Source organism: Anomaloglossus baeobatrachus, chromosome 3 (assembly GCF_048569485.1).
Source record: "Anomaloglossus baeobatrachus isolate aAnoBae1 chromosome 3, aAnoBae1.hap1, whole genome shotgun sequence".
NCBI classification, from domain to species: Eukaryota; Metazoa; Chordata; class Amphibia; order Anura; family Aromobatidae; genus Anomaloglossus; species Anomaloglossus baeobatrachus.
The window spans coordinates 162,032,463-162,609,178 of record NC_134355.1 but is presented as its reverse complement, the minus strand read 5'-3'; the positions used below and the strand labels follow the sequence as shown (position 1 = coordinate 162,609,178).

The window sequence follows — 576,716 nt, the reverse complement described above, 5'->3', positions numbered from 1 at the left end:
TGACGGGCTGTGAAAAGTCCAAAATTGTGAGATGTCTTGCAGAGGGATGCAGCAGTCTTGAAATTGCCAAACCTTTGAAGCGTGATCACTGAACAATCAAGCGTTTCATGGCAAATAGCCAACAGGGTCGCAAGAAGCGTTTTGGGCAAGAAAGGTGCAAAATAACTGCCCATAAATTGAGGAAAATCAAGCGTGAAGCTGCCAAAATGCCATTTGCCACCAGTTTGGCCACATTTCAGAGCTGCAACGTTACTGGAGTATCAAAAAGCACAAGGTGTGCCATACTCAGGGACATGGCCAAGGTAAGGAAGGCTGAAAAACCACCACCTTTGAACAAGAAATATAAGATAAAACGTCAAGACTGGGCCAAGAAATATCTTAAGACAGATTTTCAAAAGTTTTATGGACTAATGAAATGAGAGTGACTTTTGATGGGCCAGATGGATGAACCGGAGGCTGGATCAGTAAAAGGCAGAGAACTCCACTCCGACTCAGACGCCAGCAAGGTGGAGGTGGGGTACTGGAATGGGCTGGTATTATCAAAGATGAACTTGTGGGACCTTTTCAGGTTGAGGATGGATTGAAGCTCAACTCCCAGACCTACTGCCAGTTTCTGGAAGGCAACTTCTTCAAGTAGTGGTACAGGAAGAAGTCGGTATCGTTCAAGAAAAACATGATTTTCATGCAGGACAATGCTCCATCACATGCATCCAACTACTCCACAGCGTGGCTGGCCAGTAAAGGTCTAAAAGATGAAAAAATAATGACATGGCCCCCTTGTTCACCTGATCTGAACGCCATAGAGAACCTGTGGTCCCTCATAAAAAGTGAGATCTACAGGGAGGGAAAACAGTACACCTCTCGGAACACTGTCTGGGAGGCTGTGGTGGCTGCTGCACGCAATGTTGATCGTAAACAGATCAAGCAACTGACAGAATCTATGGACGGTAGGCTGTTGAGTGTCATCAGAAAGAAAGCTATATTGGTCACTAATTTTTTTGGGTTTTGTTTTTGCATGTCAGAAATGTTTATTTCTAAATTTTGTGCAGTTATATTGGTTTACCTGGTGAAAATAAACAAGTGAGATGGGAATATATTTGTTTTTTATTAAGTTGCCTAATAAGTCTGCACAGTAATAGTTACCTGCACAAACAGATATCCTCCCAAGATAGCCAAATCTAAAAAAAACCCCACTCCAACTTCCAAAAATATTAAGCTTTGATATTTATGAGTCTTTTGGGTTGATTGAGAACATAGTTGTTGATCAATAATAAAAAAAATCCTCTAAAATACAACTTGCCTAATAATTCTGCACACGGTGTAGAATTCATCAAATATAGGAGAATCTGTTAGCCCCGTTAGGAGGCAAAGCAAAAAAGTTCTTGCTAGGAATTTTTCACCAGTTTGAAATATTTCACCAATCTCAAGGACACCCACCATAATATCATGGCAGACCTCCGTAACATAACACTTTCACCACCAAGCTTACAAGGTATGAATGTTCTGCCGGGCTGCAGTGTGTTCTGCACATATCCGCCTTATCTATCTGTGTCTGATCTTTGAATTGCTTTTTCTTGCATTTCATATTTTCAGGGATTCTGTCCTTTTCTTCAATCTACAGGAACCCTCTACCAAATGGGGCGCATTCCACGATATCGTTAGCAATGTGCAGAACTTTTTTATGCATGCTGTAGACCTTTCATCCTCTCTGTGCATCTGTCTTCATTAAGATATCTACTATCACCGTAATAGTAGACATAACAGAAATTATTGTACCAGATAAAGGCAGTACAACACATTGTTTAGTATTTTACAAAATTGATTCCTTTTTGTCCTGCTAAGACTTCCCCTTTCCATATGTTCTGTGTGTGTCTATGGCCATGGTAAGGAGAGCTCCTATATAAGCTAGAGTGGAAAGCCACTAAGTGTCAGGAGGCCCTAGCCTATTATTACATTACATGGACATGAGCCACTACTGCTTGGGTAATATATGACTAATTACAACGGCCCCCCTATAATAACATCTAGCTGACTGAGGTTTCAGGACCGCCTGACTTATCTGTATACTTGTATACATAAAAAGCACCCAACCCTCCACCTCACCCAGCCTTCCACATCATTCTCACCATTACTTATGGCCGCCATGGACCTGTATGCATGAACAGCTGATCATTCTATCACTGATGAGGAGGATCTTGGAGCGCTTCTCACAAGAGATGAGGGAACCTGAGGTTCGGTGTTCCTACCAAACACAGACTTTACAAAAAAAACAGAGTTCAGGCTCGGAGTTCGGGTGCTTTATGTAGGAACTTCACACTTCACTCAATCATGCATCGCTGCGATTGGGTACACTCAGTGCTCAGCCCAGTGTGAGCCGCTTGTAGTGTTTGAATGGCTCACACTGGGGATAACAACAGCACGATCGGATGTAGTGACACCCCCCCCCCAAAAAAAATAATGGAAAAATCCTGCCCACTCGCAACCGGAAGGAAGTCCTTTGTTTATTGCTGGCTGCTTGTGGGCGGAGACCTGAACTGCCCAATAAGTGACTTAAATTGGGGTTCAGGTCAAGTCCAGGTCCCAAACTGAACTTAATCTAAAGTCCGGCAGAACCAAACTTCCAGGGGCCTGCTCATCTCTACTCCTCACATCTTTATGTTCATAACAGAGTAAACATTTCTTCATATACTATTCTTCAACAGGTCAGCATACTGTGCATACAGATCTCCTTTAACACTAGAACTACTGGACTCGTGACACCTATATAGAAATACATGGTGCAAAGTAGTCAAAATGACTACCTCAGTAGTTCTAGTATTAAAGGGAACCTGTCAGCAGGTTTTTGCTGTGTAATCTGAGAGCAGCATGATGTAGAGTCAGAGAACCTGATTCTAGGGATGTGTCACGTATGGTGCAATTTTGATAAAATCCCTGTTTCTTCTGCTGCAGATGTAGTAGTGTCCAGAATACTGAGCTGTGTATAACCCCAGTGATTGACAGCTTCCTGTGTACACTGTGTACAAGCTGACAATCAGTGGTGGGGCGGGGTTACATAGATTAGCCGGACTGCCTTGTATGTCACACCTAGTGCTACAGTGGTATCTCTTACTAATAAAACATTGATTGTATTGAAACTACACCAAGCTGCTGAGCAAGTGACACATTCATGAAATCAGGCTCTCTGCTCCTACATCATGCTGTTCTTAAGGCTGCTTTACAGGCTACCACATTGCTAAAGCGATGTCGTTGGGGTCACGGAATTTGTGACGCACATCTGGCCGCTTTAGCGATGTCGTTGCGTGTGACACCTATGAGCGATTTTGAATCGTCGCAAAAACGTTCAAAATCGCTAATCGGTGACATGCCCCCCTATTCCCAATTATCGTTGCTGCTGCGTGTACGATGTAGTTCGTCGTTCCTGCGGCAGCACACATCGCTGTGTGTGACAACGCAGGAACGAGGAACCGCACCTTACCTGCGGCCGCCGGCAATGCGGAAGGAAGGAGGTGGGCGGCATGTTACGTCCCGCTCATCTCCGCCCCTCCTCTGCTTCTATTGGGCGCCCGCTTAGTGACGTCGCTGTGACACCGAACGAACCGTCCCCCTTAGAAAGGAGGCGGTTTGCCGGTCACAGCGACGTTGCTAGGCAAGGTAGTAGTGTGACGGGTCTGAGCGATGTTATGCGCCACGGGCAGCGATTTGCCCGTATCGCACAACCGATGGGAGCGAGTACCCACGCTAGCGATATCGGTAATGATATTGCAGTGTCTAAAAGCAGCCTTTAGATTAAAAACCTGCTGAAAGATTCCCTTTAAGAATATATTTGCAATACACATACATAACATGACATTGAATATGCCCATCTCTCACATTTGGCTTAAGTACTTTGAGGTACAGTATTGTATTATTAAACCACTATTGATTCAGTTATTTAATACATTATTTTTTATTGTATAGCATGGAAGGATTTTGTAGCAAAGTTTTGGATTTATTTGTTTTTGTACATGTACAGAACACTTTCACTTATTGTTAACACCAACAAATGGTGGATAATAAATATATATATTTGTTTTCTGTAATAAATGAGCTGAATAAAAAGACCACCTGTCTACTTTCTGAGTATGAAGTTATTAGTGTGTGCAGTAGAGTCTAATAAAAGAGAATCTGTCCATGATTAATCCGCAGAGAGGACATGTTATCTGTCTCTTGAGGCCCTTGTCAGTGTACAGCCAGCTGTTCTCCCTATATTCTTCAGACAAGGGGTTCTCTTCTTAAGGCTCCGTTACACGCAGCGACATCGCTAACGAGATATCGCTGGAGTCACGGAATTCGTGATGCACATCCGGCGTCGTTAGCGACGTCGTTGCGTGTGACACCTAAGAGCGACTGCTAACGATCCGAAAAATGGCAAAAATCGTTGATTGTTGACACGTCGTTCCTTTCCCAAATATCGTTGCTGATTTTGCACGCAGGATGTTCGTCGTTCCTGAGGCAGCACACATCGCTACGTCTGACACGCCAGGAATGACGAATAACAGCGTTCCCGCGTCCTCTGGCAACGAGGTGGGAGTGACGTTAATACGGCTGGTCTCCGCCCCTCCACTCCTATTGGTGGCCCGCTGTGTGACGTCGCTGTGATGCCACACGAACCACCCCCTTAAAAAAGAGGTTGTTTGCCGGCCACAGCGACGTTAGGAAGGTATGTACGTGTGACACGTACTAGCGATATTGTTCGCCACTGGCAGCGATTTGCCCGTGAGGCACCCACGACGGGGGCGGGTGCGATCGCTAACGACATCGCTAGCGATGTCGCAGTGTGTAAAGCGGCCTTTAGACATGCTCTAAAGACACCTTGGCTTTTAAACCAACTTTAGTGTTTGCAGAACACTATACAATACACAGTATATCATATACAGTTTATACAATTGCACAGATACAATTCTCACAATATTTGAAAATATTAACTCTATATGGTACATTATATATAGATATCCTAGGCCTGATTAGAAAGATATCAGCAGTGCTTTTCACTTGTTTCCAAAATGATTTAGAAAGAGATTTTTTTTATCAAATAAAAAAAAATGATTAAACATTTTGCAGTTGATTGGCCTTTTAAATCCATCCATTACAAGACAGAGGGAGAGGTTTTCTTAGCTCACAAAACTAGGGACAATTAAGGGACATTTCACTGTGGACTCCGAAAGGTGTCTTACCATTGCACTGGAAAAGAAAAATAAAAGCAACTTTAGGTAATATCAGTCATTCTTGTATGTGGTCTTGATTAGTGTTGAGCGAGTATGCTTGTCACTACTCGGTACTCGCACGAGTATCACTGTACTCGGGCTACTCGGCGGGTACCGAGTAATTTCGCGATACTCGTGCTGTACTCGTGGTCTTCATGTTGGCGCTCTTTTGAGAGCCAGCCCTCATGCAGGGATTGGCTGGCAGACCGCAATGCCACAGCCCTGTTACTTGTGGAATTGCAGTGATTGGCCGGCCCTCACAGAATGACCGTGCCTTTAGCCCGACACTTCCCCGCTCGGCTACGGCCCCTCCCGCACTCCACTCCGCGTGTATATATATATGCACGCTTACACACACACGCACGTTTTTTTTTTTAATTTACAGTTTTATGGTTTCTACATGCTGCCGGTGGTCATTTCACAAAAATACTCGGGTCTCCCATAGGATAACATTGGGCTCGGTGCTCGGGCCGAGTACACGAGTATCTTGGGATGCTCGGCCCGAGCCTCGAGCACCCGAGCTTTTTAGTACTCGCTCATCACTAGTCTTGATGGCCAGCGAGGTGCATTACCACATTTCCTCAGTAGCATCTACCTGCAACATATACTATTTTCAGCAAGTTTCAAGAGCTCTGGTCACTAGTGATGAGCGAGCACTGCCATGCTCGGGAGCTCGGTACTCATAATGAGCAGCTAAACGCTCGGATGAGTGCGACTCATGTACCAAGTGTAATGGAAGTCAATGGGGGAATTGAGCATTTTTCTGGACGATTTCCCTAAAAAATGCTTGAGTTCCCCATTGACTTCCATTATATTCAGGTGCTCGAGTCACTAGCATCCAACTGCTCGTTATTAGAGATGAGTGGACCCATGGAAGTTCGGTCGGCAGGTTCAGCCGGACTGTAGATAAAGTTCGGGTTTTGGACCTGGACTTGACCTGAACCCCAATGGAAGTCACTAATTGGGCAGTTTGGGTTTCCGCCCACAAGCAGCCAACCATAGACACAATAGTTCCTGAGGCGGGTAGGCAGGACTTTTCAATTTTTTTGGATGCTTGCTACATCTGATCACACTGTTGTTACCCCTAGTGTGAGTCGAATAAACACTGGGTTAAGCACCAAGTGTACCCGAGCACAGCGATGCTCGCGTGAGTGGTTTGCATACGGAAAGCACTCAAACTCCAAAGCCGGACTATGTGTTGTTTGGTAAAGTGTGTGTTCGGTATGGACACTGAACTTCGGGTTCGCTCATCTCTAGTTATGAGTACCGAGCATCCGAGCATGGTAGTGCTCATTCATCACTACTGGTCACCTAATCATTGGGCCCCTAACAATTACTGCTTATGCCCTAACAGCAGCACAGTGTGGAATTGTGGGTTCATGTACAATGCAGTATAAAATGTTTGCAAAAATAATCAATGAAGCCTAAAATGGAGTAGGTAAGTTTCATGCCTTAGTATCAGACTTTGGTATGAATATCAGAATCTGACTAATTGACACGACCAGTCCATGTCCCTATCTTCAGACACTGGAAACTCATGAAAAATCCTAACTTGGAAATTACAATAAAGGTTCATTCAGGAATTTGTTTTTCATGCACGAGAAAAACAGACAAAGATTCATCAAACTTTAGTCTCCGTTTTATCAGATGAGAAAGAAAATTGTTTTTCCTGCTTTTCCTATCAATCAGTCCATGATGGCTTCTAACTAAGGGATGTCCGATTTTTTTCATGGGTCTATAGACTTCCATTGGTGATTTTGATCCGACACTTGGAGCAATATCGGACATGTCTGTAAGCTTTTGCTTTGTCCAATCAATCAAGAATATCATAGATATAATTTCAGTCCATGGAAAATATGGATAATACTTGTACGGGAAGTACAGACATGATCTCATATGTTAAAAATATTTAGACCTCTGTTAATGCGTAAAAAATTCAGTTCTACACACAAGGTTTTCTACTTGGAATCATATGAAATAGCACACACACAGATCATATATAAATATGATTGGTAAAATAGCTTTTATGTCACTGTAATTATAACATTGGTAAATAAATTACAGAAATAAGGTCCATGGAAATGTCTTTAGATACAGAAGCAGCAGATTATATTCAGCCTGAGGGCGAATGTAGCTAGTGAGCCTTTATGATCCCTTTAATAGTTCATCAGAAGCAATTGTTGGAAAAGTAAAAATGGGTAATAACATTTACATCTAATCAAATCTAATAAACATTTAACTACAAGTACACGTTTGCTGAGAAAAGTGCTTAAAACGTATAGTGCTGATTAATAATGAAAAAGCTCCATGTGACATCTTCCTAGGGTTGCATATTTTAGTGTAACCAGGTGATAAAAATATAATTCAGCTTTAGGATTTACTAATGTAGGGAAAGTTTTACTTATCTGACTGCAGTCATCCTGGAAGCATCCTTCTGTCCACTCCAGAGAAAGTAAACTGAATGCCGTCTATGGTACGAGAAGAGATACACAAGAATGAGCCACCGGGAAGCACCAAATCCGCACTACAGAATAGTGATGACAGTAATGAACTCAGCTTCTGGATATGTTTTATATTTTATATACTATGAGATTTTCCATACATCAGTTAAGGCCCCTTTACACACTGCAACATCGCTAGCGATATCGCTGTAACGTCACTGGTTTTGTGACGTAATAGCGACCTCCCCAGGGACATTGCAGTGTGTGACACGCATCAGTGACCTGGCCCCCGCTGTGAGGTCGCTGATCACTACAAGTCGTTCAAGACCATTCTTTGGTCCTTTGTTTCCCGTTGCGCAGCATGCATCGGTGTGTTTGACATGTTACGACGACATCGTTAGCGACCCAGCCCATAGGCGTGCTAGCGTTCCCTTTCCAGCGAGGTCGTTCTGCAGGTCCGTATCGCTGCTGCGTCATTGGCCAGATCTGCCTGTTTGACAGCTCACCAGTGACTGTTAGAGACTTTCCAGCAATCCCGGCCAGATCGAGATCGCTGGTGGGATCACTAGAAAGTCTCAGTGTGTAAAGGGGCCTTTACACAGTCAAGGAAAATGACATGTTTTTCGGTCCACCCTAATTATTTGTGGGCATCAGGACTAAAGGCCCCTTTACACACTGCAACATTGCTAGCGATATCGCTGTAACGTCACCGTTTTTTCGACGTAATAGCGACCTCCCCAGCGACATTGCAGTGTGTGACACGCATCAGCAACCTGGCCCCCGCTGTGAGGTTGCTGATCGCTACAAATCGTTCAGGACCATTTTTTGGTCCTTTGTTTCCCGCTGCGCAGCATGCATCGGTGTGTTTGACACAATTACAGCGACATCGTTAGCGACCCAACCCGTAGGCGTGCTATAGCATCCCCTACTGTGTGACACGTCCCCAACGACCAGCGAGGTTGTTCTGCAGGTCTGTATCGCTGCTGCGTCGTTGGCCAGATCTGCCTGTTTGGCAGCTCACCAGTGACTTTCCAGCGATCCCAGCCAGGTGGGATCACTAGAAAGTCTCAGTGTGTAAAGGGGCCTTAAGATACTGAAGGTCTTCTCAGAGCTGTTGTAATATGCAGGTGGAGGTAAATCATTGTGTATGAATGTGTGTGTATATATACATACTGTAATGTGCATACACAATGACTTATCTCTGAGAAATAGCTGTCAGATATTTTCTTTGTGGAACAGAATGGAATATATCATAGTATATAAAATATAAAGCAGTGACAGACATATCATTAGTGCAGCCTGTGCGGCCGCACTAGGGGCCAAGAGGTACAGGGGCCCATTTCTACCTCCAAAGCAGGAGGAATTTTGCATTTTGATGAGCTCTTAGGCTGCAAAGGGCCCATATATTGTTCTTGCACAGATGGGCTTTTCTTTCTGTGTCTGCCAGTGATAAAAAGCATGTATAGAAGATGAGTTCATAATTTGGTACTGTCATATCTACCATGTATTAGTTGCCAGTTCCAATGCTTCTGATGCTGCCTGTTAGGTGGCTCAATTTATATATATATATATATATATATATATATATATATATATATATATATATATATATAAAGTATACATACAGTATATATCCAAGTGGATCACTATACTGTATTTATTGAGCCTTCTAACAAATATATATATATCCTGTGTGTGTGTGTGTGTGTGTGTGTGTGTGTGTGTGTGTGTGTGTGTGTATATTTATTTATATGCTGTGAGCCCTCGCGGGCAGGGACCTCTCTCCTCCTGTACCTGTCTGTGTCTTGTATTGTTTATGATTATTGTGCTTGTTGCTATTATGTACACCCCTTTCACATGTAATGCGCCATGGAATTGATGGCGCTATAATAATAATAATAATAATAATAATAATAATATGTTCACTCAGTGGTTAGCACTGTTGCTTTGCAGCACTGTGGTCTAGGGTTCAAATTTCATCAAGGACAACATCTACAAGGGGATTGTATGTTTTTTGCGAACCCCAGTGGTGATGATGTCTGTACAGTGCTGAGGAATATGATGGCGCTTTATAATCCTGTAAAACAAATAAATGCATATATTACAAATGATTCCAAAGTATGTGATCAGATGTAACAGCTCCTTGTAGTACACCTTATATTAATAAAACATTCATCAACTTGCTGTCTCGTAGTGAAATGTCTCGTAATAAAGTCGCTAAGGAATCGACTGCAGACATTAAAGAAATAATCCAAGTTTATAATTTTGCACCTAATATTATATTAGTCACACATTTGAATTGTAATTTATTCTTAAAAAGCCCCAAGGATTGCTTGGTGAATATTTTCTGCCTCCTATGTGCTAACCTAATAGTTTCTGTGGCTACCTGCAAAGCTTTTAAATACCGAACACTCAGTGAAGATTGAATTAAAGGGGTTTTCCCATGATAAAAGTTAATTTTAATCAATAGATCTTGGCATAATAATAAGTTTCACAATTGGATGTTTAAAAAAAATGTTCCTGTGCTGAGATAATCTTATAAATGTTTCCCTGCTATGTGCTGTGTAATGGCCGTGTCTGACAGAGACATGGTCTGATCATACCACATCTCCTGGGCCAGGGAGGAAGTAAAAAAGTATACAGATAGCACAGCATGGGATCACAAATAATTATTTCTTTGAGCTAAAACTTAGAAAAACCAGGAGGGAAATGTTGTACCTCACAAAAAGAATCAGCTGTACTGTAATGTCTGTATACTCTTTTGTTCCCCCCCCCCCGCTCAAGAGTCAAGAGCTGATGGTATGGTCAGACACAGCCATTACACAGTACACAGCAGGGACACATATATACGATAAGATTATCTCAGCACAGGTACATTTTTTTAACATATCCAATTGTGAAAATTATTATTCCAAGATCTATTGATTAAAATAAACTTTAAAATTAGCTTTGTTTGTGGGAAACCCCTTTAAATTGCCCAGAGCATATTAGTACAGTGGAGGTGTCCAGTAATTTTCAGGAAAATGTATGATTCCCATTAATATAACTAGTTGTGTTTAGTGATGAGCGAGCACTATCATGCTCACGTGCTTAGTACTCAGTTAATCGATCAGTTAATGCTTGGACAACTCAAGTGCCCGAGTATAATGGAATCAATGGGGTAATCAAGCATTTTTCTGGAAGCTTTCCCAGAAAAAATGCTCAAGTAGCCACCCCATAGACTTCCATTGTACTCGGGTACTCGATCTGCACCCAACTTAGCATCCAACTGCTGGTTATGAATACTGAGCTTCTAAGCATGATAGTGCTCGCTCATCACTAGTTGTGTTGAGTTGAATACAATAAGGCTTAAACAATTAAGCAATTTCCACCCGTGAGCGCTGCAGGTTTGTAAATGGAGAAAATTACAAGTGGTCACTATTAATTCATAAACAATATGAGAATAACATTATTTATTTTCCTTCTAAACAAGTGCTTTTCTCATTGTGCACAAAGAGGATCCAATTAAAAATTCTAGTAGGTTGTTTGTTAATCAAGTCCATAAGACCTGTCTCCATAATTGGGTCTATCAGCTTCAGATGGGGTCAGAACTGTGTCAGAACCTGGGTTCACTGGAAGAAGAATTGGTACTCTGGTGTGTGCCAATCCCACTTTGAAAATAACCTTGTGAGACGTTTAGACTTGTTATCAAACCTAATGTCGTTGATTTTATTGTTTTCTTTCCATAGGCCATAATACAAGCTGAAGAAAGTGTAAAAGAACTAGATACTGAAATTGCAGAGTTGAAAAAATGTGGAGACAAACTACAAGTGGATCAGCAATCCATGCAGGAGCTATCCAAACTTCAGGTATTGAAAAGATCAATTTATTTTTCTCAGTAGTGTCCAAAATAATAATAATAATAATAATAATAATAATAATAATAATAATAATAATAATAAAAACCTTAATTTAAAGCCCTCCAGAGTGATTGGTAACATGTTCCCTCTCTAGGACACCTATGATGAACTTATGATGGTCATCAGCTCTAGGAGAAGTGGCCTGAATCAGAACCTTGCCCTGAAGAGTCAGTATGAAAGAGCCCTGCAGGACCTGGCAGATCTAATTGAGACCGGACAGGAGAAGATGTCAGGTGGAAAGAAATGCATTGTGTCTTCTAGACATGAGGTCAACATTATTCTGGATAAACACAAGGTAAATGTGTAATTGTAAAATATTATTAACCACAATCATTATACTGTCCATCCCAATCAGCTGTGTGTATATCACCTTTGCTGTTATCCAGCTGGGTACCATACTGCAAAATGCTAAGATGGAATGTTGTCACATATATTGGATTATCAGCTACAGTAATACTTTGACTTGACTTAAGAGTGCACCAACTTATGAATTTTCAAGATATGAGCTGTCTCTCTGTATCTATTTTGCTTCATAATGCAAGTGGAAATGTGAGGTACTAGCAGCTTATACTCACCCTCTCTCTCCAATTCCCCTCAGGGCTGTGTCCTTATCTCATGCGGTCAGCTGATCTGTGTGTAAGAGCGTGTTAGCACTCACACGCTGATGAGCTGAAGCATTCTCACACTGATCAGCTGACTGCATGAGATGAGGATGCTGCGCTGTTGAGAATAGGAGGTAGAAGGCGTTTAACAATTTTCTTTACAGTGTGATGGGGGCCATGTACCAGGATGGCGGGCCATGTACCAGGATGGGGGTCATGTAACAGGATGTGGGATTATATATACCAGGATGTGGCATCATGTAACAGGATGGGGGACCATATGTACCAGGATTGGGGGCCATGTTCCAGGATGGTGTATCTTATGTTCCAGGATGAGGGGCCATGTAACAGGATGTGGGATCCTATGTACTAGTATAGGGGTCCATATACCAAGATGGGAGGCCATATACCAGAATGGTGGATCATATGTACCAGGATAGGGGGGGGCATGCACCAGTATGAGGGATCATTTTTACCAGGATGGGGATTATGTATAGCAGTGGGGGGGGCCGTGTACCAGGTTGGGGGACCATAAATAGGGACTGGAATGGATTAATAGAATTTTAATTATTTTTAATGAGTAAATTTTATTTGACATAAGAGCTAATTGAGTTAAGAGCTCGGCCTCAGAACAAATTAATCTCATACGTCAAGGTATTACTGTATTTGTAAAGTCAGTGTAAACAGGAGTATAACTACAATAGACGCATGGGTTTCAATCGCACTCAGGGTCAGGAGCCTACGGGGCTCAAAATGTCCCTTTGACCCATATTTTAAAAAAAACACTGTTATTAAAGTTTTACAATAATTGGGGGCCCCATAGAAGCTTTTGCCTTAGTGCCCATGAGCTTCAAGTTACGCCACTGAGTATAAATAAATGTTAACATCTTTCTCCAGGAATATTTCCAAGGATTGGAGTCACATATGATCCTCACTGAAACTCTCTTCAGGAAAATCAGCAGCTATTCTTCATCCAGAGAGTCTCAGCACCACTCAGACCTGATGGCAAAGGCATCTACAGTACTAAAGCTATCCCACAAGAGGGGTGTGGAGCTGGAGTATATACTTGAGGTTAGAGGATTTGTGTCACATCAATTATACGGATTATATGTTGTCAGCACAAAAGCTAGAGTTGAAATAGCTTGGGAACAATCCTTTGAATCTTTTTGATCAATTGTTTCACTTTTTGTCTGGTTTAGATTGTGCTCGCTGAGAGTCAATGGTTAAGTATGTAGATAAATACCGAGCATATGGAAAGTCAATTACTGTCCTAATCTGGATAAATCCAGGATTGGAATATATGCCAGCAAACCTTATAACTGTTAGTGTTTCATCCCTGACATTCTCTGTGTTTTTCATTTTTTAAACTATGATTTAAAGTCAACATTCCCAATTTAAGGATTTCATAATGACCAATAAGATAGTTTACAGTTTTCAGGGCACTTTTATATTGTAGTCTGGTTACTGAAATTAAGAAAATGTCAAAACCAAACAAATCAAATGAATTCCTTTGCCAGAGATTGAGATAATAGGGTGTTATTTAAAGGGAATCTGTCCAAACGACTGTACAACTGAAACCATTCATATGGCTTTATGTGTCCTAGAACACTAATAATAATGGTTACCTGTATGTTATTAATCTGATGTGTCAACACTGAAAAATCAACCTTTGATACCATAAGCAGAATAGTCTGGAACTGCATTGAGGGTGTGTCATTGTCCTCTGAGAGACACCCCCCCCCAGTTCACTTCTAGGCTAATTTGCATGTGTCTTTGAAGTTTTATTTCTCAGTACTGGCACATCTGATTATGAAGCAAGTATTATTTTTACTGTTCTTCTAGGAACTTCTAGGACCTATACAACCATACCACTAGTTAAATCCTCATAAGAGATCTTCCTTAAAGGAAACCTGTCGCCAGGTTTTCCCAATATAAAAAATGGCCACTACCTTTCAGGCCCTTTTTGCAGCCTTCTGGTGTGCTATTTGTATGCCCTATGCATAGCTTAAGTATAATCATTATACCCACAGACGGCGCGGTCCGGTACGATGAGCGTCTCTGGTCTTGATCCAGAGCCTCCTCTTTTCCTACAATCACCGTCCTCCTTCCCTGTTTCATGTGAATAATGCATCCTACGTCATCCACATAGGATCTCCCAATCGCGCTCCTGTGCCGGTGTACGTCGCTCTGCCATACTGAGGGCAGAGCAAAGGACCATAACTTGCATGCGTAGAGCGATGTGCGCCTGCACAGGATCACTATTGGGAGATACTCTGTGGATGATGTAGGAGGCATCATCTACATGAAGAAGGGAAGGAGGACTGCAATTGTAAAAAGAGAGGAGGCTCCGGATCAAGACCAGAGACGCCCATTGTACCAGACCACTCTGTGTTTGGGTATAATAAAAGGTAATTTTAGAGCAATGGAAAGGTGATTGGGGACATATATAGCTTAACTGAATGCTGTAAAAATATTCCAAAAAGTGGTAGCAGTGCATATATTGGGAAACCTGGTGACAGGTTGGCATTAAGACTAGGTTCACATTTATTTAGTGCACTGCTTTGAGTACTATATGTGAATTTTCATCTAATTTCTTACAAAAACAAGATTTAGGTATAACCCCTGATGATGCCTGTATATTATGACAGACTGAATCACTCTGTATTCCCTTTAGTCTATGTTCTGGTGGCGTCCATCATTTTAGGTAGACAAAGACATTGTCTACTATACCATCGTGTTGGCCTCAAAAAGATGGACACCCCTGGATTTGAGGCCAAAGTGAAGTCTGCCCTAATATACTAAATGGCTCTTTCGTTCTATCCCAATGTCGTTTTTTGGGGGATTTAGATGGAAACCACAACATTGTACTTAGAATACTGTGCAAATATGAGTAAAGGCTACTTTACACGCTGCGATATCGGTACCGATATCGCTAGCGTGGGTACCCGCCCCCATCTGTTGTGCGACACGGGCAAATCGCTGCCCGTGCCGCACAACATCGCCCAGACATGTCACACATACTTACCTGCCCGGCGACATCGCTGTGACCGGCGATCCGCCTCCTTTCTAAGGGGGCGGTTCGTTTAGCGTCACAGCGACGTCACAACTGCGTCACTGAACCGCCGCCCAATAGAAGCGGAGGGGCGGAGATGAGCGGGACGTAACATCCCGCCCACCTCCTTCCTTCCGCATAACGGCCGGGAGGCAGGTAAGGAGAGCTTCCTTGCTCCTGCGGTGTCACACGGAGTGATGTGTGCTGCCGTAAGAATAAGGAACAACTTCGTTACTGCTGCAGTAACGATTTTTGAGAATGGACCCCCATGTCACCGATGAGCAAATTTGCACGTTTTTGCAACGATGCAAAATCGCTCATAGGTGTCACACGCAATGGCATCGCTAATGCGGCCGCATGTGCGTCACCAATTCCGTGACCCCAACGAGTTCGCATTAGCGATGTCGTAGCGTGTAAAGCCCCCTTTAGGCCTAGGCTGCCAAAACTGTGTCAGACAAACTTGTTTTTTGGGATGCCCTACTTAACGTCAATTTTTTCAGTTAGCATAGCAGCATATCCCTACAGGTCAGAATGAGTATGGATATCAAACTCTCCATAGTGATATAAGCAATGCGGACAGTAAACCCCCGCACTGGTGAACACAAATATTCCATTTGGAGTATAAAGAACCAATTATCAATATATTTTATGTAGTATTTATTGCTTACATACTATCAGATTGTAACCCATACTCACAATTTACTAATTTACTCAACTGAAATCTGTGTAGGCGTGGATGATGCTGGATGACAAATATGTAGACCTGAGAAGACAATTAGAATCAATTGAAAGTAACATACCTGTTGTCGGTCTTGTGGAAGAATCTGAAGAAAGACTAACAGAAAGAATTGAACTGTATCAGGTAATTACGTACAATACTAGATATTGCAGCTAGCCTGCTATCAATAATTATTAATAGTGAGTAATACGTGATCCTTTTTTCCTAATTATCCACAGTGCTTTAGGTCAAGCTTAGCAGAGCACCAGTCAAAACTTTACCAGGTCTTGGAAGATGGAAAAAGACTTTTGATGTCTGTCAACTGTCCAGAACTGGAAGGCTTGCTGAGTCAATTGGGTGAGCAGTGGCTGAGTAACACCAGCAAAGTGTCCAAAGAACTGAATCGACTGGAGAGCATACTCAAGCACTGGACAAGGTAATAACCAATAAATAACTTTTTATTTAGCGACATTATTCTCATATATTGAGAACAACTTGGACATTAAAGATTCGAAACTTTACCCCATCCTAATATGGCGATTTTCTGCAGCATTTAACAGATCCACGCGCAGCTGTTAAGAGTCAGGTGATGGCTAAATAACAGCCATTTTTTGCCGGCAGACATGCAGGCTCAGCTTCTGAGCACGCATCAAAGCCAGGAAGCTGGATATGACATACCAATACCTCATGTTGTATGGCGTTAAAGACTATTGACACCTTTGGGAGGCTTTTTATGTTACTTAATTGCATGTGTGTTCGGCTACATATCATTTTTGAAATTGAGATTTATTAACAGATTTGCACCATTAGCCTTATGCATAAAGATTAGTGATGAGCGAGCACTGTTATGCTCAGGTGCTTGATACTTGGGAGATTTTCCGGAAAAATGCTTGAGTTCCCCTTCATTATACTCGGGTACTCGAGTGGCGCGCATTACAAGTACCGAGCACCTGAGCATGATAGTGCTTCGGAAGGGCAGAGGCAGAGCCAAAGACCCTACTCATTATCCCGCCCCTCCATTGCACCAAAAATGTAGGAAAGGCAAATTTCCAATAATGATTAAACAATAACCAAGATGCAGATTTCTAAACTAAAGATTTCTATAGAATCTGTATAACTGCACCATTATGGCCATACCTTTACTGTAACATGCTAAATTGTGATGGCAGGTTCTCTTTAACACATTGTCATTATTTTTTTTTAATTGACCCTCTACTAGTATCTCTATTATATGAGTAGACATTTTCTCTTCATAGTATTCTTGTAGGCACTGGACCTCATAGAGTATTGTGTAGGCAGTTCATTCTAAAGATCTGTGTTGGATTGAGGCTAGGCTAAAAGAAGATTACTTACACATGCTTCTCCTTTTAGATACAAAAATGAGTCTGCCGAGCTTCTTCATTGGTTGCGTTCTGCCATGGATAGGCTGGACTTTTGGACTGAGCAATCTGTCACTGTTCCTCAGGAGTTGGAGACAGTCAGGGACCACCTGAACGCGTTCTTGGTATGTATGACAGATAACTTTGTTCTATACCTTAGGATTAGACGACTAGAAGGGGAGAATTACTCCTCAGTGCTTCTGTAGTAGGAATATAAACTCATTTTGACAGATTACCGTAGTTCTGGCCTTTTCTTTTTACCAATATTATTCCAGTTGCTCTTGATTGTGTTTTTGAGTTAACATTACACCGCAAGAGGATTGCAAAGTTAGTTTGCTATATCATTAAGTCCCGATTCATCACTTGTACTGTTTTAATTGGGGGTACGCCTTACCGGTGTCCCCGCATTGTCCTGCCCCCCTCCCACGACGGGGACGCACTCACTCTCACCTTCCCAGCCGCTTTGCGATGGCTGCTCCATCCCCGGTTCCTGCCACTGCCTCTTGGTACCAACGAACGCCGCACACGCCTCCTGGGAGTGTTGTTAGGGCACATGTGCACCTTGTTTTAAAGGGCCAGTACGCCCTGTGCTATTCATTGCTGTTTTTCTGGAACCAGATTTTTTAAAATGTTGCACACATGTTGATGCATTTTATACAAAGCCAAAGATGCTTTTATTTGTCTTTTACTTTTTTTTTGCACTTTTTGAGAGCATAATGTCAACCAATCTTTTCAAATAGAACCCGTTAGTCTTCAAATGCACAAAACTAAAATTAGACAGATTTTTTGCTCCACTTGGTACTGTAGCTCCCAAATATTTTGGTAAATTAGGCTAAAACTATTTGATATGCCCATAATGTTGAAGAAAAAACATTAAAAAGAAAGGCAAGTAAAGTAAACTTAATAAAGGCACAAAGTAAATAATGAATAAAGTGCAAAGGAAAGTCACTACTGGAAGCAATATTACTCCATAAAAAGGTACAAAGACAAAAGCTGCAAAGGACAATGACATTAACATAGCCATATGTTATTACTCTCTGAAACTTATGGGATTGTTATTGGTGCAGGAAAATGTTGCATTTTTCTGCGAAATAAAGTATTTCAGAAAAGATTGAGCAGAGGTATAATTAATTTTGTCACATGGAACTTATGTTCTTTGTCCTATTTTAATGACAGGAATTCTCTAAAGAAGTTGACGCCAAATCTTCATTAAAGTCATCCGTCTTAAGCACTGGAAACCAGTTGCTCCGGCTAAAGAAGGTGGATACAGCGTCACTGCGCTCAGAACTTGCCCAAATAGACAACCAATGGACAGAGCTCCTCACACATATCCCAGTGGTACAAGAGAAACTTCATCAGGTAAGAAAGAACTATTCTGCAGAAAATAGAGCTATTTATGTAGCTTGGAAATGAATACAGAGGCGCTCACATGTCTCACAGCGTTGGTTTTATTCCAAACATGGGTCACACCATACAGAGAATATGTATGTTAACATGATCGTCCTGGACACTAGAGCCAATCTCTTAGTACCCTGATTAACTTTACTGTGTGAACAAGGGTAACTGTCCAGAACATGACCCATGCTTCTTCAGCAACTAGTGATAAATAAGCGTGTTCTCTTTACTCAATTGAGCATTGGGGTGTTCGGGTACTCTCAGATCGCGGTCAAGTATTGCGGGTGCTGAGATATTTCATCCGTGAAGCAAGGACCACAAAGCACAGGCTTGCTTCACTGCATGATGTATGCAGGCAGCCCACGGAGGGCCATTCACAGTCTCTGAATGTCTCTCATTGGGGTTAAAGCAATCTTTTCGGATGTAGTGTGTCAAAAGGAAAAAAAAAACCTGCCCTCCCTGCTCCCAGAAATGATCTCTTTATGGCTAGCTGTATGTGGTCAGAAAGCCACACTGCCCAACCATTGACTTCCATTATACTCGTTATTCTAGTTGATCACTTTTAAAGCATCTGACCTGCTCGACTTGGGGACCCAGCACCTGAGCATTTTAGTGCTCACCCATCTCTAGTGGTAACATGAAATTTAGAATATCCATAGATCGTTTGTGTTGTCCTACGTCACTGAATAAACCTGCAGTATAGCAGGCTCTAGTACTCCCCTCCTCCCTGTGGCTCTTATTTCTGTACCAAATAGACACCGACATAGACCAAGCAATTGAAAACAATCTCTTGGATTTCTCCCTATTGTGGCTAATTTTCTTCAATTTATCAGATGCAATTACCTGTAAAGAGGACCTGTCAGCAGGTCAAAAATTATCAGTTTTTGCTCTTATTTTATTCTCAAAGCTCCCCTGAGTATTCAGGGTTTGTCTGTGTATTTTATTCAGCTCTTTTTTTTTTAATCCACCATTAGAGGGGTGCAACAGTAATGATCAGGGTTCATACTGAACATGGATTTTTAAAAAAACTACATGTCCGAGTTTGGAGTTCAGGTGCTGTACGTTTGTTGTACAGCACATGAACAGCGTTATCGGATGTAGTGTGTACAAAAGAAGAACAAACATAAAAGACCCTGCACTCCCCTGGATGTGATCTGTTTATGGCTGGCTGTATATAGGCGGAGTGCTGAACTGCTCAGTCAGTGACTTCCATTGGTGTTAGGTCAAGTCCAGGTCCAGAACAACTTTATCTAAAGTCCGGCTGAACCTGAACTTCCATGGGTCCACTCATCTCTATCTGACATATGTTTCCAGAGATATGAGCCTTATTATTTAGTACTGCTTTTATGGTCTTTACAAAGGGGCATTGCTCACAGGTTAATAATCAAAAAGAAAAAGACAGTCCAGCATTACTGATTAAAGCCTTACCTAACTCCACTTATCTGCTATTCAAGACACCTGTGGCTGGTTACCTGGCGGTGCTCTCCCGTGAAATGAAGATACTTCACAAACAGCAAATTTAGCAGTGAAGAACTGAGCGGCACTCAGAATGTGCAGAGAATGTGAACCTTTATTCTTTATTCCATCCGAAGACGCAAGACAGGACAGGAAGGGGGAGCGGGGAACAAATTGATGATGGCCGTTTTGTGCGTTTAGTAGCACTTCAACAGGTTCTACACTACACGTGCAAAACGATTTGTTCCCCGCTCCCCCTTCCTGTCCTGTCTTGCATCTTCGGATGGAATAAAGAAAAAAGGTTCAAATTCTCTCCTGTGACTACCGCTCAGTTCTCTTCTAAATTTGCTGTCACAGGTTAATAATGCCAAACAGCCTAAAGAGACGCCCCCAGAGTATTCAATGATCACCGCCCCCTTGGTAAAGATTATACAAATTTACACCAAACAAAAAAAGCTGATATCTCTGGAACCGTTAGATGTTAAAGGGAACCTGTCAGCAGAAATTTCGTAATAAACCTAAAAGATTCCCCCTCTGCAGCTCCTGGGCTGCATTCTAGCAAGGTTCCTGTTGCTATTCTGCCCCCTTTGAGAACTAAATAAATAGTTTATAAAGTCTTACTTTTTGTATGCAAATATTATTTTCTGTACACGGGGGCGGGCTCTTTTGCGTCCGTTAGTTGCCCTCCTGCTGCTTTACGCCGTCCCCCATCGTTCATTTCCATATTGAGGACACCGCCCAGTGCTCCCGAGGTCTCGCGCATGCGCGTGCCACACTCGCGGCACTGCACAGTGTGACCGCTGGTGACGCGACTGCACAGGCGTGTGATTATGGGCGGTGCTGTGATTGTCATCAGCAAGTACCCGCCCATAATCTTGTGCCCGCGCTTTCCCCTCTGCCTCCACCATTCTGCGCAAGCGCTGGCCAGATGAACCCTGTTGATCGGTGGTGTGCTCCGCTCCTCCCATCTATTTCCTGTTCCAGGGAAACATGGGTAAGAGGTGACGTGGCTTCATCTGGCCAGCGCTTGTGCAGAATGGTGGAGGCAGAGGGGAAAGCGCGGGCATGAGATTATGGACGGGTACTTGCTGATGACAATCACAGCGCCGCCCATAATCACACGCCTGTGCAATCACGTCACCAGCAGTCACACTGTGCAGTGCACAGTACCGCGAGAGTGGCACAGCGCATGCGCAAGACCTCAGGAGCACTGGGCGGCGGCCTCAGTATGGAAATGAGCGATGGGGACGGCCTAAAGCAGCAGGAGGACGACTAACGGACGCAAGAGAGCCCGCCCTCGTGTACAGAAAAAAATATTTGCATACAAAAAGTAAGACTTTATAAACTATTTATTTCGTTCTCAAAGGGGGCAGAATAGCAACAGGAACCTTGCTAGAATGCAGCACAGGAGCTGCAGAGGGGGAATCTTTTAGGTTTATTACGAAATTTCTGCTGACAGGTTCCCTTTAAAAAGAAAATTAAACTGCATTCTCAGAACAGCGGGGAAAAAAAAACAAGTAGTGGCATCTTTAAACCTTGTGACTAGTCCTCTTTAAATCCTCATTTTCTTTGTCGCTCCATTGGGAGACCCAGACAATTAGGGTGTATAGCTTCTGCCTCCGGAGGCCACACAAAGTATTACACTTTAAAAGTGTAACCCCTCCCCTCTGCCTATACACCCTCCCGTGCATCACGGGCTCCTCAGTTTTATGCTTTGTGTGGAAGGAGGCACACATCCACTCATGCATTCTCATTTTAGTTATATCGGTTGGAAGAAAAGCGGGCCCCCACGGGGCCCCCGGCATGTTCCCTTCTCACCCCACTACATCAGCGGTGCTGTTAAGGTTGAGGTACCCATTGCGGGTACAAAGGCCGGAGCCTCATGCCGTCTCCTTCACCATCCCTTAGCGGCTCTGGGAGAAGTGGGATCCTGACCGGTCATCCATTTACTGGGACCGGGCTCCCTCCGCAGCCCCTGTGGGAATCTGCCGGACAGGAGTCTATTCATCCTCAGGGACCGGGCCCTGCATCTATAAGGTACTCTGTGTTCCCATGGGGACTGTGCATGGAGCGCCTTTTTCCCGGACGCTGCAGCAGCTGCTGATTTGTGAAGACCGGCGGACTTCCGCGCCGACCGCGCCTGCTTGTCGGCCGCGGTCTTAAATTTAGTCCCCGGCTTCATCGCGGCCTAGTAGCAAAACTCCCGCCCCCGGGCCTGTCTGTCAGGGGTAAGGGCGGGACGGCCGACCTGACGTCGGATGTGAGGGCCGGAGCATCCTGTATGTTTCCTCCCCCCTCACTGATCACTGTGGGGACCCCAGATTCCCGCACTTTCCTAGCGCCGCCCACGGCTCCACTCCTCCCCTGAGAGCTCCGGCAGCCATTTTTCTGCCATTCTGCCGGTGGAGGATTATCAGGGAAGAGCTCTGCAGCTCTGGGAAACCTAAGGCAGGGAATCTGGAGGACACACACTCCGCTTTTTAGCGGTCGGTAAGCCACACCGGTCACCCGGTGCTGGTCCCCCTAGGGTGCCGGAATAGATACGTATTCTGTATATATATATTTCTGTTCGGCCGGGCTGTATACCCTTTCCCATATACCCTCAGTGATCACTCTCCTAGGAGACAACAGCATGTCGTCCACAAGGAGCAAGGGCGCTAAGGCACAGGGTTTTTTTTGCGTCCTGTACCTCTTGTGCGGCTATGTTACCTGCGGGTTCCACCTACCCTCACTGTGAGCAATGCTCGACCCCTGTTTCGCTTGCTCAGCCGGAGCCTCGGTCACTAGTGGGCCCCTCGGCTCAAGTGGACCCCCCTGCTCCCCCTGTCCAGGCGGCAGGGACAGAGTTTGCAGTTTTTGCTGAGAAACTCTCTGAGTCACTTTCACAATCCATGGCTCAGTCTATGGACAAATGGTCTGCCAAGCTGCTAGAAGCCTTGCAGTCCAGACCGGTCCTTACACAGGCCCCGGGCCCTGTTGGTTCGTCGCCTCCAGGTACCTCTCGGTCCGCGTCGCAGCGCGCTCCCGGGGGGGACCCTAGGCCTCACGTGGAGGACTCCTGCACGGACCACAGTCCCAGACCGGCTAAGCGGGCTCGCTGGGAATCTTCCCCGACTTCTTCACGCTGCTCGGGGTCCCACCTTGATGACTCTCTGGAGGAAGAGGCGGACGGCGCAGCTCAGGGCTCTGACCCTGACGTCGCCCTCAACCTTGATACACCTGAAGGGGACGCCTTAGTAAATGATCTTATCTCGTCCATCAACCAGGTGTTAGATCTATCTCCCCCGCCTCCACCTATAGAGGAGTCGGCTTCTCAGCAGGAGAAACACCAGTTTCGGTTCCCCAAACGTACACGGAGTGCGTTTTTCGATCACTCTAACTTCAGAGATGCTGTCCAGAAGCCCAGAGCGGTTCCGGACAAGCGCTTTACTAAGCGCCTTACTGACACACGTTACCCCTTCCCCTCTGACGTTGTTAAGGGTTGGGCTCAATGTCCCAAGGTGGATCCTCCAGTCTCTAGATTGGCGGCTAGATCTGTGGTATCGGTTGCAGATGGCTCATCGCTAAAAGATGCCACTGACAGGCAGATAGAGCTCCTGGTGAAATCCATCTATGAAGCCACGGGCGCGTCTTTTGCCCCGGCTTTTGCAGCCGTGTGGGCACTCCAAGCTATCTCAGCTTGTCTGGCTGAGATTAATGCGGTCACACGTACTTCTGCTCCGCAGGTTGCGTCTTTGACTTCTCAGGCGTCGGCATTTTCTTCCTACGCCATGAACGCAGTCCTAGACTCTGCTAGCCGTACAGCGGTGGCATCCGCTAATTCAGTGGCAGTCCGCAGGGCCATGTGGCTGCGAGAATGGAAGGCCGACTCGGCTTCCAAGAGGTTCTTAACCAGTTTGCCGTTTGCTGGCGACCGATTGTTTGGCGAACGATTGGATGAGATTATTAAGGAATCCAAGGGAAAGGACTCCTCCTTACCCCAGTCCAAACCGAAGAGACCTCAGCAACGGAAAATACAATCGAGGTTTCGGTCCTTTCGTCCCTCCGCCAAGTCCCAATCCTCTTCGTCCAACAGGCCGGAGAAAGGCCAGAGGAACTCCTATGCGTGGCGGTCTAAGTCACGACCCCAAAAAGCCGCAGGAGGCACTGCCTCCAAGGCGGCCTCCTCATGACTCTCGGCATCCCCGAACCGCATCCTCGGTCGGTGGCAGGCTCTCCCGCTTTTGCGACGCCTGGTGGCCACATGTTCAAGACCGATGGGTGAGAGACATTCTGTCTCACGGTTACAGGATAGAGTTCAGCTCTCGTCCTCCGACTCGTTTCTTCAGAACCTCTCCGCCCCCCGCTCGGGCCGACGCACTTTTTCAGGCAGTGGACGCTCTGAAGGCAGAAGGAGTTGTGATTCCCGTTCCCCCTCAGGAACTTGGTCGCGGCTTTTACTCCAACTTGTTCGTGGTGCCAAAGAAGGACGGATCATTCCGTCCCGTTCTGGACCTCAAACTACTCAACAGACATGTGAGCACCAGACGGTTTCGGATGGAATCTCTCCGCTCGGTCATCGCATCGATGTCACAAGGAGACTTCCTAGCATCGATCGACATCAAGGATGCTTATCTCCACGTGCCGATCGCACCCGAACATCAACGCTTCTTGCGTTTCGCCATCGGGGACGAACACCTTCAGTTCGTGGCATTGCCTTTCGGCCTGGCGACAGCCCCACGGGTTTTCACCAAAGTCATGGCATCCCTCGTGGCGGTCCTACACTCTCAGGGCCACTTGGTGATTCCCTACTTAGACGATCTCCTAGTCAGGGCACCTTCTCGGGTGGCGTGTCAACACAGCCTTACCATCGCTCTGGAGACTCTCCAACAGTTCGGGTGGATCATCAACTTCCCAAAATCCAAGTTGACACCGACCCAGTCACTGACTTACCTCGGGATGGAGTTTCATACACAATCAGCGGTAGTCAAGCTACCGCTGGACAAACAGCTGTCTCTGCAGACAGGGGTGCAATCTCTTCTTCGGGGTCAGTCACACCCCTTGAGGCGCCTCATGCACTTCCTGGGGTAGATGGTGGCAGCGATGGAGGCAGTGCCCTTCGCGCAATTCCATCTGCGCCCACTCCAATGGGACATTCTCCGCAAATGGGACAGGAGGTCGACTTCCCTCGACAGGAACGTCTCTCTTTCCCTTGCAACCAAGACGTCTCTTCAGTGGTGGCTTCTTCCCAATTCTCTATCGCAGGGAAAATCCTTCCTGCCCCCAACCTGGGCTGTGGTCACCACGGACGCGAGCCTGTCAGGGTGGGGAGCGGTTTTCCTCCACCACAGGGCTCAGGGAACCTGGACTCCGATAGAGTCTTCCCTTCAGATCAATGTTTTGGAGATAAGGGCAGTGTATCTAGCCCTATTGGCCTTCCAGCGGTGGCTGGAGGGCAGACAGATCCGTATACAGTCGGACAATGCCACTGCCGTCGCATACATCAACCACCAGGGAGGCATGCGCAGTTGTCATGCCTTCCAGGAAGTCCGGCGGATTCTGCAGTGGGTGGAAGCCACAGCCTCCACGATCTCCGCAGTTCACATCCCGGGCGTAGAAAACTGGGAAGCAGATTTTCTCAGTCGTCAGGGCATGGACGCGGGGGAATGGTCTCTTCACCCAGACGTGTTTCGAGAGATCTGTCGCCGCTGGGGAACGCCGGACGTCGATCTCATGGCGTCACGGCACAACAACAAAGTCCCGGCATTCATGGCACGGTCTCAAGATCACAGAGCTCTGGCGGCGGACGCATTAGTTCAGGATTGGTCGCAGTTTCGACTGCCTTATGTATTTCCTCCCCTGGCGATGCTGCCCAGAGTGTTACGCAAGATCAGGTCCGACTGTCGTCGCGCCATTCTCGTCGCTCCAGATTGGCCGAGGCGGTCGTGGTACCCGGATCTGTGGCATCTCACGGTGGGTCAGCCGTGGGCGCTTCCAGACCGCCCAGACTTGCTGTCACAAGGGCCGTTTTTCCATCTGAATTCTGCGGCCCTCAACCTGACTGTGTGGCCATTGAGTCCTGGCTCCTAGCGTCTTCAGGGTTATCTCAGGATGTCATTGCCACTATGAGACAGGCCAGGAAACCAACGTCCGCCAAGATCTATTACAGGTCTTGGCGGATCTTCTTGTCCTGGTGCTCTGATAATGGTTTTGCTCCCTGGCCTTTTGCCTTACCCATTTTTCTTTTATTCCTTCAATCCAGAATGGACAAGGGTTTGTCACTCGGCTCTCTCAAGGGACAAGTATCGGCGCTCTCAGTATTTTTTCAAAAGCATCTGGCCAGGCTTCCGCAGGTCCGCACGTTCCTGCAGGGAGTTTGCCACATAGTCCCACCTTACAAGCGCCCGCTGGAACCCTGGGACCTTAACAGGGTGCTAACGGCTCTTCAGAAACCACCTTTCGAGCCGCTGCGGGATGTCTCTTTATCACGTCTTTCGCAAAAGGTGACATTTCTAGTGGCAGTTACATCACTCCGAAGAGTGTCGGAGCTTGCAGCGCTGTCATGCAAAGCCCCCTTCCTGGTTTTTCACCAGGATAAGGTGGTTCTGCGTCCTGTCCCGGAATTTCTCCCTAAGGTGGTATCTCCTTTTCATCTCAATCAGGATATCTCCTTACCTTCATTTTGCCCTAATCCAATTCACCAATGTGAAAAGGATTTGCACTCATTAGATCTAGTGAGAGCACTCCGGTTCTACGTGTCTCGCACGGCGCCCCTGCGCCGTTCAGATGCGCTCTTTGTCCTTGTCGCTGGCCGGCGTAAGGGATCGCAGGCTTCCAAGTCAACCTTGGCTCGGTGGATCAAGGAACCGATTCTTGAAGCTTACCGTTCTGCGGGGCTTCCGCTTCCTTCGGGGCTGAAAGCCCATTCTACCAGAGCCGTGGGTGCGTCCTGGGCATTGCGGCACCGGGCTACGGCTCAGCAGGTGTGTCAGGCAGCTACCTAGTCTAGCCTGCACACTTTCACGAAACACTATCAGGTGCATACCTATGCTTCGGCAGACGCCAGTCTAGGTAGGCGAGTCCTTCAGGCGGCGGTTGCCCACCTGTAAGAGGGAGTCGTGTCGGCTCTTTTTATCGAGGTATTCTTTTACCCACCCAGGGACTGCTTTTGGACGTCCCAATTGTCTGGGTCTCCCAATGGAGCGACAAAGAAGAAGGGAATTTTGTTTACTTACCGTAAATTCCTTTTCTTCTAGCTCCTATTGGGAGACCCAGCACCCGCCCCTGTTCCCTTCGGGCTGGTTGTTCTTTTGTGTACACATGTTGTTCATGTTGAATTGTTCTTTTGGTTCATGGTTTTCAGTTCTCCGAACATCCTTCAGATTGAATTTACCCTAGACCAATTTATAAGTTTCCTCCTTCCTGCTTTTGCACCAAAACTGAGGAGCCCGTGATGCACGAGAGGGTGTATAGGCAGAGGGGAGGGGTTACACTTTTAAAGTGTAATACTTTGTGTGGCCTCCGGAGGCAGAAACTATACACCCTAAATGTCTGGGTCTCCCAATAGGAGCTAGAAGAAAAGGAATTTACGGTAAGTAAACAAAATTCCCTTCTTTTTTAACTTTTTATTAGCCATTAGTGGTTTGGGATTTTATTTAAACAGGAACCATATTAAATTAGCGATTTTGCTGTGTAAACACAGTGTATCCGGGCTATAGCCTCACTTCAAATCTTTGCCCCGATGAATAAAACAAAGCCAACACAGCAGAAAATAAATGGTAAAAAAGTTAGTAATATAAAAAATAAGAATCTCATGTTAGTTTGTAGTAATGTAGAATGTATGGATTTAGGAGTAGAAAATAATGGATATTTCTCACCCACTGGTCGCTTTATTTTTGGTTTTGCAGCTACAAATGGACAAGCTCCCTTCACGGCATGCTATCACCGAAGTGATGACTTGGATCTCTCTGATGGAAAATGTTATCAAAGAGGATGAGGAAAACATCCGGAATGTTGTGGGCTGTGAAGCCATTCACGAATATCTGTTGAAATACAAGGTGATGACTGGGAAATGATGTGTGCCTCCCAAAGTTAAAAAAAAACACAACCACCCATAGAGGTGGATTTATTACTGCAGCAACACCTTTTTTATTTTTAGCTTAAAAACTTGTGAAGTATTGGTCACTTTTTCTAAAACTTACCAAATACTCAACATGTGAACAACCTGAAGACCCAATTCCATCATCTTGTTTGTTTGTTTTTTTAAGTCAGTTCTTTTTTTCTCTCGTGGTATGTTTTTGTGTCACATTTTTAAAATAGCTCACGTAGTTCATAAATTTTGCTCAAAATAAAAAATACTCTTTACTTTCATTTTTTTAACTTTTTAACGCCATTTTAGGCTACATTACCAAGATGAGTTTTTGATGTTGCAAATTTTTGGCTGCCTCTATGAAGTAAATTAGGTTACTTGCTATTATATTTTACATGTACTTTTATCTATTTCTTGAAACTACGGTTTTTATTTCTTGTCGCTATATCATTGTTTAAATCAGGAATGGGCAATTCATTTTTCTGGGTTGTCAAATGAGAAAACGTGACTGGTGTAGAGGGTCAAACCAAGAGGCTGAAATTAATTATGCTGAAAATTAATATTAACATATTAATTATAATTATTAAATATTAATTGTATCACTTAATATTGAATAGAATTAAGTATGCTAACACTCCCACATATACCGTGTGGCCCTTACATGGCCCCCTATATACATTATGGATACACACACAGCAAATACTCACAGACTAATGGCAGAAGATGTAAACTGCCCAGGCAAAAAAACTAATGCACTGCCAGGATGCAGCAAGACCTCCATTAAATGGAGACATCACAGGTGCAAAAGGAGCTTGATGGTAAAATTGCACACTTGTGGCTTGCATAGGTCACTGTTCACATGAACATGCAGGTTCACAGTATCTGGTAAGCAGCCTATTAGTTACGCCTCATAAGGCCTCGTAAGGCCTAGCAAAAAAAGGCATGGCTGCATCCTGTATAAAATGTTCTGTGCAAAAGAATAAATAAATATATGAGGTATCGGTAGGTAATATGGCCATGGTACGGAAGCCCACAATCCACATAACGGATCCTCATTTTTGTGGGTCCCTGCACTAATATATCATATATGTATATATATATATATATATGTATATATATATAAACCAACAACAAAAAAGAGTACACACAGCCCCCTACATACAGTATAAGCCCCCATATACCCCATATATACAATGTGAGTATGGGCCCCACATAGCTCCATATATGCAGTATGAGCCCCCACATAGCCTCTCTATACACAGTTTGACAGCTTGAGCCCCCACATAGCCCCTATGTACACTTTGAGCCCCCAAATTGCCCCTATATAGAGTATAACATTCCATATAGCCTCTCTATACACAGTTTGAGAGCCCAGATAACCCCTATATACAGTATGAGCCTCCATATAGCCACTATATGCAGTATAAGCCCCCACACAGCCTCTCTATACACAATTTGAGCCCCCACATAACCTCTATATACAATATGAGCCCCCAAATATGCAGTATAAACCCCTGCATAGGCTCTCTATTCACAGTTTGAGCCCACACAGAGTCCCTATATGCAGTAGGAGCCCATACATAGTCTCTCTATATACAGTATGAGCCCCACATAGCCCCCAATAAGCAGCGTGAGACCGCACATAGTCCCCTATATACAGCATGAACCTCCACATAGCCTCCCTATATTCAGTATGAGCCCTAAATAATAGGCACATGTACCATACACATATATTCTGAAAAAAAAGCAATGCATACTACCCTCACTCCCGTTCCCGTGGCGCTCTGCTCACGGTCTCCGGTGCACTGACTCTCCGCATAGCAGATGCGATGAAGTGATGTTATTGTGTCTGCTGCCTTAGCTGCACATGTTGATTGGTTGAAAAAGGGGCTGGCGATCTCGTCCTCCACCATTGTATTCACCACTATCTGCATCCTGACGATAGGCGCATGATGCAGCCAGTGGGCCACTGTTTATAGCCCTTTGGCTGTCTCGGCTTGCGAATTGGGCTAGAAAAGCTAGAGGGCATGAAGCTGCTTTGTTTTTGATACTTCATGGTATTTGGCTTTGAAAAAACTGTATTCATACAGTTATATGTTGGTTATATGCCGTTATAGTGCGTCTCCACAGCAGAAATGCAGTAAAAGCACATGCAGTTTTTGCCTGCTCATTTTCTACATCTGATGCAATCTTGTGAGGAAAATCTGCACAGAACATGTCGTATGTGCAATAAAAATTGACATTTTGCGGATTTCACATACACAGTGCATGCTAATTTATGCAACTTAAAAAAAGCACAGTGGCCATCAGATTTCTGTAATTCCCATCCACCTTGCTGGAATTGTAAGATGTTGCTTTTTTTCACAATGAAACTGCACAGCATCAAAAACTCACCAAAAACTCGTGGGAATTCATTCTCTTCTTTAGCACAAAAACTCATGTTTCTAAAAATTGATACATGATTTGCACAGGAATTGCAGACATACGGTACATACAATCACTCCAGGGACTGCATTTGTCCCCAAATTTTGAGACATTTTAAAAAGTTCAATTAATGAAACAGTCGAAAATATCTGGCAATAACAAACCACTCCCCACAATGAGAACATAAAAGAAAAACAAAACAGGGGAACACATAAAAAATAGACTTTACAATAGGTTCAAATTAAAAGAAGACTAAAGCGCAAATAAAAAACAGATGAAAGACACCAAAAATTAGACAAAAGACGTATATGCAATAATGAGTCAGTCTCTAAGGCTATGTGCCCACGTAGCGTATTTTCATACAGTTCTGTAACGCAGCGTAACTGCATGCGTCCTGCGTCCCCAGCACAATCTATGAAGATTATGCATTATCCATGCCCACGTGGCGGCTGCTGCCGAAGCGCTGCGTTCTGAGAAGTGACATGTCACTTCTTTCGTGCGCTTTGCATGCATCCCCCGCTCTGTCTATGGGAGAGGCAGCAGCATCCAGAGCGCATGAAATCGACTTTTCAGTATGGACTGTTTCTGCAGCGATTTGAAGCGCACGTGTGCTGTTCAAATCGCTGCAGAAATTTCTGCAGGGACAGAACGCAACGTGGGCACATAGCCTAAAAGTGAATGAGGTTTTATAAGGCATTCGACTATATTCTGGAACCAAATTGCACATATTAGAATTCCATCATGTCCAAACATAATTTACCAGTTTCCATTTAACTTGTTTTAGGCGTCTTTTTTTCTTGGTTTTTAAGTATTTCTTTTCTATCAGGGTTTCAAGATCGACATAAACTGCAAGCAACTGACAGTGGATTTTGTGAACCAGTCAGTGCTACAGATTAGCAGCCAGGATGTGGAAAGTAAAAGAAGTGACAAAACGGATTTTGCTGAAAAGCTGGGAACTATGAATCGGAGATGGCAGATCCTGCAAGGTTTAATAACAGAAAAGGTAATGACTTCAAATAGGCTCTCCTGACGTCACCTAGGCTCTCCTGACGTCACCTAGGCTCTCCTGACAATACCTAGACTCTCTTGACAAAACCTAGGCTCTCCTGACATCATATAATCTTTCCTGACGTCACCTATGCTCTCCTGATGTCACGTAGTCTTTTCTGACATCACATATACTTTCCTGATATCACATATGCTCTCCTGACGTCACATAGGCTCTCCTCCTGATGTTACATAGGTGCTCCTTACATCATATAGGCGCTCCTGACGTTACATACGCTCTCCTGACGTCGCATAGGCTCTCCTCCTGACATCACATAGGCTCTTCCCCTCCTGAAGTTTTACATAAGCTCTCCTAACGTAACATAGACTCTCCTTCTGACATCACATAGGCTCTCCTCCTGACATCACATAGGCTCTTCCCCTCCTAACATTACATAGGCTCTCCTGATGTTACATAGGCTCTCCTGACGTAACATAGGCTCTCCTTCTGACGTCACATAGGTTCTCCTAACATCACATATACTTTCCTGATATCACATATGCTCTCCTAATGCCACATATGCTCTCCTGACATCACATAGGCTCTCCTCCTGATGTTACATAGGCACTCCTGACATCACATAGGCGCTCCTGACATTACATATGCTCTCCTGACGTCACATAGGCTCTCATCCTGACATCACATAGGCTCTTCCCCTCCTGACGTTACATAGGCTCTCCTTCTGACGTCACATAGGCTCTTCTCCTGACATCACATATACTTTCCTGAAATCACATATGCTCTCCTGACGTCACATAGACTCTCCTCCTGATGTTACATAGGCGATCCTGACGTCACATAGGCTCTCCTCCTGACATCACATAGGCTCTTCCCCTCATGACATAACATAGGCTCTCCTGACGTCACATAGGCTCTCCTCCTGACGTCACATAGGCTCACCTGACGTCACATAGGCTCTCCACCTGACATCACATAGGCTCGCCTCCTGACATCACATAGGCTCTTCTCCTCCTCACGTTACATGGGCTCTCCTGAGTTCACATAGGCTCTCCTGACATCACATAGGCTCTCCTAACATCACATAGGCTCTTCTACGTCACATAGGCTCTACTGATGTCACATGGGCTCTTTTAACGTCACATAGGCTCTCCTGATGTCACATAGGCTCTCCTGACGTCACATAGGTTCTCCTTCTGATGTTACATAGGCTCTCCTGACATTAGATAGGCTCTTCTGACATCACATAGCTTCTCCTAACATCACATAGGCTCTCCTCCTGACTTTACATAGGCTCTTCTGACATCACATAGCCTTGTGAGATGGTGAGAGTGTATTAGTGACCTCTATCTATTGTGAACTGCAGCAATACACTTATTTACTGTTCATTGTATATATTGTTACTGACCAGCCACAAGATGCCACTCAATTGACTTTTTCACCTTCGATCTAGCCAGTGGGTACTGGCAAGTGCCAGTGGCTGCAAAAGACAGAGTCAAGACCAAATTCATTCTACCAATGGGACACTACGAGTTCAACAGAATTCCCCTTGACCTCTCAAATGCACCTGGAATCTTCCAGCGGCTGATGGAACATTGCCTTGGCAACATGAACTTTGAGTTCATATTAATCTACCTGGATGATGTGGTGGTGTTAGAACGAGGTCCTAAGATCATCTTCAAGCCGAAAATATGTCAATTGTTCCAAAGAGGTATAGAATACCTAGGGCATGTGGTGACTCCTGATGGGATGCAACCAGCCATCAGTAAAAGGGAGGCCATCCAGAAGTGGCCCACATTGTGTACACTACGGGAGGTGGAGGCATTTGTGGGACTGGCTGGATACTACCGGCGATTCATTCCAAAGTTTGCCCATCGGGCAGGTCTCTTGAACGAGTTGCGAGGGGAAATGGCGGGAGGTCCTAGGAACCGCTCTGTCATCTGGCGTCTATAAAAACGGAAGGCCTTTGAGGATTTGAAGGCTGCCGTAACCAATGCACCGATTCTGGCCTAGGCTATCTTCGACACCCCATTCCTGCTCCACGTAGATGGAAGTTTGCACGGACTGGGAGCGGTACTGTCCTAAGTGTGGGACGGACTAGAGCATGTGGTCGCCTATGTGAGTTGCTCCTTGAGGGAGTCAGTGCATAATACCGACAACTAGAGCTCTCTAAGTTAGAACTATTGGCGCTGGTTTGGGCCATGACTGAGCGCTTCTCAGAGTTCCTAACGGGGGCTGAAGTGGCATAACAGATAATAACCCTCTGTCCTTGAGAATGCTAAGTTGGCAGTGTTAGAGCAAAGGTGGATGGCCCAGCTGTCTAGTTCAATTACCGGATTAAGTTCCAATCCGGAAGAGAAAATGGTAATGTGGATGCGCTATCTCAAGTACCAGCGGGCTCCCAGCTGGCAGTGTCGACAATGAACTAGAGGATACTGAGACTTCAGACCTCGGTCAACTGCCTTCCCTTTTCACCTGGCACACAAAAGTGGCGTGGCCACTGGGATGCCCATGGTGCTTAAAAAAACTCCTGCTGACTGGGTGTGGACCCAGAATGAAAGCAAAGAGTTGTGGCGGTTGAAGCACTAGATCCAGACAAAAACTTGGCCCCAGCCAGAAGAGAGGGAGAGTCTATCTCCAAAGGGTCAGAAATTGTTGCGCCAATGAGATAAGCTGAGTGTGGTACAAGACCTCCTATGTCGCAAGATCTACTTAAATTCGGAGCTGCAGTGCCATCAGCAGATTGTGATCCCAATGGCAGTGGGTCTCATGGTTGCTCAAAAGGCTCACGAGAGAGGCGTTCACTTTGGTAGTGAAAATACATACTAGTGGTTACGTTGGCTTGTGTATTGCCCGGGGCTGGAAAACATGGTAAAGGAAGCATGTCAAATTTGCCGAACCTGCGGACTGAAGTGTCGAACAGCAGGATCCTGTTCAAACCATTAAGATGTTATCCCCACTGGAGTTGCTCTTGATAGACTATGTACAAATAGGGTACTCCACTTCAGGACACTCTTACTGTTGGTGATGACTGTCATTTTACCATATATGTGGTAGAGGTAACGACTAGAAACCAGACTGCGGAGTCAGCCACAGAGGCAGTATATCGTCATTTCATTCAGGTATTCAGGTGTCCATGGTGGATCCACTCTCACCAGGGAACATGTTTCCAGGGTAACTTGATGAAGGAGCTCTACCATCTGTACGGGATCGAACAATCCTGGACAACAACCTTTCATCCGCAAGGCAATGGAGCGTGTTAACGTTTCAATCGCACACCAATCACACACACAATCGCAATCGCAGATGGTACAAACTCTAGAATATGGTCAAAAAGCATGCTGGCTGGAATACCAACCTGAGCACATGTGTGCGTACAATAACCGAATACATAGCAGAAAAGGGTACTTGCCCCAAATGTTAATGTGTGGGAGGGCAGGTAGAGAGATTGAGGATTTTTCACATGCCTGACCCCGTGGCTGACCCTCCTCGGATCACAACCACATGGGTGCAGGAGCACAGACGCCGGCTAAGAACAATGCATAGGGTGGTAGGTGACTGGTTGAGACAAATTGTACACCCTTACCTGGGACTGGTACAGGAGGACGTGTTTGTTCCAGGGGAAAGAGTACTGGTTAGGACTAAGAGATGGTCTGAAAAACTAGATGATCGGTGGGAGGCAGTATCATATGTGGTAAACAGGAGGGTAGGACCGGATATTCCTGTGTATGAGGTGGAACCAATGGGAACTGGGGGTCCGACCATAAATCTCCATCGTAACATGCTTCAAAGGTGTCAATTTGAGGATCCCACACCTCCAGAGGCAACCCCTAACCCTAAAGTAGTGGGAGTACAACCCCTGGTGGATGCTGACTGGTGGGCTGCACCCACTCCTCCACAGGCTGAAAGCCCCATGACTTTGTTTGTGCGTCCCAGAGAAGGTGTTATACCACCCGCGGTTCTCCCAACAGATAATGTCCCAGAGCAGGTGGATGTTCCACCACTGCGAAGGACCACTAGGTCTTCAGCGGGTGTTCCTCCAGAGTGTTATGCACAACATGAGTTCATTTGGGGATGTGTGTCGGGGACGACAACCTCAAGTGAGGTGGCATGTGAGAGGATGAGAGTGTATTAGTGACCTTAATCTATTGTGAACTGCTGCAAAACACTTATTTACTCTTCAGTGTATGTATTGTTACTGACCAACCACGAGAGGCCACAGTTTTGCATCTGCATTTGACTGTTTGGTTACTATAGCAACATCTCAACGTACTTCTCCAGTGGACTTTGAGGGCTGAGGAGGCGGTGTGTGTGAGCTGCAGGGAAAGCAAGAGTTGTGCATAACGGAAAGGAGCCATCACAGAAACACTTAAGTGAATTGAGAGAAGATTCGTGTTGGAGTTTAGTGAGGAGGACAGTGACACGTGTGAGCAGCATCCTAGGCCAGAGATCACCATTCTGCAGTTGCTGGCTAACTGGTTCATTGTGAGAAGATCTCCAAGTCTCTTATTATGGCAGCTGGATACCATAGTACCCAGGTACGGTAGACTGGGCCCAGGACTGCGTGCACACTACCTTTATGTTTTGATACCAAATTACCTATCTGTTCTGGTTAGGCTGACTATATACACACAGTAAGACTTGCGCCACTGATGTGTCAGTTTACAGTTACATTTAAAACCTTAAAGGGACAGCACCACACGTTTGCATTGACTGTCGCTTTATAAAATTTCTAAGACTGTGTTGCTGAACTGCGTGGTTTGCCTTCCCACTTTTACCATCTGCCTTCTCTGTGAGGCTTCAGCAATTAAGGGTATTCAGGTGGTGTATGGGATTTGTTTATGTTAAGGTGGATAAGTTGTGATCTCTTGTGCTGCACCACTGGTAGGGCGTGTTCACGCACACACACAATTACTGCTATTCCCAGGGGGATTAATAGGTATTAAGCAAGTGTTCAGACAGTCCCTTGGTTAGGGAAAGGTTGGTGAGAAGGCGACATAATTCGCCGTTACGGGTAGTGCAGCACAGGAGTGTCGGCCTTAGGCCTTGTATTTATATTGTTCCATTTTATGGATGCCTTTGTTTTTGTAAAGTAAAGCAATCATTTATCAATCCAAGTTCGTATAGTTGCTTTCCTGGTGCGTAGTTTTGCTCTATACTGGGGAGTCCACCCTGTACACGACTTACAGCTTCTCCTAACATCACATAGGCTTTCCTGACGTCACATAGGCTCTCCTCTTGACGTTACATAGGCTCTCCTGACATCACATAGACTCTGCTCCTGACGTCACATTGGCTCTCCTAACGTCGCATAGGCTCTTCTGCCATCACAAAGGCTCTCCTGACATCACATAGACTCTCCCTGATATTTTATAGGCTCTCCTGACATCACATAGGCTCTCCCTGATATTTTATAGGCTCTCCTGACATCACATAGGCTCTCCTAACATCACATAGGCTCTCATTTTTACCCCAGAATTGATGTTACTTGACATATCACCATGTAGCCCCAACCTTAGGCCTTATTTAGATGTCTGTGAGTCACGTGGTTTTCACGGGTTGAACATTATAGTCTATGGGTGTATGATTTTTTGCGGACTGATTGGTTCACAAAAAAAACACACCGACGTCTGTTTTTGATCCAAATCACAGATCAAAAATACCAGCAGCACATGTGCCGTGCACTGTCCATGATTAACATTGCAAAGGATAGGTGAAGCTTTGTCATTTATTTATTTATTTTTTGATATGTAAAAAACACTGATGGTAAAAACTGACAAATCGCAAGACACTGATGAACACTGGATCCAAAACAGTATTGATGTCCCGAGTTTTTTCATAACAGAATAATCATGAACATCTGAATGAGGCCTTAAACATATCTCACGATCACACTGCATAATAATCCCGTGTGGGAATTCACCTCAGGTGCAGATTTTAACTCAATTTATGTTGTAGAGTTTCAAAATTCAAAACTTCACCTTTTGTAATTATTAGGTTTCGGGTTGGGTCACATCTGCGTATAAAAAAATCAGTCTGCTTTGAATCGTTTGCTCCCAATAACCCATTTGGAAATGGCATAATTTCCTGGATCTATTCCACCCTTAATAAACCTCCAGACTCCTAAATTGCCATTTATGGAGCACTGGGAAAACGACCTGAACCATTCACTTTCCTCGGAAAAATGGCAACTTTGTTGCACTACTCACACTAAGGGTAGCCAATAAATCCTCCCTCACAGAAACCGCGATCAAGTTGCTCCATAGAGCATACTACGTCCCGACTAGGCTCAAAATGTTGTATCCCCATGTCTCGGATCAATGCTTCAGGGGTTGTAATACAGTTGGAGTATATGAGACACATATGGTGGGGCTGCCCCAGAGCTCATGCTTTTTGGACTAACATCAAACAGCTCATTCATAATGTCCTAGGAAGCAACATTACTCTTGGCCCATCTAACCTCCTATTAGGAGATAAACCCATAGGGCTTCCCAACAAATCCTTCCGCCTTTTACCGTATCTTATATCACTATGGCGGCAAAAATCCACTTTGCTTCCAAATAGAAAACTCCCCATCTATCTATCCATCCAGGAGGTTAAGGACAGACTTGATAAGATAATGCTATGTATGATCGTATTGATACAACACGACGGGACAGCTTAGAAAACGTCTATGCTATATGGAACCCCTGGGTAGAGCGACATCAAGAACATGGTAATAACCTATCCCAAGGATTACAACTCTCTCCGTGTGTTGTTGTGATCTCCGGATGCAGACTCTTATTCGTCTACTATCCTGGTGCAATGGAGTAGGTACGCGGAAGCCCCCTTCCTCTACCCCCCCCCAACTCCCCTCTACACCCTCTCTTTCAGTTTATTCTTTCTCTAATCTTCTTCTTTCCTAACAGTTTGTGTATGTCCTTTTATTTTTTTCTTTTTGGATACCGATTTAATCAATGCAATCATTTGCCGTAAACCTTGAGTAGGGGAATATATTAATTGCATTATTTGTATTGCTGAATTTAATAGAAAATTACTTGAAACTAAAAAATCGGCCTGATATTCATCCTAAAAGGTTGTAAGAGTGAAATTCTTTTGGTATTCCGTATGTCATGTGAGTGTGTGATTTTTTTTTCTTGCATTTCGTCTGTATTCTACCCCTTTTGTTTCTCAGCAGCTATTATTCTACAATCATTTACAGGACCATATACAGTGTTACAGAATGGTAATGTATCCGTAAAAATCGAACTGCATACGAATATTCGATTTTTTTTCTCGCACCCATAAACTTGCATCGGCCGTTTTACGCGGCCATACGTAACATGCTGCAATTTATTCCCAGCCCAATTACAACTGATACGACTCGCAGATGGACACGGCCTCATTGGTAAACATTGGTGAAAGTGCAATGCAATTGTTTATCAGATTGCGCTCGACGTATTTATACGCAGATGTGAATGAGCCCTTACAGGCAGATTTGCTGTGGATTTTTTCAATCACTTTATATTCTGTGTGGACTTGCCCTAAAAATTTGACCATTCCAGATGCCATTGTCCAATGCCTGAAAATGAACAGGGATCCAGACTTTTATGTCACATGCAGAAAGTGTAGCAGAGCGTTGTGCATTTTATCGTTCTATAGGTGCATGCACAAACATAGTAATGGCTTTTATCTTTATGTGTAACCCTTTATTTTAATAGATCCAGATGCTGGAGCGGTTATTAGAGTCATGGACAGAATACAAAAATAATGTGCAGAGTCTGAAATCCTGGTATGAGAAGCAAGAAAAGAGGTTACAGAAGCAGCAAAGCATCGGTGACCAGGCGTCAGCCCAGAACAGCCTGAAGGAGTGTCAGGTAACGCCGGTACTCTGGGGGGTCTAGTCACTAGCGTCATCTGTGTGAGTAAAGAAACTGTAAAATGCTTCTGTATACACAAAGATTAGACATCCCTTCCTCAGAAGTCTCCCTTGTAATCATAGACCATGTGATTTTATGTCCAAGCATTGTCAGCAATGGCCAGAAGATGTCTCCACAGAACACAACTACCTAGGTAGACTGTTTACGGGGACGCACTGATTTGTACAAAGTGCATTGACTTCCATTGCAAGGTCAGAAGATGAGCAAACATTTATTGAGCAGTAAACAAATGAAATACTTCTTGCAGAACGAAAAATTATGCTAATATGATCCAACATAAAATACATGACAATTTTTATACTTATAACACTTGAATTTCATACATAGAGTTGTCTTCAGTGCACCCCCCTCCTGTGCAAAAGCCATATAGCTCTATACACATCTGCATTGTGGTTTCTTATATAAATGGACAGGACTGCGTATGTTACAGAAAGTGTGTACATGAGGAATGACACTTCGTGACAATTGCATGACTGTTTTCTTGAAGTTACAGAGATATTTTTCAATTGTCAGTTGTCTCTGAGCTAGTGGGTGCAGACTACCATACATAGTGCACACAGATCTGGGGGATTCCTGTTCATCTTTTCTATGTAGGGCATGTTCAGAATCAGGGGCAGCATGGATGACATTTTGTATCAGTACTCAGCATTGTGAATCTAGGTCCGGGATGTGATAAAACACTTACTAGAAGCTGCTGCATGGTCTGCTTATCTTTGTGTTTGTTGAAGTGACACTGACTACAGTATTTAAAGAAGTTGTCCACTACTTTTACATTGATGGCCTATCCTTAGGAGAGGTCATCAATGTCTGATCATCCGGGGTCCGACACCCCACATCCCACCGATCAGCTGTTCTCGGTCCCAGTGGTGGCAGCAGGCAGACGGAAATCCTCAGTTCTGGAGCTGTTTTGTCTTCTGATAGTATCCACTGCCGCCTCCTGCACATCAGCCTTCTATTGATTAGAATGGGAGGCGGATGTGCAGTACCCGACAGCAGCCACTATTAGAAGACAGCTAGGGGCAGCTCGGGAACTGAGTATTTCCGGCAGCCTGCTGCCACCGCTGGGACCAATAGCGGCTGATTTGTGGGAGTGCCGAGTGTCGGACCCCAGACGATCAGGATAGGCCATCAATGTAGGAGTAGTGGACAACCTCTCTAAGCTTTTCTACTTAAAATGAACATACCTCAAGCAATGTTATATGATGCATAACATACTTATTAATGATTTATGTTTTCTTTTTTCGTCAATTTAAGGAGCTGGAAGAAGCTGTTAAGGATAAAGAGAAAGACTTAGAGAAGATTGGACAAAGTGGAATATCCTTAATACAGAATAAAAAAGAGAAAGCCACTGCGATAGTTATGGACACCCTAAGTGAATTAAACCAGTCTTGGGCACATTTGGACTGTAAGGTCAGTGTTGATTCATATGCTTGTAAAATATTCATAGGCTGAGTGCCATGTAGGATGGGGAGCCATGACTAATATAAGAAAGCATTGTGGATTGTGCACCATTGACATTCATCTAATTGTTAAGTAAAGGACGAGATCTATTTTATCGAAATAATTTGTACAAAAGGTTGAGAAACATTGTGTGCCTATGGTATTACTTGTCTTGCACTAATCCTGAGTTACAGCATGTATAATACCTCAGAGCTGCATTCACAGTGCTGCAGCCTTTAAACTCACAATCTCCTAGAATTCTTTATGGGCTTGGTGGATGCCCACAGTTGTTTCTGCTGACTTGTATTTTGGATTGTGTAGTCCTTAAATCTAGTGTTGTACTTTAGCCTTTAAAAATAACAGCAAACTATAACAGTACAGGAACTAAACACATAGAAATTTGTCTGACAACATTCTTCTTAAATTACTTCATTTAACAAGACTGTTGTCAGACCTATAATGAAATTATATAGTCAGTAAGAATGGTCTAAAAATGAAATCAAGTATACTCACCTACTCTAAATCCATGGATGTAATGCAGGCAGCTCCAGTGGTGAGTGCTAGGACAGGTAGTAATGGCGTCCCCTTCTTCTGTCTCCTGACCACAGAAGTCTACAAACCATCTCTACCGCCCATAAGGTTGTTGTAGAGGCTACACAATCTCTTTAACGGAATCTGTTACCAGGTTTTTCCTGTGTAATCTGAGACAAGAGACCTTGATTCCAGCGATGTGTGACTTACTGGGCTTCTTGCTGTAGTTTTTGTCAGCAGGAGATTATCAGTTGAGGACTAGTAAAGACATGTAGTCCTTTATATTCTAGAGCTCTATATAAGCTCTCCCCCGCCAATGATTGGCAGCTTTCTGTCTATGCACAGTGTACACAGAAAGCTACCAATCAGTGATCTGGGCGGGAAGATACAGAGCTCAGAATTTAGAGCTCTGCTAGATCTGCAGTAGATAAAACAGTGATTTTCTTCAAAATAACAGCAAGCAGCCCAGTATGTGATACATCTCTAAATTCGGGGTCTCTACATCAAGCATGGTGTCAGAAGGCATAGCATAAACCTGGTGACATGTCTTCTTTGACTGTACCTAACGTTGACCAGCAGAATTGTGAATGCAGCTCTAAATTGTAATTCTGGTCGTAAATAACTTGCAAGAGGTTTTACACTTCTGATCATGTCTTAGCTATTTCTTTTTGGAATATCCAAATATGGAAGGACATTTGGACTTATCTGGTTAACCCAATTTCTCCACTGCCCTAGCCGTTTAGGAAGGAGTTGTTTCACAATACCTGAGAAGTCTTGAACTTCTTGGCTGTAGATCACAGACGTTTCTGGGTGATTCCTGTGCCATGAACTTACATTGCACCCTACTCTAATAAATTAATGTGTTTAATGCAAAGCTACAACAAAAAAAGCTTTCATCCTGATTCATTTTTAAAACTAGCAATTCTGACTTGTAAATCAACGTACCAGGTGATATATAATCCTGTTATTAAAACCATGTTTTTATGAGTCCAGCTAAAGAGTGAGAGCTCGTGAGGCTGAAGCTGCCATACACATTTGACAGCTGTCGTTTGGCTGACAACTATCTCTCCTGACCCCCTGTACAGAGGAACACTCGGTCCGCTGTCTTTATGAGAGAACCGCTGCCACAACCATCCCAAACAAAAGGATCGGTGATTGAGTTGCAGCCACATGATCCTTATCTTTCCCAACATAATCTGTCAGGGATAAGTCAGAAGGCTTCGTACACATTAGATAGTCGACCGATCATGCCAAAGTCGGCAGGCTCAGCAGACTTTTTTTCTAATGTATCGGTCCCAGTATAATGCGGGCATCACACAAGACGATCTATCGTGCGATATGTTGTCGGGGTCACGGTTTTCGTGACACACATCCGGCATTGTTTGCAATGTCGTTTCGTGTGACACCTACGAGCGTCTCAGAACGATTGCAACTCGGTTACAAATCGTGTATCGTGTATTTTTCTTTGCGCCGGTTGTTCATTGTACCCGGGGTAGCACACATCGCTCTGTGTGACACCCCGGGAACGATGAACTGCAGCTTACCTGCGGCCGCCGGCAATGCTGAAGGAAGAGGATGGGCGGGATGTTTACGTCCTGCTCATCTCCGCCCCTCCACTTCTATTGGCCGGCGGCTGTTTGACGTCGCTGTGACGCCGAATGTCCCACCCCCTTCAGGAAGTGGATGTTCGCCGCCCACAGCGACATCGCTCAGCAGGTAAGTTCGTGTAACAGGGGGTTTAACGACTTTGTGCGACACGGGCAGCGATTTGCCCGTGACGCACAAACGACGGGGGCGGATACGATCGCTCGTGCGATCGCACGATAGATCGTATCGTGTGACGCCCGCATAAGTTCCCTATCTCAGATGCATAAACTAGGGCCAAAGTCATAAGTCAATGATCAAAGTTTTCCTCAGTGTAATCTAAGGGGTAAGCATTCTCCTTGTGGAGAGTGAGAAGCCAGTATGAGGAGACCTAAAAACACCTTGCATGGTTTTCTGTGAAATTAAATATGCAAATGGCCTCTTGAGAGAGAAAGAGGACTTGAACTCTAGTGTCACCTATTGGAAGTAGAAATCCTAAAAGTCAATATCAATCCTTTAGAGAGCCTTGCCATATGACTTAGGATGTACTGTAAGCCAAACCTGACACCTTGTTTTGGGGTATTGCTCCTCATCAGTGCAGAGTATGAGATCTGATTTGGCTATGTGAGAGTTTAAAACTGGGATCTAAGGGGAAAGTTTTCTCCGTGTTCAAATTGCGATTCTGATTTGGCTTATATCCTAAGTCATATGGCATGGCATGTTAAACGGTCGATATTGACTTTTAGGATTCCTACTTCCAATAGGTGGAACTAAATTTCAAGTCCTCTTCCTCTCTGTAGAGGCAATTTGCATCTCAGTGTGATGAGACCTTGGAGTAGCCAGAGGAAGCCCCCGGCGAAACATACTAACTATGTACAGCCAAATCATACACTGTACATTAATATTTTAGACTTGTATTATTTTTTGTAATAGTGTATTAAACATATTTTAGTTACTTTTTTCTATTCCTCAGCTCTTTCCTGTATTGAATAAACAAATTCTGCAGTTGTAGCCGAAAACACTATAAATGCAGCATATTGCAATGATAAGTCCTCTGTCTCTAGTTGTCCTATCCATATGGTCTTTGTTGTGTCCTTTGTACCTCTTGGATTTACTTTCAGTCACAAATATAAGACGAATTGTTGCTTTCGAAGAACAATGTACTTTTTGGTCCAGTCACTTCTCCTTTGTGGACTGAACAGCAGTGCAAATAACCCAGAACAGGGGGACTAAAGTTACGAAAGCTCACTGCTACCAAAAACTGAAATCTTTTGTTCTTCCTTTCACCTGAAGCCATGGACAAAGAAAGGAGAAAGCAGACGAAAGTCACGTTTGTTTTATGTCTCTATTGTTTTTCTTAGGTGTGTCAGCTGAAGATATTGTTACAGTCGGTACTTGATCAGTGGAGCATTTACAAGAAGGTTTATGAAGAGCTAAACAGCTATTTGATGGAAGCCCGGTATTCCCTCTCCCGCTTCCGGCTCTTGACAGGGTCCATGGAAGCTGTCAAGGTCCAAGTAGACAACCTGCAGGTGAGAGACCATCAGGCTATAGTTTATTTATTTTACTCACTTATGTAGCATCATTAATTCCACTGCGCTTTACAGACATCATCATCACCACGATCCCCATTGGGGCTCACAATTTAAATTCCCCATCAATATGTCTTTAGAGTGTGGGAGAAAACCACAGAACCAGGGGAAACCCACAAAAACATGGGGAGAACATACAAACTCCTTGCAGATGTTGTTATTATAGAATAGTGGCACACCACCATTGTCATCCAAGAGCTGTAATAAAAATTCCATTAAGGCTCTATTTGCATTGAGACCGGTATAATGCAATACAAGATCTATAGGGTACGTACAGAATATTTTTGTAGCAAAAACCAGAGTGATGGCAAGAAAAACGCTGCATAAAAGCACATTAAGCACATTTTTTGACATGCGTTTGTATACATTTTTGATGCATTATTACATGTGTTTTTTCTCATTCATTTGAATGGGTGAAATACATTGCAAAAACGCTGAAAGAGTTTACATGCTGCAGAATTGAAGAAAAAAGCTTTGTTAGAGCAAGGAAAAGTAAGTGGCATGTGCCTGAGATTTCAGAAATGTAATTCAATTTGCTGGGATTGTAAAACTCTGTGCTTTATAGCATGTGAACAAAACCATACTATGGTTTGGGTACGCGTAGGGAATGCAATGCAGAGTACAGTGAATAATAAAGCAGATAAAAGGGCAGGAATTTGGAATTCTGCAAAGTCATTAAAGGGGTTGTCCACTACTAGGGCAAGCCCTTCTGATTCCACGTTTCCTCCAGGTAAAATAATAAAGCCTATACTCACATCTTGTACCGGCGCCTTTCCAGCGGTGCCGCAGCTCGTGTTTCTGGGGGCTCACGGGGGTTGTGGCGTGATGAGCCTTGTGTCCAATGAGCGCTGGCTTCTGTCTCTCCACCTTCAGACACAGGAGCAATCAACAGGAAGTAAGCAGCAGCCACACCGCTCACTTTCTGTTGAATAATTAGTTTGGCCCGAAGGCGGGGAGACACAAACCAGCACTCATTGGACATGGGGCTCGCGTGATGTCACAACCCCAAGTGAGCCCCGTGAACACTGCTGGATGGGTGCCGGTGCAGGAGGTGAGTAACGATTTTACTATTTTACCTGGGGAAAATGTGGAATCAGAAGGGGTTGTCCTAGTAGTGGACAATCCCTTTAAGGGAACCTTATCTGCACTTAAATGAAGTGATGTGGCTTACAATATTTATCCAGGTATGTGAACTGAGTGTAAATATCTATTTTACCTGTATCTTATAGTTAGAGGACCTTTCACTGGATTTTTTTTTAGTTAATCAAAGTACTTCCTCTAATTGCTGGGACCGTTTTTCTTTTGACTTTCCATTCCAATGATATACCCTCCAGTAATAAAGAAGCAAATGTACCGTGAAATTAACTGTGGAACTTGGGCCAAAACCTGCATGTTTTACATGTGGATTTTGCTTCTTTGCTATGGCTGTCATCCTATGTATTGCACAGAGTGAATACTTTTGGGGAACATCTTCAGAAGGAATTAGCACGCTGCAAATATAAAGAGAACCTGTCATGTCCCAAAAAGCTTTTAAACCTCAGAAATAAAGTTATTCTGCATGTAAATACTGTCACTGCTCAGTACACGGTGTGCGGCGGCTGCAAGAATGCCCAACACTTTGATTAACAGTTCGCTGGCATGTTCATTTTCTCCTGATAGCCATTTTTTAACCTATATCTGCAGGTTAAAAAATTTGGGGATGTGACAAGTTCCCTTTCAAATTCAAATTCGATCCTTTATTGTTTACTTATAGCCCAACCTTTTCTTTATATAAAACAAAAGATTTTTGCATTCATCACCTGAGCTCATGTCATGCATTAACAGAGTCTACAGGAAGAGCTGGAGAAACACGAGGCCGTTCTGAACAAGTTTGGTTCTGTAACCAACAAGCTCCTGGATGAATGTAATTCTTCTGTGGGAGAAACACTGGAGAGCACTTTAAAAGAGGTCACCGCAAGGTAAACACAGGTTCTATTGAGATTGCTTCTAAGAACATTCTTCTTTTTTAATCCAAGCACTTCATCTTCTCGTTCCTAACATTACTGAATGTCTGCAGCAATGCTGATGAAGCTCTTCAGACACGGATCACAATAATACACTGAGCCTGGTATCCTAAGACCGTTAGATGACGACTTCTCTGGCTCTTCTGGTCTGAAATGTTAGATGTCCATCTAGCCATCTAGCATAAAAGGGTTTTCTAGTTTTATGGAAATAAATTATCTCATTTGACTCACATTCATCACTGTAGCCTATGTCTAAGCTAAGTGTATCACATTTATGGCTGCGCTGTAACTCACTTTCACCTGTCCTGTCTAAAGTGACACAAGGTTTTCTATGCCAGGGTCTTTTAGAGTAGAGATGCAACTTTTTTGCCAATTGTTTTTTTCATTTGTGACGTTTTACGTTTTTTTCAAAGTTGCATTTTATAAATGAGACTGAATCCTTCCCCGGCAGTCAGGATCGTCTGCATGATTTTGGCTCTAAATTCTGGTGCATCTAGATGGTCAATAACTGTGTCAAACAAATACCATGCTTCCCCGAAAATAAGACAGTGTCTTATATTATTTTCTGCCCTGAAAACTGCGCTTATTTTCAGGGTAGGTCTTATTTTCGGGAAAACACAGTAGTAACACACATTTTAGAGTAAATATTGATTAACAATACGATACATTCGACGAAAATTAAAAAATTTGCTTTGGATGTGGTGGACATGTGGTTAGCGGTGTAGAACATCTGCTTGAAGATTAGACCCATTGTCATTCATTTACTATTCACATTCTGCTTCTTTTCCATCATATATGAATGGAGTTGCTTAAACCTCATTCACAAACATTGGATGAGGATTGTTGTCACATTTTGACAAGTATTTCTTCACGGAATCTGTGCTGAAATCTGTGTCAAAGTAGATACATGTGAATGTTCTTATGTGCTTTTACTGTGGATTTACCATTATTCTGTCTCAAGGTGGAATAGTTTATTCGAAGATATCGCAGAACAGCTGCACTCGAGCAAGACTCTGCTCCACCTGTGGCAGAAATACAAGGATTTCTGCATTCAGTGCGCAAATAACGTTCAGCTGCAAGAAGATCGCGCCAATCAGTTACTAAAGACCGCAACCAACAAGGACATTGGAGATGAAGAGATCGCTACCTGGATACAAGAATGCAGTGTATGTATGAAAAGGAAATATTTTCATATAAAATTAGATTTTTTAACCTTTTCTTGCTATTCATAATACAGGCACTCTTTTTTTTTTACACAAAAAGCAGCTGTATCAGGCAGCACGTTGTGATCATTTTACAGGCATTCGGAGTGACCATACTTGTCTCACACCACACATCCGTGCTTAACTCTAAAAGTGTATGTGTTCCCAGAAAGAAAAGGGATCAGACAGTTAAAATCCAGCTGCCCGATCCTTATGTCCTCCGACATCTTGCAGATATTAGAGGTCCCCGCTAACAAGGCCTGCATACACAATAGATGTTCAAGTGGTCTGAAGACTGGGAACACACACAGTACAAATAATATCATGTAAAATTAGTCTGGTTATCCAAAACCTGAAATTTGCGCACAATCAGCAGCAGGGTTAGCCAAAAATGTCATCCTTTGTATTGCATGGAATGAAATGTGCTACCGAAACCTCGATCTTCAGGACATGCCCCTTATGAGAAAACTTTACTAATGACAACTAATTCCCACCCTGAGATGTCAGGATCCAGGCTTAGGGAGCTTGTGAATGATCATATACGTACTTGTATTTTTCTTTTCTGTACTTGGAGAGATCTGAAACTCCTTTACTGTGTAAATATGTATGAGAAGATATAATTGTATAGGCACAAAATGTAGATCTTGTGTGTATTATTGCAGCTTTGTATATTTTTATGTCTAGATTTATATCTTTTTTACTTACTTTTTTATTAACATTTTTATAATGAGAGCTAATAACATAAATCCGCACCATCTCATTTACAATCACGAAATTTTGCACAGCCACCTCATTTGACTGAGGGAACGTCATAGACTATGTTTTGAGGGGAAAATTTAACTCCCCGCTTTACAGTTATTCGTAAAAAAACCCCACTTACTTACTATTTGGATGTGTGAGGTAATATATGGCTGTTTTGACAGTTAGACTGGATATTTATCAGGTGGCCTATAGCAACCAATCACAGCGCTGCTTCTCTTTTGCTACAGGTCAGTAATAGGAGCTCTGATTGGTTTCTATAAGCAACAAAGGACATTCTTAGTGTAAGATAGTTTGTGTCCGTTAATATGATTTCAGTGGGGAGAGTGGAAGAGTTTGGTGGAGAAAAAGAGATGGAGTGGGAGAGAGGGAGAGGGGGAGAGAGGGAGAGTGGGTGAGTGGGGGAGTGGGAGAGAGGGAAAGTGGGAGAGAGGGAGAGTGGGAGAGAGGGGGAGAGGGAGAGTAGAAGAGAGGGAGAGTGGAAGAGAGGGAGGGAAGGAGAGAGGGAGAGTGGGAGAGAGGGGGAGAGGGAGAGTGGAAGAGAGGGAGAGTAGAAGGGAGGGGGAGAGGGAGAGTGGGAGGGAGGGGGAGAGGGAGAGAGGGAGAGTGGAAGAGAGGGAGAGTAGAAGAGAGGGAGAGAGGGAGAGTGGAAGAGAGAGAGAGTGGAAGAGAGGGAGGGAAGGAGAGAGGGAGAGTGGGAGAGAGGGGGAGAGGGAGAGTGGAAGAGAGGGAGAGTAGAAGAGAGGGGGAGAGGGAGAGTAGAAGAGAGGGAGAGTGGAAGAGAGGGAGGGAAGGAGAGAGGGAGAGTGGGAGAGAGGGGGAGAGGGAGAGTGGAAGAGAGGGAGAGTAGAAGGGGGGGGGAGAGGGAGAGTGGGAGGGAGGGGGAGAGGGAGAGAGGGAGAGTGGAAGAGAGGGAGAGTAGAAGAGAGGGAGAGAGGGAGAGTGGAAGAGAGAGAGAGTGGAAGAGAGGGAGAGTGGGAGAGAGGGAGAGTGGGAGAGAGGGAGAGTGGGAGAGAGGGAGAGTGGGAGAGAGGGAGCGTGGGAGAGAGGGAGAGTGGGAGAGAGGGAGAGTGGGAGGGAGGGGGAGAGGGAGAGAGGGAGGGTGGGAGAGAGGGAGAGAGGGAGAGTGGGAGAGAGGGAGAGTGGGAGAGAGGGAGAGTGGGAGAGAGGGAAAGTGGAAGAGAGGGGAGTAGAAGAGAGGGAGAGAGGGAGAGTGGAAGAGAGGGAGAGTGGAAGAGAGGGAGAGTGGGAGAGAGGGAGAGTGGGAGGGAGGGGGAGAGGGGGAGAGGGAGAGTGGGAGAGAGAGAGGGAGAGTGGGAGAGAGGGAGAGTGGGAGAGAGGGAGAGTGGAAGAGAGGGAGAGTAGAAGAGAGGAAGAGTGGAAGAGAGGGAGAGTGGAAGAGAGGGAGAGTGGAAGAGAGGGAGAGTGGGAGAGAGGGAGAGTGGGAGAGAGGGAGAGTGGGAGAGAGGGAGGGTGGGAGAAAGGGGGAGAGGGAGAGTGGGAGAGGGGGAGAGTGGAAGAGCGGGTGAATGGGAGAGAGGGAGAGTGGGAGAGAGGGAGAGTGGGAGAGAGACAGAGAGAGAAAGAGACTTAGTGACTATCCCTGGCAATGCCGGGTACTATAGCTAGCAGATAAAATAAAATCACAGCACCCACCAATACATCCTGTAATTAGAAAGAATGCAGGGTCAATACGTCACGTTTTGATTTTCTTTCAAACTTAAAAGCTAATGAATATGCAATAAAAAAGATTTCTATCTTCATAGCAGAACTTTCCCATCTTAGATGTGGAACTTGTCCAGTAACCCACTAAACCCCAGTTAGTGATAGGTTACGGATGCATCACCGTACTGCATACAAACTCTCCATGTCTAATCATCTAGATGGGTTCCATGAAAGCTGGTGCAATGCAACAAAATGGATGCAAAAATAGAAAAAATTCCAGCACTGCCAATCCAGAGCTAGGTATAAAATCAGCTTTAGTAGAAATGTATTTAAAAATAATAACCCCGGAGGGTCAGGTACACCTGACACATTTCAGGTGCACAAAAGACATCCTTAATCATAGGGCACTCTTTGGTGTGTTTGTAACATGTCATGTGCACCTGACCCTCCGAGTCTGTTTTTATATGTATTTCTATTAAAGCTGATTTTATACCTAACTCTTCATTGGCAGTGCTGATTTTTTTTTCTATTTTTAACCCCAGATAGTTTATCTTAAGCAAGCAATTCCTATTACTCCATAATCTACACATTCCAAATAAAAGCCAACCTGAAACTTACCAACTCCCTGGATCCTAGCCCCAGTTCATCAATCCACACCACCCACAATTGCTCAAATTTATTGAGCATACCTCTTTTTCTATAAATACCTTTTTTGCAAATTTATAAACCAATTAACCTTATTGACATATTCCTTTAAGTCGGATCTTTAGCATTAGATTTATGTCTGAGGGAGATTTGTAAAAAGTAGGGCCTTTGTCCATAGTGACCAGCCTTGATCTAAAAATCTGTTTGGAAGGTAAAAGCAAAATCTCATTTAGAAAGGTAAATGACTGGAAGTCTGGTAGGACAAGATTTCTTTCCCTTCTCACATTGATGTGTTTTCTAAATTATTCAGGGTCTTTTGAAAAACCTGGCGGCTGCTAAAGGTTCATTGGCCGTCCTGCAAGAGACAGGAGAGCAGCTTAAACAACAAGTGGATTCATCTGCCGACACAACCATCCTGTCCGATTACCTTGCCTTGAGCCAACGTTTGTCAGTGTTGGAGCAGGCACTACAACGCCAACAGGCGATACTGCAGGTATGTATGAGAATGTGTTTATGCATCTGTTCATATTCTTTTTTTGTTTTGTACTTGATGGCGTGCAATAAAAGATTGGCCAGATCAAAGAGCGCTAAAGGGGTGGTCATGAGTTTGAAAAATATGGCTGCTTTTGACCACATTTCTTCATTGGCATTACTGCCCGGCCGAGCTTCAATACAACTTGAACTTATGGACAGCTTGGGGTGCTACTCCTTTAAGAAAGCAGTCATGCTTAATCATACTGGATAACCCAACTTTTTTTCTTGCACAAGCAATATTCTTATGAAAACAATGGTTATTTTTATGTACTGCCAAGGCTTTCAAAGTAAAGAATCTTACACTGAACATTACTCACTACTGCCTCAGTCTTTGCTGACAGGCTGCAGCGGTGACATCATGTGATTGATGCAGCCAATCTCATGCTCAGCATTACTTTTAAGCCTAGTTATTTGGCTGCTGCTGTAATCGTAACGTATACAACATAATACACCACAATATATACAGTGTCTAATAGCATTAAAGGCCATAATGTTTTCTGCATTGTGTGGAGAAAGTACATTATAAGTAAATTAACTCAATAATTAAACTCCATGTTTGATCCACCAGCCTCCACATGGCCTTCTCTAAGGCTACACTCACACATCAGTTTTTTGGCATCAGGCACAATCCGGCGTGTGCCTGATGCAACGGATCCGGCGCAGAATATGCAAAAACGGATGTGCCTGATCCTTTTTTTTGACGGATTCGGTATACCTGATCCGTCAAAAAACGGATCCGGCGCATCCATTTGTGCATCTGTTTCGGCCGTGTTTTTGCTGGATCCGTTTTTTCCAATAAATTGGGGTATGCTCAGTTTAGGCTACTTTCACACAGCCGGTTTTAGCACTGCGGCTCAATCCGGCTGTGAAACCTACGCAACGGATGCGGCAAAAACACTGCATCCTTTGCATAAGTTTTTTCATGCGGCCCGTCTGTTTTTTTACGGTTGCGGCATGCTACTGAGCATGCGCAGTGGAAGAAACCGCATGTGGTGGCCGGATGCGGTTTTTGCCGCATCGCGCCGCATCCGGCGTCCATAGGCATGCATTGAAAAATGAGTCGCAGCGGCCGGATGCGGCACAATGGGGTTTTTTGCCGGAGCAAAAAACGTACCAGGGAACGTTCCATCCGGCCGCCGCATCGGCTAAATCTGCACCATGCGGCAAAAACCGGACGGAACGCAAGCCCATGCGGCACAATGCGGCGCCAATGCAAGTCAATGCTGGAAAAAACAAAACCGGCGGCAAAAAAAACGGTTTCGTTTTTTCAGCAGAGCGCCGTATTGTGCCGCACTTCTGCAACCAGATGTGTGAAAGTAGCCTTACAAAAATGGATCCGTTTTTTGCCGCATTACGCCGGATCCGGCGTCCATAGGCTTCCATTGTAAATCACGTTGTATCGCGCCGAATCCGGCGCAATGCTTTTTTTTGTCTGAGACAAAAAAACGTTACAAGAGACGTTCCAGTCGGCCGCCGCATTAGCCAATTACGACGGATCAGGCAAAAGCCGGATGCAACGCAAGGCCATCAGGGAGAATCCAGCACTAATACAAATCAATGGGGATAAAACAGATCCTGCGCCGGATCCGTTTTATCTGTTTTTTTTCCGGATTGTGCCTGATGGAAAAAAACTGATGTGTGAAAGTAGCCTAAAACTTCATAGAATAGACATGCACATCTGTTATCTTTTTTTTAGGGTATACCACTGGCTCGTGTATATAATTCTATTTTTATTAATAATACATGTTTAAATATTCCTTTCTTTGTCGCTCCATTGGGAGACCCAGACAATTGGGTGTATAGCTTCTGCCTCCGGAGGCCACACAAAGTATTACACTTTAAAAAGTGTAACCCCTCCCCTCTGCCTATACACCCTCCCGTGGATCACGGGCTCCTCAGTTTTATGCTTTGTGTGGAAGGAGGCACACATCCACTCATGCATTCTCAACTTAGTTATGTCGGTTGGAAGAAAAGAGGGCCCCCACGGGGCCCCCGGCATGTTCCCTTCTCATCCCACTACGTCGGCGGTGTTGTTAAGGTTGAAGTACCCATTGCGGGTACAGAGGCTGGAGCCACATGCCGTCTCCTTCACCATCCCTTAAGCGGCTCTGGGAGAAGTGGGATCCTAAGCGGTCATCCATTTACTGGGACCGTGCTCCATATGCAGCCCCTGTGGGAACCTGCCGGACCGGAGCCTCTTCAACCTCAGGGACCGGGTCCTGCAACTCAAAGGTACTCTGTGTCCCCATAGGGGACTGTGCAGGGAGCGCACCTTCTTCCCGGAAGCCGCGGCGGCTGCTGAATTCAGGAGGCCGGTGGACTTCCGCGCCGACCGTGCCTGCTTGTCGGGCGCGGTCTCAAATTTAGTCCCCGGCTTCATCGCGGCCTAGTCGCAAAAATCCCGCCCCCGGGCCTGCCTGTCAGGGGTAAGGGCGGGATTACCGACCTGACGTCGGATGTGAGGGCTGGAGCATCCTGCATGTTTCCTCCCCCCTCACTGATCACTGTGGGGACCCCAGATTCCCTCACTTTTGCTGGCGCCGCCCACGGCTCCACTCCTCCCCTGAGAGCTCCGGCAGCCATTTTTTGGCATTCTGCCGGTGGAGGATTCTCAGTGAACAGCTCTGCAGCTCCGGGGGATCCAAGGCAGGGAATCTGGAGGACACACTCCGCTCGTTAGCGGTCGGTAAGCCACACCGGTCACCCGGTGCTGGTCCCCCTAGGGTGCCGGATTAGATACGTATATATCTATATCTATCTGTTCGGTGGGCTCTATACCCCTTTCCCATATACACTCAGTGATCACTCTCCTAGGAGACAACAGCATGTCGTCCACAAGGAGCAAAGCTGCTAAGGCACAGGGTTTGTTTGCGGCCCGTACCTCTTGTGGGGCTATGTTACCTGCGGGTTCCACCTACCCTCACTGTGAGCAATGCTCGACCCCTGTTTCGCTTGCTCAGCCGGAGCCTCGGACACTGGTGGGCCCCTCGGCTCATGTAGACCCCCCTGCTCCCCCTGACCAGGCTGCAGGGACAGAGTTCGCCTCTTTTGCTGAGAAACTCTCTGAGTCACTTTCTCAATCCATGGCTCAATCTATGGACAAATGGCCCCTCTCGGTCCGCGCCACAGCGCGCTCATAGGTTGGCCCCTCGGTCTCAAGCGGAGGACTCCTGCCCGGACCGCAGCCCCTGACCGGCTAAGCGGTCTCGCTGGGACTCTTCCCCGACTTCCTCTCGCTGCTCGGGATCCCAGCTTGAGGACTCTCTGGAGGACGAGGCGGATGTCGCAGCTCAGGGCTCTGACCCTGACGTCGCCCTTAACCTTGATACACCTGAGGGGGACGCCTTAGTAAATGATCTTATCTCGTCCATCAACCAGGTGTTAGATCTCTCTCCCCCGCCTCCTCCTGTAGAGGAGTCGGCGTCTCAGCAGGAGAAACACCAATTTCGGTTCCCCAAACGTACACGCAATACGTTTTTGATCACTCTAACTTCAGGGACGCTGTCCAGAAGCCCAGAGCGGTCCCGGACAAGCGCTTTACTAAGCGCCTCACTGACACGCGTTACCCCTTCCCATCTGAAGTCGTTAAGGGTTGGGCTCATTGTCCCAAGGTGGATCCTCCAGTCTCAAGATTGGCGGCTAGATCCGTGGTGTCGGTTGCAGATGGCTCATCGCTAAAAGATGCCACTGACAGACAGATTGAGCTCCTGGTGAAGTCCATCTATGAGGCCACGGGCGCGTCTTTTGCCCCGGCCTTTGCAGCCGTGTGGGAACTCCAAGCTATCTCGGCTTGTCTGACTGAGATTAATGCTGTCACACGTAATTCTGCTCCGCAAGTTGCGTCTTTGACCTCTCAGGCATCAGCCTTTTCATCCTACGCCATGAACGCCATCCTGGACTCTGCTAGCCGTACAGCTGTAGCATCCGCTAACTCTGTGGCAGTCCGCAGGGCCATGTGGCTGCGCGAATGGAAGGCAGATTCGGCTTCCAAGAGGTTCTTAACCAGTTTGCCGTTTTCTGGCGACCGTTTGTTTGGCGAACGATTGGATGAGATTATTAAGGAATCCAAAGGAAAGGATTCCTCCTTACCCCAGGCCAAACCTAAGAGACCTCAACAGAGAAAGGTTCAATCGAGATTTCGGTCCTTTCGTCCCTCCGTCACGTCCCAATCCTCTTCGTCCAACAGACCGGAGAAAGGCCAGAGGAACTCCTATGCGTGGCGAGCCAAGTCTCTCCCACAAAAGGCCGCAGGAGGCACTGCCTCCAAGACGGCTTCCTCATGACTCTCGGCCTCCCCTGACCGCATCCTCGGTCGGTGGCAGGCTCTCCCGCTTTGGAGACGCCTGGTGGCCACATGTTCAAGACCGATGGGTGAGAGACATTCTGTCTCATGGTTACAGGATAGAGTTCAGCTCTCGTCCTGCGCCTCGCTTCTTCAGAACCTCTCCGCCCCCCGCTCAGGCCGACGCACTTTTTCAGGCAGTAGCCGCTCTAAAGATGGAAGGAGTTGTTATCCCCGTTCCCCTTCAGGAACGTGGTCGCGGATTTTACTCCAACTTGTTCGTGGTGCCAAAAAAGGACGGGTCATTCCGTCCTGTTCTGGACCTCAAGCTGCTCAACAGACATGTGAGAACCAGACGGTTCCGGATGGAATCTCTCCACTCGGTCATCGCCTCAATGTCACAAGGAGACTTCCTAGCATCGATCGACATCAAGGATGCTTATCTCCATGTACCGATCGCACCTGAGCATCAACGTTTCCTGCGTTTCGCCATCGGGGACGAACACCTCCAGTTCGTGGCATTGCCTTTCGGTTTGGCGACAGCACCACGGGTTTTCACCAAAGTCATGGCATCCGTTGTGGCAGTCCTGCATTCTCAGGGCCACTCGGTGATTCCCTACTTGGACGATCTCCTAGTCAGGGCCCCGTCTCGGGTGGCATGTCAACAAAGTCTATCTGTCGCTCTGGCGACTCTCCAGCGGTTCGGGTGGATTATCAACTTCCCGAAATCCAAGTTGACACCGACCCAATCACTGACGTACCTTGGGATGGAGTTTCATACCCAGCAAGCGTTAGTCAAGCTTCCGAGAGACAAACAGCTTTCTCTGCAGGCAGGGGTGCAGTCACTTCTTCGGAGTCAGTCACACCCCTTAAGGCGCCTCATGCACTTCCTGGGGAAGATGGTGGCAGCTATAGAGGCAGTCCCGTTCGCGGAATTCCATCTTCGGCCACTCCAATGGGACAGGAGTTCGGCTTCCCTCGACAGGAACTCTCTTTCCCTTGCAACCAAGACGTCACTTCAGTGGTGGCTCCTTCCCAACTCTCTGTCGCAGGGAAAATCCTTCCTACCCCCAACCTGGGATGTAGTCACCACGGACGCGAGCCTGTCAGGGTGGGGAGCGGTTTTTCTCCACCACAGGGCTCAAGGAACCTGGACTCCGATAGAGTCATCCCTTCAGATCAATATTCTGGAAATAAGGGCAGTGTATCTAGCCCTATTGGCTTTTCATCGGTGGCTGGAGGGCAGGCAGATCCGTATCCAGTCGGACAACGCCACTGCCGTCGCATACATCAACCACCAAGGCGGCACTCGCAGTCGTCAAGCCTTCCAAGAAGTCCGACGGATTCTGCAGTGGGTGGAAGCCACAGCTTCCACCATCTCCGCAGTTCACATCCCGGGCGTAGAGAACTGGGAAGCAGATTTTCTCAGTCGTCAGGGCATGGACGCAGGGGAATGGTCTCTGCACCCAGACGTGTTTCGAGAGATCTGTCGCCGCTGGGGAACAACGGACGTCGATCTCATGGCGTCACGGCACAACAACAAAGTCCCGGCATTCATGGCACGGTCTCAGGATCACAGAGCTCTGGCGGCGGATGCGTTAGTTCAGGATTGGTCGCAGTTTCGACTGCCTTATGTGTTTCCTCCTCTGGCGATGCTGCCCAGAGTGTTACGCAAGATCAGGTCCGACTGCCGTTGCGCCATTCTCGTTGCTCCAGACTGGCCGAGGCGGTCGTGGTACCCGGATCTGTGGCATCTCACGGTGGGTCAACCGTGGGCGCTTCCAGACCGCCCAGACTTGCTGTCACAAGGCCCGTTTTTCCATCTGAATTCTGTGGCCCTCAACCTGACTGTGTGGCCGTTGAGTCCTGGCTCCTAGCATCTTCAGGGTTATCTCAGGATGTCATTGCCACCATGAGACAGGCCAGGAAGCCTACGTCCCCCAAGATCTATTATAGGTCTTGGCAAATCTTCCTATCCTGGTGCGCTAATAACGGTTTTACTCCATGGCTGTTTGCCTTACCCACTTTTCTTTCATTCCTTCAATCCGGAATGGACAAGGGTTTGTCACTTGGCTCTCTCAAGGGCCAGGTATCGGCGCTCTCCGTGTTTTTTCAAAAGCGCCTAGCCAGGCTTCCGCAGGTCCGCACGTTCCTGCAGGGAGTTTGCCACATAGTCCCACCTTACAAGCGTCCGCTGGAACCCTGGGATCTTAACAGGGTGCTAACGGCTCTTCAGAAACCACCTTTCGAGCCGCTGTGGGATGTTTCTCTATCACGTCTTTCGCAGAAGGTGGCCTTCCTAGTGGCAGTCACATCACTTTGGAGAGTGTCTGAGCTAGCAGCACTGTCATGCAAAGCCCCCTTCCTGGTGTTTCACCAGGATAAGGTGGTTCTGCGTCCGGTCCCGGAATTTCTCCCTAAGGTGGTATCCCCTTTTCATCTCAATCAGGATATCTCCTTGCCTTCATTTTGCCCTAATCCAATTCACCAGTGTGAAAAGGATTTGCACTCTTTGGATCTAGTGAGAGCACTCCGGCTCTACGTGTCTCGCACGGCGCCCCTGCGTCGTTCAGATGCGCTCTTTGTCCTTGTCGCTGGCCAGCGTAAGGGCTCGCAGGCTTCCAAGTCAACCTTGGCTCGGTGGATCAAGGAACCGATTCTCGAAGCCTACCGTTCTTCTGGGCTTCCGCTTCCTTCAGGGCTGAAAGCCCATTCTACCAGAGCCGTGGGTGCGTCCTGGGCATTGCGGCACCGGGCTACGGCTCAGCAGGTGTGTCAGGCAGCTACGTGGTCTAGTCTGCACACTTTCACGAAACACTATCAAGTGCATACCTATGCTTCGGCAGACGCCAGTCTAGGTAGGCGAGTCCTTCAGGCGGCGGTTGCCCACCTGTAAGAGGGGGCCGTTTTTTCGGCTCTTTTTATTGAGGTATTCTTTTACCCACCCAGGGACTGCTCTTGGACGTCCCAATTGTCTGGGTCTCCCAATGGAGCGACAAAGAAGTAGGGAATTTTGTTTACTTACCGTAAATTCCTTTTCTTCTAGCTCCTATTGGGAGACCCAGCACCCGTCCCTGTACCCTTCGGGCTGGTTGTTTTTTTGTGTACACATGTTGTTCATGTTGAATTGTTCTTTTGGTTCATGGTTTGCAGTTCTCCGAACATCCTTCGGATTGAATTTACCTTAGACCAATTTATAAGTTTCCTCCTTCCTGCTTTTGCACCAAAACTGAGGAGCCCGTGATCCACGGGAGGGTGTATAGGCAGAGGGGAGGGGTTACACTTTTTAAAGTGTAATACTTTGTGTGGCCTCCGGAGGCAGAAGCAATACACCCAATTGTCTGGGTCTCCCAATAGGAGCTAGAAGAAAAGGAATTTACGGTAAGTAAACAAAATTCCCTTCTTTACAGGTATATTCTGCACTACGCTATGTAAGAACATAATATTTTACCATTACTACTGGTTTTCTTGCAGGCTGGTGTCCTGGATTACGAAACATTTGTAAAGAGTCTTGAAGATCTAGAGACATGGCTCCTAGAAGCAGGCGATGTTCTAAATGGCCAGGACCCGAACCGATCATCAGACCTATCCACGATTCAAGAGAGGATGGAGGAGCTCAAAGTAAGCAAGTGCAAGGGGCCACAGTCTAAATCTGCAGAATATATGATGCTATGGAGAATGGTGGGCTTCATATCCCTCATATACTTCTCTGTTGCAGAGGCAGATGTTAAAGTTCAGCAGCATGGCACCAGACTTGGATCGTCTCAGTGAGTTAGGATATCGACTCCCACTAAATGATAAAGAAATCAAACGCATGCAATGTTTAAATAGGAATTGGGCAATGGGCTCCTCTCAGACAACAGAAAGGTTCAGGTAAGGTTAATAATTGTACATTGCTCATGTATTGCTAGTTGGCACTTACTCCGGTCCATTGGCCAGGTCAATAATCTGTGACCGCTGGACAGAAGGATTGCAAATGTTATCTACCTGCTGGAGTGGCGTCAGAAGTGCACCTTGCCGCAATCATGACGTCGTGCCATGACGGCTATTCAAAAGAAGAATACTTTACAAATTGAAGTGTTTTTATATAATTTATAAAAAAATCAAAGCAAGTGAACAAAGAAGATATCTAAATCAAATCAATATCTGGTGTGACTACATTCTTTGCCTGCATCAAAGCATCAATTCTAGGTACACCTGCACACAATTTTTGAAGGATCTCGACAGGGAAGATGGTCCAAACATTTTGAGAACTAACCACTCATCTGTGGATGTAAGCTTTCCCAAATCCATCTGTGCTTTTCATTTCATCCCACAGACTTGATGATGTTGAGATCAGGGTTCTGTGGGGACCATGTCATCACCAGGAGACCTTGTTCTTCTTTATGCTGAAGATAGTTTGGAACATGTTTGGAACAACCTCTGTATCAAATTACTTTAAAAATTGTGTGCTAGAAAAATTGATGCTGTTTTGAAGGCAAAGTGTGGTCCCACCAAGTACTGATTTGATTTAGATTTCTCTTTCGTTCATTCACTTGACATTATGTTAATTGATAAAAATATAAGTATTACCACTTCTATTTTTTAAAGCAGTTTCACTTTGCAGCATTTTTCTACACCTGTCTAAAATTTTGTACCAACAATTGTTTAGTCCAGGCTAGTGTTGAGCGAGCACTAACACGCTCGGGTGCTCGATACTCGTTAACAGCAGTTGATGCTTGGATGGACGCGACTCGAGTACAGAGTATAATGGAAGTCAATGGGGGTCTCGAGCATTTTTACGAAAGATTTTGTAATGAACGGTTGATGCTTGGATGGGCGCGACTTGAGTACAGAGTATAATGGTTGTCACTGGATGACTGAAACATTTTTCCGTCAGATTTCATAACAAGAAGTTGATGCTCTAATGGGCGCGACTCAAGTACAAAGTATAATGGAAGTCAATGGGGGGCTCGAGCATTTTTACGAAAGATTTTGTAATGAACGGTTGATGCTTGGATGGGCGCGACTTGAGTACAGAGTATAATGGTTGTCACTGGATGACTGAAACATTTTTCCGTCAGATTTCATAACAAGAAGTTGATGCTCTAATGGGCGCGACTCAAGTACAAAGTATAATGGAAGTCAATGGGGGGGCTCGAGCATTTTTCCGTAAGATTTCATTACGAACGGTTGATGCTCGGATGGGTGCGGCTCGAGTACAGAGTATAATGGATGTCACTTGGGGACTGAAGCATTTTTCTGTAAGATTTCGTAACAAGCAGTTGATGTTTGGATGGGCACGACTCAAGTACCCAAGTATAATGGAAGTCAATGGGGGACGCAAACATTTTTCCGTAAAACTTCGTAATGAGGATTGATGCTCAGATGGGCGCGACTCGAGTACCCGAGTATAATGGAAGTCAACAAGGGGCTCAAGCATTTTTCCAGAAGATTTCGTAACAAGCAGCTGATCTTTGGATGGGCACAACTCAAGTGCCCGAGTATAATGGAAGTCAATGGGGAACTCAAGCATGTTTCCAAAAGATTTTGTAACAAGCAATTAATGCTTGGACGACTCAAGTACCTGAGTATAATGAAAGTTAATGGGGAACTCAAGCATTTTTCCAGTAGATTTCCCAGAAAAATCCTAGAGTCTCCCATTGAATTCCATTATACTCTGGGGCTCTAGTTGTGTCCATCCGAACATGCAACTGCTCTTAACGCGTACCAAGCACCTGAGCATGGTAGTGCTCATTCATCACTAGTCCAGAGTCTCCAGACATATGTTATATATACACATTTCTAAACATTACTGAATGTTAACACAGTTTGTTGTGATATTTCCCTTTTAGGTTGCTTTCACACCTCCGGTTTCTGCAATGCGGCACAATCCGGCACTTTGCAGGAAAATCGCAACCGTTTTTTTTTGCTGCCGGTTGCGTTTTTTCTGCATAGACTTTAATTAGTGCCGCATTGTGCCGCATGGGCTCCCGTTCGGTCCGTTTTTTGCCGCATGCGGCAGATTTAGCCGATGCGGCGGCCGGATGGAACGTTGCCTGGCACGTTTTTTCGTGCGGCAAAAAAAACCGCATTCAGCCGATGCGGCGCATTTTTCAATGCATGCCTATAGCGGCTGGATGCGGCGCGATGCGGCAATAACCGCATCCGGCCGCCGCATGCAGTTTTTGCCACTGCGCATGCTCAGTAGCATGCCGCAAGCGGCAAAAACCGGACTGGCCGCAAAGGAAAAACTTATGCAAAGGATGCGGTGTGTTCACCGCATCCGTTGCATAGCTTGCACAGCCGGATTGAGCCGCAGAGCTCAAGCCGGATGTGTGAAAGTAGCCTTAAGCACTTCATCCTTTATCTATATCTTTGTCAGACATTGAAATATTGAGCAGAAGTCCAATAGAGCTGAGTCTGCATTTTCTTTAAGTTTATGGTTAAGAGATCACACGCTAACTAATGGGTTGGTTTAGTTCATGTTTTGAAAACAGTAATTAAAACCCCTGGTACTGTAATCCTGATTGTGTGTTTTCCAAAGATTGATATGGATGATATGAATCCTATTCTCAGCATGTGTTTTAGTTTCAGAAGTTTAGGGGGACAATCAGGTAAATGTATTTTCCTTAGTTTTATTCTTGCTTATTTATGAAGATGTGACGTGTGATGTTTAGAAATTCGAGTTTATAAAGCTTTCTATGTGGTCTTGTTAGATAGTTCACGTTATGTTTTATTGTAGACCTATTGGTTTTTAATCTTCATAATGTTGGACGGGCAACAATTTTGAATTATTGGTTCTTTTGCAGCAAATTGCAGTCTTTTCTACTACATCATCAGACCTTTTTGGAAAAATGTGAGACATGGATGGAGTTTTTGATACAGACAGAGCAGAAACTTGCAGTGGAGATCCCGGGAAATTACCAGAGTCTTTTAGAGCAGCAAAGGGCTCATGAGGTAAGATAATAAATAGAAAGGGGCGCACTATAAATTAGCAACAGGGATAAAATCAGAACCGCTGCAGTCTAAGGCGGGCTTTACACGTTGCGTCATCGCTACCGATATATCGTCGGGGTCACGTCGTTAGTGACGCACATCCGGCGCCGGTAGCGACATCGCAATGTGTAAATCCTAGGTGCGACGATGAACGAGCGCAAAAGCGTAAAAAATCGCTGATCTGTGTCACGTCGTTCATTTCCATAATGTCGTTACTGCTGCAGATACAATGTTGTTTGTCGTTCCTGCAGCACCAAACATCGCTGTGTGTGAAACTGCAGGCACGACAAACATCTCCTTACCTGCGTCCACCGCCAATGCGGAAGGAAGAAGGTGGGCGGGATGTTATGTCCCGCTCATCTACGCCCCTCCACTTCTATTGGCCGGCCTCTTAGTGATGTCGCGGTGACGTCGTTGTGACGCCGAACGCACCTCCCCCTTGAAGGAGGGATTGTTCGGCGGTCACAGCGACGTAGCCGACCATGGAATGTGTGTGTGAATCAGCCGTAGCAATAATGTTCGCTACGGCAGCAAGCACCAGATATCGCATGTACGACGGGGGCGGGTGTTATTGCGCTCGACATCCGTAGCAATTGCTAGCGATGTCGCAACATGTAAAGCCCGCCATACTCTGACGTCCAACAGTGGAAGAAGGATAAATTATATTAAAAGTAAAAATTAGACTGGCATCTGAAAACCTGGATATCATTTTATTACATACATAATATCACTGGGCCCTTGTGGATTTAATTATGATAATAAAAAAACTATCATTTAAAAGCTGACAGACTGCTTTAGATGAGCTGGATGATGCGGTTTCTCTTTTTTCTTGGGAAATCTTCTTCATTCCTGCTCCTCAATTTGACCCAGTGACCTTTCACTTGGAAATCAACCTAATAACACACTAAACTATTAGGGAATGTGAGAACAGATTGTAATTCGAAGTATACAGGAAGAGAGATTATTCCACCACCAGGAGTAAAACAGTAACAATGCAGCAACATGAATGTGCATAACTAACCATATGATAAATAGTTGTAAGTCATATGTACTGTATGTATGAGATAGCCAAGATGATTGTCTATAAAATTAAAGTAGTCTCACGTTCTATACTGTAGTAGATGGTGAGACATGGAGCCTGAAAGTAAAAAGTTCATAACATTGTTACCCTTTTGCTCATCAGTGTATGTGTTCCTCCTACCTAAAAACAGAACAAGCATAACAAAAATATATAAACTACATATTCTTACCATTAAAAATAATTCTAATACCTCTATACAAGTAACAAATGTCACCAAATTATTACTGAACAAGATACAAATCAAGTAAAATAGTACGACTGGCGCTAGCTGTTCACCATACACGTCACATGCTGCAAATAATCTGCCCTGCCCACCACAGGTATGATGAATGTTATAAAACAAGAAACATCTGCACTAATTGCACGAAGTGACAAAGGGGAAATAATCAACAATTGCATAATTACATTTATCTGACACATTCAAAAAAAACACATATAACCTTAATGGGGATATTTACATAGGTTAATCCACTGGTATTAGATCTGGCAGTCCAAATCTGTAGATGCCTGTGAAATTAAGGCAATCGCATATCTATATGTCTGGTTTCACTGTGCATAGTTTCGTTGCTTTGCATAAGCCGGCTCTTACTATCTCACTTGTTGTACTTCACACGAGGATCTCTGGAAGCTGAAGATGACGTCACCGTAAGTAGCTCCGATGTGCAGCTAGGTCCAGCACACTGTAAACCAATGCATTTCAGAGAGCCAACGTCTCCGTCATCATCAATGTGTGTGCACAGTAGCCACAGTCATTAGATGGAGAGATGGAGTTCCTGCCATATTTCAGGCTAACAGTCAGGTGTGCTTTATCACCATCTATTGCATAGTATACATAAACACTACGAATCCACTCATAAAAATTAAACCCCTTAATCAAATGCGAACAACTATTCCAATATTGGGTCCATTAGGTCTCAATGTATCTAATTCACATATTTAACTACTCTCAGCCGTCAACAATTTTTTTAGTATAGACACCTACTCTCCAATGGGTTTTAACTGATTGAATGGCCCACACTTCTGATCGTATAAACTGACTTCCATGTTTCAGCACGTAATGTTGGACAAAGGGGATCTACTGATTTGTTAAGGATATTTCTCATGTGTACACCAATCTTCTGTTTTTCTCGTTTGGTCACTCAGTGTCAGTCAGCGCAGTACACTAGCAGGTGACAGATTCCATGCTGGCGTAACCTTGCTGACACTGCCTGGAGGAATAAAGTAAATTTTCTGCCGGTAACAAGGCTAAGTGTGGGTGGGAATGCTATTAACCTGCAAATTAACTATAACAATATCTACAGGTTAATAGCGTTTTTATTTTGCATGACAGATTCCCTTTGAAACATCTGGGTCAAATGAGAGGAGTGCAAAAGACTTGGCCCAGCACTCCTATTTGACCACGGTGTTTTTAATTAGCAGGACTGAAAGAGGGGTTGCTCTTATTTTTGTTCTCCGCTAATAGTTTGAGAACACGAGTCCCCTCCATTTGTGTTGTTGTGTGGCGGCCATGTTGTGATGCTGTATCTGTGGAGCGGAGTGGCCTGGAGCAGTGGGGTCTTTACTCTGCAGCATGGGTACTGTGGGGCGCTGAGTTGCTCCTCATGCTGGTGCGCTGTCATTTTGACTGTGGTTGCCGCATGGCAATGTGATTTTTAAGTTAGGAATTAGCGACTCTGTATTATGTACAGATACATCTATTACCTCACCAGTGATGTTCTGTTTAAAGAAAGTAATTCATTTTCCCTGCTCTCTATCTGGCCCAAAACGCTATGTCGATTTCATACCATCTATATCTTGTATATGCAAAATGTAACACAGACATTTTACTTTTACTCACTTCTAAACAAGCTAACTCCTGCTTTACACAGTAATTATTCCATCACCCATTGCCATATGCTAATTTTGATCCATTCCTTAAATAATACTGTACCACACAATAATAGTGCATTCGCTATGTCTGAACATAGTAAGGGCTCATGCCCACATAACTGCAGAATATTCTGCAGCGATTTGACAGCACATGTGCGCTTCAAATCGCTGCAGAAACACTGCATAATTGATGCAGTATTTTTGTTAAAAAAAAGCTGATTTGATGCGCTATGGCTGCTGCCCCCGCCATAGACAGAGTGGGAATCCATAGCGCACGGAATAATTGACATGCTCATTTTATGAACACACGGATTTGGGTCAAAATGTTAGCACCCAAATCGCTACGTTCAAAAAAGCAATGCGTATCATGCACAATCTACATAGATCATGCAGGGGACGCAGGACGCATGCATTTACACTGCAGTGCAATAGGCAGCGTAAATGCATGGAATTATGCAACGTGCGCATGAGCCCTTATAGTGCTTACTTTGAGCCCACATGTGCCAAAAAATGAAGCTCAACTCACCACGTTTTTGCTTTAATTCTATTCCCGCAGCCCTCCTGGGTATTCAGGGTTTCTTTCAATCCACCGTCCGGTTCCAGTGGTAATTTTTATTGTCTGTACAATTGATTTATTTCTTTTTTGGAGGGGAGCGTATCTTTAGGCTGCTTTGCATAATTACCCTGCAATTATGAAAATTAACACTAAATAAAAATGCCTATGTCTCTGGAACTGTATGACATAATTAAAAAAGAAAGTTCCTCTTTACGCAGCCTGTGACTTACTGTAGAGCTAGTGATGGAGCAGGGAGCCAAGGGCTCTCCACTCTACCACCAATACCTGTATCAGCATCATGAAAACGCAGCCATAGTTAAGTGCGGTCCTTGCCCTCATGTTTAGATGGACCCCTTTCCCTCCTGGCTCAAATGCGGTCATACTGATACTGTGCTAATTACAGCCTTTATTAGGGACCAGAGTACAATCTGCTTTGTAGCTTCAATCCCCCAGCATTCCTTCTTGGCCTAATCTCATAAGTGTGCTCTGGTGTTTTAAGGATGAGGCGCATAGACTTTACTCCAATAATAATAAATAGGTCAGCTATAATAGTGGGATGTAACAGAACGTAAAGATTATATTGAGTTTGTAGGAATATATTATACACTCTTCTTTTCCCCTCCCCCTACCTTTCGTTGGGAATGTGTGACAGCCCTTAGACTGCTTTTGTGATAGTAAGTGAAAACATGTAGCAAAAGTTTCTTACTGCCTGTCACAGCATTTCTCGAAAAAGTGGCAATGTCTCAATATAGTGACAGGTCAGTAAATGTCCGGGGACCTGCGTTCCGAATCCTCCATCTCTGCATAACTCACAACCCAATACTACTCTCCAGGAAGCTATCTGTGACAGCCATTGACGTGTTTTTTCTTTCCATTGTCAGCTATTTCAAGCCGAAATGTTCAGCCGCCAACAGATTTTACATTCAATAATTGCCGATGGACAAAGGCTACTTGAGCAAGGACAAGTGGATGATAGGTACAGAGTCACTATATATGTATTACATGTTAGAGTGATCAGACTTTTTGCGATTTCACCACTTTTCTGTCTTAAAAGAGGAACATTATTTCTATAGAACAAAAAAATCTCTTCCTGATTCCATATTAGATTAGCATGATCTCTTACACATTTAACTAAAGCTCTCACTTTCATCTTTTAGGGATGAGTTCAACCTTAAGCTGGCCCTGCTAAGTAATCAGTGGCAAGGAGTGATCCGACGCGCTCAGCAAAGGAGAGGAATCATTGACAGCCAGATACGCCAATGGCAGCGCTACAGGGAGATGGCCGAAAAACTGCGGAAATGGCTGGTGGAGATGTCTTATCAGCCAGTGACCGGCCTGGGAAGTATCCCTATACCACTCCAACAAGCCAGAACGCTACTCGATGAAGTCCAGGTACATTTTTGTTTCTCAAAAAATCAATACAGAAAAAATTTTGTACAATATTTTGTATTCAAATGGCCATAGAATCCATCAAAGTGGTGTACAGACAGCGCCAATGTGTTTCCTATGCACAATCCATCTTTATTATTTAACCCCTGGACAAATATAGTTAAGGTTACCATGTAAGCCATGGAATGAGCAATAACATTATTCAGACCGCCATGCATCTTACCAGATTGAGCTTCAGATTTGGTCTGCTGAGCTGGATACTTGATACATGACTTTTAAAGGGCATCTGTAACTAGGTTTTTGCTACCTAATCTGAGTACAGCATAACGTAGAGGCAGAGACCCTGATTCCAGCGATGTGTCACTTACTAGGCTGCTAAGTGGAGTTATTATAACATCATTGTTTTATCAGCAGGCGATTATCACTAGAGGACTACTTGGCCTGCAGTCAGGTAGTCCAACCACGACCCTATGACTGGTGGCATTTTGCCTAAGCACAGTATACACAGAAAGGTGTCATTTATTGATTTGAGCGGGTTCATACAGAGTTTCAGCATTCAGAGAACTGATAGATCTGCAGTGAAATATAACAGTTTTTAACTAAAACTGCAGCACCCAGTAAAGTAAGTGCTCCATCACTGGAATTAGTGTCTCTGCCCCAACATCATGCTGCTCTCAGATGGGGCAGCGGCAAAATCTGGTGACCCCATTATACTATTTCCCACTAATAGAGATTACAGAGCACATAAAACAACATTTATACCTAATAATACATAATCATTTGTCCTTGTTTGGCAGCCAGTGAACGCTGAAGAAAAACAATATACAGTATATACTCAGTATTGATCATCGCCTCCTGTCAGTCATGTTATTACAATATTACTAATCAGAAACATAACTGTGAATTACGGTGTTTTGTTACTTATTATACAAATTGTCTTCAGAACTTAGAGAGTTATTCCATACCAATGAAACCTGAGACACCTCCAAAAAAACACCCATGTTACAGCTTGTGGATTAGACTCTGTTCACATCTGTATTGTGGCTTATGATGAATCGATTGCACAACTGTACATGATTTTTGTACTGGACCACCATTGTGGTTTAGAGGTTAGCTGTGTTTTTCTTGATGGGCAGAGCAAAATTTGTATGGAGTTTGGGTTTCGCCCAGATACTTTAAGTTCCAACGCATGTCCAAAACCATTCTAATAGTTTGATCGTATTTTGATAAAATTGGCCATACCATACAATGTATACTACATGTATAGGACACCTACCAATTCCACCTACAGAAACTTTTATGACATAGTCATAGTCATAGTTTTTAAGGTTGAAGGGAGACTCTAAGTCCATCTAGTTCAACCCGTACATCTCATTATAAATCTCAACACCTCAACCCGTACATCTAGTTCAACATCTCATTATAAATGCCTAAATGTTAATACGGAGCTAAACCCATTTTGCAGGTTAAACACCTTGTACTCTTCTGGGAAAACATCCTACAAGACTTTGGGATGTGTCTCTGGGAATTTTTGCTCATTCATCCAATAGAGCATTTGTGAGGTCAGACATTGATGTCAGAAGACAGAGACTGGCTCACAATCTTCATTCTAGTTCACCCAAATACGTTTTCGATGGTATTGTGTTCTGGGCTCTATATGGGTCAATTAAGTTCTTCCATACCATACTCACACAACCATTAGTGATGAGCGAGTATGCTTGGTATTCGCTCAAGCATCCCAACACTTGGTGCTTGATTGAGTACCGTGGCTGCTCAAGCTAAATGCTCGACTCCCATTTCTGTTACCTGCCCTGATACAGCCCCTGGCCACCACAGTCCCCATAATCTGCAGGCAGCAGACATCGTCTGGCAACCTCCATTCAATCTTTCCAGCCACCACAGTCCCTATCATCTGGGTGCGCGGCTGGCATCGCCCGGAAGCTTCTGTTCCATCTGCACAGCCCTAATATTTCCCCCATCTAAATTAACTGTGCAGTTAGTTCCGCTCAAGTCCCTGTCCCGTAAAAGAAATCTCTCTCTCTTCCAGAACAGGGACCAGAGTGGAACTAACCGCACAGTTACTTTAGCTGGGGGAGAAAATTTGGACTGTGCATACAGAACGAAAGTTGCCGCGGTGATGCCAGCCGCACCCGGATGATAGGGTCTATGGTGGCCAGAAAGACGGAACAGAGACTGCTGGGCGATGTCTGCTGTGCACGGATGATTGGGACTGTGGTGGTCAGAAAGATGGAATGGAGGTTACCAGGCGATGTCTGTTGCCTGCTGCACACAGATAATGGGGTCTGTGGTGGCCGAGAGATGTGTCAGGATGAGTAAAAGAACAGGGACATGGGAAAAATATGCTCGAGTCATCGATTGACTCATATTGTGCAATTCCGAGCGTTCGACATGCTCAATTCGAGTACCAAAACTGTTGTGCTCGCACATCACTAACAATCATGCATCTATGGACGTTGCAAATCAATACTTGTCTATCAGGCTGCCAGATGGAGAAAAACACTTCATCATTCCACAGAAAACGCTTCCACTGCCTTGGAGACCAATGGTGTGCTTTACACCCCTACATCTGACAGTTGTCATTGCACTTGGTGATGTAAGGCTTACATGCAGCAAAAGCCATATCGTTGAGCCCCTAGTGCACAGTTTTGTGTTGATATTGTCAGTGGAGGTTTGTGTCTGCAATTATTAAATTAGCAGAGTTACTTTTTTGCACTATGCGCTTAAGCACTCGGCCACTCACCTCTGGGGTTTTACAGTCTCCACTTCATGGCTGAGTTGCTGTGGAACCTAAATGCTTCCATTTTTCAGTAATACCACTCACAGTCGATGGAGGAATATTTTGGAGTGAAGAAGTCTCATGGACTGACTTGTTATAATGGTGGCATCCTATTACAGGACCACGCTCAAATTCTTTCGAATGAGCCATTCTTTCAGGAGTGGTTGTAAATACAGGGGGGCTGATTTTATATACTTGTGGGCATTGGGACTGAATGGAAACCTGAACTCAATGAATGTGGAGTGTACCAGTACTTTTGACCATGGAGTGTATGTTTGTGATTCCAACCTGTATACATCTCTACAGACTTTGTCAGTGCTATAGGACTAACAGGAAATGTTTTCCTCTGGTATTACAGCTTAGAGATAGAGTGCTCCACAGGCAGCAGGGCAGCTACATCCTTACTGTGGAGGCTGGGAAGCAGCTGCTCCTCTCTGCTGACGGCGAGGCGGAGGCTTCTCTACAGGCAGAACTCATTGACATTCAGGAGAGATGGAAGGCCACCACCGTGAGACTGGAAGAACAGAAGAAGCAGCTTGCATTCCTGTTAAAAGTATGTGTATATCTTTTCTCCTAGAAATCGAATGGTTTTCAATTGGTAGAAAGCCAATCAGTATTTCAGTGTAATGTATGCATGTGCAAGCCGAGATCCATCATTTAACTCCTTGTGACAATTACTGCCTAACATTAGTACAGGAGTAGAACACCATTGAAAGTATTTTATTTTGCGGATTTAGATTGGAAAGAATTATTAACAATATTAGAGAATTGGTGTACTAAGCAATTCTTTATAGTATATTTGCTGGTGCATTCTTTAACAGCCTGACCTTGCAAGGTTTCTACAGGAGCGTCATCAGAGATTCCTTCGGATTACGTAGACACTCTGCAGTAGACGCTCCAAGACTGATCACACGCACTAAATCCTCGCAGGATCACACATAGGCAATGATAACGTTATTATATCTCTGCAATTCCAGGACTGGGAGAAGTGTGACAAGGGAATAGCAGAATCCTTGGAGAAACTGAGAACGTTCAGGAAAAATCTCTCTCAGCCTCTCCCTGATCACCATGATGAGCTGCATACAGAACAGATCCGCTGCAAGGTAAGCAGCATTGCTCTCCAGCGCTGCAGCAACCCGAGCGGGGGCTATACGAGGTGTGGGGGCGGCAGGCTCAGACAGACTGCAATATATGCTCATTTTAATCGGTAATAGGAAAAATCCTGCGTGACATTGCTGCCATCAGTCACTAATTAGAGATCAGCATTCATAGAGCAATGTTATGTCTGGTCTGTAGGAGCAAGATCAGAATCTTAGTTCCTAGATATACTGCAAATTGATTGGACTCGGAGCTGTTCGAGATTTGGCTTTTTTCCCTTGTATGTCTGCCATTAGTCTATCTCCACCTTTATTTCATACAATAACAGTAAAATTCCTTGGAGCTTTACATTTTGTGTTTAAATTCTGTGATCTCCAATTTTGATGCCCTATACCCGTGACCACATGGTCTGTAAATGTAGTACAGGAAGTGGCAAGATGGTGATCACACCAGCCACCTCACCCTTTTCCACAGGCTTTGTTAAGTAAGCACTATTTGCTTGGGCCTTCTCCGCCTTCATTCATGGTTGCTGGTCGGCCACTGTGAGAGTCAGTTCTGACATTGTCCTCGCATGTGTGGCATTTGCTGCACATGCTGGGACCTGGGCTGCCTTTATTCGCAGCTGCCTTTCCTTGCAACATGGAAGCGGTTCTGAAATGTTACAGGTATATGTGTTGCTTTAATATGGTTCTGCTTTTAATGTATTTAGGAGGCCGCATGGCACAATGGGAATAAAGAATATAGAGTAGGACCCCCCTATTGAGATTTTTCGTGACGTTGGCAGGGGTGGCTCAAAAAATTGATAAATTCTTTGCTAAAAATCTCATTTTGTATTATAGTACAGTTGGAGTGAATATGTGAATTTACACTTTTAATTGTTGCATGCCATTCTCAGGCAGTGCTGGCTCCCCTCTCTTTTTTGTTTATAGGAATGGGAAGGGTTAAATATAGGCAATTTATGGCTAAAGATATTATCAACGCCAGCAAAAACTCCTACAAGTACTTATCCCTATTACAGATGAGTGACGATAAAAACAGTAAAGTTCGGGATTCATACCGAACATGGATTTTACAAAAAACTCAGTGTCCGAGTTCGGTTGCTGTACATATGCATACCACTCATTCGAGCATCGCTGTGCTCAAATATGCTCAGTGATCCGCCCAGTGCGAGCCGCTTATAGTCTCTGAATGGCTCTAAATGGGGGTATAAACGTTATCAAATGTAGTGTGTCCAAAAAAAACAAAATCTCCGCACTACCTCCCTTAGAAATGATCTGTTTATGGCTGGCTGTATGTGAGCGGAGAGCCGAACTGCCCAATCAGTGACTTCCAATGAAGTTTGGGTGAAATCCGGGTCCAGAACAAAATTTTATCTAAAGTCCGGCTGAACCCAGCGAGCCTAAACTTCCACAGGTCCGCTCATCTCTAATCCCTATACATGCTGATGGATTCAGACATGCTACCAACTCTGGTTTTCTTTTCTTGGATTTAGTCATCCACTTACTTTGAATAGTTCTTTGCAAACTGTGAACTTAAGGATACCAAGGTGTGAAATCCATGTTAATGCTGCCCAGACTCTTGTGAGTCTAACATCTGCCTAGACTGAATAAACTGTGTAGTCCTATAATAGTGCCATAGACAGGATCCGAGTGTTTATGGAGCTGTAAAACAGTACCCTCAGGGGTTTATGACCTCTCACTATATGTTTGATGCTTCTGAATTTATACTGTATGAATAAATAAGAGCTATTATCTATTAAAGGGGTTGTCTCATGATGATATTCCCTGTCCATATGACTTATTATGGCTTCTGATCATCTTAGAGGATGTTTCAAGTTAGGAGCAGCTCTCATCCTGATGAACTTGAGATGTCTTGTATTACATGAAGCCTGGCAAGGAAAGCTTTCCCCAATAAACACTACTGTATGCCAGGGGCACCAGGTGTATGGCTTAGTGCGCCATATTTTCACTGATGAGACACCTTCATAATGCGGTTCTGGATAGAGGACCATATGGCTGTGCGTGGAGTGCACATGGCCGGTTTCTGCAGGTGACCTATGGTTTGCAGTAGGCTGCATAGAGTCATTTCCATTATCCATGCTATTGCTATCAATGCATGCTTCTTTACCTACAATGCATGTATCATACATTGATTCAGAGTGGTCGCCATTCCTTTTTTTTTCTCTTTAGGAGCTTGAAAATGCAGTTGAAGGTTGGGTTGAAGACCTCGCTCATTTGACAGAACTGAAGAACTCGTTTTCTCCCTTCATCAATGCCGATGATATATCCATTCTTAATGAACGCATTGAATTGCTGCAGAGACAGTGGGAAGAGCTTTGCCATCAGGTAATTAGATTGGTGGATTAGCAAACCTGCCCTATCATCAAAGGCCACGTAGATGAATGACTGCGGAGCCAGCATGTGAAAGCCGCAGCTTCATTATACACTGTAATAACCGCAGTGTCTTTATCCTTGCAATAAAATAAGGATTACTAAAACACAAGATCAATATGTTCTGATGTAACAGTGAGGGAAGGGTTAAATGCATTTTTTTACCGTGCATTGCAAAACTTAAGTTAGTCATATAATATGAATTATAAGGTGCCATGCACTCTCCTCATGATTTCTTTCTTACTTCTCACCACTGGAGACAGAAAATTCTATGCGTAGGCTATAAGAGAGTAGCAGAATGCTTATGATTCTTCTGTGACCCTTAGGCCACGTTCACACCTTCAATATTTTACATCAGTAATTGTTATCCAAAATGAGGAGTGGAACAATCAGTTGAAAAGTAGAATAGAAACAAGAGCTCCACTTCTCTATTTTTCACTCACTCCTGGTCTTGGCTTTCAAATTCTGATGTAAAATACTGGCCAAATACTGCACGTGAATGTGGCCTTAGATTGTCCTTTTATTTTTCTAGGCTCAGTAATTAATAAAAATCAAAATGTCCTGTACTCACCTTCCCCAGGTCCAGCATTGAGTTTCTGCTGCTGTTCCCGGTGTAGCTTGTTCTCTGAAGTGTTACCGTCACACCAACAATGCTGCAGATAATAACAGCTCAGTGGCTCTGAGCAGTTCTCACTGTCTGTCTCAGAAGAGTCTCTCAGATCAGTTATTGTCTGCTTAAACCGATATCAGCACTACAGACAACAACAGACACTGCAATGGAGACTTAAGCGGGCTTTACACGCTATGATATCGTTAATGAATTATCATCGGGGTCACGTTGTTTGTGACGCACATCCGGCATCATTAACGATATCGTAGTGTGTAACAGTTTTGTGCGACCTAAAACGATCGCAAAAGCGGCAAAAATTGTTTGCCGCGGAGAGGTCGTCCTAAACACATCGCTATGTGTGACACCGCAGGAGCGAGGAACATCTCCTTACCTGCCTCCACCGGCAATGCTGAAGAAAGAGGTGGGCGGGACGTTTACGTCCCGCTCATCTCCGCCCCTCCGCTTCTATTGGACGGCTGCTGTGTGACGTCGCTGTGACGCTGAACGAACCTCCCCCTTAGAAAGGAGGCGGGTCGCCGGGCAGAGCGACGTCGCCGTACAGGTAAGTCCGTGTGACTAAGGGGGTAAGCGAGGTTGTGCGCGACGGGCAGCAATTTGCCCGTGTCGCACAACCGACGGGGGCGGGTACGATCTTTTGCGATCTCGCTAGTGAGATTGCAGTGTGTAAAGCCCGCTTTAGTGCTGGACCCAAAGAGGGTGAGGAAAGCACTGTTGGTTGTTTTTACTTCTAATAGAAAAAAAGCCTTTCTAAAAGGGAGCAGCCCTTTAATTATCTAAGTATATGAACTTCAAGTTTCATTCATATTATTCCCCCAGAAGACTAATAATAAGTGTATGTGGTATACATCAATCATCCATAATATAACTGGTAAAGTGAATGATATTGATTATCTAATGACAATAGCATCTGTCAAGTCATGGGATATAGTCAGTTTTAGGGTTGTTGTGTTGAAATCGGGAAATATGGGCAAATGTTAGGATCTGCATTCGTGGTGTGAGCACTACCATGCTCAGGTGCTCGGTACTCGAAACGAGAAATCGGACGCTCATACGGGCTCGACTCGTGTACCGGGTACATTGGAAATGGATGGGCAACTCAAGCATTTTTCTGAAAAATCTTCTGAAAAAATGCTTGAATTTCCCATTGACTTCCATTGTACTCGGTACTCGAGTCGGCCCTTTCTGAACGTCTGACTGCTTATTATGGTAGTGCTCACTCATCACTATAAGTTACCCATAAATAACGACCTACAGATCAGCTTTTTGATTATATTGTAAGAAAGTCTATATTCTGCCGGTTCAATGTCCCCAGGATGTGACAATGATGTAGAATAACGTGATAGTTTCCTGTCTTCATTTCTGAGGTGAAGCCAACAGGAAATATTTAGAATATGTACTCATGTCAGAGGCACTTTTCATCTGAGTATCTACAGGGCACTACATCTACTCACCTAATGTTCACTGTCAGCGTCACCTCTGTGTTCTCTAATTGAAGGTCTCCGTACGCCGGCAACAAGTCAGCGAGAGGCTTAATGAGTGGGCTATCTTCAATGAAAAGAACAAGGAACTGTGCGAGTGGCTGACGCAGATGGAAAGCAAAGTCTCTCAGAATGGAGATATCAGCATTGAAGAAATGATTGACAAACTTCGAAAGGTACAACCTCATTATCAAAAATCATAAACTAAGCTAAATCCACCTCTGGTTAAAAAGTACAGCATTGCCTTTTGGCATCCATAATGTATTGTTATTAGTGGAATAAAAAACAAATTCAAGATGACCAGATACCGCAATCTGTAGTCTGCGAATGGGAACCAGCTGACAGTTTTGTCATCGTAGAACCTAAACAGTAGCCAATTTCTCATGAAATAACCGGGTCAATGAAATTTAATGTATTCGCAATGTTTGACTACTTGCTTTAAAAATAGCAAAGGATATTTTTTGATAGAGAGAACCTGTCAGCAGCTTTTTAGTCCCCCCAAAAAGTCATGTATTTAAAGCATCTGAAATGTGAATATATCTACTGCGCATGCTCTACCCGATCTGCGCATGTACTACCCATAGGAATAATGGCGCGTTAGTGAGATTCAGGTGAAGGAGCAGGACATAGAAAAGAGTGACCTGTCAGCCACAGATGTGAGGCCGGTGGCAGTGTACTGAGAATCTAGGGGTGTAAGGAGCATTTCGAGCACACGGGTGCTTCACAGAATTTTATAACATTGCACCATGAAACCATAAAATAATGTTTTTCTACACTAAAATGTCACCTTAGCTCCAATTTTTTCATTTTCGCTATGGGTTATAGATTAAAATGGATTCTATAATTCGTAACACAATTTCTCCTTAGTACACCAATATTCCTATGTGGCTATGTGGTCAGAAGTTACTGTTCAGATGCACGGCAAAGCTCAGAAGTGAAAAGGGAAGTTGTGCAAAATTGTAACTTTTGACATTTTCACCCCAATCCCAGTCAGCTTTGTCATCTAATTCATTATTAGACATAGCATACCTTACCACAGAGATGCGCCCCACGTGTAGTTAGTGTGTGCTACTGAATAAGGCTCCTCTTACTCTTCTATGCGTCTTTAGGCCTCCTTCACCCGTCCGTGTCTCCAGTACGTGTTTGGTCCGTTTCCTCACGTGTCGGAGACACGGGCACATGTAGACCCATTAAAATCAATGGGTCTGCGCTTACATGCGTGTTTTGACATGGACCGTGTGTCCTTTTGGAGCATATGTGTGCCCGTGTGCTTCACACGTAGACATGTCCGTTTTTTTCTCGCATCACGGGTGTGACACAGATGTGATCAGTGTGACACGCACCAGAGAAAACACACGTGTCTGTGAAATAAAATGAATTTCTATACTCACCTTCTCCAGCACTGCTGTCTCTGCCGCTGCTGTCACTTGCTTCCAACCCCCGCTCATTATGCTCATTGCATATTCACTCCACTGCGGGCCGGAAGCAGCAGCAGCGGGGAGTCGGCAGGACCGGAGACCAAAGATCAGCACCACAGACAGCAACGCCGGGGAAAGGTGAGCAGAAAGTTCCCGTTCTCCATGTGTTATCACGGGTAACACACGGAGACCACACGTGTGCCATAAACACGGCACATGGAGGCCAATACGCACCCTTGACACGTCCGTGAAAAACTTGCGTGTGAAATAGGCCTTATTCAGACTGGTATGTACAACACCAGTCTTAATTAATCAGGGCCAAACAGGTTATAGGAAATGTATTTTCCAGCTTTTCCTATAATACACAGCGACCTAAATAATAAGAAAAATGTAATAATGCTTTTGTGCTGTATAGGACTATCAGGAAGAAATTGCTGTTTTCCGGGACAACAAAATGCAACTTCAGCAAATGGGAGAAAGACTTGCCAAGGCCAGCCATGAAAGTAAGGCCTCAGAGATAGAGTACAAGCTGAGCAAAGTTAACGACAGGTGGCAACATCTCTTAGACCTTATTGGTGCACGGTAAGTCACACGTTTTTACATGTACCTGTGTATAGATGTCATAGTGGAGCGTTCCTTGCTCAAGACTCTTTAATTCACTATTTTCTCTTTGGTAAACTTAAAGCGACGATTATTATTTTGTCACCCAGTCATGTGAATATGTGCCAGGTAAGCCTAGGTTCACATCACATTTTTACCATGCATCAGCGGCCCTGTTGGGGTTTCCATCTGAAGCCTTGAAAAATATATCCACCAAGAGGGCCATTGAGTTTCCTGAAGCAGTCAGTCACTTTTCTCTTTGTCTGACTTCATTCATAGAAAAACTTAGTCAACTGCATTTTAGCCACTGCCTCTAAAATGCAAACACTACCAAAAATGAAGTCAGACAGAGCACAAAGTAACTCCTATATCATTAACCCCTTCAGCCCCCGGGCACTTTCCGTTTTTGCGTTTTTGTTTTTTGCTCCCCTTCTTCCTAGAGCCATAACCTTTTTATTTTTCTGTCAATCTTGCCATATGAGGGCTTGTTTTTTGCGGGATGAGTTGTACATTTAAGTGAAACCATAAGTTTTACCATATAGTGTACTGGAAAACGGCAAAAATATTCCAAGTGTGGAAAAATTGCAAAAAAAGTGTGATCGTACAATAGTTTTTGGGATATTTTATTCACCGTGTTCGCTATATGGTAAAACTGTTGTGTCAGTGGGATGCCTTAGGTCGGTGCGAGTTTGTAGACACCAAACATGTATAGGTTTACTTATATTTAAGGGGTTAAAAAAAATTCACAAGCTTGTCCAAAAAAAGTGGCGCACGTTTTGCGCCATTTTTCAAAACCCGTAACGTTCTCATTTTTTGGGATCTATGGCTCAGTGACGGCTTGTTTTTTGCGTCTTGAGCTGACGTTTCTAATGGTATCATTTTTGCGCAGATGCTACATTTTGATCGCTTGTTATTGAATTTTGCGCAAAACTTGCGGCGACCAAAAAAACGTAATTTTGGCGTTTGGAATTTTTTTGCTGCTACGCCGTTTACTGATCAGATTAATTGATTTTATATTTTGATAGATCGGGCATTTCTGAACGCGGCGATACCAAATATGTGTATATTTTTTATTTTTTTAACCCTTTAATTTTCAATGGGGCGAAAGGGGGGTGATTTGAACTTTTAGGTTTTTTTGTTTTTTTTTTATTTTTTTAAACTTTTTCTTTACTTTTTTTTTATTTTACTAGTTCCCCTAGGGGGCTATAACGATCAGCAATCCGATCGCTCTTATCTATCTGCAGATCTCAGCTACACAGCTGAGAACTGCAGATACGGTGCTTTACTTTCAATGCCGGCTGTATTCCGGCATTGAGAGGAAGTGAGTCATGATAGCTACAGGCGTCATCACATGACCCTGTGCTACCATGGCAACCACCGAAAGTCACGTGATCACGCACGTGACTTCCTGTGGGGGCGGCGGTAAGTAAAAATCATGGCCGCGCGCATATACATCTCACTGCCAGATTTTGGCAGTGAGATGTAAAGGGTTAAATGTTCCGGGTGGAATGCGATTCCACTCGGAACATGCAGGCACACATCAGCTGTTAAAAACAGCTGATATTTGCGCCGATAGCCGCAACCTGCTGGCGGCGGGGGGCGGGGCTTAACCTCACACGCTCCATGACGTGAAGGAGTTAAAGGGGTGGTCCGAAGTCAAACTAAATTTCATTCTAAATGCTATCTATTTAGAGCCATAATCTAAGCTATTTTCTATTATATTTGTATTAAAAATTCTCTACCGTTCCCGAACGACACTATTTAATGGCTGTTCTACTTCATGTTCCTATTTCTTGGGTAATGATTCTTTTTTTGAGAATCCCAGTGTATGCTGGGAAACTCAAAGCGTCATCCTAGCACGGGGTAGAGTTTGCTCTGTTCCATCCCTGAAACGAAGCTTCATCAGTGATACTTGTTTCAGGACCTGTGCTTGTCCCTGCTGTATGCCTCCCTGCAAGCTGTGGATTGTGATATCTGCACAGTGACAGCATCCACTCTGTTTGTCTGCTCAGATAAGTAATCAGACAGCAAAACAGCGACAATAACCGACATACAGGGGACCCGTGACGTCACTAGCACGGGTGGCACTGGTATCCTGCATGCTGGGTATTCTGACACTGCTTTATTACTACCTGATCATTACTGATCTGAGCTGACAACAGAGCGGGCGCTGTCACTGTGCAGATCACACAGCTCACAGCAGAGGCCAAGCAGGAATGGGTATGTCGCGGGCGGGGGGTGCACTGCTCGACTCCGCGCTTGCGGCTCAGGTCCGGCTGCTGCTGCTGCTCGGTGGCTCGAGCGGTGGGCCAGATCCCGGGACCTCGAGCGGCGCTCCTCGCCCGTGAGTGAATCGGATGGTCTGTTGGGGTTTGGGATGTCGGTTTGTGACGCCACCCACGGTGTGTGGTGAGGTTGGGGCACCACTGCTGCTCTGTACAGGGATCCCGGGAGCGATGACAGGGAGCAGCTGGGATGTTTCTCTCCCCTCCGTGGGTAGGGGGATTTTGGTAGTCCCGGGGCCCGGAGTTGTTGACTGTAAGGTGGATTGCGGGGCTTGGCCAGGTGCAGGGTCGCGGGGGCAGCGCAGTGCCAGACGGCACGGTGGTACTCACTCAGCCAGTAACGTACACGGAGTCTCTGATAAAACAAACGGCTGGATGGACGAGTCCCACAGACGGCTGCGGCGGTCACTCCCGATAGGTTGGCGGTAACTGTCTCTCCCTGCACCGGTGTTGTGTTCTCGGCCCCGATGGCTTCCCACCGGTAACCCGCTCCCCAGCAGTATATTTGCCGGAGGAGCCCCTTTTTGCCCGCAGGCGCTGGCCCTGGGAACCCTAGCTGTGGCGGTAGCTGTATTTCCCTTCACGGTTGAGCGGTTGCCTTCAGTCGGGTCTTTGCTGCTGGGAAACCCCAGAGGTTCCCGTCGCTGACGGATTTGACCGGTTTAACGGCGACTCCAAGCCTGGTCGAGGTCCGCAGGCCCTGCCGAATGGTGCTGGCCTCTATTCGCTCCCCGGTCTGGTACCGGCGGACCACCGCCCGTCCCCGGTCCTTACGGTTGTGCGGCAATCGGCCTCGCCTGCAGACGGTCACCACCATCTGCCAACCTTGCTGTTTCTGTGCCCGGGCCACGTACCTGGACACGGTCAGTCAGCTCCTCCACTACTACTTCACTCCTCTCCTTTCACTTTTTCCTAACTTTCCTAACCCTGCCGTTTTTCCCGCCTCCAGGACTGTGAACTCCTCGGTGCGTGGGGCCAACCGCCTGGCTCCACCCCACCTGGTGTGGACATCAGCCCCTGGAGGGAGGCAACAAGGATTTTGTGTGTGCGGCTGATGTGCCTAACCGGGGTGTGGGGTGTGTTGTTGCAGTACCTGTGACGACCTAGCTTGTCCAGGGCGCCACAGGCACAGCCCCTGAAATGAGCGTCACTGATGACGCTTCGTTTCAGGGAAGGGGCAGGGGCTGTAACAGTGACCGCCGCCTCTGCCCCCTGCTCTGATGACACTTCATTTGAGTATCCCAGCATGCACTGGGATTCTCAAACGAAGTATCATCACACATGAAATAGGAAAAAAATAAAATAGCAGATGTGCTGTAGTTAGTAAATGGTAGGATATTTTAATTTTTAATACAGTTATATTAGAAAATAGTTTAGAGATCTAGAATGAAATTTAGTTTGATGTTGGACCACTCCTTAAAATATCAGGGACAGTATCTTGATTTCCTGAGCTTCAGACGAAATTCCTGACAGAACCACTGATGTGTAGCAAAAACATGATGTGAACCCGGCCTTATACGTCATTTTCCTCTGGTAACACAAACAGATTACATGTAGTTGCAGCAGCCAGACCTATGGAGATAAGTCGATCACAGGCTGTAAATGGGCTATAAAGTTTGGACAAAGCCCTTCAGCTGCAGGCTTGTTCAGTTAAAGGGGTTGGACATTTTTACTTCATTTAAGAAAATGTGTTGAGGACATGATTTTGTGGCACTTACTAATATATAAGTATTACAGGTCCTCCTCCTATATGTTTTATTGCCGCTTTCCTCACAGACTACACAACACTCCTGTCCACAAAATGGCTGCTGATGGAAGAACCTGTGACCAGTTCATCAGCGTCCTCTAATTACAAATCACCTCACCTGGGAAAACTATTTTCCAACCAGCATAATTTGATAGTGAGGCTTGTGCCATGACTCTTCACCAGCCATTTTGAGGCTAGAATAGCTGTGCAGTTTGTGGTGAAGGAGGAGAATCTGCTAATGCTAAATTATGGGAAAGTGCCACAAAATCATGTCCACAACACATTTGTAAAAATAAAGATGAAGTGACCAACCCCTTTACACCGGTCTCGTAAATCGTCCTAGAGAGATGAAGAGTGAAGATAAAGGATCACTGGTCTGACTCGGATGAATTAGTTTTCTTTCCTCAGGAGGAGACCTGATTTGGATACTTTATTAGCCATGGTGCTTTGCCTATGAATAAGACTCTGTTCTCTTCAGCGAGAGACGGTGCCCTCCATTAATTACAAGTAGTAGGAAAGCTGTGAGCATTAGGACAACATGCTGTTTATTGCCATAGTGTCAAGTGACAAGCTCTGGAGGAACCGGCTTCAGCTCTTTGTGTCTTGAGCAGTCTGCGGCCCGTCCCTTGGCCCTGTTTCCTGTCACTCAGGGTTCTCTCACACGTCTGTGCCAGGTTTACACTGCATGCCTATGTATCATCTCCTCCATTCCTATATAGACAGAGTTGTGGTGCTTTTGGTTTTCTCACATCACTATTTACAGCCGTGACATCTCTGTAACACTTTTCACTTTAAACTTCAGTGTGAAAATTATTCACACGACTGATTATTTCATTAAAAGATTTTTTCAATATCTATGAATTTTTCACTTAGTAAATCTTAGATAAAATGACTCTATTATCTGTTCTGAACCAGGTCTTAAGAGCATGGTCAGATATTACAATTTTTGCAGCATATTTTTTCTGCACCAAAAATCACAATATGTCTATTTTTACGTGTATTTTTGCAGCGTTTTTATTTACATTTTTGACCCATTCCTTTGAAAAGATAGAAAGTGCTGCAAAAATGCTGAAAGAATTGACATACTGCATCTTGGCAAAAACACAACAAAATGCTAAATTCTAAAAAGAACAACGTGTGCATGAGATTTGAGAAATTGGAAGTATATTTTATCATAAAGTTCATGGACATTACAATGGGAATTTCAACCTGGGAGAATGAAAGATCAGAGCTAGATTAAAGGGAATCTGTCAGCAGGTTTTTGTTACCCCATCTGAGAACAGCCTGATGGTGAGACAGAGACCCTGATTCCAGTGATGTAACACTTACTGGGCTACTTGCGGCAATTTTGATAAAATCAGTTTTATCTGTTGCATAGTTACCAATTATCGGAATTCTGAGCTCTGTATAACCCTGCCCACACCACTGATTGGCAGCTTTCTGTGTACACTGTGCATAGGCAGAAAGCTGCCAGTCGTTGATAGGGGCATAGTTGGACTACCTGGCAGCTGGGCAAGTAATCCTCTAGTGCAGGGGTCCCCAATGACAGGGTTGTGAATCAGTAAAAAAATGATAAATGTCTACATCCATCTGTATGTCTTTTCTGCGCTTGTACACCCAGTTTTCTTATGCACAGATAAATTCAGCCCTCTTAAATTAAGCCCCCAAGCTAATCCTTCACCACCAGATGGTGGCACTGTATTGCTGCAGGGGAAAAAAGCTCAGCGCGCCCACTGATTTTGCATTCTGGTGCATTGGGTCACATTTATGTAATAATTACATCATACAATATACACATTTTTGTGTTTTGTTATGCACATGATCATCTCTCTTCCTGGTCCTTGGAAACATTGCATGAAGCTGGTCCATGGTGAAAAAACGTTTGGGGACCACCGCTTTAATGAGAATAACTCAGTAAGTGATACATTGCTGGTATTAGGGTCTCTGTACCTACATCATACAGCTCTCAGATGGGGTGGCAAAAACCTGTTGACAGATTCCCTTTGATAATCAGCTTATGGAATTAAACGTTTCCTGAGAGGAAAGAGAGGGAGATAATGCGGCGCTGATGAAAGGGAGGAAGATGAGAATTAATGGAAGATTGAACATGGAATAGTGCAAAAGAGCATGAATTATACTCTACAATTGTAACGACCCAGAGTTAGGGTAGGTTCGGCATGAGGTAAAACACACAACAAACATGGGTTTTACCAATACCAAAAAAAGCAAAGGCATCCAGCTCACCTGTTCCTCCAAGTGCACGGCATCCATCCAAGGCAATCCAAGAAAAACTTTGTTCCAGCACATATGGAGTAAAAACTTCTTTTATTGGAAAAATTGTACTAAAACACACATGGATGGCAGATGAAAAAACACAGCAAACTGGCCCCAGAAACACCGGTTTACGCGTTTCGAGACGTGTGCCTCTTAATCATAACCTCCATGATTAAGAGGTGCATGCCTCGAAACGCGTAAACTGGTGTTTCTGGGGCCAGTTTGCTGTGTTTTTTTCACCTGCCATCCATGTGTGTTTTAGTACAATTTTTCCAATAAAAGAAGTTTTTACTCCATATGTGCTGGAACAAAGTTTTTCATGGGTTTTACCAGAGACAAACAAAGGGTACACCAGGGACACAATAATGGTGGGCCCTGATGCTAGTGAGAGGGAAGATATACACTTCCTCCACTTACCTGCCGCTGTATCCTGCACTCCTAGCCAGTTCCTATACAGCTTCCTCACCTGTCTCCGAGCAGGAACCTGAAGCCTCGAGGAACCCTGCAGTAAGCCCTGGCTAGTGAGTGGGAAGGTAAGGATCACTAATCTCATCACTGCACTAAAACTACACACCAAGGGTAGGTGAGACAGACAGGGGGGAAAACAACAGAGAAACTCTACAGCTGTAGTCAGGCACCAGTACTGCAGCCTACACTGAAACCAACAGCAAGGACTCAAGCAGCTCCTTTCACCTCCAGGCCCAGAATTCAAATGGCAATGAGAAAAACCGGCACCCTCTGCTGTGAGCACAGGGTATATAAAGGGAATGGGAATAGTCCCAAACCCAAAACACCTGACCAGGAGTCAGATGCTTCTGGCAAGGAAAACTGACATTAACCCTTGCCACACCCAAAAAAGAATAAATACATTTAATATAGAGAGTCTCAGATGGCAATAAGAGACTATAGTCCTGATCCTGTTACTAGTCTCAAAAATGCAGAGTGACTGCCGTGACAACAATGTTCCAGCTGATCCCGGAGGTGGATTGCCGCTCACATGGTATTGCTGTGAAGAAATTCCTCCTTTGGAATACCACAGTCGATTAGGCACGGAACAGCACCTAGGTGTGGTGTTTCTTGCAATTGTCTCCACCCTTCCTTCTCCATTCACTGCTGATTAATTCTCAGTTTAGTTAGAAGTAGTCAGATTATATAAAATATCTGATATTATGGGAAAACATTTTGTAATATATTTTATACCTGATGAAGGCTTTGCTACAGCCGAAACGTGTTGTATTATTTAATGAATTAGACTTGATCTTCTATAACAGTTGGATAATTTTCCCGGACCTTACATGGGAGCGTCACACTGGAGAATTTTATATGTGTTATTTTTTGGCCAGTTTATGGAATGTTTTGTTAGCTCAAACCTGACATTAGTAGTGCTTGTATTATTTATTATGTGTTCCTCCTCTATCCAGGTAGCATGCCTTCCATTGGGGGTAACAATGCAAATGGCGTTCAGTTGGCGCTTGCTGTATCTGTCACATACAGGGTATTACATTGTCTTTTGTTCAGCTTGTCGGCCATATTCTATCTTCTACAACCTACAATATGTAGTGAGATACAATGTCCATTAGATTCTCAGGGCCTCCTGGTTCCTCTGTAGGTCCTTCGGCTGTAGAGAAGCATCTGTTTAGTTAAACATTAGACATGTGAAGATATACAGCGAGCGTGACAGTGATACTTGGTAAGTGAATGATATGGGCTTCTCAGGTATTCTGTACATCCATCAAGCCTTACACAGGGGGTTTGAGGTATGATCGGCCCTTGCTGATTTGGTGAAGTGCTTCTGCTCCTTTGTGCTTGTTCTTTAGGCGTAATCATCGTACGGCATTGATCTCCAACCTGTGGTTCTCACAGTATTTGCAAACTACAACTACCTGCAGGTCATGACAGCTGCAAGTTGTCTTCTAGCTGTTCCCATAGTTTCTCCACCACTGACCTATTTGTGGGTTTAGATCCTTCTATGCTTCATTATATTGGAAGCCACGTTCTGTATAGTTCGGCCATTGATTTGGCATCGTAATCATGGGTGTAAACTTTTGTTCTATACCAGCGTGCCCTGCACTGCAAGGACGTATCACTGATGCAGACGGCATTCCTGGAGACCGATCCTCCACATTCTCCTGAGGGGATCCTTTTTTTAGAAACATGACCAGTTGTCCAAACACTCGTTCTCACATTGCAGTCCCTCCCGAGTGTTGTAGTTGTTCGTTGGTGTCATTTCTCTTCTACACACAGAAGTGAGAAGGTCGTTATTACACAGTGGGCATTAACTTGCTCATGGTTTTGCTTTTCCTGATGAGTACTTTCATGGTGCTGGCAGCAGCCATTGCTGATTTGGGTTCACATAAAATGGCGGAGGACAGCATTGAGGATTCGGAGCTTCCAGACTGCGACTGTGATGTCTCAAGGCAGGAATCTTGTTATACTGTACTTTTCTTGCATGCCCATTATTAAGTGTTGTCTATTCGTATGCCCAGTGCAGTAAAACAAAGGTCACAATTCCCAGGAAACCTTTTGTTTTGGTTGGTTTTGTTGTTTTTTTATACTTTTACATTCATACTAAATGAAGTTTTTTCATCTGTTTGTAACATATGCATGATTAACCTTTCCAATATAGATTTGCAAATGTATTTAGGCAGTAACCAAAAAATGTAAACCATGAAATAAGTCTGCATATTGGAGAACCCATCATGTCATTGGTCTTTGTGCTATTGATTTTAGCTACTGATCCTGAATAAATAAATGGTAACTTGTGTCCTTGGTGAACTTTATCCTCAACCCGTTACTTACTTGTGACTTGGTGGCAACTTATTTTAGTACGACGACTCTGTGCTGTGTGGTACTTTATTATGTTTTCAGTGCCCATGCGGGTGTATTGTAGACTAGATTTCAGCACCGTTATCTTGTATGAACATTCCATACACATATATATACCATATATATATATATATATATATATATATATATATATATAATGTATGTTTATGAGATATCACATATCCCCATGTGTCTTTGAGAAGTCACTGAGGCATGTGAGCTGGAAACTATGTGTGGCTTTATGACGAAGGGAAAAAGTGTATACAGTACACACATATATGTGTAAATGTGTTTCTCTACATATCAGACCTTATATATACTGTGTATATATATATACATACACACACATGTATGTGTGTCTGTGTATATTTGCTAAGAAAATTGGTGACATGTTCAATACTTATTTCACCTGCTATATATATATATATATATGTATATATATCAAAATATCCAGGCAGCGCTCACAAGCCACGGTGCGCGAATCCAGGGAAGGCATCCACAATATGCATCAAATAGAGGATCGGCACTCCAAACCTCATTAGTGACTATAAGCGATTTATTCCACAATTATTCTTTTCTTTGCTTGTATCCTGAATAAATATGGAATAAATCCCGTATAATCGTTTATGAAGTTTGGAGTGCCGATCCTTTATTCGTTATGTGTATATATATATATATATATATATATATATATATATATATATATATATACCGTATATATATATATATATATATATATATATATATATATATATATATATATATATATATATATATTATAAAATATAGTATATGTATATATTTTTCTCACAGCTATATTCAGTGTATATCTGTCTACCTATCTCTATACACATAGGAAAAAAAATATATTTTAACAATATATTTTAAAAAGTATATTTTTACAGTTGGTGATGTGCAGTATGCCAGTTTGCAGTGGTATTGTTTGTCCGCAGTCTTGGATTGCCACTAAGCAGCTACAGTGCATGTGTTATGTTTTGCCAGCCCCAAGCAACCAGCCTGTTGTCAGGATGCCGGTTTATGTAGTAATCTAAATATATCCTGGCGAGTTAGAGGTCAGCAATATGTATTGTAGTGTAATATAAACAGGGATTAGACAAAGTGACACTTTTTGAGGCTCTTTTATGGATAGAAATAGAATGGATTCTTATAGTCATGTTGGATTTGTGCAGGATGATATTCTGTTAGGGTACGTATTGACACCAAGTAATTGTGATGGTTTCTGCAACTGCAAATTATTTCAATATCCTATATTGTCTGACACATCTTTAAATTTTAGTGCTGAGTGCTTAAAATTCAGTGAGTAGAGATAAAGGGCCCCTTAAAGGGAATCTATCAGCAGGTTTTTGCTACCTCATCTGAGAGCAGCATGATTTAAGCAAAGAGCTCCTAAATCCAACGATGTATCACTTAGTTTACTGGGTGCAGCCTGACGCAATCAGATTTTTTAGTTGTAGTCATCTAGCAGAGCTGAGTGAGCTTCCTCGCCCACACCAGGCTCTCAGTAGTGATTGATTGTACATTGACAGTGAGGTGTCAACCACAGGAGGGGGCATGCTGGACTCCTGTATGTGTGACCTTGTAATCCTGCAATGATAAGGGTCCTGCTGCTTAAACAAACATAGCAAATAAACAACTCCTCAGACTAAGGCTATGTGCGCACAGTGCGTTTTTCGCGGCGTTTTTGCGCGTTTTTGGCCTCAAAACAGCAGGACTTTGCTTCCCCAGCAAAGTCTATGAGTTTTCATTTTTGCTGTCCACACACATCTGTTTTTTACCTGCGTTTTTGAGTTAAGAAAAAAAAATGGACATGTCAGTTCTTTCCTGCGTTTTTCTGCGTTTTCCCCCATGCAATGCATTGGAAAACCGCAGAAAAACGCAGAGATCAAAAACGCAGCAAAACGCAGCCAAAAACGCACCAAATCGCGGCAAAAACGCATGCGTTTTTTGATGCGTTTTTTCGACGCAGGTGCGTTTTTGTGCGTTTTTAGCGGCCAAAAACGCACAAAAACGCAGCGTCAAAAAGACGCAGTGTGCGAACCTAGCCTAAAACAGGCAGCCCTGAATTTCCTATGTTAACCCTTGAAGCATGCTGACTTCAGCTTACAAAGCAAAAACCTGCTGACAGATTCCCTTTAAGGCCTGAAACACACATCCGTGAAACTTGTGCGTGTTTGGTCTGTTTCCGTGTATACTGGAGACACGGCCAAACGTGCACCAATGTTATTGTATGATAAAAGCTCCACGTGCGTTTTTGATGCATGTCCGTTTGTCCGTGTCCGTGATCCGTACCTGTGTGCGTTTTGCACGGCAGCATGTCCGTTTTCTGCACGCAACACGCAGCATGGACCCAATGAAAGTCAATGGGTCTGTGCGCACGTCCGAGTGACACGGACGCATCTCTGTTTGCTCCCTGTACGTTTTGTGCTTTTTTCATGTGATGTCGGTCTTTTTTCTTTTTCTGTTTCGTTCTCTCCCTTAGTCCGTTGGTCGGTCTCTATGTCTGTCGGTCGGTCTCTCTGTCTTATCTGTCCCTCTAGCTGTCTGTCGGTCAGTTCCCCCCCTCTCTCATACTTACCGTTCCCTGATCTCCGGCGCGGCGCTCCACGGCTGTTATAAAAACTTCGGCGGCTTTTACTATTTTGAAAAAGCCGGCCGCCCATTAATCAATCTCGTATTCCCTGCTTTACCCGCCCACCGGCGCCTGTGATTGGTTGCAGTCACACACGCCCACCACGCTGAGTGACAGGTGTCTCACTGCACCCAATCACAGCAGCCGGTGGGCGTGTCTATACTGTGCAGTAAAATAAATAAATAAATAAATAATTAAAAAAAACGGCGTGCGGTCCCCCCCCATTTTAATACCAGCCAGATAAAGCCATACGGCTGAAGACTGGGATTCTCAGGATGGGGAGCCCCACGTTATGGGGAGCCCCCCAGCCTAACAATATCAGTCAGCAGCCGCCCAGAATTGCCGCATTCATTATATGCGACAGTTCTGGGACTGTACCCGGCTCTTCCCGATTTGCCCTGGTGCGTTGGCAAATCGGGGTAATAAGGAGTTATTGGCAGCCCATAGTTGCCAATAAGTCCTAGATTAATCATGTCAGGCGTCTCCCCAAGATACCTTCCATGATTAATCTGTAAGTGACATTTAAAAAACACACACACCCAAAAAAATAATTTATTAGAAATAAAAAACACTAACAAAGTCCCTCATCACCAATTTATTAACCCCGACAAAGCCCTCCATGTCCGGCGTAATCCACGGACCTCCAGCGTCGCTTCCAGCTCTGCTACATGCAGGTGACAGGAGATGCAGAATATACAGCCGCTCCTGTCAGCTCCACGCAACAAATGAGGTGAGTAGCGCGATCAGCTGCTGTCAGTCAGGTAACTCACGGTCACCGCTGGATCCAGCGGTGGCCGCGGGTAACCTCAGTGTCAGCTCAGCTGATCGCGCTACTCACCTCATTTGTTGTGTGGAGCTGACAGGAGCGGCTGTATATTCTGCAGCTCCTGTCACCTGCATGTAGCAGAGCTGGAAGCGACGCTGGAGGTCCGTGGAATACGCCGGACATGGAGGGCTTTGTCGGGGTTAATAAATTGGTGATGAGGGACTTTGTTAGTGTTTTTTATTTCTAATAAATTATTTTTTTGGGTGTGTGTGTTTTTTAAATGTCACTTACAGATTAATCATGGAAGGTATCTCGGGGAGACGCCTGACATGATTAATCTAGGACTTATTGGCAACTATGGGCTGCCAATAACTCCTTATTACCCCGATTTGCCAACGCACCAGGGCAAATCGGGAAGAGCCGGGTACAGTCCCAGAACTGTCGCATATAATGTATGCGGCAATTCTGGGCGGCTGCTGACTGATATTGTTAGGCTGGGGGGCTCCCCATAACGGGGGGCTCCCCATCCTGAGAATACCAGCCTTCAGCCATATGGCTTTATCTGGCTGGTATTAAAATGGGGGGGACCGCACGCCGTTTTTTTTAATTATTTATTTATTTTACTGCACAGTATAGACACGCCCACCGGCTGCTGTGATTGGGTGCAGTGAGACAGCTGTCACTCAGCGTGGTGGGCGTGTGTGACTGCAACCAATCACAGGCGCCGGTGGGCGGGTAAAGCAGGGAATACGAGATTGATTAATGAGCGGCCGGCTTTTTCAAAATAGTAAAAGCCGCCGAAGTTTTTATAACAGCCGTGCAGCGCCGCGCCGGAGATCGGGGAACGGTAAGTATGAGAGACGGCTGCTCAATTCAGTCAGGGGATTAGCGGTCACCGGTGAGTCCTTCACGGGTGACCGCTAATCAGTACGCGGCACACAGACAGAGCCGCAGCATGACAATGAAGTCGGGTGAAGTTCACCTGAGTTCATTCTCATCGCGCAACTCTGTCTGCTGTCTGCCGACATGTATCAACGACATTGTGCATCACACACACACACGGAACATTTTACACGGACAACACACACACATGTCAGTTATTTCACTCACGCACACACGGACATTCCACACGCACATACGATTAGCATACGGGATACACACGCTGGCCACACATACCATAAAAACGGACCTAAAAAACAGAAAACGGACCCGAAAAACGGCCCGTATCACACGTGCGTGGTTTTAACGAATGTGTGTTGGAGCCCTAAGGCTGTGTGCACACTGCGTTTTTATCGCTTTTTTGATGCGCATTTGAGTACAGATTTGAAACAATACTGCAAACAAAGCAATACCCCAGCAAAGTCAATGAGAATCCTGAAGTGTAGTGCAGGTGTTTATTATCTCTTTGTACATTTGGTGCCAAAAATAATATGCAGCATGTCAATTTTGTCAGCGTTTTTGCAGCATTTTTTCACCCATTGACTTCCATTTTAAAACGCATCAAAAACAGTAGAAAAACGCTACAAAAATGCATAAGTGAAAAGGTTTTGGTACCGTGTTATCACAAGGTATCACAAGATTATAATTTTGTTCCTCTCACCGAACATTCAATAAAAATGCATAAAAAACATGTTTTTCATGCCAAGAGATGCAGAAATGGTGCAGAAATTTCAATGTACGCACATACCCTTGTTCCCTAGGGAAGAATGAAAAAATGCTTCAAATTTTTTAAAAGGCCCATGCTGAAGTATTGTAAATCACCTTGTGGTTATATGTGATGACAACACTTTAGTCAACAGGGGGAGACTAAGCTAGTGGGAATAGAAAGCCAAGAGGAGCCGAAAGACTATAAGGGGTAACGTGTGATAGTGAAAGTGCATAGCTTTATCAACATTTTTTATAGTCCGGTAATTTACAGGTACAATGTCAGGAGAATTGACCCTTGTCTGGTACCATGAAAAAATCGCTAATTCTGCCAATCTGCATTGGGTCACATTGACCTGATGGACCCGACAAGGGTTAGTATGCAAATGTACAGAAAGAACTCTCTTGGTGTTATAGAGTTCACATTTTTTGAGCAGGAACGCACCTGATTTGCAGATTCCTGGGGGCTGGGGCACCTGGTTGGGTGACACTTCAGTCCAGTAGGATGCCAGCACCGCTGGCTTGAATGATGTGCGCTCTGGTGTTGATATCTGAGGCAGCCTTGCCTCTGCAGCATCGGAATCACACTGAGTCATGAGAGGGGTGGCTGGGATCAGGAGCTGTGTTCCAACCTCAGGCAGTGCTTACAAGCTCACAAGCTTGTAAGCACTGCTTATTCTTGGCCCTGCTACTGTCTAGTGGTCCCCTTGGCAAACGATAAACAACAAACAAAGAATAAAAAAGAAGATATCTGGAGAAAAGCAAAGATTTAAAAGGCAAATATTCCGAAGGAATCCACAATCACAATCCAGCACTCTTTATAAAGTAATCCATCTTCATTCTTCATAGTTTGAAACATAATGCACACAAGCACTTGAAAAAATATTCAAACCCTTGAACTTTTCCACATTTTTTCACAGCACACCCACAAACTTAAATATATTTTATTGGGGTTTTATGTGATATACCAACAATAAGTAACAAGTGTTTTTAAATATAAAGAAAATGGTACATGGTTTCTATAAAGATATATTTCTAGAATACTTGAAATAACATATACAATCCCAATGATATAAAAGTAAGTTTATGGGTGGAACATGAAAAAATGTGAACAAGTTGATGGGGTATGAATACTTCTTGAAGGCACTGTATATAATATGCTCCCGTAACAAGTCCTATCTTTACGATTCGCTCTCTTTCTCATGTTTGCATTATGTTTTTCACGGTGAAGAATAAAGATGGATTATTTTCTGAGGGCTGATGAAACACCAATATGGATTATTTTGGAATCCTTATGATCACCTGTAAAGATCAGAGGATCCTTTGCACTAATGGGCATGTTGATGTGGTGATGAAACTGTTATTTCTTATTTTGATAGTACAAGTGCATTAATAAGATACTTATATTCGCCACGTCTATCTAAAAATATCCAAATAAGATCATTGTGATAACTGTTTAACACATTATATCACGTTAATGAAGCTTATTTTCTGCAGAACTAATGGTTTTTGCTAATTCCTGAAATAGTAAAGTGTTTATTTCCTCTCTCCAGAGTGAAGAAATTAAAGGAGACATTGCTGGCAGTGCAACAACTGGATAAGAACATGAGCAGCCTAAGAACATGGCTGGGTCATATTGAGTCTGAGCTGTCCAAGCCTATCGTCTATGAAACCAGTGATTCTGAAGAGATACAAAGGAAACTTAATGAACAGCAGGTAAACCCTAAATAAGTATGGTACATCACTCCTGCCTATAACAGGAGAAAAAGAGTGAAACGGTAAATAGCATTGGCTCCGCGTCAGGGAGGTCCAAGTGTATGAGCGCACTTGGCCATCAATGCACCGGCGGTGGAACTAAGAAAACAGCTCAGTGGCCACCATCCAAACAGGTATGTTCCTATAATTATCCTGATGAAATGGATGAGACAATCTAAGCAACACTAATATCCTAAATGCATGGTGTATGAGGCTGCTGAATCATTGCATTCTTCATTTCTCCCCTGCATTTGTCATATTGTCCTGAGCTTGTTGCAGTTGAAAATGTCATTTTATAGGATAATTTAATACCCAAACCTGAAGATCCCATATGAGTCCTTTATTCCTTGTGATCTATATTATACTACCAAATCACAAATCTGTCACTTAGAAGATGAGCAGCTAAGGCTCTGTGCACACTGCTCCAGGACGCCAGGTTCTAGTGTGTAGGAAAAATGTATCTATTCCCCCAATGTAGGCCAATATAATGTTTTCTTGACCTCAGTCAAAGTGGTATTTGTTGGTCCATCTTTTTTAACTATATAAGAAGCAGACTGCGCTCTTATACTGTACTGTTACAGTGTTTTATACCATATGTTATTTTTCATATAAGAATAAAACATGTTTTTACAGTTGGACTCTATGGACAGAATGCCTTAGCAACATATATAAGAATCTGAGACCCCAAGCCATAATTTCTAGGAACAAAAGTTTTATAAAGGTTTTATAATGGTTGAATTACACCTACATATTGAAAGCACACTTTATTCTGATGGCCCTTTTTGACAAACACAATTAAGATTTAGGAAATAACCTAAATACTGTCGAAAAATTAGTGATTTTTGCATGCCAAAAAGAGTGGCGTCAATGTCCTGTTCATGTACACTAATGGCATGTACAGTATGATAGTCTCATTCTGAAGAATGGATGATTATTATGATTGCCAGCAAGTGATCTGTATAAAAAATGGAGAAAGCATGTGATATCCATGTTGCAGAATGTGTGATCCTCTACTCCTTCTTGAGTCTGGGTTCTCACCTTGAGTGGTTGTAGTTCCTTCCTGAAGTTGCTGTTCTTACCCCCTTCCCCGGAACCGACCTGGACTCGGGAATTCGGTTTTGGGTTCCACATTAAAACATTCAAATAGATGGTGTGTGTATTACCATCATTACTTTTAGATTGTCAAGAGGAATTGGTCAATTCGACCCTGAAATGCGCAGACAGTTGTTTTGATATCTGAGTCAAGTCTGGTGGGAAGTAGTGAAACAATTACCCTGATTTTACTCATAGAATCACAGAATGGTAGAGTTGGAAGGGACCTCAGGGGCCATCGGGTCTTACTCCCCTGCGAGTGCAGGTTTTCCTAAATCATCCCAGCATCATATACTGTATTTATCCAGTTTCCTCTTGAAGATTTCCATTGATGGAGAGCTCACTACCTTCCATGGTAGCCTGTTCCACTCTCTGACTGCCCTCACTGTCAGAAAGCTTTTTCCTAATGTCTCCCTTGCGCTTGATTATTGAGACACTTTTAGTCTGTGTAATAAGTCACACAGGTATTACGGTAGGAGGATAGTGAACCCATTTACCTTCAGATACTGCAAATATCCAAGTTGAGCCATACAGAAACATATCTGATTCAGGGCTAAGTATCATAGAATATAACAGTTTTAGAAGGGTAATTGCCTGAGACTTAGTTATAAGATGGGTTATGGAGGTCCTTGTCCTTATCGCTCTTCACAACCTCTTCTAAGTGTGTGTAGCTCAGTTTACTAAACATTGGACCAAGTCCAGTAGAGATTCTTTTGACATGAAACTCTAAAGGACAGAACTGGACAAGTTCTGGCAGGTTCAGAAATACCTTGGATGGAATAATGTCTTTGGAGTTACTGTATGATATGTTTATTATGTCCTTTAAGTGTATGTTACATGTTAAAGATGTAATAAAAGTATATTCTGTTTGTGCCTTTAGTATTTAAATTATTACATCTGTCAAAGGAGACGATTGTGTATTTATAGTCCTATATGTCATTTTATGGTGTCATTTTCATTAACTTGCTGGACTGGAATTGTACATTCATAATTATACATTAATATTCCAGTTATTTCAAGCTAATGATTTGTATGTTTTGAAGCTTCCATTTCCATCCCTTTCCATGATTAGGAATATATTTACACCAGATTGACACTTTAGGTCGTCCATTACAGGAACTGCAGAGAGACATAGAGAAACACAGTACAGGCGTTGCGTCAGTTCTGAATCTCTGTGAAGTTCTTCTTCATGACTGCGATGCCTGTGCCAACGATACGGAGTGTGATTCCATCCAGCAGGCCACACGTAGTCTGGACCGTAGATGGAGGAACATTTGTGCCATGTCCATGGAAAGGAGACTCAAGTACGTAACAAATGCATTCACACTGCACTATTGCACTCATGATGCCCAATTGCAACCCCTGCCTTACCCTTAGCTTTCTGATAGCCTCACCTCTTCACGCTCACCTCTTTTGTGTCTTCGGTATTTCCCTTTTGCAAGTCATTGGACACTTCTACTATTGAAGCCTAAAAGTGCATCCTAATATGTATGAGGATGTTTAGCACTGATGATACTCTTACTGTAGCCCTGTGATTGTAGACCAATATGTTGGCATCACCCACCTCAACTATGACCAATTTAATATTAATATAGGGGTAGAATTCTTCATTTATTAACTTCTTCTTTGTTTTCAAGGTGAGAATTGATAAGTACCATGAATAATTTTGATCAATTTTGGTGCGACTGACCAATCAACTGTGTTTTATTGGGGCCCCCAACTGTCTGTGACAAATGTCGTTGCACAGAAGTATAGCATGCTGAATTACAATACCCAATTCTGTTCTATTTCTTGGAGATTAACCACCACCAAGGTGTCTGGCAGAAGTGCTTAGTTGAACATGCATGTGTATGGATGAGCAGTTGACCACGATATAAGATGTATGGGTTCTCTTTGAAGCATCCATTAGCAATTCCATCAAATATATCTGCAAATAGCACTGCATGTAGTGGTGTAAAGTATCCTTTGGGATCCTTTGTACAACAAATTTCGCACAGCATCGTGATTGCCTTGAACAGAGCCTCCCAATCAAATATGATGGTTACATCAGCTCTGTCAAAGTGTTTTTATTTTAACTATGTCTCCAATAAGTCCTGAGTATACAGGTGAGAGAACAGCAGCTGCTGAGTCCTATGAGACTCAATCAGCTATTCTATGTAGGAAAGAGGCTAGATTTCCAATGTAACTGGAGAGGATACACCAGCCTAAGGGGTACTCTGCACGCTGTGACATCGCTACTGCGATATCGTCGGGGTCAAATCAAAAGTGACGCACATCCAGCGCCAGTGACGACGGCGCAACATGTAAAGCCTAGATGCGCCGATAAACGATCGCAAAAGCATCGTAAATTGGTGATCTGTGTAGCGTCGGACATTTTCATAATGTCGCACCAATAGGAGATACGAGGTTCCTCGTTCCTGCGGCAGCACACATCGCTGTGTGTGAAGCCGCAGGAGCGAGGAACATCTCCTTACCTGCCTCCACCGACTATGCGGAAGAAAGGAGGTGAGCGGGATGTTTACGTCCCGCTCATCTCCGCCCCTCCGCTTCTATTGGCCGCCTGCCGTGTGACGTCGCAGGGCAGGTAAGTGCGTGTGAAGCTGCCGTAGTGATAATGTTCGCTACGGCAGCTATCACAAGATATCGCATGTGCGACGGGGGCGGGTACTATCGCACTCGGCATCGCAAACATCGGCTAGCGATGTCACAGGGTGCAAAGTACCCCTAAGTAACATGGAAAATCAGCAATATAAAGAATGTACTAATTTGTTAATCCCCACTCCTCCTTCTCCCATAAAGTCTTAAAAGACAGCGTGTAAAATAAAGTTAATAAAAACAAAACAAGAAAACATAAAAATAATAACATAAATAAATATAACAAAACTAAAAAAACAATAGACACTCGTGGCCAAATGTGTCCAACATATACAAATGATTTCTGCAGAAAGAAAACAATGCATAATGTTTTTAGCAGTCCTTTGTGGTTATAAAAAATAAAACAAAAAGTGTGAAAAATAGTCACATATTTCCTCTTTTTCTTAACAATTTCCCCAATATCGGGAAAACAAAAGAAAATTGAATATAAAAGTTACATAAAAATTGGTATTGCTAGAGGCAAAACAATATATATAATGTATATAGAGGATATATCCTGGGTATGTCCATAGATAGGAAATGTGGGGAAATGGTCCTGAAATTGTAAACGTTTCACATGATTTCTGGTAATTGGCGTTTTTCGGTATTGAGCATAGTTTAGATCCATGTGTACAATGATGGTAAACATGGCTCTGCTTAGACAAATGTGCTGACATTAATATAATATGGACTGGGCTCCAACACACTGTGCCAACGTGGGCACCGGCTGCGCAGTAAACAGTGTTATGCGGGCATACCTACCTCGTCCATTCACTACGTTAGCGAGCTCCAGCATGTTATAGTGTCCCTTTGTTTAGTCCTCAATGTACGGCTTCAGCTAGAAAGCAACTGGTTTAATCTAGCAGAAGCAGTTGCATATCTCTCTGGTGTGAATGGCACGGCCTGGCTGGCCGCCACAAGGCTTTTTTTTCCTTCACTGTCCCATCTGTTGCTTATAAATCATTCAGTAGCAGACGTGTCTGTATTATGACTTGAGCAGGTAAGGTTTGAAGTTTCCATGCTGAAGTGTCACAGTGACAAAGCTGCTTCTTCTGCCCGTAGAATTGAAGAAACCTGGAGATTGTGGCAGAAATTCCTGGACGATTTTTCACGGTTTGAAGACTGGCTGAAGGTTTCTGAACGGACTGCTGCTTTCCCTAGTTCTTCTGGTGTTCTCTACACAGTGGCCAAAGAAGAGCTGAAGAAATTTGAGGTCATTTCACATTCATTAAAAAAAATAAATTAATGTAATGACATGTAAATGCTTCATGCCCTCAATTATGAAAGCAAAAGTCAACTTCCAGAAAAAGATCCTAGTATGTGTTTGTGAACATGTAATGCCCTCCGTACCCCAGCTGTCTTCAGCTTTCCCAGCTGCTATGATCCAGACGTCTGTTCATTTCTATAATTGCTCCTTATTGAAGGAACAGATGATGGAAACATAGATTTGTTTTCATGCAGTTGTACAGTATATGTATGTGAATAGGAGGTGCAGGGCTCTGACCTAGACAACCAGCACTATTTACTTATCTCATTTTAATCACTGATCATATCCAAATAGTATGCACACATGTCTTAGAGATGTGCTCAGTGACATTTCCTGTAGAGCCTTTGGTACCTTAATAAAATATCTTTGGTAAATTTCAGACCATGTGAAAAAAATCACAGTGTTAGATCACTTAGTCAATACTACTGCAATAGGCTAAAGCAATATATAAAGCATACAGTATTTACTGTACAGTAGGAGTGTACCTGTGATACGGAGCCCCCATGCTGCCCACATTATCAGTTTGTGGCCTACCAGCTATCTCTGACTCCTCTATCTGTAACTCTCAAACTATGATTCTAGCTGCACTCACTGAAAGGTCAGCTTGACTCATCTTTAATGGAGTCCTAAATACTACAGCAGAAAACCCTCTTACAGTTGAGTAAATAGAGTGCGATGGGCCCTGTGCAAAATTTGGACCTGGGCACCCCACTCCCACCCGAATTTTGGTCAGATGTATGTATGTATACATTTTGCATTCTAAATCCTATAAAGACATACAAGTTGCCCTCGCCCCCATTATATAGTAATGTCCCCTATTCTGTTCCAATATATTCCATCCTGGTCTCCTTCATGATATATATCCCCTATCCTGGGCTCCTTCCTGGTAAATATGTCCCCCTTCCTGGTTTATATGCCTCCCATCCTGGTAAGCATATCCCACATCCTGGTAAATGTCCCCCTTCATGGTAAAAATTTCTCCTATCCTAGTATATATGTTCCCATCATGGGATATATGTCCCCCATCCTAAGCCACATCCTGGTATATATGTCCCTATTCTAGGCCACATCTTAGTATATATGTTCCCCATTCTTTTATATATGTTTCACATCCTGGTGTATATATAACCCCATCCTGGTAAAAATGTCCCCCATCCTGGTATATATGTCCCCATTCTAGGCTACATCCTGATATATATGTCCCCCATCCTCGTATATATGTTCCCCATCCTAGGCCACATCCCAGTATATATAACCCATCTGGTAAAAATATCCCCAATCCTTGTATTTATGTTTTCACCCTGGTATATATATCCCCATTTTGAGCCCCTCTTGGTATATACATAATATATATCCTCATCCTGGGAGCCTCCAGGCAATCACAAAGTTTGTCACTCAGATTGTGCACCTCTGTTCTACCCAGTCTTTGTAGGGATACTTCATTAACATGTGCATTTATGTTTTAGGCTTTCCAAAGGCAAGTTCACGAGAGTCTTACACAGCTAGAGCTTATAAACAAGCAGTATCGCCGCCTAGCCCGGGAAAATCGCACAGACTCCGCATGTAAACTGAAGCAGATGGTTCACGAAGGAAACCAGCGGTGGGACAATTTGCAGAGAAGGGTCACCTCCATTCTTAGGAGATTGAAGGTTTGTTTTGTACAAATGTATAAATACTCCCTGAATCCAATAATTAATTATATAACCACAACTGACTGATCCGTGATCACTGTTAATTCCAAGAACAATGAGCATGCTGCCACAGAACTCCTCCGATAATTTTGAGTAGTTGACACATTGTCTAACATCTGGGCATAGATACACAGATAAAAGGATATTTAAAGTAGTATTCTAGCCTAGCTTTCCACTTATTCTATGGATGGGTAATAGCTGTAAGATCATTGTGTGTCTCTCCTACTGGGGACAGAAGAATGGGTAACCAGTGCCACCGATTATACTCTGGTTCACTCGTGGTCACAAGACGACGGCCAGAAGGACTTGAATCAACAGTTGGTTGTGATTGTGTCCTGCGGCTTTACACACCATTGAAGATAGTCGAATGTGACAGGTATCTTCAATGTCATAGAGCAAAATGAAGCATGCATTGATCTACCATTCTATTCAATTCCTCCTGACAGCAGTATTGTGGCCACATAAGAAAAGTGGACATAGGTTTCAGGTCTGAAGATCGGTGGGGTTCCCAGTGGTAGAGACCACACCAATCTAATGCGGGCGTCACATGGTACAATATATCTGGCGATATGTCGTCGGCGTCACGTCGTTAGTGACGCACATCCTGCATCGTCAGAGATAATGTACCGTGTGACACCTATGAACGAGCAGAAATACTCACCTTCTCGTTCATCGTTGACACGTCGTTCATTTTCATAATCTCGTTCCTCCTTCTGTGCTCCGGTTGTTCTTCGCTCCCGTGGCAGCACACATCGCTCCGTGTGACACCCCGGGAGCGACGAACACAGCTTACCTGCGTCCCACCGGCAATGCGGAAGGAAGAAGGTGGGCGGAATGTTTACGTCCCACTCATCTCCGCCCCTCCACTTCTATTGGCCAGCTGCTGTGTGATGTTGCTGTGACGCCGAACGTCCCTCCCCCTTCAGTAAGAGGATGTTTGCCGCCCACAGCGACGTCGCCCGGGAGGTAAGTACGTGTGACGGGGGGTTAACGACTTTGTGCGTCACAGGCAACAAATTGCCCGTGCCGCACAAACGACGGGGGCGGGTGCGATCGCTTATGCGATCGCACGATTTATCGTTCCGTGTGACTCCCGCATTACAGTTATGACCCAGTAGGACATTACTTTAGTCTGGAATACCTCTTCAACAGAACCGAAATCTGAAGCTTGTATGATTAATTGTATAACAGTAAGATGCTGTATATTGTAGACTCAAAAAATGTATTTATCTCTTTCAATCTCTGTTACATAATTGTTATTGCTTAATAACCATGAATCTCTTCTGGTTGGTGCCTTTACAGCATTTTATTGGTCAACGAGAAGAATTTGAGACTGCGCGTGACAGTATTTTGGTATGGTTAACAGAAATGGACCTCCAGTTAACAAACATTGAACATTTCTCTGAATGCGATGTGCAGGCAAAAATAAAACAGCTGAAGGTAAGCAGTGAATATAAGCAGTAACATTTCAGTCTCAGAATTTTACTCTTGTCTCTAATTCCACTTCTATTATGCAGAGAGAATTGGTGCAGGTAAGATGTTAGATTATTTTCTCTTTATTTGGGGGACTCAGCGTGACAATATATTACCTGGCTGCCTATGAATTTATAAGGCCCTCTTTAATATTGCATGATACTGTGGAGCAAAAGTACACACAGTGGTAATCTCCTACAGTGGTAACAACTAATTGTGAGGTTTCCTAACAATCAGACCCCCAGTGATAAAATCATCATCCGGGAGGCTGCCAAACAAAATCACTCAATTATCGCAATTGTCACACTATTATTATATATAAGTGGCATATAGACACAGATGAATTTGTGATTTTGCGTTTCTTTGTTGTGCATTATTATAGCTATTCAGTTTAGAATACCCTAGATTTAGCTGCATCTCTAAGAAAATCACAGACTCGGGACCCGCATGAGACTACATCAGACTAGTGCTCTCCACTGTTTTATCTGATAGCACTAGCTCCAGTGTTAGGTTTTGGTGCAGTGGTGACTAGCGCTTTTTTTTCTCATGTCACTTCAAATATTAGCAGCATGCTACGATTGGCAGCGTATCTCGGATTACACATACCCATTCAAGTCTATGGGTGTGTGTGAAACATTGGACTGTACTTGGTTCTCATCCGATTTGTGCCAAGACAGACAATGGAAAAGATGGAAAAATTAAGTTCTCCGTCTTCTCCACACCTATGGTTTGATGCTCTCATGCCAGAGAATCAGATCACAGTAAATTACACTCGGCTCACACTCTGATTTACATAAACATGATATCAAAATGCTCAATGACTTAGATACATGTTAGGAGATGATCTCTAACCAGTATGAAGGAAAGGGCTCTATAGTTATTCCAAATAGTAATTCCAAAGGTGTTTCTCATACTGGAAAACAATGATGATCTGAGATCATAGACTATACCGATATTTCCATCTGGCAAAAATGTATGACATATCATAAGACCATTTGCCTGGATTTTTCTTTAAATGGGTTATAATGCAAGAAAAAGATGAACCAACTGTTCATAAGTTAAAGGAAAGCACTGTTCATACCCAGAAAATGAAAAATCAGCTACAGTACAGTACTTGTAAGGGTTCTCAATAGACATAATGTGTTTCCATGAAAATAAGCCCTAGCAGGAATCTTCGGCCTTTTCGGAGTATGCTTTAAAGGGGTGGTTCACTGCACAGCATAATGTCCACATCGATGTAAAGCTCATAGAGAAGGCTTTTCTCAAATACCTTGTGTAGTCAATTCTGCCTCTGCGGCGCTATTGTGCTCCGCTCATCCCCATCACATGACCCCCAGGCTCTGTGACCTCTGAGATCCGGTGATGTCACATCAACTTCACCCGACATCCCTGTGGCCGGCCCCAGTCTCCCTGAGTGACTGGGCTATGGGCAGAGAGAGTCTCATTGCTCGTCACAGTTTAGTATCTTGCGCGCTCTCTCCTTCGCTGCAGAGCGCCACAAGCAGGAGGACTGATATTTTCTACTGTGAGTATAGTAAACCTATTGCCATGTAGACCTCCATATTCATAAGCTCTGAATAGCCACACGTCCACCACTGATTGTAAGCTTTCTGTATTCTATACAGTGTACACAGAAAGCTGCCAATCAGTGGTATGGGCGGGGTTATACAGAGCTCAACATTCAGAAAACTGGTAGATGTACAGGAGATAAAACAGGGATTTTATCAAAACTGTAGTAAGCAGCCCAGTAAATGATACATTGCTTTAATCAAGTTCTCTGCCCCTATATCATGCTATTTTCAGATAAGAAAAAACCTGCTGACAGATTCCTTTTAACTGTTTATGTCTGTTTATACATAGACCTAAATGAAATACTGTATATCGTCGATTGCCTATACAGTAAAGTCTGAAATTTTCATGCAGGAGTGGTAATCACTTTATATAGATTTACTTTAAGAGACTTGTCATGACATCAGTGTATTCTTGTCTCTTAGGCCTTTCAGCAAGAAATAGCATTAAACAGCAATAAGATTGATCAAATTATTACTCAAGGAGAACAACTTCTAGAAAAGAGTGAGCCTTTAGATGCAGCTGTTATTGAGGAGGAGCTGGATGAACTCCGCAGGTATTGCCTGGAAGTCTTTGGCCGTGTTGAGCGATATCACAAGAAGTTAATTCGTCTTCCGGTGAGTGTAATCAACATTTTGAAAACTACTTATCTTGAGTAAACTATAGCGTCTGTAAATAATAAGATATGAGGGCAGCAGCAGAAAAGATTTCCATGCAGGATTATTGAAAGGTACAGTTGGCTATGTAAAATTGCTTTATTATGATGAACAGTATGTGAAAACTAGTTTTCCATTCTATTTTCATTTTTTCCAAATCTTAAAGGGGTTCCTCACTACTTGGACAATCCCTTCTCATTCACCAAATTTGCCCCCTTAAATAAAACAGCTTATACTCATCTCCCGCGCCGGCGTGATTCCAGCTGTGTCCGCACTGGCTCTCCCGGGGTGCATGTGAGGTTATGTCTCGCGAGCCCTGTGCCCAATCAGCGCCGGCTTCACTATCAACAGTCTCCACGTCTTCGGACAAATCAGACATCAATAGGGCGTGAGAGAGCATCCGCAGCTCTGACTACCGCCTGGTGAAAAGTTTATGCAAAGGCAAGCAATGAAGCTTATATATTTTAATGGGGGCAAACGTAGTGAATGAGGAGTTGTCCAAGTAGTAGACAGACCTTTTAAAAGGGTCTTTCAGGACTTAGACATTGATGGCGTACGATGTCATTATTCTTAAATCGGTGAGGACCTAATACCCAGCACCTTCACTGATCAGTTGTTTGCAGTTCCCAAAGTGGTTGATTGCAAATAGTGTACTGAAACGAAATAGCACAGCTCCATAGTGGCTGTTCTCTGGTACTGAAGCTCAGCTTCTATACAAGGGAATCAGAGCTGAGCTGCAGTACCCAAGAACAGCCAACTTACACAATGTACAGAGCATTGTCGGAATATCTAAGCTTGGAAAACCTTTAAAATTCTCACAATTTAGTCATATAAATAATTGCCAACCTGTCTAATCCTTTTTGCCCACTGTTGTTTCCTCTAGCTAACAGATGATGAGCATGACTTCTCTGATCGAGAAGTGGATGGTGATGAAGGAGCAGATCTATCTGATCTTCCATGGCACACTAAGGCTGCTGGTGGCTCACCTTCTCCTCTACCCTCGTCAAACCATTCATTGTCACTTATTGTTCCTATGAGAAGTGAAAGATCAGGTCGGGATACTCCTGCAAGTGTGGACTCTATACCCCTGGAATGGGATCATGACTACGACCTTAGTCGCGACTTGGAAACAGCCGTTTCTCAAGTTTTGCACTCAGATGAAGAAGACGATGAACATGTCAAGAATTACTTCTCTCAAGGAGCCACAAGTTTAGCTGGTATTATTATTTTTACTGTTTCTTTTTTATTTATTAGTTCATATCTACACATAGCGTGCATTAATGCATATGATTAATTGAAAACAAATAATCATTTTAGAGCTGATATTTAAAGGGAATCTGTCAACAGGTTTTTGCTTTGTAATGTGAAGGCAGCAGGAGATAGGGGCTGAGACAAAGATTTCAGGGATGTGTCTCATATTCCGTTGTGTGGTGTTGTTTACTTACAATTACTGTTTTATCACCAGGAGACTATTACTGCCAGGACTACAGCTCCTGTGAGCCCTGGTCCAACCACGCCCCCTTCTTATTATCTTATTAGCTTATTATCAATAGACAATGTACACACAAAGCTATGCTGTGGGTGGGATTAGCTTTCGGAGCTCTGCTACAGGCTATATCTAAAATCTCTGATTGTATCACAACTGCTGCATGCAGTACACTAAGTGATACGTCATTGGAATCAGAATCTTTTTTTCCTACATTATGCTGCTCTCAGATGCGATAAAAACCTGGTGACAGATTTCTTTTAACAGCAGAAAGGTTGTCTTCTTCTGTATTATCTATAGTAGTTTTTCAGATATCTGACCAAATCTAGTTTTCTCATTCAAGGATCAAAAATTACAGACTACAAAACCTTCATAAAACATGCCTAATCTAAAATATCAAAAAGGAAATTGTCCATTTGTTATTTGCGATTGGAAGAATCACACAATACAGATACAACACAATACAGATTTGCATTTTACACTGTGTAAGACATGTTGACAGTATTTGAGACTGTATTGAAACCTACAAAGAGGTTGCTCTAAATAAAACGTTCATATATCACACACACTTGGCTTGTCCTTTATCTTTACAGATGTAGAAATCCCTGAAAGCCCTGAAGCCTATATTAAACTTACTGAGAATGTTCTGAAAAATTCCACTGGTAGGCTCAATGCCGATATAAAAGATACCTCCAAAGACTTAGCAAACTCATTATAACAACTTTTCACAAGATCACTTTAATCTAATGCTGCTTTCACGTTCATTCACCATCTTGCATGTTTATTATAGAACTATTAATGCATTCATTGCAATTAATCAAAGCTTTAAATTCTCTCTTTAACAGTACCCTACTTTTCTTAAAAGGGACTGTGACAACTGAGCGTCATTGAGGAATAGCTGGCCACTTTTGTGGGAGTGAACTATTCTTAATTATGCCAGACATATTATTTCTTTGTTCAGTAAATCAAGGGAAATTAGCCATTTATTCATGTCAGACTGTTTGGTGCCTCTTTGTGTATGTTATTTTGTGTAATGTCTGCTGATCCGGGTTGCATCAGCACCCTGCGGCGTACTAGACTGCATTTTGAGGACAATTATGCAATCTAATTGAATCAGCGAACAATGAGGAAACAGCCATGGTTGTTTCCCCCCCAACCCTGTAGGACACAATACCATGAACTGAAAGCTGAGGGATATAAAAACGGCCTTGCTCCTGTCATCGGTCTCATTTTGTAGAACTTCAGCCTAGTATCCAAGGTCCCAGCTGTAGAATTACAGAACTGCTCCATTGCCCAACACTGAGCCCACAAATTCGCTTAGAGAACCCAGATTAGGACAATGCAATCACCTAACTACATACCTCACTATACTCTGTTAGTTTTCTAAGCTTGCCCGCTATTCCCTTTCAGTGGGGACCTACCAAAAGTGGGGGGCTGCTGGCTGGGATAGCTGGCCTCAGATGCCTCGTAGTCACTAAGATTCTAATTTTTGGAAGGTTGGGGGAAGGGTGAAACACTGTCGTTTGTACCACCTTGTGTTCTTGCTGGGAATGTACTATATGTTGTTGACTTGTTGATGGCCCAATACACTCTTACAAGAGTGTGGTACCTTCACTTGGTATTGTTTGTGTAGTTTTCTGTCCATGGGGAAGGAGTACGGACATTCAGTAGAATGAGCTCTGGTCCATGCAATCTTTCTAAACACAGCCAGGCCAAGAGACGAGAGCACCCACTGACCCTTGCCTCTCCACACGACCTATAATGGCTGTTTAACTAAATAATAGCATTTGCCATAATGTGACATCTCTGAAGAATTTTGCATTGTGCCGGTTTCTTGCCATTCCAGAAATGTATGAATCAATTGACAACTTCTGGTTTCCAGTGTAGGGTGAGTCCCGGTAGACTCTGACATCATCCAGTCAATGCTGTGTCCCTACACTGTCTAGTACTATCTGATTGGACAGTGCCAGAGAGTGTCAGGACATCCCCCAACTGGTAACATCCAGTTGCCAATTTATTTATAAATGTCTAATAGGAGTAACAGAGGAATGGCACAATGCTGAGTTCTAAGAAAGGATGCCCCAGAATAGTCACAGAATGCAATAATCTACTAAGACTGGTATGTAGGGAGACGTGACAGAGCCTCTTTAAATCCAGTCTCTACCATAAGACAAAATACTAAAATATCCTTTGAACCCATACATCCAACTATTAGCACTTTTCTACAGTCCTTAATTGTCATGTCTTCAATGTTGCCAAGAGCTTGCAAAGGGTACTCACTCCATCCTGATCTTCAAAACAGGGAATCCTAGTAATGAAAAATTTGATAAGAGGGGGGGGTGGACTTACCTTTAGCTAACACAGCTTTTAGTCATTTTGACATAAGCTTACAGCATATTGTTTGCTGGCAAGAGACTCAGAGTTTCCACAAATCAGGAATAAGTACACAGAACTCTATTACTCCTTCAGTATGTTCTGTTCAGAGACTGAACGGCTGCAGAACATACAGTATATCATTTCACTGGTCTACAAATACTACTCCTGGATACTAATGGATATATATAAAGGAAACCGGATGTCTCGCCGCGCTAATACCAATCAGATAAAGACATGGAATAATTTTATTAGATTGCAAGGTTCAGGTTCACGTGTTTTGGAGGTAGCAGCCCCCTTCCTCAGGACATCTAGCAATGACTAAGATTATCTTTGTCATTGCTTGATGTCCTGAGGAAGGGGGCTGCAACCTCCGAAACGCATTGACCTGAACCTGGCAATCTAATAAAGACGTGGAATAATTTAATCTAATCCGTCTGATTAATGATAGCGTGGCGATACACCCGGTTTCCTTTATACATAAACACTTGAATCCTTCAGGGCTGCAGCTACTTCACATCTTTACTACGCAATTATAGGAGTTGTGACTGACACAACCTCTATAGGTGAGTCTACCTATTTTATTCTTCTTGTTGTTTTATCTGGTAAGACCCTGTTGCGCTATTTTTCCACAGCCTTAATCTCCTGATCTGAAACTCCTGGATACTGTAACAGCCTGCAGCAAGCTGGAGAGCTCTATGTTTGCGACAACTGTATTGTATACTATCATTAAAACCAGTACTACAGCTGATGGAAGAAATTCACCGGACCCTGCTCCAGCTGCCAGGTCACACTATTCCTTGGTCACTGGATGGGAGCTCTGCAAAATTCCTCCTATCTCCGGGCATCCCAGCTTCTCTTTCAATTAGCTAACTTGGTGCAATGTCACACCAGGTCAGCTATTAAAAAGACTAGTCGGGAACGCCAACAGGGCCGTCTAGCAGCCATGGATTACTGACACGGTCCTGCCAATCACTCACCTCCAGCTCAAACCAGTTTCAGTTTGCTTTTTGAAGATCAAGATTTACTTTATGTTTGAAAAACATTACAATCAGTTAAAGGCCGTACAAAATGTTCTTTCTCTAGACAGTAAAAAGATGAGTCACTTATGATTCACCACGATTCCCAGAACCATTGGACATACAAAGAGAAAACAGTTATCGGTATTGTGTACCTAAAAATCAAGGTATCGGGAAAAGATGTTATCAGTAAGGGTCCTTAACCACAGCAGAATTCTGCCCCTAATGAGTTTGTATGGACAATATAATAAGCGTTTGCTCGTCCATTAGCTGATCGCTGCCATATTTACATGGACCAATGATCAGAATTTGTTTTCAGAAAATGACCCAAACATTGACTTCTTTGGTCAGATTTTCTGAATTGGTCCTGTGGTGGAGAGACCTTTGAGATTCTCCTGGACGTCTTCCTGACCTGGCTCTTATCCTGCGTATACTCAGGAGGGAGCAGTCCATACAGTTAATTTTCTGGCTTCATTCTTAACACAATGTACCTATATTACTAATCATTTTCTCTGCATGCTCGCTATACTGTCTCATTCTCTATATTAGACCTCTCGCTTACTGTACAAAAGTTGCTGAGCTCAGAGGGTTTGATTGACACAACTGTTTTTTCCATCTCAGGAGAGTCCAGTTTGTTGGAAACACAGATCCGTCAACTAGACAAAGCCCTGGACACCAGTCGCTTTCATTTACAGCAGGCAGAGAATGTCATTCGCAGCAGGACACCCACTGGACCTGAGCTGGATTCAAGTTACACCGGCTATGTGAGTATTAACCCTGGGGAACCACGGTGTTTATTCCTTGCCACCACTTCTGAAATGTCAGGGCTGCCCGTGAGCATCATTAATGATCTTCATGCAAATCAATACTCGACTCTGATCCCAAAGATGGCACAACACAAAGCTAAAGATATTGTAATAAAGCCTTTATGTTTTCTTTGCAGAATTGAACCTTCAAAGCATTTTGGTTTTTTTAATCAACACATAATTTCTTAGGCCACATTAACACATTGAGCATTTGGTGAGGTTTTTACCTCACTCTTTTTAAACCATAACTATGACTGGGCAAAAAAAATGCAGAAGTGGTGCTCATGTTTCTATTAGAGTTCACATATCCAGTAATCATCCGTTAGAACGGATCTTACAGAGATCCGATGGCAAAAAAAAAGTGCTGCAAACACAACTTTTTTGTCCTTTGTTATATAACTGATGTCTGCTGAATTCGTTTTTATAACATTGTCTATGGAGAATGAATCTCTTCATAGATTGTTATTTAGTCATCCATTATTCTTGCATTTCAAATTTTTTTCTTACCGATCCATTTCAAATGGAAAATAAATAGCAATCCGTTAACTAATCCATTTTCCATAGACTGCACATGATTAAAAAAATGGATCGGGCAGACATAATTTTCCCAACAGATCTCTGCAGGATCCGTTCTAAGGGTTTGGTTCCACTTGCATTTTGAACTGGCGAGGGCAATCCGATAAAACATCAGATTGCTCTCACTCTAATGCAAAACTATGGGGCAGTGTCCATCTGCGATTGATTTCTCCTGCCATAGCGGCATGCGGAATGGATCGCAGAATGCTGTGTTTGGCAGCGAGTCTCGGCTCACATACCCCCATACAAGTCTATGGGAGCGTGCGAAACATCGCACTGCACTTGCATGTAATCCGACCGCAAAGACAGGCCGGGGAGGAAATGGGGAGAAAGTGCTCCCTCCCTCTTCTCCGCACCTGTGATGCAATTACATCACAGTTTCATGACCCTCGGCTGATGCTTGCAGTATACGGTCATTAGCATATCGCTTCTGATGCTCTCACATCGGAAGCTATGCACAAGTGGACCGTACCATAACAGATGATCACAGGACATATGGACTTAGCCTTATACTTTTCCTCTGATTATTCCACTTCTGGTTTTGGCTACAAATACTGACGTAAAAACTAACCAAATACTCAACGTGTTTTCGACCCATTCAAATGAATGGGAAAAAAATGGCATCAAAATTCTGATTGCACATCTGCTGAAAATGTGTGACCATGTCATTAGTGGAATCTTTCTACAACTTGTGAACATTGTCTAAAGGCCCTGTCACATACAGAGATAAATCTGCGGCAGATCTGTGGTTGCACGGAAATTGTGGACAATCAGTGCCAGGTTTGTGGCTGTGTACTAATGGAACAATATGTCCATGATTTCACTGCAACCACAGATCTGCCAAAGATTTATCTCTGTGTGTGACGGGGCCTTTAGTGTTACATAAAAGACACCCTACAGCGGAAGGTGTAAGCATCAGACATGAGACACTTAATTCAATTTCCATTTCTTTGTGTTCCCCAGATGAAGCTCCTTGGAGAGTGTCGGGGGAGCATAGACACTGTGAGACGAGTAAGCGACAATCTGAAAGAGGAAGAGGAAAAACTGTCTGGTTTCATTAATTTGAATAGCACCGAGACCCAATCTGCAGGTAAAGCAAAGCTCACATGTGTACTACCGAGGAGGACACATTGCTGTAGACTTTATTGTCCTAATTAAATGGTAAAAAAGGTTCTCAAGCTAATATTATGTTGACCATAGTCTTGTTAATATAGCATTATTAGACAGAGAAGAGTGAAGCGTGGACTCTTTTCTGTCCTTATTAAACTGGTTACATAGTTACATAGTTACTTAGGTTGAAAAAAGACCTAGGTCCATCTAATTCAACCTTCCTCCACCAGTTCTACATTTAGTCACTAAGTCATTTATAACCAACAATGTTTTGTGTACTGAGGAAATCATCCAGCCCTTTTTTAAAAGCTGTTATAGTATCTGCCATTACTACCTCTTGTGGTAGGGCATTCCACAGTCTGACTGCTCTAACTGTAAAGAACCCTTTCCTATTTAGCTGTCGGAATCGCTTTTCTTCCACTCGCAGTGAGTGCCCCCTGGTCCTTAGTACTGTCTTTGGAAGAAATAAGTCATGTGTCAGTCCTTTATATTGACCATACATGTATTTATACATATAAATGAGATCTCCTCTGAGACGTCTTTTTTTTTAAGCTAAACATATCTAACTTTTTCAACCTGTCATCATATGTGAGGCCCTCCATTCCTTGTAGTAGTCCAGTTGCCCGCCCTTGAACTGACTAACTTCTGAATGTCCTTTTTAAAATGAGGAGCCCAAAACTGGATCCCATATTGCAGATGTGGCCTTACAAGTGATTTATAGAGGGGTAGCAATACGTTGGGATCACGGGATCTAATCTTTTTATATACCCTAGAATCTTGTTTGCTTTTGCAGCTGCTGCTTGACATTGAGTGCTGCTGCTCAGCTTATTTGTAATAAGAATACCCAAGTCCTTCTCCTGTTCTGTAGTCCCGAGTTTACTTCCATTTAATGTATACGCAGTTATAGGATTACTACGTCCTAGGTGCATGTACTTTACATTTATCAACATTACATCTCATTTGCCAAGTATCTGCCCATTCTGACATCTTATCCAGATCTTTTTGTAATATTGTATTATCAAGGTCAGTTTTTAATATCCTACATAGTTTGGTGTTATCAGCAAAGACTGACACTTTACTATCAATCCCATCCACAAGGTTATTAATAAAGAGATTAAAAAGAATCTGTCCTAGCACAGATCCCTGCAGCACCCCACTGCTGACTATAGCCCATTTAGAGAATGTACCATTTATGACTACTCTATGTTTCCTATCTTTTAGCCAATTCCTTACCCAGTTGCATATAGTTTCCCCTAGTCCTTGCTTCTGGAGCTTTAGTATAAGGCTCTTATGTGGCACAGTATCAAATGCCTTTGCAAGGTCCAAATAAATCACATCAGCTGCATTACCAATATCCAGGTTTGCACTTACCCCCTCATAGAACCCCAACAGGTTGGTTAGACACAACTGGTAAATGAGTCATAAGAGCAGAGGTATCTAAGATCAGAATTATGCCTTCGTTTTCATTTCAACCAGTCCATCACAAATAATTGTCAACCCTTCCCAGCTTTTTGTACTGAAATTTGTTCAGCTTTTTTGTTAATAATGTTTTATTACTTGTTTAAACAGTATGTAATAATGTCTTCCAAGATATTTTTGAGATTTTTAAGGCTATGTGCAGACAATGTCTGTTTCAGGCAGAATGTACCTGAAAAAGCATTAAAAAGTAATGATCATATGCACAGTAATGTGAAAACGACTTGCTGTGCATATATTCCATCTTTTGTAACTTCTTTTAAGCGCTTCAAGGTTTGAATGCAGTGACGCGGCTAAGAAAATTGAGCTGGCCTTTTTTTAGGCAGCTTCCACTTTAGGTGACTTTTCCACTATTTTATATAGTATACAGTGCCTACAAGTAGTATTCAACCCCCTGCAGATTTAGCAGGTTTATACATTCGGAATTAACTTGGCATTGTGACATTTGGACTGTAGATCAGCCTGGAAGTGTGAAATGCACTGCAGCAAAAAAGAATGTTATTTCTTTTTTTTTTTTTTTTTTTTTTTTTAAATTGTGTAAAGTTTATTCAGAGGGTCATTTATTATTCAACCCCTCAAACCACCAGAATTCTGTTTGGTTCCCCTAAAGTATTAAGAAGTATTTCAGGCACAAAGAACAATGAGCTTCACATGTTTGGATTAATTATCTCTTTTTCCAGCCTTTTCTAACTAATTAAGACCCTCCCCAAACTTGTGAACAGCACTCATACTTGGTCAACATGGGAAAGACAAAGGAGCATTCCAAGGCCATCAGAGACAAGATTGTGGAGGGTCACAAGGCTGGCAAGGGGTACAAAACCCTTTCCAAGGAGTTGGGCCTACCTGTCTCCACTGTTGGGAGCATCATCCGGAAGTGGAAGGCTTATGGAACTACTGTTTGCCTTCCACGGCCTGGACAGCCTTTGAAAGTTTCCACCCGTGCCGAGGCCAGGCTTGTCCGAAGAGTCAAGGCTAACCCAAGGACAACAAGGAAGGAGCTCCGGGAAGATCTCATGGCAGTGGGGACATTGGTTTCAGTCAATACCATAAGTAACGTACTCCACCGCAATGGTCTCCGTTCCAGACGAGCCCGTAAGGTACCTTTACTTTCAAAGCGTCATGTCAAGTCTCGTCTACAGTTTGCTCATGATCACTTGGAGGACTCTGAGATAGACTGGTTCAAGGTTCTCTGGTCTGATGAGACCAAGATCGAGATCTTTGGTGCCAACCACACACGTGACGTTTGGAGACTGGATGGCACTGCATACGACCCCAAGAATACCATCCCTACAGTCAAGCATGGTGGTGGCAGCATCATGCTGTGGGGCTGTTTCTCAGCCAAGGGGCCTGGCCATCTGGTCCGCATCCATGGGAAGATGGATAGCACGGCCTACCTGGAGATTTTGGCCAAGAACCTCCGCTCCTCCATCAAGGATCTTAAGATGGGTCATCATTTCATCTTCCAACAAGACAACGACCCAAAGCACACAGCCAAGAAAACCAAGGCCTGGTTCAAGAGGGAAAAAATCAAGGTGTTGCAGTAGCCTAGTCAGTCTCCTGACCTTAACCCAATTGAAAACTTGTGGAAGGAGCGCTCAAGATTAAAGTCCACATGAGACACCCAAAGAACCTAGATAACTTGGAGAAGATCTGCATGGAGGAGTGGGCCAAGATAACTCCAGAGACCTGTGCCGGCCTGATCAGGTCTTATAAAAGACGATTATTAGCTGTAATTGCAAACAAGGGTTATTCCACAAAATATTAAACCTAGGGGTTGAATAATAATTGACCCACACTTTTATGTTGAAAATTTATTAAAATTTAACTGAGCAACATAACTTGTTGGTTTGTAAGATTTATGCATCTGTTAATAAATCCTGCTCTTGTTTGAAGTTTGCAGGCTCTAACTTATTTGCATCTTATCAAACCTGCTAAATCTGCAGGGGGTTGAATACTACTTGTAGGCACTGTATATAAAAAGATAACACCAGCGGCAAGACTGCCACAAAACACGTCAGAAAAGATGCTTCGGGTAAAAAAACACTGGCGTTTTACTGAAGTATCCTCCTGTAGCAACAATTTTGCTGGTACACCGACATCTAAAAGACACCTTGGGCACATACCCTGAAAATGAACCTCCCCATCTTTTATGTCTCTAATATATCAGGTGTTATTGAGAGATGGGAATTGATCCATGCACAAGCACATAATAAGGAGCTCAGAATGAAGCAAAAACTTCAGCAATGGCAGCAGTTTATGTCAGACCTCGACAACATTTGGGATTGGCTAGGAGAGACAGAAGAGGAGCTGGCACGACTGCGGCATCTGGACGCAAGTACTGACATCAAAACTATCGAGCAAAGGATTAAGAAGCTGAAGGTAACTCTTGGGCAGCATGTGCTCATTTTGATGTTATGGTTTCCATGTTGTAGATGCCAGTCTATATGAAAATTCCTCTTGCCTACATCTTGCATCAGTACCATTGTGACTTTTTATAATAAACAGGAAAAGTTCACATGCATAAATTTTTGTATTGCAAGATTCAATCATAGTAGATTTAAAGGGACTCTGTCAGCAGGTATTTGCTATTTAACCTAAGAGCAGCATAATATAGGGGCACAGAGCCTGATACCAGAGATGCTTAATACATAAGGATAAGGCTGCACATCAAAGTTAGATAATAGTATAATGCTATAAGCATACCGAAAAATATTGAAGCATACAATGAAAAATTCCACTTGCTAACTTGAAAGTGTGAAAAATGAAATGCATACCTGCCATGAATATTAGGAAAAAGGAGATATTTAGCAATCACATTGATCAATGTAACTGAGCCCCAAAACCTCGTCAAGGTATATCTCTATATTGGGGTCCATAGCTCTATGACCCTAACTGTGTGTCATCTCATTGAAATTAAAAACTGCTGTGTGTGGAGAGGGGTAACTAAGGACTTTCTTATATAGGAGATGGAAAAAACATGGCCGAAAGGGGCGGAGCTGTGTTTACATTCAGAAAAAAAACTTAATATTACTAAATAGGATAACTGAAGTGAGCACTAATATATATTATGAGTGCAAACCAAAAAAATACATAGTACGTAAAGATAAGGCTGCATATCAAAGTTAGATAAGTTATCATGGCGTTCAGATGGTTGTAAGGGGGAGGACTGTCTCTTTAACCCCATTGGCACCACTGCAAAGCAATTGTAGTGTGATTATGGTTGTCATGGCAACTGGAGATCGGATCAGGGTCTGTCATAAGTATGGTCTGATAAGCCTCCGGTCATTGTAAAGCTGACAGGTCTAATGCACTACCATACATAGAAAAAAAAAATCACATCACTGAAAATGTCAACTCATCCCTTAAAAATAAAGCCCTCTGTCAGCCATATTGCCGGAAAAATAAAAAAGTTACATCTCTCAGAATATGACGATGCAAAAACAAATCATTTTACTCTATAAATTTGTTTGGTGTATAAAAATAGCAAAACATCATACTAACTTCATACATGTAAATGTATGAAGTTTATAGCACAGTGAATGGCGTAAAAAAAAAAAAAATAATAAAATGCTGTCTCCCAAATATCAGAATAGAAAGCAATAAAAAAAAATATTATGTACCCCATAATAGTACCAATGGGGGAGAGAGGTTTATATTGTGTAAAAGTAGTAAATAATTAAAATATAAATCTGGTATCGCAGTAATACTTATATTGTATAGTGAATGCCATACAAAAATATATATATTTTCTATTTTTCTATTTGCTGTTTATTTGTTGCCGCCCAAAAATAGAATATGGGTTGGTTATCATTTATCTTGTGCTCTACAGCAGGGTTTCTGTCTACATCTCCAAGAAACGTGATTGAGACAGAACTCTGAGTCATTCACTATAATAAAGCAGACATAGTTACTTTAAGACTCCATCTGGCCTCTTTCCTCTTTAGGCATGTACAAAAGTTCAGTCGACCACAAGTTTATGCACCTCTAAAAAAACAACACTGCCGGAACAGAGATCACATGGCGTCAAAAGTGACGCCATCTCCCTCATTATAATGAATGGTTCTGTCTCAATCATGTATTCAAATATTTGGATGGAAACCCTGACATAAAGATGAGCACAGGATAAATGTCAACCGAGCCTTAAAGGGATCCAAAATGGTTCCAATAAAATTTCAACTCAACAAATTAAAAACAGGTAGTCACTTAGGTCCATCATTCCATCCCTCCCGAGCACCGCAGTTAGTGCCCTCATGTACAGCATTTCAGTAGCCGAGAGAATTCACTTAACAATTTAAGGGGTGTTTGTCCCTAGTAGCCCAAGCTAGGCACAATATATGGACTCCAAGCTGATAGATTTGCAATTTTTACTTTGCGACAACAACTCTGCACTTATTTTAGGAAAACACCTGTGGAGTCAAAATAGTCAGGGCACCTGTAGATTACTTCATCAAGTGGTTTAATTTTCAAAATGGGGTCACTTTTGGCATTTTGCTTTTCTGTCCCTTTCAGGTAAATGTCGCTCACTAAGCAATTCAGGTATATCTGTGCTTTTTTTGGATAATAATTACGGTGTCCAATTTTTCTATATTACCCCTGGTAAAAATTAAACATTTTGGTTGAAAAGTTACGAAACTTGGTCCTGGATTCAGCGAGGAGGGTTAATATAGAACTGCAGGCCACAAACATTTTTTTTACTTTGTGACCTCCACCATCCCTTATCCCAGGATACCAGTGAGAATGGCATTTAAAAAAATCTCGAGATATACAGTTGAAACCAGACGTTTACACATATGGATGTTTTCTCACTATCTGACATGAAATCAGAATAATCCTTTCCCGTTTTAGGTCAATTGGGTTTCCCAAAATTATGTATATTTGCCAAATGCCAGAATAATGAGAGAGAGAATGTTTTAAGGCATTTTTATTACTTTCTGCAAAATCAGACGTTTACATACATTTCCTTAGTATTTGGTACCATTGCCCTTAAAATGTATGACTTGGGTCAAACCTTTTGGATATCCATCCATCCAAGCACAATAGTTAGTAGGAATTTGTGCTCATTTTCCTGACAGAACTGGTATAACCTGAGCCCTGTTTGCAATTCGCTCTGCTTGCACTGACCTTTTCAGCTTTGCCCATAAATTTTCAATAGGATTCATATCAGGGCTTTCTGATGGTCATTCCAAAACATTGACTTTGTTATCTTTAAGTCACTTTGTAACCAGTTTGACAATATGTGTCTGGTTATTGTCCATTTGAAAGACCTATTTCCCATTTCCTCCCAAGCTTTAAGTTCCTGGCTGAAGACTTGAGATGTTACCTCAGTATTGCCACATAATCTTCTTTTCTCAAAACAACCCCACAACATGATGCTGCCCGCACCATGTTTAACAGTTGGATGGTGTTCTTAGGCTTCAAAGCTTCTCCCTTTTTCTTCCTAACAGCAGACCACAGGACATGTTTCCAAAAATTAAGGTATTTGTTCCTGTGTGCATTTGCAAACATTAATCTGTCTTTTTTTATGTTTCTTTTGGAGTAATGGCTTCTACCTGGCAGAGAGTTCTTTCAGCCCATGTTAATACAGTACTCGTTTCACTGTGGATAATTACTCAATCTTACTAGCTTCCTCCAGCATCTTCACAAGGTCTTTTGCTTTTGTTCTTTGGTTGATATGCACGTCTGACCAAAAGCACGTTCATTTCTGGTACAAAGAACCTGTCTCCTTCCTGATCGGTATGATGGCTGGACATTCCCATCTTGTTTGCACTTGCACATATTTGTTTGTACAGATGAATGAGGCACCTTCAGGTATCTGGAAATTGCACTATGGATGAACCAGACGTTTGACTTTCCCATGATGCTACACAAAGAAGCAATGTATTTCAGGAGTGCATTAAAATACCACAGATCTGTCTTTAATTAACTCAGATGTTGCCAATAAACCAGAAACAGAAAATCAGAAACTTCCAAAGACATGACATCATCAGATGGGCGGTCTCATATTGTTTAAAGGCATAGTACTCTAAGGGGTGCTTTGCACGCTGCGACATCGCTAGCCGATGATAGCGATGCCGAGTGCGATAGTACCCGCCCCCGTCGCACATGCGATATCTTGTGATAGCTGCCATAGCGAACATTATCGCTACAGCAGCTTCACACGCACATACCTGCCCTGCGACGTCGCTCTGGCCGGCGACCCGCCTCCTTCCTAAGGGGGTGGGTCGTGTGGCGTCACAGCGACGTCACACGGCAGGCGGCCAATAGAAGCGGAGGGGCAGAGATGAGCGGGACGTAAACATCCCGCCCGCCTCCTTCCTTCCGCATAGCCGGTGGAGGCAGGTAAGGAGAATTTCCTCATTCCTGCGGCTTCATACACAGCGATGCGTGCTGCCGCAGGAACGAGGAACAACATCATACCTGTCGCTGCAGCGAAATTATGAAAATGACCGACACTGCACAGATCACCGATTTTCGACGCTTTTGCGATCGTTTATCGGTGCATCTAGGCTTTACACGTTGCGATGTCATTACTGGCGCCGGATGTGCGTCACTTTCGATTTGACGCCGACGACATCGCAGCAGCGATGTCGCAACATGCAAAGTACTCCTTAGTGTATGTAAACTTTTGACTTTGCAGAAAGTAATTAAAATGCCTTAAGACATTTTCTCTATTTATACTGGCATTTGGCAAATATAAATAATTTTGGTTCCTAATTGACCTAAAACCGAAAAGGTTTATTCTGATTTCATGTCAGATAGTGAGAAAAACATGCAGAAGTGTCTTTTTAGATAGTGTATGTAAACTTCTAGTTTCAACTGTATGTGCTGCAATTATCAAAAGTTTCCAAGAGAAGACCAATCGTACTTCAACTTTTGATTTTCCACAGAAGTTCTAGACTTAAAAGTTGTAATATGTTTTTTTTTATGATTTAGGTTCTCTCTAAGGCCCCCTTCACACGTCCGTGAAAATCACGCACGTTTTTCACGGACGTGTCAGAGGTGCGTTTTGCCCTACGTGACCCATGTTTATGGGCTACGTGTGTTCTCCGTGTGTTATCCGTGATAACACACGGAGAACGGGAACTTTATGCTCACCTGTCCCTGGCGTCGCTGTCCGTGGTACTGATCTTCGGTCTCCGGTCCTGACGACTCCCCGCTGCTGCTACTTCCGGCCGCAGTGAAGTGAATATTCAATGAGCATAATGAGCGGCGGTCGGCAGCAAGTGACAGCAGCGACAGAGACAGGACAGGTGAGCATAAAGTTCCCGTTCTCCATGTGTTATCACGGATAACTGCGTCACAGAAACCGTGACTCAGCAGCGATCTCGCTAGCGATCTCGTTATGTGTGACGGTACCTTAAGACATTCTTGGCCTATCCAGAAGATATAAATATCTGGTAGATGCTGGTTGCATCAACAGGACCCACACCTATCTTCTTAGTAGGGCTTCTTCCTATTTTTGTTTGTATTGCGGAGTCAGTAAACATTTCACATTTTGACAGAGGGGTAGAATTACTAGTGTAACCCGAAAGCCGTACTATTCTCTACTCGCACAAAAAGTACGGCTCTCGGGTTACTTGCTACTTAGCGAATATTCCCCATTGACTTACATTGCACCCGCTACTTGTAACGAATATGCGAATAGTGGACAATACTCGCTAACAGCATAGTGAGTATGAATAGTCAACTACTTGCTCAACACTAGTAAACACTGATTTGACCCCCCTCTACGGTGCTGTTTTTAAGCTATTCCAGTGTAGATTCTTTCGGTTGAATGTCTTTCTCCCAAATAGTAGTAGCTCTTGTAGACTGCTTCAGATTTTTTTTTTCTTATGTGGAAATGAACCTGCTGTTTATTTTGCTGGCTTCAGTTGCAAAGCATGTGCTACATAACAGCCATCATTTCATTTTCTACTTTCTTTTTACCAGGAACTTCAGAAAGCTGTGGATGGTCGGAAAGCTATTGTACTGTCCATTAACCTGTGCAGCTCTGAGTTCACTCAGGCAGATACTTCAGAAAGCAAGGAGCTTCAAGAGCGGCTGAGACAAATGAACCTCAGATGGGACCGTGTGGGCAGCACATTAGAGGATTGGCGATGTTCACTACAGGATGCTTTAATGCAGTGCCAGGTCTATAATATGCCTTACTCTTATTTAGAGACCATTCAGAGTGCTTTTTTTTTTTGGAAAGCCTTATTACTCGGTACTATTTAACTTGAAAACAATCCTCTTTACTTAAAATAAATTAAAAAAAATATATATATATATATATATATATATATAGATATAGCACTAAGTTTTTATACAGGCTTCTCATTAATAATTAGTATTTTTTTTTAATCAGGAATAACATAAACTGACGAGAAAAAGGGTAACAATGTTCTAAACTTTTGACTTTCAGGCTCCATATCTCACCATCCACTTCAGCTTCAAACGTGAGATTACAATCATTTTATAGACAGACTATCTCATATATCAATTTGACGTGCAACTATTTAGCATATGATTAGTTATGTAGATTCTTGTCATGTCACTGCATTGTTACTGTTTTGCTCCTGGTGGTGGAAAAACCTTTTTCTTACTGTATACTGCAAATTACACCCTGTTCTCACATTCCCTAATAGCTAAGTGCTTTATTAGGTTGATTCCCAAATGAAAGGTCACTGGTGAGGAGCAGCCATGAAGATTTCCAAGAAAATAGAAACAGCATCTTCAATAGTGGACTCTTTGCCAATAAAATTGCCAAACTGCATCATGTGAGTGCAATGACATTTGGAAGAATACGAAAGGAAGTCCATCCATTCAAATCCAAGAGGTGGACGTCCAGGCAAAATATTGGAGTCAACAAGTTAGCTCATCACAAGATCTATCGGTTCTGGTGCAACAAACACGTCAGTGGTGGTGGCTCGTATGCTATAATGAGATCACAGACATCTATGCAAGCACTGTGTGATGCACGTTACACAAGTCTAGAATAGTGGCCCAAAAGATGAAGAAGCCTTGACTTCAAGATTGTCATAAGAAGCATTGAGTTTGCAAAAAAAGTATGGAAAGTGGACAGATTGGAAACAAGTGGAAATGAAAGTCAATAGACTAGGCTCTCATGGGTGTGGAAGAAACAAGAGAAATAGGGACTAACAGATTGAGAAATTAAAGGAACTGTCAAGTTCAGTGGAGGAAGCCTGATGATATGGGGGTGTTGCCAAAGGTGTTGGATACTTGACTAGGATCGATGTGGTTTCAATGCTGAGCTATATGTGAGTATGAGTTACCCATATACTTGAGTACTATGGGTATGAAAAGGATGACATAGTGTTACAGCAGGATGACCCGAAGCATACATCGAGATTAGCGAAGAAATGGTTCAATCACAATTAATTAGAGTTTGTATTGGCCCTCCACAGTTCCCAGAGCTCAATCCAATTCAACACTTGTGGTTAGAGTTGTAGAAAAAGCTGTTACATACCCAAGTGAATCGACCAGTATTCACCAACATTGGGAACATGTAGAAGAGAGCTGGGATCAGATTTCGGTAAATACATGCTTGAATCTGACCAAAAGCATGCCCAGAAGGATTTAGGCAGTGCTGAGAGCTAAAGGTGGATTTACAATATACTAGTAAAATTATAATTTAGATTTTTAGGAGCAAAACAATAACAATGCAGTGACATGACAAGAATCTGCATAACCAATCATATGCTAAATAATTGTAAGTCAGATTTATGTATGAGAGCCAAGATGATTGTCTATAAAATCAAGATTGTCTCATGTTCAAAGCTGAAGTGGATGGTGAGATATGGAGCCTGAAAATCAAAAGTTCATAACATTGTTACTGTTTTGCTCTTCAGTGTATATGCTTAGATTTGACTACTAGAAGCTGTTAGTAATGGGCAGAAGACAAATTCTGTTGACAGATGCCCTTTAAGGCTTCTTTAGACAATTTTTTTTCTGCTTTTATTTCTGTCAAGTGTTTTTTTGTGGCTTTTTTTTATATACATCTGCATATTTTTATGCAGTTTTTTCCAGTTTCAGTTGGTCACTCACTGAGTAGCCTTGTGTTAGTCACTGTAACTCTCACCCAAATTGAACTTAGATCACAATACAACCCTAGAATGCGCCAGTCTTAGGCTGGTTTCACACATCCGTCAGGCACAATCCGGCAAAAAAACTGATGCAACGGATCCGGTGAAAAAACGGATCCTTCGCATTGGTTTTTTCCATGCATTCCTTTTGTTTTTTTGACGGATCCGTTGTGATACTGAGCATGCTCAGTTCTAAAAACCGGATCCATCGTTGGATTCTGTCATTTGCTGGATGATGACGGATCCGGCACCCATAGGCTTCCATTATTTCTTACAATATGCCAGACGGCGCCGGATCCGGTGTGGTCCGTTTTTTGCCGGAGACAAATAACGTTGCATGCTGCGTCCTTTCCACCAGCCGGACGAAGAAATTTCGTCGGATCCGGCGGACGCCGCATGCAACGCAAGGCCATCCGACACAATCTGGCGCTAATACAAGTCAATGGGGAATAAAACGGATCAGGCGCCGGATCCATTTTTCTGCATTTCGCCGTATTGTGCCTGACGGCAAAAACCAGATGTGTGAAAGCAGCCTTAGTGCGCGTAAGAAGCCATGTGGAGTGTACTTTTTAATTTTAACTACATTTATCAAAGATATAGAGTTTGGTCCAATATTCAATCATTTAGAGATTTAAAAAAAAACACAAAAAACAAACTACTAAGCATGTTAAGTATATTAGAAAACATTGTGAATCGTTGTTTTGGCCTTTGCATTGATAAATTACTAAAAGCAGCCCAGAACTCAACACAATTAGAATAAAGATTTATTATATAAGAATCTTATATTTTCACTTTGTAGTTTGTTTCCCATTGAATTAAGAACTCCATAATAAGTTATGTTTTACTTTTATTGCCAGAAGTTCCAGTAGTACAATTTTTGCTGTAAACAGATGACTGAACCTGAGACTTAATCATAGTCACTCTGCTAATGTCAGGGAATTCTACCAATATACTGTAGGTAAAGAGAAGAATTTATTAAGATTGGTGTTTCATACTTCAGTCTTATTTTGAAACTGGGTGGAGAATGTTGTGCCAAATTTATAAATTAAGTGCATATTTGGCCAAAAAGTCAAGTCCATCATGTTACTTGTGTCACTGTGATAAACGACACAGAAATATGCTGGGGAACAAAAACGCAATAGGGTTTTACCTAAAGGTGCAGGTAGGTGCTCCCCTAGTAATGTTATGTACCAGACAACAAAGAAGGAAAAGTAATTATCAACTATTGCAGTCCTCGGGTTAAAGAAACAGAGATATGCCAGAAGGAAATAGGTGGACTTTCTGCCCCACGAGTAGCATGGGGTTGGCCTGATGAAGAACTTAGATGACTCTGAAATGCGTTGACAATAAACCACCATAATCCATCTCGTCTCCTTTTCAATTGTTAGGGCTCTTCAGCAGCGTAGAAAGTCCATTTATTTCCTTCTGGTATATGATAATTGACAGACAGAGATTGTACAGTTCTAGTTTTCTCTATAGTTGTACTCAACACTTCATTTCTTTCGATAACCATAGTTATTCTTTCCATAACTATACTTTATGCTAGGATTTCCATGAAATGAGCCATGGCCTGCTACTTTGGTTAGAAAACATTGACCGAAGGAGAAATGAAATAATCCCTATCAATCCCAGTCTAGATGCCGACACGCTCCAGGATCACCACAAACTGTTAACGGTAAAATCAGATTTGATTCAATTACACTCCTAAAAATAGAAGTGATGTCAAAAATGACTTCATAGGTTTATAGAAACAGAAATATAACAATGAATGTTCAATTCTTCTTATATTATGTAATGCATTTCATTCAGAGGCTGGCGTACCATTGGTGCAAACTGTGCAGATGCACAGAGGTCCAAAAGGTAAGGGGGCCACATCTACCTCCAAAGCAGGAGGAATTGTGCAGTCTGATGAGCTATTGGACTCCAAAGGGCCCCTATAGTGTTCTTACACAGGGGCCCTCTTCTGTCTGTGTCTGCCAGTGACTTCATTATTCATTACGATATAGAATCGCTCACTTGTCAGGAAAATTTTTACATTTATGACAAACACAAATAATATTTTATAAAAAAAAAGTAGAAAATTCTTATTATCCTCTATATCCATACAGTAAAATTTTTCAATAGTAGACAGATAACATGTTGTCAAAATTCCACTCAAAACCTCACAATTATTATCTTCTTCATACAATATTGCCATTAGCTGATAAAAAAAGCATAAAAAATAATGTTTGTGGCTGAAAGTTTTACCAAGCAGAGCCTGAGATGTACAATACTCCCCAAAAAAAAAAAGTTTAAAGTGAGCAGAGTTTATATATATCACATATTAATTTTTACATACACATACTGTATCTTCACATAGTCATGAGAACTTAACCCTTATCTGGAATCATGAAAAAAAAATCACTTGTACTAATCTGCATTGGGTCACATTGATCATATCGTACCAGAGAAGGGTTAATAAACAAAAAATCTCTGCTGTACAGTTTGCAATAACTAATTGACGGACCTCATGACTCAGAAGGTTATTAAAGGGGCTGTTCATTATCTAGCCACGCCTTCTTAGTGTCCCTAATGTGCCTAGTAAAAATAAAAAAAAAAAAGCATAGTGACCCCCGGGACTGCTGCGCTCCACTGCTCTGAGCACACTTATAAAAAAAGTCATTTTTTTAATTTGTGTAACAAATCTTTTTTTGTAATGCAGTGGCCCCAATCGTGAGATATTATTTATGTCGCGTGAACACTGCAGCCTATCAGCTTTTCCATCTGATAGAGCTGTGAAGTCTGCAGCCCATCAGTGGCCCTTGATAGGCTGCAGTGTCCATGTGACATAAACAATGTCACAAAATTTCCAGGGAACACAAGGATCTGGGTAATGTCAATCCGGGAGGCATGCTTTTTTTTTACATTTTTACTAGCGACGTTCGGGACATTGAAAGGGGTTGTCCACTGTCATTTTTAACTTGGTCAACTCTTTCTCAATCGCCATGTTTGCCCCTGTTAAAATATAAAAGCGTATACGCATCTCCTGGTTTTTTATTTTAGTTATTTTTTTTAATGGGTTGCAAATGGGGGCAAAAGTGCTATGCTTTTGTAGTAAAAAAAAAAAAAAAAAAGATCCCTTATTATAGAGGCTGTGCAATACTTTTACATTGATGGCCTATCCTTAGGATAGGTCATCGATATCTGATTGACCAGAGTCTGACACCCTGCAACCCCGAAGATCAGCTATGCTCTGTCTCGGTGGCGGCAGCAGGCATTTGGAATTCCTCAGTTCCGGAGCTGCTCCGTCTTCTGATAGTGGCCGCAGCCAGGTACTGCACATCCTCCTCCCATGCTAATAAATAGGAGGCAGATGTACAGTACCCAGCCACGGCCGCTATCAGAAGACAGAGCAGCTCCGGAACTGAGCATTTCCTGCTGATGCCGCCGCCGGGACTGAGCACAGCTGATCTGTGGGGTGCAGGGTGTCAGACACCGGCCAATCAGACATTGATGACCTATCCTAAAGATAGGCCATCAATGTAAAAGCAATAGACAGCCCCTTTAAATATAACAGCCATAGAAAACATATCTTTTAGTAGGAGGGGTGATAATACAAAGAAAAGCTGTTTCACTCTCCCTCTTCTTTTGGGGGTTGGAGTAGATAATTCCTTGTTGTTCTTTAGACCCTTCTTTCCTTCCCCACCTTACATAAAAGCAGAACCAGAAATCAAAACTTCCATCATGCTTCTTCAGTGCCCAGAATATTGCACCTAGAATGCTAATCATCATTTAAAAGATAAGAATCTCTAGCCGTAATATTTATTAGAAGTGTATTACTTAAGTCGTTGGCAGGGAAAAGGTTAAAGAAAAGTCATTTTGAAATCTGAAAATTCTGCCACAATTAAAATTCGGAGATTTCTGAGGACACTGCTGACCTTGTCTTTGTGTAACAGCAAATCAAGCGTGAGCTGCTTGAATCTCAGCTAAAGGTGGCGTCTCTACAAGACATGTCCTGCCAGTTACTTGTCAATGCCGAGGGCAAGGATTGTCTTGAAGCCAAAGAGAAGGTGCATGTCATTGGGAACAGACTTAAAGTGCTCTTAAAGAAAGTGACACAGCACATCAAGGAAATCGAGAAAATCCTGGACATTTCCAGCAGTCAGCTGGTAAGTTTTTGAGGTTTATTGTGAATGATCAAAAATTCTCAAATGTGGAGAAAGTGTTTATGAAGTAGTGGGGGGTTATTGGGAATAAGAAACTGGCGGTAGTAATACCTCGCTAAGAATACTTTAGGAAAAGGAAAAATAGTAATTTTGGCAAACTGTCAACATCATAACAGAGTATTAACATTGTGTTTTTTTGTCTTGTCTCTGGTAAATTATTGTTACATAAGTGTTAATGTAGTGTGAAAGGGATTCTGTCAGCACAAAAGTCGCTCTTCAAATAAAGCACGGGTGCTCGGTGCACTCCTGGCGCAACCATACAGTTCACCGCAGATTCCCATCTATCTAGTGGAGATATGAAAAACAAGTTGCTCAGAAAGGGCACCAAACTCTTTGGCCATGACAAGGTGCACCTCTGTGTGGGTTGATCAGTCATTTTATGCTGACTGACTACCTGTATGAGTATTTCCTTACTCAGCAATACATAAATATAGTACTCGCACTACATGATGATTTTTCTTTTAAAGTATTTCTCATGTATAGAAATGCTGAAACAGTATCATCATTTCAATTTTTATTTCATAAATCAATAGAACATATAAAAATAAGCAACTTTGTAATATTTCTTATCAGACAGATCTGCTTCTTTCTCTGCCAGAATTGATCAGTCATTACCAAAATTCTGTATTCAGGTAAGACTTTCCCATTACTGAGATAAGAGATGGCAGTTGTTACTGATGAGATTCTATCCCGATTGGAGGAGGGCATAGCTAGCGGCAGAGGGAGGAGCTAGAGACAAAGAGAGGCGCTAGAGGCAGAGGGAAGAGGTAGAGGAATGAACTAGCGGCAGAGTTCCCTCCATTCCTCCCGCTTCTATCTACATAGAATCTCATCAGAGATAGCAGCAGTTACTGATGAGATTCTATGTAGATAGAAGCTGGAGGAAGGGGTAGAGCTCTGCTGCTAGATCCTCTCTCTGCCTGTAGCTCCTCCCTCCGTGATACAGTCTCATCAGTAACAGCTGCCATCTCCTATCTCAGTAATGGAAAGTTGTTGTGAATACATTTTCCAGTTTGGGGCTCCCTCTTGTAGTCAGTGCTGGCGGTGCAGTTGACTTGTGGAATGAGAGCCAGACACCTGTGTGGAAGACTGGCAAGCAGGCCTTTCAGATTGGGATTATATAACTGAATAGTTTTCTCCTGTTACTTGCCGGTGCTCAATTGACTTCCTGTGTGTTAAGGACATTCTGAAACCAGCCCTGCAGTCTACCAGAACTCCTCTCAAGATAAGTTGGTCTTTGTACCTCTGCTTATTGTTTCCACTTTATTGTTGTTTTTTCTGCTTTGATACTACCGTATTGCTTGATTCCTATTTTGCCTGTGTGGAGTTCCTGATGGAATTGGATCATTCCCTGCTGGGAGTGTCTGTATATTTAGCTCCATGATTCTGCAATGTATTGTGTTTTGTCATGCTTGGTATTAAATTCAGTCCCTCATCTATATTAGTGTTTTTGGATCCCAGTAACATCAGAGTACTGATATAGTGGGGGAGAGGCTGTGCGGTCTTAAGGTTTTTCCATGTCAGGCATGCTGAGATTTTTAGGGTTTTTACGGCTGCAGACAGTGCTCTTTCCTATCGTTTCCTATAAAGATAGTTTGGGCCTCATCTTTGCTGAATCTGTTTTCTAGCTTTGTAGTGTGTTTCCTATTTCACCGTAGTCTTTCCATGTGGGGGGCTATCTATATCTTTGGGGATTGCTCCGAGGCAGATTAGCGTTTCTTATATTTCTATCTGTAAGAATATTTAGTTCTCCGGCTGTGTCGAGACAACTAGGTCATCATAGGCGCATCCCACAGCTACCTCTAGTTGTGTGTCAGGATTAGGTCTGCAGTCCGTTAAGGTTCCAGCCACTCTGGTTACTTTTTGGGTTTCCGCATGTTTTGATCTTCCTCGGTCCCTGAATCATAACAGAAAGTCTTCACTGAATACAGATTTTACCTCAGAATTGAGAATCCTGATAATGACTGGTCAATTCTGACAGAGAAAAAAGCAAATTTCTCTGATAAGATGTATTACAAAAGTTACTTATTTTCATGTGCACTATTGATTTCTGAGATAAAAATTGAAACAACGGTTACGCTTTATCTAATTTGTACACATATTCATCCCCCGGTATAGAGAAATATTTAACGTAAATAGTATGCTACTGTTTTTGCTTTCCATAGGGGGCTATTATAATATTCAATACATTTAATTTAAGAAATAAGCAAGTTTTTCATATGCTAATACTGCGCTTTTTTCTTACAACTAGGAGTTGTCCTCATGGTCTTCTGCAGATGAGTTAGACACTTCCGGATCTCTCAGTCCTGTGTCGGGCAGAAGCACCCCAAGTAGGGAAAGAACGGTAATGCAACCAAATTATCCATATAGGGAGAAAGTAAAAATCCATGAATTGCACCAGGCAAAGCTTTCACTACAAAACCCACTAGGAAGGGCAGCAAACACATCCCACATTCCCAAGAACTGTTCACGCTGCAATGTTCAGCTCTCCAGATTCCCGCCATTTCCCTCCTGCATGATATAAGGACAAATTAATGAAGCTGGGATTACTTTGGCCTCTCCTTTTATAATTCTGCTCAATTATATTTGAATCAGTTTTTGGTGGTTTGGAGACTTTGGATTTCATTTATACTTTAGTTAAATAACATCTGTCCTTATAAACTATATGATCTTCTTAATTGATTTTCTACATTCATCCCTGTAGGTCCTAGTAATAAATTGTTTAAGGAAAACTGACTTTTCAGATTTTACGCAAAAAAAATGAACAAAACTCGTTAAAAAATAAATTATTCTAAAAATGATTTTTAGTCACATAAAAATAATTTTAAGCATTTCTACTTAATTATTACATTTTTAATAAAATTCTGTTTATAAATAATTGGGAATTTTTAGTGGAATCGTATGTTTTATTCCCTGACAATACGTCATATCGTGTTCTCCTCGAGCTTTGGTTTCAAAACTGAAAAGCCAGTTTCCTTATCTCCTGGGTATTGGTCACCTCATGTGATTTTATTTTCTTTTGCTGCACTTTTCATTTTGTTGATTTTCTTTTTACCGGTAGCTTGTCTTTTTTTGCCTGGACTGAACATTCTTCTTTCTTTACCCCCTGTTCATTGCAAACAGCCACGGGGCAAATGTAGTGTCTCACAGCCTGGACCCTCTGTCAACAACCCACCTAGCAGGTACCTTATTCTCCTGGTTTCCACATTATTCTCTAGAACACAGAGGATGATAGAACAGGTCCATCATACCTGGTAAAGAAAGTCAACCCTAGTCCTCAAAAACTTGTCTTCTAAGTGGATTGCCACCATTTATCATTGCAGTTCACTGAGCCTCACAGCAGGTTACTCAGTATGGAGCATACTTTTATCATCCTCTTTATTTCTAGACTTTACTTTAAGGCTCTGTTCCATACATTTTGGAATCAGTGTCAAAATGGACTGTCCATTTTGTGGGCATTTGCTTCCTTTGTACTCTTCATTATTACAGTAGCTTGGTCCTTAGATTTGGTGACGCTTATTTTTCCTTTTTCTGCTAACCTCACTAATCCCTACTAACACATTGCTCAAAACTTTTTGGAAAACCTTCCCACACTTTTGACCACAAGAGAGCAGACTAGCTGCTATATTGCTGCTTTTGCTTTTCATATTGTTTTAGTCAATTTTGCATCTTTGCATATAAAGCTTTTGTATTTCGGTTGCTGTTGTTTTGTGTGCTTCAGTCATTTATGTTTATTTCCATTTTTTGCACTAGTTCATTTTTCCCTTAATAGAGTCCCCAAACAATTATATTTGGGAAAAAGATTTATCAAAAAAAAACCTTTTTCCTAATTTAGATCATCCAATATTAGTATACCATGAAAGTCCAGTACCCCTGAATATGTAACGGACTGAAACTGTTGGATAATTTCAAAGTAGATCAAAGCTTTCATTCAGACCATCAAAGACACTATCTATTAAGCGCACATCATTTATGAACATGTGTTCTAGAAAGATGTACTATTATGAAAATTCTGATATATGTTGTTGTGGAAAGTGTTTGTTATCTAATGCCACAATTACTAAGACCTAATTATATAAATGGGTATCATGGTTTAGCAAATTTCTATATATAGATTCCAGAAAATATTGCAAATAGGGCTTTTTATGATTTAACTGGTCTTTGAAGTGCAGTTTTGGCTGTTGCATAAGCCATTGTAACAAACTGTCCATTATATTATGTAATTATAGAGCACTTAATATAACATGGTATAGTTGTATAGTTTCAAGTATACAGTGGCAGACTCATAAATGTGCAGAGGTCGTAGTAGTGCCTTACTGGGCCAAGAGCCCCTCTGCCTTGCAGGAAGAAAACAGTACAATATAAGGCACATAACAATTTAGGGGACCAGGTACAGACTTTGTATAAGCACCTAAATTCTCCAAGCTAGATAGACTAAGCATAATAGATCTTATAGTGTCAATTTTGGTGTAAGTAAGAATAATTTCGTATAGCTAATTTCACTTTGGAATTATATAATCTCGGACAAAGCAGAAATGAAATCATTTGCCTCTTTGCTCATCATCTCATGCACATGGCATTTCCATTTACCTCAAAATATATCTATAGTAAATGGCTGCATCAAAAAAATTGTCCAGTACTTCATGTTGATGGCCTATCCTTGTGTCAGATTGGTGGCGAGACAACACCTGGTACACCCTCCCATCAGATGTTGTCGGTGCCGGTGGCTGCCGGTTGTGCTCAATTGTGGACTGGCACAACACAGCTATGTCAACTGTATAGTGGCCATGGCTGGGTACTGGATATCCGCCCCTATTCACATGAATAGGCGTGGATCTTCAGTACTCCACTGTGGCTTTTATACAGCTGATGGAGCTGTGTAAGTTCTGCTCTACAACTGAGCACATCTGGCCACCGATCTAAAAATATGCCATCAATGTTTAGTGCTGGACAACCCCTTTAAAGTGGCAGTATGTCCAGGTTAGAAAGGTGCTGCCATATTAAGACCCTTGTCTGACAATGGTGCTGCTACATTTAGAACCAATCAGACATTTCTCCCTGAGATTTAACCAAATTGTCTATATAGTTGTGGCCATGATAAATATGTTTGCGCCTCTTGTTTCTCTCCACATTACGAGATCACTTCATGAATTGTAAATAGACTTCAACTTCCACCGATAAATATCAGCTTCCAATAAAAGATAGGGAAAACAGAAAGCACATGCTGATTGAGTACAGTTTATTGGCACTACCTCTCAGCATGGATCTATGGGGAACGGAGGGTAACCAGCAGGATCACTGACAAGCTGATGAGCATGTATGATTTAATCCAGTGTGATAATAAAAGCATTGAGCTATCATCGCCTTTGCAGCTCACATCTTGCGTTGCCAAACATCTGGCCCAGTGTGCGTCCTAACAGCTTTGCAGCTTTCAGCAAGGTTCACTTCCTAATAACCGCCCCGCAGCACTCTTCCTCTCCACCGGCACTTTTGATTAACACATCTTTTTGCAGTACAACACAATATTCAATTTGTCATTCAGGCAAGCATGGAATACAAACGAGTTGCGATTGAATAGAGCGCTTAATCAAAAGCACAAGTCAGACAGGTTGTGTTTGATGTCAGCTACAGTAGTAACTGATAGCACAGAACAGGCTGTCACTGTGTTCCTTATTATTTTAAATGCTTCTGATCAGAGTACTTTGTGTTTGATCTTGCACTGGATCAGTAAACATTGATAGACTTCAGTTTAAGGCCAGACAAAATAAAGAGGTTTTACAGAATTTTTAATGAGTATGAAACATTTTTATACAGACTGTGTGTATTGTTTGTGCCTCAACTGTAATAACATGTAATAATGTGAGTTCTTAGGTGTTTTTATCTTCAAGAGTGAATAATCATAAGTACCATCTTTTTTCCTTTACAGGACAGTTGTTTAGAGATCTGCAGTAACAAAGGTGGCCATACACATTAGACTAAGGTCCGCTGAATCTGCTGATTTCAGCCGGACTGGTCAGCTGTCTAATATCTGTTGGCCAGCCAGTGCTCGTTCAGCCTGTATCAGGGAAAAGCATTATCAAGCATATTGATTTTAGACATGCCTGATACATTGTTTTTAAGGGAGACCCGCAAGAAGGGTTGTGGCCACTCCCCTCTCTACATACAGTACCTCGAAAAAGTATTCATACCCCATGAACTTTTCCAGCCACAAATGCAAATTTTATTGGAATTTTATGAGATCTAATTTAAGGGAAATTATACAGCATGATAGGGAGCTTTCCAATTACAGATTGATGATAACATAAGGTATCTCCTCACCTGATGTGGTTGTGTGGTGACACAACTACTGGACGATATATAGCGGCTCCTGCAGACTCACAGAAGAAAATACCGGAGGCAGATGAATGGGAATAAACGTGGTTCCTCTGCGCTGCTGTAAATGACCAGATGAGATGAGTCCAGGATCATAAAATATTCTGTATGGTTGATTTATCAACACGTTGCAAGGCATGTACACCTCTTCATCAGAAAAAAAATCGTAATTCCTTTGGGATTGTATGTGCTATATCAACACTAAGTAGCATTTGTGAAGTATAAAGGAAATGGCACATGTGAGAACATTAGGGATCAAACAGCATCATGAAAATCAAAGAACACACCAGAAAGGTTGTGGTGAAGAGTAAAGTAGGGTTTTATTCAGGGCTGTGGAGTCGGTAAACCAAACCTTCGACTCCGACTCCTCAATTTCTCTTGCACCGACTCCGACTCCTACATATATTGCTTATAGTTAGGTGAAAAATTTATTGTAGTACATGAACATGTGTATGTGAACATCAGACATTTAATAATTTTTATGATACAATAATCAAGATATTTGGATAGAACATAAAATATATTTATTGGAATACAACTTTAGAACACAAACTGTAATAAATTGTAAATATGTAATACACTATGTAATATACAGTAGATTACATATATATCTTGTGTGTGTGACTGTATATATATATATATATATATATATACTAGAAGGTGGCCCGATTCTAACACATCGGGTATTCTAGAATTTATTGTGTAGTTAATGTATGTTTTTTGTTATATATATTGATGTTGTTGTGTGTAGTTGCCAGTGTTTGTGTAGGGCACTGTAAATGTTCTGGGTGTTGTCCGGGTGTGGGGGTGTGTGAGAGCGGTGTTGTATGTGTGTTGCGTTGTGTGTGTTGCGTTTTTTGTGGAGCGCTGTGTGTCTGCAGTGTTGTCTGTGTGTGGTGCTGTGTGTGTTGCGCGGTTTGTATGGGTGTGGAGTGCGTGTGTGTGTTTTGGGGGAGGTATGTTTTGTGCAGTGTGTGTGTTACGCGGTATGTGCGGATATTTGTATGCTGCGGTGTTTGTGTGTTGGGTGTTGTGTGTGTGTGGCGTTGTCTGTGTGTGGGTGTCTGTGTAGGGCGGTGTTTGTAGTTCCCAGTGTGTGTGTGGTGTGTTGTGCGGTGCGCGTGTGGCGCTGTGTGTGTTTTGGGGGAGGTGTGCACCCCCATAATGCTCCATCCCCCATGCTGCGCACCCCCCATCGTGCTCCATCCCCCATGCTGCGCACCCCCATCGTGCTTCATCCCCCATGCTGCGCACTCCCCATCGTGCTCCATCCCCCATGCTGCGCAACCCCCATCATGCTCCATCCCCATGCTGCGCACCCCCCATCGTGCTCCATCCACCATGCTGCGCACCCCCCATCGTGCTCCAGCCCCCATGCTGCGCACTCCCATCGTGCTCCATCCCCCATGCTTTGCACTCTCATCATGCTCCATCCCCCATGCTGCGCACTCCCCATCGTGCTCCATCCCCCATGCTGCGCACTCCCCATCGTGCTCCATCCCCCATGCTGCGCACTCCCCATCGTGCTCCATCTCCCATGCTGCGCACCCCCCATCGTGCTCCATCCCCCATGCTGCGCACCCCCCATCGTGCTCCATCCCCCATGCTGTGCACCCCCCATCGTGCTCCATCCCCCATGTTGCGCACCCCCCATCGTGCTCCATCCCCCATGCTGCGCACCGCCATCGTGCTCCATCCCCCATGCTGCGCACCCCCATCGTGCTTCATCCCCCATGCTGCGCACTCCCCATCGTGCTCCATCCTCCATCGTGCTCCATCCCTCATGCTGCGCAACCCCCATCGTGCTCCATCCCCCATGCTGCGCACCCCGCATCATGCGCACCCCCCATTGTGCTCCATCCACCATGCTGCGCACCCCCCATCGTGCTCCATCCCCCATGCTGCGCACTCCCACCGTGCTCCATCCCCCATGCTTTGCACTCCCATCATGCTTCATCCCCCATGCTGCGCACTCCCCATCGTGCTCCATCCCCCATGCTGCACACTCCCCATCGTGCTCCATCCCCCATGCTGCGCACTCCCCATCGTGCTCCATCTCCCATGCTGCGCACCCCCCATCGTGCTCCATCCCCCATGCTGCGCACCCCCCATCGTGCTCCATCTCCCATGCTGCGCACCCCCCATCGTGCTCCATCTCCCATGTTGCGCACCCTCCATCGTGCTCCATCCCCCATGCTGTGCACCCCCCATCGTGCTCCATCCCCCATGCTGCGCACCCCCCATCGTGCTCCATCCCCCATGCTGCGCACCCCCCATCGTGCTCCATCTCCCATGTTGCGCACCCTCCATCGTGCTCCATCCCCCATGCTGTGCACCCCCCATCGTGCTCCATCCCCCATGCTGCGCACCCCCCATCGTGCTCCATCCCCCATGCTGCGCACTCCCCATCGTGCTCCATCCCCCATGCTGCGCAACCCCCATCGTGCTCCATCCCCCATGCTGCGCACCCCCCATCATGCGCACTCCCCATCGTGCTCCATCCCCTATGCTGCGCACTTCCCATCGTGCTCCATCTCCCATGCTGCGCACCCCCCATCGTGCTCCATCCCCCATGCTGCGCACCCCCCATCGTGCTCCATCCCCCATGCTGCGCACCCCCCATCGTGCTCCATCCCCCATGCTGCGCACCCCCATCGTGCTCCATCCCCCATGCTGCGCACCCCCATCGTGCTTCATCCCCCATGCTGCGCACTCCCCATCGTGCTCCATCCCCTATGCTGCGCAACCCCCATCGTGCTCCATCCCCCATGCTGCGCACCCCCCATCGTGCGCACCCCCCATCGTGCTCCATCCACCATGCTGCGCACCCCCCATCGTGCTCCATCCCCCATGCTGCGCACTCCCATCGTGCTCCATCCCCCATGCTTTGCACTCCCATCATGCTCCATCCCCCATGCTGCGCACTCCCCATCGTGCTCCATCCCCCATGCTGCGCACTCCCCATCGTGCTCCAACCCCCATGCTGCGCACTCCCCATCGTGCTCCATCTCCCATGCTGCGCACCCCCCATCGTGCTCCATCCCCCATGCTGCGCACCCCCCATCGTGCTCCATCCCCCATGCTGCACACCCGCCATCGTGCTCCATCCCCCATGTTGCGCACCCCCCCATCGTGCTCCATCCCCCATGCTGCGCACCCCCCATCGTGCTCCATCCCCCATGCTGCGCACCCCCCATCGTGCTCCATCCCCCATGCTGCACACTCCCCATTGTGCTCCACAGTCTCACATCAGACAGTATACACGCACACATTTGATCGCATACACTCACACCCCACTTCTCCCTGTGCCCTCCGGTGGGCGGTCCCAGCAGCTGTGCTGCACGCCGTGCTCCTCTGCCTTCTGCCAACACTCACACATTTGATCGCATACACGCACACATCCGATCGCATACACGCACACATCCGATCGCATACACGCACACACACACTGACGATATCAGACATACGCGCTCACACACTCATAACATCCGGAGATACCACATGTTTCCGGCCATATGATCCTCCGGCAGGTCCTGGAAGGTCACTGCACACACAGTATCGCCGCCGAGAAGTAAGCGATATCACTAGATGTTGTGAGTGTGTGGATGCGATCTGATGTGTGTGTGAGAGGGAGTGAGTGTGATCTGATGTGTGTGTGTCTGTTCTTATGTGTGTGCGTGTGTGTGTGTTCCGCCACTGCAGGACCTTGATGCGCTCACCTGCTCCCGGTCGGCGTCTGGTGAGTATGACTGCGGGGTCTTCTTTCTTCTGTCTTCTCTCTTCTGGGGGTGCCCGCTGCCTATAATGAAGTGTCTTGCAGTGTCTTTAACTCTTTCACCGCTCCATGACACTTCATTATTGACCGCAGCGTATGCATGCTCCCTGCACATGTGTACCGGGAGCCGATGTTCGCTGGTAACCATGATACACATCGGGTAACTAAGGGAAGCATTTCCTATAGTTACGCAATGTGTATCATGGTTACCAGCGTACACCGGCGTGAGAGCGGTGTTGGATGTGTGTTGCGTTGTGTGTGTTGCGTTGTTTGTGAAGCGCTGTGTGTCTGCAGTGTTGTCTGTGTGTGGTGCTGTGTGTGTTGCGCGGTTTGTGTTGGTGTGGAGTGCGTGTGTGTGTTTTGGGGAAGGTATGTTTTGTGCAGTGTGTGTGTTGCGCGGTATGTGCGGATATTTGTGTATGCCGCAGTGTTTGTGTGTTGGGTGTTGTGTGTGTGCGGCGTTGTCTGTGTGTGAGTGTCTGTGTAGGGCGGTGTTTGTGGTTCCCAGTGTGTGTGTGGTGTGTTGTGCGGTGCGCGTGTGGTGCTGTGTGTGTGTTTTGGGGGGAGGTGTGCACCCCCATCGTGCTCCATCCCCCATGCTGCGCACCCCCCATCGTGCTACATCCCCAATGCTGCGCACCCCCCATCGTACTCCATCCCCCATGCTGCGCACCCCCATCGTGCTCCATCCCCCATGCTGCACACCCCCATCGTGCTCCATCCCCCATGCTGCGCACTCCCCATCGTGCTCCATCCCCCATGCTGCGCACCCCCCATCGTGCTCCATCCCCCATGCTGCGCACCCCTCATCGTGCTCCATCCCCCATGCTGCGCACCCCCCATTGTGCTCCATCCCCGATGCTGCGCATTCCCATCGTGCTCCATCCCCCATGCTTCGCACTCCCATCATGCTCCATCCCCCATGCTGCGCACTCCCCATCGTGCTCCATCCCCCATGCTGCGCACCCCCCATTGTGCTCCATCCCCCATACTGCGCACCCCCCATCGGGCTCCATCCCCCATGCTGCGCACCCCCCATCGTGCTCCATCCCCCATGCTGCGCACCCCCCATGCTGTGCACCCCCCATTGTGCTCCATCCCCCATGCTGCGCACCCCCCATCGTGCTCCATCCCCCTTGCTGCGCACCCCCCATCGTGCTCCATCCCCCATGCTGCGCACCCCCCCATCGTGCTCCATCCCCCATGCTGCGCACTCTCCATCGTGCTCCACAGTCACACATCAGACAGTATACACGCACTCATTTGATCGCATACACTCACACCCCACTTCTCCCTGTGCCCTCCGGTGGGCAGTCCCAGCAGTTGTGCTGCACGCCGTGCTCCTCTGCCTTCTGCCGACACTCACACAGTCGATCGCATACACGCACACATCCGATCGCATACACGCACACATCCGATCGCATACACGCACACATCCGATCGCATACACGCACACACACACTGACGCGCTTACACACTCATAACATCCGGAGATACCACATGTTTCCGGCCATGTAATCCTCCAGCAGGACCTTCCTCCTGGAAGGTCACTGCACGCACAGTATCGCCGCCGAGAAGTAAGCGATATCACTGGATGTTGTGAGTGTGTGGATGCGATCTGATGTGTGTGTGAGAGGGAGTGAGTGTGATCTGATGTGTGTGTCTGTTCTTGTGTGTGTGCGTGCGTGTGTGTTCCGCCGCTGCAGGACCTTGATGCGCTCACCTGCTCCCGGTCAGCGTCTGGTGAGTATGACTGCGGAGTCTTCTTTCTTCTGTCTTCTCTCTTCTGGGGGTGCCCGCTGCCTATAATGAAGTGTCTTGCAGTGTCTTTAACTCTTTCACCGCTGCATGACACTTCATTATTGACCGCAGCGTATGCATACTCCCTGCACATGTGTACCGGGAGACGATGTTCGCTGGTAACCATGATACACATCGGGTAACTAAGGGAAGCATTTCCTATAGTTACGCAATGTGTATCATGGTTACCAGCATACACCGGCTCTGTCACGATCCCAGCATCGCAAGGTTATGTCCGCCGGGGGCGGGGCCGAGCGTGCCAACGTGTGGCGGGGGCGAGCGGGCGAGGCGTCAGCGTATGCCGGTTCCCTGCACATGTGTACTGGGAGCCGGTGTACGCTGGAGCGGGCGATGCGTGCGGAGGGCTGGGGCGAGCGCCTAATACATGCGGGGTGCGGGGCGGGGCCAGGCCGAGGCGAGCGGCCAATCCGTGGGGGGGGGGGCGGGGCCAGGCCGAGCCCAGCGGCCAATCCGACAGTTGTCACGCTAACGACACTGTCACGGTGATACTGCCACGGTGACACAATTTTGGAGCAAGACAGACAGACAGACAGAAAAAGGCAATTTTATATATATATATATATCTATATACTGTATACTGTATTTTTCGGACCTTAAGACGCACTTTTTTCCCCCCAAATGTTGGGGGAAAGTGGTGGGTGCGTCTTATGGTCTGACTATAGGGCTGCGGCCGGGAATGAGGGTGCTGCGGTGGAGCGGGCCATCGGGGGCACGCGCAGGCTGCAGCACCGCCTGCCGTGACCACGTGGGCCCGCTCATTACATATGCACGCCCATCCTCCCGCGCATCATCTCTCAGCGAAACCGGCGCTGACAGCTGGGCGGGGTGATGGGTGGGGGTGCGCGCATAATTAACAGCCGGCCGTGATCACCCCTGGCAACTGCAGCTTGTAGTGATCATGTGCGGCTGTATTCACTGCCCCCCGTGCATCATTATCAGCACCGGGTGCAGTGAATCAGTACACTCACCCGTCACCGTGTGTGGAGCTGTCCCCCTGCAGCATCGCGCGATGTCTTCCTGTCTGTGACGGTCAGCTGATCTGGACACTAGCGGCGCGAACAGCGATGACGCTGTGCGCGCCGCTAGTGTCCACCAGATCAGCTGACCGGGCTCAGACAGGAAGACATCGATTCGCGATGCTGCAGACAATGGTGACGGCTCCACACAGCGGCGCTGCAGCTGAGACAGAGATCGGTGCTTCAGGGAGTGAGGAAAGGTAAGTATAAACGTTTATTTTTTTTTCTGTGCCACAGGATACAGGCCATATACCAGGATGGGGGTATTTCATGAGCAGGATGGATGAGGGTATTTCATGAGCAGGATGGATGGGGGTATATCATGAGCAGGATGGATGGGGGTATATCATGAGCAGGATGGATGGAGGTATATCATGAGCAGGATGGATGGGGGTATATCATGAGCAGGATGGATGGGGGTATATCATGAGCAGGATGGATGGGGGCATATCATGAGCAGGATGGATGGGGGTATATCATGAGCAGGATGGATGGGGGTATATCATGAGCAGGATGGATGGGGGGTATATCATGAGCAGTATGGATGGGGGGTATATTATGAGCAGGATGGATGGGGGGTATATTATGAGCAGGATGGATGGGGGGTATATTAGGAGCAGGATGGATGGGGGGTATATTATGAGCAGGATGGGGTATATGAGCAGGATCATATACAAGGCAGGAGGATCCTTACCAGAATGGGGTACCTTAGTAGAGAATTTGGGGACATTACCCCCATAACAGTGTCAGCAGCAGATCCTCGCCCCATAACAGTGTGTCATGACCATATTTTTTGGTTAAAATTTTATTTTCCTATTTTCCTCCTCTAAAACGAGGGTGCGTCTTATGGTCAGGTGCGTCTTATAGTCTGAAAAATACAGTATATATTACATAGTGTATTACATATTTACAATTTATTAGTTTTTTGTGTTCTAAAGTTGTATTCCAATAAATATATTTTATGTTCTATCTAAATATCTTGATTATTGTATCATAAAAATAATTAAATGTCTGATGTTCACATTGTACTACAATACATTTTTCACTTAAATATAAGCATTATACTAAATGTTATTATTTAGTAAAATATTCAGCACATTCTGCATTGCACTACTGTCCCCAATTTATTATATATTTTCGGAGTCGGTGCATTTTATACCGACTCCGACTCCACCAAAATGAGCTCCGACTCCACAGCCCTGGTTTTATTATAAAAAATAGTTCAAGCTCTGAGCATCTCACATAGCGCTGATCAATCCATCATCCAAAAATGGAAGAAGTATGGTAAATCTCAAACCTACCACGACATTATCCGTCCACCTAAACTGATATCCCAAGCAAGGAGAGCAGTAATTCTAGGAGCAGCCAAGAGGCCCATGGTCACTCTTGAGGGGCTGCTGAGATGGGAGAATGAAAAGCTATGCAGGGAAGGCAGCGCTAGCCAGTGATAAAAGGTACTCTGGTCAGATGGGACCAAAGTAGAACTTTTTGGGTAAATTCAAATGCTATGTGTGATGGAAAACTAACACTGCACATCACCCTGAAAACACCATCCCTACAGTAAAAAATAGTGGTGATAGCATCATGCTATGGTGATGCTTTTCTTCAGCAGGAGTTGATGAGAAGGTGGATGGAGCTAAATCAATGAGGCAAATCTTTTAGAGGCTGCAAAATACTTGAGACCAGGACAAAGGTTTTCCTTCCAGCAGGACAACAACCCTAAAGATACTGCAGAGCTACAACGGAATGGTTTAGACCTTAGCATATTTATTTATGTGTGTGAATTGCCCAGTCACAGTCCAGACCTAAACCCCATTTGAGAATCTCTGGCAAGACTTTAAAATTGCCATTCACAGATGATCTCCATCCAATTTCACTGAGCTAGACCTATTTTCCAAACAAGAACGGGCAAAACTTTCAGCCTCTAGATGTGTAAAGCTGGTAAAGGTATACCTCAAATGATTTGAAAGGTAGTCCTACAAAGTATTGACTCGGGACTGAATACAAACGCACGTCAAATTTATATTTTTAGAATATTTAGAAATCCATATATCATTTCCTTTACACTTCACAAATACTTGCTATTTTGTGTTGGTATATCACATAAAATCCCAATAAAATACATTTAAGTATGTAAGTGTAACATGAACAAATGTGGGAAAGTTCATGGGGTATGAATGCTTTTTCAAGCCAGTGTACTTGCTCGTCCTAACCCATGTGTGGAAAGTAGGAAGAAATGAGCTGTCTAATGAGCTTCTAATTGAGAAATGTTGTGCAGCTAATGAGCCTTGCTAGGTTGTATCTGTCAAACTTTACTATCACTTTTTCGTGTATGAAAGTGGTATCAATTTTTAAATAAGTAGCACAATGTACAACTTACAAGTATGTTTGTATATTATACTGTTTTCTATAAAATACGCAATGTATTAATTCTCTCTACTTTCAGCCAATATGGCACAAAAATATGGTTTCATTTCATTGATATAGTTATACCACTAAGTTGATGAGAGCAGTGCTACCATAGTTTCCCCATCCTCCTCACCATGGGCTAGCGTGTGTTTAGATATATAGGTGGTTGGCAAGGAATATGTTCCTCATGAAAATGGCAGACTTGTAAATTTTGGTTCTTTATTTTTGTTATTATGCTGCAGTGGCCTAATGACATAATATTTTTTACACTCTTTGGGATAAATGTACAGTGAACCTTTCTCCATAATATACTGTCCTTAAACAGAACCTGTCATTATGTTTTCCTGATCTAAATAACCTCCAACAATCAAAATGTGTGATTAATTAAGCTCCATTGCCCGGGTTAACCCCAAAAATAGTCTTAATTTCTGTCCTGTGACATATGCAGTTCACCACTGAGTGGTCTGAAAGGCCCCAAAAACATCCTCGGAGCATCCTGCCCCTCAACCTTGATTGACGTGAATAGTGTCACCCTATGTTCTTCCCATCTATCAACGATTGTGCATTGGCTCCATTTATTCAAACCTCGGCGCATGTCCTGCCTCATTTAGGGCAACATACAAGCTCTTCAAAGCACGTGCATCTGACTTTGGATGAATAAAGCAAATATAAGACTTCATGCTAGATGGGGATGTATCACCCATATAAATTATGAACACGAGGGTAAAATTAGCTACAATGGAGGAAGCTTAGATTACAGTTCGGGCCTGCTCATCGAAGCATTCTGTGGAGATTTATGGATGTCAGAAATGTTCTATTTTTTCAGGTATTCTTGGCTTCAGTGGTGGACTAATCATCCATTTAGATAGTTGATTACATTAGAAAAACAGCTGTGAGGGCCATTTAAAACAGGAAAACCTAATGACAGGTTCCATTTTAGGAAGACAGCATACAAAGAAGAAATATTTAGCAAGAGCATTGGTTGTAGAGGAGAATAAAATACCATCTATTGGCAGCATACAGTGGTTCACAGACTTTTACAGCTCCATAATGTGGAATTGAAAACTTTTTATGCCACCATACAGGCCCAATACACACAGATTTGCTATGAGAATGAAAGCTTAAGTTAGGTCACATGCACAATTCTTATAATCATAGAATGGTACAGTTAGATGGGACCTCAAGGGCCATCAGATCCAACTCCATGTGAGTGCAGGTTTTCCTAAATCATCCCAGCTATAGAATGGTAGAGTTGGAAGAGACCTCAAGGGCCATCAGGTCCAACTCTCTGTGAGTACAGGTTTTCCTAAATCATCCAAACTAGAGAATCATAGAATGGTAGAGTTAGAAGAGACCTCAAGGGCAATCAGGCCCAACTCCCTGCGAGTGCAGGTTTTCCTAAATCATCCCAACTATAGAACCAAGGAATGGTATAGCTGGAGGGACCCTGAAGGGCCATTGGATCCAACTCCCTGCAAGTGCAGGTTTTCCTAAATCATCCCAACTATAGAATAATAAAATGGAAGCGTTATCATGGACCTCAAGGGCCATCGGGTTCGAACTCCCTGCGAGTGCAGTCATAGAATGGAAGAGCTGGGAGGGACCTTAGGGGTTATTTTTACAGATTTTTTAAATACCTATAAAAACATGCCATGAATATTAATAATTATTTATGGATTTCATTATTTTTATAGCATTTTGTGTATGCAGTTTTTTGCATACTGTAAGTCCCGTAGAGTAAGAAAACACCATACTTAAAACATCCTACATCTTAAAAAACAATTCCACAAATCCCTAAATTATCACTGAAATCTATAATTCTTTCCTATAGACTTTATGGTAATATCTCTTACACAAAAAGTTTATAGAATAAAGGAAAGAGAAAAAAAGAAGAGAACAACGGGGCGCCAAATCTAAGTGTAGATGTGTGTAAACACAGATTGTATCATCATACGAATTTTACACTAACCGTGCAGATTTCTTCTGTTTTCGCTAGTATGATCCGTGTAGTGGATCAACTCTCTTATTAATCCTCCAGTATGCAGCACGAATCCTCGGGAAAAACAATGAGAGTACTGAACAGGTGCTCCCACGTGGGTAATGGAGTAAAGACAAAATCCCTTTCGGCGCTTCCGGAGGATAAATGGATTATCAGTGCAAGTTTGCAACAACTTCAAGAACAAGGGTTTATTAAGGGTTCAATAAAAAACGGACAATTACGGACAACGCGTTTCAGCTAACAAAAGCCTTCATCAGGTGTAGTCTACATTGCTGGTATTAAGAAACTCTAATTTATAGACTGATCTGTCTGTGTATGATGTAGGCGGGTATGAGGAACATGGGTGTGTACTTCCAATTAGATTATCACTCAACCTCAAGAGGTAAATGGTGGTTCATGTGCTGAAATCCTTATATGGATCATGTGTAGGGGCAAGCAAATATTGCTGCTATGCATGAATGATACAATTTATGAATGAAAAAGAATAAAAATTCTAATTGTTAATAAGGAAAATTTTGGTGTTTAAAATATGCGGTGATATAAAACACATAATAAATTATTCAGATTAAAAACACAATTTTTTTTTTTTTTCCTTTTTTTTTTTTTTCTTCTTTTTCTTTCCTTTCCTTTCCCTTCTCTTTCCTCTCTCTCCCTTTCCCCTTTTGCTCTCTCCCTTTCCTTCCTTTTTCCTTTAGAGAATAGTTTAAAATTCATGCACTTATATAAAAAACACTTCCAGATATATTGCATTTATAAGTAAGAGACAAAGAGAAAAAAAAAACAAAAAAACAAAAACAAAAAAGATACATATACATTTAGACATTCTCTATCACATCGTTCAAACCATCTGGGTATAAGGTTTTCAGCTTAAAAATCCAATAGGACTCCTTCCTATTTAATTTTTTAAAACTGTCACTATCGTCCTCTGCAATTCTTTCTACAGGGGTCACTTTTATATCAAAATTTTTTTGATGTTTGATTAACAGGTGTCTGGAGAGACTATGTTTAAGAAAACCTTTTTTCGCATTGTGCCTGTGGCCATTCATGCGTGACCGCACCGTTTGTGTGGTGCGGCCAACATACTGAAGACCACAGTCGCAGCTGACCACATAGACTACATGGTCACTGTCACATGTTAGATGTTGATTAATATTAATTGTCTCTCCTGTACTATTTGATGTGATACTATTCTGTTTGTGACTAATAATACCACAACAGGAGCATTTTTTTGATCCACATTTGGAAACGCCCGGAGGTTTTTGTGTGGAGAATCTTGCTGCGCTACAAACTGACAAAGGTTTTTTTAAAACAGTCGGTGCAATAATATTCTTCACCGTTATCCCCCTTTTAAACGTAATACCTGGAACCTCTGGTAACCATTTATTTAAAAAAGGATCCATTTTTAAAATGTGCCAATGTTTTTTTAAAATTGTCCTGATCAAATTACTACCCTGGTTAAATGCAGTTATAAAATTATATTGCCATTTTGTCCCTCTGTGTTCAATTTTTCTTTTGTTATTATTCCCATGTGGATCTACCTGTTGTTCTGTGTTTAACTGAATCAAAGTAGTATTTTCTTTATTTTTTCTTTCCAAACAACCCATCTGGGTTTTTTTTAGGTATATCTCAAAGGCTTCTGTTACTAATTTTTGGGGATATTTTTTATCCAAAAATTTTTTTGTTAAAATTTTGGATTGTTCAATATAATCTGACTCCAAAGTATTATTCTTCCGAATTCGTCGGTATTGACTAAATGGTATATTCTGCTTCCATTTAGGATAGTGAGCACTACGGAAGTCAAGGAATCCGTTTGAGTCAGTTTTTTTAAAGAAGGTTTTAGTTATAATTTTATTGTCTGCATGACTAATTTCAAGGTCTAGATAGTGAATTTTATCCTTACTCATGTTATGGGTAAAGGAAATACCCCAACTGTTTTTGTTAAGCTCCTGTATGAGTAAGTTGGCATCTTCCTCCGAACCCTTCCAGAAAATGATAAGATCATCTATATAGCGTTTGTATAGCAATATATTTTCCTTAAAGGGTGTAGTATTCAGGGGCGATGAGGACTCGAATCGCCCCATGAAAAGATTAGCGAAACTTGGTGCGACCCGAGTCCCCATCGCGGTGCCATACCGCTGCAGATATAAATAGTCCTGAAACTCAAAAACATTGTGCTCCAGAATGAATTTTAGCCCCGCTAAAAGAAAGTCTCTTTGGGGAGCTGGCATGTTTGGTACTCCCATTAGATAATGAGAAACCGCCTGGATACCTTTCATATGCTCAATGTTGGAGTATAGAGCGTTAACATCCAGTGTGATAAATTTTATAATTCAAAAATTCAACAAAAGGAAACTCTTGAATACAATACTACTAAAAAACTACTGTCAACAGCCGAAGGATAAAATTCACTATCTAGACCTTGAAATTAGTCATGCAGACAATAAAATTATAACTAAAACCTTCTTTAAAACAACTGACTCAAACGGATTTCTTGACTTCCGTAGTGCTCACTATCCTAAATGGAAGCAGAATATACCATTTAGTCAATACCGACGAATTCGGAAGAATAATACTTTGGAGTCAGATTATATTGAACAATCCAAAATTTTAACAAAAAAATTTTTGGATAAAAAATATCCCCCAAAATTAGTAACAGAAGCCTTTGAGATATACCTAAAAAAAACCCAGATGGGTTGTTTGGAAAGAAAAAATAAAGAAAATACTACTTTGATTCACTTAAACACAGAACAACAGGTAGATCCACATGGGAATAATAACAAAAGAAAAATTGAACACAGAGGGACAAAATGGCAATATAATTTTATAACTGCATTTAACCAGGGTAGTAATTTGATCAGGACAATTTTAAAAAAACATTGGCACATTTTAAAAATGGATCCTTTTTTAAATAAATGGTTACCAGAGGTTCCAGGTATTACGTTTAAAAGGGGGATAACGGTGAAGAATATTATTGCACCGACTGTTTTAAAAAAACCTTTGTCAGTTTGTAGCGCAGCAAGATTGCAAGTGGTGGAAATTCCTTTCCTGATCCAGCAACACGTCCGAGATAGATGTGAATTAAAAATTCATTTTATTGAACAATTTTTCAATAAAATGAATTTTTAATTCACATCTATCTCGGACGTGTTGCTGGATCAGGAAAGGAATTTCCACCACTTGCTGCTTTATATTCCTGAACACGGAATTCATATCCCTGCACCGTTCTGGGTCCTGGAGCCAGGTGAAATAATACTACGGGTGAGCTGAAAAAAACTTTCCTTTCTAGCGCAGCAAGATTCTCCACACAAAAACCTCCGGGCGTTTTCAAATGTGGATCAAAAAAATGCTCCTGTTGTGGTATTATTAGTCACAAACAGAATAGTATCACATCAAATAGTACAGGAGAGACAATTAATATTAATCAACATCTAACATGTGACAGTGACCATGTAGTCTATGTGGTCAGCTGCGACTGTGGTCTTCAGTATGTTGGCCGCACCACACAAACGGTGCGGTCACGCATGAATGGCCACAGGCACAATGCGAAAAAAGGTTTTCTTAAACATAGTCTCTCCAGACACCTGTTAATCAAACATCAAAAAAATTTTGATATAAAAGTGACCCCTGTAGAAAGAATTGCAGAGGACGATAGTGACAGTTTTAAAAAATTAAATAGGAAGGAGTCCTATTGGATTTTTAAGCTGAAAACCTTATACCCAGATGGTTTGAACGATGTGATAGAGAATGTCTAAATGTATATGTATCTTTTTTGTTTGTTTTTTTTTTTTTTTTTTTTTTTTTCTCTTTGTCTCTTACTTATAAATGCAATATATCTGGAAGTGTTTTTTATATAAGTGCATGAATTTTAAACTATTCTCTAAAGGAAAAAGGAAGGAAAGGGAGAGAGCAAAAGGGGAAAGGGAGAGAGAGGAAAGAGAAGGGAAAGGAAAGGAAAGAAAAAGAAGAAAAAAAAAAGGAAAAAAAAAAATTGTGTTTTTAATCTGAATAATTTATTATGTGTTTTATATCACCGCATATTTTAAACACCAAAATTTTCCTTATTAACAATTAGAATTTTTATTCTTTTTCATTCATAAATTGTATCATTCATGCATAGCAGCAATATTTGCTTGCCCCTACACATGATCCATATAAGGATTTCAGCGCATGAACCACCATTTACCTCTTGAGGTTGAGTGATAATCTAATTGGAAGTACACACCCATGTTCCTCATACCCACCTACATCATACACAGACAGATCAGTCTATAAATTAGAGTTTCTTAATACCAGCAATGTAGACTACACCTGATGAAGGCTTTTGTTAGCTGAAACGCGTTGTCCGTAATTGTCCGTTTTTTATTGAACCCTTAATAAACCCTTGTTCTTGAAGTTGTTGCAAACTTGCACTGATAATCCATTTATCCTCCGGAAGCGCCGAAAGGGATTTTGTCTTTACTACAAAAAGTTTATAGAAATGCCAATGAAAACCTTTAAAAACATTGTGTGTGAATCTAGTCTAAAGGGAATCTATCACCAAGATCCTTTTAACAAAGCAATACAATATGTTTTTGTTAATTCATCCTCTTACTAGTTCCCAGTATATAATTAATCTAGAATTACCTTATTTAATTTGTTCTTTCTATCTGAAAATTCATGGGGTTCTTTAGTTAGGTCGTGTCACCTCATGGTGACCCCCGCCCATCTCAGTCAATGCAGTAATGCAGTTTCATAGTATTAAATGGAACCTGTCATGACAAAAAACTCTATTATCCTTCAGATATGGGCTTAATCTTCAGGTTAATAGTGCACTGAGACTCCAGCTTCCAGGAGGAAATTAACTATATTTCTGTCGGCAGTCCTCGGCTTTCAATCATAAGTGCACAGCTGGCGCAGCTTCTGCCACCGCTCAGTAAGTAGGGAGCAATGGCTATAACCACACCTCGACACTGACTGACAGCCGACTTCGGACTGATACAGAACTAAGGGGTACTATCGACTAGCGATGTTGAGCGCGATAGTACCCGCCCCCGTCGCACATGTGATATCTTGTGATAGCTGCCGTAGCGAACATTATCGCTACAGCAGCTTTACACGCACTTACCTGCCCTGCGACGTCGCTTTGGCCGGCGACTCGCCTCCTTCCTAAGGGGGCGGGTCGTGCGGCGTCACAGCGACGTCACACAGCGGCCGGCCAATAGAAGCGGAGGGGCGGAGATGAGCGGGACATAACATCCCGCCCACCTTCTTCCTTCCGCATTGCCGGTAGACACAGGTAAGGAGATGTTTGGTGTTCCTGCGGTTTCACACACAGCGATGTGTGGTGCTGCAGGAACGACAAACAACATCAGTAATGACATTATGGAAATGAACGACGTGACAGAGATCAGCGATTTTTTACGCTTTTGCACTCGTTCGTTTTGCTACCGGCACCGGATGGGCGTCACTAACTACGTGACCCCGACGATATATCGGTAGCGATGTCACAACATGTAAAGCCCGCCTTAATGTTGGCTTGTCTTTGGACTGCTGATCACATTGTCCTCCCAGAGATAATCCACCAGCCGACATGTCAGTCAGCAGTTTTATCAGAGAACACTGAAGTACTCGGCCAAACAAGCGCTCCTGTATATGGGAGAGTCGGCTGAGATAGCTGTTGGCCAAATGATCAGCCAAAGCAAGGTTCGACCAACAGCCATCTAATGTCCCTGGCCAGCCTATGAGTCTCATGGAAACCATTGAATTTGAAAGGATCTGTGTTTATTGGGAAGACGAAAAAACGTACAGCAGTAGCAAAGGTTGTCATGACTCACAACACACCACCTTGACAACTTATCATAGAAGGCTATCTCACTTAATGTAACAGTGCACAAGACATTGACCAGTATCAAGCTAGGTGTCAAAATTACACTTTTTTGTGTCCTGTTATTTCAGTGCTGTACGTTCCGAGTAACCTTAGCTAGATCTATACATGGCTGTGTGAATTTGTCTTTAATTAAGCTGTCAAATGACTACTGTAAACCCAGTTTTTAGTTGAACATCAGAGCACAAAAGCTCTTTAGGCCAGAGTCACACTTGCGAGTGCCTCGCGTGTAACTCGCGCGAGTCTCTCATTGAATCACCCGGCACGGACTCGCACTCTCCTGACAGGAGCGGGTCGGTTGCATGTATGCCTATGCAGCTGAGATGCTCCTGTCCTGAGAGTGTGAGTCCATGGCGGGCGATTCAATGAGAGACTCGCGCGAGTTACACGCGAGGCACTCGCAAGTGTGACTCTGGCCTTAGCTGCATTGAAGCCACAGCAATTCACATACAGCCTGGTCTATAAGGCCTTATTCACACATGTCTACTTTGCGTTCAAAAAATTGTGGACAATCTAGTTAGACATGTCTCCTCCTTTTTTATGTGGACCACCAGGTCACAAAAAAGAATGGCATGTGAATAGTCACACAGAAAATAATGTGCTGTTTGATGAAGTCCTTTTGCTACATTTATTTTTGCCAAAAATAAATGTGGTTGGAGAAACCGGGGGTGAAGTGTGTTATTATTTGAATAAATGGCCACATTGTATCTGTAGTAACATGACTGAATACACATGTAATGGCGTGTGTATATTTGGGTGCAAAGTGTTTTTGAGCCTATTTAAGTCTGTTTTTATGCAGATTTCTGAAAAAATGAATCGAAGATTGCTAGTAAAGCTTTCTCCAGTCTTGTATGACCCCAGATGCATGCAGCCAGCAGTTAAACCATTTGAATGTGGGCTTTTTAACATTCATCTTTGTAAATGATTGCTGCCTTTTTATTACAAGTATAGAGTGTACAGGAAATCTGTGCACCATCCATTACTGATTTGTAAGAAAAGTACAAATTGTCTTTTTATATAGTGCGGTTCAGCCTGCCGTCAAAATGATTATCTAATAATGTGAATAGAAGAAAACAAACTGTACAAATAAATCGTGTTTTCCATATGAGCTGATTGCTATTCTCTTCATAATAACATTAAAGGGAACCTGTCACTAGATTTGGCGACTATAAACTGTAGCCACCACCACTGAGCTCTTATATACAGCATTCCAGAATCTAATATATAAAGCTGAATGTGTGTGTATGTGTGTGTGTGTGTATGTCCGGGATTGGCATCTGCACCGTCGCAGCTACAGCCACAAAATTTTGCACACTCAAACTTCTGGACCCCGAGAGCGTCATAGGCTATGTTTTGAGGGGAAATTTTAACCCCGCTCTTTACAGTTATTCACCAAAAGCCTGCTTCTATTAAAGCGAATGGAGCTGGGATCCACAGTGCAGCCAGAAATTCAGAAGAATGCGCAGCCACGCCCTTATATGGAATGTTGGCGTGTCACAATGCAGCCAGGTAAAGAGACAGACACAGACAGGGAAAGAGGCAGACACAGACAGGGTAAGAAACAGACATAGACAGGGTAAGAAACAGACATAGACAGGGTAAGAAACAGACATAGACAGGGTAAGAGACAGACACAGACAAAGAAACAAACTGACAGGGAAATAGCCAGGGAAAGAGACAGACAGAGACAGACAGGGAAAGTGACAGAGATAGATAGACAGATAGGGAAAGAGATAGATAGACAGACAGGGAAAGAGATTGAGACAGACAGAGAAAGAGACAGAGACAGATAGGGAAAGAGACAGACAAAGAGATAGAGAGAGAGACAGAGAGATATATACAGAGGGGGAGACAGACAGAGAATGGGAGAGAAACAGAGAGACAGTTACTATCCCGGGCAGCGCCTGGTGCTATGTTGGGAGGCGAAACTTTAACCCTGCGCATTCCAATTTACCAAACAATTTTGCACCTATCTACATAATGGGGAAAAAGTGAAACGAAAAGTGTTGGGGGCAAATTGACAGCTGCCAGATGTGAACAAGGAGGACTTAAAGAATGAGAGCAATGGCGCCAAAGAGTATATACCGTACAGTTGCTAAGGTGGGGCCCCGACATGGGATACTCACCACACTCGGGGATATGAACACACACAAAATGCGCCACACACTACCACGTACTTGAACACATATACCACCCTCAGCACACATCTCACCACACATACACCAACCTTGCCACATAATTGCCCTAAAACACACACAAGTCTGGTATTATCCTTCAAAAATAAAAATCTGATTAATAAGCAGCCAAACTACAAGAACAACAAATGTACCATATAGGAAATACGGCAGCCGTCAGTCACATGACCTGTCGATTATGTGTATGTGTGAGCTAATATATACTGTCAGGGGGAGGGCTTTCTGTTGCCTGGAGATTTATCAGGCTGCCAATAGCAACCAATCACAGCTTAGCTTCTATTTTGCTACAGTTAATTAATCTGACCTCTGATTGGTTAATATGGGCAACAATTTAATAATTACATTTATATCTATTTGTGTTGTGGTTTTTGTGTGCAGAATATATTTTTGTTAATACATTCTATTTTGTTACCGGCAGTTATTAACCTGGGCGAAGCCAGGTACTACAGACAGGTTAAGAGACAGACACAGACAGGTATAGAGACAGACACAGACAAAGAGACAGAGACAGACACAGGGAAACAGACAGGGAAAGAGAGGAAAAGAGACAGACAGGGTAAGAGACAAAGACAGGTAAAGGGACAGACACAGGGAAAGAGACAGAGGGAAAGAGACAGAGGAAAATAGACAGACAGGGAAAGAGACAGACAGGGAAAGAGAGGGCAAAAAACAGACAGGGAAAGGGACAGAGATAGATAGACAGACAGGGAAAGAGATAGATAGACAGACGGAGAAAGAGACAGAGACAGTCAGAGACAGACAGGGAAAGAGACAGACAGACAAAGAGATAGAGAGAGAGACAGAGAGATATATACAGAGGGGGAGACAGACATTATAATTGAATTTATAGCTATTTTTTTTGTGTGCAGAATACATTTTTGTTAATACATTCTATTTTGTTAACAGCAGTTATTAACCCGGGCGAAGCCGGGTAGTACAGCTAGTACTGTATATAAGAGCCCAGGCCGTGCTGTATAATGTAAAAAACACTTTTATAATATTCAGGGAGTGGTCCGGTACTGTATATAAGAGCCCAGGCCGTGCTGTATAATGTAAAAAACATTTTTATAATATTCAGGGGGTGGTCCGGTCCAATGCATGTCGCTGCTCTCCGGTCCAGCGCCTCCTCTCTGCTGTGATCTCTGTCCTTCTTTTACCCAGACTAGTATGGATGACGTGTCTACGTAATCGACACAGGCTGACATTGCGCTCCTGCGCAGGCTCACTTTGATCTGTCCTGCTGAGGGCAGATCAAAGTACTGTAATGCACAGGCGCGAGGAAAGGTCAAAGACCGCCTGCAAATACGCACTACAATACTTTGATCTTCCCTGAGCAGGACAGATCAAAGTGCATCTGTGTAGGACCGCAATGCCGGCCAGTGTGGATGACGTAGAACACGTCATTCACACAGGCCTCAGAAGAAGAAGGATGGCAATCGCCACACAGAGGGGGCGCCGGACCGGAGACTAGCGACACCCATCGGACTGGACTGCCCCCCTAGGTGAGTATTATAAAAGTGTTTTTTACATTCTGCACAGCGGCCTGGGCTTTTATATACAGCATTCTAGAATGCTGTATATAAGGGCTCACTGGTGGTGGCCGCAGCTTATAGTTGCCAAATCTGGTGACAGGTTGCCTTTAACATTTAATGGGGTTTTCTCAAGTTTGGAAGTTATCACCTATCGAATAGGGAATCATTTCTTGATTTGCTGTGGGTACAACCATTGGACCCCCACCAGTTTTGAGAACCGGGGCTCTGAAGAGTATTGTTTGAATGAAGTGGTGGTTGATCATGAGCACATCCGTTCTGTTCATTCTTCATGGGACTAACCTAGATATCTGAAAGCAACATTCAGCTGATCTACAGAACTTCCATTAAGAGAGAATGGAGTGGCAGTGCACATGGTTGACCACCGCTCCAATTTCATGGAGTTCTTCAGTGCTCCGGTTCTTGGCATTAGTGGGAGCCTAGTGGGTAGACCCACAGCAATATGAAAGAAGCTATTCCCTTTTCCATTATTAACAGAGAACTTCCAAACTTAGGCCAACTCCTTTATTGGAAGAATAGAAAAATAAAATTGTATAAGTGATATAAATATTCTAGTATAAGTGATATATATGGAGTCAACACAGCTTTTCCAAATCAATCTGTGAGAGTTATTGAAAATGGCGACAGACTTGTTACAGCAGTCACACTACCACAAATCTAATGCGGTCATCACACGGTACGATCTGTCGTGCGATCGCACGAGCGTTCGTACCCGCCCCCGTCGTTTGTGCGTCACGGGCAAATCGCTGCCCGTGTCGCACAAAGTCGTTAAACTGCCGTCATACGTACTTACCTGCTGAGCGACCTCACTGTGGGCGGCGAACATCCTCTTCCTGAAGGGGATGGGATGTTCAGTGTCACAGCGATGTCACACAGCCGCCGGCCAATAGAAGCGGAGGGGCGGAGATGAGCGGGACGTAAACATCCCGCCCACCTCCTTCCTTCCGCATAGCCGGCGGGTGCCGCAGGACGCAGGTAAGCTGTGTTCATTGTTCCCGGGGTGTCACACGGAGCGATGTGTGCTGCCCCGGGTACGATGAACAACCGGTGCCTTGAAAAATAAACGATTTTTTAAAAATAAGTGATGTGTACACGACTCACGATTTGTGACCGGTTCAGCGTCGCTCGGAGGTGTCACACAAAACGACGTTACAAACGATGCCGGATGTGCGTCACGAAAACCGTGACCCCGACGATGCATCGCACAATAGATCGTCTTTTGTGACGCCCTCATTACATTAAAGGCCAATTTCATAAATATGATGTTATGACCTATCCATATCGCTGCACTTGGTTATCTCAGGCAGTCAATAAAGATTAGTGTGGTGCACAAAAATGTGCACTGCTACTCAATTTAATATGAGGTAGAAGTCCTCAGATGTGGCAGTCGTGGGGGTCTCAGTGGAGGGGTCCCCATTAAACTGGAAGTTATCACCTCTCAAATATATAGGTGTACATTTCTTACCAAAGTACCCCTTTAATCACTGAGTATATAGGCTTCATGTGTTGTGAACTGACATACCTTTGTACTATAAATATATTGTCAACTAATGTAACTATGACTTTACAGATAAGCATATAAACACATTATATCTATTTCAGTAGAAAGAAATAAGTATTTCTAGTACCACCTTTTCTAGAAAGCAAGATTAAAAGTCAGAGTCTTACCCTTCAACAAGCCTTGCAACATGACTAAATTAAGCCAAACCAAGGTCTCCTTTAAAGGGGTTATCCGGCTTCTTTGACTTTTTTTTTTTATTTCCCTATTGGGCTACATTGGGGCAGGTAAGTAGATAGAGACCACTTACCTGCCCTGCTGTCAGCCCCTCTCCCCCGGCTCAGAGCGGTCATGTGACCGCTCCTGCCGCGATTTTGCTGCTTCCGGTCTTTGCACGTCTACATGGGCAGGGTCATGTTGACATGCAAATGTGGAGCAGCATGTCACCTCCCTGCTGGGTGTCTACAGTGCGAGGAGTCACCGCCCCCTTCCCTGCACCCTCCCACACATTCCCCCGCACCTCCAGTAACCTCCCCCTGCACTGCTGTGGGGGTCCGTGACCTGGGGGCGGGGCCTGGCGGCAGCTGCCGTAATGTCAGCTCCAGCACCGGGCCCCCTGCCCAGGATCGCACATTCAAATGTACCGGCATCACAGATCACCGATGCCGGTACATTTGAAAGTGCTGATGAGAAGCAGCGCAGCGCTGCTTCTCATCACTGTCCCTCCGGCTGTCTGTGCAATCTGCAGCACAGCGGTGACGTCACTACTGTGCTTAACAGAGCACAGACAGCGCACGAACGTGCAGGAGCGGCGGGGACCGAGGACAGGTGAGTATGTACTCCACATGTGTTCCCTATGGGGATGGGGATGGGGGGGCTGGCAGAGCCATATGTGTGCGTGTGCAGAGCCATGTGTGTGCGTTTACGGTGCAGAGCCATGTGTGTGCGTGTACGGTGCAGAGCCATGTGTGTGCGTGTACGGTGCAGAGCCATGTGTGTGCGTTTACGGTGCAGAGCCATGTGTGTGCGTGTACGGTGCAGAGCCATGTGTGTGCGTGTGCGGTGCAGAGTCATGTGTGTGCGTGTACGGTGCAGAGCCATGTGTGTGCGTTTACGGTGCAGAGCCATGTGTGTGCGTGTACGGTGCAGAGCCATGTGTGTGCGTGTACGGTGCAGAGCCATGTGTGTGCGTGTACGGTGCAGAGCCATGTGTGTGCGTGTACGGTGCAGAGCCATATGTGTGCGTGTGAGGTACAGAGCCATATGTGTGCGTGTGCAGAGCCATGTGTGTGCGTGTACGGTGCAGAGCCATGTGTGTGCGTGTGCGGTACAGAGCCATATGTGTGCGTGTGCAGAGCCATGTGTGTGCGTGTGCGGTACAGAGCCATATGTGTGCGTGTGCAGAGCCATGTGTGTGCGTGTACGGTGCAGAGCCATGTGTGTGCGTGTACGGTGCAGAGCCATGTGTGTATGGTGCAGAGCCATGTGTGTGCGTGTGCAGAGCCATGTGTGTGCGTGTACGGTGCAGAGCCATATGTGTGCGGTACAGAGCCATATGTGTGCGGTACAGAGCCATATGTGTGCGTGTGCAGAGCCATGTGTGTGCGTTTACGGTGCAGAGCCATGTGTGTGCGTTTACGGTGCAGAGCCATGTGTGTGCGTTTACGGTGCAGAGCCATGTGTGTGCGTGTACGGTGCAGAGCCATGTGTGTGCGTGTACGGTGCAGAGCCATGTGTGTGCGTGTACGGTGCAGAGCCATGTGTGTGCGTGTACGGTGCAGAGCCATGTGTGTGCGTGTACGGTGCAGAGCCATATGTGTGCGTGTGAGGTACAGAGCCATATGTGTGCGTGTGCAGAGCCATGTGTGTGCGTGTACGGTGCAGAGCCATGTGTGTGCGTGTACGGTGCAGAGCCATGTGTGTGCGTGTACGGTGCAGAGCCATGTGTGTGCGTGTACGGTGCAGAGCCATGTGTGTGCGTGTACGGTGCAGAGCCATGTGTGTGCGTGTACGGTGCAGAGCCATGTGTGTGCGTGTACAGTGCAGAGCCATGTGTGTGCGTGTACGGTGCAGAGTCCGATGTGGGGCTGTTATTTGCAATGCTGTAGTGATACCAGGTCAGGTGCTGGGGAAGAATATACTGACAGGGAATGTGTGTGCAGGGGGCGGGCAGAGGGTGCGGCTGGACACTGGGGTGGGGCTGGACACTGAGGCTGGGCGGTGACAGCTGTGACTGGGAGGTTTTGCACAGGAAGTGGTCAGTTTGCTAGAGCTGAATGTAAACAAGAAGCTGCAGAGAATAAAGGTATAATTCAAGAGGAACAAAAGTTAGAAAACAAAAAATAACAATGTAGGTGTGATTTTTTATGACAATACAGCGCAGATAAACTCAAACATTTTTGTTAAGCTAATGTCGGACAACCCCTTTAAATACAAGGTACTGTTTCACCTTGTGGATTGTCAGTTGACATTGGGAGTCTTTAGGTCAGCCATTGCTCCCTGGTAAAAAGTTAAAAAGTAAATTAGCTGTTCTCAGTAAGGTAGAAAGATGTCCTTCTAGAGCAACCTATTGATGGTAGCTACTCTTTATGTCAATGTCCAATCATTATTAACAGAACTTGCAACATGACTAGAATACAAGCCAGAAGAAAAGACACCAGTGCAGGGCGGGTAACTGGTTACCAATCCGCTATGAAACTAGTGGCATATATCAACATATCAAGTTCAACACATGTTGTAGATGAACCCAGCACTGTCATCATTAGGGTAAAGCCGCTTTCATACTATGTTCCCCTCCCCGTTCAGTGGTCCCGTCGAAACCCCCACAAAACGGGTTTAGGACGTATGCGCCGATGAGGCCACTGACTATCATGGCGCAGATGGAGTCACTGTGTGCTCTGTTGTGCACCATTTTCGGGAGTGTTCGACTGTTGGAGGCGGACACTGACACATAGTAGACTGCATCTGGGTGTCCGTCTCCAGTAAGCATATACTCCCGAAAATTGTGCACGACAGAGTTAAGGCTTTTGTCACACCACAGTTCATGTTCTTGAGGACAAAAAAAAAGTTCAAAACATGTCCTGCAATTTGCCTACAGGTTTCTGTGAGCCAAATGTGTTGCGAAACATTGCTTCTTGCCATGCTTCTTATAGGTTACAATACAGAAATTGCTTCCTGGCACTATTGAAATATGTAGCACCCACTCCAAGTACAGTACTTCTCAAGGTATTGGTATCTTAATTGTTATACAGTGTATTATAGTATTATTATGTTTACTCTATGTATATTGATTCAGTGCAAGATTATAACTACACAAAGCAAGATTTTATTTATAATACAGTATATCATATATTATTGTATTGGAAATGATATGCAAAATCTATGATTTTGTACTTGGTTAGGAAATTATCCACAGAGCACATATTTCAAGCTACTTATCAGAATATGGCAGATTTTATGCTGACACAACTATTTAGGCAGTAGTGTACTTGATCTTTAGTCTATTCTTTTATTTATTCAGCAGCGGTTGAATAAACTAATGCTTTACACTCATTGTCTTAACTTTGTTTATTAGGCCCAGAGACGATGGCTCAGGTTCCTGCCATTCTGATGCCAATGTGGTTCAAGGACACCAATCATTCTTTCTACGGGTTTTACGAGCCGCCTTGCCACTTCAACTTCTTCTGCTGCTTTTAATTGGTCTTGCTTGTCTTGTACCAATGACTGAAGAAGACTACAGTTGTACTTTGTCCAATAATTTTGCACGGTCTTTCCACCCAATGCTCAGATATACCAATGGGCCACCACCTATATGAACACTCTGTTTAATGGAAATCACTGTGGAATATATATGAGCTGTTGTCAGCTTTTTATTGCACTTATCTTGGCAGCTTTACTTTCCTGAATTACCTTTGAGCATAAATCCGATACTGTATTGGTCACAGGATACTGTGTTACAGTAACTTAAGTTGTATTAAAAAGGTGAGATCAGTATTGATGCAGAAGACAATACGTAGACGACATCTCTAATATAACTGTAAAATTCAATTCTGTAATTCCCACTCTGATCGTTTTCAGTATTGGACAAAGTGTCTCTAATTATGAAGCTATTTTAGATGCTTGTAATATAAAATTTTAAATAGCTTATATGGCAAATATTTTTTTACTTTTCCCTTTTGCATTTTTGGTTTACGGGCTTTCTGTGTGTTGGTGTGTTAAGGAAAGCATGAAATCACTGTAAAATTAGTTAAAGTATGAAGGATGTACAAATAAATGGTACTTTTTGGGCTAATAAACTGGATGTAAGAAATAAAATCATGATTTAAGAAGAATCTATGAAATGTTAAGAGATAGAAAATATTATTTATGTATGTACAGTTGGCTAAGCCAAGTTCTGTTTGTATTGATTTCTTGCAATTATAGATATTGTAAAATATATCGGTGTCTGTTGTCTTGCTTATTATTAAGTTGGGTAACGCTATTGTTTTGCTGTGGCTGACAATCCAAGACCAAAATTAACCTACACTGTAATCACTCCCCATAAATATAAGAGAGGCTATACAAAGAGGCAATCCAGTTAAGAATATAGCTCACTTGAGACTTAGGACAAAAGCCGGTTTTAGGTGGTCTTCATAGATCCTGTAACAAAACTCCCCATTATGTAATGCCTACCATAACACCCAGAGAAAATCAAAATCTTCAAAATGCATGATAATACAAAAAAAGGTGTAAGAAAAATATGCTATTTGTCTATAGCGGGCACACATAATATACACCAAAGTGATACTGAAGAAAGGTAAATCATGGGCTCACACTAAAGACACAATGTAAAAAGTTAGATGAATACATTACTAAGTGGAGCTGAGAGAGATCAAGCAGCCAGTCACAACCCGACGCTCGTTTTATAAATGCTTCATCAGGGGGTGACTGCCTAGTCTCACGTAACCATCTTTATAAAGGTGTATGATCCAATGATACAATGCTGATAATTGAAAACTGTAATATGTGACATTTAGTATATGGATGCCTGTCTAGGATGTGATGTCACATTCTATTTTTCCCTTTCTCATTTCCGGCATCATTTTGCCGTAACTATGTCATTACTCCTTGGGCGATTTGTAATTTTGTCAGGACCATCGTGTTTTCAATTACTTGCATTTTTTAATTGAATGATGCACCTCATAAATGTGGTTAAGCAGAACTATGCATTCATCCCCTGATTAAGCTATACATTGCATTGTTTGATTGGATGATGAACCTCATAAATATGGTTAAGTGGGGCTATGCAGTTATCCCTTGGTGAAGCCATACATGAAATGTGCGTCAGTTTTTGAGTGGTTGTCCAATATCCATTAGCTCCACTTGGTAATGAGTAGGGATGAGTGGACCCATGGATGTTTTTGGGTTCGTCAGGTTTGACTGCACTTTAGTTAAAAGTTCTTCCCCTTGAACTTGACCCCGAACCCCATAGAAATCAATGGTATCCAAACTTCTATGTTGTAAAATGTATCCGAACTTCTATGTTGTAAAATGGTTGTAGTAAGGCCTAGAGGGCAGCAAAAGGAAGCAAAATGGGGGTAAGCGTAAGACAATTGCCCTGCAAAGAAATGTGGATAGGGAAATTACTTAAAGGTGTTCTGTCACCATAACAATCATAGTTAAATAGGAAGTAAATGAATAAAATTAAAATTTTAAGAGTGCCACCACAGAGCCTGTTTTCACAGTTTGACCACAGACTCAAAATTTCAGTTCCAGTAGCATAGAGTACAGCTGCTGCAGTTAAAAAGCTCAGAGTTGGATTAGGGATCGAGCTAGTGGTCCACCGTGAGGCTTGCTACCGCCAGCCCCTTTGCATTGGGGCACCTCACTAATGCTTTGACTGAGTGCCCCGGGGCACGGAAGAGTTTACTTTGAAGAAATTATTGTTCAAAGCAGGCAGCCACACCTGACTACTCCAGCTAGGAATAATGGAATAGGATGCTGGTTCTATTTTCTGTTTGTCAGAATTGGGGCCATGTTTAACCCCACAAACCATATTTTCAGAGTAACCCCACAAACCCTATTTTAAGAGTAACCCCACATTGTCTGGTGCAGAGAGACCACACAAAGCCTTTCTTTAAGAGGATTTCCACAGAGCATGGTGCAGAGTGGCAACACAGAGCCTTTTTGAAAGATGATCCCCACAAATCCTTTTATAAGAGTGCTCCCACAAACCCTTTTTAAGAGTAACCCCACAAACATTATTTTAAGAGTAACCCCACAGAGCCTGGTGCAGAGAGGCCATACAAAGCCTTTTATAAGAGGTCCCCCACAAACCCTGTTTTAAGAGGACTTCCACAAACCCTTTTTTAAGAGTACCCCCACTGTAACCTAACTCTGTCCCTTTTTCAGGCAGTGTCCTGTCCCTACGCTAGTCAGAGCAAAATGGCAGCTCCACCCGTGATCTGGCGGTTATGCAAGCCAGTTCGCATAATATGCCAGCTAATCACAGCCATGACATCGGGCATGGCTGTGATGGCTGTGGAAGTACCCACAGCCGAATAACTTGCTAGTTGCTGCACTGCAGCCTTTCAACAAACTTTATTCAGCATCGAACTATGAGCTCGGACACAGACTTTCAGTAGAAGTCAGTGCTCAGATTTGAGCACCGGACACTAGGTGTCCAGTATGAACCCCTTTACAGTTCGAGTTCGCTCATCCCTAGTAATGAGTTAATCTAACTTTTTACATTGTGTCTTTAGTGGACCCCCATAGTTTACCTTCCTTCAGTATCCTTTTGGGTTATATTATGTGTGTTTGCAATAGACAAAATGTATATATCTTGACCGTCCTGGACCTCCTTTTCCTAATCCTTGCGCAGTGTTACTTTTTAATTGTATTTTTTTAATTCTAATAAAGATTGTGATTTTTATATCAACTATATTGATTTTATGTCTTGCAGCTTTTTTTTTGCATTATCAGGCATATTGGGGATGTTGGTCAAACCTCAAAGACACTCACCAATGGGTGCCCTCTTTCTTAACCTCTTGAGGGCAAAGCTATTTTTGTCCTTCAGGGCACAGCAGTTATTTATTTATTTTAATTACCGTGTTGTTAGAGCAAAGGTTTTTAATTTTTCATTTGTGGGGTAGTATGTTTTTTGCAGGGTAGGTTCTGTTCTGTAAGGAAATTCGAACATTTGTCTGAGGTCGGTAGAAAATTTGCTAAATGGAGAAAATGGCACAAGTAAACAGATTTGTGCTCACCCAAAACATCATCTACTCCTCCTGCAATTGCTCTCAGTGAGTAATTCCACAGATCTCAGTAAGTAATTCCACAAGACTACTGAAGCTACTGATTAGATGTATACAAGCAGATGAGTGACATACCCAAGGTTAGAAGAAAAGGCCCCAGAATCCCGCAGGGAATGCCCTCTACACGGGAGGGGGCCCCGACGTATATTTAGTGGGTATGCAAAGCCAGTCACTCGCTTCTTCAGGGGGAGTGAGAGGTATGGTGCACAGATCCTGTGTCTCATAAATGGGTCCCGGACTGGAAGTGCAACTGCCATCTCTGTATGTCCAATGGGAAAAGTGGCGCACCGTCCCCAGGCACAGCCCCATCCGTCAGGATGCCCAAGCGGGCTTGCCGGAGCCAACGAAGTAACCATGGCGCCCACACATGCGCAAACACCAATTAAGATGCCAGAGCGCGCCGGGGGAAACAGGTAGGCAAAAGCACGCATGCGCACCTCCACTGGACATAAACAGAGAGGTGGAGGTATTTATGCCCCTGTGCTACGTACTTGCCAATACCCTGTCCAAAATTTACTGTAGGCTCGGATGCCTCCCACTCTGCATCCGTCGTTGCACATTCGCAAACATCAGCAACATTCTTTGGTTCTTTGTCCCAGGGCAGCGTTCACCTTACACCAGGCCTTGGAACACAAACTTAATTAACCAGTCTCACACCGATCCACAGACCCTAAGGGGTACTTTGCACGCTGCGACATCGCTAGCCGATTGTAGCGATGCCGAGCGCGATAGTCCCCGCCCCCGTCGCAGATGTGATATCTTGTGATAGCTGCCGTAGCGAACAATATCGCTACAACAGATTCACACGGACTTACCTGCCCTGCGACGTCGCTCTGGCCGGCGACCCGCCTCCTTCCTAAGGGGGCGGGTTGTGCGGCGTCACAGCGACGTCACACGGCAGGCGGCCAATAGAAGCGGAGGGGTGGAGATGAGCGGCACGTAAACATCCCGCCCACCTCCTTCCTTCCTCATTGCAGGCGGGACGCAGGTAAGGAGATCTTCCTCACTCCTGCGGCTTCATACACAGCAATGTGTGCTGCCACAGGAACGAGGAACAACATCATACCTGTAGCGAAATTATGGAAATGACCGACACTATACAGATCACCGATTTACGTCACTTTTGCGATCGTTTATCGATGCTTCTAGGCTTTACACGTTGCAACGTAGTTACCAGCGCAGGATGTGCGTCACTTTCGATTTGATCCCAACGAGATCACAGTAGCGATGTCGCAACATGCAAAGTACCCCTTACACGAAATGAGCACATTTTCAGACTGCTTGACCTAGAAATGTTGCCATTTAGGCTTGTGGACAATGAGGCTTTCTGCAACCTCATGGTGGCTGCTGTCCCTCTGTACTTGTTCCCCAGCTGCCACTATTTTTTCCCCTGTGCTGTCCCCTGAGGAAGACTTTTTTATGTGTCGAAATGTGTTGAGTGTATATTTTTAACATGGACTAGAGATAAAGTTTGAGTCAGTCCACTATTGAATAATCAGTCTATTTTTGGTGACTTAACGTATTCACTCTGGAGTTACTGAGAACGCCGATCGAGGTCCATTTCTCTACAAACACTTCCCTGCTAGAACTACGATGGAGGAGCTCACATCAGTGGGCCTCCATGGCAGCAACTCATCCCGAGGAAAAGAAAAGACACCACAATATGTTACCTCTCCAACAAGGTGAGTCATTATATTACATCAGTGCACTTCTCTGAGAATTAATCATTACGCTTAGACGAGCGCTACTGTTTTCTATCCCCCTTCTCTACCTTCTCCTTCTAGGATTTTTTTTACTTTACTTTAGAAAGACTTTGTGAGCAGCAGAGGCAATAGTTGAATACCAGCTACAACAAGCCCTTCGATATTCTGGTCAGTTTCCGTACATAAGAACCAATGAGTGGGCATCGCTGTCTGACATCTGTGAGATTCTACAAAACTTAGAGGAATCAACCAAGATGGTTAGCGGCGATGAAGCCATAACCAGTGTAACCATCCCACTTCTGTATCTACTCATCACTCGTGCCCTGACCAAATACAGTTAGGTTGCAGAAGCAGTATACCTATAGAAAGACTGTAAAGCAGTATACCCTGACTATAAGCCTATAATCCAAAACTAGACCTCCAGTAGCAATTTCCACACTGAATGCAGCAGTATTAATAAGGAATAGAATACATGTTGGACGGAAAAGGACTTTCGTTTTTCAGATTCAGCAGCAAAGGCTGTAAGGCCAGAATCCCTGCCTACATGCTGCTAATACACTATCCCTTCTCCAGCAGCTAGCCCAACAGTAGAGGTGGATCTAGGGGGGCCGCTGGGACATGTGCCTCGGCACAGCCGGCAGGGGGGCGCTGGGGAGTCATCAGGTGGTTCAATGGCGACTGTGTTTTGTTGCCTCCTGTAGTGGGAATCGGCAATTATCTGAACCGTCTGTCAAACTGACAGCCGACTAAAAGAAAATGCAGTGCTCTGGCTTCCACTGATCAATTGTACTGGTATTTTTCAGTCGCCAGTTCAATTGAAGTGCTGATCATTTTCACTTCTGGTTCAGGGTTTCCTCAGCAGCATGACCACACAGCCCTGGTGTTAAGTGCTCCAGTGGAGCTGAAGACAAGAAGAAGAAGAACAAGAGTGGGTGAAGGGAGCCATGTATATACAGTCGTAATACGATTACAGTGTGAAAGGAGGAATGTATATATGGGCACAATATGGGGAGAGGGTGAGTGGAGGGAAAGTATATTAACACACCACATAGGGATAGAGGGTGGGGGGGGGAATGTTTATACATACAGAATATGGAGAGAGGGTGAATGGTGGAATGTATAAATGGACACACTATAGGGAGAGGGTGAGGGGTGGATCCAATATGGGCAGGGGGAAATAAATATACGGACACAACATAGGGATAAAGGGTGAGGGGGGATATTTTTCAGACACAATATAGGGAGAGCGTGGGGGAATGTATATACGGACAATATGGGGAGAGAGGATGAAGGGGGACATATATATGGACATAGTATGGGAAGAGAGGAAGAGTAGGGAATGTATACGGACAAAGTATGGAGAGAAAGGATGAGGGGGAATGTATATACTGACACAATATGAGGAGAGAGGATGATGGGGGATGTATATATAGACACAATATGGGGAGAGAGTATGATGGGGGTTGTATATATTGACACAATATGGGGAGAGAGTATGGGGGGTGTATACACGGACACAATATGGAAAGAGACAATGAGTAGGAATGGATGAAAATACAGTATGGGGAGCAAATGAGGGAAATAAATTTTGAAGACACAATATGTTGAGCCATCGTGTGAACTTGAGGACTGTATGGGGAGCGAGGGGGTAATTTTTTGGGAAATTGTATGAGGAGCAATGGGGCAGGATGGGCGCGAACACAGTATGGAGAGCGAGGGGAGAGGATTGTGGAGGTAGTGAGGAGACTGTATGAGATGAGAGAAATTTGAGGGAGCACAGAATGGAGACTGAGTAGTGGGGGGTGGTATGGAGAGGAGGCAGCTTGAGGGGTCAGTGTGAGGCATATCAAGAAGGGATGTGTGATGAAGGGAGACAGTATAAAGATTGGCCAGTATAGGGGGACACAGTGTAGAGGACAGTGTGAAGAGGGGACTCAGTGTGGAAAGGAGAGGGCAGTGAGGAGGGCATGTACCATTAGAGGGATAGTGTGTGCATCAAATTTTATGCAGCGAACACAGAGAGGTATAATTATTCAGGGTCACAGCGTAGGGCAGATATTTTTATATAGGAATATTTTAATCATTCTGCTATTTTTAAGGGTATCATAACAAAGTGCTGCAAAAGACCAGAGAAGATGGAAGTCTGCAAAGACGAGCTGAGGATGGCAGAAGTTATCATGACGTCTGGACAAGATGAAGAAAAGAAAGAGATGACTTGGATCAGAGACCATGTAATCTATAAGGTGCCTGGATGTAAATGTTTATTTGCAATACTGACTTCTTTTCATCAGTACTGTGGTTCCTACATGACCTGCAGTCTGATGATAACAACAACTGTCAGTATCTCCTTACCATTGTAAAGGATGTGCTGGAAGTTGTAGGTTCATACAGTACAAATGTATATGGGTCTGACCTAACATTACAATTGACTGTTTTGATGCTGTTTTTCTGTACTGATGTGGTTTATATGGATGTGTTTTTGTACTTAAGGGGGTTATATGATGCATTTTTGTACTGCTGAGGGCAGGGCCGGCTCCAGGTTTTTGTGGGCCCTGGGCGAAAGAGTCTCAGTGGGCCCCATCCACACATAGACATGCACAGTTACATATACATACAGGCATACGTACACATATATACTGTATTTAAAGAGAAAATCACAAAATCACACATATATATATATAGACATAAATCTAGACACACTCATATACACTGACATACATAGATATTGTTAAAAATATACTCTTAAATATATTTTTCTTCAAATACGTAAAAGCGCATGAAAGAAAGAACTTCAAAAATGTAAAAACAAATGTATTTTATATCTGATACAAATGATTGCTAAATTATAAAGTTGCAGTTCAGTTACAGAAAAGGAAAAAGAAGATATACTTCATTAGCTTACGTAAGAGTTCAATTAGTCCATACTGATCAATAGAAAATCTTCATCCATCTCTCCTTGGATTCTGAATGGTAAGGCAGGGGTGATATACCGTAGGCTTGACAGCATGTGTTCATTTTGCAGCCTGGAAGGCTTCTGGCACAGTAGGCGACGTGCAGGAGCAGACGTAGCCCCCTCCATCGTGTGTTATATGACAACTGTCCAATTCATATAGGGTGTTTCAACTCAACACAATTCCATATGACATAATCACTAGAAGCTTCCAGAAGGAAGAATATATATAACTAGGTACCATGCTTATGTCAGCATTTATCCATACTTAATACAGATACCTTATTATTTATTTCTTATAAAAACTTTATCAATAAACTATGCCCTCCAACATAAACAGAACTGTGAACATATATGTCCTACTATAAAATATTTGATAACTAGATGTATTAATTTTAATGTTTTTACAGATATACACATCATACATGCACACACAGACACATTAGAGATATTTCTAATATTGGGAAGCCGGCAACAGCCTCATTCACCTCCCCACTTGTATCCATCTAGCTCCTCCTGGGCATGTGTTGGTGCCACGCTAATTGGTGACAGTCACTAACAGATGTCGCGGGCGGAGGAGGGGACGCTGCGCTCTCCCACTGCTCGGGTCCGGCTGCCGCTGCTCTGCGTCTGCTGCTGCTCGGTGGCTCGAGCGATGGGCCGGATCCCGGGGACTCGAGCGGCGCTCCTCGCCCGTGAATGAAAAGGGGCGGTTTGGTGTTGGGGATATTGTCCATGACGCCACCCACGGTTGTGGTGATTGTGTGGACACCACTGCTGCTCTGGAAGGGGATCACGGGAGCGGTGACAGGGAGCAGCTTTGTTGTTATTTCTCCCCTCCGTGGGTAGGGGGTTGGTTGTCCCGGGGCCCGGTGATGGGGTAGGAGTGGATGGCAGGCGGGTTGCGGGGCCTGGTGAGGTGCAGGATCGCAGGGGCAACGCTGTGCCACACGGCACGGAGGTACTCACTCAGCCCAATGATGATGACACAGTTCACGGTAAAACAAGCGGCTGGACGGGTCCCTCGGACGGCTGCGGTGTTGTTGTTCCCTGCAGGTTAGTGATGACTGCCTCTCCCTGCACCTATGTTCTATGTTGATTCCGATGGGTTCCCACCGGTAACCCGCTCCCCGACCTGGATGTGGGCCAGAGGAGCCCCTTTTGCCCGCAGGCTCTGGCCCTGGGAAACGGTTGCCCTTGGCGGTGTCTCCCCTTCACGGTTGGACGGTTGCCTTCTGTCGGGACTTGACTGTTTGGAAACCCGGAGGTCCCCTTCACTAACGGATTCGGCAACTTCACGGCGACTCCTAGCCTTGCCGGGGTCCGAAAAGCCCCTGCCAATGGTGCTGGCTTCTCCTTGTGTACCGGTCCGGTACCGCCGGGCCACCGCCCGTCCACGGTCCTTACGGCAAACTCCGATAGGCCACTCCTGCAGACGGTCACCACCGTCTGCCAACCTTGCTGTTCTGTCCGGGCCACACACCCGGACCAACTTCAGGCTCTTTAGCTGTCACTTTACTCTTTCCACTTTCACTGTCAAAACCGAACTCTTTCCTCTCCAAACTCTATCTCTCTACTTCACCTCCTTCCACTTCCTTCTCCAAACTAGACTGCCTGTTTTTCCCTCCTCCAGGACTGTGAACTCCTTGGTGGGCGGAGACCAACCGCCTGGCTCCACCCCCTGGTGTGGACATCAGCCCCTGGAGGAAGGCAACAAGGGTTTTGTGTCTGACCTTGATGTGCCTGCAGGGAGTGTGGGGTGTGTAGGTGTTGTGCTCTGTGGCCCCTGGCTTGTCCAGGACGACACACAGACATGACCGTATATAGAGAACACTAACACTGCTGTATATACAGTACATCACAGGAGAGGTTGGGGACATACACATTACTGGGGGGCATACATATTACTGAGGAAAGGGGTATACAGCAATGAGGGGTATACAGCTCTAGAGGGGGGCAGTGGCTCTGGGGTGGGGGGCAAAAAGCTCTGAGGTGGGGGTTACATGCAGCTCTGGGGGTATACAGCTCTGGGGTGGGGGGACATACAGCTCTGGGGGATATACAGCACTTTGGTGGGGGGACATACAGCTCTGAGGGAGTATACAGCACCAGTGTGGAGGGGACATACAACTTTGGGATTATAGTAGCATGCAGCCCCCATTTTCCTCCATATAGTGTTATGAAATCGCCATAGTCCTCCATATAGTATTATGTAGCCCCCATGTAGCCTTATGTAGCCCCCATATTGCACTATGCAGCCCCCATATTGCACTATTCAGTCCCCATATGGCACTATGCAGCTCCCATATGGAACTATGCAGCCCCCATATGGCATTATGCAGCCCCATATGGCACTATGCAGCCCCCATATGGCACTATGCAGCCCCCATATGGCACTATGCAACCCCCATATAACATTAAGGAGTTCCCATATAGCACATTTCAGACCCATATAGCATTAGGCACCTTCACCTTCATGTAGTATACAGACCAATATAGCACAGTGCAGACCCAGATAGTATTAGGCACCTTCATGTAGTATATAGCCCCCATGGTCATCTGACCACAGTGACTAATACTCACTTTTCTTCGTTCCCCCACTGCTCCGGTCTCCTCGGCGCCTCCACTGCTGTCGCTCTGATCTCACTGCAGGCGCGTGGTGATGACGTCACCGCGCTCCGCTGCTGATCTGTCAGTGCCAACAGTCAGAGTGGGGAGAATTATAAGAGAGGGAGCGCGCTGCTCCCTCTCTCATCACTGCTTTCAATTGTATCGGCACCCACGATGCCGATACAATTGAAAGTGCGATCCTTGGCGGGGGGAGGCTGATGACAGCGCGGGACATCGGGCCCACCTGAGTAGCGGTATGCCACTCCTGCCACCGTGAGTGGGCCCCACCCCGGCAGCCCAGGGCCCCAGCATTTGACTGGGTTTGCCGGGTGCTGACTCCAGCCCTGGCTGAGGGTTCTGATAATGAGTTTCTGTACTGCTGGTGGTTCTGGTAATGAACTTCTGTACTGTTAGTGGTTGTGATGCTGTGTTCTTGTACTGATGTGGTTATATGGATGTATTTCTGTACTGCTGTTAATTTTGATGATGAAGTTCTGTACTGCTGATGATTTTGGTGATGAATTTCTGTACTGCTGGTGGTTCTGATGATGACTTTCATCACTGCTGGTGGTTGTGATGCTGTAATTCTGTACTGATGGGGGTTCTAATTATGTATTTCTGGACCTTTGGTGGTTCTGCGTGAGTTATTTCTGTGATGTTAATAGTTCTGTTCGTGTACACAATTAATAATTTATAACTTGTAAGATTATGTTATACATGGCTATGTTAAAGAGGATGTCCATTACTTTTGATGACCTATCCTTAGGATAGGTCATCAATGTTTGATCGGCTGGTGTCCGACACCCGGTGCCCTTGCTGATCAGCTATCCTCGGTGCCAATGGCAGTAGCAAGTGGCCGAAAATGCTCAGTTCCTGAGCTGCCTTGTCTTCTGATACTACACATCCACCTAATTGATTTGAATAGGAGCGGATGTGCTGTACCTGACCGTGGCCACCATCAGAAGACGGAGCAAATCCGCAACTGAGCACTTCTGGCAATCTGCTGCCGCCACCGGCATCTACAACAATCGATTGGCTGGGGTGTCGGACCCCAGCCAATCAGATATTGATAACCTATTCTAAGGATAGGTCATCAGTGTTAAAGTGTTGTTCCATCTGACAAGTTAAGGGTTGCTATGTTTTTATTTATATTAGGAGCTATAAAGGGGTTTTCCAAGTTTGTTATGAGTTTGCAGTCGATCTATGTGACGGCAGACTTCTAAATTCTCCCAGCGCAACCACTGCATGCTCTCAGTTTTCTCTGGTACCAGAGATGAGAGGTCACGAAACCGGCATTATGCGATTTACATACATGTAGTCACGTGCCGACTAAAAATGCAAGGCCTTGCTCAAAGAAAATGAATTGTGCTCAGACCTGCCTAGTCAGAATGTGGTCAGAAGTACAGTGGAACCTTGGTTTACGAGAACAATCTGTTCTCGGAGTGTGCTCGTAAACCAAGTTACTCGTCTAGCAAAGCAATATTTCCCATAGAAGCTCAGACAATTCGTTCCACAACTTGTGCAATGTCCCCTATTGTGCCATTCCACACACGCACAAATACGCACAAACACACACATATTACGCTCACCTTACCCTCCGTTCCCTCGCTGGTCTCCTGGTTCTTGGAGTCCGCAGGTATGTGTATCCGGTAACCATCGCGACGATGTAGGAGCTTCCGCTGTCAGCGTCAATGTCATATGCAGGAGCCTCTTGCCTCTGATTGGCCAGCGCGCTGACATCAAAGGCATGAGCTGCTTGCCTCTGATTGGCCTTTGAGAAGCGCTGACAGCGGAAGTTCCTCCATCATCGCGATAGTTACCCGATACACATATTGTCCCTGCGGACTACAAGAACCAGGAGGCCGCAGAGGGAACGGAAGATAAGGTGAGCATAATATGTGTATGTGCGTGTGTGTTTTGTGCGTGTTTGTGCGGACTGTAAGAGCAGTTCAGAGCGCGGTGAAAGTACGGAACCTGAAGTGTGTGCGGTGAGTATTTGCTCGTACAGCAAAGATTGTTCGTGAACTGAGTTACAAATTTACAGCAAGCTTTGCTCGTATAGTGAAATATTCGCACACCAAGTTACTCGTAAACCGAGGTTCTACTGTATACAAATCGCATTCTTGTGCTCACATGAATTTCCACAAGGGAGAATCCTAAAAGTGTGCATTGCGCGCTATGAAAATTCAGAAGCATGCAGAGCGATTGCAGACATTCATCTCAAGCCTGGGCATTCCCTTTAATTATAAAATAAAACCCTGTAGTATCCCAGTTCTAACAGCGTGTAATATATTTCCTGCCAGAATTCAGCTCTGAGCTCTGCTTGTTGGTTCCAGCAGTCAACACATGGACACTCCACCAATATGCAATTTTCATACTTATGGTCATTTCACAACTAATTTTTCTTCCTAATTCTCTCAGTTTTGTACTAAACATAGAGAAAATTAGGAAGAGAAGCTTGTCAGTATGTGACTGCAAGTGTACAAATAGTATATTAATGTGCGGTCACATGACGACTACCCAAACCGCGGGGTGCCAAACAGAATTCTTGCCTCAGGTGGCGGGAAGCCTAGACACCCATTTGCCATACAGAAATTGCATCTTAGAGTGGTATTATTATAGAATAGAATAGATTTAAATTAGCCATGAAATGGACCTTTGGTTTAGTGTTTAACCAGCAGGTACTGTAACACTATAACATACAGTCCCTTCTCCAGTAGAAACTCTCCCTGCACTATTTCTGGGTACAATGTGTCGAGCATGGCGTCACCAGGTCGTGACCCGATGATGTGATGCAGCTAGCCAATCTCAGTAATGCCAGTAGCCAACATGGCTATGCATTACCATGATTGGCAGGCAATCTCGCATGTTTAGAGGCTGAACAAAGCTGCAAAACATGCCAGGTGGGGACTCGAGCATGGCACCCAAGTATCAAGATACTTGATTGAGTACCGAGTGTCCCGAGCTCAACCTTGTTCAATCGAGCACTGAGCAGTGTCGAGCACGCTCCCCATTACCACCTAAGAGAATTCACCTGAAATAATTGTGAAGCTTTAAACTGTAATAAAAAGCAATCTACAAAATATTAATAATGCCATTACATCAGACCTGTCTGCCATTTCATGAAAAATTTACAATATGAATGTCTTATTTTCCAACTCTTTCAATCATGGCCCTAGATTATGAAATGTATAAAAAAAAGCCACCTCACTGTCTCTTCCTATTGAGCAGAAGAAAATGTTCTTCTGTAGGCTAGCAGCCTTGACAAGAGATTTGATCTGTTAGAAACTAGTGAAGTGACTTCTCTCAGTGTCAGCAGTCTGACCTGTCGCTGCTTCATAGATACTTAGGAAGCAATGATGTATCGCGTAAAGTTCACATTTAAATGGACACTATAAAATATGTTTTAGAGCAAGAATGCAGATACTACATTTTTCTTGAACTATATTATTACTGGAGTCTTGGAAGTTAAGACTTGCTGCTATATAATAGACTTTGTAATTATGCCTAAAGGTGGATATTGGAAGAAGTCTTGGAATTATAGCTATAAGTCACTATCCATAAAAAACAGGATTTTTGTGCTTACAGTAAAATCTCTTTTTCGTAGCTTTCATTGGAGGACACAGGAGACCAGGGTTGTATGCTGCTGCTGCCAGGACGCTGACGCTAACAATTACAGCTAATGATAGAAATCGGCCACTCCCAAGAAGGCTACATCCACTTACTGACAACCAAGCTAATCAGTTTGTGAGAAATACAGTAGAAACGGGGAAAAAAAAACTCAAAACATCTTTATTAATACACACACTCATCCAATTAGGCAATGTGAACAAAGGGGTGGGTGCTCTGTTCTCCAATGAAGGCTATATGAAAGAGATTTTACAGTAAGTACAATAATTCTTTTTTTATCTGTCGCTTCATTAGAGGACACAGCAGATCATGGGATGTCTCAAAGCAGTCCCTAGGGTAGAAAATATGTATAAATGTCTAAAAAAGTAAAAATGTGTAAGGCAAATCCCTCAGGAGTAACCCGAGCTACTGACTCCTGTATCATCCTTGTGGCCAGACTTGCATCCACAAAGGCAAAGGTATGACCATTGTAAAATTTAGATAAAGTATGAAAAGAGGACTAACATCAGCTTTACAAAATTGAAAGAAGCTTAAGCCCAGGAAGCCCCCAGCGCTCTAGTGGAATGAGCCTTTATTCGCGGCAAGGGCGCTTTGTTCTAGGCTTTATAACCTTTCAAGATAGCAGAACAAATCCAGCAGGCAATGGTCACCTTGGATGCCAAGAGACCTCTGCAACGTCCTTCTTTTTTAACAAACAGAGAATCTGTATAAAAAAGATGATATAGTGCTCCTTTGGATTGGCTCCTATAGATTGGCGAAATGACTATCACACACTGATACTATGCCCAAAGAAATTGCTTAGATTTTTTGCAGTTAAAAATTGGCTACTACAGATGGAGAGGTGGAGTAGCTTTCTTGACAGCAATGGTACACCACTGACTATCACACACTGATACTATGCCCAAGGGATTGCCTGGACTAGCTGCAGTTAAAAATTGGCTACTACAGATGGAGAGGTGGGGTAGCTTTCTTGACAGCAATGGTACACCACTGACTATCACACACTGATACTATGCCCAAGGGATTGCCTGGACTAGCTGCAGTTAAAAATTGGCTACTACACATGGAGAGGTGGAGTAGCTTTCTTGACAGCAGTGCAACACCACTATCACACACTGATACTATGCCTAAAGGAATTGCCTGAGCAGATTTGGACAGATGCTGTGAAAAACACTTGCACAGCGCTGGCACAGACCTGCCTAGCAAAAATTGCTATGAACTGCTCTAATCTAGCCCTGAAAAGGGCTGAAATTACAACTAGTCCCTACTCCCTAAACCAATGTCTTGATTGCACTTTATAGCGCCCACAGCAGCAGCAGCAGCAGGAGCGGTGACTGACGCAGAACCACATCACTGAGATAATGGCGGCGATAGGGAAAATGGCCGGGTCTTATAGGGCAAGGACATGTGACATACACAGCCAATGACACATGCCCTTGCTTGTCTGCCAAAAATGCACTTTGCTGTGTGTGTGTCTGTGATTGTGATTGGCTGACAGCCTGGCATGCCTCATTGAACGCACGGTTAGGAAAAAATAAAATGGCGATCGCCATTCTTTCAGCACTCAGCAGCACTGATCTAAACCCTGTCCCCCCCGCACACTGTACGCTGAATTTGGATAATATTATTTTTAACATTGAATGACCATATTACTGTGAAAAGCCAGCTAGTAACTAGCTATGCTTTTGGCGATCGAACCGTTATCGAACGGTAATTCGAACTGTGGAACGTGAAGCTAATCGTTCGAGTTCGTCGAACGACTCGAACATCGACAAAAACAGGTCGAACTTGAGATTGACGAACAGCTCGATTAGAACACTGCTCATCTCTACTTGCCAAACATATACTGTAGAGCAGAGGTCTCAAACTCGGCTGGGTGTATGGGCCGCACAGAGGAAAAAAATAATTTGGGGGGCCGCATTCTTTTCGGGACAAAGTGACATTTTTATTGGTACCATATATATTTTTTTACACACCTTTTGATCACTGATTTTCAACATTTTTCACTTATTATAACAAATGTGCACATTCTTTGGTTAAATATAACAAAAAAAAAAATTTTGATGGTAAAAAAGTCATGCCTTATTTTGTTTTTTTTTACATTTTATCCATTTCTTGTAATGAATAGTGTTACAATTATCACTATATAGAAATTTTGGTCAACATCTTTTAGTAATGTCCCCATCCTATAGTAATGACCCCAGCCTTGTCCCTATTCTATAGTAATGCCCCCATCCAATAGTATTATGCCCATCCTTGTAATGTCCCCATCTTTTAGTAATGTCCCCAGCCTTTTCCCCATCCTATAGTCATGTGCCCACCTTGTCCCCATCCTATAGACATGTGCCCACCTTGTCCCCATCCTATAGACATGTGCCCACCTTGTCCCTATTCTATAGTCATGTGCCCACCTTGTCCCCATCCTATAGACATGTGCCCACCTTGTCCCCATCCTATAGACATGTGCCCACCTTGTCCCCGTCCTATAGACATGTGCCCAACTTGTCCCTATTCTATAGTAATGTGCCCATCTTGTCCCTATTCTATAGTAATGTGCCCACCTTGTCCCCATCCTATAGACATGTGCCCACCTTGTCCCCATCCTATAGACATGTGCCCACCTTGTCCCCATCCTATAGACATGTGCCCACCTTGTCCCTATCCTATAGTCATGTGCCCACCTTGTCCCCATCCTATAGACATGTGCCTACCTTGTCCCCATCCTATAGACATGTGCCCACCTTGTCCCTATTCTATAGTAATGTGCCCATCTTGTCCCCATCCTATAGTCATGTGCCCATCTTGTCCCTATTCTATAGTAATGTGCCCACCTTGTCCCATCCTATAGACATGTGCCCACCTTGTCCCTATTCTATAGTAATGTGCCCACCTTGTCCCCATCCTATAGACATGTGCCCACCTTGTCCCTACTCTATAGTAATATGCCCACCTTCTCCCCATCCTATAGACATATGCCCACCTTGTCCCTATTCTATAATTATGTGCCCACCTTGTCCCTATTCTATAGTAGTGTGCCCACCTTGTCCCCATCCTATAGACATGTGCCCACTTTGTCCCCATCCTATAGTCATGTGCCCACCTTGTCCCCATCCTATAGACATGTGCCCACCTTGTCCCCATCCTATAGACATGTGCCCACCTTGTCCCCATCCTATAGACATGTGCCCACCTTGTCCCTAGTCTATAGTCATGTGCCCACCTTGTCCCCATCCTATAGTCATGTGCCCACCTTGTCCCTAGTCTATAGTCATGTGCCCACCTTGTCCCCATCCTATAGACATGTGCCCACCTTGTCCCTATTCTATAGTCATGTGCCCACCTTGTCCCCATCCTATAGACATGTGCCCATCTTGTCCCCATCCTATAGTCATGTGCCCATCTTGTCCCTATTCTATAGTAATGTGCCCACCTTGTCCCATCCTATAGACATGTGCCCACCTTGTCCCTATTCTATAGTAATGTGCCCACCTTGTCCCCATCCTATAGTCATGTGCCCACCTTGTCCCTATTCTATAATTATGTGCCCACCTTGTCCCCATCCTATAGTCATGTGCCCACCTTGTCCCTATTCTATAGTAGTGTGCCCACCTTGTCCCATCCTATAGACATGTGCCCACCTTGTCCCTATTCTATAGTAATGTGCCCACCTTGTCCCCATCCTATAGTCATGTGCCCACCTTGTCCCTATTCTATAATTATGTGCCCACCTTGTCCCCATCCTATAGTCATGTGCCCACCTTGTCCCTATTCTATAGTAATGTGCCCACCTTGTCCCCATCCTATAGTCATGTGCCCACCTTGTCCCTATTCTATAATTATGTGCCCACCTTGTCCCCATCCTATAGACATGTGCCCACTTTGTCCCCATCCTATAGTCATGTGCCCACCTTGTCCCCATCCTATAGACATGTGCCTACCTTGTCCCCATCCTATAGACATTTGCCCACCTTGTCCCTAGTCTATAGTCATGTGCCCAACTTGTCCCCATCCTATAGTCATGTGCCCACCTTGTCCCTAGTCTATAGTCATGTGCCCACCTTGTCCCCATCCTATAGACATGTGCCCACCTTGTCCCCATCCTATAGACATGTGCCCACCTTGTCCCTATTCTATAGTAATGTGCCCATCTTGTCCCCATCCTATAGTCATGTGCCCATCTTGTCCCTATTCTATAGTAATGTGCCCACCTTGTCCCATCCTATAGACATGTGCCCACCTTGTCCCTATTCTATAGTAATATGCCCACCTTGTACCCATCCTATAGACATATGCCCACCTTGTCCCTATTCTATAGTAATGTGCCCACCTTGTCCCCATCCTATAGTCATGTGCCTACCTTGTCCCTATTCTATAATTATGTGCCCACCTTGTCCCCATCCTATAGACATGTGCCCACTTTGTCCCCATCCTATAGTCATGTGCCCACCTTGTCCCCATCCTATAGACATGTGCCCACCTTGTCCCCATCTATAGACATGTGCCCACCTTGTCCCTAGTCTATAGTCATGTGCGCACCTTGTCCCCATCCTATAGTCATGTGCCCACCTTGTCCCTAGTCTATAGTCATGTGCCCACCTTGTCCCCATCCTATAGTCATGTGCCCATCTTGTCCCTATTCTATAGTAATGTGCCCACCTTTTCCCCATCCTATAGACATGTGCCCACTTTTTCCCCATCCTATAGTCATGTGCCCACCTTGTCCCCATCCTATAGACATGTGCCCACCTTGTCCCCATCCTATAGACATGTGCCCACCTTGTCCCTATTCTATAGTAATGTGCCCATCTTGTACCCATCCTATAGTCATGTGCCCACCTTGTCCCTAGTCTATAGTCATATGCCCACCTTGTCCCCATCCTATAGACATGTGCCCACCTTGTCCCCATCCTATAGACATGTGCCCACCTTGTCCCCATCCTATAGACATGTGCCCACCTTGTCCCTATTCTATAGTAATGTGCCCATCTTGTCCCCATCCTATAGTCATGTGCCCATCTTGTCCCTATTCTATAGTAATGTGCCCACCTTGTCCCATCCTATAGACATGTGCCCACCTTGTCCCTATTCTATAGTAATATGCCCACCTTGTACCCATCCTATAGACATATGCCCACCTTGTCCCTATTCTATAGTAATGTGCCCACCTTGTCCCCATCCTATAGTCATGTGCCTACCTTGTCCCTATTCTATAATTATGTGCCCACCTTGTCCCCATCCTATAGACATGTGCCCACTTTGTCCCCATCCTATAGTCATGTGCCCACCTTGTCCCCATCCTATAGACATGTGCCCACCTTGTCCCCATCTATAGACATGTGCCCACCTTGTCCCTAGTCTATAGTCATGTGCGCACCTTGTCCCCATCCTATAGTCATGTGCCCACCTTGTCCCTAGTCTATAGTCATGTGCCCACATTGTCCCCATCCTATAGTCATGTGCCCATCTTGTCCCTATTCTATAGTAATGTGCCCACCTTTTCCCCATCCTATAGACATGTGCCCACTTTTTCCCCATCCTATAGTCATGTGCCCACCTTGTCCCCATCCTATAGACATGTGCCCACCTTGTCCCCATCCTATAGACATGTGCCCACCTTGTCCCTATTCTATAGTAATGTGCCCATCTTGTACCCATCCTATAGTCATGTGCCCACCTTGTCCCTAGTCTATAGTCATATGCCCACCTTGTCCCCATCCTATAGACATGTGCCCACCTTGTCCCCATCCTATAGACATGTGCCCACCTTGTCCCTATTCTATAGTAATGTGCCCATCTTGTCCCCATCCTATAGTCATGTGCCCATCTTGTCCCTATTCTATAATAATGTGCCCACCTTGTCCCATCCTATAGACATGTGCCCACCTTGTCCCTATTCTATAGTAATATGCCCACCTTGTCCCCATCCTATAGACATGTGCCCACCTTGTCCCTATTCTATAGTAATATGCCCACCTTGTCCCCATCCTATAGACATATGCCCACCTTGTCCCTATTCTATAGTAATGTGCCCACCTTGTCCCCATCCTATAGTCATGTGCCCACCTTGTCCCTATTCTATAATTATGTGCCCACCTTGTCCCCATCCTATAGTCATGTGCCCACCTTGTCCCTATTCTATAGTAGTGTGCCCACCTTGTCCCATCCTATAGACATGTGCCCACCTTGTCCCTATTCTATAGTAATGTGCCCACCTTGTCCCCATCCTATAGTCATGTGCCCACCTTGTCCCTATTCTATAATTATGTGCCCACCTTGTCCCCATCCTATAGTCATGTGCCCACCTTGTCCCTATTCTATTGTAATGTGCCCACCTTGTCCCCATCCTATAGTCATGTGCCCACCTTGTCCCTATTCTATAATTATGTGCCCACCTTGTCCCCATCCTATAGACATGTGCCCACTTTGTCCCAATCCTATAGTCATGTGCCCACCTTGTCCCCATCCTATAGACATGTGCCTACCTTGTCCCCATCCTATAGACATTTGCCCACCTTGTCCCTAGTCTATAGTCATGTGCCCAACTTGTCCCCATCCTATAGTCATGTGCCCACCTTGTCCCTAGTCTATAGTCATGTGCCCACTTTGTCCCCATCCTATAGACATGTGCCCACCTTGTCCCCATCCTATAGACATGTGCCCACCTTGTCCCTATTCTATAGTAATGTGCCCATCTTGTCCCCATCCTATAGTCATGTGCCCATCTTGTCCCTATTCTATAGTAATGTGCCCACCTTGTCCCATCCTATAGACATGTGCCCACCTTGTCCCTATTCTATAGTAATATGCCCACCTTGTACCCATCCTATAGACATATGCCCACCTTGTCCCTATTCTATAGTAATGTGCCCACCTTGTCCCCATCCTATAGTCATGTGCCTACCTTGTCCCTATTCTATAATTATGTGCCCACCTTGTCCCCATCCTATAGACATGTGCCCACTTTGTCCCCATCCTATAGTCATGTGCCCACCTTGTCCCCATCCTATAGACATGTGCCCACCTTGTCCCCATCTATAGACATGTGCCCACCTTGTCCCTAGTCTATAGTCATGTGCGCACCTTGTCCCCATCCTATAGTCATGTGCCCACCTTGTCCCTAGTCTATAGTCATGTGCCCACCTTGTCCCCATCCTATAGTCATGTGCCCATCTTGTCCCTATTCTATAGTAATGTGCCCACCTTTTCCCCATCCTATAGACATGTGCCCACTTTTTCCCCATCCTATAGTCATGTGCCCACCTTGTCCCCATCCTATAGACATGTGCCCACCTTGTCCCCATCCTATAGACATGTGCCCACCTTGTCCCTATTCTATAGTAATGTGCCCATCTTGTACCCATCCTATAGTCATGTGCCCACCTTGTCCCTAGTCTATAGTCATATGCCCACCTTGTCCCCATCCTATAGACATGTGCCCACCTTGTCCCCATCCTATAGACATGTGCCCACCTTGTCCCTATTCTATAGTAATGTGCCCATCTTGTCCCCATCCTATAGTCATGTGCCCATCTTGTCCCTATTCTATAATAATGTGCCCACCTTGTCCCATCCTATAGACATGTGCCCACCTTGTCCCTATTCAATAGTAATATGCCCACCTTGTCCCCATCCTATAGACATGTGCCCACCTTGTCCCTATTCTATAGTAATATGCCCACCTTGTCCCCATCCTATAGACATATGCCCACCTTGTCCCTATTCTATAGTAATGTGCCCACCTTGTCCCCATCCTATAGTCATGTGCCTACCTTGTCCCTATTCTATAATTATGTGCCCACCTTGTCCCCATCCTATAGTCATGTGCCCACCTTTTCCCTATTCTATAGTAATGTGCCCACTTTGTCCCCATCCTATAGTCATGTGCCCACCTTGTCCCCATCCTATAGACATGTGCCCACCTTGTCCCTAGTCTATAGTCATGTGCCCACCTTGTCCCCATCCTATAGTCATGTGCCCACCTTGTCCCTAGTCTATAGTCATGTGCCCACCTTGTCCCCATCCTATAGACATGTGCCCACCTTGTCCCCATCCTATAGACATGTGCCCACCTTGTCCCTATTCTATAGTAATGTGCCCATCTTGTCCCCATCCTATAGTCATGTGCCCATCTTGTCCCTATTCTATAGTAATGTGCCCACCTTGTCCCATCCTATAGACATGTGCCCACCTTGTCCCTATTCTATAGTAATATGCCCACCTTGTCCCCATCCTATAGACATATGCCCACCTTGTCCCTATTCTATAGTAATGTGCCCACCTTGTCCCCATCCTATAGTCATGTGCCTACCTTGTCCCTATTCTATAATTATGTGCCCACCTTGTCCCCATCCTATAGTCATGTGCCCACCTTTTCCCTATTCTATAGTAATGTGCCCACCTTGTCCCCATCCTATAGACATGTGCCCACTTTGTCCCCATCCTATAGTCATGTGCCCACCTTGTCCCCATCCTATAGACATGTGCCCACCTTGTCCCCATCCTATAGACATGTGCCCACCTTGTCCCTAGTCTATAGTCATGTGCCCACCTTGTCCCCATCCTATAGTCATGTGCCCACCTTGTCCCTAGTCTATAGTCATGTGCCCACCTTGTCCCCATCCTATAGACATGTGCCCACCTTGTCCCCATCCTATAGACATGTGCCCACCTTGTCCCTATTCTATAGTAATGTGCCCATCTTGTCCCCATCCTATAGTCATGTGCCCATCTTGTCCCCATCCTATAGACATGTGCCCACCTTGTCCCTATTCTGTAGTAATATGCCCACCTTGTCCCCATCCTATAGACATATGCCCACCTTGTCCCCATCCTATAGACATGTGCCCACCTTGTCCCTATTCTATAGTAATATGCCCACCTTGTCCCCATCCTATAGACATATGCCCACCTTGTCCCTATTCTATAGTAATGTGCCCACCTTTTCCCCATCCTATAGTCATGTGCCTACCTTGTCCCTATTCTATAATTATGTGCCCACCTTGTCCCCATCCTATAGTCATGTGCCCACCTTTTCCCTATTCTATAGTAATGTGCCCACCTTGTCCCCATCCTATAGACATGTGCCCACTTTTTCCCCATCCTATAGTCATGTGCCCACCTTGTCCCCATCCTATAGACATGTGCCCACCTTGTCCCCATCCTATAGACATGTGCCCACCTTGTCCCTAGTCTATAGTCATGTGCCCACCTTGTCCCCATCCTATAGTCATGTGCCCACCTTGTCCCTAGTCTATAGTCATGTGCCCACCTTGTCCCCATCCTATAGACATGTGCCCACCTTGTCCCCATCCTATAGACATGTGCCCACCTTGTCCCTATTCTATAGTAATGTGCCCATCTTGTCCCCATCCTATAGTCATGTGCCCATCTTGTCCCCATCCTATAGACATGTGCCCACCTTGTCCCTATTCTGTAGTAATATGCCCACCTTGTCCCCATCCTATAGACATATGCCCACCTTGTCCCCATCCTATAGACATATGCCCACCTTGTCCCTATTCTATAGTAATGTGCCCACCTTGTCCCCATCCTATAGACATGTGCCCACCTTGTCCCTATTCTATAATTATGTGCCCACCTTGTCCCCATCCTATAGTCATGTGCCCACCTTGTCCCTATTCTATAGTAATGTGCCCACCTTGTCCCCATCCTATACACATGTGCCCACTTTATCCCCATCCTATAGACATGTGCCCACTTTGTCCCTATTCTATTCTATAGTAATGTCCCCATCGTGTAGTTATGGGTGGTGGGGGCAGTGGCAGCGGCGGGTGAAAGGGGGCACTATAATTTACCGATCGCTCTTGGCTTCCACCCACAGACGCCGGAGTGAAGCTGAGGGGGGCGGTCTCCGGCCCCAGATCCACAGTGATTGGAGAGATCGGTCACAAGGTCGGTCTCTCCAATCAGAGCTGGGGGCGGGTGAAACAGAGGTCTCCCAGCTCCAGCCAATGATCGGTGCTACAGCTGCACTGATCAGGGCTGGATTTCAGTGTAACAGCCATTTTCAATGGCTGAAACATTACAGTGGCTGTGATTGGCTGACGAACGCCGCACAGCCAATCACAGCCTCCGTAGGTCCGGGGAGGAGACATCACCCCTCCTGAGGTTCCCTCCTCCCAGAATCTAAGGTATTTGCTATTTGCAATGCAAACAGCGATCGCAGCCACCGGGGCTGCGATTTCACCATGACGTACTGGGTATGTCATGGGTCCTTAAGAACCAGGGAGCCATAACGTACCCAGTACGTCATAGGGCGCTAAGGGGTTAATGTGCCGTCCTTCACATACACAAAAAATAAAAAAACACCATTCTTTTCACCTGTCCCGCGTTCCCTCGGCTCCTCACCTCTGCTTCTTGCTGTCTGCAGGCTGTGCCCCGGTAACTATCGCGGCCGGTGCAGGGACCGCAGCCCCTGGCAGCGATTTATGTCAGATGAATGTTTTGCCGACGCTGCGCGCGCACAGTCCTTGCCTCTGAGAGCGGAGCGCCGGCAAAACACTCATCTAACAAAGTGCAGACAGTGGCTGCGGCCCCTGCACCTGCAGGGGCCGCGATAGTGAACAGGGAAACGGGCCTGGGGGTTGCACGAAGCAGCCTGACGGGCCGCATGCGGCCCGCGGGCCGCGTGTTTGAGACCCCTGCGTGTAGGGTGTCACATAAAATTAAACTCACATCTTAAGATGACTCTTCCCTTGACAAAGTATGGCGAATCATGTGGTAGGATACCCCCTCCACCCTGACACCAGAATTGTCATGTTTATTTGCATGTACTTTTCTCCCACATACTAAAGATCATAGTAATATGAACATATGTTATTATACTTTATCTATTTGGTGAGATATTCGCTACTTTATGTTGTATGATATTTTTGGGACTAAAGGCCCCGTTACACGCAACGACGTATCTAACGATATATCGCCGGGGTCACGGATTCCGTGACGCACATCCGGCATCGTTAGCGACGTCGTTGCGTGTGACACCAACGAGCGGCTGTTAACGATGGAAAATACTCACCAAATCGTCCATCGTTGACACGTCGCTCATTTTCAAAAAATCGTTGATTGTTGAGGACACAGGTTGTTCGTCGTTCCCGAGGCAGCACAGATCGCTATGTGTGACACCTCGGGAACAATGAACTACAGCTTACCTGTGGTCGCCGACAATGAGGAATGAAGGAGGTGGGTGGGATGTTACGGCCACTCATTTCCACCCCTCCGCTTCTATTGGGCGGCCGCTTAGTGACGTCGCTGTGACGCCGCACGAATCGCCCCCTTAGAAAGGAGGCGGTTCGCCGGCCACAGCAACGTTGCTAGGCAGGTAAGTCCGTGTGACGGCTCCTAACAATATTGTGCGCCACGGGCAGCGATTTGCCCTTGACGCACAAATGACGGTGGCGGGTGCATGTAAAACCCCCTTAAGTGTGGTAAATTTATCTAAATATACGTTTATATTACTCAGTCTAAACGTGTATGTATGGCTCTGTCATCAGCTGTAACTATTGCTGCATAGTGTATCAAATAATTACCGTATTTTACGGATTATAAGATGCACTTTTCCTCCCAAAAATTTGGGAGGAAAATGAGGGGTGCGTCTTCAAATCCGACTAAAGCTTACCGGAGGGGCTGTCTGTGTGGCAATCGGGTATGTTCGGGCGGCTGGGTGCCTGTGCCTGCGGGCGGCCGGATGCCTGTCGGTGCCGGTTCCCTCTCTGTCCTGGAAGCTGGCTGTCTCTCTGTGCGGGTGTGCGGGTGGGCGACCTACTGGCTGCCACTCTGTGCGTGCGTGCGTGCAGGCAGGTGACTGTGCAGACTGCGGTGGCTGTGCGGTGAGTGTCCCAGTTCAAATTACGGCGCCGGGAGTCAGTGCGTGTGCAGATGGAGCTGTTTGATGAGAGCTCCATCTGCGCACGCGCCGCTCCGGGAGTCAGCACGTGCGCAGATGGAGCCCTTGGGTGAGAGCTCCATCTGCGCATGCGCCACTTCAGGCGCCATCATTTGAACCAGGACCGCGGACACTGGGACACTCACCGCACTGGCCTGCTCCACTACTGACCTGCCGCTGCTGCTGCCACTGACACCACGGTCCTGCCGCTGCTGCCGTCACTGACACCACTGACCGCCGCTGCTGTCGCCACTGACTGCTGCCGCCATGGAGCCACCGCCGCTAATGCCGCCGCTGCTGCCAGCACAACCTCTGCCTCCTGTGACCCGCTTCACCATCACTGCTGGCCCCCTCCAGTAAGACAACACCGGAGTATACAGAGGACCCCATTTTTTTTTTTACCTTTTTTATCTCTAAATTTGGGGTGCGTCTTATAATCCAGTGCGTCTTATAAAACGAAAAAGACGGTATATTCCCCACTGTCTGTGCGTATACATTTATGTATGTCTGTATGTGTTCGTTGTACACGTGTGTGTGCTATGTGTGTCTATACATACAGTACAGACCAAAAGTTTGGACACACCATCTCATTCAAAGAGTTTCCTTTATTTTCATGACTCTGAAAATTGTAGATTCACATTGAAGGCATCAAAACTATGAATTAACACATGTGGAATGAAATACTTAACATGATGGTGTGGGGGGTGCTTTGCTGGTGACACTGTTGCCGCTGCAAGATGCTGTGGTAACCATGTTGGTTCAGTATGCCTTCAATTTTGAATAAATCCCCAACAGTGTCACCAGCAAAGCACCCCCCACACCATCATGTTAAGTATTTCATTCCACATGTGTTAATTCATAGTTTTGATGCCTTCAATGTGAAACTACAATTTTCAGAGTCATGAAAATAAAGAAAACTCTTTGAATGAGAAGGTATGTCCAAACCTTTGGCCAGTACTGTATGTGTGTTTAATATGCATTGTCACATATTGTGTGTATGTAGTATCCAGATGCACAGATAAGAGTTTATAGGTGTAATCAGTAGGTAATTTCCCAACGAACAACAAAAATGCTGCCTATTCATTGGGGGATGGGATTGTTTATGATCAAACAAATATCATTGTTCTCAGCATGCAGCACATCGCTCGGTGGAAACTGTAGAAGTGCTGCTGATAGCATGATACTATGGGGACAGATTGACCTATTAGTGATCGTTCTGTGCCCATCATTCTTCATCAATCTGTGTAACGAGATCGGGAAATAAGGGCTGAATGACTCCAATATTGTTGATCTCACTCTTTTAGCGGTCTGAACTCAGCGCATGTAAATACAACCTACTGTAAATGTTTGAATGTGATGGTGCAATATGTGAGCATATAGGGCCCCATGACATTGTTTATGTTTTTTTACTACAACCTTTGTCCATACTATTAGGATTTAATTTAATTAGGCATCATTTACAGGCTTTAATTCATTTGCCACTGGTAGAAGACAATAGGTGAAACCTAATGTCGCGTAAGGAATGGTATGCCACATGTTTCATATTGATGCCTATATTTTAAGTGAATTCTGTGAGTACAATAAACTCTATTTCTTAGATAAGATTACCTGCCCTGGCTGATCTATGGTTAGTTGTATTTCAAGGTGATTTATATCATATTAAAAGAACGAAGAGTTTCACTGCCTAATAATGCTGGGATCAATATTTTCCATTTGTACACCAAACCCTGCAAGTGGGGTGAAGAAAGAGGACATTTTTGGACATTAGGTAAAGAACGTGGATTCAATAAAGTGCAATTGTTTGTTTTTTCCAGAACTTTGGCCTGCACCAATCTTTTAACTTTACATTTTAGGGTGTGCTTTACGTTACTTTTTATATCGTCTTTAGATTTGATTATATATTCTTTAATAATAGGTAAAAATTATCAAAAATATATTGCTAGAGAAAAGATGATTAAACATTTATTGCTAGCTAAGGGTTTATATTGAAAATGAATATATACCAATAGCCTGTGATAATCAAAAGAAAAGGATTTAGCTTACCAGTATTATTCCTTAGGCCTTCTGCTCATGGACAGAAACCTGCTGGCTCACAGGTGAAACTAGCAAGAGTGAGAAAGTATGCAGGATCCTGGGAGAAGTCAAAATCAAGCTCTGGACAATACTTTGACCCAAAAATGATTTGTTCTTCTTTATTTCTGTCTGCGAGGCCTACATTAAGACCTTCATTTAGTATTCAAAGGTCACTCGAAGAGTAATAACACATTTCAACTTGTGGCCTGGTATAGTTTTGGTGGCTAACTTGTTTTTGGCATTTCAAGGAAATTGCCAATTAGCTCACCTGTGAAATATGTACCCAAGCCAAGATGTCCGAATCCATCCTGCCAAAACTACTCCAATTCTTACCTATTTGTAATAGTCCCTGAACCAAATTCTCCACGGATTTAATTTCTGATCTACCATCTGACGGGAAAATAGTGATTTGGTTAGTGGTCTACAGATTTAGTAAACAGTGTCACTTTGGTCTTTTGTCCAAATTACCAAATTACCAAACTTTATGTAGCAAGATGTAACAAATTTATTCAAACCTTATGTAAGTCATTTTGGAAAGATATTGTGCATCGGCAAGATATTGCAAAAAATATTGTTTCTGACCGGTGTATTTTCTTCTGCCTACCACACGGAAACCAATAGTCAGACAAAATGTTTCAGACACTGCAGCAATATCTTCACTGTTCTGTTTCTGATCATCAGTCTGATTTGGTGGAACATCTTCTGTTAGCTAAATTTGCTATTAAAAATCATTATCAAGAAACCAACAGTACTCCGTTTTCAGTAATCTTGGGAATAATCTTTATTTTGGTTCTTGTTCAACCTCTGAGATGGACCTTATGGAGATTGATAAATTTGTGGTTAAGTTAAAGCTCATCTGATCTGAAGTCAGAGAAAACTTAAGGAAAACACAGATAGTCTTATGTGGGCGTCACATGAGACGATCTATCGTGTGATATGTCGTCGGGGTCACGGTTTTCGTGACGCACATCCGGCATTGTTTGCGACGTCATTTCGTGTGACACCTCCGAGTGACTCTGAATGTTCACAAATCGGTAACAAATCGTGTATCGTTGATACGTCGCTCATTTTTAAAAAGTCGTTTATTTTTCTTTGCACCGGTTGTTCATCATACCCGGAGCAGCACATATCACTTTGTGTGACACCCCGGGAACGATGAACACAGCTTACATGCGTCCCGCGGCTCCCGCTGGCTATGCGGAAGGAAGGAGGTGGGCGGGCTGTTGACGTCCCGCTCATCTCCGCCCCTCCACTTCTATTGGCTGGGGGCTGTGTGACGTCGCTGTGACGCCGAACGTCCCACCCCCTTCAGGAAGTGGATGTTTGCCGCCCACCACGAGGTCGCTCAGCAGGTTAGTACGTGTGACGGTGGTTTAACGGCTTTGAGCGCCACAGGCAACTAATTGCCCGTGACGCACAAACGATGGGGGCAGATACCATCACTTGTGCGATCGCACGATAGATCGTATAGTGTGATGCCCGTATTACTTCATCTGTTAATAAGAGACACACCAGTGCACAAAGCTTTGGAGTTGGGGATAAGGTTATCTATTAATAAGATCAAATTTTGGGTTGCTTCTGCCAAGATAAGGTCCAAATAAATGTAAATAAATAATTGAAGTCATTAACCCTGTAACATTTTGACTGAAACTTTCTTTAACCTATCCATATTAGAATAACTTATATGTTTCATAAGGTTCTGCTGAAAGAATATCTTATCCCCATTTATCCTGTTAGATATCCCCTCCCCTTGGGATAGTCTGAGAGGTACCTGATAATATAATTAAAAATTCATAATGCCCGTGAAGTGAGGGGGTCAGTGCAGTATCTGGTGCACACAAAGTCTATGGTTCAAAGGAGATATCCTAGTTTCTGGCTAGCAACATCACTACCGGCAATCTTATCAGGAAATTTAATTAGTCCTCTTTCACAAACCTGGAGCTAATAGTCAGGAATATATCTCATCTCCACCTGGAACTGCTCCAGAAATTACTGCTTCTGTACTAACAAATGTGGAGGGTACCACTTCACTCACAGAGGGATCTCTCCTGACACAATAGAAACTAGTCCAATATAGAGAAAAGAAAGTGTCATACAAGGAGGATCACCATAAAAAATATTAGTTTACAAAATTTGTAAAATAAAATAATATTTTTTATGGTGATCCTCCTTGTATGACACTTTCTTTTCTCTATACATTGGAGAAATTACTGCTTCTCTCAACATACACCACAGTTTTCACTGTTCCGGTGACATTAATGATGTAGGAGACATGCCATTCATTGTCATTGGTTGTCCTGCCAGAAATACAGGTGTGGTTGAGTTCTGTGGTTTCATCCAGCCAGACTAATGGGTGTGTGTGCTGCCCAGCCTCCCTGCGGTGGCTTATGGGAGCACACCACACCTTACTTAAACTCCCAGAATTATGCCAGATATTACTAGATATGTTCATTATTTAGTAGTATTTGGATTTTTGGTTTATAATTCTGACCCAGTTAGTGGTTATTGTACAAATAAAACCTGTGTGCATAGAGTGTGGTAGTGTGCATAGTGATCTAATATGTGACAAAAAAGGGAAACAACAAAATTATTTTAGGCTAGTTTTATTTCAACATCAAACAGATTGAGAAAACATCTTAATATTTTTCAGGTTTTTCATCGTTTTTTAGACAAAACGGAAGCGTACACATTTTTTTTTTAACAAAACAGAATGAATAACATTGACAATGTAAAATATTACACCCAATACATTTCGGTGCATGAATTTCAAATTTAAACTGGTCTCCAAAGAGAAACATTGAAAAAAGTATAATGAAAATTAATGTAATCCAAAACATTCAAATAAGTATTTTTTTATTTTTTATTTTTTACCGTTGCTGCATATTTATAAACTGGAAGCATTCACAAAGCCAGATACTGAAAATTAAATTCTTTTGTAAAGCTTTCATCCTCTGCTTTATTTGTGATGCTTTCAACAATTATAGTGGTAGTTTTACAACCTAAATTAAGTGCATATCGTATAAAGGACTCATCTTCAATGCGGCTTTTTAAGACCCTGGATACTTCTTAGTACATTTGGGATAATAAGAAAAGCAGAATGCCTGTGCTAGTAAATATTATTACTATTATTATTTGTGTCTTGCGATAAATTTAAAACATCCAAACCAAGGAAGTAACCCTGTTTGATATTCTGCTCCGACCTCCTGAATATCCATCTTCCATTGAGAAATTTAATCAGAATAAATAATGTTTTATGTAGGCAAAACATCAAACATTCTACAATGTTACACTACCTAAATAGGTTTTCCAATTTGAAAACAATATTCTTTAAATGTGTGTAATATGGCAAGATATTCAATTAATCATCCTCAATTAGCAAAAGTCCCCAATCTCTTGATATCAGCATTGGTTCCAGGCCCTATTAGCTCAACACAGATGAGTTTCCAGTGCTGGTGCATTACCAGTGATATGTGTAAAAAGGGTTGACTGCCTCAATCATTTCAGTAGCCAAAACAGTCCCTTATCTGTTTGTGTTGTTAAATTGAGCCATTCAGCCATCCCCATTCACATGACACTGGTTATATCACAACCCACTGGAATGATCCCCTATGTCAGAAGCGGACCTGCTGGGACAAGCATTAATATAACAAAATTGGGGCATCTATTGGAACATAGAGATAAGTAGATCAATCCATGGAGGATTGACCTTTGAGTCAAATTTCTTGAAATTTGTAGGTCCTTGTGAAATCTAACACTGTAATTCTATTTGCAAGGATGGTCAAAAGCAAAGGCAAAACAATGACTCAGTAAGGGGGCTAATAACATCAAGTGCTCCAGAGCATACGTCCCCATAATGACCTGCAGCAATCACATCACATAGTCTAGCACAGCCAATCAGGGTGGACTATTACAGCAAGCAAAAAAGATGGGCCGGCACCATTTTATGCTGTTCCAGTGTAGGGCTAGGAGGTCAGAGCACACAGCTCATACTACATGGGGATAAAAAAAAGGCCTAATCTTACTGTAGTGTGCTACTTAGAGCACATTACAAATGTGAGTCGAAGTCTCAGTCTGTGAATAATAATCCATGTACTCATGTGATATAGGTAAGCGCTGTTCCTATGGGAATGGGAACTCATTTATCTGATTTATCTACACTTTAATAACTGACTTTTTTATTCTTCACATACTGAAATGGTGCTAAACCCTCAGTGATAATTATTTTATTAAGTCAAAATCCTGAAACCAAGGCTTGTGTGTCACTGAAAGTATGGTTTCTGAGATGGGTAAGTCATTATTAAAAAAAATCAAGTGTCTATCTCAAAAAGTGTGCGTGTTGTAAAAAAATAGTCCAATACTAAACCCAAACATGCCACACAAATGGTTACCACTGGTTACCATCCATTTTTCTCTATAGGTTGAGATCACTTGGACATTAGTAAGGCTCTTTCCATTAAAGAGCTTAAAATTGGTTCAATAGACTCCCATGAGAACTCCACGTTTTACACGTGTTTTTGGGTCAACTAGAGGCTTTTCAGTATTGTGATTTGCAGTGAATCATTTTTTGTGGGAGAATTCAGCAAATTTGAATTTACACCAATCTGTCAAACTCTAATTGTAAGTAAATGAGTACGTCTCGCATCTTGTATTTTACACACATTTGAATATAATTTTTAAACTGGACAACAGCTTTAACTTAGAATAAGAGACAAACTAATACACTAATAATGCCAAATTTATATGTGATATCATTGTTACTAATTATTTTATCACTTAATTTAAGTTGAATTTATAAAAGAAGGGAATTAGTAAATGCAGCAGTTATAAGATGACACAAGAAGAAATGTATCTAAAATGCCTAGTGACATCTAGCAAATATATCAGGGCACATGTGCCAGTTTGATAAGTATGACCCAGTATGCACATTTTCTAAAAGTTAAGAATTCAAGCAACTATGGGTAAATTTGGTGTTTGGGGACTAAAACTGGTCAAAGTATATAGCCAAATGTTTGTAATTGTATGACTTTGTACATCTGCCATAGACTGACATTAAAAAACACAGTTTTTTTTGTATTCCCCTATTCTCTCTGTGGAAAAGTTCAGTTGACTAGCCAAATGTATGTAGAAAGGACATCTTTTAGATTGGTCATTAAACACTATAGGCGTATAGATAGACAGTTATTTTATTAATGTGTTGCCTCTATTCTACCTTGTAAACAATCATATTTCCATTTCAGCTTTGGAAATGGAGACAAGGTTTAAAAACAAACTTTTTGAGGGTCAATTTCTTAATTTGTCAGAATGCATACTTTCCAATAAGTGAGTGAAAAATCAGTACAAAACTCCAGTCAGAGATCTTTTTTGTTAAATATTTGTATTCTTCATCAAATAACATATTTTCGTATAATTCCTCTTTGTGCCATTTCCCTGCAATCCCTTCTATTTTTTTAAATTGATAACTGGGTGTTACTAATTGGTGATATACAGTGATGACAGTGTCAGACTATTAGTGATAAATCCCCCATGGCAATGAAAATCGTAATAACCAGTTGTCTACTTATTGATAACTAATCTGGAGGAGAGGAGAAGCACAACAATAAGATGCTCTAGAATTGTTATTTCATGGTGAATACAAGTATTTTCTAAACTAGTCAAGTCGGGAGAGATAACCCGACCTCCTTAACCTTTATCCTATAATAAATTGGACTGTTCTCTGCACAGAAATGTTTTACTATGTTTAGGAATTTTTACTTTACATCTCAGAATAATGCTATTTTGTATTTTTTTTTTCATCTCAGGAATATTTCATACCTATAGTATGCAATTACTTTTTTATTTATCACTGCGTAGTTGATGCCATATAGATGAAAGGTCCGTTTAGATCGGCCGACTGACGGCACAATACAACCACCGATTGGTGAATTTTTTTATTTACCTGTCAGCGGTCATTTTAATACCTATGTACACAAGCAGAACAAAGTAAACAAGGCAGACTGAGCAATCTATACTAAATCCCTCAGTGCACACAGGCTGCCATAGTTCTCAACAGTATGAGCCCTGTTTACACAGGATGATGCATCACCGAGAACGAAGATCTTTTACGCTGCACAAAAGATCATTTCACCGGACGAATGAGAGTTTTGCTCATTCATCGAGTGATCGGCAGCCTGTTTACACGGCAAGATAATTGTGAAACTTGTGTTTTTATCAATACTTGTTGCCGATTCTTGCAGTGTAAATGCCCCTTTAGTCGCTGTTGTAACAAAAAAGTCAAATACATTAGGGTCCAGTATCATTACAGTTTACCCATATGTTTAGCCTTGTTTTTATTTGCACTTTGACCTTACTAAGGACAATTGAGATAAATTTCACAAATATTTGCACATGCAACTTCCAATTGATACCTACAGTTTCATTTGTAAGAATCGTGAAACTGTATAAGAAATACATTCAACTGTCCAATAGGATAAACCTATTTCTTTTACAAAAGGTGCTTTTCTTTAAACAATCAAACTGTGCATATAGATATAAGAATATGTAACGTGGACAAAATCATACATGTACACAAATGTACAAGAGAACAATTATTATGGTATTGGATCCACATGTACACAAGAGACCAAATCACTGGCCATTAAACGTTTCCAAATGTTAATGTATGTTAACATTGAAATTGATTGATTTTCGTTTAGTTTGTGATGTTCGATGGTTTTGCAATAGTGCCATACCATTATGTTGCAAACCATTCCACCACAAATTATCAAAAAGACCTTATATTTGGCAAAACTCATTGGGAGCTCATTAACTGGATATTCACAAAATTAAAAAACAATGCAGTGGAAGGATGGGGATAACTTACTGATTGTTTGGGGCCCACCCACTGAAACCCCCAGAGATTCCAAGAACTTTACTTTGGATACCAAGAACTGCCCATCTTGAATGGAGTGGAGGTGGCAATGTTTGACCTCTACTCATAGTTACATAATTACATAGCTTGAAAAAAGACCTATGGCGATCTAGTTCAACCTTCCTCCACCAATTATACATTTTGTCATTCATTCATTGTTTATGGGAATGTCGTAAAAAGTATATCAGTCAGCCATTCTAGTAATGCCATAGACAATAAATGGAGCGGAAGTCAAGCATGTGCATCCTCGCACCATTAAAGATAGGGCTCTGCAGAGCCCAATTCTGACAATTTTGTGGTTTTATATAGGTAACATATTAGTTTATTTTAAATGCCTATTATAATAAATCTGTGTTGTGCAATTGCACAATATGGCATCTTTAAAAATGTGTGGGCTCGATTGGTGCCAAGGGATGCCTCTGATTTCATAGAACGACCTACAGAAGTTTTTTGGTATGGCATGAGGTCTTCTCAAAAAATTATTTTAATGTCAAAACAATGAGTTCCCAAAGTGTTAAATGACAAAATAATTCCTGCTACATCTGGATAAGAAGAATTAAAACTGATATCTCTGCAGACCCTTTGATATGGTATCCAATTCCTTATAAGCTTTTTGAGGTTTACGGAATGCGAATATAATTCCTCAATTAGAGTTTAGTGAATCCAAACTGTAAAGTTTGGGGTTTGTACCGAACATGGACTTTACAAAAAATTCAGCTTCTGAGTTCGGGTGCTATACATATACTGACCACTTGATCGAGCATTGCTGTGCTTGGGTACATTTGGTGTTCAGCCCAATGGGAGCCGCTTGCGGTCTCTGGCTATCACTGGGAGCAAAAACAATGTTTTTGTATGTAGTGTGTCCAAAAACTAAAAAAGTTAAAAAACGCCGCCCTTCCCACCCTTGGAAATGCTCTATTTATGGCTGGCTGAATGTGGTCGGAGAGCCGAACTGCCCAATCATTGACTTCCAATGGGGTTCAGGCTCCAGGATCAAGTTCAGGTCAAGTCTAGGTCCCGAATAGAACTTTATCTAAAATCCGTCTGAACCCGGTGAATCCGAACTTCAACGGGTCCGCTCAGCTCTACTCAGAATGTAATATAAGGTTTTATTTTCCTATTATGTTTGCGCAGGAAAATGTAATCATGAACTGCGGCTTGTTTACACAGATGGTCTTTTAGGTCATTAGGATAAGTTAGTGCATTTATGGGATATCATCCCCATTTCGTCTTGTATCCATTTTACAATAAATGGTAGTGCAACTTTGCTTTCATAATAAAGTAGTTTAGAGAAAGTAATAATAGTAGATGAATATATTTTCTATTTGGTATAAAGACCTCAGGGGAGACCTAGAGTCATGAATTATTGTAATGAATGTTTTTAGAGTTGGGTCAGGTCCAGGAGCTGTCCCCAGAGATTAGTGCCTCTCCCCCAATGTAAGTAAACAGCGTTAGCTTAATACGTCATCATTGTCGCTTTTATAATAGTGCAATTAATATGCCACTGGTGGCATATGGAAGGTGCATAGCTTCAAAGGTTCTTCAATTTTTAGCAAGAACCAAGTAGAAGGAAAAATGCAAGTGGGAGCATCAGATATTAAGATCTGATAAAGTAGTTTGATTTGGGCTTTCGACCTGTAAATGGGCTTAGCTAAAAAATATATAATAAATAATATTTGAAATAGTTAATTGCCACTAATGAGACTATTAACTATTCAGAATTGTCATGGGTTATATTTACAGCTGAAGCTCCCACCTCCTCATCCTTGATTTTTTTTCTTTCTCCTTTAGTTAATACTGATGAGTGAGTACTACCATGCTGGGGTACTCGATATTCGTAACCAGAATTTTAACTCTCGACTTGTTTACTGAGTATAATGGAAGTCTAAGGGGAACTCAAACATTTTTCCAGAAGATCTTCAAAATGCTCGTTACGAGTACTGAGCACCAGCGCATGGTAGTGCTCACTCATCACTAGTTACGAGTACTGAGCACCAGCGCATGGTAGTGCTCACTCATCACTATTAGCATGTGAGCAGATTAGAGAAAGAGATTGGACCTCTCTGCAAGTCACTCTATTGTTGAAACAATTTGTGACAAAATGTTAATGGCAATTATAGGTTTCTCTACTCACAACTACACATCTTTGACTGGGATCTGAGAGTGTTCAATGTTTCAGTTGATGATTTAAAAAAATAAATTGACAGATAAATAGGGCTTCCATAGCTGGTCAAAGCTGGTGGAAGAAGGCAATGTCCAATTTTCCCATTTTGGGTTTAACCTAATGTTCTTTACAGAGGACACAATCAGAGAACATCTTCAGAAAATTGGTGGTCAAGGTCCTATATGTGGGTGTGTTGGTAACTGTAGTAGAAGATAAGGCATGAAATATCCTATTTCCATCAATAGTTGTATAATAAGAGAACCGGATTTAAATCAAGGTGCCAAAGTCATGGAACACTTCAGGGTGTGCAAAACAACATACACTGTCATACAAATTGCATAAGGAGAACTCATATTGTGGCAGATGATGGATTGAAAATAGAAAAACACACACTTCTCAGGCAAGATGTATTCTATCATAATATCCTGATGAGATGTAATCCAAAAATACGAAGAAAATGTATATACTACACATTATTTGACCGTTGATCAAAGTTTTGGCCACAAAAGGTTCTAATCTTGGTTTGTAAACAATTAGATTATTCTATAGTTTATACTTTACTGTTGACACATACTTATGCAATTTACAACCCAAACCAGTTGTTGACCGTCATATTTTTTAAGGGGTGCTTCACACATAGCGACAGCGACAACGACGTCGCTGTTACATCACCATTTTCTGTGTTTTCGCTGTTATGATCGCTGCTTAGCTGTCAAACACAGCGACGCAGCAGCGATCATAACATCGCTACATGTGCAGGGAGCCGCGCACACTGCTTAGCGCTGGCTCCTTGCTCTCCTAGCTACAGTAGACATCGGGTTAATTAACCCGATGTGTACTGCAGCTACATGTGCAGAGAGCCGGAGCCGGCAGCACAGGCAGCGTGAGAGCTGCGGAGGCTGGTAACTAAGGTAAATATCGGGTAACCACCTTGGTTACCCGATGTTTACCCTGGTTACAGCTTACCACAGCTGCCAGATGCCGGCTCCTGCTCCCTGCACGCTTCATTTCGTCGCTCTCTCGCTGTCACACACAGCGATCTGTGTGTCACAGCGGGAGAGCGCCTTTGAAGAAAACGAACCAGGGCTGTGTGTAACGAGCAGCGATCTCGCAGCAGGGGCCAGATCGCTGCTCAGTGTCACACACAGCGAGATCGCTAATGAGGTCACTGTTGCGTCACCAAAAACGTGCCGTAGCAGCGATTTCGGTAGCGATCTCGCTATGTGTGAAGCACTCCTAAGTCTGGTATGACAACAAATAGAATTGATTTCCCAATTCAACAATCTGCCCAGTTGAGTCAATCTATAGTATTCAAACAGTAAAGCTGGTGTCACACTAAACGACAGCGACAACGACGTCGCTGTTACGTCACCATTTTCGGTGACGTAACAGCGACCTTGTAAGTCGCTGTTATGATCGCTGCTTAGCTGTCAAACACAGCAGAAGCAGCGATCATAAGGTCGCTGTGCTACATGTTCAGAGAGCAGGGAGCCGCGCTTAGCGCTGGCTCCTTGCTCTCCTGCAGCACACATCGGGTTAATTAACCCGATGCGTGCTGCAGCTACATGTCACAGTTCAGAGAGCAGGGAGCCGCGCTTAGCGCTGGCTCCTTGCTCTCCTGCAGCACACATCGGGTTAATTAACCCGATGCGTGCTGCAGCTACATGTCACAGTTCAGAGAGCAGGGAGCCGCGCTTAGCGCTGGCTCCTTGCTCTCCTGCAGCACACATCGGGTTAATTAACCCGATGCGTACTGCAGCCACATGTCACAGTGCAGGAGCCGGCACTGGCAGCAAGAGCGGAGGCTGGTAACCAGCGTAAACATCGGGTAACCAGGGAAAGGTCTTCCCTTGGTTACCCGATGTTTACACTGGTTACAGCTTACCGCAGCTGCCAGTGCCGGCTCCTGATCGCTTCATTTCGTCGCTCTCTCGCTGTCACACACAGCGATGTGTGTGTCACAGCTGGAGAGTGACGACCAAAAAATGAAGCTGGACATTCAGCAACGACCGGCGACCTCACAGCAGGGGCCAGGTCGTTGCTGGATGTCACACACAGCGACAGCGACGGGACGTCGCTGCAACGTCACAGAAAATGGTGACGTAGCAGCGACGTCGTTGTCGTCGTCGTTATGTGTGACACCAGCTTAAGTCCATTAGTCCATTATTATGGCCAATTCACCTAATCTACATATCAGACGTAATACAATTTTGTCTAATTTATCCTAAATGGAGATGATTATTTTTTAATCTCTAGCAAATCTGATAATTTGCTTGTTGGTTTTGTATTTACAGCCTGATTAACATGAGTTGTGAATAGTGCTGAACACCACCACTGATAAGATACTCAACGGTCAGCAAAAGAAGGGTTAAATGATGTAGCTTTGTCATAGTTAAGGCCACAAACTTTTAGATTAGCGGTATAAAACAGTATAAAGTAAAGACGTAGCATAAGATTTCTTTTATAATGTAAAACACTTAAAAAAGTAGTTCGGATCATGGCCATGGTGACCCACTGTCAGGGGTCCGGATTAATGATTTCCAGCCCTTGAGGACTACATGATAACTATAAAAAGTACATTGTACCCATTGCAGTTTAGGCACCATGTGTATTCTCATGAATATACTAATTTTCATGGAAAGTTGTTAGTAAAAGGGAAAGAAATCATTAAGTAATATGGATGGTGGAACCTATATACAATAGTACATATAATGGAACTATCAATATCTACCGAAACACTGAGAACTAGATACACTTACATAACTATAGGTAAGATGGTCTTGTAAATGATATATGTTAATGCTATATATTTAATTGGTAAGAACTTGTATGTGTGAACCTATGTAATACACTAAGTGTGGAACGCGTCAGCAGCTGTCCATGCGATCTCCACACTATCCATCTAGGAAATACAAGCTGAAGAAATAAACTTATGCCCAGCGTTACATGTAAGAGCATCACATAAAGCTTTGATTTGGATGGGGAGAGCACAATAAAGCAAAGGATCTTTTTTCCTTGTGAAGTATAGCAAGCGACTATGAAGACCTGCACCTTAAATGATTCAGAATAGATGCATGCCGGAGTGTGTTTACATATGCAACATTTTGCAGCTGATCTGATACACTGACTATAGTTAGGTAGTATACTGCTGGGAATTTCTTGGCCCGTATAGGCCAATTAATTAAAAAAAAATTAAAGTAAGTAGAAAACGCTCTCATACGGTATTCTGCAAACCCGCTTCCTCTCTATTCACATAATACGTCTGTAAGCATGGGGACGTCGTGGTGGCAGCATTTAAAGGGCTCTGGCTGTCTTCTTCTTGAGCTACAAATTTGTCTTTAGGTGTATGCATCCGATGGGCATCCAGCATCTCCAGCAACAAGTCATAGAGGGGCACAACATTTTTGCACTTCATACTGTACAGATGTTCCATTCCCTTATTGCTGTAAAGATAGAAGTGAGATTATTATTTAGTGTAGAAATGTCCTCTTTCACTGACACTTGTTTTATAGTAAAGAAATGTCAAATCAGTTTGTTTATACCCAGTTATCATATAGAAGCCATCAACATTTATGGGGCGTTGATCCAGCGACTTTGATTGCCATATGTGGTGTCGGGAAGGGATTTTTTTCCCCTAATGTGGTGCTTACTGTTTGCCCCATGAGGTTTTTTTTTCGTCCTATGGATCAACATGTTAGGTTAGGTCATGGGTTGACCTTGATGGACTTAAGTCTACATTCAACCTTAAACACTATGAAACTATGAAACATATTAGTGTTTTCAGATCTGTTTCTGCTTCCTAACATGAGCCTGTACACATCTAACCATGCAAGACAGTGTATGGGCTCAATGCTCAAAGGTTAACAACAAAAAAATACAGAGCAGTTTTGATTTTGTGCACCATTTTGAAGAATTTGGCACAATAAAGTAAACAAATACTACAAGACAAAAAATGAAAACGACAAAAAATAAAAATGAATTTGGCCCATAGTGTTATTCATTGCTTTTCTATACAGTTTACTGTGTGTGGAGCTGTGTTGATTTGCACACGTGAGAGCTCTAATTGTCATGATTTTTGTGCACAATGTGGCGGCATTCCATATTATGAGGTCAATAACACTTTTTAGCAAATTACTACATTTGCATAATTAATTGTTCATGACACTGAAACCTCCTTTACGAAATCTTCCATAAACCTACGATCTCAGATCCTGGGACGTCACGGAACTAAACTTCTGTCACGTTATTATTAAATGTCAGATGTGTTCTTAAATGATAGTGACATGTTAAGGAAAAGGATTAGTAGCAATTTTGTGAAATTGATGTAAAATATGTGGCATTTAACACAATATTATGATTTCATGTTTTGATATGAAATGACAGTTTTGACTTATTAAACATTGTATATTTGTATAATGTACCGAACAAATATGGTAACTATGGGCAGACTTGACACATTGAACCATAAGACTTTATTATGTCAGTGGTGGAAATTAGTGATGAGCTATAATGCTAGGGTGCTCAGTATTCGGATTGATCAGATCGGATGCTTCGATGGGCTCGACTTGGAAGTCAACAGGAAACTAGAGGATTTTTATGGAAAGTCTTCCAAGTTCTTCTCAGTTGCTTTATAACTAGAGATGAGCAAACCAGAGGTTTGGTGTTCAGTGTTCAGACTTTTATTAAAAAACAGAGTTCGGGTTCAGAATTTGAGCACTTTATGTATGAACATCACTCCTGTGAGCATTGCTGTGCTCGTGAACGCTCAGGGCCCAGCACAGTGCAAGCTGCTTGCAATGTTTGAACGGCTTGCACTGGGGGTAACAACAGCTTGATCGGATGTAGTGTGCAACCCCCCAAAAAAATGGAAAGATCCTGTTGACCTGCCCCCAGAAGTGATCTGTTTTTGGCTGTCTGAATGTGGGCAGAGACCTGAACTGCCCAATTAGTGACTTACATTGGGGTTCAAGTCAAGTCCAGGTCCCAAACCGAACTTTATCTAAAGTCCGGCTGAACTCACCAAACCGAACTTCCATGGATCCGCTCATCTCTATTTATAAACAAAGATCACATCAAAGTTGAATGTGCAGTAAAATTAAATGCCTGTAAAAGCCAAACAGTGCCATATTTTTAATGAAACTCAATCGCAAAAATTATTTTTAGCCCCAAATACACACGTTTGAATAAAATAGAAAAATTGTCCTCAAAGGTGGAAAACCCCTTTCACAGTGTGTAAATATTGCTTCCATATTAAGTATACCATCTTGGGAAGCCTTTTAGAACCATAGTGTTTCACTGTAGACGGTTTCATTTAGGCAGATTTATAACATGAGTTTGGGCCAAGTTATAGTGCACGTTGCTTAGATTTTCTTGCCAAGCACATCTTATTTTTCGAGCAGATCAGAACCCTTACTCCAGGAGATTAAGATTTGTTTAAGAGCTTTATTAAAACGTTCTGGGAGTAACTAGTAAAAGAATTCCAGCCTTTATCTATGTGATATTTTAACAATTTAGCTACATAACTTAAGACATGGTTTATCAAAGCCAACTGTTTAGATACACGGCTTAAATCATATGCTTGATATTCCTCGTCCGGTGCACTACCATGGACCTTCAATTTGCTGAATCTTCATTTAGTTATTCTTCCTGCCTCCATCATACACATACATGCTCATCTTGGCTAAGCAATTTTAGGCTCTCAATGTGGAAAAGAACAGAATTTTCTACCTGAAATAAGTCTGGTTTGGCTTCTTATTCCAATTCGGCAAGGTGGTAATGACAATATTTTCGTTCCGAGTGTGAAATAGGCATGCCTTTTTATTTTTTCACCAACATCAACATATAATGGCTTGTTTTTGCAGGACAATTTGTCTTTTTTTAACTACACCATTCATTTTACCATATAAATTTAGGGATAGTGGTAAAAAACTACAGTGAAATCGTAAAGAAAGAATAAATTCTGCATAGCAGAGCGCAGGGACAATGACCTGATAACATGATTCTCAAGGTCAATGCTATTTTAATGACTTTAAAAAAAAAATCTTAACTTTGTAAAAAAATTTAAAAAAATACATAAAAAATTGGTTTGTGTCAACAACATTCTTGAGACTCGTAACTTTTTCAATTTTCCATCATTGGAGCTGTACTGTTTTTTTGCTTGGAGAACTGATTTTTTTAGTGATATTCTTTTGGGGTTGATATGATGTTTTGATCACTTTTTATTGCATTGTATGTTGTGTTAAGGCATCAAAAAGAAATCCTATACAAGTCAACCTTTTTTTTATTACCTAGTTTACTTAACATGCTTATTAATTTTATATTTTGATAGATTGGACCTTTATGGATGCCGTGATACAAAATCTGTATTTTGTATTTTTTACATTTCTTTGTTTTTAACTGGGGAAAAAGGAGGTTATTTGAAGTTTGTTTTTTATTTTTTTTATACATTAAAAGGGTTTTTTTTCACTTTTTACTTATATTTTTCATACCTGTTCAGAGAATTCGAACCTGCGATCATATATACAAAAATACTTAAGTACTGTATCCCAATAGATTATTGGGATGAATGGCACCCGAAGTTATACCGATGCTGAATAGCGATAGTTAAATGCCACTGTCAGTATACTGACCAGACGTGATGGGAATACACTTAAGGCCCCGTCACACTAAGCAACATCGCTAGCAACATCGCTGCTAACGAACAACTTTTGTGACGTTGCTAGCGATGTTGCTGTGTGTGACATCCAGCAACAACCTGGCCCCTGCTGTGAGGTCGTTGGTTGTTGCTGAATGTCCTGGGCCATTTTTTAGTTGTTGCTGTCCCGCTGTGAAGCACAGATCGCTGTCTGTGACAGCGAGACAGCAACAACTAAATGTGCAGGCAACAGGAGCCGGCTTCTGCGGAGGCTGGTAACCACAGTAAACATCGGGTAACCAAGAAGCCCTGTCCTTGGTTACCCGATATTTACCTTTGTTACCAGTCTCCGCTGCTCTCACTGTCAGTGCCGGCTCCTGCTCTGTGCACATGTAGCTGCAGCACACATCGGGTAATTAACCCGATGTGTGCTGTGACTAGGAGAGCAGGGAGTCAGCGCTAAGCATTGTGCGCTGCTCCCTGCTCTGTGCACATGTAGCTACAGCACACATCGGGTAATTAACCCGATGTGTGCTGTAACTAGGAGAGCAGGGAGCCAGTGCTCAGTGTGCGCTGCTCCCTGCTCTCTGGACGTGTAGCTCCGTGCGCTGGTAACCAAGGTAAATATCGGGTTGGTTACCCGATATTTACCTTAGTTACCAAGCGCAGCATCTTCCACGCGGCGCTGGGGGCTGGTCACTGGTTGCTGGTGAGCTCACCAGCAACTCGTGTAGCGACGCTCCAGCGATCCCTGCCAGGTCAGGTTGCTGGTGGGATCGCTGGAGCGTCGCAGTGTGACATCTCACCAGCAACCTCCTAGCAACTTACCAGCGATCCCTATCGTTGTTGGGATCGCTGGTAAGTTGCTTAGTGTGACTGGACCTTTAAGCTGGGTTTACACACTGCAACATCTCAAACGACATCGCTGTAACGTCACCGGTTTTGTGACGCAATAGCGATGTCGTTTGCGATGTTGCAGTGTGTGAAACACATCAGCGACCTGGCCCCTGCTGTGAAGTTGCTGATCGCTACAAATCGTTCAGGACCATTCCTAGGTCCTTTGTTTCCCGCTGTGCAGCATGCATCGCTAGAAAGTTTCAGTGTGTGAAAGACTTTGCAGCGACTTTGTTAGCAACTTCCCTTTCAAAAAGCTGCTTATCAACGTCACCAACAACCAGCTAGGTCGCTCTGCAGGTCCGGATCGCTGTTGCGTTGTTGGCCAGGTTTGCCTGTTTGACAGCTCACCAGCGACTCAACAGAGACTTAGGGAGGTCGCTGTTACGTCACAAAACCGGTGACGTTACAGCGATGTCCTTTGCGATGTTGCAGTGTGTAAACCCAGCTTTACTTGTAAGTTGCACAATCCTTATGTAGACAGGCTGTAATCTTATGGGCAGATAAACACATGCAATTGCTACGTTTATGCTTTATGCATGCTGTTTCTGTAGGCACTTTTACAATAATGCTGGCAGTGGATCTGTGTTGTATATGGTCGTTCATGCCCTGTACTTAACTATATACTTATTGGGAGTTCCATTTGTGGTATATAAGACCATGTACATTATAATACTAATTAGTAATTGTATATGACTGCTTACCATTATTGATTAAACTATACACCCTGTCTTTGATATATGTTACTCCTTGGTTAGCAACTACATGTTATATGAATGTGACCACCTGTGAGTTATATTAATTGACATTATCATCTGGATTATAACTGGCCACATCTATATATACATTTAATTTAACCACCACACATGGATATTAGCAGCTCTGTGTTTGTTTTTAATATAAATGTTTCTTTTTTGTATGTCAAAAATTTTTTTTCAATAAAATATACAACTTTTTAGCCCAATACTTGTGTGAGAAAAATTGTGTGTTAGCACTGTCAGTATGTGACAACTTTTAAATGGTTAACAATAGCGATAAAGCTCATCGCTAAGGCAGATGCAAATTATGTAGCCTAGGTGTCATCTGTCCTGTATGGACCAGTCTCAAAAGCTGCAAACACCCTAAAACACTACATGATGTGATGGTATGTCATTGAGCATCAAGGGGTTAAAGTGTCGATGTTGACTTTTTGGATTGCTTCTCCCAGTAGGTGACACGAGTATTCCTCACTGAAGAGTTTACTTGTCTATGAAATAAATGCCAGTAACTTATTGATTGTGGTGGATTTTTCAATAGATTCACATGTTGTAAAATATCAGCTCAATATCAGATCTACTAGACATCCACCAATGAGTTAGCAAGAGTTATAAGGATTACACACACTCAGTGAATTAAAACATTAATCAGTCACACTCATTGGTAACACTTGTAACAGCAATTATTGGCCTTTATAACAGACAAATTAACATGTCACTGTCACGTGAATAAGGATTTTTACCAACTGGGACTGTGCACTTTAAATGTAGTTTTTTTCTTCGGGCACATTAGGGCCCAGTGCCCACGCTATGTAGTTTTGACGCGTATTTTCAGAAATCTGCATGTCCATTGTGAAGCCAGCAAAGTGTATGAGAATTCACAAGGGCTGTGCCCACGTTGCTTATTTTTCCCTTGCGTATATGGTGCAGATTTGGTGCAGAAAAAAAGAAATCTGCACCAAATACGCAAGGGAAAAATACTCAACGTGGGCACAGCACTTCTGAATTCTCATAAACTTTGCTGGCTTCACAATAGACATGCAGATTTTGCTGCAGATTTCTGAAAATATGCGTCAAAATCTGCAGCAAAATACGCAGCATGGGCACAGGGCCTAAAGATTAATTCCTTCACTGGTGCAGCAGCAAACAGGAATTACTCAGCTGTCAGCACGTAATAACTTCTGTCCAGGATATAAGTCCTCTGCTTCCTGGGTATTGTGCTGGTTATTCTATCCAGTTAGGAGCTAGCCTGGGAGCAGAGAGGACGTGATGGTTTTTGCTGTACTGTCTGCTGTGGTTTGTGCACGTTGAGTGGTTTTGTTCTATCTCCTTTCCCTTATTATTCATCACCCATATTTCCTTGATTGTACCTGATGTAGGTTTTTGGTGTGTATGAGATTTTTGTTACCTCCATCTGTGTTGGTTGGTTGTTGGGCTCCGTCTGGGTCAATCACTTGGGTGGTAGGGACATAGTTATTAGGGCCTGGACAGGAGACAGGGTCATGTTGGAGGCTTGACCCTTACTACCACTAAGTCTACCATCGGGATAAGGAACATCTCAGGGTCCCTAGTCGTAGGGTCAAGCTAGGAGCCCTGTACCATCTTATCCCCCTGTCCGTCCCTGTTACAGTTGATTGAAAGGAAAGTTTATAATAATGTATGAAACACAGGCAATTGGTGTCAAGAGTATCTGACAAAAGCGGAGACTTAGCACTGCTATTGGTGTGTAATCTACTTACTATGAGGTAGAAAGCCCTATCTAAAAAGAGGTAAGAGATCCTCTTGTTTTAACGGGACCCCCAAAAGGTAGATTGTATTTAACTAGTGGACTGATGACAAATTTCAAAGAACTTTTCTGGAAAAATGCTCAAGTTCATGTTTGACTTCCATTATAGTTGGGTACTCAAGTCGCGCCCATCCGAGCATTCAACTGCTTTTAACGAGTACCCAGCATCTGAGCATGGTAGTTCTCGCTCATCACTAACAATGAACTGAACAAAAGTACATAATAGTAACATCTTCTTAGGATTTCTTTCAGAATGTCTTTTATAAAGTGAATTGGGACTTTCCTTGAGGCAAACAAATAACAGAGAATAGATATCACAATATAGTACTCCAGATCTCACTGGATCATTATCCTAGTAATTGATAAAGTAGTTGAGTTTGCCAAAAACAAACATGAAATTGATTAACCTCAAACTGAAGAGAAGATAGTGTGAGGTCCTCTGGAGGTTATGAGAGATTTAAAATTGTAGCACAGATACATGGAGCTGGTAGATATGTCTTCAAATCACAAGAGACTGATGAAACAAGATGCCAACTTGAAGGACGATGCTCTTAAGCTTTTGCGACAGGAGCAGGAGACAGTGGAAATTAAAATATAACCTTTAATGATATTTGGATAAAAAGGGGATAAATACCTGAAAAGACTCTAAAAACAATACTAGTAGTATCCTTAAAGGGAATGTAACGTCAGAAAAAAAAAAAATTCAATAACTGAAAAATGTAAAGTAATAATATTTTAATGTTTTGTTTAAATATTATTATTTTTTTTTAAGTGAGCAAAATATTAAAAAAAAATTAAAAAGTTTGATATTTTCCACTGTTTCCACTGTTAAACAATAGGGGGAGCAGCTTCTGAAATCCTACAGAAATTCCACTGTATAAAAAGCTCACATTACAGCTGCAGTAAAGTGGGCGGACTCTGCTCTCCTGTGTGATGTGGCACGCCTCCCCCCTCCTAATCTGAGTGTTTACAACAGATAACAGAGAATGACATGTAGGGACACAGTGCAGAGCCATTTTGTTGGTGACCAGAAATGTCTAAAGTGTCACCAAGGACAGCAGGAGTATCACCCAGGACAGGATTAGATACACAGCTCAGCAGACAGTATCACACAGGAGAGGATTAGATACACAGCCATGCAGACAGTATCACACAGGATAGGATTAGATACACAGCCGTGCAGACAGTATCACACAGGATAGGATTAGATACACAGCCATGCAGACAGTATCACACAGGATAGGATTAGATACACGGCTCAGCAGTTTCACACAGGAGGATTAGATACACAACCCTGCAGACAGTATCACCGATACACACACAGTCCGACATGGCAGATGGAAGGGGGGGGAGGGTTGAACGGGGGGTGTTTTGGAGACAGTAACAGCAGCGGTACTCACATGCAGTGGCACACACACACACCAGCGGCGGCGGGTAGAGCAGAGGGAGGGGATGTCATTAGAGACGGTAACTTTTGGCGGCAGTAGCAGGGGCAGCGCGGGGGCTGGGGAGAGCGGAGGGAGGGAGAGGGTGTCATCAAAGACGGTAATGGCGGGAGGGGCGGCGGTAGCAGTAGCGGGGGCTGGGTAGAGCGGAGGGAGGGGGTGTCATCGGAGACGGTAACGGGGGGAGGGGGCCCGTACTCACACATCCCGGCGGGTGACAGGTGTAAAGTGGAGCAAATAGCATGGCTGTGAGCTCCACAATGATGGTGCTGATCTCCTCCCTCTGCTACGATCTGTACAGCCCAGGGGGCGCGTCCAGGTCACAGGAGACGCCCACTGTAACATTAGTGAATTGGGTCGGATTCCGACCACTGTTCTCTATGCACAGGGGCTGCCATAAAGGAGTGAGTAACTGTCGTTACACACACAGCAAATCCAGCATGGCAGCCCCCAGTGCCTCCAGTAAAATTAGAATTACATAAAAACTAAATAAGCAGCAATTTTCATTTTGTATTAAAAATACTTGATTTCATAATCACTATTTTTAATACAAAAATAAAAAAATGCGATACATTCCCTTTAAGCCTCCCATACAATCAAGATGTCTGTCAGCCAAACGATGGTCAGCTGATTGTTTAGCTGTCAGATATCTTGCCATGCACAGGGCGCTTGCTTGGCCTGTGTCCTATAACCCCTCGCCAGCCATTTCTGGAGGTGCCTCATCTTGGAGAGAACACAAAGAATCTTCAGTCCAAAATCAAACATTAAAAGACCCTAAGGAGCAAAGGGGCAAAATAGGATCTTATCGGGTATTAACGGGAAAAAATTGAAAGAGGTACGTTCACCTTTTCAAATTGAGTGACACATGCATGCTCTTAATAAAGCAGCAGCTGTTGCAGATACACGATTGCACAGGACAATGTAGACAATGTAGGAAAAGGACAGAAGACATCTTCGCTCTGTGTTGCTGCTGAAGACTTTCTAAGGTAAGATGCAGGACAAGTGAGTAGAGATAAGTGATTCTTATTCAATGCATTTCAAACTCATTACAAGCTTCTTCTTCTTCAGGAAAGGAACCACCATATTCTTCACTGAAAATCAATTGTCTGGGGGCCCCTAAAGATATTCGACAGTTAGTGAACTCCTAGTTATCGGTGGGTTTGGTCAACATAAGGCATGACATGTTGCAGTCTCAGGTTTACTTCTTGGCAGATAAAGCTTTGATCTTTCCAAACTAAATTTACTGTGATGCAGGAGACTGACTGCACATATGAAAAAGTTGGAGTCTGAGAACCATCCCTAAGGAGACTTGCCTATTTCTGACAAGTTATTATGGGCATTGGCAGGGGGTCAGCCAGTTATCTATGTGCGCTTTGATGAAAGGGATTAAAAATTTCCAGGGTCCCATTGGTCTGTTCCAGCTGCTAATTTGTGAGTGGTGGATAGACGACAAACCTTGAGAAATATTTAGACGTTTTCATAAAGCTCCCCAGCACCTGGGCACATTCTGAAATCCCAGATTAGGAATTATATTACGAGGAAGGCCAGGTATATGGAATATTTTACTGTCAGACATTTCTGAGCTCCAGTGGAATAGTTCTATTCTGCTGATGAGAATTTTCAGAGAACAAAGCTCAAGGCTGGAGTTTTCCAATAAATAATTTTTTAAAGACAGGATCGCGATGACACTGAGAGAAAAAGTATCCATTTGAGAAAAAAAAGGTATGGGAACTTCTGGGAGAGAAAAAATGATTACAAACACAAACTATAGTTTAAATAAGATCTGTCACGTGCTAAAATAATTAAGTTATAGTTAAATACCTTGTAAATATCCCTGAGATTTCCTGAATCTGCAGTTCTTTTCCTTTTTATGCTGTCACACTCCATTGCTGAGATATTCACATTTGTTTCTTCCGGAGCGCAGTATGAAGAGATGCCTAGTTACACTGCAAGCAGACATTTCACAGAGTCTTTTCTGGGAGTTTGTGTTTTTATTCCTCCCTCCAAAATGCAGCCAATCACAGTGTCTGTAACTTGTAGATCAGCTGCAGCGGTCTGTTCACACCCCTTAGTGAAAACTTGGCATTTCTTCAGAGTCTTCTCTAGAGTGTGCGTTCACTCCTCCATCCAAGATGATGCCAATCACAGTGTCTGTGACTCATAGATCAGCTGCAGAGCCATGAAAGTGCACGCCCCCAGCAAAAACTAGGTGTGTCTTCAGAGTGTTCTTTGGGGGTGTGTACTTTAACCTCTCCCTTCCAGATGCCACCAATCAGAATGTCTGTGACTCGTAGACCAGCTGCAGAGCTATGAAACTTCACGCCCCCAGCAAAAATTGGGCATTTCTTCAGAGTTTTCTCTGGGGGTGTGTGCTTTAACCCCTTCCTCCCATTTGCTGCCAATAATAGAATATCTTTGCAACAGAGTGATGCAGCACAAAGGTAGAGTGGCTGGACCAGGGGAACTAAGGGATTTTTACAAGGTATTTAACTCATTTTTTTCAGCAAGTGATAGGTCCCCTTTAACTTCTGCTTCAGTTCAGAATCTTCAATTGGGCTATTATATGTAAGTGTGAAAAAGAGGGCTAACCACTACCAGGGAAGAGAAAGGATGTATGAATAATTAAAAAAATCACGAAATCAGAGAAGGTTGCAGATCATACACTCAAGGCAAGAAAGCTGCATCTCTCTCTCCCTCTCATGTTGATCCAGGACAAATCTGAGCCCAGGTCATGGAACATGAAGTGATATTACCCTATTGATAAAGATCAATGCAAGAGATTTGCAGCTAGGTCCTTCAAAATAACAGCATTCAAAAGAGTTTAGGAAAAGCTGTTATGAGAAAATTGTAAAGCAAGAAAATAATGTTGGTAATTTTAGCCTGATTACAGGGAAATAATTAAGGGCAGAGTACCAAGGCAAAAGAACGTTGGAATCCCCATCAGATCTTAAAGGGAACCTGTCACCTACATTTCTGCAGGAGGTCCAAAACTGTCCGGTCCGATGGGAGTCACTGCTCTCGGGTCTGGCCACTCCTCCTCTATCCTTGCAATTTTCATCCTACTTACTTTGTGGATACTTGGTCATCTACACAGTGCCCTCCATTGTCCTCTTGCACATGTGCACTCTGCTCTGCCCTGCTAAGGGCAGATTAAAGTACAGTAATGCACTGGTGCAGGGGTTCTTTGACATTTCCCCACGCCTGCACATTACAGTACTTTGCTCTGCCGTTAGCAAAGCAGAGCAAAGTGTGTATGTGCAGGCACGCAATGGAGGGCACTGTGTGGATGACGTAGGATGCATCATCCACATGAAACAAAGAGTATGGTGTTTGCAAGGATAGAGGAGGTGCCGGACCCGCGAGCAGTGACACCCATTGGACTGAACTGTATAGCAGGTGAGCAGGTGACAGGTTCCTTTTAAAGTGTATTTCTCTTGGTCAAACATACCGTGTTTTTTCAAAAATAATACCTCCCCCAAAAATAAGCATTTTTGGAGCAAGGCTTAAATAAGCCCTACTCCAAAAATAAGCCCTTGTCACAGCTCAATAATGAAGTGTCCATGTAGCTAAAAAAGTTAAAGAATACTGCAGCGAAATAAACTGTGGAAAGAAAAAGCGCAATAGGGTCTTACCCGGTATATATCCGGGAAAAAATTAAAGGGAATGCACTCACCTTCAGTAGTTGTGACAGTCACAACTACTATAAAAGCTTATTTTGTAGAGATGAAGTCTGCTGCAGCCCCCGTGGTTGATAACAGAGAACAATAGAGAAGGGGTTTTATGCCGCGCTGTTCATCAGGAAGGAGGACAAAGAGATGGTCAATGTTCCTTTATTGTAGCTTGTTGTCTACGCGTTTCAGGAGCTCTGCTCCCTTCATCAGGACATACAGTACAAAAAAAACAGGACACTTCATTGTAGACAGCAGACACCTCGCAATCACAATCACCAGATGCTGAGTAGAGGACCTGCAGTGATCGCACACCCACACATCAGATCTCACACACACAAACATCGGATCACACACACATCAGATCGCACACACATACTCGCGACATCCAGCGACACCGATTTATTCTCACTGGCAGAATCCTGAGAGGCAGTGCGGTGGAGCGCAAGGACCTGCCGCAATGTTTGCTTACAGGACCTGCGACATGTGACTTCCTCCCATTGTTCCCTGCAGCCGGAAGCATTCTGTAATGCTGGATGTGAGGAGTAAGTGAATGAGTGAATGAATGAGTAAATCTGTGTGTGCTATCTGATGTGTGTGTGATCTGATGTATGTGAGTGTGTCGGCCAGAAGCAGGGGAGGACGGCGTGCAGCATACCTGCAAAGAGAGCCCATCGGAGATCACAGGGAACAGGGAGGACGTTGACGTTCGGGTCTAGTAAGTATGACTGTCCTGGGAAGTGGGGGGGTCTGCTTTTTAGGGGGGGTAAACTTACCCCCAGCCATGTTTCTCCAAGAATAAGACCACCTCCAAAAATAAGCCCTAGTGCTTGTTTGGGGGGGCAAATACGTATAAGACAGTGTTATATTTTTGGAAAAAAACACGGTAGGAGTAGATACAGAAGAAAGAGTTATTAGTCTTCCCTACTTTTCCTTCTTTTTGGATGCACTGATATTTTACATGTGTAATTATAACTTTGTGTCAATTTTAATATATTTTTTATACAGTATTCATGAGCAAATGCCAGTACTGGATTCAAAGGCAATGAGAGATGTAAATGAAGCGCCTATAGCTTTTGCTGCATCCGGATTGTTAGCATTTATTAAATACATCCATTATTTGACAAAACCAAGATTAAACTATGCATCTAAACTATTTACCAACTGAATTTTTTTATATTAACTGTTTCAGAAGATAGATTTATTATAATGTTATAACTTCTGCCACTCTATTGCTTGAAAGATGTAAGTGGAAGATTTCCATGTCCTGATACTATGTGTAAGGATTACATCTTGTGTTGCCAATAAAGGAATTTCTTTTATGAGAACGTGGAAGCTACATTTTCTTCAACTACCTTAAGTAACAAAAGTTCTGCCAAAATGTAAAAGGAACATGATATAAAAGACCTCTTAATACCCATAATCTTAAAGAGCTTATCAAAAGAAGATGTTCTGCATGAAATTGATAATATGAAGGAGATAGCTTTTACCACATACTGTAGACTGCTTAGCCAATAATACTAATGAACCCTGAATAATGTCTCTTGTTGGACTGATGTAGAGTAATGCATCTGTCAAGCACCAAGTTCAGTGGTAAAATAGCATACTGTTTATCACATTCAACAAAGCCCTCTAAACACATCTACACATCCTTTCAGGGTTGTAATGGAATTTGTTAAATAGTTGTAGAGAATCTGTCAGCAAGTTTTTGTTTTGAAATCTGACAGCAGCATGAGGTAGGGACAGAGAGCCTGATTCCAGTGATTTATCACTTAGTTCACTGGGTGCAGCAGTTATGATAATGATACCAGTTTTCTTTGCTGCAGATCTAGCAGAGAACGGTTGTGGAGCTGTATATATCATGTTCACACCACGTAGTTCTGTGTATATGGTATAAAGGCAGAGATCTGCTAATTAGGGTTGGGACATAGTTAGACTGTGATGCATGAGGCTAGTTGTCATGTAGTAATAATCTCCTACTGATAAAACACAGTATCAAAGGGGTTGTCCACTAATAGGACAACCCCTTCTGATTTGACATGTTTCCCACAGGTAAAATACTAAAGCCTATATTCACCTCCCATACCGGCGCTCTTCCAGCGGTGTTGCAACTCACAGTGGGACAGTGACATTATGAGAGACTCACGTCCAATCAGCACCGACTTCCTTCTCCCCGCCTTCGCACCAAACGAGCTATTAACATAAAGTGAGCGCAGGCGCAGTTCACTTCCTGTTGATTAATTTGTTTCGGCCGAAGGCAGGGAGACAGGAGCCAGCTCTGATTGGATGCAGTGCTTGCATGACGTCACAACCACATGTGAGCCCCGGACAGCCTCTGGAAGGGCGCTGGCATGGGAGGTGAGTATAGGTTTTATTATTTTACCTAGGTGAAGCATGTGGAATCAGAAGGGGTTGTCATAATAGTGGACAACCCTTTTAAAACAGCAATACACAGCTCAGTAAGTGCCACATCGTTGCACAGGGTCTCTGCTCCTACAATATGGTGGTCTCAGATTACATAGTAAAAACCTGCTGACAGATTTCCTTTTAATTGCATATTTAATAGTTACTTACCTCATATGTCTGATATGTGAAAGAATAAGAAGTAATTGAGCCAATCGTCTTTGCTGCTGCTGAAGGGAAAGTCCAGTTTTAGCCATAAAATGCACCAATGTGTCTATGATCTTGTCCAAAATCAAATGAATTTGGTCTGTATCTTCTAGAGATTCTAAGGTACTAGACAAAAATGTATAAACACCTGAGGAACAAAAGAAAAGTTACCATTTACACCTCATTAAAAGACTTCTGATGAAAGATAAATAATATCTAAACCTTCAAGAGGATATCTCATGAGGAAAAACACAATATATATTTTATATTAGATACATCCTACTAGCGGAGAGTGGCCCCTGTTCTGTATGTCCATTCATCTTAATGGATGGTGAAAAATGTAACTAAAATTGATTTGAAGGATCCTGGCGAGCAGATACAGTGTCTTGAAAATGTATTCATACCCCATGAACTTTTCAATATTTTTTCACTAGACGCCGACAAACTCAAATGTATTTTTTTTAAAATTTTATGTGATATACCAACTTACAGTAAGTGTAAAGGAAATGATGATACAATAAAAATATAAATCTGCAAATTGTCTGATACCCCTAAATAAAATCTTGAGTGACCAACTGACTCTAGAAATCACCTAATTGGTGAATTCAGTCCATCCAATGTCTGCATTTGTGAAACACACGTTGGGTGTTTGGTGGGTGAGCTCCCCATTATTAATGTTCTTGAGTCTTTACTTTTTCTGTCCTGGGTTTTCCCTGCTGGTTTGGCTTTGGTTGTGCTTCCTATATCCATCATTCTTTTGTTGGAATTAATGTATTATCTTATCTTAACCACTGATGCATTTGTGATCTATTCTTAACTATTTCTTTGATACCTTATTTCTAATTGACGCTTTTTACTATTGGAGTTCACGCAGTTGCTCACCCACCAACTTGTCTCTGTGTCTGTATGTTGGGATCTCTTAGCATGTCAATTTTAACATTTTAAATCTAATAAAGTTTAAAAAGTCTTTTTAAACCAAATACTGTTTTGATTTTAGTACTGGCACATACAGTATCTTGTATTTTTTAAATGAGTTTATATTTAAATGTACTATGGAGATGTCCAAAATCCCAAAATCAGTATTTAGTGGAGGAGGACAATCATCATGTTTATCAGTGATTTAGATGAAGGAATTGAGAGTAAACCGATTAAATTTGCTTTGATGACAGTAAGCTAGGAGAGATAGTTAATAAAAGAGATGAAAGAGAAAGAATTCAAAAGGGTCTAGATAAGCTGCAACAATGGGCAGCAACTAAAGGCCCCCTTACACACTGCAAGATCGCTAGAGATATCATTGTAACGTCACTGGTTTTGTGACGTAATAGCGACCTCCCCAGCGACATTGCAGTGTGTGACACGCACCAGCGACCTGACCCCCGTTGTGAGGTCGCTGATCACTACACATCTCTCAGGAACATTTTTTGGTCCTTTGTTTCCCGCTGCGCAGCAAGCATCGGTGTGTTTGACACCATTACAACGACATCATTAGCGACTTAGAACCCAGCGTGCTATAGCATCCCCTGCTGTGTGACACGTCCCCAACGACCAACAAGGTCGTTCTGCAGGTCCGTATCGCTGCTACGTCGTTGGCCAGATCTGCCTGTTTGACAGCTCACCAGCGACTTTCCAGCGATCCCGGCCAGGTCGGAATCGCTGGTGGGATCGCTAGAAAGTCTCAATGTGAAAAGAGGCCTTTATAGAATATTTTTTTTATCAAGGAGAAGTGCAAAGTTGTACATCTGGGCAAGAAAAATGAAAAAAAGCCTATGCAGAATGGGAGGAATAGAACTAAGCAACAGCATGTGTGAAAAAGACTTAGGAATACTAATAGATCACAGACTGAACAGTGTGATGCAGCAGCAAAAAAGCAAACAGAATTCTGGGATGTATTAAAAGAAGCGTAGAGTCTAGATCATGTGAAGTAATTATCCTCCTTTACTACTCTTTGGTCTGACCTCATCTGGAATACGGTGTCCAATTCTGGGCACCACATTTTAAAAAAGACATCGAGAAACTGGAGCAAGTTCAGAAGAGCAACCAGAATGGTGACCGGTCTGCAAACCATGTCCTATGAGGAACAGTTACAGGATTTGGCAATGTTTTTTTAGCTTGCAAAAAAGAAGACTGAGAGGAGACAATAGGTGACTACAAATATCTCAAGGGCTGCCACACTGTAGAGGGATCAGCCCTATTCCCATTTGACAAGAAAAGACTAGAAGTAATGTGATGAAACAGAATGGGAGGAGACACAGATTAGATATGAGAAATAAACTTTTTGAAAATGATGGGGATCAATGAGTGGAACAGGCTGCCATGAGAGTTAGTGAGCTCTTCTTCACTGGAAGTCTTCAAAAAGAGACTAGACAGACATCTGTGTGGGATGATTTAGTGAATCCTGCATTGATCAGGGGGTTGGATTTCCCCCAAACAATTCTTCAATCAGTATTTGTCAGTTTTAGAAGAGCTGCCACCCTCTTTATTAAGTTTCCAGATTCCAAAAACCCATTAAAATAATTTTTAAACATAAAAAAGCAGACCTATACACAAGTAAAATTATTTAAAGGGGTTTTTCCCAATATTGAACAGTATGCCATATGCATAGAATAGAGAAAACCTTGCTGATTGCTGAGGGTCAGACTCCTGAGACCTCCAACAATCTTTAGATACATGGCTCTGAAAAGCCAGTCAGAATGCAGTAGAGGTGAAGCATGTGCGTCTCGCCTCCATTCAATGCTTAAAGGCCCCTTTACACACTGAGACTTTCTAGCGATCCCACCAGCGATCCCGACCTGGCCGGGATCGCTTGAAAGTCTCTAAACAGTCGCTGGTGAGCTGTCAAACAGGCAGATCTGGTCAACGACGCAGCAGCAATACGGACCTGCAGAACGACCTCGCTGGTCGTTGGGGACGTGTCACACAGCAGCTATTTGACGACTCACACCTATGTTAGGGGTGTGGTGTTTAGCGCTGAAGCCACCTAGGTGTCCTTTTTACACGCCCCCCCTCAGCTCCGATTGGTTATCTCTAGTGCGTTCTTATTGGCGACCCCAATCAGAATGCGACAGCGACCACCAATCGGAGGTGAGGGGACGGGAAAGGGAACACTATAGCACGCCTACGGGCTGAGTTCTAAGTCGCTAACGATGTCGTTGTAACGGTGTCAAACACACCGATGCTTGCTGGAAACAAAGGACCAAAAAAATGTTCCTGAAAGATTGGTAGCGATCAGCGACCTCACTGCGGGGGCCAGGTTGCTGATGTATGTCACACACTGCAATGTCGCTGGGGAGGTCGCTATTACGTCACAAAACTGGTGACGTTACAGCGATATCGCTAGCAATGTTGTGTAAAGGGGCCTTTAGGGACTGCCGGTGATGGCCAAAACACTCGGACATAACTCACAATCCTGGTAATATGACTTTAACATCCATCATGACAAATTCCACATTTATATTTCAAAGGTTTTGAAGTCACAAAATCCCATTCATTTTGTCTCTACATTGACAGAAGGACCTTTTAAAAGAAAATATATTCATTAACATACTGCAGCTTGGAAAAGGTCATGTTTTAATTAATGAGGAAATTCTATTTGCATGAAAAAGCAAAGCAGGAATAACAGTAAAAAAGAGAAGCTTTCTCATAAAGCTCCATAATTAGGTGTAATTTTTATAAAGTGAGAACATTTCAGATCTATTTTAGTTGAAGAATACGCCACAATTTATCCAACATGGAACTGATGAATCTAATTAAATTACATTTATTTAGTGGCTACATAATAAACATATCTCTTATACCTCATTAACAAAAATTACAATATTGCCATAAAGCATATCTTGGCCTTTCTATGCTGTTTATCTGACAACTTATGAAATTAGTTCTAATTTGTTCCTAAAGCTCAAACAATTGGAGAAATTTGCTTTAATTCTAAATAAGTGAGTCATGTCTTCTGCATTTTGTTACAATGAGATAGTGCTAGTTATTAGCATAAATTAGGTATAGAGCGCATGCTGACATACCATAACAAACTGAGCTGCTTTTATTGTGCGGCTTCCAGAGCAGCAATTAAACATTGGGATTATTGACATAAAACAGCAAATTGAACCACATTTGACTTTTTTTATTCCTCTCAAGAAATGCCCCCATGGAAGAAAGTACAAGTTGGGGTGGATGGAGTAATAATATTTCCAAAACAGAGAAATAAAGCCCTGATAAAAGTGATAAATAGAAATAAATCTATCCATGTCATGAAGAAAGTAGCACCAAAATATTTAAGTACATTGCAGCATTACTTGTGAGAATGTCTTTACGTAATCAGCTGTAATCATGCCCTGGCCCTGTTAGCTATCTACTGATGCAGTATCATAAGAGATGACTATGGCTCTGCCGGCAAGTCTGCATGACTGAAAGCCGGCAGGAGTCTGCATGACTGAAAGCCAGGAGAAGCCAGCATGACTTAAAGCCAGCAGAAGCCTGCATGTCTGAAAGCTGGCGTAAGTCTGCATGACTGAAAGCCGGTGGAAGCCTGCATGACTGAAAGCCTGTGGAAGAATTCATGACTGAAAGTTGACGACTCCTGGGAAGAATTAAGTTCATTTTCTCCCGGTTGCTGTATTTTCAGTACATCAGCAGGGCACCTTCATAACACTATTCACCTGCAGAATAATCATATATCTGGAAGGTTAATAGCACTATCCAACCTGACAAGTGCCCTTTAAAGTGATTTTTTTATGATATCAATTGGTAATTAGATGGGTCTCAACTAGTGATGGGTGAGCACTAAAATGATAGAGTGCTCTTTACTTGACTCAAGCAATTTATAATGCTCGGGTGATCGTTTCAAATAACGAGCATAATGTAAGTCAATGGGAAATGTGAGCTTCTATTTCCAGTAGGCCCTAACAGGAGGTCTGAGAGGGTCTGAAAATCACTGAAATGGATGGAAACCCTGCTGAAATGTAATGGGAACATCATGGGCAAGACACCTGGACACATCTCTGACTTCCAGGTCGCTGCTGGGAACAATGTTGATAGAATATTACACTACTTTTATAGACTGACAATAAAACACACAAAACTGAAGCTAAAATGGTAATAATGGATAATGACTTGTATGTAAGGCAAAATAAAAAAGATAAAAAAAACGCCTCCTCCAGTCCATAGGCTATGTTTACACATAGCGTTTGTTTCATTACTTTCAATGTTGAAAAAACACTGGAAAAATGCTGAAAGAATTGACATGTTGCTTCTTTCAAAACTGCAGCAGTTTTCCATTGTGTGCATTAGATTTATGAAATATCATCACTTTTGCTGTAAAGATGAACTATAATTTGCATAAAACTTACTAAAAATGCTACAAAAATGCACATTGTGAAAAAAGCCTTAATAGCTGGGCCATCTCTCACTGTATTTCCCCATCGCCTATGACTACAGTAGATGACACAGTATACGGGTAAATAAAACTACACCACTAGTAGTCACTGGTAAATGTAATTTTAACATAAACCTTAGCTTGGCCTATGGTGTGTGACATGGTCAGACACATCCTGTAACTTATGAAGGAAGGACTCGGAACTAGAGATGAGCGAACCGGTCGCGGTTCGGCTCGAGTTCGGTTCGCCGAACGGGGGTACCGTTCGAGTTCGGTTCGTCGAACGTTCGACGAACCAAACTCGAACCTATAGGCTATAATGGGAGGCAATCACAAACACATAAAAATGCATTATAAATGTACACAAACAGTTAATAAACATTGCCATAACACTTACCGGTCCCCGCGATCCCTTCTGCACTCTGTCTCCTGCCGCTATTCCATCCGATGATCGCTGAATGCTTCCGGTGACCGGCACTGCAGCAGTGAAGCAGGACCTATCGTGACGTCAAAATAGCCATGTGACCAGTCACGTGGCTATTATCTCATTGGCTACAGACTGGTCACATGACTATGACGCGTCATGTAGGACCTGCGAATGCATCTCTCCGGTACACGGTGCACATATGTGTATCGCCGTGTACCGGCGACATGCTCTAGCACACGGTCGACTCCCCATTCCGTTAGGGACCGGCTGACACAGCCGGTCATTAACGGAGGTTGCCATAGCAACGCAGTTAGCGGTGACGTCACCGCTAACCGCGGCTCCGAGAGCACCGTTGCTATGGTAACGCGTCTATCAGCGTTACCACTAGCAGCACTGATCACTCACGGAGTGAAGGCTGCACGCTGCTTCCCGATTGTAGTGAGGATTGTAGTGAGGATGGAGGTTCCTCAGCCCCAAGTGATGAGCTGGGTAAACTCATCCTCACTACAATCGTCACTACTACTACACTAGTGAGGATTGTAGTGAGGATGAGGTTCCCCAGCCCCAAGTGATGAGCTGGGTAAACTCATCCTCACTACAATCGTCACTACTACTACACTAGTGAGGATTGTAGTGAGGATGGAAGTTCCCCAGCCCCAAGTGATGAGCTGGGTAAACTCATCCTCACTACAATCGTCACTACTACTACACTAGTGAGGATTGTAGTGAGGATGGAGGTTCCCCAGCCCCAAGTGATGAGCTGGGTAAACTCATCCTCACTACAATCGTCACTACTACTACACTAGTGAGGATTGTAGTGAGGATGAGGTTCCTCAGCCCCAAGTGATGAGCTGGGTAAACTCATCCTCACTACAATCGTCACTACTACTACACTAGTGAGGATTGTAGTGAGGATGAGGTTCCTCAGCCCCAAGTGATGAGCTGGGTAAACTCATCCTCACTTCAATCGTCACTACTACTACACTAGTGAGGATTGTAGTGAGGATGAGGTTCCTCAGCCCCAAGTGATGAGCTGGGTAAACTCATCCTCACTACAATCGTCACTACTACTACACTAGTGAGGATTGTAGTGAGGATGAGGTTCCTCAGCCCCAAGTGATGAGCTGGGTAAACTCATCCTCACTACAATCGTCACTACTACTACACTAGTGAGGATTGTAGTGAGGATGAGGTTCCTCAGCCCCAAGTGATGAGCTGGGTAAACTCATCCTCACTACAATCGTCACTACTACTACACTAGTGAGGATTGTAGTGAGGATGGAGGTTCCCCAGCCCCAAGTGATGAGCTGGGTAAACTCATCCTCACTACAATCGTCACTACTACTACACTAGTGAGGATTGTAGTGAGGATGGAGGTTCCCCAGCCCCAAGTGATGAACTAGGTAAACTCATCCTCACTACAATCGTCACTACTACTACACTAGTGAGGATTGTAGTGAGGATGAGGTTCCCCAGCCCCAAGTGATGAGCTGGGTAAACTCATCCTCACTACAATCGTCACTACTACTACACTAGTGAGGATTGTAGTGAGGATGAGGTTCCCCAGCCCCAAGTGATGGGCTGGTGAACCTCATCCTCACTACAATCGTCACTACTACTACACTAGAAAGAAAGAAGACAGAAGAGCAGGATCGTGGAGGGCTGACAGGGGGTATTAAAGATGGAGTCTCTAATGTGTCTGTGTATTTATTTCTATTAAAGTATTTGTTCTCTGTGTGGTGTTTTTTTTTAACCCTTTATTGGAGATTTTTAATGGCCGGGTCAAACGTGCCTGACATTAAGAATCTCTGGCTTAATACTGGCTAGTAAAACAAAGCCAGTATTAACTCATGATTACCCAACAAGCCACCCGGCTCCAGGGCTGTTGGAAGAGTTGGATACAGCGCCAGATGATGGCGCTTCTATGAGAGCGCCATTTTCTGGGACGGCTGCGGACTGAAATTCGCAGCAGAGGCGCCCAGAAACCTCGGGCTAACCTGTGCTGCGGATTCCAATCCCCAGCTGCCTAGTTGTACCCGGCTGGACACAAAAATGGGGCGAAGCCCACGTCATTTGTTTTTTAATTATTTCATGAAATAAGTGAAATAATTAAAAAAAATGGGCTTCCCTATATTTTTGGTTCCCAGCCGGGTACAAATAGGCAACTGGGGGTTGGAGGCAGCCCGTGGCTGCCTGCTGTACCTGGCTAGCATACAAAAATATGGCGAAGCCCACGTCATTTTTTTGGTGGGCAAAAAAATTCTGCATACAGTCCTGGATGGAGTATGCTGAGCCTTGTAGTTCTGAAGCTGCTGTCTGCTCTTCTTCATACAGACAGCCAGCAGCTGCAGAACTACAAGGCTCAGCATACTCCATCCAGGACTGTATGCAGAAGTTTTTTGCCCTCTGAAAAAATTATGTGGGCTTCGCCATATTTTTGTATGCTAGCCAGGTACAGCAGGCAGGTACGGCTGCCCCCAACCCCCAGTTGCCTATTTGTACCCGGCTGGGAACCAAAAATAAAGGGAAGCCCTTTTTTTATTATTTCATGAATTTCATGAAATAATTAGAAAACAAATGACGTAGGCTTCGCCCCATTTTTCTGTCCAGCCAGGTACAACTAGGCAGCTGGGGATTGGAATCCGCAGCACAGGTTGGCCTGAGCTTTCTGGGCCCCACTGCTGCGAATTGCAGTCTGCAGCCGCCTCAGAAAATGGCATTTTCATAGAAGCGCCATCTTCTGGCGCTGTATCCAACTCATCCAGCACCTGCCTGGCTAGCATACAAAAATATGGCGAAGCTCACGTCCTTTTTTTGTAGTTTTTTGGCAAAAAAAATAAAAAATGCTTCCCTGGATTTTCCATTGCCAGTGAAGGTAACACCAAGCAGTGGGGGTTAGCAGCCAGTAGCTGCTTGGATTACCCTTACCTAGCAATACAAAAAATGCAGCGGGAGGCCATATATATTTTTATTAATTATTTATTTAAATAACTAAAAACAAAATGGGCTTCCCTGTATTTTGATTGCTGGACATCACAGTGCTGTAAAAATAAATCTTTAAAAAAATGACGTAGCGGTCTGCGGTATTTTTGATTCTCAGCACAGATAAAGCAGACAGCTATGGGTTGCCACCCCAGTCTGCCTGCCGTTACCTTGGTTGGCAATCAAAATACAGGGAAGCCCATTACTTTTTTCTATTTAAAAAATAGTTAAAAAAAAAAATGACGTTGGGTCCCCCCATTTTTGATAGCCAGCTAGGGTAAAGCAGACGGCTGTAGCCTGAAAACCACAGCTGGCAGCTTTACCGTGGTTGGGGATCCAATGTGGAGGTCCCCTCAGGCTCTTTTTTATAATTATTTTATAAATATTAATAATTACACAATAAAAGTAGGGTCCCCCCCAAATTGGATCACCAGCCAAGGTAAAGCGGACAGCTGTGGTCTGGTATTCTCAGGGTGGGAAGGTCCATAGTTATTGGGCCTTCACAGCCTAAAAATAGCAGGCCGCAGGCACCCCAGACGTGGCGCATCCACTAGATGCGCCAATCCTGGCGCTTCACCCCAGCTCATCCTGTGCCCTGGTGCAGTGGCAAACGGGGTAATAAATCGGGTTGATACTAGCTGTAAAGTCACCTGAGATCAAGCCCAGCAGTTTGTGATGTAATGGCGTCTATTAGATACCCAACATCATAAACTGTCAGTACTAACAAAAAAAAAAAAATCGACAAAAGAAATTTATTTGAAAAAAGAGTCCCCAAAACATTCCCTCTTTAACCAATTTATTAGAATGAAAAACAAATCCAGGTCTGGTGTAATCCAAGGGGTTGCCATGACGATCCACACTGTCCCAGTCAATGAAGAGCAGGATGTTCCCCATTGGCTGGGAGAGCAGTGCAGTGACCTGAGCTAACATCAATGGGTCAGCCCAGGTACATTACCTGCGCTGATCTCCAGCACACTGACAGCCCCTGTCACTGAGTTCAATGACCGCCGCCTTCACAGCCAAGAATCGCGAGAGGCCCGTGACGTCACCGCTAGTCAGTCTCGGGTCGGAAGCGAGAGAAGGTGATGTGACAAGCGGCGGCCATGGAGGACAGTGACAGCGCTGAGGTCGGGATGGCGGGACTTCATCACCGCAGGCAGGGCCGGCTCCAGGTTTTTGTGGGCCCCGGGCGGAAGAGTCCCAGTGGGCCCCATAAACACGCAGACACACACACATACACAGATACATACACGTACATATACATATTTAAAGACAAACTCACAAAAATACATATAAACAGACAAATCTATACAGTCATATACACTGACATACATAGATACACATCATACATGCATACATACAGAGACACACACTGCTATGCTGCATACATACATACATACATACATACAGACACACACATACTGCTCTGCATGCATACATACATATAGACAGACACACACACACTGCTCTGCTACATACATACATATAGACAGACACACACATACTGCTCTGCTGCATACATACATACAGACACACACACACACTGCTCTGCTGCATACATACATACAGACAGACACGCATACTGCTCTGCTGCATACATACATGCATACATACATACAGACAGACACGCATACTGCTCTTCTGCATACATACATACAGACAGACACGCATACTGCTCTGCATGCATACATACAGACACGCATACTGCTCTGCTGCATACATACATGCATACATACAGACACGCATACTGCTCTGCTGCATACATACATGCATACATACAGACAGACACACATACTGCTCTGCTGCATATATACATACATACATACAGACACGCATACTGCTCTGCTGCATATATATATACATACATACATACAGACACGTATACTGCTCTGCTGCATACATACATGCATACATACACGCATACTGCTCTGCTGCATACATACATGCATACATACAGACACGCATACTGCTCTGCTGCATACATACATGCATACATACAGACAGACACGCATATTGCTCTGCTACATATATACATACATACAGACACGTATACTGCTCTGCTGCATACATACATACATACAGACAGACACGCATACTGCTCTGCTTCATATATACATACATACACGCATACTGCTCTGCTGCATATATACATACATACATAAAGACACGCATACTGCTCTGCTGCATATATACATACATACATACAGACACGCATACTGCTCTGCTGCATATATACATACATACATACACGTATACTGCTCTGCTGCATACATACATGCATACATACAGACAGACACGCATATTGCTCTGCTGCATATATATATACATACAGACATGCATACTACTCTGCTACATATATACATACATACGGACACGTATACTGCTCTGCTGCATACATACATACATACACGCATATTGCTCTGCTGCATATATATATACATACATACACGCATACTACTCTGCTACATATATACATACATACATACAGACACGCATACTGCTCTGCTGCATATATACATACATACACGCATACTGCTCTGCTGCATATATACATACATACATACATACAGACACGCATACTGCTCTGCTGCATATATACATACATACAAACAGACACGTATACTGCTCTGCTGCATACATACATGCATACATACAGACACGCATACTGCTCTGCTGCATACATACATGCATACATACAGACACGCATACTGCTCTGCTGCATACATACATGCATACATACAGACAGACACGCATATTGCTCTGCTGCATACATACATGCATACATACAGACAGACACGAATATTACTCTGCTGCATACATACATACATACAGACACGCATACTGCTCTGCTTCATATATACATACATACACGCATACTGCTCTGCTGCATATATACATACATACATACAGACACGCATACTGCTCTGCTGCATATATACATACATACATACAGACATGCATACTGCTCTGCTGCATATATACATACATACATACACGTATACTGCTCTGCTGCATACATACATGCATACATACAGACAGACACGCATATTGCTCTGCTGCATATATATATATACATACAGACACGCATACTACTCTGCTACATATATACATACATACAGACACGTATACTGCTCTGCTGCATACATACATGCATACATACAGACAGACACGCATATTGCTCTGCTGCATATATATATACATACATACAGACACGCATACTACTCTGCTACATATATACATACATACATACAGACACGCATACTGCTCTGCTGCATATATACATACATACATACAGACACGCATACTGCTCTGCTGCATATATACATACATACAGACACGCATACTGCTCTGCTGCATACATACATGCATATAGACACGCATACTGCTCTGCTGCATATATACATACATACAGACACGCATACTACTCTGCTACATATATACATACATACAGACACGCATACTGCTCTGCTGCATATATACATACATACAGACATGCATACTGTTCTGCTGCATATATACATACATACAGACACGCATACTGCTCTGCTGCATACATACATGCATACATACAGACACGCATACTGCTCTGCTGCATACATACATGCATACATACAGACAGACACACATACTGCTCTGCTGCATATATACATACATACATACAGACACGCATACTGCTCTGCTGCATATATATATACATACATACATACAGACACGTATACTGCTCTGCTGCATACATACATGCATACATACAGACACGCATACTGCTCTGCTGCATACATACATGCATACATACAGACACGCATACTGCTCTGCTGCATACATACATGCATACATACAGACAGACACGCATATTGCTCTGCTACATATATACATACATACAGACACGTATACTGCTCTGCTGCATACATACATACATACAGACAGACACGCATACTGCTCTGCTTCATATATACATACATACACGCATACTGCTCTGCTGCATATATACATACATACATAAAGACACGCATACTGCTCTGCTGCATATATACATACATACATACAGACACGCATACTGCTCTGCTGCATATATACATACATACATACACGTATACTGCTCTGCTGCATACATACATGCATACATACAGACAGACACGCATATTGCTCTGCTGCATATATATATACATACAGACATGCATACTACTCTGCTACATATATACATACATACGGACACGTATACTGCTCTGCTGCATACATACATACATACACGCATATTGCTCTGCTGCATATATATATACATACATACACGCATACTACTCTGCTACATATATACATACATACATACAGACACGCATACTGCTCTGCTGCATATATACATACATACACGCATACTGCTCTGCTGCATATATACATACATACATACATACAGACACGCATACTGCTCTGCTGCATATATACATACATACAAACAGACACGTATACTGCTCTGCTGCATACATACATGCATACATACAGACACGCATACTGCTCTGCTGCATACATACATGCATACATACAGACACGCATACTGCTCTGCTGCATACATACATGCATACATACAGACAGACACGCATATTGCTCTGCTGCATACATACATGCATACATACAGACAGACACGAATATTACTCTGCTGCATACATACATACATACAGACACGCATACTGCTCTGCTTCATATATACATACATACACGCATACTGCTCTGCTGCATATATACATACATACATACAGACACGCATACTGCTCTGCTGCATATATACATACATACATACAGACATGCATACTGCTCTGCTGCATATATACATACATACATACACGTATACTGCTCTGCTGCATACATACATGCATACATACAGACAGACACGCATATTGCTCTGCTGCATATATATATATACATACAGACACGCATACTACTCTGCTACATATATACATACATACAGACACGTATACTGCTCTGCTGCATACATACATGCATACATACAGACAGACACGCATATTGCTCTGCTGCATATATATATACATACATACAGACACGCATACTACTCTGCTACATATATACATACATACATACAGACACGCATACTGCTCTGCTGCATATATACATACATACATACAGACACGCATACTGCTCTGCTGCATATATACATACATACAGACACGCATACTGCTCTGCTGCATACATACATGCATATAGACACGCATACTGCTCTGCTGCATATATACATACATACAGACACGCATACTACTCTGCTACATATATACATACATACAGACACGCATACTGCTCTGCTGCATATATACATACATACAGACATGCATACTGTTCTGCTGCATATATACATACATACAGACACGCATACTGCTCTGCTGCATACATACATGCATACATACAGACACGCATACTACTCTGCTACATATATACATACATACAGACACGCATACTGCTCTGCTGCATATATACATACATACATACAGACACGCATACTGCTCTGCTGCATATATACATACATACATACAGACACGCATACTGCTCTGCTGCATATATACATACATATAGACACGCATACTGCTCTGCTGCATACATACATGCATACATACAGACACGCATACTACTCTGCTACATATATACATACATACAGACACGCATACTGCTCTGCTGCATATATACATACATACAGACACGCATACTGCTCTGCTGCATATATACATACATACATACAGACACGCATACTGCTCTGCTGCATATATACATACATATAGACACGCATACTGCTCTGCTGCATATATACATACATATAGACACGCATACTGCTCTGATGCATGCATACATACAAACACACACCTTGCTCTGCGGGGCCCACACACGCGGCTCCGGGGGTCACACACACGGCTCTGTGGGGCCCACACACGCACGGGGGGACAGGGAGGGGCGGGGAGGGAGTGATGTCCCACATACTGATCAGGTCACGGTGCAGATGGGGCCCACACAGCGCCGGAGGGAAGCGATTTGCTGGGGGTCGCTGGCTGGCACTGTGACTCCTTCATCTGTGCGACCGAGCAGGACGCCGGGCGGTAGCTCCGCCCACAGATGATGCTCAATGCAGGAGAACACAGTGAGCCTTAAAGGGCCGGCAGCCACAGTTTCCAGTGCCAAGGACTGTTGCCCCCGGGCCGACCGCAGGTAAGCCGAGCGGGACCATGTGTGTGTGTGTGTGTGTGTGTGTGTGTGTGTACATGCCGCGGGCAGGAGGGGGCGGAGTGAGCTGAGCGGGGAAGTGTGGGCTTCCTGCACGTAACTAGGATAAACATCGGGTTACTAACCAAAGCGCTTTGGTTGGATACCCGATGTTTATCTTGGTTACCAGCTTGTGGCAGGCTGCCAGCGATGGCTCCTGCACACTGTAGCTGTAAAAAGCCCTGCTTTTTGCTGCTAGAACCGTTCTCGAACGTATCTAGAACTATCGAGCTTTTGCAAAAAGCTCGAGTTCTAGTTCGATCTCGAACAGCCCCCAAAATCACTCGAGCCTAGAACTGGAGAACCTCGAACCTCGAACCGCGCTCAACTCTACTCGGAACCTCACAGAGCCTATGAGGACAATGCAAGAGCTGGCAAAAATTAGAAGGAAGAGGCACTCCGATATACCATATAGTAAACATAAAGGAGGGGCTCTTACACATTCTGTTTAAATTGTTAGGTAGTGGTGCATAGTAGTGCACTATGTGCATGGGCTGCTAAAAATTAGAAGAAGGAACTGCAATACCCCATGGGTGACACATACAAGAGGGCCTCAAACAACATTTTTTGAACATTTTTAAGGAATGGGACTCCTAGACTGGTAAAACCTATGCATTAAGTGCAAGTGCTGCCAAAAATTATAAGAAGGGACTGCAATATAGCCAGCAAAAAACATAGAGGGTAGACTCTGATTCAATTCCGGTACAGTATTACAAAGAATCGGACTCTGAAACTGGGAATGGCTATGCACTCAGTGCGAGGTCCAGCTAAAATTACTTTGCATTGCAATACAGCCAGCAAAAGGCACAGAACAGGTACTCTGATTCAATTTTGGTACAATTTTAAAAGCATTCTTACTCCCAAAATTGGAAAGCCAATGTACTTAGGGAGAAGCCCTAACGAGGCTGGGAGCACTCAATAGAGGTGCACCTACTCCCGCAGGAAGTGCATGGTGAGTCACTCTCCCTGGTCATTTTCTCAGACTCATGTCCAGAGAAGAATTTTAAAAATCTTCGCATTCCTTTGTAGGTGAAGGAAAGAGTCAGATTTATTTGTTCCAATAAAACTACTATAAAGAAATAAGTAAAAAAATACAAATATATTTATAAAAAAAATTCTTTACTTTCATCACGTTGGATTCAAACCAGCAACTTTCAAAAACGTGTCCTGCAGCTCTCCTAGCTTTTCTAGCTGTCCTAGCTGTTGAACCACTAGGATTGATGATGTCAGAAGGGGGATTTTATATAGATAAACCTACACTGCAGCCTCTGATTACACAGGAGATTACACAGGACACAGAGCTGCATTGTACAGAGCATCATCGCTGTGTCCTGTGTTCTAGAGAGAGAGGAAAAGAGATTTTTTTTTCTAATAAAATTACTAAAAATAGAATAATGTAATTTTATTACACTTTTTTATAAAATAATAAACATCACAAATCAGCAAATAACATGGACATATTTGGTGTCCCTGTAATTGTAACGACCCGAACAACACAGCAATCAGATTATATATGGGGAACGATAAATGGCGTAAAAAAATGGCGCAATGGCGGGAAAGTTTTATTCTGATTTCATGTCAGATAGTGAGAAAACCATGCAGATGTATCTTTTTAGATAGTGGATGGAAACGTCTGGTTTCAACTGCATCTGTACATGCGCCAGTATGTCTGTACACACTGCGGTATATCTCTACATATGGTAATATATCTGTACAAGCAGGAGTATACTGTAGCTATACATGCAGCAGTATATCTCTACACACAGCAGTATATCTGTGTGTATTGATACACATGGCAATATATCTGTACATGTCGCAGTGCCTACTACTGCAGCTCAGGCTCATTTAATTGCTTAACCAAATCTGCTACCGTGTTTAGTGGAGGTTTAGGAGTAAAATCTTCAAAAATCCATTAAGTAATTACATAACACAGTTTTGATGCTATTCTTACTTAATTTTCACATTAAATATTTTGGATTCTTTTCCCAATGGTATGCCTGAGATACAGTAAAAGTACGTGGCTTATCTCCTATGTTTAGAACTACCGGAGATAAAGAGATAAAGTAGGCAATTTAAGTGAACCTACAGTCACACTCTCCCAACAGGCTTTGACCTCACCTCCTCCTGAATAATACAACGATAAGTGAATAATACATACTGTATATGCATATATACATATACATATATATATATATATATTTATATTTAGACATATATATATACATATATATACAGATATAATATATATAAGTCTGTACTTCATACTTACCAGAATTTAGAAGAATAATAGATTTCAAACAGATAAATTCTTCCCCTCGTAGTCTCATCATTCGGAATCGAGTAGCTGTGGTGACCAACATATCAAAAATCTCCACCAAGCCCTCTACACACCGCCCCTGATTCCTGCACCAAGATACAAACAATTAACATGTATCTTATCAAAAGAAAAGTATGAAATCGGCATACATGTATCATTTCCTTTACAGGGGTACTCCATTATTAAGAGGTATCCATAAGATATGTGATATACTAGATTGGTGAGGATCTGACCACTGAGACTACAACCCATTACCAGTACATGGAAGCACCTTCCCTTTTCAGTGATGTGACAGTCAAGCATGCTCATTGATGCTCCATTCATTCTTCAAGAATGCCAAAGATAACTGCATACCTGGGAATCTCCAGCAGTCCTATAGCGAATAATTGTATTGGCAGTTTATATTCTTGACTGCATCACCATTAAAAAAGAGGACTGTGAGGCCTCGCGGGCAGAGTCCTCTATCCTCCTGTACCAGTCTGTGTCTTGTATTGTTTATGATTATTGTACTTGTTCCTATTATGTATACCCCTTTCACATGTAAAGTGCCATGGAATTGATGGCGCTATAATAATAAATAATAATAATAATAACATAAAGGTCCCTCTTTATGGTAATTGGTGGGAGTCTCAACGATCTCACTTGATTTATTTAGATGTTATTATAACTTTTCTTGTGGTGAGTTGTTAATCTGTCCATACTGGAATACCCCTTTAACTGGAAGTAACATAACAAAAACAGCAACACCAGTGTGAATGAGGTAGATTATGGGGTCCAGATAATTTTTCAAGCAAAATTGTTACTTTATTTTCCTATGTGTAATATTTAATTATTGTCTCATTTGAATCTTAAAGGAATTATGATGAAACTCTTTAGGGTTGTATAAACTGCCATGGCCAAAAGTGATGGCACCCTTGAAATTATTCCAGAAAATGAAGGATTTCTCCCAGATAATTATTGCAATTACACATTTTTTGTAATACACGTTTCATTTCATTGAGAGTACTGGAACAACACAAAAAACATAGAAAAAAGGCAAATTGAACATAATTTGACACAAAACCCTAAAAATGGACCGAACAAAATTATCGGCACCTTTCCAAAATTGTGGGTAAGCAACTTTGTTTCAAGCATATTATGCTTGTTCAAACTTACCTGTGGCAACCTGTAAGTCAAGGGGGCTTTACACGCTACGACATCGCTAATGCAAACTCGTTGGGGTCACGGAATTGGTGACGCACATCCGGCTGCATTAGCGATGCCGTTGCGTGTGACACCGATGAGCGATTTTGCATCGTTGCAAAAACGTGCAAAATCGCTCATCGGTGACATGGGGGTCCATTCTCGATTATCGTTACTGCAGCAGTAACGAAGTTGTTCCTCGTTCCTGCGGCAGCACACATCGGTACGTGTGACGCCGCAGGAACGAGGAAGCTCTCCTTACCTGCCTCCCGGCCGCAATGCGGAAGGAAGGGGGTGGGCGGGATGTTACGTCCTGCTCATCTCCGCCCCTCCGCTGCTATTGGGCGGCGGTTCAGTGACGCTGCTGTGACGTCGCTGTGACGCCGCACGGACCGCCCCCTTAGAAAGGAGGCGGTTCGCCGGTCACAGCGACGTCGCCGGGCAGGTAAGTATGTGTGACGGGTCTGGGTGATGTTGTGCGGCACAGGCAGCGATTTGCCCGTGTCGCGCAACAGATGGGGCGGGTACCCACACTAGCAATATCGGGACCGATATCGCAGTGTGTAAAGCCCGCTTAAGAGGTGTGGGCAATGTGAAAATCACATCTGAAACCAGATAAAAAGAGGAGAAATTGCCTCAATCTTTACATCGTCTGTCTGTGTGCGCTAGACTAAGCATGGAAAACAGAAAGATGAGAACTGTTTGAGGACTTGAGAGCCAAAATTGTTGAAAAATACCAACAATCTCAAGGTTACAAGTTCATCTCCAGAGATCTTTATGTCCCTTTGTCCATGTTGTGCAACATAATCAAGATTACAACTCATGACACTGTAGCTATTCTCCCTCGACGTGGACAGAAAAATGATGAACGGTTGCAAAGCAGGAAATTCTGGATGGTGGCTAAGCAGTCCCAATCGAGTTTCAAAGAAATTCAAGCATCCTGCAGTCTCAGAGTGCATCAGTGTGAGCGTGGACTATCCATTAACATGTGAATGAAATAAAATGCTATGGCAGGAGACCTAGGAGAACCCCACTGCTGACACAGAGACATAAAAAACCTAGACTGCAGTTTGATTCACAATAGGACATAAATTTAAAAGAAGTAAAAGAAAAAACTCACCAGAAACAGTCATGAGCCATTAAGGGTCAAACAGCAAATGTGCTAGCAGGATGCAGCAGGCCCCCTATGATAAAGGCATGAGCAATATAGGTTTGACCCTTGATCACTAATGGCTGTTTCTGGTGAGTTATTTTTGTTTTTTACTTCTTTTGAATTTATATCCTGTTCTGAATCAAACTGCAGTCTAGGTTTTATGTGCCTCTGTGTCAGAAGTGGGGTCCTCCTAGGTCTCCTGCCATACCATTTCATTTCAGTTTTATTTTTATTTCTTTAGACTACAGTTTGCTGAATTTTACTTGAGAAAGCCATGAGATAGAGCTTTTTGGTAAAGCGTATCATCCTACTGTTTACCAAAAGCAGAATAAAACCTACAAAGAAATAAACACAGTACCTACAGTCAGATATGGTGGAAGTTCATAGACATTTTGAGGTTGCTTTGTTGCTTCTGACACTTGGTATATTGACTGTGTGCAAGGCATCATGAAATCTGAATATTACTAAATTATTTTGGGTCGCAATGTAGTGCTCAGTGTTAGAAAACTTGGTTTGCGTCTAAAGGCCACGTCTCACTAAGTGACATCGCTAGCGACATCGCTGCTGAGTCACGGGTTTTGTGATGCAACAGCGATCTTGCTAGCGATGTCACTGTGTGTGACATCCAGCAACGACCTGGCCACTGCTGTGAGGTCGCCGGTCGTTGATGAATGTCCTGGACCATTTTTTAATCGTTGCTCTCCCGCTGTGAAGCACACATTGCTGTGTTTGACAGCGAGAGAGCAACGATCTGAATGTGTAGGGAGCAGGGAGCCGGCTTCTGAGGACGCTGGTAACCAAGGTACACATCGGGTAACCAAGCAAAGGCTTTGCTTGGCTACCCGATATTTACCTTGATTACCAGTGTTCGCAGCTTCTATTCGGCTCTCTGCTCCCTGCACACGTAGCCAAGGTACACATCGGGTAACTATAAGCAAAGCGCTTTGCTTAGTAACCCGATATATACCATTGTTACGAAGCACAGCCTCGTTACACGGGTCGCTGGGGGCTGATCTCTGATCGCTGTGGAGATCTGCCTGTTTCACAGCTCACCAGCGACCATGTAGAGACACTCCAGCGATCCTTGCCAGGTCAGATCGCTGGTGGGATCGCTGGAGCGTCGAAAAGTGTGACGGTACCTTTAGGTCATGAGTGGTCTAGGACAATGACCCAAACATTCTTCAAGAAGCTCCCAGACATGGATGGAAACAAAGCGCTGGAGAGTTCTGAAGTGGCCACAATGAGTCTGGATCTAAATCCCATTGAACACCTGTGGAGAGATCTTAAAATTGCTGTTGGGAGACGACACTCTTCAAATATGAGAGACCTTGAGCAGTTTGTAAAAGAAGAGTGGTCCAAAATTCCAATTGAGAGGTTTAAGAAGCTTGTTTATGGTTATAGAAAGCGATTGATGCACTGATTTATTCCTAAGAGTTAGCAGCCAAATATTAAGTTGAAGGTGCCAACAATTTTGTCCCATTTTTGGAGTTTTGTATGAAATTATGTCCAATTTGCCTTTTCTCCCTGTTTTTGTTTTGTGCTGTTTCAATACACACAAAGGAAATAAACTTGTGTATAACAAAACATGTGTAATTGCAATAATTTTCTGGGAGAAATATTTCATTTTCTGGAACAATTTCAAGGATGTTAACACTTTTGGCCATTACTGTATGCTGCTATCGAGAAGTAATTAGAATAGTCCACCATGTCCCTTCAACCTCAACGGTTAACATGAAGACCTTTTTACGCAACTCCCATTTTTAATTTTCTGCTTGGGTTTTATGTTAGGAGGTGAGAAATTTTGCTTTCACACTCCGGTAATTGACCATTTATAAGGCCCGCTCAGGCAGGGGGTATGTTTTTTACTACAGGGCTCATTGTTATAGTTTACTTACTGTGACCAACCTTTCTGTTATGAAATGTAGATTTCAGAATAATAGATCTCAGTTATTCTAGCAGCAATGACGTTTTTATAACACTTTACCAAGTTTATTTTACCCTCTTAAAGCACTTTGCAGGCGCCTGATAAACTACACTGTAAATATATTAACCCTTCAGCCATTCCACAAAGGGAAGTGTATACAAGTGTTATGATACTGTTACTTAAAATGTAGATGCAGAAGTACAGAAATTAGTGTAGATAGGAGGAGGGGGCATATAGCTAAAATCAAAATGGGCCCCTCATGTAGGGACGGATTTTGCCATCAGGAAAGAAGGGCCAGTTTTGTTGCCTCCCCTTTACCCCATGTTAATGACCATTAGAAAAATGTAAGACATTGGACAGGGTCATACTGGCCAGGTTTGTAACACTCAGTACCAAAGAGAATGAGACAACCAGGAGTAGGCCTCATTTCCCCATAATGTAGTGAGATAGACCTTGATTCCAGTGATGTATGACTTTAATATTCTGCTTTATGTAGTTTGTATAAAATCATTGTTTTATCAGCAGGTAATTAACACTAGAGCTCTACTTAACTGCTGCCAGGTAGTCCAACCATGCCCCCACCACTTATTAGCAGCTTTCTGCCTATGCACAGTGTACACATAAAGTTGTCAATCAGTGGATGGGCGGGGTTATACACGGCTCAGCATGCAGAAAACTACTGGATCTACAGCAGATAAAACCATTTTTAATCAAAACCTAGTAAATTAAGTGAACCATCAGTTGAAACAGGATCTCTACCTCTACATTAAACTGCTCTCAGATGGGGGAGCAAAAACCTGGCGTCAGATTCTTGTCTAAAATTAAAATCATAATGTGATACATTTTTTTATTTTTTGATCATAGGGGGTCTGACTGCTGGGACCCAGTCACTTGTGAGAAATGTTGGGGTTAGGAGCAACCCTTTAATTCTTACTTTGTAAAATACTAGTGTTTAATTTGTGTTTTATTTTAAATAAGAACAAAATGTAGGATGAATATGAGCTTGTAAAGTCCAACTAAGCCTTAGGCTGCTTTCACACCAAGTTCCTCTCCCAGCTCAGTGGTCCCGTCGGGGATTTTGACCGAACCCCCCGTAAAATGGGTCTCAGACATATGTGCCGATGGAGCAAGTGACATAATGGTGCAGACAGAGTCACCGTGTGCACTGTTGTGCACCATTTTTTTCAGGAGTATACTCCTATTGGATGCAGCCAACGTAGTAGACTGCATCTGAGTGTCTGCTTCCAATAGGCGTATACTCCCAAAAATAGTGCATGACAGAGCACATGGTGACTCTGTCTGCACCATTATAGTCAATACAAAAAAAAAAAAAAAGACAGTTTGCGCTCTGATAATGCTAAAGTATGGAAACCATGAATGTGTGAACATGGACCTGCATTACTGGGATAGGAATGCAGTGTGAAAGCGGCCTTAGCAAAGACTTGTCTCTTGGGGCATTAATTATTTCTACTGCATAATATTGGCCAATCTCAAGCAGAATGTGTCAGGAGGAAAAAAACACGTCCTCAGAGAAAGTTAGACTCTGCTTTCTCCTCTGAGGCATGTAATGACTGAAAGTCCTGCTCTTCAAATCAAGGTAGGGGGGAAGAGCAGAGCTATGTGTCATTACAAACACTTATTGCAGCTTTCATCTCACAGCAGTAAGTCTGGGGTAAGAAGATGTAAAGCAGAGCTGACAGTGCTGTGAGAGGAGAGCTGCAAGAGGTGTTTGTAATAACACACAGTTCGGCTCTACTCTCCTTGTCTGACTGTAATCACAGTGAGATCAGAGAGGCGAGCAAACCTATGTGTTGTCACATCTTTCAAAGAGAAATTGGCATGACATTCTGTGAGACATGTTCTTTTTTTCTCCTCGCATGACACCTCCTGCTTCTGATTGGTCAATGTTATCCAGAGGAAAAAGTAAACTACCACAGAGATGAATCTCTGCTAATGCCGCCTTGGTCTTATTGAGCATTAGAATCTAAACTTTTGAAGAAAATATCTCCCAGCCACAATCTCATGATGTGGCCAGTTTAACATTCGAAATCTGGTTTTCTTTAAAGGGTTTTCTGGACTAAAGATTTTTAGTTTCAATACATAGGAAGGTTCATCAATATCAGATTAGTGGGAAGTGACACCCGCCACCCCAACTGATCAGATGTTATAAGGTCTGGGGTCTACACACACTAAATAGAGCTACTCTACAAAGTGCCACTCACTGTGTAATGGCCACTGCTGGGTACTGCAGAACAGCTCTCCTTTAATGATGGCATCTATATGGGGAACTCCAGCTGACAATTAATTATCATTGAAAGCACATAATCAATTCTCATAAAATATAGTGCAATAATGCAAACATTATAAATTGTTGCTGTATCGCTGGGCCGTTTAATAATGCTGGATAGCCAGTCTAGCAAGCATATGGGGAGTTGCATATATCATATATTTAATAATATTGAGATAATATATTGAAAATTACTATTCACATTATTGTGTTACTATAATTTGCCTTTTGAGAATTATTGGATTACCACTGGTGACATCATTGATCATTCATTACACAAAAAATCCATTACTAGTTGCTTATTAAAAAGCTAATTATGAGCACCTCTAAATTAGATGTTCAAAATAAATGATGTTATCCGTATTCAGAGGATACATACCTGTCTAGTAGGAGATTTGGAGCAAATGACAATTTGCCTGGATGTTCCACTGAGCGCCAGATTAAACCAACCATAAGTATCTCAAGCCAAGCGCATTCCAAAAGATGGACCTGGTCATGGAGAGTCAGGTCTACAAAACCTGGGGAAAAGAACATATTGTCATGTGTTTAATGAGCTAAATCTATATGAAAGGAATGTGAACAAGGCTTAGAAATGTTTTGGCTGTCCTTTCTAGTAGGAGTTATTTTATAACAATATTCAAGGTCACAGGGACTTTAAGATACTAGTCTCTATACTTGGGAGTAAATGTAAAGCAGCCTGCATTCTTGATGACCCATTATGCAATGCTCTTCTATTAGATGCTTTACCTAGAGGGATCCTATAGTAATGCACATTTATGGTATATCCACAAGATTAGCCATAAATGTATAGTAGATGTAGGTCCTACAAATAGGTCCTAAAAAGTAGGGCATTGCATTGCCTCCTCTCAGCTTACAGCAGCTCACTTAGTGGAGCAGGGACTGACATACCGTTTTCTACAAAGATGTAGGTCTTATGGATATGTTAAAGTGAATCTGCCAGCAGTTTTTTGCTACCTCATCTGACAGCAACATAATGTAGGCATGGAGATTCTGAATCCAATGGTGTATCACTTAGATTACTGGCTGCAGCCATTCTGAAACAATCAAGCAATTTAGATTGGGGAAAAAGCCAGAGCTGATATTGCTCACACCAGGCCCTCAATAGAGATTGTGCACTGACTGTAAAGTGTCAATCACAGCAGGGGGGGTGTGTCCAACTGCAGTGCACATGAGTTTCTAATTCTGTAATGTTATTCACCGGGAAACAAACCCTTTAGGTTACGTAAATATTAGCTCACACCCAGATAAGAGAGCAATAGTTGCTTTTTGTCTTTTAACTCTGACAGCATGATGTCCTCAGCTTACATAGCAAAAAACTGCTGACAGATTTCCTTTACTAATGTACAAGATGGAAATTCCCCTTTGACAACTAATCATGGGTGCTGTTACTCCCAACTAACAATTCCCAAGCTCATATTTAAGGTATGATACTGATATTGACCTCATCCTCCTTTCCATGAAAATGCCAAGAAGGATTATGTAGCTATGTATTAAAATTGTTTCTAGTTTAGAAAACTTGTTTTTAAATAACCTATAGTGAAAATATTATGTAACAAAGGCAGGTTTTTGGTACAGGATCCTCAGTTCCTAAGCTATGTTTTTCATTTTCTGTCTACATTACTTAGACACTTTAATGATTTTTTTGGGGGGATTTTTATTTCCCTTGTCTAAATGCATGTTTTTTTGGCTAAAAATAATTTATGTTATTGGGTTGCATCAGATTTTCTGCACCATTTGCCTTCTATATCATCTGTATTGTGTTGTCTATTTCTCTGTTGAACAATGAGTAAACTGAGGATCAGTTAGTGAGCTCAAATGGGAAAGCCCTTACGGGCTCTTTGAGACAAATATATTAATCATCCATGCACCATCTGTCTGCAAAACTGGCAGCATACAGATGGTACACTCACTAATGCAAGTCACCATGATAGAGTTTACATGGACCAATGGTCTGCGTGTAAAAGAGTCACAAAATGCACCACTTGTGTCTGCTTCTTGATCAAATTTGCCCATTATAACTCAATAAGTGTGCAAAAACGGGATACCATTCACCTTACATGTATTATAAGTACGGGAACCGTAATATAAGATAGGGAACGAAAGAGATAGGGAACCGTAAACTGAAGATGAGTTTTATTATGTATTACATTATTCATGCAAAAAAACGGATGCCATACAAATGTAGAAAGCGGACATACAGACGGCATATGGACATAAAAAACAGACATGCAGATGGCATACAAATGACATGAAAAATTGATATTTTTTCTGTATGTAAAAAGGACAATTTTGCATACACTTGAATGATCCCAAGCTAACTAAAGGCCCCGTCACACTAAGCAACATCGCTGCTAACGAACAACTTTTGTGACGTTGCTAGCGATGTTGCTGTGTGTGACATCCAGCAACAACCTGGCCCCTGCTGTGAGGTCGTTGATTGTTGCTGAATGTCCTGGGCCATTTTTTAGTTGTTGCTGTCCTGCTGTGAAGCACAGATCGCTGTGTGTGACAGCGAGACAGCAACAACTAAATGTGCAGGCAGCAGGAGCCGGCTTCTGCGGAGGCTGGTGACCACAGTAAACATCGGGTAACCAATAAGTTCTGCCCTTGGTTACCCGATATTTACCTTTGTTACCAGCCTCCGCCGCTCTCACTGTCAGTGTCGGCTCCTGCTCTGTGCACATGTAGCTGCAGGACACATCGGGTAATTAACCCCATGTGTGCTGTAGCTAGGAGAGCAGGGAGCCAGCGCTAAGCATTGTGCGCTGCTCCCTGCTCTGTGCACATTTAGCTGCAGTACACATCAGGTAATTAACCCGATGTGTGCTGTAACTAGGAGAGCAGGGAGCCAGCGCTAAGCGGTGTGCGCTGCTCCCTGCTCTGTGCAGCTGCACCCTGTACTCTATACCCTATATATGTACCCTGTGCAGCTGCACCCGGTGTGCGCTGCTCCCTGCTCTGTGCACATTTAGCTGCAGCACACATCGGGTAATTAACCCGATGTGTGCTGTAACTAGGAGAGCAGGGAGCCAGCGCTCAGTGTGCGCTGCTCCCTGCTCTCTGCACGTGTAGCTGCGTGCGCTGGTAACCAAGGTAAATATCGGGTTGGTTACCCGATATTTACCTTAGTTACCAAGCGCAGCATCTTCCACGCAGCGCTGGGGGCTGGTCACTGGTTGCTGGTGAGCTCACCAGCAACTCGTGTAGCCACGCTCCAGCGATCCCTGCCAGGCCAGGTTGCTGGTGGGATCGCTGGAGCGTCGCAGTGTGACATCTCACCAGCAACCTCCTAGCAACTTACCAGCGATCCCTATCGTTGTTGGGATCGCTGGTAAGTTGTTTAGTGTGACTGGACCTTAAGATTTGGGGTTTTTTTTAGCTCTTTTCAATTGATTTATGACCACAGACTCAATCAAAGTTGAACGTGCAGAGAAACAATGAGCCTGCAAAAGAAACGTTTTCAATGAAGCCAAACTGCAAAGTTTATTTTCTAGCCTTAAATGTTTGCAAGTAAGTAAAATAAAAAATAATTGTCTCCGAAGATGGAAACCCGTCCATTGGTGGTGCAGCAGGAAACCGAGCAGAAGTCTCACAGGCTATAGCTGTCTGCTGGGGTAAAGTTTAGGGAGGCTTTGCACGTTGCAACATCGCACGTGCAATGTCGGTGGGGTCAAATCGAAATTGACGCACATCCGGCGTCACTTTCGACATCGTTGTGTGTAAATCCAAGATGATACGATTAACGAGCGCAAAAGTGTCATTATCGTATCATCGCTGCAGGCTCTGACTTTTTCATAATTACGCTGCCGCGACAGGTACGATGCTGTTCCTCGTTCCTGTGGCAGCACACATCGCTGTGTATGAAGCCGCAGGAGCGAGGAACATCTCCTTACCTGCCGCCGGCGGCTATACGGAAGGAAGAAGGTGGGCGGGATGTTTACATCCTGCTCATCTCCACCCCTCCGCCGCTATTGGCCACCTGCCGTGTGACGTCGCTATGACGCCGCACGACCCGCTCCCTTAGGAAGGAGGTGGGTCGCCGGCCAGAGCGACGGTCGCAGAGCAGGTGAGTGCATGTGAAGCTGGCGTAGTGATAATGTTCGCTACGCCAGCTATCACAAGATATCGTACCTGCGACGGGGGCGGGGACTATCGCGTGCGACATCGCAGCATCGACTTGCGATGTCGCAACGTGCAAATGTGGCGCCCTGGACAAGCCAGGATGTCACAGGTACTGCAACAACACACCCCACACCCCGGTTAGGCACATCAGCCACACACACAAATCCTTGTGGCCTCCCTCCAGGGGCTGATGTCCACACCAGGTGGGGTGGAGCCAGGCGGTTGGCCCCACCCACTGAGGAGTACACAGTCCTTGAGGCGGGAAAGGAAGGGAATTGAGTGGAGTTGAGTGAGGGAGATCGAAGTGGAAGGAGTAAAGTGGTAGTAGAGGAGCAGTCTGACCGTGTCCGGGTACGTGGCCCGGGCACATACAACAAGGTTGGCAGACGGTGGTGGCCGTCTGCAGGAGGGGCCGATCGACGCGGAGCTGTAGGACCGGGGATGGGTGGTGGCCCGCCGGTACCGAACCGGGGAGTGAAGAGAAGCCAGCACCATCCGGCAGGGCCTACGGACCCCGACCAGGCTTGGAGTCGCCGTAAAACCGGTCAAATCCGTTAGTGACGGGAACCTCCGGGGTTTCCCAGCAGCAAATACCCGATTGAAGGCAACCACTCAACCGTGAAGGGAAATACAGTCACCGCCAAGGCTACAATTCCCAGGGCCAGAGCCTGTGGACAAAAGGGGCTCCCTCGGCATCTATCCACACTGGGGAGCTGGTTACCGGTGGGAAGCCATCGGGGCCGAGAACACACTACAGGTGCAGGGAAAGGCAGTCACCGCCAACCTACCGGGAGTGACCACAGCAGCCGGCTGCGGGACCCGTCCATCCAGCCGTTTGTATTACCAGTGACTCTGTATACGTTATTGGCTGAGTGAGTACCACCGTGCCGTCTGGCACCGCACTGTCCCCGCGACCCTGCACCTCACCAAACCCTGCCATCCACTCTCCAGTTACCCTCACCGGGCCCCGGGACCACCAAAACCCCCCTACCCATGGAGGGGAGAGAAATATCTCGGCTGCTCCCTGTCATCGCTCCCGGGATCCCCGTCCAGAGCAGCGGTGGTGTCCCAACCCCACCACAAACCGTGGGTGGCGTCACAGACCGACTTCCCAAACCCCAAAAACTATCCCCTTTTCACTCACGGGTGAGGAGCGCCGCTCGAGTCCCCGGATCCGGCCCACCGCTCGAGCCACCGAGCAGCAGCAGCAGCGCCGGACCCGAGCGTTAGCGGCCTCCTCCCCGCCCGCGACACAAAGCCCGCCTAAGGGTATGACTGCACGTTGCTTTTTACCTGCTTTTTTGCTGCTTTTTCAACTGCAGCGTTTAATGCCAAAATGGATGTGTTCTGCTTTTCAAGCATAGTCTATGGGAATTTTGGTTTCTTGTGCGCACTATGCTGTTCAAAATGCTGCTTTTTTGTTGCAGAAATTTGGGCAAAAACTCTCCTTTTCAAAGAAGCAACATGTCAATTGTTTTTGCCGTTTGCGTTTTGAACTGAAAAGCAGAGTTTTTGCCCAAATTTCTGCCACAAAAAGGCAGCATTTTGAACAGCATAGTGCGGACAAGAAACCCAAATTCCCATAGACTGTGCTTGAAAAGCAAAACACATCCATTTTGGCATTAAACGCTGCAATTGAAAAAGCAGGTAAAAAGCAGGTAAAAAGCAAAGTGCGTTCTTACCCTAAAAGAAGCTCTGTCGATGAATCGCAGTCAGGACAGGAGAGGTCTGTGCCGGCGGCGAACAGCTCCTGGCACAACCTGTTAGATCTTAGGGGCACTTTGCACACTACGATATCGCAGCTACGATATCGGTGGGGTCAAATCGAAAGTGACGCACATCCGGCGTCGCTCTCGACATCGTAGTGTGTAAATCCTTTATGATACGATTAACGAGCGCAAAAGCGTCGTAATCGTATCATCGGTGTAGCGTCGGTCATTTCCATGAATTGGGAAGGACCGATGTTACGATGTTATTCCTCGTTCCTGTGGCAGCACACATCGCTGTGTGAGAAGCCGCAGGAGCGAGGAACTTCTCCTTACCTGCCTTCACCGGCTATGCCGAAGGAAGGAGGTGGGCGGGATGTTTACATCCCGCTAATCTCCGCCCCACCGCTTCTATTGGCCACCTGCCGTGTGACGTCGCTGTGACGCCGCACGACCCGCCCCCTTAATAAGGAGGTGGGTCGCCGGCCAGAGCAACGTCGCAGGGCAGGTGAGTACATGTGAATCTGCTGTAGCGATAATGTTCGCTATGGCAGCTATCACAAGATATCGCAGCTGCGACGGGGGCGGGGACTATCGCGCTCAACATCGCAGCATCGGCTAGCGATGTCACAGCGTGCAAAGTACCCCTTAGGCACATTGTACTGTATATAAAAAAAAAATCCAAAAATTGCCTTTAGGCTAGCGCCACACATCCGTGCCTCCGGTACGTGTTTGGCATTTTTTACACGTACCGGCGGCACGGAGACATGTACAGCAATGCTACCCTATGGTAGCAGGCACACACACGTAAAACCACACGGAACGTGTGTCCGTGTGCATTTGTACGTGTGTGCGATTTTCAAAGCGCTGACATGTCAGTGTTTTCTCCGGCAGCACGGGTGTCACACGGCCCACACCCGTACCACACGGGTGTAGTGTGGATGCGGTCCCGTGTGACACGCGCCGGAGAAAACAAACATGTCAGTGAAAAAAAACCAAAACATTAACTCACCTTTTCCTGCCCTCCTGTCTCTGCCGCTGCTGCCTCTTGCTGCCGACCGCCGCTCATTATTCTCATTGAATATTCACTTCACTGCCTGGCAGCAGCAGCAGCGGGGAGACGGGAGGGCTGGAGCCCGAGGATCAGCACCACGGACAGCAGCGCGGACATCAGGAAGGACCAGGTGAGTATAATAATTACCGATTCTACGTTTGCTATCGCGGATAGCACACGTAGAACACACGTGTCACGCACGTACCAGAGACACGTACTTACCTGCACGCAACACGCAGGGGAAATACGTGTCTCTCGGCACGTGCGTGAATTTCACGTGAGTGTGGCAGAAGCCTTAAGTAGCACATCAATTAAATGATCTTTCTGAAAAGGGCTTTCCTGTACCCAAATTCTTTGCAATCAGTAACAGAGTAGATATCGTCAGCATACAACTCTACTTTTGCCCACAGGCTGAGTAAAGCATTTCCATTCATCCCAATATACTTGGATATGGGTGAATGGCAATCCCACATGCACAGATAGACACTAGTGCCAAAGCTTGTGGTACACGCACCTATTTTTTTTCCTGCAGATATTATTTGAAGAGTAGTTTTATCTAAACAACATATCTAGTTGCATTTCCATGATACACACTTAGAAATACCTATGGTAAATAGTATATATTTAAGTGTATTTTTACATATTTGGAAAAAATAGTCTTATATCTTTCTCAGGGTGTATAATAAAAGTATGTTGTCATCTGGGACCTATATAGCCGAAATCTCTGCAGTTGTTGGATGGATAGGGTCACTGATAAATGGCTTGGCCACAGTTATGTACTGGTATGAAAGACACTTACAAATAAAAAAAGAAAAACGGCACAACAATGTACCTTTTCTTAATTCATGATATTTTTTTTTATATATATATTTATATATTCAAAATGTCTCCAAACCAACATTCACAATAACGATCACTTCACACTACTGTGCAGGATAAAGACAAAAACTTCCCACTTCCTTCTGCAGTATAGCTTATCCAGACAAAATTGTTCCGTAGATGATATCAAATAGGTACATTTCGTTAAGTAAAGAGACATTGTTGTTGTTGTGTTTCCTTTTTTGTTTCTTTACTGTGAGCAGCGTTACAGGAACAGCTGCTAGTACGGCAAATGCGGGTGAAGTTGAATTTCTATTTTTAAGCCATTATTACTTTATATGAAAGACACTTCCCCTCCTTTCTTATCTGTAGCACCCCATTACCAGGCCCCTCTCTGCACATAGTCATCTTGTGTAAAGAGTTCACCGGCAGCCTCCATATTCATTTTGCTTAAAGTAGTTTTCCCATGAACAAAATTCATTTTAAAGATCATTTTAATTAATAGATATAGGAATAATCATAATAATTTCCACAATTGGATGTGTTTAAGAAAAATATTCCTGTATTGAGATAATCTATACCGTATTTTTTGGTTTATAAGATGCAGCCCAAAATTAGAGAAAAAAAGGGTAAAAAAAAGGGGTCCATCTTATAATCTGGTGGTGTCTTATCGGGAGCGATGGTGGAGCGGGGTCACAGGAGGCAGGGCGGTGGTGGTGTGGAGCGATACTGCGGGCGGTACGGCGGGTGTCCCAGATGCTCACTGAAGGCTCAGTGAGGCAGTCAACTTCCAGAAACTGTTGGCAGTACGAGCTTCAAAGACATGGTGCCCGGAGTTGATGCGTATGTAGATGGACCTCTCGGCTCAAGATCTCATCTGTGCACGCGCCACCTCCTTAAGTTCACTGCTGGGAGGTCAATGGGCTGGAGACGTCCCAGCACAGCACAGCGACCGCGGTCTACAGCCCAGCACAGCACCTGCTGAATTGCTCCTGTGACCTTTTTCCACCACCCCCCAGTAAGCAACATTCAGATTATAAGATGTACCCCTCATTTTCCTCCTAAATCTTTAGGAGGAAAAGTGAGTCTTATAATCCAAAAAATACGGTATGTGTCCCTGTGTAATAGCTGTGTCTGACCATACAGGGACATGGTCTGATTATACCACAACTCCTGGGCATTTGATTAAAATGAACTTTGTTCTTGGGACAACCCTTTTAAGATGGCACATGATTTACTCATCTGGCCATCTCCCCGACTGCATCTTCTTCTGCACTATGCATTAGCAAATACTAGCAGAATAATATTCTGCCTCTCCATTAATGTGATCAGATTTGGAACAGAAAACTGCAACCGGACAGGATGATATGTAAATCACATGACTGCTGACAACTTGAGTGCTATGGTGCCTGGAAATAGGATGCTATAATAAAATATGAGGGGGCATAAAAGGAATCTATCTTGTCCTCAGGCTGTTCTCAACTGCTAGTACAGTATAGTGGCATGCACGAGGATTCCTTTATTCTAACAAGGTGTTTCAAGTGATCTTTTATTTCCCAGCATTGCTTATGCTAATGAAACTGAATTATTCTAGCGGGGTGACTCTTGTTCCAGACTAGTCCTGCTTTGGATTCTCTAATTATGCCTTCTTGGGCATGATTGACAGTCTGCATACAATGCTCATTATGGTAGGACCATTACAGGCTGGGCATTGTGCCACAAGGGAAGCATGAATAGCAGATCCGAGCCAGGACTATTCTGAGGGAGATATGTCTCACTGGATTACATGCCTCATTAGCATATGATGATGTGGAAGGAATAAAAGTTCAAGCGCACAAAATACCTTAATAGAATAAAATAATCAGCAAGTATACATCCATTGGGAACAGTCAGGAGGCCTGAGAGGTTCCCTTTAAGGGTTTGCATGAAAGTAACAACAATTTATGGCAATTTACAGTTGCCATTAGACGGATCCTTTTATAGGAGATTTGAAAGAAGGAAAGGCAAAGTGGACCGAATAAGAAGTATGAGTAATATTGTGAGATAACTTCCAAAAACTGAACGCAGGTAGTTAGAACCACGCATGGCTGCACTTGTAAGATGAATAGACAGTTTAAGTTTGCTACTGCACTCAGAGCCAGTGGTGGTTACATTAATACATGTATTTGGGGCATAAACCACCTAAGGCATTTAATATATCCATGAAATATGAAAACCTGGTGTAGAAGCATCTGAACGCTGCACTGGAACACTGCACTGATGGTATTTGCGAACGTGCACCTACAGGGGCAGTATCCGACGCATCCACACCTGACTCCTGGACAGGGAATTGACCAGCATGTAGCACAGGGGGAGAGGCAGTGGTATTACCCGCAGACACTGATTGTGGACCCAGGTGTCCAGCCCATCTAGTTGGATGCTTGGATAACATATGCTTGAGTATGCTGGTGTTGGTTAGGCTAGTTACTTAGCTTGGTATGGCATAGGTTTAAAATGATAATTTTCTTGTCTGTACTTTCTTTTAAAAAAGCGCCACACTGGGGAACATCTAACTCTTGCCCTGTGATCTGGCCATGTCAGGGTGTTCTGGTGAACAGTTGCCGCCTTCTCCCTCTGGCCCTCCCACTACCTCTTCCTGCCTGTTGCAGTGCTTTGGACCCCTCCCCCTCTGTGCTTCTGTGCTCACACTACATGTCAACTTCCCAGGTTGGGTCAGTGACTTCATCATCCACCACATTGTCTTCCACTTCCGCACTCTGGTCCTCCTCCTGACTTGTAAACTTAATATGACTTGTTGGCAATTGTGTCTCACAGTGGCGTAGCTAGAGTTCGATGCGCCCTGGTGCAAAATTATAACTGGTATTACATGGCTCCATACTGTTATTACATGGAAAAATCCTGGTATAACATGGCCCCATTCTGGTATCACATGGCCCCTTCCTAAATGCCTCTAATAGACTATCCCTTCTCAGAAGCTCACCCTTCACCAATTGCAGACTAAGAATAGTATAATTACAGAATAAAATATATTTAAATTAGCCCTGAAAAGAAATGACTGTTGTTTGCATGTGGCTGCACCAAGGACTGTAATGTAATGAACCCTGCCTAATTGACTATAATACTATCCCTACTCCAAAAGTTCACCTTACACTAATTGCAGACAAAAAGCAGTATTACTAGAGAATAGAATAGATTTTTTACGCAGCAGCAAAGTCTGTAAGTCTAGAATCCATGCCTACATGCCTCTAATACACTATCCCTACACTAATTGCAGACTAAAGCAGGCTTTACAGTACACACAGCGACATCGCTAGTGATGTCACTGGTGAAAGCACCCCACCCCCATGGGTTGTGCGTCAGGGGCAAATCGCTGCCCGTGGCGCACAACATCGCTAGGACCTGTCACACATACTTACCTGCCTAGTGACGTCACTGTGGCCGGCGAACTGCCTCCTTTCTAAGGGAGCGGTTCGTTCGGCATCACAGCGGCGTCACTAAGTGGCCGCCCAATAGAAGCGGAGGGGCGGAGAGGAGCGGGCTGAACATCCCGCCCACCTTCTTCCTTCCTCATTGTGGTGATGTTCCTCATTCCTGCAGTGTCACACATAGCGATGTGTGCTGCCGCAGGAACGACGAACAACCTGTGTCCTGCAACAGCAACGATAATCGGGAAAGGAACGACGTGTCAACGATCAACGATTAGGTAAGTAATTTTGATCGTTAACGGTCGTTCCTGCGTTTCACACGCAACAACATCGATGTCGTTGCATGTAAAGCCCGCTTAAGACTGGTATTATTAGAGAATAAACTATTTCAATTAGCCCTGAAAAGGACTGTTGTGTTTCATGTTGCACCAGCAGGTACTTTAACACTATAAAACACTCTCCCTTCTTCAGCAGAAACTCTCCTTATACTATTTCCAGGTACAGTCTTACATAGACCTAATGACACTATGCATCCTGCCAGTGACAGTAATGACAGTAGGCTACGACATTACCGTGATTGGCAGGCCATCTCCACAGGTTTAATGGTTATACCAAAATACTCGTCTCGAGCACGCCAATTTTCGATGGACTACCAAGCAGTGCCAAGCACTCTCACCCATCAATAAAAATAAATGTTATGGATTGAAAATTATTATAGCTTATATTAAATTAAGTTGGTATATGTTACACTCTCTGATTCTTGGCATTGAGCGCCGTTGATGAGCTGAACAACGAATAAATGACAGAATTGATAGAAATAAATATAACTCGCTTTCACGCTGCTCGTTTTTGGTTTTCTAAGCAGAGGAGAATGTGTCTCAAAATAATTTGAACAAATTTGCTTGGTCAGAACCGAGGCTTGTATTCTAACATAGCAGGAAATTAAAGTAGAAAAATTAACTTGAAGACTAACACAGCATCATGTCTACAAATAGAAACTTTTCAGAACATAATGTACCATACTGAAGATCGGAGCTGAGCCCAAGACGTTCATGGTCTGCTCATTGCATTTAGTTATTAGAAAATAAAATGAATTTCTTTAAAGACACCTGCAGACAGACTAAACGATCAGATGGCTTTCATTTTAATCCCAATTATTATACATCCTTGCAAAAAATTCATAAATCATTTGGAAGGAGTATAAATGATAAATTCATGGTCGATTTCCTGCCTGTCGGCCATTTTACACTTCAATGGTGATCTCATGAGTAATGGAATGACTAAGCTACAACGTTAATTAAACATTATCATACTTGCTCCAAAACGCATTAAAATCAGGAACCTTTTGTTTTATCACTTTTTAAATGTTCTTGATGAAAGCAAGGGTGAATGATGTTTAGTTTTTTCTTGGGACAATACAAGTCTATGGGTCTGTGAAGAAGACATGCAGCACACCGATGGCATCTATATACCATTCTTAACCCCTTAAGGAACTGGCAATTTTTCTCATTTGTGCTTTTCTTTTTTTCCTCCCCTTATTCCAAGAGCCCTAACTTTTTTACTTGTCTGTCGACATAGCCTTGTGACGGCTTATATTTTTGCAGGATGAGTTGTACTTTTGTACTCATTTCACCAAATGATGTCATGATAAGATGAAAAAAAAATTCCCGGTGTGGCAAAATAACAAAAAAGTGAAACTCTGTTTTAGGCTATGTGCGCACTAGAAAGTGCTTTTTTCTTACGGAAAATCCGGACCCTCTTAAAGAATCCCACACCCGCGGTAAAAAAAACGCACCTAAACTGCAGCAAAATCTTCATGTGGTTTTACCGCGGTTTGCAGCGGATTTAACGCGGATTTACAGCGTATTTTCTGCAGGTTGGTCCTGGGGATTTTTACCATTATCTATGGCAAAAACCGAAGGTACCTGCGGAAAAGAAGTGACATGCTCATTAATTCCGCAGCGGAAAATGCGCGGGTAAATCCGCGGGTATAAAAAAACACAGTGTGCGCACAGCATTTTTTAAAACCTATAGGATTTGCTGGAAAATGACTGCAGCAATGTTAGATACATTTTCTCCATCAAATCCGTAGAAAATCCGCAGCAAAATCAGCGGTAAATCCGTAGCGTGCGCACAGGGCCTTACAGAGTTTATTTTACCATAAAACTGACCTGGAAGCATGATTCTACAGGTCACCATGATTATGTATAATTTTTGCATTAAGTGGTGAAAAAAAAATGAAACATTTTGGAAAAAAATATCTTGCATGTGCCGCGACTTTTTGAGATCCATAACGTTTGAGGGCTTGTTTTTGGTGCCCAAACTGGTGTTTTTATTGGCACTATTTAGGATTATATATGATGTTTTTATCACCTGTTAGTAAAATATTTTCTGTTGTTGCAATGGCCGAAAAACTGCAAATCTGGGGTTTTGATTTTTTTTCTCAGTACACTGTTTACAAATTGGATTAATTTATTTTATATTTTGGTAGATCGGACTTTTACAAATGCAGCAATACCAAATATATATTTTATTTTTATTTCTGAATTTTTAAGGTGGTGAAGGGGGGGATTTGCACTTTTATATTTTTTTCTATTGTATTTAATAGTCCACTTAGGGGACTTGAACCTGCAATAGTCTGATCAATTGTTCCATATACAGCAATGCCACAGCATTGCTGCATATAGAAGAAATCATAGTTTCCTATGAACGCTGGCCACAGTCTGGCTTCCATAGGTATACTGAGATGACAGACATAGGCGTCATGATCATCAGCTGACCCCTGGCCGTCATGGCAACACATCAGCGCCCTGCGAACCTCCCTGCCAGCGCCCGTTAAATGTCACTGTCAGAGATTTAAAGCGGCATTTAACAGGTTATCAGCTGCGAGCGGAGCGCCGCTCCACCTGCAATTGTTAGAAGCACATGTCTGCAGATTAAATCAGCTGACATGTGCAGGGAAAGATGTAGGCTCGGTGTGCAAACTCACATGAAAGGCAGGGAAACGGTCCATGGCGGACATAGTACGACATGGGTCATTAATGGGATAACACTGCACAGTGTACAAGAAGCTCTAGAATAGGATTAGTTAGTGATCCTTCAATAACTAACACTGATAAAACACAGATGATAGAAATGGACCCACAGACCATACAATCATTACACACTGATTCAAAAATATTGATGACACCAGAACCACTTTTTCATGTACATGTTTAAACACGGAGGTGTGAATGAGGCCTTAAATAAATTCAGCAGAACATTGGGTATTGTGTGTGTGATAAACAGCATGGAAAACAGTAAAGGGTACTTTGCACACTGCAACATCGCTAGCCGATGATAGCGTTGCCGAGCGCGATAGTACCCGCCCCCGTCGCACATGCGATATCTGGTTATAGCTGCCGTAGCGACCATTATCTCTACGGCAGCTTCACACGCACTTACCTGCCCTGTGACGTTGCTCTGGCCGGCGACCCGCCTCCTTCCTAAGGGGGCGGGTCGTGCGGCGTCACAGCGACGTCACACGGCAGGCGGCCAATAGAAGCGGAGGGGCGGAGATGAGCGGGACGTAAACAACCCGCCCACCTTCTCCCTTCCGCATAGCCGGTGGAGGCAGGTAAGGAGAAGTTCCTCGCTCCTGCGGTTTCACACACAGCGATGTGTGCTGCCGCAGGAACGAGGAACAACATCGTACCTGTCGCTGCAGCCAAATTATGAAAATGACCAACACTACACAGATCACCGATTTACGACGCTTTTGCGTTCGTTTATCGGTGCATCTAGGCTTTACACGTTGCGACGTCGTTACTGGCGCCGGATGTGCGTCGCTTTCAATTTGACCCTGACGACATCGCAGTAGTGATGTCGCAACGTGCAAAGTACCCCTAAGAGTTGAGAATAGGGGCACTATGAGTAATATTATCATGCAGCTCATTTATGTACCTGCTTGTGCCAGTAAATGTTTAAATGGGAGCTGTTAGATAGACAATTTTATTGAAGTATTAAAGGGAGCCTGTAAGGTAAAAAAACGCTATTACCCTGCAGATATGGGGTTGATGTAGAGGTTAATAGCATTGTGAAACTTACCGGCACCAGCACCAAAAGCTACGGTGCTGGGAGGAAATGAACTTTATTTCTCCTGACAGCCTCAATCTTTCAGTCATCGTGGTGGTGCTGGCACAGCTTACAGCGTTCAGTTAGATAATGCTGGGGAGCGGTTACAGCCACCACTCACTATGCCCAGAGCAGTGACTGAAGCCGTGCAGGCACCTCCCTGATGACTGAAAGCCTGAGGCTGCTGGGAGGAACAAACTTCATTTCCTCCTGGCAGCAGGGCTCTCAGTTCCAGCGCTAGGCCGCCTCAGAATGCTATTAACTTGCAGATTAACCCTATTTCTGCAGGTTTATAGCATATTTTACACCTGACACCTAAAACTATGACACATTTGAAACAGACAATTATTTTTAAAAGTCCCATAGTTTACACTGGTCAATCAGGTTTTTTATCTTTGCTTTTTTTTTTTTAAAAAAAACAACTTCATGTCAAAAGAAAAGTTAAAAACGACACAGTGACAGTGTTATTGCAAAGTTCCTGGTCAGTGAATCACTAGGTCACTTAAGGAGGCTCTGTCAAATACAAAAAAAAATAGTTAAATACCTTGTAAAAATCCACAAGCTCCCCTGATTCTGGTTCCCTTTTCCATTTTATTCTGCATTGTTCCATTGCAGAGATAGTCTCATTTATTGCTTTTAGAATGCAGAAATGAAATCTCTGCTTACAGTTCAGCCATAATTGGAGATTTCACAAATAATGTTTGTTTACCTCCCGTCAACCAAACATGAAATCTTCCTATGCCAAACCTCACAGTCAGAGCTGGCACCGCCCGGCCTCAGTGTCCAGACCTGCCTTCTGCACACCCTCTGCACACTCATTGGCTGTCAGTATTCTGTCAAGTAAGCACTGACCTCTCATCACTACAGCATTGCAAATAACAGCACCACATAGGGCTCTGCACCCCACCACATAGGGCTCTGCAGGTGCTGCCACATAGGGCTCTGCAGGCCCCGCCACATAGGGCTCTGCACCCCCCCACATGGCACTCTGCACCCCCCCACACATCGCTCTGCACCCCCCAACACATCGCTCTGCACCCCCCCACACATCACTCTGCACCCCCCACACATCGATCTGCACCCCCACACACATCGCTCTGCACCCCCCCCACACTGCGCTCTGCACCCCCCCACACACACTGCACTCTGCACCCCCCCACACTGCGCTCTGCACCCCCTCCGTCCCCCACATCGCTCTAGGGAATAAATACATACCTCTCTTCGGTCCCCGTCGCTGCTCCTTGTTCCCTCGCTGTCTGTGCTCTGGCCATATCAGCACAGTAGTCACATCACCACTGTACTGATCTGTCAGAGAGCATAGACAGTGGGACAGTGATGAGAAGCAGCGCAGCACTGCCTCTCACCAGTACTTTCAAGTGTATTGGCATCTGTGATGCCGATACATTTAAACTTGCGATCCTGTGCATGGGGCCCGGTGCTGACAGTGAAACCATGGGCAGCTGCCGCCAGGCCCCTTCCCCGGCTCACGGGCCCCACAGCAGTGGCGTGGGAGGTTGCCAGGAGAGTATGGAATGTGGGGAGGGTGCAGGGCAGGGGGGGCGGGGACTCCGGCGCACTGTACCTACCCAGCAGGCTGGCTACATGACGTCGGCTGTGATGCCTGTCTACAAGGCGAGCATAAGCCCCTGCCCATGTCGACTGACATCACAGGAAGTAGCAAAATCCCGGCAGGGGTGGTCACATGACCACTCTGAGCTGGGTGAGAGGGACTGACAGCAGGGCAGGTAGGTAGTTACTATCTACTTACCTGCCCCAATGTAGCCCAATAGTGAAATAATAAAAAAAAATAAAATCAAAATAACCCGGGTAACCCCTTTAAAGGCTGGTGTCACTCTCTGATATCAGTGTTGATGCTCTAAGATTAGCTCCCCACATTGAGATTGCAGGGAGCCAATGGGCTGCCATATCAACTAGGGACCTACTAAAAGACTCCCATAACTTCCATCTTGATCCTCCTGTAAAGCTCAGCCGCAGGTTTAGCTCCATTGGTGAACCATGATTTTCCTGTATGCTGCAATACTGTGGTATTGCAGCGTATAGTGTAAGCGGACAAATGATCACAGGTTCATTTCTCTTAAAGGGGTTAAATAATAAACTAAATTTAAAGAAGTGTTTTAAAAGAAATTAAAATATATATAAAAATATACAAATTCAAGTAATCCCTTTTTCCTTATTAAAAACAAAGATATTGCAAAAAAATATATATATATATTTGGTATTATTGAACACCAAATTTCTGATTTGTTAAATTTTTAAGTTTGTTAGGGGCATGGGCTAGATGTTTACAGAGCTAGATGTGTCGTGTCCTTGAGCTCCTTACTGGCTGCCTCTAAAGTTCCTGCTACCACAACTCTTGAAGAGTCAGTTGAAACACTCTCTGACCCAAATGCAACGCAGCCTTGGACGTTTTCCCCGTGCATGCTACCTAAGCCGGAAGGAGCACCAGGCAAACACAGCCACAAGACAATAGCAGTGGCAGATGACACCAATATCCCCTAACCTGCCACAGATCACAACAATCAAAAGGCTCATAATAAACATAAAGGGTTTACTTCTAAACATGATTTCAAGTCAACACAAGTAATAGATGGTACTAGAGATGGTGATATAGCTGAACTGCATTCTGATTCTACAGACACATCTCCGTTCATTCAACAACCCCAATAAAAAGAGACCTTGTCTCCATCAGACAAACTCTGACACCCCAGGTGAGACTTCATCTAGTAATGCTACTGACCCATTACTCAGAATTCCTTCCAGGCTACATTGAAATCCTTTGTACTGCACTTAATTCTTGTAATCAGAAAAAGAAAGCAGCCGGGGTGTCTTTTAGAATAGGTAAAGGATCGTGTAGTCCTAGTCCCAAAGGCCAATACACCTCTATTAGATGCCCATGTTTATCTTCAGAAGGACTTTAAATTGGTAAAACTAAAAATGGCACATACTGAAGATTGCAACAGACAAAATAATTTAAAGTTTAGAGGTGTACCTGAAATCTAACACCTGCTTATTTGCCAGGTTATATCAGAGATCGAAAAAAAAATAATAGTTCTATCAGATCTTAACCCAAGAGACCTCATTTTCAACAGAGCACACCCTCATCACACCCTAAAAACCTTCGAAAAAAAATCCCAAGGGGCTTCAAAAAGGCAAAAACAAACATCTGCTACCACATTACAAGGATCTAAAGCGGCAGCTATACTAAACGGCTATACATACTATACAGATATACCAAACAACAATTCACTATCCAGGTTCAGAAATCATTTAGAAAGATTAACTATCCTGTGCCTAACAAAATAATCCCCTACACATAGGGATAACTAACTAGATCACTGGTTTCCAACAATAGGGTAATTCCAATGATAGAGAACCCTGAAACAGATTTTGAATTCTTCAAGCCGTAGAGATCTCATATCTCATGATGGATACTGGAGAGATGACGAACTGAGCTTCCATAGAAGCGGCAGGACCTCTGTTCCAACTCATCCAGATCTTCAGCCTAAAGACCATCTCCTCAACACCATAGTCATATATTAGAGGTAACGATATACAATGGAGCCTTGGATTACGAGCAGCATAATTCATTCTGGGTGTGTGCTCTTCAACCAAGTTATATCAAAGCGAATTTTCACATAGGCAACTGAAACGCAGACAATTCGTTCCATAACCCAAAAACATTTACTGTATTTATACAAACTTATTACAGTAATACCAAATAATGTATTGTATTCATATATTATAATACACTAATACAAAATACTGTACAGTACAGTAAAAAGCATATAAAACAAATTAAACTGCACTTTAGCTTACAATAGAATTGTTTGTGTGTGGGCGGTACAGTTTAAGCAATGTGCTGTACTGGTTAGCAGAAAGAAAGTACAGTACTGTAGCCACAAATGCAAATTGATAGACATGCTATATAGTATATACTGTACTGTACAATGGTATACTGTATACAGTACATATGTATAGAAAGTTACCTCCAGTAGGTTTACACAGAGCGGATCAGAGCGTGGTGTAAGGACGGAACCGGAAGTGTACACAGTGAGTATTTGCTTTTATTGCAAAGCATTGTTCTTAAACCACGTTACACATTTTTCAATTTGTTGTCTTGCAAAACGCTCTCAAACCAAGTTACTCTTAATCCAAGGTTTCACTGTATGTGTTTTCCTGCATACTCTTGCTGTGCCCATCTAGTTGGAATGTGGCTGGGAATGTGCATGTGCATGAGATGAGAGGACTCAAAAGTCTGAAGTCATGTAGAGTGACTGCGGACTTGTGGATTTAGATCGGACAACACCTTTAAGCATAATGTGTTGTGAACATGAAGGTTGTATGGATGATGCTTATCCCACAGCCATCAGTTGCTGTATTATTTAATACACACAGTTGAGTAGTGAGGACATGTAAAGTACATAACACACATATAGTTACATACATTATATGTTATTGGCTTATGCGAGCTGTAATGTTTGCTTGTGTGAACTTGAACATCCCAGCAGTGGAGAGCGAACCATAATGAACTGCAAAACCATATAGCTCTTGTAAGTTAAAGGGAACCTGTCACATTGTTGATGCAGTCTGATCCATAGAAAGCATGGATAGAGACAAAGCTGAGCAAAATAATATATAGGTTTGTTAGAGAAAGGTGACTCAGTGGTTAGCACTAGAGTTGAGCGCGGTTCGCGGTTCGTGGTTCTCCAGTTCGCGGTTCGAGTGATTTTGGGGGCTGTTCTAGATCAAACTAGAACTCGAGCTTTTTGCTAAAAGCTCGATAGTTCTAGTTACGTTCGAGAACGGTTCTAGCAGCAAAAAGCCAAGCTAATTACTAGCTGGCTTTCCGCTGTAATAGTCACTCTGTGACTCACACTATTATGAAATTTCAGCGTATAGTCTGCGGGAAGGGGCATTCAGATCACTGCTGCTCGGATAATTTTTTTTTTTTTTCCTTGTCTTCCTTCCCTAAGCGCGCGTGTGTAGTGGGGCGGGCCAGCATGTCAGCCAATCCCAGACACACACACAGCTAAGTGGACTTTTAGCCAGAGAAGCAACGGCATGTGTGATAGGATGTCCATGTCACATGTCCCTGCATTATAAAAACGGGTATCTGACCTTCCGGACACCATTATCTCTTCTGCGTCTGGGTGTCAGTCACCGCTGGCATAGTTCCTGTCTCCGATACTGCTGTGTACGCTCTACACACAGCGCTATACAGAATAGGGATAGAAGTTTCTATTAGCCCTTGTACGGGCTAATAACAGTAGGATCAGAGCCATAGGTGACAGTCAGGTCCGTGGAAACAGATTTTAACAGCTACAGATAACAGCGTCTGTGTAGCTAAGGTCAGGGACTTCCTCGCTGCATTTCCCCATTAGGAGGGATAGAAAGTGAGGCTTCCTTTCCTGTACACTGACCCACAACCCTGCCACTGTAACCTCCTGCCCTTTGCACACTCAAGCTCATTGTTACTAAGCCATTATACTAGCAAACACTGAGTAAACTTAGTGGCATCCTAAAAGTGGCTGTTGGACTTCCATTAGTGTCCCACTGGTGCAAAGCTATTTGCAGCACCACTGCATTGCACACTCAAGCTCATTGTCACTAAGCCATTATACTAGCAAACACTGAGTAAACTTAGTGGCATCCTAAAAGGGGCTGTTGGACTTCCATTAGTGTCCCACTAGTGCAAATCTATTTGCAGCACCACTGCATTACACACTCAAGCTAATTGTTACTAAGCCATTTTACTAGCAAACACTGAGTAAACTTAGTGGCATCCTAAAAGTGGCTGTTGGACTTCCATTAGTGCCCCACTGGTGCAAAGCTATTTGCAGCACCACTGCATTGCACACTCAAGCTCATTGTCACTAAGCCATTATACTAGCAAACACTGAGTAAACTTAGTGGCATCCTAAAAGGGGCTGTTGGACTTCCATTAGTGTCCCACTAGTGCAAATCTATTTGCAGCACCACTGCATTACACACTCAAGCTCATTGTTACTAAGCCATTATACTAGCAAACACTGAGTAAACTTAGTGGCATCCTAAAAGTGGCTGTTGGACTTCCATTAGTGTCCCACTAGTGCAAATCTATTTGCAGCACCTCTGCATTGCACACTCAAGCTCATTGTTACTAAGCCATTATACTAGGAAACTATGCTGCCAGTTTAAGGGCCGTAGTTGCATTGTCAGGGATAGTTATTGTTGTTTATTCTGCTGTTAATAAAGATAGACCACCGCTGTAATCTACACCACCTCTTAATTTTTACTACCACATTTTAAGTGCACAATCTTGTCGCAATCAAAATGAGTGGCAAAATGACAGATGCTGGTGGAAAGGGGAAGAGGCGTGTTGGGAAAGGAAAAAAAGGGTTTGTCCGTGGGGAAGGTGGCAAAGCTCCATTAACATCTGCTGAAGATAGACCATCTTCCAGCAAAAGTAAGATGTCTACTACTTACCGTGGACAATCCGATGTGCTCCCTTTTTTACGGACACGAACAACTGGAACAAAGGTAGATGATGGCCAAAAAAAGAAAATGCTTGAATGGATCTCAAGTTGTCCAACAAGTGCCCTCTCCGCCACCTCAACTACCGCATCCAAAAAACACCAGTCCTCTGAGTTGTCATCCCAATCACACTTGCTTTCTCCCAGCTCTGAAGTCTCCATCCGCCCTGCACAGTATGGTGGAACTGAGATGGCTGAGTCTGCAGAGCTGTTCAGTCACACTATAGCCTGGGAATCAGAGGTCTGCTCCCAAGCTACAGTGAGTACAGACCAGGAAATGGTCTGCAGTGATGCCCAGAACCTTTGTGACTCTGATTCAGGCCGTGAGGACCACGTTTCTGAGCATAATGTTGACCCTTATTCACAAACTGTAACACCTGTCATAGACAATGAGGAACATACTGATGACGATGAGGGGCAGATACCAGATTGGGATGACAACTTAAATATTGGTTCACGTCAGGAAGAGGCTCAGTCTGAGGGTGAGGGAGGTGCAAACACAATGCTTGATGAGGAAGTTCTAGATCCCACCTACTGTCAACCCACAGTCAGGCACTCGAGGAGGTCAACAGAGGCGGTGGAGGAGGATGCTACTGACGACGAAGTTACAGAGGAGTAGTACTGGTAGCACGTCTACAACTGCATCCTCAGCCACCACTCTGCCTCTTAGCAGTAGTCGGGGAGGCTCAGCAGGTTGCATGCCCTCTAAGCCTTGCCTAGCCTGGACCTTTTTTGACATAGAAAAAGATCGCCCAAATCATGAGATATGTAAAATTTGTTGTGATTCTGTTAGTAGAGGGCAAAACCTCAGGAGTTTGACAACTTCTTCCATGAATCGTCACATGAATAAATATCATATGTCCCAGTGGGAAGCTCACCGTGCTGCAATGCGGTCTAGCGGAGCGAACCATCCACCGCCTGCCCCTTCAAGTGCATCCGCGCGCTCTTCATCTTCTAGGACTGTGGGGACAGCTGTCACACCTGGTTTTCCACGCACAACTTCCACCACTGTAACCGTAACAGGCAGTTTGCTTGGTAGGTCGTCATTTAGTTTGGAAGGGGAAACAAGTGCATGTGTACAGGTCTCTCAGACATCGATAGCATCAACGTTGGATGAAGGCAACATCATGTCTATGCCTGCACTTTCCTCAAAAACCTGCATTTTTTCACGGACACCCTGCTCACCACCATCTACAAACAGCAGCCAGATCTCTGTCCCTCAGATGTGGACAAATAAAAGGCCATTTCCTGCGACCCATGACAAAGCTAAGAGGTTGACTCTATCCCTCTGTAAGCTCTTGGCTACTGAAATGCTGCCTTTCCGCCTGGTGGACACACAGGATTTTAGAGACCTTATGTCTGTCGCTGTGCCCCAGTACCAGATGCCCAGTCTCCACTACTTCTCTAAGAAAGGTGTGCCTGCGCTACACCAGCATGTCGCACACAACATCACCGCTTCCTTGAGAAACTCTGTGTGTGAACGGGTGCATTTCACCACCGATACTTGGACCAGTAAGCATGGACAGGGACGTTACATGTCGCTGACTGGGCACTGGGTAACTATGGTGATAGATGGTGAAGGGTCTGCTGCACAAGTCTTGCCGTCCCCACGACTTGTGTGTCAATCCTCTGTCTGTCCATGTTCCGCCACTGCTTCTGCCTCCTCCACCTCGTCTGGGTCCTCCACCTCCGCCCCAAGCCTGCCTGGTCAGGCCACCAGCGTTCTAACTGCGCAGAAGGAATCATGCACCCCTCATTACTATGCTGGCAGCAGAGCGCAACGGCATCAGGCGGTCTTTAGCTTGAAATGTCTTGGAAATAAGAGTCACACAGCGGCTGAGTTGTGGGCAGCTCTGGAGACTGAGTTTAATAAATGGTTGTCTCCACTCAACCTGCAGCCTGGTAAGGCTGTGTGCGACAATGCTGCAAACCTGGGTGCGGCCCTTCGCCTGGGCAAGGTGACACACGTGCCTTGTATGGCTCACGTGTTGAACCTTGCTGTCCAGCAATTTTTAACACACTATCCCGGCCTAGATGGCCTTCTGAACAGGGCACGAAAACTGTCTGCTCACTTCCGCCGTTCAACCACCGCTGCTGAGTGACTTGCATCGCTCCAGAAGTCTTTCGGCCTGCCGGTTCATCGCCTGAAATGCGATGTGCCGACACGCTGGAATTCGACTCTCCACATGTTACAGCGACTGTGGCAGCATCGTCGAGCCCTGGTGCAATACGTCATGACGTATAGCCTGGGCCAACGAGATGCAGAGGTGGGGCACCCTGATGGAGTGGTCTCAGATCAAGGACCTATGCACCCTTCTGCACAGTTTCGACATGACGACGAATATGTTTAGCGCTGACAATGCCATTATCAGCATGACAATTCCAGTCATTTACATGCTGGAGCACACGCTAAATACTATTCGGAGTCAGGTGGTGGGACAACAGGAAGTTGAGGAACTACAGGAAGATTTATATGCGCAAGACACAACAACATCACCAAGGTCCAGACGTTCATCATCACCAACGCGGCAGGCATGGAACCATGGGGGACAGGGATCAACAAGGGCGCATAGTAGCAGGCGAAATGTTGAGGAAGGTGCAGGAGAACATGAAGAAATGGAGGACGAACTGTCCATGGACATGGAAGCCTCAGCGGATGAGGGAGACCTTGGTCAAATTTGTGTTGAAAGAGGTTGGGGGGAGATGTCAGAGGAAGAAAGAACGGTTAGCATCTCTATGCCACAAACACAGTGTGGACTTGGTCCACATGGCTGCGCAAGACACATGAGCGCCTTCTTGCTGCACTACCTCCAACATGACCCTCGTATTGTCAAAATTAGAAGTGATGATGAGTACTGGCTTGCCACACTATTAGATCCCCGATACAAGTCCAAATTTTGTGACATAATTCCAGCCATAGAAAGGGACGCACGTATGCAGGAGTATCAGCAGAAGCTGTTACTCGATCTTAGCTCGGCTTTTCCACCAAACACCCGTGGTGCAGGGAGTGAATCTCCCAGTTGTAACTTGAAAAACATGGGACGGTCTCGTCATCTTCAACAGTCTACCCGTACCAGTAGCGCCGTATCTGGTGCTGGTAACAGCAATTTTATTGAATCTTTTCATAATTTTTTTAGACCATCCTTTGCAAGGCCACCAGAGACAACAAGTCTGACACATAGTCAACGGCTGGAGAGGATGATAGTATCTCCAAATGAACATCGATGCCATGACTTTGCAAATGGAGCCTTGCTCATTTTGGACTTCAAATCTTGAAAAATGGCCAGAGCTTTCCACTTACGCCTTGGAGATTTTGTCGTGTCCAGCTGCCAGCGTTGTCTCTGAACATGTCTTCAGTGCTGCTGGGTGTGTGCTGACAGATAAGCGCATGCGTCTGTCCAGTGACAATGTGGACAGACTAACGTTCATCAAAATGAACAAATCATGGATCCACAAGGAATTTACTACCCCTGTGTCACCCTGGGGAGAGTATATGCTTGTGCATTTTGAATGTGCTTGATGCAAATCTACCTGTGAAGTGTACAACTGGGGCACAAGTGCTGCCACTGAAGGGGTGGGTGTGTGTGTGGCCCAATTTTTGGATAAAAGGGAGACTCCGCTTGGAGTAACCCTTGCTTACTGTGTTTTTTAAAAGGAGCTAAGATGAACAAGTCATGGTTCAGCAAAGACTTTGCTACCTACCCCGGGGTCATCCTGGGGACGGTTAAGGATGGCGTATTTTTGAATGTGCTTGATGCAAATTTAGCTGTGAAGTGTACAACTGGGGCACAAGTGCTGCCACTGAAGAGGTGGGTGTGTGTGGGGCCCAATTTTTGGAAAAAAGGGAGACTCCGCTTGGAGTAACTCTTGCTTGCTGTGTTTTTTAAAAGGAGCCAAGATGAACAAGTCATGGTTCAGCAAAGACTTTGCTACCTACCCCGGTGTCATCCTGGGGACGGTTAAGGATGGTGTATTTTTGAATGTGCTTGATGCAAATCTACCTGTGAAGTGTACAACTGGGGCACAAGTGCTGCCACTGAAGGGGTGGGTGTGTGTGTGGCCCAATTTTTGGAAAAAAGGGAGACTCCGCTTGGAGTAACCTTGCGGTGTTTTACATGGTTTTAGAAGGGCATGCCATGCCTATATCTGTGTCTCCTCCTCTTTTTCCTTGTCCAGCTCTTTTGTTTTCGCATGAGTATATGTCCTTGTCACTTTCCCATGTGTTTGTGTTGTTTTGTGAGTTGTTTGTCACCTTTTGGACACCTTTGATGGTGTTTTCTAGGTGTTTTTATGTGTTTGTGATTGCCTCCCATTGTTTCCTATGCGGTTCGAGTGGTTCGCCGAACCGAACTCGAACGAGACCTCCGTTCGGCGAACCGAACTCGAGCCGAACCGCGACCGGTTCGCTAATCTCTAGTTAGCACTGCAGTTTTGCAGCGCTGGGGACAAATCCCACCAAGAACAACATCTGCATAAAGTTTGTATGTTCTCCCCTTATTTGAGTGGGTTTCCTCGCACACTGTAAAGATATACTAATACAGAATTTAAATTGTGAGCCCCAATTAAATATGTAAAGCGCTATGGAATTAATGGCGTTATATAAGTGAATAAATATTAATATATTATGTTATTATTATTAGAAAATATTCTACATAAATTGTTAATTGTTTATTATTTATTCAAACCCCTGCTATTTATTAAATTGTTTATTATTCATTGAAACGTGCTGTTTGTGGGTATATGAGTCCAGTGGGTGGTCCTACAAGACCTACTTTCAATCTTTGAATGGCACCATCAACTTGACTCATTTCCATTCAATCACCAGGGATTTCAATAAATAAAATGCAAGTTTTGCTGAAACTTTTCCCACAAATGTATATCAATCTGATTAGCTCCATCTACTCTGTAACATGTTAATACCAGCATGGGTGAAACATATAACAGGATGGGCTTAGAATGGGGACATATATGTGCCGCCCCTGTGCCAGCAGCCGAGCTGCTCGGATCCGGATCCGCGGTGGCACGAGGTGTCTCTGGATCCGGGGGTCGTGCGGCCACTCAAATGAAGGTGATATTTACAGGGGATTGTGTTAAAGTTTGTGACGCCACCCGTGGTATGTGGTAATTTGGAGTACCACCTCTGCAGTTGGGAGTACCCGGGATGATGGAATGGGGCAGCCAGGTGTCTGGACTCTCCAGGGGTAGGGGGAATGCCCTGGGACTTCGTGATGTTGTTTCGGGGGTGTCGTGGGGAGCGAAGGGGTTACTTTCGTACTCACTCAGTCCATTAAGCTGACACCGACAACTGGATAAACCAAAGTTCTGGATACCGCTGCTGCTGAGGGGAGCTAGTTCGTTGCCACTGGTGCTGCCTGGTGATCCGTGACCTTCCTCCTGGCACTAAGTTTACTTCTCTGTTGGTCCCGGTAGTATGGAACTTGCTGGGTCCTGCTCCCCACTATGGCTAAGTGTGGGAGTTTGCTCTCATGGTTCACGCTTTGTATTTTCTGGACCGTTTTTGTGGAAAGTTCTATCCCCCTCATTGCGCTAGTACCCCGATTTTGGAGCGGATGGAGAGTGGATCTTGAAGGCTCTGTTCTCGTTGGGTAAATTGCAGGTTGCCTGAAGCTACTCCCTGATCTAGGGACCACGTACCCCGTCGTGCCATGGTCCCAGCCCGGTGATGGTGCAAGGCCGCCGGCTGTCCTCTTTGACAGACCTGTGCCCCTTGCCACGATCCCCTGCGACCGGGGAGCCAGCTCATCTAGGCCCAGACCACCGTCTGCTACCTAGATGGCTTCCCAGAAGCCCAGCTCCTTACCTCCTCTCTCCTTCCCTTCCAAACTACTTCTCCTTTACTACTACTGACACTCCTGACCTCCCCTAACCAACCTCCCAAGTGGGTGACCCTATTCCACTCAGGCCGTCCACTGGTGTGTCTGGTGGGTGGGGTGCAGTGTGTACCTAGGACTTTAATTAGCTGATGTAGGCAACACCATGTAGTTGGGGACCCATAACCAAGAAGGAGTTGAATATTGCATGGGAGGGCAGATTGTATAATACCCTGTGATGACCTGATAGTCCAGGGGCGTCACATATATACCAGGGAGGATCCCAGGATGGGGGACACATATACTAGGATAAGGAACACATACCAGGGTGGGGGACATATATATACCAGAATGAGGGACGCCTATACCAGGATGGGGAAAATAGATACCAGGATGTGGGACATATATATCTGGAAGAGGCCCAGCATGGGAGACATATATTCCAGGAAGGTGCCCAGGGTGGGAGACATATACACCTGGAAGGTGCCCAAGATGGGACACCATTGGTATAGCATGGTGGGCATTTCTAAACAATAGGGGAAACAAGTATGTCTTCATTGGAATTAGAACTCTACAAGGGCCTATACATCTGACCAACATGCATGAGGGGAGCCTGTGTCCAAATCCTGCACCGGAGACTATCAGATTTTAGTTACACCACTGATTACAGGTTTCAATTAAATAAACATAGACAGAGATGTTGCTAGGGCACAATTTGTAGACAACCTCATTCTGCTTCCCCTGTATTCCCCTCCCTAATTTCATCTCTGCAGGAGAGCTAATAAAAGCAGCAGCACGTTCAGAAATCACATCCATAATGTAGCATATACATTATATTATATTTCTCATGCCCGCATGAGAGAATTCTTACACAGCATGTTGCAAAGTGAATATTGGAGTGTAGGAAAATCATTTAAAAAATAACACCTGCAGCCTAAAACTTGTGAATCAACACTTTAACCCCTTAAGCCCTGGGCGATTTTCCGTCTTTCCGTTTTTTGGGTTTTTTTGCTTCCTTTCTTCTGAGAGCCATAACTTTTTTATTTTTCCGTCAAGCGTCAATCTTGCCATATAACAGCTTGTTTTTTGAAGGACGAGCTGTACTTTTAAATGAAAACCATAAGTTTCACCATATAATGTACTGGAAAACAGCGAAAAAAATTAAATTAAAGTGCGGAAAAACTGCAAACAAAAGTGCGATCACACAATAGTTTTGGGATATTTTATTCACCATGTTCACTATATGATAAAACTGATGTGTTGCTGTGATGTCACAGGTCAGTACGAGTTTATAGATACCAAACATGTATATGTTTACTTTTATCTAAGGGGTTAAGGCAACCAAAAAACCTAATTTTGGCATTTGGAATTTTTTTGCCGCTATCCCATTTACGGATGGGATTAATTGATTTTATATTTTGATAGATGTATCGGGCGTATCTGAACGAGGCGATACCAAATATGTGAATATTTTTTTATTTTTATAACCCTTTAATTTTCAATGGGGGTGATTTGAACTTTTAGTTTTTTTTATTTTTTTAAAACTTTTTTCAATTTTTTTACTTTACTTGTCCCCCTAGGGGACTATAGCCTTCAGCAGTCTGATCGCTCTTCCATTTCTCCAGATCACTGCTACACAGCTGAGATCTGGAGAAAAGCTGCTTTACTCTCACACATGGCAGTCTGCCGGCAGTAAAGGGGGCTTTACACGCTACGATATCGTTAATAATTTGTCGTCGGGGTCAAGTTGTTAGTGACGCACATCCGGCGTCATTAACGATATCGCAGCGTGTCACACTGACCAGCGACCTTAAGCGACCTCAAAAATGGTGAAAATCGTTCACCATGGAGAGGTCGTCCCAAACTCAAAAATCGGTAATGGTTGTTTATCCAGGTGGTTCATCGCTCATGCGGCAGCACACATCGCTATGTGTGACACCGCAGGAGCGAGGAACGTCTCCTTACCTGCCGCCGGCCCCAATGAGGAAGGAAGGAGGTGGGCGGGATGTTACGTCCTGCTCATCTCCGCTTTGATTGGCCGGCCGCTTAGTGACGTTGCGGTGACGTCGCTGTGATGCCGAACGTCCCTCCCCCTTGAAGGAGGGATTGTTTGGCAGTCACAGCGACGCCGCCGACCAGGTAAGTATATGTGACGCTGCCGTAGCGATAATGTTCGCTACGGCAGCGATCACAAACAATCGCATGCGCGACGGGGTCGGGTACTTACATGCTCGCTATCGCTACAAATTGCTAGCGATATCGCTACTGTGTAAAGCCCCCTTAAGAGAAAGTGACTTATGATAGCTACAGGAGTCATCACATAACCCTGTGCTACCATGGCAACCACCGGAAGTCACGTGATCACGTCACGTGACTTCCAATGGGAGTGGGTAAGTTATGCTTATGGCAGCATGCTGATACATCTCGCTATCAGATTTTGGCAGTGAGATGTAAGGGATTAATAGGTGCGGGTGGAACACTATTCCAATCACACCTGGCAGGCACACGTCAGCTGTTGAAATCAGCTGACATGTCCGCGGATTGCCGCGGACTACTCACGGCAGCGCGAGGGGATTAACCTCACACGATCCATGACGTACCCAGTACGTCATGTGTTGTGAAGAGGTTAAATTTGCATAACCTACACTGAACAAAAATATAAAACACAACACTTATTTATGCTCCCATTTTTGATGAGCTGAACTCTAAGGGGCCCTTTGCACACTACGACATCGCAGGTGCAATGTCGGTGGGGTCAAATAGAAAGTGACGCACTTCCGGCGTCGCTCTCGACATCGTAGTATGTAAATTGTTTTAACTACGATTACCGAGCGCAAAAGCGTTGGTATCGTATGATCGGTGTAGTGTCGGTCCTTTTCATTATTTTGGCTCCAGCGACGGTACGATGTTGCTCCTCGTTCCTGCGGCAGCACACATCGCTGTGTATGAAGTCGCAGGAGCGAGGAACATCTCCTACCTGCGTCCCGTCTGCAATGCAGAAGAAAAGAGGTGGGCGGGATGTTTACGTCCCACTCATCTCCGCCCCTCCGCTTCTATTGGCCGCCTGCCGTGTGAAGTCACTGTGACGCCACACGACCCGCCTCCTTAGGAAGAAGGCGGGTTGCCGGCCAGAGCGACGTCGCAGGGCAGATAAGTGCATGTGAAGCTGCCGTAGCGATAATTTTTGCTACAGCAGCTAACACAAAATATCGCAGCTGCGACGGGGGCGGGGACTATCGCGCTCGGCATCGCATCGGCTTGCGATGTCGTAGTGTGCAAAGGGCCCCTAAGATCTAAGACTTTTTCTATTTATACAAAAGGTCTTTTTCTCTCAAATATTGGTCACAAATATGTTTGGGATGCCCTGCATTGACGTATACAACAGTGTGTTTAGGTTTCTGCCAATATCCAGCAACTTTGCACAGCCATTGAAGAAACATCGACTAACATTCCACAGGCCACAATCAACAACCTGATCAACTCTATGCCAAGGAGACGTGTTCCACTGCCTGAAGCAGACGGTGCTCACACTGGATACTGACTGGTTTTCAAACCCCCCAAATCAACTCAATACTGTAAACTGCACATTTTATGGTGCCCTTTTATTGTGGCCAGTCTAAAGCTAGGGTCACACGTAGCGACGCAGCAGCGATCACGACTGATGACCTGACCTTATCAGGATCGCTGCTGCGTCGTTACATGGTCGCTGGTGAGCTGTCAAACAGGCAGATCTCACCAGCGACCAGTGACCAGCCCCCAGCCAACAGCGACGCATGGAAGCAATGCTGTGCTTGGTAACTAAGGTAAATATCGGGTAACCAAGTAAAATGCTTCGCTGGTTACCCGATATTTACCTTGGTTACCAGTTCACACCGCTTAGTGCTGGCTCCCTGCACTCCTAGCCAGAGTACACATTGGGTTAATAAGCAAACCTTTGCTTTTTTAACCGATGTGTACTCTGGCTACGTGTGCAGAGAGCAGGGAGCCAGCACTGGCAGCCTGAGAGAGGCGGACGCTAGGAACTAAGGTAAATATCGGGTAACCAGTGAAGCACTTCGCTTGGTTACCCGATGTTTACCTTGGTTACAGCTTACCGCAGGCTGCCAGAAGCCGGCTCCCTGCTCCCTGCTCGCTTCAGTTCGTCGCTCTCTCGCTGTCACACACAGCGATGTGTGCTTCACAGTGGAAGAGCAACGTCCAAAAAATGAAGCAGGACATTCAGCAACGACTGGCGACCTCACAGCAGGGGCCAGGTCGTTGCTGGATGTCACACACAGCGACAGCGATGGGCCGTCGCTGCTACGTCACAGAAAATGGTGACTTAGCAGCGACGTTGTTGTCGCCATCGCTGTGTGTGACACCACCTTAAGGCACACCTGTGCAATACTCATGCTGTGTAATCAGTATCTTGATATGCCACACCTGGAGGTGGATGGATTATCTCAGCAAAGGAGAAGTGCTCACTTAAGGCCACGTCTCACTAAGCAACATCGCTAGCAACATCGCTGCTGAGGCATGACTTTTATGATGCAACAGCGATGTTGCTAGCGATGTTGCTGTGTGTGACATCCAGCAACAACCTGGCCCCTGCTGTGAGGTCGCCAGTCGTTGCTGAATGTCCCGGACCATTTTTCAGATGTTGCTCTCCCGCTGTGAAGCACACATCGCTGTGTGTGACAGCGAGAGAGCAACAACTGAATGTGCAGTGAGCAGGGAGCCGGCGTCTGCGGACGCTGGTAACCAATGTAAATATCGGGTAACCAAGAAGCCCTTTCCTTGGTTACCCGATATTTACCTTTGCTACCATCATCCGCCACTCTCACGCTGTCAGTGCCGGCTCCCTGCACACATAGCCAGACTACACATCGGGTAATTAACCCGATGTGTACTCTAGCTAGGAGTGCAGGGAGCCAGCGCTAAGCGGTGTGCGCTGGTAACCAAGGTAAATATCGGGTTGGTTACCCGATATTTACCTTCGTTACCAAGCGCAGCATCGCTTCCACGCGTCGCTACTGGCTGGGGGCTGGTCACTGGTTGCTGTTGAGATCTGCCTGTTTGACAGCTCACCAGCAACCCGTGTAGCAACGCTCCAGCGATCTCTGCCAGGTCAAGTTGCTGGTGGGATCGCTGGAGCACTGCTTAGTGTGACGGTACCTTAACACAGATTCAGGCCCCCTTCACACGTCCGTGAAACACGTGCGTGTTTGGTCCGTTTCCGTATATACCGGAGACACGGCCAAACGTGCACCAATGTTAATCTATGATTGTGGTCACACGTCCGTTATTTCATTATGTCCGTGTGTGCGTGTCCGTGATCCGTATGTGTTTGCGTTTTTCACGGATGCATGTCCGTTATCTGCACGGAGCACGCACACGTGGACACAATGAAAGTCTATGGGTATGTGCACACACGTTAGTAAACACGTATGCATCTACCTATAGTCCGTGTCCGTTTGGTGTTTTTATTTCTAGTGATGTCGGCTATTCTTTCTATTTCTGTGTATGTCGGTCAATCTCCCTGAGTCCGTCGGTCGGTCTCTCTGTCTCTCTGTCGGTCTCTCTGTCTGTCTGTCCCTCTCTCACAGTCTGTCGGTCAGTTTCCCCCCCTCTCTCATACTTACCGTTCCCCGATCTCCGGCGCAGCGCTGCACGGCATTCACACTGCTGCGGCGGCTTTTACTATTTTGAAAAAGCCGGCCGCTCATTAAACAATCTCCTATTCCCTGCTTTCCCCGCCCACCGGCGCCTATGATTGATTGCAGTGAGACACGCCCCCACGCTGAGTGACAGGTGTCACACTGCACCCAATCACAGCAGCCGGTGGGCGTGTCTATACTGTGCAGTAAAATAAATAAATAAGTAATTAAAAAAAAACGGCGTGCGGTTCCCCCCAATTTTAATGCCAGCCAGATAAAGCCATACGGCTGAAGGCTGGTATTCTCAGGATGGGGAGCTCCACGTTATGGGGAGACCCCCAGCCTAACAATATCAGTCAGCAGCCGCCCAGAATTGCCGCATACATTATATGCGACAGTTCTGGGGCTGTACCCGGCTCTTCCCGATTTGCCCTGGTGCGTTGGCAAATCGGGGTAATAAGGAGTTATTGGCAGCCCATAGCTGCCAATAAGTCCTAGATTAATCATGTCAGGCGTCTATGAGACACCCTCCATGATTAATCTGTAAATTACAGTAAATAAACACACACACCCGAAAAAATCCTTTATTAGAAATAAAAACACACACACATATACCCTGGTTCACCACTTTAATCAGCCCCAAAAAGCCCTCCATGTCCGGCGTACTCCAGGATGGTCCAGCGTCGCTTCCAGCGCTGCTGCATGGAGGTGACCGGAGCTGCAGAAGACACCGCCGCTCCGGTCACCTCCACGCAGCTAATGAAGACAGCCGCGCGATCAGCTGCTGTCACTGAGGTTACCCGCGGCCACCGCTGGATCCAGTGACAGCGGGTAACCTCAGTGACAGCTCAGCTGATCGCCGGCTGTCTTCATTAGCTGCGTGGAGGTGACAGGAGCGGCTGTGTCTTCTGCAGCTCCGGTCACCTCCATGCAGCAGCGCTGGAAGCGACGCTGGACCATCCTGGAGTACGCCGGACATGGAGGGCTTTTTGGGGCTGATTAAAGTGGTGAACCAGGGTATATGTTTGTGTTTTTATTTCTAATAAAGGATTTTTCGGGTGTGTGTGTTTATTTACTGTAATTTACAGATTAATCATGGAGGGTGTCTCATAGACGCCTGACATGATTAATCTAGGACTTATTGGCAGCTATGGGCTGCCAATAACTCCTTATTACCTCGATTTGCCAACGCACCAGGGCAAATCGGGAAGAGCCGGGTACAGCCCCAGAACTGTCGCATATAATGTATGCGGCAATTCTGGGCGGCTGCTGACTGATATTGTTAGGCTGGGGGGCTCCCCATAACGTGGAGCTCCCCATCCTGAGAATACCAGCCTTCACCCGTATGGCTTTATCTGGCTGGCATTAAAATTGGGGGGAACCGCACGCCGTTTTTTTTTAATTATTTATTTATTTATTTTACTGCACTGTATAGACACGCCCACCGGCTGCTGTGATTGGGTGCAGTGTGACACCTGTCACTCAGCGTGGGGGCGTGTCTCACTGCAACCAATCATAGGCGCCGGTGGGCGGGGAAAGCAGGGAATAAGAGATTGTTTATTGAGCGGCCGGCTTTTTCAAAATAGTAAAAGCCGCCGCAGCAGTGTGAATGCCGTGCAGGGCCGCGCCGGGGATCGAGGAACGGTGAGTATGAGAGAGGGGGGGAAACTTCAGTCACTCGGGGGATTAGCGGTCACCGGTGAATCCTTCACAGGTGACCGCTAATCAGTACTCGACACAGACAGAGCCGCGGTATGAGGATGAAGTCGGGTGAAGTTCACCCGAGTTCATTCTCATCGCGCAACTCTGTCTGCTGTCAGCCGACATTTATAAACGACATTGTGCATCACACACACGGACATTACACACGGACATTCCACGTACACATACACGTTAATTCCACACGCACACACGGACGTTCTGCACACAAACACGGCTAGCATACGCAATTCACACAGGTGCCACACGGACCATAAAAACGGACACAAAAATGGGACACGGACCCGAAAAACGGCCCGTAACACACGTGCGTGTTTTTCACGGACGTGTGAAGGGGGCCTCAGACACATTTGTGAACAATACTGTAGAGAACAAAGGCCTATTGTGTACAAGGAATAGTCTTAGATCTTTGAGTTCAGCCCATGAAAAATGGGAACAAAAACCAAAGTGTGGTGTTTACATTTTTGTTCAGTGTAATACCACACGGTAAATATAACAGGCCGTGATAATTACGGTACATACTGTATTTGAACTTTTTGAGTTTGAGGCATTAGCTGCCAAGCTGTAGGTTGGTATTAAGATTCCTTCAGGACTGTGTCTTCCGAGATGAATAAATCTTTACAGTCAAGGACACATAAAAATACACATTTTCTTCTGCATTTGACCTTTTGAGTAGCATTTTAAAGCTCTTATTATTATATATCTGCAGAACCTTAAAAGCTGCAGCAACCGTGAAAATATTTGTCTGACATCCCAAATCTTATTTTACCATACTGTTGCCACCCTTGTGGACATTTACTGTTTATGCATTACACAAAAATATATGTATCCACATGTTGTGCTATCCTATTGCTTCCTATATATGGCAGCCATTACAGCAGTTTACACTATTACTTCTAATAGTAACATAACATCTTATAACTCGCATGTGCCGAGGCATCCCAGGCTTGGTCGTGGGTGTCTCAGCATAAGGGTGCTTTACACGCTGCGACATCACTAGCGATAGCTAGCGATGTCGTGCACACGCCCCCGTCACACGGGCACACGCCCCCGTCACTCGTGCGACATTTGGTGATCGCTGCCGTAGCGAACATTATCGCTATGGCAGCGTCACATGCACATACATTTACAGTGATGTCGGTGTGACCGCCGAACAATCCCTACTTCAAGGGGGAGGTGCGTTCGGCGTCATACCGACGTCACTGTGGCGTCATTAAGCGGGCGCCCAATAGCAGAGGAGGGGCGGAGATGAGCAGCCGGGACATGCTGCCCACCTCCTTCCTTCCTCATTGTGGGCGCCCATAGGTACGAGGTTGTTCCTCGTTCCTGCGGTGTCCCAAATAGCGATTTGTGCTGCCGCAGGAACGACAAACAACCTCGCTACTGACCAGACAATCATTTTTGGTTTTTGAACAACGTGTCACAGACCAATGATTTTTGCTCTTTTGCGATCGTTTAAGGTTGCTCATAGGGGTTACACACTGCGATGTCGCTAACGACGCCGGATGTGCGTCACAAACACCGTGACCCCGACGATATATCGTTAGCGATATCGCAGCGTGTAAATGGCCCTTTAGTGTGAAGGGGTTTTTTAGGTTTCAGTGTGCAAGGGCAGAAACAAGAGGTGGCAAGGACCATACGGGAGACAGCATGCAGTGGAGGTGGCCAGGAACGTGAGCAGTAGTGGTAAGGTGAGTGTTATTTTTACTGTTTATTTTAACCTTTTCCTAGCCTTCTACGATTGAATAAAATAACGACCAGCCAGCCACAGTCTTGCTGAATTCTCATGGAGTGATTTACAAAATATCCGCATCTTCTCAAATAAATGCAACCAACTTTAATAGGTTCCTTATTCCTACACTGTGATACACAGCCATGTACGTGAGTTCTCTTTGTTCCATCTCTGGCAATAAATAATGCTCTGCAGAGGTTTTTTTTAAAGCAATTTTTATTACTGCAAAAATTGGTATTTGGCTGCCGTACCACTCATACTGTACTCTAGCTAGAATCTCCTCTAAGAGGTAAGTACACCCCTAGTGTGCTACTAGTAGTACAGATAAGAGCTGCCTTTCTAGCTGCATGGCCAAGTGCCTGTGCAGCTTGTAGACAAATGGTGACACTGGTCACCAGTGTGGAGATATGTGGAGAAGGGCCTGGGATGATGTCACCATTACGTGACCTGAGGGGGCGGAGCCTCTGTGCAGACACTGGGAAAGAAAGTGAAACAGACCATCTCCTCATGTGGTTAGTGCTCTCTGAACCTGGGGAATGCTGGGAGATAGCTGTATTTCTATAGTTCTAGTTAGTATATACCCTCCTTGCGATATCACTGTCACATAGCCTGGACATGCTGGGTTTTGTATTTCTCTTTATATTCCCTCCTTCCCTCTAATTTGATTTTCAGGCTGTAATTTTCTCTAATATCATAACAACAGCCAGGGCATTCTGGGAGCTGTTGTCCTCATATTACTTTCCGGTTGCAATATTTTGTATTACTGTACATATTTGTTTTATTACTGCCCAAAGTTTGTATTACTGCACACTAAAAATACTCTGATGTCCTGCCTTCTGAAGAAATAGCAAATTGCATTTCAGGCAAAGGACGCTATTTTTCTATCCTTAGGCTGTCTGCCAACGAAAAGTTTTTGGTGAGTTTTCCACACTGCGTAGTTAGTGTCTTCCAGTTCCATTAAGGCCCCCTTCACACGTCCGTGAAAAACACGCACGTATGTTACATTATGTTTTTCGGGTCCGTGTTCCATTTTTATGTCTGTTTTTATGGTATGTGTGGCCTCCGTGTGAATGGCGTATGCTAGCTATGTGTGCGTGTGGAATGTCCGTGTGTGCGTGAGATACGTAAATGACATGTCCGTGTGTTGCCCGTGTGAAATGTTCCGTATGTGATGCACAATGTCGTTGATACATACCTGCTGACAGCAGACAGAGTCGCGCAATGAGAATGAACTCAGGTGAACTGTACCCGACTTCATTGTCATCCGCGGCTCTGTCTGTTTGTCGCGTACTGATTAGCGGTCACCCGTGAAGGACTCAACGGTGACCGCTAATCCCCTGAGTGACTGAAGTGAGCAGCGCGATTAGCCGTAACTCAGGTTACCCGCGGCTAGCTGGATCCTCCACCCGAGACCGCAACTCACCTGTGACTTCATCGCTGTCACTCGGGCGACTTGCTGTCACAGTTGGAGGATCCAGCGGCGGCCGCGAGTAACCTGAGTGACATTATGACTGATCGCGCGACTCTCTTCAGTTGCTGTGTGGAGCTGACTGGAGCAGCGGTGTTCTACTGCAGCTCCTGTCACCTTCATGTAGTAGAGCTGGAAGCGACGCGGGACCTCTGTGGATTACGCTGGACATGGATGGGTTTTTGGGGCTTAATAAAATGGTGAACGAGGGTATTTGTTAGTGTTTATTATTGCAAATAAAGGATTTTTTCACTGTGTGTGTTTATTAACTTTAAATTACAAGTTAATCATTGGGGGTGTCTCATAGACGCCTGCAATCATTAATCTAGGACTTAGTGGCAGCTATGGGTTGTTGCCATTAACTCCTTATTATCCCGATTGCCAACGCACCAAGGCAAATTGGGAAGAGCCGGGTAGAGTCCCAGAACTGTCGCATCTAATGGATGCGACAATTCTGGGTGGCTGCTGGCTGATATTGTTAGGCTTTGGGGCTCCCCATAAGGTGGGGCTCCCCATCCTGAGAATACCAGCCTTCTGCCGTATGGCTTTATCTTGGCTGGTATAAAAATTGGGGGGACCGCACGCCGTTTTTTTAAATTATTTAATTATTTATTTTACTGCACAGTATAGACCCGCCCACCGGCGACTGTGATTGGTTGCAGTGAGACAGCTGTCACTCAGCGTGGGGGGCGTGTCTCACTGCAACCAATCATAGGTGCCGGTGGGCGGGGAAAGCAGGGAATACTAGATGGATTAATGAGCGGTCGGCTTTTTCAATATAGTAAAAGCCGCCAGAGTTTTTTTAACAGCTGTGCAGCGCCGCGGCAGTGATCGGGGAACGGTGAGTATGAGAGAGGGGGGAGACTGACCGACAGACTGAGAGAGGGACAGACAAGACAGAGAGACCGACCGACAGAGAGAGAGACCGACTGACGGACTGAGGGAGATTGACTGACATGCACAGAAAAAAAAAAAAGATTGACATCGCTAGAAAAAAAGCACAAAACATACACGGAGCATATGGAGATGCATCCGTGTCACGTACATGTGCTCACGGAACCATAGAGACTTTTATTGGGTGCGTGTGTGCATGTTGCGTGCAGAAAACGGACATGCATCCGTGCTATACGGATACACATACGTTTCACGCACACGGACACACGCACCGTACAGAATAACGCACGTGTAACTACAAACATTAAATAACATTGGAGCACGTGTGTCCGTGTCTCCGGTACATACGGAAACGGACCAAACACGCACGTGTTTCACGGATGTGTGAAGGGGGCCTAAAGTAGATGGGATATATAGAAAGCTCATGTGCTTCTTTTTTACTCAATGTAAAGTGACCTGCGGTGCGTGTTTCAGATCCACAACGTCAGTTTCTTTTCTGAGAATGCTGAATATTATGTGCAGATTTTTCCCATACACTTGGCTTACATAGTGCATTTCTGTAGCAGAAACGCATCAAATATGCATGTAATACGCATACGACTATATCAATAACATTTTTATCAAAGCCAAGTACCTGGAAGTATCAAAAACAAAGCTACAAAAACACACTAAAAAGCAATGAAACAATACATGTAACCAAATTTACATAATAGGTGTAGAAAATCTGCAACATGGAAAGCTCATCATGAGAACATAGCCTTAAATTTTCCCAAATCAACAAATGTGTTATTATTTCTTCTTTGATGAAACAGTATTATTTCTTCTTTGATAAAACAGTTCACATGTTTTATACAAATGTATAATAAAAGGCTATACAATTTTGTAATATACAAGAACTTATGCTTTAAATCCTGAACATTTTCACAATACTTTTTTAAATATAGGTTTGCTTGGACAAAAGGACTATCCCCGTCTAATAGTGAACATCGTACACCGCACCAGATCAGCTAGTAAAATGCTGTGCTGGTAATGCCAGAATGTAAGTGAGTGTCCGGTCCATAAACTACGACCTTGGCCAAATGCACCAGAGTCCTGTGAATCTATCCAACCATCTCTTCTCCTATTATGTTATACGTTAAACTCCCTTGACAGGTTCCCACTAACATGTCATTTTTACAGCATAGTGAACTTACAAAATTACACTGTTTGCCTATCCGCTACAGAATCCAACATAAACTTATCACTCTCACTCACAAAGCTCTCCATGGTTCCGCACCTCCCTCATCTGTCTATCACCCCACCCGTGCCCTCCGCTCTGCTAATGACATAACAGTTCAATAGGATAAGGCACTTACACAATTATAGAGTTCCGTATATGGGGTGCTCACGTAGGTTTCTAAACCATATAGTGAGTTAATAAGTACGAGGCACTCCCAGATAAATTGAAACTGTGTGGTAGAAAGAACTGTGTGAAGTGTCAGGCTTAAGAACTGGCGTGAGCCAATCAGAGGCAAGGGGCGGAGCTAGCCACATGGCATGTTAATGACATTAGTGAGGTCTCGGTTGGATCAAGCCAATCAGCTATAAATGGGTGTATTAAGCCTTCCTATGTGTGCTGTCAGAATTCAGTATTGCCATGCAGGATAAACGTATGCGTGGTAATCCTATAGAAAAAGCTAAGAAACTTAAGGAGAGGACATGGATAGGATAGGTGGGCGCATGTGCATAGGTTAGAAAGGAGCACTTAGGTTTTAACAAAGGAGTAGGTGAAAGCCTGTATAAAACAGATCTAATATAATAGATCTTGATCCAACCGAGCTCTCACTAACGTCATTAACATGCAGCATGGCTAGCTCTGCCCCCTGCCTCTGATTGGCTCACACCAGTTCTTAAACCTGACACTTCACACAGTTCTTTCTACCACACAGCGGCGGATACCGCTTGTTACAGACGGTGAGTAATGACGCTTAATCATTAGGTAAGCCTCAGGGGAAACTAGCTAATCCCTTTCTGAATCCGGCGATACCAAATGTGTGTATATTTTTTTATTTTTTTAACACTTTAATTTTCAATGGGGCAAAAGGGGGGAGATTTGAACTTTTAGGGTTTTTTTTATTATTTTTTAAAACTTTTTTTTACTTTTTTTTTATTATACTAGTTTCCCTAGGGGAGTATAAGGATCATTTGATCACTCATCCATATCTGTAGATCTCAGCTACAGAGCTGAGAACTGCAGATATGCTGCTTTAGGCTATGTCTGCACTTTGCTTTTTACCTGCTTTTTACCTGCTTCTTTGCTGCTTTTTCAACTGCAGCGTTTAATGCCAAAATGGATGTGTTCTGCTTTTCAAGCATAGTCTATGGGAATTTGGGTTTCTTGTCCGCACTATGCTGTTCAAAATGCTGCCTTTTTGTGGCAGAAATTTGGGCAAAAAGTCTGCTTTGCAGTGCAAAACCCAAATGGCAAAAACACTTGACATGTTGCTTCTTTGAAAAGCAGAGTTTTTGCCCAAATTTCTGCCACAAAAAGGCAGCATTTTAAACAGCATAGTGCGGACAAGAAACCCAAATTCCCATAGACTATGCTTGAAAAGCAGAACACATCCATTTTGGCATTAAACGCTGCAGTTGAAAAAGCAGCAAAAAAAGCAGGTAAAAAGCAGGTAAAAAGCAAAGTGCGGACATAGCCTAACTGTCAATGCCGGAACTATGCCGACACTGAGAGAAAGTGACTCATGTTAGCTACAGGCATCATCACATGACCCTGTGCTACCATGGCAACTACCGGAAGTCACGTGATCACGCACGTGACTTCCGGTGGGGCGGCGGTCAATAAAAGTAATGGCCGCGCGCATATACATCTCGCTGTCAGATTTTGTAAGGGGTTAAAAGTTGCGGGTGGAAAGCGATTCCACTCGTAACTTGCAGGCACATATGTCAACTGTTGAAATCAGCTGATGTGTGTGCGGAACGCCGCGGCCTGCCCACAGCAGGGGGCGAGGATTAACCTCACATGATCCATGACGGATATATCCGTCATGGGTCGTGAAGGGGTTAACATTCTTTTCATTATATTTAGTATACCAACAGCTATCCCTGACTTGTGAAGCCAGATATCCTGCACATTTGTTAATTTCATGTGCTAGGTAAGATAGGAACTCCTGCAGTAATCCTTTTAACACTTCATAGTAATCCTTATCAGACATCTCCTACTCCCCTGTTTATTCTCTACCTTTCATCACTGCCTTTTACACAGCAACCCTTCTGCTCCTTTATTTTCCCTATGAATTCCCAACCACCATGATACAAATTTATACAGTATATATCTATAAGATTCAGCCCTTATAGATTGGTCTATTTTCCTTTGGTTTTCTTTTCTATATCCTTCCTGATGTGGTGTGATTCTCTCACACTTTACTACATACCCTGTATTGTAAGCTATTTTTTTCAATTTTGTCTATATTTTTCTTGTACATAGTTTTTGCACCTTATTCAGTTGTAATTTTGTACTATTTTGTCAAAATTTATTTCAGTTACTGACAAAGGTCATACACTGACCGAAACGTTTAACTGCACTGAATATGAAATAACAATAAATATTCACGTTTTTCAATTTATCTGCGACTGCTAATGACCTAAAAGCCCTGTCACACACAGAGATAAATCTGTGCCAGATCTGTGGTAGATCTGTGGTTGCAGTGAAATTGTGGACAATCAGTGCCAGGTTTGTGGCTGTGTACAAATGGAACAATATGTCCATGATTTCACTGCAACCACAGATCTGCCAAAGATTTATCTCTGTGTGTGATGGGGCCTTCAGACTGACATCCTCAACAATTCGAACCTCCTACTCCCGTCTTCAAGATTTCTCATGAGCTGCACCTATACTCTGGAACACACTACTATTATCATTACCACTACCATCCGATTAATTCCCAACATCCACACCTTTAAGCGGGCCCTAAAAACGCATTTCTTTAGACTAGCCTATCACCTCACTGCCCTGATCTAATCTAGTCCCTTTCTTCTCTTCATAAAATTTACTTCCAATTTTTGACCCCTGTATCTTCTGATTCCATTCCTCTCCATGTACTTTTTTTACAGTCTGTACCTGTATAAATTCTAGCTGGCAACTGGTCCACGCAGCTCGTTTTGAATGCCCTATTAAATCGATGGCTGGACCATATATAACAAGCTCCCCCCCCCCCCCATTCACCTTTTGTGCCTCCCCTATTCCTTATAGACTGTAAGCTTACGAGCACAGCCCTCACTCCTCTTGGTATCTTAAGTTTGGTATTTTGTATTGTCTCATATTGTCTGTACATGTTCCCTCTGAATTGTAAAGCACTGCGGAATATGTTGGCGCTATGGAAATAAAACTTATTATTATCATTATTATAATAAACCTACCTGGCACTCTTTTGGCCCAATTAATCATGTGCACCAGCTCCTTGTCTGCAAGGTTTGTGAGCAGTGTCATCATAGAGGCTTCACTAAGAGGTTTGGTTGAGTCATGCTCCGAATAAACAATGGGTGGCTCAGCTTCCATTAAGGCACTAATTAGCTGTTCTGCTGTCAATGACAATACTGGACTCAATTTAATGCTTTTAACAGTGGGGTTCACCCAAATTGATGTTGTCCTTATTTCAGATGTATTCCCTTCACCCTTTTGCTCCTGCTCCTCCTTCTGACGTTTGTGTTTCATCATTCGTCCTCCTCTGCGATCTTTTCTGATACCTAAAAACAAATATAGACATTATTAGGTCTCTTATCATGGGGATAAATCTACCAATTTACCATGACATAGTATGTTCATGTACTATAAAACATACCAGCCACTCAATAGTTTGGTTGAAAGTAGACAAACACTACAACTCCACTCCAAACATATCAGTTTCGAACCATTCAGTCAATGCCAGTACTAACACTAATAGGAATATAATGTCAATCATTGGGTTATAGCTAGAGATGAGCGGACCAGTTGAAGTTCGGGTTCAGCAGGTTCAACGGGACTTTAGATAAAGTTCTGTTCTGGACCTGGACTTGACCTGAACCCAATTGGAAGTACCTGATTGGGCAGTTTGGGTCTCCACCCACATAATGCTAGCCATAAACAGAGAATTTCCAGGGGGTTTTCTTGGTGTTTTTTTAACACACTACATCAGAACACACTGTTTTTCTCCCCAGTGAGAGCCATTCAGAGATTGCAAGCGGCTCGCACTGGGCCGAGTGCCAAGTGACGCACATCCGGCATCGTTAGCGACGTCGTTGCGTGTGACACCAATGAGCGACTCCGAACGATCGCAAATAGGTTGAAAATCGTTGCTCGTTGACACGTCGTTCAGTTTCAAAATATTGTTCGTCGTTTGGAATGCAGCAGACATATTGGTACGTTTGACACCCTGCCAACGACGAACAACATCCACATGACTGCCTTGGTCAAACAATATATCGCTGAACGATTTAGCGTAGTTTGTGAGATGTGTACGTGTGACTGCTAATAAATGACTTATGAGCAATCTCGGCAAATTGTAACTACGATCTGGGTGTGTCACATTGCTAATGAGATCGTCAGATAAATCGTAGCGTGTAACGTCGCCTTTATTCACAAGGGTTGGACGAGCTGTGGATTTTCTGTTGGTAGAAATATCTACACAATTAGTTGATATAAGGCCCAGTCACATACAACGACTTACCAGCAGTCCCGACAACGATACCACCTGATAAGGATCGCTGGTAAGTCACTGGGAGATCGCTGGTGAGATGTCCCACAGTCAGGCCTTACCAACGCCGCAGTAATGATACAGGTCACAGTAGCGACCTGTGTAACGATCTCGGCGGTCATTGGGACCCTGTCACACAGTGTCAACCACAGCGATATGTCTTGCCCATCAGGACATCACCTTTGAAGAAAATGGTCTGGACCATTCTGCAATGACTAGCGATCTCCCAGCAGGGGCCTGATCGCTGCTAGGTGTCACACATAACGAGATCGCTGGCGAAATTGTTGCTGCGTCACAGAAACTGTGACTCAGCAAAGATCTCTTTAGCGATCTCGTTGTGTGTGACGGGGTCTTTAGTGCCATGGAGGACATTTTGCAGCAGATACGTCCCACATCGACTTATCTTAACCCCATCTGATACCAATTCTTCCTTTTGGATTAGTAGTATTGAAAATAATTAGTCCTTTCTCATTTCCTAATATGCATAACTGAACCCACTAGTATCTGAATTTATATCCCTCAGGTATATTCCAAAATTTAGTATAGCACCTTCCCAGAAAGGTTTTGTGGAAAAGAAGGGTGAACCTACTCCAAATTATTATTCCATAGTTATAGAAATATCTGATCTAAAAGCTCACATGCCTATGATCTTTGAGGGTCCACATTATGTGGACTATGTCATTTTCAAACTCCTCCTGCTTGACCATTAGACTTATATTCCCTGCTGATGCCATGTGCAGGGTTTTTTTTTGTAAATAAAGAGAAATATTTAAATATGGTAAAAATGATAGCACGTGGGACAAACACTATATTTTTGTGGACTGTGTTGGAAAAAGTGGTGTGGCTTCAAATTCAATAAGAGATTTTGCTTAATGGCAAAAAACAGAACCAGATCCAACATTGTTATATTTCAGTCACCAACATCAAGAATGTACTATTATATTATATTACATTGGAGCTAACAATTTAAAGTCGTTCTGGGATAGTCAAAGTGTATATATAGTGAACAAACAAAATCTTTAAAACCCTACAATTACCCTATTATAAACCTTCAACTGACTCCTTCCTACCTCCCTTGGTAGGAAGGAGTCAGTTGAAGGTTTATAATAGGGTAATTGTAATCCCTTTGTGGGACCCCAAACCTCCTTTGTCCTCTACCATTGACTGTATATATTTGTATCCTCTGATTAGGATTGGCATCCCTGGTGTATATTTATACCACCCTAGATAATTGTTGTATGGGTGAATCACTTGGGAATATTTTTAATAAGTATATAATTAAAGAGATGTTTTAAAGGGATTTTGTTTGTTCACTATATATTACATTGGAAACAGATGTTTACTGAAAATAGCCTATATACATTGGCAAGATTATATAATCTGTTTACTACAATTCTGAATAATTCAAGGAACTTTCATTTTTTATTTCTATATGAGGTGGGGAATAAGAACAGCTGGTAGCACCTACCTTCAAGGGCAACAAGCATGTCAAAATCCATCATACTGTTTCACATGATTCCTGTGAACATATGTAGATATTGATTTTAATTTTTTGATCAGCTAATCCCATTATAATTAAAGGGTTTGCCCAACATTTTCTGATGTTTCACCGGCCCAAAGACTAGTGCTTCATAGGTTGATATCTGTAAGCAGTAATTTCAGATACCTACCACTTCACTTCCGATATGGGGAGTTGAGATCTTTGGTACTGTGGGTGCGTGATCTGCTGGATTTGTCAATCAATATGTATGTATGCAGAATGTCTTTGTCTGTCCATCATTCTACGAACAGAATTGTTGATTCTATGGGTATTGATTTTATATTTGTTATACTATTGGCTATACCCAAACTACTAGGAAGTTAGGAGTAACAATAACATGCTCTATATTTAAAAATTAAAAAAAAAAACACAAAAAAGAAAAAAAAATACTTGATGAGGTTGATGAAATGCCAAAGGTTTTGTTGAAATTAGGATAATGTATCTGGCTTATAATAGAGCTAAGGCAGACATATTGGATCGGTTTACAAATAGATACTAACAAATTATGGGTCCATCAGAATTCCGGGATTCTTAGATTCTTTTCCGAAAAGAACAGGAAAAAAAGGTGTGCACAGAGCCTTATTAATTTTGTACTAACTATGCACCCTATACTGATATGCACAAACTACATTCAGTTTCATGGTGCTAGAGAATAATGCATTGTGGCAGGTCAGATGATAGCTACACGGTTTAAATTAATTTGTCAGGTCAAATGTCTGTCTAGTTATACACATCAGATAGTCCTGACTTTAAATACACATTCACCATCAGAAAAGTGAGCATATTTCTTAAAATGGAATAGCAAATTATAGGATGGAGCATGTTGAAAAACAACATGTCCAATCCTTTTTACTAAAAGCGGTCGAAATTCTTGCTTGAGAGGTGCTGACAAACCACTGTTTATTCAACAATCACAATTTTTAAATCAGCTGAATAGAACAAATGTAGTTAAATATGAACTGTATAAGTAGAGTTAATCAACAAAGTATGAATATTCATACTTAGCAAAGTTGGGGTCACCCTCCCGACATAGATGCTATGGTGCCAGTAAAGGAAATAGCAAACGATTAACTGAAAGGACAAATGAGAATAACATGTTCATTATCCTAGAACAAGGGGCCAAAGGTGTGGAGTTCATGTACAATCCAATTGGTTAAATCTATTACATGTACGATCACTCACGTAAAATACATTTAACTTACATGACTAAGTTACTTATTTGGCAGTCAATGTTTCTAGCACACAATTTAATGTTTACGGAGAATAAGACTGCACAAGAAGGGTCTTCAGCATTGATAACCTACATAACAAATAGTAAATTATTTCACCATCATTTGTCATTCTCTTTAGGGGATTAAAATTTCCAGAATCCACTTAGGATTACATATTAGAAAAAAAAAATATTTTGGACACGGTTTCTGATAACGGTTATCATGTTTTCTAAAGAAGACTAAATCCTCCTAAAGGTTGCCTGAAATATTTGTGGATTACCAGCTACTGAAAAATGATGGAAATGCTTTTTTTGGGCTGTTCTCTCTTTGGCTTGGTTTTCCCACCAACTTCTGTGATTGATGAGCTTAGATTCCATGAGATGTTCTTGGTCTTCAAAAATTAAAGCTTTCCAGAAATGATATAGTATCTGCTTTATATCAGAAAATTAAGTTACAGGAACACACCTAAATTCCCACAATATGTCTCTCTGTGCTCGTGTTTTCTTAACCTTCACCCACTATCCTGTTTACACTTATGATAAGATTAAATCATATAATATATTGGCCAGATAGAGTGTAGGTTGTGCATAGAAAGTGCCTTCTTAAAAACATCAAATATATTAATTTTTAGCAAAAATATTGTATATCTTTATTGACTTTGCCTAATTTGAGGCAAATGCATTGATTTCTTTAAACTTGATAGGCAATTATACTGAAGAAAGTCATGTGAATCTTCAAAAAGGAGCAACTCTCTATGCCGCTCACTACAGTTGAATATTCATGGGCACTATTACCTAATGAATTACACCATATCGTCATGAATCCCCTGCTGTGACACTTCATTCAGGTAGAGGTGACATTCACTTTTCTAACTTTTTGAAGAATGACTTCATTAGGCTATGTGCGCACGTGTGCGCTCTGCACCGCACCGAAAATTTGCGCTTCAGAGCGCAGCTGAAAAGCTGCGTTCTGAAGCGCATGGTGCCGGCAGATTTGTGCGCTCTGCATGCTGCCTCTCCCTATAGACAGCATGCAGAACGCACGAAAGAAGTGACATGTCACTTCTTAGAATGCAGCGATTCGGCAAGCAGCCGAATCGCTGCGTTCTAACATGCCACGTGCGCACGGCTCCTGCACAATCTCCATAGATTGTGCAGGGGACGCAGGACGCATGCAGTTACGCTGCGGTGCAGAACGCAGTGTAACTGCATGTAATACGCACACATGCGCACATACCCTTACAGTCTATATGAATAAGGGAACCTGTCAGTAGCATCATCCCTCCCAAGTCTATATAGGCATGCAGGTCATAGAGAGGTGAGTAAAATTATACTTTGATACCTGCAATCCAATTTTGTATTACATGTTTTTCTTATACGCAAAAGAACTGTTAAACTATGAAAGAGATCTGCATGAGAATCTGTTTCCAAAGCTTATTGTAAATAAAAGGGTGCATTACCAGTGTACATCATGTAATGACTGACAGTCTACTGACAGATTCTCTTTAACCCGTGAAATGCAGCTATCAGTCTCTGACAGTGGTATTTACAGCTCACAGCCCGGGTGCATATCATTCCTTGTGCTCTTTTATGACATAATGCGGCGTACCGAAGAATTGCCATAACAGTTAGGGATCAGCAGTTTTAAAAAATTAAAGAAAAAGAAACCTAAATTTCTCCAATAAAATTAAAGATGTATACAAAAAATATATTTAATAACACCATGCAGTAAATGTCCCGTGTATCAAAATATAAAATAGATTAACCGGATCGGTAACCACAGTAAGGAGAAAGAATGATGTGTATTTGGACAGTGCAACTCTGCAAAAAAAATCCATAAGAAGCTATGAAAATGTCATGTATACCACAAAATGGTATTAATAAAAGTAAATATCAGCTCATCACGCAAAAAGCAAGCCCTAACACAGCTTCATCATCCAAAAATATCAAGCATGGCGGTTCTCGAAAATGACAACACAAATAAACATATTTCTATAAATCTCTTATTTTTTTTATCATTTAAATAAAAAAAATATTATGCAAGTTTGTTATCGCTGTAATCATACAGATCTGAAGAATCATATTTTCAGATCCAAACAATTTTTTCCAAACAATGAATGCCAGAAAAACAAAACTCTAAAAATAATTGCCGAATTGCATTTATTCGCACTCTCACAGACTTGGAATTATTTTCCTGTTTTGTAGTAGATTGCATGGCAAAAAAACAAGCCCTCATATGGATATGTCAGCGGGGTGGGGGAATTAAAGTGCTTAGAAAAAGGTGATGGAAAGCTCCTTTTTGTACAAGCAGTGGACATTCCTTAAAGGGATTGTTCACTGCTTGGACAACCCTTTTCATTCCCCATGTTTGCCCTCATAAAAAGAAAAAAATCCTATAATCACCTTCACTGCTGACGTGGTATCGGTGAAACGTGCAACAAGGCGCCACGCCCTCACCACTGACCTGACTGCTGCGTTATTATTTTCCATTATGTCTCAAGGTATGACTACTTCATTGATCCTCACAGATGTCCATGGGAATAGTGTTTCTTGGGTTGATATTTAATCATTGATGTGTTACACCCCTTGTCTCCTTCCCTTGGCATCTTGTACCCCTATTAGCAGTCTTATCAATTGTGTGTGCTCTTTCTGTATTGGGAAAATTCCATCTTTTTGCCTCCACCGTCTGTCCTTTGTTCACCTTTTCTATTAATTTCAATAAAAGTATTTTGTATTTCACCATTATTGTTTTGGTTCCTTTTCTTCAGTGCCCCCCTAGTCTTTTATTCTTGGGCTTATAACTGATTTTTCCTTGGTTATTTTATTATATCATTATGTGTTTTAACATTTAACCACTTCCCAAAAGCTCCATGACCAAATGACTTTTGGAAGTGGTTTCATGCTGTGTATTGGGATCCATGTGTATCATATCATCTAATGATAACAATTGCTCGAGATGTTTCCTGCCAAGCAATAGACACTTATTGTAAATGTGGCGCCTCTCTTCCAAGATCATTATAAACAAAAAGAAAATAAGCAATTAAAATCATTTTATGGGTTTACATAACCATATATTTGTCCTTCATAAACTTCAGAAAGAACATGTATCATAAAAGGAATGAAAAAAAAGTTTAAAGAACTTTCACGCCACGTCTCCATAGATTTTACCAAATACAATGAATCAAAGGTGTAAAACGTGGTCAATATTGATAGCTTTAGTTTTTTGATTGAAGGGGAAATATTACTTATGTCTATTGATCTTGGCAATCTACACTATTACTTGCAGTATATTGACTCCCCAGTTTTAAATGAACAATTAAAGTTGTATTGCTAAGTCAGCATATGAAACAGAAAGGACAGCCAACATTTCGGATTGTCCCAGACCTTTGTCATGGCCTATTTCTTAGGGGTATTTTGCACGCTGCGACATTGCTAGCCGATGGTAGCGATGCCGAGCGCAATAGTACCCGCACATAGTACACACATGCGATATCTTGTGATAGCTGCCATAGCGAACATTATCGCTACGGCAGCTTCACACGCACTTACCTGCCCTGCGACGTCACTCTGGCTGGCGACCCGCCTCCTTTCTAAGGGGGCGGGTCGTGCGGCGTCACAGCGACGTCACACGGCAGGCGGCCAATAGAAGCAAAGGGGCGGAGATGAGTGGGATGTAAACATCCCGCCCACTTCCTTCCTTCCTCATTGCAGGCGGGACGCAGGTAAGGAGATGTTCCTCGCTCCTGCGGCTTCATACACAGCGATGTGTGCTGCCGCAGGAACGAGGAACAACATCGTACCTGTCGCTGTAGCGAAATTATAGAAATGACCGACACTACACAGATGACCGATTTTCGACGCTTTTGCGATCGTTTATCAGTGCTTCTAGGCTTTACATGTTGCGACGTCGTTACCGGCGCCGGATGTGCATCACTTTCGATTTGACCACGACGAGATCGCAGTAGCGATGTCGCAACGTGCAAAGTACCCCTTATAGTTCATAGCAGATATAGGGGCTGAACGACGGGGCCCTGAATCTGCTATATACTATGGGACAAAGGTCTGGAACAAAAAGAAACGCTGTCTGTTCTTGCGGTTTAATTATGCTGACTTATTAATGGCACTTTAATTGCATATTTAAGTGAGTGCTGTGTTATTTTTTCCTATTAGCTAGCAGGGTGTACACAGCTACAGAGCACCACTATTACCTAGCTACAAGTGGCAACTAGAAATTTGACTGATTATCCACAGTTTTAAAGGGAATTTGTCATCAGGTTTTTGCTATGTAATTGGAGAGCACCATAATGCAGGAGCAGAGTCCCTGATTATAGCGATATATCACTTGTTGGGCTCTATTCTGCTGTTTTAATACAATCAGTATTTTATCAGGAGGAAAGTTGGCACTTGCAGGGAAGTCCAACCATGCCCCCAGCACTGATTAGCAGCTCTCTGACACATAACAATGTATACATAAAATTATATGCTGGTTATATGGGGTTATATGCAGGTCAACAACTGAACTCTTCTCAATCTACAGCAGAGAAAGATGTCATTCTTTATTACAGCTGTACCCAGTAAACTAAGTGATGCATCACTGGAATCAGGGACTCTGTCCCTACCTCATGGTGCTGTCAGGTTACATAGCAAAACCTGCTGATGTATAGTGCAAGACATTAATCCACTATTCAGTGTTAAACCCAGAAAACCCATTGCCAACAAACAGACTCATTGTCAACCGAATTTACCTGCAAATTTACATGACCATTTCTTCTGAGCAAATTTGTAAAATTTGTTTCATCAGGCCAGGCCATGCTATTTCCATGCTCTATAGTCAAGCTGTGATGAATTTGAGCCTATTGTAGGGAGAAAATATCAAGGTTTGCCAGTACCTTGGACACGAAAAGTAGTTTGCGCCACCTAGACAATGACATTTTCATACAACTTGAGTCCCTTTCATTGTTCTCCCCATCATTCAACCCTTTATCCCAAGCACATGTATTGTATTATGAAGAAAATACTGATGACATTGTAGATTGCCCCTTGACCCTCTAATTTTTCAGCTTTTTACAGAAATCATACACAAAATACTAAAAATGCAAAATTATTACGGTATATATTTTTTACTTTTTATTTTTTTTTGTAAGTATTTAAATACTTAACAGGAGCGCCCCACAAGACCTGCAATTTTAGAGATGCTCTGACCGAGTCATCTACCCATCACAATTTGGCCCCTACTAAATCATTCAGAAGCAGAAAACTGGAAAGATAGAAGGATTAAACATGTCAACCTCATCAACTGAAAGTTCACAACCTGACAGGTGCTATGGGAATGAATGATTTTAATGTTTTAATGTTATGGCTAATGTATACCTATAAAGGGCCTATTATACATAGTAAAACTGTCATTTGATCACAGATAAAAAGTGCATGTAAAAAGTGCTTGTGTATGATATATAATTAATCACGTGTTTGTTTTATAATGATAGAGGAGACTCAACTAGGTAGTATAGGCACATTCACACAGTAATGTATTCAGACACCATATCAGCGTCTACTATGCCACACAGAGCATGTGCAGCCTATGACCCAGGAAGGCAATCATACAAGATGTATGCACACATGCCAACCGAAGTCAGCGGCCGCCATATTAGTACACCATACGGCAGCTACTGAAGAAATGCGCAAGCACGTGCAGTTTTGTAGCACTTGCGTTATCCATAGACAGAGGCTTCAAACACCACGTTATAACAGGGAGCGCTGTATATCACCACATATAGTGGTGGCCGCATGAAAATTCATTGCAGATGCCATTCTCCTTCAAAATATAAAGTTGCAAATTGGCGCAATCAAAGCCAATATATTAACTAAGGCCGGTTTCACACATCCGGCTTTTCGCCGGTTTGCCGGATCCGGCGCTCTCCCGTACAGACAATACAGTACAGTGACAGCGCTGTAACTTCCGGGTTACATGCGCCGGTCACATGACAGCATGTGACCGGCACTTGTTGCGCTGTCACTGTACTGTAGTCACTGTATGGGAGAGCGCCGGATCCGGCAAACCGGCGAAAAGCCAGATATGTGAAACCGGCCTTAGCAAACGTGATAACATAAAGTATCCAAACACTCAAGGGAGATATATGGGAATATTGTATAATGCATCCTATAGTTAGTCCACTCCGCTCAGTCACATGGATTATTCTATCTCTAGGTATATCCAGAGACAGAGGGTGTATTCAAACACATGAAATAGAGTGGGCTGTGGCCTGTGACCCCTAGAAGACATCCTGAGTGTTACAAGAATGTGTAAAGTGTATTGCTATGTATTGTAATACTAGGATATGCAAATTCCTTACATATATGGTTATGTCCCAGTACTGCCAGCTACCATTAGGTGTCACTGGTTCTGGGCTTCCTAGCTGGAAGGGGAAGCTAAGGCATGAGGTATAATGGCAGGATGGAAAGGGTTAGCCAAGTAGATCCCGGTCCACAGTAAAGGGGAAGTAGTGGGAAACATTTCCTGGTTTAATTAGATAGGGAGGAGTCAGTGAAAAGTAATGAAGAAGATGTAGTACAGTGGAGAGTGTGGTGTGGAGAGGAAGGAACAGGCAGAAGACTGTGAAAGAGGAAAAAACATTGTGACCAGTAATATAGCTTGCAGCAGGGAGGCTCAAGTGAGGTGGAACAAGGGATCAGGAAGCGCACTCTCCTCAAGCGCTCTATTGTGAACAGTGCAGACAGTCAGCAGAGTCGGTGTTGACTAACAGGGCCATTGACACTGCCGGAATAGGACTCTAGGAGTTATATAAAAAAAAAGTAGCGTAGCCATCCAGAGGGGATAGCACAGCGCCCAAAAGCAAAGCGTCAAACCCTCATCCTCCTTGGTAGCCGGTGGGACTCTGACTGCAGCCGTAATGGGAGAGCTGAAAGGTATTGATAAGAAAATGCCTAATGAAACATTGCGTGTGAACCACATTGTAAGAGAAGTGCAATGGTGTGCTGAAGTTGTTGCAAGTAAACTTTGTTCTATTTTTATATGGTGTCAAGGTGTCTCAAGTAACTCTGCACAGAGAACCGCAGAATGTGAATCGGACCCTAAGAGGCCTTCTTGCAGTCCAGAAGCACTTCTGCTTACAAGTAACACCTCCACTATCCACTCTATACCCCGTGTCTGTGGCATGCCGATGCGGATGAGGACCGCAGCCCTTGACCACGACTACCGCCCCTGGCTACGTTACACACACAACCCACGCAGTGTATCAGTGTATAAAACTAAAGGATATTCAGTAATATACTGGGAGCTGGGATTTTGAAATGAAACATGTCTGTTAGTCCTATACACTGTGTGGCTTGTGTGTGTGAATACGTACCTACACAAGGTATGGTTGGGTTAACTATAGATGCATTATAGGACTAACTATCGGATGCATTATGCGATATTCCCATATATCTCCCTTGAGTATTTGGATCCTTCATGCCGTCACATTTGCTATGTTGCTAAGCTGTATTTGTACAAACTATTTAATGAAGTGATGACGTACTGATTAATTATATGGCTACAAATTTCTGCTTCCTGCACAAATCTTTGATTGAGAAAAGTTCATTTGAACCGAAACGTCACCAATGGGCTATTAAAGTCCTGCTTTTCATGGCATGTATACTGGAAGTGATGCCTCTTCTTTGTCCTTTATCTACGGCATGGTGTTGGTTGCTTTAGGGGACTTGCACTCCCCTTTTTCACACACTAGTGGTGCTGTTCTAATCTTTTCTGTATGTATATCTATCTATACATTTAAATGTTTGTATAGATTTCTATAGATATCTTATATGTCATAAATAAACACATATATCTTAGAATAGAAAAAAGAAAATGGGGAAAATATATTTTTCAAAAGAAGATGGAATGGATAAAAATTGCGCTATTACTGAAAATGACTTTATTATCAGAAGTCACAAAATTGAACCATTTTGAAATAAGAAATATATTCTTCTTTTTCAAATCCAGGCACTTGTACAAATCTGTAGACTTCAGAAATTGTCCTTTAATCTTCTTTTCAATAGCATAATATATAGTGAATATTGAATACAACGTCCAATCAGTCATACTCATTATATGAATAAACAGTAATGGTAGGTCATCTGAAAGTCCAGCGGGTCATTGTGGGCATGCTCCTGACATGTGATGAGTTCAGATATCTCTGTCCAACGATAAAAAAGATATTACATCTAGAAAAGGCTGCTATATGATAAGAAGAAAACCACAAGTGTGGGCATACTGTATATCCTAAAGGTATTGCAAAAGGCAAACTAAAATCCAATTTCTTTCCATAGACTACTGCATATGTAAGTAATATTTTTATAGTCTGTTATCCACTCTTTGTTACAATAATATCTGCATAATATTTCTTACAAATGACTCCATTTCAAAATAATCTTTCCGTCACTACTATCTTTTGCAAAGTTAGATGTCTATTATCTAGTGATGAGTAAGCGTGCTTGGCACTGCTCATTACTTGATCGAGTACCAGGGTACTTGCGGATCTCAGCTGAGTATCGCGGGTGCTTGGATATTTTGATCATGGAACAACAACCACAAAGCACAGGCTTGCTTTATTGCATGATGTGTGCAGGCACCCCTTGGAGATCCACTCGCAGTCTCTGAATGGGTCTCCCGGGGGATAAAACAACATACTCGAAGTAGTGTGACCAAAAAAAACACCTTAAGTCATATCAAATTTATTTGATGTCAATTGAATTTTCCTCCCTGAATTAAGTGAATTTGACTTTAAAAGAGACTCTTAGAGGATACTCAGTACTAGGTCTAGAAATCCAGGCGTAAATAATGGTGGACATCAACTCAAGGATCTTCAGCTTTTGCATGTTGGAGAATGTAGGATCGCAAAAGTTGGAAAGCCAAAGGTTTGAAACCAATGGTACATACACCTTATAAGAGCAAGTGATATATTCATTACTCACTTCAAGACAATTTGTGAATGTACAATGATAAACATATTTTAGTTTATTGAAGCAAGTCTTTGGGGTAACACAGTCTTTTCCTTTTTATGCCTTAAGCTGGACGTGTTGACAGGTAGTTGAATGAGCAGTAACGTGTTAATGTCCAAGGAGGAAGGTGGTTCATTGAAGACTTGATTGGTCTGACTTAGTGAAGACTTGTATCCACCAATGAAATATCGATGCTTGACCACTCTGTAAAATTATTTTATTCCTCTTGGAAACATGTACAATTAGGTTCAGAAATATTTGTACAGTGACACAAATTTTGGCATTTTACCTGTTTACTAAAACGTTTTCAATATACAGTTATGTAATGAATATGTGTTTTTGCGTGCATATTCTCAGCTTTAATTTGAGAGTATTCACATCTCAATTGGAGTAAGGGTTTAGGACTTACAGCTCTTTAACATGTAGCTGCCTCTTTTTAAAGGGAACAAACATAATTGGACAATTATCTCAAAAGCTCTTTAATGGGCTGCGTGGGCTAATCCCTCATTAATCCATCATCAATTTAGCAGTTAAAAGGTCTGGAGCTGATTCCAGATGTGGCACTTTGGAAGCTGTTGTTGTAAACTCACAAGTAGTCAAAAGAGTTCTCAATGGAGGAGTAACAGACCATCATTTGGCTGAAAAAAAAGAAATCCATCACAGAGATAGCAGAAATGTTAGGGTTGCCAAATCAATAGTTTGGTATATTCTTGGGAAAAAAATGAGCACACTGGAGAGCATTGGAACTCAGAAGACTTGGATGTCCAAGGAAGACATTAGTAGTGGATGAATCCTTTCCTTAGTGAAGGAAAACCCTTCACAACATCCACCCAAGTGATAAACACTGTAAAGAAAGTAGGTGTTTCAATATCTAAGTCTACCATAAAAAGAAGACTTCATGAGAGCAAATACAAAGGGTTCACCACAAGGTCCAAACCATTAATCAGCATTAAAAATATAAAGGCTAAAATAGACTTTGCCAAAAAGCATCTAAAGAAGCCAGCCCATTATGAAAAAGCATTCTTTGAACAGATGAAACCAAGATCAACCTTTACCAGAATGATGAGAAGCAGAAAGTATGGAGAAGGCTTGGAATGGTCCATGGTCCAAAGCACACAACATCCTCTGTAAAACATGATGTAGGCAGTGTGATAGCATGGGCATCCATGGCTTCCAATGGAACTGAGCCCTAGTGTTTATTGATGATGTGACTGAAGACAGAAGAAGCCGGATAAATTCTGAGGTGTACAGGGGTATACTTTCTGCTCAGATTTAACCAAATGCAGCCAGGTTGATTGGATGTCACTTCACAGTATAGATGGACAATGACCCAAAATATACTACAAAAGCAAGGAGTTTTTTAAGGCAAAGAAGTGGAATATTCTGCAATGCCGAGTCAATCACCAGATCTGGAGCCCATTGAGCATGTATTTCACATACTTAATACAAAACTTAAGGCAGAAAGTCCCACAAACAAGTAGCAACTGAAGTCAGCTGCAGTAAAGACCTGGCAAAGCTTCATAAAGGAAGCAACCCAGCATTTAGTGAAATCCATGGCTTCCAGACTTCAGGCAGTCATTGCCTGTAAAGGATTCTCTATGAAGAATTAAAAATGAACATTTTATTTAGGGTAAAGTTACTTTGTCCAATTACTTTTGAGTCTCTGAAATGAGGATGCTTTGTAGAAAAATGGTTGCAATTCCTAAATGTTTCTTTTAATTAAACCTGAAAGTCTCCACTTCAACTGCATCTCAGTTGTTATATTGTAATTAAAAAATAGTGGCATGCACGGCCCAAATCACAAAGGTTCCGTCACGGTCCAAATAATTCTGGACTTAACTGTATAAATTGGAATCTGGATGCTACCATTTTCCTTGTCAATAAGACGTGTTCCTGAAGGCTGAAAATATGTAATCTCATGATGGATAGGAAAGAATTAAAATCATTATCAATGTGCTATTATTCCGAAGGTCGGAGACTGTGGGTGCCTATGGAGCTTGTACCAGCCCTGCCAGTTTGGAGGTGCTATCGCAGCCAATTTTTATACTTTTGATTTTATTTAAGGTGAAAGTAAAATTATGATCACTGGGAACTATGTAAGAAATCACCTCTGCTTTCATTTATTTCTGCCATCCGCCTGGTCAAAGGCTTAAAAAATAAATGCCATAGCACATAGCAGTTTAGGCAAATTTAGATAAGCGGACATAAGTGCCAAGCGGTAACTCCCCGCCATAGATTGGCATTTTGAATCAGTGCCACTTTTTGCACACTGTGCTGAGTGCTGAAGCGGGATTACACAAGATATATCATGTTTTATTATGAGAAGAATGAGCCGTGGTTCCTCTCTCAAATAAGATGTAACATTATTTTGCTTGGCTCCTGAAGAAGACACATTACTGGCAGTGTTGTAGCTTCGCTGGGCCAAGGAGAAGAATCACTGGTCTCCATTTTTACATTCATCAAAGAAGAAAAAAATCTGTCAGACATGGTGGGAAGAACAATTTAGACATAGCTATTGAAATCTGAAGATGTATAAGGCTGTGGCAAACTTCGTATTATAAGAAATAACTATAGTTTCCCAACATTTTCAACGTATTAAAACTTACTGTATGCCCCCCATGGGAAAACAATCCTCTGGAGAGAACATTGCTTGTGGTAAATCTAGAGAGGATTCTGTGTTAGTGTATGTCTGGAATGTTTTGTTCTTTCACTTAAACATCTGCTTTGCTGTAAGCTCATTCTGCCTGTGTGTGATCCATCCTTCACCCCTCACATACAAGATACTTTCAGAGGAACACTACTCCTAATCAAACGGAGAGATGTCACAGTCCTTGGAGGCCTGACATTTTTTATGCCTTAAACGTGCAAACCCAAGAACCTTAGGTCAGAATAATCTAAAGTTTATGCAAGTAGTGTAACTAACATGCAATATCTTACAATATTTGCATTGTAAAAAGCATCATTCGAAATCTGTGTGTCGGACATATAGAGAAGGGGGTGTCCAGCAATTATTGTCAGACAGAATGTGTCAGCCAGTTACTGCCCTCATTGAATAAATAGCGCTGCCATGTTTTGCTCAATAGTGCATTAAGTGCCAAGACTTCTGAAATTAAAGAGATGGTGTTTGGCCCTAAATATACAGTGCCTACAAGTAGTATTCAACCCCCTGGTATGGTATTGACTGAAACCAATGTCCCCACTGCCATGAGATCTTCCCGAAGCTCCTTCCTTGTTGTCCTTGGGTTAGCCTTGACTCTTCGGACAAGCCTGGCCTCAGCACGGGTGGAAACTTTCAAAGGCTGTCCAGGCTGTGGAAGGCTAACAGTAGTTCCATAAGCCTTCCACTTCCGGATGATGCTCCCAACAGTGGAGACAGGAAGGCCCAACTCCTTGGAAAGGGTTTTGTACCTCTTGCCAGTCTTGTGACCCTCCACGATCTTGTCTCTGATGGCCTTGGAATGCTCCTTTGTCTTTCCCATGTTGACCAAGTATGAGTGCTGTTCACAAGTTTGGGGAGGGTCTTAATTAGTCATAAAAGGCTGGAAAAAGAGATAATTAATCCAAACATGTGAAGCTCATTGTTCTTTGTGCCTGAAATACTTCTTAATACTTTAGGGGAACCAAACAGAATTCTGGTGGTTTGAGGGGTTGAATAATAAATGACCCTCTGAATAAACTTTTCACAATTTAAAAAAAAAAAAAAAAAAAAAAAGAAATAACATTCTTTTTTGCTGCAGTGCATTTCACACTTCCAGGCTGATCTACAGTCCAAATGTCACAATGCCAAGTTAATTCCGAATGTGTAAACCTGCTAAATCTGCAGGGGGTTGAATACTACTTGTAGGTACTTTATAAAGGGACTTTGGCTGGAACTACTTATGCATTTAATTAGTTGGCAATATTCATAGCAGCACTTTGCCTGGCACTGTTATTGGAGTTACTTGGCTTTTGATAATTATGAACAGAAGGCATTTAAATGGTTATTCTCCAATGCATTAAAGGGAATCAGTCACCAGGTTTTTCTGAGAGTAATATAATATAGGGGCATAGGCCCTGATTACAGCAACTGTTCTGCTTAGTGTAGTTTTTATAAAATCAATGTTTTATCGGATGAAAATTATCACTAGAGAACTACTGCTAGATAGTTCAACCACTCCCCCAACACAAATTGCCAACTTTCTGCCCATGCACAGTGTACATAAAAAGTTGACAATCAGTCGAGAGGGTGGGGTTATACAGAGCTCAGCATTCAAAGAACTGGTAGATCTGTAGCCCCCATCATCCTCTCTGGGACCTAGCTCTACCTGTGAGGAGCTGAACTATCCTGGCTGCGACACCATCCGCCCCAGAGGACAGCACCTGCAGCGGCGGCCAATCCCTGGCCGTGTACCACAGGTGGCGTCACGAGGCAACTACTACTTCCAATATCCTCATCATCCCACCATCCTTCTCCACTTTCCCTTTCATGGACACCTCAGGGTCACGAAATCGGGCAGGTCCACCCGTGACAACCCCCTGACCCTCACCGGCCCGGTGACAAGTACTTCCCAGACCCCGTGGGGTGCTCCATATACCCTCTATCGTATTCAGGCATTCATACAGAAATTATAGGTGTTTATTGCTTGGGGCACTAATCATTTAGCTGGACATCACCTACCTTTATCCAGCAAGTTGCACTTTTTGCTTTGTATGATATTCCTCTTGTGCTCCCCTGCCCCTTTTATATCCTTATACCTTATTTCTTTTTTTTATCGAAGAATAGGGACACTGCGGGGACATTGAGGGTGAGCCGATGTTAGTGGGCCAACCTCAGTGGTCAGGTAGTAACTGATATTAGGATACCATTTTAAGGATATTTAGGCTCTCTCTGTATTTGATTGCCTGTTAGCTTTTGGGTGGATAGTTATGATTAAACTCACCTTTTGTAAGATACCACTATATGCAGAGTTGAGCAAGTACCTAACTATTCATATTCGCTATACTCATAACGAGTACTGTCTAATACTTGCGTATTCATTACAAATAGCATGTGCAATGCAAGTCAATGGGGAAAAACTCGCAAAGTAATAAGTAACCCGAATGCCGTGCTGTTCGTGAGAGTAGCAAATAGTACGGCATTCGGGTTACTCATTACATTGCGAGTTTTCCCCATTGACTTGCATTTCACACACTATTTGAAATGAATACGGGAGTATTAGACAGTACTCGTTATGAGTATAGCAAGTACGAATGGTTCGGTACTCACTCAACAATAACTAAATGCCCTTTGTCACGAATAGTTTTGTGTGGTGTGTTTTATATTTAATAAATACATATTAATAAACGCAGCATTGTAAAGGGGAACTATATGTTGCAAATGCTCCACCAATGCTACAAAGGCAAAGCTACTGCTACTTGCATCATGGAAGAGCATACGGTTCGGAACATTGGTGCACCCATGATGCTAGTTTGAACTGTCCGTCTTTCAGAAGAACATTCCCCCTTTTAGCAGGAAGCCTTAAAGCTTTAGAGCAGTGTAAACCCCTTTAAGGACTAAGGATGTAACTTACAGTTAGGTCCAGAAATATTTGGACAGTGACACAATTTTCGCGAGTTGGGCTCTGCATGCCACCACATTGGATTTGAAATGAAACCTCTACAACAGAATTCAAGTGCAGATTGTAACGTTTAATTTGAAGGTTTGAACAAAAATATCTGATAGAAATTGTAGGAATTGTACACATTTCTTTACAAACACTCCACATTTTAGGAGGTCAAAAGTAATTGGACAAATAAACCAAACCCAAACAAAATATTTTTATTTTCAATATTTTGTTGCAAATCCTTTGGAGGCAATCACTGCCTTAAGTCTGGAACCCATGGACATCACCAAACGCTGGGTTTCCTCCTTCTTAATGCTTTGCCAGGCCTTTACAGCCGTAGCCTTCAGGTCTTGCTTGTTTGTGGGTCTTTCCGTCTTAAGTCTGGATTTGAGCAAGTGAAATGCATGCTCAATTGGGTTAAGATCTGGTGATTGACTTGGCCATTGCAGAATGTTCCACTTTTTTGCACTCATGAACTCCTGGGTAGCTTTGGCTGTATGCTTGGGGTCATTGTCCATCTGTACTATGAAGCACCGTCCGATCAACTTTGCGGCATTTGGCTGAATCTGGGCTGAAAGTATATCCCGGTACACTTCAGAATTCATCCGGCTACTCTTGTCTGCTGTTATGTCATCAATAAACACAAGTGACCCAGTGCCATTGAAAGCCATGCATGCCCATGCCATCACGTTGCCTCCACCATGTTTTACAGAGGATGTGGTGTGCCTTGGATCATGTGCCGTTCCCTTTCTTCTCCAAACTTTTTTCTTCCCATCATTCTGGTACAGGTTGATCTTTGTCTCATCTGTCCATAGAATACTTTTCCAGAACTGAGCTGGCTTCATGAGGTGTTTTTCAGCAAATTTAACTCTGGCCTGTCTATTTTTGGAATTGATGAATGGTTTGCATCTAGATGTGAACCCTTTGTATTTACTTTCATGGAGTCTTCTCTTTACTGTTGACTTAGAGACAGATACACCTACTTCACTGAGAGTGTTCTGGACTTCAGTTGATGTTGTGAACGGGTTCTTCTTCACCAAAGAAAGTATGCGGCGATCATCCACCACTGTTGTCATCCGTGACGCCCAGGCCTTTTTGAGTTCCCAAGCTCACCAGTCAATTCCTTTTTTCTCAGAATGTACCCGACTGTTGATTTTGCTACTCCAAGCATGTCTGCTATCTCTCTGATGGATTTTTTCTTTTTTTTCAGCTCCAGAATGTTCTGCTTCACCTCAATTGAGAGTTCCTTAGACCGCATGTTGTCTGGTCACAGCAACAGCTTCCAAATGCAAAACCACACACCTGTAATCAACCCAAGACCTTTTAACTACTTCATTGATTACAGGTTAACGAGGGAGACGCCTTCAGAGTTAATTGCAGCCCTTAGAGTCCCTTGTCCAATTACTTTTGGTCCCTTGAAAAAGAGGAGGCTATGCATTACAGAGCTATGATTCCTAAACCCTTTCTCCGATTTGGATGTGAAAACTCTCATATTGCAGCTGGGAGTGTGCACTTTCAGCCCATATTATATATATAATTGTATTTCTGAACATGTTTTTGTAAACAGCTAAAATAACGAAACTTGTGTCACTGTCCAAATATTTCTGGACCTAACTGTATAAAGTTCATATTTTCTGTTTCCATTTGGCTATTATGACCTTGATTTATGATTTTTCACAATTTTTTCAGAAATGTCAAATCATTGTTCATCTACAGCTAGCCCAAAAACAACATGCAATAATTCATCAAAAACAGTAGGTTGGCAAACTGAATGCTTATTATACTCATGAGGCATACTAAAGTCTTATAGGTGTTCCCTTTAACACACATTTAGCTTAGTAATTCCAACTATTTATTTCTCTTGCGCCATTAACTCCACTCACACCATTATCATTGTCATTATTGGGGTTCACAAGCTAAATTCTATATTAGTATGTCAGAACTCAGAGAGAACACACAAACATATTGCAGATATTGCTCTTGGTGATATTGGAACCCAGGACCCCTGCACCGCACAGTAACAATGCTCCCCACTGAGCCACCGTGCTGATTTCTGCCTATTGAAAGTAAAATCGTCTTGTTTTGAATTTCATTTATTCGTAGAAACAGAACTAATGGATTTCTTGGGTTTTGGAAGTATGCAAGCATTTTTTCATACTTGTGTAGGTGGGTGATAACAAAATAAATGCCCATCAAAATTTTTTAAATGCTTAGTAACTCAACCACAGAAAATATTACAAAAATCACAGATTATCATAAATCACCATGTAATAACTACCATTATTTATTTTCTGTGTCCTGATCTGCCCTTATCTATATTGAGTTGGGTTGACACAAAGGAAGGTTTTATTATTGGAGACAGGATAGGACCATCCGGATTAGGTACACCTTGTCACGGTAGGATGACCTTTATACTTTTTTTTATCAAAATAGTGTTAACTATTACTATAAATATTTACTTATTTACTTACTGCAGGGTGTATGTTCTTGCTCCCTTGAGGCTCTGGTCGCCACAGGGTACTGCACCTCAATTAAGGTGCGGTATTCATCTCAGGTAAGGGGGGGTTAATCACAGGTGTTCCACATTCACACACTGCATACAGCTTAGGAGCCTTCACACAGAATGGGTTGGCTCAGGGTAAGCAGGGGGGTGGCCATAACGATCATGGGACTTCCCAATCACTGAAGCCAGCCACTTGGGGGGATGGGTTCCACTTGGGGGTAGAAATAGGCACAACACATTCACATCAAACACAGACCCGTCAGGAGCATAGTTCTGGCAAGACATCTCTGGAAAACTTGAATTTTACTAGGCCCGGGGCTTGGATTGGGAGCTCAGCAAGGGTACCCACCTGCGGAGGGGGACACCCTAGAAATAGGACTCTCACTCCTTCTCTCTCTCTAAACACCAGTGGTGGCCCCTTACCGGATCTGGGATTGACTGGTGCCCATCACAGCAGAGAACCTGCAGAGACTGTGTTGGCTTGTCCTTACCGGAGCCGCCGCCCAGCACTTAGGTGCCAATGGCTATTAAAACCTTCATCAGCCACCCGGGGCTCGCTCTGCCTGTGGGGAGTGACATCATCCCGGCTGCCATAACACCTGCCCTGGCGAGGAACCCGGCAGCGGCGGCTACTCCCTGGTTGCATACCACAAACTTTCCCCAATACCCCGCTTCCCCCACCATTTACTGTACGCCTTGGGGCAACGGAACCAGGCAAGGCCACCCGTGACATCGCCTGACCCGAAACGGCCTGGCGACGAGTAGGTTAACGATCTGCCCTGTGGGGCGCTACATATGCTCATGTTGTGTTGTTTTTGGGTTTTGTCTGTGAAATGGCCACAGTGTGAACGTGCTCTTTCAGATTGCAGGTATACCAACTTATGCTCCAGCTCATTTCTTTTGTTTTATGGTAGTTTCTTTTACATTGTACAGTGGCATGGTCCCCTTTTTGAGCTAGGAAAATCATCTATAAAGCTTCCCATATGATGATGTCTGAAAAGTTGGGTCTGTGTGCTCCTCTGCCCTTATCTATATTGAGGTTGGTTGACACAATGTGAAGTTTTCATACGGTAGGCAGGATCGTTGCGATTGGAAACACATTGGCATGATGAGATGGCTTTTATGCTTTTTTTATCAAAATAATGTTAACTAAGTACCCTATATTTTTAACATGTACTACTACAATTTTTTTTACTTACTACAGTGTATATGCACATTCTGTTGTTTTTTTTTTTTGTTTAATATATATATATATATATATATATATATATATATATATATATTTTCGTTCTATTTTGTTAGAAATTTCATGAGTTCATGTGGCTAAAAATCCTACTGTAAAGTATCTTTAATTACAGACTGTTTACATTATGAGCACTATATTGTGATTTTTTTTTGGCTTGAATCAGTCCTTTCTAGAACACATTTTTAGGATTTTCTTGTGCTTTGTTTTTTCTCTCTTCTTCAATATTTTTTTCTATCTACTTAATCATATGGGGGATTGTTTTTTTTTTTTCAGGACGAACTGTAGCTTTGAATGAGTCCATCCATTTTTACCATGCATTATTCTGGAAAATGAGAAAAAAAAAATTCCAAGGGTGGAGAAATTGTTTAAAAAATGAGTTTTATTTTTTCAACCTTCATTGTGCTGTAAATAGGACCTGGCAAAATGATTCAACAGGTCAGTTCAGTTATGGTGATCCAAAATTTTTATAGGTTTTCTTGCATCACCATTTTGCAAGACCTGCAAAATTTTATCAATGGAGCTGTGTAAGGGTTTACTTTTGTTTTGTGGCGACCTGAGATTTTTATTGATACCACATTGGAGGATATTGTGATTGGTTCTTAGTGTTTTTTTGCTGTGTTTCAGTGACTGAAAAAGTCTAACGGCATACTGATATGCCGTACTTATCATTCTGATTAGGTGAAATAATTTGTATCTTTGATAGACTGTGCATTTTACACATGATACCATAAATGTTTATTTTTATTTGTTCATTATTTTAACTCCTTCATCCCTGGGTTATTTTCCATTTTTCATGTTCGTTTTTTCTCCCCTACTCCTGAGAGTCACAACTTTTTTATTTTTCCATCAATATTTCCTTATGGGGCTTATTTTTTGCGGGATGAGTTGTACTTTTGAATGAAACCATTAGTTTTACCATATAGTGTCCTGGAAAATGGGGAAAAAAAATTCCATGTGTAGTGAATTTGCAAAAAAACTTTAATTGTACAATTGTTTTTGGGGTCTTTTATTTACCATGTTCACTGTATGGTAAAACTGATATGTCTGCATGATGCCTCACGTTGGTACTAGGGATGAGCGGAATCACAGATAACCAGGGCCTGTGGGTCACTGTTATCTTTTTTTTAAAATCCAGTTCCAGTCCAGGATCCGGTCTCCATATAAGAGTTTAAAAATGTTGATAGAAGGGATGGGGCAGGGTTCTCCAACTCCAGTCCTCAGGATTTCCTTAGCATTGCATGGGTGTTGGAATCATCAACTGTGCAGGTGATTAAATTATCACATGTGCAATACTAAGGAAATCCTGAAAACATGCACTGTTGGCAGCCCTTGAGGACTGGAATTGGGGACCCATGGGATGGGGGATAGGAGCACACGCGCTGTACTCACCAAAAATCCATCATGACGGCACACTGCTTCCAGGTCACGCATTCAGTTCCGGTGCCGCACATTAGGCTCATTGCATATGCACTGCTTTCCCTGCCCAGCAGCCTTCTTTTAACAAGCATGGACCTCCCCTGTCTGAGAATACCAGCCCCCAGCTGTTGTGTTTTATCTTGGCTAGGTATCAAAATTGGGGGGACAGCACATTGTGTTTTTAAATTAGATACTGAAATAATTGAAAAAAAAAAAAGGCGCATGCATTTCCTCTTATTTTGATACACAGCAAAGATAAGCACCGGGCTGGAGGCTGCAGCCTGTAGCCATGGGCTTTTTCTGTGCTGGTATCACAGGTATGACACAGTAACCAGGGATAAGGGCACCTACACTGACCCTCAGATTAGGGGCCCTAGACTTTCCCTTATTCCAAGGGTAGGCTTAATGGTAGCCAGGCTTTGGACGTCTTTGCTGTCGCGGTGATTACCCGCGGTGGAGCGCATAATGCGAACGTCACTTCCGCTCCGGCTGACGCCACTTCCGGTGACGTCAGCAAGCGCCTTTTTTAAAGAACGCTCTTTTCCCCATGTGCAGAGGCGGGGATTAGGACCGAGGCAGAGCGGCAGATTGTGGCCAGTCTTCTGTACCCCATTGTGGGAGCTCCTGAGGAACCCTGGCGGGATCGCATGCCGGGGGGAAACGCGTCGGGCAAGCGGTTCCTGAATTGAGCCTTCATATAGGCTTCCAGTGATCAGACTGAAGCATCTTTTTCTGGCGATTTATCCAAGTCTGCGCTAAAGCTAAGTATCACTTTAGCCTGTGGAATTATCATTTATTATATTGGAGTTACATTTCCTACTGCTAATTGGCTCTTAGTGGGGCATTCTTTCCCCTCTGATGTTTTGTCTCATGTCTCTATTGATGTTGGATTTTCTGGATTATATTCATATGTGCTGCTTGGGGAGCCTATGCTATGCTGCATGTGTGTTGTAACCTGACACTGCTACTAGTAGTCTCTGTGCTTGGCCTGATAGAGCCTTTGAGCAAGGTATAGCTGCTATATGCACAGCACTTTATTATCTGTCTATTCATATGCTGCTATTGAGGGGAATGTTTACACATTAATAAGCATACGTTTACAGGGCTCTCTTTGACCTTTTAGCACTATCGGACTTTTTTACCTATAAATTGGTTTTGATTGTGATTGAACTCTCCTCAACATTATCCATTATAGAGCCTGATTGATACAAAACCCTTTTTATGTAGGGTCATACCCACATATGTTTAAACTGATAACAGGTTCTACCCCTGACAGTTACTGATTTGCACATTTTTTGTTATTTATACAGTGCAGAAATTTTTGAGCACTCCCATACTCCCAGACTAGCTGCACTTGTAATTTAGTGCAGGCAGAGGAGGGCGAGGCGACGTTGAGCGGGGGCGCCACTACGCAACCCAGGGTGCCGACCTCCGCGGCAAGGTAGGGAAAAGTGTGAGGGTGTCTGACCATTCCCGTTCTGCACTGCAGCACCTTTTTTTCCTTTTATGTGTTATATTTATATATGTGTGTGTGTGATGTTTGTCACATGGGATATCTATTTTAATCTAAATTAAATAAAAGTGTTTTTAAGGGTTTTTTCCACGGTATTTCGGCCCTTGAGGACTGGAATTGGGAACCCATGGGATGGGGGATAGGAGCACACGCGCTGTACTCACCAAAAATCCATCATGACGGCACACTGCTTCCAGGTTGCGCATTCAGTTCCGGTGCCGCACATTAGGCTCATTGCATATGCACTGCTTTCCCTGCCCAGCAGCCTTCTTTTAACAAGCATGGACCTCCCCTGTCTGAGAATATCAGCCCCCAGCTGTTGTGTTTTATCTTGGCTAGGTATCAAAATTGGGGGGACAGCACATTGTGTTTTTAAATTAGATATTGAAATAATTGAAGAAAAAAAAAAAAAAAAGGCGCATGCATTTCCTCTTATTTTGATACACAGCAAAGATAAACACCGGGCTGGAGGCTACAGCCTGTAGCCATGGGCTTTTTCTGTGCTGGTGTCACAGGTATGACAAAGTAACCAGGGATAAGGGCACCTACACTGACCCTCAGATTAGGGGCCCTAGACTATCCCTTATTCCAAGGGTAGGCTCAATGGTAGCCAGGCTTGGAATGCCAACATGACCATGACTCCTGAGTAGCCCTAGTCTAATACCCCCTCTTCCCCAACCCCCCGGGGGGAGCTGGGACCAGGATAAAGATTCCTACAAATACCAACAGACAGCGGAAAACTAAAGCTCAAACTAACTGCAAGCACACACACAGGGGAAACAACAATAAGTGCTCAGGGACAAATAAAGTACAGGGAGGAAATAAACAAACAACGAGGATATTTCCACAGCACACTAAAAAGCATACAACCATTCACCAACAACTGGGTCACCATGCACAAAGACCGATAACGCTTGAGCAGAGCTAGAACTATCTTCGGCATGTGATGCTGGGTTCCACCATCTTTTAAATGGCGGGGGCGCTTATGATAGGTTGTCAGCAATCTGTGCTCCAGCAGCCATTCACCAGCCAGCAGGAATTAACTCCTGCTGAACCCAAGAGCAGAGAGCACAAAACAGTAGACACCCAACTCTGGCTGAGTGGTTGCCTGCCAGACTCTGCAATGTGAATAGAGTCTGGAGTCACCATGACAGCTGTTTATCATAATACGGGGGAACCCTACGCCAACTGTTTTATTTATTTATATACCATGATACTGACCTGCAAACAGCGCTTGTGAATTCTGTCAGATGCTGTCACATCAGCTGGGAGCGCGCCTGACTGCAACCAATCAGACGCCAAGATGGCAGGTGGACGTGGAAAGCAGGGAAAGCAGTGCATATGCGATGAACCTAATGCGCAGCACCGGAAGTTAATGCATGACCTGTAAGCAGCATGGCGCCATGAGTATGGTAGCGTCAAAATTTCAAATAGAAGTGGACTCCCGCACTGTTGTAAGAAGATGGTCAGCAGCAATGGTTAAACATGATTTTATTATGCAATTCAGAGATCACATTTCCTTCTTCAGATAAATCACACCATTAGTATGGTAAGTGTGGTAAGTATGAAACGCTTGCTTCATTCTTATTTTCTTTCTTTTTTTTAAATTTCTTGAGTGCCAGTTAGGGATCAAACACCTGGAATCCTGGGTCCAGCTCCGGCACCCCGGGTCCGCTCATCACTAGTCAGTACGAGTTTGCAGATAACAAACATGTATACTTTTATTTTTATCTTTATTTTCCGAGACCCGCAACCTTCTCATTTTTCGGGATATGTGGCTCAGTGATGGCTTAATTTTTGGGTCTTGAGCTGATGTTTTTAATTATATCATTGTTGTGTAGATGCTATATTGTGATTGCCTGTTATTACATTTTAAAAAAATGTTGTGGTGACCAAAAAACTTAATTTTGGCATTTGGAATTTTTTTCTCGCAACACTTGGTACCGATCAGATTAATTCATTTTATATTTGTTAGATTGGCATTTCTGAGCACGGTAATACCAAATATGTGTATTTTTTTTCAACTGTTTCAGTTTCAATGGGACGAAAGTGGGGTGATTTCAACTTTTATTTTTTTAGATTTATTTCATATTTTTTAAAACGTTTTTTGTACATTTTTTATTTATTTTACTAGTCCCCCAAGGGGACTTTATGACTGCACAGTCCGATTGCTTGTGTATTTCTGCTGATCAGAGCATCATCTCTCTGATCAGCAGAAATGCTCATCTGCTGTGCGTGCCGGTGCTCTATCGGCTCTCACAGCAAGTGAGTCATGGCAGTGTCAGGGGTCATCAGCTGACCCCGCGCTACCATGACAACACATTGGTGCCCAGTGATTGCATCACAGGGCTGCCGATGGCGGCAGGGAGCAGTACGATCCCCGCTGCGGCCATTTAAATTGCACTGTCAGTGTTTCAAAGCGCGATATAAGGGGTTAACAGGCAGGGGTGGATCTTCGATCCATCTGCACCTGTTAGCCACACATTTCTGCTGATCAGATCAGCAGAGATGTGCGGGGAATACTGCGGGCACACTGCCAAAACCCGCAGTAACCGGAGGGAGGCGACCAAGGATGTACCAATCGTAAATGGGTTAATGGTCAAAAAGGGGGTGATTCAAATTATTAAACTTTATTTTATATTTTTCAAAACATAGTTTTTAACTGCAATTTTTATTCTCTTTATACTACATACCACAGTATTGCAGTATATAGTAAATGGCACTTATACTGTGAGTACCAGCCACAGCCTGGTCTTCCTATAAATACTGTGATGATAGATATGAAGGCCTTCATTAGGCCTTGAAAAAGCACAACAATTACCTTGTACCCCATGATCAAGTCACTGGAGTGCCAAAAGGGCATATGGAAATTAAAGGGAATCTGTCACCACTTTGACCTTTTTAATCTGTTAATATGGTCATACCTGTCTGTCTCATATCATCTTTTATCACTTTATATAAATTGGCTCTTCCAGTCTATAAGGCAGCTGCTGCCTTGAAGATAACTCCGCCTCCAGAGATTATTTTATATAAAAAGGGCGTTACCAGTGTGAGACAAGTAACTGACACAGAACAGGAGAAATTAAATTTGGCTTCTTGTAAACATATATTTGCAACTCTCACATCTCTGCTTTATTGCAACAATATTGCAACACTGTCTGCCTGTGAGATGGAGGCTGAAGCCGAGAAGAACCTGCAGAAGTGTCAGTTGTAATCACACACAGATCTGCAGTGAGAGCGGCCATCACATATCATACTGGCAATGCCCCTTTTATGTAAAATATTCTCTGGAGGCGGAGTTATCTTCCAGGCAGCATCGGGCCCATAGCCTGGAAGACGTAATTTACATAATGTGATAAAAGATGATATTTGAACAACAAGGTAACGGATATGAGACAGACAGGTAAGGCTTTTTTCAGCATTCTATAACCTGTATGTCCATATTATTAGCTTAGATAGGTCAAATTTGGTGACAGATTCCCTTTAACAGCAGAATTTAAGGAGTGAATAGCATTACTGTTCTAGGCAGATGATGGCTAGATAACACAGCCAACATCTGCGGGGAAATATGCAAGATGAGATCCTGAGCCAGCATCAAAGATGGACATCTGACTATGGCAAACAAGTATGTCATATGATGGGAAGGGGTTAAAGTGCATGTTCTGGGAAATTTAAAAAGGGCTGCCCTGTTCAACTCCATATTTCGCTTTGTATGGATGATTTCCCAAGGAAATTTTCTATGGATTCTACATTTTCCGCTGTTTTGTTCTAGTCTTGGAGTGAGGATCTAGCTCATTCCCAATAATCTAGTGTTTTAAGTGTCTTACCGTAATAACAAATAATATATGAATCAAAGTTACAGAAATCGGTTTTGATATAAAATTTTAAGATATGAAAAATGAAAAAGCCTATTACATTACAGAATGATTACACTTACTACATTGTGTTTCAAAAGTCATCTTAAGTATCTTACATTTCATGCCAACTTTTTCAGACACAATGAAGGCTAATTTACTGTGTGCATAGATTGCCTTTATATGAGCATTTCCATTGAGTGATCTGAGAGCATGCAGGTTGTAAGCACTTAAGGACAAACTCAGGTTTGTTACATTGTAAGTCACTTTGATTGGAATAAAGGAAGATATCTTCTACGTTGAGCAGATTCATCTATCTGCACTTAGTACGTACCCCCTTTCATCATGCCCACTTCATAGCATTTGCGGAGTCGACAGGCTTGACAGCTCTTTCTCCTGTTCTTGTCAATGGTACACTGATTGGTTGCAGGACACATGTAGTCATTATGGCCTGCAACAAAAAATTATGTATATTTCAAAGGGTTTGTTTTCCCTACTTTAAAAACATTATATTATGAAAAGCTTTAGGAACACAAATTAACAAATTAGACAAGTTATTGGAGGTTTCTTTTAGAAATAATATTTATTTTTACTTACTGTTTTTCCCACATGGTAATTTTACATTTTTCAGTTTCATTTTTTTTCTCTCCTCCTTCTAAGAGCCATAACTTTTTTATTTCTTCCATCCACATTGACATATAAAGGCTAGAGATGATCGATCCTGAACTGTAAAATTCTGGGTTTTATTCCAAACACAGACTTTAAAAAAATCAGTGTCCGACTTTGGAGTTTGAGTGAGGTACGTATGCTGACCACTCGAAGAAGCACTGGTGTGCTTGGATACACTTGGTTCTAGCGGTTCTAGGCCCAGTGCCAGCCGCTTGCAATCTTTGAAGGTCTCTCACTGTTTTCACAAAGTTTTCTGATGTAGTGTGTCCCCCAAACATAAGTAAATTATAAAAATCCTCAATCCCTCCCCTGGAAGTGATCTGTTTATGGCTGGCTGTATGTGGGCAGAGAGCCGGCCTGCCCAATTATTGACTTTCCTTGGGGTTCAGGTCAAGTCCAGTTCCGAACTGATCTTAAGCCCGGCTGAACCTGCCGAACCCGAACCTCCATTGGGTCCGCTCATCTCTAATTAGGGGTAATTTTTTGTAAGATGAGTTCTAATTTTCAATGACACCAACCATTTTACTATTCAATGTACTAAAAAATGGGGGAAAAATTCCTAATACGATGAAATACAATTTCTTTATAGTTATTTGGGTTTTGTGTTTACATTGTTCATTGTGCAGTAAAAATTACTGTCGATTACAGCAATACCAAACATATACAGTATATAGTTTCTTTAAAATTGTGAAGTGGTGAAAAAAATTTCAGAAATTCATCCAAATTTTTTTTACCTGAGGCGCCATGTTCTGAGATCAATAACTTTTTCATTTGTAGAGCTATGGAATTGCTCTTTGTGTAGCAAGCTGATGTTTTTTTACTCATACCATATTGGGGGGCAAAATGAAGATTTGATTGTTTCTCATTGCATTTTTTTGTAGTATTGTGGACACTAAAACTTGTGATTCTAGAATTTATATATTTTTTTTCTATTTGAGGAGTTTACTGGTCATTAATTAATCTAATATTTTGATAGACCAGATGCAGCTATATCAAATATTTTTTTTTATTTCTTCTGTGACGCCCTGGACTAGCCAGGTAGTCACAGACATAACACCACACACACCCCCTCCCCTGGATAGTCACACCAGTCAAACAAAAACCCTTGTTGCCTCCATCCAGGGTCTGATGTCCACACCAGGTGGGGCGGAGCCAGGTGGTTGGCCCCACCCACTGAGGAGTTCACAGGCCTGGAGGCAGGAATAGCAGTTAGTTCAGTCTTGGAGTGGAGGAGTGAAGGAGAGATTTGTGTAGACAGTGAAAGTGAGAGGTCAGAAACTGTCGGTGGCTGGGTAGGGCCCAGACACAAACAGCAAGGTTGGCAGACGGTGGTGACCGTCTGCAGGAGTTAGTGAATCTCTGCAAAACCATAGGACCGGGGATGGGTGGTGGCCCGCCGGTACCGAACCGGGGAGCGGAGTGAAGCTAAGCACAACAAGGCAGGGCCATCGGACCCCAACTAGGCTTGGAGCCACCGACAACGGTCAAATCCGAATGTGACCGGAACCCCAGGGGTTTCCCAACAACCAAGACCCGACAGAAGGCAACAGTCCATACCGTGAGGATATAGAGCCACCGCCATAGGCTAGAGATCCAAGGGCCAGCGCCTGCGGGCAAAACGGGCTCCTCCGATACCTATACATCGGGGAGCGGACTACCGGTGGGCAACCACAGGAGTCAGAACATTCTAACAAGGTGCAGGAAAAGACAGCCACCATCAGCCATCCGGGGAGAGCATAAACACTGCAGCAGGCTGCGGGACCCATCCATCCAGCCGTTTGGTTTACCAGAGACTCTTTCATTGACTGCCTGAGTAAGTACACCAGTGCTATCCGGCACCGCGCCGTGCTGCCCCTGCAGCCCTGCATCCCAGCCATCCAGCCTCCCTGTTACACTACCGGGCCCCGGGATCACCAACCCCTACCCACGGAGGGGACAACATCCTAGCTGCTCCCTGCCATCGCTCCCGGGATCCCCGTCACCAGCAGCGGTGGTGCCTATTATCACCATGACCCGTGGGTGGCGTCATGAACTATCTCCCAAAACAAACCACCCCCTTTTCACTCGTGGACGAGGAGCGCTGCTCGAGTCCCCGGGTCCGGCCCACCGCTCGAGCCACCGAGCAGCAACAGAAGCCCCGGACCCGAGCGTGGCGAGCGCGTCCCCTCCGCCCGCGACACTTCCACTTTTATTCATTGAATTTTATCGATGGCATAGTGTGAACTACTGACACATTTCAACAACACGGGTACTTGACATAAGATATACTATTATATCTTATATTCGGAAGGGATTAATTATAATTCCCACTTTAAGACTGACAATATATATTTAAAGCACCACTCTGTGTTTTATTTTCCCTAATGCATGTTCCCTACCCCTAGAGCTAGTGACCTACAGTCACAAAATGACAGAACTGGACTGGAGTGGCACCAGGAAGAGTAGACGATGGTAGTATTTTACTTCAGGAAGGGAACAAACATAAAAAATAGTGATACTACTCTGACAATGAAATGAAACAAAAAAAACCCCAAAAAAAACAACACTGTAGAGGGGGTTTAAAGCAAAAATCTTTGATTACACACTATCACTATAGATAAGTGAGTTAATTCACCCATGCCATCCTCCAGCACCTCTTATGATTAGTAGGCTCGGTGGGACTTCATGTGTGTGTCACACTACAACATTAATGTTTCAATAATCCTACAAATCAGAAGAGATGTTGGTGATTTTGGCATGTGATAGGCATTTTGCTGAACTCCCATCGGTGGCCACAGAATCGTATGTGGCTGCTTTTATAAAGACTAGACTTTTATAAAGTTTAAAGTTAAAAGGTTTTATTGCATGTATTTATTGTTTAAGGGGTTGTCTGGGATTGTGGAGCCCAGAAAGGCTTGTATTTTTAGAGTTCATCACTGTCTATTTGCCACCAGAATATGTAGCCCTATCATGGTGCTATGCTGTGCCCTCATTGTGACCAGTGTTAGAGCCAGGGGCGTAGCTAAGGGTTCAACTCAGGAGATGTAAAACATGAGTGGGCCTCTAACCAGGTAACCATGGTAGCAACTACAGTGGCACACCCTAATCGTGGGTACAGAGGAACCTCAACAGTTGACGGCGCTGTTACTGGAAATAAATATCTGTACAAGGCCATCACCAATATTACAGCCATACAGTGACCATACAGTGGTAGATACCAGTCCTAAAGAACAGATAAGAGATTACAGAACAGTTATGGACGGTGACTTACAGCTAACGCTCTTTCTGATGGAGTCGTTCACTTTCCTCTCTTTTCCATTTGACCCAAAACAACATAACAACTTCATCCAGTCAAGATTAAAACAAAGGTACATCTGACTTCTTACATTTCCAGCACCATCCTCATCTGTTACCAGCTGGTACAAACTTCTCATCCTACTGACAATGCTGAGCTGCTACCGTATGTGTCCCTATTACTGCACCTGCTTTGTGGTACAATAACAGGACTCCTTTTACTGTCCCACATAATAATGCCACTGCTCCTTACATGTAATAATGCCTCAATTGTGCCCTCTGGATGGTAAAATTGAGCCATGTGAACCTTTGAAGCTCACAATACCCTGAGTGCCTCTATAAAGGCGCAGTCACACAGTTGCCCAAAGGTCACATCACAATGATCAGACTGGCCAGTGGCTTTCCTGACCCAAGCATGACAGCTTTATACAAATACATGCTGTCACGCTCGGGTCAGGAGAGCAATGCGATGCAAGCTTCAAACAAGTTATACTGCCGTGTGACTGCACCCTAACAATAATAATTCTTAAGTGTTCAGCTAACATTTATTAATGTCCCCTAAGTGCCCCCATGTACAGCTCCCCTATACACAGTATCATGGGCACACAGCTTCCCCAAAATAGCGGGCCCCACACTGTATAATGACTCTTAAACTGTGTAATAGCCATCACAGTAGCCACCACACTGTTTATTGTTCCCTACAATAGCCATGATATTGTATAATGGCCTCCATAGTAGCCTCCACACTTTATCAGGGCTCCCACACTATATGAACTGCCGTAGTAGCCTCCAAACTGTATAATAGCCCCCAAAGTAGTCCCCACAGTTTGACAGCCCCCACAGAAGGCCACACACTGTATAATGGCTCCCACATTAGCTCTTACACTATATAATGGCCCCCACAAAAGCCCCCACACTCTATAATGATCCTTGCATTAGCTGTCACACTGAATAAGGGCCCTCACACTGTATAATGCCCCTCCATAATGTATAAGGGACCCCACAGTACTCCCTCCAATGTATGGGCATCCTACCTGAAGGTCTCACCACATATTTAAAGAAAAATAAAAAACATCATATAGTCACTGGATCTAGGATCCTGATGGGTCCAACACAGGCAGATCATTGCACTGTCATTTCATGCACAAGACATCAGAGTCCCTGCATGATGCGATGATGTCAACATACTGTGACTCCGCCGTCCTGTGCATGTGTGCCAGCTGTTCTGTAGAATGGAGGTTGAAAGATCCCTGCGGTCTACAGAACAGAGAGTGGCAGTGCAGGTAGATCGTGTCTCCTGTTCACCATGGAGATGACTTTACTGGCATGCTGTGCACACTGATATAGTTTAGAGTGGCAGTAGCTCCGGGTGGGCACCTCTGATCACGTGGCCTGTGTTGACCGCCCTCTGGGAGGTTAGAGGGGATGGTGCATTACCAAACTTTGCTATGTTTACATTCTGAAAATTGGTAAGTGTCATAGCTTAAGAACTCATCGTCGCTAGTTATAAAAAATGAACCTGAATATAGACTTCTATAGGAAGAGATGTTAATATGTGTCAAACAATCTGTTTGACCTTTCTGTTCACACTGTGTGCCTGAAACAAGACAAATTACATGTTGCAACTGGCCAGGCCCAGTTAAATAAATTTAGAAGACTGATATAGAGGGGGATTATTTTGGGTGGATTTGCTCAGTAATACATATTATTTATTATTTTAGTGTAGGATTTCAATTTATTAGTGTTGTTATAGAGGGTGTGGATTGCAGAAGCAAGAAGCCAAATATATCTCAAAAGGAGACTCTGAAGTTGCCAAGAAACATTGACATGTCAATGTATACTGGATGGAAAAAGAAAAGGAGGGAGAATGTATATGACCGGATAGGACATTACCCATGAGCCACTGGAGGTAGTGAGCTCTCCATCAATGGAAATCTTCAAGTGGAAACTGGATAAATATATAGCTGGGATGATATAGGAAAACCTACATTCGCAGGGGGGTTGGAACCAATTGTCCTTGAGGTCCCTTCTAACTCTACCATTCTGTGATTTTATGGACTGAAAAATGTATATGTGGCACCCTGGACAAGCCAGGGGCCACAGGTAACAACACACACCCCCACCCTCAGCAGTTCACAGCAGTCATCCCCAGTGAGACCTGATTTCTTCCTCGGGTTCAGACAGACACACCAGGTGGGCGGAGTCAAGCAGATGGGCACGCCCACCGAGGAGTTTAGCTGGCCTGAGGCAGGAAACAAGCCCAGACAAGTCCAGGCAGAGGAAGAGAGAGGAGGTCTGCAAAGAGGCAGACACAGACTGGGGCCTAGGTTGGAGCCTAGGACCCTCGTGTAGCAGTCAGGCAGACGCTAGTGGCCGTCTGCGAGAGCCGGGAAGACAGTCTGGTGGAACTGTAGGTAGCCGGGGCTGGGCGGTGGCCCACCGGTACCGAACCGGGGAGCCAGCTGGAAACCGGAGCGCAGGAAGAGCGTACACGAAGGTGCAGGAAAGGACTTACACTACCAACCTGGGTCAGGGGAAAACACCGCAGCCGTCTGTGGGACCCGTCCATCCAGCCGTTTGTTTCATCAGAGACTTTGTGTACATCATTGGCTGAGTGAGTACCACCGTGCCGTGCAGCACAGCGCTGCCCCCCGCGACCCTGCACCTTGCCAGGCCCCGTAACCCGCCTGCCATCCATCCCTACCCCATCACCGGGCCTCGGGACAACCAACCACCTACCCACGGAGGGGAGAACTAACATCCACGCTGCTCCCTGTCATCGCTCCCGGGATCCCCGTCCAGAGCAGCGGTGGTGTCACCAATATCACCACAACCGTGGGTGGCGTCACGGACAATAACCAAATCCCCACAATCCAATCCCCACCCTTTTCACTCACGGGCGAGGAGCGCCGCTCGAGTCCCCGGGATCCGGCCCACCGCTCGAGCCACCACCGAGCAGCAGCAGCCGCAGCAGCAGCGGCCGGACCCAAGCAGTGGGAAAGCGCAGCGTCCCCTCCTCCACCCGTGACATATACTCATCCAAAAATTGATACCAGATTTTACAAATATGCAACAAATGTGTAATTGATGCAGTTGGCACCTCTGGGATACACAGAATATAGGATCTCCTCAGCCTTTGTTCTGCCTTATGCTGCAGCTAGTGTAGATGATGAGGCTATGGATATGCTACAAATACCTAAGATGAGAATACCCCCTTATTTCTACAACCCCTGGCAAAAATGATGGACTGGCTCTGAGGATGTTCATTCAGTTGTTTACTTTTGTTTAAAAAAAGCAGATCACAGACATGGCACAAACTAAAGTCATTTCAAACGTCAACTTTCTGGCTTTAAGAAACACTAAAAAAAAATCATGAAAACATAATGTGCAGCCAGTAACAGTTACTTTTCAAAACCAAACAGGGGGGAAAATTATGGAATCACTCAATACTGAGGTAAAAATAATGGAATCACTCTGTAAATTTTCATTCCCAAAACTAACACCTGCATCAAATAAGATCTGCTCATTAGTCTGCAACTAAAAAGGAATGATGACACCTTGGAGAGCTGTTGCACCAAGTGGACTGACAGGAATCATGGCTCCAACACGAAAGATGTCAATTGAAACAAAGGAGAGGATTATCAAACTCTTAACACTAGAACTACTGAGGTAGTCATGTTGACTACTCTGCACCATGTATTTCTATATAGGTGTCACGAGTCTAGTAGTTCTAGTGTTAATAGCAGGTAAATCATCATGGAGCTGCTTCTCTTTCGTGCGGCTTTGATGTTAGGCGAAATTGATCATGTTGCTTCTCACAACTGCTTTTCCAGGTTTGTCTCGGTCTGTAGCACAGCCAACTCTGTTTTAGGGTATACTTTTGGGACTATACTCTTTGGGGCAGTCTGGTTGGGACACCAAGTATACCCAGTCAATGCACCTGATATGGTAGCCCCACCTTAGTCTCATGGTCCTTTTACAAATCAACACTGTGTATATTACAAGATGCTTTAAAGTTTGAACATAGACTGGCAACCCCAATACAAACCCTGACTTACTTGGTCTGTAGAGCACCTGGGTAAAGCAGATATCTACCACTGTATAATGCTATCGTGCAATACCTTGTCACAGTCTCTATTTCCATAATCTCTCTTGTTTCAGCTGCTGTTCTCCTTTCCTTGGCCGTCGTCACGTTGTGTGGCAACTAGAGCCTGCCGAGGACATCAGGTCCAGCAGCATATTTAAAAGGCAGCCATGCTCCAATATATTGCCTGTTGATTAAGGGTTATGCTCATTCCTGGTTCCTGTACTTTCTAATTAACTCATATTCTGTCCTCAGCCTGGTTTTTGGATGTCACTTCTGTTGTCCTATTCCTTATACAAACGCCTGGCTATGCTTATGATTATGTTCCTGCCTCTTCCTCTAGCCTATTGTATTCTGTCTGCCCTTAAGGTTATGACCATTAGCTTTGTTCGAGACTACAGTGTTAGTGCACGTGCTTATTTGCCATTAACCATGGAGCCTGTGACCTGGGGATCTTCTTGCAGTAAAGTACTAACTTTATTGTTTGAGTTAAGGGTGAAAACCAGGAGGTTTACACTCCATCCTCACTCACTACCCACCCAGTGTCAACGATTATGCATTAATGAGTTGATACACACGGCACTTCTGGGGTGGTGCACAAGTAGGGTCCAAAACCGTAGATGTAAAAACTTGGCACTCAATATAAAATTGAATAGTGGTCTTTATTGAGAAGAACTTGTTGGAAAAGGACAAGCACAGATGTTTCGGTCAAAGACCTTCATCAGTTTGCATGCAGGGGCATTGCCACAGAGACAGTGGTGGACAACTCATCATACCTGACTATGCCAGTTGCTACGTTGCTGAGGACCCCCTTCACGCACACTGATGAAGGTCTTTGGCCGAAATTTCTGTGCTTGTGCTGGTCCTACAAGTTCTTCTCAAAAAAGGCCTCTATTCACATTTATCTTGAGTGCCAAGTTTCTACTTCTACTTGCAATGACTATGCATTAGAGTATTTACCTCTGAATTGATAACTGATAGATGTTTTAGTCCCTTTGGAAAAATCTTACATGTTAAATGCACCATTGCAATGTTTTAAAACCATTAAATAAAAATAATCTGGGGTTCAACCACTAGGCCATGTTCACACAGGGCGTTTTTGCCGAATTTGTTTTGCATGGTTTTTGTATTGGTTTTCTGCAAATCCATGCTAATAAAACACTGCTTTTACAGTACCAGCAAAGCCTATGAGATTCCAGAAATCTCATGTACACACAAAACACCTGTGTTTTTTTTACTGAATTGTCAGCCTACTTGGTTTTTGCTTTGCGTTTTGGAAAGAAACAGCTTGTCAATTCTTTTAGTGGTTTTGCGCTGGTTTTCCACCCATACAAAGCAACGAGGAAGTGCAAAACCGCCAGAAAAAAAACGCATCAAAACTGCTTCAAAACCGCAGGTTATTTCCTGCCAAGAGATGAGGATTTGCTACAGTTTTACTGCAGGAAAAACACAGCAAATATGCCCTATGTGAACATAGCCTTATATTGTTTATGTAGCTTATACACAGATTTCTAGGCACCAGAACCCCCCCTAAAATGAATTATTAACATTAAAATCCTGAATTATAATTATTGCCGATCCATGGGAACTGTTTAACCCATCAGGATTTCATTAATTTCTCCCTCCTCTTTTTAATCTGGGCATCCATTATCTCATTTTTACCCTTTTCACTAATAAACCAGACTTTTTGGGGGCAAATGCAATACAACTAAGAAATGGAGGCCACCATCTTCATTCACTTCCTTCTCTAAACTAAATCATAAACGATAAATGCTATTAAATGAGTATGAACCTCAAAATAGGACCACTCAAAATATAACTCTGTATTCTACATTCTACTATGTTATACTATATACACTTTACACTAAATTATTGTCCCAAAAGCTTTGTTGAAGGAAGAAAAACGTGAAAACCATACACCAAACCTTACACCAAGATAGTAAATTGGCAGCCTTCTATTACTATTTATGCAGTCTTGCCAGAATAACAAGCCTTCTACTACCTATCTAGCACCACTTCAGCCATTTTTTTCTATTGTTCCATGATTTGCCAATTATATATACAGCAGGTGAATTAATTATATTGAACATGTAAATTAATTATATTGAACATGTAACCAATTTTCTAAGTAAATATATTTGGAAAACCCATCCAATTCACACAGGCAAAGAAATCAAACCATAGCTGTCCATACATTTAGTGATGTGTGATATTGAGAAATTACACAGGAAAAAAGTATTGAACACGCTTACTGAAATTTAATTAATAGTTCATACAAAAAACTTTGTTGGTTATGGCAGCTTATAGATGCCTCCTATATGGAGAAAGTACGGTAATTGCATGCATTGTTTGGCCATGTGCGCACGTTGCGTCCAGTACCTTGCAGAAATGAACGCATCCTCTGGCAGAATTTGTCATTGTCAAATTTGGTTTTGACCACAAAAACGCAGGAAATACGCATGTGTTTTTTCTAGCGTTTTTTGCCGCTTTTTGACCGCGTTTTACATGCATTTTCATTGCTTAAACTGAGATGCGTTATCAATACAAAGACACTACTAAATAAAGTTTGAACATTCAAACAGTAGGAAAATAATATATATATTAACCTAAAACACTATAATCATAATGTTCCGAAAATGATTAATGAGATTTAATAATTATGTTCAAAATAAAGTAAAAGTATTGTTTGACTCATTTTTTAAAGTCGTAATGGATGTGAGGGAAAATGGAAACCTCTTGACCTCACTATAATGCCAAAAACGCATGCTTTGATTTTGACAAAAAAGCATGCGTTTAGCATCAAAAAAGCATGTAAAACGCTAGAAATTTCTTTTAGGATGCGTTTTGATAATTCTCATTGACTTCAATGTTCGCAAAACGTGGCCAAAATGGCAAAAACAATGGACATGCTGCTTCTTCAAACACAGAGATTTTGTCAAATGTTTTACACCAAAAATGCTGCGTTTTTAAAAGCACCGTGCGCATATGAAATCCCTATTTTCCATAGACTTTGCCTGGAAATCAAAACACATGCAATTTTGCATTAATATGATGCAGTTCAAAATGCTGCGGAAACGCATGAAAAAACGCAACGTGCGCACATGGCCTTTAGGTGTGATTTTGGCCCATTCTTTCACGCAAACACTCTTCAAATCCTGAAGGCTCCACGGGTATCTTCTATGAACTCTAAGCTTTTACTTCCTTCCATATATTGTATATTGGATTCAGGTCAATTTTGGTCTCATCTGACTAGACTATATTCTCCCAATATTTCATAGGCTTGTCCAAATGTTGTTAAGCAAACTTTAAATTGACTTGGACATGTTTTTCATCTTGTGTGATGAGCATGGATACAGGCCGTGAAGGTTGACAGCATTACTTATTGTTTTCTTTGAAACTATTATGTCTGCTCATTCCAGGTCTTTCTATAACTCTCCACAGGTGGTCCTTGACTCTTGGGCAACTCTTCTGACAATGCTTTTCACTCCTCTGTCTGAACACCTGGTCATGGTTGGTTTATGGTGAAATGATGTTTTTTCCACTTTAGGATAACGTCCCCAGCAGTGCTCACTGGGACTTTCACTATATTTGAAATTCTTCTGTAACCAATGCCATCAGTGTGTTTTGCAACAATAAGGTTGCAATGTCTTGAGATATGTTTCTTGTGTGACACTTTTGTAATGACACCTTTTTTTAGGCAATCATTTGCACCAGCTGATAAATATTTTTCACTAAATATCAGAATTGTTTCTAATTACTGACAGATTTCATCTGGTATCATGACTTTCCATGGCTTTTTGCACCTCTATTTCTTCATGTGTTCAATGCTTTTTCCTTGTGTCATGACTCCTTATTTACACATCACTTAATTTATGGACATCTGTGATTTGATTATCACTTTGTCACCGCACTTTGCCTGTGCGGATTGGATGGGTTGTTACCAACATCTGGTGAGAAATTCATGTCAATAGCACCTTTAGAAATATATTTACTTAGAAATTTGGTAATGTGTTCAATACTTATTTCACCTGCTGTATTAGAACAGCAGTTGGAAAAAGTAGTAAATTCAGTATAAAAAAAACAAAAACAAAACACCAGATGGATCAAAACAATTATTAACCACTGGATGATTTTTCACCATTGGAAAGCACATGAAGGTTTACTTAAAAGGTAAGGTATTTCGGTTTTTTTATTTTTGTATTAAAAATAGTGATTATGAAATCAAGTATTTTTAATACAAAATGAAAATTGCAGCTTATTTAGTTTTTATTTAATTCTAATTTTACTGGAGGCACTGGATTTGCTGTGTGTGTAACAACAGTTACTGACTCCTTTATGGCAGCCCCTGTGCATAGAGAATAGTAGTCAGGATCCGACCCCATTCACTAACATTACAGTGGGCGTCTGCTGTGACCTGGACGCACCCCCTGGGCTGTCCACATCACAGCAGAGGGAGGAGATCAGCGCCATCATTGTGGAGCTCACAGCGTATGATGTTTGCTCCACTATACCCCTGTCAATCGCTGGGATATGTGACTTTGGGCCGCGTACCCTATCCTCCCCTCCCCCCGTTACCATCTCCAGTGACACCACCTCCCTCCGCTCTCCCCAGCCACCGCTCTGCCCCCGCTACTGCTACCGCCGCCCTTCCCCCCACCGTTACCGTCTCCGGTGACACCCCCTCCCTCCGCTCTCCCCAGCCACCGCTCTGCCTGCCGCCGCTGTGTGTGTGCCACTGCATGTGAGTACCGCCACTGCTACCGCTGATACTGTCTGCACGGCTGTGAATCTAATCCTCTCCTGTGTGATACTGTCTGCATGGCTGTTTATCTAATCCTATCCTGTGTGATACTGTCTGCACGGCTGTGTATCTAATCCTCTCCTGGGTGATACTGTCTGCACGGCTGTGTATCTAATCCTATCCTGTGTGATACTGTCTGCACGGCTGTGTATCTAATTCTCTCCTGTGTGATACTGTCTGCTGAGCCATGTATCTAATCCTATCCTGTGTGATACTGTCTGCTGAGCTGTGTATCTAATCCTGTCCTGGGTGATACTGTCTGCTGAGCCGTGTATCTAATTCTATCCTGTGTAATACTGTCTGCTGAGCCGTGTATCTAATCCTATCCTGTGTGATACTGTCTGCTGAGCTGTGTATCTAATCCTATCCTGTGTGATACTGTGCTGAGCCAAGTATCTAATCCTGTCCTGGGTGATACTGTCTGCTGAGCCGTGTATCTAATCCTATCCTGTGTGATACTGTCTGCTCAGCTGTGTATATAATCCTGTCCTGGGTGATACTGTCTGCTGAGCCATGTATCTAATCCTATCCTGTGTGATACTGTCTGCACGGCTGTGTATCTAATCCTCTCCTGTGTGATACTGTCTGCACGGCTGTGTATCTAATCCTATCCTGTGTGATACTGTCTGCTGAGCTGTGTATCTAATCCTATCATGTGTGATACTCCTGCTGTCCTTGGTGACATTTTAGATATTTCTGGTCACCAACAAAATGGCTCTGCACTATGTCCCTACATGTCATTCTCTGTTATCTGTTGTAAACACTCAGATTAGTGGGGAGGCGTGCCATCACACACAGGAGAGCAGACTCCACCCACTTTACTGCAGCTGTAATCAGAATTTTTTCTACAGTTGGATTTCTGTAGGATTTCAGAAGCTGCTCCCCCTGGTGTTTAACAGTGGAAACTATCAAACTTTTTAATTTTCTTTTTATATTTTGCGCAATTAAAAAAAAAATAATATTTAAACAAAACATTAAAATATTATTACTTTACATTTTTTCAGTTATTGAATTTTTTTTTTTCTGACGATACATTCCCTTTAAGAGAAAATATGTAATTGTGAGGTTAATTGATGTCATCCAACAAGGTAAATGTCTCTGCATATCGATGCAGGGGTCAGGCTAATGAGTGAATAATGCATTTTCCGAATTGTCCTAATTTACAATTCATTTCACATAGCCTTTAAAACCATATAAACAGCGGGCATTAGAATCAAATGTACCCTCCCTTGAAAGGAACGTCAAGGCACCGGTGTAATAATGATGCAGTTAAGGATTTGTTTAAGCAATATTTTTTAGCAAACTCAAGTCCTCGTCTATACCAATTTATAAATTAAAACTAAAAACTCAAGCAGATTTAAATAAAAAGTCAACCATAGTCACATGGCTGATTCTAATCTTTTTTCTTAAAACTTGGCAAGAACTGCAATATTCCCCTTCTACTTTTTTATCTGATTTTTATAAATCACATAACTTTTTAAGAGGCTGGCACCAGATCAATCCCACATCTGCATGACAAAAACTTAACTAGTCATATGCTAGAACTCTCACAATTTGTAGACTAAAAACAGATAAAAAATAGAATCCATGGGAGAGTAGCAAGCCATGAATATCAATAACGAGTACTGCATATTTGCAATATAAAACGAAATGGACTAGGCCTAAACTTTTTACCATGGTGCTCTATGGGTAGATCATGCAAAGTCGAACTCTACCGTTCTCATTGGTTTCTGCAGAAGTGTGCACATTAATATTACAATATTAATATTGTACACAAATAAAAGAAAAATGTACAGCATTATCCTGAATTTCATTGTTTCTATAAACGGCCTTCAGCTCGGTTTTGAACCATGGCGACTTTATGAATGAATAATCTATAGGAATATTGATCTTGTGCAAGCCTAGATAGGTCCACCAGCATCTTCTCTGCCGTTTTCTTGATCGTAATAAGCCATCTGGTTGCTGAATCTTTTTCACCTTGTTCTTTCTATTTTTCTGACCATGATGTCCTTCTCCAGTGATTACTCTCTTCATATGATATGTTCAAAGTAGGCAAGTCGTAGCTTGGTGATCCTTGTTACAAGTGACTTGTCTGGCTTGATTTGTTCCAAAATTGATTTTTGTTCTTTTTACCATCCATGGTATTGATAACATCTTTCTCCAGCACCACATTTCAAAGGCGCTGATTCTTCTTCTTTCTTGTTTCCTTATTGTCCAGGTTTCGCATCCATATGTGACTACAGAAAAGACCGGACTATGTAGCAGTTGTGTCTTCATCGCCAGTAAAACGTTCCTCGATTTGAGGACCTTATCCAGTGACTTCATTGTTGATTTGCCCATAGCTACTCTCCTATTGACTTCTGGTGTCATTGCTTCATCTTTGCATCTAAATTTCATTACCAGGCAGACTTTTTCTGATATTAATTTAATTGTAGAGATATTTTTCTGTTTTGTGTAAGACATGTGCATGGGTTTCCGCCAGATACTCTCAAACAACTGAGAGTCCCAATAGGGACAGTGATAATAATGTAATAATGTCTGTAAAGTGCTGAGGAATGAATGGCACTGTAAATATATGATAAAAGATGGCTCAAAAATATGTGAATTACTGGTTGATTTTCACAATATGAATGCCTATGAAGATTTTTTTTTTATGAAAAAACATATTTATGTGGTTCAATGATAATGTGATCTAAAAGAATTTTCCTGTTGTGATTGATAAATGTCTCTGCATATAGATGGACTCAGACTACTGACTCAATCAGTTACCTGAATGTCCTTCTAATTTAAGGCTCATTCAGATATCTGTAGATCTCAAACCATTTAAGCAAGGACTGGCTACCGGTCTCCTGACCTGAGCCTGACAGCCTCATAGAAATATATGAAACTGAAAAGGGGGCTTTACACGCAATGACATCGCTAACGAGATGTCGTTGGGGTCACAGAATTCGTGACGCACATCCGGCCTCGTTAGCGACATCATTGCGTGTGAAACGTATGAACGACCGCTAATGATCAAAAATACTCACCTAATCGTTGATCGTTGACACGTCGTTCAAATCCCAAATATCGTTGCTGCTGCAGGACGCAAGTTGTTCGTCATTCCTGAGGCAGCACACATCATACGTGTGACACCCCAGGAACAACGAACAACACATTACCTGTGTCCTCAGGCAACGAGGTGGGCGTGTCTTTCCTTTGGCTGCTCTCCACCCCTCTGCTTCTATTGGCCACCTGCCATGTGACATCGCTGTGACGCCGCACAAACCGCCCCCCTTAGAAAAGAGGCAGTTAGCCAGCCACAGCGACGTCGCTAGGCAGGTAAGTATGTGTGACAGGAACTAACAATACTGTGTGCCATGGGCAGCGATTTTCCTGTGACGCACAAACGACGGGGGTGGGTGCTTTCACAAACGACATTGCTAGCGATGTCGCTGCATCTAAAGCAGCCTTAACTCTCAGATCGGGAGAGCTGTGACCAGTACTTGCTTTAACAGTCTGTGCTCAAACTAATTGGCACGGATGTCTGAATGAGCCCTTAAGGTTTATTTTTCATAGTTTTCAAAACTGATGTGATGTAGTCAAATTCACCCTCCCATGGAAGGATTTATTGTTTTTCATGTCATTATTTGTTTTTATTTTTTATGTTTTTTATTATATACATTTAATTTATTTTTCATTTCTACAGTGAGTCTTATTATACACTTTTATTTTGGCAGAGTCAAAACAAAATTAACTCATTAAAATAAAAATTGTCTTTTTCCTAAATATGTCAAGCCATAGAGGCATCAAGGGTTTTATGGTACTGTAGAATTCGAAAGTTGACCTTGGTAATATGAGAAGAATCTAATTTTACTCTTCTAAACACCTGTTAGAACAATACTGTCAATTAGACCATTGCAATTAACCATCTGCTTTCTTAGCATTCACAGCTTGTAGGAAGATTACAGAAATGAGTTGCAACAACTTTGTAATGTCAGCCTTCTAGTTTTATTAGACAGGACTGTAAAAAGATTAAGGCCATGGAGGAGGTCTTTTTGTTTGAATCTTACAAATAAAAAAAACTTTTTATGCAAAAGTCTCCCCCAGAAAGGATTAAAGAGTTTCTCAAGGAAAACCAGATAAATGAGGAAAAAAAACTTACATGTTATGCCAACTCATTACACTGTACAACTTGTACTAGGCTAATTGTATCATCCAGTGACAAATGTTGTTTCTTTCCTCATAGTATCCAAATGGATTTAATTGTCGGTTCCACCATAGTCTAGATTTAATTGATTTGGCAAAGTGAACCTAATACTAATTCACTCCTCCTCAACTCAATGTCAACCTCAGTACATCCTTACATAAACTCTTGAGGGAACATCCAATATAAAATTCCACACTACAACCAAAGGAGCAAATAGAAACATGCTCAATCACGATGTAGGAAAACACATCCTCATTCTAAAGCTACATTCACACATCTGTGTGAACTTTTACATCCGTGAGAAAGTGACCTTTTTCGGTCAGATGTCATCCATATTGCCCCCATGTTGCCTTTGTTTTTTATCATCAGTTTTTAAAAACTGAAGGAGTTACAACTTTTATTTATCCATTGACTTTTAATAACAGAGGATAGATGGATAAAGCACTGAATTAAAAAGTATATCTTCAGTGTGCCATCCGTTTTGCAGGATCCATGTTGACTGTGTCGCGGGCGGAGGGGACGCGCTCACCACGCTCGGGTCCGGGGCTTCTGCTGCTGCTGCTCGGTGGCTCGAGCGGTGGACCGGACCCGGGGACTCGAGCAGCGCTCCTCACCCGTGAGTGAAAGCGGGTGGTGGTTTGGTTAGGGAGATTGTTCGTGACGCCACCCACGGGTCGTGGTGATAATGGCACCACCGCTGCTGGTAACGGGGATCCCGGGGGAGATGGTAGGGTGCAGCTGAGATGTTGTCCCCTCCGTGGGCAGGGGTTGGTGATCCTGGGGCCCGATGGTGTAACGGGAAGGCCGGATAGCTGGGGTGCAGGGACTGTGCGGTGCGGTGCCGGACGGCACTGGTGTACTCACTCAGACAATCACTGACAGAGTCTCTGGTAAACCAAAACGGCCGGATGGACGGGTCCCGCAGCTGGCTGCAGTGTTGTTGTTGTGCTCTCCCCAGACGGCTGATGGTGGCTGTCTTTCCCTGCACCTATGAGAATGTTCTTGACTCCTGTGGTTGCCCACCGGTAGTCCGCTCCCCGGCGTATAGGTGTCGTAGGAGCCCGTTTTGCCCGCAGGCGCTGGCCCTTGGATCTCTAGCCTGTGGCGGTGGCTGTATATCCTCTCTGGGTGGACGGTTGCCTTCAATCGGGACTTTAGCAGTTGAGAAACCCCTGGGGTTCCTGTCACATTTGGATTTGACTATTGACGGCGTCTCTAAGCCAGGTCGGGGTCCGATGGCCCTGCCTGTGTGCTTAGCTTCACTCCGTTCCCTGGTCCGGTACCGGCGGGCCGACGCCCGACCCTGGTCCTTACGGCTCTGCTGAGTTCCACTAACTCCTGCAGACGGCCACCACCATCTGCCAACCTTGCTGTTAGTGTCTGGGCTCCAACCCAGACACTCGTGTTCACTCCTCTCTCCTTCACCTCCAAGACTGATCTGTCACTTTTCCCGCCTCCAGGCCTGTGAACTCCTCGGTGGGTGGGGCCAACCACCTGGCTCCGCCCCACCTGGTGTGGACATCAGACTCTGGAGGGAGGCAACAAGGATTTTGTGTTTGGCTGCTGTAACTGCCTAGGGTGGGGGTGTGTGTGTTGGTATGTCTGTGACTACCTGGCTAGTCCAGGGCGTCACAACTGTCATGGTCTGGACACTGGCAGTGTTTTTAAAACAAATGTCTGTATGGATCAATGACACTGGAAGTTTGTGAACAACACATCACATTGATGTGTGAATGCTATATTGGCATATGCATCAAAGCATGTATGTTTTATTATGATTTCACAGTTTCACTTCTTTTTTGCTGTGTGAACAATTTGTTAAAAGTGCTCACTTTAATGTCTATTTAATCAGTTCACCGGTGTTTCACCGGAACTGGGCTGCTTTATAAGGCAAATCTTGGTTTGTTTTAGCATTATGATTAAAGGTGGAAACGCACCAGGAACGTTTTGATGCATATGCCAATATAGTGGCTTTCTCGTGAAATTTTTGATATCCTGTGTACCTGAAATTCTCAAGAAGTATAGGAGAAACTCTTAATTTAAGCTGGACTTTCCTGTGTTACTTGTTCAATTGTCAGGCCGTGGCGAGGCCTTTGTCTGGGCTCTGAACAGAGAGTGGATGCAGAGATGGTGAGCTGGATTTGTTGCTACTTTTATATACATAGTTCTACCACAGGAATTTCAAAATTACTCAGATCCATCCCATATCAGGGTATATCAAGTAGTTTAGTTCATACATTTTTAACCATGCCCTGAGTAAGGTTTAACAACTGAAATGCAAGCATGATTTCAATTTTTTGTAAGCAACGACTTACCCCCAATTTTTATGATTGCAGTATGGAATAAACATTAAAAGGCTTTAAAATGATTACTTGCTGAATTTTAATTTTTTCCATTTGATAATATACTTCTATACAGAGTCAGCAATATGGGGGCTGCTGGTTGCTGTTTTTCTGAACCGTAAAGAGCTATCAAATGGTTAGAAAAGTATACAAATATGTATATTCACCCTACCACTTACCTCTCAGGCCTCTCTTCTCCTCACCGTCACCCCTCCAGTCTTTGGGGCATGTTTGGATCCGCTAGTGTGGCGCCCCCCTGAGGCTTCCGTCGCCACAGGTCATTGCACTCCATCCAGCGGTGTGATGCTCCATTCTGGGTGAGGAAAGGAGTGAACACCGGTCCCCTGGTAAATCCACACTACACCCATTGTTAGGAACACACTGGGACCAGGGATAGTGGCAGTAACCCTCTCATGCTGCATGCTGGGAGGGGCCGTAAGACCCATCCCTGCTCCTATAGGGTAGATCAGAGCAACTGGGGAGGTGGGAGGAGCCACCAGAGAGCAGTCAAAGAAAGGAAGGTCTAGGTTAGTGAGATCGAGAGAGAGTGGGGAAGGAGGAGGAGGCCTGCAGGAGGCAGGCAAGGAGGAGAAGTGAAAGGAAAGACAGCTCTAGTCAGTCAGGAGCTGAGAAGAAGAAAGAGACGCTTCCTGGTGAAGATCCTGGGACTCAGAGGGTCCAGGTGACACCAGCAGAGAACAGAAGGAATCCCAGGGTCACGGGTAGCTGTAGAGCTGCGGTGGCCTGTTCCACAGGAACAACGGTGGAGGGATCAAGCTGCAACAGGGGACGGTCCCTAGAAACTGGAGGAGTGCAAAATCATCTCCAAACAGTAAAAACTGAGGCCCAGGGAATGTTGTAAACTCCCCGGGCCACAGCCCACAGCAGAACCTCTAGAAAAGGGATAATCAGCCGACAGGTGACCCCGCAGCCTGGAGGCTGTCGTGGAGGCCGAGCCAGGTTCATCCTACAAAGGCAAGGTTTAAGGAGACAGCTGAAGACAGAGACACTTAAGAGAAGGGTACCGGGTTTTGCTCCAAGAATCACCCAGAAATGGCGGAGGTCCCTGACAGTGGTCCCAGCAGTCTAAGGGCTCCTGCCGGCCTTGACAAGAATTGTGAGTAAAGAACTTGAAACTGCACCCTTGGAGTTGCCTCTGTTATTTCATCTGCATAGACTTTCACGAGCACTAACAGTGTCCCCGGGGCACCGCTCCACCTGTGGGGAGCAGTACCATCATTGCTGCTGTACCATCACCCCGGAGGTCTCACACAGCAGTGGCGGCTTAATAGCCGCAAACCACAGGTGGCGTCACGAAACAAATACTTTAATTGCTCCCAAGTCACCAGCCATATTTAAACTGACACCCACCAGGGCCACGGAGTCGGGCCCCGCCACCACTGACGATCCCCGGACTAGTCCGGCCCGGCACCGGGTGTCCCATACCCCTGGGGTGGGCGAGTCACTACCACAAACACTGAATTCCTAACCCTCCTAACGCTAAGTTAAGACTTCTTGATTTGATGAAGCCTAGGTAGGTTATGCATGTGCAAGTGCAAAGTCACAGCGTACACCATCACGTTATGATGGTGACCTTCCGCACTTCTAAAGAACTATCCCAGACCTCATGAGAGCTGGGATTCCAGGCCTAGCATGAAGAGGTTGGGGATTCAATGCCTGCGGCAACGTTCAGCAGATGAACTAGAACCAAACAGGATTTGGTGAGCAGCAGAGAGGCCAGAGAGGTGTGCAGTTAGGTGAGTGTTGGGGGATTTTTTTTTTATTTTTCTGCATTATATCTTTATTATGCTCTGGGAGCATAATAAGGGACATTAAATTCATGGAGAATAACTTCTCTGCACATTCAATTTCACACAATACTCCACATAAACATGCAAATTAAATTTTTTCCTGATTTACTCATCTATACCAACCAGTCCTTGTAAATCTGTACACTGGATTGCAATAAATCTTCCATGTAAAGCTTGCTTTACACACTTCAATAGATCTTTCAATCCGTCGTCGGGGTCAAGTTGTAAGTGACGCACATCCGGCATCGTTCGTGACGTATTTGCGTGTGAAACCTACATGCGATCAAGATTGAACGCAAATACGGTGATCGCATACACGTCGTTTATTCCTCATACATTGGACGTTTGGTAGTACGAAACTAGTGAATTGTAACGTGTGACATCCCTCATACGATTGTGATGTCTGAGGCTATGTGCGCAGGTGTGCGCTCTGCACCGCAGCTTAAAAAAGGTCTGCTTCAGAGCGCAGCTGAAAAGCTGAGTTCTGAAGCGCCTCACAATGTCTGTCATTCACTAATCTCTGTCAGTCGGTCACTATCTCTGTCCCTCTCTCTCTGTCCATGTCAGTCTATCCCTCTTACCCCCTCTCTCATATACTCACCGATCCCCGGCTCTGCACGGCATTCACACTGCTCTGGCGGCTTTTACTGTTTTGAAAAAGCCGGCCGCCCATTAAACAATCTCGTATTCCCTGCTTACCCCGCCCACCGGCGCCTATAATTGGTTACAGTGAGACACGCCCCCCACGCTGAGTGACAGGTGTCACACTGCACCCAATCACAGCAGCCGGTGGGCGTGTCTATACTGTGTAGTAAAATAAATAATTAAATAATTAAAAAAAACGGCGCGCGGTCCCCCCTAATTTTAAAACCAGCCAGATAAAGCCATACGGCTGAAGGCTGGTATTCTGTCATACAGGCAGTCCTTAATGCATACATGGCTGTTTGCTCCTTATATATAGGTCCAAGCGGCCTTGCTGTAATATGATTTCTTTTCCTGAGGAAGGAGACGGATGTCTCTGAAACGCGTAGGAACTATCCAATAAAAAGGAAATCTTTTAATTTACACGCATCAGTGGTTTTCAGCGCGGCATAAACCCGGTCTTTTCTTCTACCTGTGTGATACAAAGGGTCATGGAGCGTGTGAGGTTAATCCCCGCCCCCTGTCGCCGGCAGGATGCAGCGATCCGCGCACATATTAGCTGTTTTTAACAGCTGACGTGTGTGCCTGCATGATCCGAGTGGAATCGCATTCCACCCGGAACATTTAACCCCTTACATCTCGCTGCCAAAGTCTGGCAGTGAGATGTATATGCGCGCGGCCATGATTTTCACTTACCGCCGCCCCCACCGGAAGTCACGTGCGTGATCACGTGACTTTCGGTGGTTGCCATGGTAGCCCAGGGTCATGTGATGACGCCTGTAGCTAACATGACTCACTTCCTCTCAATGCCGGAATACAGCCGGCATTGAAAGTAAAGCACCGTATCTGCAGTTCTCAGCTCTGTAGCTGAGATCTGCAGATAGTGCAGAGCGATCGGATTGCTGATCGCTATAGCCCCCTAGGTGGAATAAGTAAAATAAAAAAAAAAAAAAGTAAAAAAAAGTTTAAAAAAATAAAAAAAAAAACAAAAAACCTAAAAGTTCAAATCACCCCCCTTTCGTCCCATTGAAAATTAAAGGGTTAAAAAAATAAAAAATATACACATATTTGGTATTTCCGCGTTCACAAACACCTGATCTATCAAAATATAAAATCAATTAATCTCATCAGTAAACGGCGTAGTGGCAAAAAAATTCCAAACGCCAAAATTATGTTTTTTGGTTGCCACAAGTTTTGCGAAAAATGCAATAACAGGCGATAAAAATGTAGCATCTGCGCAAAAATGGTACCATTAGAAACGTCAGATCGATATGCAAAAAAATAAGCTGTCACTGAGCCATAGATCCCAAAAAATGAGAATGCTACGGGTTTCAGAAAATGTCGTAAAACGTGCGCCCCTTTTATTGGACAAACTTGTGATTTTTTATTAATCCCTTAGATACAAGTAAATCTATACATGTTTAGTGTCTACAAACTCACAACGACCTCAGGCATCATACCCACACATCAGTTTTACCATATAGTGAACACAGTGAATAAAATATCCCAAAAACTATTGTGCGATCACACTTTTTTTGCAATTTTTCCACACTTGGAATTTTTTTGCTGTTTTCCAGTAAACTATATGGTAAAACTTATGCTTTCATTTAAAAGTACAACTCATCCTGCAAAAAACAAGCCCTCATATGGCAAGATTGACGGAAAAAAAAAAAGTTACGGCTCTCGGAAGAAGGGGAGCAAAGAACAAAAATGCAAAAACTGAAAGTGCCCGGGGGCTGAAGGGGTTAAAATTACTAAAAAACAAGGAAATACAATTTCAAAATTGCCTTAAAATAAATAAACATTACAAATCCACAAATTACATGGACATATCTGATATTCCTGTAATCGTAACAACTCGTACAATACAGTGATATGGTGTAAAAAATATGGAGTGATTGATTTTTTTCTCCATTAAACCCATGAAAAAAGTAATAAAAACTCAACTGACCACCTGAGTATGGAGGACTTTCAGGAGCTCCACAACAGCAGAGCAAGAAAGAGAGGAGACATTACAAAATGGCCACCACCATGTGTCAGCGGGAATCAAGCTGTGACACATGGGGAGTGTGCAAGAGATGGCAGACACCATTATCCAAAGGTCCTTTCTTGCAGGAAGCTCCAAAGAGAATAGAAGGGGTAAGAAGATGACAACAGAAAGAGGCATCGCGATCAAATCCAAGCTCCCAATTCCTCACCATGGCTCCCTACTGGATATGGCCCACTACTTAGGAAAAACAGGGTTGACCAGTCAGGGAATTGCAGTTCACCCTGGGAAAGGTATGCTGGAGGAGCTCTTACTGATTGGGGATACTTCTTTGGTGTCAGTAATGAACCCACCCCTCCTATGATAAAAATGGTTCCATTCTTCCTCTAATGATGAAACATCATGGACAGATCCCCACTCCATGCCTCATTCTACATCTTCTTTATGGATGGAAGATTCTCCAAGGTGGTTTATAGGATCACTTTGGGGTGACTCCACCTTCATCCATCCACAGGGTTCTTAGCAGCTTCAGAATCACTATGTTGGGGAATGCAACCATATCTGGGCCTACAAGAGCATCTCCAACTATCTTTATATTATCTGCAGGGAAAGGATGCCCCTACTGTCTAAGTCCAATGTTCATTATAACTCAGCCTTAGAAATCCAACAGTGATTTGAAGGTGTACTGCCTCTTACATCAGGTTCTGAAGTGCACATAGATAATGACAGGCCAACATTCCTGGCTGAATTAAGAATACTCCAATACATAACTATTAGGAGCGATTTTTCTACTGTGGTCACTGTGGTCAACCTGGTAGTGACTGAATGCAAAGAAGAATCAGCACAATTTCACTCTGAACTTTCCTCATTTACAATCAGGGTGGATGTACTGTCCCATATTTAAGAAACCAACATACATATCTTGCAAACTCTAAAGGACACTTTATAACAACAGTCAGTACAGCTCTACTCACTCCAGCATATGATATATGATTGAGAGAACATAAATGGGAGCTATCACCTACAGATTTAAGGTCTAACCACCAAATGGTTTCACTGGACTTTTCTGTCCTCCCCATCATGTAGGAATATAATGAGATGGACCCATAGAATGAGCACTGTTGCAAACTATCAAAATCATTCAATAACGCACTATTAATTTTTATATCCGTTGGTGACACAAACATTCTGAGATTGTCTGAGTTTTTCTTACAATGCTAAAACTAAACTATTCCCTTTATTTCTGTTCTTTTTATTTCTGTTACTCATCATACATGTATACTTAAATTTAGGAAAATAAGGGTATGTGGAGTATATACTTTTGTTGTGACATTTAGCTTGTATATTTGATATATATGAATATTGAGGTGCCTTTGTTCTTCTGTTTGATTTTTTTTATACTCTATTTATTGTATATTTTCTTTGGAAAATTCAATAAAGCAAAAGATATTATGCACCCTAAAATGCTACTAATAGGAATGAGTGAACCTGATTCGTAAAGTTCAGGGTTCGTTCTGACATCGGATGTCCAGGTCTTGAACTCTACCACAGACTTTTTGAAAAAGTCTGTGTTCGAGTTCGGGTGCTGTTTATATGCTAATAAAGTTTGTTGAACAGCTGCAGCGCAGTCAATCAACAATCTTTATTGCATGTACAAGATGCCTGTTTGCTGCTGTGAACAATGAAGAAAAAAATGAAATGGGTTCCTGCCTATTTTTGATAACCAGTGCAGGTAAAGCAGACAACTGTGAGCTACAACCTTGAGCTGTCTGCTTTAACTTGATTGGTTAAAATAGAGGAGAGCACATGCTGATTTTTTAAAATTGTTTAAATAAATAATAGAGCTCAGCGGACCCAAATTTAAAAGTTTGGTGTTCGTTCTGAACACAGAGTTTACTAAATAATCAGCGTTCAAGTTTGGAGTTCGGCTGCTTAATGTATTCAAACCACGCAAGCAACTGTCACTGTGCTTGGGTACTCTCAGCGTTTGATCCAGTACAAGCCACTTGGAAGTATTTTAATGGCTCTCACTGGGGGTAAAATCTGCGTTATTGGATGTAGTGTGTACAAAAGAATAAATTAAAAACCCCACCCTCTCTCTCCCGTGAGTGTTTGTTTATGGCTGGCTGTATGTGGCCATAATGCCGAACTGCCAAATCAGTGACTTCCAATGATGTTCAGGTCAATTTCGGGTCCAGAACAGAACTTTATCTTAAATCTGGCTGCACCCGCCGAAGCCAAAATTCTATGGGTCCACTCATCTCTATAAATAAAAGACGGCATGGAACCCCCCCTATTTTTGATAACTAGTCAATGGAAAGCAGACAGCTGTTGGCTGGTATTATCAGGCAGGCTTAATTATTTGACCCTTCTCAGCCTAAAAATAGCAGTCCATTAAATGCGCCAATTCTCGCATTTTGCTCTGCTCTTCCCAATTACCCAATTAGGGTAATAATTTTGGGGTTGATGTCAGCTGTGAATTGATAACTGGCATTACGCCAGGGGTTAGTAATGGATAGGCATCTATCAGACACCCCATTAGTAACCCAACAATTGTAAAGTTAAAAAAAACAGTCAGGAAAAATATAGTTTATTTACATAACGAATTCCCCACACTCCCTCGTTTAGCAATTTATTAATTAAAAATAAATCCTCGAAGTTCAGACATAATCCAATGGTGTAATGTCCCATGACTCCCATCAATTCCTATGAAGCTTCGTTCTGAGAAAGTTCTCAAAACGAGGCTCCATAAGTCGCTACTAGGTCAGGGGCAGACCTAGAATTTCTCACAAGCGTTTTAGTGGTAATGATGTAATTTTGATGGGCCAAAGATATAACATTCAATGAAACACCTGTAGGTTCAAAATTCTCACGGCACCCCTAGATTAATTCATTGAGTAGTTACAAAATGGGGTCACTTGCAAGGGAATTTAGTTTGGCACCACAGGGATTCTTCCTTCCAAAAGCCAAACGGCTCTTTTTCCTTTTCTGATCCCTGTTCTGTGCTCAAGAAGTGTTGTACAGCCACATATGAAGTTCTAGCATGTTCAGGTGAGATGTGGGTTATTTTCTCCTATTATTCCTTGTGAAAATGATACATTTAGGGATAAAGTAATATTTTCCTGGAAAAAAACATAATTTTTAATTTTCATGTCCCAAAGTTAGACAGTTTGTAAAGAATCTGTGGGTTTAAAATTTCCTCCACACACTTTAAGAATTCTTTGAGGAGTATAGGTTACCAAATGGGATTTCTGCTGTTTTGGTACTTCTGTTCTGCAAATACGACATTTTGTCTGCAATCTATTCCTGAGAAATCAAATAGTAATTCTTACCCTCCAAGACACACTGTGTGTCCAAACAACAGTTGTTGACCACATATACAGTTAGGTCCAGAAATATTTGGACAGTGACACAATTTTCGCGAGTTGGGCTCTGCATGCCACCACATTGGATTTGAAATGAAACCTCTACAACAGAATTCAAGTGCAGATTGTAACATTTAATTTGAAGGTTTGAACAAAAATATCTGATAGAAATTGTAGGAATTGTACACATTTCTTTACAAACACTCCACATTTTAGGAGGTCAAAAGTAATTGGACAAATAAACCAAACCCAAAAATAAAATTTTTATTTTCAATATTTTGTTGCGAATCCTTTGGAGGCAATCACTGCCTTAAGTCTGGAACCCATGGATATCACCAAACGCTGGGTTTCCTCCTTCTTAATGCTTTGCCAGGCCTTTACAGCCGCAGCCTTCAGGTCTTGCTTGTTTGTGGGTCTTTCCGTCTTAAGTCTGGATTTGAGCAAGTGAAATGCATGCTCAATTGGGTTAAGATCTGGTGATTGACTTGGCCATTGCAGAATGTTCCACTTTTTTGCACTCATGAACTCCTGGGTAGCTTTGGCTGTATGCTTGGGGTCATTGTCCATCTGTACTATGAAGCGCCGTCCGATCAACTTTGCGGCATTTGGCTGAATCTGGGCTGAAAGTATATCCCGGTACACTTCAGAATTCATCCGGCTACTCTTGTCTGCTGTTATGTCATCAATAAACACAAGTGACCCAGTGCCATTGAAAGCCATGCATGCCCATGCCATCACGTTGCCTCCACCATGTTTTACAGAGGATGTGGTGTGCCTTGGATCATGTGCCATTCCCTTTCTTCTCCAAACTTTTTTCTTCCCATCATTCTATTACAGGTTAATCTTGGTCTCATCTGTCCATAGAATACTTTTCCAGAACTGAGCTGGCTTCATGAGGTGTTTTTCAGCAAATTTAACTCTGGCCTGTCTATTTTTGGAATTGATGAATGGTTTGCATCTAGATGTGAACCCTTTGTATTTACTTTCATGGAGTCTTCTCTTTACTGTTGACTTAGAGACAGATACAGCTACTTCACTGAGAGTGTTCTGGACTTCAGTTGATGTTGTGAACGGGTTCTTCTTCACCAAAGAAAGTATGCGGCGATCATCCACCACTGTTGTCATCCGTGGACGCCCAGGCCTTTTTGAGTTCCCAAGCTTACCAGTCAATTCCTTTTTTCTCAGAATGTACCCGACTGTTGATTTTGCTACTCCAAGCATGTCTGCTATCTCTCTGATGGATTTTTTCTTTTTTTTCAGCCTCAGGATGTTCTGCTTCACCTCAATTTAGAGTTCCTTAGACCGCATGTTGTCTGGTCACAGCAACAGCTTCCAAATGCAAAACCACACACCTGTAATCAACCCCAGACCTTTTAACTACTTCATTGATTACAGGTTAACGAGGGAGACGCCTTCAGAGTTAATTGCAGCCCTTAGAGTCCCTTGTCCAATTACTTTTGGTCCCTTGAAAAAGAGGAGGCTATGCATTACAGAGTTATGATTCCTAAACCCTTTCTCCGATTTGGATGTGAAAACTCTCATATTGCAGCTGGGAGTGTGCACTTTCAGCCCATATTATATATATAATTGTATTTCTGAACATGTTTTTGTAAACAGCTAAAATAACAAAACTTGTGTCACTGTCCAAATATTTCTGGACCTAACTGTAGCATATTTCCTCATTCTGAATAAATTTATTTTAAAACAAATTTTGGGGTTCATATTCTCTTATTACCTTTTGTTAAAGTGAAAAATTTGAGGCTATATATTGTTTTAGCGTAAAAAAAGTAATTTTTTATTATTTTTATGTTACTTTACATTAATTCCTGTGAAGCACCTGAAGGGGTAATACATTTGAATTAAAAAAACTGTTGGTTTTCCAATATATAGGACCCTCAAAATTACGTCAAAATTGAATAGGTCCCTAAAAATAAAAATAAAAAAGATTTTTAAATTTACTTGAAAAAAAATGAAAAATTGCTACCAAATTTTACCCCTCTATGTCTTAACAAAATAAAAGGACATTTGAAAAGTGATGCTGACGTAAAGTGGAAATGTTGTTTATTAACTAGACTTTTTGACTTGAGACTTTTAGCATTCAAAGTTTGAATATTGTAAATTTTTCAAAATTTCCAGCAAATTTCAGATATCCTCATTTAAAAATGCAAAACATTTTTACCTAAATTTGCCACTAACATAAAGTATAATGTGTGAGGAGAAGATAATTTCAAAATTACTGGGAAACGTTGAAGCAGTCGAGAGAATGCTACATTATGTGACACAAGTCAGACTTTAAAAATAAGGATTGGTCATTATGGCCAATTTTGTCTTCATCTTCAAGGGGTTAAAATAATTCAGGAAGTCATAAAACCTAATCAGATCTCATTTTTTATTACATTAAGCCTTGGAGTTTCAGAGAAAACATAGTTTATCAATCTATATTTGAAACATACATGACTGCTGTTACCACACACTGACTGTGGTTCGGGCAGCATGAATCTAGTGATAGGTTGCCTTAAAGTTACCATACTTTTTCAGACTATAAGACTATAAAATAGGGTGGCATGTTATAGTTTTAATGTTCTAGGATCCCTAGGGCGAAGGCAACATCGGTTGAGTGGGGTCCCAGGAGGTAGGAGCAGGGTCGCCACTGCAGGAAGCCAGTGGTGGCAGGAGTGGGATGATCATGTGTGTTCCTCATTAAAGGGAAATTAATACTCACTGCTCCCCATTCCCATAATCCCGCCCACCTCCCAGCATTAAGTTCAGTGATAGTAAAGGACGGTGAAGATTTTTACTATCATTAATGCTAATGCTGAGACTTGGGTGGGATTATGGGCGTGGGAAGCAGTGAATATTCATTTTGGATTAATATTTGCTTGCCCAACAGTGGTTGTGAATGGGGCTGCATGACATTGACGTCATGCACTGCCTGTCGCTTACACTCCAAAGTCAGTCGCTGGCATCAGAAGAAGACGCCGCATGTCAGGAAAGCAGAGGGAAGGTGAGCAGAATTGTTTATTTATCATTTATGCTAAAAAAAGTCACATAATGAGAGGCATATATACCAAGGATGGGCGCAAGATGAGAGGCATATACACTGTGTGCAGAATTATTAGGCAAATGACTATTTTGATCACATGATACTTTTTATACATGTTGTTCTACCACAAGATGTATAGGCTTGAGAGACAACTATCAACTAAGTAAATCAGGTGACGTGCATCTCTGTAATGAGGAGGGGTGTGGTGTAATGACATTGTGCCGCCCCGTGCTTGGCTTCAACCGAGCCACTCGAATCCGGGCTCGCTGGTGGGTGGCTCGAGCGTCTCCGGACCCGGGGCCCCTGCGATCACTCCGATCTAAAATGGGGGTTGGCGGTTTTGGGACGTAGGTGTACGGCTGGAGCCGTGTTTTAAGTTCGTGACGCCACCCATGGGATGTGGTGAAGGTGGACACCACCGCTTCAGTTACGGGGCACCCGGGAGAGATGGTATGCAGCAAGTTGTTAACCCCTCCGTGGGCAGGGATGGTGGCCCCAGGACCTGTTGGGGGTGCTTTGGCGGTGCAGGGAGCTGGGCGGCCGGAGGGCACTGGTGTACTCACTATTAGAATGAAACACTCGAGTCTCTGGTAAACCAAGATGATGGTGGTCGGTGCGCGCAGCTGGCTGCAGTCGGGATCCCCCACCCGGTTGGTGGTCTCTGCCTTTCTCCTGCACCTGTTTGAATTGTTTTGCTGCCTGCACTTGCATCAGGAGTCCGCTCCCCGGCTTGTGGATGTCGGAAGAGCCCATTTGCTCGCAGACGCTGGCCCGTGGGATCTCTGAGCCTTGGCGGTGGCTTTCTATCCCCCTCGTTGGGCTGTTGTCTTCTATGAGGGACTTTGGGTGGGAAAGGACCTAAAGTCCAGACCGCAATCAGTTAATTAACTCAGTCCAGTAGTATCTAGACCTCGTTTCAGGGTCTAAGTACGCCCTCTTGTGCTCCGGTTTCCGAGTCGGTTCCCCGGGTCGGTACCGGCTGGCCACTACCCTGTCCCGGTCCACCACGGTTACACTGAGCCGTCTTACCAGCTCCTGCAGGCAGAGGCCTTCGTATGCCTCCTAGCCAAAGGTGCCCGGGCTCAAACCCTGGCACCTGTCAGTCTGTCACAGGCCTGTCACACAGGCCTGACCTCCTCACTCCACTCTCAAACTGAATTCTCTGTGAACTGAATTGTGTTTCCTGCCTTAGGCTCTCTGAACTCCTCGGTGGGCATGCCAACCGCCTGGCTCCATCCCCCTGGTGTGTCCATCAAGACCTGAGGGAGGTGACTAGGGTTTTATGTGGTTGGCTGGTGTTACCTAGTTAGGGACTGGTGTAATGCGGGGCCCTATCTGTGACTACCTGGCTAGTCCAGGGAGTCACATCAACACCCTATATAAGGGGTGCTTAATTATTAGGCAACTTCCTTTCCTTTGGCAAAATGGGTCAGAAGAGAGATTTGACAGGCTCTGAAAAGTCCACAATTGTGAGATGTCTTGCAGACGGATGCAGCTTTCTTGAAATTGCCAAACATTTGAAGCGTGATCACCGAACAATCAAGCGTTTCATGGCAAATAGCCAACAGGGTCGCAAGAAGCATGTTGGGCAAAAAAGGTGCAAAATAACTGCCCATGAATTGAGGAAAATCAAGCATGAAGCTGCCAAGATGCCATTTGCCACCAGTTTGGCCATATTTCAGAGCTGCAACATTACTGAAGTATCAAAAAGCACAAGGTGTGACATACTCAGGGACACGGCCAAGGTAAAGAAGGCTGAAAAACGACCACCTCTGAGCAAGAAACATAAGATAAAATGTCAAGACTGGGCCAAGAAATATCTTAAGTCTGATTTTTCAATGGTTTTATGGACTGATGAAATGAGAGTGACTCTTGATGGGCCAGATAGATGGGCCAGAGGCTGTATCAGTAAAGGGCAGAGAGCTCCACTCCGACTGAGACGCCAGCAAGGTGGAGGTGGGGTACTGATATGGGCTGGTATCATCGAAGATGAACTTTTGGGACCTTTTCGGGTTGAGGATGGCGTGAGCTGAACTCCTAGACCTACTGCCAGTTTCTGGAAGACAACTTCTTCAAGTAGTGGTACAGGAAGAAGTCGTTATCGTTCAGGAAAAACATGATTTTCATGCAGGACAATGCTCCATCACATGCATCCAACTACTCCACAGCGTTTCTGGCCAGTAAAGGTCTAAAAGAGGAAAAAATAATGACATGGCCCCCTTATTCACCTGATATGAACCCCATTGAGAACCTGTAGTCCCTCTTAAAATGTGAGATCTACAAGGAGGGAAAACAGTACACCAGTCGGAACAGTGTCTGGGAGTCTGTGGTGGTTGCTGCACCCAATGTTGATCGTAAACAGATCAAGCAACTGACAGAATCTATGGATGGTAGGCTGTTGAGTGTCATCATAAAGAAAGGTGGCTATATCGGTCACTAATATTTGGGGTTTTGTTTTTTCATGTCAGTGTAATAACCTGCAGGTAACGGGATACGCAAGGACTGCACGGAACCACGGGGGTTAATCAATGCAAATTTAATAATGTATTGCACAACACAGGTGGAGGAATAGTGCGGGAAAGGAGGGGGAAGAAAAGCGGGAATGTGCACAGCAGTAGATATAATGCAATATACATACAACCACTTTGAATAACTTGTCAAGGGTGGGAAGCCTCAGATTGTACTCCCAAAAGCAAAACACAGAAATCCTTATTAAACAAAAAAACGCAGAGTCCTTGTTATCTTACTCGTATAACACAGTGCAGTCTTTTCCTATCTGTCCCTAACTAAAAGTAGTGTGCACACTTAACTGCAGGTTTCAGCGTGGGGTACCTCGTCACCGCTGGGGCCCGTATTCCGCTGGCAGACACCTCTAAAGTTCAGTCTTTGTCCCGGGTCTGTAACTTGCACGTGCTGCCTGGCTCCTCGCTCCACATCCAGCCTCTTTGGATCTGTAATTTTGTAATTTGCACGTGCTGCCTGGCTCCTCGCTCCACATCCAGCCTCTTTGGATCTGTGTCTTGGGGGAGACACCACGCAACACTCTGAGGTACTTGGACCTCGGAAAAACAGGGCAGACTCAGGCCTTCTATCTTACAGCCCACTCCACACACTCCTCTCTGCCAAAAACACAGCCACATGTAGACTCCTCCTCCTCCTGTTCCAGACTCAATCTAGTCACTTGAGCAGCAGGTGGCAGCATAACACAAGGAAGTCCACCAAACAGTCTTTTAACCTATATATATATATATATATATATATATATATACATATAAATGTTAACAGGTCTTACATTTCCCCCCCTCTTTAACCTCGGCCGTCCCGGCCGATACACTCCTGAGGCACTCTGCAAAGGGGCACACGGTGGCAAATCCTGCCCTGCTTCACAACCTGTTGCTTGGGAGCCAATGTCGTAAAACAGGATTCAGTGACAGAACACACAAATTCATCTGCCAAGTACCGATCAGGGGGAATACCAGCATTAGCCCGCTCAGTCCGGCGTGGCACCACAGCTAACTCGCCAGACGTCGGCGCCGTATCAGGGAGTACAGTATTCTCGTCCCCATCTCTGCAGATTAGTGACTCCTGCTCTGCAGGGGTGGCACCTGTGTCTTGAACGGATGGGGGTGTGGATCTCTCCCAGTCTGTTGGGTTGGTCGGGGCCCGCCATACACTCTCTCAAGAATCTTCACCACCTGCTCTAACGTCTTTCGTTCACTCTCAGGGCGCAATAAAATAGTCTCTTGAGCATGGCCTTCAAGGGCAATCAACAATATCTCCCCTTGATTTTCTGCAGTCACTCCTGCTACTCTCAACATGCCCCTCACTCTCTGCGCCCAGTCATGGAGAGGTACATTGCTGCCAGTAAATTTTGGTATATGGGTCAGCATAGCCCCCAGGGACAGCTGCCTTGCTGGTATTCCCCCATCAGGTTGTATTAGAACACCTCCATCAGCGAAACCCCCCTGTCCGTCCATTGTTCCGTACCAGCCTGCGTATCCTGCCGACTACGCCAAATGTAATAACCTGCAGGTAACGGGATACGCAAGGACTGCACGGAACCACGGGGGTTAATCAATGCAAATTTAATAATGTATTGCACAACACAGGTGGAGGAATAGTGCGGGAAAGGAGGGGGAAGAAAAGCGGGAATGTGCACAGCAGTAGATATAATGCAATATACATACAACCACTTTGAATAACTTGTCAAGGGTGGGAAGCCTCAGATTGTACTCCCAAAAGCAAAACACAGAAATCCTTATTAAACAAAAAAACGCAGAGTCCTTGTTATCTTACTCGTATAACACAGTGCAGTCTTTTCCTATCTGTCCCTAACTAAAAGTAGTGTGCACACTTAACTGCAGGTTTCAGCGTGGGGTACCTCGTCACCGCTGGGGCCCGTATTCCGCTGGCAGACACCTCTAAAGTTCAGTCTTTGTCCCGGGTCTGTAACTTGCACGTGCTGCCTGGCTCCTCGCTCCACATCCAGCCTCTTTGGATCTGTAATTTTGTAATTTGCACGTGCTGCCTGGCTCCTCGCTCCACATCCAGCCTCTTTGGATCTGTGTCTTGGGGGAGACACCACGCAACACTCTGAGGTACTTGGACCTCGGAAAAACAGGGCAGACTCAGGCCTTCTATCTTACAGCCCACTCCACACACTCCTCTCTGCCAAAAACACAGCCACATGTAGACTCCTCCTCCTCCTGTTCCAGACTCAATCTAGTCACTTGAGCAGCAGGTGGCAGCATAACACAAGGAAGTCCACCAAACAGTCTTTTAACCTATATATATATATATATATATATATATATATATATATACATATAAATGTTAACAGGTCTTACATCAGAAATGTTTATTTCTAAATTTTGTCAGTTATATTGGTTTACCTGGTGAAAATAAACAAGTGAGATGGGAATATATTTGTTTTTTATTAAGTTGCCTAATATTTCTGCACAGTAATAGTTACCTGCAAAAACAGATATCCTCCTAAGATAGCCAAATCTAAAAAAAAACACGCCAACTTCCAAAAATATTAAGCTTTGATATTTATGAGTCTTTTGGGTTGATTGAGAACATAGTTGTTGATCAATAAAAAAAATCCTCTAAAATACAACTTGCCTAATAATTCTGCAACCGATGGATATACGAGTATGGGAGACATACATACCAGCATGGGCTCAGGATGAAGGAAATATATACCAGTATGGGCCACATATCTGCCAAGATGGGGAACACAGATACAAGGAAAGGGCACAGGATCCCCCATATTATTGGCAGCAGTAGATCCCCCTTATAAAAGTGCATCGTGACAAAATTTTTTGCTTCAAATTTTTTTTCCTATTTTCCTCTTCTAAAACATAGGTGCCTCTCATGGTCCAATACATTTTATAATGCGAAAAACACAGTAAGAAGGAAACGGTATTTTGATATATTTGTAATTTGTATATTTGCTATGGAGCTTGGCAAATCTTTACTGAGTTTGGTGGTTCCATGTGTTTCTTTATACTGCTGTCAAAAATATAAAGTTGATTAGCTAAAAATTATTATATTCATTAAAAAAAAACCCATCATGTAAAGATGTGACCGTGAGATTAAGAAATTGTTGAAATGAAGAGAGGAGAGCAAGGAGGAAGGAGTAAAGGGCCATTTACACGCTGCGACATCGCTAACGATATATCGTCAGGGTCACGGTGTTTGTGAAGCACCTCCGGCGTCGTTAGCGACATCGCAGCGTGTAACACGTATGAGCGACCTTAAACGATCGCAAAAGAGGCAAAAATCGTTGGTATGTGAGACGTCGTTCACTTACCAAAAATCGTTGCCTATTCAGCAGCGAGGTTGGTTGTCGTACCTGCGGCAGCACACATCGCTATGTGTGACACCTCAGGAACGAGCAACAACCTCGTACCTGCGGCCAGCCGCAATGAGGAAGGAAGGATGTGGGCGGGATGTTCGTCCCGCTCATCTCCGCCCCTCCGCTTCTATTGGACGGCTGCCATGTGACGTCGCTGTGATGCTGCACGTACCACCCCCTTAGAAAGGAGGCGGTTTGCCAGCCAGAGCAACATCGCAGGGAAGGTAAGTCCATGTGACAGGTGTAAGCGATGTTGTGTGCCACGGGCAGTGATTTGCCCGTGACGCACAACCGACGGGGGCGGGTACACTCGCTAGCGATATCAGTACCGATATCACAGCATGTAAAGTATCCTTAAGGGGTACTTTGCACGCTGCGACATCGCAAGCCGATGCTGCGATGTCGAGCGCGATAGTCCCCGCCCCCGTCGCAGCAGCGATGCCACGCCAGCTTCACATGCACTCACCTGCCCTGCGACGTCGCTCTGGCCGGCGATCCGCCTTCTTCCTAAGGGGGCGGGTTGTGCGGCGTCACAGCGATGTCACACGGCAGGCGGCCAATAGAAGCGGAGGGGCGGAGATGAGCATGATGTAAACATCCCGCCCACCTCCTTCCTTTCGCATTGCAGCCGGGACGCCGGTAGGAGATGTTTCTCGCTCCTGCGGCTTCATACACAGTGATGTGTGCGGCCGCAGGAACGAGAAAGAACATCGTATCTGTCGCTGCACCGGCATTATGGAAATGTCGGACCCTACACCGATGATACGATAACGACGCTTTTGCGCTCGTTAATTGTATTGAAAAGGATTTGCACACTACGATATCTACTGCGACGCCGGATGTGCGTCACTTTCGATTTGACCCCACCGACATCGCACCTGCGATGTCGTAGTGTGCAAAGCCCGGCTAAGAATTGTGTCTGTATTATGCTGTGCAGGTTGGATATGGTGTGACATGTCACAGCTCTGAATACAGTACCCCAATGGCAAAATTATCTGCTACTTGGTAATTACACAAGAAGAGCAGCTCAAGAGCATAAACTGTTCTATAATCAAATAAAATCGATTGGAAAAGATAAAAAACTGTTCAATACCTTGTATACTTCTAATTCAAGGACAGAAACTCTACTATACCTTGTATACCACTATTACCAGATCAGAAATAAATCCTATTGTAACTTGTATATCTCTATTACTAGGGCAGAAAGAAACCTTACTATAAATGTAATACTTCAAATATTATCGCAGATATAAACTGTACTATACCTTGTATACTTCTTTTGAAGAAAGCTTTGCAGCCTTCACATGACCACACTCCATAGTGATATCCAGATGCATAGTCACTGCATACTGCACAATATCGTGTTTCTTTGCTGGACTCCATTGGAGGTGTTCCCTTATCGGTAGAAGCAGATATTCGTTCTCTTCCGCTTTGGCGTCTGTTGTCTGAACCTGACCTGCAAATATTGAACAGAAATGAAAATTACTATACAGACGACTAAAAAATAACAATAATGAAACTTCAATGTGGTATAACTAATTATACAAAACATGAAGAAGCCAAAGAGACAATCTGTCAGTAGGATCAAACTTACTAAACGGTCTATATGGACATTTAAGTAATTGGAAGCTGAATAAAATAATATCTTGAGATCTGCGATCTGTTGTCTCATTCCAGAGAAATCCATGTTTTTCTTATATGGAAATGAGCAGTTTCAGGCTATGGGCCAGACACTGACCTGCATGAGATTCTGTCTCCAGGGCTTATTTGAAATAGAAGGAGTGAGACATGTAACTAACACAGAACAGTTAGATTGAACCTTGTTTTCTCACAGGCACATTAGCAGCTGCAGCTCTCACAGCTCTGCTGTATTGTAACAATATTGCAACACTGTCTGCCTGTGAGATAGAGGCTGAAGCTGAGAGGAACCTGCAGATGTGTCAGTTAAAATCACAGCTCTGCAGATCAGGAGAGGAAAAAGGGGCCATCACATATTACACTGGCAATGTCTCCTATTGAAAATAAGCTCTGGAGACAGATTCTCATGCAGATCAGTGTCCGGCCCATAGACTGGAACAGTTCATTCACATGTTAGAAAAATGAAGATTTCTCTGGAATAAAATATCGAATTGTAGATATGAATGTATTGTTTTACTCAGATTCCTATTGTGGCGCCCCTGAGGTGTCAGGTGCCACAGGGTATTGCATCCAGCAACCGGACGAAGTGCTAACCCCAGGATTCCTGGAAGACCAGTGCCAGTAAATACCATTCAAACACACACATCCATGCCCTTTTTCCCCAGACTGGTTAATAGGCTAAAGACGGATCTGATGGATGGCCACCTATTGGTCGGGACTTATCCAATCCACTAGTCAGACACCTGGGAGGAGGAGGGACTAGTCAATGCAGTGGACAGAGACATACATCTTGTCAGATAGATAGATAGACAGTCAGTCAGACAGTCTGTGGACGGTCAGTCAGAAGTCGACGCTCCGCCAGAGAGTGTAAAGTGACTTGTTGGGCTAAAAGAGTACGGTTGCCAGGGAGAGTATGGTATGAGTACTCACTGGACCGAACACCGGCAGAGAGCCTTAGTTCAGGAAGACGCTTCAAGCTCGCCTGATAAATCTTCCCGGTGAGGGAATCATCAAGGTTCCTCACCAACGTTAGTGTCCGGGGCACAGCAGCACAGAGGGAACTCGGGAACGGGGACAGAGGTCACAAGAGAGATTCAAGCTGCCTGCCATACAGGCCAGGACTGTGACAACAGGAGGGGACCCCATAACGCTTCAGACCACGGGGACCCACCAGCTACAGACGAGTGCATGGAAGTAAAGTTCACTAGGTGACTACACCGGCACTGGGAACAAGGGAATACTGGATTACCTGAGGCCCATATTGGTAGAGACAAGCACCAGCCGGCTTGCAGCTACTCAGAACCAGTGAGTAAAGCACAAGTTATACCGCAGCCCCTGTGTTGTCTGAATTCTTCCTACACCTCTGCATCACCAACTTTCACCATACTACAACCACAATTATTCTTCCCTGGGACTTCGCAAGTAGAGCTGAGGGCCATAACATTCAAGCTGCTTATTACCATCAGTCTCAGCAGTGAGAGACTTTGCTTTCCCCACATAGCCACATACTACTGCAAGTGGCGTCACGAAAAACGCTTTATTTTTCCCTTTTATTTTTCCCTCTTTTTTAAGTGACCACCAGGGTCACGGAATCGGGCACCGGCCACCCCGTGACACGTCCCTGTTACTCAAGGCCCAGGACTGAGTACCCCAAGGCCCTGGGTTGCGTCACTATGAACTGCATGCCTACATAGACGGCTTAGGAGGGTTGATCTTACTGACAGATTTCCTTTAAAGGATTTTTTTTTTTTTTTTTTTAAGAATAAGTTGTTTTAGTGTGTTTAAAGTTAAAATTAATAAAACTTACAAATATAGTTTAATTAAGTAATCTTCCCCAATGTTAAGATGTTGGAATCAGTCCTGGGAGCTGCAGTACAGTCTTAGGGGTAATTTGTGCACTACGACATCGCAAGCCGATGCTTGCGATGCCGAGCACGATAGTCCCCGCCCCCGTCGCAGCAGCGATATCTTGTGATAGCTGCCGTAGCGAACATTATCGCTACGGCAGCTTCACATGCACATACCTGCCCTGCGACGTTGCTCTGGCCGGCGATCCGCCTTCTTCCTAAGGGGGCAGGTCATGCGGCGTCACAGCGACGTCACATGGCAGGCGGCCAATAGAAGCGGAGGGGCGGAGATGAGCGGGACGTAAACATCCCGCCCACCTCCGTCCTTCCGCATAGCCGTTGTGAGCCACGGTGACGCAGGTACACTGATGTTCCTCGATCCTGCGGCTTCTCACACAGCGATGTGTGCTGCCGCAGGGGAACGAGGAACAACATCGTACCGTCGCTGCACTGCAGCGAAATTATGAAAATGTCGGTCACTACACCGATGATACGATTACGACGCTTTTGCGCTCGTTAATCGAATCAAAAAGGATTCACATACTCCGATGTCGACAGCGACGCCGGATGTGCGTCACTTTCGATTTGACCCCACCGACATCGCACACTTGCTGTTATCCCACCTCATATGAGACTGTATCCTTGTATCCGTTTGCTATCTGCCTGTCTGTGAAGCCATATCATCTGAGTTTGTTATCACCATCATGGCCATGTACCTTCTTGAATGCTGAATAAGTAAAAAGTCCATCTATTTTACTGTGGAACACACCTGCTGACTTTCCTGTTTTTCCTGCACCAACTTCAAGGGGCATGCCATTGACCAACTAGCTGACAGGGAAAACAATAATGTCAGCATAAATCTGTGCAAACCCACAGCCACATGCTTTTCACTGTCACCGGAGTGCCAGGACATGGCACGACCACCAACACCTGCGACACGTGTTAGTGGATCCGACCCATGCCCAGTGTCCTGAGTACATTGTGCTCTGTAAGTCACGCATGTGGCACTAAAGGGTATTTTTAGCCTTGTTTAACCTCATAAATTAATAATTTAAAAAAAACGGCATGGGATCCCCTCTACTTTTGATAACCAGCAAAGGTAAAGCAGGCAGCTGTGGGCTGGTATTATCAGGCTGAGAAGGACCATAATTATTTGGCCATTCCCAAACTAAAAATAACAGGTTATAAAAAATATAGGTGACCCCACGTTATTTTATATAATAAAACTATAACTAAATAAATAATTTATTTATTTAGTTCCCAGCAGCGACCTATGAGTAATATATGCATCTAGGCGTCTTCCTCATCCATTTCAGCAATTTTCATGTCCTCCTAGCCCTCATGTTAGGGTGTTCTGGAAAAATGCTTGCCATTGACTTCCATTATACTCGTTACGCGAGTCGTGTCAGTCCAAGTGTCCGACCAGCTTGAATTGAATACCGAGCACTCGAGAATTTTAGTGCTCACTCATCACTAATTATGATATAGTCACAATATGACTTTTAAATAGTAATGTATGTAAATAGGAAGTAAGGCAGCTTTCACACTTGCGTTGTTTTGCATCAGTCACAATACATCGCCTTGAGGAACTACGGTATCCTGCAAAATATTTTGCAGGATTCCATTTTTTCCCCATAGACTTGTATGGACGACGGATTGCATCTGATGGCCTTGCGTTGCATCCGCCGCGTGACGGATCAGTCGTAGAACGACTGACCGTTGGGCGGCAGGAACGCAGCATATAACTTTTTTGAGCGGCGGAATCCTTTTGTTTTCACTGCGTATGCTCATCTCTTGTGTTTAATCATTGAAATCAATGTCTCTCTCTCGGCGGCCGAATGATCAGCTGATTGGCCGGCGGCGGCTTTTGTGAATGATCAGCTGATTGGCCGGCGGCGGCTTTTGTGAATGATCAGATGATTGCCCGGCGGCCGGACACCGGGTGATCAGCTGATTGTTCACAATAGCCAGCCACCAGTAAAACATTAAAAAAAAAACTACAGATCTTTTTTTGCAGCATCAGTCACATCAGTTATGCCCCTATCTGCAACACATCCGTTGCATCAGTCACACAACAGATTGCAACTGATGCAAAACAACGCAAGTGTGAAAGCAGCCTAAGCAGAAAATAACAAGACACATAAAGAGCTTGGATAAAAATTTAGCTTGATAGCAATTGATATGTTGGGGGTCATTCATCTTAAATAGTACAAGGAAAAGTAGAGCAGTTCTGCTGAATCATGACAGTGTGTGATGTACGCACTTCCACAATTCCCCTGTATTCTCCATGTGAGGGTGGACAGTCATGTGTTTGTGATTTGAATACTTTTGGTCACTTGCAGACTAGACTCCTGTGCTTCTCTCAATGCTCTTCTATTGAAGTTTAGTTAGAACATGACTGCAATTATGCAAATCACATACAATTGGTTATACCACTGCCCCCCACAGGTAATAAAGGGGGATCATGATAGTATCCAAATCGCACACTGTAATGATTCGGAAGTCTGCAGTCAAATACTGGCTGGATAGTGACTGGAGACTTTCCATTTCAGCCGGGACAACCCTTTTAATATGATAGATAATCCCATGTTATTTATATAGCTTAGTTAATATAAATTTCTATACTATATTTTGCTGAAATAACAGACAACTTTCCTTTTCCCATTTAACTTTTCATTATTTTTTCTATCTTTTTTTTTACTATTTTGAATGGAGAATGAAGAAATGAGTTATGTGACTTCACTACTGTTTCTGAGGGAGTGATACATTCTTCTGAAAGTTTAGTGTTTTTAATCTATGTTTCAGATTTTGTCATGAGTGGGAGCAGCCAACTGTGAAAGGTGCAGTTCTCATTAATACACCTCACACATCATTAAGTAAAGGCCCTATCTACTAAAGTGATTTCAAGCAGCATCTGGTTTACAATCATGAGCGATATCATTCAAAATAGCTGGAGTGGAGTGCCAAGACTTATTCTAGAAATAAAACCAAGTCTATTCACATGTCTTTATATATCAAAATATTGTATCTATTCTTTTACCTATGCATATACCCACTGTCCCAGCCATGTCATTAACACGAATATATAATTCGGACAAATGCAATGCAAGAAAATCTCGCATTGCACTAGGACCAATGTTAATCAAAGAGTGAGAGCAGATGGTTAGCTTTTTCCCATCCAGATTCTAAGTGAGAGAAAAGTCGCAGCATGCCGCGATTGTCAGCGACAGCCATGTCATTCACACCCATACAAGTCTATTAGTGAGAGCAAAACATCGGACTGCACTCGGATGACATTCGAGTGCAGTGCACTACGCATCAGCTGACAATGGAGAAAATGGGGAGATTAATCCCTTCCTCTCTTCCGCAGTTCCCTCCCTCTCCTCTGCAGCTGTGATCCGAGCACAGGATCGGATTACAGTTACATGACAGTCAGCTCACTCTGGCAGCAGAGCAGAAGCTGAGGCCCATTAGCATATCGCATCTGATGCACTCGCGTTGGATGCCATACCATTGTGTGAATCCAGCTTAATACTGTATATGTCCTCCTATGCCGCTAAAACAGCTCTAGGCAAGACATGGAGCGAGCAAGACCTTGGAGGGTATGCTGTGATATCTGGTACCAAAATATTAGTAGCAGGTTAAGTCCTGCTAAATTCAAGGTAATGGTCTCCAAGGAACAAACTTGTTTTTCTTGCACATCAAAGGTCAAAGCTGTGATTTCTGATTCTGACATGTAGCTCAAATCACTCTTAGACATTTTTGTAGTCTGCATACTATCTTGCTGAAATAAACACCGATGCTATGCAAACTATTACTTGGTTTTCAAAAATGGTAGGTAGTTGGTACATGTGAAAATAACACCAACGTGAATGTCTGGGACCAATGATTTTCAGGAGAACGTTTTCCAAAGCATCACATGTTCTCCCTTGGTGTTTCTTCTTCCTATTTGAGTGCCAGCTCACTTGTATGTAAAAGATCAGACCAGGCCACCATCTTCAATTACTCCATTGTTCAGGTGTAATGTTCATATAGTTCATATACCAAATATAGGGGTGCACAGGGGTCACTATGAGGACTCTGTTCAGTGTGGAACTACCCAACCACATAGGCAGCAAGCTCGGATGACTGTGTGTTCTAACAACTTCCTATCATAACCAGTATGAAAGGGTTTGTGCTCAGTTTAGAAAATGTTGGACTGATGAGAGGATGAATGATAAGATTATTGGGGATATGACTAATGGGACCTCCACTAATCTCTAGATTAATGTATATATATATATATATATATATATATATGAGAGAGAGAGAGAGAGAGAGAGAGTGGAAGTGTCATTAATTGACCTCCACTCTATTCAGATGGGTCTATTCAGAGTCACCTCCTCCTGCTTGACTGAGAGCTCCTTTGGCTGAAGTAATACAATATAGAGGCTGTCAATCAAGTAGGAGAAAGCAGTGCTGGGTGAGGAATAGAGCTGGAGTGACAGAGACTTCAGATCTACATTAGCCTCATTAACATATTAATGAAAACTCTTATTTTTCAGTAACAGAGAGAATGGCTATGTAAAGCTGTAGTGCAGAGCTTCTGAGTTTGATTTGAGACAGTATTTTTAGAAGTTTGGATGGCCTGTAAGTATTTTGGGGTCTGTATTTATTATGTGGTCTTGGCTGAGTTATGTATACATTTTGGGGTCTATTTATTATGTGGTCTTGGTTGAGTTATGTATACATTTTGGACTATTTTTGGAATGAAAGGAAATTTGTCAGCAGGTTTTTGGTGCCGCATAATTTAGGCAAAAAGATTCTAAATCCAACAATGTATCCCTTAGATTACTGGGTGCAGCGATTCTGACACAATCAGAGTTTTTAGTTTTAGCCATCTAACAAAGCTGAGAGAGCTGTCCCACTCCTACCAGTCTCTCAATAGGAATTATACATTGACAGCGAGGGGTTACTCAAAGGAGGAGGTGCGCAGACTGCTGTGTGTGTGTGATATTGTAGTTTGAGCAATGATAATTATTAGGTGATAAAGCCTTAGTTTAAATAAACAAAAACATACACAGACAACAGAGGCATTGATGTATGACGCCCTGGACCCCCAGGGGTCACAGTACACTAACATCACACACACCCCCTTCCCCTGGGTAGGTGACACCAGTCAATCAAATCCTTGTTGCCACCCTCCAGGCTTGATGTCCACACCAGGTGGGGCGGAGCCAGGCAGTCAGTCCCGGAAGTGACCCAAGAGAGTCCCGGCCCCGGCAGTCCGCCCGGCCACGGAAGTAGTGGAAGCTGCCAGCAGGAGGGCCCAGCAGGTGAGGCCTGTCATCCCTGAACCCCACGCCTCGGCTGAAGCAGCGCCGGGTTGCCGCTGTAAGGCAGCATCCCAGGCCGCATCACCGCAGGACTTCCCAGCGAAGGTATCGGTCGTAGCCGGTACGGGGGAGATCCGGCAGCGCACAGCAGGGGTACGCAGGTGCCCCCTTTTGGGATCGGCAGCTGAGCCAGCTGGGCCGCGAGATTGCCGCCAGGGAGCAGCAAAGAGCTGAAGTGGTGGCCCGCACAATCCGGGAAAAAGACAGTCTCCGGAACGCCACCTACCGGGTGCGGGGCCCGATCTACGAGGGCCAGGTCAGGCGGCTCAATCCCCAGCGAGGATATGGGTTCATTTACGAGCCGGGCCTGGAGGCCGAAATCTTTGTGGCTCGCAGAGACGTGAACTCCCATCTCCCAATGGGCCACGCTGGCCGTGACCTGCAACCGGGTGACATGGTGACGTACACCCGGCACTGCGGGGAGAGGGGCTGGTTCACCCTTGATGTGAAGGAGAGAGAAAGCCGCAGTATCCCGAGGTGGCCCCAGTCCCCAACCGTACCGTCCGGATGTGGAGCTGGAGGAGTATGAGGAAGGCGACCTCAAGTAAGGCAGCGGACCCCCGTTGCAGCAGAACTGTTGTCCCCCGTTGGGACCCTAAGTTGTGTTTTTCTTCAGGCAGCGCTGAGCTGTGAAGTGCTCGTCCCAGTTGGGACTACTGATGGTCCCCTTTGTCACCGTTAACCCCTAAAAGCCCCCTCCCACATGAGAAATCATGAACATGGCCGAGAACTCGCAGGCCACCCACAAACTGGTGGGCTTGTAAATATTTCCAGGCTGGAGTTCCGTTAACTGCCTCCGGAGAGGCAGGTTGGAGGAAGGACCCGCAGCAGAGCAGGCTGGGGTCCGGTCACCACCAGGAACGGTGACCATCCTCCGGGGTCAGGGGTCCCTCTGGACATGGGGCCCCCTGAATGACAACCGGGTGCGAGACACCGTACCCATTGCTGCTTGGGTGACCTGAACCAGGTTCCTGTTTCCGGACTGGGGAAAAGGGGTGCTGCCCGCTTCTTAGGGGCAGCATCAAGGTTTAGGTTGTTTGGGAGGGAAAGCGGAAGAACTGGGACCCGTCCGTTGTTATTAAAAATGTTTTATTACCGTTTGCAATGTTTGAAGTAATGCACCTCCCTTAAGGGAAGATCTAAAAAAAAAATATGCATACCATTTGTTTGTTTTCCTGTTATTTATATTTTTCAGAAAATAAAACTGGTGATGGACGGGCAGTCCACGGACAGTCTGCATTTAACCAAGGGGGAGTGTGACGCCCTGGACCCCCAGGGGTCATAGTACACTAACATCACACACACACACCCCTTCCCCTGGGTAGGTGACACCAGTCAATCAAATCCTTGTTGCCACCCTCCAGGCTTGATGTCCACACCAGGTGGGGCGGAGCTAGGCAGTTGACCCCGCCCACCGAGGAGTTTACAGGCCTGGAGGTGGGAAAAGACAGAAGAATTTGGGATAGGCAGTGAAAGAGAGGAGTGAAAACTGTTGGTGTCTGGGTTGGAGCTCAGGCACGTTCAGCAAGGTCGGCAGACGGTGGTGGCCGTCTGCAGGAGTTGGTGTAGATCAGCGGAACCGTAGGACCGGGGTCGAGCGGTGGCCTGCCGGTACCAAACCGGGGAGCAGATTGAAGCCAAGCACCAAGGCAGGATACTCAGACCCCGACTAGGCTAGGAGCCGCCGAAAAGGTCGAATTATCTGATTGTGGTCTGGACCTCAGGTGTTCATTCCCACCTAAGTCCCGTCAGAAGGCAACAGCCCAACCTGTCCGGATAAGTGCCACCGCCAAGGGCCAGAGATCCAAGGGCCAGCGCCTGCGGGCAAACGGGCTCTCCCGACACATACATGCCGGGGAGCGAGCTACCCGCGGGAAGCCATAGGAGTCAAATACACTTACACAGGTGCAGGAAAACGACAGCCACCATCAACCCGTCCGGGGAGAGTGAGAACACTGCAGCCGGCTGTGGGCCCTATCCATCCAGCCATTTGGTTACCAGAGACTCTGTCCTTCTGTGTCTGAGTGAGTACAACAGTGCCATCCGGCACCGCGCTGCACCGCAACGTTGCACCTGCGCCCACGCTGCCTCCCCGCCTCGGCACCTGCACCTATACTTCCTCCCTACTCCCCAACCGGGGCCCCGGGACCAACAGCCCCTACCCACGGAGGGGTCAACACCTCAGCTGCTCTCCGCCATCGCTCTTGGGATCCCCCGTCACCAGCAGCGGTGGTGCCCACCATCACCACAACCCGTGGGTGGCGTCACGACCGACATCCCCAAATACCCACCAAAAACCTCCCCTTTTCACTCGTGGGTGAGGGGGCGCTGCTCGAGCCCCAGGTCCGACCCCCGTGCTCGAGCCCCCGAGGAGCAGAAGCACCGGACCCGAGCGCCAGCGATTCCAGACGAGCGGCGTTCCCCACCCCTCCGCCCGCGACAGATGATTCTTGTTTTTTAACCTCTACAGGATGCTGTCTACTTATTACATAGTAAAAACCTGCTGACAGAATCCCTTTAAATCTAGAGTTATTTTAGGGGGTTTATTTAATTTACAGACTGTACTTATTTGGGGATCTATTTACTATGGGGTTTGGTCAGTGATCTACGAATTTGGAGGTGTAATAGCTAATGAATAGAGATGAGCAAATAGTGAAATATTCGGGTTCGGATTATTAGAGCCAAATAATATCTGTTATTTGTGTATTCATCACGAATAACGATCCCACGCAAGGCAATAGGAAAACTCGAATAATTTACATGAGGACCTTGGAAGTCGGTCTGGTAGGGCTGTAAAAATGCTGAAATGGATGGAAAAGTTTTAAAACATAATGGGAGCATGGGAGTCAGTGTGTAGGAGACAGTTTAAAGTGCACCAATCACCAGGATTTTCCTATATAACCTACAGCCAGTGCTATACTCACACTATCAGGCTGATTCTATACATACCTTTAGTTGTCAGCTAGGATGTAAAGTTTTTGAAACAAAAGCAGGTAAAGTTTGTAAAGTGAACAGTTTATTGATTGGCAGCAGCTGCAGTAGCTAATATCTGGGGTTGGGTTTGATAGTGTTTCCCATTCCTCTGCCTGTCCATTCACCCCCTATCTATTATTTATGCTAATTCCATTATAGAAGTATTTTACTAATGGTTGTGGCTATAAATCATGGTGGCTAGAAGGACCTTACTGACGTCATACCCATGTGACCAAAAGTGGTGGGGCCTCAGTCAACATAACTGATCCCATGAAACAATATTATTTTTCTGTTGGTTTAGGCCCAGCCCCTTCTGGTCACATGAGTATGGTCCTTCTAGGCACCATGATTTATAGCCACAACCTTCTATAATGGAATTAGCATAAATAATAGATAGTGGGAAGACAGACAGGCAGGGGGTGGGAATCATTATCAAACCCCACCCCAGCTATTAACTGCTGCAGCTGCTGCCAATCATAAAGCTGTTAATTTTACAAAACGTTACTTGCTTCTCTTTCAAACACTATACATCCAAGCTGACAACTAAAGGTATGTGTAGAATCAGCATGATCGCGCCAGTATAGCAGTGGTTTTGGGTTACATAGGAAAATCCTAGTGGTTGGTGAGCTTTAACTCCTTATCATCGAAAGCTGTTTTCACCTTCCTGACAGTTCTTGCCAGTGTCACTTTATGTGGTAATAACTTTGGAATGCTTCAATAAATCCCACACATTTTGAGATGTTTTTTAAGACACATTTTTGACATATTGTACCACATGATCGTTGAAAATTTAGGTTAACATTTTTTACATTTATTTGTGAAAATATCGGAATTTTGGTGAAAATTTTTAACATTTGGCAATTTTCAAATATTCAATTTTTATGGCTTTAAACCAGAGAGTTATGTCCCACAAAATAGTTAATAAATAACATTTCCCACATGTCTACTTTATATCAGTGTCATTTTTAAACATTGTTTTTTGTTTAGCAGTTACAAGGGTAAAAAGATTGTCAGCAAGTTCTCATTTTTCCAACAAAATTTACAAAACCAATTTTTTTAGGGACCACATCACATTTGATGGATGTGAGAATTCTGGGGCAGCTGGAGTCTGCTATTTTTAGGCTGGGAGGCCCAATAACCATGGGCTTCCCCAGCCTGAGAATACCAGTCCCGAGCTGTTTGCTTTATCTTGGCTTTGTATCAAAATTGGGGGGATCGCATGCTTTTTTTTAAAAAATTATTTATTTAACTAATTTACAAAAAACAGATTGGGCTCCCTCATATTTTGATATACAGCCAAGAAAATTCACACACCTGGAGCCTGCAGCCTGTAGCCATCTGCTTTATCTGCGCTGGGTAATGGGGACCCTTCGCAATTTTTTCCAATTGTTATTTATTTTTACACTCCACAGCCAATCACAGACGCCGGAAAGCCGTCAGTCTGACTGCAACCAATCATAGACACTCTCACAGAGAGTAGGCGGGAAGTGGTGAATATGCATGAGAGTTAATTATCAGACCCGGAAACAGTGTGACAACTGCGTGGAGCCTCAATAAGTATAACTGTCCTGCTCTATTCTCCATATTTCATCCTTTTGCAACCGTCTAGCCTGACTACCACCATTTTACAGCACACATGTTCAGATACTCATAGACTAATATGGGGTTTGGTGTCCAGGCACAAGTTCACGTTCAAGTCAGCTCCCGATCCATACTTTTTTTTTCTTAAGTCTGACCAGACTCACTGAACCCGAACATCTGCAAGTTTGCCCATCTCCAATCAGTAGTTAATATTTAACAATTGTCAACATACGCTTTACCATTACTCAGGCCTTACTGAGAACTATAATCTCACATGATTCCAAGTATTAGGCCGCTTTTCCACTTGCATACGGGCGCTTGCGTACCGCTTCTGTTGCAGGAGCATCGGAAGTGATATGCTAATGACCCTCTACTGTGGTATTAGCTGAGGGTCTAGCAGCTGTGATGTGATTTTGCGATTGCATCACAGGAACAGAGAAGATGGAGGGAGCACTTTCTCCCCATCTCCCCACTCCCTGTCTCTGCGTGCATCACACTGCAGTCGCATAACATGCGAGTGCATTGCTTTTTTTCACACGCGTGAGCCGAGACTCGGTGCAAATCGCAGCATGCTGTGATTGTACCGAGAACCCGATTCGTGTGGAGAAAAAAAACTGACAGATGAAACTGTCTCATTGATTAACACTGGTGCGAGTGCAATCCGATTTTTTTATCGGATCACACTCGCACAAGAAAATTGCAGATGGATAAGCACCCTTAGTCTTATACAGGGGGGGGTTACATTTGTAACTGAAGTCTTCTACTTTCTTGAGAATAAGGCATCAGATCGCAGGTCTAAAGATATCATTTTATTGACTTGTTTATGACATACATGCAGGTGTAGATTGCCTAGGAAGGTTGATCCTACTGACAGCTTTTCAATTAAAATTTCCACCATAAACTGCATCACATAGAGTCCTATCAACTCTGAGCTTTATATTCTCCATATTGACCCTTACCAATATCACCAGCAGCTTTTCTAAAAATGGCATCTAAGCTAAATGGCAAAACAAAACACACAAAAGTATTCCTTAATAAACCGTTGAGGACGTTTTAAGCACACCACTGTCCTAAAAATCAAAAGCTATGGAAGTCATTTGGAGACAACCCTGGTTTCCTACTTGGAGCATTAAATTAACAATAATGGCAATGAAAGATAATATCTTTGAGCAATAAAGCATCTAAAAAACTGGTTCCTCAGATGTAACTTTTACGCCAATGTTTAATAAATTAGACAATGATCTTTACTATTTTCCCAAGATCTAGTAAAAATAAAATTGAGTTACTACTTAAAAAAGAAGCCAAAGTCTTGTATTATATTTAAAAGCTGCACATTGTATTATGGTGGATAACGTCACTTGAAGAAGACTCCTAAATCACATCCCTGTTTATACATTTTATAACACAAATACAGTATTATTCTTTATTGCTTTATGATTTAGAGTGCAGACACAAGATAATATTCCAGTCTATATATGTCAGACATCACTATTATCTATGAATACACAAAGGCGACTATTTTATTTTAAGCAAGCATTATAAAGAAGTCTGGGTCACTACAATTTGTAGTTAAAGTATGAAAAGGCAGCAAGTTCACAGCGACCATAATCCAGAAGATAATTTTGTAATATTATGTATAAATTATACATTGTGGTCATTTGGTTAAAGATCATAAAAAGAAAGTTTTGTTCATGTTTGATGATCAGTAGTAATAACTTCTCTACTATTCAATGTATCTTATGGCCAACTAGTAAAAAAAACTAAGTATCCTTTGATTAAAATGTTATTAAAATATATGTGAAATAAAATATCTCTTCTCTATAAGTCAATTTTCAGTATAGATAAGCAAAGCATCTGTCATGCTAAGTATGGGGAAGTACCAAGCGCACAGCAAAAGGGAAAGGAAACCCTGTGTCTAGGGAGAGGGAAGATGGTGACCCCTGACCGAACCAGGTGTTGGTCCCTGGGGTCCATCACCGCCCTAGATAGTTTCCACACCTATGCGCTGAGCCGGATACCTGACCCTTGGTATCCCCAGTGCTGGGCCCTAAATAGGGAACAGATGGGATGAGCTCTTTGTCAACCCCTCTAACTATTATAGAAGACACAAGGGGGACACACAGGGGGAAAATCATGAACTACTTATTAGATGACTAGTAGAAGTTCAGCAGAGCTTTCAGCAACAAAGCCACAGAGGAGTACAAGCCACCTGCTTGCAACCAAGGCTTAAAGGAATGAAAAATATCACCAGAACCAGTCCAAAGGAAGGAAGGGATATTTAAACATCAAGGGAACACTGACAATCAACAGTTGGGTGGAAGGCGAGCTCCTGCTGGGTCCGAAAGGTAGAGAGATGAATCCAGCAGGAAAGCTATCTATACCAATGAATACTGACAGCAGGAACAATGGAAAGTCAGGGAGCATTCTGCACAATCAGGCACTATGACCTTCGATGGCCAGAAATCGCATCGGTGTCTGTTACACATTCCTGTGATAATAAATGTAACACTGTCATAAGACAGCTGTTCTGTGATCTCTGTGTTCAGGGACTGTTTCTGCCAGAAGAAATTTTTTTCCAATTAAAAAGGTTCTCCAGGAGTTTAAAAAAAAACAAACTCTCAAAATCAGCTGGAAATGTGTCAACATAATAAAATATAATTACTTTCATTTCTGGAGGCCCCCAATATTCTAGCAGTGATGTCATCACATGACTGCTGCAATCAATCATTGGCCTTAGTAGTTATGTGCTATATGAACAAACATCACCACTGAGGTCAGTGATTGGATGAAGAAGTCACATGACGGATATTATGATGTTTCCAGTGGGAACCATTAAGGACTACCAGATTAGCAAGTGACTGAATAGTTGGTAAGTAATAATTATTATAATTTGCTAACCCATTAGCCCCTGTCGTTTGTGTGTCACGGGCAAATCGCTACCTGTGGCGTACAAAATCGCTAGTACCCGTCACACATACTTCCCTTCCTAGTGACGTTGCTGTGGCCGTTGAACAGTCTCTTTTCTAAGGGGGCGGTTCGTGCGGCATCACAGCGACATCACACGGCAGGCATCCAATAGAAGCGGAGGAGCGGAGAGCAGCCGCAGGAAAGTCACGCCCACCTCGTTGCCCAAGGACGCAGGTACGGCGTTGTTCGTCGTTCAAGGGGTGTCACACGTAGCGATGTGTGCTGCCTCAGGAACGACGAACAACCTGCGTCCTGAACCAGCAACGATTTTATGGAAATTAACAACGTGTCAGCGATCAACGATAAGGTGAGTATTTTTGATCGTTAGCAGTCGCTCGTACGTGTCACATGCAACAATGTCGCTAACGAGGCCGGATGTGCGTCACGAATTCCGTGACCCCAATGACATCTCGTTAGCGATGTCGTTGCGTGTAAACCGGCCTTATCTCTCAAAAACCTGGACAACCTTTTCAAAGGGCTTGTTCAACATGTTAAACAGTAACCCCATGGTGCTTAAAAAATAAAAAAGCCCATACACACCTATTGAAATGGCATTTTGCCTCCATTCTGCTATAGATGCCCAGGGATCTTGACTATTTTTAATCAGGCAGCATCTCATGATGGCTGAATCCAATCAGCAATGGCTGACTGACTGCAGCCTTGACAGTACGTCTACGCAGAAGAAACACTGGCCCCAATTCATCATTGTCTTTTTAGCTTTTGTTCTGGAGTAAAAATTGTTCTAATACATGTGCAGCTAACAGGCACAGGTGGATCTCTGATCCGCCTGCGCCTGTTAACTACTTAAATATCACTGTCAATCTCTGACAGCGGGATTTAACGCACACCAGTGTAGAGTGTGTCATTCCCCGCAACCGGGGGTCAGCTGAAACATCGCTATGAACAGCAGAAGCAATTGGAATATATCAACTTCCAGTCCCCTAAGGCGACTAGTAAAAACAATATAAAGTGTAAAAAAAAGTTTTTAAAATGTGAAAAAATAAAAACCCGCACAAAAGTTCAAATCACCACTCTTTTGCCCTATTGAAAATAAAACAATTAAGAAAAAGACAAAATAAAATACAAAACAAAACACACATATTTGGTATTGCTGCTTTCAGAAATGCCCAATTTATCCAAATATAAAATAAATTAATCTGATTGGTAAAGGGTGTAGCGAGAAAACAATAAAAATGCCAGAACTACATTTATTTTGGTTGTTGCAACATTACAAAAAAATGCAATAAAAGACGATCAAAACATAACAGCTATGCAAAAATGGTATAATTAAAAATGACAGCTTAGGACGCAAACAATAAGTCATCACTGAGCCCCAGATCCAGAAAAATGAGAACGCTACAGGTTCGGAAAATGGTGACAAAGGTGCAAATTTGTTTTTTTTTTGTTTTTTTTTTTTTACCAAATTCTGATTTTTTTTCACCGCTTAAATAAAAAAAAATATATACATGTTTGGTATCTACAATCTCTTACTGATCTTGGGAATCATAGAAGATAAATAAAATACCCCAACACAATTGTGGAATTGTTGAATTGCATTTTTTTTAGCAATGCACTTGGATTTGTTTTCCCCATTTTCCAGTAGAATATGTGGCAAAATGAATGGTGTCATTCAAAAGTACAACTCATTTCACAAAAAAAGAAGCCCTCATATGGCTATATTAACATAAAAATAAAAAAATAAAAAAAGTTATTGTTCTTGGAAGAAATTTAAAGAAATTAAAAAAATAAATAAATACATTTGGTATTGCCACCTTTACAAAAGTCTAATCTATCAACATATAAAATTAAGTAACCTGGTTGGTAGTTGGTAAACACCGTAACAAGAAAATCATTGTCAGTTTGCCACACAAAAAGCAAGCCCTCTCACAGCTCCATTGATGGAAAAGTAAATCATTATTGATTTTGAAAAATAGTCAACACAAGACAATTTATTTTTCTTACAAATTTAAGATTTTTTTTTTATCACCAACAGTTTGGCTTTGCCGTAATTGTGCTGATGTAGAGAATTAGAATTCAAGGTAATTTGTAGAATAAATGCCATTAAAAGAACCCCCCCCCCCCAAAAAAAGGTTGGAATTGCATGTTTTCTACCATTTCACTCTCCTTTAATTTTTTCCCATTATTCAGTGCACAAACTGGTAAAATGAATGGGTTATTCAAAGCTAGAATTCATTTCTCAAAAAATAAGCCCTCCTACAGTTACAATACTAATCAAAGAGTATGAGGAGGAAAAGCTCAAGTGAAAAAACTAAAAATTAAGTTAAATTAGTGGACAACCCCTTGCAGATAAACCTATATGCCCAGTCACGCGGTCTATATATTATTTATAACACTTAGTAGTTATCATTTAGATGCAATACTTTGACATTGACTTTCGATGGACTTATGTCCTTCTTCAACCTTAAAAACTATGAAACTATAAAAACTATAAAAATAACCGTTACCAACTGGTACTCATGAACTAGGAGATCTTAGCGGAGTATTATCCACAATTGTTCTGCCTCTCCAAGATATAATTGAATTAAATATCTTTCAAAAATATATCTATAACCATATATAAGCACAGAAGCTGGTGCTTACTCTTTAACCTTTTCACAACCTTGGCCGTGTCTATCCCTTTAATGTGAGTTCACGCTGCAAGTCCGCATGTTTCCCTGCATGTCGGCTGATCTGATCCCCGATCCACCCCCGCCTGTTAACTAGTTAAATCACGCTGTCAATATCCGGTAATGGGATTTAACGTGCTGCGGCGGTTGTTTTTCCCTCTGAGTGTTCTATCTCAAATTTTCAGTTGTTCCTAAGTGGAGGCTAGTTGCTCTGATGTCTGCTCCACAGCACACAGGGAAAAGGATATATTCCTGGTCTTTCTTTTCGTTGGCACACAAAGAGAGCAGGAGCCAAGTGGAAGACATTATAAAGCAGTACTGAGCTGCGTAGCTTTGAATCCAGTACTGAAGTGAAATAAATTTGCTGACTGTTGCAGCATAATCTGCCTGTGTCTGCATGGTCCTCACTGTGCTGAATGCTTCTGACCCTGACGCTTTTTTACAGATAATTTAATGGGCTATGTAACCTGACTTTTCACAGTACTAGTATCTGTCTTTCTTTTGTAGGAGTATAAAACTGATGCAAATTTATGCTGGATGGACTGTGTTGAGCAGATGTAACAGGCTGCAAGGTGCTGCAAACGCTGACATCCCTGTGTGTGACTCCTTGTGTGTGGAGAGAGCTGTGAGAACTAAAGGACCTGGGAAACTCCTCCCTGCCAAAGGTGTGGGCCTGCTTGTGAGGGAGGACAGTGGCTGTGCTGTGAAGGAAGAAGCGCGGGAAATGGAGCAGAAGGATTTCCGGCAAGTGTGTTAGTTGAGAGTTTTATGGAGGTCGGTGGTTGAGGCTGTGGAGAGCAGACGCTGACTGGATTGAGCAGCCGGGACTCTGATTGCCCCTAAGTAAATTGTTGCATGGAAGGAGTTTGGAGCAGAGCATTTGTAGCAGCCTGAGAAGTTCATTGAATCCTGCAGAACTGTGAGTGGAAGGTGATCGGGAATCTGCAGGGTCCTGCTGCAGGCAGAGACATGGACTCTTTTTGTGGTTACTCCTCGTGGGTTTTGGTGCCAATGACCTCTCGAAATGGCTGCAGCCAGGACATACCACAGGCCTGTGTTGGACTCCATCAATAACACAGTACCAATAATGATACCCAGGTATCCAAGCAGTTGAAGCCTACGTAGGTTGCACTTGCAGTTGTGACGTTTAGTGTTGGTACATTGTAAGCTGTGTGTTAATTCCAGAGACTCTCACTAAGTTACACCCATGGAATTTATACCCTGTGTGTTATAGTGTTAGGGAGTCATTGTTTGTGTCACATAGGATTCATAGGTAAATTTGTTCCAGTAGTTCGTGATACACATGGGAAAGATCTCTTGAGCTAACATCCTGACCACGGCGTATAGCCTGTCTATGTAAATGAGTATAGTAGTGACTGGGGAGAAAAAAAATCAAAAAAGAATTGTTTTTTTCAGCTGCTGCAACATTGCAAAATAATTTAAGAACTCGCAATCAAAACATTGTATATACCTCAAAATGGTGTAAATAGAAAGTTAGCTCAGAACACAAAGAACAAGACCTCACACAGCCCCATCGCCTGAAAATTTTACAAACCTCGTAAAATGGTATCATTGTATTTTTTGCAAAAATTTTATTACTTCATAACTAAAATAAAAAATAGAGACTATGCATGTTTGGTATCACCATATTTATACTGATCAGGAGAATCATATTACAGAGTATTTTTCTTTACCTTATGGTGAACACTGTAAATAAAGACCCTCAAGAAACAATTGTGGCATTGAACTTTTTTTTCCAATCTGGATGTACTTGGAATTTTCTTCCTGTTTCCTAGTAAATCACATAATAAAATGAATGATGCCACCCGAAAGTACAATTTGCCTGGCAAAAAAAGCCCTCATGGTTATGTGAATGAAAAAATAAAAAATGTATGGCTCTTGGAAGACAGAGTGGAAAAAGGCAAAAAAGGAAAATAATGATTTCCGGAAAGGGTATTTAATGTAGTATTTGATGTAATAATCAATATATCTCTTGTCCGAGGTTTTACTGCATAGGGATCACAGGTTAATGATCAAGATTCAAGAATGGGACAAATTGACAGACAAAAGCCAATATTAGCTTAAAGGGGTTTTCTATTCCTGGATGTCCCTGGCTTAATCAATTCAGGACTCAAATTAAAATAAAAGCAGCCTGTACTCATCTCCTGTGCTGCACCATCCATCAAAGTCATCTCCACTGTTCCCAGCGGTCATGTGACATTGTTTTAAGTCACTTGCCGGCTACAGCCAATGGGAAGCCATTCTTCAGCTTCAGCTCACCAATATTTCATCAGAGCTGATGTCCGCCCAGATAAAATAATAAAGGATGCTGCCGGCACATAACGCAACAATGTCATGTCAATCGCCCATGCTGCTGAAAGCTGAAATAGCTCTAACCAAGATGGATTTAAAGGGAATCTGTCTCCAGGCTTTTGCCACCTAATCTAAAGACTGCTTTACAAGTTACAATTTATTGTTTGATCGCACTTGCAATCGCACCCGCCCCCATCGTTTGTGCGGCATGGGCAATTTCTTGCCCGTGTCGCACAATGCTGTAACCCCCGTCACACGCACTTACCTTCCAAATGATGTCACTGTGGGCGGCGAACATCCACTTTCTGAAGGGGGAGGGACGTTCGGCGTCACAGCGATGTCACACAGTGGCCGCCCAATAGAATCGGAGGGGTGGAGATGAGCGGGACGTAAACATTCTGCCCACCCCCTTCCTTCCGCATTGCTGGCGGCCGTAGGTAAGCTGCAGTTCATCGTTCCTGGGGTGTCACATGGAGCAATGTGTGCTGCCTCGGGAATAATGAACAACCAGATGTTCGATTTTTAGAAAATGAGTGACGTGTCAGCGATGAACGAGAAGGTGAGTATTTCTGCTCGTTCACCGTCGCACGTAGCTGTCACACGCTATGATATCACTAACGATGCCAGATGTGCGCCACTTACGACGTGAACCCACCGACATCTCGTTAGATATATCGTAGCATGTAAAGCCCGCTTAAGAGAAGCATAATTTAGGGACGAGAACCTGATTTCAGCAACATATTTATTGTGTTGCTTAGTGTAGTTTTGATAAAATCCCTGCTTAATCAGCAGTAGATTATCATTAGAGGAGTACTTGGCCTCAGTGGCGTAACTAGAGTTGGATGGGCCCCGGTGCAAAGTTTAGACTTGGGCCCCCCCTCCACATACACAGACACTTGGGGTAAGGCATACCTCCCAACTTTTAAAGAAGGAAAAGAAGGACAAAGTTTGCGGCGCGCTACGCGCGCCGCGGCAAATTTTTAGGCCACGCCCCCTAACCACACCCATTTCACAGTCACGCCCATATCCACTCCCCATCCACACCCATTCAGCATGGACACGCAGGCAGCCGGCGGGCCTCCAGCATGGACACGCAGGCAGCTGGCGGGCCTCCAGCATGGACACGCAGGCAGCCGGCGGGCCTCCAGCATGGACACGCAGGCAGCCGGCGGGCCTCCAGCATGGACACGCAGGCAGCCGGCGGGCCTCCAGCATGGACACGCAGGCAGCCGGCGGGCCTCCAGCATGGACACGCAGGCAGCCGGCGGGCCTCCAGCATGGACACGCAGGCAGCCGGCGGGCCTCCAGCATGGACACGCAGGCAGCCGGCGGGCCTCCAGCATGGACACGCAGGCAGCCGGCGGGCCTCCAGCATGGACACGCAGGCAGCCGGCGGGCCTCCAGCATGGACACGCAGGCAGCCGGCGGGCCTCCAGCATGGACACGCAGGGAGCCACAGTGAGGCGGCCGGTCGCCCACACAGTGAGGTGGCCGGTCGCCTTCACAGACAGGCGGCAGGGGGGCGCCCGCACAGACAGGCGGCAGGGGGGCGCCCGCACAGACAGGCGGCCGGGGGGCGCCCGCACAGAAAGGCGGCCGGCCGACCGCACAGACAGGCGGCCGGCCGACCGCACAGAGAGGCTCCGGCCGGGGGTGAGGGGGGGGAGGGAGGGAAATCAGCGCTGGGGAGATTTTACTGTACCAGCAGCAGCACAGGCAGCGCTCCTCTCTGTTATGCCACGTCTACTGGGATGGTAGGAGGGAAAAGCAGGGAGGCGGAGAGAGAGTGGGTGGGCGGAGCCCGGGAGCCGGCCGTCCCGATCGTGGCAACGGGACAAACAACGTAAAGCGTGAAAGTCCCGCTGTATCCGGGACGGTTGGGAGGTATGGGGTAAGGGATAATGACACTGACACTCGGGGTACAGGATAATGACGCTGACACTTGGCTCTCACCCACAGCACCCTGAAATCCCTCTATCAGCACCCAGCTTTCCTATGTTCTGATATTTATCTTGTCCTCAGCACCCAGCTTTCCCATATCAGAGCATGAGAAAGCTGGGTGCTGAGAGATGTATATCAGAACATGGGAAAGCTGGGTGCTGAGAGATGTATATCAGAACATGGGAAAGCTGGGTGCTGAGAGATGTATAGCAGAGCATGGGAAAGCTGGGTGCTGAGAGATGTATAGCAGAGCATGGGAAAGCTGGGTGCTGAGAGATGTATATCAGAACATGGGAAAGCTGGGTGCTGAGAGATGTATATCAGAACATGGGAAAGCTGGGTGCTGAGAGATGTATATCAGAACATGGGAAAGCTGGGTGCTGAGAGATGTATATCAGAACATGGGAAAGCTGGGTGCTGAGAGATGTATAGCAGAGCATGGGAAAGTTGGCTGCTGAGGGAAAGAGCCTTTTTCCCTCAGCACAAAACATTTCCATCCCATACTTGTATCTTTGTCCCCCCTGTATAAAGTTCTCAAAATACTATAACAGCCCCCATATATAGCCTTCCAAATAATTGTATAAAGGGTCTCACATAACCCTTCATATATTAGAATGCAGATACATAGCCCTCCATATATTATAATGCACCCCCATAATCCTCCATGTATAAAGTAGCCCTTCAATTATAATGCATTTCCCATAGTTCTCCATGTATTAAAATTCACCCCATAGTTCTCCATATATTATACTGCACCACATAGTCCTCCATGTTTTATAATGCACTTCCATAGTCCATGTATAAGGTAGCCTCCATAGTCCTCCATATATTATAATGCAGCCCCCATAGTCCTATATGTATTATAACACAACCCCATAAAACTTCAGATGGTATTATGCAGCCCCATACTCCTCCATGTATAATTCACCCCTATATTCCATGTATAAGGTGTCCCTTCATTTTGTATTATACAGCCCCCCCCCGACCTCCATTTTAATGCAGCCCTATAGACCTCCAGTATAATGCAGCCTCATAGACCTCTATGTATATTACACCTCTATATTCAATGTATAAGGTGTCCTTCATGTTTATTATGCAGCCTCACCAGGCCTCCATATATAATAATGCAGCCAACCTCTCCAGGCCTCCATGTATAATATAGCAGCCAGCCTCCCAGGCCTCCATGTATAATATAGCAGCCAGCCTCCCCAGGCCTCCATGTATAATAATGCTGCCAGCCTCCCCAGGCCTCCATGTACAGTATAATGGAGTCTCCCCAGGCCTCCATGTACAGTATAATGCAGCCTCCCCAGGCCTCCATGCACAGTATCATGCAGCCTCCCCACCCCAGGCCTCCATGTACAGTATCATGCAGCCTCCCCACCCCAGGCCTCCTTGTACAGTATCAGGCAGCCTCCCCACCCCAGGCCTCCTTGTACAGTATCAGGCAGCCTCCCCACCCCAGGCTTCCATGTACAGTATCAGGCAGCCTCCCCACCCCAGGCCTCCATGTACAGTATCATGCAGCCTCCCCACCCCAGGCCTCCTTGTACAGTATCAGGCAGCCTCCCCACCCCAGGCCTCCTTGTACAGTATCAGGCAGCCTCCCCACCCCAGGCCTCCTTGTACAGTATCAGGCAGCCTCCCCACCCCAGGCCTCCATGTACAGATGCAGCCTCCCCACCCCAGGCCTCCATGTACAGTATCATCCAGCCTTCCCACCCCAGGCCTCCATGTACAGTATAATGCAGCCTCCCCACTCCAGGCCTCTGACCACCGTGTACTCATATATATATATAAAAAAAAAACCAAGTACTCACCGCTCTCCTCCTTCCACTGCTGCTCTGTCCTGACGTCTCCTTGTTCCACTGATGCTGTACTCCCTGCTCTCCTCCTTCCACTGCTGCTCGTCCTCCCGGTGCTGCGGTCGGCGTCCTCCCTCCCTGCGCTCTGTGCACTCAGCACAGCAGTCGCACAGGAGTGACGTCACCGCCAGGGCCGGCTCCAGTTTTTTGTGGGCCCCGGGCGGAAGAGTCCCAGTGGGCCCCATCCACACGCAGACACACATACGTACACATACATATACATATTTAACGACAAACTCACAAAAATACATATAGAACTGACACATCTATACAGTCATATACACTGACATACATAGATACACATCATACATGCATACATACAAACACACAGAGCTCTGCTGGATACATACATACAGACACAGCGCTGCTACATACATACACACATAGCTCTGCCACATACATACACACATAGCTCTGCTACATACATAGCTCTGCTACATACATAGCTCTGCTATATACATACACACCTAGCTCTGCTATATACATACACACATAGCTCTGCCACATACATACACACATAGCTCTGCTACATACACACATAGCTCTGCTATATACATACACACCTAGCTCTGCTACATACACATAGCTCTGCTATATACATACACACATAGCTCTGCTATATACATGCACACATAGCTCTGCTATATACATACACACATAGCTCTGCTATATACATGCACACATAGCTCTGCTATATACATGCACACATAGCTCTGCTATATACATGCACACATAGCTCTGCTACATACACACATAGCTCTGCTATATACATACACACCTAGCTCTGCTATATACATACACACATAGCTCTGCTATATACATACACACATAGCTCTGCTATATACATACACACATAGCTCTGCTATATACATACACACATAGCTCTGCTATATACATGCACACATAGCTCTGCTATATACATGCACACATAGCTCTGCTATATACATGCACACATAGCTCTGCTATATACATGCACACATAGCTCTGCTATATACATACACACCTAGCTCTGCTATATACATATACACATAGCTCTGCTATATACATACACACATAGCTCTGCTATATACATACACACCTAGCTCTGCTATATACATATACACATAGCTCTGCTATATACATACACACATAGCTCTGCTATATACATACACACATAGCTCTGCTATATACATACACACATAGCTCTGCTATATACATACACACATAGCTCTGCTATATACATACACACATAGCTCTGCTATATACATACACACATAGCTCTGCTATATACATGCACACATAGCTCTGCTATATACATACACACCTAGCTCTGCTATATACATACACACCTAGCTCTGCTATATACATACACACCTAGCTCTGCTATATACATACACACCTAGCTCTGCTATATACATACACACCTAGCTCTGCTATATACATACACACCTAGCTCTGCTATATACATACACACCTAGCTCTGCTACATACATACACACCTAGCTCTGCTATATACATACACACCTAGCTCTGCTATATACATACACACATAGCTCTGCTATATACATACACACATAGCTCTGCTATATACATACACACCTAGCTCTGCTATATACATACACACATAGCTCTGCTATATACATACACACATAGCTCTGCTATATACATACACACATAGCTCTGCCACATACAGACAGAGACAGACATGCGCGGCTCCGGGGGGGGCATAAATCGGGGTTGGGGAGGGCACATACCGCTCAGGTCACGGTGGAGAGGGGGCCCACACAGCGCCGGAGGGACACGCTGTGCTGGGGGTCGCTGGCTGGCACTGCAACTCTCATCTGTGGGACTGAGCAGGATGCCGGTCTGTAGCTCCGCCCACAGATGAAGTTCAAACCAGGAAGTCTGCGCGCCTTAAAGAGACGGCGCCGCAGATTCCTGCCGAGGACTGCGGTCCCCGGAACTCGGCCCGGGGACCGCAGAACTAAGGAGAGTGGGCCCCGGCCAAGGTGCACCAGAGCTGACGAGGCCGAGTGGGCCCCCCCGGCTCTCCAGGGCCCCGGCATATGCCGGGTGCTGACACCGGCCCTGGTCACCGCACAGGCACAGGGGCAGAATGATGATGCAGAGCGGCGCCGGCCGCTCTTTGCTTCATTATTACTGTGCGCGGTGACGGGGGAGGGGGGCCCCGGTGCCGCCGCTGACATCGGGCAGGAGGGCCCGGTGTCGGGGGCGGCAGCGGGTCATATAGTGGGCGCGTGCACTGTGATAGATCAGCGCAGCTTCTCTCTCACTGAGAGGAGCTGGCTGCTGATCTGCCGGGTCCCCGCGGGCCCCAAACCGCCCGGGCCCGGTCGCGATCGCGACCGCTGCGGCCGCGGTAGTTACGCCACTGCTTGGCCTGCTGCTAACCATGTACTGTGTATAACTCCACCCCCACCACTAATTGGCAGCTTCCTGTATACACTGTATATGGACATAAAGCTGCCAATCAGTGGAATGGGCAGGGTTATAGTGCTCCACATTCAAATAACCGCTAGATTTGCAGCAGAGAAAACTGTGATAATATCAAAATGACAGCAAGTCTCTCTCTCTAAATTATGCTGCTCTCAGATTAGATGGCAAAAATCTGGGGACAGATTCCCTTTAAGCTGTTAAGAAGGAGGTGTCTTAGGAGGCGGGCTATATAAAGGGGTAGGGGAGGTGTCTTACTTCCCTTATCATTTCTGGGTGGAGTCTGATCCCCGCCCACCCTCCCTTGGGGTTTTTGAATATAGCATAAAAAAAAGGGGGTAAAAGGGACATGGGCATGTCCGCCTGGATGATTTGTGTGTCACAGCAGCGGACGGTAGGTCTGGTCCAGAGGCGGTTTGAAGGGAATGGTAACTGGGCCGAGAGACACTGTCTTGGTATGGTGGCTCTGGGTTTCAGGAAATTGCAGGCACGGGGTTCTACAAAAGTTAGGAGGTATTAATCCATGCGGTGATTATTACCTCATATCTGGGTCAGTGTGTTGCAGCCAGGTATATTGGGGGTAAGAAGTGTTTTTTCTGGACTGGGCCTACTCAGGGTTATGTGTACGGTATTGGTTTTATTGTTTTACCTACTGTTATTTGCTGGGGTCGTCTGTTGAACGGTGCCCCCTTTGTGTTATAATGTAAACAATAGGTAATAAAGGCTGCTGTGACCAATTTGAACCAAGTCGCAAGCAGTCACAAGCAATCCGTGTTTTATTTACAAGCGGTTAATGGTGGGGGTAACACAAGCATCACCACTGGAGAATCCTTCCTCAATGGTCATGCACAAAGTGCTTGCTAGAGCTCCAAAGCCTCCTCCAAACAGCTGAACTCTGGAGACACAGAGAATCTAGTCCCCACTTATCAAAAGGAAAGAGCATCAATTTGAAACAACTAGAAAATCCCTTTTAAGCAATTGATCTGAGAATTTTTTGCTTAACTTCTGTGGATGCTTTGTACTTTAAGCATTTTCATTTAACGGGAACCTGTAAGGGCCAATATGCACCCAGAATCACAAGCAGTTCTGGGTGTATATTGCTAATCCCTGCCTAACTGTCCCTATATCTAGTAGCATAAATAAAGAGATCTTTAGAAAAAGTATTTCCAAAGATCATTTATGATGAGCGCAGGGACTAGTCGCGAGGGCATTAGTTCCCCCGACTGGTGCGCCCTCTTAGCATGTTAGCACGCCTACAGGGGTGTGATAACATGGTATTCAATGCCCATTTCCCAGCGTCATCGGCAGTGACGCATGTACCTGTGCCCATTGTCACCGCCGTGGGTTTAGGCTCAGTGCGCATGATCAGAAGTCCCCGGCACTTCTGGTTATGTGTATTATGAAGGTGTATGCGTCCTGGCTTCAGAGAGGTCTAAGTTACATGACTGGAAGTGCCAGATGACCGGAAGTCCCTGCACTCATTAGCATATCATAAAGGATCTTTAGAAATACTTTTTTCTAAACATCTCTTTATCTATGCTAGTATATGCTCGGACAGTTAAGGAGGAATTAGAAATATGCACCCAGAATTGCTTGTGGTTCTGGGTGCATATTGCAGCTGACAAGTTCCCTTTAAGGTAAACTCTTCAGATTGAACATATTGTCAAGGTTTGTAGGAGAGGTTTTGTAGAAAATGTTTTAATATTACTTGAGATTTATTGATTTTAATCCCTGTTCACTGTTGACTTATAAATTCAGGGGGTGCTCTCAATTGATGCCAAGACTGACAAGGACCCAAAATGTGAAAACTCAAAACATGTGCACAAACAAGCAAAATAGAAATATTAAATGCAAACAAGGGAAAACGCTTAACAACTTAGCAGAAAACAATAGGTGTAGGAAATGCAAAAGAGAATACACAAAGAAAACAACACTGTTCTCTTCCCAAATTCCTTAGCTACAGGGCTGGAACTCTTTAGCAGTCATCCACATAGAAATCCATATAGAAATATAGCCAGCAGAGAATGCTGGAATATGTAGAGTACACATAGCCCCACCCAGGAAGTGATAGGAAAGATAAAATGAAGGTGAAGACACCTGATACAATATAAAGAATATAACCAAAAAGTAAAATACCATCATCATTTGGACAAGGACCAACTATGCTGTGGCTCAGCATGGAAGGATGCTCAAGGATGATACCAGACCATCATGCCCATTATTTACTACATTATTCAAAGCAGTTCGCCAAGGCATCAATTCTAGTCAATGATCTAGATTCCTAAAACACAGACGAAACCTTTCTTCTTACATTATATTTAGATGTGTGGTATATTCATATATAGATAGGAGCATGTGTTTGTGTGCCTAGGACAGGGACCCGGATAGGCCACTATCTAGGTCGTTGTAGTTGGGACACAATTTGCAAAATAAAATTCAAATTTATTGATCCTCTACAATATTTACCAAAGTTTGTTTGACTTAAGGCCGCTTTACACACTGCGATATCGGTACCGATATCGCCAGCGTGCGTACCCACCCCCATCGGTTGTGCGACACGGGCCAATTGCTGCCCGTGTTGCACAACATCGCCCGGACCCGTCACACGGATTTACCTTCCCTGCAACGTCGCTGTGAACGGCGAACCGCCTCCTTTCTAAGGGGGCGGTTCGTTCAGCGTCACAGCAGTGTCACTGAACCGCCGCCCAATAGAAACGGAGGGGCGGAGATGAGCGGGACGAACATCCCGCCCACCTCCTTCCTTCCGCATTGTGGCCGGGATGCAGGTAAGGTGAGGTTCCTTGTTCCTGCGGTGTCACACGGAGCGATGTGTGCTGCCGCAGGAACGAGGAATAACTTCAATACTGCTGCAGTAATGATATTTGAGAATGGACCCCCATGTCACTGATGAGCGATTTTGCACGTTTTTGCGATGATGCAAAATCGCTCATAAGTGTCACACGCAACGGCATCGCTAAAGCAACCGGATGTGCGTCACAAATTCCGTGACCCCAACGAGATCACTTGAGCGATGTCGTGTAAAGCCCGCTTCAGAAACTTTTTTCAAACTGCAGCAAATGTTATAAAATTATAATAAGGTATAACCCATCAGCTCACAATGCTGTTTCTTCACTGAAGGTTATTATGGTGGTCTCTGCCCAGACACAAACTGGTGACATTTTAATATTTTTGTACTTGGGTAAAAAACGTTTATTAATTGGAAAACATCTCATGTTTATTAATGGATTAACATCTACCGATGAACATATTGGTAGCAGGTGAAATAAGTAAAAATCACCAATTTTCAAAGTAAATATATTTCTAAAGGTGCTATAGACATAAATTTCTCACTGGATGTCAGTAACAACCCATCCAATCCACACAAACAAAGAAATCAAACCATAGATGTTCATAAATATAGTGAAGAGTAATAATGAGAAATGACAGAGGGCAAAAGTATTGAACACATAAAGAAATAGGAGTGCAAAAAGTCATGGCAAGCCATGACAACAGCTGAAATCTATCAGTAACTATAAATCAATTTTGCCATTTATTGAGCTTATTAAACTGAAGCCATATAAGATGATGTTTCATCACCAAGGTACCTCACAAGAAACATCTCATAATGGGTAAAACCACTGAACTGTCTCAAGACTTTTGCAAACTTATTTGCATAAACATACTTTCTAAACTACTGAAGGCTCCAGTGAGCACTGTTGGGTCCATAATTCAGAAGTGGAATTTCACCATAAATTGGGAGCGACTAGGAACTCCCTGCAAGATTTCAGGCAGAAGAGTGAAAAGAATTGTCAGAAGAGTTGTTCAAGAGCAAAGAACCACCTGTGGAGAGGTATAGAAAGACCTGTAGTCAGCAGGTACAAATGTTTAAAAGAAAACAATAAGCAGTGTGTTATGCTCCTGCCCCATTTTGGGCCTACTCCACATCAGGCCTTGCAAGCAGCCTGGTGTCTTTCAATTTCATGAACTTGCTTGGCCTATTTAAAGAGGTTGTCGACTACTTTAACATTGATGGCTTATTCTTAGGATAGGTCAGCAATATTTGATTGGCTGGGGTCTGACACCCAGCACCCCTGCTGATCAGCTGTTCTCAGTTGGAAACGCTCACTTCCGGAGCTGCCTCATCTTCCGGCCATGACCAGGTACTGCACATCCGCCATCAATTCAAATCAATAGGAGGTGGAAGTGCAGTACCCCATCACTGCCACTATCAGAAAATGGGGATGCCAGGTGTCAGACCCCAAGTGATCAGGCATTAATAACCTAGCCTAAGGAAAGGCCATTAATGTTAAAGTAGTTGACAACCTTTTTAAGGGCTTCCAGGACTCACACCTCGGCCCTAGTATTGATTGATGGAGACTGACTTTGTGTGAGTCTGTTTTAGTTACTGTATCTTGGATTCTGTGAAACTCCAGAGTCCAGTCTGTGACCTGCCCCGGGTCTTTGTAATTTCTGTTCGTGTCAACCTTCAGTTTACTCTGCGTCTGAGCTTGTCAGACCTCTGTGTCATGCCTGAGAGTCTTTTGCCTTTTCTCTGGGGATCAGTAATTCTGCTACCTGTCTGCCAGTGGTCTCCAGTCTTCCTGATACCTGTGCTCACTCGTTAGTAACTCTGCTGTCTGCCAGCAGCTTCCAGCAACCAAGTCTGCAGTTGTCTGTATCCCAACTGTCCATCTCAGGGTATCCGTTCACTTTGTTCAGTAACTCTGTTTCTGTCCATTACCAATTTATTATCTGCTGGACTTTGTTAAACTGTTATTATTGTATTTTACCTCTGTGGTCTATAAGCTTCATTTGGCTGCTGTGTTGATGCTTGCAGGTCCATCCTGGATTAGCGGACTTAGTGCATCAACCATCACTGAATGGGACCACCCCATGTAACACAATGCATTCAACCTCCATGGCATGTATGCACGCTCAATACGCAAGACTCCATTGCAGAACAAAAAACATTTTCAAGCGTATGTAAGATTTGCTCAACAACATTCAGACAAGACTGTGATATAATGGGAGAATATAGTCTGGTCAGGTAAGACCAAAATTTAACTCTTTGGATGCAATATTAGAGACTGTGTTTGGAGGCCAAAAAGCAGAGCATATCACCACAAAAAAAACCATACAACAGTGAAGTATGAGAACATGATGATGTGTTGAAGGAAGGATGAATGGACAAATGTACTTATACATTTTTGATAAAAATCTGCAGCCATCTACCAGGATGATGAAGATGAAATGAGGTTGGACATTTCAACAAGACAATGACCCCAAACACACAGCCAAGGAAACTCTCAGTAAGTTTCAGACAAAGAAAATAAAGCTGCTAGCATGGCCCAGCCAATCAATTGTTCTGAATCCAATACAATTTATGAAAGGAACTAAAACTCCAAGTTCATAGAAGGAGCACACAGAACCTTCAGGATTTGAAGAGTGTTTGTGTGAAGAATGGGCCAAAATCACACCAGAGTAATGCATACGACTAGTTTCTCCATACAGGAGGCATCTTGAAGCTGTTATCACCAACAAAGGCTTTTGTACGAAGTATTAAATACATTTCAGTAAGCGTGTTCAATACTTTTTCCCTATGTTATTTCTGAATATTACACACAACTTAAGTTATGGACATCTATGGTTTGTTTGCCTGTGTGGATTGGATGGGTTGTTACCGACATGTGGTGAGAAATTAATGTCAATTGCATCTTTAAATGTATATTTACTTACAAAATTGGTTACATGTTCAATACTTATTTCATCTGCTGTATATACAGTGTATCACAATAAAAGAATACACTCCTTTCATTATTGTAAATATATTTAATAGCTTTTTATGGGACAACACTGAAGATATGATACTTTGATACAATATAAGTAGTCATTGTCCAACTTGTATAACAGTGTAAATTTGGTGTGCCCTTTAAATAATTCAACACACAGCCATTACTGTCAAAATCGCTGGCAACAAAAGTGAGTAAAGCCCTTAGTGAAAATGACCAAATTGTACCCAAAGTATCAATATTTTGTGTGTCCACCAGTATTTTCAAGCACTGCCTTAACTCTCTTGGGCATGGCGTTCACAAGAGCTTCACAGGAGGTTCACAGGTTCACATCATGGAGCTGATGGATGTTAGAGATCTTGTGCTCATCCACATTCCATTTGATGGTGCCCCACAGATGCACAGTAGGGTTTAGTTATGGAGACATGCTTGGGAAGTCCAGCACCTTTACCCTCACTTTCTTTAGCAAGGCACTGGTCATCTTAGAGGTGTGTTTGGGTCATGTTGGAATACAATGGGAGGGGATCATGTTCTGCTTCAGTATGCCACAGTACATGTTAAAAAAATGTTTAAAAGAACTGAAGTCCTCAGTGGTTCATACCTTTTAATGGCTAGACGGTACAAAGATATATTTTAACAGTACATGTTGACGTTCATGGTTCCCAGAACTGTAGCTCCCCACAGCCAGCAGCATTCATGCAGTTTGAAATCATAACACACTTACCACGATGCTTGACTGTAGGCAAAACACTTGTGTTTGTACTTCTCAAGTGGTTGCTGCTACAAACGCTTGACACCATCTGAACCAAATAGATTTACCTTGGCATTATCAGACCACAGGACATGGTACCAGTAATCCATGTTTTTAAGTCTCCTTGTCTGCAGCAAACTGTGGGCTTTCTTGTGCATCATCTTTAGAAGGAGGCTTCCTTCTGGGATGACAGCCATGCAGATCAATTCAGTGCAGTGTGTGGTATCTATTCTGAGCAGTAACAAGCAGACCCCCATCCTTTTAACCTCTGCAGCAACGCGTGCAGCACTCATACCTCTATCTTGAAAAGGTAATCTCTGGATATGGTGCTAAGCGCGTGCGCTCAACTACTTTGGTTGACTATGGCAAGGCCTGTTCTGGATTGAAACTGTCTTGTTAAACCAATGTATGATCTTGGCCACCGTGCTTCAGCTCAGTTTCAGGGTGTTCACAATCTTCTTATAACCTAGCCCATCTTTATTTAGAGCAACAATACTTTTTACAGATGTTAAGAGAATTCTTTGCCATGAGGTTCCATCTTGAACTTCCAGTGACCAATATGAGAGAGTCTTTGAAAGATAACACTACATTTAATACACCTGCTCCTCACTCACACCTGAGACCTCGTAACACTAATGAGTCTCGTGACACCGAGGAAGGAAAATTGCTAATTGAGCACAATTTGTTCATTTTCAATCAGTGGTGTACTCACTTTTGTTGCCTTCGGTTTAGACATTAATGGCTGTGTGTTGAGTTATTTATGATTGCTATTTCCAATAGGTGGCACTAGAGTTCAAGTCTTCTTCTTTGAAGCAATTTCCACATTTCATTTCCCAAAAGAGCATGCAAGGTGTTTAAGTCTCCTCATACTTTGATGCCACAAATGGCATGTCACTCTTCACAAGAAGAAAACCTATCCCTTAGATCATAGTTTAAAGGCCCCATCACACTAAGCAACATCGCTAGCAACATCGCTGGTAACGAACAACTTTTGTGACGTTGCTAGCGATGTTGCTGTGTGTGACATCCAGCAACAACCTGGCCCCTGCTGTGAGGTCGTTGGTTGTTGCTGAATGTCCTGGGCCATTTTTTAGTTGTTGCTGTCCCGCTGTGAAGCACAGATCGCTGTGTGTGACAGCGAGACAGCAACAACTAAATGTGCAGGCAGCAGGAGCCGGCTTCTGCGGAGGCTGGTAACCAATGTAAACATCGGGTAACCAAGAAGCCCTGTCCTTGGTTACCCGATATTTACCTTTGATACCAGCCTCAGCCGCTCTCACTGTCAGTGCCGGCTCCTGCTCTGTGCACATGTAGCTGCAGGACACACCGGGTTAATTAACCCGATGTGTGCTGTAGCCAGGAGAGCAGGGAGCCAGCGCTAAGCATTGTGCGCGGCTCCCTGCTCTGTGCACATGTAGCTGCAGCACACATCGGGTAATTAACCCCATGTGTGCTGTACTAGGAGAGCAAGGAGCCAGCGCTCAGTGTGCGCTGCTCCCTGCTCTCTGCACGTGTGGCTGGTCACTGGTTGCTGGTGAGCTCACCAGCAACTCGTGTAGTGACGCTCCAGCGATCCCTGCCAGGTCAGGTTGCTGGTGGGATCGCTGGAGCGTCAAAGTGTGACATCTCACCAGCAACCTCCTAGCAACTTACCAGCGATCCCTATCGTTGTTGGGATCGCTGGTAAGTTGCTTAGTGTGACTGGACCTTTAGCCTCTCACTAAGCCATATCAGATCTTATACTTTGCACTGATGAGGGGTAATGCAATGAAACACAGTGTCTGCAAATTGAGATTCTGGTTTGGCTTATATCCTGTCATATGGCAAAGCTCGTTAACAATCGATATTGACTTTTAGGATTGCTACTTCTAATAGGTGTAACTAGAGTCCTTTTCATCTCTGAACAGACAATTTGTAAATTAAATTTCCCAGTGAAGCATGCAAAGCATTAAGTCTCCTCAAACTGGTATGCCAGACTTGGCAAGTGACTCTCCACAAGGAGAAATCTTATACAGAGGGCACACCATATGTACACTGCTATATAAGCTGTACGCTGACTACTTTACATTGTATCACAGTGTCATATCTTCAGTGTTGTCCCATGAAAAGATATATTTTTATTTACAAAAATGTGAGGGGTGTACTCACCTCTTACTGCATTTTATTGCAATGTAGCGGTGACAAAAACATCGTAATTCTAGTGTTTTGATTTTTTTTTCTCATTATGACATTTATTGATCAGATTAATCTATTTCATATTTTGATAGATTGGACATTTCTGAATGCAGCGATACCTAATATGTAATACACAATTAATATAAATAATAAGAATAGTCTTTAATTACTATTTGGAGGATATTAAAAATGAATAATAAATCTAAGAAGCTATTTGAATAACTGCAAAAATTAGTAATAATATAAAATTATTTTCTTGAGACAAATAGGTTAAAAATAACATTAAATCTGTTCTCTTCCATGGATGTACTGTACATCCAAAATCGTGTGGCTCCCTTTGATGTAGGCTCGTGCAGTGAGCCTGCATGTTTCCCCCGCACATTTTGGCTTAGGCTAAGTTCACATTTCCGCTAAAATCTATCAGTCACAATCCGCTGCTCTTGTAAACAGCGGAATCCGTTTAGCGGATTCCGCTGCTCCCATAGACTTGTGTGAGCAGCGGATTGTGACTGATGATGCTGCGTTGCACCCTCCGCCCGACTGATCAGTCGTGGAACGACTGACCGCCGGGCGGGAGGAACGCAGCATGTAACGTTTTTTGAGCAGCGAGATCCGTCGGATTTCGCTGCGCATGCTCTCTGGCTCCCTGCACACGTCACCAGCTTTGGTTGGTTACCCGATATTTACCCTGGTTACGGTGCAAGGAGCCAGCGCTAAGCGGTGTAGGCCCGTAACCAAGGTAAATATCGGGTAACCAAGGTAAACATCGGGTGCTTTGCTGTTACCCGATATTTAGGCTGGTTACGTGTGCAGGGAGGCCGACACTTCCCCGCTCGGCCCCGCCCCCTCCCGCACTCCGCACATGTATGTACACACACACACACACCTGTCCCCAGCCATGCAGACAAGCACTGCCACTGACACCCTCGTCTGGCCCCGCCCCCTGCTCGGCTCCGCCCCCTCCCGCACTTTGCATGTGCACACACACACATACATACATACATACATGCACATACACACACTCACTCACACATACACTCACCTGTCCCCAGCCATGCAGACCGCAGCACTTCTACTGACATCCTCAGCGCCTGGCCACGCCCCCCGCTCGGCTCCGCCCCCTCCCGCACTTTGCATGTGCACACACATACATACATACATACATACATACATGCACATACACACACTCACTCACTCACAGATACACTCACCTGTCCCCAGCCATGCAGACCGCAGCACTTCCACTGACATCCTCAGCGCCTGGCCCCGCCCCCCGCTCGGCTCTGCCCCCGAACTCCGCCCCCCGCACACAACGGAATCCGACAAAGAATTCTGTTCTTTGTCATCCGTTGTACAGCGTTGAACAGCGCATCAGTCACATGCGTCAAGCGACGCATGTGACTGATACAAATCAACGGAAATGTGAACTTAGCCTTATCTGATCATCCATGTGCTGCTAACAGGTGCCAGTCGATCAGAGATCCACCCTTGCCTGTTAACTAGTTAAATCCCGCTGTCAAACTTTACTACAGGAGACAATACGGGCACATTACTACAGGAGACAATAGGGGCACTTTACTAAAGGGGCCAATATGGGCACATTACTGTACTGCCCCCGTGCAAGCAGCCGGGTTGCTGCCGCTCGGATCCGGATCCTCGGTGGCTCGAGGGGACTCCGGACCCGGGGGTCGCGCGGCAACTGATTAAAAGAAGGGGGGAGATATGTACAGGGGGGGTTTGGAAAGTTCGTGACGCCACCCACGGTGCGTGGTAATGTGGGATGGTGTTTGGGTGCCGTGGGGGATAGGAACAGGGATTTCCAATGTACTCACTCAGTCCCAGAATAACCACACCGACAGTTTATAAACCATAATTCTGAACACCACTGTAGTCTGCGGGGAGCACGTTTGGATCTGAGCCCTTGGTGTTGTTGCTGGTCTGTTGCCCTGTTCCTGGCACCTTAGTCTCGATTGGACCCGTTGGTATGAAACTCTCCGGGTCCCGCTCACCTGTATGGCTAACGGAGTGAGCTTGCTCTCAGGGTTCACGCGTAGGATTTTTTTGGACTGTAGTGGGAAAGTCCATTCCCATCGGTGCGCTAGTACCCTAATTTTGGAGTGGGTTGGGGATAACACTTGAAGTCTTCACCCCCATCGGGTAAATTACCGGAACGCGTGAAGCTACTTTTCGGCCTGGGGTCCACGTACCCCGTCATGCCTGGTCCCTGCCTGGTGACAGCCCAAGGCCGCCAGCTGCCCTCCTTGGCAGTCCACCAGGCCCAGACCAACGTCTGCCACTTAGTACACAGGAGCTCTCCTCCGTGGCTTCTCCTCACGAGAGCCACTTCACCTCCTTCAACTCTCCACTCCTCAACTCAACTCAATTCGACTGTCACTGTCCTCACTTTCTCCTCACCAACCCTCCATGTGGGCAGCCCTATTCCCTTCTGGCCCCCCAATGGTGTGTCTTTTAGGTTCAAGTGGGAAGTATTCCTAGGATTTTGATTGGCCACACTGTTAACAACACCAAAGGACCAGGATCCATAACCAAGGAGGGTGGATACTGTGCAGAAGGGCAGATTGCCCAATACCCTGTGACGACCTGATAGGCCAGGGCATCATTACTACAGGGGACAATATGGGCACATTACTACAGAAGACAATATGGGCACATTACTACAGGGGACAATATGGGTACATTACTACAGAAGACAATATGGGCACATTACTACAGGGGACACTATGGGCACATTACTACAGGGGACAATATGGGCACATTACTACAGGGGACACTATGGGCACATTACTATAGGGGACAATATGGGCACATTACTACAAGACAATATGGGCACATTACTACCAGTAGCTGCTGTATTTCCCACCCTAGGCTTATACTCGAGTCAATAAGTCTTCCCAGTTTTTTGTGGTAAAATTAGGAGCCTCAGCTTATACTTGGGTCAGCTTATACTCAAGTATATATGGTATTTATTTCACAAATGCCCAATCTATCAAAATATTAAATAAATTAAAAGAATGTAATGGAAAAAAATCAAAACGCCAGAATTATGTACATCTTTAGATCGCTGCAACATTACAATAAAACGCAATAAGAAGCGATCAAAACATTGCATCTACCCACAAATGGTATAATTAAAGACATCAGCTCAGGAAGCAAAAAATAAGTCCTCGCAAAGCCCCAGATCCTAAAAAATTAGAACGCTATGTTTCTCAGAAAATGGCAACAAAAGCGCAATTCTATTTTTTGAAAAATTTCTGACTTTTTCACCATTTAAAAAAAAAATTTACATGTTTGGTATCTACAAATTCGTACTGACCTGGAGAATCATATTGACAGGTCAGTTTTACCATATAGTGAACATGATAAATAAAAAAACTGAAAAACAATCGTAAAATTGCATTTTTTTGTGCAATTTCTTTGCACTTGGAATTTTATTTCCCTTTTTTTTTAGTACAATATGTAGAAGAATGAATGCTGTCATTCACAAGTACAACAAATACCAAGTACAGATGAACAAACCCGAGATTCTGTGTTCGGTGTTTGTACCAAACACAGACTTTACAAAAAAACAGAGTTCGGGTTTGGAGATCAGGTGTTTCATGTATGCAAACCACTTGCAGGAGCATCTCTGTGCTCAGGTATGCTTGTTGCTCAGCCAAGTGTGAGCTGCTTGCAGTGTTTAAACGGCTCGCACTGGGGGTAACAACAGCATGATCAGATATAGTGTGCACCCGGAAAAATTAAATGGAAAACCCCCACCCACCTGCCCCGAAAGTGATCTGTTTATGGCTGGCTGTATGTGGGCAGAGACCCAAAGTGCCCAATCAGTGACTTCCATTGGGGTCAGGTCAAGTCCGGGTCTCAAACTGAACTTTATCTAAAGTATGGCTGACCTGAACTTCAACGGGTCCATCCATCTCTGATAACAAGCCCTTATATTGCTATATTGATGAAAAAATAAAAAAATTATGGGCGAAAAAAAGGAAACTGAAGCATGGAAGACATAGGGTGATGAAGAGTTGTGAGGTGCATTACAGAAAAGACAGTTCTTAACAATCCTATCATATGTCATACCCTACAGTTTCCATTCAAATGTTTTTGCAATTGCAATATTATCTAATTCCTGATCCTGACACATTTGCTAAGGTAGTTCCCCATTGGTTGATTAGTTGAGTAGGTGCTTATTGCAATTTCTAGTGCTTTGAGACAGAACTTGTAAGTCAATACAAACAGGGATCAGGTAATTATCCCATCTGGAGATTCAGGGAATCAGAGAGGGTGAAGGCCACTTTACACGTGGCAATTTATCGTGCGATCGCATGTGTGATCGCACCCGCCCCCATCGTTTGTGCGTTACGGGCAATCTGTTGCCCGTGGTGCACAAAGTCGTTAACCCCCATCACACGTACTTACGTCCCGAACGACCTCGTTGTGGGCGGCGAACATCCTCTTCCTGAAGGGGGAGGGACGTTCGGCGTCACAGCGACATCACACAGCGGCCGGCCAATAGAAGCGGAGGGGCGTAGATGAGCGGGACGTAACATCCCGCCCACCTCCTTCCTACCGCATTGCCGGCGGGACGCAGGTAAGCTGCAGTTCATCGTTCCCGAGGTGTCACACGGATCGATGTGTGCTGCCTCGGGAACAATGAACAACCGGCGCGCAGAAGGACGATCGATTTTTTAAAAATGCGCGACGAGTAATTTGAAATAAATATTCCTAATCTTACTTGATTGCTATACCAATCTCCAAATTTGGCTGCTCTGCATGAAAAAAATTGGTAATTGATAACAGAGGTAACAGGGTCAGTTATTTATTAATCAGCATGAGGCTAATCCAACATCTGTATTTATTGAGGATATACAGCTCTGGCAAAAATTAAGAGACCACTGCAAAATTGTCATTTTTTCTGATTTTTCACTTTATATGTATATTTTTGAGTAAAATGTAAATTGTTTTTTATTCTATAAGCTACTGACAACATGTCTCCGAATTTCCAAACAATACATTTTGTATTTATTTTCTGAAAATGAGAAATGATCAACATAACAAAAAAATCCATTGCTTTTAGACCTCAAATAATGCAAAGAAAACGTTCATAATCATATAGAAACAACAATACTAATAATGTTTTAACTCAGAAAAAGTTCCGAAATCAATATTTTATGGAATAACAATGATTTTTATTCACAGCTTTCATGCTTCTTGGCATGATTTCCACCAGTCTTTCACACTGCTTTTGGGTGACCTTATGCCACTCCTGGTGCAAAAATGTAAGCAGTTCTTCTTTGTTTGATGGCTCGTGATTATCCATCTTCCTCTTGATTACATTCCAGAGGTTTTCAATGGGGTTCAGGTCTGGAGATTGGGCTGGCCATGACAGGGTTTTGATGTAGTGGTCCTTCATCCATGCATTGATTGACCTAGCTGTGTGGCATGGCGCATTGTGCTGCTAGAAAAAACAGTCCTCAGAGTTGGGAAACATTGCCTGAGCAGAAGGAAGCAACTGTTTTTCCAGGATAACCTTATAAGCGGCTTCATACATACATCCTTTGCAAAGTTTAATCTGCCCAGTTCCAGCCTTGCTGAAGAATCCCCAGATCATCACCGATCCTCCACCAAATTTCACAGTGGGTGCAAGACACTGTGGCTTGTACGCTTCTCCAAGTCTCCGTCTACCCATTAGACGACCAGGTGTTGGGCAAAGCTGAAAATTAGACTCATCAGAGAAGATTACCTTACTCCAGTCCTCTATGGTCCCATCCTTATGGTCTTTGTCAAACTTAAGCCTGGCTCTCCTTTGCTTCTCATTGATGAAAGGCTTTTTTCTAGCTTTACATGACTTGAGCCCTGCCTCTAGGAGCCTGTTACCAACTGTTCTTGCTAAACACTTCACCCCAGCTGCCATTTGCCATTCATTTTGTACGTCACTTGATGTCATCCTGCGGTCGCTGAGTGACATTCGAATAAGATGACAGTCATCCCGGTCAGTGGAGAGTCACTTTTGCCCTTTGTCTGTACTCTGGTTGGAATTCAACTAACACTGGAATGGAATCGCTGTCAGACATGTAGAGAAGCTGATTTTTATAAAAATGTTCAGTGGTCTCTTAATTTTTGCCAGAGTTGTATGAATGTTAAATTAATTAAATTTGAAGCTGAAAAGTTAATGGAGAATATGTCATTGCTTTCTTAATGCAGCTTCATTGGAAATATAAGAAATAGAAAAAAAGGCTTAAAGGATGATGAGAGCTGGAAAACAAAGTCCAACAGAAAAGGACAAGGTCATTCTAAAATAACAAGTACAGAATGAGAATGGCAAAAGAGAATAGTGCACATTCAGTGACAACACATTAAAGTGAAAAGAGGACTTTGGATCTAATTGTTGGCAAATCTTTGAGGGCACAAAACACACTAAAAAGCTAATAAAACAAACATTAAAGTTTGCTACATTATCTGTCAAAATTGTGCTAGGACATGATATAACAAAGGATAAATAATGAGGCCATCAACTCTATGATAACACTTTGTGTTTAACACTTCTAGCAACACAAAACAAGCAGTGATGTAGATAAATTAGTTTATTCACAAAGAATTGTGTCTAGCATATTGTGTGAAAAATGTGCTGGCAATTATTATTGTAGTGCTTACTCTCATCTCTATAGAGAAACATTTACTATATAGACAAAAAGTATTGTGACACACCTTAGGGGTGCTTCACACACAGCGAGCTCACTGCCGAGATCGCTGCTGAGTCACGCTTTTTGTGACGCAGCAGTGACCTCATTAGCGATCTCGCTGTGTGTGACAATGAGCAGCGATCTGGCCCCTGCTGCGAGATCGCTGCTCGTTACACACAGCCCTGGTTCGTTTTCTTCAAAGGCGCTCTCCCGCTGTGACACACAGATCGCTGTGTGTGACAGCGAGAGAGCGACAAATGAAGCGAGCAGGGAGCAGGAGCCGGCGTCTGACAGCTGAGGTAAGCTGTAACCAAGATAAACATCGGGTAACCAAGGTGGTTACCCGATATTTACCTTAGTTACCAGCCTCTGCAGCTCTCACGCTGCCTGTGCTGCCGGCTCCGGCTCTCTGCACATGTAGCTGCTGTACACATCGGGTTAATTAACCCGATGTGTACAGCAGCTAGGAGAGCAAGGAGCCAGCGCTAAGCAGTGTGCGCGGCTCCCTGCTCTCTGCACATGTAGCTGCATTACACATCGGGTTAATTAACCCGATGTGTACTGTAGCTAGGAGAGCAAGGAGCCAGCGCTCAGTGTGCGCGGCTCCCTGCTCCCTGCACACACAGCTAAGCGGTGTGCGCTGGTAACTAATGTAAACATCGGGTAACCATACCCGATGTTTACCTTAGTTACCAGTCTCCGCAGCTTCCAGACGCCGGCTCCGTGCAAGCGCAGTGTCGCTTGCACGTCGCTGCTGGCTGGGGGCTGTTCACTGGTCGCTGGTGAGATCTGCCTGTTTGACAGCTCACCAGCGACCATGTAGCGATGCAGCAGCCATCCTGACCAGGTCAGATCGCTGGTCAGATCGCTGGTCAGATCGCTGCTGCATCGCTAAGTGTGAAGGTACCCTTAGTCATTGGATTGAAGCTTTTCATTCAGTACTTGAGTACATTCAGTCACAGATACATAAAATCCAGTAATTACCCATACAGTCTGCCTTTACTAACATTTGTAAAAGATTGACTCATTCTAAAAAGTTTACAAAAATCAATCACATATATCTCCAACAACTAGAACTGCTTGAGGTATCCACAAAAATCAAAAAGTCTCAAAAAAAATCCCCCCATAAAATCATGGCATTTATTACCTATGCCTTAAAAGGCTACTAAATGGTCCAAACTCACAAAAAGGAGTAAAAAGGTCTAGTAGAAATATAACTATGAAAGTATCATAGACATATATGATATATCATATGATATGTTATTTCATATGTGATATGATATCATATACAGATATCATAGACATACACTAAGTTTCTTAAAATGGAGGATCAGAGGTCATTACAATAGGGAAGGTCCTTTTGACACTATCCTTGATACTATCATTACCCCCGCCCCCCGAAAGTGCTAGTAACAGAAATGCCACATGGGGCTTAAGAGACATGATAAGACTGTATCTATGTTGGTTATACCCAGAATATGCTATAACATGCCCCATCAGAATACATGTAACTATACAGGAAGGAACCAAGATTAGGGTAAATTAGGGTTTGGCATAGTCATAAATCTTGATAAAGCATCAATATTGGCGTTAGATCGGTCTGCTCAGTACATTATGACAAATTGGTGTTTGGCCAGGAGGGAGGCCCCTCTCTGCTCAGGGGCTCGAAGTTTGGCAGCCTGTAACTGGGACAATGAGTTTTTGTTGGTGAAGGCAATGAAAGGAGTTACAGCCAAGTAGTGCTTAAATTTGTCAATGACAGCCCACACTAGTGCAAGGAATTCCAAATTAAACAAACTGTAGTTTTGATAATTGCTTTCAGTTGGTTGGAGGGATCTGCTGGTATGGGCGATGACATTTTCTTTGTTGTCTTGGACCTGGGCTAGCACTGCACCTAGTCCCAGATGGCTGGCATCTGCATACAAATAAAAGGGGGTGTTATCGTTTGGATCGGCAAGGACTGGGGCTCGGTTAACTTCACCTTAAGTTTCTGGAAGGACTGTTCTAGTTCTGGCGTTCACTGAATAGAGGGGCTTTTGCACAGTTGGCATGTTTGTCATTTTACGAGCTCTAGTAAAGGGACAGCAATTAGGGTAACGTTTTTGAAGAACCTCCTATAGTAGCTGGCAAATCCAGGAAATTTGTGGACTTCTCTAATGGTGTTTGGGATAGGCAAGTCCTTTACTATGGCTATCTTATTTGGATCCATTTTAACTCCTTCAGCACTAACTATGTATCCCAGGTACTGGACCTTTGGTTTTAGTAGATACCATTTGGATGGTTTGACTTTGAGGCCATGCTTAGCTAGGACTTCAAAAGCGTTGTGAGATGTTAGGAGGTGTTTTTCATACATTTTGGAGTAAATGGTCATCTAAGTACAAAAGCACAGTTTCAAAATTCTTGTGACCCAAGTAGCATTCTTTAAGTCTCTGAAAGGTTCCAGGGGCATTGCTTGTGATAATCCATACATAACCAAATACTTCCATCCTTCTTTTTAATGAGAACAAGTTTGCTTGGCCCAAGGACTGCGAGTGTCCTTAATCACATCAGCCTCTTTAATTTCTTGTATAATCATCTTCACTGGTTGGTGCATGGTTGGAGGGAGGTGTAGGTCGATACTTCTCTTTGAATGGAGGATGGGACCAAGTGGAAATGAGATGTTTGTTAATACTTATTCTTTCATAGTGAAATGCAAACTTGCTGAATATATGTTGGTAGTCTGTGGCAGCTCTTAGTGCTCCATCCTTTTGTGTGAGGGGGGTTTCCTCAGTACCAATGTCAAGCTCTTTCCTCTACTCCTTCTTTCTAGACTTGGAGAATTTTCCACTTAGGTAGAGTATTGAGGCACTTGAAGGATATCTTGATAATTGCTCCTAATCACTTTGGCTACAGTAGTATACTTGTGCTGGGCTACAGCTTGGTCACTGCAATATATGAGACACACCAGTACTTCATTGTAAGTTACAGTAGCCAGACTTCATGCAGCTACAATGACTGTATCATCTTTTTGTTTTCCATTGGTTCGACCAGGACTTCATAGTTCTGACCCTGTAAACACTTTGTGGCTTTACACCACACTATAGTTTCTGTAGTTGTGCGAATACAGGCCATAAGTCCATAATCCTGGCAGGGCCAATTTCTCTTCTGGAATTACTGAATTTCGTATGGCTAATGAGTATACAAAGTGTTTTCTGAATAGTTCTCTTCTTCATTGGGAAAGCGGCACGGCATTAAGAGTGCAAGTCATGCCTTCAATTACTTTGTCAAAACAGGTTTGTAGTAGGCTTATTCCCTGGACTGCAGGAGACAAATTGTCTTCAACTGTATATACTACAATTAGGCATTGGTGAGGTTGCTCAGTTTTTACAACTTTTAAGGTATTGTCTCAATGGCCCACTTGCAGAACAGGTTATCCATTACTAGCTATGAGGTCAGCAGAGGTAATTTTTGATAGCTGGTCTATTTTCCAGTAACATTTATATTGTGGTAGCTGGATGACTATATCTTGTGAGCCAGTGTCAAATAGCACTGTAAATGGGATACCATCTATTCTTATTGGAATAATGGTGCAGTAGCCAACATATTTCAGGCCACAGTCAGGATCATCTTTACCTATACATTCTTTTCCTGAGGGTTGGTGCTAGAACTCAGGAAATTACAGTTTAACCCCGTCAGCCCCCGGGCACTTTCCGTTTTTGCGTTTTTGTTTTTTGCTCCTTTTCTTCCGAGAGCCCTTTTTATTTTTCTGTCAATCTTGCCATATGAGGGCTTGTTTTTTGCGGGACGAGTTCTACTTTTAAATGAAACCGTAGGTTTTACCATATAGTGTACTGGAAAACAGCAAAAAAATTCCAAGTGTGGAAAAACTGCAAAAAAAGTGTGATTGCACAATAGTTTTTGGGATGTTTTTTCACCGTGTTCACTATATGGTAAAACTGATGTATCTATGTGATGCCTCAGGTCGGTGCGAGTTTGTAAACACCAAACATGTATAGGTTTACTTGTATCTAAGGGGTTAAAAAAAATTCACAAGTTTGTCCAATAAAAGTGGCGCACATTTTGCGCCATTTTCTGAAACACGTAGCGTTCTCATTTTTCAGGATCTATAGCTCAGTGATGGCTTATTTTTTGCGTCTTGAGCTGTCATTTTTAAAGGTACCATTCTTGCGCAGATGCTACGTTTTGATCGCCTGTTATTGCATTTTGCGTAAAACAAAAGCGACCAAAAAACGTAATTTGGCGTTTGGAATTTTTTTGCCACTACGCAGTTTACTAATCAGAATAATTGATTTTATATTTTGATAGATCAGGCATTTCTTAACGCGGCAATACCAAATATGTGAATATTTATTTATTTTTTAACCCTTTAATTTTCAATGGGGTGAAAGGGGGGTGATTTGAACTTTTAGGGGTTTTTTTATTTTTTAAAACTTTTTTTTACTTTTTTTTATTTTACTAGTCCCCCTAGGGGGCTATAGCGATCAGCAATCCGATCGCTCTGATCTATCTGCTGATCACAGCTACACAGCTGTAAACAGCAGATACGGTCACTTCCTGCTTCACTGGCCTCCGGGCTGAATGAAAGCGAAAGTGAAACTTCATAGCTGCAGGCGTCACCACATGACCCTGTGCTACCATGGCAACCACCGAAAGTCACATTATCAAGCACGTGACTTCCGGTGGGGGCGGCGGTAAGTAAAAATCATGGCCGCGCGCATATAGATCTCGCTGCCAGACTTTGGCAGCGAGATTTAAGGGGTTAAATGTTGCAAGTGGAAGCGATTCCACTCGCAACATGCAGGCACACATGTCAGCTGTTGAAAACAGCTGATATGTGTGCCGATCGCCGCCTGCCCGCGGCAGGTGGCGGTGCTTAACGTGACACGCTTCATTGATGGATAGATCCGTCCAAGGTCGTGAAGGGGTTAAAGGCTAGCATTCTCTTTCTATATGGGCACTACGATTGCATCTGCAGCAAATTAGATGATCTAGGGAATCAAATCTGTCGGTAGGTCTCCTACCTGTTTGGTAGTAGTTGTCCCGGGGATTATACAGTTGCAACTTCTGGATAAAGAAAGGATGGTCCTCTTGACTGAGTTGAGTTACTTCAACTTCTTTACTTCTTTGAAAAGTATAGCGAGACTTTTGGCTAGGTCCGTAACTTGACCAGGAAGCTCTTCACTAGGGTCTTGTACCTGCTGGGGAGCGCACTGAACAGCGACAGATTTTTCACAGCCAGATACAACATGTTCTTGGTCATTCACATCTTTGTATACATCCTTTGGACTTTGATACAAATCAACAAGTTCTGTGTAGACTGGCATAGGTCTGTGTGGCGTGTCTGGACTTAAAACCTTTATGGCAGTCTTTTTAAAATCCAGAAAATCATTATCAGGATAATGTAGAGCCAGAATTCTCAACTGTAACTTGGTAGTGTCAGACATTACTCCCTCAATAGTTAGGAAAAAGGTTCAGCAACAGTTAATAGTTGGAGATGCTAGTAAGAAGAATCCAATGAAGTATGGAAAAACAGCACCCTACTTTAATTAATCAATGTATGATTTTATTGTGGTAAAGTCATTGAAAAAAAAAATATGCATAAAAGTCAAAATCGTGACTTTAGGCAAAAGCAATCTGTGACATAATAACGTTTTAGCCCTATTTGAACCTTGTTCACATAGTCACTAAAAGTCAAAACAAGAGACATGTATCAAAATAATGCCGTTACAAACTGAGATTATAAATACAAACAAATGGCTATATATTAAGAAGACCTGATAACGAAAAGAATTGTATAACAATACACATTATTATCCAAAGCTAAATAGCACAGTCATAACCATCCTATTATAATAGGATAACAGCTTATAGACATTAAAATAATGAAACATATATAAAAGAGAACTATGTCAGAAGGTACATGTGGGTTCGCACTCACATTCGGTCCTCCAGTTTATTTCTTGTAAAACTAAATTCGTTGTCTATGTGATTTTCTGCCCTTGTGGCAGATTTTACATAGGCAAAGCAATCAGATGTTTATACGTCAGGTTCAGGGAGCACTACAATTCGGTAACGTCAGGCAAAGGTTCTCCTAGACTGATTTCTCATATCCGCGAGCATCATAATGGTAACCCTGATGTCCTCCTTTTTGCTGGCCTGCAGAAGGTTGTCCTCCCATCGAGGGGGGGCAACCTTCAGCAACTTTTACTACAAGTTGAGGCCAAACTAATCATTAATTATGGAGCTCAGGGGGCATTGGGGTTAAATGATCGCATGGATCTGTCAGTTTTTCTGTAGGTCCTCCATATGTGTGTGCTTTGACAAATTTTGCATATGTATTCCTTCGGTGTCCTTTCTTTCTTCTTTTTTGGTATAATCGTTTTGTAATAACCTTGTTTTTATTGTTTTGTATTGTGGCATGGTGTGTTCCATGTTTTATATGCACATTACATTCTCCTATGTATGTTTTTATGTGGCATGCGACGCACCTGTGAGCACTCCTATATAGGGGGCGCCGTTGTAGCTCCACATATGGACCTGTGGAAGCCTGATTAGTTAGGCGAAACAGCTGTCGTCCTCTACCTGGGAGCCAGCTCACAGCTCGTCTCCTGCTTTTTACCCTGCACCGTCTAATAAACTAAAGATTCCTGCACAGCGGTACGGAGTGCGGTCCCTCATTTCCTTCACTCATTCATATGTCAGAAGGTAAGTATACACCTAGGACATGGTCTTTAAAGAGAAAAGAAAGAAAAAGAAAGAAAAAAGGAAGAAAAAAAAGATAAAAAACTCACTGGTGGAAGATAGCCAGTCAAACATCACAAATAATACAAGAGCTGCAGGCAAGTGGAACAGAGCTAAATGTGCTTAGGAAAATGGCAGCAACACATGGTGTCTTTGAGGAGTGTCTTTCATAGTGCTAGACATTCTATCTCACAATTAATGTTCCAAATAATATAACAGGATCCATTAGCAAGACGAGGTGGCAACCACATCAAACTTCTGAGAAAACGTGCATCCTGCTGGCTTTACACTTTACAGACTTTTTCCCCTAAAGGGTTAAACAGGGTATATGATCTTATGATTTTACTGTGCCTTATACTTATGTTTAGTTATTTCTTCCCTATAAAATCACTGAATGACCCTTTGTTCCTACAAGTCACAGGTAGTACAACCATCATCTGGTCTTTTAAAGTATTGTTTGGGTACAAGTTTCTGTCACAGGGTGTGACGAGTCCTAAACCCACAAACTTCTTCAATAGAGACTTATGAAAAACATTGTGTTTTTTATATACCACAGGTAAGGCCAAACGGAAGGCCAATGGGTTGATGATGGCAGTAATTCTGCACCAAACAATTAAACGAGGTCCTAACTTACCTAACGGTATCTTAAGCTTAATATTTTTAGTGGATAACTACACCAAATCATCCACACACAGGTCCGGACTAGGCACACGTCCACAGTCAGCCACATTTTTATACCTAGAGCTCATGCTAAGCATGTGCTCCATGTAGATGACAATGTATAACCTAGCTTGTCCTCTTCAGGTACCCCGAAAGAGTGACCTTTAAGAAAACTACAGAATTAAGGATGTTGACCATAGATACAAAAGAAGGAAGACACACCAGATGACTCATGATGGTGGTTATTAAGAGAAAACTCAGCCAGAGGAAGGAACAAGGTCCACTTCTCCTAGTAATCAGACACAAAACAGCAGCAATACTGCTGCAGGTTCTAATTCATGTGTTCTGTTTGCCCATTAGACGGTGGAGGGAACACCGATGAGTGAGACAATTTAATCCCTAAGCGAGAGCAAATTGGCTTCCAGAAATTAATAATAAATTGAGTTCCCCTATCCGAGACAATGTCAGACAGGACTCCATGGAGTCTGAATTGAGCACCCCTAAAAGAGACAATATCAGACGGGATTCCATGGAGTCTGACAATCTTACGTAGAAATACCTGATTTATGTCTTAACATACAGTAAAGATGGCCAGGCGATAAAATTATCATTTTGAAAAACCTGTCAATGACAACAAAAATAACCATATTACCAGCAGAAGGAGGAAGATCTGTAATGAAATCCATGGAAATATCTGTCCAAGGTTTTCTAAGTACATATAATGGCAGCAGACACCCAGACAAATGAGAGTGCGATGGCTTAGAATACGCACAGGTGGTATAGGCAGACACAAAGGAGACCACATTCCTCCAGATTTTGGACCACCAAAAATGACGCAGCAGGAGATCCAGGGTGCCCTTCACCCCACGGTGACCAACCAGGACAGAAACGTGATTTATTAGCTGGAGCCCCAGATTGTGCCTCATCCTGGACCTCAGCAATCTCAGACTCAACTTGTGTATTGAGTGCCGACACGACCACTCCCTTCTGAGGATGGGCACTGGTTCCTCATAAGGTTTAAGGTTGCATAGCTGGAAAACTCCTGGACAATGGACTGTCTTAGTGTTTTTAGAACCAGAAAATTAAACCTGTTAAAGAACAACAACCACCGAGCTTGTCTCAGAGAAAGGTGCTTTGCTGACTTGAGGTGTAGGTGATTTTTATGATAGAAAGAAGATAGGCGTGCACACTATGATGATTTTTCTTCAGGTGCAAATGTACGGGTAGAAACCCTTATACATAGTCTATAGACGTACACTGCACACTCCTTTTTGATTTTGCAACTAAAAAGGTTTTATTCATGAAGGAGAAATCATAAATTTAAACACGACCAAATCCTACGTTTCTGCTCTAGGAGCCTTGTTCATGCGGTTGCTGTTAATGCTGATCACCTTGGAATGTGAGTGTTATAAGTAGTGAGGGTTCCTTTGTCTGGTGTGCACTCCCGTGCCTCTGTTGTCCTTTCAAAAACTGTAGATTCGGGAAGGAGAGGACCAGTACCTGACCTCAGGAGGGGTGGTGTCTCCTCCCCAGACCTACAAACGCCGATCAGCCAATCACAGCCAGTTTAATGTTTCAGCCATTGAAAATGGCTAAAAACATTGAAATCCAGCTATGATCAGTGCAGCTATAGTACTGATCATTGGCTGGAGCTGGGTGACCTTTGCCACACCCTCCCCCAGCTTTGATTGGAGAGATTGGCCTTGTGACCGATATCTCTAATCACTGTGGATCTGGGACCAGTGATCTGTAGGTGATCTGTAGAATGATCCCTGCGGGTGACCATCGGTAAGTTACTGCTCCCAATCCACCGCTGCCCCTATCTTCCGCCGCCGCAGCCACTGCCCCAGATCATCCACCGCCCTCTTCCTTCTGCTGCACCCTTGCATCCGCCACTGCCCTCCCCCATCAGCCACTGCCCCCCTGCATCAGCCACTACTCCCCTGCATCTGCCGCCACCCTCCCCTGCATCTGCTACCACCCTCTCCCATCAAACACTGCCCCCTGCATCAGTTACTGCCCCCCTGCATCTGCCGCCACCCTCTCACTTTAGCCACTGCCCCCCTGCATCTTCCGCCGCCCACCCCATCAGTCACTGCCCCCCAGCATCTGCCACCGCCCTCCCCAATCAGCCACTGCCCCCTGCATTTGCCACCGCCCTCCCTCATCAGCCACTGCCCCCCTGCATCTGCCACCGCCCTCCCCCATCAGCCGCTGCTCCCCAGCATCTGCCACCACCCTCCCCCATCAGCCACTGTACCCCTGCATCTGCCACCGCTCTCCCCCATCAGCCGCTGCACCGCTGCATATGCCACCGCCCTCTCCCATCGGCCACTGTGCCCCTGCATCTGCCGCTGCTCTCCCCCATCAGCCGCTGCCCCCCTGCATCTGCCACCGCCCTCCCCCATCAGCCGCTGCTCCCCTGCATCTGCCACCACCTTCCCCCATCAGACACTGTGCCCCTGCATCTGCCAGCACCCTCCCCCATCAGCCACTGCCCCCTTGCATCTGCCACCGGCCCCTGCATCTGCCACCGCCCTCCCCTATCAGCTGCTGTGCCCCTGCATCTGCCACCGCACTCCCCCATCAGCCGCTGCGCCCCTGCATCCGCCACAGCACTCCCCCATCGGCCGCTGCGCCCCTGCATCTGCTCATCTGCCACAGCACTCCCACATAAGCCACTGCGCCCCTCCTTGATCTCCTGCCTGTGCTCTCCCATGTTCTTCATCTGCTGCCCCCTCTCCCACCTCTCCTCCTCCCAGATCTGCTGCTTCCTCCATCTGCTGCAATCCTGCTGCCTAGATCCATCCTGAAAGGTAGCTATCCTCAATCTCACCTCCCACTCCCCTTCCACCCTCCCCCATCCTCCGCCACTCCTGCATCCGCCGCGCCCTTTCCCATCCTCCACCGCGCCCTCTCCCATCCTTCACCCATCTTTTTTTCCATCCCATCTAGTCCCCCCCCTTTTTGCAGCACATCCGTGTGTGCGTCCTGATTTTTTTTCTGTAAACTAAGAAAGAAATACAAATAAACTTAGTTTAGGGCCAGTAAAATTATACTGTAGTAATCATCAACTACAGTATTTTTTACTGAATATTGTAAGGGTCAGCCCAGTGCCACAAGTGAAAGTGATGCACGAGTCTCACATCGCATCATCTGGGATGGTCGCTCTCTTCCAGACAGGAGTGTGCGGCTGTGCCGGATGATGATATGCGATATTCGTGCATCGCTCTCACGTGTGGCACTTGCCTTAGTGTCAGTTGCAGGCGCTCATTTTTTAATTTTTTTACTGACGTCCATATTTTTTATTTCGCCAAACTAATATTTTTTTTGTATGGGAGGGTCTAGTTTCCAAAATGGGGTCACATGTGGGGGAGCTCCACTGTTTCGGCACATCAGGGGGATCTCCAAACGCAACATGATGCGGCTAATGATTCCAGCTAATAAAATGTGCTCATTACCCATCTAGATTTATGCCATGGGGGGGTTTAGTTTCCAAAATGAGGTCACTTGTGGGGGAGCTCCATTGTTTAGGCCCCTCAGGGTGACTCCAAACACAACATGGCGTCCGCTAATAATTCCCACCAATTTTGCTGTGAGATGGCGCTCCTTCTCTTCTGAGTCCTGCTGTACGCCCAAACAATTACTTTTCACCACATATGAGGTATCTGTGTACTCAGGAGAAATTGCACAATACATTTTATGGTGCATTTTTTCCATATACCCTTGTGAAAAAAGCTACCTAGTTAAAATAACAATTTCATGGTAAAAAAATATATATATATATATATATATATTTTCACAGCTGAACATTATGAACTTTTGTGAAGCCTCCAGGGGTTCAAAGTGCTCACTAAACATCTAGATAAATTCCATAAGCGGTCTAGTTTCCAAAATGGGGTCACTTGTGGGAGAGATCCATTTTTTAGGCACCTCAGGGGGTCTCCAAACACAACATGGCATCCGCTAACTTTTCCAGACAATTTTGCATTTGAAAAGTCAAAAGACGCTCCTTGCCTTCCAAGCCCTGCTGTGCACCCAAACATTTGATTTGCACCACATATTAAGTATCTGTGTACTCAGGAGAAAATGCACAATACATTTTATGGTGCAATTTTTCCTGATACCCTTGTGAAAAAAAGCTGGTTGAAGTAACAATTTCTTGGTAAAATATTTTTTTATTTTCATGGCTCAAAGTTATTAACTTTTGTGAAGCCCCCAGACGTTCAAAGTGCTCACTAAACAGCTAGATGTATTCCATGAGGGGTCTAGTTTCCAAAATGGGGTCACTTGTGGGGGAACTCTATTTTTTAGGTAACTTAGGGGGTCTCCAAGCGCAACATCGCATCCGCTAATGATTCCAGACAATTTTGCTTTCTAAAATTCAAATGATGCTCCTTCCCTTCCAAGCCCTGCCGTGCACCCAAATAACTGATTTCCACCACGTACAAGATATCGGTGTACTCAGGAGAAATTCCACCATTAAGTTTATGGTGCATTTTTTCCTGATACCCTTGTGAAAATGCTAAATTTTATGGCTAAAGTAACATTTTTGTGTAAAAAAGTAAAATTTTAATTTTTTCCTTCCACATTGCTTTGGTTGCTGTGAAGCTCCTAAAGGGTTAATAAACTTCTTGGATGTGGTTTTGAGCAGAGTGAGGGGTGCAGATTTTAGAATGGGGTCACATTTATGTATTTTCTGTCACCTAGGCCTCTCAAAGTCACTCCGAATGTGATGTGGTACCTAAAACTATTTTTTGTAAATTTTGTTGGAAAAATGAAAAATTGCTGATGAACTTTGAACCCTTCTAACTTCCTGACGAAAAAAAAGTTGTTTAGAAAATTACGCTGGTGTAAAGTAGACAAGTGGGAAATGTTATTTAGTAACTATTTTGTGTGACATATCTCTCAGATTTATGGGCATAAAATTTCAAATTTTGAAAATTGCGAAATTTTCGCCAAATTTCCAAACTTTTCACAAATAAACGCAAAACATATCATCCTAAATTTACCACTGACATGAAGTACAATATGTCACGAAAAAACAATGTTAGAATCGCCAGGATTCGTTGAAGCGTTCCAGAGTTTCTTTCAGTTTGGTCCTGCCTCTACACTACAAACAAAGTCTCCCGTAGCTAAACAAGGACCTGCAGTGATGTAATGAAGAGGTGGAGCACTGTGGTGTTCTGCTCTGGCCTACCCCTCTTCATTACATCATTGCAGGTCCTGCTGAGTTACGGGAGAGTTTGTGTCTAGTATGGTGGAGGACAAAAGAAAGCCATGTGTGCACTCAGCACAGAGACTGCGGGCTGTGCTGTGAAGGTATGCCATGCTCTGGCACGGACACTGCAATGATCTGCACTTTCTCCGGGCAAGACATGACTGCAGTGGCACCCTGCTCCTGCCTCCTAAGCAGCAGACACACAGTCTCCCCAGCCGCAGCAGGAAGCCGGCGTGTGTCCGCTGTTTAAATTAAACAGGTATTGATTTGCTGCTCCTCACACCCGCTTCTAGTCACTGACTGAAGAGAGCGGAGAGAGGTGGGCGGGGAGCAGCTAATGAATATTCCTTTACTTTAAACAGCGGGCACACATGGTTTCTCCAGCACCGGCTTCCTGCAGCAGCGACCCTCCCTGCTTCCTGTGATCCCACTCCACAGCCGCTCCCTCCCCACAGCTCCCTAATCCGCAGGTACCCTGCTTTGACATTCGGACTGTCAGACGCACCCCACACTTTCCTCCCAAATTTGGAGGAAAAAAAAGTGTGTCTTATAGTCCGAAAAATACGGTAATCACAACACACAATGCAACCTCTGACACAGAGGGTACTCAATTTGCAATAATATAATGAAATAATAAAGTTTGCAATCACAAAAATAGAAAATAGTATTGTCTAATTAACAAAAGACTAGGATGTCATGTCCGGGATTGTGTGCTGGTGTATATAAAGACAGTCACTAGAGCTGTGTCAAACAAAGACCTCTTAAGCGGGCTTTACACGCTACGAGATCGCTACAGCGATCTCGTTGGGGGTCACGGATTTTGTGACGCACATCCGGCCGCTGTAGCGATCTCTCGTTGTGTGTGACTCCTAGGAGCGATTTTGGATCGTTGCAAAAACGTCCAAAATCGCTCCTCGTTGACATGGGGGTCCATTCTCAAATATCGCTGTTGTCGTGTGGGCGAAGTTGTTCCTCGTCCCTGCGGCAGCACACATCGCTACGTGTGACACCGCAGGAACAAGGAACCTCTCCTTACCTGCCACACGCCAGCAATGAGGAAGGAAGGAGATGGGCGAGATGTTCGTCCCGCTCATCTCCGCCCCTCCGCTTTGATTGGCCGGCCGCTTAGTGACGTCGCGGTGACATTGCTGTGATGCAGAACGTGCCTCCCCCTTGAGGGAGGGATTGTTCGGCAGTCACAGCACCGACGCCGACCAGGTAAGTGCGTGTGACGCTGCCGTAGCGATTATGTTCGCTGCGGCAGCGATCACCAAATATCGCCATAACGATAGGGGCGGGTGCTATCACGCTCGCCATCGCTAGCATCGGCTAGCAATGTCGCAGCATGTAAAGCCCACTTTAGTCTAAATGCAGTGCATGCACGTCTACATTCAAGTTACCAGTAGACAGGTAAAGAATGATAAAGGTATTACAAACAAACCATGCAGCACAACAGCTGGAAAGGTAAGGGTTAATACCAGTACTGCATGGATATATGCAGGGGAAATATATTAATGCATGCAGGAGTGACACCTGTCAACAAGGCTATATGTGGGATGTACAATTAAGAAAGTGTGAAACCAGGAGCTGGCTGCACTGCACCTCATAAGGAAGGGAGATTGTACCTTTTTTTTATGCGGTGTTTCGGTGGATACCTTCATCTGGGGGCGGTGACAAAGTGCAGAGGAAAGAAGTTTAAAAGGGCAGTAGTGACCAATCAGGCCACTTTAACAGGGGTGTTGGTATATTGTTGATAGTAATTGTAATAACTGTTGATATATTATTGTTGATACTGAGCATTGACTGTAAACTAGTGTTCAACATGGCCCTCTACCTTGCAAACTGAGTGTGTAATATAGAAATCTATTATTAATTTAGGCTGGAACCCTAGAATGTTTTCTTCAAACATATTTTATAACTAGAAATCTGGACGCCTTGGATATCCCACATCCTTGTCTCTCAAAGCTTTGAATTTTACAGAAAAAGACACAATTACCAAGAATAATTACTGAGATGTACTCTGCCAGTTCCTGATTTTATTTTTATCTTTTTTGTTTCTTAAGTTTAATGGTTCCTCATCTTCTTTAGCAAGGCTCAGCATATAATCATCACCACCTCATATATTCAAGTGATAAATGTACTGCAGTCATCTGTACTGGGAGGAAAGTCAGTGCATGAAACAATATTTCCTGGCGGGAGTCAATGGTTTGTAGACTGGCTGCTATCTACTGGGTTTGAAGTTAGGCAAGTGCTGAAAAAGCTGCATTTTCTGTTTCTTGCAGAAAGTCTGATTTGAAAATTGGGACTTAAGGGATCTACTATCCTATTGTAGCACAATGAAGGAACTTCACTGCTCTGATTGTACGTAGCAACATAAGAACACCTAAAAATGAAATAAGAACGTCTGATAAAGCTTGTGAAACCAATATACAAAAGTATTGCATTGCTTGAAGCAGTTTAGGCCTGTGTGCAAATAACATGGAGTAACTCAAATAGAAATACTTTTCAAAGTTTATTTGAGATGTGAATATTTCAAAACATTAAGTTAACAAGTAATCTTGCAGAAAAAAAGAAAACAAGTAACCTAGCAGGCCTGTGAGGCCCCAGGTATGCGTTCTAGGGTTAATTAGTTAAACGGGTTGCCCCACCACTATATAACTTATACATTGCATTGATCAGCTAATATAATAACCTGAATGCTGGTAATTACGCAGGACTATTGATTCTCCCCACAGTCAAGGCCACTTTACACACAGAGATAAATCTTTGGCAGATCTGTGGTTGCAGTGAAATCATGGACATATTGTTCCATTTGTACACAGCCACAAACCTGGCACTGATTGTCCACAATTTCACTGCAACCACAGATCTGCCGCAGATTTATCTCTGTGTATAAAGTGGCCTTCAGTTCTCTGTGCAGTGGAAGAAATCCTGCACATACCAAGTAAAATGTTACTGTTTTTTTATTATATGTTCCTAAATTCTGAAGGAATTCATACACTCTATATCACACACGTGATGTGCAGGTAAGCAGTGACGTATGGTATTACCAACTGCTAGATATGCTGTCAGTTATTTTTATTCCTTTCTAAAACTCTAGAATGAAATGAATTAGGGGATAATGTCTTTAATTAACATAGATTTGAATAGTTACTACAACAGGAGTGTAAACTACATTATTACTGAATGTTTAGCTGGCATACATAACTTATATACAAATATAAATATGGAGAAACTGAACTTTAAAGTTCGAGGTTCATACCAAACACCAGGTGTCAGGGACTAGAACACAGAATTCCAACTTGATGTCCGTGTTACCGTTCTGGTATGCCAGCCAAATCAAGCTTGTTGAAAGGCTGCATCTCTTAAAAGATGAGTAAAAAGATGGACATCGCTGAACCACAGGCTAGACAGGTAGTCAAAGTGCCTCATTACAGTGACTGGTTTTGTCTCAAACATGTTTGTCAGAGATTTACAAGTAATCTCAGGTGTAAACGGTCAGTGTAAAGCGCAGGATAAATGTGAGCCTTACTGAGACCTTTTAGAGGCAGAATAAACAAATCAACAGCAATTGAAGAATTGAAGAATTGCCTTTATTACTATTTTTACACTGCCCACAGTGCCATATAGGGCAGCAATACCAGATTTATAAAGTTTTTTTAGGTTTGGGTACTATCACACTAAAAAATGCTTTTTTACAAAATAAATGTTTTTTGCATCACCGATTTTGAAGAAGGCTATATTTATTTTTATTTTTCTGCCAAGAGAGTCATGTGAGGGCTTGTTTTTTTTTCGGATGAGTTGAAGTTTTCATTAGTTTTTAAACCAGAAGTTTACATACACACTGTTTCTTTGTGTAGCATCATGGGAAAGTCAAAAGAAATCAGCCAAGATCTCAGGAAGAGATTTGTGGACTTGGTACAAGTCTGATTCATCCTGAGGTATAATTTCCAGATACTTGAAGGTGCCTCGTTCATCTGAACAAACAATTATATGCAATAATTATACACAATGCGATGACATAATTTCATTGCACTGCCTCTGCAGGCCCACCTAGAAGAGGAGACAGAGGCTGTGGTGCCAACATCACATCACGGGGCTGCCGATAGTTGCGGGGAACAGTACAATCCCCGCCGTTGCACTTTAAATTGCTCTGTCAGAGATTGACAGTGCGATCTATGTGGTTAACAGGTGCGGGTGGGCCCGCTTGTTAGCCATACATGTCTGCTGATTAGATCAGCAGACATGTGGGGGGATTACTGTGGGCTCGCCACTGTAGCCCGCAGTAACAGCATGGATGCGACCAATGATGTACCAGAATGTCATTGGTTATGAATGGGTTAAAAATAGGAGCCCTGATAATGTTGCTTAGAAACCTTGATCCACCAAAATTGTGTAACGGCACAATGTTGTGTGTTATGAGTCTCATGTCCAATGTTATTGAAGCCCCTATTCTTATGTGCAACTCTAAGGAAAAAAATATTTACAATCTGTGTATCTCCTTGCTACCAAGCTACATGCTCTTCCATTCTAAGCATTTGCAGTTTCCCAATCCAACTTACATTTGCTATGACCATGAACAAAGAACAAGGTAAATCACTTAAAGTGGTTGGAACTAATTTGGAGAGCGCTTGTTTTTCATATGGTCAACTCTACGTTGCTTGCTCTAGGGTGGGTAACCCCAAAGTTCTTTTCATATGTGCGCCTGAAGGTAAAATGAAAGATGTTGTTCACCAAAAACACTACAATATACAGCTGTGTATCTGTAAATCAGTCTTACTCATTTGTCCGTGAACCACTTATAGGTTACACTGGGGGCAGAGTGGTGAAGGATTGCACTATGCTGTCCCCCTCTTAATGTTGTATGTGTTTGTTAAAGGAGAGTACATTTTTATATTTCATTAAAATTTGTTAAAAAAATAGTTGTTCTCCTCAGTGCTACGACAAATTTGCAAAAATAAACAATGAAAAAGAAGAGTTTAAAAAAACAAAATTTAAATGCTGAAAATGTCAACTTCAGGGTAACACTAAAAATGTAACCTTAGTGAGTGTAACCAACAACAATTTAATATATTTTCCATGAGCAAAGCTGCAAGTATTTTGCTAATTTAATCATAAACTCCACAGGGAGTAATTTTATGATATGTCTGTCACTCTCTCTGTCTATCTATATCTATTTTATTTATTATCTATTACTTTAAATCCAACAGCAATAAAGAGAGTCTTCTCCAATAATAAATGTAAAATTCTATATTGGTACAATAATTCAAAAGGGAATACATATTAAAACTATTTAAAAAGACAAAATAGGGGAATGTGTAGGATGTAAGAATCAGACCCAAAGCAGAAGATAAAAACATTGTTGTCTACAACAAACGATCACATTGGTTGTAGAAATAACATTTATACAATAGTTGATAGTGGGTAAATGGTAAGCATGTATCTACAGTATAAATAGAAAAGAAAGTAAACAGAGTACTGTGTGAGTACTGGCACCAAGCTGTGAAAGTATGGGAGTCTCACAAAGAAAGAACTAAGGCAGTTAAAACAAATGAACAGACCAAGGTGCAAAATCAAATAACAGCCACACATAACTGTTATAATATGTTTAATATACTTGTAACCAATGCAGGAAAATAGTTGCCACATGAATATGCCCCAGGGACATCCAGGGGGCATGTGACATTGCGGCAAATAGGTTTTTATTATTTAATATATAGCATTCACTGCTGTCAAAAACACATGCAAAAAGCAAGCAAAAACACTACAAAAATGTTGCAAATCCCAACCAAATACTCAATCAATTTTATATCTCAATTTTACAGTGTTTTTGACTGACTTAATTGAAGTCATTGGGTGAAAAAACACAGTAAAAATGCTGAAAGAATTGACATGCTGTAGATTATTTTCTGCAAGTCACAAATAATCAACATGTGAATGACACTTCAGGATTCTTATTGTCTTTGCTGGCATCAGATTTCCTTTCAGGTTTTGTGACAAATGTGCTCTCAAAAACACATAAAAATGTGATAAAAAAGCAATGTGTAAAAATACTGTAATACGCTGTGGTTCATTATATGCCATCAGTAAAAGAAGCAGAGGATGAAGCTAGTTGTCTACTAATATTGCAAATTATTATTATTATTATTATAGCGCAATTTATTCTATGGCGCTTTACAAGTGAAAGAGGGTATACGTACAACAATCATTAACAGTACAAAACAGACTGGTATAGGAGGAGAGAGGACCCTGCCCGCGAGGTCTCACAGTCTACAGGGAATGGGTGATGGTACAATAGGTGAGGACAGAGCTGGTTTTGCAGTGGTATACTGGACTGATGGTTATTGTAGGTTGTAGGCTTGTTGGAAGAGATGGGTCTTGAGGTTCCTCTTGAAGCTTTCCACGGTAGGGGAGAGTCTGATATGCTGAGGTAGAGCAGTCCAGAGTATGGGGGCGGCACGAGAGAAATCTTGAACGTGATTGTGGGAAGAGGAGATAAGAGAGGAGTAGAGAAGCAAATCTCCTTTCTCCAAATCTGTGGTCAAGAGTGGACATCAAGTAGAGGTAATTTTGACAAAATGTGATGCCAGCCACAGACAGAAGGCAAAAGGCAGCAAATCCTGACAAGAAATGTTATTATTCCATAATCTTTGTTAAAAAGAATATTTAAGAATATTTCAAAATAAATGTACTTGTTAACACATAAGAGTAGATTATTATCTTCATGTCACTATGTAATTCTGTAGCCTCCTCTTGTAAACACTTAAAATCACTTAAAAAAATGTATTTGCCAGCTTTACATACCTTTTTATTTACATAAGGCTGGTAATGGAAATAGCAAGAAATCACACACTTTAGATAAGTTAAGTATTCTCTTCACATACACACTTTTTATTTTGAGATGTAAAAAATGCATTTATAGGTGACACACTTAAAGGTAGGCAATTTTCAACTCCTTATTTTTCAGAAAATAGCAGAATTTTACTGTAAACCTAGGCTGCTGCTTCAGCTATGTAGTTTTTTGATAATGTTTCAATGCCAATTGCTTAGAATACAGAAAAAGTATAAAGATTTCTAACCAAACAAAAAGTCCATTTGATTGTCACTGAACTAGCTCAGAACTAAACTTCCAGACAGAATTACCAATCAGTTCCTGAGCAGCTATATTGCTGAGAAAAAGTGTTTTCCCCCTTCCTGATTTCTTATTCTATTGCATTCAATAATTCAGATCATCAAACAAATTGAAATATTAGACAAACATAACACAAGTAAACACAGAATACAGTTTATAAATGAAGGTCTTTATTGTTAAGGGAAAAAGAAATCCAAACCTATAGGGGCCTGTGGGAAAAAGTGATTGCCCCCTAAATCTAATAACTAGTTTGACCAACCTTAGCAGAAACACCTGCAATTAAGCATTTGCGATAACTGGCAATGATTCTTCAACAACAATCTTGAAAAATGTTGTCCCATCTTCATATTTTCAGAATTGTTGTTGGAGGGTTATTGACCATGAACCACCGTTTTAAGGTTATGCCATAGCATTTAATTGTATTATGATCAGGACTTTGACTATGCCACTCCAAAGCCTTAATTTTGTTTATCTTAAGCCATTCAGAGGTGGACTTGCTGGTGTGCTTTGGATCGTTGTCCTGCTATAGAACCCAAGTGCGCTTCAGCTTGAGGTCACGAACAGATGCCTGGAAATTCTCCTTCAGCATTTTTGGGTAGACAACAGAATTTATGGTTCCATTACCACAGCAAATCTTCCAGGTTCTGATGCAACAAAACAGCCCCAGACCATAGCAATACCACCAGCATATTTTACTGTTATGTTATGCTGCATTATTTCTATGCCAGAACATACATTTTCCAAAACAGTTTAACTTTTTTCTCATCAGTCTACAGGGTGTTCTCCCAAATGTCATTGGCAACATCAAGGTGTGTTGTGGCAAAACTGAGAGAAGCCTTATGTTCTTTTTGGTCAGCAGTGGTTTTTGTCTTGGATCTCTGCCATGCAGGCCATTTTTGCCCAATCTCTTTCTCATGATGAAGCCATGAAACTGACAATAGAAACTAAAGAATGTATGTCTGGAACACCAATGGTGTGAACAGGGTGCAAGACTCAAAAATATACAACTAAACAATAGGATAAAGAGTTGCACACCAGTCACAATGTATAGGGGAATAATGAAAAGCATAACTGCTATATGAATACTAGACTGAAAAATACAATGGACTATCTGAAATAAGTGAAAAACATGAAAATGGTATCTGCATAACTGCTATGAACAATAGAAATGAGAGATATTTAGCCATTGTACTGATCAATGCAAAGGAGCCCCAAAACCAAACGCCAAGGTAATCTCTATTTTTGGGGTCCCTAACCTATGTGCAACCTCACCTGCAGTTAAAAAACTTGCTCTGTATGGGAAGCAAGGGACCAAGCTATATATGTGTGAAATAAGAGACATGGCTATGGGTGGGGCAGGGTTCTCAGACAAAAAGTGCATACTAACTAAAGAATGTATGTCTGGAACACCAATGGTGTGAACAGGGTGCAAGACTCAAAAATATACAACTAAACAATAGGATAAAGAGTTGCACACCAGTCACAATGTATAGGGGAATAATGAAAAGCATAACTGCTATATGAATACTAGACTGAAAAATACAATGGACTATCTGAAATAAGTGAAAAACATGAAAATGGTATCTGCATAACTGCTATGAAAAATAGAAATGAGAGATATTTAGCCATTGTATTGATCAATGCAAAGGAGCCCCAAAACCAAACGCCAAGGTAATCTCTATTTTTGGGGTCCCTAACCTATGTGTAACCTCACCTGCAGTTAAAAAACTTGCTCTGTATGGGAAGCAAGGGACCAAGCTATATATGTGTGAAATAAGAGACATGGCTATGGGTGGGGCAGGGTTCTCAGACAAAAAGTGCATACTAACTAAAGAATGTATGTCTGGAACACCAATGGTGTGAACAGGGTGCAAGACTCAAAAATATACAACTAAACAATAGGATAAAGAGTTGCACACCAGTCACAATGTATAGGGGAATAATGAAAAGCATAACTGCTATATGAATACTAGACTGAAAAATACAATGGACTATCTGAAATAAGTGAAAAACATGAAAATGGTATCTGCATAACTGCTATGAACAATAGAAATGAGAGATATTTAGCCATTGTATTGATCAATGCAAAGGAGCCCCAAAACCAAACGCCAAGGTAATCTCTATTTTTGGGGTCCCTAACCTATGTGTAACCTCACCTGCAGTTAAAAAACTTGCTCTGTATGGGAAGCAAGGGACCAAGCTATATATGTGTGAAATAAGAGACATGGCTATGGGTGGGGCAGGGTTCTCAGACAAAAAGTGCATACTAACTAAAGAATGTATGTCTGGAACACCAATGGTGTGAACAGGGTGCAAGACTCAAAAATATACAACTAAACAATAGGATAAAGAGTTGCACACCAGTCACAATGTATAGGGGAATAATGAAAAGCATAACTGCTATATGAATACTAGACTGAAAAATACAATGGACTATCTGAAATAAGTGAAAAACATGAAAATGGTATCTGCATAACTGCTATGAAAAATAGAAATGAGAGATATTTAGCCATTGTATTGATCAATGCAAAGGAGCCCCAAAACCAGTTGTATATTTTTGAGTCTTGCACCCTGTTCACACCATTTGCATTGATCAATACAATGGCTAAATATCTTTCATTTCTATTTTTCATAGCAGTTATGCAGATACCATTTTCATGTTTTTCACTTATTTCAGATAGTCCATTGTATTTTTCAGTCAATGTGGTTCGCTGGAGTCCCAAAGCTTTAGAAATGGCTTTATAATCTTTTCCAGACTGATCTCAATTACTTTATTTTTCATTTGTTTTTGAATTTCTTGAGATCACAGCATGATATCTAGCTTTTGAGCATCTTATGGTATATTTCACACTGTCAGGCAGGTCCTATTTAAGTTATTTCTTGATTGAGAACAGGCGTGGCAGTAATCAGGCCTGGGTATGGCTAGGAAAGTTAAAACTAGCTTCCTAAAGAAGCGATAAACCATAGTTAATTTATTGGGGGTTTTTGGAGGGGGGGCAATCATTTTTTCACACAGGAACCTGTAGGTTTGGATTTCTTTTTCCCTTAATAATAAAGACCTTCATTTATAAGCTGCATTTTGTGTTTACTTGTGTTATCTTTGTCTAATATTTAAATTTGTTTTGTGATCTGAAAAAGTGACAAACATGGAAAAGAATATGAAATCAGTAAGGGGGGAAAACCCTTTTCATACCACTATAAATTCAAATGTTATAATAAATATAATCAAACTTCCTGATATCTATTTTGCAATATGGATGGTGAACTTTTCATTAGTATACATAGAGATCTAAAAGGATAGATTTTTTTCAACTGATCCTATTCTTTGTTGCAACTATCAGAGGACTTTATGGTCCTTACATGTACAGAGACAAAGATTGAAGTAAAAAATCCAGCATTCGCAAAAAATCTTGAAAAGTTAAAACATTACCTTTATTGCAAAAAAGGTTAAAATGCAAAAAATTATAAAAACATGAATAGGAGTGAAGTAGACACCGGTCTACACAATTCAAGCTCACCACTCTTAAGGGCGCTTTAAAGCTGCGACATCGCTAGCGTTCGCACCCGCCCCCGTCGTTTGTGCGTCACGGGCAAATTGTTACCCGTGGCGGACAAACTTGCTGCTACCCGTCACACCTACTTACCTTCCTAATGACGTCGCTGTGGCCGGCGAACAGTCTCCTTTCTAAGGGGGCGGTTCGTGCGGCGTCACAGCGACGTCACATAGCAGGCGTCCAATTGAAGAGGAGGGGCGGAGAGTAGCCGCAGGAAAGTCACGCCCACCTCGTTGCCAGAGGACGCAGGTAAGCTGTTGTTCGTCGTTCCCGGGGTGTCACACGTAGCGATGTGTGCTGCCTCAGGAACGACGAACAACCTGCGTCCAGAACAAGGAACGATATTTGGGAAATGGACAACGTGTCAACGAACAATGATTTGGTGAGTATTTTACATCATTAGCGGTCACTCGTATGTGTTACACGCAACGACGTTGCTAATAAGGCCAGATGTGCGTCACGAATTCCGTGACCCCAACGACATCTCGTTAGCGATGTCTTTGCATGTAAAGCCCCCTTTAGTCTTTAGATCCGTCTGGACTCCCGTAATTTAAAGAAGGTGTGAACAAAATCATCGAGGTAAAGGCAAAATACGTAATTAGATCTGAGGCACGGATGTGGTCGGTGCTGGAGCTACAGGCTGGACAGATACAGATGAGACAGGTGGTCCTATGTCATTCAAATAGGTGTTCACAGATAGTAGAAATAAAAGAATTCCATCTTGTGAGATATTTCCTTGTGCAGTTTTGGAAGCAAAAGTGTGTCAGAGTGAGGGGATCTAAACAAACTTTAAAGCCCTTCAAGATGGAGAGTGTGCGCCCTAAGAGCACTCCTGGGAGCAGGAAGACGGTGTCGGTGTCCCTACTGGATCGTGCAGGAAGTCCGGCGCTACAATTTTCTAATAAGATAAGATCAGCTTGTACAGCTTATTTGGGGGCTGTACAAAATGATCAACTATAAAATTATCCTGAAATATTTGGTCAAACATTTAATTAACTCACCTGTAATGTGGTTGCTGGAACAGCTTCTCTTTCTCTGCTGTATATATCACATAGGATACACAAAGACTGTGTCAGGTTTCCAGGTTTTCCAGTTCTCTTTTGAATGAGCTTGCCCTCAGTTAACATGGAGTTTAAGGTTCTGTTGCCCTACTTCCTGTCCAGCTGCTTAAAAGGCCGCCTCTCAGCCCAGTCCAGTGCCTGAGTATACTGCTTGCTGTGTGCTCCTGCTTTGCTGCTGCTAATCCTGATTGCTTTTGGATCCTCCTAAAAGACTACCGACCGACCGACTCTGGACCTTACCCGGTTTCTCAAGCTGTGCCCGGATTCCGTCTGCCATCTTCGGTCAGCACTCTGCCCGGTTCTCTCTGGTTCGTAACCACTCTGGACAATCATCCCGTACGGACACTCCTGGACTTTTACCGCTTGCCCATTGTGTCCCGGCTGCTGCGCATTTAGGCCTTCCGGGGTGATTGCCGGACAGTCCCTGTATAGGGGTTCGCTCTGGTGGTCTCCCTGGGGGAGTCCGGTGCGTGGCCCCGGGAATTCCCTCCGCTCCGTTTCGGGAAGGTATTTGTGTATTTGTACTGCTGTGTTTGTTCCGTTGTTATCTACCGTGGTTACAGATTATAAAACATCTTGTATCAAAAACTCGTCTCTGCTGATCATTGCCCTACGCTATCGAAATCCTCAGAACATATAATAAGTATTACATTATACTCAGGCCAAAAAAGAGGATTTCGCTGGGGCAATGACTGAGACACGAGGAGTAGATCAGCTCTTTTCTATGATTAACTCCTTGCAGCAGGAGATGGAGGTGGTGCAGACTAAACTTAGAGATGTGGAGGCACAGCTGGGTCATGATCACCAGGTACTGGGTCCGGCTATACAGGATTTGCAAGTCAGAGTGGAGGCTCAGGAAGCCGGCCCCACTACGTCCGTATCAGCTGCCGGTATGCCTAGGTTACCCCCATTCCGTTTCAATGGTGACCGTGGTCAGTTTCGTGGATTTGTGAACCAATGTATACTGTTTTTTGATGTACATGCTGATTATTACCGTTCTGACCGGTCCAAAGTGTTATGTATAATTATGTTATTAACCTCACGAGCACTGGCTTGGGCTAATCCTATGATAGAGAACCGGGACATCCGTTTAAATCACCTAGATGATTTTCTGACCGCAATGGCGCAGATGTTTGATGATCCGAATCGCCGTGCTACCGCTGAATCGGCTCTCCTTTCCTTACGTCAGGGAAAGCGTTCTGTCGTTGAATACGCCACTGAATTTAAGAGGTTAGTGGTAGACACCGACTGGGGAAACAATGCATTATTGTCTGTTTTCAGAAAGGGGTTGTCCGGTACCATCAAGGACGAGTTAGCTCGTTCCGAATCTCCAGGGGATTTTGAACTGTTTCTCCAGCACTGTGTGCGTATTGATACCCGCTTGACGGAACGTAGACAGGAAAAATGGGCAGCTGTAAACCGTGTAAACAACTTTACATTTCCTTCCAGAGAACCCGCTCTCAGGACGCCACGGGAGGCCGAGGATGTTCCTATGCAAGTAGACTCTCTGCAAAAGCGAGAGACCAATGAACGTCGCGAACACCGGCTCCGTGAGCGTTTGTGTTTCTATTGCGGTCAATCGGACCATTTCTTGATCGACTGCCCGAAACGTCCGAATCGCCCAAATAAGGTATTGGCAGCCATGGCAGAGTGTGACAACACGGACGCAGAGTCCGATATCTCTGAGGCAAGTGGACACTTGGATGCGGTATTTCCCTTGACTGTAATGTCAACCTCACCGAAGGACTCAGAAGGGAAATATACCCATTGCTCACTCCCCATTCAGATCCGTTGGGAGGGACAACTAATTCCTACCTCTGCAATGATAGACTCTGGGGCAGGGGGAAATTTCATGGACTCTTCTTTTGCCAGGAAACACGGTATCCGGACTCAGCAAAGATCCTCACCGGTTACCATGGAGACGGTAGACGGATCTCCGTTAATCTCTGGACCAGTCGATCGGGAAACCGTACCGCTAGAATGCGTCATGAAGCCAGGTCAGCAGGATACCCTTGTTTTCATGCTAATTTCATCTCCTCATTTTCCGATTATTTTAGGTATTCCGTGGCTACGGTCTACAAATCCGGTCATCGACTGGGAAACTAAGGAAATATCCTTCCCACCGCAGAATATTCCGACCATTAGTCCAACTGTTCCGGTTCCAGTACCACCAAATACGGAGAGCACTGTACAGGTACCTGTTTTACCCCCGGTTTACCGTGACTTCGCTGATATATGCGACAAAAGAAAAGCCGACCGACTTCCCCCGCATAGACCGTATGATTGCCCCATAGACTTACTCCCAGGGGCGGAGATTCCGTTTGGTCATGTCTACCCGTTGGCGGCACCTGAGCTAGGAGCGCTAAAAGAGTACATTGATGAAAGCCTAGCCAAGGGATTTATTCGTCCGTCTACCTCACCCGCAGGGGCACCCATCTTTTTCGTGAAAAAGAAGGAGGGGACTCTGAGACCCTGTATTGACTACCGGGAACTGAATAAAATAACCATCCGGAACCGGTATCCGTTACCGTTGATTCCTGAGCTATTGGAGAGGGTCCAACAGGCAAAAATATTCACCAAATTGGACCTCCGTGGGGCATATAATCTGCTTCGTATACGTCCCGGAGACGAGTGGAAGACCGCGTTCCGATGTCGGTACGGACATTTTGAGTACCTAGTGATGCCTTTTGGACTTTGTAACGCTCCCGCGGCATTTCAACATCTAGTTAACGATATTTTTAGGGATATCATGGACCAATTCATGGTGATCTATCTGGACGATATCCTAATCTTTTCTGATTCTCTACAGGAACACCAGGAGCACGTCAAGACCGTACTTGCCCGTCTGAGGGAAAACCACCTGTACATTAAGCTGGAGAAATGCGAGTTCCACTGCTCACAAATACAATTCTTAGGTTATGTCATCTCTCCTCAGGGACTAAACATGGAATCTAGCAAGATACAAGCCATTCTGGACTGGCCGGAACCGGGAAACATCAAGGAGGTACAACGCTTTGTCGGTTTTGCCAACTTTTACCGACGCTTTATCCGTAACTTTTCAGAGATTGTCCGTCCCATCACTCTGTTAACCAAGAAAGGACAGAAGTTTGTGTGGTCCGCCCAGGCCCAGGAAGCATTCCATCGTCTCAAGGTATGTTTTACCTCAGCGCCAATATTAGTCCATCCGAATCCCGCACTTCCCTTTATCGTGGAGGTCGACGCTTCCGACTATGCATTAGGGGCCATTCTTTCTCAAAGGACCGGGGACAAGAGTCTCTTGCATCCGTGTGCCTTCTTTTCCCGCCGGTTGTCCCCTGCAGAAAGGAACTACGACATTGCGGACAAGGAATTATTGGCGATTATTGCCGCTTTCAAGGAATGGAGACACCACTTACAGGGAGCCGCGCAGCAAGTGATAGTACTCACGGATCATCGTAATCTGGAATTTCTTAAGTCTGCCAGGTGCCTGTCTCCACGGCAAGCCCGTTGGAGCCTATTTCTTAACCAATTCAATTTTATCGTTACATACCGTCCAGGTTCACGTAATGGGAAAGCCGATGCCTTGTCCCGAATCCACGCCGTGGACTCCGTGCCTGGAACCCCGTCTCAGACCGTGTTATCGGATGCCAATTTCGTTGGAGTACTCCAGGACCGGGACTTGTGGAAGGACATCAAGCTGGCCTATGATGGTGACGTATTTCTTGCTGCCCCCCCGAATGATGTAACTCTTGTTCTTCGGAATGGTGTGTGGTTGAGAGAGCGACGCATTTATGTCCCGGAGGCCGTAAGACTTCGGGTTCTCAAGTTGGTCCATGACTCCGTGTTGGCTGGTCATAGGGGGGTACAGAAGACGCAAGAATTTCTGAGCCGTTTTTTCTGGTGGCCTACTTGTTTAAAGGATGTGAAGGACTATGTCCACTCATGTGTGGTTTGTGCCCGGTGCAAGGTCCCTCGTGTGTCTCCTACGGGACTCCTCCAACCGTTACCCGTGCCATCTCGCCCTTGGGGGTCTATCTCCATGGATTTTATTGTGGAGTTGCCAGTCTCATGCGGACACAATACCATTTTAGTGGTGGTAGATCGATTGACTAAAGCTGCTCACTTCATTCCGTGTACCGGTCTTCCCTCAGCCGCAGAGACAGTGGATTTGGTTATCCAGAATGTATTCCGATTGCATGGGGTACCAGACGAGATCATCTCTGACCGGGGCGTGCAGTTCACGTCTAGATTCTGGAAGGGGTTTTGTACGGCACTCCAGATTGATGTCTGTTTGTCTTCTGCATACCATCCTCAGACAAATGGGCAAACCGAACGGACGAATCAAACCCTGGAACAATACCTTCGATGTTATGTCAGCCATCTCCAAGACGATTGGTTGAAGATGCTTCCGTTGGCGGAGTTCTCATATAACAACACTCAGAGCAGCTCCACTAAGGTAACGCCCTTTTTCGCTAACTTGGGTTACCATCCGAATGTTTTGCCTAGGTCACCGGTTGCGGTTTCGGTGCCAGCGGTGGAGGACAGATTGACAGAGCTACGACAAAATCTGGAGGTTCTGAAGGACACTGTGGCTACTGCCCAGGAGCGTTACAAGAGGTCGGCCGACACTCACCGGAAACCGGCACCCATGTACAAGGTAGGGGACTCTGTATGGTTGTCCACCAAAAACCTGAGATTGGGTGTTCCTTCGCAGAAGCTGGGACAAAAATTCATCGGTCCATTTAAGATCACCGGGATCGTGAGCCCTGTGGCCTGTCGGCTACGGTTGCCGCACCATCTAAAGGTACACCCGGTCTTTCATGTGTCTCTCCTCAAACCTGTCTCCCCTAATACGTTTCGTGGTCGTGTTGTGCCTCCTCCTCCGCCTGTGATGGTCGACGGCGAGGAGCAGTTCGTGGTTGAGGACATTATTGACTCCCGGCTCCATCGTCGTCGGCTTCAATATCTGGTACGTTGGCAGGGGTACGCCCCCGAGGACGATTCCTGGGAACCGGTGGGTAACATTCGGGCACCCCGGAAGATCGCTCAGTTTCATCGACGGTTCCCGGACAAGCCGGGCCCTGATCCGTCCTGAGGCCGTCTCTGGGGGGGGGAGTAATGTCAGGTTTCCAGGTTTTCCAGTTCTCTTTTGAATGAGCTTGCCCTCAGTTAACATGGAGTTTAAGGTTCTGTTGCCCTACTTCCTGTCCAGCTGCTTAAAAGGCCGCCTCTCAGCCCAGTCCAGTGCCTGAGTATACTGCTTGCTGTGTGCTCCTGCTTTTCTGCTGCTAATCCTGATTGCTTTTGGATCCTCCTAAAAGACTACCGACCGACCGACTCTGGACCTTACCCGGTTTCTCAAGCTGTGCCCGGATTCCGTCTGCCATCTTCGGTCAGCACTCTGCCCGGTTCTCTCTGGTTCGTAACCACTCTGGACAATCATCCCGTACGGACACTCCTGGACTTTTACCGCTTGCCCATTGTGTCCCGGCTGCTGCGCATTTAGGCCTTCCGGGGTGATTGCCGGACAGTCCCTGTATAGGGGTTCGCTCTGGTGGTCTCCCTGGGGGAGTCCGGTGCGTGGCCCCGGGAATTCCCTCCGCTCCGTTTCGGGAAGGTATTTGTGTATTTGTACTGCTGTGTTTGTTCCGTTGTTATCTACCGTGGTTACAGATTATAAAACATCTTGTATCAAAAACTCGTCTCTGCTGATCATTGCCCTACGCTATCGAAATCCTCAGAACATATAATAAGTATTACAGACTGCTGTTTACATCACAGAGGAGACCCTGAAACTGCTGTATACATCACATGGGAGACATTGAGACTGCTGTATACATCACATAGGTAACACTAAAACTGCAGTATACAACCCATAGGAAACACTCATGCTGCTGCATTCATCACAAAGGAGAAACTGTAACTGCTGTATACATGACATAGGACACTGAGGATACACTGAGACTGCTGTTTCATGTTTCACATAGGAGAAACCAATACTGTTGTAAATATTACATAGCAGATACCAGGACTGGTCTATATACTGTATATCACCTAGGAGACACTAACACTGCTTTATATACACATCACATAAGAGACACTGGGACTGGTACATATACATCATATAGGTGATACTAGGGCATGTGCATATACATCACATAGAATACACTGGAGCTGGTGTACTGTATATACAGCACATAGGAGACTCTGGGGATGATGAATATACATGACATTGGGGATACTGGGGCAGGTGATATATATCACGTAGGATACACTGGAGCTGGAGAACATATGTAGCGCCACTGAGGCCTCAGCTGCCACAGGGTACTGCATTTGATTTAGAATGCTGTACTGATCCAGGTGAGAAAGAGTTAACCACTGTTTTCCATCAACTTTACACAAACACTAGCATGAGTCACCACACACAGGAACCTAGGGTGGGCCATTCCCCCAGCACTGATGAGTCATTGCAAGGGTGGGAAACATGCAAAACAAGGGTGGGGGCAGGAAATGACTTAGAGTCTGAGCAAAAGCAGTTTCACTTTAGAACTGTCTAGGACTTCAGAGAGAGAGAACAGCTTGGGACAAAGAACCATAAACAGGTCCCTGAGGGGGGAGCTCCCCCTCAGGGAGACCGACCAAGCAGAACAGTCAGTCAGAGACCCTGAAGGAGAGAGCACCAGGACATCATGGACTCGTAGAAAAGGGCAGACTGGAGGGAACAGGACCCCGGTGGACCAGGAGTAGCTGCAGATGGTCGGGTGAGCCAGTGAGACTGAGGAGGACATGGCAGCCAAGGGGAAGCTTACTGAACCGCTCCCTTGGAGGCCGGCGCAGACAGGTTGCAGATCCCTAGGATGGACCATACTTCATGTTGCTTCATCAATTCTGCAGGGCCGCGGGTCGACTAGATAGTCCCCGGGATAACCCCCTCTGAATGGGACACAAGGTGGAATTGAGTCCCCAGGTCGCTTCATGCCAAGGGGACCCACGCTACACAACTAAGAACACCGTCGCCGTCACCCCACACTTCAACGCCAATGGCTCACTCCCCCGGTTGCCACTGTCTTCCCCGGGGCTCGCTCCACCTGTGGGTAGCTGGACTATCTGAGCTGTGTTAACATCAGCCCCAGAGGAAGGTAACATCTTGCAGTGGCGGATAATCCCTGACCGCACACCATGGGTGGCGCTGCATCCCTATCCAACAACGCTCCTGGGAGAGGAGAAGTTGCAGGAGGGGTCAGCGACTGAGACTCGCAGTCACCACCACGACTGGGACGGTCCCCAGGGACTCTTCACCCTCCTTCCAACTTCCTCTACACCGAACAACCTTGCACCCGTCTGTTTGTCTTTCCATGTAGCCGACGGGGCCACAGAGCCGGGTCAGGCCAGTCACAGCAGCAACCCCAAATACCACTGACCCGGTGACGAGTAACCCCTTAGGCCCCGTGGGGCGCTACACATACATCACATGGGAGATATTGGGACTGATGCATATAAAGTACATAGACAATATAAAAGAGAAGGAAAAAGAGGTATACCGTACAGGGATCACCACACAAATTAGAAAAGTGAAAAAACTTTATTTGAATACACAAGGTGGACAAATCCTGGCTTAAAGAGCGACAGGAGCACACAGTTGGACAACTTTAAAAACAATTAAAAAGCCAAAGAGGCATCAAACCCAACAGACCGGCCTCTAGAAAGGATGTTACAATAATAGTATTATACATATATGTAGGTACAAAAATGAAACACTCCTTTCTAAGTATAGCTGTTATCACGTTCCCTCTCTCTCCCCCTATTGTGTAATCACATACCCTTCCTCTCCTTCTATTGGACAAGACAGGTAAAACTCATTGGTAACAAGAATTAATGCATAGAGAAATTATGTATGAGCTCAGATGGACAATTGTCCCATATGTTTAGCATACAATAATGTGCAATACAGCATACATGTCCTATAAATATATAATGAATAAATACTTCATATAGGCATCCTGCTTAGAAAAATATAATAATGTGCAATACAGGATACATGTCCAACTAACATATGATAGATAAATGCCCCATATAGGCATCCCGCTTAGACACGTGTGACAAAAAGAGTGGGGTCAACTGGTACATGCAGAATAAAATACATGGGTGACCCGTGAATAGTGGTCTTGAATTATATTGTGTTACCCGTACACATAGAAGGGACAATCCATCTCAGACATCAACTTAGTGACACAAGAAGGTATGTATCAGATTAAAGCATGCAAGCATAAAGTTACCACCTAATGGTCCCAAAGGGGAATAATCACTCACAATAGAGTAGCATCACACACTCCACAGGGTTAAATCAGATCACCCTGATAAGCAGGTTAGTCAAAGGACAAAGCTGCCGTTCTCAGCCAAGAAGTATATATATGTTATAAGATGACTATGAATATCCTAGCATCTGTGGTTGCAAATGCAGTAGATGGAGGAGGGGATCAGGTCCATACTTACAATCAATAGGACCAAAGGGGATGGGAAGGTATATGTGAGGGGGAGGTGAGAATAGGCCGGCATGTAAACCCCACGCGTATCACCACTCCTTGTGTGGCTTCCTCAGAGGAAAGAAGTCCTAGTGCGTGCCCTATTTAATCACAGGTATTAATTACTTGATTGCTCACCTGTCTGTGAGTCTCACAGCGTCCCATACTGCAGCGATGGCGGCCGCCATTTTGCTTCAGTCACATGACAGATTGAAGCCGTGCCCAAGTACTGTACTGCGCATGCGCTGGATTCCTAAACATTACTCAAATAGAGCAACTGCCTACTTAGAAAGGAGTGTTTCATTTTTGTACCTACATATATGTATAATACAATTATTGTGACATCCTTTCTAGAGGCCGGTCTGTTGGGGATTGATGCCGCTTTGGCTTTTTAATTGTTTTTAAAGTTGTCCAACAGTGTGCTCCTGTCGCTCTTTGAGCCAGGATTTGTCCACTTTGTGTATACAAATAAAGTTTTTTCACTTTTCTAATTTGTGTGGTGATCCCTGTACGGTATACCTCTTTTTCCTTCTCTCCTATATTGTCTATTTAGTATACCAGGAGATCCCCATGGGTGGTGTCTTACATAAATAAAGTACATAGGAGACACCTCAACTGCTATCTCCATTAAAGGGACGGGAGTGTAGAGTGCACTACCCCTGCACAGTGCACACAAAGATCACACTGGCACGTAATGAAAGCTGCATGCGTATGCTTGATAATCAAGGAGCAATTAAAGAGCCTGAGCACTGTAGCCCCTGGGAATCTGTCCGGGGGCTGGAAGTACAATTCCCTACCCCTTGCTTAGAGGAACATTAAACGTAGATCAAATCTTTAAATTAAACATGACTTATAGCCACCCTCATTGTTTGTTAGCCTGTTGCATTTTATGCAGTTTCATAAAAATACTGCAGAAAATTCAGGAATAATATTCTGCTGATCAGTTCTTTGGATAGTGACCAAAAGAACCTTGACACCACTTGCCATGTAATGGCTTAAAGGGTTTTCCCACCAATAAAGTTAATTTTAAAGTTCATTTTAATCAATAGATGTTGGAATAATATTAAATTAGTATTTGTGAAGAAAACCAGGCACTGCTCCTCACCTGCCCAATACAATCCCAACAGTGAAACATGGTGGTGGCAGCATCATGCTATGGGGGAGTTTTTCAGCTGCAGGGACAGGACAACTTGTTGCAGTTGAAGGAAAGATGAATGAGGCCTATTACAGAGACACCCTTGAAGAAAATCTGTTCCAGAGTGCTCTGGACCTCAGACTTGGCCGAAGGTTCACCTTCCAACAAGATAATGACCCTAATCACACAGATAAAATAACAAAGGAGTGGCTTCAGAACCACTCTGTGACTATTCTTGACTGGCCCAGCCAGAGCCCTGACCTAAACCCAATTGAACATCTCTGGAGAGACCTGAAAATGTCTATCCACCAATGGTCACCATCCAACCTGATGGAATTGGAGAGGATCTGCAAGAAAAAATGACAGAGGATCTGAATACTTATGACCATGTGACATTTCAGTATTTCTTGTTTAATAAATTTGCAATAATGTCTACATTTCTGTTTTTCTTCTGTCAAGATGAAGTGCGGACTTTACATTAATGAGAAAAAAATGAACTTTTTTGAATTTACCAAATGGCTGCAATGAAACAAAGAGTGAAAAATGTAAAGGGGTCTGAATACTTTCCGTACACACTGTAATCTTATAAATGTGTCCCTGCCATGTACTGTGTAATGGCCGTGTCTGACCGTACAGGGACATGGTCTGATCATACCACAGCTCCTGGGCTGGGGAGGACGCAAACAAATATAAAGAAATTACAGCATGGGATCATAACTGATTTCTTTTTATGAGCTGTGGTATGATCAGACCATGTCCCTGTACAGTCAGACATTACACAGTACATAGCAGGGGCACAGATAAAGATTATCTGAGCACAGGAACATTTTTTTAAAACACATCCAATTGTGGAAATTATTATTCCAAAATCTGTTGAAATTATCTTTGTTCATTTGACAACCCCTTTAACAATATTTGTCCAACTTTAGATGAGGAGAGGAGGAAGGATTTTACTTTAGCCAGCTTTTTTATAGCCAAACACAGGGTATTGAGAAGGAGGAAGATAGGACATGGATGAGTTCTTGAGAAACACAGAAAATGTATTTCTACATCTCAATTTTAATTGTAGTAGGAGACAAAATAGTATCAATGAAGAGGAACAGATTAAAGTGGTTGTCTTATCTTTTTAAATAGGTAAAATTGAAAAGTTCTAGCAAAGAATAAGCAACTTTGCAATTTACCTCTTGTAAAATCCTCTCCATTCTCAAGATCAGCCTACCAGCGAGGATCTAACTTCTTGCAAGGAACACAGTTCTTACAAGATCTTTGCTATAGAGCTTGCAAACACCTCTTTGAAGCTGACGAGAACATGCTCCTGTGCTCCTTGGATGCTGCAGAGACAAAGTTACCTGTGTTGGCAGCATCAAAAAGCACAGAGTTAAGACCAGCATTGTCTGCCAATCATGAGACGCGCACAGGCACACAGGAAGCCTTTAAACAGGAGAGTGATGTGCTTTGGTAGAGAGAAGATGAGAGAACCCATCTATATAGGCTTCTATATAGGGGAAGCTATTAAGATCTAGTTACATTTTTATGCAGAATTTCTGTGCTTGGTGTTCCTAAGACTTCCTAACCATCGAACATTCTAGACATCAGGTCCCTTATTCTCTCCAGCCCAGCAGCATTGATACCTGTATCCCCAAATTCTCTCCAAAACCAGCCCTGTTTAACGCTATCCACTCATGTGAATGTTTAAAAAAAGACTTATAAACCTCTATTTTCTTATGCTAATAAGGCCTGTAACTAGTCAGAGGGGCATTAGTTCCTCTGACTAGTCAGCCCTTTTTCCATGTTATTATGCTCATGTGAGCGTGTTAACATGATTTCCACAAGATGACGTGACCGTCAGCTCGTGGAAATCTCAGATCATTTCTGTAGTGTCAGTGTGGCTTTGAAGCCGGCTGTATGCTTTCCAGATTCATTTAGAGCACTGCGCATACCCAAAAGTTCTGAATGACATTTACATGAGCCCAGGGCCGCCATCAGGGCATTAGTACTGAGACTGGTGTAGGGGGCCCGGTGAAGAGGGGGTCCTGACTGAGGCAGGGACAATTACTTAGTTAATTAAGCCCCGGGACAGCCGGGCCCCCACCCCTCTTCATCGCCCCCCCTAATCCCAGCTGCAGTAGAGGACCCTGGCAGTGTTGCTGTTGCCACTATACACGTGGCTAATTTGCATCGCATGCAAATTAGCCACGTGTGCTGGAGATACCGGGTATGCAGCTGCATACCCGGTATCTAGGGGGGGGGCTGGCAGCGCATCTACCCTGGGCACAACTGTGAGGGGGGCGCTGTCGGGCTGCCTGATGCGGCAGTGTGAAAGTCTGCCCAAGGGCTGCGTTTGCGGCTCTGTAGTGGGAACCGGTTATTCTCTGAGTGCGGCTGTCATGCTGACAGCCGCACACATAGAATCTGCAGCGCGCGGCTCCCACTGCTGAATTGTCTTTGTATCTGTCAGAAGCAAGGACAATTGAAACTGTTAACGTTGGCACTGACTTCCGGGTCAGAGCGATGGCTGTCATGTGATCAGGTCAGCTGATCACACTGCTGACCTGGAAGTCAGGGCCACAGCGCGGAGGCGGTAGAGAATGCTGATAAGTGCTTAAGTGGAGCTGAAGACATGGAAGAGAAACAGTATGGGGTGAGAGGAGGGTATCTATGGAAACAGTTCCCTCCCCCACCCTCTCTCCCCCATACTATCTGTCTACAGAGTATGGTCGGAAAAGAGGATGGGGAGCAGGAAAATTCTTTGGACACAGAATGGGGAGAGAAAGGATGAGGGGTGATGCATGGGGGTGAGAGAGGATGAGGGGTGATGCACGGGGAGAGAGAGGATGTGGGGTGATGCGTGGGAGGAGAGCATGAGGGGTGATGCATGGGGAGAGAGAGGATAAGGGGTGATGCATGGGGAGAGAGGATGAGGGGTGATGCACGGGGAGAAAGGATGAGGGGTGATGCATGGGGGAGAGAGGATGAGGGGTGATGCGTGGGGGGAGAGAGGATGAGGGGTGATGCATAGGGGGAGAGAGGATGAGGGGTGATGCATAGGGGGAGAGAGGATGAGGGGTGATACCTGGGGAGAGAGAGGATGTGGAGTGATGCATGGGGAGAGAGAAGATGAGGGGGTGATGTATGGGGATATAGAGTATGAGCGGTGATGTATGGGGAGAGAGAGAATGAGGGGTGATGTATGGGGAGACAGGATGAGGGGTGATATATGGGGAGAGAGAGAATGAGGGGTGATGTATGGGGAGACAGGATGAGGGGTGATATATGGGGAGAGAGAGAATGAGGGATGATGTATGGGGAGAGAGAGGATGAGATATTATGTATGGGGAGAGAGAGGATGAGGGGTGATGTATGGGGAGAGAGATAATCACTCTGTGAGCAGAAGAAAGGAGCGGGAACGATCGCCGCGGGTGGTGGAGGGGCCCGCCGACATACACTTGACTAGGGTGCAGGAGACACTGAATTCTATGGCATTTACTGCAAGATAACAGGAGAAGGTATACCAATAAAAATTACTGATCCTGAAAGGTCTCCTTAAGCCCCATTTTAAGATAGCATTATTATTGTACTAGAAAATCACCTGACAGATTCCCTTTAAGATGACAATCACATACCTAAGAGGGCTGCTAAACTGATGACATACATGCTGAGAGGTTTGTTAGACGCAACCATTGGAAGTTAAACTAAACTGGTCTATTATGTTGACAGATTTCCTTTGAAAAGTGGATTGTGCTTTACTCTCTTTCTTTAGGGTCACTTTGCACACTACGACATCGCAAGCCGATGCTTGCGATGCCGAGCGCGGTAGTCTCCACCCCCGTCGCAGCTGCGATATCATGGTGATAGCTGGCGTACCGAACATTATTGCTACGCCAGCTTCACATGCGCTCACCTGTCCTGCGACGTTGCTCTGGCCGGCGACCTGCCTTCTTATTAAGGGGGCGGGTCGTGCGGCATCATAGCGACGTCACACGGCAGGTGGCCAATATGAGTGGAGGGGTGGAGATGTGCGGGATGTAAACATCCCGCCCACCTCCTTTCTTTCCTTTCCTTCCGCATAGCTGGCGTGAGCCGCAGGACGCAGGTAGGAGATGTTCCTCGCTCCTGCGGCTTCACACACAGCGATGTGTGATGCTGCTGGAACGAGGAACAACATCGTAACATCGGACATTTCCAAATTATGGAAATGACCGTCGCTACACCGATGATACGATTACAACACTTTTGCGCTCGTTAATCATATCAAAAAGGCTTTACACACTACGATATCGCCTGCGACGCCGGATGTGCGTCACTTTCAATTTGACCCCACCGACATCGCACCTGCGATGTCGTAGTGTGCAAAGTGCCCCTTAGAATTTCTACATAATAAGAACTCTGGGATCTTTTTTGTTTAGCCCATATTAAAAGTGGGTCTGTCACCAGATTTCACAATATAAAGCACATGCATTGCTTAGAACAGAAGTAAAAAAAATACATATATTCTCCCTATTTATTATATTAATTTATTTAGGTATGTACTTTGTATGGGGAAGTCTGCTGACAAATTTCCTTTTAAGTCCCTGGCATAAACGTTTCTACAATTACTTTATATATTTATTATATAAAGCTGAGTGTATATATATATATATATATATATATATACCGTATATGTATGTACTGTATATATGTATGTATGTATGTCCGCTAAAGGAATTTGTGCCGTCACATCTACAATCACGAAATTTTGCACAGACAGTCCATTTGTCTCAGGGAACATCATAGACTATGTTTTGAGGGGAAATTTTAACCTCACGCTTTACAGTTACTCGTCAAAAAACCTGCCTTCATTAAAGTCAATGGAGCTGGGAGTTACAATGCAGCCAGAACTTCAGAAGACTGCGCAGTCACGCCCTTAAAGATGTTGGCATCTCACAATGCAGCCAGGGAAAGAGACAGACAAACAGAGACAGACAGAGACAGACACAGAGACAGGGAAAGAAACAGGGAAAGAGACAGGGAAAGAGACAGGGAAGAGACAGGGAAAGAGACAGGGAAAGAGACGGGGAAAAAGACAGGGAAAGAGACAGACAGACAGGGAAAGAGGCAGACAGAGAGAGGCAGAGACAGAAAGACAAAAAGACAGACAGACACAGACAAAGACAGACACAGGGAAAGAGACAGAGACAGGGAAAGAGACAGACACAGGGAAAGAGACAAAGAGAGCGAGAGAGAGAGATCAATCAAGAAATAACATCTGGAACACCATTCTGAGTCTGAACTGGGTGCAAAAACCTAAAAAATCTATACTATATGGAGAGAAGGTATGCACACCAGTGACTATGTAAGGTATTGGATTTTTCATGTCAGTATTCACACAGCAGTTTCTGCTTTTCATATATTCCCCTTACATAGTCACTGGTGTGCATAACTTCTCTCCATATATTATATAATAAAGAGAGAGAAAGAGACTGAGACAGACAAGGAAAGAGACAGAGTGATAGAGAAAAGGAGACAGAAAGAGGGGGAGATAGACAGATACTGGGAGAGAAACAGAGAGACAGTTACTATCCCGGGCAACGCCGGGTGCCACAGCTAGTATATACAGTATATATATATATATATATATATATATATATATATATATATATGTATATATATATAGGTTAATGTCTGTTACTTTCTTATACCCCCTGTAATTAAGAAAATGCATTTCTCAAAGGCATGCTATCAGTGTTGCAAAAAAAAAAAAAAGAAAAGGTGTGAGTATGATAATATTTCTCTGTATATGATTTTTATCACTTCTGAATATGTGATTCTGTTACTGTACGATAATAATGGGATGATGGGTAGAATGTCTACTAAAAATTGCAATCAATTTTTAAGTATTAGGCAAATTTAAGAAGCTACTTGGATTGTTAGTAAAACAATTAAAGTGTCTAAATCTTTTCTTTTTAATGTTTTAGCAAATAAGTGCTGCATAAAAAAACTGTCATGTAGAGCAGTATGAGGAATTTTAAAATCTTTCTTTAATCTCAAGAATGTCAGTTCCTCCCTGGGTCTGGGAGAGATGTACTCCTCACATAGCGGGAATACCACACTAAATAGCAAGGAAGAAGATCACATACTGTATTAGCTGTGAACATCTTTCCTGCAGCCATGACTATATTTCAACCACCTCCCTTTCCCTGTGACAGCCTACATAGTAAATGTCAAGGTCTAAGTAATATGATATTTTTATAATGAATATAATCATGTGTATTTGCTTATTTCATGCATCCGAAAAGTCACCAAGTAAAGAAGTATCTGACAAGGTCAAACAAAGGCTAGCCGCTTAGTAAATACATTGCATGTGTACAAGGTCACACAAGGATTCACCATTTTTCCTGGAACTGTTAGAGAGGACATTAAAAAACAGCTCTACGCATTCATTTTATTTATTCCTATTGTGAGGATTTTTTCAGAGAAAAAGTAAAACTTCTAGAAAGTGGAGTCCAAAGTTGATCTGTCACTAAATTTCACAATACCAACTACATACATAGCTAAATAGATCTCTTAAACCTATGGTAATACGGATGCTGTACTTGCTTTGAAAATCCCTGTCAAAATGGCTTTATTACTCTTTACAAAAGTTTAACGCAATCTACGCCCACCTAGCCTGATTGACAGATTCTCAGTGTTCCGCCTCCCTTTCGCTGTGGACAGCTGTGTACAAGCTGCAGCTATCAGGCTGGGTGAGAGGAGACTTAATACACTTGCACTCAAGAGCCATTTCACTTCGTAGCTAGAGTCATAAAATGCTCATGTGACATAAACTGATTGTGAAATCTGGACACAGAGCCTCTTTAAATCTTGAGGATATCACCAAACAAGATTTTCAGAAATTGGCTTTTTGAAATCTAAAAAAAATAGGATCACATCAAAGTATATGGTGTTACTGTCAGAGTGCTACCTGCAGAGCCAAATAAGCCCTCCTACTTTGCACTAATGATGGGCAAACACTCCAAAACAATTGTGTGTAAATGGAGTTTTTGGTTTGGCTTCATATTCTAAGGGGTACTTTGCAAGTTGCGACATCGCTACTGTGATATCGTCGGGATCAAATCGAAAGTGACGCACATCCGGCGCCGGTAACGACGTCGCAACGTGTAAAGCCTAGATGTGCCTATAAACGATCGCAAAAGCGTCGTAAATCGGTGATCTGTGTAGCGTCGGACATTTTCATAATGTCGCACCAATAGGAGATACGATGTTGTTCTTCGTTCCTGCGGCAGTACACATCGCTGTGTGTGAAGCCTCAGGAGCAAGGAACTTCTCCTTACCTGCCTCCACCGGCAATGCGGAAGGAAGAAGGTGGGCGGGATGTTTACTTCCCGCTCATCTCTGCCCCTCCGCTTCTATTGGCCACCTGCCGTGTGACGTCGCTGTGACGCCGCACGACCCGCCCCCTTAGGAATGTGGCGGGTCGCAGGCCAGAGCGACGTCGCACGGCAGGTAAGTGCGTGTGAAGCTGCTGTAGCGATAATGTTCGCTACGGTAGCTATGACAAGATATCGCATGTGCAACGGGGGCGGGTACTATCGTGCTCGGCATCGCTAGCCGATGCTAGTTATGTCGCAGCGTGCAAAGTACCCCTAAGTCATGTGGCAAAGTCCTTTCAACGGGTTGATGCTGACTTTCAGGATTTCTATTTCCAATAAGTGGCACAAGATTTGATGTCCTCTTCCTCTCTAAGGAGGCTATTTGTATGCTTGCATTCTACAGAAGCATTGCATGGGCTATAAGTCTTTCAATTTTGACTTTGCGCTCTCCATAAGTAGAAGCTTTACTTATAAGACACCCTAATCAGCTCCCCTGCTTCGTACAAGTGAAGGGCAAAACCAAAAGCCACGTGAGCAAATGGAGTTTCTGCTTTACTTTTTTATTCCAAGTCATTTGACAAAGCCTGTTAAAGAGTCATTGACTTTTAGGATTTCTACTTCCAACAGGTGGCAATAGACATCCTATTCTCTTTTTTTCTTCATCTCTGAAGAGGCAATTTGCATATTTGAAACAAGAAGATTATTGCATGGCATATTGGTCGCCTTATGTCAATTTGCCACACTCCAGAAGGAGAAACGTTATCCCTTTCATCACCTATCAGAAGTCAAATCAGTTTTGGTGTTTTGCACTAATGAGGCAAAACACATGTCTGTAAATGGAGTTTCTGGATTGGCTACTCCAAACCTTGGCTGGCCCATTGCTATTTTACTTGATTAAAAAAAGGCCTCAGAGGGGTTAAATAAGAAATATTACTACTCACCTTTCCTTTGTACAGCTTCCAGGTTGTTTGTTCTAGTCCGGTCGTCTTAAACTAGTCTTTATAAAACTTCGGAATACTCTATGCCCACAGACCTTGCAACGTGATTGCGATAAGTGTATAAAATGAAGGACCCAGCCATTACGTCTAACTTAACAAATATTTATGAAGATATATATCTTTATATATAAAGAATAGGTGATTCTAAAGAGCTCACAGAATATATGTATGGCCCTGTATTAGGATGCCACTATTGTAACATCAGATCATGAAAACACTCCTGGTTCAATGATCAATCGTGATTGGTTTTTTTTTATAGCGGAAGCATTAAGGAACCACAGCAACTGAGGCCGATGATGTTGTGAGGCTCCTGACCTTATCAGGGTGTCACAGGGAACTGCACTTCTTTCTCTTATGGTGGAGAACTCACCCTCCAAGGTTCTGGGATCCTAACTCTGGTATTGTTTTCCATCAGCGCACAAATCCTAACCACACCTCACACCACACCCTGTCAGGCACACCAGTGGGTGGTCTTACTGGAAAAGGGCCACCTGCCTAGGGGGTCAGGCAGACTGGTGGGAGGGACATAGTCAGTTGAGTAGTAGCCCTCAGGGAGTGAGGAGCTGGGGGAGTTGTAGCTCCCTGGGTGACTTTGGTTAGGTTGCAGACGGTGGTCTGGGACCGGAGGAGTCGTAGACCCGGTCGCAGGGTATTGGAGAAGGGTGCTCCGACTTAGTTTTGGAGAATTGTCAGCATCCGAAAGTCCAGTAACCAGACCGGTACCAAGCAAGGAGGGGTACAGGACCCTAGATCAGGGAGTCGCTTGACGCAACCTGATAATTCACTAGTGGAGGAGAGTTTCTTTATGAACTTTCCCCAAGAGCTCAGAGATCGAAGGCACCAACACAACAAGGGGGATAGGGCTTTCCAGCTGATGCAGCCTACAGAAATCCCAAGTGTCAGTCATCAAGAGCACAGATCTCCTACTTAAATATAGGGAGCGGGACCCCGACAGCTTCAGGCCGAGGGGTCACTCAGAAACATCTATCTACATGTGCATGGAGGCAGGCTCCAGTCCACCAGACAAGACTGGCGGGAACGGATTCCCGGACGAGCTTGTTACGGCCCCTGGGTCTGTTACTCCACGTTCCCCTTCTTCTCCTTCTGCTTCTCGTTTGCGTCGTTCCAGTTGTTTGGGAACTTCTAGGCTTCCTGAGTCTAAGTCCCAATTTTGAGCTACTGAGCATGCCCACGGACTTAGTCATTTCTGAGGCTAAGTGTGTACTCTGTTCTGAGCATGTCTGCGATGTGGCATTACATGATTGGCCGTGGGTGATGTCACAGATGATGCGGGGATCACATGGTCCTCGGCAAGTGACGTGGCATTACATGATTGGCCGTGTGTAATGTCACAGATGATGCGGGGATCACATGGTCCTCAGCATGTGACGTGGCATTACATGATTGGCCGAGGGTGACGTCACTTCTGTCGTTGCTCGTTACTACTGGCCCAGGGTCGTTCCTCTTAATTATCCTCCATCTTGTGGGTGGAGCCAAGTTTATAAAGGGCCCTGGAGCCCGCCTCTCGGTGCTCAGTCGTTACTTGTGCGGGAGTAGACGCTCCATGCGAGTCTGCATAATATACCCGCTTCCCATGCTTTAGGGGAGTCGGGCTAGGTAGGAACCTCTCCCCCTTCGCTCCTGTTTACTCTCTGCAGATAGCATAGAGAGTTCCCTGGCTCCTTATAGTGCGGTTAGCACACGGGGCTTGGACAGGGACTTGCACTTGAGCCATTTCAGAGAAAGCTATTGCTCTCTGCTATCAGTTGTCATATTATACTTTCTCTATGAGCATAATAGAGGTTAGTTCTTAGGTTTGCCTGTGACCATCAACAGGAGACCTGTGCATTCTCTCCTTACCTAGGAGCATTGTTTATGCTTTGTTAATTTACTAGCTTACTTCTGTGAAGTAACAGAGGTATTACCTATTCGTATGGGATAGTCGCCCTACCTTATTTATTTGTCACCACATATTAGTTTATGCTAATATGGTACTCGCTGTGAGTTAAACAGGGTGTGTCGTACTAGTCCTAGTGTTGCTGTGAAGTAACAGGAACAAGTACTACTTCTGTGGTACAGACACCCTTTTCTGCTGTCACTAGCAGCAGTTGCACGGTGGGCCCTGACTGCCTGTTACTCGTAATTAGTTATAATACTGGGCATCCCCGTAACAGAGCTCCCCAGAGTGGCAGCGGCACCCAGAGACTTGGTTTACTTCTGTGTCAGAGTCTACTTAATGGTTGCACCAACACCCACACAGCTTGAGTGAGTACACTGCTGCCCCTGCTTTCTGCCTGCCCCACAGCCCACACCATGCCATCCTCTCACCTATTCTCTAGAGTCCTGGGGTCTCCCCTACCTGTGGAGGGAACTTGATGTGGCTGCCCTGCTCCATCTCCCCTGGGTACTCCTCTTACCGCGAACCACGGGTGGCGTCACGAACTCACGCCTTGTAAATATTCCCCCTTTTACTCTTCGAAGTGGCCGCAAGCCCCCGGATCCGGAGACCCTCAAGTCACAGCAACGCCGAATCTGAGCAGTTCGACTGCTGCAGGGGTGGTACAATGTCTGTGAGGCATTGTGGAGTTAATAGCATTATATAAGAGAGAAAAATAATCAGACTACATAAAGTCACAAAGTGCGGTCGCCGAGTACGGCTCAGTATAGGGTATGAAAGTTACCAACGCTCTGCTGACTCAACAACTGCAGCGTTTTCAAGCCTTACATCACCAAGAACTGTATGATATCAATTGTCTGATGGAGTGGTGTAAAGCACACTGTCACTGCATTCTGGAGCAGTGGAAATGTGTTATGTGGATTGACAAATAACAATTCTCGGAGTCTGATGGATGAGTCTGGGTTTGGTGAATGCCAGGAGAATTTTACCTGCCTGACTGTATTGTCTAGCATAAGAGGAATAACGCTATGCCATTGTTTTTCAGAGGTTGAAAATTGTATGCGTCCAGTTTTATGGCAGCAGTTTGGGGAAGGCCATCTTCTGTTCTAGAAGGACTGTGCCCCCATTTTTTTCACGTTACACCCACAAATGTTATCTATTATATACAGATTTTATATGATATATCAACACAAAGTGCCATGTATTTTATGAAGAAGCAAGGCAGCTTCGAAACGTGCTGAGTCAATAAACCACCTTTTTAGTAATGCATAGCACCATTATTGACCGGCAGTCAATACCACTAATCATCCCTCTCTCTTACTTATCAGCTTTTTAAGCCTGTGGATTTTCAGCAGCGGCCGGTCATATACCTCCGTTTTCTTCCACCAAGGTGAGCACATATGATCATTTATATTCCTTGGAGAAAACCCATTGTGGTGTTTCTCCCTCCTAGCCTTGAAGTATAAAAAAATGATACGTGGTTTTCTAAATATTTAACAATATTTTAAAAATATAAATCTGATTATTGTGTCATGCATTTGTATTCCGTCCCTCTGAGTCAATATTTTGTAGGACCACCTTTCGCTCCAATTACTGCTGCAAGTCTTTTAGTGCATGTTTCTACCAGCTTTTTTCATCTAGAGGATGCAATTTTTGCCCATTCTTGCTTGCAAAATAGCTTTTTCTCAGGCTCAGTGAGATTGGATGAAGAGCGTCTGTGAGCTATAATTTTCAGGTTTTGCCACAAATTCACAATTCGATTTATGTCTGGACTTTGACAGGGCCATTTAAACATACAGTACAGACCAAAAGTTTGGACACACCTTCTTTATTTTCATTACTCTGAAAATTGTAGATTCACATTGAAGGCATCAAAACTATGAATTAACACATGTGGAATGAAATATTTAACAAAAAAGTGTGAAACAACTGAAAATATGTCTTACATTCTAGGTTCTTCAAAGTAGCCACCTTTTGCTTTGATTACTGCTTTGAGTGCTATTCTTTTGGGAGTATTTGTTTTCCATTATTGAAGGGTCTATCTGTCCTGCTGCATTCTATTGCCAATATCTTCTGGGACATTATGTCAATGAACATATTTTATGAACTGTAATGAAGGCTTTTTTGGAGTAAGGCTTATATTTCGAGCATTCACAAAACTCCTGAAAAATCACGCTAGAGATTAATTTCAGAGTAGTTTGTCACTGGTAGATAACATACAAAGTTTACTATATTTGCCAATACTATTGATATATGAAAAAAAATTACATAACCTGTATGTATGGACTTCTTGTCATGTGACCTCCTCTTCTATGAATGTGCTTTTATGGCTAGAAGTCACATATTAGGCTACTTTCACACATCCGTTTTCACAAGCCAGATTGTGCCTGATGCAACGGATCTGTCGCAGATTGTGTAAAAACTGATGCGACGGATCTAGCAAAAAATGGATCCGGTTTTTTATTTATTTTTTTATTTTCATGCCAAAGGGAGAGAGAGAGAGACCCCACACACCGGCACTACCGCCCCCATCATCACTGCACACACGTAGACACTACCGCACCCATCATCACCGCACACACGCAGGCACTACCGCACCCATCATCACCGCACACACACTGGCACTACCTGAGTGACGTCACCGCTGACAACGCGACTCAGTTCAGTTGCTCCGTGAAGCTGACAGAGAGCGGTCATGGTCTGTGGCCGCTCTCTGTCAGCTTCTGATGTAGCAGAGCTGAAAGTGTCATGGGACCTCGTGTGCATTACGTTGGACCTGGAGGGGTATTTGGGGATTTAATAAAGTGGTGAAAGAGGGTGTTTTTTTGTCTTTTATTTCGAATAAAGGATTTTTTCGGGTGTATGTGTTTATTTACTTTCACTATAGATTAATCATGTGGGATATCTCATAGATACCTGCCACAATTAACCTAGGACTTAGTGGCAGTTATGGGCTGCCATTAACTCCTTATAACCCCGATTGTCACCGCACCAGGGTAATTCGGAATGAGCCGGGAAGAGTCCCGGGACTGTCCCATCTAATGGATGTGGCAATTCCGGGCGGCTGCTGGCTGATATTTTTAGGCTGGGAGGCTCCGCATAACATGGGGCTCCCTATCCTGAGAATACCAGCCTTCCGCCGTGTGGCTTAACTTTGGCTCGTATCAAAATTGGGGGGGACCGCATACCAGTATTTTTTAATTATTTATTTATTGTACTGCACGATATAGACCAGACCACCGTCGGCTGTGATTGGTTGCAGTGAGACAGCTGTCACTCAGTGTGGGGGCGTGTCTTACTGCAACTAATCATAGGCGCCGGTGGGCGGGGAAGCAGTGAATACGAGATGGAATAATGAGCGTCCGGCATTTTCAAAAGAGGAGAAGCCGCCAGAGCAGTGTGATAGCCGTGCAGCGCCGTGTCGGTGATCGGTGAGTATGAGAGGGAGGGTGAGAGGGAGAGACCGACCGACAGAGAGAGATAGAGACCGAGAGAGAGAGACCAACGGACAGAGAGCGAGAGAGCGAGAGAGAGAGAGAGATCAACAGAGAGGGAGAGAAACCGACAGAGAGAGAGACAGAGAAAGAGGGAGAGAGAGAGAGGGAGAGAGGCCAGGAATGAATTCACATCTCATCTGAGTATGCTCAGATTAAAAAAACGGATCCATCAGTGGAATACATTTTTTGCCGGATGACGACGGATCCGGCGCCCATAGGCTTCCATTATACAACATTCCGGACGGCGCCGGATCTGGCGTGGTCCAGTTTTTTGTCAGAGACAAAAAACGTTGCATCCTGCGTCCTTTCCAGCAGCCGTACGAAGAAATTTCGCCGGATCCGGCGGACACTGCATGCATCGCAAGGCCATCCGGCACAATCCAATGCTAATACAAGTCAATGGGGAATAAAACGGATTCGGCGCCGGATCCGTTTTACCCGTTTTTTGACGGATTGTGCCTGATGCCAATAAACTGATGTGTGAAAGTAGCCTTAGGAAGTCTATGCATTTATCAATATTTGCTTAAAATCTAAAGACACCTTTCTATTTTTTTTATTTCTCTATCCACTATCTATTAGTAAGGTATGCTCAGTGTATGCATTGAAGTACTTACCAGTAGCTGTCTTCTGTCATTTCCACTAATGCATCATTTAAAATATCATACATTTACATTGAGAAAGTGACTTCCAGCCCACACAGAAACATTGTGTGAGACAGCTGGGCACAACTGCTGTGACATGACGCACAAGAAGGCCCACAGCAGTGCTGGAAAGATCAGACGTCTACTGCAATATCCTCTCCTGTGTCATCCCTATTAACAATCTCACATCTCTCCAGTTCATCCTTAACTCTGCTGCCCAAGTAATCCAACTCTCTGCTCACTACCCCACTGCTTCTCCACCCTGCAAATACATACCTTCATTGGCTCCCTATTTCCCAATGTATCCGGTGCTACCATTGACTTACAAAGCTACTGTATATATAATTTCTCTTTTCCATAATTCTCGAAACTAATCTACCGATGTCTTCCTACTTGTAATCTCCATTCCTCCCAACACTTCCTCCTCTCCTCCACACTTGTACGTCTTTTACCCATTTGCCTCCAACACATCTCCATAGTATCACCCATCCTCTAGAATTCTCTTCACCAATATGTTTGATTATCTACCACATTCGGAAATTTTAGACGAAACTTGAAAATCCATCTCTTTAAGAAAGCTTAAAGTCTGTCTGCAATGGCTCCACTGGCGCATCACCACCACCGGAACTACTGTAACCTCCCCAGCCTACTGTCAACTGCCCCATTAACCTGTAGAATGTAAGCCCCCAATTTCTGTCATTGCTAGTTTATTATAATTTATAGGTTTATTTTGTATCTAACACCCTCTAATGTACAGTACCATGGAATCAATGGTGCTTTAAAAATAAATAATATTAATAATAAATGAATAATAAAAGACAGCAAGCGGTAAGTAATTAAATGCTTACAGTGAACACAAGAAAAATTAAGAGAGACCAGCTCACTTGTTTCGTAATAGGAATGTTCTGAAGCACGAAAAGTTGCTGCTATATGGCATGTCTTTGATATTCAAGAGAAAGCACAACTGGTCCAGCTTGGATCATGAGAAGAGTAAAGGTAAAAATCTTTTATGTATTTGGTACAATTAAAATATAGTGATGCAGTGCCTCAAATTATTCAACGCGTTTCAAACATACTAACCTTTTTATTCTTTGCATGAGTATCTTCTTGGCATCAAGTGTAACAGTTATATTTGAAAGGCATTGGATAATTTGATGCACTGTATCAATATATTTTAATTGTACCATATAAATAGTGATTTATATGGTACAGCATGGTCCACTAATCTACTCAAGCTAGAAACTGGACCACTTGTGGTTTCTCTTGAACGATATCCTGATCCTGAACAAACAATACTGTTAAGCTAAAGGATGAGGAAATATAAAGTATAGATACCATGTATTCATTAAGTTAAATGTAAAATAATTTATATTTAATGACAGTCAAATTTTCTGTCTACAAATTAATCATAGTTTCACCAGTCTATGTCCAAGGCTCCACTGCAATTGCAACCTACACCCCTATAGCTCTGCACTTAGCTGCCTTTTTACTGCACACACAAATATTGCTCACATGCTCTCATAAAAGCATAACTATCATGTCAAAGGGGTATAACTAGTGTTATACAGATAAATTCGGATGTGTAATAGTGGCTGTAGAGAGGAATAAAAAGTTTGTTTGTCTATTTATTTTGCCTCTTCATTGCAGAGATACTAGCCATTGAAGTATTTGGCTCCTAATGAGTTAACTTTTGTAAAGTTTAAGTGGATGTTATCAGACAGTTTACACTAAGGTCTTGCACTTCTTCTTCATGTCTCATAAGGGAGTGGGACCAATCATAAGGGAGTGTGGAGAGAGGGGCACCACAGCAGATATGATAACGCTATGAGATGAGGAGAGCTGAGAGAAGGGGTTGTGCCACAGCTAAATTTGATTGTGCTGCCCTGCTCCCTAATGACTCATCCATCAACATAGACCTGGAGATCGGAAGCAGTATCATTACTTCTCACACACTAAGAAACCTGCTGTAGTATAGGATGGGGGCGTGTTCTTCTTCCTATGAGTGTTGCTGCCTGCTTATGATTGGATCTATGGCACCATCATTTACAGAAAAGGGGGGAACGGGTAACGTTCACCTAAATGAACAACACCGGAGACGTGCTGAGTTTTGCAACACACAAATAGCTGATGTGGTATCACTGATTAGACGGATGCTGTGTAAGTGCAGCCTTCAAAGATGAGTGTATATACAAGAAGTAGCATGCCACTCAACAGACAGAATATTGTCCCTCAGCGTCATCAACACCAGACCAAAAAGTAATGTGAATGTCCCACTATAGAGCTAAACTAGTGAGATATGCTCCAACAGGGGACAACCAATACTCATGCACCATGACAAACAATGCCCAAGAAATAAAGACCTCATAATATATATACCCTGCTCAATACCGACAGCGGCAGGGGGTCAGGGACAATAGGATGTCATATACAGTGTAATATTAGGACCACTTGAAGTGGAACCATCTCACCCAGTCCTTTTGTCGGTGAGGTGTCGTCCTTCTCCAGTGCTGCTTGGTCCAAATACCGGCACGGGGGGAGCAGTGGCTTGGTCACTGGCCCTATCTAGGATACCACTGACCCTTAGATAATCCACAATAACTCCCGCCCTTACAATAAATATGAATGATACCAGGCCACACAGGTTTGAGCTCCAAGTTTGAGCCAAAACCACGATTTTCAGGTGTTCCAAGCCTCCCCTGATGAGCAGTTGTTGTGAAACGCGTCGGGAGTCACCTGCTTGATGGTTATTAGGGTCAGCCACAACAGGGCCAGCTGTGGACTGCCCTTGTAAGGGCGGGAGTTATTGTGGATTATCTAAGGGTCAGTGGTATCCTAGATAGGGCCAGTGACCAAGCCACTGCTCCCCCCGTGCCGGTATTTGGACCAAGCAGCACTGGAGAAGGACGACACCTCACCGACAAAAGGACTGGGTGAGATGGTTCCACTTCAAGTGGTCCTAATATTACACTGTATATGACATCCTATTGTCCCTGACCCCCTGCCGCTGTCGGTATTGAGCAGGGTATATATATTATGAGGTCTTTATTTCTTGGGCATTGTTTGTCATGGTGCATGAGTATTGGTTGTCCCCTGTTGGAGCATATCTCACTAGTTTAGCTCTATAGTGGGACATTCACATTACTTTTTGGTCTGGTGTTGATGACACTGAGGGACAATATTCTGTCTGTTGAGTGGCATGCTACTTCTTGTATATACACTCATCTTTGAAGGCTGCACTTACACAGCATCCGTCTAATCAGTGATACCACATCAGCTATTTGTGTGTTGCAAAACTCAGCACGTCTCCGGTGTTGTTCATTTAGGTGAACGTTACCCGTTCCCCCCTTTTCTGTAAATGATGGTGCCATAGATACACACAGTACATATTGGTCCCATCATTTCCAGGTTTTTAATGGTGTTTGGATCACAGTTTGTATATCTATTTTAAATAACCCAATTAAAGGTTAAGTTTTAATATCACATGTTGCTATATCTATACTAATTGTACATGTTGGAATTCTTTTCTAATACCTATTGGTTTTGAATTGGTGCTATATTCCTGCTTATGATTGGTCAGCATCCTACAGGGAGAAAAAGAGCACGCCCCAAGTGAAAACTGTTTGATAACACACTAGAACTTAAAGAAAGTTAACTCCTTATAGGGGGTAAATACTTTGATTACTTATATTTCCTCATAGGAGAGGCAAAATTAAAATTACAATACTAAAAAAAAACAAATTCAAAACAAAACAGAAAAAAAAAAGATTTATTTCCACTGTGTTCTGTGTCCATTTCAACATGAAACTTTTGGTGAAAAGTTCTCTTTAAGAAAAGCCCAGTCCCCAAACTATGGAGCCCTTAAGCGGGCTTTACACGCTCCGACATCGCTAGCGATGTCGCGAGCGATAGCACCCGATCATGTCGGTGGCGTGTCACGGGGTGATCGCTGCCATAGCGAACAATATCACTACGGCAGCGTCACACGCAATTACCTGTTGACCGACGTCGCTGTGGCCACCGAACAATCTCTCCTTTAAGGGGGAGGTTTGTTTGACGTCACAGCGGTGTCAATTAGCGGCCGCCCAATAGAAGCGGAAGGGCGTAGATGAGCGGCCGGAACATCTCGCCCACCTCCTTCCTTCCTCATTGCCGGCGGCCGCAGGTACGATGTTGTTCCTCGTTCCTGCGGTTTCACACATAGCGATTTGTGCTGCAGCAGGAACGACAAACAACCTGCGTTCCAAACAAGGAACGATTTTTTAAAGATGAACGACGTGTACACGACGAACGATTTGACAGCTTTTTGCGATCGTTACTGATCGCAAAAAGGTGTCACACACAACGACATCGCTAACAAGGCCGGATGTGCGTCACCAACACCGTGAGCGCGACGATATCTCGTTAGTGAGCTTGTTGTGTGTAAATGGGCCTTTATAGTCGGAAGACTGAAATAGAACATTGTTACCTCTCACCAGCTCATCTAATCCTTGCAATCTATAGGGGAACCAACAATAGAGCTCACAATTTTTATTTTTTTTAAATATATTCTTTTCATGTACCATAATAGCATCAAATAGAAAGTCCTTTAAATTCAGACTAGAATATAGAACTAGCACTGTCATTTAATGTCATGTTCTGTACCAAAACTTGCAAACTAAACTCTCCATTATACGCAATGACACAGACACATTAGTTACTATAACTACATCTAAATATAGAACTCACAGTCTGCTACCTGTAATACAAGTAAAGACAAGTAGGAAATATTAGCACTGAATAAACCAATCTGCTTGGGTTATGTTCCAAGACTAAACAGTAACAGTTGTTTTCATTTTTATTGAACAAAGAGAGGATCTAGAGGCCGACACATACATTTTGTGGCACATTCTCCTGTGTAATATAGAGTATTGTCTTCGGTTTTGCTTATCTATAGCCTGTTTTGATATTTAGGAGAACTTGCAACAGAATGCCTGTATCTGCCTCCTCCTCCTCTCTGCTCCATAAAATCCTATGAGCAGCTTCTGCCATCTTCTATCTCATTAATATGAAAATCTGTCTTCACTGAAGACAGATTTTACCAATTCTACCATGAATTGAGACTGAAAGTCTAGGAAGAGAAAAAAGCAGATTTCTCTGATAAGTTGCAAAGTTACTTATTTTCATGAATCATAAACAGAAATTAAAATTATGGTCACTCGTTAAATTAATCCCTTCACCACCTGGCAATTTTCCGTTTTTCATTTTTTCCTCCCCTTCTTCCAAGAGTCATAACTTTGTTATTTTTCTGCCAATATATAGTATATGTGGTAAAATTGCAAAAAAAGTGAAATTTGACAATTGTTTTTTTGGGTCTTTTTTGTTCACTATATGGTAAGACTGCCATTTCAATAGGATTCCCCAGTTCAATCTGAGTTCGTAGATATCAAACATGTATAGTTTTACTTTAGCTAAGTGGTGAAAGAAAATTCAGAAATTTGTCCAAAAATATAATTTGTCGCCATTTTCCAAGACTCATAGCATTCTCATTTTTCAGGATCTGGGGCTCAGAGATGGGTTATTTTTTGTGTCTTGAGCTGATGTTTTTAATTATTTTTGGGTAGATGCAATGTTTTGATCGCCTGTTATTGCATTTTATTACAATGTTGAGGCAGCCAAAAAAACGTAATTCTGGGGTTTTAATTTTTTTTCTCTCTACAATGTTTACTAATCAGATTAATTTATTTTATGTTTTGATACATTGGGAATTTCTGAACATGGCAATACCAAATATGTATTTTTTTTTAACTTCATTTATTTTCATTGGGGCAAAAGGGGGGTGAAAACTTTTTGTTTTCTTTACTTTTTATTGATTTTACTAGTCCTCTTAGGGGACTTGAAGCCTGCACTATCTGATCACTTCTGCTGATCAGAGCGATGATTTAGCATCCCTCTGAACAGCAGAAATGCTGCTCTCCTGTGAATGCTGAGCACCTGCATTCACAGGAACCTCATCAAGACAGTGAACAGGGGTGTTATGACAACTCATTGGTGCACCACAGAGCTTTAAATTCCGCAATCAGAGATTGACAGCGGGATTTAACTAGTTAGCAGTTGCGGGTTGGTCTCCGATCAACCCGCGTATGTTAGCTGCACATGCCGACTGACCAGATCAGCTGACATATGCGGGGAAAATGCGGGTTCGCAGTGCGAGTCTGCATTAAAGGGACAGACACATCAATGAACGTACAGGTACGTCCAATGTTGCAAAAGGGTTAAAGAAGACATGCTAAGGACATATTTTTCCTCCTATTTTCCTTTATCTTCTCTCTATAAAGTTCAAATGCGTAACAAAACAAAATAATATTACAGTCACTTGATACTGCTTGCTACAGTATTCATAGTCATCTTTATACCCAGGGAACAAAAATGGTACAGGCAAGTAATCAATATAAGTCCCCAGCCCTTGTGCAATATAGTGGGTGACTGCTCTCGTTTTTACAGGAAAAACTCTACAATATATTTACCTCCTGCCCATGCAACCACTCTACTGGATATAGTAGAAAACTATTTTCTTTAAAGGGGTTGTCCAGCCTTAGTCTACAAGTCTGCAGTCACTCTATGTAACTGCAGACTTGTAAATCCCTATATCGCTCGCACTGTGTGCTGTCAGGATTTTTCGGTGCCGGCGCTGAGAGTGACAAGAGTGTGATTGCAAGTATTTGATTTGCATACATGTGATTACAGGCCAACTAGACAACTAGATGGGTGCGGCCTGGCTCAATGCAAGTGTATTCAGTAAAGCTGGATGCAGTATACTTGGAATGGGCCTGGAAGTATGCAAATTGCATGCTTGTGGTTGTATGACTGCCTGATCCCGATGCTGGAGAATCATCACATTATGCAATGCACATGATATGAGGATTCAAAAGTCTGCAGTCACATAGTTAGTGTAGACTTCTAACTTAAGGCCAGACAATTTCTTTAACTACAGTTTCCTGTAAAAATATAGTCTGAATATTCTAGAGATTTTCAAAATATAAAAAATATGTTTAATAGTGTTTTTGGGTTGTATAAAATTTAGATAAGAGCAAGAAATGAGTTTAATAAAAAAAATAAAAATACCAATGTCCTCAATCCTTTACCACTTCACTCCCACTGCTTCTGTGTACCCTGCCAGCCTTTGCCGACATTCTGCGGCTATCCCATGTATATCCCTGAGGTGGCCACATAGCCAAGCACAGGCCATATGGCTCGTGTTGATGGGAGGAAGTAGGCAGAGACCGGCTGGAGTAGTAGCACTGGATCTGTGGTGATCGAAGAGGTGAGTCTGATGTGTTTATTTAATTCATTCTCTACTCTTGACTTAGTTATGATAAATTCTGGAAAACTTCTTCATCTTAAGGATTATGCTCCATACAGTAATTTCTAGGGCAGAAAAAACCTTTTTGGGAAATATTAACTTTATATTTACATGGGGAAACAGTCCTCTGTTGTAACATTTGTCTCAATCAGAACAGATTTGGTAAGACCCTACAACTCACATGATTCATACAGGAAGCAGGATTGCATGTCCAATGCACCGAGTACAAGGACATTTTTGAGCTCTGTGTATACACTACAGGCAGGTGAAAAGCCGCTTTGCTTTTTCTATAATCCGCCTGACCATTTTTGACTGCAGGAAAGGTCCTGCACAACTTTTTATACTTGGACTTTTTACTGTACATGTACATGTTTAACAAAGTGTCACAGTTAAAGCAAATTTTGTAATCCCTTGTAAAATCTAAGGATGGTGCTCCATGTGCTCAAGGCAAGGTAAAGAAAGGGTCTTGTGTCATACTTCCCCCCTCTAACACCCTCCACTTCTCTGGCATACAATTGCCTTTATAATATCAGTTATGCCCACAATGTTTCTATAAATTGCACATCTATGGTTTGTGAGAGTGCATTTTATATATATATAAAATATCAAAATGAAAGATTATTGAAAACAAGAACAGTAAAGATTTCTATCTGTAATGATGACTATTTGTTAATCACTAGTCACCCTCGAAAAATTCCATAAATTAAGGAAAAAGTCTAAGGCAACCCACATCTTGTAAAATAAATATTTTTTGTGTATATCATGAACTATTGTCATAAAAATCTCTACTGTGGTTGATATCAATCATCGCCTTACTTTCTTGGTATTTAAATAACTGGCCTTTATGTTAAAATGAACCAAAAAGTAAGTTAAAGCAAAGAAGTAAAAAGTGAATGAAACCAAAAATATATAAAAAATACTGAAGTAAACCAAATGTAAGTGAAGTTTCGTGACAAAGTGAAATACAGTATATTAATAATATCATGTGTTTACACTCAGTATTTTGTTAAATCTTTAAGCATCTGGCATCCATGTTTGCTTAACCCACATGGCACCCACATACATTCCACAAAGACTAAAATGTTCCATAATGAATAAATTATTTAGAAATGAAATTAATATTAAAGGCAAAAATGAGACATGACCATTCAAAGCTATATGACATAAGAGTTTTACTACTTACATCTAGTGATAATGATAATAATTATTATTTTATTTTTGTCTATAAAATAATCTGCAGCGCTGCTTGGAGGCATTGAAGAGTTAATGCCAGCATGAAAAGTAAACCTCATTTTGTCACAATGACCTGGTGCCATCTGTTAGGGTTACACATCATGTGCACTAAACAATATTACTACTACAGAATGTGTCAAACAGCGTTACACATCCCTAAATCAACACCCCCCCAGGCGCTCTATACAAGTTATCACCCTTTTCTTGAATGTATAGCTTACATAAACCTATACACCAAAGACATCTGAATTAAAGCCGAATTAACCGGGTTATGCACACACAAGTAATATATTTGATGTTATCGTATTACACATTACTTTTAATAAATATTTTCCACAAGGGAAGAATTGTTTTCCATAAATTACAGAATAAAAAAATGGTTAAAAATCAATTATTTTAAGAAGGAAAAAAATGAAAGATAAGGATTCTTTGGCATTGACTAATTTCTAGAAATAAAACAGAAGCTACGCCAGATACGTTTGTCTGCAATTACGTGTCCAAGCATCCTCCAAGTTAAGTTTTTATATCACTTAAGCCGGTTTTAGAATTCTCAAGAAATCTGCAGCACTCAGCAAAAACGTCTTCTAAGGAGCACCATAATTAGTAAGAGGTCCGGACATGTGTGGACAGTCATTGTAAAGAGCAACAGTTAAGATGACAAATTTCTCCCCCTTTATTAAATCACATTTCTGATGTAAACTCACCACATTGTAGGTATCAATGTGTATTAGTAGGTATTTAGTGCAATATACACTGCATATTATAGACAAAAATAACCTAGATAATTGTCATTTAATTCACTTATATTAAGTCCTCCATAATTTCCTGCTGTGCATGCATTATCTGTTCCATAGAATAGAAAACTAATTTTTTTAGGCATTAGCAGCAAATGATTTACTATTATGACATCCATCTATAAGAGCATATTACTTAACTACGCACTTTCTATGCATCTTTTCTGTTACTATTACGCTGCTATTCAAAATTATGCCAGTTTTGTTAAAAATTATAATTATAGAATTTACTTCTTATCTATGATGTGACAATATAAATGAATATTTTTTATATATATATATATATATATATATATATATATATATATATATATATATACATATAAAATATTTATTGAATTTAAATTATAACAGGGGAAAGCAAATAATATATTAGTCGCTTACGGGGGGAAAGTGGTAAGAAATAGGGACAAAATCTTAACTAAAATCAAAATGCTTTGAAATTGTTGAAGGGTAATGGGGGGAAAGGGATAAAAAGGACAAAGGGGAATATTAAGTAAATATTTTAAGAGAATAAACTTTCAGAAACAACTGATAGCATTTCAACTAAATATCGGCCTCATAGAGTAGTAAGTAACAGTAATATATATATATATATATATATATATATATATGTATATATCATAATATCTTGGATCATTCTAAAGAGAATTTTTAAAGTGAAACACAGCTTTATTTAACATTTTTATGCAAAATCTACAAAGTAAGGGTTATAGCTTTAGGCTACATCAGCTAGCTTAAATATAAAGCATGAAATTCATAGAGAAAGAACTGCATTTTAAAATCAGAGAGAAATTCATTGAGAAAAATTATAGAAGTTCATTGACAACTACATATTTTGACCTTACCTGTAGTAGGTTGGGGGTGCAGCTTCTCTTACTCCAAAGGAGCTCTGTTCACTCTCCAGATAGTATGGTACCTGCTGGCCATGGTGGTGGATAAATGGTGAGATCTGTGGGGCTGTTTGCAGAAAAACTACTGGACTTGGTGGCACATTGTTCAAAGAATGAAGCCCAGCTAAGCTACTTGATCCAAATGTTTCCGAGCTGGCTGCATAGCTTAAGCTGGCAGAGCTGTAAACCGGGGCAGTAGCAGCAGTAAAGTCATAAGAAGTGCCCTCTGGGTAGTTAAAAATTCCTGTCCTGTTGCTCTCCACATACATTTCACCGAGTGGTCTCTCTAGTGGTATCTTCAGGGGTGGTCTGCTTATTGTCTCCAATTCTGAGGCTTGAATCTGATGCAATAAGGTTATTCCAGAGGTTTTGCTGTGAAGGGGCATGGTCATAACTATTGGCAGGGAGAATGTGGCATGGTTGTTGACCGTCTACTTGCCAGGTTGGAGTCAGCACATGGATGGCCACCTGAGAACAGAACACAACCTGATGTTAGTCTGATCAGGAATCATGCTGTAGCTCAGCACAGGTATTCAGCAAGCTCGAGTAAGGAGGAGGTACAAGAGCTGAACACACCAAAAAAAAAAATCTATCCTCCCCTTTTTTAACTGATCCTTTCTCTTTCTAACCTAGAGTTATTCTTGTCTAAGTTAATCCTCACAATGTTGATGGCAGATTGTCAAGCGCTGCTGTATTTAATTGACACTGGTATGTCACATCTGTGTGTCACAATTGGATTATTTTAGCTTTGATTTTTTTTTACTGCTATTTTTCCAATTTAGTTTAATGCTGCAGTCCTCCTCCATGCTAATAATCATATCACCATTATTTCTGCACTCGTAGAAAACTTTCTTTCTGAACATGACATATCTTGTTTAATAAAACTTGTGAGGGAAAACACTGGGTTTTGCTTGTCTGACCCTGACTGTGATTTGGTTTTAGCAGAGATGAACCAGTTCAATAGAGCATTCTATCTTTTCTTACACTGGCCTTGAAAATGTTTTCCTCTGAATGTTTGATTCCATCAGCACAACGTCCATAAAATAGTTCTTACAGATTACTCAGAACCACACATGGCGGCTCTGTGGAGACTTTTTTAAACAGACATAACTGTATGTTATATTTGTTTGTAGCAACTTGTTGCATACAGCTTATAAATTACCATGAACTTGGCATGCCCTTGAGAGGAGAGAATTTTAGATCAACGGCACAGAATGATGTGAAGCTGACCAGAACAATGAAAGGTTAGCACTTACATAATACAACCGTTATCCACAGCTCAGACATATCAATGACTAGTGCTCACAAAAACGCCACCGATCTAAATACAAGGCAAACACAGAAATATGTAGAACATTCATAACATCAAAAACTGATAAAAAAAAGTCAACTGCCCATTCAAAAGGACTTGTACAAGTATTTACCATAACAATCATTCCCAACCATGGGCCTAACTCGGCAAACACCCGAAGAATCAAAAGGCTTGTTGGCCGTAATAAGAGGTTTCTATGCTAGGTTTTGAAGGGGTCTCAAACTCGGCTGGGTATATGGGGCGCACATAGAAAATAATTGAATTTGGGGGGAGAGCTGGGGGCGCATTCTTTGCAGGACAAAGTGATATTTTTAGTAATATATATTTTTTTCTATATACCCTTAGATCACTTTTTTTGAACATTTTTCTCTAGTTTATTTTGTTTTTTTTTTTAAATGGCAATCATCATGTGGGTTATTGTACAGTTTTATAGCTTGGATTGTTGTTGATGTGGTGAGGACAAAAATGCACTTTTTTGTTTATTTCAGTTAAATATATAAAACAGCATTTTTAGTGGTAAAAAAATCATGCTTTATTTTCAATTTTGTATTTTTTATAGTTAATCTTTAAATTTTATCCCCTTCTTGTAACTATTTACATCTTACAATTAGCACCATATAGTAATTTTGGCCAACATTTTGTAGTAATGTTTCATCCTGGTACACATCCTGTAGTAATCTGCCCATTCTTGTCCCCATCCTGTAGTAATGTCTCTCATGCTATTCCACTTCTTGTAGCAATGTCCCCATCCTGCTCCCCTTCTTGTAATTATGTGCCCCATCCTGGTCATCATTTTGCTGTAATGTCCCCATCCTGGTCCCCTTCTTCTAGTAATGTGCTCCATCCTGGTCCCCTTCTTGCAGTAATGTGCCCCATCCTGGTCCCTATCTTGTAGTAATGCCGGCCATCCTGTTTCACGTCTTGTAATAATGTCCCCATCCTAGTCCCCATCTTGTAGTATTGTCCTCAACCAGGTCCCCTTCTTGTATTAATGTCCCTATCCTGGTCCCATCTTGTATCAATGTCCCCATCCTGGTGCTCTCTTGTAGTAAAGTGCCCATCTTTGTCCCCATCATGTGGTAATGTTGCCATCCTTGTCCCCATCCCATAGTAATGTGCCAATCCTTGTCATCATCCTGTAGTAATGAGTCCATCATTGTCCCCATTCTGTAGTAATGTGCCTATGCTTGTCCCCATCCTGTAATAATGTGCCCGTGCTTGTCCCCATCCTGTATTAATGTGCACATGCTTGTCCTCATCCTATAATATTTTGTCTATCCTTGTACCCATCCTATAGTAATGTGCCAATCCTGAGCCCCTTTATGCAGTGATGTGCCCATTCTGGTCCTCTTCTTGTAGTAATGTGCCCATCCTTGTCCCCATTCTGTAGTAATGTGTCCATCCTTATCCCCATCCTGTAGTAATATGCCCCTCCTTGACTCCATCCTGTAGTAATGTGCCCATGCTTGTCTCCATCCTGTAGTAATGTGCTCATCCTTGTCTCCATCCTGTAGTAATGTGCCCATCCTGGTCCTCTTTTAGTAAGGTGCCCAACCTTGTCCCCATCCTGTAGTAATGGACATATCCTTCTCCCCTTATAGTAATATGCCCATCCTAGTCCCCTTCTTGTAGTAATGTGCCGATCCTTGTCCCCTTTTTGTAGTAATATGCCCATCCTTGTCCCCTTGTAGTAATGTGCCCCTCATGGTCCCCTTCTTGTAGTAATGTGCCCATTCTAGTCCTCTTTGTGTAGTAATATGCCAATCCTGGTTCTCTTCTTGTAGTAATGTTACCATCCTTGTCACCTTGTAGTAATGTGTCCATGCATGATGCTCGTCCTCTTCTTGTATTAATGTCCCCTTTCCTGATCCCCTTCTTGTAGCAAAGTGCCATTCTGCACTGTCCCCTATATTGCCGTTCTTCACATACACATAAAGATTCTTCTCACCTGCCCTCTGTTCCCTTAATCGCGGTTTTCGTAACGCCCATCCGGCATCATACGCGACGTCGTCTCGTGTGAAACCTCTGAGCGACGCAGTATCGCTCACAAATCGTGAGTCGTGTACTGGTCACTCAGTTTCATAATATCGTTTATTTTTACTTGTGCCGGTTGTTCATCGGTCCCGTGGCAGCACACGTCGCTCTGTGTGACACCATGGGAGCGATGAACTCTGCTTACCTGCGTCCCACAGCTCTCGCCAGCTATGCGGAAGGAAGGAGGTGGGCGGGATGTTTACATCCCGCTCATCTCCGCCCCTCTGCTTCTATTCGCCGGCGGCTGTGTGACGTCGCTGTGACGCCGAACGTCCCTCCCCATTCAGGAAGTGAACGTTCGCCATCCACAGCGAGGTCGCTCAGCAGGTAAGTACGTGTGACGGGGGTTTCACGACTTTGTGCGACACAGGCAGCGATTTGCCCGTGATGCACAAATGACGGGGTGGGTACGATTGATCGTGAAATCGCACGATCGGTCGTCCTGTGTAAGCAGGCTCTAGTGTCGTCTTTTCTGCTTATTGTGACCCGTACCTACATAGACCCCTTGATTATTGCAGCCGATGTAGGGGGCCAGTGCGGTCAGCTCTTTATTTCAGTTGAATGTATTGCCAGCGCTGCAGAGAGACAAGTTCTCTGCACAGCAATACCAATGGCAGCCTTCAGCCAATCAGAAGTCAGAAGCTCACGTCATGAACTGGTGTCATTTGCTAGCCTCTAATTTGCCAGCAGCTGCCATTGGTATAGCTGTGCAGAAAGCTTGTCTCGGTGCAGTTCCGGCAACATATTAAAATTAAATAAGGCACTGACAGCGGTGGCCACCTGCACCATATTCAATCGTCAAGGGGTCTACATGCATGCGGGCTGAAAGAAGCAGCTTCAGGGGCCAAATCACAGACCGCATGTTTGAGACCCCTGGTTTAGATGGTACCTACATGGCCATTAAATTGTTTAATGCCTGTGTAATGGAATTGTTCTGTGCCCATCGAATGTCATGTTATTGGTAGCACATGTTCTGTTTCCATGGGATGATGTGCAGCCCAAAACGATGTTTTTTAAGCTTTTTTTAAAATGATCACACACAACTAATAAGTTTTCTTTTATGTTTGCTGAGTGTTTACAGGCCCTTTAGATGGATCAATAATCAGGAGCATACTTTCCTATGAAGATTTGTTTCCTAATTATCTGCCCAACTAAATGGGTTAAAAATCATTGTTATCACACACAGGTGATGTGCTGCTGATAACATGACATTCTATGCACACAGAAATATCATATTACGAATTGTTCTGGTGCAAACAAGTGGGGTTAACCAGTCTAAACAGGCTCCAACTGCCAATCAACTTGCATGTAGCTGATCGTGAGCAATCGTGTTGTCTAAACCAAAACATGAGAGGGAAACAAAATTACATTTTCTATAAATAATAATTTTAGGCACCCTACATCTCTAGTAAAATGTGTGAATGCAAAATTACTATTTAAAGCATCCCTACAGCATATGTTTTTAATTGCACCACTTCAGTGTACTGTCATATACTCACCACAAGGGGGCTTCTTTTATCACCGCTGCTGCAGATGATCTCCTATGATTTGAGACTTAGCGAAAGCTCAAGTGTTTCATGCAGCATGCCGGAGGTCACAACTCAATGCATCTCTATGAGAGCCTTGTTTTGGCTCTCATAGAGTTGCATTGGGAGCCTGTGACGTAAATTCTGACTTCCAGACAGACGTTAGAGTCAAAAGATGGCACCGTGGGACTGGACTGACTTCAGTAAAAGGTGAAGCTGCTGGAAGATGAGTATATGGCAGGGGCAGAGGCTTAGATTTAGTCGGGAGTCACACTTGTGGGTGACTCGCGCTAGTCTCGCATCGCATAACCCAGCACGAAATACATGCAGCTTGCTCGCTCCTGTCCAGAGAGCGTGCGACCGTACTGAGTGATGCGATGCGAGACTCACACGAGTCACTCGCAAAGTGCGACTCTGGCCTTAAAGCGTCACTTCAGTGCTGAAATAAAACCTTGCTGGAGTGCTACTTTTAAGTAATATTAATACTTATGTAATTTATGCTGTATCCTAATGTGATTGTAAGGTAGTTCTCGTTCGGTTTGTTTAAATGTCTATGTACTTGCTGTACTCATAAACTGTACTTTATAGACTCATATACTTCCTTAGGTATTTATTATTAATTATTATTATTATTATTATTACTGTATGTGTACAAAAACTAACAAAACTGTTTCAAGGCATTGAGTTAATTTGGCTATTACTATTACTAGGTATGAATTATCGGGCAAGAAGAGCACAAGAACCTACTCCATTTATTAACCTCTACCTTTCATTTCCCTCAAGCACTTTTTAAACAATCCCAGCACCAAAGCATAGTTCGGACTGTCTTATTTATTTGTGCCAAGGTTGTTGAAACAAATTAAATCTTATGATTGAGTGTTTATGTGAAGCCCCACAGGTGTTGTGCAGCATTACCTTCAGGGACTCCACGTGGGATGGTCTGGTCAGAAGTAAGTTATCTGCTTTGTATTTTCGTGACGCCACTCTCGGTATTGCAGTCAGGGGACCGCCGCTGCAGGTTAGGGGATGCCTGGGGCTGATGTTGTGTGCAGCTGGGTGTCGTGGCCTCCCGAGAGTGAGGCAGGCCCCAGGGTCCGGTTGGAGTGTGTGTGGAACCACAAGTAGCAAAATGACTCAGGCACAGTCCAGACAGTCTTTCAGGGTTCTTAGTCACAATTAACGGCAGGGTGAGTACCCGGGCGTAGCTGGGATGAACCAGAGGAAACCAGGCACTCCTTCAGGCTGACTTGTGAGGGTGACTACCAACTTGCCCTCCTAGCCCTGACGTTTTTGGGGTGACCCCGACTTGTAGTCCTGCTGGGGTCGCTCAGGCAAGTTGCTGCTGCCTATTCTCCCCTCGTTTCAGCCCATTTGCTTGTAGCCTGGACCAGGTAACTCCGGCTGCTTGTCTCCTGTGAACTATGGGCCCTCTCTTTGCTACGTGGCTCCGGACTCTGTGGTGTGATGGTGAGGGTGTGAAGTACCCCCACCTGCAGATTGAGCAGGCCAACTGAATGGGCCCCTGCTCTGGGAACCTGCAACCCGTGCGAGCCTGGTTCCTTCCTGGCAGTCCCTGTTCTCAGCCACCCCTCTGCTCTTTCTAGCCTTGGGTGGATTTCGGGCGGCACTACCAGGTGACCGATCTCCCTCGTCGGTAGCCACTACACGTGCGTTGTCAGGTCGTGTCAGGCTCCAGGGTCTGCTTCTTGCGACTGCTCTCCCTGAGCTGCACTCACTAACTGGCTCACTACTCCCTCCCCTCTGTGTCTGCCTACGCAACTTAGCAACCAGACTCTCTTCCACACCCCTTGAGTGGACATGGAGGCCACGCACCCTCCTGGATTCCCCAGGGGTCCCTATCAAAGGTAGATGTGGGAGACCTGATTACTATGCGCCTGTGTAAATCACACCTCGGTCAGCCTTCTGGATTACCTGTATTGTACTGCCCCCAGCATGGGTGCAGTACTCCGTGGCGCCTGACCAGGTCAGGGGCGCCACATTTATATTTAGTGCTGGGGTCTAAAGGGGAAGCTATTCTCCTTGCAGAGACTACACAATTTCAGCATTTATGTACAAATTGTCTCTTGTCTCTGCATATTTCCCAGAGGAGCATTGCAGCTTAAAGTCTCATAACTGGCATGCTGAAATGGTGTGTTAGTCTCCACAAGGAGAATAGTTTTCCCTTTAGACTCCATCTTAGCCTCTCATACAGCCAAATCAGCTCTTATCATTTGTACTGACAAGTGACAACCATCCTGAAACACCAAATTGAGGTTCTGATCTGGCATAAATCCTAAGTCATACAGCAAGGCTCGTTAAAGGGTCACTTTTGACTTTTAGGATTGCTACCTCCAATAGGTGGCACTAGAGTTTGTCTATATTTATTGCTATGACATAAGGGAATAGGCGTCTGCTTATGTAGAAGAAAGCCAAGCATCATGCATGTTAAAACACATAAAGCCGTATTTTTGTCTTTCCCAAATTATAATTTTCATCAATATTGGTAGAGCCTTGACATTTATTATTGAACAACAGTTTATTACTAATTTTAACAGGGTTCTTCCTATTTTCATGCAGCAAGCCAAGGTGCTCTACAGGTCTAAAAGGGTATAAGAATAACATTTATCACTTATGCACAGAATAGGCAAAAAATGTATTATCAGTTAGGATCCAGCCACTAGTATACTCATAATCATTAGAACTGGGAACCTCAGCCACCTGCTCGTCACCAATGCAATCAGGGGATGTTTGATTCGAGTAATGGTTAGGCTGCTTTCACACCTCCGGTTTCTGCAATGCGGCACAATCCGGCACTTTGCAGGAAAATCGCAACCGTTTTTTTTTGCTGCCGGTTGCGTTTTTTCTGCATAGACTTTAATTAGTGCCGCATTGTGCCGCAAGGCCTTGCGTTCCATCCGGTTTTTGCCGCATGCGGCAGAATTAGCCGATGCGGCGGCCGGATGGAACGTTGCCTGGCACGTTTTTTCGTGCGGCAAAAAAAAAAAACGCATCGCGCCGCATTCGGCCGATGCGGCGCATTTTTCAATGCCGGCCTATGGTGGCCGGATGCGGCGCGATGCGGCAATAACCGCATCCGGCCGCCACATGCGGTTTTTGCCACTGCGTATGCTCAGTAGCATGCCGCAAGCGGCAAAAACCGGGCTGGCCGCAAAGGAAAAACTTATGCAAAGGATGCGGTGTGTTCACTGCATCCGTTGCATAGCTTGCACAGCCGGATTGAGCCGCACAGCTCAAGCCGGATGTGTGAAAGCAGCCTTAGGTACACATACTGCAGCTTCATTCCATGCCTATAAGGTGTAAAGGAAAGGTGTATTTGTGAGGCCATCTCTCTATTTAGTTTCATGCTATATCTGGTCACTACAAGTTTCCAATAGTTCCATTTTATTCTTTGGAATTGTTGCTTTATGTAGTTATTATTGCGGGGGTGGAAGTGGTGGTGTAGGTGGAAGAGGCAGAGAAGGAAGTAGCCAGCACTGTTTTTGTATTTTTGTTTTGTTCTTTTTTATACTTGGGAAGGCCCCAAAAACATTGGGAATGGTAAAAAGAATGAATAAACTGTGGTGAGGTGTAACAATGGCTGGGTGCGGCTGGTGTACTTTTCTAGTCAACCAAAAGTACAAATAAGTCCTGTGGGATAAATTAATTACCAATTTCTGTCTTACAAAGTAGATATTGGCTCACAACACTAGTCTTCACTACTTTTTTCATAAAATTAAATTTTATTAGGTCAGAACACATACATACATAAAACACTTAATTAAAAAGTGAGGAGGGAACGGAGAGATATTATCCCTGTCCTATTTCCTTCCTAAACTACGGGGGTCGGCGTCCTGTGTCAGTGACGCCCCCGTTCCACGACGACTTAGTCCCTGTATCAATCCCTCCCTATAACAGGTATAGTGCACTCCCTCTAATGGAAGGAAGACCCCAAGGCAGTATCACCACGGTGAGGAGACAGTGCCCAGTCCAGGGTACCCAGTTATTTTATTAATATTTCAAATTCTAAGGGATTGGCAGTCGTCTACTATTGTCAAATCAGTCTGTGTGCTCAAAGATAAATAGAATATTTGTGAAACATGATTTAGAGTACACACTACTATTCGAAAGAAGCCCAAATGATAATGTCAGTGTGTTCAGTAGTTATAACATAATTTTGACAACTGTTCCGGATACAGATTTCAATATTCAGGAACGTCCTCCGGATACAAAATTCACTATTCAGGAATGCCCAACGTGTTTCGCCCTTCAGCATCTTAATAGTGCAGGGCTCATCAGGGGCTTATGAATAATTTCTTGATAAATTCTGTAACATACAAAATACACAAAAATCCCTTGTTACCAAGATGTCCAGTATTCCCACTCAGAATACATTGAGTACATGTCTTCAAAAATACTTATACTGACCAATGTTGGTTAAATCCTGATATTCACAGTGCTAATGAGGGGGATACTGAAATCATATATCCCGTCCGTTATGTCATCAAAATGGAGTTGCACCTATACCTGTACATAGGTAATTTGTTAATGTCAGAACAGGTTTGATAGCCATTCCGTGTCTCATATCATTTATTAGGCTACATACCTACAACTGCTGGTGATGGTTCTAATGAAATTGTATATCCACAAAGAGGCCACAGATGTGCTGGAATATGTCTTAAAAGAAGAAGACATGGCATTTGTATACAAATAGTGCAGTAGGTACCCAGTAATAAATAGGCTGGTAGTCCTCTAATTACCAGATAGAGCTCATAAGTTACCTTAGTATATCTGGGCCAAATCCAGCTTTAATACCACTATGACCAATTATATTTCTGTTACACGCGGCGGTTGTAACCACCACCGTGGAGAGGTAACCAACTGACCTGTCAAGAATCCAAATAGGGGAACCCTGTAACATGTGCCCACTAAAAGCACATTCCATAATGACCATTCAAGGGAGCTATCAACAGTACCTCATCCACATATGACGAGTGATTCCTTCTATCCCCCAGCGTGACCAGTCTCCATCAATTGTTATGCAGCAAAGTATATATAACCAACAGTCCTACATGAAAGATAAGATCATATTATCCCTCTGCAATTATGCTTCCAAAATATGCACCGTCCCAGGCTAAGACCATACCTGGTTACTAGCCCAGAATAAGGACACAGTTAGATCATACTGTAATGATCACAGCAACCCCGGTACCTGGCAATGAAAACAAAAACCGCTTTTAGCAGCTCATAACTATACTGTTTCCCATTCAGAGGCTCAAAATCCTACCTGATATCCGTCCGTATGGGGTAAGGAGTTCTGGTCTGGCATACAGGGATGCTAGACTCAAATGGCCATCGCTATTTAAAGGAGCGATTGGCGCCAAGGCAGGGGGAATCGGAAATGACGTTACGCCCTGTCTTAGATATTAGGAGGGAGTGTATTACTGCCCGATCACGTGATCGGGTGAGGTGCAGCCGTAGACTGCTTCCCCTCGGTCAGTAACAATGGTTCCTCATAACGATTTGTTCCGTTATTGCGCATGCGGCTGGTGTACTTTTCTAGTCAACCATAAGTACAAATAAGTCCTGTGGGATCCATGCCTGGTTAATTATAATAAATGTGAGCTTGCCCACATTGGCTGTGGACAGGCTGATGCACGTGTCTATGATCACACCCCCTGCCGTGCTAAACACACGTTCCAACAGAAAACCTGCCGCAGGTCAGGCAAACACCTACAAGGCGTAAAGGGCAAGCTCAGACCATGTACCTAATTTGGAGACCCAGAAGTTAAATGGGGAAAACTCATCACAATTGAAATGCTGCCTCCTGATAATATGGACCATACCAGATGGTGGTTGTGATGTGCTGAGGAAGGTTTTCCACATTTTGGCAAGGCTAATGATCCCTATCGAGGTGGTGTAGTTGGCCCAGCTGCATTGGCAATTTCCTCCTCTGTCTTGTGCTTCCAGTGAGCCTCTGCTGTCAGGTAGGAATACCAGCAGTAGTTGCTCTTCCAGCATGCGCTTCTATTCCCGTATTTTCCAGTCATGCTCCAGTGATGGCAGTAAGGATGGCAAGTTGTCCTTGTAGCGGGGATCCTGCAGAGTGGCTACTCAGCAATCAACACTAGTAACAATCTGGGCAACTCGGCAATAGTTGCTCATGCACAATAGCACATATTCGCTTATGTGTGCCAGGCTGCCCAGAGGACACAACAAGCTGTGGGAGGTGTATTGTCTGTGTCCTCTGTATCTCCCCAGCCAGGGCCAGCTCCAGGTTTTTGTGGGCCCCGGGCGGAAGAGTCCCAGTGGGCCCCATAAACACGCATACACAGTTACGTACATATACATATTTAAAGACAAACTCACAAAATACATATAAACAGACAGATCTATACAGTCATATACACTGACATACATAGATACACATCATACATGTGTGGTGCCCTGGACAAGCCAGGGGCCACAGGTAACAACACACACACACCCCCACCCCCAGCAGTTCACAGCAGTCATACCCAGTGAGACCTGATTTCTTCCCTTGGGTTCAGACAGACACCAGGTGGGCGGAGTCAATCAGATAGGCACGCCCACCGAGGAGTCTAGCTGGCCTGAGGCAAAAAACCAGCGGAGACAAGTCCAGGCAGAGGAAGAGAGAGGAGGTCTGCAGAGAGGCAGACGCAGACTGGGGCCTAGGTTGGAGCCTAGGTCCCTCGTGTAGCCAGTGAGGCAGACGGTAGTGGCCGTCTGCAGGAGCCGGGAAGACAGTCTTGGTGGAACCGTAGGTAGCCGGGACAGGGTAGTGGCCCGTCCGGTACCGAACCGAGGAGCCAGCTGGAAATCGGAGCACAGGAGGAGCGTACACGAAGGTGAAGGAAAGGACTTACACTACCAACCTAGGGTCAGGGGAAAAACACCGCAGCCGTCTGTGGGACCCGTCCATCCAGCCGTTTGTTTTACCTGAGACTTTGTGTTCATCATTGGCTGAGTGAGTACCACCGTGCGGCACCTCGCTGCCTCCGCGACCTTGCACCTCACCAGGCCCCGTAACCCGCCTGCCATCCCTCCCTCACCGGGCCCCAGGACAACCAGCCCCCCTACCCACGGAGGGGAGAAAACAACATCCAAGCTGCTCCCTGTCACCGCTCCCGGGATCCCCGTCCAGAGCAGCGGTGGTGTCACAACCTCACCACAACCGTGGGTGGCGTCATGGACAATATCCCTAAACCAAACCACCCCCTTTCACTCACGGGCGAGGAACGCCGCTCGAGTCCCCGGGATCCGGCCCATCGCTCAAGCCACCGAGCAGCAGCAGCAGTCGGACCCGAGCAGTGGGTGAGCGCAGCATCCCCTCCTCCGCCAGCGACACATGCTTACAGACAGACACACACAGCTCTGCTGCATACAGACACACACACTGCTTTGCTGCATACATACAGATACACTCACACTGCTCCGGCGGCTTTTCCTCTTTTGAAAACGCCGGCCGCCCATTATTCAATCTCGTATTCACTGCTTCCCCCGCCCACCGGCGCCTATGATTGGTTGCAGTCAGACCCGCCCCCACGCTGAGTTACAGCTGTCTCACTGCAACCAATCACAGCCACCGGTGAGCGGGTCTATATCGTGCAGTATAATAAATAAATAAATAATTAAAAAAAAACAATGTGGTCCCCCCCAATTTTGATACCAGTCAAGGTAAAGCCACACGGCTGAAGGCTGGTATTCTCAGGATGGGGAGCCCCACGTTATGGGGAGCCCCCCAGCCTAAAAATATCAGCCAGCAGCCGCCCGGAATTGCCGCATCCATTAGATGGGACAGTCCCGGGACTCAACCCGGCTCATCCCGAATTGCCCTGGTGCGGTGGCAATCGAGGTAATAAGGAGTTAATGGCAGCAGCCCATAGCTGCCACTAAGTCCTAGGTTAATCATGGCAGGCGTCTCCCCCAGATACCTTCCATGATTAACCTGTAAGTGAAAGCAAATAAACACATACACCCGAAAAAAATCCTTTATTTGGAATTAAAGACAAAGAAAACCACCCTCTTTCACCACTTTATTAAAATCCCCAAATACCCCTCCAGGTCCGACGTAATCCACACGAGGTCCCGCATCCAGCTCTGCTACATGAAGCTGACAGGAGCTGCAGTAGAACACTGCTGCTCCTGTGAGCTCCACGCAGCAACTGAAGTAAATCGAGCTGTCAGCGGGGACGTCACTGAGGTAATGCCGGTGTGTGTGTGTGTGCGGTGATGATGAGTGCGGTAGTGCCGGTGTGTGTGCGGTGAAGATGAGGGCTGTAGTGTCGGGATGTGTGCGGGGATGATGGGTGCGGTAGTGCCGTTGTGTGTGCGGTGAAGATGTGGGCGGTAATGTCGGGATGTGTGCGGTGAAGATGTAGGCAGTAATGTCAGGATGTGTGCGATGAAGATGTGAGCGGTAATGTCAGGATGTGTGCGGTGAAGATGTAGGCAGTAATGTCGGGATGTGTGCAATGAAGATGTAAGCGGTAATGTCGGGGTGTGTGCGGTGAAGATATGAGCAGTAATGTAGGGATGTGTGCGGTGAAGATGTGGGCGGTAATGTCGGGGTGTGTGCGGTGAAGATATGAGCGGTAATGTCGGGATGTGTGCGGTGAAGATGTAGGCGGTAATGTCGGGATGTGTGCGGTGAAGATGTGGGCGGTAATGCCGGGATGTGTGCGGTGAAGATGTGGGCGGTAATGTCGGGGTGTGTGCGGTGAAGATGAGGGCAGTAATGTCGGGATGTGTGCGGTAATGTCGGTGTGTGTGCGGTGAAGATGTGTGCTGTAATGTCGGGGTGTGTGCGGTGAAGATGTGGGCGGTAATGTCGGGATGTGTGCGGTGAAGATGTGAGCGGTAATGTCGGGATGTGTGCTGTGAAGATGTGAGCGGTAATGTCGGGGTGTGTGCGGTGAAGATATGAGCGGTAATGTCGGGATGTGTGCGGTGAAGATGTAGGCGGTAATGTCGGGGTGTGTGCGGTGAAGATGTGGGCGGTAATGTCGCGATGTGTGCGGTGAAGATGTGGGCGGTAATGTCGGGGTGTTTGCGGTGAAGATGAGGGCGGTAATGTCGGGATGTGTGCGGTAATGTCGGGGTGTGTGCGGTGAAGATGTGGGCGGTAATGTCGGGATGTGTGCGGTGAAGATGTGAGCGGTAATGTCGGGATGTGTGCGGTGAAGATGTAGGCGGTAATGTCGGGATGTGTGCGGTGAAGATGTAGGCGGTAATGTCGGGGTTTGTGCGGTGAAGATGTGAGCGGTAATGTCGGGATGTGTGCGGTGAAGATGTGCGCGGTAATGTCGGGGTGTGTGCGGTGAAGATGTGGGCGGTAATATCGGGATGTGTGCGGTGAAGATGTGGGCGGTAATGTCGGGGTGTGTGCGGTGAAGATGAGGGCGGTAATGTCGGGATGTGTGCGGTAATGTCGGGGTGTGTGCGGTGAAGATGTGGGCGGTAATATCGGGATGTGTGCAGTGAAGATGTGGGCGGTAATGTCGGGGTGTGTGCAGTGAAGATGTGGGCGCAAATGTCGGGATGTGTGCGTTGAAGATGTGGGCGGTAATGTCGGGATGTGTGCGGTGAAGATGTGGGCGGTAATGTTGGGGTGTGTGCGGTGAAGATGAGGGCGGTAATGTCGGGATGTGTGCGGGGATGTCGGGATGTGTGCGGTGAAGATGTGGGCGGTAATGTCGGGATGTGTGCGGTGAAGATGTGAGCGGTAATGTCGGGATGTGTGCGGTGATGATGTGTGCGGTGATGTCGGGATGTGTGCGGTGAAGATATGGGCGGTAATGTCGGGATGTGTGTGGTGAAGATGTAGGTGGTAATGTCGGGGTGTGTGCGGTGAAGATGTGGGCGGTAATGTCGGGGTGTGTGCGGTGAAGATGTAGGCGGTAATGTCGGGATGTGTGCGGTAATGTCGGGGTGTGTGCGGTGAAGATGTGGGCGGTAATGTCGGGATGTGTGCGGTGAAGATGGGGGCGGTAATGTCGGGGTGTGTGCGGTGAAGAGAGGGCGGTAATGTCGGGATGTGTGCGGTGAAGATGTGGGCGGTAATGTTGGGATGTGTGCGGTGAAGATGTGAGCGGTAATGTCGGGATGTGTGCGGTGAAGATGTGAGCAGTAATGTCTGGATGTGTGCAGTGAAGATGTAGGCGGTAATGTCGGGGTGTGTGCGGTGAAGATGTGTGCGGTAATGTCGGGATGTGTGCGGTGAAGATGTGTGCGGTGATGTCGGGATGTGTGCGGGGATGTCGGAATGTGTGCGGGGATGTCAGAATGTGTACGGTGATGTCGGGATGTGTGTTGTGACACACACGCCGCATGGAGGCCCAGTCATTGGTGGTGAAGTGGTGTTGTTCCTCAAAGCAACTTATCCATGTGTGCTGCAGCTGAAACTCCACTATCGCCTGCTGCTGCTCCCACAGTCACTCCTGCGTATGCAAGGTGGAGTTCCACCTTGTGGGTACTTCACATATGAGGAAGTGGGAAAGTAGAAGTGACGATACAGTGCAGACATGCAAGCAGCAGCAGGGTCAGAATACTGAAAGTGCGCACAGAAGGCCCGCCATATCTGCAGCAGCTCTGATATCTTGGGGTACTTTTTCACAAAGCTCTGCAACACCAAATTCAGCACATGCACTACATAAGGGATGCATGTCAAACCAGGTAGGCCCAGAGCTGATACAAGATTTTGCCTGTTATTGCACACCACCAGGCCAGGCTTGAGGTTCAGCGGCATTGCTCACTCATCGGTCTGTTGTCGTCCATAGGTCCTGCGCAATGTGGGATTTTTCCACAAAACAGATGAGTTTCAGAACAGCCTGCTGTCGCTTCTCCCTGGCTGTACTGAAATTGGTGATGCAGGTGTTATGCTAACTGGATGAGGGGGTGATAAAAGAAGTGGAGTAGGATGAGGAGGCAACATGGACAGAGAAACATCCAGTAATCATCAGTGGTGTTAGGACATGAACCAGAAAGCCTTTCGCCTCAGGCCCAGCCACCCCTACATTTACCCAGTGGGCAGTTGGGGACATATAGTGTCCCTGCCCTTGCTTTCTAGTCCACTTTATCGGTGATTATATGGACCTTGCCACTGATGGCGCTGCGCAATGCACACTTGATTTTGTCTGCAACATGTTTGTGCAGGTCAGAAATGGGCACCTGGAAAAGTAGTGGTGGCTGGGATTCATGTACTGTGGGACAGCTGTGACACCCTGGCCAGCCAGGAAGTCACAGATAGGGCCCCGCACTACACCGTTCTCTAACAAGGTGACAGCAGCCAAACATTTAAAACCCTAGTCACCCCCCCAGTGCTTGATGGACACACCAGGGGGTGGAAGCAGGCGGTTGGAAGACGCCCACCAAGGCATCTCAGACAGCCTGGGGCGGGGAAAGTTTAGTCTAGTTCTGAAGTTCAAGTCTAGAGGTCAGAAGGAGAGGTGCGTTGGCTGGAGCTGTGTGCAGCTCCAGCACAGGAGTGACCCAAACTGAACCGGTGCCAGGGTAGGAGCCCTGGTACTGCTGGCTAGGAGGCAGATGGAGGCCTCTGTCTGCAGGAGCTGGGAAGACGGCTCGGTGGAACCGAGGTGGACCAGGACAGGGTAGTGGCCCGCCAGTACCGACCCGGGGAACCGACCCGGAAACCGGAGCACAAAGGGGGGTACTCAGACTCTGAAGCTAGGTCCAGAAGCCACTGGGGGCTAGCTAATTAACTGATTGCGGCCAGGACTAGAGGTCCTGTCCCACCCAAAGTCCCGACTGAAGACAACAGCCCAACGAGGGGGAGAGAAAGCCACCGCCACGGCAGAGAGATCCCACGGGCCAGTGTCTGCGGGCAAAGGGCTCCTAAGGCAACAACAAGCCGGGAGCGGACTCCTGAAGTTACAAGCGCAGGTAGTCCACCATCACAAACAGGTGCGGGAGAAAGACAGAGACCACCAGCCGGGTGGGGAACCAGACTGCAGCTGGCTGCGGGCACCAACCACCATCACCTTGGTTTACCAGAGACTCGTGTGTGTTTATTAATCGCGAGTACAACAGTGCCCTCCGGCCGCCCTTCTCCCTGCACCGCCAACTACCCCCACAACGGGTCCAGGGGCCACCATTCCTGCCCATAGAGGGGTTAACAACTTGCTGCGCAACATCTCCCCCAGGTGCCACAAACGTAAAACACGGCTCCGGCCATACACCTACGTCCCCAAACCGCCAACCCCTTTATTTTATCGACGTGACCGCAGGACCCCCGGGTCCGGAGACCCTCGAGCCACCCACTGAAGGTCCGGATCCGAGCGGCTCGGCTGCCGAGCCCAGGGCGGCACACCTCCACCACTATAAGTTCTTTTTAAATGTTTGTCTCCACCAGTTGGAATGGTGGCATGTCAAAGGCCAGGAATTTTGAAATGCTGTCAATCAGAACCAGGGCTCGTGGGTGGGTAGGGTGGTACTTTCTATTTGTCTCTTGTGTTTGGTGGATGGACAGCTGAATGCTTCCATGGGACGGTGTGTAAATGATAGTGGTGGTGCTGTCACATCCTCTCTTTGCAGGGAGCCAAATGACCTATTCTTCGGTAAGGGAAGTGAGAGGCCAAGATCGCAGTAGAAAAGGTAGCAGGAGGAGCCTCAGATCTTTCCTGGTTTTTCTGTTGTGTACTCCACTGCAGTACATGCTTTGCATTCAGATGCCTCATCATGCAGGTGGTGCTCAGCTTAAGAACATTAATCCCTCGCTTTAGGCTCTCTCTTGTCTTCAGCACATTGTCTGAAGGAATGGCACTCCAGGGAGCTCCTTTGAGCACTCTGCAGCAGGCTATGTTAGGGTACTCTGCACCAGGCTCTGTTAGGACACTCTGCACCAGGCTCTATTAGGACACTCTGCAAAAGGCTCTGTTAGTGTACTCTAGTGATGTGTCGGTCGTGAACAATCCGAAACAAAGATCCGGCTCCCTGCTGTGACCGACAGGTGCCGGATCACCAGGAAGAGCAGCTAAAATCTGTCAACGGCTCTTTTCGCTGCCGAAACCCCGCCCACCCATGGCCAAACCCCGCCCACTCAACAATCGCATTTGTCACTTGTAAGTGGGCGGGGCCTGACCGTGGGTGGGCAGGGTCTGGCCGTGGGTGGGCGGGGTCTGTCCGCGGGTGGGCGGGGCCCCAGCGGCGTTACCATAATCTTAAATATGTGTTCACATGGGGTGAACACATATTTAATAAGGAGCCGAGAACGATCTAAAAGATCCGGCTCTTTTTGGTGAGCGGAGCCATGGGAACCGGATCAACAAAAAGAGCCGGAGTGCCCATCACTAGTGTACTCTGCACCAGGCTTTATTACGGCACTCTGCAACAGGCTGTGTTACAGCACTCAGCACCAGGCTCTGTTAAGGTATTCTGCACCAGGCTCTGTTAGGGTACTCTGCACAAGGTTATATAAGGAAACTCTATACCAGGCTCTGTTAGGACATTCTGAACCAGACACTGTTAGGGTACTATGAACCAGGCTCTGATAGGGTACTCTGTACCAGGCTCTGTAGGGTACTCTGTGCCAGGCTCAGAACAGAATGGTGGTGCCACCTGTGATCTGGCTTTTATACAGACTGCGTTATGTTGTGCGCTGGCCAGTCAGAGACATGCCAATACTTCGGATGGCTGTAATGGCTCTGGGAGTGCCCATAGCAGAAAAGCGTGTGGATTGACTATGCTACAGCCTTTCACCAAACTTTATTTAGCATCTGAACCCAAAGTGTAAATGTCTTTCCATGAGAAATCCATGTTCAGAGTTCATAACGGACACTAGATGTCTGGTACGAATCCGGAGCTTTACAGTTCGGGTTCGCTCATCACTTCTTGCAATTTGAGTTTGGCTTGAGGGTACAGGGCATTAATATTACTTTAAATCCCTGTGTGATTTTGTACCCCCAGTGGCCATGTGCTGCCCCCGTGCCAGCAGCTGTGCTGCTCGGATCCGGATCTGTGGTATGGCTCGAGGGACTCTACCGGACCCGGGGGTCGCGCGGACACTTCGAATAAAAGGGGACGTATTTGTACGGGATTTGCTGTAGTTAGTCTGTGACGCCACCCACGGTGTGTGGTGAGATGTGGCACCACCGCTGCTGTTATGGGGTACAATGGGATGGCAGCTGGATATTAACCCCTCTTTGGGTAGGGATGAATGCCCTGGGGCCCAGGGTTGTGCAGGGTTGCAGGGACCAGTAAACTTACAGTTCACTTGTCCTGGTGCTGGATGAGGTTGCACTGATGTGTGGAGTCATTGGTTGTCATGGTGCTGGATGAAGTTGCACTGATGCGTGGAGTCAATTAACACAAAGTCCTTTTGGTAAACCAAGGTGTTGGTGGCTGGCCGCAGACGGGTGTATCTGATCCCACACCCGGGCTAGTAGTCAATGTCTCTCTCCTATGCACACTTTGTGTTGTATGTTGGACCTCCCGGTGTGAAACATGGGAGTCCACTCAGGGTCCTTTGGTTGGGAGCCTTGCCCGCTGATGCTGACCCTTGGGATCTACCGGGCCCTGGCGGATGCCCTATCCCTCTCGGTGGGTGTTTGTCTCTTTTCGGGACTTAGGACCTATAATCCTGCCCTCAATTGGTTAATTAGCTAGGCCATTGGTTTCGGTCCTGGCTTCAGGGTCCAAGTATCCCCTTGTGTGCACGGTTTCCGGGTCGGTTGTCCGGTGTCGGTACCGGCGGGCTACAACCCTTCCCCGGTCCACCTCGGATCCCCAGCAGCTGTCTTCCAGTCTCCTGCTGACACTGGCCACTGTCTGCCACCTAACCAGTACGCCAGGGCTCCAACCCCGATGCCTGTCAACTAGCACCTCCAAACTCCTCCACTCACTGACTTAGCTCAACTGCCAACTGACTGCTTTCCCACCCCCGGGTTCTCCAGACCCCTAGGTGGCCGTTTCTTATCCGCCTGGTCTGGTCCACTGGTGCGTCTGTACTACCCAAAGGGGGGTGGCTAGGATTTCAGATCGGCTGAATGTAACCCTGTGTGGGAGGGTGTTATGCGGGGGCCTATCTGTGTAACTACCTGGTTTTGCCAGGGCATCACAGCCATGCACTAGACTTAACCGAGAGCAATATTTTCGCTGAAAATCTTTTCTTAGGTTTCTTAAAATAAAGGTTTAAGTTTCTAGTAATTATTCACAATATTTTCTTTCTAAAGCCTGCTTTACATGTTACGATTCTGCATACGATATCGTATGCGATTGTAACCGCCCCCATCGTATGTGCGGCACGTTCAATTATGTTGAATGTGCCGCACAAACGATTAACCCCCGCCACACGTACTTACCCGTCCATACGACCTCGATGTGGGCGGCGAAAGTCCATTTCCTGGAGTGGGAGGGACGTTCAGCGTCACATCGACGTCACGCGGCAGCCAGCCAATAGAAGCGGAGGGGCGGAGCTGAGCGGGACGTAAACATCCCGCCCACCTCCTTTCTTCCACATTACCGGCCAGGAACCGCAGGACGCAGGTAAGATGTGTTCATTGTTCCCGGGGTGTCACACACTGCTATGTGTGCTACCCCGGTTACGATGATCAATCTGACGTTCAATTCATGAGGAATGAACGACGTGCGTGCGATGAACGGTTTACCGTTCAATCGCAATCGCATGTACCTGTCACACACTGCAATGTACCTTACGATGCCGGATGTGCGTCACTTACGACGTGACCCCGCCGATACATTGTAAGATACATTGCAGCGTGTAAATCGGGCTTTACACGAGTGTCAAAACATTATATTTAGAGCCAAACATAAAATAATTAAGAAGGTAATCAAGGGAACAGCAAAGAGATGGACTATACCATGGTTAAAAAACCATAACTACAGATTGCTTCATTACAATACTTATCAAATCTATGTTATCTAGTTAAATAGAAGAATGCCATTTTTTAATTACCGTAGCTGCTATTAGAACTATTTTTAAGAAGGATATTTTCTGAGCAATTGTTAATGTGACAAGAAATTTAGCTCTGATCTGAAAATGGAGTGGAAACTAATGTGGGCTATACCTATAGTGCCAAAGCGGTCGGTTTTAATGTTCATTTTGCATACCATAAAAATAATATAGACAAAAACTTCTCAGTTATTTTTAAAGTGCTATTTTCTAATTTATGGCACATCCACAAAATAACGCATTCTTATAGTCACCTAAAGTTGACTGTTTTCACTTTGGAATAGGTCAGACAACATTTCTGGAATCAACGCAGACCAGAGGAGCAGCCTGAGGTGGATCCATATGTGCGCTGAAAGGTGAGTATGTCTTCATTCATTCATTTATTATCCGGGCTGCTCGGATCTGGATCCGCGGTGGCTTGAGGGGTGTCAGGACCCAATGGTCGTGCGACCACTCAAATGAAGGGGGTATTTACAGGGTATTCTGTTAGAGTTTGTGACGCCACCCATGGTATGTGGTAATTTGAAGTACCACCGCTGCAGTTGGGACTACCCGGGGATGATGGAAGGGGGGCAGCCAGGTGTTGTGACCCTCCACATGTAGAGGGGATACACCGGGGCTTGGTGATGGTGTAGGGGAGTGCCGTTGGGTGCGAAGGAGGTCACTTTCATACTCACTGAGTCCAGTAAACTGACACCGACAACTGGATAAACCAAAGTTCTGGATACCGCTGCCGCTGAGGGGAGCTAGTTCGGGTCCCATCCCCAATGGTGCTGCCTGGTGATCCATGACCTTCCTCCTAGCACTAAGTTCACTTCTCTGTTGGTCCCGGTAGTATGGAACTAGTTGGATCCCGCTCCTCACTATGGCTAAGTGTGGGAGCTTGCTCTCAGGTTTCACGCTTGGGATTTCCTGGACGGGGTGGAGAGCGGATCTTGAAGGCTCCGTTCTCGTCGGGTAAATTGTCAGGTTGCCTGAAGCTACTCCCTGACCTAGTGTCCACGTACCCCGTCGTGCCCTGGTCCCAGCCTGGTGATGGTACAAGGCCGCCAGCTGTCCTACTCGACAGTTCCGTGCCCCTTGCCATGATCCCCTGCGACTGGTGGTCCAGCTCCTTCTAGATCCAGACCACCGTCTGCTACCTAGATGTTTCCAAGGAGCCCGGCTCCTGACCTCCTCTCTCTTTCACTTCCAACACTACACTCTCCTACTCCTGACACTCCTGACCTCCCCTTAAGAGTGTTCATAGGATTTTAGTTAGCTGATATAGGCAACACCATGTAGTTGGGGACCCATAACCAAGAAGGATATGGATATTGCACGGAAGGGTAGATTGTACAATACCCTGTGACGACCGTGGCGCACAAAGTCGTTTACCCCCGTCACACGTACTTACCTCCCGTACGACCTCGCTGTGGGCGGTGAACATCCTCTTCCTGAAGGGGGAGGAACGTTCGAAGTCACAGCGACGTCACACAGCGGCCACCCAATAGAAGTATTTTTGCTCATTCACAGTCATTTGTTGCCGTCACACGCTACGATATCTCTAACGATGCCGGATGTGCGTCACGGAATCTGTGACCCCAACAATATATCGTAGCGTGTGACGCCGCCCTTAAGGCCCTGTTACACGCTACGACTTATCTGATGATATGTCGTCGGGGTCACGGATTCCGTGACGCACATTCGGCATCGTTAGCGACGTCGTTGCGAGTGACACCTATGTGCGACTCCGAACGATCGCAAATAGGTTGCAAATTGTTGATCGTTGACACGTCGTTCACTTTCAAAATATTGTTCATCGTTTGGAACGCAGCAGACATATTGGTACGTTTGACACACTGCAAACGACGAACAACATCCGCACGACCGCCTTGGTCAAACAATATATCACTGAATGATTTTGCGTCACTTGTGAGCTTGTTACATGTGACTGCTAATAAACGACCTATGTGCGTTCTCGGCAAATCATAACTACGATCTGGGCATGCCACATCGCTACTGAGATCGTCAGATAAATCGTAGCGTGTAACGGGGCCTTTAGAAACATAGTTGTTTGGTTGACAGCTTTATCATGTGTATGGCGAACTTTACTTAAAAAAAATAGTAATGTTTTAATCACTTTGCAAATAGCCTCTTCAGGGACAAAGCGCACTGGAACTTTAGTTCATGTATTGGGGATAGCAATCCTAAAAGTCAGTTTTTGTTTTTTTTTTCCTTTTCTTTTTTTTAAATTTTATTATATATATAGAATAAAATTAAAATAAATATATACAAAAAATTAAATTGAAAAATAATAAGACAAAAGAGGGGAAAACTAATTTCATGGTCATGGGTGCATATTGAACCTGATAGGTTCCCTTTAACTTGGCTTTCTGCACAACGAGATGTATTCCTGCTTAGACCTTTTAATCACTGTGTAATTGAAGACTACTTAGTGAGCTACAATAAATACACCAGCAGCAGCTGTACCAATCTCATTGATCATTTTCAAGGTATCAATCTGGAGTTTAGGCTCTTTAGAACTCAGAGGATTGCCTGGACCGCATACAGTTCTATCCACTTCTGAGACGAAAGCAAGACTATGAACAAGTTTGCTGCCTTTGACTGTCCACCCAAGTGTTAATCATTCACAGCATAGAAATATCTTGAAAACTGTGGGCAATTGAAACACAATGTTGCAAAATTGTAGAACTACTCATTTTTGTACAGTGTTAACATAAAACTGAGAGAAAAAATAATTTTAAAAGATAATCAGTAAGAACATAATGTGTTTCTTTCAGTAAATTGCAATTCTTACATTTTGGAGCATATCACTGCAAATAATGCAACATTAATGACTAACAATGATAATTATGCATTGATAATGCATTGAGTTTTTTATTTATATTACAAAGCAATGAAGATAATATTTCTTGATTTTTTGTTACATGTGGAAGGCAATAACAACCTACAAAACATTTTTACAAAAAGATGTTACATTTCTATCAATGCAACAGGGGATAACTTGCTGAACACTGGAGTTCTAACCAGAGATGAGCAAACCTTTCAAAGTTCAGCTCACCAATCGTTACCAAGCTTCCCGGTGATCACCGAACCCATTGAATTCAATGGGAGGCCAAATTTATGTACTGTAACATGGAGTAGGGGGCTGTAAAAAAATAAAAATAAGGAAGGAACAAATCAGGACATACTTACTGAGCCTCTGGCATGGCTATATCTGGTCCCGCGGCTGTAACTGCTCTCATGGTTGTATTTTCGGGGCTGCTCATTATTCTTCATACATATTCACTGTTTTCCTTGTCCCATGGCATCTCTTATTGGCTGCAGTCAGACCATTCCCCAGATAGAATCTGTGATTAATTAGAATCACAGACCATGTCTGGGGGTCTATTACATCGTGGTGTAAAATAAATAATGGGGTAGGGTCCTCCATCTATTGATATCAGCACAGAAAAAGCCTATGGCTGCAGGCTGCAGCCCCCAGCTGTGCACTTATCTTGGAAGTGTATCAAAATAAGAGGAACCACATGCAGCTTATTTTTTTCTAAATATTTAAATAAATAATTATGAAAAAAAAAAGGTGTGCGGTCCTCCAACTCAATTTCGATACCCAGCCAAGATAAAGCCCGACTGCTGGAGGCTGGTATTCTCAGACTGGGGAGACCCATGGTTATTAAGCCCCCAGGATAAAAATAGCATCCTGCAGCCGCCCAGGATTGCCACATCCATTACATGTTACAATCCCATAACTTTACCCGGCTTTTCCTGATTGCCCTGGTGTGGTGGCAATCAGGGTAATAAGGGGTTAATCGTAGCTCACAGCTGCTAGTAAGCCCTAGATTAATGATGGGGAGGGTCTATGAGGCCCTTCCTATTATTAATCTGTAAGTGAAAAGAAATAAACACAAACACCAAAAAAATAATTTATTTGAAGTAAAAGTCAATAAACCACCTTCTTTCAACCCTTTATTAACCCCAAAACTACCCCTGAAGGTCCGACGTAATCCACATGAGGTCCCATGATAATCCTGGCTCTACTACATCTTAAGTGACGGTGAGCCGCCATAGAACATGACCGCACGCTGTAACTTCAGGTAGAGACTGAGCAGCGATCAGAGGAGACGTCAATCCGTTAAGTTACAGACACAGCTGGAGGCTCCCATGGCCCATCACCTGTGACTGCAGGTAAGCTGACCTCAGTAGACCTCAATGATCTCAGTAACTTCACCTAACATGAGGCCACTGAGTTCACAGACCCACATCTCCTGGCAGACTCCTGTTGGGTTTTTTTGCCAAGAGCTGCAGATTTGGTGCTGAAATCTCTACATCATATTCCTGCACCCAATCTACACCTCCTAGCAAAAAACCCCCCATCAAAACACCATGTGGTTTTAATGCAATTGTGATGTGATTTTTTTTTTGCCAGGAGGTGAATATTTGGTGCAGGAATATGGTGTACCAATTTCCGCATCAAATCTGCATCTCTTGGCAAAAAAAAATGTACAAAAATGGTTCTTTTCCTTTCAGTACCAAATTTGCACCTATCAACAGACAACTGCACCGAAAAGGCGTCAAAACCATTTTTGTGCATTTTTTGCCAAGAGATGCAGATTTGGTGCTAAAATTTTTATACCATATTCCTGCTCCCAATCTACACTTCCAAAAAAAAAAAATCACATCACTACTGCATAATACTACATGCGGTATCAAACATGCATCTCTTGGCAAAAAAACATGCTTTTCTGCCAGAAGATGCAGGTCTGTGAACTCAGTGAGAGTTCATTGAGATTCTCTGAGGTCAGGATACCTGCGGTCACAGTTGGAGAGCACATCCAGTTTTGATGTGTTTTGATGTTTTTTTTTCACCAGGAGGTGTAAATTGGGTGCAGGAATATGGTGTCAAAATTTCAGCTCGAAATATGCATCTCTTGGCAAAGAAAACCCCACAGTTTTTGCTCAGGAAATGCAGATCTGTGAACTCAGTGACCTCAACTGCTGTGTATGCAACTTACCTGCATGATGCCACTGCTGATCGCTGCAGCTCAGATGCGGCCTGAAGTTACAGCGTGTGTTCATCTTCTATGGCTGTTCACTTTCACTTCAGATGTAGCAGAGACGGGATTATCGTGGGATCTTGTGTGGATTAGTTGGACCTGGGTGTTATGGGGGTTAATAAAGTGGTGATAGAGAGTGGGTTTTTTGTATTTAATTTCAAATAAAGGATTTTTCCGGTGTTTGTCTTTCTTTACTTTCACTTACAGATTAGTAATGGGGAGGTCTCATAGACACACACCATTACTAATCTAGGTCTAAGTGGCAGCAGTGAGCTGTGATTAACACCTTATTACCCCAATTGCCACTGCACCAGGGCAGTCAGAAAGAGCCAGGTAAAGTTCCAGGACTGTCGAATCCAATGGATCTGGCAATCCTATGTGGCTGCAGGCTGCTATTTTTAGGATGGGGGGCCCAATAAGCATGGGTAAACCCAGCCTGAGAATACTAGCTGTCAGACTTTATCATGGCTGGGTATCAAAATGAGGGGGGAAGGACCGCACGTCGGTGGTTAAAATTATTTATTTAAATAATTTTTTTAAAAATCCGCAAGCGGTTCCTTTTATTTTGATACACAGACAAGATAAGTGCCCAGATGAGGGCTGCAGCCTGTAGCTGTGGGCTTTATCTGTGCTGATATTAGTAGATGGAGGACCCTATGCCATTTTATTTATTTTACACCACAAAGTAATAGACCCGCAGACAGGGTCTATGATTCCAAACCAATTCCAACCAAAACATACTATTTGGGGGGAGCGGGGTTTGACTGCAGCTAATCAGAGAGGCCGGAGGGCGGGGAAAGCAGTGAAAATGTATGAAGGATAATGAGCAGCGATGGGACCAGTTACAGCCACAGGGAGACTCGGTAAGTATGCCGTGCTTTAACCTTTTTGCTTCCTTTTTTTTACAGTGATTTCCCTGGCCAATCACAGGCATGCCAATACTTGACATGGCTGTGATGGGGCCAGGAGTGGGTTTTCTGCAAACAAACAGTTACTGAAAATTGGCCTTTTGGGCAAAGTGCTTGGGTAACCAAGCCTGAACCAAACTGGTCAAGGCTCGTACTGAATCTGAAATTGGCGAACACAAACCGAATAGGTTCGCTCATGTCTAGTTCTAACCTCTGTGACCCACAGCAATCCCCATATTTTGTCTTGAATGGAGAAGAGATGCACATGCTCGACTTATGATCTATTTATTGTATGTCAGAGAAAATCAAGTGCTATATTTGGTTATTCCCAGAAATCCCATTGTCAATCAATGGAGCAGACGTTGAGCATACTTATGCTCCACTTAAGATTGGGCTCCCAAGTTCAGATCTTGGAAATGCTGAGGGTCTCTGTGAGCAAACTCCCAAAGATCAACAATGGCTTAGGGATAACTTGATTTTTGGGGGAAAAAAACAACTTTGGCAGAATAATACATCCGGTACGTCACTACTGTTGTAAGGGACAAAGAGACAAGTGGAAGGTACTAGGCCTGGACAGCAATCATGGGGCATCTAAGAGGTGTACGTGAACTTTTTATGTTTTTAAAGCCTATGAAATCACTTTAAGCCTTCCATTACTCAATATATTTCAGCTATTTTAGCTATACTTTTTGTAAGACAATACTGGCATATGAATAGTCTTTTGCAGTTCCTGTTAGATAAATCGTCACCAACCAGCCTGTTTTTACCTTCTTGACCAGGCCAAATTTTACATTTTGTAATCAGTGTCACTTTATGAGGAAATAACTCTGGAACACTTTAATGGATCCCAGTGAGTCTGTGAATTTTTTTTTGTGACACAATTTTAATGTTAGTGGTTAATTTAGGACCATATATTTTGCATTTATTTGTGAAAATATTGGAAATTTTGAGAATTTTTTTTTATAAATTTTTTATGCACTTAAACCAGTGAGTTATGTCACACAGAATAATTTAACACATCACATTTGAAATGACATTGAGGGGCTTATGTCACAGAAAATACTTTAAAGTGACACCATTTTAAAAACTGAACCCCTCAAAGTGCTCAAAACCAAATTGAATAACATTATTAACCCACAGAAAAAAAGCAATGTGGAAGGAAAAAAATTGAAATTTTATTTTTTCACACAAAAATGTTGCTTTAGCACCAAATTTTGCATTTTCACAAAAGTAACAGGAGAACATGGACCATACAATCCTTTGGAGCACAAAATTAGCTGGAATGGATAGTGGACCCATGTCTTATTTAATGTGCCTAAGCAGTGGAAACTCCCACAAGTGACCTTATTTTGAAAACTACGCCCCTCAAGGAATTTATTTAGAAGTGTGGTGAGCACCTTGAACCCACAGGTGCATCACAGAATTTTATAACAAGCCATGAAAATGAAAAAATATTTTTTTCCACAAACATGTTGCTTTTGCTCAAATATTTTCATTTTTAGAAGGGTAACAGGAGAAAATGGACCATTCATGTTATTAGGCATTTGTCCGACTATGCCAATACTGCATATTTGGTGGAACACTACTGTGACGCCCTGGCCGGGCCAGGTAGTCACAGATAAGGCCCCGCATTACACCTGTCCCTCGTAGGTAACATACAGCCAAACATTTAAACCCTAGTCACCCCCCCCTCAGGGCTTGATGGACACACCAGGGGGAACAAGGCGGTTGGAAGACGCCCACCGAGGAGTTCAGAGAGCCTGGGGTGGGAAAGTAGCCAGAGAGTGAATGATGGTGGCATTGGGGACCCATGCTGCCCTGTGGTGGGCTGAGGGTCAGTTGCCAGAGGAAGCTGTACCGGCAGTGAAGTTAAATGTTTTAACAGACCACCCTTTTCATTATGCTGCAGTCTCCAGAAAGGCGCTTTGGAGGAAGGGCCTGCGGCAGAGTAGGCCGAGGTCCCGTCACCATGGAAACCGGTGACTACCATCCGGGTCAGGGGTCCCCTGGACGTGTGGCCTCTCGGAGAGACTGCCGGGTAAGGAACTTATTACCCGACCCGTGTGGGCCACAGCCGGACCCGAACCCGTTTCCTGGACTGGGGAAAAGGGGTGCTGACCTGGTTTTTAGAGGCGGCACCAGGGCTAGGTTTGCTTGGGTGGGTTAAGCTGAAAAGGACCCTGTCCCGTTTATTGCAACGTTTAAGTAAACTGCCTCCCGTAAGGGAAGAAAACAAAAATATGCTTAATTGTACAAAAGTTATTATACTTGTAAACATGTTTTATCTTTTTTAGTTCAAAAAGCAAAATAAACCGGTGGTGATCGGACAGCCCGCGGACGGTCTGTGGTTAACCAAGGGGGGGTGTGACGCCCTGGCCGGGCCAGGTAGTCACAGATAAGGCCCCGCATTACACCTGTCCTTCATAGGTAACATACAGCCAAACATTTAAACCCTAGTCACCCACCCTCAGGGCTTGATGGACACACCAGGGGGCAGAACCAGGTGGTTGGCAGACGTCCACCAAGGAGTTCAGAGAGCCTGGGGCGGGAAAGTAGCCAGATAAGGTTGAGAGTTTAAGTTCGAGGGGTGTGTGGGCTGGAGCTGTGTGCAGCTCCAGCAGAGGAGAGAAACCAATTTGAGCAGGTGCCAGGGTAGGAGCCCTGGTACCTCTGGCTAGGAGGCAGATGGTGGTCTCCGTCTGCAGGAGCCGGGAAGATGGCTCGGTGGAACCGAGGTGGACCGGGACAGGGTAGTGGCCCGCCGGTACTGACCCAGGGAACAGACTCGGAAACCGGAGCACAAAGGGGGGTACACAGACCCTGAAGCTAGGTCCAGAAGCTACTGGGGACTAGCTAATTAACTGATTGCGGCCAGGACTAGAGGTCTTGTCCCACCCAAAATCCCGACTGAAGGCAACAGCCCAATGAGGAGGATAAGCAGCCACCGCCACGGCTCAGAGATCCCACGGGCCAGCGTCTGCGGGCAAAGGGCTGCTTAGGCGACCACAAGCCGGGAGCGGACTCTTGAAGTTGTAAGCACAGGCAGTCCACCATCCAACACAGGTGCGGGAGAAAGACAGAGACCACCAGCCGGGTGGGGGACCAGACTGCAGCTGGCTGCGGGCACCGACCACCATCACCTTCGTTTACCAGAGACTCGTGTGTTTACTAATAGTGAGTACAACAGCAGCCTCCGGTCACCCATCTCCCTGCACCGCCAAACACCCCCAACGGGTTCCGGGGCCACCATACCTGCCCACGGACGGGTTAACAACTTGCTGCCAAACATCTCCCCCAGGTGCCCCGTAACTGCAGCGGTGGTGTCCACCTTCACCACATCCCGTGGGTGGCGTCACGAACTTAACACGGCTCCGGCCGTACATCTTTGTCCCCAAACCACAAACCCCCTTTTAGTTGAAGTGACCGCGAGACCCCTGGGTCCGGAGACCCTCGAGCCACCCACTGAAGGTCCAGATCCGAGCGGCTCGGCTGCCGAGCATGGGGCGGTACACTACTGTTTGAGTTCACAGGAAGAATCAGAAGGGAAGGAACGCCATTTGACTTTTGGAACACAAAATTGACTGAAATAGATAGTGGGTGCCATGTCGTGTTTGCAGAGTCCCGATGTGCCTAAACAGTGGAAATCCCCAAACAAGAGACCCCATTTTAGAATCTACACCCCTCAAGGAATTTATTTAGAAGTAGGGTGAGCACCTTGAACCCACAGGGGAGTCTCAGAATTTTATAATGTTGAGCCATGAAAATTCAAATCGCCTCTTTTTAGATGACGAGGACTTGAACTCTAGTGCCACCTATTGGAATTAGCAATCCTAAAAGCCAATATCGACCCTTTAAACGAGCCTTGCCATATGACTAGGAAATATAAGCCAAAACAGAATCTCAGTTTGCAAAGACCGTGTCTTGGGGTGTTGCTCCTCGTCAGTGCAAAGTAAGGGATCTGGTATGGCTAGGTGAGAGGCTAAGACTGGGATCTAAGAGGGAGTTTTCTCCCATCTCACTTCTCAATGAATTTGTGTAGGGGATTAGTGAGCATTTTTAACTTTCAGGCGATTCACAGAATTGTTTAACACCTGGCTGAGTAAATTCAAAATTACAATTGTTTTCACTAAAAAGTTGCTTTGACACCAAATTTTTAATTTTCAAAAAGGGAAAGAGGAAAAAAATGAATGGTGACAGTTTGTTACACAATTTCTCCTGACTACGCCAATACCCCATATGTGGTGAAAAATGACTTTTGAGGGACAGTGCAAAGCTCAAAAGGGAAGGAGCACCATATTATGGTGCATATTTTGCTGTTATGGTTTGCGGGTGCCATGTTACATTGACAGAGCCACTGAGGTACTAGAATAGAAGAACCCCTCTTAATTGACCCCATTTTATAAACAAAACCTATCAATTAATTCATCTAGGGGCACAGTAATCATATTGATACCACAGGCGTGTCACAAAATTATATTCCAGCCGACAGTAAAATATTATTAAACTTTTACCACAAAAAATGTGTTTTAGCACAGGCAAATGGCTAAAAATGGCACCAAAATTTGTCAGACAGTTAGCCACAGAGTGAGACTCAGGAGAGAAGAGGCACTATTTGACTCTTGGAGAACAAATTTTCATAAAACAGTTTGTGGACTCCATATACAGAGCCCCTAGGAGCATTCAGAGCAGAATCCCCTCTGAAGTGACTCCATTTTGGAAAATACACCTCTTTGGGAATTTATGAACAGGTGTAGTGAGAGTTTTGACTCGTTGTTTTCCAGAAACAAACATGCACTGGAAGTTGCTGAGTGAAAATTACAAATCTGACATTATAATGCCAGTACGTTGTAGTACCCCGTACCCCGGTGTAAGCGTTTAGCACAGAGAGCAGGATAAATGTGAGCTACGTCTTACTGTGATTTTTGGGAGGCAGGATAAACAAATCAACAGCAGTTCAAGAAATAGTTTTATATGTCCTTCCTCATGCGGTATAAGTGATAAGATGGCTTTATTCTTTGGATTGTGTGATTATAGCGATACCAGATTTATATAACGTTTTTATGATTTGCCGCTTTTACACAATAAAGAATATTATAGAAAAAATGTTTTTGCATTGCTAAATTATGAGATCTTTTTATTTTTCTGTTGACAGTCATATGAGGATTTATTTTTTGCGGCATTAGTATCATTTTTGGGCACAGAACATTTTTTGATAACTTTCTATTCCAATCTTTGGAAGGCAGAATGAACAAAAACCTTTAATTCAGGAATTGTATTTTTTTTATGCCATTCACAGTGTGGTAAAATTGATAAGACAGCTTTATTTTATTTATATTTAAGATTACAGCGATGCCACATTTATATAATTTTTTTTATGATTTTCTGCTTTTACACAATAAAAACAATTTTATAGAAAAAAATAATTGTTTTTAGATTTCTATGTTCTGATAGCTAGAGGTTTTATATTTTTCCGTTGATGGAACTTAGTGGCAGCTTGTTTTTAATAGTACAAGATTTTGTTTTCAGCTATACCATTTTATTTACATGCAACATTTTGATAGCATTTTTTTCTACTTTTTTCCAGCCATATGATGAAAAAGCATTGTTTTTTTTACCACTTTTTCTTTTTTTTCATGGTGTTCACTAAGGGGGTTAACTAATATGACTGTTTTATAGATCGGGTTGTTCTAAATGCGGCAATACCAAATGTGTATTGTTTTGGTTTCTTTTTATTTTTTTGGCATACAGGTAGCACTTAAATGAATGTAGCCATACCTGGATGCCTCCTAGATGAGGGGTTATTTTGGAAAAAACCTGATTTATCTTTGCTATCTTGCAGGTTATGGGGCGTGTGCTGCCTGGAAGATAAGCCTACTCTGGTCTACATTATACAGGATTCTTCCTTCCCTTCTCGATTATATGCTTGTGACGTCAGGTGTGCGTCTGGAAGTCCCACGCCTGTACATTCTGCCTGGTGTATATCCCCTACTGTGAAGTCACAGTGGCTCCATGGCACCTGTGCACATAAAAATTGAAGACTGCCCACTAAAGGCACATTCTTCAATTTTGATGTGCACAGGTGTGGCGCCCCTCAGGCTTCAGTCACCAGGTACTGCACCTCATCCAGAGGTGTGGTATTCCATCATGGGTACGGAAGAGGTCATCCACCGGTATGCACACAAAACAGACAACACTTCAATTAGCAGCTCTCCACTGGGTCAGGGTTAGGGCTTGGTTCCATTATTGCTATGTATAACCACCACTGGTGATGGTTCCTCACTCCCCCTAATCCGACAAGGGTTGGGGGCGGAGTCTAGTGAGTTGGTGACACTGTAATGACCGGCAGTTAGAAGGAGTAGTGGAGGAGTGAAAGCCTGTGGCCTGGAACTGGTGCAGCTCGGCCCGGGCACAAGACAGAAGGGGTCCTATGGACCACGGGAAGTGCGCCATACTCCCGTGGCCTCGTTCCACATACAGCGTCAGAGTGGAAGCACTTGGCCGCAGATTGGGGACTTGGGCCTAGACTAGAGGAGAAGAACCAATGTGCTCAGCTAGTAAAACCAGAGGCTGGGAACACATCTAGTACCAAACCCAACTCCGCACACGAATACACTGGAAGGTGACCACATAGGGCCAAGGGATAGAGCTTCAAGACACCCAACAAGGCCCGCGGACACCGGCTCAGGGCACTGTGTGCGTAGTCGCGGGACAGACGGGTGAGAAGTCAGCACAGGAAGACGACCAGGGAAGGTACATAAGAAAGTTGCACCGGTCTTGACCTCCGAACTACCCGGGATCGACTGGAGCCCACTACCATGAAACCTAGCACTCCAAAGACGGTCACTGACTAGTCGTGTTACCTTGGAACCTGCTACAGTGAGTAAAAACCTTAAGACTGCATCCCTGTGTCGCTCTGTTAGTCGCCTGTGCCTTCGGCCCTGCACCCCCATCATCACCTACAACTACCCCCATCCGCTCTGGGGCTCAGCTCTACCTGTGGAGAGCTATACCAACCAAGCTGCGTTACCTTTTCCCCGGGTGGTCCCCATCCCACAGCGGTGGCATCTAACTTGCCGCATACCACAGGTGGCGTCACAAACTACCATCTCCATCTTCCCTACTTGAACTGGCACCACCGGGGTCACGGAGTCGGACCTTGCCACAGCAGCGTCCCAGAAACGGAACCGCAGCCCTGTAATGAGTAACCGCATGGCGCGGGCATGTCACAGGCATCAGGGAGTCACTGCAACTACACAGTGCAGGTGTGGCGCCCCTGACCTGGTCAGGCACCACTGAGTACTGCACCCATGCTGGGGACAGTACAATACAGGTAATCCAGAAGGCTGACCGAGGTGTGACTACACAGGCGCATAGTGATCAGGTCTCACACATGTACCTATGAGAGGACCCCTGGGGATCCCAGGAGGGGGAAAAGCCTTCACCTCCACTGGAATAGTGGAGGGGGCCAAAAGCCTCCATCTCCTCTCAAGGGGTGTGGTAAGAGAGCCTGGTTGCTAGGTGGCGTAGGCAAGCACCAAGGGAAAAGAGAAGGAGGAGTAAACAGTCTGAAGCAGAGGGTGGAGGAGTGAGGAGCATGGAAGTGGAGCTCAGACAGGAGCAGCGGTGAAGGTCCCAGATGTGAGCCGGTTCAGTGCAGAGTCCAGGGAGCTCCGAGGAGAGCAGACCCCTACCCCTGGGGCGGTTGCAGTCTGACAGCGTCCGCGCAGTGGCTACCGACGGGGGAGAACGGTCACCTAGTAGTGCTACCCGAAATCCATCTTCAGCTAAAGAGAGAGCAACGGAGTGGGAAGTAAGGAGACTGCTAGGGAGTACCAGGCCCAAACGGGTAGCAGGTCCCAGTGCAGGGATAGATCCACCTTTCCTTGCCAAACCTGCTTGAGGGGGCACTTCACACCCCCAAGAACACACTACAGAGTCCGCAGCCACGTAGCCACAGTTAGGGCCCATAGTTCACAGGAGGCAAGCAGCCGGAGTGTCCTGGTCCAGGCTACAAGCAAACGGACAAAACGAAGGGGAGAGAGGCTTCAGCAACTTCCCTGGGTGACCCCCATAGGGACTAAAAGTCGGGGTTACCCCAAAACGCAAAGGGCTAAGGAAGGCGAGTCGGTAGTCACCCTCATCAGTCAGCCTGAAGGACACCTGGTTCCAGCCTGGTTCATCCCAGCTACGCCCGGGTTACTCACTCTGCCACCTTCTGTGAGTAAAACCCCTGAAAGACATTCTGCTTGTGTGGAGTTATTCTGCGCCTTGTGGTTCTACACACCTACATAGGGCCCTGGGGCTTGCCTCACTCTCAGGAGGCTATTACAACCGACTGCACCCACCATCAGCCCCAGGCATCCCTCAATCTGCAGTGGCGGTCCCCACTGACCGCAATTCTGAGAGTGGCGTCACGACAAATAGAAGATTTCCTACCTGTGACAAGATCCAGCCGAGTGGAGTCCCTGAAGGTAATGCACCGACACAATACTTGCGGGGCTTCACATCTGGCGTCACGAACAGGATAAGGACTAGACCTGTTCAGACAGGTGACCATGTGCCTGGGCGGTCCGCTTGAAAAATTGGAAGCGCCGCCATATTGCCACCATGAAAAGCGCGCTGAAAAACAACAGCAGCCCGCGCTGGGAGAAGTTACCGCCCACGAAGAGGTGTGGCTACCCAGAGATCCCCTGCAGAGTTTTGACTTCACAAGTGAAGAGAGCGGAAGCGTTCAGAGACCTCGGGACAGAAAGGGAGCCAGAAGCCTGCTGCTGGGAGAGGAGCTGCTGAAAGAGGCAGAGCGGAAACTGAACAGCTTGCTACTAGAGGCAACGACGAGTCCACTGCTGGGAAATCGTGCAGAAGAGGGCGCAGAAGAAATGGCGTCTGACCGCAGAAACCCAGAACCGGGCTCCGCTGCCTGGTGGTATCGGGAGCTGGCCCAGTTCTGCGACCGACTGGAGACCCGGGTCGTGGAGCAGATCAGAGAAGAACGCATGGAACTTCTGGAGATGGCTGCCGCGGTTCAGGCCTATGAAGGGAGAGCCGCGCGCCGAGCGCCAGACCGAGTGGCAACGACTCCGACCCCGATGCTGCCACCGATGGGTGAGTCCAGTGATGCCCCTGCCAGCGCGAGTGCCCCGACCCCTGCTGCCACGCCCGCGGTCCCTGAAGAGGCGCCCGGCGACGCTGAGCCAGGCCGCAGCCACGCCAGGTGCGGCCCGCCAAGCCCAGGCCGCCGCAGCGATGCCCTGCTCGGCCCACCAAGACCCGGTCCCTGCAGCGATGCCCTGCCCGGCCCGTAAAGAACCGGCTGCCACCGCGACCCTCATCCGCGCTGCAGGTGTGACGCTGACCCAGGCCGCCGCCATGCTAGGCCCGGCCCGCCGAGACCCCACCGCAGCAGCAACGCTCGTCCGCGCCGCAAGTGAGGTGCTGAACCAGGCCGCAGCCACGTCCGGTGCGGCCCGCCAAGCTCCGATCGCTGCAGCGACGCCCAGCCCAGCCTGCACCGATCCCATCGCGACAGCGACGCCGATCCAGGCCGCCGCCAAACAGGGCGCGGCCCGCCAAGAGATTGCATCACCATTTTCCCCGGCCTGCAAGGCCAGAGCAGACACCGCTCCCCAGTCCAAAGAGGTCCCTGCTGGAAAGCCCACACTGGGGGAGGACCCCGCATACTGGCAGCTGAAGGCTGACATGGAGGCCAAGTTTCCACAATGGATGGTGGACCGGTACATGCTCCCTCCGCACACCCCCAAGAGGACTTCGACAACTCCTGCAGCAACCACGCCAAAGAGTCCCCCGCCTGGGCCTGCTGATGAAAGTCCATCCCCAGCACTGCCACCAAAGGAGTGCTCAGAAGAACTAAGGGGGAGGGGAGGCCAGGAAGCTGAGAAGCTGACCCCGGAGCCATCAGCAGTGGATCCATGCCCCGAGCCAGAGATGCTGCCGTATTCCCGCTGGGACGAGGAAGACCCGATACCCTCTGCTGAAGAGGATCTGCCCCAAAGCCTCACCTGGGAGCTTGTAAGCTGCACCTCGCAGAATCCAGCCCGCAAGACACGGCGCCGCAGCAGAACCCAGTCTTCCCCTGCGCCGCCATCCCCAGAGCAGAGAGAAGTCACGGCCAGAGACCTCGAAGAAAAACGGTTCCTGAGAAGAGCCAAAGCCCAGGTCAGAGGACCCCTTTGTAGAGGAATTGTGGAAGACTTTAGCCTGAAGTCAGGATACGGATTCATCGTTGCACCTGGTATCAAAGAAGGCATTTTTGTCAATAGGAGAGACGTCAGAGCTAATTTGCCCAAAGGACATCCTGGAAGAAACTTAAGAATGGGAGATTCCGTACAGTTTACCATGCATCAAGGAGAAAGAGGCTGGTACGCGCTAGACGTAACGCCATGTCCTACAGAAAAAGAAACCGATACGGAGAAAGAAACAGATACAGAAGATACAGAGGAAAGAAAAGAAAAGGAACCCATTGATGACCAAGATGGAGAAACCAACAGGTGCCGCAGCCCTACAGGCCCAAGCCCTGGTGAGGAGGAGTCTGCATAAAGTTCATGTAAAGTAAAGCAAGTTACCAGTTTGAAAAGTTTGTTTTGCAACGTTTTACAAGTTTAAGAATGTGCCCACATAAACTAATGTGAGAAATGAACCTTAAGGCTATGAACTGGCTATAGCCACAAACTCTCGCAGTGTAAATAGTTACACCAGAGGGCACCACCACCACCAGAGTCAGCCTGTTTAGGGGCTTGGCTCGTCTGCAACCAGGGAGCACGTCCGTATATAGGGCCTTGGCTTACCTGCAACCAGAGAGCATGCCTGTTTATGGGGCCTGGCTCTCCACCACAAAGAGGGTACCTGGTCAGCACCAACTGTGAAGGCCGCCTCTGGATCCTGCCAGAAGTGGCTGAAGGCGCGGCTTCACCAGGCCAGGTATACCCTGAAGACCACCAGCCCATGAAAGCCGCCTCTACATCCTGCCAGAAGTGGCTGAAGGCGCGGCCAACGTGAAAGGGTTTTGGGTGGGTTAACGGACTTGTGGGTGGAGGGTGGTGATGTATGGTACCTGGTGGTTTTAAAAATGTTTTACATGTTTTAATGTCTTATGCATTTTAAAATGTTGTCTTGCAGCCCGAGGACGTGCTGGTGATAACTAAGGGGGAATGTGGCGCCCCTGACCTGGTCAGGCACCACTGAGTACTGCACCCATGCTGGGGACAGTACAATACAGGTAATCCAGAAGGTTGACCGAGGTGTGACTACACAGGCGCATAGTGATCAGGTCTCACACATGTACCTATGAGAGGACCCCTGGGGATCCCAGGAGGGGGAAAAGCCTTCACCTCCACTGGAATAGTGGAGGGGGCCAAAAGCCTCCATCTCCTCTCAAGGGGTGTGGTAAGAGAGCCTGGTTGCTAGGTGGCGTAGGCAGGCACCAAGGGAAAAGAGAAGGAGGAGTAAACAGTCTGAAGCAGAGGGTGGAGGAGTGAGGAGCATGGAAGTGGAGCTCAGACAGGAGCAGCGGTGAAGGTCCCAGATGTGAGCCGGTTCAGTGCAGAGTCCAGGGAGCTCCGAGGAGAGCAGACCCCTACCCCTGGGGCGGTTGCAGTCTGACAGCGTCCGCGCAGTGGCTACCGACGGGGGAGAACGGTCACCTAGTAGTGCTACCCGAAATCCATCTTCAGCTAAAGAGAGAGCAACGGAGTGGGAAGTAAGGAGACTGCTAGGGAGTACCAGGCCCAAACGGGTAGCAGGTCCCAGTGCAGGGATAGATCCACCTTTCCTTGCCAAACCTGCTTGAGGGGGCACTTCACACCCCCAAGAACACACTACAGAGTCCGCAGCCACGTAGCCTCAGTTAGGGCCCATAGTTCACAGGAGGCAAGCAGCCGGAGTGTCCTGGTCCAGGCTACAAGCAAACGGACAAAACGAAGGGGAGAGAGGCTTCAGCAACTTCCCTGGGTGACCCCCATAGGGACTAAAAGTCGGGGTTACCCCAAAACGCAAAGGGCTAAGGAAGGCGAGTCGGTAGTCACCCTCATCAGTCAGCCTGAAGGACACCTGGTTCCAGCCTGGTTCATCCCAGCTACGCCCGGGTTACTCACTCTGCCACCTTCTGTGAGTAAAACCCCTGAAAGACATTCTGCTTGTGTGGAGTTATTCTGCGCCTTGTGGTTCTACACACCTACATAGGGCCCTGGGGCTTGCCTCACTCTCAGGAGGCTATTACAACCGACTGCACCCACCATCAGCCCCAGGCATCCCTCAATCTGCAATGGCGGTCCCCACTGACCGCAATTCTGAGAGTGGCGTCACGACAAATAGAAGATTTCCTACCTGTGACAAGATCCAGCCGAGTGGAGTCCCTGAAGGTAATGCACCGACACAATACTTGCGGGGCTTCACACAGGGAAGAAATGTCAGGTAGAATGCGCAGGAGCAGGACTTCCGCCCCATAGCCCGGACTACCCATGCAACAGATTGGAGAACCTGGCTTACAGTCTCTGGGTAGATCTTTAAACTATGCTCCAGCAATTAACAGAAACACATACCTGCCTGAAATTGCACAGCCAGGCTTTAATTTAATTCTCTCATGGTTTGCGCAGTATGAATCAACAGCCAGTTCCCTTTATGTCAGTGCAGTCTATGGAGATTTGTCTGGATCCAGTTTTTAGGGAGATTCAGATAGAGCCCATTGACACACTCCACAAACGCAGTGTGAACAGTGTCTAATTTATTATGTGATTATGGCCTCATTCAGATGGCTGTAATGCTGCTTCATATAGGAGTGATGTATTTAGTGCCAAGAATAAGTTCGAATCCCATCAGGAGGAAGTATGAAAACCATTCATATAAGTTTTATTCTAGGTGTATTCTGCTCTGTCTTGACAAGATTTAATCCTGTTATTGATACTTAAAAAGATGATCCAAAGCCTAAAATGTATTTTCTATCTATCATTACCCCCTAACCCCTTATCTAATCCCTAAAGGTGTTTTATTTACTGCACTTCCTGTGATGCCATTTGAGAGGAGTCTCCAACATGATGTTACAGGAGGCTACAGCTGCAGTCACTCCCCACAGCGTTCTCACACCTCCTAGAACAAGACGTCACAAGGAAAGCCACTGCAGTTGCTAGTTTCTTACATATCGACCGCCTGTGGAGGTCCTGGATCCCAGATGATTTGTGATGGAGGCTGCGGCCGGGGTTAGTGGAGTGCTGGCATGCAATTAATTTCTCTGCAGCAATTTGCATTGCTTGTGTGAAAACCTTTGGCTGGGGGTGATGCTAGATGCAGTAAGTGAGAACAGCACTACACCACAGCCTCTAGCACCACCCTGAAACAAAGCGTCATCAGCACTGGTGTAACTTATTGCTTTTAGCATTACCCTCAAATGAAGCATCATAACGGGGCAGTGCTAGAAGTAGTGAGTGACATCAGCGCTGCCCTTTCATCACGCATCATTTGAGGGTGGTGCTAGAGGCTCTGGGGCGGCGCTGGTGTCACTGCATCTAGCACCGTCCCCCGCCGGTGTCTTTCAAACATCTATGGAAGTGGCTGCAGACAGAGGAGCAGCCTGCCAGCGACACGCTGCAATAACCTCGGCCACAGCTCCTATCATACATCATCCAGGATCAAGGACATCCTCAGGGGGCAATGATGTAATAAACTAGTAAGTATCTCCAGCGCTTCCCCGGTGATGTCCTGTTCCAGGAGGGGTGATATGCAGCCCCAGCCTCCTATGACGTTATGCTAAAAGACCCAGTCACACACAACGACTTACCAGCGATCCCGAAAACCATGCGAACTGATAGGGATCGCAGGTAAGTCGCTGGGCGGTCGCAAGTGAGATTTCACACAGTCAGATCTTACCAGCGATGCAGGAACAATGCAGGTTGCAGTAGCGACCTGTATAACGATCTCAGCAGTCAGGGCGGCTTTGCACGTTGCAACATCGCACGTGCGATGTCGGTGGGGTCAAATCGAAAGTGACGCACATCCGGCGTCACTTTCGACATCGTTGTATGTAAATCCTAGATGATACGATTAACGAGCGCAAAAGCGTCGTTATCGTATCATCGGTGCAGGCTCCGACTTTTTCATAATTACGCTGCCGCGACAGGTACAATGTTGTTCCTCGTTCCTGCGGCAGCACACATCGCTGTGTGTAAAGCCACAGGAGCGAGGAACATCTCCTTACCTGCCACCGGCGGCTATACGGAAGGAAGGAGGTGGGCGGGATGTTTACATCCTGATCATCTCCACCCCTCCGCCGCTATTGGCCGCCTGCCGTGTGACATCGCTATGATGCCGCACAACCCACCCCCTTAGGAAGGAGGCGGGTCGCCGGCCAGAGTGACGGTTGCAGGGCATGTGAGTGCATGTGAAGCTGGCGTAGCGATAATTTTCGCTACGCCAGCTATTACAAGATATCGTACCTGCGACGGGGGCGGGGACTATCGCGTGCGACATCGCAGCATCGACTTGCGATGTCGCAACGTGCAAAGCCCGCCTCACTGTGACCCTGTCAAACACAGCGATGTGTCCTGCCCAGCAGGACATCTCCTCTGAAGAAAATGGCCTGGACTAGAGATCTCACAGCAGGGTCCTGATCGCTGGTAGGTGGTACACATAACAAGATCGCTACTGCGTCACAGAAACCGTGACTCAAATGCGATCTTGCTAGTGATCTCGTTATGTGTGACGGTACCTTAAGACTCCTCTCAAATGAAATGTCACAGGAAGTGCAGTAAAAGAAATACCTTTAGGAATCAGACAGATAGGGGAGAAGTAATAAAAGCATCAATGCACATGATTGTTTGAAAAAATATAACAAGATATTTATTGTACGTGACACATAAAAGACATACACAGACAATGGTGATTTAAAAACAACACAGCAGCAAATTGGGTGACGTGACAGTAGGTGGGGCTTATTGCATATTGCATATTGCACAGAAGAGCTCTATGGAGAAAAGTTCTATAATATCAGCGATGAAAGGCCTGTAGGCTGGTCTGCAAGGGGTTAACTAACTTCTGACCACAATGAGCAGTAAATATGTGACTCATAGAAAAAGATATATCAAGGACTGGTCATTTAGTAGGTAACAATAAAAGCTAACAAACAGATAGTTACAATCCCAGTTTTATATCACAGATCACAGTTATAAAGTGACATCACAGATGGAATGTAAATATGATTGTGATCACATAAGATAAGGAGAGCCAGATAGTGGTAAAATACCCAATTTAAATAGAGCTCAATGAACAAGATACCCACCAGTGTGTGAGCCCCACCAGAGCACACCGCCCACACCTGACGCGCGTTTCGGTGAAGTGAAAATGCGGCCAAGCTCCAAAAACCCGAAGAAATCTCTCTACTCAAAAACATACCCAAATATTTTAGAGAAAAACACGGGTGCAATTGGAGACACCTTAAATTTCGTGGTATAGACAAGGTAAATCTAGGTATGCGAGGAGGTGACACGAAAAATAATCTGCATAAAAAGGAGGCCAGATGGATCACTGTTCTAAATACCATAAAACCACAAGGTTTAAATGATGCTGTCAGCTTTAAGCCCTTCCTTTTATAGTATCTGATCCACCTTCAGTCATATTATTTCTAGATAGAGGGTTTTTTTTTGTTGTCCTGTCGCTCACTTCACCGGTTCTCCTTTAATATTTCTATGTGTGCGAGCTTTGCACACATATGATGGCAATGTGGTTGCTGATGTCTCTGTCAAGGACTGATTTTAATCTTTTTTTCATTTTTACAGATCTGGTGGTCTTTCTCTCTCCCCCTTCATCTGTTCGCAATTGAGGAAGTTATATTTGGCAATACATCTGTGATGAAGGCTACTAAGAATACCCACTTTTGCTGCAAGAATAATCTTTTAAGTGCTATTGACCTTCATTGTATACTTTATTCTATGTGCACACAGTCTTTATGCTATGAAACATCTTTCTATATTGTATGCCAGATCATACCAATTCATCCTATGTTATTTGCCCTTACTTCCACCCCATTTACATATGGTGTCTGCAGCTTCCAGCCTGTGCGCGCGCCGGCTCTGTGACTCCTCTCCTCCTTGCACCTGGTGACCAATTGGTGTCCATGAGTTACGCTTGTGCACCATGGATTTCCTGGACGCCGACGTGCAGTGGAGGATGGGTGTCGCTGCACTGGCACGCGCCGCCATAGGCTGTTCAGCTGCATACGGGGGGGATTTAAATGCCACCGGACACACAGCCTTACACCTCCGACGAAGCCGTTGCGAAACGCGCGTCAGGTGTGGGCGGTGTGCTCTGGTGGGGCTCACACACTGGTGGGTATCTTGTTCATTGAGCGCTATTTAAATTGGGTATTTTACCCTTATCAGCGGTATTTAATGCTCTTTGGCTGCTTGCTATGGTTATTCACAGCCTGGCTTTATACTGTTTAGCTGAAGCCTGCTAAGTGTTAATTTTTCCAGGGCTGGTTGGACTGTTCAAATTGTGGCCACCTTTCATAGCAGCCCTGGCTATTGTTTAAATTTGATGCACTATCTGGCTCTCCTTATCTTATGTGATCACAATCATATTTACATTCCATCTGTGATGTCACTTTATAACTGTGATCTGTGATATAAAACTGGGATTGTAACTATCTGTTTGTTAGCTTTTATTGTTACCTACTAAATGACCAGTCCTTGATATATCTTTTTCTATGAGTCACATATTTACTGCTCATTGTGGTCAGAAGTTAGTTAACCCCTTGCAGACCAGCCTACAGGCCTTTCATCGCTGATATTATAGAACTTTTCTCCATAGAGCTCTTCTGTGCAATATGCAATATGCAATAAGCCCCACCTACTGTCACATCACCCAATTTGCTGCTGTGTTGTTTTTAAATCACCATTGTCTGTGTATGTCCTATATGTGTCACGTACAATAAATATCTTGTTATATTTTTTCAAACAATCATGTGCATTGATGCCTTTATTATTATCCTATAAAAATTATAGACTGAGTCAAATTGTTTCTAGTAATGCTGATATGGTGATTTCGGTCATTCAGTAATATTTGTTATATACATTATGAATTCTTGCATTCTATTATATCTAATATAGATAGGGGAGAAGTATAGGGAATAAAGATAATAAAGATAAAGGTATAATAAAGGTAATCACAAAAGTAGTTAGGGGGTAAAGATTAATAACAATACATTTTAGGTGTTGATAACAATACATTTTAAGTGTCGGACCACCCTTTAAACTCCTGCTTTCATATAGAGATGCATTATAGTAAACAAGGTGAATATAACTGTCAAGGAAATCTGTTAGTTGATTCATGCTGCCCAAACCTTGAACAACAGTGTCGTAAAAAGATGCCAGGCTATCCTTCAAAATCATACCCACTTAACAGTCAATTTAGAAAGCAAAGTCTACATGTCACAGAGGTTTTCAGCTTCACCATGGCCGGCTCAGTCTAGCCTTAAAGGCTGCTTTACACGCTTCAATTTCTCTCACGATCGCATGTGCGATCGCACCCGCCCCCTTCGTTTGTACGGCATGGGCAATTTTTTGCCCGTGTCGCACAAAGTCGTAAACCACCATCACACGTACTTACCTTCCAAACGACCTCGCTGGAAGTGGCGAACATCCACTTCCTGAAGGGGAAGGGACGTTCGGCGTCAGAGCAACGTCACACAGCGGCCGGCCAATAAAAGAGGAGGGGCGGAGATGAGCGGGACGTAACATCCCGCCCACCTCCTTCCTTCCGCATTGCCGGCGGGACGCAGGTAAGCTTTAGTTCATCGTTCCCAGGGTGTCACATGCAGCGATGTGTGCTGCCTCGGGAACAATGAACAACCGGCGAGCAGAAGGACGTTCGATTTTTAGGAAATGAGAGAAGTGTCAACGAGTAACAATAAGTTGAGTATTTTTGATCGATCACAGACGCTCGTAGCGGTCACACGTTACAATATGTCAAACGATGCCGGATGTGCGTCACTATCGACGTGACCTCGACGACATATCGTTAGATATATCATAGCGTGTAACGTGCCCTTAAGGCTGCTTTACACGCAGCGACATCGCTAGCGATGTCGCTCGTGAAAGCACCCGCCCTCGTCGTTTGTGCGTCATGGGCAAATCGCTGCCGCGCACAATATCGTTAGTCCCCGTCACACATAATTACCTGCATAGAGACGTCGCTGTGGCCGGCAAACTGCCTCTTTTCTAAGGGGGCGGTTTGTGCGGTGTCACAGCGACGTCACACGGCAGGCGGCCAATAGAAGAGGAGGGGCGGAGAGCAGCCAAAGGAAAGACAAGCCCACCTCGTTTCCGGAGGACGCAGGTACGGTGTTGTTCGTCGTTCCTGGGGTGTCACACATAGCAATGTGTACTGCCTTAGGAACGACGAACAAGCTGCGTCCTGCACCAGCAACGATATTTGAGATTAGAACGACGTGTCAACAATCAACGATTAGGTGAGTATATTTGATCGTTAGCGGTCGTTCGCACGTTTCACACGCAACGACATCGCTAACAAGGCTGGACGTGCGTCACGAATTCCGTGACCTCATCGACCTCTCGTTAGCAATGTTGTTGCGTGTAAAGCCCTCTTTAGGCCATGTGCGCACGTTGCGTTTTTTCTTGCGTTTTAAACAGCACTGTGTATTTTGCTTCCCCAGCAAAGTCTATGATAAATCAGAAATGCTTTTTTTTGGCAGCGTTTTGTTTGACAAATATTTGTCAAAATCGTTGCCTAATACAAAGCAGTATGTCACTTCTTCATTGCGTTTTGTGAACATTTTCCACCCATTAAAATGTATGAGGTTTATCAAAACACAACCAAAATGTTAGCTGTGCGTTTGCAGTGCCTTTTGGTTGTGTTTTGGATGCATTATTGTCAACAAAAACGCATATCACCAACTTTTTTCCATTCTCTCCCTCTGGGTTCATGTCCACTTGTGATTTTTATGTGCGAGTGTGATCTGATTAAAAAATCAGATTGCACTCGCACCAGTGTTAATCTATGGCACAGTGTCTTGCTTAATTTTCTACGGCAAGAATCATACTCTTGGTGCAATCGTAGCATGCTGCGTTTGGCAGCGAGACTCAGCTCACGCACCCCCATGCAACCCTAAGGCGGGCTTTGCACGTTGCAACATCGCAAGCCGATGCGGCGATGTCGCACGCGATAGTCCCCGCCCCCGTCGCAGGTACCATATCTTGTGATAGCTGGCGTAGTGAAAATTATCGCTACGCCAGCTTCACTTGCACTCACCTGCCCTGCGACCGTCGCTCTGGCCGGTGACCCACCTCCTTCATAAGGGGGCGGGTCGGGCGGCGTCATAGCGACATCACACGGCAGGCGGCCAATAGCAGCGGAGGGGCGGAGATGAGCAGGATGTAAACATCCCGCCCACCTCCTTCCTTCCGTATAGCCGCCGGCGGCAGGTAAGGAGATGTTCCTCGCTCCTGCGGCTTCACACACAGCGATGTGTGCTGCCGCAGGAACGAGGAACAACATCGTACCTGTCGCGACACCGGCATTATGGAAATGTCGGTGAATGCAACGATGATACGATAACGACGTTTTTGCGCTCGTTCATCGTATCATCTAGCAATTACACAGTACAATGTCGAAAGTGACGCCGGATGTGCGTCACTTTCGATTTGACCCCACCGACATCGCACATGCAATGTCGCAACGTGCAAAGCTGCCCGAAGGAAGCGTGTGAAACATCACACTGCACTCTCATGTTATGCAGAGACAGACAGCGGAGGAGATGGGGAAAATATACATCCTCCATCTTCTCTGCACTTGTGATGCGATCGCAAGATCGCATCACAGTCGCATGACCCTCGGCTGACACCCACAGCAGAGGGTCATTAGCATATCGGTTCCGATGCTCTTGCATCGAAAGCAGTACACAAGTGGACAAGAGCGCTCTCTCGCGCTCTCTTTGTCTCTCTCCGCTTCATACTCACCGATCACCAGCGCGGCGTGGCTGTCCCACTTCACCAACGGCCTCTCTTGCTTCTGAAAGTGCCGGCCTCTCATTAGGCTCCTCACATTCACTGCTTTCCCCGACCTACTGGCCCCTATTATTGGTAGCAGTAAGACACGCCCCCACGCTGAATAACAGCTGTCAGACTGCAACCAGTCACAGCCGCTTGTGGGAGGGTCTACATCGTGCAGTACGATAAATAAATTATTAAAAAAACGGCGTGCGGTACTTCACAATTTTGATACCCAGCCAAGATAAAGCCTCACAGCTGGGGGCTGGTATTCTCAGACTGGGGAGACCCATGTTATTGGGAGCCCCCCAGCCTAAAAATATCAGGCAACAGCTGCCCGGAATTGAAGCATCCATTAGATCCAACAGTCCCGGGACTTTACAGAGCTCATCCCGATTGCTCTGGTGCGGTGGTAATCGGGGTAATAAGGAGTTAATGGCAGCCCACAGCAGGCAGTAAGTCCTAACTTAGTGATGGCAGGCGTCTATGAGACACACTCTCATCACTAATCTCTAAGTGAAAGTAAATAAACAAAAACACCGAAAAATCCTTTATCTGAAATTAAAAAAAAGCCACCCTCTTTCACCACTTTATTAATCCCCCAAAGACCCCTCCAGGTCCAACATAATCCATACGAGGTCCAACATCACTTCCAGCACTGCTACATCTGACACTCACAGCGAGCGTCATAGAACAAGACTGCTCGCTGTGACCTCCACGCTGCAACTGAAGTGAGTCACGCTATCAGCGGTGACGTCACTCAGATCAACTGCTGCCAAAGCTGCGTTCTCCACCTGTGACAGCAAATCATCCAAGTGACTGAAGTGAGCAGCGCGATCAGCGGTGCCGTCACTCAGGTGATTTCCGGTCACAGTTGGAATCCTTCACCTGTGCCTGCAAATCAGTAGTCGCGCACTGAGAATGAACTCTGATGAACCTCTGATGTCACAACTGCGGGGCACCGCACTACTGCATGTGTCGCGGCACTGACGTCAGAGGTTCACCCAAGCTCATTCTCATCGCACGGCTTTGTTTCTGTCTGCTGTCAGAGCTCAGTCATGCTCTATGGTTCTGCTGTGACAGGATACGGATGTAGCAGTGCTGAATCGCCGTAGGACGTAGTGTGGATTATTTCGAACCTGCAGGAGTGTTTAGGGATTAATAAAGTGGTGAAAGAGGGTGTTTTTTTGTATTTTATTCCAAATAAAGGATTTTGGGGGTGCATGTGTTTATTTACTGTCACTTACAGATTAGTGATGGGGCGGGGTCTCATAGGCGACTGCCATCACAATGTAGGACTTAGTGGCTGTTGTGGGCTGCAATTAACTCCTTATTACCCTGATTGCCACCGCACCAGGCCAACGGGTTGAGCAGCAGAATTGGCGAATCTAATGGATGTGTAACACCCACGGGGCAAGGGGTTAACTATTTACTCGTCGCCGAGCCGGTGATGTTGGGTCTGGGATGTCATGGGTGGCCCTTGCCTGATATTGTGGCCCCGAGGTGTACAATAAAAAGGGAAATGATGGAATGGAAGTTTGTCTCATGACGCCATCAGTAGTACGCAGCTAGGGATTATCTGCCACTGCGGGTGATGTCCTCCAGGGCTGATGGTGTAGCAGCAAGGATGGTTCTGCTCCCCACAGGAGGAGCGGGTCTCAGTGAAGATGATGGGGATGATAGTCGGCCACTGGTGCTGGAGAGCAGGGCGCCAACGGCAGCAATGATAGACTAAGGCAGCAGGTGCAGGTCAAGATCTATTTATTCACAGTTCTGGTGCTGCACCCAGGGTACCAGTCTCCGCCGTGATGGGCCCAAGCCGATCCCGGGAAGTTCAAGGTCAATGCTGGTGCTGAGAACTGAGAGACCTTCCTCCTTGCGCTTGGTGTTGGATCCCCGTGGCCTGAAGCTACTTGGGACCCCGGTTCTTGTAACTCAGCTACTGTCCCGTATGCAGGTAACGTGGGTCCACTGTGGGGCCTGATCGTAATCCCGACCCCGGGCCCTATGTGCCATTGTTCTCTGGGAATTGGTGGTGGCCAGAGGGAGGTACAATCCCCCTGTCCTGCAGATTCTGGTAGTCCAACATGGAGTATGTTCCACCCTAGGGCTCTGCACCCTGCTCTGCGCCGATTCTGAGGGAGCAATGAAGCTCTCCCCTCAGCAACCATGTCTCCTCTGACTCTCCAGCTCACCCAGTCGTCTCCTGCCTTTTCCAGTCGGGCTGGTGCTAGCTGGAAAAACGCTTAAGCACTCTCTCCAGCGACCGTGTTGTTCTGTGTCCCAGACTATTCTGAAGTGATTTTCCTGTGTGACTTTCCCAGAGCAGCCCCACCTCCCAGGCCATTGCCCTGGTAACTGGGAATTTCCCAGGCTGGCTGACTTCCTGAGTTGTGTAACTGACTGGCTCACTAACTTGGTGTTTGTGTGAATGTTGTATAAGTGCTAAATACCAGCGATTAACCTCTTCGTTACCCAGGATAAGTAATGCACCTTAAGTGAGATGCAGTACCCTGTGGCGACTGAAGCCTCAGGGACACCACAGATGCGCCACTTCTAGGGTGGCTGTGGGTTGCTATTGTTAGGCTGGAAAGGGCCAAATAACGATGGGCCTTCCCACCCTAATAATATTAGCCCCAAATTGTCTCCTACACATGGGCTGGTTTTAGAAAAATGGGGGGATCCTGTGTCATTTTTTTTTTTAAATAAATCAAACAAAAAAAGTGTGGGATCCCCTCTATTTTTCATAACCAGCCAAGGTACAGCAGACAGCTGAGGGTTGCAGCCTGCAGCTGCTGTTCCTGTGCTGGATATTAAAAACAAGGGGGACCCCATGTCATTTTTTTACCAAAAAATTAAAAAAGCAGCTGTCCAAGCTACTATCCCTCTATGAAGCTATTCTGTTATTTATTTCTATCTATTTTATGTTCTTTCTTATTATCTTTTCTTTATTTTGTTTCTATCTATCTATTCTTTCTATCTATTTCTTCTATCTATCTATTCTAGCTATCTATCAATTATCCTATCCTATCATATTTTATTTCTCCTTTACAAAATGCACTGACAAAAACGCACTAAAAATGCATTAAAAACGCATCAAAAACACATCAAAAACGCATGCATTTTTACCGCATTTGTTTTGTTAAACGCAGTGTTTACAGTTGTCAAGTCTGCCAGAGGGTACATTTTTTTGTCAAATCAAGAATGCAGGGTGAGGACATACCCTTACCATTAAAATAAGATAATGAGGCAATAAATATACCACGTGGACTAAAGTGGGCTTTACACGCTACGACATCGCTCAAGTGATCTCGTTGGGGTCACGGATTTTGTGACGCACATCCGGTCGCTTTAGCGATGCCGTTGCGTGTGACACCTATGAGCGATTTTGCATCGTAGCAAAAACGTGCAAAATCGCTCATTGGTGACATGGGGTTCATTCTCAAATATCGTTACTGCAGCAGTAACGAAGTTGTTCCTCGTTCCTGCGGCAGCACACATCGCTCCGTGTGACACCGCAGGAACGAGGAACCTCACCTTACCTGCCTCCCGGCCACAATGCGGAAGGAAGGAGGTGGGTGGGATGTTACGTCCCGCTCATCTCCGCCCCTCCGCTTCTATTGGGCGACGGTTCAGTGATGCTGCTGTGACGTCGCTGTGACGCTGAACGAACCGCCCCCTTAGAAAGGAGGTGGTTCGCAGGTCACAGCAATGTCGCAGGGAAGGTAAGACCGCGTGATGGGTCCAGGCGATGTTGTGCGACACGGGCAGCGATTGGCCCATGTCGCACAACCGATGGGGGCGGGTACGCACGCTGGCGATATCGGTACCGATATCGCAGTGTGTAAAGCAGCCTTAAAGCTATGTGCACACATTGCATTTTTTCTTGCGTTTTGGTTGCATTTTAAACTGCATCGTGTCAATGACAAAATGCATGCATTTTGCTTCCCCAGAAAAGTCTATAAGAAGTCAGAATTTCCATCCACACGTTGCTTTATTTTAGACAGCGTTTTGTTTGGCAAATATTTGTCAAAATTGTTGCCTAAAAAAAAGCAGTGTGTCACTTCTCCATTGCTTTTTGTGAACATTTCCCACCTATTGAAATGAATGAGGTGTGTCAAAACGCAACCAAGATATTTAGCTGTGCATTTGCACTGCATTTTGGTTGCATTTTGGATCCGTTCTTGTCAACAAAAATGCAGGTCTCTCTCTCTGTCGGTCTCTGTCTCTCTCTAGTGGTCTTGGTCTCTCTCTCTCTGTCGGTCTCGGTCTCTCCCTCTCTCTGTTGATGTCGGTCTCTCTATCTCTGTCAGTCTCGGTCTCTCTCTCTGTTGGTCGGTCTCTCTCTCTCTGTCGGTCTCTCCCTTGGTCTCTCCCCCCTCTCTCCTTCATACTCACCGATCACTGACGCAGCGTGGCTGTCACACTTCTCCTGCAGCCTCTCCTTTTTCTGAAGGTGCCAGCCGCTCATTAGGCTCATCTCATATTCACTGCTTTCCTCGCCCACCAGTGCCTATGATTGGCTGCAGTAAGACGCGCCCCCATGCTGAGTGACAGCTGCCTCACTGCAACCAATCACAGCGACTGGTGGGTGGTTCTATATCATGCAGTACAATAAATAAATAATTTAAAAAACTGGTGTGCGGTCCCCCCAATTTTGATACCCAGCCAAGATAAAGCCTCACAGCTGAGGGCTGGTATTCTCAGACTAAGGAGAGCCATGTTATTGGGCGTTCCCCAGCCCCTAAAAATATCAGCGAGCAGCCACCCAGAAGTGCCGCATGTATTAGATGCCACAGTCCCGGGACTTTACACGGCTCATCCCGAATGCCCTGGTGCGGTGGCAATCAGGGTAGTAAGGCGTTAATGACAGTCGTTAGCTGCCACTAAGACCTAGCTTAGTGATGACAGGCGTCAATGAGACACCCCCATCACTAAACTGTAAGGGAAAGTAAGTAAACACGTACAGCGAAAAATCGTTTATTTGAAATTAAAGAGAAAAAAAAAAACACCCACTTTCACCACTTTATTAACCCTAACACAACTCTCCAGGTCTGAAGTAATCCACACGAGGTCCCACGACGCTTCCAGCACTGCTACATCTGACACTTACAGCCATAGAGCACGACTGCTTGTTGTGTGCTCCACGCAGCAACTGAAGTGAGTTGCGCAATCAGCGGTGACGTCACTCAGGTTACCCGCGGCCACAGCTGAAGTCCTCCAACTGTGACAGCAAATCACCCGAGTGACTGAAGTGAGCAGCGCGATCAGCGGTGACATCACTCAGGTGATTTGCGGTCCTTCACCGATGACCACAAATCAGGCCATGACACAGAAACAGAGCCGTGCTATGACAATGAACTCGGGTGAACCTCTGACGTCACAACTGCGGGCCCCACACTACTGCCTATATCGCGGCACTTATGTCAGAGGTTCACCAGAGTTCATTCTCATCGCGTGGCTCTGTCTGCTGTCAGCGGGCAGTCATACTCTATGGTGCTGCTGTTACAGAACAGGGATGTAGCAGAGCTGAATCGCCGTGGGACCGCACTGTCAAAAATGCATCCAAAACACATTCAAAACGCATGCGTTTTGGATGCATTTTTTTTGTCAAACGCAGTGTTTATAGTTGTCAAAGTCTGACAGAGGGTGCATTTTGTTTTTGTCAAATCAAGAATGCAGAATGCGGACATAGCCTAAGAGTGGCTTTACACGTTACGAGATCACTACAGCTCCTAGGAGCGATTTTGGATCATTGCAAAAACGTCCAAAATCGCTCCTCGTTGACATGGGGTCCTCTCTCAATTATCACTGCTGTCACTTGGGCGAAGTTGATCCTCGTCCCTGCGGCAGCACACATCGCTACGTGTGACGCCGCAGGAACAAGGAACCTCTCCTTACCTGCCACACACCAGCAATGAGGAAGGAAGAAGGTGGGCGGGATGTTCGTCCCGCTCATCTCCGCCCCTTCGCTTTGATTGGGCGGCCACTTAGTGACGTTGCTGTGACGTCGAGCGAACCGCCCCCTTAGAAAGGAGGCGGTTCGCCGGTCACAGCGACGTCGCCGAGCAGGTAAGTACGTGTGATGCTGCGTAGTGATAACGGCAGCGATCTTCACATATCGGCATAACGATAGGGGCGGGTGCTATCACGCTCGCCATCACTAGCATCAGCTAGCGATGTCGCAGCGTGTAAAGCCCGCTTAACTCTACCAAAGTAACTTTTTTGCACATCTAAATAAAAACCCATTAATGTGAATAATATCTATAGAGATCAGGTTTCTATCACAGCTGCTGTCTTATGCTCTTTTAGCTTTCATGCTGCTTCCTTGACATTTAACAAATGCAAATCCTCTTGCTAAACATTGTGCTGTTCTTACACTATCAATTTTCTGTAACCTACTCATCCATATAAAGTGCACATGGACACAGGAGATGTTTTTGTTCAAATGCTTTGTAGGGTCATGGGATTTATAGATCAATGTCTCAGGACATATCAATCATATCCTGCATGGTATCAGAGTTAAAAAAGTGAAATAAAGAGAAATGTTCAAGCTGATCTGTTAGCAAAGTATGCAGTCCTATGTAAAAACAGCATATACAAGCACAGTTTTGTTAGTCCTACTAGCAAAAAAAAAAAGTACAGAAAATGTTTTGTCTCTTTTGGTTAAAAGAGGCGACAATGTAATACACCAAAATACGTCTAGAACAAAGTTGTAGTACTCGTAATTTATTTACACAATTTATACTATATATAAATATATATATATATATTTACATAAAACTGCAAAAGCCATATAAATTATTATCTATATAAATGTGTTAGTACATAAAATGGGGCAGCAATTTTTTTTTATCGGTAAATTGCAATTGTTAAATTTCGGAACATGTTCATATAAACCAATGCGACATCCTTGACTAATAATGACAGTCACTATACATCGATGATGCTTTGACTTCATTATTTAGATTAGTGTAGCACCCTGCGGTCTCTCAAATGCTGATCTGAAATGGACGATGTGCCTTTATCTCAATATTCCTGCTGCATGGCTTATAGGAAGCTTCCGAACTTAAAGAATAACCATCAATTTAAATTTTTATTTCATAAATGAATAGTAGACAGGAAAAAAAAAAACTATGTAATATATCTTATCGGAGAAATTTGCATCTTACCAGTCATTATCAAAATCTAATCTACCAAGAAGGACACCGGCTATGAAGGACAAGACCTTCTGAGTCCAGATATAAACCCTCAGGTCCGGCGCCAACTTGGGAGCCCCTCAAAGGTGGAACTGCTGCAGCTCAAAGTTTATGGCCAAGAAAGAATCCTACTTTTTGGAGGGCCTGCATCAAGGACAGGTGTTGGGTTCCCCTCACTGTGCTGGCGCAAGAGGTGATGGGACCAGGAATGATGGGACCCATGCAGGACGAGGAGAGACTTGCCCAGCACAGTACTCACAGTGGTGAGGTGAGGAGGGAACACTGATGGGGTCACAGTGGGGGGCCCCTCAGCAGATGAATGAGATCTGGCAGCAATTGGCTGGTTGTGCCCCCAACAGTCTGCTAATGGCTACTCAGTCAGGGAGGCCATCTTCTTTGCATAGGCAGCAGTTGACTGGCTCAGCCTCAACAACCAGTTAGTTGCCGCATAGTAAGTGGGCACATCTTCACAGCTTGGGTAGCAGTTGGTTGGCTCCACCTCAACAGACTTCCACCTGGATGTGCTTGCATTCAGCAGCTCTCCCAGTGGTATCGGCTCTGCTAGAGCTAAAGACAAATCTTTAGCCGAGTCAGTTGTCGGGCATCTAAGTCAGGATTCTGGAATTACGATGCTGGGTACACAGCACTCAGACGAGACACCACCAATTTTTCCATTGTTATCTACCTCTTAAAATAATGGTCTGGGAGTCTTTTCCAGGATGGGTGGAGAAAGCATGGGAGTATTGATGCAAGGGTCTGAGAGTGTGCAAGGTGGGGCTTACCTGACTGTGGTGTGATTGGGAAACCTAGGTCACATTTTAGGGAATGGAGTGGTTAATAGAGGGTCACTTGTGGGGTCCAAGGGACCAATGTGTCGACCGTGGAGTCTCGGGTACTGGCATCCAGTGTTTTAGATCTATTAGTCTGGGAAAGGTTATAACGCAATTAGGTTAGGGACTCCAGCAACCACAGTGAGAGCCATTATCCACAAATGGTGAAAACATGCAAAAGTAATGAACCTTCCAGGAGTGGCAGACCAAAATTACCCAAGAGCGCAACAACGACTCATCAAAGAGGTCACAAAAGACCCCACAACCACATCCAAAGAACTGCAGGCCTCACTTGCCTCATTTAAAGTCAGTGTTCATTACTCCACCATAAGAAAAATACTGGGCTAAAAATGGTAGAGTTCCAAGATGAAAATCACTTCTGAGCAAAAAACATAATGGCTTGTCTCAATTTTGCCAGAAAACATCTTGATAATCCCAAGACCTTTGGGAGAATACTTTGTGGACTGACGAAACAAAAGTTGAACCTTTTCGAAGGTATATTCCCCATTACATCTGGCATAGAAGTAGCAGAGCATTTCAGAAAAAGAACATCATAACATCAATAAAATATGGTGGTGGTAGTGTGATGGTCTGGGGCTGTTTTGATGCTTCTGGACCTGGAAGAGTTGCTGTGGTAAAAGGAACCATGAATTCTGCTGTCTACCAAAAAATCCTTAAGGAGAATGTTCGGCCATCTGTTCTTGACTTCAAGCTGAAGCGCACTTGAGTTATGCAGCAGAAAAATGATCTAAAACACACCGGAAAGTCCACCTCTGAATGGCTTAAAAAAAAAAATCAAAATTAAGACTTTGGAGTCCAATAGTGATGCTGTGGCATGGCTGTAAAAACACTGTTCATGCTCGGAAACCCTCCAATGTGGCTGAATTACAACAATTCTGCAAAGGGGAGTGGGCCAAAATTCCCCAAGAGCATTGTAAAAGACTCATTTGCCAGTTATTGCAAACACTTGATTGCAGCTGTTGCTGCTAAGGGTGGCCCAACCAGTTTAGGTAAAATCCCTTTTTCTTACAGGGTCCTGTAGGTTTGGATATCCTTTTCCCTTAATAATAAAGACCTTCATTTATAAACTGCATTTTGTGTTTACTTGTTTTATCATTATCTAATATTTATGTTTGGGTTTGGTGATCTGAAACATTTAAGTTTGAAAACCATGCAAAAGAAATAGGCTAACACTTTTTCACACCCCTGTATATCTGTCTGTATCTATCTACTGTGTCTATCTATCTACCTCTATAGCACTCATTGGTGTTCAAAAAAGCTAGAAAGACACAGGTGAAAAAAAAGCTCTGAAAAAGCCGAAAAACATGTTTTTTTCTGCTGGGGTTTTCCTGCCAAGAGATGCAGATGTGGTGCAGAAATTTCTGCATCCAAATACTCAACATGTGTGTGACGCCCTGGCCTATCAGGTCGTCACAGGGTATTGTGCAATCTACCCTTCGGCACAGTATCCGCATTCTCCTTGGTTACGGATCCCTGTTCTTTGGTGTTGCTAAGATCAGAGCCAGTCAAAACCCTAGGAACACTTTGCACCACACTCACCAGACACACCAATGGGGGGCCTGAAGGGAATAGGGCCACCCACTGGGGGGGTTGGAAAAGGGGAAGTGAGAAGTGTCAGCTGAGAAGAGGGAAGTGAAGTGTGAGGAGAGGAGAGAGGAGGTCAGGAGCTGGGCTCCCTGTAGAGTACTAGGTGGCAGACGCTGGTCTGGGCCTGGTAGGAGCTGGAACCCCGGTCACAGGGGATCATGTCAAGGGGCACGGATCTGCCAAGTAGGGCAGCCGGTGGCCTTGGGCCATCTCCGGGCAGGGGCCAGGGCACGATGGGGTACGTGGACCCTAGGCCGGGAAGTAGTTTCAAGCATCCTGGTAATTTACCTGACGGGGGTGAAGTCTTCAAGATTCATCCCTCACCCACTCCAAAATCAGGGTACTAGAGCAACGATGGGATAGGACTTTCCCAGTAAATAGCCCGGAAAATCCCAAGCGTGAACCCTGAGAGCAAGCTCACTCCATTAGCCATACAGGTGAGCGGGACCCAACTAGTTCCATACTACAGGGTCCAAATAGTGAAGAAGGTATCACAGAAAAGGTCACAGGCTAACAAGCAACACCAAGGGCACGGATCCAAGCATGCTCCCTCCTTGCTGCAGCTGTGCTCAGAATTCTGGTTTACAAGCTGTCGGTGTCAGTATTTTTGGACTGAGTGAGTACGCAGAAACCCTTTCCTCTCCCAACGGCACCCCTTCGCTACCATCATCGGGCCCCGGGGCACAACCCCCCTACCCACGGAGGGGTCAAACACCTTGCTGCCATACCATTGCCACCGGGCGCTCCCAACAGCAGCGGTGGGTGGCACCGTGGGTGGCGTCACGAACTCCTAATCCCCCTGTACATATCTCCCCCTTTTAATTTGAGTGGTCCAGAGACCCCTCAAGCCACCGCGGATCCGGATCCAAGCAGCCCGGCTGCTGGCATGAGGGCAGCACACCTCCACATAACTTAAGGCCATGTGCACACAATGTGTTTTTATCACATTTTTGTGCAGATTTCTCACAAAACTGCATGCCTATCCTTATGCCAGCCAAGTCACTGAGAATTATGAAGTGTTGTGCACATGTTGCTTATTTTTCCCTTATAGATTTGGTGCAGAAAAATAAACTACAGCATGTCAATTCTTTCAGCGTTTTTGCCTGCTTTTTACCACCACCAAAATGCACGAAAAAAAGCATGAAAAAAATTGCATCAAAAACACAACACAAAAACCAGGAGATGCGGATTTGGTGCAGAAATTTCTGCAACCAAATACTCAGTGTACGCACATAGCCTTAAGGTGTGTGAAATAAGGTTAGTGAGGTTAGATTGTATCACATGATGAGGCTTGTTATCCCTCCTTCATAGCCCCATGGCAATATAGGCAAGAAAGCAAAGCAGGCAGTCTGTTCCACTTTTTATTGTACTAATTGCTGATATTAACCATCCAACATCTTCTTTGCACAGATCAATGTTCCAAGAAATCAGACTAAAGTATATAAGCATTTAGTTCTTGGCCACACACTGTGCAAGCTACTTCCCCCCTCACTCTGCTCACCCTGCCCCCCACTATTCTTAAAATACTATGTTGTATGGCCTTGACATCGTGACTTCTTAGTCAAAATAAAAAAGTCAGTGATAAATACAAAGTACTGGCCTACAGCAATGTTTATGCATCTAAAGAATGTCAACACTATTACTAAAAGTTTCTTTCACTTTATGACTTGTAACATGTAGTTAAATAAGGTTTAAAAATATATCCTATTCCTTGCATGAAAAATTAATACTGTCGTCTTCATACTGTGCAATAAAACACATTGACACATTGAGCAGGAACCAGGCAGGGTAAAATCCAGGAGGTAGAACAGGGACAAAAATTGTCAGGCGGGAGAGTAGTCAGATATCAGGCTAAGTGTCAAAACCGGAACTAGCAGCGAAGTACAGAAACGGCAGGCAGAAGAGTGGTTGGGCAAACAAGCTAAGGGTCAAATATGGAGCTAGCAGTGAAGTACAGGAACGGCAGGCAGAAGAGTGGTTGGGCAAACAAGCTAAGGGTCAAATCCGGAGCTAGCAGTGAAGTACAGGAACGGCAGGCAGAAGAGTGGTCAGGTAGTCAAGCTAAGGTCAATACACGGGAATACAAACAACAGCAAGAAACCAAAGTCTAGCAGGGAATTACAGAACTATATCTGGCACCTGCCAACAGAAGGGAGAAAGCATAAGAGGGGTGTGGTGCCTTCCCATTGGCCCCAGCTGAAAGGTAACTACTCAACCGGAAGGCACACACCACCACAGTCAACCAATGGTACTGCAAGTCCCAGTGAAACCCAGCCTAATGGATGAGCGGACAAAAAACACCAAAAAACTGAGCTGTGACAAATGTTCAATAAACATGCAACATTACAAGCATGTGAATTGCAGCCTCAAGACTAGAAAAAAAACCAAGGAGAAAATTGTAGAAAAAATACCCTGACTATAAATAAATAAATTGCAAGTGCTTAATAAACAGGGTACTTAGCTTCTTACCTTTTTGCAAAAATGTATATACTGTCTCACCTCGTCACGGTGTACCCATCTGAGACAGTCCCTAACCTACTAAAGTTAAAAACATATTCTGTACCTGACTTGTGTCATGTCAAAACTTCAATATGGATGGTAAAGTGGTTAGCTGGGTCCCAGATTAAATACACAGCAAAAAGTCACAGCTCAGTTTTTTGGTGTTTTTTGTCTGTTATCTTGCTTTAATGCAAGTTGGGGGTGCAGCTCTCCTGATACTGAGGCTGAACAATTACCTGCTTCTCACTTTTTTTTAAGCATGCACTTACTTGATCCACAGTAATTAGGACAGGAGCAGGCAACTCATGAACCCTTGTTAAGAGTTCACCTTAACAGTTTTTGAATTATTAAAGTAATGAAAAAAATGCAGAAAATTGTAAAAAAATAAAATCATGCTTGTGTTGCGAATTTTTGAGAGCCGTAACGATTTAAAATTTTGGGATATAAAGCTCTTTGGGGCTTGTTTCTTGCACCCCAAGCTGAAGTTTTTATTGATATTATTTGGGGGTATCTAAAATATTTTGATCATGTTTTATTACATTTTCTTCTGTTTTTGTGGTTGTTGAAAAACGGCAATTCTGATGTTTTAATTTTTTTTTCCTTACACTGTTTACTGATCGGATTTAATTTATATTTTCATAGATTGGACATCTACAAACACCGCAATACCAAATACAAGTGTAGCTCAATAAATTATAATATAAAAAAGTTAATTTATTTCAGTAATTCAATACAAAAAGGGAAACACTTAGGGCGGCTTTGCACGTTGCGACATCGCACGTGCGATGTCGATGGGGTCAAATCGAAAGTGACACACATCCGGCGTCGCAGACGATATCGCAACGTGTAAAACCTTTTTGATACGATGAACGAGCGCAAAAGCGTCGTTATCGTATCATCACTGCAGCCTCCGACATTTCCATAATGCCGGTGCAGCGAGAGGTGCGATGTTGTTCCTCGCTCCTGCGGCAGCGCACATCGCTGTGTATGAAGCCGCAGGAGCGAGGATCATCACCTTACCTGCCGCCGGCTGCAATGAGAAGGACGGAGGTGGGCGGGATGTTTACATCCTGCTCATCTCCGCCCCTCCACTTCAATTGGCCGCCTGCCGTGTGACATCGCTGTGACGCCGCACGACCCGCCCCCTTAGGAAGGAGGCGGGTCGCCGGCCAGAGGGACGTCGCATGGCAGGTATGTGCGTGTGAAACTGCCGTAGCGATAATAATTGCTACGGCAGCTTTCACTATATATTGCACGTGCGACGGGGGTGGGACTATCGCTGGAGCATTTGTAACACATTGTTACCGATGTCTCAGCGTGCAAAGCCCGCCATACAGTAAGGCCAGAAATATTTGGACAGTGACACAAGTTTTGTTATTTTAGCTGTTTACAAAAACATGTTCAGAAATACAATTATATATATAATATGGGCTGAAAGTGCACACTCCCAGCTGCAATATGAGAGTTTTCACATCCAAATCGGAGAAAGGGTTTAGGAATCATAGCTCTGTAATGCATAGCCTCCTCTTTTTCAAGGGACCAAAAGTAATTGGACAAGGGACTCTAAGGGCTGCAATTAACTATGAAGGCGTCTCCCTCGTTAACCTGTAATCAATGAAGTAGTTAAAAGGTCTGGGGTTGATTACAGGTGTGTGGTTTTGCATTTGGAAGCTGTTGCTGTGACCAGACAACATGCGGTCTAAGGAACTCTCAATTGAGGTGAAGCAGAACATCCTGAGGCTGAAAAAAAAAGAAAAAATCCATCAGAGAGATAGCAGACATGCTTGGAGTAGCAAAATCAACAGTCGGGTACATTCTGAGAAAAAAGGAATTGACTGGTGAGCTTGGGAACTCAAAAAGGCCTGGGCGTCCACGGATGACAACAGTGGTGGATGATCGCCGCATACTTTCTTTGGTGAAGAAGAACCCATTCACAACATCAACTGAAGTCCAGAACACTCTCAGTGAAGTAGGTGTATTTGTCTCCAAGTCAACAGTAAAGAGAAGACTCCATGAAAGTAAATACAAAGGGTTCACATCTAGATGCAAACCATTCATCAATTCCAAAAATAGACAGGCCAGAGTTAAATTTGCTGAAAAACACCTCATGAAGCCAGCTCAGTTCTGGAAAAGTATTCTATGGACAGATGAGACAAAGATCAACCTGTACCAGAATGATGGGAAGAAAAAAGTTTGGAGAAGAAAGGGAACGTCACATGATCCAAGGCACACCACATCCTCTGTAAAACATGGTGGAGGCAACGTGATGGCATGGGCATGCATGGCTTTCAATGGCACTGGGTCACTTGTGTTTATTGATGACATAACAGCAGACAAGAGTAGCCGGATGAATTCTGAAGTGTACCGGGATATACTTTCAGCCCAGATTCAGCCAAATGCCGCAAAGTTGATCGGACGGCGCTTCATAGTACAGATGGACAATGACCCCAAGCATACAGCCAAAGCTACCCAGGAGTTCATGAGTGCAAAAAAGTGGAACATTCTGCAATGGCCAAGTCAATCACCAGATCTTAACCCAATTGAGCATGCATTTCACTTGCTCAAATCCAGACTTAAGACGGAAAGACCCACAAACAAGCAAGACCTGAAGGCTGCGGCTGTAAAGGCCTGGCAAAGCATTAAGAAGGAGGAAACCCAGCATTTGGTGATGTCCATGGGTTCCAGACTTAAGGCAGTGATTGCCTCCAAAGGATTCGCAACAAAATATTGAAAATAAAAATATTTTGTTTGGGTTTGGTTTATTTGTCCAATTACTTTTGACCTCCTAAAATGTGGAGTGTTTGTAAAGAAATGTGTACAATTCCTACAATTTCTATCAGATATTTTTGTTCAAACCTTCAAATTAAACATTACAATCTGCACTTGAATTCTGTTGTAGAGGTTTCATTTCAAATCCAATGTGGTGGCATGCAGAGCCCAACTCGCGAAAATTGTGTCACTGTCCAAATACTTCTGGACCTAACTGTATATTATATAGAGTCATTACAAAAAAAGTGATCTATTTCAAGTGTTTATTTCTGTTATTGTTGATGATAAAGGCTTACAGACAATGAAAACCCAAAAGTCATTATCTCAAAAAATTAGAATATTCTATAAGACCAACTGAAAAAATGATTTTAAACTCAGAAATGTTGGCCTACTGAAAAGTCTGTACAGTAAATGCACTTCATACTTGATCAGGGCTCCTTTTGCATGAATTACTGCATCAACGCGGCATGGCATGGAGGCGATCAGCTGTGGCACTGCTGAGGTGTTATGGAAGCCCAAGATGCTTTGATAGCAGCCTTCAGCTCATCTTGATTGTTAGTTCTGGTGTCTCCCATCTTCCTCTTGACAATACTCCATATATTCTCTATGGGGTTTAGGTCAGGTGAGTTTGCTGGCCAATCAAGCACAGTGATACTGTGGTTATTAAATCAGGTGTTGGTACTTTTGGCATTGTGGATAGGTGCCACGTCCTGCTGGAAAATTAAATTTCCATCTCCAAAAAGCTTGTCGGTAGAGGGAAGCATGAAGTGCTCTAACATTTCCTGGTAGACGACTGCGCTGACTTTGGTCTTGATAAAACACAGTGGACCTACACCAGCAGATGACATGGCTCCCCAAACCATCACTGACTGTGTAAACTTCACACTAGACCTCATGCAGCTTGGATTGTGTGCCTCTTCTCTTTACCTCCAGACTCTGGGTCCTTGATTTCCAAATGATATGCAAATTTTGCTTCCATCTGAAAACAACACTTGGTACCATTGAGCAACAGTCCAGTTTTTTTTCTCCATGGCCCAGGTAAGACGCTTATAGCATTGTCTATTGGTCATGAGTGGCTTGACACAAGGGATATGACAGTTGTAGCCGATGTCCTGGATACGTCTGTGTGTGGTGGCTCTTGAAGCACTGACTCTAGCAGCAGTCCACTCCTTGTGAATCTCCCCAAATTTTTTAATGACCTTTTCTTAACAATCCTATGAAGCCTGCAGTTATTCCAGTTGCTTATGCACCTTTTTCTACCACACTTTTTCCTTCCACTAAACTTTCCATTAATATGTTTTGATACAGCACTCTGTGACCAGCCAGATTCTTTAGCAATGACCTTTTTTGACTTACCCTCCTTGTGGAGTGTGTCAATGACTGCCTTCTGGACATCTGTCAAGTTAGCAGTCTTCTCCATGATTGTGTAGCCTACTGAACCAGACTAAGGGACCATTTTAAATGCTTAGGAAGCTTTTGCAGGTGTTTTACAGTAATTATGTTAATTTTCTGAGATAATGACTTTTGGGTTTTCATTGGCTGTAAGCCATAATCATCAACATTAACAGAAATAAACACTTGAAATAGATCCCTCTGTTTGTAATGACTATATAATATTTGTATTTCCTTTTTGTATTGAATTACTCAAGTAAATTAAGTTTTTGATGATATTCTAATTTATTGAGATGCACTTGTAGATACTGTGACAGAGCCAATCTTACTATATAGATACTATGACAGAACCAAGCTTACTACATAAATACACAAAGAAAACAAAGCTTACTCTATAAATACTGTGACAGAAGCAAGCTTATGACACATATACAGGAACACAACCAGGCTAATTACATAAAAATGAAGATGTTGGATCCTAACACTATAATATATTTTTAGGATACCTTTGTTTTCACAATTCCTATGTTCTCCATATGTGATTTTTATACTTTTGATCCTGTGTCAACCTCTTTTTCTCAGATAATGGAATGCTTTTGAATGACTGCACTGCTGCAGGAGATGAGAGGTTCCACAGTTCTTGCAATTAGTTTTATTACACATTTCAGGTTTAAACCAAGCTCTTTTACAAATATAAACTACAGATAAGCCATATATTTAGTTTCTGTTTGAAAAAGAGGAAACGTCATGCCTGAAACATGTAATAAAACTACTTGCATAAACTTTGAAGTGTGGAACCTCTCATCTCCTCTACAAGTGCCTCTATTCCAGACCTGGGCAAGGGGCGACCCGCATGCCACATCCGGCCCTCCTACTCTCTGTGACCAGCCCGCCCGTCTTCAGCCGGTGCAGTGGAGCCGGGCTGCTGCGTGCCGGGCAGGGAGAGATCCTGCAGCTCCGCACAGTCAGTGCAGGCAGCGGAGCGCAGGAATCTCTCCTCTTCCCTGCCGGCACTTTCTCTGTGACACACGCGCGCACTCTGATGTTGTCAGTACTGCGCGCGTGTGTCATTTAAAAAGTTACCGCTCAGCAGGGTAAAAAGTGGCACAGTCGGGTCTTCACAGAGAGAAGCAGCGGCGGGGACCACTCGGAGGACAGCATCAGCGCAGCCAGGGCCCGTACAAGAGAAGGAACAGCTCAGCGGGGGGCCTGTACGGAGATGCCTGAGGACGGGGACGATAAGAAGACAGAGGTAAGTAGTGACTAATAAGCTAAGGAGGGGACAATGGGGGAGGGGGGGACTGTGTAGTTTTACAGGTGTAGTATATGGTGTTGTGTATATAGTGGTGTAGTATATAGTGGTGTAGTACATGGGGTGTAGTGATGTAGTTTTATTACAGGTGTAGTATGTAGGGGTGTAGTATATGGGGGTGTTGTATATAGTGGTGTAGTATATGGGGGTATAGTAATGTAGTATATTACAGGTGTACTATATGGAGGTGTAGTATATTACAGGTGTATTATATGGGGGTGTAGTATATTACAGGTGTATTATATGGGGGTGTAGTATAGTACAGGTGTATTATATGGAGATGTAGTATATTACAGGTGTATTATATGGGGGTGTAGTACATTACAGGTGTACTATATGGAGATGTAGTATATTACAGGTGTATTATATGGGGGTGTAGTACATTACAGGTGTACTATATGGAGGTGTAGTATATAACAGGTGTACTATATGGAGATGTAGTATATTACAGGTGTACTATATGGAGGTGTAGTATATTACAGGTGTGTTATATAGGGGTGTAGTATATTACAGGTGTATTATATGGAGGTGTAGTATATTACAGGTGTATTATATGGGTGTGTAGTATATTACAGGTGTATTATATGGGTGTGTAGTATATTACAGGTGTATTATATGGGGGTGTAATATATTACAGGTGTAGCATATAGTGGTGTAGTATAATAAAGATATATATATGGGTGTAGTGATGTAGTATATTACAGGTATAGTATATAGTAGTGTAGTATTTTACAGGTGTAGTATATGGGGGTGTAGTGATGTAGTATATTACAGGTGTAGTGATGTAGTATTTTACAGGTGTAGTATATAGGGGTGTAGTATATTACAGGTGTAGTATATAGTGGTGTAGTATATTACAGGTGTATTATATGGGGGTGCAGTATATTACAGGTGTATTATATGGGGGTGTAGTATATTACAGGTGTATTATATGGGGGTGTAGTATATTATAGGTGTAGTATATGGGGTGTAGTGATGTAGTATTTTACAGGTGTAGTATATAGGGGTGTAGTATATTACAGGTGTAGTATATAGTGGTGTAGTATAATACAGATGTATATATTGGTGTAGTGATGTAGTATATTACAGGTATAGTATATAGTAGTGTAGTATAATACAGGTGTAGTATATGGGGGTGTAGTGATGTAGTATATTACAGGTGTAGTATATGGGGGTGTAGTGATGTAGTATATTACAGGTGTAGTATATGGGGGTGTAGTGATGTAGTATATTACAGGTGTAGTATATGGGGGGTGTAGTGATGTAGTATATTACAGGTGTAGTATATAGTAGTGTAGTATAATACAGGTGTAGTATATGGGGGGTGTAGTGATGTAGTATATTACAGGTGTAGTATATAGTGGTGTAGTATAATACAGGTGTAGTATATGGGGGTGTAGTGATGTAGTATATTACAGGTGTAGTATATAGGGGTGTCGTGGTGTAGTATATTACAGATTTAGTATATGGGGGTGTAGTGATGTAGTATATTGGGTAGAACTGAGTTAATTATATTAGTCCGACCCTCTAAACCAATCCCAATTTCTCATTCGGCCCCATGGGAAAATTAATTGCCCACCTCTGCTCTATTCCATTATCTCTTGTGTGCAGAAGAAGGGGATCTTTTTCCTGTTGTAGAGGCTGACTCAAACAAAGGCTTTTATTAGAGTTGTGACAATCCCAAATCCATCAGGTGAGCATTTTTTTTACTTCCTACACCCACCTTGCATACTATATTACCCCTTGGGTTCTTGTTTCTTTTTTCCAACGTCTTGTGTTCCCATCAATTGACACCTTTAAAAGGAATCTGTTAAAAGATTTTTGCTATGTAATCTGAGGACAGCAAGCTGAAGGGGGGTTAAAACACTGAATTTGATGTGTCAATTATTAAGTTGCGTGCCGTTGTTTACTTTCAATGAGGTTTTATCACCAGGTAATTATCACTGCCAGGATTATTGGGCTCCTGAGCATTTGTCCAACCATACCCCATTCTCTGATAAGCAGCTCAATGTCAATTCACAATGTGCACATAAAACTGTGGTGTGGGAGGGGTTAGCTTTCTGAGCTCAGCTACAGGCTATATCTAAAAACTCTGATTGTGTCACAACTGCTGCACCCAGTAAAGTAAAGCCCACTTTACACGCTGCAATGTATCTTACAATGTGTCGGCGGGGTCACGTCGTAAGTGACGCACATCTGGCATTGTAAGTACATTGCAGTGTGTAACAGGTACGTGTGATTGCGATTGAACGTTAAAACGTTCATCGCATACACATCGTACCTGTCTCTAGAATTGCACGTTAGATTGTTCATCGTACCCGGGGTAGCAGACATCGCAGTGTGTGACACCCCAGGAACAATGAACAGATCTTACCTACGTCCTGCGGCTCCTGGCCCACAATGTTGAAGGAAGGAGGTGGGTGGGATGTTTACGTCCCGCTTAGCTCCGCCCCTCTGCTTCTATTGGCCGGCTGCCGCGTGACGTCGATGTGACGCCGAACGTCCCTTCCACTCCAGGAAGTGGACGTTCGCCGCCCACAGCCAGGTCGTATGGACGGGTAAGTATGTGTAACGGGGGTTACTCGTATGTGCAGCACGTTCAACAAATTGAACGTGCCACACATACGATGGGGGCGTTGCAAATCGCAACGTGTAAAGCAGGCTTGAGTGATACATCGTTGGAATCAGGGTCTCTTTTCTAACATTATGTTGCTCTCAGATGAGATAGAAAAAATGACAGATGCCCTTTAAAAGTAGCAGAAGTGAAGGCGATTGACAGGTGATTGGCTGTATGCTAATGGCATATGGATGCATTAATGTGATAAGCATGGTGGTAAATCAACAGCGTACATACTATTACACATTATTAGGTTTCTGCCTGTTTGAGTCAGTGTTAAATCCTATAAATGCTGTTGCACATGTAAAAGAAAGATGTAGACAATTATGTTGTAATGCAAAACACACAAAAAAATCAATTGAAAACCGTGCATATAAGAATCTTGGAAAATTGTAATTTTAGAATAGAGTTACATTATAATCTTGGCATCACCCAAGCAAATATATTTGGAAAAAAAGACACAAGTAATCAAAGTTTGTGCTCTACAGCAAATGATGTTTAAGGGGGCTTTACATGCAGTGACATCGCTAGCAATGTCGCTGGTGAAAGCACCCGCCCCCGTCGGTTGTGCGTCATGGGCAAATCTCTGCCCGTGGCGCACAACATCGTTAGGACCCGTCACACGGACTTACCTGCCTAGCGACGTCACTGTGGCCGGCGAACCACCTCCTTTCTAAGGGGGAGGTTCATTTGGCATCACAGCGACATCACTAAGCGGCCGCCCAATAGAAGGGGAGGGGCGGAGATGAGCGGCCGTAACATGCCGCCCACCTCCTTCCTTGCTCATTGCCGGTGGCCGCAGGTAAGCTGCAGTTCGTCGTTCCCGAGGTGTCACATGTAGCAATGTGTGCTGCCGCAGGAACGACGAACAACCTGCGTTCTCAACAATCAACGATTTTTTGAAAAGGAACGACGTGTCAACGATGGACGATTTGGTGAACATTTTCCATCGTTAACAATCGCTCGTTGGTGTCACACACAACGACTTCGCTAATGATGCGTCAATGTGGAATCCGTGACCCTGGCGATATATTGTTAGATTCAGTCGTTGCGTGTAACGGAGCCTTAATAATCACATGTAGTATAACTATGCTAATTAAAGTTGACACTGAGCCTGATGAAGAGACCTACGTATTCTCAAAAGCTTGCTATTATTACCATCTTTTCAGTTAGCCATTAAAAGGTATCAACCACTGAGGACTTCAGTTCTTTTAAACAATTAAGTTGAGCATTTGAGGATGACCACACTGATGTAAAGAATGCAAGGTCCCATACTCCTGGTAGATTCAAGTAGTTTTATTTTGCGTTTCTGGCTCAAACCCCTTATCTGTAGTTTGGTTTGAAAAAAAAGCACTCAGTTCTAGCTAAAAACAATTAATAAAATTACTTGAATCTACCTGAGTGTGGAACCCTTCATGCTTCACAGCAGCTCGTTTATCCTCAAACGCTTACCCTACTATCTTTATCCACAAGTGTGCAGAAAAAGGCATTTTTTTTAACCCACTGGCGGATTGCAGCGGCTGATTTCAACACAGGCTTTATTGGAGTTGTGACATTCACAACTCCATTAGTTGGGCAACTTCTCACCTCTACCCTTATTCAACCAAACAGTGTCACCTTATGGGTGGTTGTCTCTTTTCTCTAAAATTAGAGTTGAGTGAATCTTTTGAAATTCAAATTTGCAAATTTTCTTCAAAAATCTTATATGCTAAGAATAAATTTACACAAATTTCAATACTGGAAAGCTTACAATTGCTCACAAAATATGTGATGGAGAGGAGAGAGAGAGGCTCGCTGACCATAAAGGGGGCTTTACACGCTACGATATCGTTAATGTTTTATCGTCGGGGTCACATTGTTAGTGACGCACATCCGGCGTCATTAACAATATCACAGCATGTGACACTTACCAGCGGCCTTTAGCGACCTCAAAAATGGTGAAAATCATTCACCATGGAGAGGTCATCCCAAAACTAAAAATCGGTAATTGTTGATTATCGATGTTGTTGTTGAGGAACATCTCCTTACCTGCCGCCGGCCGCAATGCGGCAGGAAGGAGGTAGGCGGGATGTTACGTCCCGCTCATCTCCGCCCCTCCGCTTTGATTGGCCGGCCGCTTAGTGACGTTGCGGTGACGTCGCTGTGATGCCGAACATCCCTCCCCCTTGAGGGAGAGAGTGTCCAGCAGTCACAGCGCCGCCGCCGACCAGGTAAGTGCGTGTGACGCTGCCGTAGTGATAATGTTCGCTGCGGCAGCGATCACACGAAATCGCTTGCACGACGGGGGCGGATGCTTTTGTGTACGATATCGCTAGCAATTGCTAGCAATATCGTAGCGTGTAAAGCCCACTTAAGAGTTTAGAATTTACGGGTCAAAAGAGAAAGGACCACACTGATGATAAAATATTACACTCTAAATGAGACAGAAAGCTATCACCCTAAGTGCTTATACTATACAGGAGAAAGAACTCTGCTGACCATAAAAGTTTACACTCTACTGGATGCAGTGGTCCTCGCTAAACATAAGAGATTCCACTTTACAGGCGAGAGAGAAAGAGAGGACCCTTTTGGCCATAAGAGCTTACACTCTACAGGAGAGAGAGGACCCCACTTTCCATACACAACAGAAGAGAGAGACTAAAGCCCGCTATACACGCTTCAATATATCTCACAATCCGTCGTTGGGGTCAAGTTGTAAGTGACGCACATCCGGCATCGTTTGTGAGGTGTCTGCGTGTGACATCTATGTGCGATCAGGATTGAACACAAAACCGTTGTTCGCAAACACATCGTATCTTTGTCTAGAATTGAGCGTTTTGTTGCACGAACCTAGTCAATTGTAACGTGTGACATCCCTCATACGATTTTGGTGTCTGATGCTATGTGTGCAGGTGTGCGCTCTGCACCGCAGCTTAAAAAAGGTCCGCTTCAGAGCGCAGCTGAAAAGCTGCGTTCTGAAGCGCCTCACAATGTCTGTCATACAGTAATCTCTGTCAGTCGGTCACTATCTCTCTCCCTCACTCTCTGTCCATGTCAGTCTATCCCTCCCCCCCCCTCTCTCATACTCACTGATCCCCGATCCCCGGCGCGGCGCTGCACAGCATTCACACTGCTCCGGCGGCTTTTACCATTTTGAAAAAGCCGGCCGCCCATTAAACAATCTCGTATTCCCTGCTTTCCCCGCCCACCTGCGCCTATGATTGGTTACAGTGAGACACGCCCCCACGCTGAGTGACAGGTGTCACACTGCACCCAATCACAGCAGCCGGTGGGCGTGTCTATACTGTGCAGTGAAATAAATAATTAAATAATTAAAAAAAAACGGCGTACGGTCCCCCCCAATTTTAAAACCAGCCAGATAAAGCCATACGGCTGAAGGCTGGTATTCTCAGGATGGGGAGCTCCACGTTATGGGGAGCCCCCAGCCTAACAATATCATTCAACAGCCGCCCAGAATTGCCGCATACATTAGATGCGACAGTTCTGGGACTGTACCCGGCTCTTCCCGATTTACCCTGGTGCGTTGGCAAATCGGGGTAATAAGGAGTTATTGGCAGCCCATAGCTGCCACTAAATCCTAGATTAATCATGTCAGGCGTCTATGAGATACCTTCCATGATTAATCTGTAAGTGACAGTAAATAAACACACACACCCGAAAAAATCCTTTATTAGAAATAAAAAACACAAACATATACCCTGGTTCACCACTTTAATCAGCCCAAAAAAGCCCTCCATGTCCGGCGTAATCCAGGATGGTCCAGCGTCGCATCCAGCTCTGCTGCATGGAAGTGAAAGGAGCTGCAGAAGACACCGCCGCTCCTGTCACCTCCACGCGGCAAATGAAGACAGCCGCGCGATCAGCTGAGCTGTCACTGAGGTTAATCGCGGCCACCGCTGGATCCAGTGACAGCGGGTAACCTCAGTGAGAGCTCAGCTGATCACGCGGCTGTCTTCAGTTGCTGTGTGAAGTTGACAGGAGCGGCTGTGTCTGCTGCAGCTCCGGTCACCTCCATGCAGCAGAGCTGGAAGCGACGCTGGAGCATCCTGGATTACGCCGGACATGGAGGGCTTTTTTGGGCTGATTAAAGTGGTGAACCAGGGTATATGTTTGTGTTTTTTATTTCTAATAAAGGATTTTTCGGGTGTGTGTGTTTATTTACTGTAATTTACAGATTAATCATGGAAGGTATCTCATAGACGCCTGACATGATTAATCTAGGACTTATTGGCAGCTATGGGCTGCCAATAACTCCTTATTACCCCGATTTGCCAACGCACCAGGGCAAATCGGGAAGAGCCGGGTACAGTCCCAGAACTGTCGCATCTAATGTATGCGGCAATTCTGGGCGGCTGTTGGCTGATATTGTTAGGCTGGGGGGCTCCCCATAACGTGGAGCTCCCCATCCTGAGAATACCAGCCTTCAGCCGTATGGCTTTATCTGGCTGGTTTTAAAATTGGGGGGGACCGCACGCCGTTTGTTTTAATTATTTAATTATTTATTTCACTGCACAGTATAGACACGCCCACCGGCTGCTGTGATTGGGTGCAGTGAGACACCTGTCACTCAGCGTGGGGGCGTGTCTCACTGTAACCAATCATAGGCGCCGGTGGGCGGGGAAAGCAGGGAATACGAGATTGTTTAATGGGCGGCCGGCTTTTTCAAAATAGTAAAAGCCGCCGGAGCAGTGTGAATGCCGTGCAGCGCCGGGGATCGGTGATCGGTGAGTATATGAGAGAGGGCTGCTCAATTCAGTTACTCAGGAGTTTAGCGGTCACCGGTGAGCCCTTCACAGGTGACCGCTAATCAGGACGCGACACAGATAGAGCCGCAGCATGACCATGAAGTCGGGTGAGGTTCACCCGAGTTCATTCTGACAGTGCGGCTCTGTCTATGTCTGCTGTCATCTGCCATTCAGCTCTGCTACATGGCTGTCTGTGTCTGCTGTTAGCGGCCATGTAGCAGAGCTGAATGGCAGATGACATAGTAAAAATGCATCCCTACACATTACACACGCTTGGCAAGTCAATAAATAAAAAAAAAAAAAAGAGTGCCCAATGCATACGTCACAGAACACATGATCTAAAGGATCGCACACAACATTGATCAATTTAACATAGACTGCTAACGCTCGTGTGACAGCAAATGAACGACCTACGTGTGATCTCATAAGATCCCGTATGCAACCTGGGCGTGTCACATCGCAAATGCGATTGTACAACTAATTGCAACGTGTAAAGCAGGCTTTACACAGTGAGTCTGGATAATAGAGTATTTGAGGTACAAACTGTGCTATGTTGGGAACCAATGATCTGTGATGGCCCAGGTACTGACCACTAGACATGAGCGAACCCGAGGTTCAAGGTTTGGGTTCAGGTTCAGAAATTGACTTTAAAAAAAATACAAAGTTTGGGTTCAAAGTTTGAGTGAGTTTCGAGCGGAAACCACACAAGCGAGGAGCGCTGTGCTTGGGTATGATTGATTCTCAGCCCTGTGCAGTGTTTGAACGGCTCACATTGGGGGTAAAATAAGCATGATCTGATGTAGTGTGCAACCACGAAACATATAAAAAAATGTTTTAAAAGCCACCGGCCACCCTCTCCCTAGAAGGGATCTGCTTATGGCTGGCTGCATGTGGGTGGAGACATGAACTGTCTAATTATTGACTTCCATTGAGGTTCGGGTCAAGTCAGGGTCACAAACCAAACCTTATATAAGGATCGAATATGCCCAGCGAGCCAAACTTCCAAAGGTTTGCTCCTCTCTACTGACCACGACTGTACATGTTATGATAAACAGGTCTGCAAAATTTATTTTTTCAAGAGCTGTTTTGGTTATTCCACGTAATCTTTATGTTTATGAGTGCCCTGAATCCGAAAATGCCTCCGTTTTGTCATAGGACACCACATTTTCTGACAATTTAAGTAACTATGTTAAATAAGACAATATCTCAAAATGAATGAAAATACTCATAAATTTTTTTATTACAAATGTTTCATGAAAATCATTGTTTTAACTGCAATGAGCTCACTAACACACAGTAAAATCGATTCTTCTTCCCTGTGAGGCTTCTCTTGGTACATTTACGCTTGTGAGTAGCATCTGTAATGTCTCTCTGAAGCATCCAACATTAGTCTGCCATCATTGTAATGCTCCATCTTCCCTGGTATCTTCTTTCCATCTCTTTAATGTCCTGGTGGAATCGTTCACCTTGCTCTTCACTCACAGCTCCCAAATTTTCAGGAAAGTTGTCAAGGTGGGAATGGAGGAAATGCACTTTCAAACTCGTCAGGCAACGTAAATCATGAAAAGCTTTCAGCATTAGTCCGACGATTTGTTTGTAGTCAGGGTCTTTATTATTGCCTACAAATTTCTCTACGACCTCTTTAAATACAATCCACCCTTCTTTTTGAGGATGCGTCATGGTATTGATAAACTCTTAATCAGCTATAAGCCTTCTGTCTGGTCCGACGAACACACCTTCCTTCAATTTTGCCTCCGAGAGGCCTGGAAACTTGGCGACCAAGTATTTGAAGCATTCTCCATCTTTTGGAAGTGATTTTACGAATTGCTTCATCAATCCCAATTTGATGTGGAGAGGTGGTAGAAGAACTTTATGGGGAGGAACCAAAGTTTCTCGGAGGACATTTTTTTCACCATCTGTGAGCACCCTCAGCTGCCAATTCTTCTTGGTCCAGTGATTTTGTCGGTCTCGACTTTCCCATAGACACAGAAAACAAGGGTATTTGGTATACCCAGCTTGTTGCCCGAGCAGCATGCACAAGACTTTCAAATCCCCGCGCACTTGCCAACCGTGGTCTTCATATTTAAGTTTACGAAGAACCAATTCCAAGTTCTCGTAGGTTTCCTTGAGGTGTACGGAATGACCTACAGGGATGGAAGCATAAAAACCACCGTTGCGGAGTAAAACTGCTTTGAGATTTCTTTTTGAAGAATCTATAAAAAGACGCCGTTGCGCTGAATCATATTGGATTTTGAATTGACCCATCAAACCTTCGACATCGATGCAATAAACCAACTTATCTTCCTGGGCAAAATAAGGAACAAACTCATCTTCACAATGTCTGAACCATGAAAAAATCATTCCTGGCAACAATAAATTCTTGCTTTTGAGCCTTGAGCCGAGTAACTCAGCGGCATCTTTGGGAAGATTTAAGTCTCTTACCAAATCATTCATCTCCTCCTGGGAAAACAAATTTGGTCTTCTATCATCTTCAAAGTCAGAACTTGATTCATCTAGTTTAGGTATGACTCCACCTTCATCGGACATAGTTATCTCTTCCAAGGTAGCAGGAGCCTTGGGTACTGGTATATCTGTGCCATGAGGGATGGGACGAATTGCTGAGTGAATATTGGGGTATGAAAGGGAATGCTTCCATTTTGAATTATACCCTTTCACATCGCATGAACAAAAGTAAAAATCGTCACTATGGTTCTTTTGCTCTCACCATACCATAGGAATCCCATAACGGAAAGCTTTTTTCTTACCCTTGAACCAATTTCGGACGTCCTCAACACACCGTTTGCACACTTTATGAGGCTCCCAAGCTTTATCTTGATCTCCAAGCTTTAGTCCGAAATATGCGAAGTATACTTTTTTCACAAAGTCTGTAATATTCAGCTGTTGCTTCAACACTGTATATTCACCACAAATGTAACAGAAACTGTCAGGTGAATTAATACACTTCCGCTGAGCCATAATGCTAATTTTGGGAAACACGGTTGAATATGAAGAGCTAACACGAACTGAGATTAAAAAGTGTGACCAGGCGAGAACAAAGATAAAACAAATGAAACAAGCCCGGGCATGTCAGAGCCCGCTCATTCAGCTTGCAACATGTTGATGCTGGTATCATTAGCTCACTCTGAAAGTTCTTTTCTTTGAAAGTTATATTTTTTTTGCATTATATATCTTCAATGCATCAATGTGAATTAATAGTAATTTTGACTTTCAAAACCCTAAAAATAAAAAAAAAAAATAGAAAAAAAAATTATGAAAAATTTACTAAATTTGAAGAGAATTTTGCATTTTGTGGCAAATCCTGACGTCCAGGATTTTTTTCATTATTTTTTTCCTTTTCAGCACACCAAAATACAATTAGATGAAAATAATCAAACAGCTTTTTAGTCGCAGACCTGTGAGATGTCATAGCAGCACAACATTTTGGGCAAGTCCACGTGGCAATGCAAAATAATGTTTGCCTGCTCTTTGATGCTTTAGGAGTTTTGGAAATTGTGTCGGGCAAGTATTTTCTTTTCTTTGTGAAGTGTTAATCAAATCTCAAAATGTTTGAATTTGTGTGTAACTGTGAATTTCAGGAAATTCTACTCGTACTCGATCCTCTACCAATCGATTCACTTAACTCTAATGCTTAAATTCAACTGTTGTTACATCACATATATGTTCTTTAGTGTAGTATATGCAGTGCTTTACTATGCTTAAAAAATATACTCGATATAATAGTGATCAACAATAAGATAATGGTCAGCAGAGTGGTACATGTGATTACTTTATTTGTAGTTTTCTCAAATGGATATGCTCAACCAACATGAGACTCACCCATTCATCCATCCATGGTGCAGTTTTGCTTGGAAAAACATTAGTGGTTTTTTCATTGTTGGATTGAGTTAAACAAAATGTCTAAAGGCTAGTAAAAAAAAGTGCTTGAAAAACGTTAAAAAAAAAAAAACAACTGGGGTCAAAAATATCAAAAAAGCATTCAAGAAACCATGAAAAAAAATGCTAAAAGAGATGCTACAATGGAAAAATGGCAAGGTTTTCTGAGTTATTTTTTTCCTTCTTGAAAAACTCAGTGAGTTTGCCAAGATGAAAAAGACATGTGCACATAGTCTTACAGCAGGCGCACTGGGAAGCATACTGTCCCACATGTCCGTTGGCTTTCCAGTGATGGAATCGTACCAATGGGTTGACCTGGGCTGCCATGATAGTACACCTCTGAAGCCATGACTGTGACTGGTGTTAATTGGAGACCATAGTTTTTACCATATAATGCAGTATAATATCATATTATATAGAATAAGTGATCAGATGATGGCAGGTTTAAGTCCCCTAGGGAAACTAAAAAATAGAGAGCAAAAAAAAGTTTTTAAAACCATTCAAAAAAAACCGAAAATTTTAAATTAAAATATCTGGCTATGTTCATATAGGTCCGATCCTTCAAAATGCTAAATTAATTAACTCAATACATGCTGTAAAAAGAATAAAATGGAAACGCCACAGTTGCAGTCACTGCAAAAAAATGGAATAATATCTACCCAAAAATGCATGCATAAAAATGGGAGCTTGCCATGGACAAAACAAGCCCCCACACAGCTCCACTGACCGAAAACTAAAAACACTAGGAGTCTCAGCGCTCACTCAAAACCTATACAACGTAATTATCTGTGTAATTGTACTAACCTAGAAAATTATATTGCCACTCTTACAGCTTAATGAACACTGTAAAAACAAAACACAACTATTGTAATTCTGATTTGGTGCAATTTCACCGCACGTGGATTTTTCCTACCTTTCTCCGTACATTGCACGGTAAAATGAATAGTATAATTTAAAACTAGAACTTGTCCTGCAGAAAGCCCTATTATTGCTGTACAGAAAAATAAAATTGGAATGGTACTTGGAAGAAAAGAAGGAAAAACATGAAAGGCAAATTTTGTCTCCCAAAGAATGTAATAAAAAATTATCAAAAATTTGCATGTACCACAAAATGGTACAAATGAAAACTACAGCTTGTGATGCAAAAAGTCAGTTCACATACAGCTCTGCTATCAGAATATTGTTAGACTTATAGCTACACAAACATAGCAAAAAAATAATTTTATTTAGTTTAGTTTATTACCTAGGAATAGTAAAATATGAGTAAAACTATATAAATTTAGTATGGTCATAATAGTAATTACCGACTTTAGTTCGTAAAGACTAAAACCTATTAAGGTTCATGTTACAGCTGAAATGTGTATCGATATGTATAGATATACTAGCTGTAGTACCCGGCGTTGCCCAGGATAGTAACTACGGGTCTCTCTGTCTCTCTCACCCTCCCTCTCTCCCAGACTCTCTTACTCCCTCCCTCTCTGTCTGTCTCTCTGTCTCTCTCTCTCTCTGTGTCTGTGTGTGTATCTCTCTGTCTGTCTCTGTCTATGTGTCCCTGTGTGTCTGTCCCTGTGTGTCTCTCTGTCTGTCTCTGTGTGTGTCTTTCTGTGTGTGTCTGTACATGTCTCTGTGTGCCTCTGTCTCTGTATGTGTCTGTCTCTGTATGTGTCTGCACAGTCGCATTTACAATCCCGAAATTTTGCACAGCCACCTCATTTGACTCAGGGAACATCATAGACTATGTTTTGAGAGGAAAATTTAACCCCGCGCTTTACAGTTATTTGCCAAAGAACCTGCTTACTTAAAATCTGATTCGTTGCCTATAGCAACCAAGGACATTCTTAGTATAAGAAGGTTATGAGTGAGGTAACATGATTTCTGTGGAGAAATGGACATAGAGAGAGACATATAGAGACCGACATATTGAGAGAGACAGACAGAGAGGGAGAAAGACAGAGAGAAAGAGAGACACTTAAGCAGGCTGTGCACGTTGCGACATCGCAAGCCGATGCTGCGATGTTGCGCGCGATAGTCCCCGCCCCCGTCACAGGTACGATATCTTGTGATAGCTGGCGTAGCGAAAATTATCACTACTCCAGCTTCACATGCACTCACCTGCCCTGCGACTGTCGCTCTGGCCGGCGACCCGCCTCCTTCCTAAGGGGGCGGGTCATGCGGCATCATAGCGATGTCACACGGCAGGTGCCCAATAACGGCGGAGGGGCAGAGATGAGCAGGATGTAAACATCTCGCCCACCTCCTTCCTTCCGTAGAGCCGCTGGCGGCAGGTAAGGTGATGTGTCTCGCTCCTGCGGCGTAACACACAGCGATGTGTGCTGCCGCAGGAACGAGGAACAGCATCGTACCTGTCGTGGCAGCCAAATTATGGAAAAGTCGGAGCCTGCACCGATGATACGATAACGACGCTTTTGCGCTCTTTAATCGTATCATCTAGAATTTACACACAACAATGTCGAAAATGACGCCGGATGTGCGTCACTTTTGATTTGACCCCACCGACATCGCACGTGCGATGTTGCAACGTGCAAAGCCACCCTTAGTCATTATCCCCTTGTCAGCCCTTTGCTTAACAGCTTGCAAGGGCTGCTCTGAAGGTCAAAAACTTCAGTGCCCCTAAAATGGAATGCTAGTGGCACTGATCCAAACTATCAATTACCACATCACCTCAGTCGAGCAGTGTGGTCCTGAAGACTTTAAATGCTACAACTATTTTAATTGTTTTACTTTGACCACCAGGGATAAAGACATCAGCTACCTCCAACAGCTATAAAGAAATTATTCAACAGGATTAAGCAAAATATTACCATAGCCATTTCAATGTTCTAGACCCCCAGGAATGCAGACATTTACCATGTTTTTCCCTAGACCACCAGTGGTGCTGACACTAAAGGCCGCTTTACATGCAAACGACATCGCTAACCAGATATCGTTGGGGTTACGGAATTCGTGACGCACATCCGGCCTCGTTAGCGACGTCGTTGCATGTGACACATGTGTCGTTGACACGTCGTTCCTTTCCCAAATATCGTTGCTCATTTTGGACACAGGTTGTTCGTCGTTCCCGAGGCAGCACACATCGCTACATGTGACACCCTGGGAACGACGAACAACAGCGTTCCTGTGTCCTCCGGCAACAAGGTGGGAGTGACGGGAATGCGGCTGCTCTCTGCCCCTCCGCTTCTATTGGTGGCCCGCTGATTGACGTCGCTGTGACGCCGCACGAACCGCCCCCTTAAAAAAGAGGTTGTTCGTCGGCGACAGCGACGTCGCTAGGAAGGTAAGTCTGTTTGATGCGTCTTAGCGATATTATTCGCCATGGGCAGCGATTTGCCCATGACGCACAAACGACGGTGGCGGGTGTGATCGCTTGCGACATTGCTAGCGATGTCGCAGCGTGTAAAGCGCCCTTAAGCCCTTCACTAACCTATACAACTAAAAATCTTTAAAAATGTCATTAATTTTAGGTGAAAAGTCATATATTCATTAATCTCTTTATTTCTCTAGATCAGACCTGGGCAAGGTGCGGCTCGCGGGCCACATCCGGCCCCCCTACTGTCTGTGACCGGCCCGCCCATCAGTGGAGCCGGGCTGCTGCGTGCCGAGCATAGAGCAATTCTGCAGCTCCGCACAGTGTAGGCAGCGGAACGCAGGAATCTCTCCTCTATTCCCTGCCAGCACTTTCTCGGTGACACACGCGCGCGCTCTGATGTGGTCAGTACTGCGCGGCGTGTGTCATTTCAAAGGTTCCCGCTGGGCAGGGTAAGAACTAGCGGCACAGCATTGGCCTTCACGGAGAGAAGCAGCGGTGGGGGCCCCTCGGAGAACAGCATCGGCGCAGCCAGGACCCGTACAAGAGAAGGAGCAGCTCAGCGGGGTGCCTGAATGAGGGGCCTGAGGACGGTGACAATAAGAAGGGAGAGGTAAGTAGTGACTAATATGCTGAGGAGGGGACAATGGGGGAGGGGGGGACTGGTGACTAATACTGGGGGTGTAGAGGTGTAGTTTTGCAGGTGTAGTATATGGTGTTGGGTATATAGTAGTGTAGTATATAGTGGTGTAGTGTATAGTGGTGTAGTACATGGGGTGTAGTGATGAAGTTTTATTACAGGTGTAGTATATAGTGGTGTAGTTTATTACAGTTGTAGTACATGGAGTGTAGTGATGTAGTTTATTTACAGGTGTAGCATATAGTGGTGTAGTAAATGGGGGTGTAGTGATGTAGTATATTACAGGTGTATATAGGGGTGTAGTGATGTAGTTTATTACAGGTGTAGTATATGGGGGGTCGTAGTGATGCAGATTATTGCAGGTGTAGTATATGGGGGTGTAGTGGTGTAGTTTAGTACAGGTGTAGTATATAAGGGTGTAGTGATGTAGTTTATTACAGGTGTATATGGGGGGGTATAGTGATGTAGTATATGGGGGTGCAGTGATGTAGTTTATTACAGGTGTAGTATATGGGGGTGTAGTGGTGTAGTTTATTACAGGTGTAGTATATGGAGGGGGTGTAGTGATGTAGTATATTACAGGTGTCTTATATGGGGGTGTAGTGGTGTAGTTTATTACAGGTGTAGTATATGGGGGTGTAGCGGTGTAGTTTATTACAGGTGTAGTATATGTGACGCCCTGGACTAGCCAGGTAGTCACAGATAGACCCCTGCATTACACCTGTCCCCCAATAAGGTGTCATCAGCCAAACTTTAAACCCTAGTCACCTCTCAGTGCTTGATGGACACACCAGCAGGTGGATCCAGATGGTTGGCCACACCCACCGAGGAGTTCAGAGAGCCTGAGGCAGGAAACACAGGCAGTTCAGTTTTAGTGTTGAGCAGTGGAGGAGGTCAGGCCTGTAGGACAGGCCTGTGACAGTCTTACAGGTGCCGGGGTTGGAGCCCGGGCACCTTTGGCTATTAGGCAAATGGTGGCCTTAGCCTGCAGGAGCCGGGAAGATGGCTTGGTTGAACCGTGGTGGACCGGGACAGGGTAGTGGCCCACCGGTACCGATCCGGGGAGCCGACTCGAAAACCGGAGCACAAAGGGGGGTACTCAGACCCTGAAATGAAGTCCAGAATCCACTGGACTGAGTTAATTAACTGATTGCAGTCTGGACCATAGGTCCTTTCCACTCAAGTCCTGACTGAAGACAACAGCCCACCAAGGGGGATAGAAAGCCACCACACAGGCAGAGAGATCCTATGGGCCAGCGTCTGCGGGCAAAAGGGCTCTCCCAACATCTACCAAGCCGGGGAGCGGACTCCTGATGCTGCAAGCGCAGGCAGCTCAAGTACACAGCACGGTGCAGGAGAAAGGCCAAGACCACCAAACCGGGTGGGGGACCAGACGCAGCCGGCTGCGGGCACCGACCACCATCAACTTGGTTTACCAGAGACTTGTGTGTGTCAATAACCGTGAGTACAACAGTGCCATCCGGCCACGCACTGCCCTGCACCGCCCAGCTATCCCCAATGGGTCCCGGGGCCATCATCCCTACCCACGGAGGGGTTAACAGCTTGCTGCACTACCATCTCCCTCGGGTGCCCAGTAATCGCAGCGGTGGTGTCCAACTTCACAACAACCCGTGGGTGGCGTCACAAACTCAAACACGGCTCCGGCCGTGCACCTACCTACCCCCCTCCAAAAGCGCCAGCCCCCCTTTCAGAGTGAAGTGACCCCGGGTCCGGAGGCAGTCGAGCCACCCACCAACGAGTCCGGATCCGAGCGGCTCGGCTGCATCTACCTTGTCACCTAGTCACTACCTTGGTTCCCCGCCTTGATAAAGCTACAGAATCCTCGCGAAACGCGATGGAGACCTTTGGCCATCTATAGGGATACCATTTTATTCCATTTGGGACTGCGTCTCTCCTTTGCTGGCCGCATCGTGACTTTTTTGCACCGACACTGCACTTCAGCACTTTAGGTTAGAGAGTCCTTTTACCCTGCACACTCTGGTTGTACCATCATTTGGTGCTATCCCTATTGGATTAGTACTAACATTCATTCCTCTACGGTGCTTCCAGCATAATCACCATGATTTCCTACCAATACATGGTGGGGAATCATGGTTTGATTTGTGTATTATAACTGTAAGGCAGTTCCTTTTTGAATTACTCATATCGTCCTTATTAGACCCTTCCACTTGTTAGCCCTTATTTAACATAGACTTCTATATTTAATATTCCAGATGTAATTGGATGGGCTACTATGAATTTTCTTGGGTCTTTTATGTATGTAGCCCTAAGATTTTTGGTAGTGTACCATTTTAACTACTATTTTTCTTGTTGTGTATTCAATAAAAATTATTTATAATTGCACTTTACTCCCGTTCTCTTGTGTATTATCATTACTATGAGTAGTGCTGGCACCCTCCCTGCCTTAATCTGGTAGGCCTGGTGCTCACATTTAATGGCTCTTTTTGTGAGATATGTGGCGTTACATACTGTATATCGGGGTGTAGTGATGTAGTTTATTACAGGTGTAGTATATGGATGGGGTGTAGTGATGTAGTATATTGGGTAGAACTGAGTTAATTATATTAGTCCAGCCCTCTAAAACCATCCCAATTTCTCATGCGGCCCCATGGGAAAATTAATTGCCCACCCCTGCTCTAGATTATGCAGGAAATTAGCATATGCACGATAAAAAATGGCAATGCTGTATAAAAAAAAAAAATCTATCTCCAAATATGATGTATCATTATGTATCTGGATAATTTATAGTTAAATACTTGTGTATTAATTCGCAAGAATAATTAACGCAGTTTTAAACTCACTTTCTGATTCATTTTTTTAGGCTTAGACTTTTTATTGCTAAGTGTGGACATAGCCTAAGGCCCTGTGCGCACTTACCGGTTTTTGCTGCGGATTTCCTGCGGTTTTGCTGCATGTTATGTTCATAACATCTCTGCAGTGATTCACCAGTAAATCCTATGGGAAAAAAAATGCTGTGCATACTATGCGGATTTTGACAGCTGCATGTTTTGCTGTGGGATTCCCGCAGCAAAAACAATTGCATGTCACTTCTTTTCCGCACGTCGCTGCGGTATTACACTCCATTCACTGAAATGTAATCGGGAAATCCCGCAGGGAATAACGCAGGTAGGAAATTCTGTGCGGTTCATTGCGTTTTCCTGCGTTATTGCCTGCGGTATTTCGCGGTTTCGGGACATAATGTTCATCACTGCCTGCGGTTTGCAGGGAATTGATGTCATTATGACAGGAAGAGGAAGCTGAGCAGACAGTAAACACAGACATATCACACTCACACACAGACACAGACATATACAATACACACATCACACTCACACACAGACACAGGCATATAGAATACCCATACAAATCAAGCGGACAAGTAAAAAAAAAACAAACTGTGGGCTCTGCCGTATTTTTAACGTCCAGCCGGGTAAACACACAGCGGCGGCCCGGTATTCTCAGGCTGGGGAGGGCGAGGGCCAGGGTTAATGTCCCCCTCTCCTGTAGCCGAGAATATGAGCCTGCAGCTGCCCTGGGACTGTCGCATCCATTATGCGGCAGTCCCGGAGTGTCCCAGCTCTTCCTGTTCCCGTGATGCGGTGGCAATCAGGGTAATAATGAGTTAATAGCAGCGCATCGCCGCCACTAAGTCCAGGCTTTAACCATGTCAGCGTCTATGAGACAGCTTTCATGATTAACCTGTAAGTAAAGTGAATAAGCACACACACCGAAAAATCCTTTATTTTATAAATAAAACACAACAAAGCCCCTCTTTCACCACTTTATTACCCCCCCCCAAACATACTGCTCCGGCGTAATCCACCGAGGTCGCACGTCGCTTGCATCAAACCGCGACTGGCACTGTACTGAATGCAGCCTCGTAACGTGACTATAGAGAGGTAATTACAGGTCATTTCTCGCGACCGGTAATGTGAACACACTACCGACCGGGAGAAATGCAGCGTATCAATTGTTGATTGATCTGTCCTCTATTTATCCCTCGATCTATCCCTCTATCTATCCCTCTATCTATGAAGGAAATTACATTTTTTTTTCTTCAATGTGCTTTATTGCATTGAATGCATTAAAACACATGTACCAACCCGCGGCAAAACCGCGGTAAAAATACCACGGCAAACCGCGGCAAACCGCATGAGGTTTTTGGGTGCAGTTTGCCGCGGTTTTTTACCGTGGGTGCGGTAATCTTTCAGACCCTGTGGAATTTTCTTAAGAAAATTCTGTTTTCCAGTGCGCACAGGGCCTTAAATGAAAAAGCAGAAAATCACAGTTAACCATTATTATACTGTATTACTCCACCATTGTATTAGGGAGAGTGGATTTTTACATATTGTTTTGATGCTGTTTTTCTAAAAAATTTAAAGAAAAAGAGAAGTGTATTTAAAATAAAAAAGATCATTGGATTATTTATTATATTCATTCCTGGCATTGGCTTTAAAAACTGTAGTAGTAAACGGCTTCAAATCGGCACATGAGAATGTGACCCCACAGTGATGGGCTTTGCCAACCATTTACATTTTACAGTAAAAGAAAAAATGTACTTGATGAATAACGGAATGTTAAAATTGCAAAGAATTGGACAAGAAAAAGTAACAAAATACTATAAGTAAGTATTTTGCAAGGATTTATCCTTTGCCTTTTACAACTTCAAGTTGCCTTTGATTTTATTCTGAGGTGCTTGAATTAGAAATGAAAAACATTTTTTGCTAAGAGTTACAAATGACATCAATAATGTTGACTTATAGAATATTTTATGACTACTGAACGCATTTACTTTAATGAATCCATTACATGGTAGGAGTTGAGTGTTTAAATGGGTCAGACTCTAAATTTGTAAAGTGGTTCTCTCTCATTTCATCATCTCATTTTATCATCACAACAATCACAGGGGTTGGAATGCTTTTAGATACCAGTGCATTTACATTTGAGTCCAGATAATCCAAAACTGCCATCTTTATGGATTGGTTAAAGTAAAAATAGCATTCCCTACATTTCAAATAGCTTATGGTGGCAGTATCAATCGATTTTCTCTGTAGCTACATGTCACGTCGCGGACTAGGGGAGAGTTTGGCATGAGCCAAACACAGAAGTATAGGGGAAACACCACAAGAAACAAGGGGTACACTGGGGACACTTTAACGACAGTGATCCCTAGCGCTAGTGAGAGGAAAAATGGACAACTTCTCTACTTACCTGCTGCTGTACCCTTCACTCCTAGCCAGTCCACATACAGTTTACTTACCTGTCACTGAGCTGGAACCTGAAGCCCTGAGATGGCCCTACAATGGTCCCTGGCTAGGGAGTGGGCAAGTAAAGGACGCTAGCCCCACTGCTGCACTTAAACAACACACCAGGAAAGGAAGACAGACTGGAGGAAACACAACATCAGATTGCTGCGGTCAGCACCAAGATGCAGCCTCCACAGCAACCTCAGGAGGGTTTCAAACAGCTCCTTCCAGCTCCAAAGTCATCATCCCAATGGCAATGAGAATAACCAACACCCTCTGCTGGAAGAAAGGGTATATAAAGGGATGGGGTGTTGTCCCAAACCGGAAACACCTGGGTAAGGTAATGGCCTGCTTGCTGTCAAGCAACACAGACATTAACCCTCTGACTGCTGAAGGAAAGAAACTTCATTTAAATCTGCAGAGTCTCACCAGATAAAGTGAGAACCTGTCACCTATCTCATTTAGCAGCGAGACGACCATGAGACCACAATTAAGATGCAAAAACTAGTAGGAGCACCAACTAAAGGAACATAGTGCTAAAAAACAGAAGCGCTGATAGGGTTTTACCAGATAAGTAAAGGTTAGTATATAGATAAATACACTCACCAAAAATGGTTGTGAAGGGTCACAACCACCGTAGATAGCATAGGATAATGGCGGCTGCCGCGGCCCCACGTGCAGAAGTCTTCAGTGTAGGAGGAGAAAAAGGGGTTAAACCCGCGCAATCCGCCAAATAAGATGTAGAGATGTTGATAGTTTAATCACTCTTTTATTCCATAGGTCTACGCGTTTCAAGGTGCAGGGACCTCTTCCTCAGGACCAGAAAATCAACATCCTATTTGGCGGATTGCGCTGGTTTAACCCCTTTTTCTCCTCCTACACTGAAAACTAAAGGAACATGGAATACAACTGTATAGCTAGCACCACATATAAAATCAAGGCCTCCCACAGCTCCATCACCAGAAAATAAAAAGAAAAGTGTTAATTTTTCAAATTCACTAAAATGTGAAAAAAATCCCTATGGCCCTGATTTATCAAGATTGGCGATTTTCTTGCCACTGTTGATGAGGGGGAGTGGTGGAGTGGTGGCATCACTTGCTTCTGATTCATGAAGAGGTACATACCTCATCATGATTTAAAATCAATGGGTGAATTGCGTATGTCTCCGTACCCAGCATCGGTCTGTCTTGTCGGGGTACCGGGGAAACCCCTGGTAGGCCCCGACCTTGTCTTCAAACTAAGCTGTCTCCAGTAGCCTGCAGAGGCCCCCCGCTGGGTGTATTGAAATGACCTGCAGCCGCGGCTCCTTAGACCGTCAAGACGCCGCCGCAGGGGATGATACTGTATGCAGCAGTCACCAGATTATGATAGCGCAGGTAGCTACAGTATGCACCAGTCCCTGCTGCATGATGTGATTGAATTCCACACAGTAACCATATATCAGTAAGGATTAGGGAAAGAGGGATAGCAGCAGTCAGCAGTCATAGCATGGGATTATCCTGTACCCCCAGTGTCAGTGTCAGAATCCTGTACAATGTCATTATCCTGTACCCTCAGTGTCAGTTTCATTATCCTGCACACCCAGTGTCAGTGTCATTATCTTGTACCCCTAGTGTCAGTGTCATTGTCCTGCACCCCCAATGTCAGTGTCAGTATGCTGTAGCCCGAGAGTCAGTGCTATTATCTTAAGCTATAAGTATTTACTCTTCGGGGAGCATCTATATGTGATGATAGTACAGGAGGGTCCTCAATATAAATATATTTAAAAAAAAACCGCATGATCTGCCTGTAGAGCAGTATTGTCCAAATAAACAGGACTATTAAAGGGTTTATCCAGCATGTAAAGCTAATGTGGAAACCATAGTGCGGCTTTTATGACCTCTGTCCCCACAGAATGACTGGTCACATCCAGTACAGACACTGGGGGCCAATCATTACCTGATAATTATGTAATGTGTGAAGGTGGAAAGAGAAGAGAATTCGCCAAAGTCTCCATATAAAAAAGTGTATTGGAGTGGTAATGCTTCACACCACCACATACTGACTCTTATAGGGGATTTCCAAAGTCAGTTGGGACAGACTCTATATGGGTGGGATAGATGTGGCATAGGTGTAGCAACCCCTTCACAACCGGCTTATTTTGCGCTTTCTGTTTTGTTTTGTTTTTCACCACCCTTCTTCCGAGACTTGTATTTTTTTTATTTTTCTGGCAATCTTTCCATAGAAGGGCTTGTTTTTTTGCAGAACGAGTTGTAGTTTTAAATGAAACCATGAGTTTTACTATATAGTGTGCTGGAAAATGGCAAAAAATTCCAAGTGCGGAAAAATTGCAAAAAAAGTTTGATTGCACGATAGTTTTTGAGATATATTATTCACTGTGTTCACTATATGGTAAAACTGATCTATGGTAAAACTTACCTGATGCCTCAGGTTGGTATGAGTTCATAGACACCAAACATGTATAGGTTTACGTTTTATCTAAGCGGTTGAAAAAAAATCAGACGTTTGTCCATGCACCATTTTCCGTGACTTATAGTGTTCTCATTTTTCGGAATGTATAGCTCAGTCAGGGCTTATTTTTTGCGTCTCAAGCTGATGTTTTTAATGGTACTATTTTTGCACAGATGCTAGGTTTTGATCGCCTGTTATTGACTTTTGCGCAAAATTTGTGGCGACTAAAAAATGTAATTTTGGTGTTTGAAATTTTTTTGCCACTATGCCATGTACTGATCAAATTAATTAAAATTAATTGATTTTACATTTTGATAGATCGGGCATTTCTGAACTCGGCGATACCAAATGTGTATATATTTTTTTTTAACCCTTTAAATTTCAATGGGGTGAAAGGGGGGTGATTTGAACGTTTAGGGGTTTTTTTAGTTTTTTTTTTTACTAGTCCCCCTAGCGGGCTATAAGGATCAGATGTCTTAATGCTCATTCTTTTCTCCCGATCAGAGCAGCACCGCTCAGATCGGGAGAAATTATCATCTCTTGTAACCTGCAGTACTAAGGACCTGAGTCATGTGAGCTACAGGAGTCATCACATGACCCTGTGCTACCATGACAACCATCAGATCCACGTGATCATGTCACGTGACTTCCAGTGGTGGGCGATGAGTAAACCTTTACCGCGATTGCCATTAAAATGGTGCTGTCACATTTTTACAGCGCCATTTAAGGGGTTAACAGGTACAGGTGGATAACGATTCCACTCATGCCTGCAAGACACACATGTCAGCTGTAAAAATCAGATGACATGTGCGCGGATCCCTCCCGGCTGTCCACGTCAGCCGGTGGGGATTAACACTATGACCACTAGGACGTAACTTTACTGCCCGCGGTCATTAAGGGGTTCATTTTAGTAAACATTTCCATGTGAAGATGATGGTTAGCATTTTGCTTCACTTTGAATATTGTTTGGCTGGTGGACTCAGTGGTTTACCTAGGACAAGGAATGTCCATATGTAAGAAAAAATGTGACTGATTGTAAATAATAGATTCCATTATTACCTACAAGAAATAAGATGCTGAACAAGAAATCCTGTGATATATGCAGTGCACAATACAGTTCTCTTTTGCACATTGTATAGTTTGCTAAAAGGCGCATGTTATAGTGAGAGAAGCCAAAAATGATCAAATAATAAAAACGTTTATGGTAGCTGTAGTGTGGGCCCCTAGAGTCAATTTCCCTGGTAGGCCCCTGGTACCCCAGTCTGACCTTATCCGTACCCCTCGCCAGAAATCTTACTCCAGTCATTGACAGGAAGGAATAAGATTTCTGGAGCAGGGACTGCCACAGCTTATAAAGGCAATTGCTAGCGATGTCGAGCGCGATAGCACCCGCCCCCGTCGTACATGCGATATCTGGTGCTTGCTGCCGTAGCGAACATTATTGCTACGGCAGCGTCATACACACATACCTGGTCGGCGACGTCGCTGTGACCGCTGAACAATCCCTCCTTCAAGGGGGAGGTGCGTTCAGCGTCACAGCGACGTCACCGCGATGTCACTAAGCGACCGGCCAATAGAAGCAGAGGGGCGGAGATGAGCGGGACATAACATCCCGCCCGGCTTCTCCCTTCCGCATTGGCGGTGGACGCAGGTAAGGTGATGTGTGGACGCAGGTAAGGAGATGTTTGTCGTTCCTGTGGTTTCACACACAGTGATGTGTGGTGCTGCAGGAACGACAAACAACATCGTACCGGCAGCAGCAGCGATATTATGAAAAGGAGCGACGTGTCACCGATCAACGATTTTAGACGTTTTTGCGATTGGTGATCGCCGCTCCTAGGGTTTACGCGCTGCAATGTCAGTAACGGCGCCGGATGTGCGTCACTAACGACGTGACCCCGACGATATATAGTTACCGATGTCGCAATGTGTAAAGCCCGCCTTAGATGAGCTGTGGCATCAATCCCATGTCATGCCCCTGTCCTTTCTAAGCTTTGCCCATTTTGGCGAAGCTTAGAGAAACTTACTTGAAAACGCCAAAAGTAGCAACATTTTTTTGCAATGAGGAAGAAAGGAGTTGGGCGGTATGTTCGTTCAGCTCATCTCCGCCCCTCCGCTTCTATTGGACGGCTGCCGTGTGACGTCGCTGTGACGCCGAACGAACCGCCCCCTTAGAAAGGTGGCGGTTCGCTGGCCACAGCGACGTCGCGGGGAAGGTAAGTCCATGTAATGGGCGTAAGCGATGCTGTGCACCACGGGCAGCGATTTGCCCGTGATGCACAACAGACGGGGGCGGGTACGCTCGCTAGCGATCTTGCTAGCGAGATCGCAGCACGTAAAGCACCCTTATGTGTTTGCATACCTGACACAGATAAAGTATGAAATGTATCTGTTGAGTGCCACATCTCTGTTATCTCTATTGGATGTAGACAATTTCAAGCTTGGCGTAGCGCATGTGAGTGCTATGCCAGCCTTACTGGAGTACAAGTACAAATTCATTAAGATTTGTACACCACTTAATGAATTTGGTGCATCTTATAAGTGATACATGCCTCTGTGGCAAAAATTTGGTGAGAAATAGCAGTAACCTTATTTTTAGCAACCTTCTAAAATATCATGGAGAAATGCCAGATGACTTAACTGAAGGGAATAAAAGAGACTAAATAAACTGGAAGGCATTCTTCTGAACTGTGTACCCTTTTAGGTTTGATAACAGTTAAGATAATACTAGAATAAAACGTAATGGTGATATAAATGTACTGTGTAGGCATTTAAATATGAGGTGAGTTCAAGAAGTAGGTACAAATGTCTACAATTTAGGGTGTAACATTCTAAAGCCAGCTTTACACCTTACAATTAGGTGTGCGATCTCGTATGCGATGTGACACGCCCAGGTCGCATATGCGATTTAATGAGATCGCACGTAGGTCGTTCATTTGCTGTCACACGTGCGTTAGTAGTCTATGTTAAATTGATCAATTTTGTGTGAGATCCTTTAGATCATGTGTTCTGTGAGGTATGCATTGGGCACCCTTTTTTTTTTTATTTATTGACCTGCCAAGCGTGTGTAATGTGTAGGGATGCGTTTTTACTATGTCATCTGCCATTGAACTCTGCTACATGGCCGCTGACAGCAGACACAGACAGCCATCTAGCAGAGCTGAATGGCAGATGACAGCAGACACAGACAGAGCCGCACGATCAGAATGAACTCGGATTAACTTCACCCGACTTCATTGTCATGCTGCGGCTCTGTCTGTGTCGCCTACTGATTAGCGGTCACCTCTGAAGGACTCACCGGTGACCGCTAAAATCCTGAGTAACTGAAATGAGCAGCCCTCTCTCATATACTTACCGATCCCCGATCACCGGCGCGGCACTGCACGGCATTCACACTGCTCCGGCGGCTTTTACTATTTTGAAATAATGTCGCATCTAATGTATGCGGCAATTCTGGGCGGCTGCTGGCTGATATTGTTAGGCTGGGGGGCTCCCCATAACGTGGAGCTCCCCATCCTGAGAATACCAGCCTTCAGCCGTATGGCTTTATCTGGCTGGTTTTAAAATTGGGGGTGACCGCACGCCGTTTTTTTTAATTATTTAATTATTTATTTCACTGCACAGTATATGTCGCGGGCGGGGAGGAGGGTGTCAGCACACCGCGCTCACCCCTTCTGCTCGGGTCCGGCAGCTGCTCCTGGTGGCTCGAGCTGTGGGCCGGATCCCGGGGTTTCTCGAGCGACACTCCTCGCCCGTGAGTGAAAGGGGGTGTTTGTTGGGTGTGGGGATTGTTATAGTTCGTGACGCCACCCACGGTTGTGGTGATTGCACCACCGCTGCTCAGTATGGGGGTCCCGGGGATGGTGATGCGGAGCAGCCAGGTGTTGTGTTGCCCCTCCGTGGGTAGGGGTTGGTGATCCCGGGGCCCAGTGAAGAGATGTAAAGTGTAGGGCCCGGTGGGCGCAGGGACGCGGGGGCAGCGCTGTGCCTTGCGGCACTGTGGTACTCACTCAGCCTGAGACGTGGACACAGTTTGTACGGTAAACAAAACGGCTGGTAGGACGGTCCCACAGACGGCTGCACCTGCACTCCCGGTAGGTGACGGTGATGTCCCTCTTCCTTGCACCTTTGTTTGACTTGTGGTATCGGTGGATTCCCTCCGGTTACCCGCTCCCCAGCTGCAATCTGGGCCGGAGGAGCTCTACACTTTGCCCGCAGGCGCTGCCCTGAGAAACTGGTGCCGTGGCGGTGTCTCTCCGGTTCAGGTTGGGCTGTTGCCTTCAATCGGGACTTGGTTGTTGGGGGATCTGCGTCCCCGTCACTGACGGATTTGGCAAATCTGGCGACTCCTAGCCTTGCCGGGGTCCGAGAGGCCCCTGCCCTGGTGCTGACTGTCCTTCGGAACACTGCTCCAGACCACCGGGCACACAGCCAACGGGGTCCTTCCAGGAACTTCCAAACGGTCCCCCTCCAGACAGTCACCGCCGTTGCTGACCTTGCTGTTCTGGCCCTCACAAAGCTGGACCCTTCAGGCTGTCTTCCTCTTCTGTCACTTCACTTGCTTTCCTCCTTTACTACTTTCACTTTCACTTTCTTAACTCCTCTCCTCCCTGAGCTGAACTCTGTTGTTTACTCAAGCTCGTACCTGAGCTATCTGCCTGGTTACTTCCTGCCTCCAGAGTTGTGAGCTCCTCGGTGGGTGGAGCCAACCGCCTGGCCCACCCCCTGGTGTGCATCATCAGACTCCTGGAGGAAGGCAACAAGGATTTGTAGGTTAGCTTTGATGTGCCTACCTGGAGTGTGGGATGTGGTGGTGTTGTGACCTTTGTCCCCTGGCTTGCCCAGGGCGACACATTCCCCCTTAGCAAAATGCAGACCGTCCGCGGGCTGCCGTCCTACACCGGTTTTATTTTTCTGTAAAAGGGGTAACAGGGTTAAGCAAACATAAATAACATTTTTAATCAAAAACTCTTCCCAAGACGGGAGGCACATTTACTTAAACGTTGCAACGGTATACGGCCATGGTTTCCGCTCTCTCCCACCCAAGCAACCTGGCCCTGATGCTGCCCCTAAAACCCAGGCAGCACCCCTTGACCCACAGTCCAGCACAAGTTACCCGAGCGGGATCTGTCCTTCTCTCCAGAGGGTGACCACCGGTTCCTTTGGTGGCTGGGCCCTGGCCTGCTCTGCTCAGGGCCCTCCCTCCAACCTGCCTCTCCGGAGACGGTATTGCGGAAACGGCAACGGTAACCAACATATTTACAAGCCACTTAACGTTTGTGGTGCCCTGCAAGTTCACGGGCTTGTCCATGGATAGTTCCCATGCCATTAAACTTTAAACGGTCCCCACGGGGACAACGGTGCCAGCTCCTGCCGGTTCAATCACAAAGCAAATCTGGTTACTGTTCGGTAATCATTTCTCATCATTTTCTTATCATTCTTTTGCAAACTTTCAAACAAACAACAACACTCTTTTACATTTGCGGACCCCTTTTACTCATAGAACGGTCTCCCGGTACCTAAGTGGGGGCCTACCTAGGTTAGAACGGGTGGACCTTCGGGGCCCGGTGTCAGTGGTGCTAGACAGTGGGGTAGAGGGAACAATCGGTTCCTCCTCCCTGCTACAGTGTGGGGCAGGCGGAGGTGCAGGGGAGCTGGGTACAGGTTCGTCCCTGGGCACTGGCACTGGTTCTGGCTCACGGTTAACCGCTTCCACTACTTCTTCATCCACGGGTTGTGGGAACAGTATCACTGGAAGAATCACCGCGCCGTTCTGTGTAGGCCAGTTTGCTGGGAAGTCACCCATTACAGTGTGGATTACCTCGGCTGCCTTTTCCACTGGTGGAGGAACCGGTACTTCAGCCTCTGCCTTCAACGCTGGGGGGCATTTTTTTAGATGGTCCCGAGAAACTGTGGCTAGGGTGCCCCCTTGGTCACGACTGATCTGATAGGTCTTCCCATCTCCCCATTCTGTGGGTTGTATGACGTAAGGGACTGGCTCCCACTGATCATCCAGCTTGTGGGCTTTTCTCTTCCGTTTCAGCACCACATCTCCTGGCTGGAAAGGACCTGCGGGCGCCTTCTGATTGAACCGATGTTCTTGCTGCTCTCGACTTCGGCTGAGGTTTTTCTCCACATACTCCTGGATTTGCCGGTATTGTGCCCTCCTCCGACTTTCCCACTCCGCCGTTGAAGGGAGTGCTTCCGGGGCTTCCAATCCCATCTCCAGATCCACCGGCAGGCGGCCAGGCCGAGCCCTCATCAGATACGCTGGGGTGCACTTCGTCGAGCTAGACGGGATATTATTGTACATGTTGACCAAGTCAGGTAGCTTTTCCGGCCACATGTTCCGTTCTTCTAGTGGTAGTGTCTTGAGGAGCCCCAGGACCAAGTGGTTCATTTTCTCGCACATGCCGTTGGTTTGGGCGTGGTATGGAGTGGTCCGGATCTTCTTGCAGCCGTACAACTGGCAGAATTCGTGAAACACCTCTGCTTCAAAAGCCGGGCCTTGGTCAGTCAGCACCTTCTCGGGATACCCATGGGGTCGGCAGAAATAAGCCTGGAACGCTCGAGCAGCGGTTCGACCAGTTAGGTCCTTAACGGGGACCACTACCATAAATCTTGAGTAGTGGTCTACCATGGTCAAGGCGTAGGTGTACCCACTTCGGCTAGGGGTGAGCTTGACATGGTCCAGGGCGACCAGCTCCAGCGGCTGATGGGTGACTATGGGATGTAACGGTGCCCTCTGGCTAGTCTCGTCCTTTCTCCTCAGTGTACAAGGACCGCACTCTCGGCACCAGGCTTCCACCGATTCACGCATCCCACTCCAATAGAACCGCTCCCTCAACAGCATCTCCAGCTTCTTCCACCCGAAGTGGCCAGCACCATCATGGTATGCCTGCAGGACAGTAGCGACATCAGCTTGAGGAACGATTAACTGGCATATTTTCTCATGGGTCTTTGGGTTGATCAGCTCACGGTACAGCCTCCCTTGGTGTAGGTAAAGCCGTTTCCGTTCTTTCCACAAGCGTTGGGCTTCGGCTGGAGCGGCAGGGTCTATTCCCATAGCACCTTGTTCCACTAGAGTCTTGACAAGGCGGACAGCCGGCGCTTGATCCTGGGTGTCTTGCCACTCTTGACTGGGCCGCGGGTCCAGATCCACCCTTTGCTGACAGACTTGTACCCTCTCAGTAGGCAGCTGGTGAAACGCAGGCAACTCGATCTCCTCGAGGTCGTTATCCTCGCACCCCTCTTCTGACAAATGGGGCATCCGGGAGAGTGCATCAGCATTTATGTTGACACGACCAGCTCGGTACTTTATGGTGAAATCATAGTTGGCTAGCCGGGCTACCCACCGCTGCTCCAGCTCTTCCCAACTTGGCCGTGTTCAGGTGAGTCAGCGGATTGTTGTCCGTAAACGCGGTGAATTTGGCTGCCGCCAAGTAGTGGCGGAACCGCTCCGTGATAGCCCACACCAACGCCAATAGCTCGAGCTTGAAGGAGCTATAGTTCTCAGGGTTCCTTTCGGTCGGCCGGAGTTTTCGGCTAGCGTAGGCAATCACCTTCTCCTTTCCATCCTGGACCTGGGATAGGACCGCTCCTAGCCCCACGTTACTGGCGTCCGTGTGGAGGATGAACGGGCTCCCATAGTCAGGGTACGCCAGGACCTCTTCTCCGGTCAAGGCCGCCTTCAACTGGCAAAAGGACTCCTCATGCTTGTCCTCCCACGACAGTGGGGCCCCAATGGGTCTACCACCTTTGGTCTGTCCCACGAGGAGATCTTGCATGGGGGCAGCCATCTTCGTGTACCCCTTTATAAAGCGCCGATAGTACCCCACCAGACCCAGGAACTGCCTTACTTCCCTCACTGTAGTTGGTCTCGGCCAGCTCTGGATGGCAGTGATCTTCTCAGGGTCGGGGGCGACACCATCCGCACTCACCACATGCCCTAGATACTGCACCCTGGGTTTCAGCAGGTGGCATTTTGAGGGCTTCAACTTCATCCCGTACTTGGCAAGGGACGCGAACACCTCGGCCAGGTGCTCCAGATGGGCTTCATACGTCTGGGAATAAACAATCACATCATCCAAATACAGCAGGACGGTCTCGAAGTTTAAATGTCCCAGACAGCACTCCATCAACCGTTGGAAGGTCCCGGGGGCATTGCACAGCCCAAACGGCATGCTATTGAATTCGCAGAGCCCCATCGGGGTGGTGAAGGCGGTCTTCTCCCGGTCCTCTGGGGCCACGGCCACTTGCCAGTATCCGCTGGTGAGGTCAAGGGTCGAGAAGTAGTTTGCAGTTCTCAGTGCAGCCAAAGACTCTTCAATACGAGGTAATGGATAGGCATCTTTATGGGTTATCTGGTTGATCTTCCAGTAGTCCACACACATCCGCATGGTACCATCCTTCTTCTTGACCAGTACCAACGGAGCGGCCCAGGGACTACAGCTGTCCCGAATAACCCCTGCCTCCTTCATATTCCTCAACATATCTTTGGCACACTGGTAATGTGCAGGGGGAATAGGTCTATACCTCTCTTTGATAGGGGGATGTTCACCCGTGGGAATGTGGTGTTGGACCCCCTTGATCTGCCCAAAGTCTAGGGGGTGCTTACTGAAAACCTGTTCGTACTCCTGCACCACCCTGTGTACCCCTGCCTTGTGATGTGTAGGGGTATCATCAGTGCCTACATGTAACTGTTGGTGCCACTCCTTTGCGTCCCCCTGGGGTGGGGGAGTGCTGACGGTAGGTGGGAGTGTGGATGGACTGGCTTCATGGATAGTGTGAGGGTCCAGGGTGAGCAGCTTGGCAATGGTGGCATACCGGGGGAGCCTGACTTCTTCCTCCCCACAGTTCAACACTCTCACGGGCACTCTCCCTTTCTTCACATCTACCACCCCGCGGGCGGCCACTACAGTGGGCCAGTGCTCGGAAGGCATGGGCTCCATCATCGCAGGGTAGTCACGCCCCTGAGGCCCTACTGCTGCCCTACACCAGATCATCATCTCACTCCTAGGGGGCACAGTCAATGGAGCAACATCCATCACTCTCACTCCACCAATCTCCCCTCCTGTTGAGCTCACATGCTGGCGGTACATCAGGGCGCGGATCTCACGCTGCACAGCCCTCTGCCGGCTCCCCGCCGCTGTAGCGGCTAGCTGTTGCAATAAGTTCAACACATCAGCCATGCAGTGTTCCATCACATTGGTTCCCAGCACTATTTTCGGGTTATGATCACTGGGTTCATTCATGATCACAATCATACCCTGGTGTTGCAGTTCAGCTTGCCCCACTGTCATAGCCACTTGTTTATACCCCACCTGGGTCAATGGGAGTCCATTAGCGGTAATCAAATTTATACTATTGTCTGGAGGCGCCAGCTCGTCTGTGGCCCAATACTGCTGATACAACGTGTACGGTATGGTAGTTACCTGTGATCCAGTGTCCAAGAGAGCCATCACCGGTATGCCGTCCACAGCCACGGGGATGATAGGGCGGGCCCCGACATATCGGTCTCGCCAGTCCGGGGGGCCACGGTGTTCTACTCCTGAGGATTGGCCCAGGGCCCCAGGGGTTGCTCGTTTAACGGGCACTGTCGGTAGTAATGGCCCGGCTTACGGCACTTGTAGCAGATCGGAGGTCTGCTCCGCGGGTTGTTAGCGCTTCTCCGCTGCATCCAGGGAACATCTTCGGGACTGTCAGCAAGCTGTATCTGCGCTGGGGGTTGAGGTCTGGTCAGAGGTTGCAGTGCAGCTAGGATTTTGGCAAGGTCTCCGTCCATGCGACGGACCTGGGCTGCCAGCTCTTCTACTGTGCTGCTCGGGGCTGCAGATATTAGGGAGGTTGGTTTAGCTGAGGCCGCCACAACGGGGGCCGTCTCGACGGGCCACAGGACAGGTTCCAGAGCTTCAACAGCTGGGGGCTGTAGTGCTTTGATAGCCCGCTCCTTTAACACAGCAAAGTCCACATCAGGGTGTTCCAGGGCCCAGAGCCGGAGTTGTTTACGATCCTCAGGGGACCTCATCCCCTGCGCAAATTGCTCCACTAACATCTTGTTGCTATCCGCCTCATTAATAGAGTTCACACGCTTCAGCGTGCGGAGGGCGGTCTGCAGACGCAGAGCATAGTCCCGAATGCTATCCCCATCTCGTTGCCGGCACTGGTAAAACTGCATCCTCAGCTCCGCTTCAGTCCGGGTCTCGAAGGCAGTCTGTAGCTTCTCGAAGATGGTGGCTACAGAGAGCCGGTCCCCCTCGGTCCAGGTCTCCGCTTCCTGCTCCGCCACACCGGTTAGCTGGCATAGCACTATCGCTGCACGTTGCTTATCAGTCAGGGGGTACAGCTCTAGCAACGGGTTAAGCTTTTTCCGGAAGGCCTGTAGGGCATCCGGTTTCCCGTCATACTGCGGTAGCCAGGCAGCTCCGGGCGCATAGGGCAAGGAAAACGGCATGACCTGAGGAAGCGCGGGGGCCGCGGCACCTCCCGCCGGTACGGCCGGGACCTGGGCAGGCCCATTCCCATCCGCGGGTGCCGCTGCGGCTGCGACCACCGCTCCTCCAGCGGCTCCGTCGGGCGCAGACATCTTGTTTCCGTCCCCCTTAGCTCTGTCCGGCCCCTCCTCTCTCGGGGCGGGGTTTTGGCCTTCGCGCCTCTACTGCTCGAGAAGACGCTCGAGCGGGAACTTTTCGCGCCAAAGATGGCGGCTTCTGAAATTTTTCTGCCGGATGCCTCCGGCGGTAACAAGGCGCACCTCTACCTGACGGCAGAGCGGTAAGATCCTGTTCGTGACGCCAAGTTGTCGCGGGCGGGGAGGAGGGTGTCAGCACACTGCGCTCACCCCTTCTGCTCGGGTCCGGCAGCTGCTCCTGGTGGCTCGAGCTGTGGGCCGGATCCCGGGGTTTCTCGAGCGACACTCCTCGCCCGTGAGTGAAAGGGGGTGTTTGTTGGGTGTGGGGATTGTTATAGTTCGTGACGCCACCCACGGTTGTGGTGATTGCACCACCGCTGCTCAGTATGGGGGTCCCGGGGATGGTGATGCGGAGCAGCCAGGTGTTGTGTTGCCCCTCCGTGGGTAGGGGTTGGTGATCCCGGGGCCCAGTGAAGAGATGTAAAGTGTAGGGCCCGGTGGGCGCAGGGACGCGGGGGCAGCGCTGTGCCTTGCGGCACTGTGGTACTCACTCAGCCTGAGACGTGGACACAGTTTGTACGGTAAACCAAACGGCTGGTAGGACGGTCCCACAGACGGCTGCACCTGCACTCCCGGTAGGTGACGGTGATGTCCCTCTTCCTTGCACCTTTGTTTGACTTGTGGTATCGGTGGATTCCCTCCGGTTACCCGCTCCCCGGCTGCAATCTGGGCCGGAGGAGCTCTACACTTTGCCCGCAGGCGCTGGCCCTGAGAAACTGGTGCCGTGGCGGTGGCGGTGTCTCTCCGGTTCAGGTTGGGCTGTTGCCTTCAATCGGGACTTGGTTGTTGGGGGATCTGCGTCCCCGTCACTGACGGATTTGGCAAATCTGGCGACTCCTAGCCTTGCCGGGGTCCGAGAGGCCCCTGCCCTGGTGCTGACTGTCCTTCGGAACACTGCTCCAGACCACCGGGCACACAGCCAACGGGGTCCTTCCAGGAACTTCCAAACGGTCCCCCTCCAGACAGTCACCGCCGTTGCTGACCTTGCTGTTCTGGCCCTCACAAAGCTGGACCCTTCAGGCTGTCTTCCTCTTCTGTCACTTCACTTGCTTTCCTCCTTTACTACTTTCACTTTCACTTTCTTAACTCCTCTCCTCCCTGAGCTGAACTCTGTTGTTTACTCAAGCTCGTCCCTGAGCTATCTGCCTGGTTACTTCCTGCCTCCAGAGTTGTGAGCTCCTCGGTGGGCGGAGCCAACCACCTGGCCCACCCCCTGGTGTGCATCATCAGACTCCTGGAGGAAGGCAACAAGGATTTGTAGGTTAGCTTTGATGTGCCTACCTGGAGTGTGGGATGTGGTGGTGTTGTGACCTGTGTCCCCTGGCTTGCCCAGGGCGACACATATAGACACGCCCACCGGCTGCTGTGATTGGGTGCAGTGAGACACCTGTCACTCAGCATGGGGGCGTGTCTCACTGCAACCAATCATAGGTGCTGGTGGGCGGAGAAAGCAGGGAATACGAGATTGTTTAATGAGCGGCCGGCTTTTTCAAAATAGTAAAAGCCGCCGGGGCAGTGTGAATGCCGTACAGCGCTGCCCTGGTGATCGGGGATCGGTGAGTATGAGAGAGGGGATAAGAGGGATAGACTGACATGGACAGAGAGAGAGGGACAGAGATAGTGACCAACTGACAGAGATTAGTGAATGACAGACATTGTGAGGCGCTTCAGAATGCAGCTTTTCAGCTGCACTCTGAAGCGGATCTTTTTTAAGATGCGGTGCAGAGCGCACACCTGCGCACATAGCCTCAGACATCAAAATCGTATGAGGGATGTCACACGTTTCAATTGACTAGGTTCGTACAACAAAACGTCCAATGTATGAGGAATAAACGACGTGTATGCGATCACCATATTTGCGGTCAATCTTGATCGCACGTAGGTGTCACACGCAAATAAGTCACGAACGATGCCGGATGTGCGTCACTTACAACTTGACCCCGACGGCGGATTGAAAGATCTATTGAAGCGTGTAAAGCAGGCATTACATGTCCAGCCCTTCTCCATCAATTAAGTATAATGTGAAAAAAACTATACCACTTTCTTGAAATAAAAAGCTTTGTTCAGTCAGTTGGATATCTATGTGAGGATTCCTATTGCAGGAGACCAGGGAAAACATTAAATCGATAGGAAAGGTGAAGATGTCCACAAGATTGTAGGATGACTTGTATCTAATGGTAACTTCCCCAGTGACATATACTGACAAGCAAAAGGTTAACAATGTTTTGAAGTTTTGACTTTCAGGCTCCATACCTCACCATCAACTACAACTCTGAGAGTGAGACTACCTTCATTTTCATCATCTCATAAATAAATTTGACTTGCAACTATTTAGCAAATGATTAATTATGCTGATTCTTGTCATTTCACTGCATTGTTACTGTTTTGCTCTTGTTGTTTGAATATATTTTTTCTTCCTGTATACTAAAAATTCCAACCTGTTCTCACATTCCCTCTGGTTCAAATCGAGGAGCAGCCATGAAAAATATTTCACATGAAACGAGAAACGGCATAATCCAGCTTAACAATAGCAGTCTCTGGGTCAAGAAAATTGCTAATCTGTATCATGTAAATACCATGACAATTGTAAGAATATGAAATGACGTTTGTATGAAATTTGAGCACCAAATCTGCACCTCCTGGAAGAAAACTGCACTGAAACGGTGTCAAAACCATTTGTGTGCATTCTTTTGGCAAGAGATGCATATTTGGTGCTGAAAATGTTACATCATATTATTGCACCCAATCTACACCTCCTGGCAAAAAAAAAAATCGTATCAGTACCGCATCATACCAAATGTGGTAGTGATGGGGTTTTTTTTGCCAGGAGGTGTAGATTGGGTGCAGGAATATATGTTGAAAATATTTTAGCACCAAATCTGCATCTCTTGGCAAAAAAACACAGTTGCCAGGAGATGCAGGTCTGTGAACGCAGTGAGAGTTCATGGAGGTCCCCTGAGGTCAGGTTACCTGCGATCACAGGTGGAGGGCCATGGGAATCTCCAGCTGTAACCGCAACTAACCTGTGTCATGGTTCGCCTCCCCGTCCCCATGGCTAAGGGGCGGAGCCTTCTCCCGGGCCTCACTTCCGGAGCCTGGATGCCTTAAAAGCTGACATTTCCAGTGAGCCAGCGCTGGCTATAAGCTTAGCGCTGCTTTGCCTGTGAGTGCTAGTCCCTGTAAGTGTGATCCTGATCCATTCCCTCTCTGTGCCCTAAGCCTCTGTCTGTGTTCTGTCTCCTAGTCGTTCTGCCATTCCTCTGTCCCACCTCCTTCCTTCCCACAATAGCCCCGGTTGTTTCCTCCTCTCCTACCTACCCATTCGGTTGTTTCCTCTGGTACCAACCTCGGCCTGATCTCGACTCCTCCATTGCTAGTTCCTCCGGTCTTCCTGCTGCCCGTACTGTGTATGACCTGGACCTGTCTGACCATTCCCCACATGCTCCACAGCTTCAGCTGTCCGGCTGATGCTAGCAGACACTGCATTAGCACACACTGGGAGTTCCCCTCCTTGCTGATTCAGCTCCGTGTAGTGTCTTTCTCTGCAAGACTCCAGCTCTCCCTGCTGGCAGCATGACAACCTGAGAGATGTCACCGCTGATCACTGGAGCTCAGTCTCTTCCTGAAGTTACAGCGTGCGGTCATGTTCCATGGCTGTTCGCTGTGGGTTCACATGTAGCAGAGCTAGAAGCATTGTGGAACCTTGTGTGGATTACATCAGACCTGGCTCTTTTGGGGGTTAATAAGGTGGTGAAAGAGAGGGTTTTTTGTATTTCGTTTCAAATAAAGGATTTTTCAGTGTTTCTGTTCATTTACTCTCACTTACAAATAATTGATGGGGGGGTCTCATAGATGCCTCCTATTACTAATCTAGGGCTTAGTGGCAGCTGTGAGCTGACATTAATCCCTTATTACCCTGAATGCCACCACACCAGGGCAATCGGGAAGAGCCTGATAAAGTGCCGGGACTGTCATATCTAATGGATGCGGCATCCTGGGCGGCTGCATGGTGCTATTTTTAGGCTGGGGGATCCCAATGAATCTGGGTCTCCCCAGTCTCAGAATACCAGCCCCCAGCTTTCAGGCATTACCTTGGTTAGGTGTCAAAATTGGGGAGGACCGCATAACTAATCATATTCAAAATATTTGTCAATCAAATTTATGTATGAACTAGCCAAGATGATTGTCTATAAAATGAAAGTAGTCTCATCCTCAAAGCTGTAGTGGAAGGTAAGATATGGAGCCTGACAATCCAAAGTTCAAAACAGTGTTACCCTTTTGCTCATCAGTGTATATTAAGTTCACTGTCATGCCACTGGCATTGTTTGTTTTGTTTTCTCTTCTCTGGTGCACCCAAAACTAGTGAGACAGAAACAGAGAGCATGATGGTAAGAATTGTAAGGGCTCGGGCGCACGTTGTGTACTGACATGCATTTACGCTGCGTATTGCACTGCAACGTAAATGTATGCGTCCTGCGTCCCTGCACAATCTATGTAGATTGTGCATGAGACATGCGCACGTTGCTTTTATGAACGCAGCGATTTGGGTGCTAAAATTTTGACCCAAATCCATGCGTTCATAAAAGCAGCATGTCAATTATTTGTGTGTTCTAGATGCAGCTCCCACTCTGTCTATGGTAGGAGCAGCATCCCGAATGTGGCGCCCTGGATTAGCCAGGTCGTCACAGGTACTGCAACACACACCCCCATCCCGAGACAGGCACATCAGCCAGACACAAAATCCTTGTTGCCTCTCTCCAGGGGCTGATGTCCACACCAGGTGGGGTGGAGCCAGGCAGTTGGCCCCACCCACTGAGGAGTTCGCAGTCCTGTAGGCGGGAGAAGGAAGTCAGGACAGTTAGGGAAGTGCAAGAGTGAGGAGTGAAGGAGTAAACTGACCGTATCCGGGTGCGTGGCCCGGGCACTAAGAGCAAGGTTGGCAGACAGTGGTGGCCGTCTGCAGGAGAGGCGAATCAATGCGGAACCGTAGGACCGGGGTCGGGCGGTGGCCCGCCAGTACCGAACCGGGGAGCGAAGTGAAGCCAGCACACACAGGCAGGGCCTGCGGACCCCGACCAGGCTTGGAGTCGCCGTTAAAGGTCAAATCCGTCAGTGAACAGAACCCCAGGGGTTTCCTAGCAGCCAAGACCCGATAGAAGGCAACCGTCCGACCAGTAGAAGGAAATACAGCTACCGCCACAGCTAGAGTTCCAAGGGCCAGAGCCTGCGGGCAAAAGGGCTCCTCCGGCACATATCTACGCTGGGAAGCGGGTTACCAGTGGGAAGCCATCGGAGCCGAACATACACAAAGGTGCAGGGAAAGGCAGCCACCACCAACCGTACGGGAGAAGCAACAGCAGCCGGCTGCGGGACCCGTCCATCCAGCCGTTTGGTTTACCAGAGACTTTGTGTACATTTGTGGCTGAGTGAGTACAACCGTGCCATCTGCAGGTGACCCTGCACCTTGCCAACCCTGCCTCCCCGTCACCTCACCGGGTCCCGGGACCACCAACCCCTACCCACGGAGGGGGGAAAACAACATCCCAGCTGCTCCCTACCATCGCTCCCGGGATTCCCGTCACCAGCAGCGGTGGTGCCCAACCTCACCACAACCCGTGGTTGGCGTCACGGACCAAATCCCCAAACCAAACTACCCCCTTTCACTCACGGGCGAGGAGCGCCGCTCGAGTCCCCGGATCTGGCCCACCGCTCGAGCCACCGAGCAGCGGCAGCAGCAGCGCCGGACCCGAGCATTGGCGAGCACAGCACCCCGCTGCCCGCGACAACTTGGCGTCATGAACAGGATCTTACCGCTCTGCCGCCTGGTAGAGGTGCGCCATGTGTTCCCCGCCAGTGGTGTCCGGCCGAAAAATTTCAGAGTCCGCCATCTTGGGCGCGAAGATTTTCCCGCTCAATTGTCTTCTCGAGCAGTGGAGGCGCGAAAGCCGAAGCCCCGCCCCTGAAGAGGAGGTGCCGAGAAAAGACCAAGGGGGGAAGCGGATGGAGAGATGGCGGCGTCCTCGGGTTGGAGCGCGGGAGCACCAGCCACCGGAGCGTCTAAGCTCTGGAAGAACAGAGGAGGAGTAGCCTTTGAAGACTGCGGCCCGGGTGAGCTCCCCGCCGGGACCGCTGCTTGGCTGGAGCGGGAGATGGGCCGGTTCTGCTTGAAGGTGAGGGCGCAGAGCTTGCAGCAGCTGCTGGATTGGAAGGTGGAGGTGCGCAGAATGGTTGCCGTGCTGTGGGCCCGTGAGCAAGGGGCCGCTGCGGCCGTGCCGCGTCGCGATCAGGCCACCCAAGCTCCTGAACCAGCCTTGATTGAGTGGGAGCCGGGGTCCGGTACCATAGCAGGAGGTCCAGAGAGAGTGCAGCTGATAGAAGAGGAGGTCCCGAGCATGCTGCCCCCGCCACCGTTCCCAACGGCGATCAGCGGTTCTTGACTGCACTGCCTATGGAAGGAGAACCCGATGTACCGTCCAGTCCCCGATTGGGCCGACCCCCCGTGGTGGTAGCTGCCCCAAAGGCAGCGGTCCCTCCGTTGCACCATTGTTCCCATTGGGACCATCAGTACCGTTACCCTGTTTAAAATGAATGAATGAATCAAACCGAGTAAATAACCTGATTGATACCCTGATTGACCCGGCCGTTGCCGGCAAGTTGTCCCCGCAGGGACCCTTTGTTACCGTTGGCATGAGGAACTCTTCATGGACATGCCTGAGAACTTGCAGGGCACCCACAAACTGGTGGGATTGTAAATAAGTTGGGGGCATGTTTTCTGAAGCCGCCTCCGGAGAGGCTGATTTGGAGGATGGGCCTGGAGGAAAGTGATGGCCCAAGCCCACCACTACCGCAACCGGTGGCGATCCTCCGGGGGTCAGGGGTCCCCCATGGACGTGGGGTCCCCTGAAGTGACAGCCGGGTGCGAGGCACTGTACCCGTTCCCGCTCGGGCAGCCTGGATCTGGACTGGGGTCAAGGAGTGCTGCACACTTCTTAGGGGCAGCATCAGGGCTAGGTTACTTGGGTGGGAGAGCGGAAGCCGTCTGTCCGTTATTATTAAAAATGTATATATATATATATATATATATATATATATATATATATATATATATATATATATGTGTGTTTTGCAACATTTAAGTGACATGTCTCCCGTAAGGGAAGATTTGAAATGCATACTGTGTTGTTGTTGTTTTTATATTTTTACAGTTGAAAAGAAAAATAAAACCGGTGATGGACGGGCAGCCCGCGGACGGTCTGCATTTAACCAAGGGGGAATGTGGCGCCCTGGACTAGCCAGGTCGTCACAGGTACTGCAACACACACCCCCATCCCGAGACAGGCACATCAGTCAGACACAAAATCCTTGTTGCCTCCCTCCAGGGGCTGATGTCCACACCAGGTGGGGTGGAGCCAGGTGGTTGGCCCCACCCACTGAGGAGTTTGCAGTCCTGGAGGTGGGAGAAGGAAGTCAGATCAGTTAGGGAAGTGCAAGAGTGAGGAGTGAAGGAGTAAACTGACTGTGTCCGGGTGCGTGGCCTGGGCACTAAGAGCAAGGTTGGCAGACGGTGGTGGCCGTCTGCAGGAGAGGCGAATCAATGCGGAACCGTAGGACCGGAGTCGGGCGGTGGCCCGCCGGTACCGAACCGGGGAGCGAAGTGAAGCCAGCACACACAGGCAGGGCCTGCAGACCCCGACCAGGCTTGGAGTCGCCGTTAAAGGTCAAATCCGTCAGTGACCGGAACCCCAGGGGTTTCCTAGCAGCCAAGACCCGATAGAAGGCAACCGTCCGACCAGTAGAAGGAAATACAGCTACCGCCACAGCTAGAGTTCCAAGGGCCAGAGCCTGCGGGCAAAAGGGCTCCTTCGGCACATATCTACGCTGGGGAGCGGGTTACCGGTGGGAAGCCATCGGAGCCGAACATACACAAAGGTGCAGGGAAAGGCAGCCACCACCAACTGTCCGGGAGAAGCCACAGCAGCCGGCTGCGGGACCCGTCCATCCAGCCGTTTGGTTTACCAGAGACTTTGCGTACATTTGTGGCTGAGTGAGTACAACCGTGCCATCCGGCACCGTGCTGCGCAGTCCAGGCGACCCTGCACCTTGCCAACCCTGCCTCCCCATCACCTCACCGGGCCCCGGGACCACCAACCCCTACCCACGGAGGGGGGAAAACAACATCCCAGCTCCTCCCTACCATCGCTCCCGGGATCCCCGTCACCAGCAGCGGTGGTGCCCAACCTCACCCCAACCCGTGGGTGGCGTCACGGACCAAATCCCCAAACCAAACTACCCCCTTTCACTCAAGGGCGAGGAGCGCCGCTCGAGTCCCCGGATCCGGCCCACCACTCGAGCCACCGAGCAGCGGCAGCAGCAGCACCGGACCCGAGCATTGGCGAGCGCAGCGCCCCGCCGCCCGCGACACGAGCGCATGAAATCGGCTTTTTTTAACAAAAATACTGCATTCATTATGCAGTGTTTCTGCAGCGATTTGAAGCGCACATGTGCTGTCAAATTGCTGCAGAATATTCTCCAGTTACGTGCGCATGAGCCCTTAGGCTGCATAGCCCCAAAAGAATCATTGTTTTTCACCAATACATTATGCAGCTGACATAGAATGTGTCATTTGACTCTTTAAAGGGAATCTGTCTCCTAGTGTGACAGATTTATTATAAAAGAGCAAAGTCCCTCATTTCAGCCATGTGTCACTTACTGGGCTGCTTGCTATTATTTCTTCATGAGCTTTGTATAAACCTGCCCACACCACTGCTTGGCAGCTTCCTGACTGTGCAGCGTGTGCATAAAAATGCTACCAACGAAGTGGTGTGGGTGGGGCTATACAGAACTCAGCATTAAGAGAACTGGTAGATCTACAGGTGATTTTATCAAAACTGCAGCAAGCAACCTAGAAATCATGCCGCTCTCAGATGGCGTTACAAAAACTGGTGACACATACTCTTAAAGTCTGAAAGGTATAATATCAAATATAAACATAATAACCACTGATATAAATAACTGCAGGAAGACACATTATAAAAGTAGTAAACCGTTTTACCGTCTCATTTCAAGCTCCATTAGTACACTTAGAATAAGAATCAACTGTATAAACTACAGGTAGCAAATCATGTTATCTACTGAGTCTTCTATTCAAAAACAAATTACAGTCATCTGTATAAACTGATAGCAAATCATGTCATCCCCTGATTCTTCTATGCAAAAACAAATGACAATATTGCTAAATTATCAGCACTCATCTCTCTTACGCAGTTTCCAGGAAACACAGGCAGTAATATTTTTTGTAGTGGGTGTTGGAACAGAACAATATTTTATCATTATATTGGTATCACAGACTGTTAAATGGGTATGGGTTTGGATTCCAATTAGGCAGGCATAATATTTAGATGCACAAAATATCTTATTCTGTTTTCTTAAACGTTAAAAGGAATCATAAAAAGTTTTTTTTACCTCATCTGAGAGCAGCATAACATAGGAAAAGAGACTCTGAATCCAACGATGTATCACTTAGATTACTGATTGCAGCACTTGTGAAACAATCAGTTTTTTGATGTAGCAAAGCTCAGAAAGCTAACTCCACCCATACCTTTTGTATACATTATATAATGACAATGAGCCACTTATCAAAAGGGGGAATGGTTGGTCTAGCAGGCCTGTGAGCTGCAGTCCTGGCAGTGATAATCTCCTGCTGATAAAGCAATCATTGTAAGTAAACAACAGCAAACAATATGATAAGTAAAAAATGAAGATGCACAGCTAGAAATAAAAACAAAAGGGTGCTAAATTGATAAGCAAGTAGAAATACGTAAAGGTATAGAAAGAGCTTAACAAAAGTGATAAGCACTTCAATACCATAATACAGCTATTTTATTCAATACAGTTACCATATAAAATTAATCAAAAGCAAAAAAAAAAATAAAAATCAAATGCACAAAAAATTACACAAATACCTACATCCAATCAAAGAAAGAATACAGTGGGTAAAGTAACTATTTAATACACTGCTGATTTTGCAAGTTTTCCCACCTACAAAGATCAGGTCTCTAACTTTTATCGTATATGTGACAGGCAGAATAAAAAAATTCTGGAAAATTGATGATTTTTAAATAATTAATTGATCACCTACCAACCAGCAAGAATTCTGGCTCTCACAGACCTGTTATTTTTTATTTAAGAAGCCTCCTACTCTGCACTCATTACATGCATTAATTGCACCTGTTTGAACCCCTTGCTGTATAAAAGACACCTCTTCACAGACTGAATCAATCACACTCCCATCTCTCCACCATGGCCAAGACAAAAGAGCTTCTTAAAGACTCCAGGAACAAAATTCTAGACCTGTACTAGGCTGGGATGGACTACAGGAGAATAAGCAAGCAGGTTTGTGTGAAGGCAACAACTGTTGGCGAAATTATTAGAAAATGGAGTAAACACAATATGACTGTCAATCTTACTCGGTCTGGGCTTCATGCAAGATCTCACCTCATGGGATATGGAATCAGCAGAGAACCACATAAGAGGACATTGTCAATGACTGAAGAGCGCTGGGATCACAGAATCGAAGATTACCATTGGTAACACACTACGCCATTGTGGATTAAAATCCTGAATAGTATGCAGGATACCCCTGCTCCCGCCAGCACATGTCCAGGCCCATTTGAAGTTCGCCACTGACCATTTGGCTGATCCAGAGGAGTCAAGGGAGATGGTCACGCAGTCAGATGAGACCAAAATAGAACTTTTTGGTATCAACTCCACTCACCGTGTTTGGATGAAGAAGAATACCGACCCAACTGTAAAGTATGGGGGTGGAAACATCATATTTTTGGGGTGCTTTTCTGCAAAGAGGGCAGCAGTACTGCACCGTGTTGAAGGGAGGATGGATTGAGTCATGTACCACAAGATTTTGACCAACAACCTCGTTCCCTCATTAAGAACATTGAAGATGGGTCGTGGCTGGGTCTTCAAACATGACAATAACACAAAACAATAAGAAGCATCTCAAAGTTCTGCAGTGGCCTAGCCAGTCTTCAGACGTGACCCCAATAAAAAATCTTTGGAGAGAGCTGAAACTCAATATTGCCCAGCAACAGCCACAAAACATGAAAGATCTGGGGAAGATCTGTATGGAGGAGTGGGCCAAAAACTCTGCAGCAGTGTGCGCAAACTTGGTCAAGAACTACAAGAAACGTCTGACTTCAGTAATTTCAAAAAAAGGTTTCTGTACAAAATATTAAGTTCTGTTTTTGTATTGTGTCAAATAGTTATTTCATGCAATAAAATGCAAATTAATTATTTAAAAATCATACCATGTGATTATCTGGATTTTTTTTTATTATGTCGGTCATAGTTGATGTATAGCTACGAAAAACTACAAACCTCTCCATTCTTTGTAGTGGGAAAACTTGCAAAATCGGCAGTGTATCAAATACTTATTTTCCCCACTGTATATAGCCCAAAATAATATGGGTGTCATATAGGACCCTAAATATTGGAAGATATGACCATATCCAAAAGCATGAGATCTGGAGGAATATAGTCAATGTATAATAACAATATGACCATTGGTGGAGGAAGGTTGAACTAGATGGACTTAGGTCTTTTTTCAACCTATGTAACTACTGTATGGAACTAGTAGATGTGACAATGCTACCAAGATACGTAAAGATATTTCAACAAACAATATATAGTGACAATACAAATAATGCACCTATGTCAACAAATAACAAGGACTTATGAAGAAATCCCTAAAATGCAAGTGCAAACTAAACAAAGTTATCAAAATATGAAACGAAATATATATCTACAATAGATAATTACAGATGTTAAATTATGCTTGGCATCATGTGTAATTCATCAAGTGGGCAGAGCTCTGAATTAGATACTTGAGCATGCGCATAGACACAAAAGAATATAAGCAAGCATGATTTGCCATTACAATGTGATTGTTGCACATGTGCCAATTCTTGTGCTATGCACAGTGTATCCAAGGGAAGATACTCCAGTACTTACACATGCATGTGAATACACTAAGTATAGGTGGAATAATATGCCTATATACATGAGCTGCATACTATGGGCAAAAATATATTGCCAGTATAGAGGAACTACGTATGTGAAAATACCGCTAACCAAATATTCACGTACATGCATAACACAATACATAAAATGAGCAAACAAAGCTTGCCAATACAAAGTGATTGTGCATGCATCAATTGCCATATGTCGTCCATCCAATAGACAGTCCAAAAAGAAACAAACGATCTCGCATGTGTGTAAATACATAAAGAATAAATAGGAAAATACAGTCATATGGAAATGTTTGGGCACTCCTATTAATGTTAACCTTTTTTCTTTATAACAATTTGGGTTTTTGCAACAGCTATTTCAGTTTCATATATCTAATACATGATGGACTCAGTAATATTTCTGAATTGAAATGAGGTTTATTGTACTAACAGAAAATTTGCAATCTGCATTTAAACTAAATTTGACAGGTGCATAAGTATGGGCACCCTTATCAATTTCTTGTTTTGAACACTCCTAACTACTTTTTACAGACTTACTGAAGCACTAAATTGGTTTTGTAACCTCATTGAGCTTTGAACGTCATAGACAGGTGTATCCAATCATGAGAAAAGGTATTTAAGGTGGCCACTTGCAAGTAGTTCTCCTATTTGAATCTCCTATGAAGAGTGGCATCATGCACTCCCCAAAACAACTCTAAAATGATCTGAAAACAAAGATTATTCAACATAGTTGTTCAAGGGAAGGATACAAAAAGTTGTTTCAGAGATTTAAACTGTCAGTTTCCATGGGTGAGTAACATAGTAAGGAAATGGAAGAACACAGGTACAATTATTTTTAAGCCCAGAAGTGGCAGGCCAAGAAAAATATCAGAAAGGCAGAGAAGAAGAATGGTGAGAACAGTCAAGGACAATCCACAAACCACCTCCAAAGACCTGCAGCATCATCTTGCTGCAGATGATGTCAATCGGCATCGGTCAACAATACAGCGCACTTTGCACAAGGAGAAGCTGTATAGGAGAGTGATGCGTAAGAAGCTGTTTCTGCAAGTACGGCACAAACAGAGTCGCCTGAGGTATGCAAAAGCACATTTGGACAAGCCAGTTACATTTTGGAAGAAGATCCTGTGGACTGATGAAACAAAGATTGGGTTGTTTGGACATACAAAAAGGCATTATGCATGGAGGCAAAAAAACACAGCATTCCAAGAAAAGCACTTGCTACCCACAGAAAAAATTGGTGGAGATTCCATCATGCTTTGGGGCTGTGTGGCCAATGCCGGCACCGGGAATTTTGATAAAGTTGAGGGTCGCATGGATTCAACTCAGTATCAGCAGATTCTTGACAATAATGTGCAAGAATCAATGACGAAGTTGAAGTTACGCAGGGGATGGATATTTCAACAAGACAATGATCCAAAAACCGCTCCAAATCTACTCAGGCATTCATGCAGTGGAACAATTCCAATGTTCTGGAATGGCCATCCCAGATCCCAGACCTGAATATCATTGAAAATCTGTGGGATGATTTGAAGCGGGCTGTCCATGCTCGGCGACCATCAAACTTAACTGAACTGGAATTGTTTTGTAAACAGGAATGGTCAAAAATACCTTCATCCAGGATCCAGGAACTCATTAAAAGCTACAGGAAGCGACTAGAGGCTGTGATTTTTGCAAAAGGAGGATCTACAAAATATTAATGTCACTTTTATGTTGAGGTGCCCATACTTATGCACCTGTCAAATTTAGTTTAAATGCAGATTGCACATTTTCTGTTAGTACAATAAACCTCATTTCAATTCAGAAATATTACTGAGTCCATCATTTATTAGATATATGAAACTGAAATAGCTGTTGCAAAAACCCAAATTGTTATAAAGAAAAAAGGTTAACATTGATAGGGGTGCCCAAACTTTTCCATATGACTGTATGCCAATATCAAGAACTGCATATGTGGAATGCATATAGAATGTATAATCATATCAACTTATGATGAGCGGACTCGCAGATACCTGGGTTCAGAGGGTCCAACTAAGTTTTAAAAAATACCTGGTTCTGTCCTGGAATTGATCGTCGATATCTGTCTGGATGCCGGTTCCCGTATATGTCTATGGTGACCCAAATCAGGTGCTTAAAAATGGTGGTAGAAGGGATAGGGGGATTGGAACAAGTGCTTTATACTTACCAGTCGTAGCGCAGCTCGAACACTACTTCCGTTGCCGCTCATTATCCCTCATACATATTCACTGCTTTCCCCACCCACCAGCAGTCCCCGCGTCTCTGATTGGTTGCAGTCAGATGTACCCCCACCCTGTGTGATAGCCTGTCTGACTGCTTTCAATGTATATGTGTTGCCCCCCATGCCAGCAGCCGGGCTGCTCGGGTCCGGATCCGCAGTGGCTCAAGGGGTCTCCAGACTCGGTGGTCGTGCGGCCACTCAAATGAAGGGGGGTATTTACAGGGGATTGTGTTAAAGTTCATGACGCCACCCGTGGTATGTGGTAATGTGGAGACAACTGGGTAAACCAAAGTTCTGTATACCGCTGCCGCTGAGGGGAGCTAGTTCGGGTCCCGTCCCCAATGGTGCTGCCTGGTGATCTGTGACCTTCCTCCTGGCACTAAGTTCACTTCTCTGTTGGTCCCGGTAGTATGGAACTAGTCGGGTCCCACTCCCCACTATGGCTAAGTGTGGGAGCTTGCTCTCAGGGTTCACGCTTGGGATTTTCTGGATTGTTTGGTGAAAAGTCCTATCCGCTCGTTGCCCTAGTACCCCGATTTTGGAGCGGGTGGAGAGTGGATCTTGAAGGCTCCGTTCTTGTTGGGTAAATTGTTAGGTTGCCTGAAGCTACTCACTGACCTGGGGTCCACGTACCCCGTTGTGCCCTGGTCGCAGCCCGGTGATAGTGCAAGGCCGCCGGCTGTCCTCCTTGACAGTTCCATGCTCCTTGCCACGATCCCCTGCGACCGGGGGTCCAACTCCTCTAGGTCCAGACCACCGTCTGCTACCTAGATGGCTTCTTAGGAGCCCGGCTCCTGATCTCCTCTCTCCTTCAATTCCAAAACTTCACACTCGACTGACTTCCCTGACATTCCTGACTTCGCCTAACCAACGAGCATAATTGGTTCCGGGAGTGTGCTCTTAAATTAACTTACTCTTATATCAAAGCAAATTTTCCCATAGGAGATAATTGAAATGCAGACAATTTGTTCCATAACCCTAAAATATTTACTGTATTTATACAAACTTATTACAGTAATACAAAATAATGTTCTGTATTCATATAAATTATTACAGTACACTAAACTGCACATTAGCTTACAATATAATTACTGGTGTGTGAGAGGTACAGTATAAGCAATGTGCTATACTGGTTAGCAGAAATAAAGTGCAATACTGTATCCACAAATGCAAATTGATAGACATGCTATAGTATATCCTGTATTGTATAATGGTATACAATATACAGTACGTACTGTATGTACAGAAATTTACCTCCAGAGCGGGTCAGAGCGCGGTGAGTTGTGAAAGGACAGAACCGGAAGTGTGCACGGTGAGTATTTGCTCTTATTGCAAATCATTGCTCTTAGGGCTTTACATGCTGCAATATCCGGCCCGATATCGCTAGCATTAGACCCGCCCCCATCGTTTGTGTGCGACGGGCATATTGCTGCCCGTCGCGCACAAAATCGCGCACCCCCGTCACACATACCTGCCTAGCAATGTCGCTGTGACCGGCGAACCGCCTCCTTTCTAAGGGGACGGTCCATTTGGCGTCACAGTGACGTCACTAAGCGGCCGCCCAATGTAAGCGGAGGGGCGGAGATGAGCGGGACGTAACATCCCGCCCATCTCCTTCCTTCCGCATTGTGGCCGGAGGCAGGTAAGGAGATGATCCTCCTTCCTGCGGCGTCACACGTAGCGATGTGTGCTGCCGCAGGGACGAGGATCAACTTCGCCCCAGAGACAGCAGCGATAATTGGCAGCGGACCCCCATGTCAACGAGGAGCGATTTTGGACGTTTTTGCAACGATCCAAAATCGCTCCTAGGAGTCACACGCTACGACATTGCTACAGCGGCCGGATGTGCGTCACAAAATCCGTGACCCCAACGAGATCGCTGTAGCGAAATCGTAGCGTGTAAAGCCCGCTTTAAACCAAGTTACAAATTTTTAAAAAGTTTTGCTTGTCTTGCAAAACGCTCTCAAACCAAGTTACTCTTAATCCAAGGTTCCACTGTACTACACAAACAATTAGCGTAATTTAGATACCCAACATTATCAAAAAATTTTTTTGCTTCCATCATAACAGTTTATACCTAATTCACTACCAAATTAACCACTGCTACCATATTTCCATGATTTCAACATGCAACATTTCAATTTCTTCTTTCATCTGCGTTATTCATCTGTGACATGATCAATGTGTAATTGTCACTTAGCACACATTTACAGTATTGCTATTTTTTTTAAAGAAAAATCTGATTTCTTTTGGTTTTCAATAGATAAACTCTCACCAGTAAGTTTGTGAAAAGATGCTTGAATTAAAAGATAGCAGGAAAAAAAAATCCGAATTTCTTAAAAATGGGATCTTACTGCCTTAGGTATGTCCATAAAGAAGGTATGCCATGTAGGTAGCAACAGAACCACCGGTAGCCTGCACAATATAATTATTTTAATGGAAACAAGTGTTGGAACATGTGGCAGGCGAGTGGTTATCATTTTGCTTTTCTTATCTGTTCTGTTGTACGGTTTCCAAAATTCAAAGTCCTGCTCATTACTACAGAACAGTGCATTGCTGGAGCTCAGATTATAGTTACACAATTGGAGCTTAGCTGGTAGGTCACATGGGGGATTGTGGCATGCAGATAAACCGCATACAAATTCCTGGAAGGAACCAGCAGAGTATATTCATTTATTGCTCAAGACACAAGGAATACATAAATAATAGGAAATACATGCTAGCCATATTTCTTGCAAATTCTATCTCTTTTAAAATTATTTTGTAGTTTTTCTAGCAACAAGATTCTGATACGAAGGAGGTTAAAGCAGTCGTCTGAAGGCAAAAAAAAACCCTTTTTCATTGTAATGTATTGTAAAATAAATGAAACTTACCAATACACACAAATTGTGAAATCTTTATGGATGTTTTGATTTTAGTACCATTCCCACGCTCCTGGTATCTCTACTTCTGCCGTTGTTCTAACACAGGCAGAAAGCTATCTTCCTCTCCCTGTGTCTATTACGTGTGTGAAGGAGGCTGTCTGTCTGGTCTTTTACAATAACTAAGCAAGCCCTCATTCAATATCCACAGAAAAAAGGGTTAGGCTTAGCTAAAGAACTGAGACCAGCAGCCAGCCTCCTCCACACACATAACTGGTATGGAGTTGGAGGAACCACTGTAAGAAAAGAAGCTTAGAAGTCCACAAGGACCTCACTAAAAGCAGAACTTCCATAATGATTTTACAATTATACTTCTAGTATGTTCATATTTTTTAATAACTTATATTTGGAAATTAAAGTTAAGTGAATCCCGGACTAGTAGCCACATCAGTAGTGATGAGCGGACTCGCAGATAACCAAGCCGGTGGATCCCGGAGATCCGGTTTCTAACATCGAGTGGATCAGAATCTGGCGATTAAAAATGGTGGTAGAAGGGATTGTGGGATGGGAGCAAACACGCTGTACTCACCGAGACTGGCATAGCATGGCTGTACACTCATTCATACACACGCATTAGGGTCATTTCATATGCACTATTTTCCCTGCCCACCAGCGCCTGTGATTGGTTGCAGTCAGATGCGCCCACACCCTGAGTGGCAGCATGTCAGCTGACTGCTTCCAATCACAGGCACTGTCTGCGTCTAGCTTGACATAAAAATAAATAAATAAATAAAACAATTGGCGTAGGGTTCCCACATATTATGATACCCAATACCGATAAAGCCCACAGCTATAGGCTGCAGACCCCAGCCATGTGACTATATTGGCTGTGTATCAAAATCGGAGGAACCACATGCAGCATTTTTAATCATTTAAATAAATCATTTTAAAAAATGGCATGTGGTCCCTCACAGTTTTGATACCCAGCCAAGATAAAGCCCAACAGCTGGGGGCTGGTATTTTCAGGCTGGGGAGACCCAGTCTAAAAATAGCAGCCTGCAGCCACCCAGGATTGTCACATCCATTAGATGCAGCGAGCTTGGCGCTTTACCTGGTTCTTCCCGATTGCCCTGTTGCGGTGGCAAGCGGTGTAATATAAGAGGTCAATGGCAGCCCACAGTTGCCACTAAGCATTAGTTTAGTAATGACAGGTGTCTATGAAAACCCCCATCACTAATCTGAAAGTGAAAGTAAATAAATACAAACACCAAGAAAATCTTTTATTTGGGATAAATGACAGAAAAACCCCTCTTTCACCAATTTGTTAAACCCAAAACACACTGCAAGTGCAATATAATCCACACGAGGTCCCACAATGATTCAGCTTTGCTACAGCTGAAATTACAGCACGTAGCCAAAGATCAATGATTGTGCACTGTAACTGCAGAGGCAGAGACTGAGCAGGGATCAGCGGTGACATCACTCAGGGTATTTGCAGTCACAGGTGGAGGATGTGATTTGACCGCAAATCACCTGAGTGATGTCCCCGCTGGTCGCATGGCTCATTCCCTGCGGGAAGCTCACAGCCAGTCTCTTCCAGATGCTCACAGCGGGCAGTCATGTTCTATGGTTACACGCTATGAATTCAAATGTAGCAGAGCTGGGAGCGTTGTGGGATCTCGTGTGGATTACCCCGAATCTGCAGGGGTGTTCTGGGGGTTAGTAAAGTGGTGAAAGAGGGTGCTTTTTTGTCTTTTATTTCATATAAAGGATTTTTCGGTGTTTGTGTTTATTTACTTTCACTTACAGATTAGTGACAGGGGGTCTCATAGACACCTGCCATTACTAATCTAGAGTTTAGTGAAAGCTGTGGGCTGTTATTAACCCCTTATGTTACTCCGATTGCCACTACACCACAGCAATCGGGAAGACCTGAGTAAAGCGCCGGGCTTGTCGCATCTAATGGATGTAACAATCCCGGACGGTTGCAGGCTGTTATTTTTAGGCTGGACCTCCCCAGCCTGAGAATACCAGCTCCCAGCTGTCGGGCTTTGTCTGGGATGGATTAGAGAAAAACTCCACAAAACCAGACTAATAATGCAGGGGATCCAATTAGAATTAATGGTCCACCTGCTGCACAAGCTTATGTACATAATAGGGAAAGGAGGAACGACAAGCTTTTAAAGTGCAAAAAATGTGACAGGTTTTTATTATTATGGCAGGTGACAATTCATTACAAGATTAAAAGCACTTAAGAACAGAGACCTAAAAAAGGACAGTATCCTGTTTCCCCCCACATCCCAACACACATGTATATATCTGTAAACATAGACATGGAAAAGATGGTAGCTGATTCTCGGTACAATAACCCAAATTAACACATATGCATTTCAGTGTTAAAGCCAATTACGCTGGTAGATGTTACAGATGGTGCCCGGAAACAAGGTTAGGGGAATCATCACAATGGATGATAAGGGGGACATGGAGCCAAAGGTGAACAGCTCTAGGTAGTAGCCATTAAGGTCTCAGAGCGACCCTCATACCAGCCCAACGTACGTTTCAATGACGATTTTCTTATCTTCTTCAGGGGAAAAGGTGCTGTGAAGTATGCCCACCAAAAGCCGGTTTTTAAATGCGCGCCGATCAAAGCCGGGATTCCCCGGAAGTGACGTATCGGCGCATGTGCAGACCGCCGCCGCCGAGTCCGAGCGTCACTACGCCGTCACGCCAGTTCGCGCATGCGCGGGAGCGGGGACGCGTCACCATGGCTCCCGCGCATGCGCGCGGCGTATAGACGGCAGCAATGACACAGGACAAGGCAGGACGGACCCCGCACGCGCGCAGACACAGCCGGGGATAAAAGTACCATATTGTAACAACAGTGGCAAAAGAATCAATACAGGAAAATTCGTGAGTCCGATAAGGGGAGCCGAAGTAGGATGCTTCCGTGTATATATCGGAATTTCTTTCTTGTTCTTCCCTCCTACACCGCTGCATGAATTGTGAAGAGAAGTCACTATTTATCCTGAAAACAGAGACGGGCAATATTATTGATGGGCCATGGAAACGTAAAAAAGAGGGGAGGATGTAACATATAAATAAAAGCAGGAAATGAAAGGGAAGGAGACATAAAATCTGCACAGAGGAGCAAAAGATTGCCAGTATTAACTATTTACATATAACATATTATTCATTCAGGAGTGGTCCAAAAAGGAGGGGGAAGCCCAGGAATGCTATATCCTCCTGATCTAAAGAAAGGATGAGTAGCTAATCGACTCATTTAGTCCCTTTGGGACCAATGTGTCCAGAACTGAGATCCATTTCGCCTCACACTGTGCGAGGCGTTTTTTAAGGTCGCCACCCCTAATACCCCCATCTATGACATCGATACCTCTCACTTTCAACTGAGAGGGGTCGCAGGAGTGGTGTGACCTAAAATGCCTGGGTAGGGTTTTCAGAAGGGCAACATCCGTTGCCGCACCAGCCGCAGAAATGTCCCTCACATGTTCTCTGACCCTGATACGCAACTCCCGTGAGGTAAGGCCAACGTAGGTCAGAGGACATGTGCAGGTCGCAAAGTATACCACGTGTGTAGTACTACACGTGATGTACTGCTTGATGGTAAATGTGTTCCGTCCGTCAGTGGAGGAGAAAGATGTGCTGCGGATTATGTTGTTACATGCCACACAGTGGCCGCAAGGATAGCAGCCACATAATGGAATCCTAGGGCCAAAAAAGTTAGATTTAGGAGGAACATAATGGCTCCTCACCAGATGGTCCTTTAAGTTTTTGGCCCTCCTCGGCGTCATCAAGGGATTCTTAGGAAATGTCTCAGCCAGGACCGGATCGGTTAGCAGCACTGACCAATGTTTCTTCATGATGTCACGCATAGTGGTCCATTCCTGGCTAAACGTCCCAATGAACCTCACCACGGACTCAGACTTGTTGGAGTCCTTTGGTGCATATTTTAATAATTGTGCACGAGGGTTTTTTTTGGCCCTATTATAACCCCGCTGTACACTTCTCTTGCTATATCCCCTGTCGAGGAAGCGGTCTCGAAGGTCTGCTGCCTGGGCCTCGAAGGAGGCATCTGAGGAACAGATGCGCCTCATCCTTAAAAATTGCCCCGTCGGGATGGCGTGTATAACAGGTGGATTATGGGCGGATGTGGCGTGAAGCAACGCATTGACGGACGTATCTTTACGGTATACGTCCGTCTGGACCGACCTCTTATCAACAATTGATGATAAGAGGTCGGTCCAGACGGACGTATACCGTAAAGATACGTCCGTCAATGCGTTGCTTCACGCCACATCCGCCCATAATCCACCTGTTATACACGCCATCCCGACGGGGCAATTTTTAAGGATGAGGCGCATCTGTTCCTCAGATGCCTCCTTCGAGGCCCAGGCAGCAGACCTTCGAGACCGCTTCCTCGACAGGGGATATAGCAAGAGAAGTGTACAGCGGGGTTATAATAGGGCCAAAAAAAACCCTCGTGCACAATTATTAAAATATGCCCCAAAGGACTCCAACAAGTCTGAGTCCGTGGTGAGGTTCATTGGGACGTTTAGCCAGGAATGGACCACTATGCGTGACATCATGAAGAAACATTGGTCAGTGCTGCTAACCGATCCGGTCCTGGCTGAGACACTTCCTAAGAATCCCTTGATGACGCCGAGGAGGGCCAAAAACTTAAAGGACCATCTGGTGAGGAGCCATTATGTTCCTCCTAAATCTAACTTTTTTGGCCCTAGGATTCCATTATGTGGCTGCTATCCTTGCGGCCACTGTGTGGCATGTAACAACATAATCCGCAGCACATCTTTCTCCTCCACTGACGGACGGAACACATTTACCATCAAGCAGTACATCACGTGTAGTACTACACACGTGGTATACTTTGCGACCTGCACATGTCCTCTGACCTACGTTGGCCTTACCTCACGGGAGTTGCGTATCAGGGTCAGAGAACATGTGAGGGACATTTCTGCGGCTGGTGCGGCAACGGATGTTGCCCTTCTGAAAACCCTACCCAGGCATTTTAGGTCACACCACTCCTGCGACCCCTCTCAGTTGAAAGTGAGAGGTATCGATGTCATAGATGGGGGTATTAGGGGTGGCGACCTTAAAAAACGCCTCGCACAGTGTGAGGCGAAATGGATCTTAGTTCTGGACACATTGGTCCCAAAGGGACTAAATGAGTCGATTAGCTACTCATCCTTTCTTTAGATCAGGAGGATATAGCATTCCTGGGCTTGCCCCTCCTTTTTGGACCACTCCTGAATGAATAATATGTTATATGTAAATAGTTAATACTGGCAATCTTTTGCTCCTCTGTGCAGATTTTGTCTCCTTCCCTTTCATTTCCTGCTTTTATTTATATGTTACATCCTCCCCTCTTTTTTACGTTTCCATGGCCCATCAATAATATTGCCCGTCTCTGTTTTCAGGATAAATAGTGACTTCTCTTCACAATTCATGCAGCGGTGTAGGAGGGAAGAACAAGAAAGAAATTCCGATATATACACGGAAGCATCCTACTTCGGGTCCCCTTATCGGACTCACGAATTTTCCTGTATTGATTCTTTTGCCACTGTTGTTACAATATGGTACTTTTATCCCCGGCTGTGTCTGCGCGCGTGCGGGGTCCGTCCTGCCTTGTCCTGTGTCATTGCTGCCGTCTATACGCCGCGCGCATGCGCGGGAGCCATGGTGACGCGTCCCCGCTCCCGCGCATGCGCGAACTGGCGTGACGGCGTAGTGACGCTCGGACTCGGCGGCGGCGGTCTGCGCATGCGCCGATACGTCACTTCCGGGGAATCCCGGCTTTGATCGGCGCGCATTTAAAAACCGGCTTTTGGTGGGCATACTTCACAGCACCTTTTCCCCTGAAGAAGATAAGAAAATCGTCATTGAAACGTACGTTGGGCTGGTATGAGGGTCGCTCTGAGACCTTAATGGCTACTACCTAGAGCTGTTCACCTTTGGCTCCATGTCCCCCTTATCATCCATTGTGATGATTCCCCTAACCTTGTTTCCGGGCACCATCTGTAACATCTACCAGCGTAATTGGCTTTAACACTGAAATGCATATGTGTTAATTTGGGTTATTGTACCGAGAATCAGCTACCATCTTTTCCATGTCTATGTTTACAGATATATACATGTGTGTTGGGATGTGGGGTGAAACAGGATACTGTCCTTTTTTAGGTCTCTGTTCTTAAGTGCTTTTAATCTTGTAATGAATTGTCACCTGCCATAATAATAAAAACCTGTCACATTTTTTGCACTTTAAAAGCTTGTCGTTCCTCCTTTCCCTATTATGTACATAAGCTTGTGCAGCAGGTGGACCATTAATTCTAATTGGATCCCCTGCATTATTAGTCTGGTTTTGTGGAGTTTTTCTCTAATTTATTCATTTACTGTGTTTTTCACAGATCTTCCCTCCTCAACCGACATGAATTTCAGAGCCAGGGATACCAACTGGCTCTCTCAAATTGATGGAGTATTGATGGCTAATGGTGACGCAGGCAAGGGAGATGTTGATACCTGTTCAGACGATGCAATGATTGCCAGATATAAGGAGTTATCCAAAAAGCGCACTAAGCTATGGTGGAACCGGGCCTTTTTGGGTAAATACCTTGAGAAGGGCCTGGTTCCACGTGGACTTAGGATCCAAGTATTTCCCTCCTTCGTCTTGGAGGAGGAGAATTTTAAAACAAAATGGGAGGAGTTAGCTCAGGAGTGCTCTAAGGGTTTTCTTACTCTGCTGAGTGAACATAATTCCGCTACTCTCACTACAATCGAGACGGAACTTGAGTCCTTAGAAAAAACAATGAATGAGAAATGCACACCAGGGGTCATCGCTCGGTTCAAAATTGAGATGGAACAAGAGTTGGAGAGATGGGAGAAGGAGATTAATGCATACAAACTCAAAAAACTTAATAGGGACATAACAGATTACTCCACGAATAAGGCCTATAGGTGGAAAGCTGAAAACATTAGGGGGCGTAATTATGTGCGCTCCGGTAAAAATCAACGCCAGAGATCTGTATCTTTGGTGTCCCATACATCGGCTGACGGGTCCTCCTCTGGAGCATCGGAGAGTGCGTTTTCTGCAACTGAAACTGTCGGAGCCAGGGTTAAGCAAAGAAATCGTCAGCCCGGACCATACGGAAAGACCAAAAAAACCGACAAGAAGTTGCAGGTAATAAACTTATCAGCACGCACTCTTTCCGATGCTCAGGTGGAGGTACTGTCACGAGGTTTGACTTTTTCCCCCTCCAACTCATTCCATCTCTTTACAGCTTTGAAAGATGTCAATTTGTTTGCTCGCAAACTAATTTTAAAAAAACTCTTTCACAAGCGGGACCATGCTTCAGCGAGTCAAGTTGAAAGAGACGCCATCCAAAATTTGGAGGATCTCCTACAGGAGCAAGAACATACTTCTGCAGGTACGTTTCCTCAGTCCCTCTTGCCGAGGTCCACAAGATTCCCTCCCTTGTCCTTGAGCCCAGCCGTTGAGATCTTTACAAGATTGGTCAGCGAAGACTTTAGAAAGATCCCCATTAAACGCAGGGGCGATAATCTGACACACACCCAACGGACGGCCCTCATGGAACTACAGAACTATGAAGATATAGTCATCAAGCCTGCGGACAAGGGGGGAATATTGTGGTCCTTTCTCATGACAAGTACGAACGAGAAGTTCTTAGGCAGTTGCGTGACAGAGGAACGTATAGCAGACTTCCGAGTAGCCCCTTGGCTGGATTTTCCAGGGACCTCACCGCGATTTTGACACGGGCTTATGAGGAGGGAATTATTACTAAAAAAATGCTGGAAGGCCTATGTAAGAAATACCCCAAAACGCCCACATTTTACGTCCTACCCAAGATCCATAAAGATGCTGTCAACCCTCCGGGGGGTCCTATCGTGTCCGGCATAGAGGGTCTGTGTGAGCCTATATGTCGATTCATAGACTATTATTTAAAACCTATAGTAGAGACACTACCCTCTTATGTCCGCGACACGACGGACGTCCTGGGACGAGTTGACGGCATCTTTATGGAGGACGATATGCTGATGGTCACAGCGGATGTCGAGGGTCTGTATACCTGTATAGCCCATGAGGATGGGCTCAGGGCGGTGCACTTCTTTCTTGAAATATCCGGTCGGGGTGGCGCTATGGGCGATCTGATCCTAGAGTTGCTCCGTTTCGCCCTGTCACACAATTATTTTGTTTTCAAAGATGTTTTCTACTTACAGTGGCGCGGCACTGCCATGGGCGCGGCCTGTGCGCCCTCATACGCCGGCCTCTTCCTGGGATACTGGGAGAGGCTGGTATTTGGTGATGGGGGCGTGGAGGCTTGCGCCCATGTGCAGTGTTGGCTAAGATACATAGATGACATTCTTTTTGTGTGGCAGGGCCCAGCGGAGCGACTTGATCAATTTATGCGGCAACTTAATTCCAACAAGTTTAACATTAAATTGACCTATAAAAGTAGCAACCATGAGATCGACTTCTTGGATATCAAGATCCAAATTGATGATAAGATGTCGGTCCAGACAGACGTATACCGTAAAGATACGTCCGTCAATGCGTTGCTTCACGCCACATCCGCCCATAATCCACCTGTTATACGCGCCATCCCGACGGGGCAATTTTTAAGGATGAGGCGCATCTGTTCCTCAGATGCCTCCTTCGAGGCCCAGGCAGCAGACCTTCGAGACCGCTTCCTCGACAGGGGATATAGCAAGAGAAGTGTACAGCGGGGTTATAATAGGGCCAAAAAACCCCCTCGTGCACAATTATTAAAATATGCCCCAAAGGACTCCAACAAGTCTGAGTCCGTGGTGAGGTTCATTGGGACGTTTAGCCAGGAATGGACCACTATGCGTGACATCATGAAGAAACATTGGTCAGTGCTGCTAACCGATCCGGTCCTGGCTGAGACACTTCCTAAGAATCTCTTGATGACGCCGAGGAGGGCCAAAAACTTAAAGGACCATCTGGTGAGGAGCCATTATGTTCCTCTTAAATCTAACTTTTTTAGCCCTAGGATTCCATTATGTGGCTGCTATCCTTGCGGCCACTGTGTGGCATGTAACAACATAATCCGCAGCACATCTTTCTCCTCCACTGACGGACGGAACACATTTACCATCAAGCAGTACATCACGTGTAGTACTACACACGTGGTATACTTTGCGACCTGCACATGTCCTCTGACCTACATTGGCCTTACCTCACGGGAGTTGCGTATCAGGGTCAGAGAACATGTGAGGGACATTTCTGCGGCTGGTGCGGCAACGGATGTTGCCCTTCTGAAAACCCTACCCAGGCATTTTAGGTAACACCACTCCTGCGACCCCTCTCAGTTGAAAGTGAGAGGTATCGATGTCATAGATGGGGGTATTAGGGGTGGCGACCTTAAAAAACGCCTCGCACAGTGTGAGGCGAAATGGATCTCAGTTCTGGACACATTGGTCCCAAAGGGACTAAATGAGTCGATTAGCTACTCATCCTTTCTTTAGATCAGGAGGATATAGCATTCCTGGGCTTCCCCCTCCTTTTTGGACCACTCCTGAATGAATAATATGTTATATGTAAATAGTTAATACTGGCAATCTTTTGCTCCTCTGTGCAGATTTTATGTCTCTTTCCCTTTCATTTCCTGCTTTTATTTATATGTTACATCCTCCCCTCTTTTTTACGTTTCCATGGCCCATCAATAATATTGCCCGTCTCTGTTTTCAGGATAAATAGTGACTTCTCTTCACAATTCATGCAGCGGTGTAGGAGGGAAGAACAAGAAAGAAATTCCGATATATACACGGAAGCATCCTACTTTGGCTCCCCTTCTCGGACTCACGAATTTTCCTGTATTGATTCTTTTGCCACTGTTGTTACAATATGGTACTTTTATCCCCGGCTGTGTCTGCGCGCGTGCGGGGTCCGTCCTGCCTTGTCCTGTGTCATTGCTGCCGTCTATACGCCGCGCGCATGCGCGGGAGCCATGGTGACGCGTCCCCGCTCCCGCGCATGCGCGAACTGGCATGACGGCGTAGTGACGCTTGGACTCGGCGGCGGCGGTCTGCGCATGCGCCGATACGTCACTTCCGGGGAATCCCGGCTTTGATCGGCGCGCATTTAAAAACCGGCTTTTGGTGGGCATACTTCACAGCACCTTTTCCCCTGAAGAAGATAAGAAAATCGTCATTGAAACGTACGTTGGGCTGGTATGAGGGTCGCTCTGAGACCTTAATGGCTACTACCTAGAGCTGTTCACCTTTGGCTCCATGTCCCCCTTATCATCCATTGTGATGATTCCCCTAACCTTGTTTCCGGGCACCATCTGTAACATCTACCAGCGTAATTGGCTTTAACACTGAAATGCATATGTGTTAATTTGGGTTATTGTACCGAGAATCAGCTACCATCTTTTCCATGTCTATGTTTACAGATATATACATGTGTGTTGGGATGTGGGGGGAAACAGGATACTGTCCTTTTTTAGGTCTCTGTTCTTAAGTGCTTTTAATCTTGTAATGAATTGTCACCTGCCATAATAATAAAAACCTGTCACATTTTTTGCACTTTAAAAGCTTGTCGTTCCTCCTTTCCCTATTTTGTCTGGGATGGGTATCAAAATTGCGGGGGAACGCATGCCATTTTAAAAATTATTTATTTAAACAACTTTAAAAAAAGCTACAAGCGGTTCTTCTTATTTTGATACACAGCCTAGATAAGCACATGGCTGAGGGCTGCAGCCTGTAGCCGTGGGCTTTATCTGTGCTGGGTATCATAACATGAGGGGACCCTATGCCAAATATTTAATTTATTTTTATACCACGATACTGATCTGCAGACAGCACCTGGGATTGGTTGTAAACAGACGCTGTCCCACAGGCTGGGAGCACATCTGACTGCAACCAATCACAAAAGCCAGAACGGCCGGAGGGGGAAGAAAGCAGTGAATATAGATAAGCAGTAATTAGCGGCCCAGGAAGTGAAGGCAAAGCCATGCGAGCAGTGTGCAGCCACGCTGGAGCAGTGTTTAGCCTCAGCAAGTATGAAGTGCTTGATTCATTCATATTTTCTTTTTTTGTCCTTTATTTTTTTTTAAATTTCCCAATGCCGGATCTGAATTAAGACCCGAAATCCCGGACCTGGCTCTGGCATCGGGTACCTTTGAAACCACGTGTATCTGGACTTTTACAGTCCGGGTCCGCCCATCGCTATGTGACATCAGTATTCAATGGCCACCAGATAAGATCCCAGCAAAGGACTTGCTAAGGACCGGAGGACTATGTAGCACGAGATCGTATGAGCATCACTCCGCAATAATGACATCCAGACCAGGTAATAAAAAATGGAACTGGAGAAGCTGGCTAGTAGGAGGCCATATGGAGGGCTCTTATCTGTCAACCATGGACAAATGTGGCAGCTGGACGGCTATGAATCAATTTGCTCGTCTCGATTAGAAACCATTAAAAAAAAGGGCAATTGGACATCTCTAAGTAGTATATACAATTGCATACCTTGAATTTAACCCTTTCACCCCCGTCGATTTTCCATTTTTGTTTATTAATCCCGTTCTTCCTAGAGCCATAACATTTATATTTTTCTGTCAATATAGCCGTATGAGGGCTTGAATTATGAGGGATTAGTTGTACTTCTGAATGAAACCATATAATGTACTGAAAAATGGGGAAAAAATTCCAAGTGAGCTGAAATTGCAAAATAAAGTGCAATTGCACAATTTTTTTTTAATTTACCATTAATTTACCATTTACCATTAATTTAATTAATTTACCATGTTGACTATATGGTAAAACTGACATGCCATAATGAATCCCCAGGTCAGTACGAGTTCATAGATACCAAACATGTATAATTTAACTTCTACTTAAGTATCGCCATTTTCTGAGACCCGTAGCGTTCTCACTTTTTGGGATCTTGTGCTCAATGATGGCTTATTTTTTGCATCTTGAGCTGGTGTTTTAATTGTAACATTTTTTTGTGATATTTTGATCTCCTGTTATTGCATTTTAATGCAATGTTGCGGCAATTTAAAAGACATCATTTTGACATTTGGAATTTTTTTTCTTGCTACGCCATTTACCGATTAAATTAATTGATTTTATATTTTGATAGATTGGACATTTCTGAAAACAATGCTACCAAATATGTGTATTT

General features: G+C 44.3%; 2 protein-coding genes across 13 annotated transcripts in view; one reads left to right on the top strand and one right to left on the bottom strand.

Annotated features, from left to right (window-relative positions):
• Positions 1 to 160,518, top strand: part of SYNE1 (spectrin repeat containing nuclear envelope protein 1) — a 672,549-nt gene extending 512,031 nt beyond the window's left edge. For 9 of the 12 annotated variants that reach the window (XM_075339554.1, XM_075339558.1, XM_075339562.1 and 6 more), the window contains 42 exons: positions 11,413 to 11,532; positions 11,678 to 11,878; positions 13,083 to 13,256; positions 15,968 to 16,099; positions 16,195 to 16,391; positions 17,327 to 17,459; positions 18,511 to 18,693; positions 28,071 to 28,220; positions 31,503 to 31,679; positions 39,383 to 39,538; positions 40,856 to 41,011; positions 44,518 to 44,688; positions 46,573 to 46,706; positions 47,713 to 47,917; positions 51,333 to 51,515; positions 59,313 to 59,459; positions 59,557 to 59,711; positions 62,630 to 62,777; positions 67,204 to 67,298; positions 67,480 to 67,714; positions 70,867 to 71,061; positions 71,486 to 71,611; positions 73,796 to 73,951; positions 76,123 to 76,281; positions 77,939 to 78,105; positions 93,869 to 94,031; positions 96,279 to 96,466; positions 98,859 to 99,009; positions 100,530 to 100,712; positions 102,057 to 102,194; positions 104,222 to 104,413; positions 105,336 to 105,669; positions 106,532 to 106,600; positions 109,952 to 110,094; positions 111,676 to 111,802; positions 115,466 to 115,677; positions 121,228 to 121,428; positions 124,927 to 125,055; positions 127,316 to 127,528; positions 129,837 to 129,929; positions 130,709 to 130,767; positions 159,658 to 160,518. In XM_075339554.1, coding sequence (XP_075195669.1) covers positions 11,413 to 11,532; positions 11,678 to 11,878; positions 13,083 to 13,256; positions 15,968 to 16,099; positions 16,195 to 16,391; positions 17,327 to 17,459; positions 18,511 to 18,693; positions 28,071 to 28,220; positions 31,503 to 31,679; positions 39,383 to 39,538; positions 40,856 to 41,011; positions 44,518 to 44,688; positions 46,573 to 46,706; positions 47,713 to 47,917; positions 51,333 to 51,515; positions 59,313 to 59,459; positions 59,557 to 59,711; positions 62,630 to 62,777; positions 67,204 to 67,298; positions 67,480 to 67,714; positions 70,867 to 71,061; positions 71,486 to 71,611; positions 73,796 to 73,951; positions 76,123 to 76,281; positions 77,939 to 78,105; positions 93,869 to 94,031; positions 96,279 to 96,466; positions 98,859 to 99,009; positions 100,530 to 100,712; positions 102,057 to 102,194; positions 104,222 to 104,413; positions 105,336 to 105,669; positions 106,532 to 106,600; positions 109,952 to 110,094; positions 111,676 to 111,802; positions 115,466 to 115,677; positions 121,228 to 121,428; positions 124,927 to 125,055; positions 127,316 to 127,528; positions 129,837 to 129,929; positions 130,709 to 130,767; positions 159,658 to 159,898 — 6,891 coding nt within the window. In that variant the 3' untranslated portion in view covers positions 159,899 to 160,518. The remainder of the gene's footprint in view (positions 1 to 11,412; positions 11,533 to 11,677; positions 11,879 to 13,082; positions 13,257 to 15,967; positions 16,100 to 16,194; positions 16,392 to 17,326; positions 17,460 to 18,510; positions 18,694 to 28,070; positions 28,221 to 31,502; positions 31,680 to 39,382; positions 39,539 to 40,855; positions 41,012 to 44,517; positions 44,689 to 46,572; positions 46,707 to 47,712; positions 47,918 to 51,332; positions 51,516 to 59,312; positions 59,460 to 59,556; positions 59,712 to 62,629; positions 62,778 to 67,203; positions 67,299 to 67,479; positions 67,715 to 70,866; positions 71,062 to 71,485; positions 71,612 to 73,795; positions 73,952 to 76,122; positions 76,282 to 77,938; positions 78,106 to 93,868; positions 94,032 to 96,278; positions 96,467 to 98,858; positions 99,010 to 100,529; positions 100,713 to 102,056; positions 102,195 to 104,221; positions 104,414 to 105,335; positions 105,670 to 106,531; positions 106,601 to 109,951; positions 110,095 to 111,675; positions 111,803 to 115,465; positions 115,678 to 121,227; positions 121,429 to 124,926; positions 125,056 to 127,315; positions 127,529 to 129,836; positions 129,930 to 130,708; positions 130,768 to 159,657) is intronic. The other 3 variants (XM_075339565.1, XM_075339559.1, XM_075339563.1) reach the window with 2 other exon arrangements.
• Positions 160,519 to 199,480: 38,962 nt separating this feature from the next.
• Positions 199,481 to 449,765, bottom strand: ESR1 (estrogen receptor 1). The gene is made up of 8 exons (XM_075338163.1): positions 449,299 to 449,765; positions 348,993 to 349,183; positions 311,996 to 312,112; positions 282,485 to 282,811; positions 239,381 to 239,519; positions 232,408 to 232,541; positions 215,074 to 215,257; positions 199,481 to 200,760 (listed from the first exon to the last, which is right to left on the bottom strand). Exons 1-8 carry the CDS (start codon positions 449,733 to 449,735, stop codon positions 200,532 to 200,534), a joined length of 1,758 nt encoding a protein of 585 aa, XP_075194278.1. The 5' UTR covers positions 449,736 to 449,765; the 3' UTR covers positions 199,481 to 200,531.
• Between the last annotated feature and the right edge of the window lie 126,951 nt (positions 449,766 to 576,716).

Coding starts and splice junctions, on each gene's coding strand:
- ESR1 (XM_075338163.1), bottom strand. CDS start 449,735: ATGACCATGCCCCTTCACAGCAAAACCTCTGGAATAACCTTATTGCAT. Junction 282,812..311,995: donor AGTGGGCATGATGAAAGGGG/GTACGTACTAAG, acceptor ATTTGTTTTTAG/GTATCAGAAAAGATCGCAGA. Junction 215,258..232,407: donor TATTATTCTTCTAAATTCTG/GTAAGTATGAAG, acceptor TTTGTTCCTCAG/GTGTTTATACATTTTTGTCT.